The 487,587-nt window shown below is 54.7% G+C and overlaps 24 protein-coding genes and 1 long non-coding RNA gene across 66 annotated transcripts; 10 read left to right on the forward strand and 15 right to left on the reverse strand.

Annotated features, from left to right (window-relative positions):
- The first annotated feature begins 4,207 nt into the window (after positions 1–4,207).
- On the forward strand, positions 4,208–10,856 carry GRAP (GRB2 related adaptor protein). The gene is made up of 5 exons (XM_074885809.1): positions 4,208–4,360; positions 5,630–5,727; positions 6,971–7,093; positions 8,397–8,565; positions 9,935–10,856. Exons 1-5 carry the CDS (start codon positions 4,283–4,285, stop codon positions 10,118–10,120), a joined length of 654 nt encoding a protein of 217 aa, XP_074741910.1. The 5' UTR covers positions 4,208–4,282; the 3' UTR covers positions 10,121–10,856.
- A 280-nt stretch (positions 10,857–11,136) lies between these two features.
- On the reverse strand, positions 11,137–50,398 carry SLC5A10 (solute carrier family 5 member 10). 2 transcript variants are annotated; one of them, XM_074885595.1, is made up of 14 exons: positions 50,327–50,398; positions 49,390–49,494; positions 48,727–48,786; positions 48,428–48,532; positions 42,217–42,322; positions 40,554–40,634; positions 36,808–37,013; positions 34,343–34,478; positions 15,328–15,435; positions 14,782–14,932; positions 12,399–12,567; positions 11,745–11,960; positions 11,482–11,563; positions 11,137–11,303 (listed from the first exon to the last, which is right to left on the reverse strand). In XM_074885595.1, the coding sequence occupies exons 1-14, from the start codon at positions 50,339–50,341 to the stop codon at positions 11,137–11,139; spliced, it is 1,707 nt and encodes a 568-aa protein (XP_074741696.1). In that variant the 5' UTR covers positions 50,342–50,398. The 2 variants fall into 2 exon arrangements, with proteins under 2 accessions (XP_074741696.1, XP_074741697.1); XM_074885596.1 differs by lacking the exon at positions 15,328–15,435 and having other exon boundaries at positions 11,137–11,220; positions 11,474–11,563.
- On the forward strand, positions 19,792–36,889 carry FAM83G (family with sequence similarity 83 member G). Its single transcript, XM_074885594.1, has 5 exons — positions 19,792–20,386; positions 26,687–26,854; positions 30,474–30,598; positions 31,284–32,724; positions 36,302–36,889. Exons 1-5 carry the CDS (start codon positions 19,892–19,894, stop codon positions 36,701–36,703), a joined length of 2,631 nt encoding a protein of 876 aa, XP_074741695.1. The 5' UTR covers positions 19,792–19,891; the 3' UTR covers positions 36,704–36,889.
- A 3,323-nt stretch (positions 50,399–53,721) lies between the features above and the next one.
- PRPSAP2 (phosphoribosyl pyrophosphate synthetase associated protein 2) lies at positions 53,722–74,219 on the reverse strand. Of its 4 annotated transcripts, none has more exons than XM_074885699.1 (16): positions 73,759–74,219; positions 72,601–72,717; positions 70,568–70,619; positions 69,380–69,993; positions 68,198–68,241; positions 66,831–66,950; positions 66,113–66,263; positions 64,942–64,994; positions 64,756–64,822; positions 63,575–63,747; positions 62,502–62,617; positions 58,985–59,040; positions 56,505–56,653; positions 55,680–55,750; positions 54,825–54,971; positions 53,722–54,411 (listed from the first exon to the last, which is right to left on the reverse strand). In XM_074885699.1, the coding sequence occupies exons 7-16, from the start codon at positions 66,229–66,231 to the stop codon at positions 54,253–54,255; spliced, it is 1,110 nt and encodes a 369-aa protein (XP_074741800.1). In that variant the 5' UTR covers positions 66,232–66,263; positions 66,831–66,950; positions 68,198–68,241; positions 69,380–69,993; positions 70,568–70,619; positions 72,601–72,717; positions 73,759–74,219; the 3' UTR covers positions 53,722–54,252. The 4 variants fall into 4 exon arrangements, with proteins under 4 accessions (XP_074741800.1, XP_074741799.1, XP_074741798.1 ...); XM_074885698.1 differs by having other exon boundaries at positions 68,198–68,244; XM_074885697.1 differs by lacking the exon at positions 68,198–68,241.
- Positions 74,220–77,149: 2,930 nt separating this feature from the next.
- LOC141950943 (chemerin-like receptor 1) lies at positions 77,150–81,043 on the reverse strand. The gene is made up of 3 exons (XM_074886468.1): positions 80,698–81,043; positions 80,259–80,382; positions 77,150–79,233 (listed from the first exon to the last, which is right to left on the reverse strand). Exons 1-3 carry the CDS (start codon positions 80,880–80,882, stop codon positions 78,130–78,132), a joined length of 1,413 nt encoding a protein of 470 aa, XP_074742569.1. The 5' UTR covers positions 80,883–81,043; the 3' UTR covers positions 77,150–78,129.
- Positions 81,044–81,302: 259 nt separating this feature from the next.
- Positions 81,303–89,779, forward strand: SHMT1 (serine hydroxymethyltransferase 1). Of its 2 annotated transcripts, none has more exons than XM_074886466.1 (12): positions 81,303–81,351; positions 83,597–83,721; positions 84,271–84,416; positions 84,725–84,840; positions 84,930–85,090; positions 85,235–85,316; positions 86,462–86,674; positions 86,952–87,068; positions 87,438–87,560; positions 88,274–88,390; positions 88,555–88,665; positions 89,028–89,779. In XM_074886466.1, exons 2-12 carry the CDS (start codon positions 83,620–83,622, stop codon positions 89,195–89,197), a joined length of 1,458 nt encoding a protein of 485 aa, XP_074742567.1. In that variant the 5' UTR covers positions 81,303–81,351; positions 83,597–83,619; the 3' UTR covers positions 89,198–89,779. The 2 variants fall into 2 exon arrangements, with proteins under 2 accessions (XP_074742567.1, XP_074742568.1); XM_074886467.1 differs by lacking the exon at positions 81,303–81,351 and adding an exon at positions 82,043–82,449.
- LOC141950944 (uncharacterized) lies at positions 82,468–86,451 on the reverse strand. 4 transcript variants are annotated; one of them, XM_074886470.1, is made up of 5 exons: positions 86,147–86,451; positions 85,787–85,999; positions 84,498–84,676; positions 83,796–83,870; positions 82,468–83,342 (listed from the first exon to the last, which is right to left on the reverse strand). In XM_074886470.1, exons 2-5 carry the CDS (start codon positions 85,864–85,866, stop codon positions 82,612–82,614), a joined length of 1,065 nt encoding a protein of 354 aa, XP_074742571.1. In that variant the 5' UTR covers positions 85,867–85,999; positions 86,147–86,451; the 3' UTR covers positions 82,468–82,611. The 4 variants fall into 4 exon arrangements, with proteins under 4 accessions (XP_074742571.1, XP_074742573.1, XP_074742572.1 ...); XM_074886472.1 differs by having other exon boundaries at positions 82,468–83,007; positions 83,157–83,342; positions 85,787–86,451; XM_074886471.1 differs by having other exon boundaries at positions 84,498–84,623; positions 85,787–86,451.
- Positions 89,625–99,767, reverse strand: SMCR8 (SMCR8-C9orf72 complex subunit). Its single transcript, XM_074886464.1, has 2 exons — positions 97,164–99,767; positions 89,625–94,414 (listed from the first exon to the last, which is right to left on the reverse strand). The coding sequence occupies exons 1-2, from the start codon at positions 99,515–99,517 to the stop codon at positions 93,961–93,963; spliced, it is 2,808 nt and encodes a 935-aa protein (XP_074742565.1). The 5' UTR covers positions 99,518–99,767; the 3' UTR covers positions 89,625–93,960.
- A 238-nt stretch (positions 99,768–100,005) lies between these two features.
- Positions 100,006–111,499, forward strand: TOP3A (DNA topoisomerase III alpha). 4 transcript variants are annotated; one of them, XM_074886460.1, is made up of 20 exons: positions 100,006–100,078; positions 100,480–100,733; positions 101,914–101,973; positions 102,361–102,434; positions 103,024–103,099; positions 103,638–103,746; positions 104,047–104,190; positions 104,661–104,831; positions 105,056–105,156; positions 105,293–105,367; positions 105,489–105,571; positions 105,691–105,898; positions 106,071–106,256; positions 106,657–106,786; positions 107,187–107,300; positions 107,381–107,546; positions 107,950–108,093; positions 108,376–108,498; positions 108,788–109,518; positions 110,569–111,499. In XM_074886460.1, exons 2-20 carry the CDS (start codon positions 100,548–100,550, stop codon positions 110,745–110,747), a joined length of 3,060 nt encoding a protein of 1,019 aa, XP_074742561.1. In that variant the 5' UTR covers positions 100,006–100,078; positions 100,480–100,547; the 3' UTR covers positions 110,748–111,499. The 4 variants fall into 4 exon arrangements, with proteins under 4 accessions (XP_074742561.1, XP_074742562.1, XP_074742563.1 ...); XM_074886461.1 differs by having other exon boundaries at positions 100,049–100,099; XM_074886462.1 differs by lacking the exon at positions 100,006–100,078 and adding an exon at positions 100,084–100,103.
- A 299-nt stretch (positions 111,500–111,798) lies between these two features.
- Positions 111,799–117,339, reverse strand: MIEF2 (mitochondrial elongation factor 2). 4 transcript variants are annotated; one of them, XR_012631184.1, is made up of 5 exons: positions 117,264–117,339; positions 116,642–116,795; positions 115,969–116,146; positions 113,815–115,120; positions 111,799–112,027 (listed from the first exon to the last, which is right to left on the reverse strand). XR_012631184.1 is itself a non-coding variant. In XM_074886233.1 (4 exons), the coding sequence occupies exons 2-4, from the start codon at positions 116,786–116,788 to the stop codon at positions 114,066–114,068; spliced, it is 1,380 nt and encodes a 459-aa protein (XP_074742334.1). In that variant the 5' UTR covers positions 116,789–116,795; positions 117,264–117,339; the 3' UTR covers positions 112,665–114,065. The 4 variants fall into 4 exon arrangements, 3 of the variants coding, with proteins under 3 accessions (XP_074742334.1, XP_074742336.1, XP_074742337.1); XM_074886233.1 differs by lacking the exon at positions 111,799–112,027 and having other exon boundaries at positions 112,665–115,120; XM_074886235.1 differs by lacking the exons at positions 111,799–112,027; positions 117,264–117,339 and adding an exon at positions 117,103–117,238 and having other exon boundaries at positions 112,665–115,120.
- Positions 117,340–117,419: 80 nt separating this feature from the next.
- FLII (FLII actin remodeling protein) lies at positions 117,420–127,980 on the forward strand. Of its 2 annotated transcripts, XM_074885550.1 has the most exons (30): positions 117,420–117,568; positions 118,399–118,509; positions 119,655–119,726; positions 119,884–119,964; positions 120,216–120,301; positions 120,459–120,620; positions 120,727–120,830; positions 120,920–121,095; positions 121,181–121,338; positions 121,443–121,527; positions 122,340–122,487; positions 122,624–122,757; positions 122,873–123,085; positions 123,166–123,345; positions 123,419–123,501; positions 123,609–123,683; positions 123,944–124,027; positions 124,109–124,280; positions 124,364–124,468; positions 124,672–124,863; positions 124,986–125,174; positions 125,277–125,416; positions 125,532–125,760; positions 125,944–126,098; positions 126,226–126,286; positions 126,381–126,509; positions 126,616–126,722; positions 126,990–127,095; positions 127,210–127,275; positions 127,440–127,980. In XM_074885550.1, the coding sequence occupies exons 1-30, from the start codon at positions 117,506–117,508 to the stop codon at positions 127,572–127,574; spliced, it is 3,801 nt and encodes a 1,266-aa protein (XP_074741651.1). In that variant the 5' UTR covers positions 117,420–117,505; the 3' UTR covers positions 127,575–127,980. The 2 variants fall into 2 exon arrangements, with proteins under 2 accessions (XP_074741651.1, XP_074741652.1); XM_074885551.1 differs by lacking the exons at positions 119,655–119,726; positions 119,884–119,964.
- A 154-nt stretch (positions 127,981–128,134) lies between these two features.
- Positions 128,135–140,978, reverse strand: LLGL1 (LLGL scribble cell polarity complex component 1). Of its 2 annotated transcripts, none has more exons than XM_074885553.1 (23): positions 140,752–140,978; positions 137,834–137,931; positions 135,656–135,737; positions 135,445–135,560; positions 134,839–134,997; positions 134,589–134,751; positions 134,350–134,485; positions 134,206–134,260; positions 133,883–134,040; positions 133,573–133,790; positions 133,403–133,470; positions 132,930–133,083; positions 132,390–132,494; positions 131,880–132,172; positions 131,633–131,786; positions 131,399–131,552; positions 131,017–131,300; positions 130,499–130,763; positions 130,262–130,376; positions 130,070–130,164; positions 129,832–129,955; positions 129,650–129,729; positions 128,135–129,381 (listed from the first exon to the last, which is right to left on the reverse strand). In XM_074885553.1, the coding sequence occupies exons 1-22, from the start codon at positions 140,830–140,832 to the stop codon at positions 129,651–129,653; spliced, it is 3,156 nt and encodes a 1,051-aa protein (XP_074741654.1). In that variant the 5' UTR covers positions 140,833–140,978; the 3' UTR covers positions 128,135–129,381; position 129,650. The 2 variants fall into 2 exon arrangements, with proteins under 2 accessions (XP_074741654.1, XP_074741653.1); XM_074885552.1 differs by having other exon boundaries at positions 135,430–135,560.
- A 1,452-nt stretch (positions 140,979–142,430) lies between these two features.
- Positions 142,431–161,091, reverse strand: ALKBH5 (alkB homolog 5, RNA demethylase). Of its 5 annotated transcripts, none has more exons than XM_074885561.1 (5): positions 161,013–161,091; positions 159,526–160,357; positions 153,384–153,464; positions 148,807–148,962; positions 142,431–147,114 (listed from the first exon to the last, which is right to left on the reverse strand). In XM_074885561.1, the coding sequence occupies exons 2-5, from the start codon at positions 160,245–160,247 to the stop codon at positions 146,931–146,933; spliced, it is 1,143 nt and encodes a 380-aa protein (XP_074741662.1). In that variant the 5' UTR covers positions 160,248–160,357; positions 161,013–161,091; the 3' UTR covers positions 142,431–146,930. The 5 variants fall into 5 exon arrangements, with proteins under 5 accessions (XP_074741662.1, XP_074741665.1, XP_074741663.1 ...); XM_074885564.1 differs by having other exon boundaries at positions 159,526–160,354; positions 161,013–161,033; XM_074885562.1 differs by lacking the exon at positions 161,013–161,091 and adding an exon at positions 160,877–160,935.
- Positions 161,092–161,519: 428 nt separating this feature from the next.
- On the reverse strand, positions 161,520–185,362 carry MYO15A (myosin XVA). Its single transcript, XM_074885808.1, has 65 exons — positions 185,210–185,362; positions 184,052–185,164; positions 181,634–183,979; positions 180,627–180,709; positions 180,341–180,404; positions 180,133–180,242; positions 179,875–179,949; positions 179,621–179,711; positions 179,042–179,145; positions 178,454–178,517; positions 178,254–178,367; positions 177,944–178,105; positions 177,723–177,836; positions 177,552–177,610; positions 177,168–177,291; positions 176,982–177,077; positions 176,773–176,904; positions 176,210–176,335; positions 175,939–176,016; positions 175,391–175,545; positions 175,219–175,264; positions 174,969–175,093; positions 174,622–174,739; positions 174,353–174,528; positions 174,197–174,281; positions 173,842–173,895; positions 173,603–173,684; positions 173,383–173,513; positions 172,567–172,662; positions 172,241–172,476; positions 171,443–171,621; positions 171,246–171,318; positions 170,869–171,060; positions 170,617–170,711; positions 170,438–170,529; positions 170,228–170,354; positions 170,027–170,088; positions 169,854–169,917; positions 169,600–169,738; positions 169,202–169,292; positions 169,022–169,118; positions 168,633–168,754; positions 168,451–168,510; positions 168,270–168,345; positions 167,721–167,836; positions 167,510–167,628; positions 167,285–167,426; positions 166,920–167,031; positions 166,697–166,771; positions 166,087–166,292; positions 165,882–166,015; positions 165,737–165,803; positions 165,526–165,598; positions 165,219–165,292; positions 165,034–165,116; positions 164,758–164,888; positions 164,521–164,615; positions 164,051–164,128; positions 163,710–163,806; positions 163,464–163,624; positions 163,227–163,360; positions 163,010–163,143; positions 162,329–162,462; positions 161,872–162,012; positions 161,520–161,778 (listed from the first exon to the last, which is right to left on the reverse strand). Exons 1-65 carry the CDS (start codon positions 185,360–185,362, stop codon positions 161,677–161,679), a joined length of 10,389 nt encoding a protein of 3,462 aa, XP_074741909.1. The 3' UTR covers positions 161,520–161,676.
- A 6,562-nt stretch (positions 185,363–191,924) lies between these two features.
- Positions 191,925–201,464, reverse strand: DRG2 (developmentally regulated GTP binding protein 2). The gene is made up of 13 exons (XM_074886156.1): positions 201,331–201,464; positions 199,799–199,959; positions 199,301–199,390; positions 198,099–198,159; positions 196,997–197,087; positions 196,548–196,620; positions 196,330–196,420; positions 196,037–196,134; positions 195,413–195,489; positions 194,885–194,973; positions 193,883–193,941; positions 193,407–193,460; positions 191,925–193,326 (listed from the first exon to the last, which is right to left on the reverse strand). The coding sequence occupies exons 1-13, from the start codon at positions 201,392–201,394 to the stop codon at positions 193,240–193,242; spliced, it is 1,095 nt and encodes a 364-aa protein (XP_074742257.1). The 5' UTR covers positions 201,395–201,464; the 3' UTR covers positions 191,925–193,239.
- A 441-nt stretch (positions 201,465–201,905) lies between these two features.
- On the reverse strand, positions 201,906–211,869 carry GID4 (GID complex subunit 4 homolog). Its single transcript, XM_074885663.1, has 6 exons — positions 211,544–211,869; positions 208,921–208,980; positions 207,880–207,987; positions 207,009–207,110; positions 205,816–205,946; positions 201,906–204,711 (listed from the first exon to the last, which is right to left on the reverse strand). Exons 1-6 carry the CDS (start codon positions 211,754–211,756, stop codon positions 204,648–204,650), a joined length of 678 nt encoding a protein of 225 aa, XP_074741764.1. The 5' UTR covers positions 211,757–211,869; the 3' UTR covers positions 201,906–204,647.
- Positions 211,870–212,031: 162 nt separating this feature from the next.
- ATPAF2 (ATP synthase mitochondrial F1 complex assembly factor 2) lies at positions 212,032–220,660 on the forward strand. Its single transcript, XM_074885662.1, has 8 exons — positions 212,032–212,328; positions 214,524–214,568; positions 214,817–214,962; positions 215,751–215,848; positions 217,486–217,566; positions 217,700–217,812; positions 219,285–219,400; positions 220,033–220,660. The coding sequence occupies exons 1-8, from the start codon at positions 212,208–212,210 to the stop codon at positions 220,168–220,170; spliced, it is 858 nt and encodes a 285-aa protein (XP_074741763.1). The 5' UTR covers positions 212,032–212,207; the 3' UTR covers positions 220,171–220,660.
- A 923-nt stretch (positions 220,661–221,583) lies between these two features.
- On the reverse strand, positions 221,584–236,925 carry DRC3 (dynein regulatory complex subunit 3). The gene is made up of 12 exons (XM_074885898.1): positions 236,769–236,925; positions 235,250–235,366; positions 233,549–233,715; positions 232,817–232,963; positions 231,526–231,645; positions 230,495–230,607; positions 229,025–229,199; positions 225,892–226,023; positions 224,532–224,602; positions 223,618–223,741; positions 221,999–222,130; positions 221,584–221,828 (listed from the first exon to the last, which is right to left on the reverse strand). The coding sequence occupies exons 1-12, from the start codon at positions 236,923–236,925 to the stop codon at positions 221,715–221,717; spliced, it is 1,569 nt and encodes a 522-aa protein (XP_074741999.1). The 3' UTR covers positions 221,584–221,714.
- Positions 236,926–238,591: 1,666 nt separating this feature from the next.
- TOM1L2 (target of myb1 like 2 membrane trafficking protein) lies at positions 238,592–297,246 on the forward strand. Of its 5 annotated transcripts, none has more exons than XM_074886657.1 (16): positions 238,592–238,676; positions 258,927–259,011; positions 259,674–259,752; positions 261,399–261,548; positions 265,925–266,059; positions 267,037–267,195; positions 267,950–268,066; positions 270,737–270,870; positions 273,295–273,343; positions 274,464–274,587; positions 275,669–275,786; positions 277,672–277,747; positions 280,923–280,988; positions 288,305–288,364; positions 291,037–291,073; positions 291,582–297,246. In XM_074886657.1, the coding sequence occupies exons 1-16, from the start codon at positions 238,625–238,627 to the stop codon at positions 291,728–291,730; spliced, it is 1,590 nt and encodes a 529-aa protein (XP_074742758.1). In that variant the 5' UTR covers positions 238,592–238,624; the 3' UTR covers positions 291,731–297,246. The 5 variants fall into 5 exon arrangements, with proteins under 5 accessions (XP_074742758.1, XP_074742759.1, XP_074742761.1 ...); XM_074886659.1 differs by lacking the exon at positions 238,592–238,676 and adding an exon at positions 245,995–246,085; XM_074886658.1 differs by lacking the exon at positions 280,923–280,988.
- Positions 297,247–301,225: 3,979 nt separating this feature from the next.
- Positions 301,226–312,503, forward strand: SREBF1 (sterol regulatory element binding transcription factor 1). 4 transcript variants are annotated; one of them, XM_074885570.1, is made up of 19 exons: positions 301,226–301,488; positions 304,417–304,800; positions 304,959–305,128; positions 305,220–305,360; positions 305,441–305,659; positions 305,750–305,864; positions 305,963–306,177; positions 306,669–306,873; positions 307,574–307,758; positions 308,083–308,344; positions 308,435–308,601; positions 308,699–308,867; positions 308,946–309,054; positions 309,129–309,241; positions 309,342–309,474; positions 309,684–309,846; positions 310,131–310,316; positions 310,397–310,508; positions 310,841–312,503. In XM_074885570.1, exons 1-19 carry the CDS (start codon positions 301,383–301,385, stop codon positions 311,062–311,064), a joined length of 3,378 nt encoding a protein of 1,125 aa, XP_074741671.1. In that variant the 5' UTR covers positions 301,226–301,382; the 3' UTR covers positions 311,065–312,503. The 4 variants fall into 4 exon arrangements, with proteins under 4 accessions (XP_074741671.1, XP_074741672.1, XP_074741669.1 ...); XM_074885571.1 differs by having other exon boundaries at positions 309,132–309,241; XM_074885568.1 differs by lacking the exon at positions 301,226–301,488 and adding an exon at positions 303,448–303,612.
- RAI1 (retinoic acid induced 1) lies at positions 312,406–391,717 on the reverse strand. Of its 3 annotated transcripts, XM_074885565.1 has the most exons (6): positions 391,597–391,717; positions 355,924–356,004; positions 316,499–322,148; positions 315,245–315,338; positions 314,924–314,973; positions 312,406–314,509 (listed from the first exon to the last, which is right to left on the reverse strand). In XM_074885565.1, exons 3-6 carry the CDS (start codon positions 322,130–322,132, stop codon positions 314,495–314,497), a joined length of 5,793 nt encoding a protein of 1,930 aa, XP_074741666.1. In that variant the 5' UTR covers positions 322,133–322,148; positions 355,924–356,004; positions 391,597–391,717; the 3' UTR covers positions 312,406–314,494. The 3 variants fall into 3 exon arrangements, with proteins under 3 accessions (XP_074741666.1, XP_074741668.1, XP_074741667.1); XM_074885567.1 differs by lacking the exon at positions 355,924–356,004 and having other exon boundaries at positions 391,597–391,677; XM_074885566.1 differs by lacking the exon at positions 391,597–391,717 and having other exon boundaries at positions 355,924–356,715.
- Positions 391,718–402,912: 11,195 nt separating this feature from the next.
- LOC141950829 (uncharacterized) lies at positions 402,913–415,313 on the reverse strand. The gene is made up of 4 exons (XR_012631176.1): positions 415,194–415,313; positions 414,495–414,558; positions 406,319–406,509; positions 402,913–403,938 (listed from the first exon to the last, which is right to left on the reverse strand). It is a non-coding gene; the product is annotated as an uncharacterized LOC141950829 (long non-coding RNA).
- Positions 414,973–458,271, forward strand: PEMT (phosphatidylethanolamine N-methyltransferase). Of its 3 annotated transcripts, none has more exons than XM_074886185.1 (8): positions 414,973–415,097; positions 417,826–417,933; positions 438,481–438,596; positions 446,440–446,585; positions 450,943–451,054; positions 455,134–455,208; positions 455,993–456,053; positions 456,802–458,271. In XM_074886185.1, the coding sequence occupies exons 2-7, from the start codon at positions 417,841–417,843 to the stop codon at positions 456,045–456,047; spliced, it is 597 nt and encodes a 198-aa protein (XP_074742286.1). In that variant the 5' UTR covers positions 414,973–415,097; positions 417,826–417,840; the 3' UTR covers positions 456,048–456,053; positions 456,802–458,271. The 3 variants fall into 3 exon arrangements, with proteins under 3 accessions (XP_074742286.1, XP_074742285.1, XP_074742283.1); XM_074886184.1 differs by lacking the exon at positions 414,973–415,097 and adding an exon at positions 415,263–415,404 and having other exon boundaries at positions 456,799–458,271; XM_074886182.1 differs by lacking the exon at positions 414,973–415,097 and adding an exon at positions 415,268–415,404.
- An 8,730-nt stretch (positions 458,272–467,001) lies between these two features.
- RASD1 (ras related dexamethasone induced 1) lies at positions 467,002–469,009 on the forward strand. 2 transcript variants are annotated; one of them, XM_074885760.1, is made up of 2 exons: positions 467,002–467,388; positions 467,647–469,009. In XM_074885760.1, the coding sequence occupies exons 1-2, from the start codon at positions 467,103–467,105 to the stop codon at positions 468,195–468,197; spliced, it is 837 nt and encodes a 278-aa protein (XP_074741861.1). In that variant the 5' UTR covers positions 467,002–467,102; the 3' UTR covers positions 468,198–469,009. The 2 variants fall into 2 exon arrangements, with proteins under 2 accessions (XP_074741861.1, XP_074741862.1); XM_074885761.1 differs by having other exon boundaries at positions 467,718–468,144.
- Positions 469,010–469,436: 427 nt separating this feature from the next.
- MED9 (mediator complex subunit 9) lies at positions 469,437–475,728 on the reverse strand. Of its 10 annotated transcripts, none has more exons than XM_074885767.1 (6): positions 474,499–475,351; positions 473,890–474,042; positions 473,557–473,796; positions 473,207–473,439; positions 472,844–473,099; positions 469,437–471,691 (listed from the first exon to the last, which is right to left on the reverse strand). In XM_074885767.1, the coding sequence occupies exons 4-6, from the start codon at positions 473,403–473,405 to the stop codon at positions 471,475–471,477; spliced, it is 672 nt and encodes a 223-aa protein (XP_074741868.1). In that variant the 5' UTR covers positions 473,406–473,439; positions 473,557–473,796; positions 473,890–474,042; positions 474,499–475,351; the 3' UTR covers positions 469,437–471,474. The 10 variants fall into 10 exon arrangements, with proteins under 10 accessions (XP_074741868.1, XP_074741866.1, XP_074741865.1 ...); XM_074885765.1 differs by having other exon boundaries at positions 473,532–473,796; XM_074885764.1 differs by lacking the exon at positions 474,499–475,351 and adding an exon at positions 475,363–475,486 and having other exon boundaries at positions 473,207–473,796.
- Positions 475,729–487,587: the final 11,859 nt, after the last annotated feature.

Consider the following 487,587-nt stretch of genomic DNA (forward strand, 5'->3'; position numbering starts at 1 on the left):
TTTATCCACATCCCGGGCGTGAGCTTAAACCCGGGCTGAACCCTCAGGGCCAGCCCTGTTGCCTCACTGTGCCGGTGCAGGGCATTTATTCTGGTCTCCAGGGGCTTGCTGGGGGCAGCTGGTGGCCGGTGTGATGGATCACCCATTCTCCTCCCTTCTTCAGCTGATCTTCCCTCCCTCTTCCTCCCCATCACCTCATCCTTCCGGCTCCATCCCCAGCCAAACACAGGCCCAGCAGCGCTGAGTCGGCAGCATCGGGGCTGCCTTCCCGATGAGACATGAGGAGTTGCCCCACGCCTGGTTCACAGGCTGTGTGTGTGGGTGTGAGGAGAGTGTGGTGGCCACCGTGGCCAGCCCGCGGTACACTGCACAGCCGCTTGGCTCAGCAGGCAGCTCTTTGCTGCCAGGGGACAGGCAGAGCCGGAGGCAAACATGCTGCAGGGTTTCTTCTCAGGAAAACTGTCTGTAGTTTCACATCAGCCCCTCTTTTTCTGCAGCTCACTCAGGACGGGGTCGTGCCGCGTGTTTCCTTTCGCAGCAGTGCAAGGGGAAGCACGGTGTGTGTTGGGCTGTGCTGGATTAGGGGGCACAGCACTGCGTGAAGAGGCAGGACCCGTCCCCCTGCCCACTCGCTGCCAGGAGCAAAGCCCCTCTACACTTTGGGGTCTGCGGTGTGAGCTAGCTCACGTAGTCCAGCCCTGCCACCATCCAGGCCCAACTTACAGCCCCACAACAGTAGGTAAAGCCAGGCTTGAGACACCCCCTCCTCCTCTGTTCTCCCCAGACAGCACCATGGGCCATGGCACAGCAAGAAGCCGCACAGGGCACCGGCCGGAGAGGAGCTGACGAGCCCGGGATCGCCTCCTTAACAAAGCTCCCCGGGCCCGCAGCGGAAGGGGAAGAGGCTCCCCTCCCTCCTCTTCCTCCCTCCCGCCTGGGGATTTTGCAGCCAGGTAAACACAGGATGTTGATGAAACAGGCTCGCCGGATTGGGCAACCCGGGAGGCAGCAGGAGCTCCGGGCAGCTCCCAGCACCTGACATGCAGCCCAGGGGCGGCTGTGCAGAGGGGAAGGGTGATGCCAGAGCCGGCTGCACCCTCCTCTGCCTGTCCCCAGGGTCACAAAACTCCCCTGTGTGGAGGGAGAGGAAGCGTGGGCTGCTGGTCAGACCCAGGGCAGGGTGGGCTCCCTCCCACCCGCAGCTGTGCACCCTCACATGGGCCACGGCACCTTCACAGCCCTTGGCATCTCCTTGCAAGCTTGGCTGATGCTCACAGCGTGCAGTACCGAGCACCCTGCTCCAGGCTGCAGGCTTTGGCCCGCAACCAACAGCAACCATGTGGCACCTCCTGGGTCCCTCTGAACACCAGGGACACACAGGGTGCAGGGATGGGGATACAGAACCCCCCAGGATCCCACCCTGCCAGGCATCGGCTCAGCACCCACCGCTCACGGCTGGCACTGCAGGGACAGGCTCTTCCCTGCTTCTGTACAGCGTGTGCTGTACAAAATATGACTACTTGACAAGGCACAAGAGGGAAGATGGGGGAAAACAACTTGTTTTGATGTTTCTTGGATGTCTGAGGCCTGCAGTTAGTCAGCCGTTGGCTCCCAGACTGAGCCTTGCAGGGCTCTGCGGCGCAGCCTCATGCCTGGCAGCCGGGCACCCCGGGGATGTCCTGGCTCCTTCTGGGGGCTCTGGTGAGCGTGGGATGGGGCAGATTCGGGGCTGCTCATGAGCAGGCAGAAGGGTTTTCGCGGGGAATGAAGCAGCTGAAGGCCAGGAGGTAACGGGCATCTCCAGTTTTGTGGTACCGGGGTGCTTGTAGCCCCTTTGAAGGGTTCCTTGGAGGCAGCACGATGCAGCTCGGGCACCAACCCCTGTGCTGGTCTCTGCTCCCCTCCTGGGGTGGGGGCACCCCGTCCCACTCCGTGGCAGTCAGTCAGGATGGGGCTCCCAACCCAGAAAACAGCTGGACGCAGGAGTGTTTGGCTCCCAACCCAGAAAAATGGGGCTATAGACTGCCCCGGCATCCAGCCCAGCTCGCTCCTCAGGTGCAGGTGCTGCTCTCACCCCCGCCATGTGGCCACATGTGCTCAGCCAGGGACAGCAAACCACCAGAGGGCCACGAGAGAGCAGAAGGGACATGGCCCCTGGGCAGGGACCACGGCTGGGCCAGCAGGAAGGATCGAGGCGATGGAAGGGGAGACAGGAAGGGGGATGTGATGGAGGTAGCGGGACAGAGATGCCAAAGGGGCTGCTGGCTTTGTTAGAGTGTGAGTGAAGGGGCATGTGGCAGTGTCCCCAGTGTCCCCCGTGTCCCCCTGGATACTGCTGCCATCTGCTGGCGGGACCCAATCCTGCTCTGGTCCTGAGTCCAGCCACTGCACCAAGTTCTGGGGACCCTTCTGTGACCCCACTGTCCTGTGCCCCACTCCCGGGCACACAGGGCAGCGTGGCACCATGCATAGCTCCAGGCTGGACACCCCGAGGTGCCCCCCAAGCCTCCCTGCTGCGAGCCCAAGGAAGCCGGGCCCCAAAACTGCTCATGGTATCCACCCGAGGCACAGCAGGTCATCACCCCACGCTAACCTACTCCCTGGGCTGCAGATTTCTCCCCCTCCTGATGCTCAGACACCTCCGCGCCCAGGTCACACCCCCACCGGTGCCTTATTTTATGTCCTTTGCGAGCAAACCCCCTGCATGCGGGGTTAGCGTCATCCGATTTGTGAAGGTGGGCACAGGGACAGGATCAGGCAGTTAGAGCAGCTGCTCTGCCGGGGCTGGTTTCTCCAGGGAGCATCCAGCTCCGCTTCTCTCCAGGGCTGATGAGCGGCAGAGGAAGCTCACCCTGAGATAGCCGTCGTCCCGCTGCAGTCCCGTCCCCTGGGTCCCCCCTGGGCCGCAGAGATTCGCTGAGTCCTGTCCTCCTCGTGACAAGCGTGCACATACTGAACCCCTTCCCACGGCCCCCCCCTTGCCCTCCCCAGCATTCCCAGAGTTTCCGCTTCCCCTGGGACCAGCAGGTCCTGGGGCTGTGCTGGGGACAACTGTTGGGGACCGGGGCTTCACCAGGCACAGGGACACCCAGGGCCACCCTGCACATGGTTTCCCATGGGCACCAAAACCCTGAAAATGGCCTCGGTGGGGTGTTCACGGCATTTGTTTTTCAGATGCACTTGGGAAGTGGAATTAAGATTTGGAGGAGGCGCATGACTGAGCTGGTGTCCCCGCAGAGGCCCTGCAAGCACCGCGGCTCATCCATCCCCGGGCAGATGGCAGTGGCATCCTTCTCCTCACTGGAAAATGCCCAAGTTCATGGGCAGGGATTGAGCCGCAGCTGTCCCTGGTTTAATTCCTCGCAGCAAAGCAAAACCAGCGTCCGGTGGATTTTTTGTGAGCTTCATGCCCCGGCCCACACACACAATGGGAAGGCTGCACGGCACTGGGGACCTTCCCATTGGGAACAATGCCCTGTGGACGCAGTGCTTGACGCCCACGAGAGCCACAGGAAGTTGTTTTAGTCTAAAAGGGATTTTATTTTTTTTTTGTTTCCTAGCCCTGCAAAAGCAAGCTGGAAAAAAAAAAAATCAGCCCCCAAAGGGCCACAACTCAGAAAGCCAACAATAACTGTGCTGAAACCTTGCTGGTCAGAGCTGGGACCTGGGACGTGGTTTTCAGTCTGATTTTCAAAGAAACCAGGTGTGTGCCTCCACCCTGTCACCCTGCGCCTCCGCTCATCCCCCTCTCAGGGATTTGTTTTTTCTGCCAAAACAACTGTTCCCACCAAGCCACCTTTTAAAGGCCGTGCTGGCAGCTCAGCCCTTAAAAGACATCAGAGACTCTCCCATCAGCACTACCAGCCTGCTCGCTGTGCTCTCCAGACATGCTTCACCCACATCCTCAACCTGTGTGTCTGGCCATTTCCTTCAAAGCCCCGTGGCCACCCAACACCGCTGCCCTTGGCCACCACAGAGGTGATATCAAATTGTGCCACCAGCCGACGTGCCCGGGTCCATCTGCAGGTGGAGGCCCCCCCAGCACCCGGGTGGGCTTGCACAGCTCCCCCCGCTCCCTCCCTGCACATCTGGGCAGCTGTGCCCGCCAGCAGCGTCTCGCGTGGTGCTCCCCGTTTCGCCCCGGCAGCGCGCTGACATCAGCGCGGCTTCCTGCCCGCCGGCACTGCTGCGCCGCGCGCTCGCCCCGTACCCCCACAGCCCCACGCTGTGGGGCGACGAGCCCCCGGGACCCCTCGAAACCACCCCCCTGACAGCCAGCACCATGGAGTCGGTAGCTCTGTACAGCTTCCAGGCGACGGAAAAGGATGAGCTGCCCTTTCACAAAGGGGACACCCTGAAGGTACGAGGGCAGCAGAGTCATCAGCCATGGGGGGAGGATCACTAGCCATGGAGGGGGGTCACTAGCCATAGAGGGGGGTGGATGCTGCTGCTTTGGGGGACAGGGTGGGCACACGGCATGGGGTGACACCGGCGCTTTCACTGCAAGAGATTTTGTTGCCTCTTTGGGGCTTTCCATGGTGTGTATAAGGAGTCATCTCTGAGGGTTTTGGGGTGCGGAGTGGCATCCCCAGCAGTGGTGGGCACCCCTTGTCTGTGCCACCAGCCACATCTCCAGAGAGGTCCCAACTGGGATGAGGCACGTGTCCTCCCTGGCCACAGGTGCCACCAGCCATGCTCTGTGGCAGCCCCCCAGGGCTGGAACACATTTTCCCTTCCCCATGGAGGCATGGGGGGGGTGGGCGCAGGGATGCGGCAGCAGGGAGCATGTGCCCAAATCCCCACCCAAGCTCTGGCATCGGGACAGGCTCTCAGATGCCACCCTGGCATCCCAAAAAGTTGCAGGGGGGCTTAAAACATCCCCAAAGGACTGCAGCCCTGCGGTGCGGGCAAGGGCAACCCCACCCTGCCACGCTGCCTGGCCACTCGCCCTTCTCTGAGGGGCCAATGCCGCAATGCCGGCAGCTCCTCCCGGACCCCCGGCACCCAGCAGCCCCCCAGGGGTGCAGCCAGCCCCGGGGAGGGTGAGGGCATGTCCCGGCTGTACCCCAGCACCCTAAACCCGCTGTGCCTGTCCCTGACTCCCCGGTGTGTTTTCCCCGTGGCCCCAGCGTCGTGCCCCGGGGTTTCGGATCCTGTTTGCACAGCTGTGCCGGCCCCCGGGCCCCTGCGTGGGAGGCTGGAAAATGGTGTCGCACGGAAGCGGGTGTCAGCACCCCTGTTCACACTGGGGTGCTTCCTCCCACGGAGGACCCAGCTGCCACCGCCCCGAAGGGACACAAGGGTCTGGCTGCCACCCCAGTTCCTCCAGGGACAGAGTTTACCCTTTTCCCTGGCCGGGGATTTGGGGTAATGCCAAGCACCCCCCCAGCTGCCGGCACCCGCGGTGAGCCAGACCAACCACAAGCCAAGGAGGGCTGGGGGGAGCAGTCAGCTCTGTACAGGTGCCCCCAAACACCCCCAAACCATGTCGCTTTTGTCAGAGCCCCCTTTTCCCCAGATTTCGGTGGGGGATGTGGGGTCTGGGGCAGCAGTGGGGGTCCCACTTAGCCCCTCTCCCAGGGGAACAGCAGCTGGGCTGACACCTCCCTGCTCCTCTCTCCCACCTTAGATCCTCAACATGGAAGATGACCAGAACTGGTACAAGGCTGAGCTGTACGGCTGCGAGGGCTTCGTCCCCAAAAACTACATCAAGGTCAAGCCACACCCGTGAGTATCATCTCATCACGCAAAGAAAGGGGGCTCAAAGCCCAGCGCTGGTAGCACCCACCAGCGCCAGGACATCCTCTCCCACTACCCAGGCAGCGATCTCAGCGGTGCATCCTGATGCCCAAAGGTCTGCCACGAGTCCCACACGTGGGAAAACTGAGTCACAGAGCGATGGGGTCTGCCTGCCAGGTCACTCTGCCATTGCCACCACAGCCAGAGGGGACGGGAGGCAGCAGCATGCCCGTGTACCCCCAACATGCAGAAATTCAACCTTCACACCAGGCTGCCCGCTAAATAAATGATAATTGGGGAACAACAAAGCGTTATGGGATTACAACTGCATTAGACACAATCCTATTACTGTGTTATTAAAGCGCAGTGTAATCCATCCCTGTTTTAACCTGTGTTTTATGTATCATTATCCCCTGGTAAATCACATTTAAATGCCATAGCAAAACCTGCTCGGGGCTGTGGCTGGGGAGCAGGAACACGTGGGCTTGGGGCAGCCCGAGGCAGATCCCGTTGTCTCTCTGGCTTCAGTTAACAAGCTGGGATGGGCGAGATGCAGCCTCTTCCATGCAGCACCTGGAGGGCTTGTGCTGGGAGATGCTCTGTGCTAAAGTCCGTGGCTGATCATCCATGGGGCAATTTTAAGAGGCAGCAGAGGGTGTCCGTGGCCTGGGGCTCCCAAATACACGGGTGCAGCCTTGGCAGGGACGGGAGATGGGGACTCTGCCCTTCCACCTCGTTTTGGCAGCTGCCAGCAACGCAGGCAGGAAGGGTTTTATCCCGTCACGGAGGGTTTTCTGCTCTGCAAACCTGTAATACCTGGCAGGGCTGTTCTCATGGGGGGCCATGGGACATGGGGGGAGTGGGAAGGACAGGCTGCAAAGTGGGGGACGAGGCATGTGATTGTGGCGAGTCTGGTGACAGGATGCGGTCGCAGTTGTCGGCGATGCTGTGCTAACCCTGCGTGGATGAGACAGCACATGGGGGCACATCTGCACCCGCAGCACTCTGCGCCCCCCCCCCCCACCCCACCCGAGAAAGCGCTGTGGTAAACTGTGGGGGGAAAGGGAAGGGAGAAACCTCTGCAAGGGGGTCCCTGCACTGTGGGGAGCCCAGCGGGAACCCTGCTCCTGCCAGCACCGGGGCTCTTACGGTCCCTCCATCATGTGGGGTGGGGATGTGGCGCTGGGGTGTCCCCGGGTGCCCACGCGGCTGAGCCCGGTGCCCCTCACAGGTGGTATGCGGGCAGGATCTCACGGCATCTGGCAGAGGAGCAGCTCCTCAAACGCAAGCACCTGGGAGCCTTCCTGATCCGCGACAGCGAGAGCGCCCCGGGGGAGTTCTCCATCTCCGTCAAGTAAGTGGCGGTGGGATGCAGATGGACACGCAGTGGGATGGGCAGGGGTCCACTGCAGCCCCTGTTTTTGGGGACTGAGAGCATCAGGCCACCCTCGTGCCTGCTCCCCGCCACGGTGCTGGGGAAGAGGTGAGCACCCTGCCCTGCCCCAGACACCTCGAAGGGGCTGGGAGCTGTGGAGCCATGTCCCCGACACATCCAGGCGCAGGGTCTTCCTCTCCTTCCTCCCCTCTTCAGCCTCACACTCCACCTCCATCCCTGCTGCTTCCTGCTCCCTGCCTGCACCCTGCCTGCACAGCTGGGCTGCATTGCTGCCTCACCAGGGGTCCCTCGCTGGGGTGACCCTAAATACAGTCATGTGGGTAACAACGGGGCTGGGGCCAAGCTGCAAGAGCAGCCCAGGGGACATGGCCTGGAGGAACGAGTTGCCCCCAGCATCCCTGGGGATGAAGGAACACAGCACCCCAATGCCACAAGGATGATGATTCTGGTATTGAAGGCAGCATGCCAACAGGCAGAGCCTGCCCCTGGGCCTCTCACCCCATCGCTGCCCCTTCCCTGCCCAGGGCCAGGGTAGCAGGAGCCAGCCCCAGGCCAGCCAGGCACTTTCTCACGCTGCTAATCTCTAATTAAGCGTTTTAAGGAGGTTCTTGCCTATAATGAAAGGGAGCCGTGTTCTGCCGTGCGTCACCAGCGTGGCCAGGTTCCCTGCCCCTGCCCGGGGCAACGGCGGGTCCCTGCAGCGGCCCCGTGCCAGCCCTGCAGTGTGGGCAGCCCCAACACCGAGGGGGTGCCAACATGAGGGGCTGGCAAAGGAATTCCCAGCCTGCCCCCGTCCTTCTGCGGTTTAGGGGTCCCCAGGGGCACAGGGGATTTGGGAGCTGATCCCAGGCTTTGCAGTCTCCTTCCCAACTGAGACCTGCAGCTCTCATCACACTTCCTTCACATGTGGCCCCTGTTTGCTCCCTGGACAAAGCCGCCTGCCCTACACGTGACTAGCAGGCTGCCGGCCCTGGGCCCACGGGCATCCCACTGTGCCGAGCTTCAGCTGCGTGTGGGATGAGCTGTGGCAGGTCTCAGCTGTGGGTCTGGGTTGTTATCATGCTGGGGACCCCTCTCCTGCTGCTCGCCAGCAGGGCCGGGAGTGGCCCCACATGCCACCGTCACCCTGGCGTGGCAGGATGGGTGCAGTGGGACCCGTGGGGCCCAGTCAGCAGCCCCTGGGCTTTGCCTGTGATGCTGGAAGGGGGTCTGGGTGCTGCCAGCATCCTGGGGCTGGGGTAACTCCATCCTCCTTCTGCAGCTACGGGCAGCACGTCCAGCACTTCAAGGTGCTCAGGGAGAGAAACGGCAAATATTTCCTCTGGGAGGAAAAGTTCAACTCCCTCAACGAGCTGGTGGATTTCTACAGGACAACCACCATCGCCAAAAAGCACCAGATCTTCCTCTGGGATGAGGACCAGACCCAGGAGGTACCGTCAGGGGATGGGGCCGTGGGGACGCGCAGGGCTGGGGTGTGGGGTGATGGCACGGCCCATGTCTGATCCACCTTTGGGATTCCCCATCGCTCCCCTGGTACCAGAGCGGCCACCACCACACTGGTTCATGGGGAAACTGAGGCACGGGACGGGCCCATGGGTCAGCAGCGCTGCCACGATCTCGCTTTGCTGCAGACTGCGCTCGCGGGGAGGCATCATGGGGCTGCAGCTCCTGGGGGACGGGAATTTCCTCCTGCCTCAACTTTTCCTGCCCCTCCCCGGCAGCCACGGGACACTGGCAGTGGCTGAGAAACAGCAGAGAGGGACAAAATGGAGGAAAGCAAACGTCCCAGCTCTGAGCAGAGACCGGTTCCAGAGCACAGGCTGCCCACTGCCCTCAGGCGAAGCATCCTGGGGATCTGGTCCCAAACCCCTGTATGAGCCCCCCTCAAAGCTCAGCTCCCCCCTGGCTGCAGCGTCCCCACAGAAGGGGACAGGGACATCCCAGGTGCCCAGCTGGTGCTTGGCCCTGCGCTCAGGCTCAGCTCAAGGCAGGGTGCAACAGCCCAAAACAGGCAGCGCTTCAGGGAAGCTTGGCAGGGTGGAGAAAAGCTACCGGCGCAGCTTGGCAGGGCAGGGCAGGGCACGGCAGCTTGCCCCGGGCCCATGCCACGGTCCCTTGGGCCAGGGGCGATGCCCAGGGCGGGTGGCAGAGCCCAACCAACTCGATACAAGGCTCAGCCAGCTCCAGGCACGCTCCAGCAAAGCCGAGCCCTGGGGTGGTGGTTTGAGGAAGTGAAACTGGGCCCTGGGAGCTGAGCTGGGGGAGCCTCCGGCACCCAGAGGGACCTGAGAAGGAGAGGAGTGCCAGCTGCCTCCGAGGGGTAGGGATCCCCTGGGCACCCATCTCAGGTCTCCCAGGCAGCAGGAAGAGGGAGCCCTGTGCCTTGGGGTGCACAGAGGGCTGGGGACAGCCCTGGGTGCGTGGCAGAGCCTGGGGAGCAAGGGAGAGCCTGGGGTGCAGGGGAGCACCCTGGGGTGCAGCCAGAGCCTGGGCTCCCCTGCACCCCAGGCTCTTCCTTGCTCCCCAGGCTCTGCCACGCACCCAGGGCTGTCCCCAGCCCTCTGACTCTTCCCATTACAGAATGTCCCTGGTCCCCATCTCTCATCCTCAAAGTGGGTACCCCAGGTACCTCCACACCCTCTATGCTCTGCCCCACCCCCACCAGACTGGTCCTCATCATGCATTGGAGCAGCATCCCCGTCACACTGGGGACTCAGGCAGTGCAGGCCGGTGCAGGGGGACTGGCAGATGGGGGGGCCCCTCTCCCCCCACCAACCCCTGCCCTTGACTTTCCTCCAGGTGAGGAGACCCAAATTTGTGCAAGCCCAGTTCGACTTCTCAGCCCACGACGGCTCCCAGCTGCCCTTCCTCCGCGGGGACATCATCGAGGTCCTGGACTGCCCCGATCCCAACTGGTGGCAGGGGAAGATCTACGGGCGCATCGGCCTCTTCCCCCGCAACTATGTCCACCCCATCCGCAAGTGAGCTGCCGCCGGCACTGCGGGCGAGCGGGGAGGAGCGCGGCCCCCTCTGCCCCCCACTCTCTCCTGGAGCTGCTTTGTGCCTGCACACGGACTGCACGTCCCTCTGTCCCCACGGACGGTGCCTGTCCCCACGCCGGGCTGCCGATGCGCACGGTCCCAGCATGGGCCGTGCTGGAGGTAGAAGCCAGGTTGGCGGTGATCCCCATCCAGGGGCTGCCCGGCACCGGCACCCCAAAACATCAGCTACAGCTCCCCTGACCCAGGAAACCTCCACCACCCCCAGCCCAGGCATCGCCTCTCGCTGTGGGCTGGCAGCGGTGCTCCCAGGGGAGGGAGCGCAGAGAGTTCAACCAGGGCCTGAAAAACTTTTCCAGAGCCACAACCCGGCGGGGTGACAGCAACAGAGGGGACGAGCATGTGCACCCCAAACCTTCTCTCCTCTCCAGAGCCTGGAAGCGAAGCCCCGGCTCCGAGGAGGGCTGCAGGCGGCCAGGATGTAGCTGGGCTCGGTAACTCCACAGAGGGGGTGCTGGGGCTCAGGGGGCTGAGGAAGGCTGGTCCGGCAGGATTTAGTTCTGCAAGTGCTGTTCACAGCTGCAAATTGTGGCTTTTATATTATTTTTTATTTAGAGCTAGTAAAATGTGTTTGGGTGACACCCTCGAGCGTGGCTGGTCCTTTTCCACCATCGCCACGGTGGTCCTGTGGCTGCGTTCGGGCACCTGCTGCTTCACTGTGGTTTTGCTTCCCCTTCAGCCCCCATTCACCCACCCCGATACCTCTCCCCAGACCCCTCCCAGGGGACTCACTGCCCCCACAAATTCCCCACACACACACCTCACAGCCCCCTGGGACACACTCAGAGTCCGCGGTGCTGAGAACGCCCAGCTCACTGCACCAGTGGATTTAAACATCCCACATCCCAAATGTGACAAATAAAAACTATATCACCCAAATCCCCATTTCTGCCCCCCCTCCCAACATCTTTCCCCCTCCCCTTCCCAGGGACTGGCAGGCCACTAGGCAAAATAGGCATAGCAGAAAATATTGATACACATCAGGACAACGGCGTTGATGCCGCAGACGTGGGCCCAGAAGGGGGGCTCCGTAGTGTCCTTGAGGGCTGTGGCCGGGGGTCCCTCGGCCTTTGATGGCTGCTGGCTGCCTGGAGTGGCTGAGCAGGGACCTGACACAGAAAGAGGGTGAGTGTGGGGGACAAAGAGCCGTGGGGACCAGCCACCTCCTGGCAGGTGGCACGGCCACAGGAAAACTGAGGCACAGGTCATCCTGCTGCCTGTTAAAAGCAGGGAGTGGGGGGCACTGAAGATGCCACAGCTGCCAGACACCCCCAAGGACACACTCACCGTCAGGGGGTCCCTCCGATGTGCCGTCCACGGAGGGCTGGGGGGGCTCCCGCGAGAGGGTCCACCAGGTGAGATCCTTTAGCTAAAAACCAGGGTGAGATTTGATGAGAAAACACCCCTGGGTCAGACCCCCCACCACGGGGACCCCCCCCTTGCCGAGCTTGGGGTGCACTCAGGTGACACCGATGTCTCTGGCCAAGGATCTCCGGTGGGTGGATGCAGCTGTGGGGACCAGGGTGAGGGGTCCTGGGTGCCCTGCTCACCCTGGCCGGAGGCGGCGGGGGGGTCAGCAGGCTGCCCCCCATCACCACAGCGCCCGTGGCGGTGCCCAGCAGCACGGCGAAGTGCAGGTAGTGGATGTCAGTGAGCAGCCAGGGCCGCCGGTCGGGGACCCCGCAGCGGGGTGGGGGGTACGCCAGCTCCAGCCCCAACCTGGTCAGCCCCAGCACCAGCCCCGCCATCAGGCCCCAGAAAGCTCCCTGCAAAGCAAAGGTCTGTGAGGGGGTGGCCAGAGGGGGGGGGACAGTCACCCCACAGAGGGGATAAACCACCCCCCCCAGGGAGCTGCTCCCTGACGAGCAGCCCCGGCGTGTTGGGACAGCACCCCCAGCCCAAACCTGCACCCCCTCCACAGGGGGTGTCGCCTGCCAGCCCCATCGGCCCGTGCCACGCTTGGTGGCCATGCATGGTGGCACCTGCCTCCTCCTCCTCCTCCTCTCCACACCAGCCACCCACCAGCTCCCTGGGGAAACACCAGCCAGGCTCGGTTCCTCTCCCCAGCCCCTCCAGCATCGCCTCCCTCCTTCCTCCCCTCAACCCCCTGAGCCTCGCTGGGTCCCCGGGAGCAGGGTGGGCAGGGAGGTGTTGGCACTACCCTGTGTCCCCAAGCCGGCCCCACAGCCACCCAGGACATGTACCTGCTCGTTAGCTCGGGGCCAGAAGACAGCCAGGACAAAGACGGCGGTGACAGGAGGAGCCAGGTAGCTGGTGACAGCCTGGATGTAGACGTAGAGCTGGCCACCGCTGGAGCTCTGCAGGATGGGGATCCAGACCACGCTGAGGGCCACCAGCACCACTGTGACCACCCTGCGATGCGGTGCAGGGTGATGTTCCTGTCCCACCTGTGTCTCCTTGCACCCACAGCATCACCATGGTGGTGGGGGCGGGTCCCTGAGGTTTGAGTCCCAGCACTGGCACAGAAGAGCTGGCCGGGGGATGCAGGCAGGTCAGTGGGAGGATGCGAGCCACCAAGTGACATCCCAGGGCTGTGGAGGATTCTAATTATGGCAGTGCCATCTCCGTCCTGGGCAGAGGAGCGCTCCCCAGGCCTGGGGGCTGCTAAGTTGGACCCCCCCATGGTGAAACAGCAGGCAATGGGCACTTTTGCTATGAAAAGCCCCGAGTCGCAGAGGCTGGGTGCTCTGGCCAGATTTGGGTGATGGTCTCAGCACCCCTGTGCCTGGCCAAAGCACCCAGCTGAGAGCTGGGGACGTGGGTTGGGCTGCCCCGTGCTCAGCTCCCCCTGGCCAGACTGCGATGGAGGGGTGCGTTTGTCCCCCAGCACCACCCTGTCCCCATCCTCACCCAAAGCCCAGGCACACCCTGAGGCATCACCCTCCTCCAAAGCAAGAGGTGTTGGCCAGATCCCAGCTTTTTGGGCCCAATCTGAGCAGGCAGGCTGGGCAGGACATGTCCTGAAAGCCGACGTATTTATAGCTCAGCCTGGCTTGTTTACAGCTTCTCAGAATTACCTACATTTCCATCTGCTCATCTCGGAAAGCAGAAGTAGGAAAAAATAAAAGAAAAAAAAAGTGATAAAAGCATCTCTAGACGGAGCCCCCACTGCCTGCCTGGTGCTTTGGAAAGAGGAAGCAGCCTGAGCGTAAAACGCACACCCTGACCTAAGGGGTAGGAGAAAAAACCCTGTGTTTGGTAGGTCTTTAAGCCACAGAGGATGCAAAAAGGTCATGGGAAAAATGCAGGAGTGTCTGAGCATGGTGGTGGGCTGGCAGTGCCGGGTGGCCGTGCCCCACTCCGCATGCAGCCCGAGGTGGGCATCGGGGCAGAGATGGAGGGCAGAGAGCGGCACAGCTGCTGTGGGGTCTGGGGGGGATTTCCAGACAGGCAGCAGGAGCTCAAACTCCAGGTCCAGCAACCTGGAACTCTCTCCGGTCCCGCAAGCAAATCCCTTCCCTCCCTGCGCTGAGCCGGACGGGGCATCCCCACCCTGGCAGGTCCTGGGGGTGGTTGGGACCCCCTGCACAGCTACTCAGAAATAACCCCAAGCCAGTTGTCCCTGCGCTGGCAGGTAGGAAATCCTCAAACTCACAGCTTAAACAGCTGTACTTCTCCTCTCCCAAAACATTTATCGTTTGCTATATCCCTGTGGGGCCGTACAGCGCCCTGCTTGCAAATCGCCCGATGCGCTAACGAACCACCCGGGATGGACTTCAGCAGTGGCTCCCACCCCGGGCGGGCAGAGCCCTTTGCAAACACTCATTAACCATCCTCAGGAAAGCTCTCCGGCGTTATTACACCCGCTGTGACCGGCACCAAAGCTGGGGTCAGAGAGGGGCGAGGCAGGCCCTGAGACAAGCACCCCACTTCCCACGGGGGAGCCGTGCGGGACCACAGTTCCCCAGGATCGCTGCCCATCCCCTTCCCACCCTCCCGAGATGGAGGATGCCAAGAAATGGCTGCTCCTGGAGCTGCCGGACCAGCCAACCCTCCCCGCAGCCCCAGCACAGCCCAGCCAAAGCCCTGACCCAGATTCCCTCCTGTTATTGTCTGCCCTGCGCCGAGGACACTCCCCGCGCACCCCGGCACCCCGGCACCGTGCCGGGGCATTCCCCAGCGCTGACTCTGCCGCCCCGAGCGCGACACCACAGGCGGGTTCCTGGGCTCCCCGCCGGCACCCCCCATCCCTCGGGAGCAGCCAGGGCATGTGTGGGCAATGCTGCCCTTTGCCACCCGGCGAAGGTCCCCCCCATGCACTTTGCTTGTGACCTTGGCGGGGACCAGCCGCCGGCTTCCCCGGGGGAACGGGCTGGAGGCGGCGAGGGAGAGGCTTCGTGCCAGGCACAGCCCTGCCCCTCCAAACACCCCCAACGCCCCGTCTGCCTTTCCAGCGCTTTCATACATCAAATAATCCATAATAAAATGTTTCCCTTTCATAACCCAGGCTGAGCGCAGGCACTTTGCAGGCTCCCGGGCACCAAAGGTAGATCACAGAGGGCCAGACCGGCCCCGCCAGTCTCCCCGAAACCCACAGTCAGTCTCCTCGAAACCCCCAGTCCCTACCTTCCCACCAAGAGCAGCTCCCGCTCACCAGCCCCCGGCCTCAGCTTCCTCCAGATGTCCATGGTGAAGAGGGTGCTGCTGCTGTTGAATATGGAGGTCAGGGATGACATGAGCGCGGCCATCATCACCGCGATCATCAGCCCCCGCAGCCCTGGGGAAGAGAGGGACCGTCAGGGAGCGGCTGAACCGGAGGGCGATGGGAGAGGATGGGATGGGATGGGATGGGATGGGGACAGCCCCGATGCTTCACTCAGGGGTAATGTCTCCCCCTCCGCAGGCACACGCTGGCATCTCCCCTGCAGCAAGGATGGGGTCTGGGGACACCCTGGGATGCTGGGACCCTCCGCTGCCCCACAGTCACTCACATCCCTTGAACTCACTTTTTAGGGTCACCTTGGAGGGGCTGCATGGGCTGTCCCATGAATGAGCCCACCCAGACCACACATGGGGTCCCCCCCAACACCCAAGCTGCCACGGGGTGCAGGGGCAGCCCTGGGGTGCATCAAAGCCCAGCACAGATGGAGACACCCGCTTCCACCCACCTACCGCTGGGCATCAGCTCAACCACCAGCTTGGGGTAGGCGATGTTGGAGCAGCCCACGGCAGCCCCGCAGACACGGGCACACTCCTCAGGGTCCACGCAGGCCACTGTGTCTGGGGGACAGAGGCAGGTGAAGTGTCAAGACCCCTCGTGGCACAGGGGACAGCCCAGCACCCCCTGGCACCCCATTCCACTGGGGCAGACATTGGCCCTTCGCTATGGCCATGATGCCCAGACCTTGGCAGGGGACTGGGGGGAGAAGCAGGCAGCACAACCCACATAGAGACCCACCTCTGCCTCCCCCCAGCCCCTTTCCCCCCCCAGTCAGCCTCAACCCCGGCAGGATCCGGACCAGCAGCATCACCCCCACCTCCTGCCGCCTCACACCCAGCCCAGCTCCAGTCAGTGCTACCCCCACCGAGCCCTCCCCACACTAAAGCCAGCAACAGCCACCCCAGGGGGGACCTCCAGAGCCAGGATGGGACCCACCAGGACCCAGGGCTATGGCCGGAGGTGGCAGAGCCCCGCGGGCAGGTGCTGCCCATCCCTGTGCACGGGGTCAGGCGGGTTCATGCACCGTTGCGGCAATTACCTCCGCATGGGCAGCACCCAGCAGCTCCCTGGGACGCGTGTGGCTGCTCGCCAGGACTGTCAACGCCCAATTACTTCTATGTCTCAACGAGAGCTGAACCCCTTTTTTTATTGTTACGCTCATAAAATATTGAAATGGATGGAAATTAATGTCAGGCATAAATATGGATGGGCTGCCTGCCTCTCCGGTCTGCATCCTCCTGCCGAGGAGCACGGGGAGTGGCAGGGGTGATCCCCGCACAGGGCTGGGAGCATCATCCCAGTCCTCCTGCATAGTGACCCCTGCCAAAGTGGGGTGCAGCCCTCAGCCCCCCAGCAGCAGCTGCTGGGGGAGGAAAACACCAGCTGGTAACACCCCGGGGCTCTCCGTAAAGGAGTGTGGGGTGCGATGTGGGGCGCGATGGGAGCGCGACACAGGGTGCAGGCAGCCGACCACAGGCAACGCTCAGCACATCCCAAGGACGCTAAAAAAGTCCAGCCTGGGACGCCTTTCCCCAGGGTTAGAGTCAGCGCCAGGGCTCCGGTGACTCTGTCCTCCAGCAACTGTGAGTAAAGCTGCCATCACCGCTCCGTGCCTCAGTTTCCCCCTCTCTAAAACACCACGTTCTGCGTGGCTCCATGCAAATAGCTGGCTGCTGGCGGGTGGAAGATGCTCCAGAGGGCAAAGCAGTGTCTGGGTGTTATATCCCAGCTAAAACGCCCACCCCAAGGCTCAGCTCTGCCACCAAACCCCTCGGTGGGACCCAGGAGCGTGTGGGAAGCTGGAGCCAAGCCCAACGGGGCAACCAGAGCCCCTGAGCCGGGAGCAGAGCCCAGCGTCGTACCCTGCTGCCTTGCTTTGTCATTAGGCCCTCTCCTAGAGATGGGAAATTAATTAGGAGCTTGTAATTAATGGTTCCATCCGCAGTCGGGAGGAGCCAGCCCCGGTGCCGGCTGCGGGAGTGAGGCCATGTCTGCGCCGGGTGCTGCTTGTCCGGCTGGGTCAGCCCGGGGCGGCTGAGCGGGGACATCGGCGACGGCGGGGACTGACCTGATCGGCCACAGTGACCTGTCCCTGCAAACAGGCAGGAGATTACGAAGGAGCTGCCGGCTTTTTCCCCGCGCCAGGGCTGCCCATAATTCGGGAGCTGAATTTGTCATGTAGGATGAAGACGCCGGGGTCCCCTGTCCCCAGTCCCCTGGGGGTCAGGCGATGCTCCAAGCGTGGGGCTCTGCAGTCCCAATCCCCCCCCCCACCAGCGCAGTGTAGGAGCCAGCACATGGCAGGACGGACGGGATGCCACATTTACACCACCATGTAATAAATCATAAGCTCACACACCCCACTAAAGAGCCCATAAATCTCCTTGCACAATAAAAACAGAGCCGGGGCAGCCGTCAGCGGCTGAGGTGGGTACAACCGCAGCACGCTCCAGCCACACCACGAACACCCACACTCGATGCACCAGCCCCAATCTGGGACATCTCCCAACCTACCGGGGCTGGGCCACCCAACGGGGGACAACAACTGGGGATGAGGTCCCAGAGCTCCCCCGTGGGTGCTGGCTGGGTGCTTGGCTCTGTCACGTTTGCTGTCCCAGATGCAACTCTATCAGGAAGGGGCCACCACTGCTTGCTCAGCAGGGCTGGGATTTCACCTAAAATACCTGGTTTTGTCTCCGCTGCACCCCTCGCTGCCCAGGCCACGGCGTGGGTGTGACATCCAACCACCGAGAAATCCCCGTGGAGTCAGCGCAGCCTTTCCATAAATCCATTAGCTCCATCTGAAACACTGAACGCTTTGTTCCTCGCCGTGTTCTGATCCCAACACACAGCCACCGCATCCCTGTGTCCTCCCCAGGCCCTGCTGCCACCTCCTGCACACAACAGACCAGGGCTGGGCACAACCCGACGCATGATTTCACACCAGGGGATGGGCAGGGGGGGTGACTGTGCCAGCCTTTACCATGCACTCGCATAAACCCTTTTACTGCAATGCAAGGGGAGAAAAGCCACCGGTTGCCCTAAGCAGCCCATTACTGTAACATAAAGCTGAGTGGGTGTCAGCTCAGCCACAGCCACGCTTTGAGAAAACCCCGCTGGAGTTTATCCCCTTTCTGTACATTTCTGACTCGTCTGATCTTCCAAATCCTGCCTGGGCTTGGCGCTTCGCCACGCCGTGAGCCCCGGCCAGGGACGGGGCAGCCGGGAAGCTTCACGGCCACCGTGTCTGCAGAAAGGATCACTTTGATGGCCGAGCACCCAGGCAGACTGGCGGCTTCGCCTCAGGAGCCTGACTCAAGCGGGGCTCTCATTTACACGGCTGTGAATCCAGATGAGCTGCACCAACGCGAGGGAGCGAGACGCAGCCCCTGGCACTTTCCTTTTTTTGCATCGGTGCAAGAATCTGACCCTGATTCTTGAAATTCATCTTCATCTGAGTTTCCAAGGAAAAAGCTCCACGTTTCTGGCTTCTGAGCACCAACTGAATCCAGGGTGGGTTTTTTGCCCATCTCCCAGTTACTAATGCAATCTGCCACAGCAATGTCTAGTGCCATGACTGTGTCCATGCTGCAAACCTTGTGCCAAAGCAGAGGAGGGAATAGAATAGAATAGAATAGAATAGAATAGAATAGAATAGAATAGAATAGAATAGAATAGAATAGAATAGAATAGAATAGAATAGAATAGAATAGAAGAATAGTTCAGTTGGAAGGGCCCCACAATGACCATCTAGTCCAACAGCCTGACCACTTCAGGGCTGACCAAAAGTTAAAACATGGTATTAAGGACATTGTCCAAATGCCTCTTGAACACTGACAGGCTTGGGGCATTGACCACCTCTCCAGGAAGCCTGTTCCACGTTTGACCACCCTCTCAGTAAAGAAATGCTTCCTAATGGCCAGTCTAAACCCCTAATGTCCGGTCTAGACCCCCTGTGGTGCAGCTTTGAACCATTATGGCAGCTCTGACCTGCTGCTGCACCCTGGGACCCACCTGGGCTCTGAGCTCCTGCACTAGCCCAGGGGTCCTTGCGCTTGGCACGGGAGGGGTTAACCACGAGGCATTGCTGCTTTCCTGCAAAATATTGACTTAGTAGCTGGCACAGCGGGAGAAAAGAGATTTCAGGGGAGATCCACTTGCTTTTTTTAAGACAAACACCCAAAACCCTCCCCAGCCACCCACCAACCTCTCGCACCTGCAGGGTGCTGGGGGGCTCTGGGGCCAGAGCAGAGTGCGAGGGCAGCATCAGCCGAAAGAGTTAACGTGCGGGCAGGGCCGGGAATGTGTGAAGGCAGCATGTGACTGCAGGTGGGGCAGGGCGGAGTGATGAATCACTCTTTTGCTTTTCCTCTTTTCACTTCTTGCTGTTACCTGTCCGGCCCCGGCACTGTGCGCTGGCAGGAGCCTGAAATAATCGACCAGGGCGATGCACAAGCGGCTGACGGAGACGCTCGCTGCCGCGAAACCCACCGCTGACCCAGTTCTCCAGGAACGATAGCAACGGGCAGCGTTTGGGCCCAGAAATCCTGCTTTTCTCTGCCTTTATTAAGCTGTTTTTCTTGTTCTTTTTTTTTCCATTTTTCATTTTATCTGGTATTATCATTGTCTTGAAAGAGCGGAGGATGAGAAGAGCGTGGACCCGGAGGTAGAGGACCTTCCCGACGGTGCACATACGCCCGGGGCCGCCTCTGCCCCGTCGCACAACCCCGGCCGTGGGAAGCTCCAAGTTTTCCTCGCCCGGAGCCCTCTCGCTGTGCAGAGCCAGGAGCAAGCAAGAAACCCAATCCTCCTCCCTGGCGGAGAAGAGCTCTGGTGTGGCAGGAGCCGGTGGAGAAGGGAGCGGCACATTTCCCCAGCTGCACATTGAACCGAGGAGGGTGAAGCAAAGCAAACCGTGTAAAGACTGGGGAATAATTAATTCCTTATTTATTGCCGACATCCGGCGCTCGCTGGGTGTACAGAGCTCCCTTCGGAGCACCGGTGTGCGTGGTCACTATGGCTTTCTCCCAGGTGCAGTGCCTGGATGACAGCCACGTCAACTGGAGGTCCAGCGAGTCCAAGCCTGAGTTCTTCTACAGCGAGGAGCAACGCCTGGCCCTGGAGGCACTGGCCTCCCGCGGCCCTGACGCCTTCTATGAGGTCCTGAAAAAGGAGAACATCAGGGACTTCCTCTCCGAGCTGGAGCTAAAGAAGATCCTGGACACACTGGAGACGTACGACCCCGGCTCTGAGTACATCCCACGCCACGGCAGCAGTGCGGGGGAGAGTGAAGGCGATCACAACAGCCAAAGGGATGAGCAGGACGTGGCCCCCTCCCTGGAATACTGGCCCCAGAGGTCCGACCGCTCCATCCCCCAGCTGGACCTCGGCTGGCCCGAGACCATCGCCTACCGCGGGGTCACCCGCGCCACCGTCTACATGCAGCCGCCCATCGAGGGCCAAGCACACATCAAGGAGGTGGTGCGGAAGATGATCTGCCAGGCTCAGAAGGTGAGGTGCGCCGCGAGGACAGGGCAGGATTTGCTTCGGGCTGTCCTGCCAAGGACAGAGCCTAAAGTCCTGCTCAGTCAGGCAATCCCCGTCTTGTGGGGAGCTCTGTCCAAACAAAGGCATCAGGGTCAAGCATTCGGGTTTTTCCATGTTCATTTGATGTGACCAATATTTGAGGATCAGGTTTTGCTGAAGATGCTGTTAGCCTGGTCCAACATTCCCTGGAAGTGGACCCTTCCCATGATCCATATGGCAGCATCGTTAACCCCAGGGTCCCTACAGGGCTGTGGGGAAAACCACCGGGGAGAAAAAGGGGTTGAGCTGCTTCTCAGCTGGGAGCCCACAGTCCCAGGCACCCCACGATCGTTATTGCCAGAGCCCTGTGTGACTGCATGTGGCAACACGCAAGAACTGGAGGAGCCAAACTCAGCCCTGGGGCAAAGCAGCCAAAGCCACTGGTCTGGTGCCGATGTATACGAGGGTCAAGTTTGGCCTGAGATTGCTGCGGTGCTCCAAGCTGGCCTCATCGTGGCTGTAAGAGGAAAACGATGAGCTGATGTGCAGGACAACGGAGGTGCCAAGGGGATTTAGGTTGAGATTTGTCCTCCCTGTGGCATCAAGCCAAGGAGGAGAGACTCGGGGTGCACAAGCGATGGGGTCAGGCTGGTGTCATGGGCAGGAGGACCAGGGAAGGAAGGAGATGACAGCACATGTTGAAGGCCAGCGGTGGTGGGCAGAGGTTGCTGGTATTTCCCAGCAACCCAGTCCCAGCTGGGAAGAGCAGGAGGGGTCAGTACTTGCTAGTTTCATGGTGCTTTGAAGCCATTTGAGCTCTGTGCCTCTGCTCCCTTGAGAAATCCAGCCCCAAGGGAGGAGCACCCCAACCCTGGGGATCCTCCAGCAGGAAAACGGGGAGACCCTGCCAGGGTGGCTATGGAGCAGGGAGAGACAGGCTAGGATGGATCAGGTCCACCTGGCTCCAGAGACCCCTGTGCCGGGGCCAGGGACTGTGATAGGGTTCGCAGATCCTGGCAGGAGAGAGGGAAGCCTGGTGGCACCCAGCCATTGGAGCCTCTCCAGGACCAGAGGGCCGGGGGTCTGAGCACAAAGAGCCCCAGCTCAGGCAGGAAAACTGATCTCCCAAAGCATCTGAGGCAGCCGGCTCACAGAGACGGCTGATGTGGGGGACTGGGGCTGCCCTGCTGCAGATGGGAGCCGTCCCTGGCCACTGTCACCTTGCAAAAGTCGAGGTGATCTGTCTTTACCTGCAATGTTTCCCTGCCGAAGGGCTTTGCAGTGATGGCAAAGGGAAGGGAGGGCTGAAGTCCCACAAGATGGAGAAGGGGAGAACTCCCCCACGACAAAGAATGTCTCATCTTTGGGTCTTTCCGGCTGCCTCTGACCCGGGCTTGCAGCTCCTGCCTGGCTTTGCCTACTCACCGCTTCCCGCCTGCCCCCACACAAACAGCATCTCCTGAGTCATCTTACCACCCTTCTGCTCAGCAGAGCCAGGCAGTTGAGTCAGGCAGCTGCCAGGCCCTGCTGCCTGCACCATCCCCACCTCTCCTTGGAGCCTCTCCAAGCCACAGAGATGTGGCTGTGGTTGATGCTGCTTTGCTTGTCACCGGTACCCTGATGCCCCGTGAGCAGGGCTGGGCTCTGTCTCCTGGTTCAGGTGGTCCTTCATAGTGGGATGAGACGAGGTGACACCACTGGTGACATGCAGGAACCTGCTTGGAGCGTATGCACCCCAGGAAACGTAAAGATGGGTGTGTGCTGCAGTCTGCAGGGTCTGGGGATGGTGGGAGTTACAGGGTCTGAGAAGGTCTCTCACCCCGTATACGAGGACCACAGTTACTGCAGCTGAACCTGCTTCCCACGGCTGGGCCCAGGTGACCGCTGGTGTGGGTGCTCCTAAGGGTGGGGACACTGGGCTACACCCACCTCTTCTGCACCCGAAGTTTTCAGCCAAGGCTTAAAGTCTTCACGGCAGCTTGGAGGTGAAAGGGTTTGGCCGAGGAAGCCGAGAGTGGACAGAGGGACAGTCTGGCTGCCACCCCATCAGATGTCACGTAGGCTGGCCACGTGCCCTGTCCTTCCTGTGGCGTCCTTTGGGCCACCCTGCGGAGATCCCTGCTGAATTGTCCCATCCCTCTGGGCAATGGCAGTGCTCTTTCTCCACCTGCGACAGAGCAGGAGCTTGGGAGAGTTTCAGTATCGCATCGCAGAGGCTGCCCCTTGCTCCAGCCGCGCTCAAAGACGCTTGGTCCGACATGCTGTCAGATGCCGAACACCAAACATCAGCACGTGGCTTTTTATCTCGTGGCCAGAAGAGCAAAGTTCACCTGAGCCTGGCTGAGGAAAGTTCAGAGCCCACGTGAGTGATGCTGACGCTGGGTAGGCTCACGGCAGCTCAGAGCTGGGGCGAGGAAGCCAAGAAATGAGATGTGAGGCCCCTTTGATGGTGCAGATGAACCTACTTGTTTGCAGGAACAAGGCCAAACGCTGCCGAGTTCAGAGCCTCTGCTTTGCTCTGCAGAGAGGCAAACCCAGGCGAGCTGGAGCAGGGGATGCAAATGATCCCTTCCTCTTTCTGGGAATAAATGGGAGAGAAGAGAGGCAGGATCCTGCGGCCACGTTCTTGCTCTCCCAGCAAATCCCCATCTTCATGGCCAGCGAACGGAGGTGGTCAGGGACATGGTGCACTGCTGGGCTTCACCCTGGAGACCTTCACCAGGTCCAGCCGTGGCGCAGCCATCTCTCCCTTGATGTGTATCCCCTCGGGCTGCAAAACTCACAAGATGGGTAGGGAGGAAGACTTCTTCTCTAGATTTGGCTCTATCTGACCCGAAAGCAGAGGAGGCTGAAAACACTGACCTTGGCCAAAACCCACCAGGGACAGCAGTGAGTCTGACCTCCTCTCTGCACTTGAGGTTCCAGGTTGGGATTGTGGTGATATAATTACCCTAAGCAACTTCCAGCAAAGGTTGGGAGGCCCTATTAATTACTGTTTACAAAACCTTCTGCCGTTCCTGGATGAAAGGGTCGACAGGAGAGAGCAATTATTAATGTTACTTGTCCCACCTCTCCCTCATCCCAACATGCTTCCTCTAATTGTGCCTTGGTGCCTGCCTAATTTATTAAATGCCCACGTGGTGTGCCCCAAAAGTCATTATCTGATGATTCAGAGTGAGCTAATAAAGAGCCGTAATTTCCTCTATAAAACATGATCCTGCAGTTTATGTGTACATCTAAGCCGTTCAGAAAGATCCCAACACCATCTGCCCAGCGTCCAAGGGGACGCGATACTCACCGCTCCTCGGGGTGTTGGGACCTGGCCCCTGCACATCATCCGTGTCCAGCGGATCTTGGCAGCTCCTGGGACCCCGAGAAGATTCTTTGCAGATTAAACCCTGTACCTGGGTTTGGCACAGACCCAACCCGTCCCAGCTGAGGTTCAAGCGCAGGCAGCCCAGCCGCAGATGTCACCGCTGCGGGTCCCTGGGCAGTCACCGCACTGGGAGCGCTGCCAGCGCTGCCCTCGCTCTCCCGGCCCGTTTTGTGCCAGGGCAGCACATTGGCACGCTGGCGTGAGATCCCGGTGACAAACCGAGGCCAAGCCTGTCCTGCAGGCAAGACGCGGCGGGGAGGGAAGCAGAAGTGCTGAGCGGCGACAGGATGCACCAGCCGAGCAGGAGGAATCGGGTTGAAAATGTGGGCAAACGGGTGAGAGCCAGGCTGGCTCCCTGCTGCCCGAGCCAGCCGCCCCGGGCAACTGCCTGCAATGTGCTGCCTGTTCGCCATCCCTGTGCGAGCGGTGCTTGGGATGGGGGATGGCACCCTGCGCTGCCTGCACCCCTGCACAGCATCTTCTTCAGAGCCATAGCAACGAGCCAAGGCCTTGGGAACGCCAGGACCGCAGTGGGAAAATGCCCTCTTCCTCCCAAACTGAAGGCAAATGCTATTCTCGTCCCCATTTATAAGACCTCAGCGATGCCCAGAGAAAACGTGGCGCACAGGCAAAGTGACATGACCATGGCCACCGGGAGCATCAGTGTCAGAGATGGGAGCAAAGCACCTGCCACCAAACCCACCTCCTCAACCAAGGAGACACCATCCCAGCTCAGGTGCCCCTCACCCAGGGCTCGCAGCAGACAGCACAGCTCCTCCCCAATTACTTGCTGTAAATGGAAAAGCCAAGCCCTGAGCTTTAGGAGTAGCTTTGAACCTGTTCCACTTTACATCATTGGCGAGACAATTGCAGCCCTTGCTGGGCAGCCCATGCAAAGTGGGCACCTGGTTTTCTGCCTCAGTTTCCCCATTGGGACAATGTGGACGTGCAAAACGCACGAGCAGGTGCACAAGGGAGTGAGGATTTATCCTTTCATGGCAAAGCCTGTTGAGAGGCTCTCGGGGTGGGGGGGTAAATGGGAATTCAGTTAAAATCAAGTCCCCTCTCGTTCGGCACACTGGCACCTCCCAAAATGCTGGTGTGGCGGGGGGTTGGGGGGGTCAGGGCAGCACTGGAGATGGCGTGGGCTGGGGCTCCCTACGCAGCCTCGTTCCTTGCCCCATCGCCTGCAGAAAAGGAAGGGAAGAGCCAGCAGTGTCATAATGCACAATCCTCTTCTTAATTAGAGCTCTCCACCTCCTGTGGCACAAAACTAATTACAAGGCAGCTTGGTGCTTTGAGAGCCCCAGACTTGGACGTGCCTGAGTGTGCAAGCGCCAGGCACCATCCCGATCCCTTCCTTCCCGAGGGAGGAGCATCCCAGGGTCTCCCTGTGTCACCCCACGGCATGCATGCTCCCATGCTGGTGTCCCTCCCCGGCTCGGCCACATGCTGTGGCCAACAGAGGGTTGGAAGGGCGAAGGGATGAGAGCACCCATCTCCCCCTGGCCCACGGCACCTTCCAGGAACAACCACAGAGAGGGGGAACCGATGGGTTTCCAAGCATGGGACGATGACGTGCCAGCGCCCCGATGACATGCTGCTTTCCTGCATGGCTTTTGCCACCACATGTGGGATGAGGGGAGGCAGGCATGGCTGCGGGGCTGCTACCCCAGGGTTTGCACTGAGCTGCTCAGCTGGGCTGCAGGCAGCTGCCTCCAGCCCCTTTGCCTGCACACGTCTCCTGCTGCAGCTCACCGTTGTGTCATGGGTGATGCCATCTCCAGGAAGGCAAAATCCACAGGTGTGGAGTGAACTTCGGTGCTCAGGCAGCCATCCCAGCAAAATCCCAGCGCAGCTGGACGCGGCACAGATCCACCTTCCTATCACACACGGGACTCACCCCCTCCCTGCCACGGCAGCAAATGCCCCGGGTACAAAGGCACCATTGCAAAGAATGGTGATGCTGCCGTGTGCCAAACCTTGTCACCGCGCAGGGCGCTGGCACTGCCATCCCGGGTCTGCTCCACTTTCGGATAGTGAAGGGATTGTGCGCAGCAGGAGCGGCACCCCGAGCACCCAGCAGGCTCCCAGCTACACAAGGACTGGGCAGCGAGCCCAAGACAGACACGTCAGCAGCCCCGATGACAGAAACAGCGCCTGTCCCCGGTGCTCTGCTTTGGCCTCACAGTGGGGAGCTGACCTTGAACCCAACCACATCGCTGCTCGCAGCAGCCCGGACTTGGAACAGCAGGCAGTCACAGGCGCTGGGAGCTGCAGACTCCTGGCTGCTTTTAAGTAACTTCATCAGCTCACACCCAGGCCTGTTTTTTAAAAGGTATTAAAAGGCATTTCAGCTCCCAAATGCACCTCAGGAGTATCTGGATACTTTCTACCAAACTTATGAGTCGATTTTAGCTGTTTTTTACACTGTTTCTCTCAACACAAGCATGCATAACAACACCAGAGACAGCAACCACCCCATGCAATATGCCCTCGGACACATCATCACATCATAGGTTTCCCGTTTTGGTGCTCCCTGTGATGGGGCTGTGGGAAGTGCTGGTAGCAAAGGGACACCAAACTTCTCAGCCAGAAACTGGATTCTGAAATTTGTGGAGCTTGTTAAAGGCAAGAAAGTTAGATTCACCCTCAGAAATCAATTTTTCACAAGTATATTATGCTACGGGCCACCACTGGAGACCAAACCTCCCATAGTGACAGCAAAGGAATGGGACTGGGGGTTCCTGTTGTCTACCCTCAGGCTGTCCAGAGCTGGGGGCGGGAGTCTGGGCTCCCCCACACCAAATCCCAACCTCTGAGAGAGAGAGATGTTGCTTCAGCTCTTAGAAAAACAAACAGCAGCTTGGGGTTGTCACCCAGACTCATCTCTCTTCTCCCCTCTCCAGGTCATTGCGGTGGTCATGGACATGTTCACTGATGTAGACATCTTCAAGGACCTCCTGGACGCAGGTTTCAAGAGGAAAGTGGGAGTCTACATCATTTTGGATGAGACCAACGTGAAGCACTTCCTTCAGATGTGCGAGCGAGCCCAGATGCATGCGGGACACCTGAAGGTAAGGATGGCCTGAAGGGTCGGGGGCCAGGTCCTCCAACATAGGGAGATCATCAGAGCTATCAGCCCTGCTCCCTCCTGTCTTGAGGGGATCACAACCCCCAAACTCTGGGCAGTGCTAGAGGAGTTTAGTCCATTTTCCCTGTAGTCAAAGCTGAAGGTGATGCCCAAATCCAGGAGCAGCAGGATGGAGGGAAATGGATGAGAGATGGGGGATGTGGATTTCCCCCCAGCAAAGCTGGATGCAGAAAGCCCGGGGGGCTGCTGGTACCCAACCAGAGCTGGCTTTGCGGCAGAGGGGTGTTCAAGGAGCTGCAGCCTCAAAGGGTGGGCATGACTCAAGCAGGGCACTGCAAAGCCCAGGGCAAAGCTACGTGCTCAGCTCCTGGTGAACAAGTCAGCAGGAGGGAAGGTACAAGAGGCAGATGCTCTGCCAGGGCCAGATCCGCGCTGTCGCCAGCCCCATACCTGCTCCTGCCCCAGGGGTAGGACTGGCAGGAGCAACCACCAGCCGGTTCTCTTGCTTTCGGGCTTTCCCTCAAGTCAGAGGCTGGAATTAAAAAACTCGATTTTCCCCTTTTCCGGAGCCTCCGCCCCAGCACAGGGCTGGGAGCAGAGCAGGGAGGCACCCACACTGCCCGCGGCCCCAGCAGCTGCCAAGGATGCCCTCACCGGGCAGCACACCGACAGGACCGATCTGCCCGCACATGCCGCGTTCACCGGGCCCTGGAGGTGCTGGCAGCTGCACATGATACCGCTCCTGTGCACAAATGCTGTTCGAAACAAGGGAAGATAAAGCAGCGCAGGGGATGCCTGGCAGCGTGGGGGCTTGGTCCCCAGCCCAAAGTGCCCCAAACCCCTTCCACATCCCTGTGCGTGTGGGGGGTGCAAAGAAAATCGCCTGGCACAGTGCTCGTGCAAGGGCAGAGGAAGACAAAGGGGCAGAGATAGGGAGGGGGTTATATCAGCCTCAGGAGTGGGGACTCTCGCCCCAGCCACAGGGCAGAGTCCCAGGCTCCCCGCTGGGCACAACGCTCCCATCACAGGCATCGGATGCAAACACACCAGCGCAGCCCAGGAGTTTCACTTCAGGGCTTGCAGACACCCCTTTCCCGACTGTACTTCACCTGCTGGCTGCGAGTTGCTCAGCCTCGCCTGTTGCTTGGCAGAAAAATGATGTTTCTGCGCCTGACGTCACCTGGCCGCGCTCACTGGCTGCCAAATGGCTAGCGGGGAGGCCCGTGCCTGGGCAAGCTCGCCAAATTTGCTTACAGTGAGGGCGAGCTCCCAGCTGAGCAGGAACACGTAGGAGCCACAACACCCTCACATCGGGTTGGAGCGGGGCCGGGACACAGCGGGGGCTCAGGCACCCCCACCCCAGGGAGCTGAAAACACCAGCCGGCTGAGCCTCACGCCTTCCCCGGCCACCAAGCCTGCTGACCCTGCTTAATTGCTGCTCACAACAATTAAGGCAGACTCAGCTGAGCTTTTACCCACGTCCAAACTCCCCAGAGAGTCTGGTATCCTGCAGACTGCTGCTGCTCCAAGACCAGAAAAGCCAGAGCTGACGCACACCGGTGTTTTAATGCATTAGCAACCCCGGTGGCAGGACTGGAAAAGCAGGAGAACATCTGCAGAGCTCGGCAAACGTCTAGAAGTTGGGATTTGCCACATATCGCAGCCAATTTGCTGGCATGGGATGCAGCAGGGCAGGAGGCCGTAAGGAAACCAGGGCAGTGTCTGGGAGCTGCTTCGTAAGGCAGGAGATGCTAACGAAACGTACGTCGTTATCTCGGCGCCTTCCGCGCTTCGCAATTAGCAAGCCAGCTTGGGCAAGGCGGTCGCTTCGTTGAGCAATGGGGAGTGATTCAGCCCGTCCCGGGCTCGGCAGCCGGCCATCGCTCTGGGTGCTCGCTTGCTGCGCGCTCGTCTTGGGAGAGATTAAATAAACAGATCTTACTTAACAGCAGCAATGCGCCGGGAGCGAGGAGGAAGGGAAAGGTAACCGGCACTTGGCTTCTGGGGAGCTTTGTTCCCCTGGGTGTTACCCAAGAAAAAACCCACAGCTGCTTTGTGCCTTTGTGCAAAGGTCCGGCTCTGAGCAGGAGAGATCGAAGCTCTGGGAGAGCTGCGGGCCAGGGACGTCCAGGCTGGCCATGGCTCAGCCCTGGGTGCAAGTGCACCCTGGGCACTGGCGCTCCTGGCAGCCCCATGTGTAGGGACAACATGGGACAGGGATGGGAATTGCCACCCCAACCTACTCACCCTCAGTGCCACCTACTGCCAGACATTGGGGTGTGCTCAGCACCGGCTTCCCCCCAACCACAACAGGCAAAAAGGAGAACGCTTAAAAAAAAAAAAAAAAAATCAAATGCACAAAAAAACCCCACACAAACCCAAATTTCTTCACTCAGTGTGTAAAACTTCCCTGGAAACCCGGTCAGGAAAGCCTTTGCTTTTGCATCACGCTAAAACCAGCATTAAATCACCGTCCCTCCTGCCAGGAGCACATGAGTCGGGACCAGAGGTGCCTAATCTCAGCTTGCACCCACGCTTAGGGCTGTGCCAGGTCATGGTCTGCAGGGAGAGAGGAGACCCCAGGAGAGCAGATGAGGAATGCTGGAGGTGGGGAAGACAAATACTTTTGGTGCTTTTTTTTAAAAAAAAAAAAAGTTAAAAAAAAAATCACAGCACAAAAAACACAACCATGGAGGGCATGACCTAGTGACGACACGGTGCCTTTAGCAATGGCGTTACCAACATCCCAGCAGGAACAGGAATGCAGATGCTTTCATAAGAAAATATTTTCTCCCCACCCAAGGGAGACCATTTACAGTGAAAGATGCTATCTGCTCAGCTGCAAAAATGTGCTGGTGCCCTCCACGGAGACACACAGAGCCATGAGCCAGACTGAAGATAAAAAACATTTTCTCAGAGCCAGGGCGGCCCCTCTGTGCCCGGGCTCCCTGGCGGGAGGACACCCCGCTCCCCAGCCACCTCCACAGAGACCTGCCCTTTTGGCCCACGTCCCCAGGTTTCGTTCCCAGGGGTGAAAAGATGTTGCCCCACTGTCTTTTTTTCCCCACCCACCCCTAAAAACAGGGCTAGATGCTCAGATTTAGGAACACAGCAAGCAGGGAGCCTGGTGGAGGACAAGTCTGCTGCCACACGTGCACATGGTCCACATGTGCTGTCCTGGGGTCACCACCTCCCCCTAAAACCCTTTGTATGTGTCCTGCTGAGGAGGAGGTGAAGAATCACCTCTCCCATGGTGGCATTTGCATAGATTGCAGGAGATGGAAAGCGTTTGGCAGCACTATCACACGCTGCTCACCCACGGATGCATGCAGCGCCGAGTTCAAGAGGTAGAAAACACTGCCTGACACATGGGCAAAGCAGGAAATTCTTGAAGGCAATTTGATGGTTTGCTGCGTGGCTTCAGGCAAGTTATTTTATCTTCCCATCACCGTGGCCTCCTCTGAGTTGGCCATGAAGAGCATTTCCCACTCCTCAGAGAGGCTGAGAAGCATCTACGGGGGCATCCATGGAGGGGTGAACGATGGTCTGAAGACCAGCCCTTTGCTTCTGCTCCTGCTCATGCCTCTACCTTTGTTTTGCAGAATCTGCGAGTCCGGAGCACAGGGGGGACAGAGTTTTTCACACGCTCGGCCACCAAGTTCAAAGGGGCTTTGGCCCAGAAGTTCATGTTTGTGGACGGGGACCGGGCCATGTGTGGATCCTACAGGTAACTAGTGGCATCTCCTCTTGCCCACCCCATGGAGGCATTGGTCAAAGGACCGACGCAGACCCACGTGCCCAGCACGGCCCCAGGACCCCATCCCAGACTTGCTCCTCTCCTCCTAAACTGGGAGATGTTTTTGCAAGGCCAGCCTGAGATTTGGAGTGGGACCCAGAGGGTCCCCACTGCCCCGCAGCCAGGTCTAGGACTCCCCTCCTTTCTCAGAGGTGGATGGGATGAGCACAAAGAAGGATAAAAGCACCAAACTGCAGCCAGTCCTAGCTCTCACGTTGATCTCAGCTTTTCCAGTTAAACATTTCCTACCTGAAGTATCTTCCAATTTGTCCATTTCTCACTTTCTGGCCACAACAAAAAACACATCCATTTATGAGTCGCTTCTCTTAATTAACCCACACTGAGAAAGGAAAAGTGGCCAACACTGAAGTGAAAAACTAATCGGCCCACAGCAAATACCTTTTATTTTTACTTCAAGTTCCAGTGTGCTCAAGACTTCAGCCCTTCATTCTAATTTGGGATGAGCGCTATTTCTTCGATCTCATTATTATTAATGTTTACAGTGAGATCATGCCCCTGATAGCACCATCAGTCCTCCAGGGAAAGCCAGGGTTGGGGAGAGGCGTGTTATTTACCAGCAACCACTCAGAATGTTTCCAACGTGCTTCTGTTCCAGCTTCACCTGGTCGGCAGCAAGGACAGACCGAAACGTCATCACGGTCCTCTCGGGCCAAGTGGTGGAGGCATTTGACAAGCAGTTCCAGGAGCTTTACCTTATGTCCAAGGGAGTGAGCCTCAAGTCCATCTCCATGGGTGAAGAGCCAGAACCCGAGCCCGTAACGCTGCCTTCTGTCGTGCCGGTGACCCCTGCCAATGCTGTGGTGAAGAAGCTGATAAACCCTAAATACGCCCTGGTGAAGGCCAAGAGCGCCGACCAGATCAGCAAGACTTCGTCCGAGAACCAAGACAAAAACCAGAAGACAGACAACAAAGGCAAAGCCCTGCCCGAGGGCCAGGCAGGCGACAGGCACGGCGACGTGGCAGACCTCTCCCTGCTCATCCACCCCGGCCTCCTGAATCTGGAAAAAGCCAACATGTTTGACTATTTGCCCACCTGGGTCGAGCCTGACCCTGAGCCTGGGAGCGAAGTCTTGGGCTACATCAACATTATTGACCCCAAGATAAAGAACGTGAAGCTCTCACAGATGAACCGCATCAAAGTCTGCGACGTCTCCCAGGCCAGTGCCCAGCACCGGCAGATGCTGAAGAACAGGGAGATGGAGACCAAGAAAAACTCAGACCAAGAGCCACATCTGGTGTCGCCCTGTCAAAGACAGACCCCACAGATCCCCATGGATCCTGCGGTCCCTGCCACCAGCCCCATCAAAGGTGCCAGCTGGACAACGAAGCAAGCAGGAACGTTTGCCGCTTCACCATTGGGCCATCGCTTGAAGCCACCAGAGGAGACACTGGAGGACATCAAGCCCCCAGTTCCAAAGCCAAGGACCATCCCTGTTGGTGTCTTTGTGACCAAAGTCATTGTGCCCTGTGACAGCAGCACCGCCCCAGAGGGTGACACACAACCACCGCCAGCCGACCATGTGGGTGGAAAGCCAGAACCAGAGGAGAACCCCAATGGAGCTTCAGTGGAGACCTGCCATCTCCAGCCAGACCAGCCGGTGGCAGGGCCACAGGAGGACAAAGGGCCTCCCTGTGCCCACAATGGGCTGGGAGAAGAGGAGGAGGAGGAAGAGGAGTATATCACTCTCAGTGACCAGGAGAGCTACTCCAGCAGCTCTGCTGACCACAGCTACCGCCGCTCCAACGCCTCCTCCATCTCAGACGAGTACTTTGAGGTGAGGGATCGCTACGGGCCGCTCCGGCGAACCAACTCAGATGTCACCCACAACGGGGAGATCCTTCCCATCCAGAGGAAGCTCAGCGACCCCCACATCAGCCGAGGCACCTTCCTCAGTCCCCTGGGGAGCCTCCCATCCCTGAAGCATGTCCACGTGGAGGACGTGACAAAGAGGAGGAGCAACGCCGTGGAGATTAGGTGTGTGCTGCCCCGCACCATCCTGGATGGCAACAGCTCCTACCCCAGCAGTGCCACGCAGGTAGGATTTTTGCTATAAACTTCCCTGTGTTTCTCCACCCTACAAAAGGTTGCAAACCTGGAGGTGACCCAGCCAGCTCAGCCAAGGCGTGGTGTCATCCCCAGCTTTGGTGTCGCGTCCTAGATGCTGAGATCAGGCTTCCCATACGGGAGAATAACGCCCTACACGCGGCAATGGTAGGAGTCATCCAAGAGGTGCTCTTGGTCGGGAAGGTGGTGGCTATGCCACAGTGTTTGGTGTCTGGGAGTGCAATGGGAATGGCTGGTAAAGGGGAGGTTTTCAGGAATTAAAGATTATCCCATGGCATCAGGCTGTGGGACGGAGCCCATCAGCGGTGGCATCATGCCCAGCCAGGGACAGACTGTGCACACAGGCGTGTCCTTCTCAGGCTTGTTTTCTAGCTCCTTGCAAAGGTGATTAGCATCAAAGTAAAAGCGCTCGGACACATAATTAGGCAGAGCAAGACAGCAGAGAAACAGGGACGGCAACCTCTGTGGGCGAGCATTGCAGTCAGCAGCTTTGTGGCTGATCCACGAGTGACGCCAGACCTTGTCACCCCACGGGGTGCACGCCAGCATCCCCACCACGGCGGGAGCATCGCCCCATCCAGGCAGGGGGATCGCAGGGTCAATCCCCTATTTCCACCCAAGCGCCGCAGCCTCTTGCACCACGTCCAAGCATTCTCAAGGCTCCCCACCAGCTGGTTTTGGGGCATTCAAACCCCCAGGGCTGAATCAGCAGCCGGAAAAAAAAAAAAAAAAAAAAAAAATTTCACTGAAACCACCTGAGGTTACCTCAGCTGAGCATCTCATCTGTATTTATAGGGAATTAAATTTACCAGCCTAGAGTCCACTTGCTTCTCCCTTCCCAGCCAGTGACACAGAGCTCAGAGCAGGGTTTTAATCCTCACACATCAGCTACCCCCTCGCGTCCTGCAGAGCCATGCAGGGTGAGGAGCACTGAGCCCTTTGATGCTCTGTGACCCAGGTCCTGGTTGCCACCTTGCTGAGAGTTGGCCAGGTACGTTGGTGCTCCTGCAATAACTGGTTCTGGCCCTTTGCTGAAAGGCAGATAATTAACACACCACCAGGGTTAGGAAAGCCAGCGCTCAGCTGATGGAAACGTGCAGAGAATTGTTTCTCCTGTTTGTAAAAATAATAAACCAAAGCAACCCTTGATCAACTCTCTAGAAACCTTGAATCTGACAAGAATCACCATCAACCCCCACCAAAATTTTTTATTCTGGGTCCAGATTTCTTATGTGCTGGCCTGTAGCCCAAAACACAGGTGGAGGCTCACTGAGGACAAACATCACTTTTTCCATCACATTGAAAAGACGGCACCCAAGTTATCCCTGGAGCATTGCGTTGCCTAAACACGTGCAACCCTGTTCACACCCGGCGCCACGGTTGAGAGTGCAGTAGCGTTGGGTGATGCACGGCGGGCACAAGGAGAGTGTTGGGGACACTCAGGTCCTCTCCTGTCCCTCTCCCTCCTGCACACCCCCCAGGTCTGTGCAGAGCAGAGGTTTCCAGACAAGCCCCCTTCCTATTCATCACTTAGCGACAGGCAAAATACCCACCCCGCCAGTTCCGCGCCCGCACGGCCGGGCCCTTACCTGGGTACAGGACCCTGCTGATCATCCCCGGCATGATGATAACGAACAAGGGCAGCATCTTCAGGTAGCTGGCCAAGATGGAGCCGGCCTTGGCATGACAAAGGCTCTTTGCAGAGAGCGACCGCTGGACGATGACCTGTGGGAGAGCCGGGCAGGACGGTTGAGCAGCCGCCAACACCTCCTATTCCACATCAGCCTCCTCCTTGCCAAACTGCATCCCAAGCATCTCCAAAGGCCAGAGCCACTGGGCATTGGGCCCAAACGCAGCTCCCAAAAGCAGTGTAGATGTGTACCCAACCCACGGGCTGGGTTTCTCTCCAGACCAGCAATGGGTTGGTGTTATGCCATAGCACCACTAAAGCCCAGTGCAACCACAGCAGCGTGTCCTCCTGCCAGTATCAACCATTCCCCACCACTATCCTCTTCCCTCTTGCCCCTTCTATTCCATCTCAATCTCCTCCACAGAGAATGGCCACAATGAAATGGACACCAGGCCCAGCCTCCTCCTACCACAGCTCCACCACCCACACAGCTCAAACCACCACACCTCAAAGCTCTGGCCAAGCTGTGTCCATCCACGATACAGCCAGCCCTTGCACGTTGAGGCAGTCTCCCTTAAAGAGGCAACATCTGTAGGAGATGCTGACTTTAAAAGAGCTCAGACTCTCCCCAAAGGCTTACAGAGAAGTGCTCAGCACCCAGCAGGATTCAGCCACTCCTGGCTCATGCTACTGGTGGGCAGGAGGGATGGGGTGACAGTTCCTGGGGTGGGATGCTCGGGGAAGCCGTGGTTCAACTTCTGCCCAAGAGCCAGAACATGTCAGGAGCCACAGGACCAGCCCCCAGCTCAGGCACCACATGCACCACATGAGGCACATGATGACCTCTAAGGGAGAGGAGCTAAATCACCCTTAGTCCTTCCCACCTGAAGGCATCTCAGGCCTTAACACTGATTTTAAGCAATCTAGTTAAATCAATCTAGCATTACCTAAGCTAAACTGCTTTAATGCAGCCCTCCTGGTCAAAGCAGAAGGTGTCTGCTTGAGGACCAGTGAGGCCGTTGAGATATTGGGACTAAATGACTGAACACCAAGACGATGCCACAGCACAGTGGAGATGCGGCGCTGGCGGCGTGGTGGGGGTCACAGCAGAGGCAGGGCAGGTCGGTGCCGCCAGCTCTGCAGCCTCCCAGCCCCGGCTCATCCCACCATCAGCACCTGCGCTCACTAGATTCAATCTTGCCCGGGTACGTCTGCACAGGGTGCAATCACACCTCCAGATTGCGGCGCAGACACACCCAAAGAGAAAGATAAATATCTGGTGACCACAGCCATGCGTTAAGGCCTTACCCAGTCCAGAATTAAGATAAATGGTGCTCAGACCCGATCCAAACATGTGTCTCAACCCAGCTAATCAGAGCCTCCCCCGCAGTGGTGTTGCAGCTCACTGTTGTCTCCTGATCCCACCTCCTCTCCCAACGCTCCGTCCTTTCATCTAATCTTGGTAGCGACCTAATCCCACAGGTTGGGTCTGGATGACTGAATGCTCTTTGGGCCTGAAACAAGCACTTAGGTGATTAAGACGGGTGTTCAGGCTGCTACTGGAGAGAAGGTGTTGCGATGCTACTGGCATCCTTGGTCCTGGATCTCCAGGCAGCAGTGACTTGGCTCAGGGCAGCCTCGGGGCTGCTCAGGAAGCGACTGCTGAGACGCTGCGATGCACAGGACAGTGTGTTGCCAGAGGAAGAAATCAGAGGAGTAGCAATGGTTAAGACTTGAGGCAGTTCTGAGCTGCCACTGGTCTCCGAAGAATTTGGGCAAGGGAGTACACTGAGTGGCAGAGGGATTTGTCCATGAGGACCAAGTCCATGGCACAGACACACGAAGAAGTGTCCTTGCAGGCGAACAGCATCCTTACAACAGGAGTAGCTCATCTCTTTCTCTGCTCTTTAACAAACAGGGAACACACATCTACCGGTACCGACCCAGGAACCCCGCAGGTAGAGAACAAGGCAAGGAGGTCTCCTGCTCACCGACTCACGAGAAACCTCCAGGGGCCACCAAATACAGAGGTGATGGAGCCGAACCCAAAAAGACCATTGCAGGCAGCCAGCCCTACTGGCAGAGCAAAGCCTTCAGCCCCAGCAAGACCACGCAGCCCAGCCACCTCTCACCAAGCAAACGCTTAACCTCCCTGCCCGAAAGCCAGAAGACAACCGAGGAGATGAGGACACCCCTCGGCATCCCGCTCTCCAAACTGTCCCAGTCCAAGCACCTCAAGAACAGGGTTGCGGGAGCCCCGGGTGCTTCTACTGACTCCAAAAAGAAACCCCCTGAGACCACCAGCCAGAAGGACCACTAGATGCTGGTGCAAGTGGACTTCCAGGGCAAGAGTGGTAGTAGAGCGTGCCTGGACCCCAGGCAACGCTGTGTTACAAGGGGCAGGGGATTCTTGTTTACATTTACCTGGTCAGTGCACCAGTACCACGTGGCCATGATAGACAGCCCGAAAGTCATCCCGGTCCAGGGCAGATCTCCAGAGACCGGGTCTCGGAAGAGGTGCATTGCATCCGCTCTGGGCAGGTGGCAGGTAGTGTTGGGAACAATCTTGGACGGCACGGCTTTTAAATAGGCCTCTTCCAGGTTGGGGTAACCTCCGATCTCGTTAAAAGCTGAAAAGCATCATTGGGGGAGGCTGGTTAGAGTCGAGCAAAACCCAGTGACCTGTGAGATCAGCTGGCAAAACGCTCGCCAACTCATTAACTCAGAAGTGCTGCCCAGAGAGGGAGGGCTCGTTCGTGATTGTGTTTTCTTCTAGTTATTTAAGAGACTCTTCTATTAACATTTTGCACAGCAGGTCCCATCACAGTCCACCCTCCCTTCGGAGGGTGACCCATGTTCTGGGACAAAGACTCCTCAAGGGACCCAGCTCTTTTGACCTTGTACTGTAAAAGCAACCTGTTTATTAAAGCTCCCCGGTCCCAGAGCAGGGGAAACTCACCTAGAACTATTAAAATGCAAGATTAAGTAGCCTTTGACTCGATATACTACAACTCAAGGTGCCCTGGCACAAGTGTCCGGCCAAACATTTTCTACCCCTCTGAGTGTTTCCCCAACAGCCCCTATGCCGTTACATCCCCAAACCTCCAGCAAGAGCAGTAAAAAAAAAAAAAAAAAAAAAAGACCCTCTTCAATGCATTTTTCCTAGGAAATGGGATCCAAGGTCTGGGTCTTAGTCTGAGCCCTGCTGAGGAGTACGTGCCATGAACAAGCCCTAGCAAGAGAGCCTCTGAGCCCTTGGCAGCTGCCTTGGTGCTCCTCCTGCCTGCACCGCAGCCACCAGCCCCCAGCAGCAGCTGCCAACCAGCCTCGGGCTCTGCCCCAGCCCCCCAGCACCTCCCTGCTCCTGGGGGGCAGGGGCTGAACACTCCTTGCAGCTCCCCTGGTACCTCCAGCAGGAGAATTTTGGAGCCAGAGGCATCATTTTTCAGAGGGAAGGAGGGATGGGAGGCACCCGCTCTGCTCCCCCCGCGTGCTGCAGCCACCCACACAGCAGCTGTGGAGGAGATAAGCAGGGAGGTGTGTTAGCACCCCCATACCCCACAGCAGCTGCTGGTGCTCAGGAGAAGAGAGGAGGCTCTGGGGCCTCCACGGATCTCATGGAGGGGAGACTCAAAGCAAGACCCCTGAGCATCCCTCGGTGGATTTCCCTCCGCCTGGTCCAGCTGTCGCATCCTGCATCCCTTCCGCCCCCACCATGGGCTCAGTCTGGACCCTCAGCTTGGCCCCCCTCAACGTGGCAGCGTGGGGTGGGAACGTGCTCCTGCGCAGTCGCCCTCCTGCAGGACCGTGCCCATGAGCACTGCTGTCTTTAGACCGAGAGCAAATCCCGCAGGCATTGGGTGCTGGACACTGGGATTGCCATCAAGTCCCAGCTTGAGCAAATCCCAGTTTCCAAGACACCCATCCTGCTCCGTCAGCCCCTCCAGCCAAGGACAGCCCTCTCCCTGCAGCCCTACCATTCCCAATTCACCGTGCCCTCCCCTTTGCAAACCAGCCCCCCATATTTCACGAGAAGTCAGCATTTGTAAACTCCTGCTCTTGCGCAAGCAGCCCTGGCCCCGCTCCAGCGCTTGGTTTATCCAGGCACTGGCTACTCCCAAGCTTTGCATGGGCGTTGGGCACCAACAAAGGCTCTCCAGAGGCAGAGGGTGAGTGCTGAAAGCAGAGATTCGCGCCCGGGGGTGCGGGCCTGCTCCCTTCCCAAAGGTGTTCACCGACAAGTCACGACACCTACGCCTGCCGAGACGGAAGAGCGGGGCAAAAACCTCAGGGCAGCGGGAACTCAGCTTGCAGATGCCAGGCTACAGCCCGCGGGCTCTGCCGTGATTAACATCCCCGCGGTGAATGCCAAGCGGGTGCAGGATGGCACGGTCTCTTATCTCTGATGCCAGAGCCCAGCAGAGCCACTGCCAGCACCACCACCCTCTGAAACAGCCACTGAGCTCTCTGGGAAGCAAAGTGGTTTGTCTACAACCCCTTGGTCTGTACCCGCTTGTTGTCTGACTCGAGACTGCTCTGCCCAGCATCGCACCCAAGAGGATTTGCACAACCCTCCTGCTCTCCCTGGGGAGATGCAGCCTCAGAGCCAAGTGATACAGTTTTTTGTCCCTTCAGCAGCAGCAGGGGAGGCAATAGCCTGGGCAGAGCAGACCTGGAGCAGTCACAGCTTAGCAGATGAGCGTTGGCATCACTACTGATACAAACAAGCTAAAACATGGGGAATATCCTTTATTAGATGAACTTGACAAAACCAAGCACCCTTGAGGCACACCAGCCTCCAGGTCCTGAGGTCTCCTGAGACCTGAGGAAAAAACCTGCGTGACCAGCAGCTTGTCTTTTGGCTCCCCTGGATCATTCCCTCCCCAAGCACCCTCACCTCCCTGCACACACCATGCCACACTTGCAGGTTGGCAAAGCCAAAGAAATCTGGGCTCTGCAGTCGCCGGAGGGGATTTTCCAGGCCTTGCCTACCTGCCCTCTTATTCTGGCTCTGCGTTGCTGCACCCAGCCAAGTTTACCAGGCACAAGCCTCAGAGAGCCCCGTGGCCAACTACAGCTTCAGACAACGATCAGCCATGTCCAAGCACCTTGTCTAACGCAAAGGCTACGGCCACCGCTCAGATCTGCTTCAACAGGCAACGTGCTTCTCTGCCCAGCACTGCTCCTTGCTTCTGCTGCGGTAATTAGTGTTATTGTCACTTCTCCAGGAAGTATCTGTCCTTTCATTTGGTTTTTATAAATATATCTTGCTGTGTACAGGCCTTGCCCAGGAGCAAGCTCTGCTTTTGCACAAGGGAGCAGCCGTGGGACCGGCCTGGCTGCAGGTCTGGAGCTGCTCCCACCTCCACAGCAGAGCTCCCGTGCAGCACTGGGTCAAAGCCTTTCCTACCTGCCCGCCTAAGCAGACTTCTCCAGGAGATGGTGGAAATCATCTCAGGAGCGCCTCTGGAAACTATCCTCTGTAGTTAAACACCTGCCTTTGAAGCTGGGACCTGACTTTTTGCCTCCTACTCCTCGGGGCCAAGAGCCCCGATGGCAGAACAAGGCTGATGAAAGCTCCCAGCCTCGCAAGGGTGCTCTGCGGCTAAATGTATGGAGACACAACAGTGCTGAGTGCTCAGAAAGGGCTGGTGATGAACCACGCTCCCTCCAACCAGGAGGAAGGCACAGCACCATGCTCTGCATCCCCAGGCAATCCCCTGCAGCAGTGCCTCGTACCAGCACCACCTTCTGCCACGCACATCCCTGTGCAGTGGGATCCTGTCTGAAGACCTCACTGCAAGTTTCCTGGAGCAAAACTGGAAACGCTGCTTCGCTGTCAAACACTTGATCAGTCTCTCGGAGCTCACGGACTAAAGGCAAACATGAGGAGTAGTGATGACCATGGGAAGGTCACCAGTGCTGGGGAGAGTCCCCCATGAAGATGCTTCATGGCATCTTCACCCAGAGGAATGGCACATAGGGGAAGTACAGTGGCAGAGAGGACACAGGGACCACAGACTTTTAGGCAATTGCTACGGGCTAAAGTCCTGCTGGGCATCTTGGCCACCAAACTGCTCAGACTGAGTCTTTTTATTTATGTCCAAGACTGCCTGAGTGGGAAGAGAAGGTCCCCCTGGAAGGAGGGCCTGTGCTGTCCCAGCCCTTACCTTTCACCGCCAGCACAATGGCTCCGAGGACCATGATGAGCGTCTGCAGCGCGTCGGTGTAGATGACGGCCGCCAGCCCCCCTGCATGAGAGCAAGGCACAGTGTCAGGAACATCGCCAGCTTCGGGCTCGGCTCGGTCCTGAACCCCAATAAAGCTGCCCGCACTCGCGGGGATGTGCCTGTCACCGGCCTCATCCTGCCAACACCGCGGTGATGGGGGGCTGCAGCGGGAGCGTGAAGGGGGAACAGCTCCTCCATGGGTCTGGTGTCAAGGGGCAACAGCACCCCCATAGATGGGATGGGAAGGGGAGCTGAGGGATGGCCGGAGCCGGGGGATGCAGCCCCACGTCCCCACGCAGTTGGGAAGATGCCAGCCAGCCCCAGCCCTGGCTCTTGGGATGCAAGCAGACCACACTCAGGACGTTAATCTCATTATTCATCCCACCTCTCCCTAACACCATGATCTCCCCTTCGTACACCCCTCAGCTCTTCTCCCAACCCTACAGTTTTATTTTTCCAGCAGCTGATGCTTCGTGGGGTCCCCCTTGGCCACCCAGTCATCAGCATTTCTCCCTTTTCATCCCAAGCTCTCCCTCCAGACCTGCTGCAAAGCCAGGCCCTGCTCACCAAGCCAGAAAGCAGTTACTCAGCACACGAACAAAAGCATTAAAAAGTAGCGGAGCTAGAGAAAATGGGTCAAAAATTGAACCAGTTTCAACCCGAGTCACCGACTCATATCCTGGGAATTCAGGGCTGCACCCTCCCGGGCCGTGACTGGGAGTTGGACGGATGTTCTCAGGATCAGGGTGACGCAGCGATCACACCCTCTGCCTGAGCTCACGCTGAAATGCCTTACTTCACAACAAGCCTTGTAGGCAGGAAAAAAAACCCAAGATGGGATTTGCTTAAAACCAAAGTCTTGCAAAATCCACCACGTTTCGGATATACTTAAACTGTTTCTCGTTTTGATGGCTGGGACGAGATAGTGGGGGAGAATTTACTGCCTGGTGTCGCCACTGGCCCTACCAGGGGAGTGAACATCCCAGCCAAAATAATAACCAAAACGTCTGGCAAACACACAGAGTCCTGTGGGACTGCAAGCCAGGAACCCACAATTCCCAGCTCCAGCTCCAAACCCTCGTGGCCTACAGATCACAAAAGGACCGTATAGACTGACCCTGCACAAAAATAGCTGGTCCCACAACGGGGAAACATGGGCAAGAAATATTCCCGAAAGCTTTGCAGAGGGAAGGCAGCAAGTTGTGTTGCAGGCAAGTGGGAGGGAAACGAGTTGTGTAAAGAACTCTCAGATTGTAGATTCCGTAGTAACAGTCCTGTAATTGCAGAAGCCCTGATTATTGCTGTTACAAATAGGTACATACACAAGAAAGCATTTAACTACATGATGGAGGAGGAGTTACTACGAATGAAAAAACTGTAATGACAAAGGAGAGGTCACGCACTGAGTCACTGCCTGAGCCGAGGCTCAAGAAGGATGTTCAGATACTGGCTGGATAGGACAGGGAGTATGAACCCCATTAGTATAAATCTCCAAGGGCGTTCCATGAGAAATAAATAAATAAATAAAATAAAAGCAGGAGTGTAAGTGGTGTAGTTCAACCAAAGAAGAAAGATTGAGGCCAGCAGACGCTGAGCAACCTACCCGCAATGGTGTAGAGCCCTGTGACCACCAGCATCAGGACGGTGGCGAGGTAAAGGTCCCAGCCCAGGCAGACTTGCACGAAGAGGGCCCCCGAGTACAGGTCCGTCTGCGTGAGGGAGAAGAAACACAGGCTGGGATGGGTGACATCGCTTCGGCCAGGCAGCACCCACGGGCTGTTGCAAGAGTGGCACGGCAGGAAAACGGTCGACACGGTGGGTACAGCGAGGACATTGTACTGCACGTGCCAGGAGGACACCTCCCGAAGCCAGCGCTGAAGCCCGGGGTCCCACGGGGGTCACCGTGTCACCACTGTAGATGGGTGCCACAGACCACCTTCCCCCAACCCCCAAATTGTGGATCTGCAAATGCAGCCGGGCTCAGCTGGATGCAGACAGCGAGATGGAAGGGTCAGAAACGGGATGTCTCAGGGCATCAGTGCTGCCACAGCCTTTGGGAGCAAAGCAGGGAGCTGGAGATACTCAGCCCCTTCCCAGGATCAGACCCTGACCTGAGCTTGCTGCTCTGAGTACCTCCAGTTCCCCCCACCCTGCTCATCCAGGTGGCATCTCACCATGCTTCCTGCAGAGCCCTGGAGATGGGGCACCTGGTACCAACCAAGGGGCTGTGCTCCCCCAGAACACCAGCACCCTTGAGTGCTCCCTGGAGGCAGCCCAAGCCAGCCCCCCCCAGCCCAGTACACCCGTGCTGTTTCTGCACCCCAACAGCCCCGCGGGGCTGATGCACGGGGGTGGCTGTAGCTGGTATTTCATGTTCTGCTTGGCAGGATTCGCCCTCCTGGCACCCCTGCTGCCAGCAAGGAGGCTGCCAAGGACCAGCTCCCCCCTCTCCAGCTGCAGCTCAACGGTCCGGGCCGTCAGACCGGTCAGGAGGGTGGCAGTGAGCCTAAAAATTCTGCTGGGGGCAGGAGGGGATCTCCTCCCAGGTGCAGGGGCTTTTCACAGTACTTGAAAGCATCTGCAATGCCTTTAGTGATGGATGGGGCAGCTCTGCGCCACGTCGCCCGAACCATTTAGCGGTGCTCGGGTGGGTGCTGGTGGGGCAGAGCGAGGTGCTGCCGCAGCATTTCCACCTCTGCGGCCACTCCATGGTGAGGAGCACATGTGGGCAGCCCCAGCGTGGAGCACAAGACCACCAGAACTGTTGTTCCTGAGCCTTGCCCCAACAACAAGTCACCTCTTTGCTGAGCATCTCTGGGAAAATACCTCCTCCTGGTTTTGCACAGATGGGGAAACCGAGGCATGGGCATGTGGCAGAAGTTGCTTTTGGCCCTGAGGGAGAAACAGCAGCCCAGGGGTCCTGCACCCCGATATGGACCAGCACAAACATATCTTCCAACGCAAGCCCTGACCTTTGCAACCCCCATTGCAAAGCCCCTGGAAGAGGCCTGAGGTTTCTGCTGGGCCACAGAAGGACAGACCGACTCCACGTCCAATGTGCTCCTTCACCCCCCGCCCCCCCGAGTATCTCCTGCACCTGTGTCACGTCCCACAGGGATGTCGGGAGCATGTCTCTGCCCAGAGGAGCATGCGCAGGCCTGAAGCTTGCTCAGCTGCTAAACTCCCTTGAGATGACTGACCCCCCAAAAGCGACCACCATTTCCCACCCATGAGAGGGCTGGAGCCACACAGGGAGGTCTGGTCACAGTTTCGTGGGAATGAGATTCAAAGCAGAGACTGGGGAGGGAGCTGGGGCACCTCCTCCAACAAAAGCAGTGATGCCGCGGGAGGAAAGGTCCAGGTGCAGCAGGTAGTGCCCATGCCACCACCATGTCTCCACCCACAGCCGAGATCCAGCCATCCCCAGCGCTCAGCTGGGTTACCGTCACAAAACCCTTGTTTGGAAAAGGAAACAAGGCCAGAAGGGCAGGAAAAGGCAAGACAAGCCGACTCCACGCCCTCGCCCAGAGCCGTGACGGCTTCCCACAGCCAAGACATCAGCTCCAATTCAACTTCTTTCTTCACACACCTCCCAGAAACCATCCCCCAGAGAACAGGGCTTTCTTGCCCAGTCATGCGGGAACAGTCGGTTGTGATTATAACATGGAGGACTGGTGCTATTTCCCATATCACACCTCCTTCCCCCTACTCTGCCCTTCCTCCTCCCAGCACTGCTCCAGCCACCTCACCGTGCAGGAGCTGAGCTGAGGTGATGAAGAGGGGCCACGCAGGATCAGGCAATGGAAGAACCAAGGTGTGTGCCACCTAGCAGGGCTCCATCAGCCACCAAACCCAGCAGGTGAGCACACCTCCAGCTTCAGCACAACATAAAAGCCTGTTCCCTAGCAGATGAGCCCACACCGTTAGGCATAACATTGATTAAATCACTAATCAAACCAACCAGAAGAGCACTTACACCATGATCTTGAAGATCCTAATTCAGGGACAGTTCCACGACATCTGGAGCCACAGTCATGCCTGGCATTCCCAAGGGAGGTACTACATGTCCTCAGCTGCACTTGGGCTTGGCCATGTCTCTGGGAGAACCCTTGCCAGCACCAAGAGGCAATTCAGCTCTGGAATGTCCTGCTGAAGAGGAACCAACTCATGGGCAACCACGCCAAAACCTCTGCCAGTGGCTCCTCTGATGCCTCTCCACCACCAATGCAATCCAACCACAGCGAGATATCACAGAGACCACCAAGCAGCCCTACAAGAGGCCAGCTCAGCCATTCATGCACTGCAACCTTCAGCTACAAGGCAGAAAAGCCCCAGCCAAGGGCCCTCAGTCATTTCCTCCCAACTGAAGTGGGGACCCAAAATATTTTGAGCCTCCCTAGCACAGTGTCAGCCAAGCATTCTTGGTGTCTTCTGGAGCTCCTAGTGTCCCTTGGAGGGATCCATCACTTGTCATCTCAGCACCAGCCAAAAAGTTATGGTCCCCCCATGACTGCCTGCTTCTCCATAACCCTTCCCCAGAGCCCAGCTATGAAGACTCAGCCCTGGACAAGGTATTTCATAACTTCTCCTGGCTTTCTCAATGCTTAATCATTTTTGCAGTCGTCTGCAAATGAGTCTAAGCCTTTGCTATGAGGAAGCAGAGGTATCTCCACCTCCCTTCCTGGTAATTCTGCTAGGGTGGGAAAAAATAAAAGTGCATGTGACTGAGTTGTTAATAAGACATCCCAAATACAAAAACAAGCTAATTAAAACCAGGCATGACCTATTCATAAAATAAGTCCTTTCAACTGTAAAAGGAGAGGAGAAGCCTTTGAAGTCAGGTCTCATAATCCAGTGAGATCCCTGCCTCCACCAGTGACCTCACTTGGAAACTCGTTCTTACCCAACATCATTAATGCCTTCCCAATGAAAGCTGGCTTTAGAGACAGCTTGGATTTAACAATTTGTGAAGCCAAAGCCTCAGTAGAACAAGTTAGCCAGGGTACAGAAGAGTCTCCTGGGGCTCTTCGCCAAGGCTAGGATGCCTGTGCAACTCCTTGGGTGTTCCTAGTCAGGGGGGACGCCATCTCTCAGCAGGACTTTGGGCTGCCCTGCTGCACCCTGCCATGAAGCACGGAAGGTTGGGGTCCACCAAAGGGTAAATTCCAGAAGAGGAGGGACTGTCATCACCCCTGCCTCAAAAGAAGAGCCAAGGGAGCAGCACAGACACCGTGTCTCAGCTCAGGAGAATGTGAAGCCAAGATCCATCACACAAGGTCTGCAGGGAAAGGAGGCAGGAAAAGCCAGCTAGTCCCGGGCTTTGAGGCAGCCCCCAGTGAGGACCAAAGGAAACCCACCACGGGGAGACAGCACTGCCTAATTGCTCCGAGTGTCCCACTCTCCTCCCATGCTCCCCGCTGCCATCACCACCAGGGATGGGACATTGGGCCAGTTTGGCAACGCCCCGTGTGTCCGCAGACATTCATCCCAACCCGCTGCTGGAAACAACCATTGTTTGTGAGATTTACTGTGAATGGAGCCAGATGCCAAGATAATCCCCTTATTAGGCTGATGCCTCTTCTGTTGCATCCTATGTGACTCAGAGATCAGAGAAAACTCAGCAGACCAAAGAAACTATAGCACTGGCTGAGAAAAGGCACAGGAAGAGGCATTTAGGAGTGTCCACTGGGCTCCAAACACTTGGGTGTGCTGAGAAGGGCCAGGAGAACCACAGAGGATCCCTTCAATGCAGAGGTTATCTACAGGTTCATCTGGTGTTAGGCAAGGGGTGACACCACAGTGGTCTCCCAAGCTAAGAATGAACTCGTAGGACATCCATCCCCTCTGGGCAAAGCCACAGAGACTGGAAACCAAAGGGACCAAGCGCATCTCCGTGGCATGGTGGGGCACCATTTTGTAAGAAAAGAGGGGATGTCTGTGATAGTCTGCAAAGGGACTCAAAGATAACCAGCCCTCAAACTACCAGTAATTTCTTTCTTCAAAATTTCTTTCAAATTCAGACCAGCAAGAACAAACCACCTCACCAGAAATCCTATCCCACCTTCCAACCTTTCCTTTTAAAGGCCAACACAGATTCACACAGATCCCAGGGACCAACACCACAGACACGGATGCTCCAGCATCTCCCTCGAGCTCCTCCTGGGTCCTCATCAGGAGGAGGGGAGAGATGTCTCCTGAGCAGCACACAGAAGTGACAACAGTTTACTGGATATTTGGACAATCAGGGAATAATCGATGTGTCACTGCCCAAACTTGCAAACTGAAGTGGTGCTCCAGGAGCCACCAGGGCTGATTTCAGGAGAAATGCCATAGGATTTTCAACACCATAAATTATAAGGGTATAAAGAATATCAGTTTTATGGGAAGAATGCCCTCCAGCATGGCAGGACATGGTTTTGTGGGGGGGAATACAGGTGGCAGCGGCACTGACAGAGTCACCAGCATCACCTCTGCCACACTGAAAGCCCTGAGTCAGCAGGAACGCAGGAGGGGCTGCCATCTCCCCCACAACCTGCCTTTTAAACCCAAAGCATAGCCCAAGGTCAAAGAGCAGCTCATGGGAAGGAGTCGGGGGTCTCCCGGAGCCAGGACATCCCATCCTACAGCACTGGGGTCTGTCCGAGGCAGGCACAGCCTCTCCCTTTGCTTTAAGCACTGAGGGATGTGCAGCAGCCAGGCTGCTCCATGCAGAGGGAGACCCAGAGGGTCCCCCCCAAGCTCAGCTCAGGGTCTGGGGCTGCGAAGCTGCCAGGGAGGAGGCAGAAACGCCGCGCTGGGTGTGATGACTGCATCCAGCCAAGCTGGTGTTTGGGAATCAGGGAGCTGGTGAGCACGGAGGCAGGCGCTGAGCGCCTCGCTGTGGGGAAGCACGGTGCTCAAGCACCGACCCTCCTGCCCTGCAGACAGCTGCTTCTTGCAGCCAGCCACATGCTAAAGCACATTTCTTGGAGCCAGTCACCTGCAAAAGCACATTTCTTTTAGCCAGCAAAATGCAGCAGCGCCAGCAGACCCCAGGTCAGATCCACTGGCTCCATCAGAGGCGGCCGTGCAGGATTGCTCCCTCCGGCAGATTTTCTCCTGCAGGTCGCTTCTCAGCTGTTTGCTCTTGATCTCTGTCTCGCTGTCTCAGTCCCCCCAGGGCTGTCTGTGCCCTGCTCTCTCCTGCTTGCCTTAGGCCTGCTGTCACAGGCTCTTTAGCCGTTTTACCTCGGATAAACTCTTCCTACAGTTACCAAGCGGGCAGCAGAAGCAGAGGCTGCACACAGGGAACTGTGAATGAGGCCAAAATGGGGGGAAAAACATCCCTGTGGAAAAGCCTCTGAAAATCAGGCACTTTCTGTACAGGTTTGGGCATCTTGTAGCTGCAGCAAGGCTTCCTTTCCTCAGAAAACCCACATGCCCTAAAACAATCAATGCATTCCCAGTTCAGTCCCCACCAGAGAGCATCGCTGCCGGAGCATGGAGAAACACCCAGACGATACAACCCAGTCTCTGAGCACATTTCACCCATAACCTCTGCTACAAGGCAAGTGCACCGTGAGTGTGGAAATCCTGACATGCAGCCACACATCCATCTGGGCCACCCAGACACGAACATCGCTGCTGGATCTACCTACGAAGGCACGGGGTGTCGCAGACAGCATCGGCCCACAAATTCCCCCTCTTGTCCTGCTCCCTCCTGCAGCAGCTGCTCTCCCCTGACTTGGCTCTATAAGGTTTGAGCTCAAAAATAACCTTTTGCTTGCTAGAAATCCATCATGGATTTGTCACAGGGTTGAGCGGGAGCTACTCACAGAGATTTTGGTAAAGATGGAGAGGAGAAGCGACAGGCCGGAGAGGTACATCTGGATTCTCTCCCCTCCAAACCTTCGCTGGAGGTACTCGGGCATCGTGACAATCTGCCAGAGGGAAAGAGAGCGCTCACAGCCCTGCCCAGGCTCCCTCCTCCGGGGATGGTCTCAGGGAAGGCAAGGGGACAGCTGTATTCCCAGAGCAGGGCTTAGGGATCTCAGAGGACAGTGGTGACAGCCCCCTGGGGAACAGGGTACATGCCCAGGGCCAGACTCCCCCCAGCAGGCTCAGCTGTACGTACCCCAGAGGAGATGTAGACTGGCACGAACACCCAAGCTAATGCCAGAAGAGCGTAAGTCGCCTGTTGGGAAGGAGGAACAAGGCACAGCCAGAAAAAAAACCACTGATTGACATTGCCTGCAGTGTCAGACCTTGTCCACCCACCCTGACCTGGCTCTGGCTCACCCTCAAGTGCCCATTTCCATCCCCAAATAGCTGCAGACAGCAGGCACGTGTGCACGAAGTCATGGTGGAGACGCCCCTGGCACCCCCACCAGCAGGAGCCCGCTCCCCTCAGCCTTCAGCTCCTGACCAGACGTTTCCCACTAATGCCCTGAGCACCAAGCAAGTTAAATGTCCTGTTTTTTGCTGCAGAACCCAAGGACTTTGGATTCAATGTGCAGAGAATCAGGGAATGGGTGACCTATCCAGCCATCTCCCTGTTGGGGTCATGCAGGGGCTGGACTAAGAAGCTCTGCTCTGAAACGTCCTTTTCCCTGAGCACGTGGATCCGAGTTGACTCCAAACTCACTGTACGTGCACCAGACACGAGCTGCAGAAGCTGAGTTAGCAGGGTTGTGTTAATTATCCCCTGCACAACTCCTCCCAAGCCTTTCGAGACGTTGTGTGACGCTGCTGTGAAATGGGCCAAACAATTTCCTTACTAACATGACACGTTTCTTACGTTCCACTCGAAGCCAGTGACAGCGATTCCCCCGGCAGCACCGGTCCCGGCCAGCCCGATGAAGAGTCCCGAGCCTTCGCTGCTGGCGAAGAGAGAGGCACCGATCTGTGGGGAAGCAGAGGAGGAGCTGTGGGTGCTCGCAGGTGGGGTGCCCAGCTGCTGGCTCCCCACAGTTTGGCACAGCAGTCGCACCAGCTGGACCAGCTTCGGTGCTTCCCCAGCAGTGCAGCCCGGAGGGGATAACTCAGTAGACAGAAGCAAAAATAAGGTCTGAATGGGAGCAGCGGAGCGTAGACCTCCCTAACACTTCCAAAAGCAAAGTGTGGCCGAAGATACACCACATGTGATGAGGGACGTGGATGTATTTTGCAATAAAACACTTAGACTCCCATCCAGGTAGACGTGAGCCCCAGCAACCTGCACTCCTGCACGTTCAGCTCATCTGGGCATCCCCGGTGGGTTTTGGATGGACTTTGTCTTCAGGAGGATGAGGAGGAGCCACACGTTGCTGCACTTGCCATGGTGGCCAGACACCCTGCCCGGAGGTGGCTGCACAAGCAGCCAGTGCCAGACACAGGAAAGACCCACAACCAGTTTGTCAAGATCATACTGAAATAAGAGGGACAAAAGAAACTTTGGGCCACCCATGTCTTGCTGGAGCACAGGGGGCTGGTGGAGACAGGTGCTGCGCTCCAATGACACTCCCTCCCAAGTTCAGAGCAGCACTATGAGGAGACCCAAAAAGCTGGGTCAGGCTCCAGCATCCTTCATGCAATGAGAAGGGAAACAAATGCAGCTCAGAAGACAGAAATCCTGGCAGGAGGAGGTGTACAGGGTGAGGGAGAAAGCAGGGGGGCAGAAGAGGGAATTGGGTGGGAGGGACAGTGGTGCTAGATGTCCTTGCTGTGTCACAAGAGGGACAGAGGTCTCAACTTACTGGCCACCATGCCATGTCTCTGCCAGCAAGGAAATAGCCACTGACGGTGTTCCTGTTCACCCTGCATGAAGACTGGGAGGAGAGAAAAAAAAAGATCAGCACAGAGCACCCTTCCCTACAAACCCAGACAAAACACCAAGAAACCAAGAACCAGGTCTCCCAGACAAGAAGCCAAGAGACAGGAGACTGGGGATAATTAATGGGAGCTCTGTAAGTCAAGCTTAATGACATGAAACAGTGGCTGCACCCCGAGTTACCTGGAGCCATGAATAGCAAAGGAGGCACCCCAAGAGGGGGAAGCATGGAGGATGTGCCCATCCTACCACCACCCCAAGCAGACAGGTTGGCTAATAGGGCCCAGCTTTGGCTCTGATTTTTCTGCGAGGCAGAATAAGTGGCTTTGGAGAGCCTTTGTCTGAAACTGCAGGTAGCTGAGGGCTTTTTTTGTTAAGCAGGGCATTTGTCTCAACACCCTTTAATAGAGAAGCAGAAGATCTGCTTACACCCAGCAGACCAGAGGCCAGAGGAGAGGTTGGTGCTGTGGTTAATTCCACCTCATTTTCAGGCTATAGGAGTCCTTCTATAGGGGGGTGAAAGGGGTGGAGGGTTTGTGCAGCAGAACAGAGCAAATGCAGCACAACACATGAAATACATAACAAGGGCAAACTAGAATAAAATAACAGAGGTTTTCAAAATATTCCACATAGAAAAACTAGCCCTGAAAAAAAAAATTCAAAAAAGCAAGCAGAAAGAACAAGAGAAAATACTCTTACCCATATTCCCACTGCCACGTTTAAGGAAAAATAAAGCACTACAACAACAAGGTCAGCAACACTGAACTGCTGCGAGGGGGTAAAGGATCCAGCAGTGAAATTGCCCTCCATCATTCCTCTGCCTCCTTCTTCATCCTCAGCCTCACACAGAGTCACTGAATCAGTAACTCGTTAGCAGCTTGAAGCCATTTATCATTAAACAAGCCAGCAGTAGGAGCTTTGCTCCCACAGGTTCTTGGGTGGGCAGCCTGGCTGGCCACTGCCTCCCTCCTTTCCATTTCCCCACCACCCTTCCCGCTGGCACCCCAGGTTTCGGTGTCTCACAAATGAGCAGCTCCTTAATCCCCATTTCCTTGGGGTTTTCTGCTGCTTCTGCACTGATCTTGCAGAGGCTGCGGGCACCAGCCCGAGCTGCCCCGAAGTTAAAGCATTTCTGCAATGTGCTCTCAGGACATGGGCTCCCTCTTGCAGAAGTGCCTTAAATCTGAGCGTTACTGGACGAGAAACTGCCAAGGCTTTTCTTGCAGAAACCCCAGTATTTTTCTTGCAGATACTAAATCTGGAAAGAATTTACATGATCTTCTGACTAGTTAATTACTGCAGAAACTGATGAATCAAGCAGGGTTTTTTAAGTGTTCTTTACATTTGAAGGATCCCAGAGAAATACCCCTAAGAATAGCTGGCATTTCTGGTGATCTGGTATTTTTGCTTCTGGGGAAAGCACATAGAGATCAGGTGGTTCGACAGTTAGATGCTGTAATGAAAGGGGCATGAAAAACATCTGAAGTCACAGGTGCTTCACTCCCTTTCAACCACTCCAGTGCTAGAAAAGCCAAACACCAGCAATCCAGTCTTACGACCATGACCATTCCCAAATTCTTTAGTCATAATCAATACGATAATTGCACTGCATGAAAATAAGCAAAATTGGGGGTTTTCTATATGCTGAAGCAGCGATCACACACAGGAGTTACATGAACACCCGAGGCAAAGCCTCAGCACGCCAGCAGAAACGCTCAGAGATGAAGCTATTCCTCCAACAGCCAACACACAGCAGCCAGCAGGAAACAACCTTTGAATTTCATGGGTTTGGGTATTTAGTAATCATACTGTTTGCTGCACTGCATGCTCGGCCGGCTCATTTTCAAGTGGCAGCACGCTTTCCAATCATGTATCACAAGGTCTCATTAATAAAATAAAATTAAATAAATACACTGCAATAATATGCCCATCACCGAGACAGGTCAGCGTGTTTCTCTGCTCTTTGAAACAGCCGCCGACGCGCCCAGGAGCAGGTCTGCACGCTTGTGACTGGAACTGGAGTTCTCCCTCACTGCTCCACTGGAATTTAACCTGCATTAACACATTCAAAGTACATGTAAGTGTTAATACGTCAGCCTGGTGTATCTATTAACATCATTGAACTGTTTAATAACCTACTGTCATTAAAGTACAACAGGTACAGCCTCGTGTTGGGTCATTTCATAGAGACAGAACGTACCCCTCTGGACAGGACTGCAAAAAGCAAACAATCTTATGAAAAATAAGGTCACAGAACGAAGAACAGCATTATCTGAATGGAAATGTGCAGTTGCTTAAATAAAATCACCATCTCACTTGCTGAACGTACCAAGGAGATCAAGTACTGTAGATCTTTTAACAATATCCAAGTCTTCTAGTCACAGGCCTCCATTGTGCTGTACCAAGACAGACAAGGGAAGGAAAAACCTGCTGGTTTTACCCTTAAAAGCAAATGAACCTTCCAAAGCCCTTGGAAGTTTGTCTCAAGCAGAAATGGTGTCAACAAAGGTTAAGTTTCACTTCTGGTTTTGAACATGTCGAAGGTTTTATACTCATTTGTAGGACATTCTGATGGAGAGAGATCAGACCTAACAACCCCTAAACGCTCATTAATTCCACCACCATTTTCTCTGCAACAGCTCGGGAACTTCAAGTCTCCAGGACTGGAAGCCCCGTGTGGCAGCTAGCCGGCCACTCCCCCCACACGTATGTGAGGAGGGTTGGGAAAACAAACCTGAACAAGTTCAGCTCTGCACTATGGCTGCATTTTTTAGCTCATCTGTGCATTCAGGCCAGGATAGAAACCTCTGAAAAAACAGTTAACCTGTGATGAGCTGATTTGGATTTTATCTGCTGGAACCTCTACCCCCCTGAGTATTCCCAAGTCCTGGTTGCTCCCCGACATCCTGCCACAGATTTCACTCCCCTCCACATTCCCTGAAGCCAAGCAGCACACTGGAAGTGCTCTGTAACTGCCAAATCACAACTCATCTAAACAGCTTTGATAGCACCTGCAGCCGGACAGCGAAAGGTTGTGTTCTGAGTTTTACACGACTGCTCAGCAGAAGACAGGTTGAAAAACAATGAGTACCAGTATTAGGGAAAAGCAGCCTCTCCTCCTCATCTGCAGGTGCTTCACTATAACAACAAGCAAAACACACGTTACCCTCCTCACAGCCAAGCAGCCCAAATCCTGTTCGTATCCCAAAGAAACACATTAGCATAAAAGAATCAATTCACCTCTCGCTTTCAGTAACGTAATACCTGCAAATCATTTTTAAGGGGACACACTTCAGAAGACAAGTGACTAGGACACGAACGTTTTTAGAAAGCTCACACAAAACAAATCTTTATTCTTTGTCGCAGAAAATAAATACAGGTGCATATTTCATATGCTTTTCTATAAAAGCACTCCTACAAAATCACTTAACTGCATACAACAGTACAACCTTTTTGGCTTTTAAAATGCAAATATTATACAGTCACTTCATTTATTATCTTTTAAAGCACTTGTAGCAAGCAGCTCTGGAAAAGGAATGCTTAATTTAGAAGCCAAATTCTTGCCTCAAGTGTTTTGTGGGTTTTTTTCCATCATGTATTATAGTGCAACTAACCTAAAAGCAACTAGAACAGTTTTTTGTAAAATGTTTATTCCCCACCCCGCCCCCCCAAAAAAAAACCCTGCAAAGAAAAAAAAAATAGCTCTTAAAAACTGTTCTACCTTGATACTTAAACCAAGAGAAAACAAAAAGTGGCTCAATAGAAATATTAAGGTAAGCATGATGATGCTTCACAGCTCATTATCTGTTCGCTTCCAGTTTGGCCCGGGGTGTTTCTTTAGAATAAAAAGCTTTAATCATCCAGTCCTATATTTCTGAAAAGGTACGACATGGACTCCCCATTATGGATCCTGCGAATGGCTTCGGAGAGGATCATGCTGATATCCACAGTCTTGATTTTAGGGCACTGGAGTTTTTGTATTTCATGTGGAATCGTGTTTGTAACAACCACCTACAGAAAGAAAAAAATGATCAGAAAGACATAGCACCTTATGGTTTCCACCTCCCATATTAGAACTGCAAAAGGGAATGTCCACGTATCCATGGATACTAACAGCACTGTCCTTCCTCCCTTTCACTCTGCCACGCAAGTCCAGAGGAAGGTATAAAAATATCCCCCACACCAAGGGGAAAAGTCTGCTAATACTGGCAGTCTGTCATCTCACTACCTCCCTCGTTTCCCACTGCTGTAGTTTAAGGACACGTAGACACCAATTCCAGGGTATACAATTCCGTGGAAAGAAAGCCTGAACCCAGGAACCTCCCAGATAAATTCTTAATGCCAGTGTATGTTAATCATCAAGTCAGGAGAAAATTGCTTGCTTAAAAAACCCATTAGATCACAAATTCAGAATCCATGCTTACTTCATCGATTGCAGATTCCTCTATCAGCCTGGGAGCATCTGAAGATAACAGGCCATGTGTAGCCATTACAAAGATCTTGTAAGCCCCCCTTTCCTTGAGGGTCTCGGCTGCAGCAAGAAAGCTGTCAACGTCATCTATAATGTCATCCTGTCAAAGTAAGATCGAGTCAGTGAAGATTCACCACCTCCTCAGACAGATCAACACTGCACACCCAGACTGACGACATCTTCAAGCATACCAGTGTACAGCCAACGCAAAATGGGCGTTTTTATTGAGGCTGTTCTTCAGGCACCTGAGCTAGATGGTAAGTGAGAAAGAGCGGAAAAGCAGAGTGTCCAAAACTACTGCAACATCAAGGGGCAGAGGGATTGCTCCACAAGGGGAAGAGGGAAAAGCCAACACACCTGACATTCATTCAGAAACCACACTAACAGAAAATTGCCTTTTACCATTACAAGCCCCGAGATCACACTCTGCTTTAGAGAAACCATGAGACTACATCATCTCCACTAGCACTGCTAAACTCACAGAATGGAAACACGGTGATTTTCCCCCAATCTGATGTATAAGCACCACCTGACACTTCTCACCTCCAGGCAAGCACTTGGAACAGAATTTTGTCTGGCCTATTCACAGAAACAAGGTCCAAATGCTGCTTTGCAGCAGGGATCACATCACAGCTCACACAGTCAGCTTCAGAAGTGTGCAGAATACTGCTTCATGGTATAAAAAGCGCAGTATCAAAAGTCCACCATCAACCAAAGTTCAGTTGCTGATACAGCAGAATATCTACTTGATTTCTGCAACTTTAACATGCTTAATGTAATTTATCAGAAGTGATGGCATCTTACTTACCACAATGATAGCTATTCTTCCTCCTACATCTCCAACGACTGTGATGGGTGGTTTTTCCTTGGGAATCAGCACTGATTAATGGCAATTTTTTTTTTTTTTTTTTAAGAGGGGCAGAAAAAAGAGAAAGTTTATACAATTTACTTCAAGTGTGGAAATGTCTGCTTTGCATGAGTCACCAGTGTTACAGAGAGAAGTGAAGCAACAACTATTTCAACCATCACAATATTACTGGGAAGAAACAGCAGGATTTTAATGCAGAAATGATTTTTTAAGCTTAGTCAAAGTATTAACTACATTCATTTACACCCAAATTCTTAATCAATTCAATTAATCCTTAATTTTAGGGCAGAGACTAGAGTGGCTTGCAGACACTACCAGTTCAATTACCCTACTGAGATCCAAGCCAGGTTTATGCAATGAAGTTTTGGTTGCACCGCTGTAGATAACATCCACATTCAGCAAGGTTACTCTGTCGAGGCCCATAACAGCTACACACAAAACCAGTGTCAGCTCAGCTTATTAGTTCCATGTCCCAGAAAAATTCCAAAAGGAAAAGTAAATGGCAAAAAAGTGAGGCCTCTCTGCTAGGGGCTCTTCTGACTAGTCGCAATAACACAGCCCCTCCTACACAGGGCATGGACCTCACATACAGCCTAGCACTAAAACCAGGAACAAAAAGCATCAAAAGGAAATTTTTTTCCCCCACTAAGAAAAAAATAATCTTTCCCCCGACAGAACCGCTCCTTTTTGATGGTCCATGACTGCCAGCCCCATTCCCCAAACCCACAAAGATAGGTGAACACTTTCACACACAAACTTACTTACTGGGTATCTCCAAACTGGGATGAATAGCAGCTACATTTTTGGCTGTAGGTGGTGAGTGTCGACCATCCACCATGTCAGACTCGGCATCTTGAGCTTCCCCATGAATCACAGCAATTCCCAACCGTAAGCGCTCAGCAAATGACTGTGCCCTGTAGAGAAAGGGTTAAAAAAAACCATACAGAAATACATTAAATTTAAAATCACTCACATACATATGATCCTAATCTATTTCCATTTTATTTCTAATGATTCAGAGGAAAAATGGAATGATCCTAAAGTTTTAGGAAAGCACATTGAAGAAAACACTTGCCCCTTAGTATCTTGTTTTCACCGGGCTTGTGAGAGTCAGAATTACGTGGTAAGTACCCATACTGGCCTTGAAGCAACACGATAAATGCTGCAAGTCACATAATTCTGATTAGTCCTTTCTGTTTTGCCCAACAGTCAAAAAACCATTTCCTAGCCTTCAGCATTCTGGATATCCCATGCTTTAGCAGCTCTCATCTAACAGTAGCCAAGAATAGCCTAAATGTCTGGATTGTCTACATTTAATAAGGAAAAAAATATTCACATGAAAGCAGAAAACAAGTGTTCGCCTATTTATTTTTAGCAAGATGCACTGAATAAAGACAGTATTCCTGACCTTCTGACACATAACCTCAGATATCCTTCAGAAAAGAGAATCCAGACGATCATTTTGCCTAACAAACCACACTTCAAAGTTAAACAGCCTGGATTTTTACAAGTTTACAGAAAGTTCCTTCACCATGCAGTATTTCAACTAAAATTAGAAATTTATGTAAAGAAGTGTAAGGTTAGCTGGGGGAGTGGGGAAAGCAGAGAGTCAGGAAAATAGGATTTTCACAGACAGTGCCTGTATCCCAGATACTGGAAGCAGCAATTAAAATTAGCAGATTCATCCTACCTTACCTTGCATGCCCCAGAGTTCGGTAGCTAGCCTAAGCCAGTGAGCTAGTCTCCTTCTGGTCAAAATGAGCCTGGCACATCCAGAGTGAGTCACTTAGTCCTAACATTAGCACCTAAGATCTGTGGCCTGAATCACCTCTTCTCCACTTAAGCCTTGTTTCACTATCCAAACAACTGAAAGTCCAGAGAATAATTTGCCCATCATGATGCTCTAGTTAATTAAAAATGAAGAATCTTCTGCCCTGTGGTTATCATACAGCTAGGATATTTTTTCAAATAGTTAATTACAGACAAATTATGATTCCAAACATTAGAATTAAGACTTAGAAGGCAGAACCCTATCAACAAAATCATAAAAATTACTTTAAAATGCAGTATTAAACTGAATAAAGTTCAAAATAATAGTAAAAAAATCCACAGAACTTCATCTTTCACAAGCAGGCATTCATCTGGAAAGTGTTTTTCTTGATTAGACAGCAACATTCCATCACCCTTTTCCAAATACAATGTACATCCTCAAACACTGCTCTTAAATGCTCACATGTACAGGTGAAGAAGCTGAACAAGACAGCTCTGGGATCCTCTCCTACACAAATCGGTTACGTCTGCAACTTATCTGTCTGATCAGTTAAAGGTACCTGTAGACTATTTGCTGGCATGTACAATTACTTGACGAGAATGTAAATGCTTCAACAAATGCCTGCCTACACCCAAGAGGCAATACTGACACCAAGTAAAAGAAATGGTCAAAGACAAGCAAATGTAAAATAACTGGCCAAAACAAATCACATAAGAAGTACTGCTAGAAAACAAAGATGACAAAAGTTGTTCCCCTCACTATACTTCTACACATTAAAATATTTCTGATTTGCTATAGAAAATAACAAAAACCTTTCTTACAACGAGTATCATGATACCCTGGCATGAAAGTCTAGATAACTTTTCAACAAACTATTGGTTTGTCACCACAGCAAATACAGTATCTCTTAAACCATGGTCCAACTCTTACACCACCTGCTGAGAGCAGTGTAATTCCAAAGAGTTTAGGAACAGTCAACCAAAAAGCTTCACGGATGAAGAAGAGTCGTTCAGCCAACAAGGACTTCGCAATCAAAATCATCTTAAACATCAAATCCTGTTTCACCATGCTAGATGGTAAGCCATCTGTATTTAGGATCTGATCAACCATGTTCTAAGTTATGATCACGTTAAGCAATTACTTTGGACTAATGGTATTATATTTCCAGCCATTTTTCATCATTTACAGCAGGAAATTTATAAAGTAAATGCACACAAATATAGTATGATTAAATACCCTCTCTATCCTAAGCACTGTATTGATTTACCTCATCCTTTTGTTTGTTTTTTTTAATTCTCTTTAGATTTATTATGATTATAGCGATGATGTAAAAACTAGACATCTGACAAAGCGGAATTGGGAGGGATTTGAAGGCTGCATCTTCTAATTATTGGATATCTGTCCTTCACTTGATCAAGAACAAAATCACAATAGAGACTTCCTGCTCTAACACAAGAGAGCAGATCTTACCCACCTCTTTGCAGACGCAGGTGATTTGGCCACAATTACAGCATTCCTGTAGTCTGGTATCTGTAGTAAATAACAGATAGCAATGTCTACTTCACATCTTTAGACAAATTTAAACTCAGTAAGAATCAGAGAACTTTTATTTTGCCAGAAGAATTTTAAGCATCGAACATTTTACCTAACATATGAAAGCAACCTCAGGAATCCATGGTACATGATCAGAGTTCACGGCCCAGTAAAAACAGGTATTTAGAAAATTCAGATATTAACTTAAATTACGCATTACACAGATGTAACTGCTTTAGAAGAACATAAGGGCTACACAGACAAGTGTTAAAAAACCCAGGAAACCATCAAAATTAAAGTTTCCTGTTCAACTTACAACTGTCTTGGGTGTGCACATGGCAGTCTTTAATCACTTGAAAACACAGCATTTCATCTATTTCCTACTGGTTTTCAGAGTACACCAACAAAAGTAACACCTCTCCATCACGTATGACTCTTTACATGGACCACCAAAATGGATAAAAATTCCACATTTACTGCACTGATCCTGGAGTCATGGTCTAATATAGCTGCAAACTTTCTTTGCTGCAGATCAGCACTAGAAGATGATGCTGCAAATGCCGACGGCAGCGAAGTGGTAAGGCCAAGAAGTCTGGGTTTCATTTCGAGGTCTGATGGGTACTTCGGTCAGTCTTCACAAGCACTATCTACTCCAAAGTCTGCTGCCCCTGCCCCATTCTCATACTGCTTTATCACCCCAGACTCTTCCTCTCTATTTAGCCAGCATTTTAGTCCCCATCCCTCCAAAGTTTCTTATCCTAGTCTCCATTTTCCCTGCAAACAGTGACTCCACATCAGACTCATCTTTCCTTATCCATAACTTCCTGAGTGTTCCACCATTCACACTTCCAGTCCTCCTCTCCAACAGCAATCTCTGCTCCCTCTAACATCTCCTCTTACCCCCTTCCCTGCAAACTCTGCACTTCCCTTCACTGCGCTGCCCTGGGACGAGCAGGACACAGAACCTGCCCCTGCTTCTATCAGTTGCTGTAACAACAGTCCACAGCTACTCTCGGCTGCAACAGCAAGCAAAGCCCTACAGAGCAGATCCAATCCTCTCTTTACTAAATACCTGCAAATTGATCTGTTACAGTTGTAATTTCACAAACTGGGGGGGACGGTACCCTGACGTGCAGTTCACCTTACTGTCAGATGTTAAATACCAGTTCCAGAGCATATTTTTCAAACACAAGCAAGGTAAGTTCTTCCATAATCTTATCCTCAAACATAAAAACCACAGTGGCTGAATATTTCCAGAAGCACTCTACCTGAAACAAGCATGGGAAAGAAAAAAGTTCTGAATTTGGGCATGGGCCTAACCAATTGAAAACAAGAGCTCTTCTGACAATGTGTCAGGCAACATTATTAATCCTCAATGCTACTAACTCCACCTATAATACCGTGAATTCAGCACATTCTGTCCTTTACAAACACTTAAGTTATACAACTAAGGCTACAAAGACTAACATGACAGAAGGTATGGACAAGGCAGGGCCTGTCACTTGACATAATAAAGACTTTGATCTTGTTCAGACATCATCGCCTCATTTTTCCCCTGCCAAATTATCAAATTTGTTTTCAGCTCTTTAAAAATGAAGTCAGAAAGCCAGAGATGTCAGCCAAAAGACAGTAAGACATCAACAGCTCCTTGTAACAAAGAGCTACGTCACACTAAGATTCACATGTATGCATAGGAAAGAGAGAAGATATTAAGTACTGAACATCTGCTAAGCATACAAAGGAAAAATCACCAAATTGTTTTTATATGACATTTCACTGATTGGTCTGTCTTCATCCCAGAACACCAGGTAATTCTCTTCACACCCATCCATAAATTCCCATCACGGAACAAGTACAAGCCCTCATCCTCTTAACCTGCAGTTAAATGCTTTTTAAGTGACCTCCATTCTTATCAAGCTGGACTCTATTTCATGCTACTCATCAATACACCCCCATCACAACTCCCATTTGAAACGTTTTTCACGCTTTGGCATTCACAATGCAGGACATACAGCAAGCTGCTGCCACTGTGAACTTGAGATGAATACTAAATCCTTCCTGAGCAGCGCTGGATGAAATTTTTAAAAAGATACTATAAATGACCTGGCTGGTGAAGGTACTTGCCAATATAGATCCCATGGGATCAGATACATTCAGCCAACTCTAGTTGTAGCAGAGGACAAGCAGAGGAATGAAGAAATGAAAAACTGAAAGTATCTAAGACTTCTCTACACATACTTCAGCAGATCTCCACAAATGTTCAGTTGTTAGACTGCACAGCAGTGCCAGACTCAAAGCTGCAACAATTCTTTATAAACCATTAAGAGCTCATGTACCAAAATGTGCTTCAAGACTAAACCAGGAACATGATTTTGTCATCGACTATAATCCATACGTTCAAGCAACATATAAAAGCACAACTTGTCTTGTGCAGGCATTATTTGGTTTTCCACCTTTTTTCTTTTTTTTTTTTTAATTTACGAAGTGCTTACAATGTGCAATGCTTCTCTCCTGGTATACAGGATGAATGACTGTGGCAAAGCCAGAGCCTGGAGTTTTGTTCTATCATCCTCTGATTCTATTACCAAATGAAATGATAACGAGAGATTCAAATGGTAACTGATTCTCCAAACAGATTTTAACACTGTCATAACAAAATCATGATGGTGTGTTTTGGGGTTTTTTGTTTGTTTGTTTGTTTTAAATCAAGGCATTCTTATCTCTAGAACAGAAATACCTTGGATTCAAAAGTAAGAGTGAGCTAAAACTTTTTCTCTCTCCAGGAAGAAAGCATTTGCTTTATTCTACATTATCATTAGTCAGAGGCATAATATGCATCTTACACCTACAATTATCATTTGCACAATGTGTATATATGAATCTACCACTAGCACTTCTCAAAGCACTTATAAAAATATGACGGAGAAATGGACGCACAGACCGTCAGAAATTAAGCTTCTCAAGTTGAGACATGCTGAACAAACAGCGAGTGAAGATTTCCACACGAGAAGCGATCTGTTCTTACTTTCAGAGTATGATCAATAGGCGCTCTCAGAGCTCACAACTTAACTTCCAAACTGTTTTCATAATGCTATAAATTACACCTACACAAGCAGTCCATCCTATAAATGTCAAGGAAACTGGAAACAGGAAAGGAAGAGGATATCAAGAGCAAGAAAATCCTAATTTTTTTTAATACCAGTTAGGGGACTATATCTAAGACAGAACAGCATCGCTGCATGGACAAGAAAACACCAGCTCTTCATGAAAGCAAAACTTAAGCCTGTGGGAAGAAAAGAACCAACTGCTCCAACACCACTCCCTGCCCCAACATGACCTTTCCCCCTTTAAAATTCTGTTTGAAGAATTAGTCTTTTCAGAGGAATTTGTTTCAGAAGCCTTGAGACATGACAAAAAAATAATTTTAAAAAGCAACTATCATAGCAGGTCCTCCTCACCTCTTCTTGGATGTACTGTAGTAAAAATGGAGATGCTCTCAAGTTATCAACTGGAATATTGAAGAAGCCCTGTATTTCCTTCTGATGTAAATCCATGGTAATGAGATGAGTTAGTCCTTTAATAAAAATAAATAAAAAGTCATATGGAGAAGCACATCAAGAAAAGTAAGAGAGAACAACAACAGACACACTTTCTAGTAAGTTTCACTGAAGTTTGTCCATAACAAAATCTGTAAGCTGCATTAGAACAAGGCTATACTTAGTGAAAGTACTTGGCGTATTAACTATGTCTCTCAAGTACACCAGCATTATTATGTTTCTACAGTGTCATTTTAAAAAAGGAACCTCAGAACACTCTACATAATTGACTCAGTAGTGCCACACTGAGGCAGGGAAGATCCTTCTCCATTCGACATGTGACAAAATGGAAGCACTAGTAAGACAAATTGTCCTATGCCACATAGCAAGACTCCGGCACAGCTAACATTAGAGTCCTGAATTCCTGAAAAATGAGCCCAAATCCTAATCATTGAAACACTTCTCCCAAAATAATAACCCAGATCTCACTGTGTTCATTTTAACTGCCCATTTTTCACAGGGACAGGAGCAAAAGGAAAGGAGCAGAAAATGTGTTAAAGGCTGTGAAAATGAGTAATCTCATTCTCTCACATCATACCAAACGTAAAGGACAGATACAAAGTGCATTCATCCAACAGGTAAAAAACAGGCTAGAAATGACAAAAAAACAACTGTTCAAGTGTTAGAAAGGTGAAGAACAGTGTTCCAAGAGACGGATACCATGGCCCGAAGCAGCAGAGTCCAGCAGACCCGTTTTGCCAGCTCAGTAGGACACAATGTAAAATGGCTGTTACAAGTTTGGGTTTTCTTATAAACTCATCATTTGGAAACATTTCTAATTACATTCTCCTTTCCATGTGGGTTTTAAACTCATGAAAAGCTTGGCAGTTATTTTTAAACAGAGTCCCAACTTGTGCACTGACATCTCTAAACCTGAAAGCTGACAGCAGGAACCCCCACTGCCCTGATTATTTCATAACAACCTGCACTCTTACCAGCTTTGCACATCATTGAAGCCAGTAATTTAGAGACAATGGAGCCCCTTTTCCTCATCTTGCACTGTTTGCTGTAGGGGAAGTAAGGAATCACTCCAATAATGCTTTTGGCACAGGAGGTTTTACAGGCGTACACCATGATCAGGAGTTCCATGATCGTAGTATTCACATCCCTGGAACGAGAAGCATCTAGTTCTGTATCTCACGCATAAAAATCCTGTATTCAACACAATAATTATACCCACTCCAGGGATTTCACTCCAGGGCAGTAAGAGTACAGTGACCAAGCAATCTTCGCTAAGAATCCAGCTGTGCACCTCCCGCCAGCAAGTGCCCTGGACCCAGAATTTCAATTTTTCACTACAATTACTTTTTTTTTTTCCTCCCACTGGACTATTTCAGGCAATTCAGCAGTTTTTGTTACACATTTTCAGGCTTTTAGTAATACAGCATGTTCCTCTAACAAAGTAGTCCATAATTTATATCCAAAATCTCTTTCTATTGTGCACAAAACAAAATAGATCTATTTTTCAGTATACATAAGTTTTTTTTTAAAAAAAAAGCTACAGACTTTACAACATATTCCTCTCTTCTTAAATATTTAGCCTGCTGTTGGCTTGAGCAATTACCGTCTATTTTCTGCCATAAATGAAAACATTGAGAAGAATTTTTTTTTAGATGAGAACTGGTCATGAACTAAGAGAGCTTCTATTTCTTCTGCCATTAGAAAGAATGTCTTCACATCTGTAAAGTTCTTTTCACACACACAAAAATGTTTTCTGAATCATGGGACACATTGCCCAGGAAATGCTCCTCCTACATTTACAATTTTGTAACGGTGCTGGAGATGGGTAGCTGAAAAGGGAAGAACTCAAAAGAGAATGACATAAGCAAAAGAATGCACTTAGCAAAAGAAGGCAGAGACCCAGGGGAAAGTTTGACATATTCACTGAAAATTAAAATAATAGAGGTTAGCTTATACTGAAGTCTTCTTTATGCACATATCAAAAAAAACCCCAAAACAATAACAAAAAACCCACATAGAGAAACCTCTACCTAGTTAATCTAAGCTTATTATACTCTATCATATACATAAAACACGAAGAAAAATTAAAACAGAAGCATTCCTACAGACAGTCCATGTCAAAATGCTAGCACAGTGTCTTTAAACAGTTACTCACTTTGAAACTGTTTGGATGATAAATACATCCTTTCCTCTCACAGACTCCTGAATCTGCACTCTTGTTTCTGCCAAGAAGAGAAATAGGTAATATTTGCAGTAGCAAAACTCAATAGAGTCTAAAAGAAGGATAGCCAATATATGCACGTCATAGATAAGATTCCAGTTTTGACAATTAAATGCTCACCTCTGTTTGGCTCTTGATAAACCTGAACCTTCCCCATCTCAACTCCTAAGCGCCTGCAGGAGTGGAAAAAAGGAGAAGTCAATATGGGAGAATGACGGGCAAAACAAATGCAAAGCCCCTACAATGCAATAGCCACTGAAAAGGCTACATTTTTAGGAGAAAACCAAGAAAAGAAAATCCCAAACCATAACACAGTTATACTGGAAATCTCTTAACAAAACCATTTCCAGAAGCCGCACTGCAAGCTAAGCTAAACGCCTTTTCAAGTCAAGCTCAGAACAAGCAGCGGAAAAAAAAAAATGCTCGATTACTAAATCATGTAACAATTTCTAATTTTTAATACATATTTCTATATACATTTTATATATGCTGCCATATATATATATACACGCCAACATACACAATGCTTAAAAGGCCACTGTTAAATCATTCTTCTCTACAGAAAAAAAGTCAGTGTAGAGCAAATAGGAAATACTAGCGAGCTCTATTTGATGAATAATGGGAGACTAATACCTGTTATATTTATTCTACTTCAGTACGAGCACAGACCCCCATCACTAAAAAAATGAGACAACCGAGCATGCTGTGTGCTTATGCCCAAGTCCTTGCCACACATAACTCGAGCTCCTTTGCACCCCCCTTTCTCCTCCTATCTAAACCTAACTTTGGGTACATAAGCCTTGGGAAGAAACCCATCACGTGCAAGACTCCTGGTAATGTTATGCACCCTAATACCATTATAGTAGCATGGTAAAAATTCACTTAAGTCATAAAGTTCTGCTGAAGCTATTCAAGCATTTAAAGCTAAAATGTTCCCATCTAAAATATACAGTGGGCAGGATGGATGCAGCTTTGCCGCCTAAGAAAACCCCACTACAAGGAGAATAAGAAAATTATTAAAACTTCTGCCATGATTATTTAACACTATCCAATGTGCTCTCTATAACATACTGCAGTCAATCACGATCTGCTACTGAACAATCTAAACACAAGTTATTTTGTTATTGATCCGTTGAAACACACGGGGCAATACAATACGCTACATGTTCTTGCAAACCGCAGCAATATTCCGATGTAACTTTCCTTAAACAGAGAAATCAGTCTTTAGTAAAATAAGTCCTATCTTAATAACACTAAGATCCTAAGCTGCCCTGCAGGAGATTTCACTTACTCAGCAATCCTCTTCGATAGTTCCATGCATGACGAATTGGAATTAGCTGAAAACAGCACCAGTCCACCCTTGGTTATATTCATGATGGCCCCAATTTCAGTTGATGGCACACAAAACATCAAACCTAAGTTGTTTTTCCGCTTCTAAAAGACTGCAAGAGATCAAAGGTCTGTTAAAGCCACTAAGTTAAAAACAAAAAAAGAAACACATTTTCTCTGTTTAGAAAGCAAAGAGTTTCCCATAAGCCTGTTATTTTCCATCATCCTTAATAGCTGTTATCACCACTTTAACAGTTCCAGGAATAGACCCTTACAGGCCATTTGAGATGGCACAAAGAAGGGGGCTTCAGCCCACCGGGCCTTCCTGCTCCTGCCCCCAAGCTTTACAAACCTCCAGCAGAATGCTTCCCTGGAGCCTCCAAAGATCCCCCTACACAATCTCCTAAATTCAACAGGTCTTTTCTTGGGTTTGGTTTTCTCTATTTTTTTAGATGTTTTCCTCAGGCTACCACCTAGTAATACAGATTCTCTTTTCCATCAGCTTGTCCAGTTCATTTTCCAGAACTGAGCAACATTTATTGACTTTTTCAAGATCACAAAGCCAGTCAGAGGTAGAATTGAGCTAAACAGAGCTCCTGGGTCCTGGCCAAACTGGCTAGAAGAGTCTATTTTCATAGCTGCGCATCTTTCCATCCCTTTGCAATAAATTATAAACTTACAAATAAGGATGAAATGTAAGGAAGAGTTCAAGAAAGCTGGTAGCTGTAAATAATGACCTCTTGCACAATGCATCCACTTGGTGAAGCAGCTGTTGTCATTCTTTGATACTAGTATTTCTCCTGTGAAAACAGGAGAAAAATATCAAGAGGAAATCTATACAGGTTTTTTTTCCAAATAAAGGCACAAATAACTAATCCTTCTTGACATTTTTTATTCTTCTTTGTAACATCACATTTTCACTTCCTCTACTGTCATATTTTGTTCAAATAAATTAAAAAAAAAAAATCATGTTGACCAGCAGCCACTGATAGACCAAAGTAGCATTTAGCTCAAAAAGTCCTGCACTTCACTTCTGCTGTATAAATAGTCCAACCCTTCATCATCCATTTTGGCATTATGTAGGGGACTGAGAATATCAAATACAAGTGGCATAATTCAAAATGAAGTAAACAGAAGTTAGGATAAATCGATAACTTCTTTCCTGGCAAGCATCTCCCTGCTGAGAAACATAATTATCTAAGAGTCGCATGTAATCTGTTCCAAAAAAATGATGGTATATCAATTATTAAGAAGTCCAAAACAACATCTGAAAGAAAAACAAGTTTCCATACTTACAGGAACAGCTGGCTAGCTCTATAAAGAAACTCGTTCAGCTCGCCTTTGCAACTAGACATACTCTTGCTCAGTTTGACCTCATCACAGAAACAGTACCTGATTCATTCTCAGTTAAGAGTCAAAGTCAGGAACTTCCTAACAACAAATCTCTTCATGAAGTGTCTGTGCTATGCACAACTGCTGTGAATTAAAACCTGCCTGTCATCAAAACTGCCAAACTGTGCAGAAAGAGAGCACAAATAGCAACAATTTCAACAGAATTTGAACACCTAGATGCTTTGACTATTCTAGAACCTGGTGTGCCCACCTATACCACCAAAGCAAGACCCCATACCTTTCAGCCTTTGCTTTCAGACAAGATAAAAAAAGAAACCTAGAAGACAGTACAGTTACAGACGTCCCCTCTAAAGCTCAACTATGTCCCTATATCCCTCCCAAACTAAGTACCCAACAATTTGAAGAGAATTAAAAACCTATTTCTTAGCTAGTGTTTCTTCCTTTGGTCTGCAGCACACTTACTCTCTGTAACTCCCAGCTGTTAACTAACAGCCATCATCTGTCAAATATTCATAACAGTGTTAAAGATACATCTTAAACCCAAAGTGAGCATGTACTAGAAATGCTTCTAGGTCTCAAACACCTGAAAGCACCCTGCTTGTGTTATTAGATGGGAACAATATAGAGACAACTTTCAACATTACTAAAAATATTCACAGTGTTTTGAAGACACAGGGTTTTCCAATTGTGTTACCTGCTTTGCTCCACGGATTAGGGAAATGAGGAGAGTTAAGAGATCTGCTGAAAGACAAGAGTTGTTGGATCCTGATTATTGTTCAGGGTGCATTTTACACCACAATAAGATACTGACATATTCATAAGCAACACTGAACACAGCTCTTCACACAACCAGAGGTCAAGGACTTTCTTGCAGATATACTTCAGCAGCAACAAGGGGGCTACAGTGTGTGTGGGGGGGGAAGAGAGATGTTGAATTTGTAGAGTAATACTGATGTATCAACCTTGAAACAGGTGTTGGGATGACAGCAAGCTCACAAAACTTTATTAGATGTGTAAAGACATGACTCCACAAGGGTACATGGGACCATAACCCTCTGGCTTGAGGTGGACCAGTCTTCCAAACCTGCATCAGATTTGGGAGAGCAAATACACCACAGAGTAGGCTGCAGGCCACAAACTCTGACCCTTTCTTTCCGGCTGCACACAATTACACAGACACATTATGAACACAACAATTATTCGACTGGGTACACATGATGCCCTACTCTGACTGGCTTTACACCTCCATGAACTGAGCATGTCCACACAGAAAGCAACAGAGGCAGGAATAACTGTATGGGATAACCATGGTACTGAAGAATTGATCCCCATGGGCTGCAGGGGAAAATGAGCCCTCTCACCCATCTCCCCACGGGGAATTTCCCTGGCCCAGAAGGGCCCTCCACCGTAACCTAATACCCTGGGCTAAACGGCAGAGGGTCGACCCTTCCACCCCACATCTCCCTACCAGTCCTTCAGCTGCTCCAGGTGGGTTACACACACCTTGAGGGGGGTGGGAAGCCCGATCAGGCACCCCAGGGTACCTGAGGATCCCCTCCCTCCTCTCAGGGGAGAGGCCTGGGCACGCCGCAGCCCCCAGCGTGGGAGCGAGCACGCCGCTCCCCTTCACCTGTAGGGCTGGCGGGTGGCGAGGAGCCCCCGGCAGCCCAAGAAAGGGGGCGCCCAGGAGAGGACCCCCCCCTCCCCCCCCTCCCCACAGGGGCCCTGAGGGGAGGGCGACCAAGCCCGTTCCTCAGGCGGCGGAACCCTGTGTGGGGAAGGGGAGAGAGCGCCGGGGAAGGGGGATGTCCTGCCCTCACACAGCCGGCTGAAGTGGGCTGGGCGGGCGGGCGTGCCCCTTTCTTGAAGGCCTTACCTGCCGGCTCCGGCCCCCCGGCCCCGGGAGAAGGCAGCCCGGCCGGAGGGGAGGGGGAGAGCCAGAGGCAGCGGCGGAGCTCAGCCCCTCCGGTTGTCCGCTTGCAAGATGGCGGCGCCGCGCGAGGGAGGGAGGGAGGGAGGGCGGGCGCGCGGGGGGCGGGCGTGAGGCGACGCCCTCCTCCCTCTCCCCCCCCCCTTCCCGCCACGGCCTCGCGGCGCGGCTGAGGGGGGCCGGGGCTGCCGCCATCTTCCGCTCTCGCCCCCGCGATGCTGGGGAGGGGGGCGGCATTGTGGGGACCGCAGTACCAACGGCGCATTTCAGCCTCTCCCCCCCCCCCCCCCCCAAAAAAAGGAGTATGATGGGTGGGTAACGTCCCCCACCGGGTGTGAGAGCCCCGATGCAAAGTCCAAGGGCATAAACCAGCGGATGTCTGCAAGGTGCCAGGTTTCTGAGCTCCCACACCTGCATCCCTGTCAGAGGGACGGCTGACCGCCGCGCTGCTCTGGGCACCACCGCCACAGCGGTGCGTCCTCACCATCCCCACCGGGTGCCGGGGCATCGGCTGGCCTTTGCTGTTGGACCCAGCACTGTTTGTGGAGAAGGAAGCTTTTCTGGAAAGTAAAGTAAGAAAAGAAACAATCAGTGGTCTCTCGGCTCCCTTACACTGTCAAGTGCATACTCAGTTTGTCCGGAGTCCCCTGTCAGGGCTCTCCATCCAGTTTAACCCATGTATGTTGCAAGAAGATGCTTTTGATATCTGCAGCAAGATGCTGATTTTAGTCCCCCTGTTTAAAAAAGCCCAGCTTTATCCCAGGACAGCACCCGTGACAAAAGTTGTGTCCTTTCACTACTTTGACAGAGTTACAGTCATCCTGCACAGACACAGGAGGATAAAGCTCTTGCCGGGGTACCCCCCTAAATAAAAAACAAAGCAAGTTTTTCCACTAACTGGGGAGCTAGAAGCTGTTTTAAATTATGCTTTTCAGGATGCCCAAGACAAACAGCATTTTATGGATCAGAATTTTAGCATAAAGGCATAAATCAGGTACTTTCTGCTGCAGCTTTTATCACAAAAAGCAATTAAACTTAATAATTCAGGGGCTGCAGGGAGTCCTGGAATAATTAAGGCCTTTGGAGCAAGGCCTTGAACACTCCAGCAGATACTTCTGTCTGTGCTGGCCTTACCATGAAAGAGGAAGAAAAGCCACAGATGCCCAGGACTGCTCACCAAATGTGCCTGCAAAAGGACAACATTTAGATTCATATTTTGAAACTGTAGTTTCCGCCATTACAAGCTGCATTTTAAAAGCTGCTTTTTAAATATTCACAGGCCAGTGTTTCCCTGTATTTCACAACATGTGCTTATTGCTTCATGCATTCCAAGACTTCATCAATTGTCTCCTTTTTTTGCTTTTTCAACAGACTGGGAGCTGGGGAAGGAAAGCAATTTAACCTGGAGCCGCTGAGCAGCTGCCAGATGTAGAGCACTCCACTCACGGCACTCACACAAAGCAAAGACATCTGTTTGAAATATGTGAGCAGAGAGGCCATAAGCCTCTTTGTACCCTCACGAGATGCAGCAGTGATCCTCTGCCTTCCCTAGAGTCTCTTCTGAATTACACTAAGTGTAAGAGAATAGACCGCTCCCAACACCTTGCCACCCCCACCATTCTCAGTCTGTATTTTTCTGCTTACAAGCTGGTGTTTCCACAGATGATTCAGGGGCATTGACCCTAGTAGGTTCTTTTGTTTTGTTTTATTTTGGGGCTTTTAGGACAAAGGGGAAGGGGGTTTGGGGCTTTTTGTTAGCCTCTTCACAGAGCAGCAGAGATTTCTCTTAGCATCAGTGTTCATCGCAGGATTTCACTACAGGCTGGTATGGCAGAGCAGTTTAAGGCAGAACAGCTAGAAACAACACATGGTGAAGCACTGACCCATAATGCAATTAGCAGCCTTCCCCAGAAGCATTTTTCAATACCCCAGGGCACCCAGAATTTGCTGACTACTTGATTTGTGCTGCCCCAAATTCCTGACATTGCTTAAGCAAACCACAGGACCAGGAACTAAAAGATTCTGTCTTCTGTTCCTTTTTATAAGGCTACTGCCTTTGTTTTCCTAGAGCAAATCAGTTTCTTTCCCACTTCTGTTTTCCTGGTCAGAGGAATGTAAGTTTAAATCTCAGCTCCCAAGGGAGAGGAGTTTGTTAATTTTCCAATATACTATCCAAATGCTAAGAGTTTAACAAATAGTTGCTCCAAGATGACCACCTGGATTTTATTTCATTTACAGTGATTCAATTAGCAGTCATCTAAAGAATTCTGAAAATTTGCTGGGTGTGAATATACTGGCTCACAGAGATTTGTTGTTCTTAACCCAGATGCAACGCTGGCAAGCAGAGAAGTGGAAAAAAAACCCCACACCTAGTCCACCCAAGGTGAAGGGCACTGCTCATCCAGTGCTTGGCTGGACAACAGCCTGCATCCATCACCTGAAAGAAGACAAATGCTACTGTCATCCAATCTCCTGAGCTCCATCCATCACTGCTCAGCCAGGTTGGCTTGTTTTGTTTTGTTTGTTTTTAAAAAAAGTGGATGTTAAAACTCACCTACCAAACCACCTGACAGCAAGCATTATCAGACATGGTACACCAAAGAAGAGTTTTGATTTGACCCTAATGGAGCCCTGTGAATAGGTTTGGTCTCTCACAATGGTTGGTCCTGTGAGGCACCCCAAAAGCATCCTCTACCCTGCACAGCCCCTCTGAGCTTGCTGGGAGGTTCTGCAGCCCACAGGCACCTCCACACTGAGCACAGCCTCAAGGCTACCGCCTCCCTCCAGCTTTACTGCCTTGGGAGAGACTGTCTGATTTCCAGACACTGCGGGCGTGGATATCACCCAGATAGAGAAGCAGAACTCAAAGTAGTTATAAATATATTTCTGAATCACAGGAGGGAGGAGTAATTTTATAAGTTTCTTGGGAGTGATCTGGAAAAATAGCATTCCCCACATCTGGGAACCCAAGTGCCTTAAAAACAGCCCTGGAGCAGAGAACATGTCTCATCTACATGAAGGGCTATGTAATTAGAGAGCACTCTCTTATTGTTTTATCAAATATTCCTGCCTGGCTGTGGCTTGGCCATCTGCAGGAAATAGGCACTGATCCATCTTGTTACAGTCCTGCTCCTCCTGAGTCATGAGGTTTTGACTGAAAGACTCACCGAGTTCAGTTTGTTTTCCTGTTTCTAACCACGCTCTCAGTTCCGGGTCAGTCTGCAATGACTAACAGATCTGCCGCATCAGCTTCAGCACAGGCACGGGGGTTGTCTCCAACCAGCCTTCAAACAAAGAGATGAGAGGCTTGTTGGAATATCCAGCGTTTAACAGGTCACTGCACAGAAAAACGTCTCAAGCTGGATGAGAGGGTGAGGGTTTGAACAAACACTGCCCCAAAACAAGAACCAGCAGTAGCGCCTTTTGCTTTGTCCGCAGATTCTCTTTGCTTTGCTGTGTTTGTGTGCAGTTCTGTCCTGCAAAGTCTGCGTGACATGAGCTAACAGCCATCACCTTCTGTTTACAGATGGGGTTTGCCCTTTGATTCGCCTTTAGACAAAAGCAGTTGAACTGGACAGTGAAATCATGTCATTTTAGGGAACTTGATCAGCTACACAGTGCCAAGCACCCCGTTCCTCTCTGTCCTACCTACTGGGTCCTAGCGTGACTTGCCATTTACTGCACTAAGCTACAGTTCCTCTACAAACAGAGAGTGCACGTGCATCGTGGCTTGTACAGGCATTTAGTGAACATACAGGAAGGGCTTGAGTTAGTCACTGGCCACTACAGAGCAAGCTTGCAAATTAAAGGACAATTCAGTATGGGAGAAAAGCTCCTGTGCTTCGCATACACAGCTGCACAGAGATAGACTGGGGGGTGTAAAGAAAGATTTGGTACCAACTCTGTGCTGTACAGCTAAGCAGAAGCTGGGAGAGGCGCAGGGAAGGAGCAAAGCACAACCAGCAAAGAGCACCCAGCTCCCTTCCCGGTTTAGGGCCGATCAGGACTGACCCTGGATCAGCAATAGTGGGTTAATTCCTGGGCTAGGGGGGACCCTCACCCAGCTGCCACATCAAGAAAGGCTGAGGAGACCTGGGTGAGGCTTGGCCCGCACCATTACTAACACTATTACCAATAACCCTCCTTCACAGAGAAGCTTTTTATCAATACCACTCCTCTAACTGGCTGTATTGTTTCCTGCCTGATTGCAGCAAGCTCTGGAAGCTGTTCTGCTGTCAGACCTCCGTGCTCTGTCTTCTGCTTGAACTTATTTAACAAGTCAATTCCCCAAGCTCAAGAGTGGGACACTTAAAGGTTTTACTCACCAGGAAAGTTTCACCAGAGGAAAGGCATGGGGAGTGCTAGGTTTCACAGAGGCTTTTATTGTCTCATTAAGCTCTCCTTAATGAGAACTCCCTCACCTGCTGCAGTTTCCCTCCCATTCATCTGCACCCACCATCATGCTGCTGGTACTTTCAAGGCTGTCAGCTCCCAATTCTTCCTCTTTCCTCTTAACTATTCTGAGCCCAGTTTCTATTTCCATGCTCTCATCCAGGTTCCAAGGAGAAAATACCTTCTTCTCTTCAGCTACCACTTGCCACGTTCTCCTTGGCTGGTTTCCTCCCTGATATCTCTGCAGCTTCTCCCAGCTCCCAAGTCACAGGCTGTACTCTTTCCCCCAAAGCAAGGCAGTGACAGCTCTTGCTGAGATCCCTGACTTAGGTGCTTGCTGAAACAGTGTAGAACTGCACAGCTCTTGCTGAGATCCCTGACTTAGGTGCTTGCTGAAACAGTGTAGAACTGCCAGGCATAGCAATAATCCACGGCTGTCAAGGACCTACTGCACACTGCAATTCACCCCAGGCTTTAACTCCTTGAGATTCTTCACACACCCTCCTCATCTAAGATCCTGTTACAGAAGCACCTGTGTCACAAGACTCAGTTACACCATGGTTGTCCCTCAGCATGGTTAAACTACCGCAGTTGTCTTCTCTTGCACTAAAGGTATAAGAACCTCTTATCATCCTGCTAGACCCTAGTCTGACCAAAACTGGAGTGCTGATCCAGTGCCACTTAGGCTGGTGATTGAATCAGGGCAGGACACAGCCAGGCTGTCACTGGATTCTGCCAGGCCTCTTTTCAACATACAGAGGTCTGTCATCCCTCACCTGAGCTGGCCCCATGACATAATTCTTCCCACCTACGCTGGCTAGTGAAGTATCACCGTCCCTTGCTACCTTCCTTGGAGGGCAGCTCTGGACCACAGCTCCGGCCAGTGGAGTTTCTGCACTCAAGTCGCAATCTGTGACAAAACCTCTAGCCAAAAATCACCTGCCAAGCCTTTCCGAGCTCTTCACCAAGAAGTTTTGGTGATTCCGTATTTCCCTTGCCCGACACCAAAGTACTAATGACCTCAATCAGACTGCTCCCCCTGCTCTGCTGATTCATACCAAACGTTTTGACTGTCAGAACTTGCTGATTCTCTCAGCTAAGTCTCCCCTGTGCACAGCCTGAGCCCCGCACGCCCCGGTGGCTCTGCCCGTCCCAGCCTGCTGTTTGTATGAGCGGGGCCGTTGGGTCGGCCCCTCCGCAGGACCAATGAGGCCTCACACTAGCGGGGCAGCGGGTTCAGCACCTTTCTCAACCACTGCAAATACTGGGGGGTTCAGGCTGTTCCACCCACCTGATCGCATCTGAAAGAGCCTTGAGAGCAGAGCTGCGTCAGAGGGGGCACAGCTGCCAAAAGAGTTGTTCAACCTCTTTGGATTGTTTCCATGCCTTTGGAAAAAAAATGCCTCTTTTTTTTTTTTTCTTTTTCATTCAAGCTTTTCTAGATAAGCACATGACAAACATGAGTATCAGAGAGAATGAACAGCCTGCCTTCCAGTTAGGAGTGAGTGACTATCACAATTATCACTGTGATAATGAGATAGTCTGAACATGAGGGAACTCGATACAGTGGGAGATTTATCTTGGAACCAGTCCCTTGGCAGCCTGACCCTGCATTGATGTCAGTACGGTTTCTCATTGCACAAAGGCTGGGGCTCAGACCTGGGATGTCAGACCCATCTCTATCCCAAATGCTGTAACACAGCAATGGCCGTTACCATCGATAAAACATTCGCTTCCCCCTTTTTTCTCCCAACTGTATTTTGGCAAGTGTTCTCAGGAATGGCTGTCCAAAAGCTTTCTCAGCCCCTTCCCCATCACACAGGGAATTGTTCAGCTTTGTAAAGCCATGCTATTTTGCTTAGGTGTAATAATGTGCCACTTAGAGTGAAGGTAACTTCTGGGAGGGATATTGCAAGAGAGAGAGAGAACAGGTTGGTCTCGGGTCTGGATTTGGACGGGGTTAGCCAATGAAATAGAGCTGCTGTGTGGAAGGCATGCTGGGCTTGGCTGGGATGCCGGGGGGAGATGGTGCTCTGCAGGTTAGTTAGCCACCGGTATTCCAGTGGTAATTCCTCAGATCACCCAGCCACCCCGCTGCATTTAAATTCTGTACCCACCTTGGATGTCCAACCAACCTAGAAAATGGCTTTCTTTCCTACCACAAACCAGGTCAATACTTCAAGTCCTGACCTTCAAGGGTGCCGGGGTGAGGAGAGGGGCACGACAGGAGTCCAAGGCCTTGGTCCAACACTCCCAGAGACTCTTGTCACAAGGAATTACGTGGGCTCTGCAAACAGATAAGGAAAACCAGAAAGAGCAAACGCTGCTCTGCACAACCTTGACATGGCAATCGATGCTGTAGTTTACCACCAGGAGCAAGTAAATAGCCCTGGAGTTGCATGCTGCATAGCAAACATTGCAGTTTTATCTGGATGACAGGCAGCAATTTGTGGCAAAGGGTAAATTTCTCTGTTCACTCATGCTTGACATATGGATGGTCTTGTTACATTCCCTGTTCTCAGCAGGTTTATGCATGAATTTAAGGTTAAGTACATGCCTGCAGGATCACGACCTTCATTTAATATTGCATGGCCCCGCAGACCCATAATTAATCCCTGACATGTTCAAGTGACAGCTCTCACCAGTAGTGTCATCCACGCAGAATAGTGAAGCACGTGTAAATATGTAAGTTCAGGCTGGGAGTCAGAGATTTTCCAGCCGTCGGAGCAGTGAGGCTCCAAGGGGGGGTTTTGGCAGGATGAAGGGGACAAATGGTATTTTGGGCCATTTTACAGGCAGATTGGGCAGGCCAGGAGAGGGAGGGGTGATACAGTCACCTGCTCATACAGCTGGGAACAACAGCACCGCAACGCTGCCATTCCCTTTTACGTGACCAACATTTGCTACTATGAAAACTAAAGCAGTTTAGAGGTTGATCAAGCCTGGGAAGAAAGCCCCCACCATCTTCATCCTGAGCAGTCTGCAAATGTGAAACTTGACCAGACCCAGCTCAGCCACACTTGCTCTCCTTTCTTCTCCAAACCATTGGTTTTCAAATGTACCAAAAGGTCTGAAACCCACCGATGAGCCAGAACTCGGGGCTGCCAATCAGATCCGCATGGACAGAGTGCCCCAGGCAAGTCCTCACGCCCAGGTCGAGTCCTGTCTGCTTCAGTCCTGAGAGTTGCTGCTAATGCCAGTGATTCGTTTCCAAATTCTGCGTATTTGATCTTTTTATCTAGTTGTTCTATTACCGAAGATGAGCATGCTCAGTCAGGTTGGATCAACAAGTGTTGTATCACACAGGCAACACAACAGGCTGTGTACATTTTACATAAGTTTAATGGCGTTTAATATTCATTCACCAACAATACAAAATGTCAGATCTCCTCTATTTAAGGGCCAGAAACATGTCACGCAGACAAGCATTGCTCAGAAATAGTTCTGCTGTGCAACAAACCTGAGTAACTGGAGCACAACCAATAATTTGTCTTGCCACACATCTGGGGAGAGAAAAGATGTGTGTCTTACTAGTTATTCCAGACCCTACAAAAATACATATAGCCATTTCATTTAACCCTATTTCTTTAAAATATGTGTAAGAGTTCCTCTGGATGGATCCCACTGCATGTTCAAGCTGCTTGGTTTTTTTTCATTATTTTCTCCTTAACCTTTAGCAGCCCACGCATCAGACTGGAAAGATATATGGGAAAGGATCTTTGTATTTCTTTACTGATTTAATTACAGGGGACTTCTGGAACAGCTCTTCTCTCCCTCCTTTTCTCTTCTGGACAGCTGAAACGCTGGTGCAGCTGTACACCCCCCGCACAGCCATACACCTCCTGCACAGGCATACACCTCCCGCACAGCCGTACTCCGCCGGCACAGCCATACTCAGCCAGCACAGCCATACTTGCCGGTGCAGCTGCACCCGATTTTGCCCCCTGGTGGAACCCCAGCAAAGATGAGGTGCTTGTGGTTGCCCTCTCAGCACAGCCAGCCAGGGAGACATTTTGCCAGGTATGATGGACCTTAGGGGATGGAAAAGGTACAGGGAAACCAGGCAGCCGAGGAAATGGCACAAGGAACAAAACATACTTTGACTTTCCCACTCTGCCACAGCTCCAGCTGGTTGTTTAATTTCCATAACATATGAAGGCATAGTAGGTTTGAGATACCTCCAAAACATCAAATCACACTTTGTTAGCATGCACAGCCCTTTGCAGCCCACAGTCCTGTGACTATAGCTCTGAAAGGAGGGAAATTGCAGAGAAAAGAACTGCCCTCTCCACACCAGCGCCCGCTCAGACCCTCGGGACTTCCACTTCCGAAGCAGACCTGGACTTTCGCCTGCTGGTCAGGCTGCCCAGGACCGACTCCTCGCTGAAGGCCCCTTCGAAGGTCGACAGGATGGACTGGCGAAACTTCTCCTTGAAATCTGGCCCCACAAATACGTACAGGATGGGGTTGATACAGCTGTTGAAGAAAGCAAGGCTGGAAACCAAGGGGATCCCTATGTAAAGGGCCATTTTCATCTCATGACTGGAGGAGTTTTTGGATATTTCCAGCAAGGAGAAGACGTGATAGGGGAAATAGCAGAGAAAAAATGAGACTGTGACAGCAATGATAATTCTGTATGGCTTCGCAGAGTTGGCTAACTGCCGCCTTTTCAGCTTGACAGCGACGATACTGTAGCAGATGAGAATCACCGTGAAAGGGATGAGGAACCCGCACAAGAATCGCGTTATAATCATCGCTTTATGCCGCATCCTCCACAGCCTCCGCGTTGCCTCGGATGAGTAGTCATCAGACAGCGCAAAATTATTATAGCAGCTGGTGATGTTCCTGGAACCAACCACCGTGTCCCGAAAGACGAGGTACGGGGAGCTGAGGAGGAGAGCCAGGACCCAGGTCCCCAGCGCGATCCTGGCTGCCAGCTCCGGACTCCTGCGGTTGTGAGACCAGACGGGAAAGGCCACAGAAACGCAGCGGTCCATGCTGATGACTGTCAGGAGGAAGACGCTGGCAAACATGTTGAGGAAGGCGATGGTGCTGTTCAGCTTGCACAGGAGCTTCCCGAATGGCCAGTGGAAGCCCAGGGCGGTGTAGGCGATGCTGAGGGGCAGGAAAAAGGTAAAGATGAAGTCAGCAATGGCCAGGTTGAGGAACCAGATGGAGTTCACCGTCTTCTTCATCTTGAAGCCTGCGATCCAGATGACGAGGCCGTTCCCTGTCACCCCCAGCAAACAGGCAATGCTGTACACCACCATGGAGAGGACGTGCATGCTCTTCTGGAGGCCGGAGTAGAAGTCGTGGGCAGTGGAGTTCTCTGGCTGTACAGTTGGGGAACTGGCAGAGAAGGGTGAAGGGGAGGAAGAGACGCTCTCCATCACCAGCAAGCAGGAGTCCTGAAATCATAACAGCACACGCCACAATTACCTGCAGCTCCTATGGCTCAGAGGAGGTGAAAATCTTTGCTAGCAACTGCACATAAAATGTATATACAAAGCCAGAATATCCACTTAATAGAACTTAATAACAACTGTCCTTCTCTATAGCATCTTCAAGGCTTCAGAACAGCAGATAAATATTTGTGAGGCACGAGGAATTTAAGCCATCTGAGCAAGATCCCAGTGAACCAGGACACAGGGAGGAGGACAGCCTGTGGATGTCTTGGGCTGATCTGATCCTGAACATCTCCCAGAATGGGTGGTACCACTGAGCAGGGGAGACATTTGAGCAGAAGCTCAGCCACCGCGAGGACAGCTCAGAGTCCCACTGCTACCAGTGGAAACCCAGGGATCCATCATGACAAAACCAATTACACATCTCACGGGAAGTCCCTAGGTCCCCACAAAGCTCGTCACCCACCCTGACCGCCAGCCTGCTGTCCCGAGAGACATTTTAAGCCAGGAAATTAATTATAATAATAATAAAGAAGATTTTTTGCTCACAGCTGCTTCTGCAGCCCCGGGCACTGCGGGGCAGAGGGCTGGCATTGCTCAGGGCAGTGTTCCCCATGCAGCAGTGCCCTGCATGCGGCCACACGACCCTGACACCGCTCTGCGCATCACAGAAACCGCCACAGCCAGAGAACCCGGCCCGGGTTTTGCTGCTGATGTCAGGCGCTGTCAGAACAAAACCAGCCTACAGCGGCAACCCGGCATCAGCCCACAGCAGAACCATGGGAACCCAGATCCCTCGGCTGTGACGAGTCCTCTTTGGATGACCAACAACAAATGAAGACAGCAAAAGCCATCTAGACTGATGAAGATTAAAAGACTGTTCCTGCTCCAAGTACCCTCCAGGGAGGTGCACTCTCATGGCAGAACGGTACTCACAGTGTATCCTGGTGTCAGCCTGTGAGCAACAAACCACCCTCCCAACGTGCCTGCGATTCCCCTCGCCCGCCCTGGCACCCCGCAGGACTCACCGCGGCGCCGCACTCCTTCGCCACTCTGCCCACGGCCGGTGGTTTCGCCTCTTGGCTGAGTCCCCTTCGAGACGCTGCTCCTCTCCACGGTGACTCAGTGCTGCCTTGTCCCGTTTTCCCGTGCCTTGGGATCACGAGGAATTTAGTAGGATCCCTCATTCCCTAAATCTTGTTCCTCAATTTGTGGTGCGTTGAGTTAACCCCTGACAACCCGGCAGGCGCAGGCTCCCTGGGGCCGGTTACCCAAGCCCATCCACTAACTTGAATTCGAAGCATGAGGAAAACTCAGCCCAAATCCTGCCTGTGCCGCTATTCCCCCCGCGGCAGCTTCCTTCCCCCCCGCGAGCTCCTGGACACCCCCCTGGGCATGGCAGGGTGGGCACCAGGGCAGGCAGGGCTCCCCACGGCAGCGGTGCTGTGGCCCAGCACGCCCGCTCGCCTTTGAGGCCCGGCTTTGGCCAGCAGCCTGGGGTCCTGGGGGCGGCTGGAAGCGCTCCCGGCCCAGTGCGGGGTGGCGGGGGGCATCTGGTCCTCCGGTTCATGGTGGAGGCAGGAGGCACTGTGGGGTGCTGGGAGCCCCCTGGGGCTGGGGGTGAGGAACCCCCCCACCCCCCTGGCACGCATGGCAGGCAAGGGCTGGGGCTGTGGGGTGACGGCAGTGGGGTGACGGCAGAGGGGTGACGGCAAAAGGGTGCCAGCAGTGGGGTGACAGTAAAGGAGGGGTGATGTCAGAGGAATGACGGCAGAAGGGTGACGGCAGAGGAGGGGTGACAGAAGAGGGACGACAGCAGAGGAGTCGTCCCCCCCACCCTGCCCCCAGCTCCGGTCAAGGACACCCGCGCCCCCACCGCCACGTGCTGGCAGCGCCGCCAGCCCCGCCTCGACGCGGGCCAATAGGACGCGGGGAGGGGAAAGAGCGCGGCGCTGATTGGTCGGAGCGTGTTTCCCCCCCACCCTCCATCCCCACCGCCGGCCTACCGGGGCGGAGCGAGGCGTTGATTGGTCGAGGTGCAGAGGGAGGCGTGTCCCAGCCGTCTATGCTAGGTGCGCGGGTTCCCGCGCGGTGGCGGAGCGGGACCGGGACCGGGCTTCGGTGCGGTGGGCGAGTAGGGGCCGTGCGGGGCCAGGACGGGGTGGGGAGGGGCTACTGCGGGGTGGGGGCCGGGCAGGCAGCGCTGCTTCCCCACCACCCGTGTCAGGGCACGGGAAGGGCATCAGCGAGAGCCTGTCAGGGATGCGGGAGGTGATGGAGCCGGGGTGCGGTGGGTGCACAGCCGGGTGGGGATGGAGCCTTCAGGGCTGGGGTTCGTCCCTACAGCAGGTGCATGGCCAGGGCCGGGCTGGTGTCCCGCCACGAGGGTGGAAACGGGGGGATGTCTCATCCTGCATGGGGAATGGCTGCAGTTCTGCACCCCCTCGAGCCTTCTGCAGGTTTGCCAGAAGCGCTGGGTGCGTCCTGCTCGAAGCCAGAGCACTGCACCCTGCCCTTTCCTTATCCCAGTCCTGCTTTTCTGACAGTGGGGATTCCCTCCCTGACAGTGAGGCCGCAGGCTCGGGCAGGAGGGTGGCCGGGTGTCCCTGCAGCACACAGCAGGCCCATGCTGAACAGACTTCAGTAGCCTGGCACAAGCAAACTAAATGTGATTGCTTAATAACCTGCTCACGGCCCTTCGCTGGCCTTGCAGGGTTAATGAGTAAAAAGATGCATTGTTTTCAGCCAAGGCAGAAGCTGGGCTGTCATGCTTGCCTGGGAGCTTGTGCTCTGCATTATAATGCTAGCAGCGGTCGCATCAAGGGGCTGGGGGGCTGCTGCCAGCCCTGGGCATCACGTGTGCCACCACAGAGTCAAGCTGAGACAGAGCTGCTGCCTCTCCGGGCTCAGCTCCACAAGCTGCGCTTGCTTCAGTTAGGGTTTGGGGCAGGTTTGCCCTCACGGCCGTGCACAAGGGAAAGCAGCCGAGAGGTTTAAGCGTGCTGGGGAATGCAATGTGCATTAAAATTGACATCTGGGGGTGTGATCACTTAACTTCCCTTGAAGCTAAACAGCAGTTTTAATAAGACACCCTTCTGTCCAAGAGGGTGTTTGCTAGCATTTCTTAGAAGCTCTAAGACTCACAGACTCACAGGGAGCAAGAGGGAAAGGCATTGCTCACAGTGCTGATATGCTTTGGTCCATGCTGTTGCATTTAAGGTAATGAATTAACTTGGTAAGAGATAAATCCCCTTGTGTTCTAGCCGGTCCTCAGAGATTAGAGAGGCTAGGGGTGGCTGGACTTATCTCTTAATAGCTATGGCAGTTATGGCCGTGACACCAGATGCACGAACAGCCCATGTGCTGTAGGTCTGGCAGCATTCAAGAGCAGCAGTCAGGTTCCCAAACAGGACGGTTTATTCCTGTGCAACATCTACAGATTCTCTGAGATTGCCTACGATAAATGCACAGACTGCAGGTTGCCTTTATAACACTACACACGAAAATGATCGCAGTCACACACTTAATTCCTGGGTAATCACTCGGCGTAGCCGAGGGCACAAATCTTACCCAAAGGCATCCCTGCTGCGGGGGGGGTGAGAAGCACAAACCCGTCGATCTGTCCCTCCAATCTGGTGCTGGATTTTCGTCCCCCCAAGTTAGATACAAACTTGGGGTAGTATTTATCGAAGTGTGTATGTGTGAGTGGCTGGGACTGTGGTCAGGCCATTGTTTCTTGAGTAACCACACAGCAAGGTTGCAAGGTGCGCACAGTTGCTGTGGGAAAAGAGGAAGAGCAGGAGATAAGGTCTGCAGAGTTGTGCAAAACATTCCTTGAGAAAAGCAGAAGAGCAGGAGATAAATCTGTCTAGTTGTGTCAAATATTCCTTGAGAAAAGTGAAAGAACGGGACTGCGCAGCCCTCACCTTGCTTTGCGTTCCTCCTTGGTGCCATGGCAACGCTGGATCTCCACCCTGTCCTGTGTTTGTTCTGGGCACCATGTGTCAAGGAAATGGGCGTTTTGCAGGTTTTTTGCTGTTTTGCTTTTCCCACGCTTCCAACACATGCGCAGGTTGACCATGTCCCCAGGTGTCTGGCCAGGCACTGCAGAGCTGGGTGGGGGGAGCCCAGGCAGGGCAGTGATGGGAGCGTATCAGAAATTATCAAAGCACTATAATTAATGAACTGGTCTTAAATCAGTGGGGGAAGCCTGACAGTTGTCTGTGTTTTCCTCGTTCAGTGGGCCCCAGCCTGTGGCTGGTCCCTCTGTGTTTCTGGGGAGGAGGTGGGTTGGGAGCAGCCGGACGCAGGGCGGAGGCCCCCAGCCCTGCCACCACCCCACAACCCCCCACCCCTCCTCTTCCAGGTGACCTTGGACCCAGCAGGAGGATGGCAAAGTCAACACAGGGCGAGCGGGGCCTCCCCAGCGCAGAGCTCTGGGCCTCCCATAACAAGATGGTGATGGAGCCACTCGAAAGCAACGACCCAGAGGTGAGAACCCCTCCCTGGCCCCTGCCCAGCAGCCGCTTTGTTCACCCCCCCAGGACAGCCGTGGGGCTGCTGACCTCCTCCAGTCAGGGATGTGGCAGGGAGACGGGTGGGAGCTGGTGGGATCCATCCATCCTCCGTGTCCTCTCTGCCTGCAGCGAGAGGGGGAGAGGGAGGGCGTCCTTCAGCCATCTGCAGATAACATGGTCGTAACTTCGCATCTATTGCTCTGCTGGAAGCTCTAACGTCCACACCAGAGCAGCCAGCCCACCAGGCCACGTGGCAGCTGCCCTTGACTCCTGAGCCCAAATGACAGCTGAATTATCTGGCAGCTTTCTGGCAGGTAGAAACCCAAAATATGGCCTGTGACTGGACATATGAACAGTTTGAGATCAGCGGTACCAAGGAGGGATCTCATCTCCCTTCTCCAGCACCTTTCCAGGCCCCTCTCCATCACCCTGTTCCCCTCCAAGGGTGCATCCCCTATGGTGGAGCGTCCATGTCTCCGTGCAGAGCTGGCATGGGTGAAGCTGTTTCTCTCCCCTCCCAAAGGTGCACAGCATCATCAAGAAGGAGAAGCAGCGGCAGAAGCTGGGGCTGGAGTTAATCGCATCAGAGAACTTTGCGAGCCGAGCGGTCCTGGAGGCCCTGGGATCCTGCATGAACAATAAATACTCCGAGGGCTACCCAGGACAGAGGTACGGGGCTGGGGCCAAGTCCCACCCAACCCAAACCCTCGCAGGGAAGGGAGGGGAACCACCCACGCTGCCAAATCTCACCTCGAGAGGAAGTGATGTCCTGGTACCGGCAGCCGAGCTCCTCCAGGGATCCAATCCTCTCAGCTTCTGTCCTTGGCCACGCATGGGACAATTTCAGCGGCGTCACGTCTCCTGTCCCGGTGGCAGCTGCAAACACGGCATCACCCCGGTTTCTCCCCAGCTTGGTCACAGGGACTGTTCTGAGTAATGAGTTTGGTTTTAACCCCTGCCCTGTCCTTTACCGACAGGTACTACGGAGGGACGGAGTTCGTAGACGAGCTGGAAAGGCTGTGCCAGAAGCGAGCGCTGCAGGCGTACCGGCTCGACCCCCAGAAGTGGGGTGTCAATGTCCAGCCCTACTCAGGTAATGGGGTGTTCGGGAGAGCCAGGCCACCTGCACCGGCCTCTGCCCATCCCAGCACCTGTAACCAGCCCGGTGTGCTCCTGCTGCAGGCTCACCCGCAAACTTTGCGGTGTACACGGCCCTGGTGGAGCCCCACGGCAGGATCATGGGGCTGGACCTGCCCGACGGCGGCCACCTCACCCATGGGTTCATGACGGACAAGAAGAAGATCTCGGCCACCTCTCTTTTCTTCGAGTCCATGCCCTACAAGGTAACGAGAGCTGCTCCAGCCGGAGCCAGGACGCGGTTGTCATAAGTACTGGCATCAGGGTCTCAGCACTCTCTCCTGCAGGATGACACTGCAGCTGATCTTCACCCACACCAAGGTGGCTGAACCCTCCTCTTCCTCTCCCAGGTCAACCCCAAGACCGGTTACATTGACTACGACCAGCTGGAGGAGAACGCCCGTCTCTTCCACCCCAAGCTGATCATAGCAGGTAAGAATCAGACCCTTTCCAACCTCCCTGGTGACAAACCCTGGGTGAAGGTGGCTCCCAGAGGCCTGTAGCACCCTGGTAAACCTACGGGCACTGTTGCATTTAAGGTAATGAATTAATTTGGTAAGAGATTAATCCCCTTGCATTCTAGCTGGTCCTCAGAGATTAGAGAGGCTAGGGGTGGCTGGACTTATCTCTTAATAGCTATGGCAGTTATGGCCGTGACTATAGGCCTGACACCAGATGCACGAACAGCCCATGTGCTGTAGGTCTGGCAGCATTCAAGAGCAGCAGTCAGGTTCCCAAACAGGACGGTTTATTCCCGTGCAACATCTACAGATTCTCTGAGATTGCCTACGATAAATGCACAGACTGCAGGTTGCCTTTATAACACTACACATGAAAATGATCGCAGTCACACACTTAATTCCTGGGTAATCACTCGGCGTAGCCGAGGGCACAAATCTTACCCAAAGGCATCCCTGCTGCGGGGGGGGTGAGAAGCACAAACCCGTCGATCTGTCCCTCCAATCTGGTGCTGGATTTTCATCCCCCCAAGTTAGATACAAACTTGGGGTAGTATTTATCGAAGTGTGTATGTGTGAGTGGCTGGGACTGTGGTCAGGCCATTGTTTCTTGAGTAACCACACAGCACATTCCTCGGTGCAAGGTGCGCACAGTTGCTGTGGGAAAAGAGGAAGAGCAGGAGATAAGGTCTGCAGAGTTGTGCAAAACATTCCTTGAGAAAAGCAGAAGAGCAGGAGATAAATCTGTCTAGTTGTGTCAAATATTCCTTGAGAGAAGTGAAAGAACAGGACCGTGGCCTTCACCTTGCTTTGCGTTCCTCCTTGGTGCCATGGCAACAGAAATCACTGGATCTCCATCCTGTCCTGTGTTTGTTCTGGGCACCATGTATTAAGGAAAAGGGTGTTTTGAGGTTTTTTGCTGTTTTGCTTTTCCCACTCTTCCAACAAGGCACCCACAGATGCTCCTGTGCCAGGGGGACACCCCCAAACACATCCACGCTGGCAGGAGCTTGTGCGCTGTCCCCAGCGGGGCTGTCCCCATCGTAGGGCTGGACCTGGCTCTGCCCCAAGGTCCTCGGGCATCCGCTCCTGTCCCCTCCACATCTCATCTTCCTGCAGGCGTCAGCTGCTACTCCCGCAACCTGGACTACGCCCGCATGCGGCAGATCGCCGACGCCAACGGTGCCTATCTCATGGCCGACATGGCTCACATCAGCGGGCTGGTGGCTGCCGGCGTGGTGCCTTCCCCCTTCGACCACTGCGATGTTGTCTCCACCACCACCCACAAGACCTTGCGGGGCTGCAGGGCCGGCATGATCTTCTACCGCAAAGGTGCCTGAGCGGGGCGGGGAGCCGGGAGAAACCTTCCCCCTGCCAGGGCTGGGGGCTGCAAGTTAAAGCTCTGTCCTGCTCCAGCTGGGAAGGAGGGAGGGCAGGAAGCTCCAGGGCCTCCTGAGAGCATCTGGGGAGCTTCTCCGGGCTAACTGTGGCCCAGATTTGAAGAGAAACAACCACCATCTCTGCTCTGAGAGGCCAGAGGGGGAAATCAGCTCATGGGAGCAGGGAGGCTGAGCTGCCTCCTGAGTAACCCTGCCCTCTCCTCCCACAGGCACCCGCAGTGTGGACCCCAAAACGGGCAAGGAAACGCTCTACAACCTGGAGAGCCTCATCAACCAGGCGGTCTTCCCCGGGCTGCAGGGAGGCCCGCACAACCACGCCATCGCAGGTACGTGTCTCTGCCGGGCTGGCTGCCAGCTACGGGACGGCAAAGGGAGCCAGCAAAGATGTCCTGGCTGGGCTCTGGCCCCCAGCAGCGGTGCGGGGGGCTCCAGCTGCCCCGAGGGGCTCATAGCCTGGAGGTAGCCATCGTAGCCGCAGCAAGGAGCAGCCGGCTTGATCCAGCATTGCCCAGGGAGCAGCCTGGCTTTTCCCATCCTGCCTTTTAGCTCATGGCACTAGCCTGGTAAGGGGAAGGGACTGTCTGTCAGCTCACTCAGCTTTCAGGGTGACTTCTGCTGGCGGTGCCACACATCCCCGGCCAGCTTTCGCAGTGGGAGCCCCCAAAAACTACCCCCGGGTCTGCCTTCCTCCCCAGGAATCGCCGTGGCGCTGCGGCAGGCCATGACGCCTGAGTTCAAGGCCTACCAGCAGCAGGTGGTCGCCAACTGCAAAGCGCTGTCAGCGGCGCTGATGGAGCTGGGCTACGACATCGTCACAGGTGAGGACGGGTCTCGGCGGCGGGACGGGGCTGATCCCTGTGTGTGGCCCAAGGTCTGAGCCAGGCCTCGAGGGCAGCATGTGTATGGATGTGACGGGGAGGGCTCTGCTGTCACAATTCCTCAGGATACCTGAAAAACTGCTTTGAGCAGCGCCCCTTCCTGATCACAGAATGGTTTGGGTTGGAAGGGACCTTAAAGACCATCTAAGTCCCAACCCCCTGCCACAGGCAGGGACACCTTCCACTAGCCCAGGTTGCCCAAAGCCCTGTCCAACCTGGCCTTGAACCCTTCCAGGGAGGGGGCAGCCACAGCTTCTCTGGGCAACCTGTGCCAGGGCCTCACCACCCTCACAGGGAAGAATTTCTTCCTTAGATCTGATCTCAATCTCCCCTCTTTCAGTTTAAGACTGTTCCCTCCCATCCTATCCCTACACCCCTTTCCTGTAGGCCCTTTAAGTCCTGGGAGGCTGCTCTAAGGTCTCCCTGGAGCCTTCTCTTCTCCAGCTGAACCCCCCCAACTCTCTCAGCCTGTCCTCACAGGGGAGCTGCTCCAGCCCCTCGATCTTCTTTCCCAAGGGCAGGCCTGCTTCTGCCCCCAAAACCAGGGGCAGGCCTTGGTGCAATCCCAAGCCTTTTTCACTGAAGTTTCACATGGGAGCAGCAATTACCCCAATCCCACACACAAATTCCCCCCAACCCCCCTCTCTTCACAGGGGGCTCCGACAACCACCTCATCCTCCTGGACCTGCGCAGCAGGGGCACGGACGGGGGCCGGGCCGAGCGAGTGCTGGAGATCTGCTCCATCGCCTGCAACAAGAACACGTGCCCCGGTGAGGAATCCCACAAGCTCTGCCGCGTCTAGCCCTGCACACCGGGGCTCTCCCGTAGCCTGCACAGAGCTTCCTGCAGGGCTCCCAGTCCCCCCCGAGGAATTAGGAACCACACAGAGTTTTGGGGACTTGGTTTTGGTGACGCATGACTTGTTCTGGTGCAGGTGACATCAGCGCCCTGCGCCCCAGCGGCCTGCGGTTCGGAACGCCGGCTCTCACCTCCCGCGGCTTCCGAGAGGACAATTTCCGTGTGGTGGCTCAGTACATCCACAGAGGTGAGGCCCGGGGGGTGCGTGCGGGGCCGCGGGGGGCCAGGGCGGCTCCTCTGGGCAAGGGGGCACAAACTGGGTGGCTCCCTCAGTAGCTGGTGAGAGCGAGGAGTAACCCTCCCACCTGCACATCTGGATGTGGGAGAGAACATCTGGTCACAGCCAGGACCGGCCAAACCCTCCCCACTGAAAGCCTGGATTAAAACTCTTACCTTTTCCCAGTCTAGTTCCAGTTGTCCCACACCGGGGCAGCAGGTCCCTCGCCGCCCCATTCCCACCCCGCCGCGTGGCTCAGGGACCGGGCACAGGTTGGGGTGCTGCAGCGGCAGGGGCTGACCCACGCGTCCCCCCCTGCCCTGTCCTGGCAGGGATCGAGCTGACTCTGCGCGTGCAGAAGGACATGAGCCCCAAGGCCACGCTGAAGGAATTCAAGGAGAAACTGGATGAGGAGAAATACCGGGGGGAGCTGAAGGCCCTGAAGGAAGAGGTGGAGGCCTTTGCCGCAGCCTTCCCGCTCCCGGGGCTGCCTGTCCTGTAAGGGGAAACACCCGGGATGGTGCGACGCTCACCAACACCTCAGTGCCTTCTCCCAGCAGCGGCTCCTTCTTCAGCTCTTACTCACCTCTCCCCTCCTGTTTGAGGCACAGGACACCCCCTAAGCACAGCCGCCCTGTGGGGGGAACCGGCCCTTTCACCGTTAAACGTTACAGGTGAACCCTCAGCCCCAGGGCTGGGTCCGATCCTGCACTTGCTGGCAGCAGGAACGGCAGCCGAGGTTTAGGCAGGCTTAGGCAGGCCTGCCTGTGCTCCCCCAGACAGGAGGGACAAGGGGGTCCTGCCTCGGTGGGAGCCACCCCTCTGCAGGCTTTGCCAAAGCCCAGCCTTGCCCCCCAGCGCCCTCCTGGGCTCGCTGTCCCGTCCCAGCCAGCATCTCCAGTAATTTCTCAGACCTCTGAGCACAAAGCTTAGGTAGAACCATTTTTTAATAAGCACGGTAAAATTAAGAATTTAACCACAATGTATGACAAGAATTATAAGCTTTAAAAAATACAACCAATTTTTTTTTTTGTATTTCAAAAATATCTGAACCCAAATAAATAATTTTTTTTTTTTAAAAGTACATTTCTCAGACTAGTCATTTGGTGTTAACATCTGTTAAACTCTTGTGCAGTAACACCTACAGCACGACACTAAGACATGCTTCTTGGATTTCTCCCGGTCACACTCGCTCTAACTACCGACGCAAGCATTCGGCACGCACGGGCACGCACACGGAACTCGACATGCAGTAATAGGATACAGTGCTTTAAAATAAGGGGAGAATTCATCACAGCCTCCTGGCAGCCCAGCCCCAGCCCCGCGCCGGCGGCCAGCAGGACCGGGTACCCTGTGTTTCAGTGACAACGCGCCTCGGGGAGCAGCGTGCGGTGGGTTTGTGACCCCTCCGATCTGAGGGTACGGTCCGTTGCGCAGCGCAAGGCAGCTCGTTAAATTTCTCATTGTGCCTTATTACCAGGAGCCTTTTCAAAGCGTTGTTACAAGCCCCGGGTCCTGCCCAGCTCTCTGAGACGCTGAATCCGCAGTGTGGGCAGTCACCCACCATCAGACCGGGGGGCTCAGGGCCCCCCCACTTCCCCTAAAACCCCAAAACTGGCCTGGGGGTTACAGAGCCATCAGCTCTCACCCCTCACGCGCCTCTCCCACCCCTTACAAAGTGGTGAATATTGCTAGAGTATAGGCGGTACCTCCCTAATCAAGGCAAGGCAGCTTTGGAGCTGCTTAGAAGTGATTGCTACTGGATGAAAGAAAATCCGAGCACTATTCTCTGAGAAATGAAAGCTGTGGCGGGTTATTATCACCCGCTCCTATGGCTGACCCTCCTCGGGGTGGGATCTGAAAGCTGCCGGCTAGCGTCGAGTTGGCAGTCGGAGTCGTTAACGCAGGAAAGCGGAGGGGTAAGAAAAAGGAGCCCTGCGCTCCCGGCCAGGGGAGAGTTTTGCTCTGATGAATTCTCAGTCAAGCTTAAAACCTCCCCTCCCTGACAGGAGGGAGCCGTGCAGGAGGCGGGGGCATGCTGGCAGCGCTCACGGAAGCTGGCTGAGGGCCGGCGAGTATTGCACGGGGGCCGCGAGGAACCGGCCCCGCTCGCGGCGGAAGGATGGTTGGACGGCAGCGCGCGGCGCTCGGGCGGTGCGGGGCAAACCGGCAAACACACACGCTGAGATTCGTTGCAGGAGCTTTTGGGGGGGGGGGAACTCGTGGTAAGTCTGCTAATAGCGGGAACTGGTGAGGTAACACAGTGAAGATGAGGAGAAAGTCTTAAAGTGCCGATATAGGGATCTTTACTGTACAGGATCAGAAGGTCAGACGGAGAAATTACTGAGCAAAGAGGAATTCAGCTTCCGAACCTCCAGCTGCGCTCGGACTCCCCCCGATTTCTGCCACCGACACGGGCAGGTTGGGCTCCGGCTGCGCTGAGGTGCCCCAGCGTGGTGTAACTCCTCCTCTCCTGGAGCCTGAGCTCAGGGGTCACCCAGCCATGAGCCGTGAGCACTCCAGGGTGTTTCCCCACAGCTCCTGCTTAAGAGCCCAGTTGCAGATAGCGCAGAGCTCCCATTTTTGAAACGGGGCAATGTCCCAGCAAGCCCCTGGGGCCTCCTCGCAAGTCCGAGCTGCTCTGTGGCAGAGAGATGAAGCAGGTCAGATGGGCGGTAGTGCAAGTATTGCTGATACTACAGGTTTGATAGAGAGAAATGAGTTATTTATCCATTTCTGAGTGCAGCTGAACACCGCAGGTCGAGACCACCGTGACTAAGAGATCAGCCAACACTAATCATCGATCCTGCTCCACGCCGGCAGCCTGGAGGAAGATGTGAGTCAGCTGGAAAAAAGTTCATCCCTCCCTCCTCAAACCCAAATAGCATCAGGTCGTGTTTCAGCCGGAAACAAGCTGCAGTGCTGAGCACTTCTCCAGAGGGAGCTTGTGTCTGCCCAGTGTCACCTGCGTTACTCATGGACTGAGCTGCCTCTTCCCCCAGGGAATCTCGCCTCAGCTTTAGCGTGGAAGCCGTTCGGGTGCACACGAATCGATGAGGGGACACCTCAAGTCACTCCAGAAAACAGGCGCTTTCAACGGACACAAAAATCTTTCGCCATCAGAGCCAGTTCACACGCAACAGAAGGACACAGTTAGGAAAGGAAAAGGCCTTTACCCAGGCTGTAAAGGCGTGCAGCCCCACGCACGGGCACACCCCTCGCCTTCAGCGTGGGCAACGCCACACCGCTTCCCAACCGCCACCTAAAAACACCATCCCAAGCAACCCCTGGCACTGGAAATCCCTCTGGAGAGCACCATGGGTGCGGCTGAGCTGGCCTTACTGTGAACCACCAGAAAAACACCACTAACACTTTAAACCAGCCTCTCTGCCCTGTTGATTTGTACCTTCCGTGCTACCCAGGGAGCCCTTTCCAGGGGAGAGGTGGCAGCGGTACGGAAGCGCAGGCGCTGGACGACAGCCTCCCCGTGGAGCCTCCCCGCCTTTGGGACAGAGGTTGTGGAGCAGCACAAGTTTCAGTGGGGTCTAACTCACGCTGACAAAGCCCAGTCCCTACACAGAAACTTCTTGGGGCACAGAAGGAACATGGTGCTCATCCCCAGCACGGCCTCACAACAGCACAATAAACAGAGGTTTAAAAAAAAAAAACAACAAAATAAAACAAATCAACACAACAGCTCATCTTGTACGATCGCAGCTGTTCTGACTCCATCATGAGAAGAGTACTAAAAACAAATAAACCCAAGGCCATCTTTCCTATCAAGGCTTTTCTTGCTTAAAAGTACCATGGGGGCTGTTACCACCATGTGGCACTGGACAGAGCAAACAGCAGCCCGGGACCGGTGGCCGAGGAGCAGCATCTCCTATGAGACTCCAGAGAGAAACACTGTGCCCAGGCACAAGGCTTTCGGCACTGACAGGAACAATCTGGGAGTGTCACCACGCCGGTGGCACAACCTTTATGGCACAGGCAGTGGCACAAAAGCTCTGAAAGGAACGTCCTCGGCGTCCGGGCTCAGAGAGCGGCAGTTCTGCCTCATCCAGAGCTACCCAGGAGCTCCCCAGGAGAGGTAGTCGAGACATGACGAAGGCTCAGCCAGAAGCAGCATGCAGCGACGCTGACCCTGCTTTACCACAAAGCTCAAAAGTCAACTCCCCAACAAAAAAAGAAAAAAAAACCCCAACCAAACTATTTTGGATACAACAAATCCAGTACATTCATCCCCAATCTCTCCTGAGCGCTCTAGAGTCCACTCTAACAGTTGCTGTCTCACAGTGTGGCTTCAGCTGAATTGCACTGTTTCCCCACCACAAAAAGCACCTAAAAATGAGAGCGCTCCCCCCCCCAACTCTGTTCAGTTCCCCTCTCTCCTTTAAAAGGCCGCCCCCGAGCTCAGACGCTTTGAGGATTCCCAGTCTCCCTCCCGTCCTTCTCGGAGGTCACCTGGCAAATCGGATGTGACAAATTAACAAGGCACAGTGCTCTACATTCACAGCAGCGGGCGCCTCGGTGCTTGCTGGCGTTAAGGAGTCCTTCCACATTCCAGATTTTAACAACGCTGAGAGAAACGAGCAAACGCTTTCTGGAGAGAAACACGTGAGCCTCCAGCGTGCTCCCGCCTGCCCAGGGACAACCTGTCCTGGGAAGCGCCAGGAAACTCGGAAAAATGCAGGAAGGGACACACCATCTGCTACCGCTGCACACAGACGGGTAACTGCAAGCTGCCACCCTGTCAGGGAGCTTCCGAGCTACACTCACATGAGACACAAGTGGATTAAAAATCTTTACGTGGCCTTTACATCTCCCCTCTGGTCTCCGCCCTGGCTCCACAGGAGGGACCAACAGCATTTAGGGCTCTGGCAGAAGCGTGCGGAATGCTGCGTTATTTTTGGGGGCTGCACACTAGTAAATATTTATCCCCAAGGCAGCCCACCTCTCTCTCCACACCAGAATCCCCCTGGGATGCTGCCACGATACGTTTGCAAAGTTAACAGTGACCCTTCTAACACTTTAAAACAGAGCGCCTGGTGTTTTATGTGATGGAACATCTACGTTCTTGGCTAGAGGGAACCACACAGAAATCCGGTCCCTCGGACACAGATTTCTGCGGAGCAGAGACACGTGCAAACACATCAGCTTCTTCGCCCCTTCCTGACGTATGAGAGCTACTGCAGACAGCGTCAATGTCAAGCACGGATGAGCTTTGTCAGACTTGGAGGACACGGGCAGACAGCCCGTGCAAGGCTAGATTTTGTACAAAAAGCTGGGAACATAGTCAAATCTGAGCAAGGGGTTCACCCCCTGGCCGGGTTCCTGAATGTACTGCATCTTCAGCAGCTCAGCTAAATGCTGTACAATTTTGATATCTTCGTTGGCAAGGCCCAGCTGAAGCTTCAGGAAGTTCATCCTGCGATTCACCACGGATTCCTCTGGTTCCCTTTCGCTGATGGGAAGGTGCAAATGATGGCAGAAGGTGAAGAGGAAGGCTTTTGAACACAGCTGGGTGAGGATACTTTGGACGTGCATATAGTAGGTGCTTCCTCGTTTGATCTGCGTGCGGTGGTCTGCCAGCCGCGACACCAAGGTGCCTTTGTAAAGCGGGCAGCGGAGAGTCTTACTGTCGGCGTCCAGAATGCTGACGTACCGGCTGTAGCGGCTCAGGGCGTGCAGCACGTTCACCCCGGCAGGTGACACCATCCTGAAACAGCAAGGGGAGAGGTCACAGCCAGAGGGAACCAGACAGTTAAGCAGCAGCCTGTGTCCGTGCCCCTGTATCGCGCGTGCTTTCCCTCTAGCTCATGAGCTGGTGCGAGAGCCTCTGCGGGCAAATAAAGTCTAGCATGGGAGAGAATGGCCAAATAGTCACAGAATCATCTCGGTTGGAAAAGACCTTGAAGCTCCTCCAGTCCAACCATGAACCTCACACTGACCGTTCCCAACTCCACCAGATCCCTCAGCGCTGGGTCAACCTGACTCTTCAACCCCTCCAGGGATGGGGACTCCCCCCCTGCCCTGGGCAGCCCATTCCAACGCCCAACAACCCCTTCTGCAAAGAAATCCTTCCTAAGAGCCAGTCTGACCCTGCCCTGGCGCAGCTTGAGGCCATTCCCTCTTGTCCTGGCGCTGGTTCCTTGGTTCAAGAGACTCATCCCCCCTCTCCGCACCCTCCTTTCACGGAGTTGTAGAGGGCCATGAGGTCTCCCCTCAGCCTCCTCTTCTCCAGACTAAACCCCCCCAGTTCCCTCAGCCGCTCCCCATCAGACCTGTGCTCCAGACCCTGCACCAGCTCCGTTGCCCTTCTCTGGACACGCTCGAGTCATTCAATGGCCTTTTTGTAGTGAGGGGCCCAAAACTGAACCCACTCATCGAGGTGCGGCCTCACCAGTGCCGAGTCCGGGGGTAGGATCCCTTCCCTGTCCCTCCAGCCTGCCAGATCTCAAGGAAACCTCAATTCCTGGGATCCCCCACGTGCACTGATCCGCACCATGTGCACGCTGCTTCACAAACCACGTGCTTTGGGGCAGCTTCCTCCCTTGGCCCCACGGAAAGGGAGCGATAGGACATCTCTGGTGAACGGAAGCAAATCTTGCAGCAGCTGGTAGCTTCTGGATGTGACCACAAAGACCCAGAAACCCAAAGCAGCCCCCCCTTGCCAAGAGCTCCACTCTCCCCTCATAGCGCTATTTTGGGAGGGGGCTGCTCTGAGGTGGTCAAAGCCCTCAGCGGAGCAAAACCTTCTGCCCTTCCTTTGAAAAGGGAAGCATCCTTAAACCAGAATATTCCCTGGCTGAGCCTGGGCCTTTTTCACTCAGGTGCAAACGCACAGCACGTTCACAACATACCATTATTCAAAAAGCCTAAATTAATGTTATTTAAACGCAAATTACAAGCCTACGCAAACTCTACCTTCTGCTCCTCAATTTTGCGGGGTTAAAATCGCTCGGTTGAGATACAGCTCCCAGCCTCAAACCAGAGCCCCAGCTGCTGGTGCAAGGGCTGCCCCTGTGCCCAGGCAGCGTCTGGCCTGAGGAGATGCAGCACCCTCACCAGAATAATTAATTTAGCCTCCAAATTCCTTCCCAAAGCCCTTGTACAAATGGTTCACTGACAGCACCCACGTTAAACTCAACACTTAATTAACATTCCGCGGAGGAGAGTTTAAATGACTGACACATGTTACAAGCAGTTCTTAAAAAAAAAAAAACAACCAACTTTTGTTTATAAAAATTGCATCTAACCACAAACATTGAGCAACGAGTAAACACTCAGGGCTTTTAAAAACCTCACCGACAGACAGAGAAGTTTGGGAGCAGCTGTTGGCAGAGCTGTCACCCTGCCTCCTGAGCACAGAAATGAGGGTAAACTCACGGCTTAGGATAATTTCATCATCGCAACCCGCAGCAATGCAATACTCAGCAGCTCAGGAAGCACGTTTCTGTATTTTGATTTTCACGCTGCTCCAAAACACTCTTTCAGGAGCTATTCCAGCGCAGCTCTGAGCATTGGGCTGCCACTCTGACTCATGTTTTCCGTGTTGGTGACAGCAACGGCCATTCCCTGTCATACCTGCACCCCAAGCACCAAACACATCCTGGTAGCACACAAAGAAAATCCTTTTCATAACAGCAACAAAGGCAGGGCCAAAATTTTGAGAGCTGAGCAACTGCTATTTGTTAATATAAACTGTGAAGCCATGTTTCGGGATTGGGGGTTGGGGAAGAGGTGCTTGCTTTCGCGATGGTCCTCACCCCGAGCAGGTTTCCTCTGCATCTGAACTGCAATCCCAACACCGCAGCCTGCTGAGCTCCACAGACTTTTTTTCCCCCGCACTAAGGCTTGTTATAAATAAGGCCCTGTCCATCTGCAGTCCCTCAAAAAGAGCCCAGCAGCTCCGCAGCCTCCACGCCGCTGCCCTTCCCCACAACACCTGGCCAGCACACCCTCGCCAACACATCTCATCACCAGCGCATTGTCTCTTTGTTAGGGTCCACGAGGAAACACCCTCCCCGTATCAAAGCATCCATTTCAAAAACAAAATTCTAGTTAGAAATGTCAGAAGAGTTTTGGCAGGAGACAGGGAAAGCAGGGACTCCAGGAGCACTCTGTTATCAGACCAGAAAACCAGCAGGACTAGCGTCTTTGTTTTGTGCTTTGCCAGGTGAAGACCTAAACCAGAGGGAAACTTCCTGGCCAAATAACTAGTATGAGCCAGGCAGCAAGCGCCCAGCAGATGTTTTAAATATTAACTCTCAAGTGAGGCTGGATATAAAAAACCAAATTTACCCCCCTTCAAAATATATCCCATAAGCAGAAATTCATGGCAGCTGTGTAGCTAATTAGACAGAGACCTCCCCTGTGCACCCATTCCCCTCAGAAATTCCTGCCTAGGAGATCAAGTTTTTATCATACACCTCGACACCGATAAAGCAAACAGATCCTTGATTTACCTCTGGAGACCGATCAGCTTCCACTTCTGGAAATCCACAACGTGCAGAGGGGAAGTGACCCAGTGCTTCACAGGCTTGGCGTAAATGCCACAGTTTGGCACAAAGATGGAGAGCGCCGTCACGAGCTTCTTGACTATTGCTTCCTCTTCCCCCAGCACGATCAGGGTCCTCCCGCTGAGCAGGGAGTAGATGGCAGGGTGAGCGAAGGGGTACTGCCTGATGAACCGCAGCGCGTTCTGACCGGCCTTTTTTTTGTGCCTTTCGCTCTCCTGACAGGCGGGGTGAGCAGGAGAAGGGGTCCTGTCAGAGCACGTGGAGGCGGCGCTGCTGATATAGCTCGTGGAGTCCGAGCACTCATCCAGGCTGCTCTTACTGACCTCCCTGCTGCCTGTCAGGTAGCGTGAGTCAAGCTCGTAAGGGAGGAGCCCCCCCGAGATGCCGTCGCGGGAGGGGAAGCCCCCGAAGCTCCCACGCAGCCCCTGCTCGGCCTGCCGGTACGGCTGTGGGGGGATCCTGACCACCCCGTCCTCGTCGCAGGGCTTCTGTCCGAGGTCAGGCAGAGGCTCGAGGAAGTTGGGACTCTCCTTCCCGATACAACAGGCAGAATCAACCTGCACTAAGTTTTCCTGTTTTGAAATGTCTCCCTGCTCGTCGGCGTTGTCCAGGTTTAGTTTGGAGGCGAAATGAAGGCCTCCCTCTTCATCATCCACATAAGGTTCCTCGTTAATGGCACTTGGGTAGCTCGCTTTGAAATCTTCCGGGATGAGCGACTCGGAGGGACACGTGCTGAGAACCTCGATGCTGTCCTCGCTGATGGTCCGCCGGCTGCCCACCTTGCTCCTGACCACCTGGGGACTGGGGCTGATGGGCAGACTGGCCTGGCTCTCTGATTTTGTCAAGCCAGATGCAGATTTCTCCGTTCCAAGAACCTCGATGCTCTCACCACTACTGATGCTGCCTTTAATATCTGCATCAAGATAGTCCAGGTTCTCCTGGTGTTCGAATGTGACGGACTCGGTCATTTTGGGTTCTTGGGAGTCCTCGATTTCCTGCTCCATCTTGATGGGCACGCACTCCACGCTGGACTTGTAGGATCCCAGGCTGATGATCACTTTAGGAGCGGGGAACTCTTCCAAACACTTCCTATCGATGGCATCTTGGCTGAGCCCCTGGCAGCCTCTGTACTGTTTTTCAGGTGGTTTTTCATCCAGAAAAGATGCATCCTCAAAGAGGAAGTTAGTTACGCTTTGTTGCTTTAAGAGCGCCCTGCTGATCTGGTCTGTCAGGAGGTAGCACATGTCACCTCTGAAAGTCCTCTCGATCTGTTGCAACTGGTCAAGGGTTTGGGTGAAAAAATAAATATCGCAGAGTTCCTCCAGCGTCTTCAGCTTCTTGTCAAAGCATTTGGCAGACTTCGCTTTGATGAGCTTGGGGGTATAGGACGGCACATGAGCATAAAGGTGCGTTTCACCAGGCTCAGCAAGGTCGGAGGTAGTCAGGTCCTGATCACAGGCTGCGTTGGCCTGATCCAGCGCACGCTCCGGCTCATAGGGGTGGAAGTCAGACTCCTTCAACTTCCTGTAGGGATACGACCGGATTTGTTTCAGCAGATCTTGGTGCTCGATGATAGACTTTTCCACGCTGGCCAGCTCGTTGGCCTTCTCGATGGCTTGGGTTGTGTAGTACCCTTTGTCGTTGGCTTTCTTCTGTATCTCAGTTTCGTTGTGCAGGACAGTCCAGGTGTAGTCGAGATCTTTCAGTTTCTTTTCCAGTTCGTTAGCAAAAGCTTTTCTGTTCCCTGTCTTTAGGCATTCGGAGGCTTTGGAGAACTCAGCGGAGAGTTCCTGAAACTGCTGCATGATTTTGTGCTCATCAGCAGAGATATAGGCCATGCAGAAGGGCCTCACAAAACCCCTGGCTTCGAGGTCGTACAGAGTCAAGTGGTGGACGTACGCGAAGGCCCCTTCCTTTGAGTCCCCAAGCACCACTTTGGAGTCCTCCACAAAGTTCAGCTTCGGGTAGGCAGAGCCGGGAGGGTGCCCCACGAAGGAAGCCTGGTAATCCACTGACATGATCCGGAGGGAAAAATAATTGAGATCAAAAGTGCCCGACACTTTGGTGTCATCGGGGATGGTCAGGAGGGGCTGGGGCCCCACTTGCTCCGAGAACTCGGAGATAAGGATGAAGTCCCGGGTGAACTTGGAGCTGGCGACCTTGGCCCAGGGGTTGGCGCCGTGGCTGGCGAAGGGGAAGAGCGGCACCGAGTACTCCTCGGGCAGAGGCGGCTCGCTGTACAGCTCATCCTCCAGCTCCTCCTCTCTGGTGAAGGCCACCACGTCAGGGGCGCTGATCATATTTCCCTCAGGAGGGGACCGACATGGAGCAGCGAGGCCCCTCCGGTCCCCCCCGCCACCGCCGGGCCCTGCGGGAGGCCCCGCCGCAGCCCCGGCCCCGTCCCGCCCGCAGCCGGGCCCCCGCCGCAGCCCCTTCTTCCCGCCGCCGCTGCCTCACGCCTCCGCCATGGCCGAGAGCCGCCGGCCCCGCTGCCTCACCGGGCCCCGCTCGGCCGCTTCCCCTCACGGGCGTCGCAGCCCCGCAGCCATCTTGGGGTCACATGACGCCGCGACCTCTCACCCCGCCACCCAGCGCAGTCGCCACACCCCTCCTCGCGCTTTACGCTTTTTGGCTTTTTTTTTTTTTTTTTTAACCATCGCCGTTCCTTGGCGTTACTTAACTCGGGACAGCCCCGGCCGCCGGAGGAAAGCACAAACCGAGACGGGACGGTGGGGGAAAACGACTGAGGGGCGCCGCGGGGCATCTTGGGAGCTGTGGTTCAATCCCGCCACGGTGGCGCTTTACGGCAGGGCGTAACGATGAGGAAAAGCGCGCCGCGTCCCGCCGCTGTTTGCGACAGAGTGAGCGCGGGAGAGAGGGCGGTGGGTGAGGAGAGCCCGGCCGGCGGGGAACCGGGGGGTCGGGGAGGGGCTGCTGCGGGTGAGGGAGAGCCCGGCTGGGGTCGAGGGGTGGTGGGGGGCTTTTCCTGCCCCGGCTGCGATGGGTGGGGGGCAGCCCCGGCCGGAGGGAGGAAGGCCTTGACAGCGCAGAGGGAGCTGGGGGCCCTGCCTGGGGCCGGGCAGCACCCGCCGGGTAACTGCTTCTGGTGGGGGGAGAAGCCTCCAGCTCCGTGCAGCTCTGCGCCGTGAAAGGCGCTGGGGCAGCCGCGCAGAGGATGCCCTGGGCCCTCCCGGGGTCGCCGGTTAAAGGCTGACTAGGGCCGTGCAGGGGACATTCAGCGATCGCTCTCCATCCTCGGCAGGATCCGGCCCCAGGGCAAGGACACAGCAGCATGTCTAGGCCTCGCGGGAGCTGTCATCGTCTCTTGTAATGAACTTTCAAGCGAGGCTTTTTGTTAACTGCGGGGTCAGGATGCTGCCACAGCCCTGGCGTCTCTTCTCCCGGGCTGCGGAGGACGTGGCGTTGCAGAGGATCCGGAAGGTCCTATGTGTGGCTGAGAAGAACGATGCTGCCCGAGGGATTGCAGATCTGCTCTCCAACAGCAGAATGCGACGGGTAGGCATACACCACATCTCCTTACTTCTTCCCAATATGTGTTCTGGTCTGGCTTAGCTGGCTGGAAAGCGTCAGCTCACCAGGGCCACCGTGCTGCACAGGCCTGGTCTTGGGTGTAGTCTGTGTCTTGGTGTGATAGCCTCATCCCCCTCAGCAGAGCTTGGCACAGGCAGTTTGCATCAGCACGTGTGACATCTTGCACCATTTTTGTCTCTGGCCACTTCTGATTGCGCAAGGGTACAAGAATAGCTTTCTTTCGTGGACAAACACCACTTGCCAAAATGTACTTGGGAGCCCTTTTTCTCCTGTGACAAGTCCTGTTGGAATTTAGCTCCCCAGCTGCTCTCCCTCCGCCCACACTGCCTTCTCTGGGCACTGAGCTCTGCAGTGAGGACTCCCTGTGTCGTTCCTAGCTTCGCAGTGTACATGAAAGGCTTCAGGAGCTGAAACCATCTGTTAGCGTGTATTTCCCAGTCAAAGAGCACCACTTCTGCAGCGTCAGCAAGTTTCAGGGGTTTACTGAAGTTTGCATAATAAAGCAAAGCTGGTCTGTGGTTTGGAGAAGAGGAGTTCGAAGATCTCTCCTCTCTGCTGTTTTGTTTTGTGACCTTTAACGGTTTGCATAATTACTTGGTACTTCCACACTAAGGAACTAGAAAGTGCTTCTAGACCAGAATTATATTTGAATGAAAGGTGTTATTGACAACCTAAGCGCTGACGGTCCCAAGCAAGAAAGATATTGTTCTGCTTCTGTAGGAAAAGCAGCAAATACCCAATCTAGAAACTTCCACAAGTCTCAGTTAGGTGGAAGGTAGTCTTGGGGATCTGGAGCTGACACACTCATTGGCATTTGGAGCAGAACAGTTGTTTGCCAGGAATATAACTGGCCAGCCCAATTAAACAAATCTGTTCCCACTGTCTGTTGTCACTGTCGGCAGGGTGATAACCCTGGCAGCCCCTTCAGGCATAGTTTAAAATACTTTTACGTTGGAAAGCACCATTTCAATGTCTTCATAAATGATACAGGCAATTTCTATTCACCTCGCTGCAGTACAGTACATGGTTTTCACTTGCCCCGTGCTTCTCTGTGTTGTGCCGTAACAGCGTGTATAAAGCGAGGCGGAACGCGTTTGGTTTCTGTTAGAAGCCAGAAATTCAGCAACTTTCCTTTTCCTTTTAGCGAGAAGGGTTTTCCAAGTTCAACAAGATCTACGAATATGACTACCAGATGTTTGGCCAGGTAGAGTTTTCTTTCATTCTACTGCTGAATTAGAGAAGTGCAAAATACTAATTGTTAAAAAAAAGCCGTTTGTCAGAAGTTACAAAACACATATCCAGTGACGGGGCCATTTTGTCCAAAGATGAGGAAAAGTCAGATGTTCTTTTCTTGGCTCAACCACTGACCTGTTCTATTACTTCAAGTCTTTCAACTTTCTGGTTTTATATCAGTCAAAAATACGTTGCTATTTAGAATTGGGAGCTTCCTACAAAAATTGAGGATGAGGCTGTAGATTTAGCTGTCTGACGATGTCACTGATTGTCTAAATTGAGAACTGTCAAGATCTTGGGGCTGTGGGTAGTTTTTAGCAAATGATGGGCACTAATTACCTTGCTCTGTCTCTTGCAGAACGTTACTATGGTGATGACATCGGTGTCAGGACACTTACTGGCTCATGATTTTAAGCTGCCCTTTCGCAAATGGTTAGTACTTAGTACCCCCTGGCAGGAAGGGGGGCTGTCACCTTCTGCCTTCAGCCCTGAGCTGAGAGGGGACTGCCATTTCAAAGGCTGGGGAGCAGGGAGGGACCCTGACACCGCGTGCGGCTCAGGGATGAGTACCAAATTTTATATAGAATACCTAAAATATTGGTTAAAATTACTGCCTTCAGGGCGCTAAAAAACCCCAACATCGTAATACTGGTTAAAATACATTAAGGCAGACCCAAGGAATTAAACTGTTTCCAACACTTGACTGATGTTTTTGTGGTTTTTGTTCCACTGGGAGTTGTCCTGGGAAGGGAGGTGTTTTCTCTAGCTTCCCTCCCCTTTGTCCTCTGTGCTTGAAATAAAAGAAATTGCCTGTTTAGGGCTGTCTTCCAGATTTGCTGTTTTCTGTGGTTGTTTTTTGGTTCTGTTGCTTCTAAGTGTAACTCAGCATTTCATGTGCACTCTAAGTCATCTAAGACAAGGCCCATAATAAAAATATATTATTAATTCCAGTACTCGAACAGCATTTCCTCACAACATATGTTCTAGTTTTTATGCACACTGTTTACCCTCTGTTTATCAGGCATAGCTGCAACCCTCTAGCTCTTTTTGATGCTGAAATCGAGAAGTATTGCCCGGAAAATTACGTGGATATCAAGGTAGGTTGGTTCTAAGAGTATCCCTGAAACTGGGTTCAGAGTTTAGTTCTACAAATACTGTCTCAGACAGAAGGACGATCGTACCTTTGTCCTGAACGTCTCAGCTTCTAGAGTTTCGCAAATTCCTCTTGCATTTGCTAGGACTATATATGCTGTTCATTTGTGATATGGAAAGTCTCCTGCTTCTCTACAGTTAGTGCAGTAAAGGAACAACTGCTTTGCTAGAAGTAGAAATGTTTTTTCCAACAAGGTAGAATTGGCAATTGCGTCTCAATTTTACAAAAAATGACATTTTCAGAAAACAGATTGTGGTACAATCCAATCCAAGCCATGCTTTTTAACAGTTAGGTGTAAATCAATGACTCAGTTCTTTTGAAAGCTGCCTAATAGCATGAGAGACACAATTACAAAATGTTATTGCACCAATCTATCTCTATGGATACACACTGCATTTCATGTTGTTAGTGAGTCATTCTAAAATGAAATGACAGAGCAGGTGGCCTGGTCTATCTCACTTTGTGTTGTTTTCTCATCTCAGAGAACCCTCGAACGAGAAATCCAGCAGTGCCAAGCTCTGGTGATCTGGACTGACTGCGATCGAGAAGGAGAGAACATTGGCTTTGAGATAATTCACGTTTGCAAAGCTGGTGCGTAGAGCATCTTCTGCATCAATCTGAGTTCCATTAAAGTGCTGATTTAACAGGTATTGCTGTTCAGAGATCTCATAACAGGCGTACTTTCAACGTTACTGTGTCCAGGTTAAATAGGTTGACTGTAGTTCTGATAAATACGTGGCTCTGGTAGACCAGAAATAAATTTAGCTATTAGAAAGCTATAGAATAGGTTGACAGCATACTCTTTCGAAGATAGCTATTCATTAGTTGCTCCTTTCCATTGGTGTTTGAGTCGCTCTTCGATTTTTTTTTTTTTTTTTTTTTTTCTGACAGTAAAGCCAAACCTCCGGGTTTTCCGAGCCCGTTTTTCAGAGATCACGCTTCACGCCGTCAGAACAGCCTGTGAGAACCTCACCCAACCGGATCAAAAAACGAGCGATGCCGTCGACGTCAGGCAGGAGCTGGACCTCAGGATAGGTACGTAAACACGCGCTGGAGATAAGAGCAGCTGCCAGGCCTGAGCTGCTGCGTACAGCTCTTCTAAAGGGAAGTGAACAGCAGTGTGGTAGGTAGGCAGGCAACAGCTTTGTTATCAGTGTAGAGCTTGTTGTCTATAAATACTTGAATGCACATTGTTAAAGCCCAGCAACGGGTGTTTAGAAATCATCTGTTATTCTGCCTCCAACACAAGACAGAAATACCCTCTGTAGTATCATAAATCTGATTTTTAGGTCAGATACAACTAAATCACATCTCATGTTTTACTGGAAATGTGATCTTGGAAGCAAATGTTAGGTTTATAGCTCACATAGTGCTGACAGGCTTCTGCAACTTTGAGTATTAGAGTAACATTAGTAATTAAGAGTATTTAAAAGGACCATCTGAAGTGTTGTGATTCTCCTCCAGTGTTGTATTACTCAGTTCTGGTGTCCATTTTGTTTTCTCAGGTGCTGCCTTCACCAGATTCCAGACACTGAGGCTCCAGAAGATCTTCCCTGATATTTTAGCAGATCAGCTGATCAGCTACGGTAGCTGCCAGTTCCCAACACTGGGGTTTGTAGTTGAGCGCTTTAAAGCCATCCAGGCCTTTGTTCCTGAAGCCTTCTATAAAATTAAAGGTATGTCTGGGGAAAGCAAGTCCTGGGCTCCATCTTAAAGGGCTTGATGTGTATAGAAAGGAAAAACATCAGGGCAACAAACAAACAGTGCTGCAGAGGTGGTTTCCGCTTCCTTTGCTGTGACCACTAAGCAGAACCGAGAGGTTTCCCAATAGCGTGGCCCCCCACCTCTGCTCTATTTCCTTTGTATTCCTGCTATATCACTCCGATCTGTTGTTCACCAGTGACACATGATCATGAAGATGGCAGTGTGGTCTTCAACTGGAAGAGGAACCGGCTCTTTAATCACACCGCATGCCTGGTCCTTTACCAGATGTGTATGGAGGTAGGAAAGCTTGTAAATAGTTGTATAATCCAGTATCAGCCAAGCATTTCCTGCATCCATCTCGCTCAAGAGCTTTAAAGAACAGTTTGTGTAAACTCTTAAAGGAGATTTTGCATTTTGCTTGCTCTGTGTTTAGGATCCGGTAGCAACTGTTGTTGAGGTTGGGAGCAAGCCAAAGAGCAAATGGAGGCCCCTGCCCCTGGACACTGTGGTATGTTTGAACTCTGCTGAAGGGACTTATCTGAAAGAAGCTTTGAACAGATACTTCACTCACCGCTCTGAATTATGCACAAATATTTCTTTCTTTTTTTTTCTGGCTCCTCCCAACACAGGAACTCGAGAAGTTGGCTTCCCGCAAACTGAAAATAAACGCAAAGGAAACCATGAGAATAGCAGAAAAACTCTATACTCAAGGGTAAGAAAGCAAGGCTTGGCTTGGTAAACTTAATTCTTTCAAAAGTAAACAGCCTTTAGTCCAAAGTGGGAAGCATCTTGGAGCTCCTCTTAAAGCACTCTTCTGCCGTTCTTCTTAAGGTTCATTAGCTACCCCCGAACTGAGACCAACATTTTCCCCAAGGAGCTGAACCTCTCTGCCTTAGTACAACAGCAAACACAGGACCCAAACTGGGGAGCATTTGCACAGAGGATTTTGGATCAGGGTGGGCCAACCCCTCGGAGTGGAACCAAATCAGATCAGGCTCACCCTCCCATTCACCCCACAAAATACACTGCTAACCTACAGGTGAGTTTAACAAAGGCAGATAACTGGATGGTTTGTATTGCTTGATAAATAAAGATGGGAGTCTTAATAATAGGGTCATTAGCACAGTATCATCACCTGAGCTCTCACTAATATTTCTTGACATCTCATTAACACAGGAGGACACTGACCCTCTTTTTCTGTTTGATATTAGGGCAATGAGCAGAGACTATATGAATTCATCGTGCGCCATTTTTTGGCTTGCTGCTCTCAAGATGCCAAGGGACAGGAAACAACTGTGGAGATCGACATTGCTAATGAGCGATTCATTGCTCAAGGACTAATGATCCTGGCCCAAAATTATCTGGAAGTCTATCCTTATGAGAAGTGGAGCGATAAGGTAATACCCTCAAATAGCAGAGACGGGAGAGGCTAAAGTACCTGGAGTTTAAAGTCACACTTCACTGCCGACTTCAGACCCCTCTACAGAACATCCTTTGACAATTTCTGGCCCACTGGCTGTTTCACTCAGATCCATCTCTGCTGAAAACCTGTGCAGCTTTATTGTGTCAGCTTTGGATAGATTCTTCCCCTTCTGACACCAGAGGCCACACAGGAGCTGCAGTTGCCGTTCCGTGGTTCTGGTGGCTCATTAGTGGTTAATCCTGAGGACCCTGAGACTGGATCTCCTCCAGCACAGGGTGCTGCTCTATGACTGCACTGGCCTGCTGTTAGCATGACATTTTGTCTTCAATGAATGGACCAGAAGGCAGTTTCAAAGAGATTCTCCTTCCCTTCAGGTTATCCCACTGTATGAGAAAGGGTCTCGCTTTCAGCCGACTACAGTGGAGATGGTGGATGGGGAAACCAGCCCTCCATTGCTCCTCACAGAAGCGGATCTCATTGCTCTCATGGAGAAACATGGCATTGGTCAGTATTGGCAGCGTGGCCTTTTGCTCTTGGGAGAGCTTTGTTCGTGAGCTCCTTCTCAACTTCTCGAAGTTCTGTCCCACCCTCAGAGAATTCTCTAAATGTCACTTCAGATAAGAAATCACTTAAATGTACAGAACAAAAGGATAGTTGAGACCTGTGGGCAAAGTCCGGAGATCCTAAGGAGCCTGCAGAGTGCCCCCAGTACCTGGGGAGATGTGCAGTTTAGGGTCCAGGGTGTGCCTGCCAGCACCTTGTTGGCCTCAGTTCCAGTGGGACATGAGGGCAGTGCTGCTCCTGCCCCTAAGTTGTCTCCTTGTCCCTTTAGGACCTTGCTCTCTGCATTAGGCACAGGGGAAGTTTCTCTTCAGCACCATTTAACTAACCTGTCTGCTTTCAGGGACCGACGCCACTCACGCTGAGCACATTGAGACGATTAAGACGCGGATGTACGTGGGCCTTACAGCGGATCAGCGGTTCCTCCCAGGCCACCTGGGCATGGGGCTGGTTGAAGGTAAGGGCAGTGCCCGTTAGGAAGATGGCAGGTTCCTTGCTTGTTCCTTCCTTTCGCTTACCGTGCAGTGTATTCCTCAGGCTATGACTCCATGGGCTACGAGATGTCCAAGCCTGACCTTCGAGCTGAGCTGGAGGCTGATCTGAAACTGATCTGTGAGGGGAAGAAAGATAAATCTGCAGTATTGCAGCAGCAGGTCCAAAAGTACAAGCAAGTCTTCATCGAAGCTGTGGCCAGAGCCAACAAGTGAGTCCTGTCTTTGCCCTTTTTTGTTTGCTTTGCTGTTCTGGGAGGTGCTGGCTTCTCACCTGGGGCTGAGGAATCCTGTCACACTGTTTCCCTGGAGCTCTGCCCGCTGTGTGTAGGCATTTGCATGGGAAGGGATGACTCGCAGCCTGGCACGCTGTCATGAGTTGGTGCCAACTAACTGCTCATCTTGGCTGAAACCCTTAAGATTAAATTCAGAGCAGGCTGAAGGAGATGGCAACTGTACCCGCACCCAGCTTGTTCCAGAGGCATGGTGCTGAATCAACGTACCTGTGGAGAAGCTCAGAGGGGGTGGGTGGAGGGCAGCAAGTGCTAGTTCACTGCAGAGCCCGATTGCTCTTTGCAGAGGAGACACACAGGATGCTCTGCTTGATCTTTATAGGTTGGACCAGGCCTTGGCTCAGTATTTTGGAGAAGCCACAGAAATTGCAGAGCAAGAGGAGGTCTACCCAGCAATGCCTGTTGCCGTTCGGAAGTGTCCACAGTGCAACAATGACATGGTCCTGAAGACCAAGAAGAACGGCGGGTTGGTGATCTTCCCTGTTGTAGAGCGTAGCCTTCTGTGTTGGTTTGTGGTTTTTCAGGCGTTGTTCGTTTACCTCCCCTCTGCAGCAAGTGTAAAAACTTGGGCTGCAGCTAGCTAACTCCACCAGCTACATAAGCTGTGTGGACTCAGCTCTCTCAAGTATGTATTTGTGCTTAAAAATTGTTGTTTTGACAATTTCTGACGGCTGAGAAGACAGGAGAACAGATGACTGACTGTCTTGACTTTGCCTCTTCCTCACCCGGTGCCTTTGTCCCACGGCAGGTTCTATCTCAGCTGCATGGGCTACCCAGCTTGTAAAACTGCTGTCTGGTTCCCTGATTTCGTGCTGGACGTGGCCAGGGATGAGAGTGTCTGTGCTGTGTGTAAACCGCATCCAGTTCACAGGTGGGTCAGCAGTTATCCCCTGGGGAAACGCAACCCCTCACATGTTATGTGTTAGCCATTAGGGCTAGAGACTTCTGTGGACTAGGCTGGGCAACTGTTTTCCATTCCAGTCTTGGAAAGCTGGAGCAGCGCTCTCATAGCTTGGGGATAGAAAGAAGAGGGTTTGGGGAAACCAGTGTAAGCATAGCAGAATTTAGAAGAAAAATAAAAAAAAAATCAAGTCCAAATCGAGGTCTGTTGATGAGCAGTTATATGAACTGGGAGACTTTCATTCTTTCCTTCCTTTCAGACTGAAGTTTAAGTTCAAGAGGGGCAGCGTTCCACCCATGATGCCCCTGGAATTTGTTGGCTGCATCGGAGGCTGTGATGACATGCTGAAAGAGCTCTTAGACCTGAAATATTTACACAGATCCTCCCAACCCACCTCGTCAGTCAGCCAGCAAGCCAATCACCTGCAGGTCAACACCTCTTTTAACAGAGCTAGGGGTGAAAACAGGCACGTGAGGGGGACCACAAACCTGGCACCGGGACATCTACTCTCCTTGAGCTCAAGGGGAACACCCAGGCCTGCTCCTTCGGCTGCTCCAGACGACGGGAACAATGCTGTGATGTGCAACTGTGGGAACGAAGCCCTGCTGTTAACCGTGCGCAAGGAAGGGCCCAATCAGGGCAGGCAGTTTTATAAATGCAGTGCCAGTACCTGCAACTTTTTTCTCTGGGCTGATCAGCAGTCAGAGGACAGAAGCAACACGGTTCCGCAGGGCTCTGCGCTGCCCCAGCCCTTTGCAGGAAGGGGCCCAGCAGGATTTCAGCGCCCAGGAGGAGGGAGAGGCCCAGAGTTCTTTGGAAGCAACAGCTCTGATTCAGGAGGCGGCGCAGTCTGCAAGTGCGACCAGCCAGCTGTCACACGCACCGTCCAAAAGGACGGGCCCAACAAAGGGCGGCAGTTCCACACCTGCTCTAAACCCCGAGAGCAGCAGTGTGGCTTCTTCCAGTGGGCGGATGAAAACGTGGCACCAGGTAAGGCTGGGCTTGCGGGGAGAGGCAAGGGTTGGAGGCTGTTCTTGAAGCTAAACTGAACACACTTCTCTCATGTGTGCGATGCTGCTGCAGCATGACAGCTCTTGGAGCAACTCACACGTTTAACAGACTTTAGGTTTGCCTTTAGAACGTCCGTCTGTAGCATTACAGCACTTCAAATGTTGCTTGTAACACCTGAGTCTGGCTTACCTGTCCAAGTGCTAGCAGGGTATGTCCTCATAGCACGCATCTGCTCCAAGCAGGATGCTTTGCTTCTGTGTGCAATAAGCATGAACATCTCGCTGTCCGTGACTTGTTGGATAAAGCCCAGCACTCTTTCCAACACTCAGTCTGGGAATTTGTCCTCTCAAGTCACAGTGCTCAGCTCTGTGAGAGCTGGTACCGACTTGATGCAGAGTTGAAGCAGTGGCACCACTTTGGGGGATCTTAAACCCCATTCTGTCATGCCAGGGAAACTATGCTGCTCCCTCTGCCCTAGCTTAGGAATGCAGTGAAAGGCCAAGGCTGAAGCTTTGATCAGAGCTGAGAAACTCAGTGTGGCTGCTGTGGAGAGATGCTGAAAACAAGTACCCACAAAAATAATCACAAAATAAGGGTGCAAAAGAAAGAGCACTGATGCGAAGGGGCAGTGAGCAAAGTACAGAGGTAGAGATGTGGTCTGAGAGAGATCTTCAACACTGGCCGCCTCCTCCTCAAGCATTTGGGCCTAAAGGGGTAGAATCAAGTTTTCAAAACTACTTAAAAAGCAAGTTTTCCCCTGGCATGTTTTGTTGTTTCTGCTTCAGCTGTAAACCAGAGCATGCAACCAGGCAGATCAGTTTCCCCTGTTCTGTTCCCACATTTCTCTAATGCTGCAAGACAAATGGGTAACATTTAACTGTCTAGACAAGTCTGAAGCAAGTGTAGTTTCAGGAATAATCTTGAGTGGCTGGGATAGTAAAATCCTTGATCTGCCATTTTGAACTTATCTTCTGTTTCTCACCTACTTAGATTGTCAAAGGTACTTAAATGCAAGTTGTTTCTCTCTAGGGCCTTCTGGAGATGTCTCTTTGAACCACTTTGGCAACAGTGGATACTCAAGAGGGTTGGGAAGTAAAGCCAAGAGACCAAGCAGTCTCTCCTCAGGAGCCACTGCCAAGAAGCCACGGACCTGTAGCATTTGCCACCAGCCTGGCCACACTAGGAAAACCTGCCCTCAAAACCACTGAGCCTGGATGGACATCTCAAGAGCCTGAAAGGTCCTGGGGTTACGAGCTACTGCAGGAACAAGAACTGGAGTCTAGAAACAAATCTGAGTTTGTGGAAGGGCTGGTTGCAGGCTGCTCCTGCCAAGGGGCACTATCCTCACACATGCATTACGTGCCCGGGCAGCAAGGGTTCAACCAGCTTTGGAAGGTGGCTCTGCTACTGGTGTCAGCCTCTATTTTCAGCTGCTCTTCTGAGCAGATTGGGATAGTCTGAACACTTCAAGGAAGCATTTTGAAACTGAATTTGCTGAGAAAACAGCACTGGATCTCGTCCACCTGCAGCTCCCACCATGGCGGCAGTTGTACGCAGCCTTTCCACCCAAGGAAGAGCTGCCTTGTAGCCACTCAGACAGACACCAGGGCTGCTTATCTCTTCCCAGTCCCTGGCTTTCCACAGTGTGGAGTTGTATTTTAAGTTCTCTTCTGAACTGATGTTACCTGAGCAACATTCCCCTTTTTTTTTTTTTGTCACAGAGCCATGCCCCTTACCTTGGTTCACCTGCCACTGAAGGAGGGCCAGGGGCAGAGAAGCTGGATCTGGTGCTTGCCCTGAAAGGGAAGCTGGGCAGCTTCATTTTAGACAGTTCTGAATTTGAAACCAAGTTCTTCCTCAAACCTTGAGGCATGCCTCTGTGATGCTGCTAGCTAATGGAAGGGTTTTTTTGTCAAACTAATAAGTTTCTTAATAAAAGATTATTTAATTTTTAAATTCGATACAGTGTCACCTTAACTCTGCCTTATTGTTTCTTCCTACTTAAAATAGTTAAGCTATTACTGTAAAAGCATCCACCCAAATCTTGCTCTTTCCACTCACTCATCAGAACAATACAGCAGCTTTCTTGGCAGAAACTCCCTGCAGTTATTTAGAAGTGAGCTGCAGAGGGGTAGGGAAAGGGCTTTTATCTCACCAGCTGCATCTGCTGTGGTGTTGCTGCCCAGGGACAGACTGACCGACAGCTGGCTGGACTGAAGGGAGGTTCTGTTTCCCTGCACTTAGTTTAGGCTGAACTCCAGGTTACCTCCTCCCTCTCTGTTGGCGCTTCCTCTGTACATCAAAGAAAGTAGATCCACAAGATCCCCGTGTCCTTTTCTGCTGGAGGACAGCATTCAGTTTTTCCTCAGGGCTCCCGATGCTGCTCAGGACCCTGCCCCTGGACACGGAGCCGTTCCCCGGGGTCAGTACCGAGGTGACAGGCAGCAGAGAGCAGGCAGGAGGCTGAAGCACTTTCTATAGGGGGTACCTGGAAGCAGAGGAGAGCACAGCAGCACAAATTGGCTTTAAGGTCCACACGAGAGAGAAGAGCGCCTTTAACTCTGCGGCAGCCCATCGCTCTCAGGAATAAGGTCAGGAGAACTCGGGTTGCATTTCCCTGTACCCCTCACTCCCACGATTAACAGCTGTGGCCTAAAAATACAGACCTGCTGGCTAAAATAACAGGATTACGAGGTGTAATGCAATCACTGAGCTGGAGAAAGCACGACAGAAGCCCGGGCAGCAGCCTCTGAATGGCAACAGCAGTGGAAAGCATGTGTGTAGCACACAGGCAGCAGGTTAAAAGTTGCCGATGGCATCAGCCCTTACCAGCTTTACTGGTCTAACCCTGGTTCAAGCAGCTGAGGAGCTGGAGCTGCTGGGTAAACGGCACGAGCTCAGCGTCCAGACGGCTCGCGTGCGGCGGCCGGGCGCTCTGAGGGCATAGGGCTTTGGAAGAGGAGGAGAAAGGCCTTGCAGGACAGGACCTGACCACCCCCAAGCTCTCGGTGAAGCGGGGGACGCCCCGGGCAGCGCTGGGTGGTTCTCTGGCATGCCACCGCAGCTGGAGGAGCGCTTCAGCCCTTAGCACAGGGAAGGAGACAAACTGGAGCTGACACAAGAGAACCAGTAGACACAGGGAGGGTTTATTCTCATTGCTAGCACCTGGGAAGTAAGTGGTTTGGAGGAACAAACTAAGTAGTTTTCAGATAGAGTTTATTTTCTTCCCATAAACAAGATGATAGCAGTAAAGAAAACTAAACCACAACAGCTGCTCACATTGAAGTCCACAGGATTTCTCCAACTCCACCAGTGTGCAAAACCAGCTCTTGCCATTAAATATAATAATATATTCCTTCTCCTTGGGACCACAGCCAGAACCAAAGCCTACTAGCAGCCACTCAAAGGAAAAAAAACAAAATACTCAAACCCAACATACATTCTTAATAAAAAGCATAAACCGCTTCAGTTCTTGCAAGCACTCTGCTCAGAGCATCATTCCTGTCCTACTTTCCTGCCCCACACCACGGGGCTCCAGGGGAACAGGACCTCAGGACAGCAGCAATGTGTGAAAAAGTCACTGCACAGACTGGGGACGCTGTGGTTTGCTGCAGAGCAGCGAGTACCCGCAGATCAACGCTGGCAGCGACCCACCCGCCGGGGAGGGAACACACAGCCCTGCTGCAGCCTCCACCGAGGGACCAATACCAGGAGCCTCCCGGCAGCCTGCAGCTCTTCTCACCACCACCTATTTTGGGATATCTTCCCGAAAAACACTGTGTGGGACAAGAACCACGAAGCCCCAACGCCGTGCTGGAAGTGCGCCCCTTCCTCGGGGCAGAGCTGATGCCGGCAGAATGAAGAGGTAGGGCTGAGCTCACCCCTTTTAGCAGCTGAAAGGGTTTCCAGAGAATAAACTCACAGCCCCGTTTGCTATGGCTCTACCTTCAAGCGCCCAGACAACCACCCAGGTCATCGCTGGGGCTTTATTTCAGCTTGGCAATATCCTAAAGACAGATGAAGCTCCCACTCTGTCCCAAAAGCTCGCCTGGGGGCATGGCACAGTAAGACCAAATTGGGTGCTGGTGAAAGGACCCACCCAGGACGCTGCATCCGTGGGGTCTGCAGGACGCAGCAGCAGCAAGAAACTGCTCCCCTCCAGCTCCCCCGCTGGTGTCAGAGCACGAGGGAAGCCTGGCAGCTGGGACAGGCAGAGGACACCAGGAACCAGAGACCAAACATGCTTCACATTGGCTCCCAGTGGACGGGACTCACCTGTAGGTACTCAAGGTGTGGGCTGCACTCGCCCTGGGTTCAGCAGAGCCTCCCAGCCAAAGGCTCCTCACGCCAGCACCCACCTCGACTCAGGCACATTTTATTCAGACAGGAAATTATTATTTTTTTCTTATAAAGTGCAAGAACTTTGCCTCTTACTGACTAGTCAACTAGAAGCATCGCAACCCTCACAGCAGGGAGCAGCAGACGGGTGAGGAACACCCTACATTCGGGAGCTCCCCACGCACCAGTCATTTCTCCTTCAGCAGGAGCTCTGGCTCCGATACGGCCCTGTAGAGCATGAAGCCCATCTCATCGATTTCCTCGTCCAACAGCTCGCAGAAGAGGTTGATTTTGGGGTTGAAATAGGAAGGCAGGACCCCTTTCTCCAGGTAGCCTACCAGCTCCTCGAGCAGCTGCTGGAACCTGTCGGCAAGGCTTTCTTCTGCCCAGTCCAAACCGGTGGCACTGAGGTGAAGGACGACGTGGGTCAAGGGGCTGCCGCTCAGTTTGTGCAGGGCAGGATGGCTCTTGCAGACACCGTTCAGGATGCGGAGGCAGCGCTGCCGAACCCCAGAGTCACCAGCATCCAGCTCCTTCACCTTCGAGACCTCTGCCCTGTAAAAACTCTCAAGCCAGAGGTTTTCCACCAGTCCTTCAGGAGGAGCGGCCAGGAGAACCTTGTCCTCCATTTCCACCACTGGGAACAGGGTGATGCTCAGCTTGATCTGATCGTATTTGACTTCCAGTTTCAGCTCCTGGGAGGCCACGACGGGGTGGATGACGCTCCCCAGAAGACTGCCTATGGCAGGCCAGTTGATGGAGGCCACCAGCATCTTGTGGAGGGTCTCATTGAGTGCATTGGAGGAGAGATACCGGCCCACCATGAACCTGTCCCAAGGGCTGCGCCCACGAGGGAAATACTCCAGATCAGTCCTCTTGATCAGCCAGTACTGGGGGTTCCTCACCACAGTGTCCTCTCCTGGGATGAGGCTCCAGAGCGCGGCGTCAAGGACCACTGGCAGCATGAGGTGGATGTGGTCAGCCGCCAGCACACCGAGGCCATCGAGCAAGGGACCGCTGAGGAAGAGGCTGCCGAAGGGCAGCTCCGGGCACTTGCTCCGCAGAAAGTTCTGCAGTTGGGTGCAGATGCTCCTGGCCAGCTGCAGGGCGACGGATGCTTGTGTCTCAGGCACGGTCAGCCAGCTGCTGTAGTGGGAGAGAAGCTTCTCCTGCAGTGTGAGGCAGTGTGGAGGGCTGGATTCGACCCGAGGAGTCTCCGGAGGGGCAGAGCAGACCCTGAGCTCTGTGAGAAGGGGATGGGGCAGAGGAAAGGGAGAAGTCACAGCTCTGAGCAGATCATCTGCAAGCAGCAACTTCTCCTGCCGCAGCCAAGGGAGAGGCGTGAGCTGGGTGCCCAGCTCTCAGCCCACCTCTCGACATGGGGCTGACCTTGCCAAGAGGGCCACCACCGAGTCCTCTGATGTTCGCAGCACTTGTCAGCCAAGGCAGAGCTCAAACTAACCTCAAAACCAACAGTGCCCAGCCTCACCCCGCAGCTAGAGATGGGTAAACCAGGCTAAGCACCATCAGCCAGGCAAGGGACTCGCTGCCAGGGTCCCTACAAGTCTCAGCCCTGCTGGGACTGCTCTGGCAGATCCAGCCTGCCCTGATGCCTGCCTGATCGCTTGGGTCCTGTGAACAATCCTGTTCCAGGTCAGGTATCTCAGGACCTGCCCTGCACCAAGCTGGGCTGCTTTCCCTCTTGGAAAAACACCGTCTTTGTAGGCAGCGAGACAAGGCAGCCTTTGCCAGCGGCAGCTCCCAAGCGCACCTTCCTCTGAGCAGAACTGACCCAGAAAACGAGCACAGCAGACACCGCTCCAGAGTAAACAAAGCCCCGACGGCCTCCACCACGCCGCGGTGGCCGAGACGTTATCAGAGGTGCCGTTACCACAGGCATTGCCTAAAAAGGGGCCGTGGCTTGGGAGCCTCCCAGGAGGGCAGGCTCAATCGGGTCGGCTTTCTGGACACCGAGCTAAAAATAACGTGGAGCTCCCAGACCGCTGAGAGCAGCGGCGCAGCCAGCCCCGAGCACATCAAGGTGATCTTCCCAACAGTGGCAGGAGCCGGCACAAACACCACGAGCCTCACCTGGCGCCGGCGGCAGAGCTGGAGAGAGCAGAGGTTCGCTGAGGTCTTCCCTTCTCTGCTTCTTGGGGGGTTTTGGTGTTGCTTTGATCAAAGCCAAGTCCTGCCAGCTCTCCTCCAGGGTCTTCTGTTCAGCTTTGGGATCACCTTCATCGCGAGGGCTGGTGGCTCGGTCTATCAGCTGGAGGGAAGGAAAACCCACATGGACAAGTTATTATCTTTGTACCATTCTCCACAGTCCCACCTTGCACTAAGGGGGACAACAGCCCCTCTGGTACACGCACAGGGAGACACAGCCCCACGCCCAGCTTCTACTAGCAAAAATATACAGTTTAGGGGGCCACAAAGGTGGACATTTTCTCCCTGCATATTTTAAGTGGAAAACAGGGGCCCAAACATGAATTAAACCCAAGGTGCCTTTCTGAATGGCATACTGCATCCCAAACGTGTGCTGCTCCGAGCAAACGGGGCGCAGGGCTGCACGTGCCCCCGCAGGGTGGGAGCAGGCAGCTCCATGCCCACGGCGCTGCCATCGGCACCGGACTCGAAGGACCAGCTCTGCAGCCGGGGCGCAGCCAGCCAGTTTTGAGGTGCATCTTCCCCCCGCCGCAACCGGGGAGCAAAGCGGCCTTCCTCCACGTCCTCCGAGCCCCGACGGCGGCTGCGCCGGCCTTACCCGCTTGACGGCCAGCGTGGCGATGGCCAGCACGGCCGCGCCGGTGACGCCCAGCACCAGCCTGGCGTTGGCCAACAGCAGGTCGAGGACGTTGCCCAGCCCGCTGTCCTCCTGCCGCTTGCCCCGCTGGCGTGTGAACTCGGCCATGGTCACCCTGCGGAGGAAGAGGAGGAGCGGGGTGTCACCCTGGACGGGGGGAACCTGCCCCCCCCGGGGGACGCAGAGCCCGCAGAGAGGGGAGTTTTTTGGGGGGATTTCAGCCGGCCCCGCCGCTCCCCTCCACCGCCGGGGCAAAGGCTCCCGCTGCCGCCGGGCCGCCTGGGTGCGGCGTGGAGCAAGGGTCACCCTGCTGAAGGGCCACCCCACTGAAGGGTCACCCCGCTGCAGGGTCGCCCCCACTGAAGGGTCGCCCCCACTCCTCGCCCGGCGCTGCCGCAACCTCGGGGAGAACCGGCGGTTACCGGGTCGGTTACCGGGGCCCGTGCGTCCGCCGGAGGGGCCGGGACGGAGACCCCCGCGCTGCCCCGAGCCGGGGGAGGCGGCCAGGCCGCAGGCACCACCCGGGGCCGCGACCCGCCGAAGGGCAGGAGCGGGGACCCCCCCCCGCCAAGCCCGCACTCACCCCGCGCTGCCGGCGGCCCGCGCGTGCCAGCGCGGCCCCAGCCAATAGGGGCGCGGCGCGAGGCGGCCCCGCCCACTCCGGAAGCAGAACGCGGCCCCACCCTTGCCCCGCTCCGCGTGACGTCACCGCCGGGGCGTGGCCGGGCATCGGAGAAGGGGGCGTGGCCGGGCGGGGAGGGGCGTGGTCAGGCGTGCGGCTGCCGGGTCCCCCCGCCCGCCCGTCCTCCCTCTGCCCGCGCCGCCATGGCGGCCACCGGGGTCCTGCCCTTCGTCCGCGGCGTCGATCTCAGCGGCAACGACTTTAAGGTGCGGCGAGGGGGAATGGGGGGCACCGGGAGCGGGGCGGGGAACACGACACAGCCCGGTCCCACGCCCCGGGCGAGACCGGGCCCTGCCTGGCCCCTGCCCCACCCCACTTCCCCCCACCCCGGCGCTGGGCGGGTGTCGCCCCCCCGGTCCCGTTCCTGGCCCCAGAGCGGGGATGATCAGCCCTGGGCTCGTAGGCACGATAGGGCCTGGCGATCCCTGACTGCCAGACTCTACAGCTGGGCCATACCCGCCCCCCGCCCCCCCCCACCATGGGGCTCCAGAGAGCCAGGCGGTGTTGGCCCTCCAGGGCCTAATCCCATAAAACTGGGCGATACCAGCCCCCAATCCCGTGGGAGTGGGCAATCCCAGCCCCTGCCTGCCACATCCCAATCCCATAAAACTGGGCGATCCTGACCTCCCCCCCCAGTCCCAAAGGACAGGGCGATTCTGGCCCCCAGCTCCCAATCCCATAGGACTGGGTCATCCCAGCCCCCCCTCAGCTCCCAGTCATCCCAGTCTTCCCTAGTTCCCAATCCCATGGAACTGGGCAATCCCAGTCTTCCCCAGATCCCAATCCCATGGGACTGGATGATCCCAGTCCCCCCCCAAATCCCAATTCCATAGGATTGAGTGATTTTAGCCCACCCAGCTCCCAGTTCCATAGGACTGGGTCACCCCAGCCTCCCCCAGCTCCCCATCCCATAGGATTGGGCTATCCCAGGTCTCCCCCCGACCTCCTAGGGCCGGTCAGACTGAGGTCCCCAGATCCTCACCCCATCGGGCAGGTACTTTTCTCACCCTCCTCCTCCTCCTCCTCCTCCTCGCAGGGTGGCTACTTCCCAGAGCACGTGAAGGCGATGACCAGCCTGCGCTGGCTGAAGCTGAACCGCACGGGGCTCTGCTACCTGCCCGAGGAGCTCGCTGCCCTCCAGAAGCTGGTGAGCGGCACGTTTCGGGCAGGGGATGGGGCTCGACAGCTCCCGCTGGGACTGTGGGGTCAAACAGGGCCCTGCGTAGCGGTGCCGGGAGCCTGGTGCCTGCCAGCGTCGTGGCTCATCGGCGGATGCTCTGGTGTCTAATAATAGGGCTGAGCTAGGATGTGTGGTTGAAACTGGATGCAGGAGCTGTTAGGAGTGGGGTTGAGACAGACTTGTACTTGGTTTCACCTTGTTTTCCTAGAAAACCATACTAAAACCCATGCTTAGATCCTCTGCCCTTTAATAGAAGGGAAGGATGAAGGTTTAATATGGGGAGAATTAAAGTTTTGGGGCTTTTTTTCCTCCTCCTTTGCTAAAAGAGCAGGAGCTGGCAGCTGCCTGGCTTTATTTTTTGGGCAGCTCAAGTTCTGTGCACAACCAGGCCCTTGGTGGAGTTGGTGGCTAAGCTTTGCTTTGGTGGTGTCCTGCGACACGTTATGGAGATTGTTAAATCGCTGTCAGACAAACACAACACTTTAAAAGTCCTCGTCCCTGTGCCAGGTGCTCCCTGCTCGGCGGCAGCGAGCGGGGAAGCCCTGCGTGCTGCTCAGAGCCACACTCCCACCAGTCCTGCCAGATGCTCAGGGGCCATGATTAGACTTAAAACCTGTCGTCTCACCCACAGCCTGCCAATTCCTCATTTTCTTGAGCAGGTTAACAGCCCAGAAGAAAACATAAATTTCCCCCAGGCCCTCCTCCTACCCTGCCAGTCCCCACAGGTCTGCCCATTTCCAGCTCACCCAGTGAGAAGCGTTTCCAAGAGCTGGGGTCTGTTTGCTCGGGGGCTGTATGGGGCTGCCACAAGCCAGCTCAGTAGCAGCCCAGAGCACCCCAAACCCTGCAGCAGGGCTGGGGTGTCTCAGTCAGGTCTGCCCCAAGGAACAAGGGATTCGGAGGCAGCATGGGCACGCTGGGGCCAACCAACCAGTTTGAGACTGGGACCGTACCAGCAGCCTCATGTGGGTCAGGGCTGAGCTCACCTCCGCAAGGCCCCAACTCTCCTGGGATCGAGGAGCCCCCACGTTGGTGCAGGGGCCTGACTGCTGCCCCACGCAGCCCCGGCTCCTCTCTCTGCTCACTGGGGCTTCCCTGGGGCTTCCCTGCAGGAGCACCTCTCCGTGAGTCACAACAGCCTCACCACGCTCCACGGCGAGCTCTCCGGCCTGCCCTGCCTCCGGGTAAGTGTCCCCCTCATGCGTCCTCAGGGCTGGTGTCCCCAGGCACCTCTCAGCCAGCCTCAGGCTCTGGGGGCACACGAGGGTCATCCTTGGCCACCCTGGGGGGCTCAGCAGATGTAGAGTCGGCTGCAGTCGTGCCTCTTTCTCCCTTTTCAAGGCGATCGTGGCTCGTGCAAACAGCCTGAAGAACTCGGGAGTCCCTGATGATATCTTCCAGCTGGATGACCTCTCGGTGCTGGTAGGTGCAGAGTCTCCTTGGGTAATGTGAGAGCCAGCACAGACTCCCGGGTCCCGGTCCTGCTCCTCAGTGGCCCCTCGTGCCCCTTGGGGAGCACAGTGGGGCTAAGGAGCATCCAGAGGAAAGGTGCAGGGAGTAAATCAGGGCTCAGCGCTGCTTGGTTCCCTTAGGAGCCAGTTCTCAGGTCTGGGTGGTGGTTGCTGGATGCAGGGCAGAGGGTGATGCCTGCTTTGCTCTACCGTTTGCCCCAGGACCTGAGCTACAACCTGCTCACAGAGTGTCCCCGGGAACTGGAGAATGCCAAGAACATGCTGGTCCTCAACCTTGGCCACAACAGGTAGGGCCAGGCCAGGGCAGCCATCTCCTCCTGGCTACGGCCACCTCCTTCCATTACCCCCCTTCACTCTGGGTCCTGCTCTCTGCCCCTCTTTGAGGGGGAGACCCGGGGCTGCTGCAGGTCCCAGGCAGCCCTGAAGACCCCCCTATCCCCACAGCATCGAGGCCATCCCCAACCAGCTCTTCATCAACCTGACGGACCTACTCTACCTCGACCTGAGCGACAACAGGCTGGAGAGCCTCCCGCCGCAGATGAGGCGCCTGGTTCACCTCCAGACTCTCATCCTCAACAACAACCCCCTCCTGCACGCGCAGCTCCGGTAAGGCCCTGTTTATCCAGGCTGGATCCCACAATACCGGGGCTGGGCCAGGTGCCTGCTCCAGCCCTGACGCTGTCTCTGCCCCGGGGTTCTCCGTGATGCGCAGGCAGCTCCCGGCGATGATGGCCCTGCAGACCCTCCACCTCAGGAACACCCAGCGCACACAGAGCAATCTCCCCACCAGCCTCGAGGCCCTGGTGAACCTGGCAGGTAAGGACCTGGGCACCCACCCTCACAGGGCTCTCTCTGCCCTGGCGTGGGGCCGGGGCTGGCGGCGTCACCCCGTTGTCTTCCCCCAGACGTCGACCTGTCCTGCAACGACCTCACTCGTGTCCCTGAGTGCCTCTACACTCTGAGCAGCCTGCGGCGCCTCAACCTCAGCAGCAACCAGATCACAGAGCTGTCCCTCTGCATCGACCAGTGGACACAGCTGGAGACCCTCAACCTGTCCCGCAACCAGCTCACCTCCTTGCCCGTATGTCCCTGCTGTACGTGGCGTCCCTGCCCATGCCTCCGTGCCACTGGGTTCTCCCTCACCCCGCCATCTCCTCCTTCCCCAGTCAGCCATCTGCAAGCTGACCAAGCTGAAGAAGATGTACCTGAACTCCAACAAGCTCGACTTTGATGGGATCCCCTCAGGCATTGGCAAGCTCGCCAACCTCGAGGAGTTCATGGCGGCCAATAACAACCTGGAGCTCATCCCTGAGAGCCTGTGCAGGTAGGGAAGAGCCCCCAGCTGGATCTGCTCTGTCCCCAGGGGGGGACACGGAGGCTGTGTGGTGACAGGGTGTCACCCTGACCTGGCATCTCTGTGTCCCACAGGTGCTCCAAGCTGAGGAAGCTGGTGCTGAACAAGAACCGCCTGGTGACGCTGCCAGAGGCCATCCACTTCCTGACGGACGTGGAGGTGAGAGCCCAGCACCCCCTCCATCTCAGACTGGGTGTACCACAGCCCCAGCGTGTCCCTGGGATCACAGAGTCACAGAATCATCTTGGTTGGAAAAGACCTTGAAGCTCCTCCAGTCCAACCATCAACCCAACACTAACAGTTCCCAACTCCACCAGATCCCTCAGCGCTGGGTCAACCCGACTCTTCAACCCCTCCAGGGATGGGGACTCCCCCCCTGCCCTGGGCAGCCCATTCCAACGCCCAACAACCCCTTCTGCAAAGAAATACTTCCTAAGAGCCAGTCTGACCCTGCCCTGGCGCAGCTTGAGGCCATTCCCTCTTGCCCTATCGCTGGTTCCTTGATTCAAGAGACTCATCCCCCCTCTCTGCACCCTCCTTTCAGGGAGTTGTAGAGGGCCATGAGGTCTCCCCTCAGCCTCCTCTTCTCCAGACTAAACCCCCCCAGTTCCCTCAGCCGCTCCCCATCAGACCTGTGCTCCAGACCCTGCACCAGCTCCGTTGCCCTTCTCTGGCCACGCTCGAGTCATTCAATGGCCTTTTTGTAGTGAGGGGCCCAAAACTGAACCCAGTCATCGAGGTGTGATCCCAGGGCCGTAGGGTGGGATGGGGTGAGGTGAGGACAGAGACTTTTGGGGCTGGTACCTGCAGTCTGGCACGCGGCTCAGCCCTGGCAGGTGGTGGATTCGGGGCTCCCTCCGCTTCACCTCAGCTCAGGGTGCTCCGGAGGTCTCCCGTCCCACCCCACATCCTCAGTGTCCCCGCGAGCCCGTGCTTCAGAGCAGTGAAATCTTCCATCTCCTCCTCGGCAGATCCTGGATGTGCGTGAGAACCCCAACCTGGTGATGCCCCCGAAGCCGGTGGATCGGACATCGGAGTGGTACAACATCGACTTCTCCCTGCAGAACCAGCTCCGCCTGGCCGGAGCCTCCCCGGCCACTGTCGCGGCCGCCGCCGCAGGTACGTACGCAGGGAGGGATGTGGGGGACAGCCCCAGCCTCGGGCAGCACCCTGGGAGGAGGCTGGGAAGCGAGCTTTGCCCCCTGCGAGGCATGGGGTGTCCTGGCTGCCTCCCACCCTGTCCCCATGTCCCCAGGGAGCGGCACCAAGGACCCGCTGGCCCGCAAGATGCGGCTCCGGCGGCGCAAGGACTCTGCCCAGGACGACCAGGCCAAGCAGGTGCTGAAGGGGATGTCAGACGTGGCCCAGGAGAAGAACAAGAAGATAGAGGTAGGATCTGGGGTGGGAGAGGGGCCCTGAGAGGCACCACGTGCCCCTGGGCCACACCGGGTGCTGGCAGGGATCCAGTCATCCCCAGCTTAGTGACCTGTCCCTGTCCCCGCAGGAGAGTGGGGAGGCGAAGGCGCCGGACCTGAAGACACGTCGCTGGGACCAGGGCCTGGAGAAGCCTCAGCTGGACTACTCGGAGTTCTTCAGCGAGGACGTGGGGCAGCTGCCCGGCCTCTGCGTCTGGCAGATCGAGAACTTTGTGCCCACGCTGGTGGACGAGGCTTTCCACGGCAAGTTCTACGAGGCCGACTGCTACATCGTGCTCAAGGTACCTGGGGAGGACTGAGGTCCCCCACGTCCCCAGCTTGGGGCTGCAACCGTCCCATCTCACACCACATCCTTCTCCAGACCTTCCTGGACGAGAACGGCTCCCTCAACTGGGAGATCTACTACTGGATCGGGCAGGAGGCCACGCTGGACAAGAAGGCCTGTTCTGCCATCCACGCTGTCAACCTCCGCAACTACCTGGGGGCTGAGTGTCGCAGCATCCGGGAGGAGATGGGGGACGAGAGTGACGAGTTCCTCCAGGTGAGGCCAAGCCCCGGCCACCCCACAGCCCCTAGCCGTGCTTCTCCCACCCTCACCCCCTCCCTGCCCCTAGGTCTTTGACAATGACATCTCCTACATCGAGGGTGGCACAGCCAGCGGCTTCTTCACCGTCGAGGACACACAATATGTCACCAGGTACCGCTGGGGCCAGGGGCTGGGGGGGATGCGTGGGGCAGGTGGTCCCCCACGTCCCACCATGTCTGTCTGTCCCCCACGTCCCACCCTGGCTCCCTGTCCCCCAGGCTGTACCGTGTCTATGGGAAGAAGAACGTCAAGCTGGAGTCGGTGGCACTGAAAGGGACATCGCTGGACCCCCGGTGAGCAGGGGGAGTGGCCAGGGGATGCAGGGTCCCTGTGGAGGGACAGGATGCTGGCAGAGTCCACCCAAGAGAGTGTAGCTGCAGCTCTGGGGCGAAAGTTGGCTGTGCTGGCACCTTTCTATAAGGATGGGGGTCCAAGCCCCACTTGGCAGCCCTGACCCCTGTGGTCCCCAGGTCTGCAGGGACCCCTGGGGTGGGGAGGATGCTCGGCGCACCCTGCTCTCTCCTGACTGTCCTCTCATCTCTGGATCCACCAGGTTTGTCTTCCTCCTCGACCACGGCCTTGACCTCTTTGTGTGGCGCGGGAGCCAGGCCACGTTGAGCAGCACCACCAAGGCCAGGTGGGGCTGGTTTTGGGGGGGCTAGGGAGCTGCAGGGAGCCCACCTGCCATCTCATCCACTCCCCCCCCCTCCTCCGCCAGGCTCTTCGCCGAGAAGATCAACAAGAACGAGCGGAAGGGCAAAGCAGAGATCACGCTGTTCACCCAGGGCCAGGAGACCCCCAACTTCTGGGAGGCACTGGGGGGGCAGCCCGAGGAGATCCGGCCGTGCGTCCCTGACGACTTCCAGCCCCACAAGCCCAAGCTGTACAAGGTGGGGAGCTGCTGGCCACGGGGCCGCCGGTGTTGCTGGGGCTCTGCAGCCCCCCCTCACCCGTGTCCCTGTCCCCTCCGCAGGTCGGCTTGGGCCTGGGCTACCTGGAGCTGCCCCAGATCAACTACAAACTCTCGGTGGAGCACAAGAAGAGGCTGAAGGCTGATCTGATGCCAGAGATGCGCCTGGTAGGATGGGGCGGGGAGGTTTTCCCAGTCTGACCAGTGAGACTGGTTTTGTGCCCCCTCTGCCTCCAGCTGTGCCCTGGGAGAGGCAGGTTTGGCCAGCGGGATGGGGGATGCTCTGCTCTTCCCCGCTGGTTCTCGGGGAGCAGGCAGGGCGTTTTCCAACCTGGAGAAACCCGCGGGTGCCTGACCCTCTTTTCCCTCAGCTGCAGAGCCTGCTGGACACCAAGAGCGTGTACATCCTCGACTGCTGGTCCGACGTCTTCATCTGGATCGGGAGGAAGTCGCCGCGGCTGGTGCGGGCGGCGGCGCTGAAGCTGAGCCAGGAGCTGTGCGGCATGCTGCACCGGCCCAAGCACGCCATGGTCACCAGGAACCTGGAGGGCACCGAGTGCCAGGTAAGGCAGCCCCCACGCCTGCCAACGGGCACGGGGAGGGAGATGGGAGCACAGACCCCCTCGGATGGGGTGCTGGGTGCCACGGAGGGTGCTGTAGTGCATTACCTGCTCACCAATTTTAGGTGTTCAAGTCCAAATTCAAGAATTGGGATGACGTTCTGCGTGTGGATTATACCCGCAACGCCGAGACAGTGCTGCAGGAGGGCGGCCTCGCCGGCAAGGTCCGCAAGGACGCTGAGAAGAAGGACCAGATGAAGGCTGACCTCACGGCGCTCTTCCTGCCCCGCCAGCCCCCCATGCCCCTGAGCGAGGTAGGGCTGGGGACTGTCCCGTGTGGCCCCCCCGTGGCCTTGGGCCAGCTGCTGATGGAGGGGCTCGGTGGCCGTGGGCTAACAGAGCATGTGGGGCCACAGGCGGAGCAGCTGATGGAGGAGTGGAACGAAGACCTGGACGGCATGGAGGGCTTTGTGTTGGAGGGCAAGAAATTCGCTCGCCTGCCCGAGGAGGAGTTCGGTCACTTCCACACCCACGACTGCTACGTCTTCCTCTGCAGGTGACACCCGGCTCATCCCCTCTCTGGGGCTGCTGGACCACCTCGTCCCCCCATCTCTCTGCCCAGACCCCCAACCTGCCCCATCCCTCACATCACCCCCTCTTCCTACCCTCAGGTACTGGGTGCCGGTGGAGTATGAGGAGGAGGAGGAGGAGAAGAAGAAGAAGGGCGAAGGCAAAGGGGAGGAGGAGGGTGAGGAAGAGGAGGAGGAGAAGCAGCCTGAGGAAGACTTCCAGTGCATCGTTTACTTCTGGCAGGGCCGGGAGGCCTCCAACATGGGCTGGCTCACCTTCACCTTCAGCCTCCAGAAGAAGTTCGAAAGTCTCTTCCCTGGAAAACTGGAGGTGACCCCACTGTGTGCTGCTGGGGGGTGACACAGGGGTCCCCCAACTTTGCCTCCCTTTTCCCCCATCCCCTCTCTAACCCCCAGGCTAAGGGCAGGGGGGAGCAGCAGAGGTGAAGGGGGGGTGCAGCTGGGGCTTGGAGTTGTGTTTGGGGGCTCCCTGCTGACACCCACCCCTGGCCAGGTCGTGCGCATGACCCAGCAGCAGGAGAACCCCAAGTTCCTCTCGCACTTCAAGAGGAGGTTTGTCATCCACCGGGGCAAGCGGAAGGACAGGGCCAGCCCACCCCAGCCCAGCCTCTACCACATCCGCACCAACGGCGGGGCCCTCTGCACCAGGTCAGCGCTCCTGGGGGCTGCTCTGGGCCAGGCAGCACCCATGGGGGCTAGGCTCCTGGTGGGGTATGTGCCCGTGGCCCAAGGGCCTGATCTCTTCCTGACGGTGCTTCCTGGGCTTCTTTTCTAGGTGCATCCAGATCAACACAGATGCTGGCTTGCTCAACTCCGAGTTTTGCTTCATCCTCAAGGTACCGCTCCTGGCTGAGCATCCTCAGGGCTGCTTGGCCACTTGCCCTCCACCCCGCTTGGGTAGCCCTGACTCTCTGCTCTGCCCCCCCCCAGGTGCCTTTTGAGAGCACAGACAACCAGGGCATCGTCTACACCTGGGTGGGCCGGGCAGCAGACCCCGACGAGGCCAAGTTGGCCGAGGACATCATGAACCACATGTTTGATGACTCCTACAGCAAGCAGGTGAGCAGGGTGGGGGCACAGTGGGGCTCAGCCCCGGCTTACCTGGGTGGCAGCGACCACCAGGGCAGGAGAACGGCCCCGCTCAGCCCTGGCCCTGCCCTTGCAGGTGATCAACGAGGGCGAAGAGCCCGAAAACTTCTTCTGGGTGGGCATCGGAAGCCAGAAACCCTACGATGAAGACGCCGACTATATGAAGCACTCCCGGCTCTTCAGGTGGGTCCTGGTCATGGAGGGGTTGCTCCAGTCTGTGCTGGTCCCCTTCCTCCCCCAGCACCTGGGGCCGTGCTGGCCTTCACTGGGGGCTCAGTCCTCCCAAACTAGTCAGGGCACAGTTCCCCACAGCAGGCAAAGTCCCTCTCACAACTGTGTCCATCCCTCTGGGCATGAAACGGCTGCACCATCACGTCCCTGCCTTCTGCAGGAGCTGAGTCCTAACAAACTCATGTCTCTGACGCAGTCTCCTTCCGACTCTCCCCGCAGGTGCTCCAATGAGAAGGGCTATTTCTCCGTGTCGGAGAAGTGCTCTGATTTCTGCCAGGATGACCTGGCTGATGATGACATCATGCTGCTGGACAATGGGCGGGAGGTGAGCCGGGGCGGGGGGGGGTGTAAGACTGTCCTGTGTCGGGGGGCAGTGCGACAGGGGCTGGATCTACCCACGGCTCCCTTGCCTGAGCCCGGCTTTGCGTCCTCCCTACAGGTCTACATGTGGGTGGGCACCCAGACCAGCCAGGTGGAGATCAAGCTGAGCCTCAAAGCCTGCCAGGTAGGGCCTCCCCTCCTGCTTCCTGCTGCCTGGGGGGGAAGGATTTGGGCTTCATCTCCGCTTGAGGGACCTGATCCTGCCCTGGGTATGGCGGGGCAGAGCTCACAGCAGCCCCAGAGGTGGGTGAGCGCTGGGGAGACCCCCACAGCTGTGCTCTGCCCCAGGTCTACATCCAGCACATGCGCTCCAAGGACCCCACGCGGCCCCGCAAGCTCCGGCTGGTGCGGAAAGGCAACGAGCCCTGGCCCTTCACCCGCTGCTTCCACGCCTGGAGCGTCTTCCGCAAGCCCCCCGCCTAAGCTACACCTCCCCCCCGCCCCCAGCCCCCTGTGCTGCCACACACACCTTGCTCCCAGCCAAGCTTGACTTGGAGACGCTTCTCCCTGAACTGGGAGCACCGGGGCTGACCCTCTGTCCCCACTTCTCCCAGCACGGGGTCCAGCTCAGCCCCTTCCCTTCCTGGGGAAGGGACCCCTGTTACACCCTGCTGCCCCAAACCACTGCCGAGATCCCCCTGCAACTGGGGGACAGGAGTGTTTCCCAGTTTGGGTGGGAGGATACTTTGCTAAAGAGAACTTGGAGGGGAGCGAGGGGGTCTCAGTCCTGGGCCTTACAGCCAGCCCCACTGTCCTGGGGGGGACAGACCCCTGGGTGGGGGCCAGCCCATCAGTATCATATCAATAAAATCTGCACTTCTCAACCCAAGGCCGTGCCAGGCTCTGACTGTGCCCCTCTTCCTCCCAAGCAGGGTCCCCCCCACCCTGATCCTGCCCCACTGCAGCTCAGGGGGCTGGTCCCCGGCCCCCAGCTGGCTCCAAGCCCGCTGCCATGACTCCCCTAAACACCTGTGGCCTGGGCAGTTGATATTAAATGCTTTATTTTTCAATATTAAAAACCAGTATTTTTAATAACTAAACAATGCTAAATTCATCTTACCAAAAAAAAAAAAGGATGAGGTGGGGGGGGGTTTCTACCAGGGACACTACAGCCCCGGCCTCGGCAGGCAGCGACGGAGCCCAGGGCAGCGCTGCCTTGCCCGGCGCCCCCCCCCCCAGCCCCACATGTACCGCAAGAGAGCCCGGGGGGTCCAAAACGGCCCCGGATCCCCAAAAAATGGGAGAGGGGCAGGTGCCAGGCTGAGCCCCAGAGCCACCATGGCCCAGGGGACAGAGCCGGGGTCATCACAGCCCCCTGCGAGGACGAAGGCCGGGCTGGGGAGCCCAGGGGGGATTTGGCACAGTGAGACCCCCAGGCTGGGGCAGGAGGGGGCTGGGGCAGCCCTGTACCCCATCCGTACCCCCCCCCCGCCACCCCCAGCAGGGACCAGGGCCGGGAGCTGGCGTGTCCGCCCCGCAGCACGGTCCCTTCCCAAACCCACCCGTGGCAGGAATTAGTGTCAGAAAGGAGCAGCAGGCACGGAGCCCAACCTGGAGAATAGCCCTTGGAGAAGCCACTAAGAGAAAAAGGCCACCTGTGACCCCCCCCTCTCCCTGTGTCCCGTTCCCCCCCCCCGCCCCTTCCCTGGGCTGCTCAAGCCCTCTGGTGCCCACCTGGGAGCCAGGGGGGGCCACGTTGGGCTCCCCCAGGACGGAGACCTGGGTGGCAACCGGAGGCCTGGGCTGGGGCTGTAAACTGCAGGGAGCTGGGCATGTAAACACAGACCGGGATACCGGGGGGGCTGTGCCCAGGGGCTCCTGGCCCCCCACCTCCCCAAGGGACCAAAACTAGGGGATGAGGGGGGTCCCACGAGCCCCAGCCCTCCCCGTGGAGCTGGGGAAGCAGCAGCATCCCCCGGGAAGGGGGCTCTGGAGAAGGGGACAGTGACACTCGACCGTGTATAAAAGAAAAGAAAATTATCTTCCACCGGGAAGAGTTTGTGCACCACGGCCCCCCCTACCCCAGGGCCGGTGGAGGAGGGGGGGGGGCCGGCAGCGGGCAGGGAGGCGCTGGGGGAGCGTGCCAGAACCGGGGCGCGCCGGTGGCCAGCACGGATGTTAGAGAAGAGGCGAGTCTACGTTATTGCGGGGAGGGGACACGGGGGGGTCCAGTCGAGTCGCGCGTCCCGGGAATCCGAGCACTGAGATGGGCTGGGGAGGCCGGCGATGCCTGGGGGTGACACAGCCCCTAAGAAAAGGGGACCTGGGGGGCCCTGGGCATGCGGGTGACACAGCCCCTGAGAGAAGGGGACCTGGGGAGATCCCAGGACACGCGGCTCTCCCTCAACTCCCCCTCTTCCTCTACAAGCCCCCCCCTCCCGGGGATGGATGGGAATGCTGGGGCACTGCCTTGGGGTCCCAGCTCTGAACCCCGTGGCACTCTGGAACCACCCACCCCCCCGTGTGCCCACCCTGGGGACCACCAGCCCCTCACACACCTCACTTGATGAGGATCCCCGCGGGCCGGGCCTCGTCCTCGCTGGCGTTCCTCAGGTTCCTTTCCGCTTCCTCTGAGGAGCTGGGGCAGAGCAGGGTGAGAGGCAGCCGGGGGCACCGCTGCAGCCCCTCGGTGCTGGCGGCAGCGGGCACCGATTACACCGTTTCCCCCCCCAAAACTCACGCCAGGAAATCCTTCACTTCCTCCACGGTGATATCCCCGGTGGTATCCAGCGGGTTCTCCATGCTGCTGTTGGGGGAATCGATGGGGCCGGGCGAGAAGGCAGCCAGGTGCTCCTCGGGGGACCCTGGGGAGCCACGGGGATGGGAGGGCTGGGGGGAGCAGCCACGACACGGGGCCGGCCCCAGAGCAGGGCCCCTGGGGACACGGTGTGCATGGTGGGGACAGGGTGATCGCTCACGGTCACTGTCGCTGGGGGAGCGTTGGCCCTCGGGGCTGCACGGGACGTGGGTGCCGTTCGCCTGCGGCAGCTTCGGCGTCGCCATCGAGCTGTTGCTGGAAGGAAACGTGAGGAGAAATTACTGCTGGAGTCGGGGCCACGGGGTGGGGTACAGGGGCGCTGCCGTAGCGAAGCCCCCATGCCACGTCCCACCTGAGGCAGGAGGTGTCCTGGAGCCGGGCGACCTCCAGCCGACACAGTGGCTCCGTCACGTTCCGGGCGCTCAGCGAGAAGCGCTCGAATTCGGACGGTGAAATTAAGTAGAAACCTATGAAGCGGGGGGGGGACAGACACAACAGAGAGCCTCAGGGAACCCCCAGCGGGGCTGCAGCCGGAGACAACGTCCCATCTCCAAGGGACATCACTCCGGCACGGGGCTGGAGCCCTCACCCTGGCCGTGCTTGGTGAAGACGCAGGAGGCGATGCCGCTGATGTCCTCTTTGCGGATGCAGCCGTAGTGGACCTGGGGCCGCAGGCCGGGCACGGTGAAGATGTGGATGTCCCCCAGGTTGGTGAGACAGGCCAGGCAGTTCTCCAGCCGCTCCTCGGAGCCGGCGCTGGCCAGGCTCACCAGGGCCACCTTCCGTACCCGGCAGCCCTCATGTGCCGTCAGCTTGAATTTGGTCTTGGCGCTCACTTTGGGCAGCGTGAAGACCTGGGAGCGGGGTGAGAGGAGCTGAGGTGGGACCAGGAAGCTGCGGGGTTTTGGGGGGCACCCAAGCAGCCTCCCCCACTGCAGAAGCCCTGGGCAAAGGGCAGCACCGTCCCCTCGAAGCCACCGCTCTGGGGACAGGCAAAGGAGGGCCCCAGGGCCTGGCTGGTCACCTCCAGCCCCATCCTCTGCGCCCGAGGGGATGGGGACACCCAGAAGGGACACACAAGATGTGGGTGGTGAACCCCACGCTCACCTTGAACTGCTCCTCGGAGGAGATGAGCATGGAGTGGCTGCCCTGCATGTCGGGGGCCTTGGCCAGGTCCCGTGAGACCTCGTAGGGCTCGGGCAGGGGGTTCCCCCGCCCATCCAGCACCGCGATGGCCACCACCGGTGCCCGGTGCATCAGCTGGATCTCCTTCCCCAGCACAGCCTCCACCGCCCGCTCCGAAAACTTCTCCTGTGACGGGACCTCCAGCGCGTAGGCAAACACCGAGCCAGAATTGGTCCCTGCCCACATCGTGGGGCCGTGGTGGGCAGCTACGGGGACAGGAGAAGTGTCAGAATCCCCTCCCTGCAGCGTGGCACCAGCCAGACACAGCTCGGGGGCTTTTCCCAGGGAGGGGGTTGGGTCTCACCATCTCGGAGGAAGGTGTCAGCGAAGTAGAGGCACCGCACCACCCCCGAGAGCGAGTCGTCAGCTGAGCGGGGCTCGATCCGCCGCTGCACCGGCGTCATCTCCACTTCGGGGGGTCCTACTTGCTCAGCCAGCTGCGCATTGGCCTCCTGCACCTGGGGAGGGGGGACACGGGGGTCAGTCCCTGCCCGGTGGGGACGAGGAGCAGCCATGGCGGCCTCCTCTCCTTGCCCACCTTGCTGGAGGGGCTACTGGCGTTGAGCCTCTTCTTGCCTGACACCCGGCTCTTGCGGATGCGGCGGAAGGACTGTCGCAGGGACTTCTTCAGGGACTTCACGCGGGACAGGGGCCCCTCCATGGCCAGCGAGTCATTGGGGTGCAGCGTACACCTGCGGGCACCGAAGACGCTCAGCACCTGGACTCCCACCACGTTGCTCTGGGAGGGGTGGGGGGTCCCCAGCACCGAGATTCCTCCCCCATACCTGGCCAGCACGGGGTTGCGCCGGTAATAGTCGAAGAGCCCGAAGCCGTGGCTGGTGCCAAAGGCCACGAGGTTCCACTCGGAGTGAAGGGTGACGGCGGTGACGGCAGCGGGGGGCACGCACTGCACCAGCACACTGGGCTGGAAGCCGGGAGCGAAGGGCAGGGGCCCGTTCCTGGGGGCCAGCCGGTCGTGGCCCTTCCAGGTGAAGCCCTCGCGGTCCTGCAGCAGGTCCACCGTGGCCACGCTGACCGCGTGCTCCGACTTCTCGTCACTCAGCTCCATCACCAGCACCTGCAGGGGACAAGCATGGACGGTGGGGGACATGTGCCAGCCCCACCCCAGAACAGCCACCCTGCTGCAAGCCAGGGGCTAAACCCCACGGGTAGGAGCCCTTCACGGACAGGCACAAGGGTCTGCAGGGTCTGTAGCCCCCACCCCGTGCTGTGTCTCCCCAAAGCGGGAACTGAGAGATGCCCGGCAGCCCCCTCTTTCCCCCACACCGCCCTACCTGCCCCGCCGTGCCGGCCACCACCATCTTGGCCGTGTACTTGCAGAGAGCGATCTTCTGCACGCCCAGGCGTGGGTCGTCACTGTAGGGATCAAAGCAGCCCACCTGCGGGAGGGAGAGAGGGATGGGGGGGGCTGGGTGCCTTCATACAGCTGTGGGGCAGCCCCCCCGCTGCACCCCCACATCCCCCCACCAGCTGGTGGGTACCAACTGCGGCACACAGGCTGCTCCGGGCATCACGCCCGGGGAAAGGTCTGTCCCCACGCGTCCCGCAGCTGCCCCCTCCCTCCAGCACCGGGGCAGACCCGTGAGACGGGGCAGGCGGAACAAGCGTCCCTTGTGTCCCCACGGGGCGTCACACGGCAGCTGTGCCCCGAGCCAGGGGGACACATCCCTCGGGGCGCAGCTGGGATGGCTCCAGCGGGTGCATCCTCCGTGCCTGCCTCTGGACTTGCCCCCCACCGTCACCCCAGCCCGGTGTCAGCGGAGGCAGGGGGGTGCCGGGGTCCGCAGCAGTGTCCCCCCGCTCCCAGATCTCACCTTGCGGAAAGGCGGCCACTCCTCCTCGCCCACCTGGTTGAGGCTGTCGTTGTGCTCGCAGTCTGTCTGGAAGATGCTGGCAGTGCCCAGCTTGTAGAGGGGCTTCAAAGAGACCCCCGAGGCGTCCCAGAACCGCACCGTGCCATCCTCGTGCCTGGCAGGGGGGAGGACAACGGGGAGGCCCTGTTAGTGTGGGGCCCTGACATCTGCCCGGCTAACAAGAGCTGCCTGTGTGCTGGCAGCCACCGTGCCAGAAGAGGCGGGGGACAAGGGGGGACAACGCAGCGGGTGACACGCTCCTGCCCAGCCATCAAGTTGAACGAGAGTGGGGCAGCCCACCCAACAAGAGATGCCCCCACCCCCATCCCATCCCACTCCCCCACTGCAGGAAGGGGTTGAGGCTCTGTGTGTGTCCCACCAGCACGTTTTGGGTTTCCCAGGCCGCCCCCCCTCCCCACTGCCAGGCCACTCACCCGGTGAGGAGAAGCCCCCTCTGCGTGGGCTCCTGGGCCAGGTTTTTCCCCCCATCGATGGGCCAAGCCTGGAGAGAGGGAAGGAGGGATGGAGGGAGCCCACCCCGTGGGGAGCGGGAGCATCCCCCGTCAGCCCATTTGGGGGGTTTGGGGACACCCCCATCACTCACAGCGGAGGAGAGCCGGGGGCTCTGCTGCTCGCCGGCGCTGACGATCCTCTCCCAGAGCTTGAGGGGCACGTTGGAGACGTGGCAGGAGCAAGTGATGGCGGAGGAGTGGAGCGGTGCCAGGTACGGGGCAGGGATGGTGGGCCAGCCCGGTGTCTGGAGGTCGATGGCCACCAGCTCTTCCTCCACCAGCACCACGAGAGCACGGGGGTTCTCAAAGCCTGGGGAGGGTGGGGGGGACAGGACATAGCTGCTGCTAACAGAGACTCCCTCACCACCACCCACTTCCCAGGGCCACCCCGGCGAGACATACCTCCCTCGGTTGCCTCAGAGCTCTGCACGGTGAAGAAGTCGATGACGCGGGAGGTGAAGTCAAGCGTGGCCAAGGTCTGGCCCTGCAGCACGCTGACGCAGTGCCGGTCGCCGTAGCTGGCCCGCGGCATCCCCCCGTTGAAGATGATGAAGGGGTTCCTGAGAGGGATGAAGCAGCCTCCATCAATGCCCGGACCCCGCAGGGCACCTTCCCTACAGCCCAGGTCCCCCCGCTGTGACCATCACCAGCCCACTCTGGCTGCTGGTGGAGAGGGAGGTGGGGGGTACAGGCCAGAGCATCCCCCCAACGCTGCGGGGACGTACCCCGACTCGCAGGTCCGCCAGAGGATTTTGCTGATGGCTTTGCACGGGAACGGACCTGAAAGGAAGATGTTAACGTCACAGGTTGCAGCACTGGGACAGGGTGATCAGCCCCCAACCCTGTGACTCCCCCCCACCTCCCCGTACCGTAGGGGATGGTGGACATGACGGGCTGCTGGGTCCTCTGGCTGGCGCCGCTCACCGCCCACACCATGTACCCACCATCGCTGTGGGAGCTGACGATGCTCTTCCCGCTCTGCTCCCAGGCCAGGCTCTCCAGCTGCTGTGAGGGCAACACGGAGCAGGGTGGGGGGGGCTCAACACCCAGGATGGGAGGGAAGGGGGATGACACATGAGGCTGCAGCCCCCCCCGCCACCCCTGGTACCTGGTTCCCCAGGAAGAGGTGCTGGACCACACGTGTGTTCTGCTCCCAAAGAACCACCAACCCCCGGCTGTAGCCGATGAGGAGGCGGCCGCCGTCCCGTGGGTGCTCCTGGATGGATTCCACCGGCCCCAGCGCCTTCCCACAGCGGTAGTCGTCGGGCACGCTGTGTGGGGGACATACACACACACAGAGGGGGTCAGGAGGGGTTTGGGGTGGTAGAGAGGGGGCCGGTGGGGCTGGCAGGGCTCACCTCTGCAGGATCTCATCCGGGAAGAGGGTTTTGTCCTCCAGCAGCACCAGGGTGGGCAGGGTGAGGAAATACACCGCGCCGCCCTCGGTGCCCAGGCAGGCCACCGCACAGGCGGACGTCGGCAGGACCACCGTCACCCGTGTGATGCCGGGGGAGCAGCTGGAGGGGGGAGCAGAGTGGGGGGCTGCGTCAGTCCCGTGCTGGGGCTGGGGGAACGGTGGGGAGCCCCCAAACCTCCCCTGCCCCGACGCTGCATCGCCCGTGGCTCAGGAGGGACAGGGGCAGTCTCAGCACTAACAGTAATTAGAGCCACTAATCATCCCCAGACCCTGCCAGCACCTATGAAAAGCTCAGGGGTGCTTCCCCCACCGCCCCCCACCCCCCCACAGCATCCCAGCTGGGATTGGAGGAGCATTCCGGTGGGAAAACCACCGCTCCCGAGGGGACCTTGGCTGCCATCTCGCCCCGAGCGGGGACGGCTGCTCCCACGCGCCGTTCCCAGACGGCAGCGGTATCGCTCCCGGCCGCAGCCCCACAGTGAGGGGGGGGAGGCAGCTGGGGAACCCCCCCACCCCAACCCGAGGCAAGTACTTAGCACTGTCGGACCCTGGGCGTCCCGGGAGGCCGAAGCTGCGGGTCTCTTCCAGGTGGGAGCAGCCCTCCTTCTGGCAAACCTCCCAGAGGTGCAGCGTGTTGTCATCCAGCAAGGAAAGGAGCCAGCCCTGGTGGGGTGGGGGGGGAAACACGATGTCAGGGTGGGTGGGGGGCCAGGGGGGCGCTGCTGCCAGGCCCCCCCACCCCGGGGACACCCACCTACCTGGCCGGGGAGGAAGTGCAGCTGGGTGACGGTGGCCGTCTCCTTGTGCAAGCCCGTCAGCTCCACGCCCGGCGCTCCGTATCTGGGGGGGGTCGTCAAAGAAACAACGAGGGTAGAGCCACCCCCTCCCCTGCCCTCAGCAAACCCCCAGATCCCCCAAATTCCCCTCCAGGTTTTGCCAGCGAGCACCAGTTTAGCCCCACGGTGAGCCAGGGCAGAGCATCCCCAGCAGCACCCCATGTCAGAGCCAGCCTCGGTACCACGGCTGGGATCCACCAAGCACCCCCCAGCCGGGATGCCCCGGGTCAGGATGCGGCCGACACGTGGCCGGGGTGGGTGTGTGAGGGCCAAGCCGGCTCCTGCCTTCTGCCACCCTCTTCTTCCTCAGCCGCGGGGCCGTGGCCGTGCAGAGACACCCGGCAGCAGGGTGGGGTTCGGCATGCGCCGGCACAGCCTCACTCACCCGACTGGTCCCGGCTCCTCCGCCGGCGACGCCGCTGAGCAGGAACCGGGGGCAGGACTCCAGCACCACACGGTGCACCCCAACCCGGTGCCTCCCCGACACCCCTGGACCCGGCGAGCTGCTTCCCCCAGCCCGGTGTTGCCGGTGCGTCGTGCAGCTATGTTTTGGCACATCATGTGCCGGGGGTTTCCGCCAGCCAGTCCCTGTGGTCCTCACCCCCCATCACCCCCCAGCTTGCCCTCGGTGCAGGGAACTAGCCCAGCGGCTCTGCCCGGACCAACAGGCAGGAGCTGTCTGGCAGCGCCAGGCCAGAGCCACCAAGGTTTTGAGGAGGCCAGACCACAGGGTGTGCAGGGGTCGGGGGCACGCAGGGGGCTCTGGGTGCTATGGGGATGGGGGATGCCACCCGTCCTCGCTCATCCTGGGGTCCTTCCCCACCGAAAATGGTGCCACGGGCCAAAAAGCAGGCAAGTGGCCAGGGAACACCAGTGGCACCAGCTCACCGCGACAGGGGTCCAAGCCCAGGGACCCCCCAGGAGATCCCTCCAGGCAGTGGCAGCCCCTCGATGCCGAGCTGTCTGCAGCCGGATCCACCCAGCCCAGCCGGGGAGCACCCATGGGTGCCCCCACTAACCAGTAGCACCAGTCAGGCCAGCTCTGGCTGCTGCCTCGCCTGGCCCCGGCTTCCCCAGCACCCTGAACCTCCAGAAGCATCTTTTGGGTGTCAGCCGGAGTGGGGCCAGATGGGCACCGGTCGCAGCGCCGCGGGCAGGACCATGCCACCCCATCGCCAGCCCCGAGCTGGGTACCACCCCAAAAACATCCCCGCAGAGGATGTGCAGGGCACCGCAGCCCCCCGCAACGGCAGCTCCGTGGACCCCAGAGTGGGGGATTTAACCCGGGGGTGGCTGGAGCGAGCACCCCACGGCTCGGTGGCCGAGCAGAGCGACCGGCGATGTCGCGGCCGGGCTGGCACCCAGGCGGCCCCGGCAAGAGAGGAAAAAAAAAAAAAAAACACGCCATCTTTGTGCTCGGGAGGCAGCGAGCTGCCGGCCTGGGGGAGGGGGAGCATGGCTGCCCCCCCTCCCAACCCCAAACCCTGACCCCAACCCCAATCCGGGCGCAGCCACCCCCACGTCCCCCCCGCACGCCCACCCCACATTCCTGCGGCGCGGGGCCCCCCGAGCGCGGGCCGCATCCAGCCCTGGCCGCCCGCCAGCAGCCCTCTGAAGTCTCCCTGCACGCCGCCGGCAACAAAGCCCGGCCGGGCCCCGCGTCGTCATCGTCGTCCCCCCACCCAGGACCAGGCTCAGCGCCCACCAAAGCCCCCCGCTTCAGTTCCAGGCTGGCTGCTCCCCCCCAGAAGGCTGCGCAGACAAGGACAAGATGGACAGGAGCCCCCCAGGATAAAGGGGGGGTGACACTGGGAAGCGCTCCCCGCCTGGGATGCTGCCCGGGACGGCAGAGCCGCTTTGCTCCCCCGGCATTTCGGGCAAGGCGGGGGGTTTCCTCCAGCCACCCCCTCCCCACCCGGCCCAGCTGCAGCCCAGCTGGACGGAGGGACAGACGGACAGACGCCGGCAGAGCAGGGGGGACGGGGAGCTACCGGACATGGCCACGTCCCCCAGAATAGGGGCAGCCAGGGGTGTGTGTGTGTGTGTGTTGGGGGGTGGGGGGGGTCCTTACCTCCTGCCCTCGCGGGGGGAAAAGGATACAGCTTCACGGCTCCCGCCTTGGTGCCGATGGCCATCACGCGCAGGGTGGGGTCGTAGGCCAGGGCGCTGGGCTGGCTGGGGAAGCCGTGCTCCACCGTCTGCCGCGGGGACAGGCAGGTCAGAGTCGGGACCCCCCACCCCGGCCCCTTCCCAAACCCTCCACGGCCCCCTTGCCCCCATGGCTCCAATCCTGCACCAGCCTGAGCTTCCCCGCCTGCGATGGAGAACCACCAGGAAGCTGCCTCGTCCCCCACTGCCACCAAGGGGGTCCTTGGGGAGGGGGGACATCACTCCTCACCCAATTTCCACCTGACACCCCAAAACAGACCAAACCCAACAGCCACACCAAGGGTCAGGGTAGGTCTGAGCTCGCACAAGCCGTCCCCCAGCACCCACCAGCACTTTGGGGGAGGGACCCCCCCACTCTAAACCCCCTGCCCGAGGTGCGGATGCCCAAGGAGGGGTGAGCAGGGTCCGGCTCACCCCCACAGGCAGGTCCCCGGGGGTCCACGGTGCTGGGCGGCAGAACCAGGCGAGTGGGACCCGCCGGCGCTGGGGACGTCCCCGCTGGAGCCTCGTGTCGCCCGCGGGCACCTTCCCAAGGAAGTCCCGGCTGGTGACGGCGTGCCCGGGCTCGCCAGCTTGGGGAGGGGTTGCCCGCCTGGCAGCGGAGGGACGCAGGGGGCACCCACCACCCCAGCCTGAGGCAAAGGGGACTGTGGGGCTCCCGGGGGGCAGCTCGGCTGAGCGACGACGGCGTGATCAGATGATAGGGAGGCCGCCGGAGCCAGACTGGCCGGATCCTGACCTGTTCCCTTTGTCTGGGGCGGCCGAGAGGCGCAGCGGGGTGGCTTTTCGCACCCGCCGGCACAGCCACCGTCACCCCCTGGCTCCTGCTCCCCACCAAAGGGAGAATGTCAGCATCCCCAGCCCATCCAGGGGGGTCCCAGTCAGGCTCAGGGGGCAAATTACTGGGTGCTTGTGGGTCTCAGTCCCTGTGGCAGCCCCACACTGCGTCACCCCGAATCCTCCCGGGGATGCACGCTGCGCTGGAGAGTGGCGGCGGGAGCTGGGACAGCAGCAGCAGGATGGGGACACCCTGGGGATGCTTTAAGCTGGGGACCAATGTGACGATGCTGACAAAGACCCCCCTGCTCCCATCTCCTCTGCACCCCCAGCCCCGGAGCGGGGGACCCGGCTGGCAGCCCCCCACGCACAGCCCTTCCTCCCACCCGGCAGCGGGGCCGCATCCGGCAGGCTGTGCCGGGCCGGCCAAGGCGCGCTCCCGGCCAAATTACAGCAAATCCCAGGCAGATCTGGAGCTCGGGAGGAAAAACAACCGTTAATGGGAGGCAGGTGGGCAGCTGGCGGCCCCAGCGCTGGGCTGGCCGGAGTAGGGCTGCTCCCCGGCCCCCCGCGACGCCCCGCGGGGTACGGACCCCCCAGAGCGCCTGCTCGGGCAGGATCTGGCCGTGGGCTCCATCCTCCCCAAAATCAGGGGGCTCTGGCTGGGCTGAGCCTCACGCCCCGGGCAGCGGTGAGTCTGGAGGGACAGGGCTGTGCCGGGGCGGTGGGTGCTGGGTCTGACACACTCCCCCCCGCCCCCCGCGCACCCCAACACCTCCCAGGCCGGGATCGATCCGAGGGTCCCTCTGGTGCACACCACAGCCCCCACCGTGAGTTGGGGCAAGAGCCTGATGGCGGTGCCAGAAGGATGGACGGACAGAGGCGGTCTGGGCGCAGCCAAGGGCCATTGCTGGGGTTCTCCTGCTCCCCCGGGACCAGGGCAGGAGGATGGTCCCAACACCGCGGGGCTCTCTGGATGGGATGCGCCAAACCCCAGGAGGGCACCCCCCGGCACAGCCCGTCCTGCCGAGGGGAGGGTCCGGCACCCGAGGGCTCGCAGGGTCCTTCCCCGGTTGTTTGATGGGCCCGGGGGGGCCCTGCACCCCCACATGAGGGGGCCGAGTGGGAAACCTCTCCAGTGCCGGTGGAGGGGGGGGGCAAGCTCTGGGCCTCTGATACTCCCCAGTTCCCCAGAGATGCATCTTTGGGGTGCAAGGGGACCCCCCAGCCCCAGGGATCGTTGCCATGGCCCTTCCTGCTGACACAGCGGGTCCAGCCCCCCCATAACCACCCCTGGGGGGAGTCGAGGTGAGGGTCTGAGCCCCCTCCATGGAGCAAGGGGGTTGCAGCCGTGGATGCTCCAGGGCTGGACAGGGTGGGGGGCCATGGGGCACCCCGAAACACCGTTGCTGGTGAGCGAGGCCTGGGGAAAGCCACAGGGCAGGGGCAGCGCGAGAACCGGGGTGCTCGGGGGAGCCCCCACCCCGGTGGGGCTGGGGAAAGGGGATGACACACCGGTGAGGGGGTCACACCCTGCCCCAGGCTGCCCCCCCGGGCGCAGGAGGGGGTACACCCTGAGGCAGGGGTGTCCCCTGCACTCCAGGGGAGGAGGACAGCCCCCCAGCTTTACCCCCCGGGGGGCGCATCCTGCATCCGGGGGTCCCGGTACCCACCCTCGGGGGGTGCATCCTCCCCGGGGTGACCCCACAGCCTGCAGCCGGGTGTCGCCCGCACCCGGGGGTCCTGCCCTCGCCCCGGGAGTGCCCCCTCCCCGGGCCCAGACCTGCTGCAGCAGGGGGGGGTGTCCCGGTGCGTGGCTCCCCACCGCGGCCGCCCCCCAGGGGTGCACCCCGGTTCCCTCGGGGGGGGCGGTGCCCCGTACGCTGATCCTCTCCCCGGGGGGCGGCATGCCGCCCGCGGGGGGGGGCGGGAGCGGTGCCAGAGCCTGCGCCACCGGGGGGCTGCCCGCACCCCTGCACCCCTGCTCCCGGGGCCCTGCCGGTACCTCCCGGTGGTCCCCAACCCCCCGGGGTCCGCCGCCGCGCTGCGCCCCCCCCCGCGCCCGGACGCACCTTACTGAAGGCGAAGAGGTCGTGCCGGAGGCGGTCGCGGTGCGGGTCGGCACCCTGCCGCCGGAACCGAAACTTCATCATGGTGGGGCCGGTGGCGGCGCGGTACCGGGCGGGGCGGGCGGGGTCGGTGATCCCGGGGCCGGTACCGGGGCGGGCGGTCCCGGGGCCGCTCCCGGGTCGGGCGGTGCCGGTCCCGACCGGGGGAACGCGGGTGGGGGGGGGGGGGGGTGGTCCCGGTGCGGGTCCCGCTCCCGGTGCGGGTCCCGGTCCGCGCGCGCCGAGCGCCGAGCGCCGCGCGCCGAGCCCGGGCAGGCACCGCCGCGGCGGGGCGGGGGCACGGCCCTGACGGACAACCCTCACCACCAATCACCGCACGAGTGCGCGCCGAGCGCGGCACGGCCCCGCCCACCAGCGCTGCGCATGCGCCGCCGCGGGGGGCGACGGGACTTGTAGTTCCCCACTTCAGGCGCCCTCTGCGGGCGCTTTATTTATTTTTATATATATATATTTAATTTTTTTTAACCTCTTTCTTTCGTGTTTTTTTTTTCTCTCCGGGATGGTGTTTAGGGGAGCGGGGGGCGGGACGGGACAGCGAGGGCACCTCCAGGCCGCTGACCCCGCTCCCCGGACCCCCAGGACCATGGGGGTGTCCTGGATTCCAGGCCTCCTCCCAGCCCACAGGCCCCACAGCCATGGGGCGCCTCGACGACATGGCAGCTCCCGAGCCCTGTGCCCGCGCGGCCGTGCCGAGCGAGGCCCTGCTCAGCGCCCTGCCAGCTCCCGCCATTAGTATTCGGGCCCCGTCCCCAGCTGGCAACCGCTTGTTCCCGCCGTGGCAGCGGGCAGAGCCGTGCCCCAGCTCCCCCACAGCATCGGCACGGGGTGGAGGGGTGCACCCTGCCCTGCACCCAGGTTTGGGGTGAGTCACCCCGGGCAGGGCAGGGCTTCCCCTCCCTGCTGACTAACTCCGGCCCCGGGGAGATGCTGCATTGGGGTGACACAGCTTTTGGGGTGGAAAACACCCTGGGGGTGAGCTCAGGGCCGTCACCCCCGTGCCCCAGCACTGGGCTCCCAGATGGATGGAGGGAAGGGGGCCGACCCCACGCACAGCCCCAGGGTTCGAGGGTGGGTGACGGAGAGGACAGCGCCAGATCAGGCAGGAGCTTATTGCTGCTGAGGAGGAAAAAGAGGAAGGCCACGATACAAGGTCAGCAGACGCCATCCAGCCATGCCCTCCCCTCTCTGGCACCGCACACCCGTCCACCGCCATCTCCATCTTGCAGGAGGAAGGCACAGGGCAGGGAGGGTGAGGGGCTCCATGTGAGGCCAAAGCACGGGGTACAGCCCCTCCACTGGGGTGCTGGAGCCATTTGGGGACCAGGCACCCGCTGTGGCAAGCCTGGGTGGTGGGGCAGGGTGGGAGCTGCAAGGGGACAGCACCCACATTCGCTCCCCAGCCCCCAGGGAGGGAAAGCAGGAGGAAGAAGAGGAGGGCAGCGAGCCCCATCCCCGCTTTCTAGGGCAGCGTAAGAGGGACAGACGCTGCATTTGTCCCCCTCCATCCCCAGGGAGCTGGAGACTCCCTTTATTTAGAAGCGGCTCCCCGCAACCTCGTTTCTGGCGGCAGGGAAGCGAGGCACACGTCCCAGCCAGCGGCACCACCACACAGGCAGGCAGAGTGATGCTTTCTGCTTTTATTCAATTAATGCAGCAATCTATACAAGAAAAAAAAAAATAATAATGAAACCATGAAATTCCAAACCCTGACAGTGAAGAACCAAATTCTTCCTAAGAATCAACCAGAATTAAAAGATTCCCCCCGCGTCAGACTGTACATAAAATAATCTCTGCCCCATTTACAGCGTTTCACACAGTACTTCTCGTATCTCAAACTTCAGAACTGTACAACTTTGTTACAAACCACGCTTTTTCCTAGGAAAAGCTTACGGAAAAAAATATTGCCACTTTCTTTTTTTTTTATTTTATTTTTATTCGTAACAAAAAAAAAATTAGAATCTTTAAAAAACAAAATTAAAGTCAGCCAGAACTTGTAAGTGTGGGCAGGGGCGCGGGAAGGAGCAGAGACACGCTTCTCGGCCAAACATTTCTCCTCCCGACAGGGAAAGGGAACGCTTTTGGCAGATAAAAAACTATTTACCGCTGGCGGGGGTCCACACCCCGGCCCCCCCGAAGCATGGCAGCCATTTCGACCCATGGGGCTCACACCACGTAGGGGCGAGCGCTAGATAATAACAGCGCCGAAAGCCAAAGGTCCCCGGAGGGCGGGTTGGCAGCCCTGTGCCCCAGCGACCCCCTGGGATGAGCCAAGCCTCGGGATTGGGATGGCAGCTCCCAGGCGTCACAGCTCTCGCCTAACAGCTGGAGGAGAGTTCAGGAGGTGTGGAGGCAGATGTGGCAACCCGGGCTCTGCGGCTGCAGGCCAAGGCCAGTCAGGAGACAGAGAGCCCCTCCCTAGGCCAGCTCTTACCCCCGGCAAACAGCTTTTCCTTCTCTTCCTATGGACATATCGAGCCCACGCGACCGATGCAAGAGCTTTAGTTCAATCATTGAGTCTTCTCGAGATATGGGTAACAGTAACAAACCCCAATTCCTCCTGCTTTTTGCAGAAAAGCAGGGACAAACCCCACCAAAGCAGGGATGACTCCCACCTTCCTCCCCCTTCCTTAGGAAAGACAGTTCTCATGGTCTGGGTGTGGGTCTGGGTGCGTGGGATCGTCACGTTGGACGTAGCCTTATTCCCAGTTTGGGGCGCAGCGGGTTACACGGACACGCTGAGGGTGGATGGAGGTCAGACCACACGACCGGACAGACACGACAAAGCCAACGGGGTCAGGCCTGTGCATGAGCCCGTCCCGCAGAGCCCATAGGGAGTTTAGCCTCCAAGCTGGAGCTCACCACCCTCCGTCCTCCGCGCCAGACCCACGCTACCAGCCTGACCTGAAGCCCGATACAGCTGGTGACAGAGAACGGGTACAGGCATCACCATATTTTTGAGCCACAGTTTTACCAGACAGGTTACAGTAAGGGATCTAGACATCTGGATCCACGTGAAAAATGCGTCTTCTGGTTTCGAATCAAGGTTTCACTCCGATGTTGTTCAGTGCAAAAGAGTTAAAAAACCATGTTATCTACACATATACATCCGTGTGTATAGAAAATGTCTGTACAAGTGGGGAAGATGGCCTGCCTACACGCTGGGGACTCCTGGCCCAAGAGATGTCACGGGTCAGACCGGCTGCGTCCCACTCTTTCTCTCCAAGGTGTCAAGCCCCAACCAGGCGGGTTGAAAACCGAACGCACACGAGAACAGATGGTGGCTGGAGAGCCCAGGAGCTCCTCCCGTCCCTCCAGCCACGGCTGCCAGCTCAGACCCACCGCACAGATGCGGGGCAGGGAGGAAGGAAGGAGGGGAGAGCTCCCGACCACGGCGTGTGGGAATACCAAAACAAACCGGGAGAGGAAGGATACCTGCGTGCGTACAGACTGCACAAGGACCGGGATGAAGTGATGGTTGGTACCAGGCTAGAGATAAGACGTCAGGATGCCTTGTTCAGCCTTCAGCAGAGATAGAGCCAATGCCTCGTCCCATGGGAGCCCTGCTCTGGGAAGCGGCCCCGGCAAGGCAGTTTGCCTCCAATTTTTGAGTTGAGACACCAGGTTATAGTATCCTTATTGCAGAGGTAGGAGTAAAATTGGGAGCTGGTGGCGGGGGAAGGGCAGGTTGCGTGGAGCCGAGATCTCTGGCAGCGACCACCGCCGCTGTCAGCGGCACCCGCAGCTGAGCCTGACACCGAGGAGAGCACAGGGCACGTCCAGGATGAACCCAGAAAGACAATTAGAAAACAGCTGTTGCGAGGCATCCTGCTAGCAGGTCCCTAGCTTGCCGGAGATGTTTGCACCAGCCGTAAGGAGGAGAAGGGATCGCTGCTCCCTGCATGCGGTTTTGCTATCAGGGGAATGCCAAGCTTTCCAGAACAGGGGGTTTGTAGCCAAGAGCTGGCCTGGATTCTCTACAGAAAGCTGGGAGGGTGAGGAACACTGCTTCAAACACTAAGCGTGGTCTGAAAATGGCTTTTGAAAGGTTTCAGAAGCAACAGAAGCATGAACTTTCAGATCTCTGGGCAGACAAGACAGGTTCCTTCGAAAGCTGACTGCAAGGCTGTGCCCGTACCTCTGCACTGAGCCAACGGGGGCTCTCACCAGGAAAGCAATCGGATAAAGAGGATCAGAGACAGGCACCAGGGACCTCAGCTATGAACCCCTCGCAGATCTGTGGTGCTGAAGGTGACGGTAATTTCCTTTGTGCTAATGTGACAGCTAGATCCAGCCTGAGCAGTAACCCCAACAACAGGCAAGTGGCAGGAGCTGCAGAAGTCAGCAGGGAAGGAAAAGGACACAGAGACCCAGATGTCAGCAAACGTGCTCAATCAGCAAGGAACGGCACTCTGGGGAACAATGCCTGGGTTTTGGTTTGTTGGATTTTTTTGACTGGGAGCCCCTCAAGACAGCAGCAAACGGGTTTCAAAATATATTACATCTTTTTATTGCCAAGCGTGCAGACCATGAAGTGTGTGGCGGACACGACACTAAGAAAAAACTACAATTTGGGGGAGGGCAAAGCAGTAAAAATTTAAAAATAAGACTACTCCTTACAACTGCCAACACTTGGGTTCAAAGAATCAGTTGGAGGAAGTTTCTTAAAAGTATGGTTCTAAATATGGTGTTGGGCCCCAAACTTTGAAAACGCCGAGGCTTCGGTCTGGGCTAACGCAAACCGGGTGGGAGAAGAGGAAGAAGGCAAGACTTTCTAACACTAACTCTGCAGGGCCAAACGCCTGATTCTTCCCAGCATTTTCTGTAGCAACTAGAAAACTCCCAACCCCAGGAACACAGGCAGGAACAAGCCAGGAGGAGGCTGGCAACCGCTGCAGCACTAGCTGCTGCATGTACTGAATTGGGGCTGAACTAGACCCTCGCAGTGCCCCTGCTCCCAGAGCCAGCCTCAGAGGGGACAGACTGCAGCCGAGCTGCCTGGCTCCCCCGAGGCCAGGGCAGCGCCTGTTCCTGTTCCTGCGTCGGCAGAGTGCAGCCAGTCCCTCAGGATGGGATGCTGAGCCGGAATGCTGCGCTGCCTCAACAATCTCCACTTAAAAGGGGCAGGGGGCCCAAAGCCAGGCCCCCCAGGCAGTGGAGAACAGCTCTTCTCAGGGGGTCCCCAAGGCAAGCGCCCTCACAAGCACAGCGTCTCTCCTACTCCTCTTGGCTATCTCCAGCTCTGGGAAGCAGCACGTACTCAATGCAATCACTCACTCAGCAGCCCTGCGGCTCCAATATGGACCTCGGGTCAATGCTGGGCCAGCCTTGGTGAAACCAGCCCCATTTCCTTCCTCCTCAACCAAAATATTCCGCTGGTCAGACCAGCACTGAGAAACCAGAGCTCAAGTACATTCTTCTCGGAGAGGGCAGCACACAGGGACGCAAAGTTGTGAGCCCACGCTGGCCTGGGAAAAGGGAGTGGAAAGAAAACCTACGGCATTTAAAACTGGTACTAAAGTGCAACAAAAACGTCCTAAACCCTTTGAACTCAGTCGCAGTAAGAGGGGTCTGCAAAACTTCAAACTTCCAGTTACTGCAGGGCACCCTTAAAACAAACCCAACAACAACTAGGTAAGAGCAGGCCAAGGAGCCCTTTGGTGAAGCAAGGAATACGAGGCCACCACAGAGAGTTTCCGCTCCTGGGGTCAAACATCATACTTAGAACATTTGGAAAGGAAGAAAGTTAAAGCAAAAAAAAAAAAAAAACAACCAACCAAAAATACAATTCTTGAATCTTGCGCAATGAAACAGTTAAACTTTTTGGTGTTTTCAAAAGAAATCCCAACAGACAGCCTGGCATAACTTTATCTGCTTCCTAAGGGAGAGATGCCCGTTTGACCCATGACTCAGGACACCATGTGCACTGGACACGTTCCATCCTTACATATGTCTCAGCATTCCTCCATTCATAAAAACAAATTGCTAGATCCTTCCTGTTTACTCTTCAGCCTGAAAGGAAAAACCAAAACTGAAGCTAGATGGAAGATAGCCAGAGGGAGGAGAAAGTTTTCACAGACTAGAGGCCAATCTCATCAGCTCCATGAGCCTGGAAAATGCAATCCTCAGTGTCGCCTCATTTTAACTTTCCTGGCTGGGCTGCCATCCTCCTCTTCCTCGTCACAGTCCTCCGTGTACTCGTAAGACCTTCGCCAATAGTTCTCAGAGCTGAAGTTGCTCCGTCTCCTATGTTTTGGTAAGAGGACTGAGCGCCTGTTCTCCTCTTTATCCATTTCTAGAATCCGTGGCCTAGGGAGAGAGAGAAAGAGGGAGTGAGAGCACATCCACGACAGGATTTAAGGCATGCCCCATTTGGCACACTGCAGTTTTGCATACTTTTAAGTGATATGACTGACTGTTTCCACGTTGCTGGTCCAGCACTGGGCACTCAGCAGAGCAGAAACAGATCACCAAGCTGCACCTCCCATGGGGAGGCTGAGAACTTCGCTTTCAATGGTGCAATTCCTTCCTCTTCCCAGGGCAAGTTTTGGCCTTTACCTCCACCAGGAACACTTCCCAACAGCCCAGTCATTTCTTTTTAAGTGCAGTTTGTGGCCCCAGGAAACATCCCTTGGGCAAAGGGGTTTCTCCTACAGCAGAACTCACAGCTCAGAGCTGAGCTTCTTTCTAAGCTGATGGGGCGCTCAGGGTGCAGGATCAAATCACAGCTCCAAACTCCTTTGTCCTCTCACACATTAGCACAGTGCAATTTTTATTTCTGCAAAGCTGCCTCTGCTCTCACCTACAACCACTTCATAGGAGGACTGGGCTGGTCAGCTGCACAGATCACTTAGGTGGCAACGGCCAAGTTCCTCTAAGAAATACCACTGTCTGATATCCATGCTATTTACCTATGTTATAATGGAGTCTTTGAGGCCAAAGGAAGAGGAAAAACATATTTTTGATAGCCATCTGCTGCAGGAGTCTATGCAAGCCCGCCCCCACCCCAGTAAGGTCACATCAGGCTGAAAACCAGCTCTCACAGATCTGCAGATTTGTCCTGCATGATCGCTTCCCTAATCACAGCCCGGCCCACTGCATGCTCAGAGGTAAGGCTTCATTTGCAGGCTAGCTCCTCTTCTTGATCTATCTTCCCAGTCAGTCTGAGTCCAGGTGAATGAACACCACTCATAAACAAGCCACCCCTGCCCTCCTCCCTCCAGGACAGGTTGAAACACGGGCTGGGACCGGCACAGCAGCCAAGCCCCGGGACCGAGCTAGCTTTTAGTTTTTACACGACGTGCAGAAAACACTGTCTTGATCCTCAGGAAGCTTTGGAACTGAAGAATACCAGAAATATTGCATGATAGCTGGCAGACTGGCTACCAGTACATTCACACAGAGCAAGGTGGTGTTTAAGGGAAGCCTTGCTGCAGAGCTCAAGCTGTCTGAAACCTCAGCAAGGAACTCCCCTGAAGGTCAGGCTTACGCATTCACACAGTCTGGTTACCCACACAAAAATATACACACGCAGCTCTGGAACCAAAACAGGTTTGAGAAGCTTCCCAAGGCAGCCTTCACCTTTCCCAGATACCAAAACCTCACGTTCTCTCCCAAGACTGCTTTCATAATATAGTTTAACGCAGCTGCACAGGTTGCTTGGCAATAGAGGTCAAAAATAATTAGCTGCAGGGAAACTATTGTTCTGAATGACTGAATTATCAAGAGCCAGCCAAATCTATTGCTTCTTCATTATGCCACTCACAGGATAAACAATGTAAGCTGCTTACAGCCAGAGCTTAGCCTCCACAAGCCTAGGAGGAACATATGAAGAACCTCATTCTGATAAAACAGATCTGTACACCACAAAAAGCACCCGGGAGGTGCAAACTAGGGTGTTTTTAAGTGTGCTGTGCAGCCTCTCTTAAGGCCAGGAACCTCAGACATGCACTGACCTGGAGATACCATCCAAAACATTGCTCTTGGGAGAGATCATCCTACCTGTGAGCAGCATCAGGATCTGCTTTGCGATGGGACCGCTTTGGTTTCAGGATCTGGTCCCGGTTGCTTCCTGATAGACGGTCAGAGTTATAACCTGGTGGCAACACAGAGCTACTCAGGGATTTTGTTTCCAATCGAGGTGCATCTAGTCTTGTTCTGCAAATATTTAAAGAGAAGAGAATTTGCAAGGAGTTTCTACAGAACCGCCAGCGTGCTGCAGCGGACGTCTGTCCTAGATGTGCTGAAGCAGAACCCTCAATCCCAGCCACACAGCTCAGGAAGAGGGTCAGGATTATTACGCTCGACAGCAGAAAGAGCTGCAGCTTTCTGGTACTCGCAGCTTCAGCTTTAACCTTTGCTGTCTTGGTTAGAGGAAGGCTCAGGGATACGAGTAGTCATGAGGTGAATGCAGATGGTGTTGGGCTCGCTGCAATCCCGGTTACGGGATACAGACTAGAGGCACTGGAGCCCCTGTGAAATCCTGTGAAATCCCAGTGACTCGTCAATAACTCGCAGCTCCAGTGAAGCCTCCTGGGAGATGCCCTGCAAAATTCATCATCACCTACAACAGTAATAATTGCTTCTATCTGGAAACTCCCTACTGTCTCAAGATCTCGTGGGGTCAGGCGTTTCTCAACTTGACTAAGAGGTTTAAAGAGTTGAAGTACAAGTCAGGAGAAGGTCTAGCAAACAGAAGCTGCACCACATCCCTTCCAGCAGCGCAGCACTGCCTTGTTCATGCTGGGAGAGAAATGTGCTCAAGCTACACCAGAGAGCAAGCACAGCTCGTCCCAGAGCAGATCTGTTGCTGGCCCAGGCACGACTGTAGCCGTGCACACGTGGAGAAAGGCAGCAGGAATGAAAACTCGACAGTGCAGTGTCTTATCACGGCGCTATCATCGCCATCTCCCAGCACAGCAGTTATTAGTCTCAACTTACAAGCACTACGCAAGCCTATTTCAAAACACAGACTGAAGCCTAAGAATGGGCAAAACACACTAAAAGGTGGTGCCGGTGCTCCAGAGCTGCCAATTTCAGGGGGATCCAAGCCGCTTCCCAGAAGGAAAGGCACCCTGATATTGTTGCTGCAGCCTGTCTCCCTTCTTGGGATTAGGGGTGAATACAGAAAGGGTCTGGGTGAAAGAATGGGAGCATCACTACTTGCTCTCTATAGTGCTGAACTTTAGCTCCTGAGGGAGGTTTCCACAGGAGAATCCCAACGTAAACTCCCATTAGGAAGCAAGCCCAGTCGCCAAGCTTCCTCTTCACCATTGGGGAGAGCCTCTTCAGTTAACCAGGGCGATGCCAGGCTGGCACAGGCGAAGCTGGGCACGGCAGCCCAAGCCCGCCCAGCATGCCAGAAACAAGGAACACTTCCGCAGGCAGCTGCCAGGCTGCAGCCAGTGCTAGTCCACAGCGCCGTCGTCCTGAGCTGTTCTCAGCTCCAGGACTGGACTCCGTCCAGCTTGAACACCAACGGCATTGCAGATCCTGCCCCGGACAAGTTAGGTGGTTTAAATACCTCCAAATACAACAGCAACTCCAGGCCTGCAATTAAAACAAGCAAACCACCAAATATACTGCAAGGGCAAGGGAACACCAGCCACGCTCTCTCTGTCCACAGAGCAACACAGGTATGAGCTGCAGGAGCAGCTATGAGGAAAGGCTATACTAAAACAGAGAGCAAATCACCTACCCAAGTTCAAGCCAAACAGAAAACTCCCTGATGTAACTGTTTACAAAGTAGTACTTCAAAACAGCAGCATAAGCCCTCTAAAATGACTTTGAGGACCCGCTCCAGTAGGTCTAATTTCTATCCCCTACCTCTTCCAGCATCTCATGAAATTGGGAGCATCATTCGTCCCCCCACAGCCTCTTGCTCAAAGCGCTTCCAAACCTTGCTGGCTCCCCGCAGTCCTGCACTCTGATACGCAGGAAACACTGTAAATATCGTCACACTACAGCACTGAGGTGTTTATGACCTACTTGGTAACCACGCCGCTCTCAAGCATCCTGCAAAACTCAGCCACTTCTCCAGCTCGCACAGCTTTGTTCTGCCACTGCCAGCAAAAAAACATCTCTAGAACCACGCGCTCAGAGTAGAGGCAAGAGCAGATCCAGATGCAAACGTCTGGGGCCCAGCAGGCTCTGGCAGCCTATTCAGAGCCAAATATCCCAGCTCCACACTGCAGCAAAGTTTATGCTGCTGTATGATCTGATCCCGCTGGAAAGCTCGAGGCTGATTCTTACCATGAAGATGAGGAAGAGGAGTTTTACGAGGCCGCTGTCTGCTCCCAAACCTCTCGTGCTAGCATGCTACCAGCGGAAGTAGCTGTTTTCCTGGTTGCGTAACACACTATTTCAGACTGCACGAAGTCGCATGATCTGGGACTAGGGAATGGCATTTGCTGCAGCAATACATGCCACGGGGATGCGAGCGCAGACAAAGGTCACCGCAGCCCCGCTGTGCATGCGTGCGTGCACACGGGACTCGGCGAGGAGACGGCCGCCGTCACAAGGGATAAGCAGCAATTAATAAGCTCTATTTGGCAGCAATCAGAGCGCACCCTTTGGCAAACAGGCAATTGCCATGTATTCACCAGGGCTGCTAAGCTCTACCGAGATTACACAAAAATAATTACCAGGGGGTTTCCACTTTGCTCAAGAGAAAAAAAATGCTGTTGTCGTTTCACTCAGCCTGCCAGTCCAGGCAGCCCATTGCTGTCTGCGTATGACTGGGCAGAGACACTTCTGCTCTAAGCAGATCAGGCCCCTAAATCAGGGGAAGACAGAAGGACACACTGCTACGGAAGGACAGCTAAGCAAACAGACCCTGTCCAGCTCTGCGAGGAGCTAACAGGCCTTGTTGGTTTAGCAGTGAGGCACCAGGTCAGCGGGTACGTCTCAGCCAACTAGGTGCTTGCCCGGTTGCACTTTGAGGACAGCGAAGCCAGGCTGAAATAACTCAACATCCTCAGCTTACAGAGGCTGGCAAAAGCAAGAGGTAGAGCCAGTTTAAACCAGTACGTCAGATATCTGCACCAGTTTGGGCAGCTTTAGTTTATTTAGCCGAGTCTTGTCTTTTCTAGGGAACTGCTCCACAGCGTAGGACAGGCAGCTTCTCTATCCCAAGGCCCAACTAAAGCAGCTACAGGGTTTGGAGCTGCCTTTCGCCGGTGCCCGTCAGCACTCGCACGGCTTTGCGTTGGCTGCAGTAACCAGCAAGGCGAACGTAACTGCCTTTGAGTTCTTATCACAACCCTCTCGCCTTAAACCTCACGTGGCGATAACCAGCTATTGGGTGGTTTGGTGATGATCTGTCTTTCTTTCATCCTGCTCTATCACCTGCCACATCTCATCCCACCTCCCTGGGTCTGTGCTGATTTCGCCTGGCTAACGCCTCAGGGCTGCTGTTTTTCCTGCCTTCATTTCATGGGTCTCTCTAACCAGATGTCCAACTCCACTCCACTGGCTTTGTGCCATATCTTCACTACGTTGCCAGACTTGTTTCGAAACCAGCTAAGCCATCCAAAAGCTCAGTAAATCTGAATCTAGACCACTTGCCTGCTAGCCTTATGCCAGCTTGGGCCACAACTGCAGCCCTGCCACCAATGCCCACACTTTTGGCTGGGTTTACAGGACTCAAGTCACATGTTTTCACTTGCAAAAAGATTTCTCGACAGCAGAATTACTGTTAACACCTTCTAAGACACAATCAACATGGGTCAACTTGTGGCAGTCACATTTTTTGGTCTCCTAGTAGAAGGAACTGATGAAAGAGGATATTTCTGGGCACAAAAAAAAAAAAGGTTTATACTGAGGGAGTTTGGGGTGGGGTTGGTTTACTTTTTCGCTATTTTCTTAAGAGCTTTAGGAACAAGCACTGGTTGATGAAATGCCATCAAGCCAGCGTATCTTCTAAAACAGGAAGTGTGCTTCTCAAACAGCTTACAGAGCTTGGCTTCCCAACGACGACTTGAAGGACAAGCTCTCTAAAGCGATCGCTAAATTCACTGCATCCGTTTCACTTCAAAGCCAGCATCTTCCTCTCTCTCCAGGAAATTAAAGCCATGCTACCAAGAAAACTTTATCTGCTTTATAGGAGATTCTTCACCGCAAGAATCGGCTTCAAAGAACCATCCAGGTAACTCATGCGTGTGGGTATCATATGATCAGACACCTGAATATGCAGCCCAAAACAAGAGTTTGAAATCCTAGCTGTCTGGAGTTAGGCCACCAACGAAAGCCAGGTGTTTGGACATGAACAGCGCCTGCAAACCCAGACACGACGATGGAGTACTGCCGTACAGAGCCAGGGAGTGATTAACGCTGCAGTAACAAGTTCCATCTACTTCCACTGGCCAAGCGATGGGTACGGCAAGACACAAGTGAGCATCAGAGTGACATTTAATCAAGATGTAAGATCAAGCCAGCAAATAAATAAGCAAGGCCGTTTTGAAGCATTTCTAACCAAGCAGGGCTGTTTTAAAGCGTTTCTTTAAAAGCACCGTAGGAAACATCACAACACCACAGATAAACCAAGTTTATCTTACTGTCCAGAGGGCTTCAACACTTACTTTCGAAGGATGATGACAGCTCTTCTCTCCTTGATGTCCTGTGGTCGAATACAGTGTGTAATTTCATCGGCTGCATATCCACTGACAACAAAAAACAAAAAGCCACGGTGAGAAAGATGACAGGCAGAAGTAGTAAGTGGCTGCCAGCCTCAACAACTCAGTTTGGCCAGTCATTTCCTAACTTCCACCAGGAATTCCTCCTCCAAACACCACTCCCCAGGCACACGGGAGCTAGACTTACAGGAAGGAAGAAACTTCAGGAAAATTGAGGACAGTCAAGGGTTTGGTTTTTTTTTTTTTGGATTCCATTTTTTAGCATACACGAGAGGAAACCACCACCTGCCACAACATTGTGAAATAAGACATGTAGAAAATGAGTTTATGGAGTGTAAATTCGGCCAATTCACTTATCAAGATATTAGAGAGCAACATGAAGAAAAAAAAAAAAATCAGCACATTGCTCCAAAGCATGGTGTCACACACGTCCCCCAGAAAAACCACCTCTCATGGCTGAGATGCGCAGCGTACCCAGACACGAACGCGTAGCCGAGTCGATGAGATTTGTTAGTCGAAGAGGGGGGGAAGTGGTGGCAAGAGTGTCTCACTCCCCTCACCTGGGCACAAACGCTGCCATCTCAGCACCCTCATCCTCCCCACCACATCCTCAGCCACTGTACAAACACCACCCCCCAGCACAGCCCAACCCCGACACAACGCACACAGAGTAACCTTCAAATTCAGACCTGCAAACCAAGCCGAGCTCCCAAAACCTCCCTGCCACAGCGTTCACAAAGCGAGACAGCTCCCTGGGCTGAGGAAAACTACACCAGGCTCAAGCAGCTAGCGCACCACGCAGCACCCGTTCTCAGCAGGAGAGTGTTTTGCTGTATGAGATGACTTCACCTACTCCACGTTTCTAGGGAAAGCCATGGCCAACAAGGGCCCCAGCCACCCACAACACACAGAAGCATTTTTCTTGTGGCTGCTTCTGTTGTTGGGCACAATTCCTGGGGTTCAGCACAGCATGTGAGATCGTGGCAGGTCTGTGGAGAGTGGCCATCACACCTGCTCAGACACACAAACCACCCTGTCAGGAGCACATCTCATCACTCGCATGGGTGCTAACGAGCAGGTCTGAGAGGTGGGCCTGCCTTCTACCTGCTGTTCACAAAAGAGCCTTCTAGAGTCCAGTATGGGGAAAAGAGAAAAGCTGAACACCTTCAGAGCCTCCTGAAAGAGCTGACAGGGACAGGAATGCCTTTGGAGGGGCTTGGGTGAAGACTACTCAAGCCACACAAAGCTAGCACAGCCCCACGCTGGTTTAACCTGAAGCAGAAATCACCGAGCCCGCTGTCCCCACACCAGGCTTTACCAGGGAAGCTGCTGTCAGCCGGCCCTCCAGGAGCATGGCCAGGGTCAAAGGCTTGCAGGTTACTCAGGACACTCAGAGCAGAGAACAGACCACGCACACACAGGTTGTCTCTGGGGAAGGGACCAGATTTCCTTTATCTGGTTAGATAATCCACCCACTCACCAAGAAACTCTCAAAGACAGATTTACTGCTTTAAGAGAGTTAAAAGTCTAAGACCTGATCAGTTAAAATGGGCTGATGTCCATCCCCCCCATCCTCCAGGACATTGCAGAACAAGACAGCGTTGTGTGAAGGGGCTTATAATGATGCGCTATTATGTTCCAGGAATCTCCGCGTCAAGCTTCAGCAAATTCATTAATATCACCCACGTTAACATTCAACTCAGCAACACCCTGAACATCAGGAAAAGGTCTGCTTCATCATGAGATGTCAGCCTGACCGCTCGTTCTCACTCCCCAGACAGGAACCTGCTTTCTAGCTGGGTCTACCCAGAAATTTCTTGCCCAAAGAACAAACCCAAAGCATGAGGTAAGAGGTAACGTGGTAAGTAAAACCCTAAATTGCTGCTCATGAGAACACCCAAACACGATGTCTCCAGCCTAGACATTTCCCAGATGAACAAGAGGAGGTGCAGATGCTATCCACACACTCCCCCAACTAACACCCCAACTCCTAACCCGTCAGATGTTACACCCCCAACTCCTCCCTGAGTATCTTTTCCAGCCCAGAAGAGCTGCTGCCGAGCCATAACATAACTGACTCACATCGAGATGAAAGCAGATGTTTTTGTATAAACATCACCAGAAAGGAGGCCCTGAAGTTCTGCAGAGTCTCTAACGAGAAGTATTTCTAGGGCTTGACAACAGCCAGGCCAGCTCAGAGGCAGAGGGACCTCACGCACTTGCCCACTGCAGTGTTTGAGCAGCTCGAGGCTTTACTCATAGTTCAGGAAAGCTGCTGCCACAAACCACAGATGTGACACCGACCAGCTCAAGCAGAGCTTGAACAAATCTATTTGCCTCATCACCACTGGCACACGCAGAACTTCCTCTGAACCAACAGCCTGTTCCGAGGAATCAGACTTTTCTGGAAAAGCCTCTAATCCAGGCAGTTGTGGAGAGATTCCTCCAGCTGGGAAGAAAGCAGGTTCATCCTCCAGAGACTCCAACCAGCTCTGATTACGCTACCACCAGGCATGCCTCGAGACAACAGGAGAGACAAACATCACGATGTTTCCACTGCTATTACAAACAGCGGGGAGACAACCTGGAGTGCTCACCAGCTGCAGAAGGGAAGCCCATACGGTGTGCAAGCTCTCAGAACTTGGGAAATGCTACAGTGGGTCATTCCTACCTCTGGCTAATTGCAACCGCGCTATTTCCAACCACGGTGTTGAGACGCAACACCCAGCAGTTAAACAAAAAGCCAGTGCAGTGCTGAGATTTGCTATCGACAGAGGCTGTGGGGCTGGGGTCTGGCTGGAACCACCTGTCCTGGCTGGCTCTGCACCCCTGCCAGCTCCCTCCTTTTTTTTTTTTCCCCAGCCTAAGCATTTGTCAAAGCACATGTTCCCCAGATGAACAGGCAAATTCCTCCATCTCCTCCCCACTGCTTCTATCGATTGATGCTTATCAAATTATTGTTAAAAAAAAAAAAAGAAAACCCACATACGTGGTCGAGCCAGCAGCCCCCAACAGACTGCTGATGGTCCCCAGGACTGAAATGCAGCTTAACTCCAACTGCTGGGGAAGAGCAGCACAGGCCGAGGCACTGCTGCCGCTTTCTCTTGGCCTGGCTGGCAGCAGGACAAACCTGCAGGAGCACCCATTTCCTGGGGCTGGGGGAGAAGAGGGGACTGGAGAAGGTCTTTTTTCTAGATGTCAAAACCTGCAAGAGTAAATCTTCAGCGCAGATGTCAAAGGAGAGGAAAAAGTGCCTTGGCTGGAAGAGCAAAGGGCTCGTTAGCGGGTCACGTGGTGGCTTCGTCTTTGTCCTGCTGGCAGAGGTGCACAGCCCAGCCAGGAGAATCTCCATTCCACCTTTTAAATACCAACCTGTCGTTTGAGATCTGAATACTTTCCTGCGAGTCTGAGGCAGGTTCAGTGTTTGCAAACACCACAGCCTGCTTCATGGTAGGCAAATAAAGTCAAGGGAGGGATACGGGGAAAGCCCCTCTGCAGGGTGCGGGGAGTAGGTGGCTACAAAATCAGGAGGACAGTTTGGAATAGACTGCTGAGAGCAGGAACAGGACAGGCGAGATCTGGGGAGAGCCCGAGAACGACACAGGGGCAAAGAGAGAGATCCATCAGCTTTCTTTAGATCCTCACGGTAAGCAAAGGCTGCTACCCTGGCTTCCCCAGAAAGGCAGCACGCCAGCAGCAGCCACTGACCCAGCAATATTCGAATCACAGACATTACAAGCATGCCATTTCTATCTGCGCCGTTTCCCTATCTCCAGGGCAACTGCCTTCAGCAACTGTTTACTGGGAGGCAAAAAAGCCAAGTTTGGGGAGTTGACTTAAAACATGACCAGGGGCTAGATTTTGGAAATACACCCCTGAGAGCCTACCGGGTCTGCACCTCTCCCTGCTCCTCCCAGATTGCTGGGGTTAGTGGGGAGACAGGAGATCTTGCATCCAGCCAGGATCATATCATCACAGAACAATCACTTTGGCAGAATCTCTCTTAAGTGAGTGCTAAATATCTGCTAACTGCTGTACCAAAATTGAAATAAACCCCCATTATTTGCTATTATTTGCTGGAAAGCAGAACATTTAACCGTGGATTAAGCCTGGGGTGGGTCACAGCAACCCTTCTATTTGGAGGGAAAAGATACCTTCGTTTGATTTGTTTGATTGCTTCAGCCACCTTAATAAACTGATTAAGACACCCAGGTGATGCTGGCCAACAACCCAAACACAGAGGTCTGGGAGACACCCTGCTCCAGTTCCGGGAGCTCTGAGGCAGCTTCCTCTTCCCAGCAGTTCTGGAGGAAGAGTGGAGATCTGGGACAAGAAAACATCATTCTCTGGTCCTGGAGCAGAGAAAAGCCACTTTCCCTCCTCCCACCACCCTCCACTGCAAAGTCCTGATCCTCCTTCAGATATAAGGCCATGAATTTTCCTAGTGACTCTCACTACAAGACTTCAGACTGCATTAACGGCTCTGCCAGCATGCTTCTAGGCAAGAAAAAACTTTCACAGTCCTTAAAAAACAGATCTCTGGCCGTGAAGGGAAGGACAACTATTTACTCCAGGCCTGCTGGGGAAAGGTAGCACAGGGGTTGCCATCACCAGCAGTAAAATCAGGGTAGAAAGTTTCCCTCCTGGTGCCTACGAGAAGTCAGGAAGTGCAGCAGCTGCCTCGCAGCCAGTGCTCTCCATCGCCGGGGATGGTGGTAAAAGGACACAGGGCAGGACGGGTCCCCCCAGGTTCCGTTTCACAAAAATGACCCTGACCTCTGCCCCCCGCCCCCCCTCTCCCTGCCCCGGCCAATCCAGCAAGAAAAAAATGTCCTCAGCGCTGTTCCCGCTTCCCTCCGCTGCCTCCCTCGCTAATCCACAGAAGTTACCTAACGCCGGGGGTACGGCGAGGATTAGTTAATGTTTGTGCAGCTTTTCCAAGATAAAAGCTACGCGAGATCTCAGCATTTATTATTGATGCACTAGTCAACGGTGCGAGGCTGTGTGTATGTAGAGGGAAAAATTCCTTCCCGAACCCTGCGGCGATCACTTTACACGCCAAAGCAGGGGATTGTGTTACGGCCTGGGAGCCCTGAAAACCGGCCTGGACCTTCACCAGTCCAAAAAAATAAAAACCCCAAACGAGGATACAGCTGGGAGGCTCTGAGCACTGCTGGCAGAGTCCAGGCGATCCCTGCTCCTGGCAGGGAGCACTCTGACCTTCAGGGACGTGAGGGCCGGTGCTCACCGAGGCCAGCAGCGGCCTTCGAGCTGCTTTTTCCCCCCCAAGACGTGGCCCTGGCGGGTCCCTTACGGTAACACCTCGGCACACACCCTGCCTGTCCCCTCACCTGCCTGCTCTGCCCACCCAGCACGTACCGGGGAGGCAGTGGGGATTAGGAAGCAGGCATTTCCCAGTGCCAATCCCAGCTTTACTACCGACCGGCTGCGTGACCTTGGGCAGGTCATTTCACCTCCACAGCTCTTCCCCCACTCACAAGAACGCACGCAAAGTCCCTTCTTGCACCCGTGACCCGCCGCGTTTCCCAAGTGACAGTCCCACAGGGCTCTGCACACACCGGGGTTGGGCAGGGGAGGGTTTAGCATTCCCAGTTTACAGACTGGGAAGACGAGGCCATTCACACCTCCTCGGTCAGGTCAGGAAGGCACCAGCTGAGCTAAGAATAGACCCAGGAGCCCCCGTCCCAACCAGCTGCTCCGCTCTGACCGCTCTTGGGTGGAGGATCCATTTTGTTTCTCGATGTGTTATTTTAACCGTTTACAGCAACTACGGCGAAGCTCGGCTCCGCAAGTGGCCCTGCTCCCGCCAGCACTTGCACCTCCAACCCCACGGAGAGGGCACCCCCCCCCCCAAACAAAATCAATCACCCACCCAAATCCCCATCCACCACGGCAGCAGGACCCCCCCTCTCCGACCCCTCCTTCACCACCAGACCCCGCACGCCTACAAGCGGGCGAGATCAAGCCCAAGCCACCGTCGGGGTGTGCATCCGTGTGCCTCGTGATTAGCGTTACACAACGGAGCCCCGGCACGTTAGCGGAGGCCTCGGCAATGCAGGCGAGTTACCTGAGCACCGTGACGCTTCCCCTCTTCACGGGCAGGAAGAGAACGGGCTCCGAGACCCTGATAGGCTTGAACTGGAATTTACACCCGAAGCAGAGCGCTGAGTCGCTGAAGAAGGAGACGGAGACGATGGGCCTCTCAAAGATATGGATGGGGTCCACGTGGGAGACAATGCAGCCCCCCGGCTGGTAGTCGTTGATGACGGCACTGTTCACAAAGCCCTCGGGAATCACCCGGTGCTCCACCAGCTTCCTGATCACCAAGTCGTGCACCCACTCAGGGATGGCGTCCACCTCCCCCCGCGGGTACAGGCGCTCCTGGCCGGGGCCTCGTCTCTGCAGTTGAGACCCGTAGGTGTAGCCCTCCCCGAAAAAATACTTGTTCCGCAGCGGTGCCCGATCTACCGTGTGCTCCTTGTAGAGCCCCTTCTCCGCCCGGGACACCACGTCCTCGATCCGAGCTTCGATCTTGGCGCACTCCTCGGCGCTGAAGAGGCGAAGCTGACGGATGCCGCTTTTGACTTTCCGAGCTTCTTCCTCTTCCTTCTGCTCCTCATAGTCGCTGGGCTCGGAGCCGGAATCCTCCTGGTGCCGACGTTTACGATCGTAGGGCGGTTCGGGGGGTTCCCGCGGGAGGCTGCCGCCGCCACCGCCTTTGTGGCCGTCCCGGTAGGGCATCATGGACTTGAGCTTCTCCCGCAGGTCCGTGTAGCCGCTGCCGGCCATAGTGCGTCCGCAGCCCCCGCCTCTATCGATCCCGGCGCTGCAGGAGGCGGCGGCGGGCGGCGGCGGCGGCGGGGGACGCGCAGCTGCTATTCATGGCACCCGCCGCCCTGCTGGAAGAGCCCCGGAGAAACGGGGAGGTGAGGAACGGGGGGAACCCCCCCCCACACACACACACCCCCCGCCACCGCCACCGGCCGTGCCCCCCGCTCCCCGGGGAGATGGGACGCCCCCCCAGCCCCCTCCCGGTGGGCAGCACGGTTCCCGCCCGCCCCTCCCTCCCTCCCTCCCTCCCTCCCTCCCGCCGCGACGCCCCTCCCGGGATGAAAGGGCGGCCCGGCGGACACCACACTCACGGCTTCGCCCGGGGCAGGCGCGGACAATGCTGCCGGTGCCGGCGGCGGCGCTCACGCGGCGGCCGGGCCTGGCACATGCCCAGCGGCGGCCCTGGGGCGGCGCGGCGCCCTGCCCGCTCCCGCCGCCGCGGAGCTGCCCATGGCGGGAAGGGAGTGGGATGGGAGGGGAAGGGAGGGGGGGGGGACGGACGGACACCGGGCCGGGCGGCGGTTGGCAACCGGAGGAGGGGGGTGGGGGGGGTCTCGCGCGGCCCTTCCCGCGGCGCGCTACGTCACCAGGAGCCAGCCCGACATCCCGGATCGCCGCGGGGCCGCCCACCGCGCCCGCCCCGCCCCGCCGCGCACGCGCCCCGCCGCCGCCGAGACCCCCCCCTTCCTCCCTCCCCTCCCCGACCCCGCCCCTCGTACGCACGTAACGGCGACGCAGCGGCCCCGCCCCGGCCCGGCCCGGCCGCCGCCACCTCCGCCCTCGCCTCGCGCCGTAACGGGGAACCGGCGGCGTCCGCGATGCCCCGCCCCGCCCCCCTCGGGCTCGGCGCTGATTGGCTGGGGGGGCGGGCGCGAGCGGCCCCAACCGGCCGCTGATTGGGGGCGGCGCGGGGGCCTAACGGGGCGCGGGGGCGGGTGGGAGGTTGAAGGGTTGGGGTGGCCGCCGAGGTGCCTGCGGGGGCGCGGCGGCGGGGCGCGACCGCCCCCTGGCGGGGGGGAGGGAGCGGGACAGCGGAGGGCTGGGGGGGGGGTGTCACAGGAGAACCCCCCCGGGCTGCCGGCGGGGAAGCCACAGGGCTGGGGGAAGCTGATGCGTGGGGCCACGGGGAAACTGAGGCACGGGGATGGGGGAAACTGAGGTACTGAGGGGGGGAGGAAACCCACCCCCCCAGCAGCGAGCGCAGCACAAAACCATCGACGCTGAGTCGAGGCGGGCTCACGGGCGTGTATAAAACCCCCAAAGCAACAGCGTGAGCAGCGCGAAGGGGATGGGGGGACGGCAGCCACCGGCCAGGCCGGGGCCCCCCCGGGATCGGTGCATCCTCCGTGCCCCGCGGCGGGGGGGCGGGGGTCCCCCCGCGGCGAGCTCAGAGCAGGGTGATCTCGCTGGGCGGCAGCGTCAGCCTCTTCTCCCGGGCGCCCAGCAGCCTCTCCATGTGCACGGCCACCACGCGGCACAGCTCCAGGCCCTGGCGAGGGGGGGACACGCCGTGGGTGGCCGTGCCACCATGGCGAGAACCCCGGCAGGGTCCCCCCCGAACCCCCCCCCAAGTGTCCCCTACCTGCTCCAGCTGCAGCTGGGTGATGCCCTGGGGCAGGAGGTCGCCCAACGTGATCTCCACGTAGGGGTAGCTGGATCCGGCCGTCGGCCGCTGCGTCCGCGTCGACTGGATCTCCTTCAGCGAGAACTTGGCGACGGGCTCCTGCGGGGGGGACAGAGGGGGTGGCCCGTGTACCCCAGGGACCCCACCAAGGGGACCGAGGACCACAGCGGGTGCAGATGGGAGCGGGATGCAGGGTGCCAGCGATGCAGTCCCCTCTCCCCGCGGAGGGTGGGCACGGGCAGGTAGACCTGGAGCAAACTCGGGGACCCTGTCCCCTGCAGAGAGGGACGTCACCCCCCAACCTGCCTTCACATCTCGCGGTGCTGCCTGGCTCTGTCCCTGCAACAGGAACAGGAGGGCCGGGTGGTGCCCACGGGACCCTGTGCCCCCCCAACACACACAGCCCCCCACCTACGTGGGTCTCCTTGCTGAGGAAGTTGAGGCCGTTCTGGTTGACGGCCAGGATGCAGGGCGAGACGATGGCGTTGTTGCTGCAGCTCTGGATGTAGAAGAAGGACGAGCCAAACATGGGGTAGGCGCTCAGCAGCCCTGCGGGGTGGAGGATGGGGTCTCAGCGCCCGCTGTCCCCCCCTCCTGCCCATTCCCCGGGGTGGCTCGCACTCTGTGGAGGGTCCCAGCCAGCCCCATGCCTAGCAGGAGCTGGGTCGGCTCCCAGAGCCTTGCACCACTTCAAGCTCTGGACTAGGAACAGGATTGAACCCAGGAGCAGCCAAAGGGCCCCGCTGCAGCTTGTTGGGAAAGTGGGTGACCAAGCATGGGACCTGGGAGCAGCCTGTCCTGCCCCCCATGTGTAGCACCCTCAGCTCCACGCTAAGGTCAGCCTGTCCCGGGGGAGCCACCCAGCAGCATCTTCTCTTCGTTAGCATTGTGTCCTCATTAGGAGGACACAGTCAGCGTCACATCCAGAGCACCACTGCATCCCCAGCACCACTGCATCCTCATTAGCGGTGTGTCCTCCTTAGGAGGACACAATCAACACTGGCAGCCTTGCATCCTCATTAGCATTGCGTCCTCATTAGCGTTGAGTCCTCGTTAGCATCACCTCCCCATCCCTGTGTGTCCTGTGCCTGCTCACCCAGGAACTGTGCCCTGGCCTGGTGGGCGCTGAGCGCCTGGGCTTGCTGCATGTGCTGGGTCACCATTTGGAGCCAGGATTGGGCCTTCAGCAGGCGGAAGAGCTGCGGGGGGACGTAGTCCTGCACCTCCCGCCTGCGGGGAGCCGGAGGTCAGGCATGTCACCCCATGGGACGTGCACCCCCTGCCCCCCCCCCGACCCCCTGGCCCGTCCGTACGCAGTGGGGAGGTGGTGGCGGTCCTTGGCTCGGTGCTGGAGGGCGGCCAGCTTGGCCACGTGTGGGAAGTGCTGCTCTCCCGGCCTCGCAGGCGGCAGGACGGTGAACAGCCCCTTGAGGTAGTCGGGAAGCACCTGAGGCAGGACAGAGCGCAGGGACACGGCTTGGGGACGGGGCACGCCTCCAGGCAGGGGGACAAGGAGGTGACCCCGGGGGAGTCTGGTGGGGTGGCCCGACCTGGTTGTAGTGAACGGTGACATAAAGCTCGTTGTCAAACTTGAGGGGTTGGCTCCAGACCACACGGCGGCACCAGAAGGTGTAGCTGGCGTCCCGGCGCTCCGTCTCGGCGACCACATCCAGGACGTATTCCCGACGGGTCAGTGGCCGCACGCTCTGCCCTGCGCCGCCCCGGGAGCCTGAGCACGGCCACCGCGCGTGGCACCCACCGACGGCACGGCAGGCCGGTCCCCACCAGCCCCTCACCTCTGTCGGTCACCACGAAGAGGATGTACTCGTCAAAGGCCTCGGGGTGCTGCAGCCCCATCTCACAGCACAGCTCCTCGATCACGTCCAGAGCCACCTGGGCGTGGGGACAAGCAGCTGGGAGGCTGCCACGTCCCCCCACCATGCTCAGGTCCTGCACTGGGTCTCATCCCGTGCAGGTCCCCAGGGACGGGATCTCCCTTTCCCAAAGAACAAAGTCCCCCAGCTCGGGGACAGCCGAGGGGTGCAGCCCCCCGCCACATCCATGCCCTTGGGGTGCTCACACCGGGGGGTCACTGTGAGCCCGGGGTGCACCGAGCCTCTTGCCCGCTCCGACTCACCGAGCACGTCTTGATCTTGAGGTGCCTCTCGATGCCACCGGGCAGGAGGAAGAGCTGGCGCTTGGCGCTGCGCCCAGCCTGCGTGGGGAGGACATGTTGGGGTGCAGGGGTGGGGGGGCCCTTTGCACAGCAAGACCCTCAAAGGACACCCCAAATCCCCAAGCTATCCCACAGGGACCATCCCATGGGGATCACCCTGTATCTTGCCCATCCTGTCTGGGTGAGCCATCATGCCCCCCACCCCACGTGCACAGATCTGCATCCCCACTGGGGACCCCTGAAAGCTCAGGGCACCCCTAAAGCGGTGCCACTGGAGAGCAGAGCCCAGAAAGGACCGTGCTCCCTGCAATCAGCTCAGCTCCAGGGCAGTGTCTGGGGGGGAGGGGATCTGGAACCTCGGGGGGCGGAATCTCAAGCTGGCATCAGCCCTGCCCCGTGCCCCAGGGGCACCCATGAGCACCCAGCCTCACCACCATGGCCCTGAGCTCCATGCTGCTGGGGAAGAGTCTGCGGCCGCCGAACTGTAGAGTTTTCCGCAGGTTTTGCTCGCAGGCTTTGGCGATGCCTGGCGGGGACAGGGACCGGGGTGAAGGACAGGGCTGACCCATCATGGTGGCTCTGCTAAAGTACCCCCGGAGCCCCGTGACACCCCCAGGTGTCCTTCCCCACCGTGCCCCCAAGCACCTTGGGGTGTGCACAGCCCCTACCCTGGAAAGGCAGCTCGGGGTGGCTGCTGGCACCCTGGAGGAAGGCCAGGACGAAGGGTCTGAGCACTTCAGAGCACTTGTAGTAGGCAGCGAGGATGTAGAGCAGCCTCCAGCCCTTCTGGCAGCTGTCCCTGCCGAGAGGAGCTGGGGCTGAGCCAGCAGCTCAAATCTATCCCCATGTTGGGGCATCTCAACCCAGCCAGGGACACAAGTGTCCCCAGGACCAGCCTCTGCTGTCCCAGCCAGGGTGGTCAGTGTGGGGGTGCAGGAACTCACGGCTTGGAGCTGGTGTTGTTGGTGACCTGCTTGATGATCTGGCAGTACAGCTCGTCCCGCAGGACCTCGTTCTCCGCACACAGCTTGGGGACAGGCACGGCTCGCTCTGCTGCTGGGGATGTCCCCAGCTGCCACCCTCCTGACCAGGCCACCCCCAGGACTCCCAGCCCCAGCGGGGGATTTACCTTGAGGATGGTGCAGATGGCATCCAGCTCTGTCTGCCCCCGCAGAGGGTGGTCACCCATGAACTTCATCACGGCTGGGGATGACAAAGCCACTCAGTGACACAGCTCACCCTGTCCCTTCCCTGGGGACACGCTCCCCAGGATGTGGGCAACATCGCAGGTACACGGGGCAGTGGGACCAGAGGAGCTAAACCACCCCCGGGGCCGCCCCATCTGCCCACCCCGGTCCTGCTGCCACCCTCCTCCAAGATGGGGCTGGGGATGGCCGTGGGGCAGGGGGACGGGGTGCTTGTGCCCCCCCACCTACCTTGAAAAGCCTCAGCGGCCAGTTTGCTGATGCCACCATCCACAAATTCGATGAGTGATTCCTGGATGGGGGTCTGGAGGGGGAGAGGGTCAGCTCCCGGGAGCAGCCAGAGGGATGGGATGGAGGTTGGGGTGGCATTTGGGGAGCTCCTGAACACGCCAGGACCTCAGGGGGACCCGTGGGTGACAGCAGGGCAGTGGTACGGGGCTACCTTGCTGAACATCAGCACCTCCAGCACATCGGGCACATCCCTCTTGGCCTTCGTCCCACAGGCTTCCCTGGGAGAGGGACAAGGGAATGTGTGGGCATGGGTGTCCCCACCGTGGGGTGTCCCCGTCCCCTTGCCGGGCACTCACACGCTCCCGTGCCGTGCTGCGCGGAAGTACCGCCGGGCGAAGGCCAGCATGGGACAGGTCCCTGCACTGGCCCCGAGCCGCTCGCCCCTGTCACCCTCCGGACCGTCGGCGAAGGCCGTGCTGGCGGGGGACACCTGCGGAGCGGAGCGGTGGGTGCTGGGCACAGCCGGCACCGTGCCAGCAACGGCCCCGGGCCAGCACCCACCTCAGTTTTCCGATCCAGCTCCTGGGCCACGGCAGTGGAAGCCACGGCTGCAGCCACGGCCGCCGAAGCTGCCACCTTGCCTTGCTTGTCCTTGGGCTCCTCTTTCCTCTCCGCGGGCAAGTGGACAAAGTCAGGGGCCGCGACGGGCTGGACATACTCGGTGGGGAAGAGCCCCGACCTGCCATGGATGGCCCCGAACTTCCACCCTGCGCCGGGCAGATGGTGGGGATGGCCCTGGGCTGGCAGCCCTGGGGGTCACCCTCCAAAAAGCCTCTTCTCCTGCCCCCTGCACCCTGAGCCCTTTCCAGGGGGTCTGACTGCAAGTTTTGGGTGGAAACAGCTGCGGTTTGGCATCGCTCAAGGTAAAGGCACGGACCAGGGGCCACAAAGCCTGTTGCCTGCAGGAACGTCAGGCAGCACCCGGTGCCACCAGGGTGGGAACCACAGGGGAGCATCCCCTGCATCAGGTCGGTGCCAAAAAGAGCCCAAACCATCCTGCTGAGGGGTGACAGAGGCAGGATCTGGCCCCATGCCCCAGCCCAAGGAGGGGACATGGCTCGGGGCAGTGTACGCGCAGCGGGGACACGTGTGGGCACAGCACGACACCCACCAAAATCCTGGGTGCCCGTCTTCAGCTCCTCCAGGTACATCACCTTCTTGCGGACCACACAGCCATAGTAGTGGTCTGTGGGGACATCACAGAGACACGGAGTGTCACAGGATGCAGGCCAGGGCACAGCAACCTCCCAGGGCTGGTGAAGCCATCAATATTGCTGCCCCTGTGCCCCTCATCGAGGGCATTTGGGCATGGGGGGCTGTGGGGGGCTGCTCACCTCTCTCGGGGCGCTCCAGCGGTTGCAGGTGGATGATGTCCCCTTTGTGGAAGCTGAGCTGGCGCCTGTCGTCCGGGCTGTAATTCCTCACGGCCACCACGTACTGGGAGTCCTGGGCACAGAGGAGGGGGTGGCACAGCCCGTGCACGCAGGCACCGCCACACACACCCACATCCCACCCACCACAAGGGATTTGAGCACCCACAGCGGTAGGACCGCCCCAGGGTGCCCCCCCAATCCCCCCTCACCCCAAGCACGGTCCCATTTGCAGGGTGCTCTCTGCTGCCCACCCCAGCACCCCAAAAGTGGACACACAGGCAGGACATGCCCCCCCTGGCCCCAGGGCACAATCCCTGCCCCCCCACCTTCCTGAGCTCCGTGATGAAGTGGTCGACCATGGCCTTGACCTGGGGGGCTTTGGGGGAGAAGAGGATGAGCTTCTCGCTGCTTAGGTTGAACTCCAACATATTCCTGGTCGGGGTGGCCACAAACAGCACGTCGGCGTAGCTGGGGCAGGGCGAGGGGAGGCTGAAACACCCAGCACCCACAGCACCCACCCCACCCTGACCTCCCGGGCTCCTCGCCCCTACCTGTACGCCCGCAGCACCCGCAGCTGCTCCCCGGGGACGTTGGTGCCCTTCATCAGCCGCAGCAGCTTGATGCCAGCGTGGGACACGGCCACGATCTGCACACCCGTCCCCACGCTGCCCTGCGGGCCGGGACGCTACCTCAGCCTGGAGCGGGGGGACACGGGGCTGCAGTGCCCCCCCACACCGACCTGCCCCGCGGCCGGACCCTCACCGTGGCGGGGAAGAGGCGTGAGAAATACACCTCGCAGCCATCCCGGGCCGCGGCGATGATCTCTCGCTTGACGCTCTCGGTGGCCACAGGGCTGAAGGAGTCCAACTTGTTTGCCGCTGTGGGGAGAAATACCCCCTGATGAGCGTCCCCCCCTGCCCGGGGGGGCAGATCTGGGCAGAGGCTTCACAGCGAGAGCTGGGATACTCATCCCCTTCCCAAGCCTGGCAGGACCGTGATGGAGAGACAGGTGTCCCCCGCTAAACTGGCACCCCATAATGCAGCGAGCCTGGCTGAGACCTGACACAGCTCGTGACTTTGTGGAGCACTCAATCACGGAGGGGTTCGTTGGATTTAGAGGCAAAACTACCCCGGCTTTAAGCAGCTGGCTGTGGCTCAGAGATGCCCAGGAGATGAGGATGGGCATGGGCGTGGCTGAGTGTGAGCCCCCCAGGTTTGGGCCCCCCAGGTGGGAGCCCCCCAGGTTTGTGACCCCGGGTGGGAGCCCCCAGCCCGGGAGCAGCAGGACGTTGGGGTGCAGGCGGGGGTTACCGAAGAGGGATTTCAAGCGGAGCCGCTCCTCCTGGCTGATCCGGATGCAGGTGTCGGAGAGCGTGTCATTGAAGATCTGGGGAAGGGGGTGAGGAGCCGTTACCCCAGTGTGGGGGGGGATACCCCAGCTCCCAGGGGACACCCTGGGCGGGGGGAGTTGGGGGCCAGCTCCCTGCCTCACCTGCCGGAAGATGAGGTCGAGCAGCAGTGGGTTGTTGATGCTGTCCTTGGGGTAAAAAACCTGCCAGGAGGGAGACCAGCTGTGTGGGCCACCCCACAGGCCCTCGGGCTCGGTGAAAAGCCCCCTTTCTCCCTCTTTGACACCCCCCTTGTCCCCATGTTCCCCCCCCCCCAGCCCTGTACCTCCTTGCGGATGTATATTTTCCAGGGTACGTTGTGGTAGGTGTAGAAATCCTCGCTGCAGCTCCGGTGCAGCTGGGTCTGGACCTGCTGCGCCTCGGACGGGAGCTCCCGTGAGACGAAGACTGCAGAGGGATGGAAAATCCTGCACGTCCCGGGGTGCGGGGGGGCAACCACCAACAGCCCCTCTCCCCCCGGGGAAACTGAGGCACGGGGCCAGCTGTGGGGCAGGGAGGGTTTAACCAGGCACAGTGGTTATCCCACGAGGATGCCACAGAGCTGAACCCATGTCTGGCCACCTCAGGCATCACCCGGTGCCACCAAGGAAGACGAGGTGCCCCCCCACTCCACCCCCCTGGCCCCCCCAGTGCTGCTGCTCTGCCCTGCAATACCTGGGGGCCGGGAGGCCACCGGACGCCCCGTCGGTACTCGCAGCTGGTACCTGCTGCTGGTGACCGGCTTCACTGCGGCCACCGTCTCCTTGGGCCCCTGTGAGGCAGAGATCGGGCTGCGGTCGGGGCCAGTGGCTCCCCCAGGCTGGGAGGGGGTCGCGGGGGTGGCTGCATCCCTACCAGTGCCGCTGGCACCTGGGCTGCTGAGAGCTGCTCCTTCAGGATCTGCATGGCTTCCTCATGGGGGTCCAGCTTCTTCCCAAAGAGCTTGCTGCAGAGACAGCACCCCACATCGCCTGCACCCCGGCATCACCTGCACCCCCAGCATTGCTTGTACCCTGGTGTCACCTGCACCCCAGCATCACCTGTGTCCTGGTATCACCTGCACCCCAGCATCACCTGTGTCCTGGTATCACCTGCACCCCAGCATCACCTGCACCCCCAGCATCAGGTGCACCCCAGCATTACCTACACCTCAACATCACCTGCACCCTGCCATCACCTGCACCCCAGCATCCCCTGCACCCCGCCATCAGGAGAAGCCCGCAGGTGGCTCGCAGGGGGGCTGGGCTGGGTACCTGGGGGGCTGGGAGCCACGCGGGGCCGGCTGGCACTGCCGGATGATGTTGCGGATGTCATGGGTGGGTCGTGGGAATTGCTCCGAGTTGAGCCGGGAATGTCGCACAGGCTCACCCGGCCACCGCTGGCCCATGGGTGCTGCGGGGCCAAGCACGTGGCTCAGGGTGGGGGGGGCTGGGCACCACCCTCACACCTGGGGCACAGTGGGTGCCGGGAGCCCCCGTTGCCACCTCGTTGGACTGGGACCTCTTACCGGCTTTCTGCAAGTAGGGCCGGGGCTGGGGGGCACGGCCTGGTATCCCCTCTGCTGCTCTGCCCTGCGAGGGACACCGTGCCGTGAGCATCCAGCACCCCCCAAGCTGCCCCCATCCTCGGGGAGCTGCCCCACAGAGGATTCTTGGCCCCTCCCAGCCCCCCTCCACTGACCGGGGGCCCAGGAGGCTGGTTGGCATCTGCATGGTGCTGTGGGGACGGGGCTGGCTCCGCGCCTGCGATGGCAAAGGAGGAGAGGGAGCTCAACCAGGGTGTCCTGCAGCCCCGTAGCTGCGGGGTGCGGGGATGTCCCCCCACACCAGGGACTGGGGAAACTGAGGCAGGGAGCTGGGTCGGAGCACTCGGGGCACTCACCCCTTGGGTGACGCGTCTCCGCAGGCACGGGGGGTGCGTTTCGGTTGGCATCACCGCCGCTGTCCCCCCCTCCCGTGCCCCCTCCTCCCTTCATCCTCTGCGAGACAGCGGCCGGCTTCTCCAGCTCCTGGGGGGGACGGAGGTCAAGCCACCTGCACCCCCAAAATGCTGGACTCCCTCTGCATCGGGTGGGGGGGATGCCCCTCTCACCCCATTGCCGTAGGAGAGCACGGGGTCGAAGAGGCTGTCCAGGTACCGGTCCAGACCCTTCTGGCTGCGCGGCTCCCCAAATTCCCCATCTGCTGGGGGATGAGGAGGGATGAGCTGCTGGTGGCAGAGCTTCACCAGCAGCAGCGCTGGGGGGCCGGGGGGGGGGGTTGATGCCCTACCGTGGGGGTGGTACCCCTCCGTGGATGGCAGCGTGGGGGCTTTCACGGCGGGGGGAGGAGGCACTTCATCCAAATCCAAGCCATGTCCCAGCACCCTGCAGAGAGGGAGGGTGTGATCATCATGCACCCACTGGGTGCCAGATCCCCCTCCAGGACCACGACCCACGCCTCTGCCAGCACCCATCTAGCCTGGTGCCGGTGTGTCCCCCACCAGCCCCACAGTGGGGGACCCGTCCCTGCCCGGGTACCTACGCCCGGCTGTCCCCGCCGTGGCTCTCAGCCCCCTCCCATGCGACGAGGAAGCAGGACTTCTGTTTGGGGAAGCCCCGGAGTAGCTCAAGGTCAGAGATGAGGTCCAGGACATAGTCATGACCAGCCAGTTCAGCCCACTGGGCACCCGCCTTCATGGCCACGGACCAGCCACGCCAGCCATCCGCCAGCCCCCTGCCAACAGTGGGACACTGGGACGGGCACGGGCTGCCAGCGGTGTCCCGGATCCATGGGGACACTCTGCCCGTGAGCTGGGCATCCTGGCTCCCAGATCTTGGGGTCACCCAAAATGGCCTCAGGGTGATGCTGTGCCCCGTGGTCACCCCACTGGGGGCGGGGGTTGCCAAGCCGGTGGGTACCTGTGCTTCAGGACATCCCCTGCCAGGTCCTCGCCCGTGCTCCAGGAGTGGACGGGGCAGGAGAACTGGTCACCTGGGGAGGGACAGGTGGTGAGCGGGTGCCCACTAGTCCCCCTCCTGCCCATGACAGTGGCAGGGTGGTCAAGCTGGGACTGACACTCACGCCCCCGTGCCCCCAGCCCCATGCTGCCCCGCACCGTTGAAGCAGTGGAGGTCGAGCGCCATGCTGGCTTGCTGCCGGTTCGCCGTCCACTCCAGCAGTGAGGGTGGGTAGGCACGGGCGGCCGCCGTGCCCAGCTGCGACCGTGCCATGGCGTGCATCAGCTTGCGCTGGCACACCGGCTTGTAGCCAGCAAAGGCGTAGTCAGAGACAAACCTGGGAGGAGGGGAGGATGCTGCAGGAGGGACCTGGCCCAGGCTGGACCCAGGAAACACAGAGGGACCTCAGAGTATCCCCGGTGGGTTCTGGGTGCCAGGCTGGCCAGAGGGATCCTGGAGGGACCCGGGCAGCATCCCCAGTCACATGTGCCAGGCTGGCCCCGGGAACCAGAGAGGGGCTAAGAGCATTCCTGCAAGGACCTGAGCATAATCCTTGGGCACATGTGCCAGGCTGGGCCTGGGGACCACAGAGGGACCTCAGACCATCCCCAGTGGGGCGTGGGTGGCATCCCTGGGCACGTGTGCCAGGCTGGCCCAAGGATCCTGGAGGGACCTGAGCATAATCCCTGGGCACATGTGCCAGGCTGGCCCTGGGGACCACAGAGGAACCTCAGAGCATCCCCAGAGGGACCTGGGTGGCATCCCTGGGCATGCATGCCAGGCTGGCCCAAGAATCCTGAAGGGACCTGCTGGGACCTGGGCAGCATCCTCAGGCACATGTGCCAGACTGGCCCAGGGACACCCAGAAGCCACCCAGCAGTGTCCCCAGGCAGGAGCGCCAGACTGTCCCCGAGGGTCCCAGCCAGCCCCGGTCCCTGTCCCCAGCCCCGGCTCACTTGAGCAGGTACTTGTCGAAGGTGGTGGAGGGGGGGAAGGCGCTGAGGCAGGTGGCCAGCAGCAGCCAGCCCCGCTCCTCATTGTTGACGTTGGTGTTACGCCAGACTTGGTTGGCGGCTTGTGCCAGGAGCTCGTCCCGCAGCCCCGGCGCCGACAGCCCCTTCTGCACAATGTAGTTGCCGAAGAGGGTCTCCTGTGGGCCGCCCAGCCCTGGGTCCCCCATAAACCGCAGGATCTGTCATGGGGACAGCCAGGTCCTCCCTCCAGCCCTGGGCAGGGAGAAGGGAGGGGACCGCGGTGCTGGGTCCCACGCTGTCCCACCTACCAGCTGGAAGAGGCTAAGCGCCTCGTGGCACAGCTCCTCGTCCAGCCGGGTGAGGGGGGCCACCAGTGGGGCTGTCAGCATCCCGAACGCCGGTTCCTGCGGTGACACCCGCACCCGTGGCTACTCGGGCCCCGGGGACAGCCTCAGGCCACGAGGGTCCAGCCCCACGGCGCTGAGCATGGCGTTGATGCTGGATAGGGACTATGGGAACTATGGGTGCAGGATGGGGCCCAGCAGCAGGGCAGGGATGGGCTCAGGCTGTGCTGGCAGCACCAGAGATGCCGGCACCTCAGTGAGGCTGAAAGCAGGATCTGACCCTGGTGTTGTCGTTGGGATGCCCCAGGGACTGGGAAACACACGGCAAAAATAGGGGCTGAGGAAGAGGATGGGGGCCAAGCAACTGGGGATGGGGCCAGAGTCCTGGGAGCAAAGCGACCTGGTCTCCCGCCCCAGCGTTTCCAGATCTGCCCCGCGTCGGGCGTCCAGGAGGGCTCGGCGGGTCTCTCTCCGATAACCTCAGCGGGGTCCCCCCGGCCTCTGGAGACGACAGGAACCCACGGGGAGGGAGGGAGGCGGCGGCCGGCTCCCTGCAGCACCGCAGCCGCCCCGGATCCGGCCCCTCTCGCACCCGGCGGCATCCCAGGGGCCGAAGCCGGGGCAGAGCCCGGTGGGATGGTGCGGGGAGCCGCCGGGCAGAGCCACCACGGGGACCCTGAACCTAACCGCTCAGCCATGACCGGGGCGCCGAGGACTCCCCGAAAGCTGGCTGCCCATCGGGGCAGGCTCCCCGCTGCCGGGCCGTGGCGCCCACCTTACCTGGAAGTGGCCCCGCACGTACTTGGCCATGGGGTAGTCGTTGATGTCGAGCGGGAGGGTGAGCTGGGAGTCGGGCTTCATTGCCGGCGGTGGCACCAGGACCACACAGCCGGCGTTCACCTCCCGGGAGGCTACGGCACAGCGGGCAGCTATGGCACAGCCGAGGGGATGGGGACAAGGGGCTGGGAGCGGCGCCGGTGGCGGTGCAGGACCCGCTCACCTGCGGCGGCCTCCAGCAGCCCCATCAGCTCAGCTGGGATCTCCAGGTGGGTGACGTCCACCACCTCCCTCCTCGTCAGCTCCTGCCAGCACAGCACAGGGATGCACCCACTTGCCACACTGCTCCCTGCCCCAGCACCCATGGGTGCCTCAGCCAGTAGCATGGGGACAGGTGAGCACGTGGTAGGGACGAGGACACATGTGTGCTCCCCGCAGTGCTGCACGTCCGCACCCCGTTACCTGCTTCATCCTCTCCTTCTCCTCCTCCGCGCGCCGGCGGGCATCCTCCTTCCTCTGCAAGCAGAGCAGTCATACTGAGCCCCCGCCGGGCGGGAGGGAGAGAGACCTGGAGGCAGCTGGACCCCCCTGGAGTGCCGTTGCCCCCCTGGCATCACCAGGCTTTCACCCCACAGAAGCACTGACCCTGCCCCATGGGACATGGAGGAGGTGGTGGTGATGGGGTCTGGGGAGAGGCTCAGGGGTTGGAGGTGCCACCGTGCCCAATCCGAGGCAATCGAGACCCACCACCGAGCATGCAGGAGGGTGGGAGTGGGTGCCCAGGACCCCCCTGGGATGTGCCAGCCCCCCGCCTCACCTTGAGGTACCGCCGGCGGTTCACGTAGATGTGCACCAGCGACCTGAACTTGATGAGCGTGCGCCGCATGCGCCGGTACCGCTTCCTGTGGGAGGGCACCCGTCACCCTCTGCCACCCATCAGTGCCCTCCCGCCCCCCCCTCCCAGGACCCCCACCTGGCCAGGTAACCCCGTGCCCGGGTCTGCAGGAGGACAATCTTTCGGCGGAGGGAGCGGAAGCGCCTCTTGATGAAGAAAGTGCGAGCGTAGCGCTGGAGTGTGAGCGCGGCAAGGTGATGGGCACGGGCTCGCTTGCTCTCCAGTGCCTGGTACAGCTGCTCCTTCAGGAAAAGCTGGGAGGGGGCAGCAATGAGGTGAGCCCCCCCCACCTTGGCCTCCCTCCCCCAGGGCATCACCGGGGCCAAGCCCCCTGCCCAGGACGGTACCTTGCTAACGCCAACGTAGTACATGCTGGGGTTGACGGGGCAGAGGTTCCTCAGCATCTCCACACAGTTGGCCCCGTTGGGAATGACGTTGGACCACATGTCGACGAGGCAGCGGTACCTGGGTGACCCCGCGACACCGTCACCGTCACCGCGCAGGACCCCACTGGGACACCCGCGTGGCCCCTCCTTGGTAAAGCAGCTTCTCCTGGCACTGCGCACCAAAGCGGGGGGCTCCCAGCTCCCACCGTGGGGAACCCTGGCCCAAACGCTGCCCCCCCAAAACACCCACAAGCTCTGTGGTCTCCCCTCACTGGGATGACGGTGTCCACCCCGCAGCCCCCAGGCACCTGTCGATGAAGACGAGGAAGGGGATGCGGATGGGGAAGCCTTCCTTGCGGATGCGGATTGTCTCCAGGATCCCCGAGTAGCGCAGCTGGCTGCTGACCACGTCGGCCTCGAAGAGCCCCGGCTCCTGGGGAGGAGAGGGGGAAAAGCCTCAGTGGCCCTGCAGGCAGAGCCCTGCCCACCACGCGCCCACCGTGCTGCCCGTGCCGGCGAGGGCAGGCAGCACCGGCATCACCATGGGCCGGCTCTCACCTTCTTGTTGTTGGGTTTGAGACAGCGCACGAAGAAGGGGTTACACCTGCATCGGAGAGACCCCATCAGACAGGGGACAAAGTCAGCCCAGCCGCTTTGGGCGTGGGTTTGGCTGTCACCCTGCTCCTGCCAGCCCGGTGCATGGCCTGGCTGTCACCCTGCCTGCCCTGACCTCTCCATCTTTTCCACCAGGTCCAGGAGCGACTGCTGGAACCGGGCGGCCACAGTCGGGGCCTTGTAGCGCCGTGTCCTGGTGCTGCTCCTCCTGACCAGGCTCCTCTGCCGGGCCACCACCTGGGCATGGCCGAAGAAGAGGTTGGCCACCACCTTGGGGAGATGGGAAGGGTTAGGAAGGAGGAAGGTGGCCGGGATGGTGCAGCTCTCCCAGCTCCTCTTCCCAGCACAGCCATTGCCTTTTTTCCCAGCCCTGAGTGAGCCGCATTCCCTATTTGCAGCTGGATTCCCAGGATGGGGATAGGGAAGTGCAAGAGCAGCCCACGTGACTGTTTGTGCCAATGTTTGAGGAGTGAAAGCCCAGAGAACCCCGTAGAAAGAGAGCACAGGGTGGAGCTGGAGGTGTCCTTTGCTCCTGGTCCCCCCCAGGCTTCACTGGCTGTGGGGCCACACACTTGGGGACATGAAAAGTGGTGTGTACAGAAGGGGGCATCTGTGCCCAGCGTCCCCCCAGGACCACAGAGCCGGGGCTGGGCAGGGCCCTACCTTGGTCCTGCTGCTGATGAACAGGTCCAGCACGTCCTGTCGGACCTGGTCGTAGTTTTTATCTAAAAATTTGTGAACCTAACAAAGAGCAAAACCTCATGGTGAGGAGCCCAGTAGCACAGCAGGGGGAGGCAAGGAGCTCTAGGCTGGAATGGAGGTCCCCAGCCAGACCCCCTGGGCTGCCGCTCACCCCATGGTCCAGAATCAACCCCATAAACCTCTTTAATCATCCTTAAAACCCCAGCTGGGCATCCATCCCACTGCCACACACCTGGTAGGTCACCTTCCCTGCGTAGTGCTTGATGGTGAACTCAGGCAGCGGCATCTTTGGCTTCGTGTACAGTGGGTTCATCCCGTGGTGGTAGTGACACTTCTGGAGGAACGTGTGGTCAGTGGCCTGGGGACAGACACGGGGGTGAGGTGAGACATGGCTTGGGCAGGGATGTCAGCACTGGGACAGGGATGACTGGACAACTGGCCAGACCCCGCTCTCAGCTCTGCCACCAAGCAGCTGCATGGTCATGGGCATCTGCTGCTCTGTGCCTCAGTTTCCCCATCAGCAGAGAGGGTGCAACCACCCTTCTCTCTTTTATAGGGCAGCTAGGAGGGGGTTTTCAGTAATTCCTACAAAACCAAGTCCTCTGGGGGAAGATGCTCCAGTGACACCAACCTGGGACCTCCCAGGGCTTGTCCAGCCTGGAGAAACCCAGCGGGTCTTCCAGGTTGTCCAGAACATCCCAGGAGCAGAGCAGCCCTGGGCCACGGTGTCACCCTGGTCACAGGGACCACCCGGTGCTGCCATCCTCACCACCTCAGCACTGGGCAACCCCTCACCTGGGGGAAGCAACTCTGATCATCGAGGATCCGGAGGATGCCATAGGGCTTCTGGGAGATGAGGTCGATGCAGGGCTGGTTGTCGTTGAAGGGAATCTCCTTCCACTCGATCTGTTCCCGGAGGTATTCCTCCTGCGGGGCCGGCACTCGCTCAGCCCCATGACAATGCTCGGCACAGGGCCAGAGCCCGGCACTACTCGCCGGCCCACCTGCTCCTCCTGGAAGACGATCTTGTTGAAGAAGGACTGCAGGTACTCGTTGGCGTAGTTGATGCACAGTTGCTCGAAGCTGTTGAAGTTGAGGTCCTGCCAGAAGGAAGGTCCACAGAGCCTGAGACCCCGCATCCCCAGAGCTGGCAAGATGGGGGGGACGGAGCCAGGACAGATCCTGCTCACCTCGAAGCCGTAGATGTCCAGGATGGCGATGGAGAGGGCCTCCTGCCGTGGGTACACCAGCTTGTTGATGCGGTCTGTGAGCCAGCCGAAGAGCAGGGAGTAGAGAGTCTTGGCAATGGCATCCCTGGGAAGGGGTGAGATGACCAGAGTGCTGGAGCTCCAGCATGGCACAGCACCACGAACACCCTCACCACCGCAGCCAGCACCCATCACAGCCCCAGGTCATGCGTGGGGCAACCCTCGAGGCTGCAGTTTTAATCACCGGAGATCTTAATCCACACCGGGGGACCTGACCATCCCCTTTCCCAGCCCAGCATCTCACTTCCCACCCCGTCCCCAGGGGCCAGACACCCCCCTGCAGCACAGCCCCCCGCTTCTCCCTACCTGGCATCCACGGCGCTTTCGACGGTCAGAGGAGTAAAAATCTTTTCTCGCAGCGTTTCCTGGTTGGGGCGCACAAAACCAACAGTGTGACAGAGTTTTAGCAACACCAGGCGTGGTCCCTGGGGATGAGGGTCCCCCCTCCCTGCCTGTGCCGCTCCGCCACCAACTCACCGTCACCTTGAAGGTGATGGCTTTTTGCAGGCCCTCGGGGGAGACCTGCAGCAGCTCAGCCACTGTCCGGATCTCCGCGGCGCTCACCACCATGGCCACCTCCTGGCAGTCGGTCTGTGGGACACGGTGAGGCAGTGGGATGAGGTAACACACCCCCCCCCCCAACTCCGCTGCACCCTGACTCGGGCCCGAGGAGCACAGCTTGGCTCCCCTTGGGCTACCTCATATTTTTCAAAGTAGACATTGCCCAAGTGGAGGACGGAGGAGAGGATACGGAAGATGCTGTTCTGCTCCTCCACGCTGAAGCTCAGCACCTCCATGGTGTTGAGCAGCCGACGGAAATCCTCCGCGTCGTCCTTGCCGGGGATCTCACAGTTCCCACCCTGACATAGCCCCCTCGGTGCCATCAGTGCGTCTCAGGGGGCAGCACCCAGGGTTTGGGGGGACCCACCAGCATCCTGAGCTTGGCCAGGCCCCCAAAATCAGGCAGCAGGGGTGGGATGGGGGGTGTTTGGGCAGGGATAATGATACCTGGTTCAGGTAGTAGTAGGTCTCGGCGCCCTGCAGGCAATACTGCTGCCGCTGCTGGGCAGGCAGCCCTGCCAGCATCTCGTAGAAGATGTGGTAGTTGCGCTCAGTCTTGGCCTGGGGAGCAGAGGACTGAGCTGGGGTGGAGGTGGTGGAGGGAGAAGAGTCGGGGGGACAGAGCCTGGCACCCCCTTGCCACCCACCTGGAAGACCACACGGGACTTCTCCAGCAGGTACTGCGAGGTTATGGCACCGCAGATCAAACCGCTGCAGGGGCGAGAGCAGGCGCCCGGCTGGCAACCTCGGCACAGGCAGGGGCTGTGCCCCCCACTCCCGGTGCCTCCCCCTGCCCCTGATGCTGCCCCCGGCACTTGGGGTGTCAGTGCCCGGTCCCCAGGTGCCCCACTGGGATCTGTGGGCAGACAGAGGTACCCACAACCCAGCTCCCAAGTGAGGGCTGGAGTTGCTGCACCCCAGGATGAAATCGGGGCCCCCCCTGCATTGGGATCAGTGGGGATGAGCGAGGGTGGGGACAGCGACGGGGACCAGGAGCAGGCAGGGTGCCAGCCCAGGGCGCAGCATCCCTGCCCCTACCCCAGGGACAGCAAACACTGCCTGTCTTCAGGTGACATCTCCTTTCCCCCACCAAAATTTGTCCCCAAGAGCATCCCCGTGTGCCGAGGGGCAGCCCAGCAGCAGGGCTGGGGGCCGGGTTGGGTACCCCCGGGGGAGCGGGGGGGACACAAAGGGGTGGGGGCCGGCCACGCGGGGTGTTGCTCAGCATTACTTACTCCTCCAGAAAGATTTCCACAAATTTCCCAAACCTGCTGGAATTGTCGTTCCTCACAGTTTTGGCGTTGCCGAAGGATTCCAGCAAGGGGGTCGCCTCCAGGATCTGCCGTGGTGATGGGGATTGCCAGGGGGTCAGCCCAGACACCCGGACACACCACAGGCTGTCCCCATGGTGGGGGGACCCTCCTTGCCACCCGTGTCACCCTCCCTGCCACCTCCTGCCCCATGCAGACACCCGTGGGTGCTAAAATTCGAGGTGTGCACCACGGCCGGGTTGCACGAGGACGTGGAGAGCACAAGGACCCCGTGCACATGCATACACCAAGCTCCTGCTGCCCACCCCCGCCGTCCCTCCACAGCTGGGGTGACGTGGCAGTGATGCCACCACAGTGCTCAGTCCCCTTGAACCGTCCCAGCCCACATGTCCCCCTCCCGGTACCTCTATCTGCCGTGGTCCGGGTGGAAGCGTGGGGACAAGGAGAGAGTGATGGAGATGTAAGGGGTGGATGAGGATGTGGGGAGGGGGGACAAGGGGACAGGGACTAGGGGATGAGGATGTCCCCAAGGCAGCACCTTACCTGTGGGGCAGTGCTGCGTTTCTGGCTGACGGCTGCCAGGTAGCGCAGGATCAGCTTGGTGGCTTCGGTCTTCCCTGAGCCACTCTCCCCACTGAAACACAGAGAGAGGCCATGACCGGTCCACCCCAAACCCACCCAGCACCCATCAGCCCTGAGGCCCTGGGGCTGGGCCAGGCTGGTGGCAGCGTCCTGCAACCAGCAATTAGGGCAGCGCTTAATTAGGAGCCATCCCGAGGTGGGGGGCCGTGCCCCACCTGATGATGATACACTGATTGTGTTTGGCATCCATCACTTTGGAGTAGGCGACGTTCGCGATGGCAAAGAGGTGCCTGGAGGAGGCGGGGAGGCTGAGGTGGGGGGTACCGTGCCACATTGCCCCGGTACAGGGCAATGCGCCCCCAGCATCCCCACGCATGGATACGGCTGCTCCAGCACCCTGCAATCGAGGGGGGTTCTGGGGGTCCCCCCACGGGGGGCTGCCGTAGGACATTTGGGGACACCCCGGTACTTACGGCGGATTCTCGCCCAGGGCTCTGCCTTCGTACTGCAGCACCTGCTCCGTCCCGTAGATGTTGTAGAGCCGATACGGGTTCACCGACACCAGGATGCTGCCAATGTAGGTCTGTGGGAGACCGAGATTTGGGGCTGCAAGCTCACGGAGGGTGATGACACCCCCGAACACCGGGGTCTTTGGGGGGCGCCGTGCGCCCCTAATCTTACGTAGATAAGCTGGCGCTCGAACCGCGTCCGGATGTTGCTCAGCACCGCGGCCTCCTGCAGGTCCCTGGTGCGGAGCAGAGGCTGCTTTAGGGGGTGGCAGGGGGACAGGAGGTGTCTGCTGTCCCCCAGCATGTCCCCAGCCCCGGGGAGGCTGGAGCAGACCCCGTGTCGGGATGGGATGGGGAGCAGCGGAGGCCGTGGGGTGCATGGGTGGGGGTTGCAGCCCTGTTGGCTCCCCCTGCGGCGCTGGGTCACGGTGGGTGATGAAGGGAACGGGGAGACTTACTCCAGCTGGGTCATGTCCTCCAGCCCGTCCTCCTCCTGCGGCTCCTGGTACCGCACGATGGGCAGGCTGCACAGCGACTGCATCTGCGCGGAGCAACCCAGTCCAGCTCCGTCACAGCCAACCCCCTCCGGCGTCCCACCCGGTCACTGCCACCACCCCAAAACCACCATCTGTGACCCCAAAGTGGGGAACCCCCAGCCAGAGATGGCAGGGACCCCCAGCAAGCATCCCACGGCTCCAAAATGGGTCCCCCAGGAAGAGTGTCATGTGTGGGGGACAGCAGCAGCGCTGGGAATGGGGACATGGGGCCACCAAGGCGTCCTTGGGGACTATCCCAGGAACGGCTGGTCCCAGAGAGCCCCAGTCCCACTCGCCGTGGGCAGGTGGGAACAGGCAGAGGTGGCTGTTCCACCCCCACCGCAACACCCTGTGGTTCATCCGTACCCCTACGGGCGCTGCAAGGGGGGGGGGTGACAGAGACCCCTGGGCAGGGTGGCACCTCCAGAGGAGACGATGGAAAGGGGACTGCGATGGGGGGCTGAGACATGGGGCTGGGGACTGCTCCCCACGGCCACATGCAGAGTGACACGGCGGGGGGGTGGCACGCAGGAGCCCGTGCTGGCGGCCGGCCAGGAAAGCGGACACCCGCCAGGTCAGCGTGTCACCCGCGCCCGGCCCAGCCGGAGATCGGGTCTCAGCATTTCCATACGTGAGAGTCAAGTGTCCCCAAAGGGGCCACAAACAGGGGGTGGGGGACACACGCAACGGGCGATAACCAGCCCCCCTCCAGCCTGCTCCCCGCAGCAGGACCCCCACCAGCACCCAGCGCACCCACAGCCACTTACCCCCAACCCTGGGCGCTGCAAACCCCCCGGCACTAGTGGCTACGTGCTCCAGTGAGGCGGCAGCCATCTCAACGCGCCACCCCACCCCAGAAACCAGCTCGCCCCCCAGCTTCATCCCACCACCGGCACCCCCGTGGAGGGGCGGCTCCCCGGCAGCGTTACCTTGCTGCGCCAGGGCTGCTTGGTGCCCAGGTACCCGTCCGCCCAGGGGTGCCTGTCCCGCCAGCTGCTCGCCGACGAGCGCTGGCTCAAGTATCGGGCGATGTCGGCTCCCCGCTGGCTCGCCCAGCGCCGACTGCGCTGGGTGGGCTGTCGGGGAAGACCCTGCTCGGCCGTCCAGGCGTCGGGCATCTCCCGCACCCGCACGACGTGCTGCGTGGACCAGTGCTGCTTGTACATGCGGGACGCTCGCCGGAAGGAGCCCAACCTCTGCACCTGCGGCGTCACCACCGCGTAGCGCCCCGCGCCCTCCTCCCCGGCCGCCCCATCGCCCTCGATGGCCTCCACCCCACGAGCGCCGTGGCGGGGGGTGGCCGGTGAGCCGGGGGCTCGGCCACGGGGTGCGGGGAAAGTGGTGCGACGCTGCGGTGAGGGGCTGCGGTCACCACGGGAGATGGAGGGTTGGATGGGGCGCCCGGTGTCGGCCCAGCCTCGGCGTCCCGCCGGTGGGCTCAGTGATCTGTGGGTGCTGCCGTCACGCTGGGATGGGCGCCGGGGCCAAGAAGGGGAGCGGGAGGAGGGACGGCGGGCGGGTGGTGGGGACCGGGGGGCTTCAGTGGGGGCCATGCTCCCCACGAGCAGGGACGCCAGGGACTGCACCGTGGAGCGCCCCGGAGAGGGGCTGCGGCTCCCCGCTTCGGCCGGAGACGGCCTCGACGGAGGGGAGTGGGGGGCCATCCCGGCAAGGGGCTGCCCAATGCGCTGGATGAAGGTTTTAGGGGTCCCGGGAGCAGGGCTGGACGGGGGGGGCACTCCGGCAAGACCCTGCGCAGCACCCTGCCAGGGGGGCAGCTCCTCATCCCAGGAGGGGCCGGGACGGCCAAAGCGGCGGCTGCCAGGGCGGGGGGTCGATGCCAGGAAGGGGGTCCTCTGCAGCGGCTTCACAGCTTTGGTGGGGGGCTCGGGGAGCCGGGGCCAGGCCTGGGGGAGCGGCAGCCCGGGGGGGCTGCTCCGCCGTGAGGGCCGCGGGGACAAGGGTCTCCCCGAGGCCACCGCAGGGACCCCCAAACGCCTCGCCACCGGCCCCGGGGAGCGGGGGGCAGGCGGCGGCAGGGCGGGGGGCTCAGGGCCGAACCGTCGGATGCTGGACCCCAGGGAGGGGGATCGCCGCGGCCCCTCACCCCGCATGCTGCCGGGGTTGGCGAAGGGGTTACGGAGCGACAGCCGCCGCGTAATCCCCGGCTCTCGGGGAGGGGGCTGCCCCCAGGGCCCCGCAGGCGGGGAGGGGTCCCGACTCCCCGAACCGGCGGTCTCCATCCCCCCCAACCTGCGGCCAGAGCGTCTGTAAGAGGGCTGGGGGGTGCGGGGGTTCCGAAATCCCCCCGCACCCCGTGGCGGGCGGCTGGAGGGCTGCGAGAGGGAACGCTGGAGGAACTGCCCCAGAGGGCTCCCGCACACCCGGGCTGCTGAAACCCAGCGTCGGGGGGCTGCTGCACGGCTGGGGGTTGCCGTGGGGCTAGGAGCTGCCGGCCGTGGCTCGTACTCATCGTAGTCATCCTCGTCACGGGTGGTGGGCAGGTGGGGGGACGGCAGGAGGGGGACGTCCAGGCGGTCCCTGCCGAAAATCTTGACCTGGGGCCGGGGGAAGAGCCTGAATTTCCTATTGAGGGAGAGCTTGGAGGAGAGCGTCTCCCGCATGCCCCGCAGCGAGGAGGCGCTGAGGATGGAGAAGGGGTAATCCCCATCCTCCTCCTCCTCCTCGTCCTCCCACTCCTCAGGCTCCTCAGCCTCGGTGATCTCCTCCAGGGCCAGGGCGTAGGGGTTGCAGGAGGACTGGGCGTGCGACGCCCACCCCCCCTCACTGTACTGGATGCGATGCTCGGGGTACTCCCCCCCCGGATACCCCCCGGTGAGGGGCTCCCCAAAGTCCTCGTAGGGGTCCCCCCCATAGCCGAAGGGCCCCGTCACCTCCTCGCCATACTCCGGGTCGCTGCTGTAAGGATCGTAGAGGGCGAGGGGGGACCCACCACCGAACGGTCCCTCATCCTCGAGCTCCGCGTAGCTGTAGGGGTGCCCCGGCGGGTCACCCTCCTCCCAACCGCCCTCATAGAAGCCATACTCCTCCTCCGTCTCGTAGCCGGGGTAGTCAGCGTAGGGGGTTGGCCCTGCATCCTCAAAGCCGTACCCCGCTGGGTAGGCTGGGGTTTGGACGTAGCCTCCCTCTTCCTCAGCATAGCCATGCCGGGAGCCATAGGCTCCATCCTCCTCCTCGGTGTAGCCACGCCAGGGGCCGTAGGCTCCATCCTGCTCAGTGTAACCATGATGGGGACGATAGGCTCCATCCTCCTCCTTGGTGTAGCCACGCCGGGGGCCATAAGCTGCATCTTCCTTCTTGGCGTAGCCATGGCGGGAGCCATAGACTCCATCTTCCTTCCTGGCATAGCCACGGCGGGAGCCGTAGGCTCCATCCTCCTTCTTGGCATAGCCATGGCGGCGGCTGTAGGCCCCATCCTCCTCCTCGGCCCACCCGTAGCGCAGCACCGGCGGCTCCGCAGGTGCGTGCTGGGAGCGCCGCCGGGATGACGGCCGCCGCACCATGCTGCCGCGCCTCTTCTGGCTGTGCCGCACAGCGCCGGGGGCCGACAGCCCGCTGCCACTGGGGATCCGCTTCATGTTGGCCCGGTGCCTGAGGATCTCGTCTTCCGCAGGGAACGGCAGTTTCCTGGCACCGATACGGGAAAGCCAGGCCGCGTCGGCCGTCCGGCTGCCCCCCACCAGCCGCCCACGCCGGGAAAGCACCTTCCTGGCCAGCCAGCCCGTGGCGGCGGCCGCCTTGCTCAGCACCTGTGCCCGTGGCTTGAATTTCCTTTCCGGGCGCCGGCGGAAGAGGGACGCGCCGTCCTCGGCCGCCTGCCCGCCCCGCCGCAGCAGCAGGAAGGATGGCTTTGCTGGCGGGGAGCTGCTGGCCTCCTCCTTCCTCTTCTTGCCCACGCGCTTGAACTGAACCATCAGGTTGGAGGTGGACTTGAGCACTGCCTTGTTCTTCTTCTTCTTCTTCTTCTTGGTGCTGTGCTTCTGCAGCCCCCAGAAGAAGCGGGACGTGTTCTTGAACTGCCCCTTCTTGGGCCGACGCAACCCCAGCTTCTTGAAGCCCATGAAGAGCTTGGAGGTGCTGTGGAGACTCCGCTTCACCCGGGCCTTCGGCGCTGCTGCCGCTTCCTCCTCCTCGGCCGGGCCAGGCTCCGCGGATGCTTTGGGCTGGCCCTTGGCCTCTGCGCCCTTGGCCCCTTTCTTCTTCTTGGCATCGTTGGCCGCCAGTCCCAGCACCAGCTTGGAGGTGCCTTTCAGGTTCTTCTTGGCTGGCGCGGCATCGCTCTCGCTGCCCTCCTCCTCTGGCTCCAGCTGCACTTTCTTCCCCCGGCCTGGCTTCTTCGCCACCACCCCCTTGAGAACCCCCTTCTTCTCCTTCTCCTTCCCCTTCCCCTTCTTGGGCTCCTCCACAGCAGCCGCCTCCTCCTCCTTCTCCTCCTCCACCTTCTCCTCCTCCACCTTCTCCTCCTCCACCTTCTCCTCCTCCACCACCTCCGTCTCCTCGGTCTCCTCTGCCTTCAGCAGCTCCGCATCTGAGGTCTCCTCCGTCTCGCTGGGCGCCTCCTTCTTGCCCTTCTTCCCTTTCCCCCCCTTCCCCTTGGCCTCTGCATCCTTTTTGGGCTCCCCCTTCTTGCCAACCATCCTGGCGGTGGCGGGCTCTCATGCTCTGGCCCCGGCGGGGCCCTGGGAGACGATGCCCCACGCTGGCACGAGGCAGCTCCCGGCACACCGCCCAGCTCCTGACCCCGCAGCCTACCCCGGGAGGGTATTTACCTGCGCCCGGTTTTGGCGAGGCACTTCGTGCCCGTGCGTGGCTCCCTCGGCCGCCGGCGGCCCCCCGTTTGGCATGGCGCTGGGGCGGCGGGACGGCAGCCCCGGCGCAGCCCGGCGGGAGCTGCCTCCTGCCTCCCGCCGCACCCCTGGAGTTAGGCAGCGCGGTGCTGGCGGCTGGGCTCCGGCTGTAACCCAACCACCGGGGCTTGCGGCAGCATGAATAATGTAAGGGATGCGCCGCTCTGGCCCCGAGACTTTTCCGAAGGAGCAGCAAAGGGCCCCCATGGCGGGGAGCATCTCTCCAAGGGGACGCTGCAGGGGATGGCACAGAGCACCGTCACCACCCCAAAACTGGACCCTGACTCCTCCCCACACCTCGGGGCTCCCTGTACTCTCCCCTGGGGAATCAGCCTCTCCCTCCAGCCAGCACAGAGGAAGATGAAGCCCAGGGACTGATTTCACCCCACAAAGCCAAACCACAGCATTGAGAGAGAGGAGACAATTTTGCAGAGCCCAACGCACGCGCCGCCCCGGCACTGGGAGCGTGGCCAAAGGGAGCACCGCAGGGGAGGAACCCAACACCAGCCCAAACCCCACAGCCCTGCCAGGAAGTGAAGAGGAGCCAGGAGCCCACAGGGGTACCCCCTGTGCCATGCCACACACGTTGAGTGCACGTGCAGGGTGCCATGCGTGCCCACCCGCAGCTGGCAAGGGGGTTTGTGTGTGCCACACGTGTGCCCTGCAGCAGTGCTGGCAGTGTGTTTGCACACACACGTGCTCAGGCGCAGGGTGACCACATCAAATGTTAATGCCAGGGCTGGATTCCTCCGGCTGTGGCTTCATAAAAGTTTAAGCAGCGGTGGTGGGAACTTGCTGCCCTGCGCAGATCACCTGCGGGCAGGGGTAGCACCCACTCCACCCCCTCGCAGGGGGTATTTGGGGATACCCAGCAACAGCAGCATCCAGCTGTGCAGCAGCTGGGGGGACCCAAAAACCAGCAGCAGTTGCTGGACCAGTTTGGTCCAGGACCAGGAGAGCCTCATGGCTGACACCTCATGGTCCTGTCCCTCCCTGCCACATTTGCAGCAGAGGAGGTATCAGCCACAATCTGACAGCTTCGGCCTCCTCCCTCTATTAATTTCCAAGCCAGAGACACCCTGGTGGGGTCTGGACAGAGGGAGGCTGCCCCGGAGCTGCAGGAAGAGCAGAGGGACGGAGCAGGAGCGGGGGCACCCTGCAGGTATCAGGAGAGGGTCTATGGCGTGACACGAGCGTGGGATCAAGTGGGAAAGAGCATCAGCAAAGCCCGAACATCGCCCCACAGGAGCCCCACCACAGCACAGCTCTGCCATCACAACTGTGCCATACGGGGACATCCCAGGCGCCTGGCGCACACCCCCGCCCCATCCCTCCTCCTGGCACGGGCACACAGAGCAACGCCTGGGCACCACGATGTGGCGGGGAACCACCACGGTCACGGTCACGGTCCCTCCCTCAGCTGCTGGCAGCGAGCAAGGGGGTACCCGGCTGGTGAGAAGCTGCTGCAGGTCCCCACCTCTATCCCACTGCCCTTGGTGGTCCCTACCTCTGTTCCCACCATCCTCAGCAGGGCAGGGGAGGGACTGGGGGTGCTCTCCGTGCCCTGCGGCACTGGCACAGCTCCCCGTGGCATTGCTGTGCCTGTGGTACCTGCCCACGATAAGGGTTCTCTGAGAGGAAACGTGGAGGAAGGGAGAACAGGAGAGAGCAGGCAGCCTGGCCTCGACCCATCCCACGCAGGGGCTGCCTTCCACGGCCCCAGCCCCCATACGGAACCCCCCCACACCTCCCCGGGTTCTTCATCCACAGGCACAGCGATCACCTGCCCTTAGCACGGCAGAGCTGGGGAAGGGGCATTCAAGCCCAGGCGCAGCGGGATGGTGTTAGACACTGTGGGGTGGAGAGGGAAGAGCTATGAACCCCAAACCGTGGGGCACCCACACTTGGAGGCTGTTTTTCCAGGGTTTGCATCCAGCAAAAGGACAGGAGAGGGACCCTGGGTGCAAAACGTGGCAGCAGGTGGTTCCCTGGGGTGGCGATGGGGACCAGGGCTCTGGAAGAAGATGCCCAGAGCATCCTCTGACCCTGTCACCCCTGAACGGATCCAGCCACGTGGCTGAGCCAGGAAAAGCCACCTCACCCCAGGGACATGGCCCAGTGCAGCCCCTGTCCGACCGCCGCAGCCCTGGGCCGTGCCAGGGCGCAGAAAGAAGAGGGAGAATTTGGCCACCGTGGTTCTGCTTCGCCCGCCCCAGCCCAGCGCGACGCGCGGCTGCCCGGGACCGTACCTTTGGGCCCGCGGCATCGGTGGGGCAGAGCTCCCGGGGCGGCAGCTCCGCCGTCTCCAGGCAGGTCTGCGGTCACCAGCCGGCCCCGGGTCCGCTTACAACCTGTTTCCAGTTACAGCCGGAGCAGGGCTCTGTGCCACAGCTCTGTGCCATCGCACCGTGCCATGCCAGCCCCACCACAGCCATGGCCTCACGGGAGCTCCGTGCCCCCCAGCCCCATGGAGTCAGCCCGGCTGACCAGGCACCTCCCAGCCGCGACATCTCTCCTCGCATCCCCTTCCCCGTCATCAGTTCGGTGCCATTGTGCATCCACTTGCCAACAGGCAGCCCTGCCCCAGCTCTCGCCGCTCCAGCCACGAGCCCCAGGGCTACCGGGAACACAGAAATAGGCTGGAGCCTTCTAGGAATGATTGGTGGGGCAGCAGCACAGCCCTCCAAGTCTCTCCTTGCTCCCCTGAGCACCCATCGCACCCCTAAACCGCCTTAATTTTCACCCCCTCCAGTTCATCCCTCTGAACTGAGGCCTGGGACCCAGCATCTCCCAGGCAATGTGCCCCATATCCCTCCCCACCGGCTGCTGCCTGACACCACGAGCTGCCCGCAAGGGAGGCGTTATGGGGAGGAGAGAGGCTGGGGCAGACGCTGGAAGCAGAGATCAGCTGGGCACCACACGGCCTGAGCTTAGAGCTGGCAGGTAGCCAGGAACACTGGCTGGTGGCCTTGGAGCCAGGTCACAGCCCTGCGCCACCGCCTTGGCCCCGGAGCCCAGCCCAAGGGCCCCCCAGAGTTTGGCTGCAGGGCCAGGAAGCTTTCCTGGGGTAAAACAGCCCTGAGGTAAAAGGAATTTGGGGAAGGGGTGGTAGGAGACATGGGGCAGCGGCACGTGGGGAGGGAGTGAGTGTTTAGGGGAGGAAGTTCTGCTCTGGAGGGCAGTGGGAACGCTGGGACCATGGGGAAGGTGGGATGAGGGGGGATAAAGGCAGCGAGCAGACAGGGACAATCGGAGACGAGAGGACACCGTACGCCCTGACCCGGAGGAGCCGAGCCCCACACCACAGCCTTTGCGTAAGAACCAACATCACACCCCAAGTTCCCTCCCTGGTCCTTCCCACTCTGGCCTCCACAAGCCCAAGGGACGTGCCTCCCGGCTGGGGGACTCACAGCCACTCACCTGGGGTAGCCTAGCTCGCCCGCATGGCACTGGGCCGGCTCGGCACTGCCTGCAGTCCCCAGCTCTTGGCCTCTCTCCCCGCCGGGGCCCGTCACTCCCCCTGCAGCCACAGGACCATATTTGCTGCACGGCAGCTGCAGGCTGCTGCTCTCCAATGCATATTTGATGACTGCTATTATTCTCATCTCCACTCATGAGCGGAGGGACGGGAGCTAATCTTCCCTCCGCAGAGCTTGGGGAGCGTCAGGGAGGGAGCGGCTGGAGGGGCAGCCAGCTCCGGTCCCCCTCCCCTCATCCCGTGGTCCCCATCCCTTCTCCCCCAGTGACGCGGCTGGACAGTCCCCACAGCCCCTTTTCCTCCTGGGACCGCAGATCTCAGTGTCACAAACCCCAGATGTGACCAGCCAGTGAGTGGCCCTGACCCATTCCTGCCTCCAAAGTGATGCAAATTTAAGAGGAATCACATGGGGGTGGACATACACACAAACGCCCTCACGCCCCTCGCCAAAGTAGAGCAACCAGCTCCCGAGGCCGGGCACAGAAAAGGGATCTGGACACCCACCACCCCAACAACACCGACCACCCTCTCCTTGGGGCGAGCAGGGCGTTCCCACCCGCCTTCCCACAGCATCCGAGATCTGCAGGCCAAAAAGCCTCAGAAAAGCTTCATCCCCCTCCTCCTCCTCCAGCACTGGACTCCTCCAGCACACCAAACTGGGGACCACTTTCCAGCAGCTCCCCCAAACCCAGGGGCAGGGAGAGCATCCTGCTGCACCACCCGAGCCGGGAGAACCTCCGCTCCCTTCTCCTCCACGCAGACACGTCCCTGCCGTAATGCGGTGGGTATTTATTATGCTGATTCCTCAGAAAGCGAGGGCTTAACTGCAAATTACAATCAATAGCCCCAATCCCCGAGGGGCAGGTTCATCATTTAGCAGGCGCAACCAGAGGAATTCAAAACTATTTGCCAGCCATAAATCCTCCTCTCCGCAGCCTCCCGAGCCAGCCCCACACAATGCGCGATGGCTGGTTGGGGTGACCCTTGTCAGCATTTGAAACAATTAAGCTGTCACTGCGGATCGTGACTCTTATATACAGCCCTGAGCAGCACTTTAAGATGTCAGCGTGATGGGGTGAGGGAAGCTGGCTGAGGCGAGCCCGCCGCAGTAACTGTCTCTCATTGAATTAAATGAATGTATTTGGAGTCAGAGTCTCTTTTTATTACCTTGCAAACGATTCCTGACTAAATTAAATTATAAAAGGAGTGTTCAGCCAATCAAACCTGCTTGATTGCCTGGAACAGGCATTTTAAACAGAGCACGCCTCAGGCCGTCGCTGTTTCCAGGACTAGATGGAGGGTGGCTGATGGACTGGATCGAAGCCGATCCACCCCGCCTCACACCTGGAGCGCGGCTCAGCAGCGATGCACGGCCACACTCGGCGAGCAAAGCGGGGCCCAGGGACAGGGCAGGATCCGTGCAGCCCTCCTGGAGCGGGGCACAGAGCTAATGAAACCGTAGTCGGCTGAGAGAGCAGAGGAATAGCAGGGGGCTGCGGCGCAGAGGAGCAAACCGCCAGCCCGGCTGCGGAGGGCGGCTTTCTCCGAGCAGCATCCGGCCTTCCCTCGTGCATGAGGAAAATGCAGCGTGCTGCTCTGCAGGGGGGGCAAACCCACAGCTCATGCCTGCAACCGCCCCCCATCCTCCTGGACAGAAAAAAGCTTTTCTCCAAACACACTCAGCAAGGAGGCTCTGAGCACATCTCCCTTCCCGAGCTCCCCCATGGAGCCAGCGAGGGGTCTTGGCTGATTCCATAAACCTCAGGAGGCTCCGGCACAATCCTAATGCTGCAGCAGATTTCCCCCCTGCCCTTAGGACCTTGCTTTCTCAGGATTCGGAAAGATCTTCAGGCAAACCTGCTCCTGCACTGAACTGCAATGTTTGCAGCTTTTAACGTTAGTGCAGAACAATTAGGGAAGCCGTCTGGAAGAATGAACACTGCAATTAAACGCACGCATTTTCAAATACAGCTATAAACCTGCCTGCGAAAAAGCTACTCTCACTAAAAAAAGAAGTCAGCTTCTTCTGGCTTCACTATTTTTACTTCATCCCCATTCCAAATTTAATCATGTCTCCGTTCATTCTGAACAGGATAAAATGCCCAATTTCCTAAATGAAGAGTAAGGCTAATTAGACAGAGGGCTTTTTAACGATGGCACGCTAGACTAGTCAATTTGAAACCCAAACACACTGAGAGGTAGGCACTAACCAACCAAGGACGTGTTTTAGCAGGTAATACTGTGCATTTCAGCAAGCACCAACCATTTCCCCAGCTCCACACACTACCTGGCCGAAGGACGAAGCCCAGTCAGCAGCTCTGGCTGCCCGGCCGCGTGCCCGGGCTTGGCAGGCTCCTGGGTTTGGAGTGAAAAAGTCAAAAAACTCAGGGACACAATGAAACCAAAGGAACTCTTTGTGCGGGCAGCTCTGCCTGTGCAACCTTCACAGGAAATTTAAAGGGCAAATTAATGTGCTGGAACGGCATCCCACCCAATTCACACAGAGAAGCGCCTGCTTTCTGCAGCCAGCTCAGGCATAATGCGGCTAATTTGGAGCTCATTCTCCGTTAGCCGCCACCGCGGTCGGGATTTGCTCTGCACTCCAGCTGTGAACAAAGCCAGGGACAGGGAAGGGAACTTACAGAGTTCAAAGTCACCTTCTTAGCCTGGGTATTGTGTATAATATCTATTTATCTCCCATCACACCTCATCAAGTCCCCTCCAGCCTCAAAGCCCTCTTGCAGACGCTTCACAATCTATTCCCCCGCTAAAACCTCCTGCAACAGCATCCAGGATTCCTCAGATGGCCGAAGGGAAAAGACAGAGTTAGAAAACACACCAAACCGTCTACCCACTGCAGGCAGACATCCGCAGTTCACATGAAATAGCAACTTTTATTTTCTCAAATAAAATAATCCTTCCATTTCTGCTCGATCAGTGTGTGAGGGGTGGGGAGGAGCACTGAAGAGAGGGAAGGAGCCCTGCTCAGACAAGTTTGCTATCAGACCTGTCCTCACAGTTAAGAATCCACATCAGACCGAACCCTTTTTCAATGAAAGAAAATAAAAGCTATTGGCAACTCTTGATCCCAGAAGGAAAGAGCTGTTCTCTATCAGGCACTCTGAATTGTTTAGCATCAATACTCAATGAAAAAGCATAATTAGAAAAATCCCGGATTTCTGATGATAAAATTTCCAGACAAGCAACAATGTTTAACAGGGCTGGGGTAAAACCCACGGCATGGGATGGTACCTTGAGCTCAAAGAGCTGTTACTGGAATTTAGGAGCATGACTGAGAAAGAAGGGGCTCCCCAGCAATACTCCTGGGGACTAACGGGCAGGACAAGAGCAAAGGAAGAAACTCCCAGGACAGCTCCTGGGACGAGTGATATGCCAGAAGTGAGTCCTCACTGCAGACTCTGGCTCTTTGATCGTACCCTGCTGCAGTTTGGTCAGGTTCATCGTTCGTTAACAAGGTTTCATTTCTCATCTCTCTCAGTACCAGTTGGACCAGGATGTCCTACAAACCGGACTGCAGAGCTAAGGAGAGGCACAGAGTGCCACATTCTAGTGTTAATTGAGGTGGGACCGTTACAAATTCACGGGGGGTTGTCTCAGATGAAGAGACTCAAGTCTCCAACAGTGAAAGCTGCAGAGACAACGTGTCCAATAAGCAGGGGAGGAAGAACTTTGTTTCTGTTTCACATCAGTGCTTAAATTAAGTGAACGGATAAGTAGCAAAGCATCAGCAATGTTTTCTCAGCCCTGGCTTCCCTGTCCCAAAGCACAGGGCCAGATTTGTTCACACAAACCCATAAACTCCCCACTGGTAGATCGACACATGGATCCATGCGCAAACCCTACTAGGGGCAGGACACTGCTGGCTGTGGGAACTGTGTCCTAGGAAAACTGGCTCCTTTTTTATTTTTAAGTAACATTACTTCACCTGAAATGCTGCAAGATGAAAACCCACCTTCCTCATCCCCACCTGCAAGTACAGTAGCCTCATTTTCTGCCTTTCTCCAAGACAAGGAGCTTCACAGAAGCTTTCTTGCTTTCTTGGCTCCGGAACACGTCTCCCTTTTTCTTTTCCTTTTTTTTTTTTTCCTTTTTTTTTTTGTTTTGTTTTGCTTTTATGTGGTCAGTTCCGATTCTAGTGATCCAAGACAAGGCCAGGCACCAAAGAGGGTTACTTCTTTACGATCTGAATGACATCTTCATGCTCCATCATATGGGTTAAGCCCACTCTTTGAGGGCTGTATTTTGTGCTCGTCCCCTTTAAAGCAAAAGGGGGAGAAGGGTTAGAAGACCAGAGACACCCAAGGACAGGGATTTCATCTGCTGTTAAACACTTACCCACACCAAGGCATATTTGAACTGGCTGGCTAAGGATCTGTGAATTCGATGGCACTGCAAGACAGACAGACAGCGGGGGAGGCAGTTCAATGACACCACTTTGCAAACAACTTGCTCAATATCCAGGAACTAGAAACAACTCAGGTCTGTCAGAAATTACAACAGTGACTTTAGGAGCCAGTTAACAGCACTTGAAAGAATAGAGAACAGACACATGGGAATCACCAGTCCACATAAAGCCCCATTCCACCTCTTGCATGTGCTTTTTCACTGGACTGCATTAAGTAATTTTTTTTTAACCTTTCATAGCAGCTAGGAAAGCAACCTGAGGCAGGCAGCATCAGTAAAGATAAAAAAAGGAGAAGCCCAACTAAACACTGACATGTCCCAAGCTTTACAAAGCACAAATCACAGCAGGCTCCAAGAGGAACCTGCCTTCTGCAGACAAGGAAACATAAAAGATGCAGAGAACTTACCACATGCTCCACAGAGGCCCCTTTCCGTAGAATAATGGCATCTGTAAAGTCTGGTCTCTCTGTGGAGAAGCAGGAGGGAAAAAAAAAGCATTTGATTTCCATCAAGTGTGTTCCAATATGCTGACACCATCTCACACTGCCTTGTGCTTACTACTCCCAGGTTCCTCCTCCCGTTACCTGTTCTGTCTGGGAGCTGGCAAGTGTATCCGGGTACTTGAAAGCATCAAATCAGTTCTGTAGGCACGCCAGTACCCACAGGTACAGTTACCCACGCCACACAGTCAAGAGCTTCCTCACAACCCACCTGCTCCAACTCCATTCCAAATACTTGACTTACGGGAAACAGAACCACCCGAGTCAAAACACACCTGCACAAGTAAAACCAAACTACTCTGCAGTTTTCTGTAAAATCCCCAAGATTTCAGAGCTTAACAAGCTCATAGAAAGTTCCTTAATCTCCTCACATCCACCCAAGTTCAGAGTCATAGCTGATCACAACCAAACAGGAACAAGTTATAGACGTGCCTTCATCACTGGGAGAAGCTGCAAGGGAATTACAAAGCAAAAGGTGGATCAGAGACACTCCTGAGCCTCAGGAGCCTGGCATGGGAATCACCAAACCTCCCACAGCAGGAACAGGAGATGTCTTCTGGGTAGATATGGGCTGAACAGTTCATCAAAGTGTGCATAACAAGGAAGAAAGCTGTGAACTTGCACACTATTTCCTTATATCATCATGGAAAGTCTTATGAAAATTCAGCTCTTCTAGCACAGAGAGAGTAAAAGGGCCATGGTGGGGTACACGCATGGCTGGATCAGATGGAACAGAAAGTATTTCTCAAGGGCTGAAAGCTGGTTAGGGAGAGCATAATTACAGCATTTTGAAGACACAAGAGATCGCTGACAGCCAGGCATCCGAGCCCCGCTGGCAGCCTCTCTGCCTTTGATGAGCAGCAGCCCTTTGTGCCTGTCAAAGCTCCTGTTCAGCTAATGGTCACTTACGTCCTCGTTTCTTGGTGTAGATGCAGGTAAGTGCCAGGTATTCCCAGAGCTTCTCCAGCAAGTAATCCAGGTTCAGTTTCATGCCACAGCTGCAAAACACCAGGAACATCCGTGTTTACTGCTGTTGTGATTTAGAGATCCAGAAGAACAAGGTGAAACATCTTATTAAAGTGCCAGGGAACTGGGGGAGAAGTCTTTAATGAGGCCAGTAAAAGAAAAACACAAGGTGAAATAAATAGAGCTTTCAGAAGGGCAAGCAGCTTTGAAGAAACAAAGCCCCTGCCAGATATATCAGCACTTCTAAGGAAACAAGCTGGACTGGCTTACTCTGCCCGGCAGACTGTGGAGAAGCCAAGCAGCCTGCCTCTCCCGGGGAAGGAGGCCTGGAAAAAGCTGCCCAGCAGCTCTGCTTCTTACCCCAACAGCTACAGGCAGCCCTGGGAGAAGCCCCTTCTTGGAAGAAGCTGGAGAAAGAGGTGTGAAACGAACCACCACACCATCCGGGCCGGTGCATCAGGCAGTTCCTACCTGATTACAACACTGTGGGGTCTCCGAGCAAGACGATCCACTTCCTCCATAGATATCTGGTCAATCTTGTTATAAACCTAAGTCAGAGGAAGAACAACACACCCTTTAGGAAGTCAATTCAGCAATGCTGCAAGGAAGCAAGACATGCAGATATAACGAGAGAGTTCCAGCATCTGAAACAGAAACTGTCAGGCAGAGGACAAGCCAAGGCTCATAGTAAAATAAACTGTTAAAATTCAGAAGCTGAAATGTAAGTTTGAGCCTTTTCAAGTTCATTACAGAGCCAGGCGCTCTCAGATGGAGCCGTTAAGTGACCTCTGGCACAAGGGACAGCCCAGCAGTGAGAAGCCAAGCGCAGAGCTCACAGGAATTGCAAACCCCAGGTGCCCAGCACAGGCAGCGCGAGCTGCTCCACGGCAGGCAGCCACAAGAGGGCACAGGGAACTCACGCAGAGTACAGCCGCACACGGAAAGCTTGTAAAAAGCTCCCTGTTGAGCTCTGCTTTCCACCTCTTAAACCCCAAACCGTGACTGCTGTAGGAACCAGGGAGACCCAGAGTTTCCTTCAGCACAGAATGGAGATGCTCGGCGCGGCAGAAGGCAGGCTGCTGCCGAGATACTCACGTAGAGGCATGGCATGTAGACCCTGTTGCCTACAATCACGTCAATGAACTCATCAGGGGAACAATCCTCTCTGAAGAGGACCTCAGCATTGAAGATTTCTGAGGTGAACGTTGTCAAGGCCCAAATCCCGACACATTTACACACCGCTGGGAGCCAGCGGGCTGAGCCTGATTGCGAAAGCCCGTTGTCAACCCAGCAAGCAGCAAAGACAGAGCAAGGCTGTCCCACAGCAGGTACCACTTGACTCACGAGCTGCTGACGGCTTAAGGGTCTCCCATTTTAGGAAAGGATACTATATTCATGGAGGATGAGCTGCACCAACTTCTCGGAGCACTGAGTCAACGTGACAGTTGAGTTGAAGGAGATACCTCCACCCTTCTTCGGCTGCAGGGAGGTAATAAAGCAACTTAAGAACAGTCTGCAAAATCCACAACCCCCCCTTCAGTCTGTCCAGCACAAGAGGCAGCACACAGCAACCTCAGCTTTGAGGAGGCAGCCCAGGAAACCTCACCTTGAAGTAGATATTTGGTTTGCTTTTGTTCAGCCGGATTCCTACAGATTCCAGTTCTTTCTCCAGCAAGGCCCTGCAGGGACACTGCACATTAGTGCCTGTGAGACCAAGAGTAGTCAGGCAACCCCCATACTTTTCCTTTCTGACCACCACATTGATACAACTTTGCTGTAAGCTTTCACTACGACCTAAAAAACACAGCTAATGCAGGACAGTCTGTGGTGGAAATCTAGGCTGACATCTCTGTCTCTGGACAGCCATCCTGTGGGAATGATCTTTCAGCCTAGAGGCCCAAGCCAGTTAGCTAGCGTGCTTCTGATGGAGTACAACCTCCATGTCATACTCAAGTACCAGTTCCCCAACATGCACGGGACACAACACTTCAGGGAGTTGGCATCTTTTCTGGGCGTGTGGGAACCCCTGAACCTGGCCCACCAGCCCACACTCACCTCTGGACTTCACCCTTTGTGGCATCCAGCATCATAATAACAACGTCTGCTGTCCTGGCCACCGCTATCACCTGCCGACCTCTGCCCTTCCCTGAGAAGAGAGGAGATGGCCGTACATCAGCAAGAGAAACCAGTTACGAATTCTGCGACAGACAGGGCCTCCTGCCCTGCACAGCTGCTTGGAAGCAAGGAAAAAGATCCTGCAGTGCTGTACTGGCTGCAGTCAGCTGCTGGGGGGCCCGGAGTGAGCATATCTGGTCCATCCATGCTGTCTAATGGCCAGCACAAGCCCTAACAAATACTCTTTGCTGCTGCTGCTCCACCACAGGCTATGTGAGCTAGTGTAAATCTAACATGAAGCTAGTGTAAAGCTATCCAAGTATGGCTGCACGGGTGGAAATGACATCTCTGTCAGCGGGACAGACACCCCCAGACACGTGCAACGGTAGCAGCTCCAGGCAGCAGAGCCAGCTTATCCAGAACAGGGATGTGGGCCCTGTGATACATGTACTTTCTGGTCAAAAAAAAAAAAAAAAAGAGACCTTATTAACCAGGCCATGCTCCTCCAAGAAGAGATCATTAGGAGATTTTTCCAGTTTCCTAAGGCATGTTCTGACATGAATTTCCTACGTTTTATAAGGCATTTTCTGACACAACTAGCCAATCAGGATAATGATGAAGCAGAGGGACAAAGCCAACACCTCTTCCCAGAATCAGGAGTCATGGGAGGACTGGCAGGAACTCAGGGAATTAGTCAAAAGAGGTTACTGTTTAGCTGTAATTTCCCCCTCCGCCTCTCTAGCATCTTTCTTTAGATTTCCTCCGTACCAGAAAACAGATGAGCAAGATAACACTCACGCAAGAAGGTGAGAAGTGACTGGCTTGCTTTGGCTCCCACCTCCAGAAAAGCATCTTTCTGCTACATATAGAACCTTACGTGGGCTCAGGGATAAGAATCGTGCCTCACATAAGATCAGGGACTCTAAAATCTGGAAAGCCAATGCGGGAACTATTGGCCCAGGAAACCTGCTAATGTTTGAGACACCCAGGTACACTATTGAGAGCAAATCCCTACTTTACACGAACACCGAGATCAGCCAACCTTGTGCCGCTCCTTCAATGATTCCAGGCAGATCCAGCAGCTGAATATTGGCTCCTTTGTACTGAAAAGGAAACAGAAGGACAGAAAGTTGAAAGCCTTGCGCAGGGCACCTGAGCTGCCTCAAAAGCCAAGCATGTGCTGGAGTCCAAAGCCTGCAGAGAGCAGAACTGAATGAACCTGACAGAGCAGGACAAGTTTGCACAAAGCTGATTTTTGTCGAGGTAACCTCCCGAGTGTTTCCTATGAAGCTGTGGTACGTTAGGTCCTGACCTCCTAAAGCATCACGTGATTGCAGTTTGACAAAGCACCAGGAAATCAGCACAACAGTCACATTATCCTGAGCTGGTGAAATGGAAAGGAAAAAATCCTTGCTTTCTTGGTCTAACGAGAAAACACAGTAACAAGCAAGCATCACCACCTCTTACTGAGGTGGCTCAGAACTATTCAGACATGTTGCAGGTCTTACAGTACCAGGAAATAACAGGCAACTTTCATCCATCAGATCTGCAGGGGCATCAGCTTTCAAGCTATTGTTGCAGTGAAGTCCTCAGGAACGGTTTCAGTGACTGACTGCAGCTCACAGCTGCGTTTGGATGCGTTACAATATTTGTGTTCGTTTTAACACCAATACGGTTACTTTCATTATTTAACTCCACTTGCAATTCTGACCCAGATTTTCTCATTACTCTTGGACACTTTTCAGTTTGATGCCCTTTATCATTTGCTTTACTGATGGATGCTTAGGCCACCACTAATAAAACTCCTCAAGGACAGGAGTAGTTGTATTTTCTTTCCAAATTGATCACAGTACAGATTGCCTCTTTTAAAGCTTCATTAAAAACAAATCTGTCAAGGTTTCCAGCCATCTGGTCAATGGCGCCAATAGCGGCTATAAAAAATTCAGTTGAGAATTGTCGTACTGCTCTGGTCAGTCAAACGGCAGCATATGAAACCCCCATCAGGCAGTCAATCCTGAAGAGTTATGTAGCCTAGGGAAGTGCTAAATCAGCACTGCAGGTTGCAGAAGACCTGATACCGCAAGCACTCAAGACCTCCCAGAGTTGAAAGCAGAAGTCAGCAGAGACCTTTGGATATCGCTGCTTCTCAGTGGTAGCGCGAGTGTAACTGGTGTAAACAAACACATTTACACGTCTGGGTTTCTTACCACCACTCTGTGCTGAAGGAAGGAGAATCCTACTTACTTCTATGACTCCTGGGATACACGTCAGGGTTGTGAACTCGTAAGACGCAGCTTCACTGGCAGTTGAGGTCATTAAACTCAAAAACGTGGACTGAAACGCAAGAGATCAGCATCACTAGATACGTAAATAAAAGCACGGGTAAGCGTTCAGCAAAACAAGCAACATCAAATTGTTCCTCAGCTTTTAGAAGTCGTGTTGTGGCTGTTCCAGGCACAAGGACTGAAGCGGTGATGGGACAAGCCAGCGTTTCTGCTGAACGAAGGTAAATCCCACACTCTCACTTATTTTCTCAGCAGTGCTGTGGCTGGGCGAGACGACGTTTCGGGCTGTTACCACAGGGCACCGCGCACAGGATGAAGGAGCATTCCCCTAGCTCTAACTTTCTGTTAAATCACGGCAAGAAGGTGAAAGACGGAGAGAAGATGGATGTCTGCTTTACAGCCACTGCTAACCACAAACCTGGAAACACACCTGTGGTTAACGCAGACACTCACTGACCTTACCCACAGAAGGAAAACCGATCAGCGCCACCCGGGCATCTCCAGATTTCATCACATCGAAGCCTTCTCCTTTGGCAGCCGAGGATTTGGAGGGTTCTAGCAACTGAGCTCTGTATTTTGCAAGCTTTGCCTTCAGCAGGCCGAGGTGATACTCAGTGGCTGGAATAGCACAAACACAACAATTGGTTGTCAGAAAGTTGCCAATAATTCACTTCTAGCAATAAGAACCTTCCTAAAAAGAAACACCACGGATCTCAGTCAGCGTCTTAAGCACTGCCACGCACACGAGCTGCCCCCCAGGCATTCTGTAACCTTTTGAAATATTGGCCACTGAGAGCAAACCTTCTGGTATCCTGCACAGAAAGTCAGACTCGAGGGAAATAGGCAGCCAAAAAATCCCCGAGTAAAAGGAACAAGCCAGAGGGAGAGCAGGTGCAGGAACGAACGGGTGAAGGGAGCCAGTTAAGGAGGGAGAGATCACAGCGGGAACGGCCGCTCCTGGGCAAAGGCCCCTCCTTACACCCAGTCACAGTCAACGCTGCAAAGATGCAAGATTTTTTTTTTTTTCCCCGTTGCTCTTGACAAGTGTTAAAAGACACATTTAACTTGGAGCTCATGTGTGTTAAAGTACTTTATTGACTTATTCTTAGCAAAACACTTGATACAGAAAAAAAGAAGGTAGTTGCTTCCCTTTGTAACAGGGAAAGGCAAGAAACCCAGGAGATTATGGGTTTTACTATTTTTCCTTCCCATTATTTACCACGGCCTAAAGCCTCCTGGAGCAGCAAGGTGCTGAGGACCCGCTCTGTCAGAGCCCGAGGGGAGCTCTGCTCCCCGGTGCCCTCTTTAAGTTAAGGCATTCAACCAGCAGCTCGGGGACCCCTCAGCAGAGGGCCCAGGGCCCCCCCCGCGCCAGCAGCACTTGGGGTCCTCGGCACAGCTCCGAGGAGAGCCGGGGGTGCTCCCAGGGCTCCGGATCACCCCGGACGGGATGCGGGGAAAGAAGGCAGCTTGCCAGGAGGGGCAGCCCCCCACACCTCCCCAGCCTCTCGGCTCACCCTGCTCTCTCAACCCCCCCCATCCAGACTCTTGTACCCCCCCCTTCACAAACCACCCCACAGACCCCCTCCCCCATGGTGCAGACAGTCACCTCTTCCCCCAGCCCCCCCATAACCCACCAGCCCCTCACACACCCCCCACACCCCCCCTCCAAGGGCTCTGCCCCTCTAATATCCCCCAGATACCTCAGCCCCCGCTCGCCCCCCATCATCTCTTCCCCCAAACCCCCTCCCAGCCCCCCCATAACCCACCAGCCCCTCACACACACCCCGCACCCCTTCTCTAAGGGTTCTGCCCCTCCGGTATCCCCAGATACCTCAGACCCCGCCCGCCCCCCGTCATCTCTTCCCCCAAACCCCCTCCCAGCCCCGCCATAACCCACCAGCCCCCCAGCCCCTCACTCACACCCCCCCTCAAGGGCTCTGTCCCTCCGCTATCCCCCAGCTACCTCAGCCCCCGCCCGCCCCCCACCTTTGTTCTTCTGCGTGCGGGCGATCTCCTTCTCGATCTCGGAGATCTTCTCCAGGATGCCCATGGCGGGGCCGGGCCCTTCCCGCTCCCCAGGCCCCTCTCACGCCGGAAGAGCCGCCGGCTCGTCCCGTCCGTCCCCCTCAGGCGTCCGGGCGCACCCCGGCGGCGGGCGGTGCTGTGCACCCGCCGCTGCGCTCCGGCCGCCTTCCCGCGCCCCGCGTTCCGCGTTCCGCCCGACCTCCCGCCTCGGGACACGGGTCGGGGGTGCCCACGGGCTCAGCGGGGAGCCGGCGGGCAGGGCGAGCTGCCCGGGAAATTGGGCTAGCGGGAGCCGCTTCTTAGGGAAAGCGCTAAGGAAGCAGGGGGGTTTCAGAGGGACCCCCCCCCTACCCCGCCGCCTCCCCACACCAGGCCTTGCCCCCTCCTGCTCCTCTAATTAAGGCCGGATCCTGCATTTGAGGCGATCAGCAGCTTGTTGGATTCCTGGAGAAGCCCTCGAGGGGGGCGATGAAGCACAGCTCTCCCCTGGAACCGAGAAACGCTTTGGTCGACAAACACACATGGACACAGACCCCTGAAATACAATTTCATCTTTAATTCGGACATCCATCGCGCCGCAAAACGCCGCCTCAGCCCCTGCTCCATCCGCCCACAGGTACATCCCCTCTGCAGCCAGTGCAGTTAAAAAGAGACATCGCAACCTTTTCCAAGACCAAATATCCCATTTCTTACCTCCGCCCCCACCCCCCGGTCAGTTCTCTCTCACCACACCGCGACATACGTAACATCTCTCCTTAGCTCATCAAACAAGTCAAAGAAAAAGAAAACCAAAACGAAGGCTTTATAGGATGGAAGCTCTGAACACTGACAGCCCCTGCAAACCTCTCGGCTCCACAACCTGCTCTGCACCCACCACACACGTCCCACGGGGTGGCATCACCCTGGCAGTTTTGGATTTCAGCCGGAATTGGCTTCGGGACAGCGGGAAGGAGACAGGCAGAGCGCAGGATGCTCCTTCCACCCCCCTTTCCACAACATAGCAAGTCTCAAAGAAAAACTTCTGAGGTTTTGGGGTAGTTACACATATTAAACAACCCCAAGACCCTTCCTGGCCCAGCTTCTGCCAACGACCACAGTGTTCATTCAACTAAACCACATCTGAAACTCAAGTGTCACGCTGGCACTGACAGCCCTGGGGAGCGCAAGGAGACCGGCGCCGCCACCAATATTGCACACAGACAGCTCCCGGGGGGCGTAGAGAGCCCTCGGAGCTGGGTCCCCGCGCCCACACAGCGCCCGGGAGGAGGCTTCACCCCCACCTTTGATCACAGCGGAGCAGCACCGCCAGCTTTCGCCTCTAAAACCAGGCCATCTCCCAGCACCGCCTCTGAGGAAGCCCCTCTCCGCACCGCCAAAGGGGCTGAGTTTCTCCGAGAGGAGCAGAATAAAACAGGAAGCCAACTGCTCTGCTCGGAGCCGCTCTCCCTTCGCGCCTCAAATCGCTCTCCCGCTTGCCTTCGCGCTACTCTACAAATCCACCCGCAACGGCCAAGACAACGGCACACACTTCCTTCATCGCAGGGGGGGCTCCCGCCCCGCTGAAGGGCCAGGTCTCCCCGCTTCTCCCATAAGGAGGTGTCTCTCCATTTGTGCTGGGGAAAAGGGATTCATCTGCGGCGAACAGCACGCACGAGGCGGGTGATTTCCGCATCATCTCCTGAGACCAGCCCAGCCGCTTCTCCGACCATGCAAGATCCCAGCTTGGAATAGAGGAAATGGGCTCACTGAGACCTGAATACTTTCTCGTTAAGGCTTAAACTAGCAATTCAGCTGCTGTCATAAACCAGACACGCAGCTGAAAGGACGAAAGTTAGTTAAAAAGAAGAAAACCCAAACCACCTTGGCATTAGGCACGCGGAGGCTTCGTTTTCCCCCTCCCAGGCAGCAAACCCATCAACACCCACCTGGTTAGCGTGTGACACAAGCCTGCCTTAAGGGGGTTGTTTTTAAAACAGCCAGAAAAAAAACGCAAACTAAACTCTCACAAAAGCCCCGCAGGTGGGACTGTCACATTAAATATACAACCGAGGCAAATTTTTAAAATGTCTTTAAAAAAAACAAACCACACGCGCATACACACACACACTTTGGCACACAAGCCTTAAGTTATATCACTTGAAACATTTCAAAGTCAGAGGAGAGCTATTGGGGGGGCGGGGGGGTTGTTGGTTTTTTTCTTCTTTTTTTTTTTTTTTTTCCCCTTGTAAAAAGGTATCAAGCAGCGGTGTTGGTGAAGCATGAAGAGCGAGTACGAATGCTGAACAGTCCCAGAGCTGTCCCCGGGACGCTGCTCGACACTTGCACTCCGATTACTTTCCCAAAGCAGCTAGCTGATTACATACATGTATATAAAAACTAACGCAGACATTCCTGGTTTTCAATGTGAAAACAGTTAAATGTAATCGAGTACTTGTGCATTTGCCATAGGGTCCTTTGGAAAAGGAACCATAAAAATATATATTTTTTTTAATAAAAGTCTTTTTTTTTTTCTTTTTTTCTTTTTTTACCCTTAACTTAAGTAAAGAGCAAATATACACCTATAAGCAGAGTTCAGATCCACTTTACTGAGAGCCTGGAAGTCCGTACATCAAATTAATTCCCAGTGGCGCATCCAGACACCGGAACAGCTCCCAGCTCCAAAGGGCCGGCGCTCCTGAAAGATCTGCAGCTCCGGCTAACCTCGTTAGCCAGCGCGAAGCAAAGACTCATTCAAGCCTTATCCGTCTCAGCCAACACTCCCCCAACAGACTCTTGCAGCTGAGCAGCTCTCTGCCAAGCAGAGCCTCACACACGGGACCCGGCTCTGGGAGCATCAGAGCTGGCAATCTGGGCAACAAACCTGAGTCCTGGCGATTTCAACCCATATCAGGCTGTAACAATGAAAATATAAGCCCTGAGCTTATATTTTCTTATTACTCAGAGGACAGACCACTGATTCCAGCTACTGAGAAACAGCTTCCAGAGGAGAGCCGGGAAGAACTTCAGTGATAGAGAAACTAGCTGTGCAATAAGAAAGTGCATTTAAAGGTAGCTTAAAACCAGATTAAAGATCAAATCGCCACTCGACAGGAGGGAGAATCAAGCTCCAGCAGCCACGCTCCTTGGGCTGGGTGGGTTAACATTCAGGCTCTCTCTTGCGAGTCCGAGGGGCAGGAGAGAAGCGTGCATTCCCGTGCTCCAACAGGGACACAGTTCTCCTGGCAGGCCATGCTCTCCTGCCCGGTTTGCTTCTGTGCGGTATCAGTTCTGGACAGCTGTCATCGGAATTCATAGATAGGAGCGCTGTGCTCAGGAACGTGAGTTAAATTCAATGACTGATACCTGGGAGAGAGGGAAAAGGCAGATGAGAGGATTACACAGAGCAGCAGAGCTTCCCTAGCACTAACAGCTCCTGCTTGGCAGGCCACAGGGCAGACATCCTGGTGGCTGGCTCTTCTCTTCCCCTTTAGTCTCAGAGTTAAGTCTCAGAGGTGTTCAGGCACCCAACACCCACTTATCCCTGGTGCCAAAACCCCGCGAGGACTCGGCATCGTTCCTCGTTTCCATTCCGGTGCCTTGGAGCTGCCTGCAGCCAGGCTGCATTCGAGGTGGGCTGACTGGGGTTTTTGGACACCTTTTGAAGTTCAACAACTTTCATGTTCAAACAGTGTTTGCTACAGCTGCAAATTACACTTAGGTCTTTCAAAGCTTAGCCTGAGGGGATTTGTCTGAAAGCCTCCCAGGTACCTCCCGCAGAGCTTCCAGCCACCCTATAGATTCACTTGCGTGACAAATATCCAAGGCTGTCAGAGGGAAGAGAGCTCTCCACCGCTACTTGTCAGATGGCTGGCTCTAACAAGAAACAAAACAATTAACTTTGACTGTTCCCTTGTCTTACAGCAACACCCCAAGGACCCTGGACTACAAAGCACTGGCCTAACAAGATTTCTGCCTGAAGGGAGCAACAGCCAAGCTGTTACATGTGAGAAAGCACCGAGCTCTCTCTTGAAGGCCCCTCCGCCATCCTCTGAAGGGCCAAGGCAAATCCTGCAAGAGTTTGGGCTGGAGGGATGCTTTCAGTGAGCCACAGCTGGTGTCTGCCTCCCAGTGTCCCTCACTGACACACCAGACTACTGCTTTGCTGGGCCACGGCAGATCTCCAGACCTTGTATCTCCCCTGCTTCACCTTGCCAAGCCCGATTATCCCCCGCCGTGCAAAAAGACAGCACTTTATACCACACAAACAGGCTGCACGAGCCTGCTTTGGTCAAGCATGGCACACACACCCCCTCCTTTCTGCCCCGAGGTCCAGCCACCAGACCAAACCTCCTTCCCAGCCCAGAGAGGCACCGCCTGGACACTCCCAAGGCTGCAGACAAGAAGAGGAGTCACTGCTTGGTTTGAGGAGCCACCCTTCAGTCCGCAGGAAGGAGGAAACTTCCTTACCATTCTGAACTCCTATGGTAGTAATAGCCCTCTATAGATGCTGCTGACTTCTGGAAGCAGATGTAATAGAAACCAGCAAAGGAAGCACCGCTGATGTCTTTGATAGTGTGATCTGGGACTAGGAACTGCTCCTGCACACAAAACACAGACCGTATTTTAAAAAGCCGGTCAAATACAAACCCCCCACCACCAATCTGCCCTCCCAAACTGAGTATTAGCACCCCTTAACACAAAGGCATTCCTGGCTGAGCACTCCCTGCACTCGCAGCAGCCCCCACCACAGAGACCAGCCCGTTCTTTCACCACCTGCCCCTGTAGGCATCTCCCAGGGAAGCAGACCACTGAGGACAGATCCCATTTTAAGAGCGCACAAGACCAGTTTCAGTTCAACGCCTGCCCCCTGTAAGCCAGAAGCCAATTGCAAAATCAGGAATTGGAGCTGCCTGATGATGAAGAGGAGGCTCCAGGGAGACCTTAGTGCAGCCCTTCAATACTTATAGGGGCCTTATGAGAAAGATGGAGAGAGGTTTTTTACTAGGGCTTGATAGGACAAAGGGTAATGGTTTTAAACCAAAAGAGGGTAGATTTATATTAGATATAAGCAAGAAATTCTTTACTGTGAGGGTGGTGAGACGCTGGAACAGGCTGCCCAGAGAGGTGGTAGATGCCCCCTCCCTGGAAGGGTTCAAAGTCAGGTTGGACGGGGCTCTGAGCAACCTGGGCTAGTGAAAGATGTCCCTGCCCATGGTGGGGGGTTGGAACTAGACGATCTTCAGAAGTCTCTTCCGACACAAACCGTTCTATGACCTTATGATTTCCTCCCCTGGCAGCTGCACAAGGCTCATGGAAAGAGGGAGGAATCAATCCAGCTGAAGAACAGAGAGGTGCAGACCGGCCAGTCTGCATCAAACACCTAGGCCCCGCACAGGGACTGGAGACACCAATCCTCATCCTCTGGAGCATCACCAAGCAAGATTTTCTTGTTGTGGTTTTAGCCATGACTGCAGCCCTTAAGGACACAATTAGCTGGCTAGACGGGAGTCACACTGGAATTTGCACGTATGGTGGGTTACGAGGTTGGTAGGGTGAGATCTTTCATTACACCATCGTAGCTGAAAAAGCTTTCAGGCACCACAAGCCTCTGTCAGTCGCTTGTAAGCAGCTCATCAGAGAAGGAGACATGCAGAGTTTACCTTCCATCTCATGAAGACATAGTCTCCATTTTTCAGATCCTCATAATCAAAGTCATCAGAGTTAAATGTTTTTGCATACTGGTAAAAAGCCTGGAACTTCCCCTGAAACAAAAAATGAAAATAAAAAGCCAGGATGCTTATTCCAGGAGTAGAGGTTACTAGTGCCAGCTGCTATTTAGGAGGGAAAAACTACTACAGAACAGGACCTCTGCACCAAAGGGGCTGCTCTTCCCTTGGAGCAGCGCTCAACGCACACCCCAGGACTAGCACGGCAGAACCCAGGATTGCCAGACACCCACAGCCATGTCCAGCCCAGCTGGAGAAGCTCCTCCACTTCCAGGGGAAGATATTTTGACAGAAACATAATAAACATCAAAGTCTGGCAAACACCAGCAAAGATCAAGGCAGGGAGGGAGGCAATCAGCTGGCTGCTGTGGCCCTGATCCAGAGCACAGCGGCTGACGCGCCCTACCCCGAGCAGAGGTGGCTGAAACACAGGTACCAACTGCCCTGCCTGTGCCAGAGGGGCACCGCTCCCTCCTCCACTCCATTTTGTGATAAGCCTTCAAAATAAGGAGTGTGTCCTCCTGGGGCGGGGGGGGTCCAAGAGAGAGGGATTGCTCCTGCTCCATTCCAACCAGCAAGTAGAAAAGAAACCATCCCTCCCTTCTCATGGATCACAGCCAACAGCCTGCTGAAGGGACCTCTAGTTGCAAAAATCCCAGCTGGGGAAGGAGGGAAATACCCAAAAAGGAGAAGTTTCCATGCCCTCGTGACAGCTCTTGCATGGGCGCACGCTGTACCTCACCTCTGAACCAGCTGCTCAGCCAGGACTGCATCAGACCCACATCTGCCCCCCAGATTTATTTACCCAGTGTTTACGATCCACATCTTCATCAGCATCCCACTTGCGCGTTAAGAAAGGATGCTTTTTACTGATTATTTCACCTTCAAAGAAAGTGGTGAGGGTTGGGTACTCCTAGGAGAGAAGAGAGACGAATGAGAAGTCAGATTTGTCACCTAGAGACAGAAACTCAAGCGCAGACAGAGGTGCACGCGCTCAGCAAAAAAAGCAGCATCTCGCAGCAAGAGCTCCGGGCAATCCGAGGCCGGCGTCCTGCCCCACACCTCTTAAACTCTGACTCTAGGCACGCGCAGCCTCCACCCTCTTAAGCCAGCCTCTCCCTGCCTCTCTTATTCACTTCGTGGAACCAGAAGGAGCCGTCTCAGAGCTGCTCTGTGGGGAAGCTCCCAGCTGGATGATCACAAGTGCCCGTTTACAGCCAGCACTGCTCCCCGGCAGTTGCTGCGTGACTCCTACAAAGCCCAAGGGCTGGATTAAACCATGGGGAAAACGTGCTCCTCTTCAGCTTTGTATTGGCACTGAATTAGGAGAACACAGGCAGGGAATAGCAGACTCAGCTGGGGCGAGCAAGCTTCTCCAAGCACTCCCACACAACAATACACACGTGGTGTGCTGCAGCCGAAAGAAGCATCACCCCTGCGAGACAGTTCTCACCAACTGTCCGACATCACGAGCAATCTCAGAGGATGGATGGAGAAGGAAGTACATAAAGATCTGACTGTTCGGGTCCTGGTTTATTTTCTTTCAGCAACGCACCACCACTGGTAGAGTGCTTAAAGCTGATTGCAGGGTCAGATTTGGTTCTGCTCAGACCTTAAGGGATACCAGATAAGCTTACCTCGTTCAGCACTCCCCATCGAGGCTCATCGAACTTGCTCAACATGCCAAGAACAACAGGCTGAAGCTATTAAACTATTTAGTGGTCAAATCTACTGTATGGTCAATCCCTCCACTTCCTATTTCTGGTGGCAGCTTCTCCCATCCCACCAGGAAAAAGAAAACCCTTTACACAGCACCTTTTCTTCTTGTTTTGCAGTTAACACTCACCTCTGTAAGGCCTTTAATCTTCAAGTATCCACAGAGATAGGAGTTTTCCATATCCACATGCTAGAAAAGAGCGCAAAGTCCAGCCATAAGCATAGGCACGAAGGCACCCAATTGATCCAAAGCAGTTTCTAACCCCTCCAAGGCTAATTTCAGCTTCAGCCAGTACAGACTGTCCAGCTTACTGCCCAACTCTCACACTGGCAGCCCTTCCCCACAGCTGGGAAGCACTCGGAAAGATCATTTACGGGTGCCTAGTTTACCTCTGACAGCCTCCATTTCCAAGGCCTGACAACACCCCCCCGGCTGCCAGCTCCATCACACCGAGGCAGCACCCTCTGCCCAGAGGTCTCTGATGGGAAGCAAACCCCCACCTCTCCACTCAGAAGGAACCAGACTCAGTTTTCTCCAAGCAAGAGCACCACTGGCAGGATCACCCACACCCCCAGCCCTCACATTTCCCAGTCAACCCTACCAGCAAACTGGCATTCAGGTGAGAGAAGAGTAAAAAGCATCTATTTACTGGAGATAATTCAGACTAGAGGAAGAAAGCACGGCCCTGAGTTTCACTGCCTGTTTATTTAACAGGCCTGACCCACACCTCTCTAACACGCTACCCGTACTCTCTGCCTAGTACCCGGCCTGGCAGCACGGCACCCACCAAAGCCTGCTTGGAAGCCAGACAATGTCTTGTGCATTTTGAAAGAGGCCTTTCTCCCAGATTTAACGCTTTTACGCCACCCTTTTGAGTTATGGGGCTGCACTTCACTGCTTCTGCTGCGCAGGAACTAGGCAGGGGGCTGTGTCTGTTCCAAGCACCTTTAAAACCAGGGGATTTTCCAAGCTTTTCCCCAACATCTCCAGATCCGTTTTCAAAGCAAGAAGTGAGTTATTTGGGGAAGTGCAAACATCAACTGTGAGAAGACGGATCTTCCCCACCTGTGATCAAAGAAAAACGACGTTTCCCTGTGCTCAGCACAGGGAAAGCAGGCAGCCACCTCTTCTCAGCTGACACGCGCAAAACAGCAGCATTTTTAGTGCAAAGCCACAGCCAGCCCCTGCGAGAAGGCAGCGTGCAGTGAAGCTGATCAGCCATAGGATGTCCCCACCACAGCAAACTGTACCAGGTAGGCTTGTGCTGTTGACAAGGGGAGGACCGTAGGTGAAAACAGATGGTGCGATTCAAACGCCACCCCATCTGCTGACCCTGGGGCTTTGACACTACTCCACAACGCCGGCACACGCGTCAAGCTTCAGCACTGCACTCGCTACACGCTCAAGCACGGTTCCCCAGATCCTGTGCCACCAAACTGGGAACAAAGCTGTGACTCGTAGGGTGCTCTATAGGAAAGCCTGTATCAGATATCCAGCTTGCCCGTGTACTAATAACTCCACACCTTGCCAGCTCTGCCCAAAGCGATCGTGCCAATGCCTAGGACTAAAAATAAAGCACGCAGGGTGACAATGACTGCAGGGAGGAATGGGAAAGCCACACGAGCCAGCGTTCTGACTCCCCAGCACAGCTGGGCACTACAGCTGTCTGGCTGCATTCCTGCCACAGACAAACCACCCCACTTCACCCCAGGCTCCCTGCTTGGCCTGGGGGAGCCTCCAACACCCCAGGGATGGGGAACCCTGAGTTCCAGGTCCAGCCAAGCCATGCTCTGCCATCCAGGGACTGGGACCTGGATCCCTGCTAATTTCCAGCCAGGCCTGAAATACAGGCAGTCCTGCTGGTAGGGACTTCCCAGGACAACACCCACTCTAAGCTGGGCTTTCACCCTTCTGCCCTGTGGCAGGGAGGCTGGTGGCCACACGAGAGCCTGAAGGGAATGAGGGAGGATGCTGGGTTCTGAACCTTGCCAGGCCCGAGGGTAATAGGGCAAAGAGGTGGAGGGGAAAAGCTTGAGTGCAGTGGGCCCTCCTCAGTGTTTGAGAGGAAGGAAGCAAGGATGTGGCCCTGAGCCTCACCGGGCCAGAGGGAAAGGGGTCTCTCCTGGGGCCTGTGGGGAATAGGACAGTGCCTTTTCCCCTGATCCTGAAGGAAAGGAAAGCACACAGGAGGATAGAGATCTCCCCAGAGCCTGAGCACTGACAGCTATGACAAAGCTTGATGGAACCAGGGGAATCACAGGGAGGCACCACCAGGTCAGAGGGGGGGGCAGGGAGAACTACGGGCCTTTCCAGGCCTGAGGGGAAGGGTCCCCCTGAGGCCTCCACCACGCTGGTCCAACCTCACCGAGGCTGAGGGGAATGGGGACACTAGGACTAAGGGAAAGGGGTCTCCCCCACCTCAGGGGATGGGACACACAACAAGGGCTGAGGCCTGAGGGAAGGGGAGGCGGGCAGACACCGACCCGAGCCGTGAGGGCGGCAACCGGAGCCTGAAGGGAACGAGGGCGGGGAGAACGGCGGCAGCCGAGGGACCGGGGGAAGAGAAAAGGCGACTGGGCCTGAGGGAACGGGAAACTAGACGAGTGTGGCTTTAGGGGCCGGGAGGGAATAAGGTGGGACGACCGCGGCCTGAGGGGACCGGCGAGGCGGGAACGGCGACCGCGGCCTGAGGAGAGCGGGGCCCCGCCGCGCCGGGCCCGGGGCGGGAGGCGGCCGCCGGCAGGCCCCTCACCTGCATGACGACCTCCACCTCGTAGGCATTGCCCTTGCTGCGCTGCTGCCCGCGGAACTTGGCGCCGCTGTAGAGCAGCGAAGTGGCCACGCCGGGCTGCGCCGTGTTGATGGGGGGCGGCGGCACCAGGCTGCTGGCGGCCGCCCCGGAGGGCGCCGAAGAGGCCGAACCCGCCGCCCCGCCCGCGCGGCACCGCTCGCTCCGCACCGGCATCTCGGGAGGGTCCCCGGGCGCCAGCGTGGCCGGGGCCGAGCGCGGCCGGGGGCGCCGCCCGCTCCGCTCCGCTCCCCGCACGCCGAGGCCGCCGCCGCCGCCGCCGCCGCCTGGCTCAGGGGCCTCCCGGCAGCGCCTCCGCGCGCTCCCATTGGCCCTCGCGGGCGCTGCGGGAGGGGCGGTGCCGGGCGCGGATTGGCCGCGGGGCACGCGCTTCCTCCCGGCAGGCGCGGCCGCGGGCGCTGCTGGGAAATGTATTTTTTGTGTGGCGGCTCCGGCCGTCCCCGTTCCGTTCCCCCCCCGCCGGCTCTGGCGGGACGGGGCGGCCGAAGGGGCAAAACGCGTTCGCGACGTGGATTGGCTGCCGCTGCGGCAACATGGCGGCGCCCGCCGAGCCGCGCTGAGCCGGGAGGCGGCGGCGGTTTGTGGGGGCTGTTTCTTCCTCGTCGTCATGTGGCGCGGCTGCCGCCGCTTGCTGTGGGGTCGCTTCCCACTCGCCCGGCTCCCCCGACCGCCAGCCGGGAGCGGCCCGGTGGGGCCGGGTGGGGGCCGGGCCTACGCCCCGCCGGCAGGTGAGGCAGCGCCGGGCCGCCCGGGGCCTCTCCAGCCCCCTTCGGGGAGAAGGGCCCTTCCTTGGCCCGGTGGGGTTGGGGCACCTCGCGGTGACACCCCTCAAAGTCACCCCGGGCCAGGGGACCCCTGGGCTTGGCGCCCTCGAGGCGGGTGGAAACATGGGAAGCAGCCAACCCCCACCCCCCTCGGCGGGGTCCGGGCTCCCCAAGGCCTTTTAGGGGCTCCGGCAGTGTGGGCCAGGTGTTGGGCCTCCCCCTGCACCTTTCTCCTGGTGTTACTGGGGTTTGGGGTGAGGGTTGCTGGCAGCACAGCCAAGTCCTCAATGCACCAGTTTGTTTTTGGGTTTAGTTGGGGTTTAGGGATTTGGAGGGGATGGGACCCAGCCGAGGTGGTTCAGGCACGTTCTGGGCCATGGATCCCTTCCACAGATTTTGCTGGAAACGTGTGGGTTTGAGGATAGTAAAATTAATCTCATTCTGACTGAGGTGAGGCTGCAGAGTCGCAGTGACTCATTGTGGGGTGTCGGGAGCCCACTGATGTGACTCAGGACTCCTCTGGGGTACACATACATGAAGCTTTTCAGAACCGTGCCTTAACAGCGTGACGTTTTCTGAGGCCTCGAAGCTTTCAGGTCGCTGAGCCTAAGCAAACCCTGTTCTGTTTCCCCAGCAGGAATGTTCTTTTTTTTTAGCCTAGAATAACAGACCTACAGCTTGACCTGCTCACTTCACCCTCCAGGAGATAGATTTATGGGTTTGGAATTTACGATCTGCTTGCTACTGTCAGAGGAATGGCTTGCAGATTCTTCGTGTCTTGCGTGAGAGATACGAGCCTTTGGAACACGTGTAACCTGGCTCTCAGGTGTTGGGAGCGTGTGAAACAGTGCTGGTAGGAAGGGAGGCTGCTCTTAAAACAGACACCTGCAGTTCCCTCAGGCTCATCTTGCTGGTGAAGCAGGTGTATTCCCAAGCTGGTCTGGGGCATGTGTGGGCCGGAGGTGGCCACGGGAGGTGGTTCCCCTCTCCTGGTGACTCAGTGGCATGTCACAGTGTGTGTGCAACATGTCCCCAGCACCATCCAGCCGTTTCCACATGTGGCTCCAATAAACCTGCCCCCGTGGGCGGTCGCGGTGGAGGAAACAGTGTCTTGCCCCCGCACATTCCGAGCCTGCCGGCAGCTGTGGTTCTTCCAGCGGATGCATCGGCTGGAGGTCAAAGAGAGAAGGAGCGAGATGCACTGAGGGGATCATGCGGGCTGGCACTGGGTTGATTTGTTGTCATTGAGGGTGGAAAGAGAGGCTGCTGTGCCCTGCCCTGCCTCTAACCCAGCTCTGCTGGGTTTCTTGTCACTCTGAGACAGAACAAGCAGGAACCAAGAGTTAGCTAAGGCAGTTCAGGGATTAATTTGTCAAACGTGATTGCAGCGGGAGAATCTTGAAAGATTGAGCCCAGAGTGAAACTTCAGGAGTGCTGGGACAGGTCTGCTTTGGAAACTGCCCTTGCCAGACTCTGTAGAACCTCAGTGTGGGCCAGTTCGAAGGGAGCTCAGACCCCAGCCTGGCAGAAGTGAAGCTGGTCCCATTCACTTGCTGGTTGTGCACAGCAACCCTGTGGTTTTCACCAGTTTCATGGTGCTTCCCCATTTGAGTAAAGCTTGCTGAAATGGTGTAGTGCTTGGAAGCTGTGGATGAAGTCTAGTCTAGAGAAGAGGAGGCTGAGGGGAGACCTCATCGCCCTCTACAACTCTCTGAAAGGAGGGTGCAGAGAGGGAGGGATGAGTCTCTTGAACCAAGGAACAAGCGCCAGGACAAGAGGGAATGGCCTCAAGCTGCGCCAGGGCAGGGTCAGACTGGCTCTTAGGAAGGATTTCTTTGCAGAAGGGGTTGTTGGGCATTGGAATGGGCTGCCCAGGGCAGGGGGGGAGTCCCCATCCCTGGAGGGGTTGAAGAGTCGGGTTGACCTAGCGCTGAGGGATCTGGTGGAGTTGGGAACGGTCAGTGTGAGGTTCATGGTTGGACTAGATGGTCTTCAAGGTCTTTTCCAACCTGATGATTCTGTGATTCTGTGAATGGGCTGGTTTTTTGTGGCCAGGCCACCTCAACAGCATTCTCTCTGTTTTGGACTGTGATGAGGAGCAGGGGGAGGGACCGAACCTCCTCTAACTGCCCTCTGAATAGCTCTGTTTTTGTCCCCAGAGCGGAAGAGGTTCTACCAGAATGTGAGCATCTCACAAGGAGAAGGTGAGTGCGGCCGCCGGGACAGGATGGAGGGGCTGGTCCCCAGGAGGGGTGTTATCACCCCACACCGCTTCAGCGAGAGCGTGGTACACCCGCAACCAGGCTGATGGTGATGGTGGGAGACTTGAGTATCCCTGGTCCTGTGCTCTTGTCAGCTCCAGCTCTGAATCTGCTCCCGCTGTGGGGTTGTCTGTTGTTCCTTAGTGCCTGCTCCTCTTTGATTCCCCAGGATTTCTACTCTGATTCCCCAGGAGGCTTTGAAATAAACCTGGACCACCGAAAGCTGAAAACGCCCCATGCCAAGCTCTTCACTGTCCCCAGTGAGGCCTTAGCCATTGCAGTGGCCACAGAGTGGGATTCCCAGAAAGACACCATCAAGTTCTACACTATGCACCTGGTGAGCATGGCTGGTTGAGACTTTTGAGACCTCATCAGGGCAGAATGCAGCAGCAGTTAGGTCAAGGAAGTCAGGATTAAAGACAGGGAATCGAAATGCCAGGGGCTAAAGATGGGTTTGCCAGGCCACTGCCACTTGGTGAGGGCTGGCAGAGTAGATTCCAGAGCAAGGGTTGAGAAGCGCTTTGGGGTGTAAACCTTGTGCCAGGATGCGTGAGATGGGAGCATCTTCTGAGAATACTTCTGTGTCCTGCCTCCCCCAGCTCTCCTAAGTACTTGCAGTAGAATTGACATGGCTTGGTCTAAAGCAGGGTTGACCGTGTAGACATAAGAATGGTCTCCAAATGCAGAACATGGAGAGAGGAGGTTGTCCTAATGCCTGTGGAAACAGGGACAAGAGGTTGGGACTTTCACTGGGTGCTGGGGAGAACCTTGCAGTTGTGAGGGCAGTTAGATGCTGTCTAGGGGGGAATCTGTGTCACTGGGGGGACTTGAGAAGGGGCTGGACAGTGTTATTGGGGATAGCGAGGGGCAGGAGGAAACGATGAGCTCTGGAGCAGTCTGTCAGCCCTCTTCCCTGGTGCTTGGTGGGCCTGCTCCTGAGGCTTCTGAAACCAGTGAGAAGCTTCCTGTGACATGAGCCATGTTCTGGCCCTGCTCCCCCCTTTAGCTGCACCCCTCAGTTCTGTATGCCATGAATTCCTCTGCTTCTCCTTGGCTTTGGACAAGGGAAGCTGCGGCTTTCCCAAGGCTCGAATAACAGAGGTTTAAACTGCCATTATCCCACAGACCACACTGTGCAACACGGCGCTGGACAATCCCACGCAGCGAAACAAAACGCAGCTGATCGGCGCGGCTGTGAAGTTCCTGGAGACTGACACTGTCTGGTACGAGATGGGGGCTGCGCTGGCTCAGAGGCGAGGTTGTCATGTCACAGTGGGGTTTTTTCGGAAAGGTAGTTGGGGGAAGTGAGGGAAAATATCTACCATAACCCAGTCATGGCAGGGCTCTGATCTGTCCTGGGTTTGGCGTGAGGGTTTGAATTAGTTTAGGCCGGTCCTGTGTCTGCAAACCTAGTGGAAGTTTGTGCACCCAAAGAGTGTAGGTATGAGAGAGACTGGGGACCTGGTCCTCTGTTGAACTCTGGTTTGGATACCTCTGTGCTGGGCAAGGGTGGGAGCAGCAGGAAATGAAGATCCCCTTGGGGAAAAGCAAACCTCTTTGACAGGCCTGGAGAGGGATTGCCAGCCGGCTGAACAGGAGCCAGCAGTGTGCCCAGGTGGCCAAGAAGGCCAATGGTATCCTGACTTGTATCAGCAATAGCGTGGCCAGCAGGGACAGGGAAGGGATCTTACCCCTGGACTCGGCACTGGTGAGGCCACACCTCAATTCCTGGGTTCAATTTTGGGCCCCTCACTCCAAAAAGGCCATTGAATGACTCGAGCGTGTCCAGAGAAGGGCAACGGAGCTGGTGCAGGGTCTGGAGCACAGGTCTGATGGGGAGCGGCTGAGGGAACTGGGGGGGTTTAGTCTGGAGAAGAGGAGGCTGAGGGGAGACCTCATGGCCCTCTACAACTCCCTGAAAGGAGGTTGCAGAGAGCTGGGGATGAGTCTCTTGAACCAAGGAACCAGCGCCAGGACAAGAGGGAATGGCCTCAAGCTGCGCCAGGGCAGGGTCAGACTGGCTCTTAGGAAGTATTTCTTTGCAGAAGGGGTTGTTGGGCGTTGGAATGGGCTGCCCAGGGCAGGGGGGGAGTCCCCATCCCTGGAGGGGTTGAAGAGTCGGGTTGACCCAGCGCTGAGGGATCTGGTGGAGTTGGGAACGGTCAGTGTGAGGTTCATGGTTGGACTGGAGGAGCTTCAAGGTCTTTTCCAACCGAGATGATTCTGTGATTCTGTGAATCTGTCAGACCAGTCCCTGGTACTGCTGTACCAGTACCAGCAGCTCCGATTACTTATACCAGTAGCAAAGTGCCCTTCGTTCCTTAAAGTCCCCGTGGGCTGCAAGACCAAGCCTGTTCCTTGCCCAAGCTCCTGTCTTACAGTCCCAGCCTCTGAGGTGTCCGCTGGCAGCTGCCCAGCTCCTGTGGGGAGGGGAACAGGACTCCCCCATCTGCTTTTGTGGCTTTGGTCAGGCTGGCAGCAGGGAGTGCCAAGCCGAGCCGTTGGGCAAGGTGAGGCAGGAGGGGTGGCCCCAAATAAAGAGTTTCAGTGGGATACATCACCTGCTCTAACTGCTAAATCCATGACTGGCTTGGGGCTACCTGCAATTTTCTGTTGGCCGGTTTGCTGCTCTGTTTTGTAGTAAGATAGAATTGTCCTTCCCAGAACAATAAAAAGCTCTGAATTCAGGGGAGAGTGGGGGGGTTGTTCCCAGTCGCTGGTGCCGCTGCCAGGGTGGACAGTGGGCCCTTGCTCCCCTTTCTGGGGTCTGGTGGGGGGCAGCTTCCTTCCCAGTGTGCCCCAGCAGTCTGGCAGCCTGGGAGGGAACACCCAGCGTGGTTTTTGTTCTGCAACGTCCCAGCTATCGTGTGGAGGAGCCAGCTGCCCTGGCAGAGCTGCAGAAGAATGAATGGGATCCCATTGTCGCCTGGGCTGAGAAAAGGTAAGAGGACAAAGATGTTTCTGTCTGCTTATGCCCTGCCCTGCTGAGGCCATGAGCTCTGGAGCTTGCGACTGTCGGAGCCACAGGGTCCACGAGCCCTGTGCTTTTCTAAGGGGCTGGGCGATCATTCCAGGTACAACGTGGCGATTGGCTCCTCGACCAGCATCCTGGGGCCAAACATCCCTGCCAGCACCAAGGAGACCTTCGTCAGCCATCTGGCATCCTACAACATGTGGGCCCTGCAAGGTGAGAGAGGCTGGGCCGGGGAACCCTCTGCTCAGGCTGTGCCAGTGGAGGAGGCGGTTCCTCTCCACAGGGGAGAAGAGCATCTGTAATGTTTTTCCTCTCCTGCTGAGATAATCAGAGTGTTGAGGTTTATGTTTTAAATCTCCAAGCCAGTCCCTTAGCTGTATTTGTTAAGGGTAGGGACTCTCCCTTTAGTGCTACCAGTGTTCAGGGTGTGACTGTGCTGGCCTGTGAGCTGTTTGCTCTACCTGAGCCCAAAAAACTTCTTTAATGCCAAATCTTCTAGTGACTTAGTCCCCAGCTTTGTCACCAGGAAAAGAAATGGGGTTTAGTACCTCAAGTGCCCATGGTTCTGTGCACTGTCCTCACTCTTTCACCCTTACAGCCCACTTGGTCTTACCTGATACTGCTGAATGACAGCTAAAGAAATGAAGTAATGTTTGCTTTGCTCAAGTCCTCAAAATGCAAGTCTTGAATAACAGCAGACAGTGAAACCCACAAAAAACACTGCCTTTGCAGCTAGGGGAAGTTAACAGTGTTGATTCCTGGGACAGGGCTTGCAAAGCCTTTCTATTACCCCTGTAAAGATATTTTTTTGATGAATCATTTCTTTTCCTCACGGTTTGTAATATGGGTAGGCAAAGTGGAAGGGAAAAGCATGTGCCTCCCCTGGGGAGGGGGAGCCTCTGGGCAGCTAGTCGACTTTTGACCTGGAACTGAAGGTCTGGCCTAGACTGGGGGCACAGGACAAGTCTGACTTTAGCTCCTTCTTTAGACCCTGTCCGTGTGCAGGCACCTCCATTTCCTATCAGCTTGAGCTGAACCATGAGTGCTCAGCAGCTCAGAGTTTTGAGCCCTTCTTTTCTCCTCCTCCTGGCTGCGCGTCTCTCTGGGATTTGCTCAGGTCCCTCAGCCATCAGGCACTGGCTCCCCTCCCCTGAAGTGGGGGGCCTTGCAAGCTGGTGGTGTGGCAGGAAAGAGCTCTGCTTTTTTATCAGCGGAGCCCAGCAGCTGTGTCCTGCACTGACACACTTCTCTCGGGGCACAGCACGCCACGCACATTTGCACGGTGGTTTTCTAGGAGCGGTTATAGATGCGGACAGTTCTTTTAGCACCAAACAGTACACAAGTTCCTTTCACCCTGGACTTTTCAGCTGAGCTCCAGAATACTCGGGCCTGGGTGGGTATCTCTTCCCTTTGCACAGGGAAGGTTTGTGGCAGAAAAAAAGGGGGCAGTTTCCAAGGCATCGCTGTTGTCACTGCGGTGCCAGCGGCCAGAGCAGCGCTTTGTGTCTGCTGTTACCTGCAGATCTCACTTAAGTGCCCAGATGCAAGCGGGAGGATCGCTGGCCCTGTGACCTCCCTGAGGAGGTACCACACCCTGAATGTCTCTTCAGAGCATGTGAAGACGCTGTTGTAATGCTGTAGAAAACAACCGTGAATCTTGTTTGTTTTGGGTTATTCCCTTCCAGGTATAGAATATGTAATCACCCAGCTGAAATCTCTGATTCTGTCCATGGGTCTGATTGACAGGCACATTACAGTAGAGAAAGCCGTGCTTCTGTCTCGCCTGGAGGAAGAATACCAGGTAAATTATGTTACAAAACAGCCCTATAATTCAAATAGCAATAATCTCAGCATGACAAATGCATCTCCCACCACAAATAACTGGCAAGGGAAATGCCTGCTATTGCAGGAGAGGTTCCACTCTGCCAGTCTCCCCATTTGAGAGAGTTTGAGTGTGCTGCTGTAGAGCAACACCATGGGTGCAACGGCCCAGAGTGTTCCCAGGGCTGCCAGTTTCTTTTTGCAGAACCCAGATGGCTGCTTTTCTCCCTCTCTAATCTGAAGTGCAAAGTTGTGGCTGGCTTCTCCTGCTGTGGCTTATCCAGCTTGGAGGCCTTGGTAGACACCAAGCTAATAACTTGCTTGCTGGAAACCAGCCTGGCGTGAAGCTCTTCCTGACCCAAAAGTGGCAGAAGCTGATGGGAATCTTTTCATCCTCCCTTTAAGGGGCTTTGCTTCAGACCCCAGTACAGATGAAGCGTGTCCTTCCACTGAACTCATCTGGAGATCTCCCTGCCCCAGTAGTCAGTGATCAGCACAGCTCCTCGGGGGGTTACCTGTGTTTGACAAACATGAAAAGGGAGGCTGAGAGTTCCTGAGCAGCTCCACGTCTAATCCAGTTCTGAACTGACTCACGTTCCTCCTCTCCTCCAGATTCAGCGGTGGGGCAACGTGGAGTGGGCCCACGACTACGATCTGTGCGAGCTGCGTGCTCGCGCGGCAGCTGGGACTCTCTTTGTTCACCTCTGCTCGGAGAGCTCGACTGTCAAACACAAGCTGTTGCAGGACTGAGGCTGCTGGGCTGGGTGTGGGAGGAAAAGGCCTGGCTGTGAATTGCTGGCGTGACCCAGCAGACAGTAACCACCCTCCTGCCACCGCGTCCGTCCTGGGAACAGCCTTGTGCTGAGGAACTGTGACTTTGTGGGCAACTCCTTGCTTGGACTGCCTGCCACAGTGCAGCGCCAGCAGTTTTTGAGCCCACAAAGAGGAAAGGTCAAGGTGAGCTTCCTCTGCATCCCCAAGACAGCAGCTCTGTCCATTACCGGTGTCTGTAACTCATCAGAGGAGCTCCCAGGAAAGAAGCAGCTTCCTGGGCAGGGCGCGGCACAGACGTACCCAACATATGCCACATGTCTTCATAGCTGCCAGCTCCTGACACACACTTGTTATGGAAATCTGAAAACAGACTCCATTGCATCTGTTCTTCATCCCTCAGTGTGCTTGTACGTAACACCAGGGTCTCTCTGTTTGATTAAAGGCACGCCCCTGCTAGATACCGAAAGCCAATGCTGCTGAGTATTTCTTTGTTTTAATCACCAAACCGTGGTGCAGGTCCTGAGCTGCCAGGTTCCAGGCTGGTGCTGGGATGGCTGGAGGCAGAAAAAATCACAGAGCAGAGCTGAGCCAGACTAACTACCAACAGTTCAGCTCCCTCTGAGTGAGCCTCGTTGTGCTAGGTGCTCTGTCCTTGCAGCCAAGGAGTAGCAGCGAGCCGACTGTGCAGTCCTGGAGCAAGAGGAGGGAGAACCTGGACTCCTGCCATCTTTAGAGGGTACTACGAGCTAAATCTGTGCGTGACAGGCAGCACCAGCCCAGGGGCTTTCAGAGAGACCCAGTCTCTCCCCAGAGCGTGTACGCAGCCACCCTCTCGTTTAACCTTCCCACCTTTCTCCTCGCCGTTTGCCTCCAGCAGCACCGCCCTGGCCAGCATCATTCCTCCGAAGCTGCCCACAAGTGAGCGCAGCAGCTGCTGTCACCGAGCAAGGAGGGGAATTAATGACTCCTCGCTTGGCTGTTGCGAGCGGCGGTGTGTGAGCTCCCGTGGAACCATTGATTTCCCTTCCTGCTAGCCGGGGGGCTGCTCTGTTCACGCTGCAGAAAGCTGCTTGTGCGAGAGGCGGCGAGAAGACAAGGCTCCTGGGCACGCAGAGCCCCCGCCGGCCTTGTGCTCGCTGAGCTGGAAACCTGCTGTTATCCTGGGGGTGGGTTGATGGAGAGCACTCCTCTCCCGGGCTGCTGCCATGTGTCTGTGGCTCGCAGGTTCCTGCCACTGTGCTTGCAGGTACCAAAGCTTTCAGGGATGATATGCTACGATGATTTGGTTCAATCAGCTTGCAGCTGATCCATAACCCCTCGTGAGCAGGTCTGAGCTCTGTCTGCACGGGCTTCATGCCAGCATGATGGAAGAGACAGAGCTTCATACGCTTTTCCAGTCAATAAGTATCTTTTATTTGCAGTTTATGGTGGGATGGAAGAAGAATGCTTTTGGCCTGAAACGTCCCAGGCAGTTCAGGGATAGAGAGACAGCCATCCCCACTGCCCAGCCCGTGGCAGACCTATTTTGTCAGCTCCAGGATCTCGGTGTTATCCAGCTCCTCCTGGAGATTGTCGATGTACTGAACGATCTCTTTGACACGGTCGCGGTTTCTGTCGATCTCGTTTTGGAAAATCTGAACAGATTGAAAGCGAGCAGTGAATCCACAGGCTTGCCAGGGTCCCTTGCCTGGCTCCCTGGAGCACAGAGGTCTCCAGAAAAGCTTAGGAGCTTTCCTAGCAGCGTCCCCACCGCTTGGGCCAGACCTGTCTGTGCCCCATCCCCCTGAGCGTGAGGGTGTCTTACCTTCTCTGTCACCGAGGCCTGCCAGCGGTAGGTGTTGCTGAGGATGTCACTCTCTCGCTTATCAATCTTCAGCAGGCGGCTGCCATGGGACGCGTTGACTGCGTTGACAATGGTGGTTTTGTCCCCAAGAAGCTAGGAGGTAACGTGACCGGATGAGGGGAGGAGGGGGGGGAGGCGGGCACGCAGCAAAAGCAGCGGAGCTCAGAACTAGAAGCACAGTAACTGCAACGCTCAGGGGAAGAAAATCAACCCTCTGTTTCAAACTGACAAAGCCCCAGTCATCGGGATGAATCCAGTGCTCTACCCTTCGTGAGGATGCGTCTGGGCCTCGCAAGGATGTAATGGAGTATCCCTAATACGGGTGGGGAAACTGAGGCAGCACTCTTGGCCTCTTCTGCTGGAGCAGGCAGCAAATCTCTGCTGCTGCTGTGGGCTCTGGTGCAGGCAGGGCTGCCTCACAGCACATGGCAGGGCCCTGCGGGCAGCTGGTGTTGAAGCAAGGCTGCAATATGCTCCAGCACGCCTGGCCCAGCAGGTGCGAGAAGTGGAAAAATCGCACTTGGAAGGGTCTCTTGTACTGGTGGCACTGGCTGTAAATCTTCATTTTTTGGAGAGTCCCAGCCTCTCATTGAAGCAGTGACTTCCCCCATGGCTCTAAATAGAGGGTGGCTTCGCTAAACCGTAATGATTCTCCTCCTGCAGCCGAGTGCAGCTGTTGAACAAATGAAGATTGCTTCTCCGTGGAAATGGATGGCAGCGAGGCAAAATGGGTGCACAGCAACGGTGCGTAACTGCAGCCATCTGCACAGGCCATAAAGCAGGGAGCTGCCCCGGGGGGGCTGAGGGGTCTGTTTTGTGTCCGTCAGCTCTCGATTACCTGGAGTAATGGAAGGGCTGGGATAATCTAGACAGAGCAAAACCACAGCAAATGCAAAACTCAAGTCATTTAGCTACTAAATGAAGGAATAATGGAGGCAAAAAGGTCAGCAGCGTTGCTGACTGGAGCACTGCAACGATCTTTGTGCTTTCTGAAAGGCTCCTGGGATCTTTGCTATCACAGCAAGACTGAGGGCTCAGTGGAAGGCTGCATTTGAAATGTCATATCCTGCCTCCAGATCAGCTCAGGAGCTGGGGAGCTCGAGGGAGAGCTTTTGAAACCACGGAGGCAAACAGAGCCCCGGTGCAAGGAAGCCAGAGGGGTGTTCGGACCTTCCTGGGGGAGCAGGGAGAATCTGAACAAAACCAGCTGTGAGCACAGCAAAGACACTGCCTAAGGAAGGGCCTGCTGGGTTGGGGATGACTGGAAATCAGCCAGGGAAGCGAGTTGTGCTGGAGGCAGGAGAGAGACTCGCTCAGCACCTCTCCTGGGCTGCTACCACCAGCTCTGGCAGCACCCAGGGAAACCTGCAGTGCAGTTATCCTCTGTCCTGGTCAGCGGAGATGGCCGGTGGCACCGCAGCTCAGCCAAGTGGCTCAGGCCTCTTGGGAGGAGGTTATGCTCTGGTTTAGCCATGGCTTTAGCTCTATCCGGCCTGCTGGAAACCCTGTCCCTTCTGAGAAGAGGCTGTGGCCTCTTCTTGCTGACTCCCTAGCAGAGATGAGTATTTTAGGGCCCTCACCATTCGAACGTCATCTGGCAAATCCTCGTCAAGCTCATTCTTGACTGATTTCTCCAGTGTGGTGATGGAGATCTCTAGGAGCTTTTCATGGTGACGGTTTTCCAGGTCCCGGCACTGGGTCATCGTAAAGAAGATAGTTAAGGAAAAAGCTGACCACACCACTCACTTATAGAGCTGAAATAACCTCCTGTAACTAGAGACTGAGTGTCCTCACAGTGGGCTGCTTCAGGAAAGAGCCTGGCTGCTGCCAGAAACTGCTGTGATGTCAGGATACACCCTTTCTGCTTCATCACACGGTGGGGCTCATGCTCACTGCTGTATATTACACAGAACTGGGAGCAGGCCTAGGCTTGCAAAGGAAACTGAGGGAGGCCTCCCAGGATATAAATTAAGCTCTGAATATGGTGCAATTATTTGCACCAGGCCAACAGATTTCTATATTTAAAGTAGCGTAACCTGCCACTGAAGCACTTTGCTATCCTCGTCTCACTTTGTTCCAGAAGACAACAACAACACAAAAATGAAGGCCATTTAAAGAAACTTCAACAAGAATTGTAGGTATCTCATTGGCTGCTATGGCAAGAATGTACATAGAAAACAGTCTAACCAGATCTTCCCATGGTTGTGTCATGGCTGTGCAGAGAAGAAAGGAAGATTCCCAAGGCGGAGAAAGCTGCATGAGTTCTACAGACTTTCAGCACAGGAGAACTTAGAGCCTTTTGTGCTCTCCAGAGTGTCCACAGAAAGAAGCTGGTCACCTTAAATGACCATTCCTATAAATCTGGGAAAAGACTTTTTCTGTTGATTTAAAAAAAAAAAATCAAATCCTATACTGATGGCTCATTTCTGGGTTTAGAGGTGAGGTATACGTACATCACAGGGAGGTCCAGGCCAACGTCCTGTGAAAAGGATATATCCCTTTAACGTTTTCAATGAATGTCGATGCTATGTCAGCAATGTTTCTTTTAAATTCCTTTAATAGTTCCTTAACAGAGGGGAAAAAAGAGGAAATATTACAATGAAAACTTGCATAAACATAAAAGGGAGTCAGGGACTCTAGGAAGAATATACAACTGATTATAATTTGGACTCACTGCTGTTATTAGCACAATCAGAAACCACACTGCCTCAAGCATTTAAAGTGTTTTGAAAGTGCTGCAAGATTTTCTCTCCTCCTTCAGGGACAGAAAATCAGAATCAGTTTATTGGATGGAAGTTGACTGAATACCTTTACCTGGTGTCTGGAGCAAGCCAGCTGATCCTTTTTACCCTCACCTAAGTAATGCACGGAGAGTGCTGTATTCCTGTATGCTGCCATCCTGCAGTCTCCTTGTGTGTATGAAGAGCCTCTTCTTGGAAGCATAACCAATGCCTGGGCTTACTGCAGCTTTTAGTTTAGTCCTCAGAAATTAAAATTGCTGCTGCCTATTACCTCTCTCAAAAATGGCTGATGGAGAATCTGTGAAGTGTTGCACTTAAATGCCTTGATACAACAGATCAAACACAGCCACCTGATGAGAGAAATGCATCTGCGCTTCACCCAGGGAGAAATGCCTCTGCTTATTCCATCAGTGACTGCAGATACGTGAGGACCAATTCAGAAAACACTAAAAGGCACCATCCTGATGCAGTGAGGAATCCATTTTGAGCTGCTGCTGTCATGCACATCCACAAAAATAAACTGCTGCATCTGCTTGCACACAGGCCACAGCTCCTGCCTGCTCATTTTTAAACAGATTACTTTTTTTTTTTTTAATGAAGATGCACATTAGCAGCCCTGCCCTAGTTTTTGAGGAAAAGTCTGGGGAGAAAAAAGCCAGCTATTATGCAAGCAAATGCAGTAAGCTGAGCAGGACTGTGTGTAATCTTATTCATAGCAAAGATCAGCTTCAAAGAACTACACCTCTAGAATCCCAAATGCATACCCCATGCTAGGCAGCGACTTCTGTATGCAGACCTGTAAAATGACTGAATGACCTCGGGTCCCTTTCTCTAAAGTCTAGGAAATCAGCTTGGATAGATGCAAAGAACATACTGTGCGCTGCTCTAAGAAGCAGCAATCTGTTGCAATGGATCAATGTCCAGGGCCTGATCTGACCCAGATCAACTCTGAGCAGAGAAAGAATAAGATAGAGACAAACCATTAGCCTGACTGGAAGACCTATGCCCCCCTCTTTGTGCAGTGGGTTACTAAACAGAGGGGTGCAGCAACAGAAAAATGACCCCCACCGTGTTCTGGATGTGAGGTCTCACTGGTGTGTGCTTGACCCTTACCTCCAGCTGGTCACTTATCAGCATTTCCAAGGTCATGAGTGCTTCTGACAGCTGAAGTATGTCCTCCTTGTACTCAGCTTGTTTAGACTCAGCAATATCATAACTACTGGCATGATGAATCTCATCCAGCGTCTAAACACAGAGATACATAAATTACTTATAGTTTGTGTTCAGCACTCCATTGCAATTTAATTAACTTGTTACATATGTGAGAAAAGTTCCTGCTGCTGATTAGCTGAAATGAAATGTGATGATTCAGGAAGTCTCCAGATTTACATACTGGGTAGTCAACAGTGCTGAGGTATGCTACTGCACTAACGATCCAGGGGCAATGCAGTGGAAGCGGTGAAAACGCTTCCTCATCCTCCAGTCAGCAGAAGACTTTGCCCCTTCTATGCTTCTAACTTTGGTTCACCTTCTGACACTTTTCAAGTAAAAAAATACAAATATTAGATTCTTGACGTTGCTGGCCATGAAGAAGAGATTAACAATTACTTTGTGGAAAGAAATGCAGGCCTAAATCCTGATCCCCTTCATGTCAAGGAGAATCTTGATTGACTTCTGTAGGGTCAGGATTTACTATTCTGAATATGGAATACCTATCATTGCCTGCCTTCCTCTTACAGCAAGGATTTATTGCCCTTCAGAATTAAATATTGACGTCAGTTTTGTATCAGACAAGATTTATGATTTCTTGGATCAAAAAAAAATCCTCTTGTGCTGAGCAATGTATTATTTTCAAGTCTGTTCGAAATAAGTTAACAATCCAACATTAATAGGGTGAAAAAAAATATACATGTTTTAACATGTCTAATCCACTTCTGAGAGGAAATGGAATGGGCTAAACTACCGAATTTTGATGAAAACCATTGCCAAGACTTGTGTCTGAACAAACAGACTAGATTACCCCAACTTTGCAGTGTTAAAAGGGGGGAAGGGGAGAACAAGGTATCTTCTTTTCTAATATAAACAAGTTAGGAGGCTCAAAAGGCTCCCCAGCCATTCAAGCCGCACCTCTGGGAGCAGTAACTTCAGAGTTCAAGGCCTTTAATGCTTCTTTGCTCCTTCACCAACTTCAGAGAGCAGAGTTATTTTGCAGGTTACCCAAGCCAAAGGATTACAGGGAGACAAACAACCCCTAGGAATTGCTTACAGATTTCAGACTGCTGGGACCTCTGCACCTTTTGAACTCTCCCAGCAATTTTAAAAGAATGGGCAAATGCTGTTAAAATACAGCATTCAGTTTTGACGCTAACTCTTCCAGTATTTATATGAAAACTGTCACGCTGACCACTGTGCCCCGTTCTTGCAGCTCAAACCGTAGCTGAGCCTGCAGGTCATCGGACAAAGACAAAGGGCCAAAATCTGGCCTCAGCCATGTCTCTTTGGGTTTGATTTTGGGGTTTTGGGTTGGTTGGTTTTGTATTTTTTGTGGCTTTTTTTTTAAAAAAAGGAGGATATATTGGGAATTCAAGCACAAGTTAACTGAATATACATATCAATCTTTTTCTGTTGCCTTCTGGTGAGGCTGCAAACTCCTGTCCGGACTAGAGCTGATGGAGCCAGCTTGCCAGCATGAGTCAGCAAGGTTCAAGGACCTGGGCGCAGAGTGACTCAGCAGGCTGCCAGCGTGTGACAAGGCACCTAAATAAAAGTGACCTGGTTTTCAAAGGGAGCCAGCGCTCGTGACTCTGCCCGGTGTCAGTTGTCAGGGACTCGCTCTGCTCAGCTGACAGTGTTACCAGGCTTTAGCCTCCCCTTATTTTTTCTGTGGAAACAAAATAATGATCCATCTATTATACGTGGTCAGAAAGGGATCCAGCTAGAAGCTACGCCCTTAGCAGCCACAATGGGTGGCTGTAGTTGAGCAGAATGAAAAAAAGATAGTTTCTGCTTTAAAAAGACTAGAAATGCATTACGATAACTTTACATAATTTTTCTGTTAAAGTTCTTTGAGATGTTGTTGACAAAATGACCTGAAGTAGAAAACTACTTGAAAACAAACTGAATACCCTGCAATCTCCTTCTTTTTCTTCCCCCTTTTTCAATGAAGGAAGCGCTATTGAAGGCCTCAAAGAGAAGGAGAGTGTGATAAATCTCTCCATATTTTTCAAATTTACTTAAAAATATTTAAACTAAAAGAAGGTTGAGCATTTCTGTTTTCATAAAGACTGGTAAATTTTCTGGATGGCAAAAGAAAAGTAAAAAACCCCACCATGTTTAGCCACCTTTTTTCTGTAAAGCCTTGAAAGTTCTTTATCTTTGTGGCCAATAAAATAACACTGTGCTATGTTAATTTTGTCCTATGCTGAATTTCCAGTATCGCTAAAGGCTGTCAGTGTTAGCTAGTTGTGGTTTGCCCAAAGGGTTGAAACTTCAATCCCCAAATTCTTCTCCTAATAAAGTACTAAAAAAACTTCTAACATTATGTTAGTTAATGACATTATAATAGCTAACACAATCATTTTTCCTGGTATAGATTTATACTGTGAGAAACGGGTAGACAGAGATCAGTGACTGAGCACTGGAAAACTGATAGGACAAGGGCTAACAGTTTTAAACTGACAGAGGGCAGATTTAGATCAGATCTAAGGAAGAAATCCTTCCCTGTGAGGGTGGTGAGGCCCTGGCACAGGTTGCCCAGAGAAGTTGCCCAGAGAAGCTGCCCCCTCCCTGGAAGGGTTCAAGGCCAGGTTGGACAGGGCTTTTGGGCAACCTGGGCTAGTGGAAGGTGTCCCTGCCCGTGGCAGGGGGGTGGGACTGGATGGTGTTTAAGGTCCTTCCCAACCCAAACCATTCTGTGATTCTGTGGAAGAGGTTGCCCAGAGAGGTTGTGGCATCTCCATCCTTGGAGATACTCAGTAGCTGTCTGAACACAGTCCCGGACAACCTGCTGTGGGTGGCCCTGCTTGAGCAGGGGGCTGGACCAGATGACTCCCTTAGGTCCCTTCCAACCTCAGCCACTCTGTGATTCTGCCATTAGGGATCAAGTACTGATTCCTATTACAGCAGTATAAATCTAGAATAATTTTCCTAATTTTAATGGAGTTACCTTCATTCTCAGTGAAATTAAAAGCTGGCATATGATGTAGAGAAATCATGTATCAAACAAACTAAAGTATGACAACATTACCCTTTTGTTCCGATTTTCAAAGTCTAGGATTATTTTCCTGCCTTCTTGCTGGTTGGCTGTTAACGCTTCATGAAGGCTTTCGTAGAAATCGGAGACTTCAGCTTCTCGTTTTTCATACTCTTTCAGACCATAGTTAAATAGGTTCTCACAAACTGAGACAAACTCCTTCCTGTATGTGACACCAGAGTCAAGGTATTTTGCTTGTTCAGTGGAGCAACATGCTATGTTCGTTCTACCTCTGCAGATGTGAGCATCAAGAGTTACAAGTTACTGTTATGTCAGCTCCGTGGTTCTCGCTGGGAGCAGGCTGCCAAGTGGTCTGTCTGTGGCAGGACTGGGTCACTCAGTCACATTTTATGCACAGGATTTTGCTACCTTGAGGGTATGGAGAAAGCTGTGGCAACTTGAGGGGAAAAAGGCCTTGAGGAAGAAAAGGAAATACATACACTTCTCTGACTCTTTTCTGACACAGAAGCAGAATGAAGCATACAACCCTATCTGTCTTCACAAGTGTGAATACAGTGCCTGTGTAGTTAATAAATACAGCTCTGGAGCCTACAGCCAGAGCACAGAATAAACTACTGACTTGGTAGCATCACAAAAATAACATCAATTTTTCTTCTGTTATTATCTTGGCAATGGAATTGTTTCTAGAGTCTATTGTAGTTAAGCCGTGATGCATTTTTCGCCAACAGTGTAATGCAATTTTAAGGAAGGTCAAGTTACTGGCCTTGACAATGCTCTATTAATCTGAATGAGAAAAGAAAAAAGAAAAAAAAAAGTGTCTGTTTTCTGATCGCCCCATGTAGGAGAAATGATCAGAAAAAAGTGCTGGCCTGAAAACTTCATGTTGCCAGCTCTGTCAGCTTGGGAGATATGCGACTCATATCATTCTGATTAGTCTGTGCCTATCTCCTACCACTTCAATTTCAACATGATTTTAGCAACTGCGCTCTTACAATCTAACTGACAGAGATTTATCTTATAGCTCATTTTAAACTTTAAGTGGATTCCAGACTTAAAGTAAGTACAAAGCTTTGGTTCTCGAAGGGTCAGAAAAGAAGGCTACCAAAACTGTGTTTGATTCCAGCGAAGGAAAGGGAATATGGTAATTACAATAGTGAGAATTTAAAATGCTGGAATCTCACAACCTGTTGGTGATAGAAACAAGTGGTTTTACAAATGGGTTGTTTCAAACTGGGTTGGCCAGCTTGCCAGTAATATAAACCGTTTGTTTGTAGCCTTCCTATTTCATGAGATATCAAGCCTTAAAGCTGTCAGTGGTCTTACGGTCTTGCAGTGTTTTTTTTGGTACCATTCCAAAATTGAACACAGACTCTCAGATCTTAGATCAATGTAGCTTTCAGCCCTGGACAAAAGCAACGGATGAAGAGTCCCTGTGGATGCACCTCCTTCTTAACTCAAGGCATTCCATTTTAGCTGTAGGTATTCTAAACCCAGGAAGGATATGCCTGCAGCAGGTCACCCACTCCAGGGAGGTGAGCCAGTTTGGCAGCTTCTGTGTCATCTGCATACATACTGTCAAACAGGAATGATCCATTCAGGTACTCAACAAAGGCTGCCTTTGAAGAGAATCAGAGCAATATAAGTAAAATAAAGTGCCAACCTGCTGCCAGTCCTCAGGATGTGTCTCTCCTGTAAGCACTTTACCAGCAAAGGAACAGTGGTGCAGAGACAGCGATACCAACACAATGGATATACCAACCAAGGCATGAAAGCACCCTGCAACTGGAGTGAAAACCATCCTGGTTCACATGCAGCTTTGCTGCTAGAACTCTCTAGCCTAAGGATAGAAAACACTGTTTAATCTTATACAAGACATTATTACATGCAACCACATACTGCAAGGTTATTAAGCCTTTCAGATAAAGAGTCAGTGGACTTTGTGGAGGGGCGGAAGGAAGAGCTGCAGGTGTCCTCCCTGCCACTTAACCGCCTCCTGCTCTTCAGCCAGTCTGATCTTCTAGAGGTCTGGAACACAGAGCCAGGCCATAACTGAAAGCATCATTCTGCCTGGTCTTGTTTTCAGTCTGCTCACAGGACTACAGTGATCTCTGAAAGCTCTGAAGAGTCTAACCATAAAACTAATGAAAAGCATTAACTTAGTGTGATGATGGAGAAAAACAAGTTACTGCACCACGAAGATGCTAACAGTTCCCTCAGACCTGTAATTTTCTTAATCTCATGTCAGGCTGATAAGATCCTCGGGTATGATTTACTATTTAGCTTTGCAGGGTCTATATCTGCAGTTTCATTGTTCAGCCAAAAGAATTATGTTCCCCCACGTCATGTGTATTCTACAGCAGTTCCTGTTTTTATTCAAAAGATGAGATTCAGAGATCACAGAGATTAATCCTAGCCTTAGTTTTAGCACAGTCGATGTTAACCTCTCATTAAATCTTCAAGCAGGTAAAAGAGAAGTCAATATGTGTTGTGCTTCTTTCTCCTGAGACAATACAAACCAGCCAAAGAAAACATACCTTGTGGTACTCCAGCTCTTTCTGCTTTGCCTGGTTTTCCTCCAGCTGAGCCAGGGCCTGAGCCTCCTCATGTTCCAACGGCTTAGTATGATCTTGATACGTTAAAACTGCAACTTCTCGCTGAGAAATGCAAACAAAGAAAATATTTTCATTAGATTATCCAGCATTGCTCAACAAATCTGGGCATAAGAATTTGATCTTTCTAGAACACGTACCTGAGTGACATCTGCATCTCCATCTCTTTGTGGGCCTTTTATTAAACTACTTCTGAAGTTTCTAATCCACTCCTCATCCCATTTTTTGTTGGCACATTACTCTGACTCTGCATTCAATTCATCTGAGCTGATTCAGTCCCAGGAAACTTTTCTTTCCCCATTTCCTCTTCTTTAGGGTTGTTTTTTCTTTTAGCAGGAGGCCCTGTTTTGACTTCCAGAATTTGAGCTCTGATTTGATCAGCTAGCAAGTTTAATACATTTACTAGGGAGGAGAAGGCTCTTCAGAGGAATGGATGTCAAAGTAGTAGCAGGGACAAGAATCTAATTAGCTGGAAACTGAAGCTTCACAAATTTAAGTATGCAATTCCATGACATACTCTCTGTATGAGCAGGGACTGGACTCAATGATCCGGCCAGCCTTTCCAATCCTATGGTAAGAGTAATGTACAAGTACAGCTCCTGCTCCATGCTAAACAAATTTACAATGAATCGTGTTCTTTTGTTACTAAAAACCATCCCAAACCAAAAAACCCTTCTTTGTTCCTTTGAGCTGGGATCTAAAAGCAGTCCCACGGGTTACTGGTGTGGATGCACTGTGCTGTTCTCAGAAATCAAGAGCGGGAAGTGCATTCGATGGCACCTCCCTGCCTGGATAGTCTGTCAGTCCACTACTGAAATAAATTGCTCAGCGAGCAGCAGGACCACCAAGCCTCCCTTCCCCTGGATCCATGCCTCAAGACATTTTCTGATCTCGAAGAAGGCTTGCACTCACGCTGCAGCCTCTCTGTGGCAACATTAACCAGGCCCCTCTCCCACACACAGCTGCTGATTTTCACAAAATCTGTGAAGACATCATGCCTCTGACACCTCTACCTCTCTGTCAGATTTGATAGAATTTGGCCTACAGGTTCACAGCTGTTAGGTGGAGGCAGAATAAACACTGCATGTTTCTGTAAGCCTAATTTCTGCAGGGAACCTGCCCTGAATGCTAGAATATTGGTGGCATACCAACAAAGCAAACGCTCTGTAAGATGCTCTTGCCTGATTTCACAAGCAGGGAATGCAGAAATGCTTACTGTGGTGTCACTCACGAGCTTGAAGTCCAAGTACACCAGGTCTGGAAGATGAGCAACAACAAACAGCATATACTGCTCATTGTCGCAGAAAGGGTTCCCACTGAGATTCAGTGTCCGAAGGTTTTTAAATCTCCTGAGATAGATCACCTGTGCCAAGGGGAAAGAGATGCTGTACTTCCCAGTGCTCAGGAAACACACAGCCTTGAAATTCATTGCTCTTATTACAATTATGTTGCAATACATATTCTGCCCTGCTGCCAAACCCAGGCAACATTAAATTATGAGTTTCTAACGCTTTCAGGAAAGGAAATACTTAAATTCACATTGTGAATATATAAATGATGGGTGTAGAGAGAAGGCAGATGGAGTGGACAAATCACAGGTCTTAGATTGGTAAACTGCCCTCAAAAGTACCCAAATAAATCCTAGTCTCTTCTCCCTCCTTTCTCATACACAGCTACTTAATCCTTTTCCAGCTTTCATGGGAACCAACAGGAATTTTGCCATGGCTGATAGCAGCAACAGAACCGGGCCCCCATGAGTCAATAACCTAAAAGAGAAATAGCTGTAGGAAGCACTTAACACTGGGACAGCTTACCAAAACCATAACTACAAAGGCAGTGAAATCCTAATTTTCTCCTCTAAGGAGGAGCTCAGACACAGTGGCAAATGTCAGTTTTAGAATATTTAATCCTTTGACAGGGAACATTTGCAAAACCAAGAAGCACTCACATCTTCCAGTGTGGTCAAGTTATTCTTTCCTATGGAGAAAATCTGCAGCTCATGCAATGTGTCCATATGCTCAATTTTAGATATTCTGTTATTGTAGAGACTGAGGTCCTGCAGCTTGACAAGCGTATCCAGGCCCTCAATTACTTCAATATTGTTGAAGGACAAGTCTGGGGAAGAGTTTAGAAATCAGAAGTATTACAAGCAAAAGTTGAAGTATTTCTAGCAGAATGCCCTGATTCAGACCTTGCATTTAGCCTGGTTCTTGATTTAGGAGTTTATATACAATGTTTTCGTCAGGGGTGTTCAGTGTCCCACAGGAAAAGCTCAGCAATAAATCATCGTTCTCTGGGTCAGGAAGTGATGTACACATCTCCTTGCAACTGTCCATGCAACTTTTAAATGAGAGGAACAGTTGAAGGCATTTCACGCAGAGGCCACATACACAACCTGAAAGCGATTTCTACCTTGTAGAACCCAAAATACAAGAAAAGAGGTGGGGAAATGCCCTAAAATGGGGGTATTTCTGTGACAAATTTGACACTCAGTGCCTTGTTTCTTGCAGACTCTTGCCTGCTACACCAATGCCCACTGTCATGGTCATTCCCATAAGACCAACATATGCCAGTCCCATGCGTACAGTCGCCCTGTTGTCAATGGAGGTATGCAGAGGCATGTACTCACTTCAGCTATTTCATTCGTTGATATTTCCTCTTATCCTGCCAGAACATCTATCCTAATACCTACATTCATCATGTCTAAGGGTAGTACTTGCCCTCAGGCCACTACCGAACCATTCAGGAGTCCAAAGATAGTTGATGAAGTTACCAGCTGTCTGCATCACCCCACCCCTGGATGGCTGAGACACCCATGCAGCAGCTGCTGAACCACTGAGGCCTTTGGGCAAACGAAACGACGAGCGTGCTTCAAAACCCTCTGCTTACGTTGTGGTGATCAGCTGTTGATTCACAAGTGCATTAGTCATCTGTGCAGCAGAACAGTGCAGACAACTGGGCAGAAGAACCCATCAGACATTTCACGATGTGCTTCTGAACCGAAGCCCTGTATGCTATTTTCCAAGGCGGCTGAGGATATATTTACACTGTCAGCCAGAAACGTAGCTGCAGTTCCCAGAGAATGCTCTAAGCTACGCATCTGTAGCAGCAAGCTCACTGATCTGCCCAGCATCAAAACCTGCGCCACGCTGTGATGCTGCTATCAGCATCCTGAGTTTTTGTCAAAAGTAGTCATGTGAGACTACAAGAATGGGCATTTCTCGGGACAATGATGATGACTTAAGCATATAGGGGTAAAGATTGTGGGTTCTAGGCTCTGAAATGCCTGCATTAGCTTTGAAAACAGAGTACAGGCTTCCAAATCACAGAGGTGTTTCCATAAATACCCTGAAAGTCACCTCCAAATATGAGTACAAACCCTGGAAACAACCTTAAAATCTCAGCTTCCCGTTCCTGCCACACCAAATGTATTAAACCCAGTTTTTAAACATTTGAAGGATTGTTTTGCAGCTCTGATATTCAGGCATTTTGACATTTGACAGTCAAATGAGGAAACACACAGACAGCTGACAGCCTTCCCTAGGAAAGCTCCTATCAGTCGTGTTTGAGAAGGAATGCGACATCCTGGCTTTATCACAGATTGCTTTGCACCTGTGAAGGCATCCAACCTCATACGCCTGTATCTTACCAAGCCAGACAAGGTGAACCAGACTCTCCAGGGCTTCTATCTTCTCAATGATGTTGTTGTCCAGCTGCAGTTTAGTCAGATTCTCAAACTGCCACAGATTATCAATCTGCAGGATATCTAAAGCCACAGGAAAAAAAAAAAATTGCTTTCCATGTGAGACAGCTTTCAGTTTAGCGGACACACTATCTTGCACAAGGAAAACATGTCCCGTCTTACCTCCAAAATGATTTTCAGCAGAGTACGGTGGCATGTGATGACTGCCCTAGAGAGCTGAGAGGTCCACTGGCTGGACGAGATTTCAGTGAAACAGCCCAGTTAACCTCAGTGTCCTGCACCAGCGCACACTGCTCATCAGCGATGCCAATGAGTCGCTGAGGGGATGCTGACTACAGCCCTGCAGTCAAGAGTGGCTTTATGAATCCACCACTACGAGACCTTGACCTTCATTTTCCTTTCCAGCTCCAAGAGGGAGGTTTGGAACAAGACCCTGCTTTTCTCTGCATTTGCAGGCTAGCGGTGGCCAGCTACCTTTTGTAAATTATTCTCCTGCTCCTGGGATTCTCATCACAGGAGGGAAAGTTGGGGTCTACTCTTTCTGTGAAGGCTGCAGTTTAGAACTAATCAATATCCCTGCATTTAGCTTTCTCCAAAAACAGAATCACAAGGGCAGGTCATTAGGCAGTACAGAAAAACATTAGGACCACAGTGACAGAAAATACAACACATTCTCACTCCCAATTCTCTTTGCCCCTGCAATGGCTTCCCAGAAGATTTCATTAGCTGCTCTGCTGCTATCATCGTTCAGTGAGTGCAGAGGAAAGCAAGGAATTGCACACAGAAAATATTCACATAGTTCTGGTTTTTGTATTTGCAAATAAATACATGCAGGGCCTGGTAACAGGGAGTCTGCTCTGAAGAACTCAGCTAATACATTATTTTACTGGAGCACGCAATGAATAATCAAAAGCAGATTTTTGCCTATGAAATTACCTACCCCTAAAATAATCAAATGTTGAGCCAAATGTTCTTCCTTTTCATTTTTCGAATGCAAGTTTATGACTGGTTTGACAGTAAGAGGCAAGCTGCGATAATGCTATGGATGACCAGAGGAAGCCACCGAATTGGACTGTAATCACCATAATCTACCAAATAGCGCTCTCACGTAATCGCCAGGGATGGCAGAGCCCGCCCAGGGTTTGATTTGTCCACGTACAGAAGGGCCCAATAGGCCTGTGGCCTGTAGGTGTCACCACAATATAAATGTTAAATAAGAATAGCAGTGACAATAATACCGTAAAGTTAAGCAACTTTAAAGTTACCCCTCAGCAAAAGCACCCAGCTCTCTCTAACGGAACTAGTTCATACAGGTATGACTAACAATGTAAGTCCAGATGTTACTTTTCACATAAGAAATCCAAGCTAATAGTGATTGTTTAATTGCCAGTTAGCCACTTCATGCTTAATTCTATTACCCTCTAACAAAAGAAGAAGGAAAAAAGGTATATAATCTGATACTCACTTCTAAAACTGAGCTGTAGCTCCGTCACATCCTTAAAGTTAATACCTTCCCTTTTGACAAGCTTTTTTATGTCCTCTGGACACTGCTCTTCAACAGCGTTCTGAACCATTTCATCATCAATAATGTTTGGCTCGATGCTATTATATAACTGACTCATTTTTAGATGGTATTAGCCTTAAAGAACAGAAAAGAAAAATTAAATAAAATCCCTGCCTGGCTACTATTACCAACATTAATTGAACAGGCATGACAATTCTCAGGAACTATGAGCACAGCTGAGCATTAAGAAGATCTAATACCTCAGAGCTGATATCAAAGACAGACTTTGACTTTTATCAGAAAGTCACTGATTCGACTCTAATCACAGCCTTACAGCCCCAGCACTGTAAACTTCACCCCACGTTAGAGTGTTTTCCATGAAGAATGCCAGAATTTGGCCAGGTAAAGAGGGCAGGAAAGGAGGCCCTGTGCAGCACCTCTGAACAGCAACGGTCTATCACATGGCAATCACCTGTTGCTGAAACCCGTCTTCATGAAGAGGGCATATTCAAGGCTCTGTGTGCCTTTTAATCTAGTTTTAAAAAGTACATTTCTCATTATAGGCAAGTTTGATTTATAGAGTAAGAGGCATGTATTTATAGCATAGAAGAATTAACAACAGCAGCTCAGTAAATTTTAAACACCAACATCATAATAAAAGTGAAAACAAATTTGAGGAAGGAGGAAAATTTATAATCAACAACAGCAATTTTCTGAAGAAGGCACTTAATGCAGATCCATAGTAAGGGCTGTCTAGTTCAGTCAATATATAGTACTGCACACGGGCACCTTTGCATTGGGAAAAAGACGATTCTGTCAGTCAAAACTTTCTGTCCTGGCTTTGTCATTTAAATATCCCTAATATTGCCTGGGAGGCAATGAGACTACTTATCTTTCTAGAACTGTGCACAGTTAATGAATCAGTGTGAAGGACTTCAATCGTCAAACTTTTGCTTGAGTAAGATGTCTGCAATTACAGAAGCAGTTCTGCTGATTTTTTGCATAGGAGGACAGGAAGGATAAACATCTGGGTTTAGAGAGTTCTCTCCTCGTCATGGCTTTTAATTAACAAACTACACCTCTCTGTGGCTGTGCTCAGTATGGACCGAGGAGGCCTCGGCAGTGCCGCCACGTCGCCGACACCCCCCGGCCCTGCAGGGCCCAGGACGGGGACCCTGTCTGTGCCTGTCGGGGTGGCTCTGACCCAGGTGAGCTGCCGCCTTCCCCCCGAGACCCACCCAGGCCCGGATCCCGGCCCCTCAAGCCTCTTCCCCCCCACCCCCGACCCCCAAGGCTCCAGGCCCGGCCCCACCTGCGCCTCGGCCCCGGTTGCTAAGGAAGCCCAGGCGCGTTGCTAAGGGAGGCCACGTGACAGGCTCAGCCGCCAATGGTCAGCGAGTGGGTGGGAAGGCTGGCTGCTAATCAGAGCGCGAGAAATCCGTGTCAGCCAATCAACGCTGGTATCGTGCCCTCGGGGCGGGAGGAAGCCCGCATGATTGGCGTTTGTCTTGCCCAGTAACATTAGAGAATGGTTTGGCCGTTGCCCAATGGAGAATGGCAATAGCGGTGTCCCTGCTGTCCATCAACCGAAGGGCGTGGAAAGGGCCGGGACTACCGCGGGGGCGGGCCCCTCGCTTGACAGTGATGGGCACGCTCCTTAGCCTATGATTCCACGTGGCGTCCAGCCATTGTCCAGTCGGCTGCAAGAAGGCGGGCCGCTCTTGGCAGAACAAGCTGCCGTTGGTGGATGACGCTGCCAGTCAGGACGGGGTGGGGGAGGGGGGGGCCGCCGGGCCGCTGTTTGTTGTCATCCCAAGATGGAGTTTCTGCTGGGGAACCCGTTCAGCACCCCGGTGGGGCAGAGCCTCGGTAAGGCTACCGGGGGGTGCGGGGGGCTCCAGGGGGGCCTGGAGAGCCCGTGGGGCCTCGGGAAGGGGTTGGGGGCTCCAGGCTGTGGAGACAGCAGTGGGCTCTGGGGGCCGGTGAGGGGCTGTGGGGGGGCTGTGAGGGCCCGCGGGGGGCTCTGGAGCTAATGGGGGGAGGTGTGAGGCTTAGTGAAGGTGTTTGGGGGTTGAGGGGATCTCTGAGGGTTAATAGAGGGCTCTGGAGGTGGTGAGGCATCTGTGGGGGCTGGTGGGGGGCTCTGGAGGTATGAGAGGGCCTCTGAGGGTAGCAGGGATTTCAGGGTTGATGGGGCTCTGGAGGTGGTGGTGGGCTGTCGAGTTTGGTGGGTGCTGTAGGCCTTAGTGGGGGTCTCTGGGGGTTAGTGTGCATCGTGGGGGGCTCTGTGGGCAGCAGAGGGTTGTGGGGTAGTGGTGGCTTTGGGCAGGCACTTTGCCATGAGGCAAGTGACTCCACTTCAAGACGGTTGATGAATGAAGGAAAGTTGTTGCATCCCCCAGCTCCTTTTCCTGCATGTGAGTGAGCACCTTGTTACAGAGCAACCCTGTTGTTCAGCCACCTTTTCCCCAAAGTGCTGAAACCTCTCTGGGCCTGTGCATGTGCAGGGAGGTTGATGTGGTTTAGAGTTTTCAGCCCGGAGCTTGAATTGTGGTTTTGTTCATGCTTTGGTGACATTAGCAGGTTATTTTGAGTGCGCTTTCACTGTGCGGCTAGCCAAGGCCTTCCTGGGTTGCTGTGTCTACTCCCTCCCTCCCTCCCACAGATGTGTTCACTCTCAACTGTGGCAAGTCTGGTTTTGGTCTGGGTTGCCATGGGAGAAAGCCTGGGCACCACTTCTGCGGAGTTTGATAACTTGCCCACGGTTGGGTGGGCTGTCATTGCCTCCTGCTTTCTTCTCTTAGGCCCTGAAGAAATATAAGATCTCTCACATTGCGATGGGAAAGAACAACAGACTGGCTCAGGTTCCTGCAGAGTGGGGACCGTGGTGTACGGTCCCAGAAGCTAAGGCGATGTTCAGCTGAAAGCACTTGCTCTAGCATCCCTCTCCAGTGAAACTATGCGCGTAGTTTCCTTGATTTGTTTCATAAGCAGCAGTAATTATAATGCCTTATTTAGGGGTAATATATATAGTATACTGTATAGCTATGTATAGTCTATAGCTATTCTACATCAATTTATGGAATGATGGAAGACTTGTGTCTTCAGAAATTAAAGTGGAAAAAATTTGCAGAGTACCTGGTCGTGGCCTCAAACCCCAGAAGTTCTGTTATAGCCGTCTCCTCACCCACACGTGCAGACACCCCCTTGTAATTGGCCCTTCAATGGCTGAGTCTCGCGCTGTGCTTTGAAGATGGCTGGACTCTTGCTTTGTCAGACTATATGGAGCATATGTATAGCTTGCTGTTTTCCTTTAGCCATCTGGGGTGTTTATTTCTTCTGGTTAGGGAGAGAAGTGCTGAGAGTTTGAGGATAATGACGAGAACACAGAAAGTTAAACATGATTTTAAAGTGAATTTGCTTTGTTGTGTTTGGCCATCTGACCACATCTGCTCAGACAGCTGGCTGCTGTGCTGCTTGGACAAGTCTTCTACAATGCGTGTTGTTAAGGGAAGGCAATAATTTCTCATCTCTTTATTGTCAGCTTCTTTTAGCATCAGTAAGTGGTTTAAAGGGGCTTTCTTAAGACTTAAGAATTGTTGGGGGGCGTTAGCAGTAAAATCTGCTTTTCTAGCCTTCTGCTTTCTAACTCTGGAGCGCAAAGGTTTTCATAGCTCTTTCATCCCCTTGCTCTCCGTGAATGAGCAGTCGCTGCCAACTTAGAGGCTTTGAACACAAAGCTCTAAAGGAGCTGCTTTCGTCAGATAAGGTTCGGTGTGTGTGAGGGGCTTATAATGCAACTTTCCTTAAAGCAAAATTCAGCTTCACTTTAAGAATGTTTTTTTTATCCCCAGGGGGAAGAGATAGCTGCAGGTTTTATTTTGGAAGGAAATTTTTTCTGCTTCTCATATCACTGCCAGTTATCTCTTTCTGAGACAACAGTAAAACAAAAGCATGCCTTGTTCTCAGACGGTGCTATTTGCCCAGTGTTTCCACAGGTTTTTTTTTCAATGAGCTTGTGGAATATAATTTTCACTTATGTTTCTCTTCATTCTTTAAAAGAAACTGAATAATTTTGTATTTCTGTTTAAACATATTGTGTTGAACACAGTTGTGATGTTTTCAAGCAAGGCCTAACACTCACCATAAGGGAGAAGTGCAGAAAATTATGTAGGTCCATCAGCACACCAAGAATGCACGTTCTCTGCCAGGAAGTAGCAGTGGTTCACATGAAGATTTAATTAGGGCTAGACAATGTCTTCAGATAAATGCCAGGTTTGAAAGAACAAAGATGTCAGGGAAGGTTTGGGGAGAGCTGAGAGAGGTAATACAAGGGATTTTCTCTTTTTTCCTTCTCTTTATCTGGATAATGTCTGAAGCTAGACAGGCTTTTTATGTTAACTCTTTTGCTTAATATGGGAAAGTAATGCTAGGATGAGCTCAGAGGATTTGTAATGGAGATAGATAGAGTCTCCTGTATCTAAAGTGCCAGTTTAAATGGCAGCCAGGTTCCTCAACACTGAAACCTACCTGATTTTTGGACTGGCTTATATGGTAGCCTCTATTTAGTTTCTAGCAGTCACACAACAAAAACTGTGTAAGCCATCACCATAGCTACTAATTACAAACCTCACTTAATTTTTCTTTAATAGTTTAATTGACCTGTGGACACTAAACTGTCCTTACGTCTGTAGCGAGGTCCTTTCCTGAGCGGAGTAGGTGGTTTTCAACAGTTGTGTGGAAGGCAGTCAGCTGCTGTGCTGTGCTTAGGAGATTCTTGAAATTAAAAACCGTTTTGTTCATTCCATGTTGCTTTTTACCCGGAGGTTGCAGTGAAGGGAGGTAATTGCACCATTTATCTTACATATGAGATAAAAATCTTACCCAGGATTATGTGGTAGAATCCATTACTTCTCAGAGGCTTCGTGAGCAAGCGATGCTTTTCAGCATCCCACGGGACTTGGAAGAAGTCTTCATGGTCCCTTCAACCCTTCACAATGTCACTTTTGGTGGTCAGTGCTTCCTAGCAGGCCTCCTTGGGAAGATCCCTGAGCAGGGGCTGTGTGTGGAGGCTGACGTGTTGCTGTTGTTTTTAACACCTGCGTGCTCAGCGGTGAGTCCAACAACCAGTGAATCCAGCAGCCGTTGGCAATGCTGGATGGGGAGCCCCGGGGACACCAGGGCTTTCACTGACAGCTTGTGCTGCGTGGCTCTGGCCAGCTGAGGGGTGGTCGTGCCACCAGCCCCAGAGAAGGTCTTTGTGAAAGTTGGCAAGAGTCTAGAAGGTTCAGTTGGGTGTTGCGGGTTTTGCAGGCTGCCAAGTGTGTGGGGGCTGACAAGATCCTTTGTGGCATTGGGTGTTGGCCCATTTCTTAGGACCAAACTGTTTATTTTTCCCAGTTAATACTGTAAATATGACAGACTAGATCCTTAGAGGAGGACTATTTTGAAGAATACTCTTGACCGGCGAGGAGGAGAAGCGCAGGAAGATGTGTCGTAAAATGGCGAAGAGAGAGTCCTTGCTATCTGGAGAGAGGCTGACCTGGGGGAAAAAGCTGCAATTTACAATAGTGGGAACTTGCCTTGAGATTCAACATCCTGCCATAAATTGTGTTTTTATCTTTCTTTGTTCAAGGGAGCCATCTTTAAAGTGTCACCACTCTATTCAAGGTTATTAGAACAAATACCCTTACCGTAGGTTAGCGAAAACATCTTAGATGATTAAAGCTGATTGAATTACAAGAATGTGGAGTACTGGTGACTTTTTGTGCTCTTTCTGCTTATTTGATATAGGCCATAAGGCTTACACATGAGGACACAGTAAAACCAGTTACATTTTGTAGGTTGTTTGGTTTTTTTTTTCTACTGTGGAGACTTTACAAAGGCTTTCAGGAGAGTGTTTATTTGTTTAAATCCAAACCAAGTCTTGCTGCTGCTCCCCCCCAGCTCCCTCAGGTGCGAAGGGCTGAGTGGGGGCAGTGATGTGTGAAATGGGCTCCTCACAGGGTGATGGACAGGAGTGTCGGGGTCCATTTTGGTAAGAGCTCTGGTCAGGGCTGTGTGTGCTGCTGAAGTCAGCCGTTCTTGACACAGCCTGGAGTCTGCTTGACTCGGAGCCAAAGACCTACAGGGAGAGGTCCAGCACCTGAGTTACATACACAGAGACCTGAAAGTTAATTTTTAACAGCATAGTAGAAATTAAGGTGTCCCGCATAACTGGGGGTGGGGGTGCTGATCAGACGATGCTGATTTACATCCCCCGTCCCCACTGAAGGGAGATTTGAATGAGGGGTGCTGGTCTGGGCACTTGCCTTGGAGTCTGTTTTCAGAGAAGGAACAGTACGGTGATTTAATATGGAGTATTGTTTAAGGAGGCTACAAAAACAAGGTTTCAGCAAAAGATACAGAGGCACTTTATTGAAGCAACAGTGAGGCAGACAGCTTTTCAATTGATTTTTATCAAAGCACTTGCAGTTTCCATTCAAGGCTGTTAAATTGATAATAAATATGGTGGACAGAGTCTGTTTCCAGAGCTGCTGTTTTGTTCCCCCCTCTTTTTTTTTATTTTAAATGATAAAATGCCTCAGCTTGGGGGGTGTATAACACTTTTTTATTTTCCTTCCCATAAGAAGCACTTAAGACCTTTCTTCAGGTTTCTTATATCTTAAGATTTTTATGAGTCTTAGAATAAAAATGGTTCCTAAATAAATGAGTTGATGCCTACATGTAGAAATAAAGAAATGTATTACAGCGAGTAGCCCGTGGTAATCCTGCAGGAGGAATTAACTCGGGCTTTCTTGTCCACATACACAATTTGCCAAAGTTCCTTTCAGAGTAAACTTACTACTTTGCTGGGCTGTAAGTAAAACATTTTTTTAAAGACAAACCTTTTCCTGATGCCAGAAGTCAGTGTTTAAAGTGCACGCCGTAATCTTAGGATCTGGTACCAATAAAACTAGTGTTCGGAGCATGCTGTTGGGGGCTGAATCATCTCTCTTTTCATTAATTGAATTACAATAAAATAAAAAGTCCTAAGAAAGATGCTTGTGTTTACCCATAACCACAGAAGTATTGTGCTGTGTTCTAAGGGAAGCTTTTCTCAGTACAAGGTAACAGTAACTTTTCTTGCTATCAGATGCCCACAGCATCAAAAAGATGAATTTTGTCTTTTCCCACAGAGGGTATAAAAAGTGCTCTCCTCAGAGTTTAAGTACATTTGTAGGTAGTCCCGCAGCTGGTCATTTAAAATCCAGCCCCCCACTGTTCATATAGAATTGTGCTAGTCATGCAAAAAAAGAGTCTGATAAAATGCTTTTAGTTTTATAAGATTATTTGGATCTGCTTTCACTTTATGACAATGGATTATGTAGTAAGGAAAATATCCATGAAATACGAAAATGGATGTCCTTGCTTTTAAAGGAGCAAATAAATACTGAGTCATGAATCTGGCAACTTGGAGAAACTACATACATGTGTGAAGCTGGATAATTAGTATAATACCATTTAATACTAGGTTTCTAAGACTGGATTTATTTTATAGGCACAAAAGCAGATTGTAGTTCATGAAGGTATTATAGCATGTATTTCTGAGTAATGCAGTTTTATCTCTTCCAGCACAGTACACTTAAATGTATATTCCATATGCTTCTAATATAAACCTATATGTGAGAGGTTGTCTTGTGAGGACAACTCGTTCCCAGTTTGATGTTGCTCTGTTCACGTACTCAGAAGATTTTTAAACGGCATATTTAAAGTATGCTTGACTAAAAACACAGTTAGAAAATCCCCACAGACCCTTCCAACTGATTTCATATTTCACCCAAAACAATTTTCACCAAAAAATGTATTGTATGTTTTCCGTGGTTGAATTAAGAACAGACTTAAATTAGTCAGACTTCCCTTTGACTTTGTAAACTACATTGGGTTTTTAATTAAGCATTGTTTGAAGGTGATGAAGGCGTTTGGTAGTATCCTTGGTGATAATGGTCAGTGGAGGAACAGCAGCAGTTTTTGCAGAAATTTTGGTGATATGATCCTTCGTGGGAAATGACCCTGCATAGTACCTGTGGGGCTGGTGCTCCTCAGGGTTGGCCTGGCATTTCTGGTCTTTCGTCATCTGGTCCTTCGTCATCTGGTATTTCATATTATAAATAATAAATGATTTCACAATAATAAAGCATTTCACACTTTGTGTTTTGGTTTCAAAATCTGTGCAATGTATAGGCAATAAAAAGGATAAATATTTGGAGAACACAGGGGAGAAAGAAACATTGTAGGAGCCCTGAGAAGTTAGGGACTGGAAAGGCCAGCTTGCATCACACAGTTTTCTCCCCAAGTCTGGTGTGATGAGCCTGCACAGATCATCCAGAACTAGTTTTCCATTTTCTCATTTGCATCCACCTGGGAAATTATTAGTTTTCTATGTAAAAGAAACCTGTTGCTGAATATAAAAATCTGCTCTAGGATAGACAGCGCTTGTCTTCTGTATTTGCTTAGTCATCCTGCTGACGGTTCTCCCCGATTGCTTTGCTCATTTGTTTCAGTTATCATCAATGGGAAAAGGCTCTCTTAAAATGGATGATTCTTGAGCAAAAAAGACACTGGTCTAAATGCTCTGCTATAGCTTGATCTCTCTTCCCCTAGGAGCAGGTCCTTTGCTACAGGTAAACATGTCTCTACCTAACTCATGGAGCCAGATCTCCCAATCTGTAGGTACTCTTTCCATTGCTGAAGAAGAACAGATGCAAATAAACTCAGCCAGTCTGTTATTGACTTTAAATTTAAATATGATTGTTCTATATCTGCCAGAATTATAAAGTAGGCCCTATAATTTCAGAAACTCATTTCAGAATCAAGGATTAGGGAAGGAAAAAAGCCCATGTATGTATATACCCTGTCTGTGTTTGGGTATTTCCTAACACTGCTATGTATAGGCTATTTACCTGTGGTTCTGTATCTCTCAATTGATAGAAACCCTTTGGCAGCTCAGTGTTTGCAACGTAGTCTGAGAGCATCAGGAGACTCAAAAAGGAGAAGATACTCAGAAGAAACCCGTTGAATAATTTGGTTAGTTTGTAAGCCTGTTTATTCTTTGAGAGAAAGCCAGTCTGTTCTCCAGCTGGTCCTCAGAAGCCTTCTGGATTAGATTACTTTGGGAAGAAATTCTTTGTTCAAATTCAGATCAAAGAAAACGTACACAAAGTGAAGGCACAGACTGATGTTATAAACTGTGTTTGAACCCCAAGAACTTTGCAGAGCATCGGTTTCTTATTCTTAAGGTAAGGAAGACTTTGTTACGTCCCAAATGTAATCAGGAATGTTGAGGATATTGTTAACTTGGACATGTTGCATCCTCTGTAATTTCGTGGAATACTTCTACTGCAAGAAGTGTGACCAGCTTTGTATTTGACCCAAATATCAAAAAAATCTCATTTCTTGCATAGCTGAATAAATGCAGAAAAAGCCCCTTTTTAAAATCTGGTATTTCCTGGCTTTTCTTTAACTTTAGTTTTGTCTCAATTATAGCTTTCTGCATTTGTTTTCCTTTTGGAAGGAAAAGGGCGTCCTTCCTTGCCTGTACACACAAAAAGCTATCTTGAGCAGATTAAATGAATTGCAAGCTTCAGCAGCTTTGCTAGCAAATTTTGGAAGGTCTTTATGCTGTACTAGGCCTACAGGCGAGCACTATTTTATAGCTTCTGATCACACTGTCTTCTCAGACTAACAAATATGTCCATATGTTTTAACAGAGGTGTTTTACTTAAACTGTGATGACCAAATACTTACTGAAGTACAGATTTTTTTTTTTCAGACATCTGTAAGGCTTTAATTAGTAATCTTGTCTAAAAAGTCAAGCCTGAAGTAAGTTTTTGACCGAGGTGATCCAGAGATGAGATAGTGTGTTGTAACTCTTCCTGCCAAAACATCTTTCATTTCACTTGGTACAATGAACATCTGTTGGGCTCAATACAAACGTTTTTCCCTCTTTTATATGACACTGTCAAGAATCTGAACTCCTCAGTGTTCACCAAAAAGCACTCCTATCAGTTAACAGAGTATTAAGGAATTTAGCCAGTTAATTGGTTCCTAATTTAAGATTAGGAGAGAAAATATGCAAACTTGACTGGAATATTTCATCTGGAGTGAATCTTGAAATTGGTCTCCATGTTGTGACCAGTTATTACCTGAATGCTGTCTGGTATTTTTCTGAGCAGTTGCTATGGAATATAGGTATGATAATAAGATGATTGATAGTGAAAAGTAGGGGTTAAGCAGGAGCTGGCATGTGTTTGGTTTTGGGGTACCCTTATCTCATGTTTAAGCTGTTGTAGTAAATAGCTTGGTTTTTCATTATCTTTGAGCTGCCCTTTCTCTACTGATTTTCAGTTCTTCTAATTAGAAGGGTATTTTAGTGAAAAGAGCGATCTCAGACCTTTGTGAAATTTTCTGCTAGTACAAATAATGGTAAATCTGAAATCACTTATTAGACAAGAAGTTGTTATGGCAACTATAAGATGGTTGGCTAATCAGAGAGTGAGATCAGTTTTTATTTACAAGCATAATGAGCAATTAAGTTTGAGCAGCTGTCAGACTTGGAAAGTGATTAAAGTTCAACAAACAACCCAAATGGGTCAGTGTTCAGTTCTGGTGGTTTTCTGACACTGCAGCTTGATCATGTGTGGGTTTTACCTGCTATAATTAAAACTGCCTTTAAAATCCCCATCTATGCCAATGATTTGGCATAGCAAGCGAGTAATGAAAAATCCCTCTTCCAACCAGGTTCCTTAAAGGGTACTGGCCTTGAGTTGTTGCAGCTGATGAGGTATTTCACGTGTAGCATCCCTTAAAGCAAACCTCAGTTTGCATGCTGGTTTCCAGAATCATCCCCAGGCCGTTGATGATCACCAGGAGAGAGCTGAAATGGTGCAGCCTCGCTCGGGCAAGCTTTACACCTCTAAAGGGCATCCTTTCATAAAAGACATCATTATAGTGCTCTTGGTTGCTTAGGACGCTGCTGCTGGGCTCAGAGGAAGGATGTGCACAGTGTACATGAATGTAAAACCCAAAAGAAGTTGAGAAAGTCTTGATTCACCCAGAAAACGTAAGGGAATGCCCAGGAGAGGTTAACCCCAGCTGGAGCTGGGGAAACTTAGTCGTTGCGTTGGCCACTGGTGAACGAGGCCAGGCTAGTGCCGTTGCTGGTACTCATTGCTTTCCCGTGCAGGAGCAGTGACACTAACATTTGTATTTGTTATTTGGCATCCTGTGACTTCTCCTGTGTTGTTGATTAACAAACTGTAAGCAGCAAAGACCGGAGAGCTGCTTCTTTGTAGATTCCAGAAAACTGTATATGTTCACGCTGGGAAAGTTACCTTCTGATCCAAACTCTGCAGTTTTCAGAATGTACTAGATCAGCCCTTCTCATTTGCTAGCGTTTGCTTCCTTGCTGCATATGGTAAATTAGCCAAACTGTTCGTATGCTCTGCTCAAAATCTGTGTTCTAGTTAGAGTTCTAACTGTCCAAGGACCAATACAGTTATTTTCCAAAAGTATGCTGCAGTCCCCTGATACATTTACATTGTTTTTAATTTTACCACACTAATAGTATCATGTAATATAGGCGATTGCAGTGGAATGTGAAATGTGTTGGGACAGTTCCTGACCTGAAGAATTTACAAAGTCATACGACTAGATAATACACGTTGGTGAATGGGGACTTACAGGAAAATTAAAATGACAGTCTCAGAAACAGGCGTTTGCATACTCGATCTAAGCCTCTGGTATTTACCTTTTCTATTTATCAGCCTTTTTCAGGCTTATATATGACAGTGGCACATAGAAACAGGACTGTAGAAATGGAGCAGAATTTTTAATAGGCTTATTTGAGACCAAGAAATATGCATTTCTTGGCCTGTACAAGACAGAATTGGACACGTGTATCTTGTTATTATTGTTGCCTGATTTGCACTCAGGTTTCCGGAGAAGATTGGAAGTGTTTAGCTGCTAAGCTTTTGCAGGCATAGCAAGCTTCGCTTGTTGGAATGGGCAGCTGGCAATAGAGCCCTTCAATGACAGCAACATTGGCAAAAGTGATTCCTGTTACCTAGTGGAACAGGAGCCAGCTCTCCCCAATTCCCGTGGTGAAAACGCTTAGTGTATTCCAGACGCTGATCTTGAAGCCGCGGAGGTATTGGAGAGTTTGAATGGGATGGGAGCTAGCTGCCTCCTGCACCGGCCTGCTGTCATCCTGTAGAGCAGTGTGAGGGAAGGCTGCAAAGTTAAAAAGCAAGCTGAAACATTTCACACTAGAAAACGTGAGCTGTCAGCCCTCAAAAGCTGCAGACTCCTCACTGTCTGGTTCACTTCTATGTGTGGCTCAGTTGTGGTTTTCCAGAGGACACAGCTCTCACCTTCGTAGTTGTAGAAATATAGGAGAGCTGGGCATGGGCACGTGCACGTGAAATAGTCTACTGCAAGATTTGTTTCTTTTCATTTGTAACATATTTTAATTATTGTGTATGAAAATTTACTTAAAAATCTGCTGTAGCATGCTGCAGCTAAGGAGTAAACGTGTTCTTGTAACTGCTTTCTTTGTAGGAATGAAAGATTTTGCCTTTTTTTCCCCTCACTAAATGTAATTAGTATTTTCAGTTTATTTTAAGCATGTGAGAATGTGGGCAATTGACTTCAGGAGTAACCTGTAAAAAAAAAATATAAATAATACTAATGTAGGAGCCTGATGGATTATCTTTGCCTTATCATTTGTTTGCAGCAAACAACATGTTACAAGTGAGTGGGTAGGAGGGGGAGTTTTAAATATATGGGGATGGATTTTTAGAGTTTGCAGCTGACGTGGATTAAAAATTCTTAGAACATTTCATCCATGAAAGGCAATTAGTTTTGTTTTATGAATATGAAAAGCACGTAGCTTGTAAGTACTGGAGTGAAGTCCCAAGTGAGTTATTAGAACTTGCTTTACTCATGTAGTACAAAATTAGCCATCAAGAGCTGATAGATTTCAAATATAGCTCACTGACACACTGATCATCCATAACTTTTCATAAAGACGTTTTTTTCAGTCTCACCTGTAATTACTGGATGCTTTTGAGTCCTGAACAGGGCAGCTAGTCACAGATCAGGACACCTTCTCACTCTTGATGGAGCTTGCTACACTTTGTGCAGCTGGGATGTCAAATTGTAATCCCGCGCTGCCTGCAGTTCTGGGTGGTAAAACTGCATCTGGATGTGTAGAATATTCCTCTTTCTCTCTCTTACCTCCTCGTAGTGTATTGCTGGTCAAATACGTTCTTCTGCTTTGTATTGTGGTATAGGTTTTCTGCATTTTGTGGGGAATGCTTTAAAAAGTGATTTGCAACAGTTTATTTAAGGAACTGTCATGCTGGTGTTCTCTGTGTCTCTTACAAACAGCAAACGCGCTATAATAGAGCCTTTAGGCATATGTGTTAACAAAGAAGTTGAGAAAGAAATCACTACTTTCAGCTGCCCCTTCTCTCAGATTTTTAAGTTAAGGCTGATAAAATGAATGGAGTGTGCACTTTTTTTTTTTAGCAATTGTTTTTTTGGCATTAGGACAAATTCATGTGTATGTATTATATAGTTCTTTAAAAGGTTTTTTTTTTTTGAATATTGAGGTTGTCTGTTATGAGTTGTCTTTCAGGTGAGAAAAGCTGCTCAGCTACTAATGGGTGTTTGGAAAAACACTGCTTTTTCAGCTTCTTTGGCTAGTTTCTTCGTCTGGGGCTTTTTTGGGTGGGGGAGTGTCAAAGACTCAGCTATTAAGAAATGTTGTATTTCTTGTGTTGGTGAACAGGTGTTATTCATCCAGTATGTCAGTGTTTTAATACCTGAGATTCTCCATTAAGGAACTGGTAGCCCCAATCAAGGAACAAGGTAGCCCCCCTCAGTCATCCAAATTCGTTGGAGAAATTAAAAAAATATAAAAACTCTTTGGCAAGTAGTAGGCTACAGTCCAAGTTCTGCCTATGGTAATGACTGAATGTCGGTGTGATTTGGTATACAGCACCGACTGCCTTACTGGGGTCAAAGGAGGAGATCAGGGCAATCATCCCAACGCAGTGACCTGTTTAAACAACACTGTGCTGATAAATTCTCCCATATGGACAAGTCATAGCAGTCACAGTCTAACTCAGAAAAGGCAAATCCAAGGGAGAACATTTTGTCACCCAGGAGGTTTTAATTTATGCTTTCGTGCCTCTCATCTAGAGAAGAAAGATGGACACTCAGAGTGTGATAATATTAGACTACTGGAAGTGTTGCCTAATAGATCACAGATGTTTGCGAAGTGGTGAGCCATCATCTCCACCGATACAACGGTACGGGGGGACAGTCTGTCATGAGATGTGACATGTCATAAAGGAACATTGATTTGTCGCTCCCCTACCGTAAATCACCCAGTAAACATCTCCACTTGAATCCATTAAAATCCATTAATACAGGACGTATATTTTAAAACTGCTTTGACATTTCTGATTGAAGGCTTTAGCGTATTGATTTCTGACGTGAGCAGGACCTTGTTTGTCAGTCGTAAAGTAGCACCATACTTTGAATATCGTGGGCTTGCAGCGAGATGGGAATCTGGCCAAGGTCACTGCTGAAAGAGGTGAGGAAACATGCGGTGCAGGCTGAGTTTTAGGGAAAAGTGCCTCCAAATCATGCAAATGGCTTGAGCTGGGAGCTGCTGCTGTATGACCTAGCTCTGAAGGACAGCTATTTATGGTACATGGGTCAACACGTTAGCTTTAATGAGTGTACAGTACATAGGAGGAAGTTTTGATTGTTTTTTTAAAGCTGTATAGAATGAGTAAGTCAGAGGGATTTTACTTTGTTTTAAAGAAGCAGTAGTCTCTTTCTGCCATCTGTTTTGAAAGAGAGCAACTTAGATACACATGTCATTCAGTGGAGCATGCTGTCAGCAGCAACAATTTCTGCTGGTGGGGGAACTTCAGTGAGAAGATTCATAACAAAAGTCTTTATTGTATAGAAACACACCATTCTGCTTGGGATCCAGATTCCAAACACTTTTAAGGATTATGACTAAACCATCGTTTATGCCTGAGATAAATGACATCCGAGTACAGAAACTGCCTGGACTAGGTTATCCTGTCAGGTCATTTCTGTACGATACAGCAGCGTAGGTCCGTCTGGTTTTACAACGTGCAAATGCATCTGGACTCATGAGATGTGATAAACTAAGAGAGTCAGGTTGATATGCCTATTCTGATATTATTATTAGGATTTCTGTTTTGTTTTTCTGTTTGTTCAGGTGAAGCTCTGATCTGTGTATGAAAAAGAATCTTCTTTGCTGTACAGCTGTTAATATTTGTTTAATATGTATTAATCCATTTGCCTTGCCCTGCTTCTGAAACTGCTGCACAGCTATGCTCAGTTAATCAGCTGTAGTTTCCTGCTCCTGAGAGGCTGAATTTGTGGGAGATGTTGGGTGATGTCTTTTCCGTAGCGTATCTAAATCACAGGAATATTGTAGCATAACTGTGAATACCGTGTGGTCTTTAAAAAGGCGCAGTAATTGCATATTACATATTCATGATTGCAGGTAAGTGTGATCTGGAAGGCACGTTTGAAGAAGTTTGGCATTTGGGCGGCAGCTTCAAAAAGAAGAAAACCTGAAAGTTAATTGGAGAAAATGACAGTTCCCAATTTACTGCTGTGCCTTCAAACAGCATTCAAGCTAAATACTCATTATGATTGCACATGTACATGTCCACAGCTTCTCTTGTTATTTTATTCTAATGTAGGCTCTGCAGTCATTACAAACTATGATTATTCATTTATTCAGCACCAGAAACTTTGGCAAAAAATGAGTGGAGGATAGATGACTTCATCCCAAAGAGTTTCGATGTATAAGCATAGCTAAAATCAATTGAAAAATCACAACGGTCAAAGTGGATGACCAGTGCTGCAGCAGTACAACCCAAATCACGTTTTTCTGTAATGCCTTGCAGTTCAGATTGAGCCCGTTTGTTCTAGCTGACTGGCTTTTTCTTTAGAAGTGTGAAGCTCAGCATTTTCAGAGCAGTGTGAAATAAGGAATGTAGAAAAAGGACTTGGAGCAGTGAGGTGGCTAATTGAAAAATGCTATTGGAGCTGTGCTTTCTAACAAAGAAACTGGCAGGTTTTTAAGAGTAAGTCACTTCAGAGTTGAGTTTTGATCTTGAGTTTTGAATGAGTCACATTTATTTTTTAATAGCGTGTTGATAAAAAGGAAAAAAACCTCCTGTTGGTTACCATAATATCTAAGTGTCCGTGACTGCCTTTCTAAAAGCAAATATAGAGAAAGCAAGACGCGACTGTTAGGTCCAGGAGTATCCAAGTGTGTTATTCTGGTGTATCTCTGTTTTCCAAGTGAGATGTCTTGAACTCAGCAGCTATGCGAATGCTGAGGATCTTTAGTCTTATCTTCGTTTTGCTTGGACAGCTGAAATATGTTTCAGTGGCCTCTGTATGGTCTTTCCTCAAGGCTTATTGATAGTGCCATGCAGGTCATTGATGATTTGTTGAATCCCAGAGAGACAACTGCAGTCACAAAACGTAATGATGCTCTAAAGCAAAACAATTCTGTAAGCTACAGCTCAGAGGAGAGATGTTATCGTCTCATTCAGTAGCTCATCTTTTGATGATGCTTTGTGAGCATCTTGTGTGTTTTGCATTGCCTTGCAAAACTTTTTTTTTTTTTTCCTGAAAGACCTTTGTCCATTCTATAAAAGCATTTTGCATTTGACGTCAGCTGGTAGCCCTTGTTTCTGAGAGAGCTCCACTGAGCTGAAAGGAGGGGGACCAGTAGGATGGAAGTAAAAGCCTGCTAATACTGTGGCTTCTTCTGTTCTCTGCCACATATTATGCAGAGTGAAATATAACACATCTGACTGTTTGATTTTCTAATTTCGGTCTTGGAGCACAGCTGGTAGGCAGGTGGACTGTTAAGAAGCAAGACAAAGATCCAAGATCTGCGATCTTCTGAACTTCCAAGCAAAAAACAAAAGGATGTTTTATGCTGCTTGAACACCAAACGCTGTTGGTGGGAAGGGGAAAAATTGTTTTTGGATCTCTCTAATACGGTGCCTTGGTGTGCATGCTTCTTGCATAAACAGAAGGTGATTTTTTTCATGCATAATTCTTCCCAAACGTATGAATCAAGAGTCTCTGAAACAACATCTGGAGAAGTCCCAAGAGAGAAAACTGTGATTTCTCTCAACACAAAGATCTGTTCATTCACGAGGTTCTGGTGTTCAGACAGAAAACAGCACAGTTCTCCCTTTTTCATTTAATGTGATTTGTAGCTAGTGCAAGGTTTAACTTTCACTTTTGCCTTTTCTTCCAGGACCATTATGCAGCACCGCAGTCACTTATTGTTGCTTATAGATAGACCTTTCGGGGAGATTTTTACCCTGGTTGTGCCTGCTGTCATCATATTCAGCTAGAGTAGCTGTTCTCAGTGCTTCCAGCAGTCAGTTTTTCAGTCCTGGCTGCATAAACATACATATGGGACGTGAGTTAAATAGCATACAGGCTTCAACTTGTGCAGTTGCAATCCTGATGAAAATCTTCAGGCTGTCCCCATTGGCAGGTTCAGTATAATGGTCAGAGATGAGCATTGGGAGGGAGAAGCAGGGAAGAGCGAGGATTCTGCTTTATCTCATCAGTATGTGAATAAAATCAAATTCTAAGAGTGTCGTCAACATTGAACTGTAACTTTGAAGCAAATGTAGTCTGGACTGAAAAGGGCTGTGAGAGCAGCTTCTCAAGGATAACCAGTGTTAGCATTTCTTTGTTAGGTGACTTTTGAGCTGGGTTCAAGAGGGGTGGTAAAAGTTCTTCTGTTTTTTCCCCGCATTTCAAAGAGCGTTCCCATCCTGCCCCGCACAGCCTGTGTATTATGTGGTTGGTTACACAGGCATTTCTGACTTGATTTCCTTGTGGTGACATCTCTCAGGTCGGAGCAGGTCGCTTGGGAAGAGGCTTGGCTGGAGGGGTGTGTGCACCGAGGCTGTTTACACTGAAAGCTTTATGCTACTGAACAGTGCCCTCTGAGTGCCATAAAATGCACACAATTTCAGTGTGAGCAGGGAAATACTGATAGAAATCCACATTTGGCAGAGTGTGGAAAAGCGGCCACAAGAGTTAGATCTTGGAGGGAAGGTGTGAATGAAAAAATAGCACAATTTTTTCTCCTTTTCTTTGCAGACTAGAGATAAGCTAATGCTTGCATATGCAGTGTCCAAGGTCTGCAGCGTGTCAGGCGTGGAGTGCCAGATTGTCTTTCTTTCTACCAGAACATTTATGCTTTAATTTGGGAAACGTGGTGGGAACCGATAGCATCTTGTTTCTGAGAGACTTTCTGATAATGTCCTGGTGGTATTGTATCTCTGTGTGAGACACTTAACTCCTGGCCCCGGCTGTGGTGACGAAGTCAGCAATAACACAGCGCTCGGAGTTGCTCTCGGGTCAGAAGCTGTGCAAGGCACCCTTGGCACCCAGGCTGGGAGCTGCCAGCCCTTTTGTTATGCAATTAAACTATACCATAAACTCTTCAGTTCAGTGAGGGGAGGGGCGGGAGGGACTCCTACTCATTGCCTTTTTCCTTGTCTGATTTAACATTTCTTATGTCACCCTGGAATCCTCTGGTCATGTTCCAGAGTCCTTGTGTGAACTAGTGCCATTTAGATGCATTTTAATGAGGCTGAAAGAGATTGAGGAACTGGTGACTTTTTTTAAAGGGCATTTGCATGATTTGTGTGCTGTTCCTTTGCAATTCTGTGATAGTTTCCAAAATCTGTTTAATCTTGTTAGTCATATCTATTTGCTGTTTGAGGAGAGGCCTCAGAGTGGTGCATGCTTCCAAAATGTCCAATAAATACTGGACAGGTTATTGAGTATTTTTAATTTACTGTATTTTGGATATATTGGGCAGGGATTCTCTTATGGATGAGTGCAGGCAGAGCTGTTTCACCAGAAATCCAGAACTACAGCCTGCTGTGTTTTGGTTCTGGAAGAGCTCTACAGGCTTTCAATTCATTGCAGCGTAATACTGTTCTTCAAACAAATCACACACAAACCCGTATGCCTTCTCTGCAGTCAGTTAACTCCTTTGTAACAGTTGAGAGAGCACTGCAGCAGCAAATCTGGGTCACACACCCTACAAAGGACAAACGATTACAGATGACAAGTGCTTGTGTGCTCTCTCTTGCTGAAGAAGAGATTAAAATTAGCTTCCAACTCTTATTCGAATTAAAAATTACCCAACGGGGAAAAGAACTAATTCTCAAAAAGACAACTGTTACGTCTTAAACCCACACAGTCTCAATCCCATATTACTCCAAGTAAAGAACAGAAATGCAAAAATAAAAAGGTGGTAACCAAACTTTCTGGGAGAAAGGGGATTTCATTTTCCCTAGTACATCTCAGAAGGGAAATATGAATGCAGTTATTGGGGACCCCAGATGAGTGTTCCCGTGCTACTCTCCATACAGTGCTGCAGCAGCATCTCCTCACTCTACAGTCTCCAAAATATCACGGTTTTTAGCTGTGGCTTACTGTCATATACACATTTTGTCAAATAAACCTTACCTAAATGGGTTTTACAAGACCAATGAATGAACTGGCTGCTAGCACAACTTTGTGCAGGATCAGCATTTTCCACAATCATTTATAAAAACTGATTTTAGCAGACCAGAGAGTATGAACATTGCTAAGTCGCTGCCTGATGCCAAATGCTGTCAAGAACGCACGAATTTGTTAATATAGTTTTAGATTAAGAAAACAAATCATGGGCCCAGTTTAAGGAATACCCGCTATTTAAGGTGTAATCTCTCATTTTGCGGCACTGTGCTTATAAATCCTTTGCAGCTTTGGGGATCACCTTCTTCAGCAGAGCAGATGTAGTGACTTTTTTTATATCTCTGAATATTAACTTTTTTTTTCTAATGTTAAATAAAATGTTTTCCTAAGCAACAGGGAGGTGAAGGCAGACCAAATTCTATAGCAATAAAGCCTTATGTACAGTATAAGAACAAAATGCAACTAATGAAAGTGATTGTTACATGTAGCTTTGCACAAAGATGAATTCCTGTATCCCAGAAAACATTAAACAGCTCTGCCTGTACTCTTGCGTAAGAGAATCCCTGCCTAACATAGCCTAAATGTAGTAAATTAAAAATACCCAATAACCTGTCCGGTATTTATTGGACATTTTGGAAGATGTGTATCTCTCTCAGACTTCTCCTCAAACAGAAAGAGTTTTCGTTGCCAAGGTGAACTCTACCATGAGGTGGTGATGGCTGAAAAAGACTCAGAGGTGAAGATGGCACGGTGGGGAGTTTTGCAGCCTCCATCTCCTCGCCGGTGGGTGAGACCCTGTGCAGGATCTCCATGCCTTGCAGCACTGCCTCTCTGAATGAGAAGCGAGGCCTGCAAAGTATGATCTCCTGTTCCATAATCTCCTTTTCCATGGGGTCCTCTCCATACTGCAGATAGATGGCTTCTTTTCTGCACTCTCTGCTTGAATTTTGCATAGCTGTCTTGTTTGTCTCAGACTTACGTAACTGCTGTCCTTGGTGGAGCTGCTTTAGCCACGATTCTGGTGTAAAGTCACTGAAACTTGAATTACCCAGACACATAGTCTTTCTCCAAATAATGTCCCATAATTATGGCCTGTGGGCATCTGTATCCTCAGTCACAGTGATAGAAATGATAATGGGGAAAACGTCATTGGTAAACAAGAAGAGAGATGTGTGAAGTCCTTGGAGCCTGGTGTTCTCAAACAAAATCTGCCTTGTTCTGGGGGACAGGTTGGAGTCTGATGTAAAGACAGAGGATAGTTGGAGACGGTACCTGTGGTTTTGTTTCTGCTTTAAAATGTTTAAAAGATTTTTTTTTTTCCTTTGGTTTATTTTACATTTCTGAAATGCTTTTGTTTACCCTGTTTGCCTTCCAACACTGGATGCCAGGGATCTGTAGAAAAACCTAGACTAATTTAGAGGAGAAGGTCATGTTTGGCTCGAGGGTCCTCTTTTTAGGTCTCTCTGGTGACAGGCTTTACGTTCAACTCGACAGCATTTCTGCATGTGGGTAGTGTAATGCAGATAGCGTTTGAATGCTGCAAGTGAGAAGTGTGAAAAATTCAGGGGATGTTCTAGGCACCACTAGACAGAACTATATTGATTTAGGAGGAAATCCCATGGAGGAAATAGTTCTTGTCAACTGATTACTTGAAGTTATGGTTATGCTACTCTTGCAGACGACTATAAATTAAACCGCCAACAGTTGGCATCTGCCACTGTCACGGTGCTATAGGTCATCCTTCCCGTAGAATTTAGTCTGATACTGGAGTGACTTACCTGCCATGCAGATAGTGAGGGGAGTCAGGAGGAAGGCAGATTGTGCTTGGGAGATGTGTACATAGCCCTAGCATGGAGAGGAGATGGGGGACATAGCGTGGGACAGAGGGAAGCAGGTCCCAGCCCCCTGGCAAGCAGATATTGAGGGACCGTGGTACAGGAGTAAGAGAGTCCCGAGGAAAAAGGGGTGCCCATGAATGATATCGTGACCTGAACTGTCATGTGCTAAACATTTTCGTGTGCTGGTGGTTCCTTTCATGCTGGAATCTGGATTTCCTTGAATTCTGTCTCCAAGTTGCTATCTTTCCTCCCTCAATTCATATGGAGGTATTACCTGCTAAAACAGGAACTACTAAATCATGTTGATTTTGGGGCGATTTTCCTACCTCATAACTTGCCAACAGAGCAGCGTCTGAGAAGTTTAAATTGGAATTAGCTGACATTCTCCTACTCTCCCAGGAATTCAGGAGTCTTTGAAGAACAGCCCATCTATGTGGGCTGAAAGTAGTGAGCTTGAGGGATAATTGATTCTGTCTGGAAACCTCTATGCTGATCCCTAAAACCAGGAGGGAAGGTTTGACATTGCTTACAGTCAGTAGGGACTTTTTTTTCCTTTCTATCTTTCTTTTACTGGATAATTTCAGCTCAGAGTAACTGAAGATGGATTGAGGTGTAGTACCTAATCAGGAAGATGTGAAAAGATTTATTTTTCTTTACTTTACAGAAAAGGCCACAGATGGCTCTCTGCAGAGTGAAGACTGGACACTTAACATGGAGATCTGTGACATTATCAACGAGACAGAAGAAGGGTATGTGCTATTTCAGCAAACTTTGAAAGGTTCATGAACACAATCTTCATCCAGTCGCACTCGGCATGTGAGGAGGTGCAGTGAGTCTGGGGGCAGATGTTTATAGTTTGCATACGAGTTGCTTAGTTTTCCTCCTCCTTAGACATTTGAGAACTACTGCATGATGCAGCACTTTCTGTGGTCGGTCTCTGCTTGGGAGGGCTGGCAGGAAAAACGTATTGTTGCAGAGGGTACCGAGTTCATACTTGTGGGGTTCTTGTTTTCCACAGGTGTATCTCTTTGCAGTGCTGCAATGCTATTAATTTCAGCCGTTTGAATAGAGAACTTCTCTGGTACATCTCCTTCAGCACCAGAAAAGCTGTGGGAGAACTGATCGCTGGTTTTATGCCCTGGGCCTTTTTCTGAGTTGCTGTCAATCTTTTCTGCTTGATCAACATCCTGACTTTTTGGAGGCCTCGGGCACTGCTCTGGTCTTGACTTTTGTGATACCTTGTCTCCTCACATAATTCTACTTGACCCTGGTTTGGTTGTAGTCAAGTTATCTGAAGTTAACACACATGCTTATGTCCAGCTGGAAATGGTAAAGGATTCCTTTTCCCACAGCATACGGCATGTGAGAAGTGTCTGAGCTGTCTTTTAAAAACGGTGTGTTTTTCCTTCAGTCCAAAGGATGCCATTCGAGCACTGAAGAAGAGGCTGAATGGGAACAAAAATTACAGAGAGGTCATGCTGGCACTGACGGTGAGTGGGGGCAGGCTGGAATGCCTCAAAAGGGCAGAACCCTTTTCTTTTGTCATTTTCCTTTTCCTGGCACTCTCTCGAATGTACACACTATTTGCTTTTACAGCCACTGCTCTGCCCTTTTCTTCTCTCCAATTGCCTCCTCACTTCCTCGGGGAGAATTGCTGGAAGCTTCGCAGAGCATTTTTCTGACTCAATTGATTTCTGCTTTTTTCCGGGGCTCTTACTCATCCCAAGTACTGACTGAGGAAAGTTAAAGTAGCCCAAATGGTATTATCTACCCTTTGGGGCTTCTACTTTCATCTCCCTGTGTCCAGCCATTTCCCCACTCCAGGATGGCAGCTGGCAGCATATCTGCAACTGAGGATGATGAACTTGCTGTATTTTCAGCTTCATAAGTAGCTGATGCACGATTTCCCATGTGAATGGATCTCTGTAGGAGACTCGCATTAATTTATGCTGATCTAATTTGACTCAATAAAGTGTAAATTGTATTCTGTGCATTTAGGCAGCACTGCTAAGGTGTGAGATAATTTGCTAGTGACCTTTCCTACTGATGACTTTAGGGGTTTCCTGGGTAATGCAGCACTCCAGGGCGCACGGTGCTGGGCAGGCTCTGCACCACGGTGGTTTGAGGAATGAGCAGCAGTAACTAGATCGAGTTAGAGTGCTGTGGGTAGGTGATCTGTATGATTCTTTCACACAGCTCTTGTTGCATCTCCCTGACAAAGCGTGACTGTACTTTCTGTCGTTTTGCTGTTTCCTATCCTGGATTGTCATTTTGACAGATTACCAAAGACCAAACCATGAGATTATCCATTGTGCAGGAAAAAGCGAAATTCATCAGGAATGAGGCCGTGTCATCAGGGCTGATGAAAGTAGCTGAAGTAGGAGAGTAATTACAGACTCCTCAGATACAGAATCGCAGTGGTTATTAGGCATGGCTGTAAGAAGAAGTGACGCATTGGATTTATCTCCATGCTAATCATGTTCTTCAGAGCAAAATCAACAGCTGTTCTTCCATGGCAGTTGAATGGCAAGTGGAAGGTGCCTCTAGCTAGGTTGCAGGGGGAAAATGTGTCAAAGTATAACCTGTCAGAACATTCACAAGGGAGTGTTTTGAATGAGTGAAGATCATTCACCTGAATTCCCAACTCTAAAACATGGCTCACAGCTCAGAGCAACTGGGTCCAGCTGTGTTCCAGGTACATAGGAAATGGTGGAGTGCCACAGCACAATAATATCTCACTGTGACAGGATGTCCTCTGTCTTACCTGCTCTTGATGTGATGCTGTGTACTTAGCTGTTCAGCTGCGCAGGTTGGAAAGTTCTGCTTTGAAGACGAAGAAACTTTATATTTCTTTACCTTGAAAACAGGCAAAGGTACATCACAAAAGTGTCCAATGTGTTAATGGTGAGTGAGGTACGTCTAAATGTGTGTGTAGAAAAGTAAGCTTTTTGATAAAATTGAGGAAGAAAAGCAGAATTAAGAGTAAAAGTGTAATTTCTCCTCTATCTTCTCTCTCTCCCATCAAAAGTTTTAAAATAAAATTAAAAAAAAAATAAAATCAGAAACCAACCACATAGGTGCTGTGTGTGTGATCAAGCTTTGCTCCAACAATGAATGTTTTTTTGTGTGTGTGTAGGTGTTGGAGACCTGTGTGAAGAACTGTGGCCATCGCTTTCATGTCTTAGTGGCAAACCGTGACTTCATAGATGGTGTTCTGGTGAAAATCATCTCGCCCAAGAATAATCCCCCCACTATTGTACAGGATAAAGTACTAGCGCTGATTCAGGTACACAGCTTGTCTCTGCTTCCATATGTTGCTGCCTGAATAAGGACTGTCTGCTTCAGTGCTACGCATCGCTAAACATGCTGTCATCATTAAAAATGTGGCAAGTTTTTTGTATGTAAAAACAAATGATATATCCAGATTGGCAGGGAAGAGCAGACATGCACATGCATAGATATTTTATCCAGGGAGAAATGTCTGGAGTCTAGTTAGAGAGGTACCACTCTACTCTAAAACAAGAGGATTTAATAAAAGATAAATGGGTGGCTTTGCAATTTAACAGTCGTATCTAGAAGCTGGAAACCTGCTTCTGTGATGGGCTTGTCGTGTGAGGCCAGGAAATTTTAGAGGATCCAGCTTTCGCTGTCAATTGCAGAACACTTACTTTTCTGTGTCTGTTTCCCTGACCGTAAAATGGAGCTGTTTCCCTCCATTAGAAAGCATTCTGAATTCATTTTAAAGATGGTTATAGAAAAGTAAATGACCATATAGGAGTTAAAATGGTTTTGGTGTCTTTTCTCTGGTTATTGTGCAGTAAAAGTGCACTGTCAGATCCTTGCCTGCAGTGGGGAGGTTCAGACATAGGCCTGTCTGCCACTTCTCCTTCTGTGCAGCATAACAATAAACAGCCATGTTAATTCCACAAACCATTAGCAACACATGAGGAAACATTGGTGCCTGCCTGGAGGAAATCTGACAATTATAGGAAGCTTTATCTCTAAGCTCCTACAGGCTACTGCATACACCAGAGACTAAAAGACACAGCGTATTTAAAATGATATAAACCTGCTGCAGTGTTTCGTGTGGGAAGGTATTTACAAATGCGCAGCATAGTTTTCGAAATACGCTTCTTATTTTTGTGGCAAAGCATGCCCTTGAATATCTGCTGGTTTATTTGTTGTTTGGATACACAGATAGGGCATCGTTAGAGCATGACAATGTAAATAAGTGGTTTCCAAACAGGAAATAGGCTGGGTGGGGGAATTAGGTGGGCATTGCATTGTGGTCTGTGGGGTCCCTTTATTTCTGGTCTCTGATCACAAGGCTTTTTTAAAAAATAGCACAAAATTAATGAAATTATTAAAAACAATTCTTGTGCATCTGACTGAGCCCTCGGGTGTCTGCCTGCTTTGGTGGGAAAGCTGATGGATGCGGTGACCAGGAGATGAGGTTAAACACTGTCCCACAAAGAGACGCTGTGCGTGTTTCCGTACTGTTTCCTCTGCTACAGTGTTTTAGAGGATGTTGGTTACGCTGGGTCCTGGATTTAAGTGGATTCCCAGTCATCAGTGCAACTAAGATGGAAGTGTTTGCAACATAACCAAAAAGCCACAGTCGTTGCCTCAGTGTATTAAACAAAACTTTATCTGAGTAGACTTAGTGCAAGAGAGCTAAAAGCCTCACTCTGGGTACTAAATGCCTTTTGGTATAAAAAGCCTGAGAGTTATGAAAGTTGCCTGTGGGTGGGTTCTGTTAGTGTCTTTTTAGCTGGAGGTGGTAGGGGACTTTGTTTTCCAGATTGCCTGACAAGTTTGGAAAAGTGATTGCAGTCACTCATCTCAGGTGCTCCGTGGACACGCACCCCCAAAATATCCCCTACGTCAGGACCGCTTTGCTCAGCTTAGACTTTGCTCTTTAGAGCTCCCCGCAGTTGGAGTTAACTGCGTTCCAGGGGGCTGATCTCTTCTCGGCTCTGCTCCACTAACATTGCATTTATCCCCTTCTGTAGGCTTTTTACAGTTTGATATCAGGGAATTAATAAGAGCAGAAATGAGAGGATTAATAGCACTTGGAAGCATGAAAAAAAGCTGTACAAGCAGCATATGTCTTCAGCCATACAGCTCTTGTGCTCTGGGGCCTTTCCATAGCAAGAATAGATGAAGCTGCCATCCAATTTCTTATCTAGAGACTTGACTGTTTTGAGATGTTGGGCATCTTGTGTCTCACTTTCTCAACCTGTTTCCCAGTGTACATGAATTAGCATGTATTACGTATTGCTTATCCTTCCTTCTCCACCTTGCTAAAAGGCCTTGGAAATATTCCTCATTGCTGTGCCTCTGGTCAGAGCTTGCACATCACCTCAGAGTTCATACCACCTTGCTGCCCAGTAGCTGAGCACTGTCATCAAAGATAAAGCATGGGGAAACTTTTAGTGACATGGCAATTTCTTCTGAGGGTACACGTGTTAAAAAGTGTCCAACGCTGAAAAAATTGGCTTGGGGTGGTCACTGATTTAGGGGCCAGATTTGCAATGGTATTTGATTAACCTGTTTGGGCACGCTGAGGTGCCAAGTGGGATTTATACAGCAGCATCCTTGAGTATCCACCTTTGATAGTCTGGCCCAAAGTCTTAGAAGGTCTGAATTCAATCTCACCTCTGTCATACACTTGTTTGGACAGTGGGCGAGTCTCCTAAGCTCTGTGCGTAGCTCCTTATCCGTAAAGTAGAGCTAATATTACTTTTGCCTAGTTGAATTGTAAGCTGTCTAGGACAGGGATTGTCTTACAATGTGTGTAGACAGCGCTTAGGACAATAGCGCCCAGCCCTGCTTGTGACCTCTGAGAGACACACGAATGTAGATAATGCTGCCAGCCCAGGCAGAAGAATACAAATTAAAGTGTCTCCTTTCTCCAGGAAGGAGAGTTGCAGAAGAGAGAATATATTAAGAAGGTAGAGTGCAAATGAAGTGAATTCACTGTCATTAGCGCCTACGAGAAAATCTATAGGAAGCCAGTGAAAGAGAGGATGCATTAGTACATCCTCCTGGACAAACAAGCGTCATTAAAGGTTGGGGGCAGCAGCACAGCATACTTTTGCCACTAAGTTTCTTTTGAGTGCTTATTAAATAGACCATCCCTGGCCTAACATTTCTCACAGTTACTTGCAAATAGAGTTGAAGTAGGGAACACCATTAGGTAGAAGCATCATTCCGATGGCTGCTTATGTAAATTGAAAATGCAGAGAAAGTGCAAGGGTACGGTTACTTGTACAGTCAATACCTCCGTCAGAATTAGGGATGGTTTGGTGGAAGGTCAGTTCCAAGGAAACAGAATGGCTCTTTGCACTCAGAGCTGTTTTTTCTGGCTCGGATAGGGCTGTTCGGGCTTGCACTGCATCAGAACAATTGATGTAGTTAATTTACTCTTAACAAAGCTGAGAAGCAAACCCAGAATTTGTTAGCTTGAAACTGATAATGGATTGTTTCCTGGGCATGTAGGGTAGGAAATGCTCTTTCTTAGAATTGAACAGAACAGGAATATAAGTATTATTTCTTATCTTGCTTTGCTATCTTCGATTTCTCACCTCTCAAATATAAAAAGTGGTTAAAAGCAGTTTTTAAAGTAAAAATAGTCAAAGGACTAGTGTAAAAGTGATGACTAAATGAATTAAGTTCAGAGCCCACACACATGTCTCGCAGTAGTTCTGGATCCAGCGCACTGATACTCTACCTCACATATGTGGGGGTTTGTGGAATGCTTCATTTTTAATTGAGTCATAATATTTCAATTTTTCCTTCATCTAAATTTTTAATACTTGGCTAATTTCCAGCAAAAGTGAAAGGGGGTAGAGGCTTTCAAGATATTATGCTCCAAGCAGCTTCACGAGTACAGGAGGCTGGCAAGCAAAGAGAAACACTTGTTGCTCTCACTGAAGGAAAAGCTCAAATCTGAATTGAAGTCTTTTTAGACACCAGAGAATTCATGCAGGAGAGATATGGAATTTCCCTAGCTGTGGGAAATTCTCCCTTTAAACTTGTTCTTTCCGACACACCGGGGTGTCTGAGTGTCGGACATGCTCTGTGAGAACCCAGGCTTCATTAGTTCTGCTGCCCATGGGACTGCATGTTTCACAATATAAGAACCTCCAAAACTACCTTTTTTATTTAAGTTTGGTCTAAATAAAATACTGAAGAAAACTTGGCAGCTGTATCTTTTCTTTGGCAGCAGATGAGGATCTTTCACAGAGTAAATTGAGATTACCAAAGATTATTGTATGACTATGAATTTTGCTTAGATCAATTTAATCTTTCAGATTTTTTTCTGGTGGGTCATTGGCCATAGAATATGCAAGAAGAGATCAGCATGCAATCACTGCTAAGTAGAGGAGATTGGAAGAGGCTTTCATTTGCATTTACAGATTTTGATGTCAGGGGCTAGACGTAGCTACTGTGCGCTGGGTTCCTGTCTGGTTTATATGTGAATAAAATGTGTACGTGACTGTCTTAACAATATTTGCAGGATCTTTTAGACCAGCTCTAATGATTATAGCTTCCCTTTGAAGCTGAAATACATGAAAGCTTTTGTAGTCAGTATCTGAGGTCAGGGTGGAGCTGGAACTTTGTTTGGAAGGTTTATGGATAATCCCTCATGTTTTCCAGGCTTGGGCTGATGCCTTTCGAAGTAGCCCTGATTTAACTGGCGTAGTGCATATTTATGAAGAACTCAAGAGGAAAGGCATAGAGTTTCCCATGGCAGATCTTGATGCTCTGTCTCCAATACACACACCACAGAGGGTAAGCTGCAGCATTGCAATTCTGGGGGTATTTTCTCAAGATGTCTAAATAGTTGGATAACTACTCTTCTTTTCCCTCCTGTTTCTCCAAATTTGGCTCATTTTCTCACTCCTGAAAAGACCTTTTTAATAGTGAAAAGGTTTGTGGAAGCGTAATGCAGCTGCATTTGACAGGCTGATAAGCTAATGGTATCTCCTCCCTCGAGTCAAGCAGCAATCTGAAAAGAGAAGAGAGTTTGGAGGAGGTTTGTACACTTGTACCACAAAACCACTAGGCAAACGCAACTAATTTGTTCAAAGAGAGTCCAGCAAGATATATGATTGAGATTTACTTCTTTAGCTCAAAAGTATGGTTGTTTCTGTTGGTGATAACCCTGAATCAAGGCCTGCCTGTCTTTTAAAGGTGTACAGAGTCTGAATCTTTCACTGATCCCATGGCAACGTGAGATCTTTACACCTTTGAAAAGTTAGGTCTGGAAAGTTGACAGAACTGCTGCTAGGAAGCAACTTAATGATCACAGGTGTTCTGATTATTCGCTCTGAAAACTGAAGTTAATGAATCTTTGAAGTGGTAAATGCAAGTGATCAAGGACTGAAAGATTACAATTCTTGTGTCAAGGTTAATTAAATTCAGTATCTATGTATCGCATCATTTTTTATAAGCCTGCAACTTAATTCCTAGTTGAAAATAATTTATAATTATTTATCTTTGGCTCATGTTTTTATTTGGCTTCTCACTTTTCTTGTAAAGGTAAATTGACTTAAATACACGTGGGTTGGGTCAAAAGATACAGGCGTGCATTTTTGTGGCAGCTGTCTGTTTATGGGCTGGCCTGCCAGTCTGTTCTGGTAACCACACTGACCTTTTCCACAAGGTGCAATTATGTTCTATATTTGAACGTATTTGGCCTGAGGCTGCTGACAAAGCAAGTGCTGTCACAATTCAGCTTTTGAACTCGTGTCTTTCTGATGTGGCAGAGTGTTCCTGAAGTTGATCCTGCAGCAAATATGCACAATTCACAGTCTCAGCAAAGGATGAGCACCAGTTCTTATTCTTCATCTTCTCCAACGGCGTATTCTGCTCCTCAGGCCCCAGCTCTGAATGTGACTGGTCCCATCACTGCGAATTCTGAACAGGTATTGGGATGATGATTCTTTTGAGTGAGACTCTTTCAGCAGATCAAATTAGAAACGAATTTACAGAGGAACTTTCATTTTAACTCTTTTGACTTTGATTGCCTCCTAGGTCTGGTTTGACTTACTAATCTTTCCTCCTGTATGCTGTAAAAACTAGGCTTTAGAGTTGTGTGTATGGCCTCCTAATGGCAGCAGTTACGAAACCTCACAATCTGATCTACCAGTCCCCTCAGCAGTTGTACAGTAGGTTAGCAGTTCTCTCTCCTTTAAAGGCACAGAATGTCTTGCAGGTGCAAGAAGCCTTTCTAACAGGGAGTTAAGTCTGCATCCATAAGACCCTTGCAGATGCCCTCATATAGGATCTTTTCTTCTCTCTGCAAAAATAGTAACTTCAGAGCTAAAGATCCAGCTCAAAAGTTGTACATCTTTCCCCACATTTGAGTGAGGTACACATGGTGCACTGCAGCCAAGGTGTGTTTTTAGCTGCTGTTTTCAACTGCTTCCCTTCCATACAAGCATGGCACGTCTGGGTTTGTGAGTCGTTCTACAGTTCTTTCCTTTTTCTGTTGCTTTTCTAAAATTTTCTCCTGGGCAAACTTTTTATCTTTACTTTTTTTTTTTCCCTACTAGAATGTCTGGAGCCTCAGATATCAAGTCAGACAGAACCAGGGGTATCACAAAGTCAGTTGTTGAAAATGATCTGCTTAAACCAAAAGATTAGGCAGTATTTTGCTGTCTTTTTACCCCAATGTAGATTGCCCGGCTGCGCAGTGAACTGGATATTGTTCGTGGGAATACAAAAGTGATGTCTGAAATGCTGACAGAAATGGTACCTGGACAAGAGGATTCCTCAGACCTTGAGTTACTCCAGGTAACAGTTCCCTAGCAAATATGATTCTGATCCTTTCTGTACTTGAGTTTCTCTGGGGGGTGTGTTTTTTGTTGTAGTTCACTGCCTTGGTTTGCTTGGTTTACATAATGAATGTGGGCTGTGCTTGGCCCTGATTAGTGACACCACTTGATGTTCTTCACTTGTTAAAGCTTCCAGTGACAAGGATTTCCTAACTTTCCTTGAAACTTGTTCCAGTGCTTTTTTTCTCCACGTAGCTAGAAATTTTTCCCAACACTGATATAAGGTCTCCTTTAGCACAAAGCAGCTTAGCATTGCCATAGGCTCTGCAAATCCAGAGCATTTCTGCTGCTTTTACATCCTCCATCATCACTTGTACAGTGTCAAAACATTCCCAGGTGCTATGCAGGAAAAAAACACTCCCTGTTTCCAGCTGGACTACATATTGCCAAGGGTCTGTGGATTCTCTGCCACTTGGAAACTTATATGTGAACTAACTGTCTTTCCAGAAGATGTGCTGTAGCTTCTCCTGAAGGTAGTGTCTTAAGGTAGGCGCTTGGGTGAAGTTTCATGCTGTCCGGAGGGTTAGACCAGGTAATCAGAAGGGAGTTATTTGCTGGGAAGTCTCGATCCAGTGTGGCATTTATTATCTCAAGAGGGAAACCAGTTTAAGTTGAGCTCACGTTTCAGGATTCATGCTGGTTTCTCTAGGCCAGTGGTAGTGGGGTGGCCTTTTGGCTGAGGAAAGTAATATAGTACCACATGGAACGCAGATGAGGAATACTGTGATCTAGCATTCCAGCTGCTGCCCTTAACATGGTATTTGCCTTTCCGTAGCTTCAGAAATAAGCTTCTGTTTTGATCTTCCAGCAGGGAGGATGGGCTCCCACAGCAGTACGTTTGGAGGAAGGCAGGGAATTGCTCTCTGTGATACACCAGAGTTTGAAATCCATCCAAAAACTGGTCTCTCCCATGCAGCGGTATTGTGTGTTTGTCTCGGAGCCATCATGGCAGCTGATGAGAGGCCTTGCAATAAAGAGCCTTTCAGTTACTGCCCATTTGGGTCGGACTGCTCAAAACAAAAGAAGCTTCCAGGAAACCACGGCAGACCAAAACAGCGTAGAGCAGTTTGCTTACATTCAGAAACAACTACTAACATCTTGACAGCGTAACCTTACAGCCTAGCTTTAAGGTGAAAAAACTTGATCATAAAATGGAGTGACAGCAACGATTCTTTATTCCAACTGGTTCCATTCTTTGACTGATGCATCCTAAATCTGAATCACAGAGCTGGGGAGAACCTGGTTTTGATCACAAAGGATGGTTAGTCTTTTGAAAGCTGTGAGTCGGTGCTGTATGCAAGGACTCCTTGCTTTGAGGTTTATATAGCCCTCCTCCTTAAATAATTCCTGACATTTTCTCCAACAATCAAATGTAAACAGCTTGCTAGAGAGCCAGCTCCGAGCAGAATAGATAGGTACTGTCAGCCCTCTCAGAAAGGCAGCAAACAAACCTCTGAAATGTCACAATCTGCTTCTAAAGTGATGGGATCAAAACTGACATTGGAGAACACATTCCTCAAGCTGTTAAGGCAGCTGGATTGCACTAGGTGAAATTTATCCAGAGCTTAGGATGTCAGACCAAGCAAGGAAAACAAACACATTTTTGCTTTCATCCCGAAGGTTGTGTACCAACAAGTCATCCTTGTTTAGTGCTGAATTTTTGCTGTGAAGTGGAGCTGGGGAGGGGGAGTAGAAGATGACAGAGGGACATGCTTTAGTTGAAATGTCAGTGCTTATTGAAGTAAAACCATGGGCCTAATCAGTGGCGCCATGCCATATGTCACATTTCTTCGTGTAGTTCCTCCTCAACAGGCTGGTTTTGACCTTTGGTCTTGAGGACTTTCAGGAGTAAAGAATTCTGCTAAGTAATTGGTGATGGAAGAGTTGTCCTGCAAGTATGAGAACTCCTGGTTTAGGCAAATTCAAATCTAGATGATGAGAGATGTCTAAAATAAATGCCCTTAACTCTCCGTTATTTAAAATTGTCTTCTGAAACTCCCCACTGCCTTTTTGCAGTCTCTTGTCTGTTGACTTGCTCAGTTGAAGGGAACGTTTCTGTGTATAGTTCAGTACTGAAGTGTGTGTGGAGTGCTCATCTTTTCCAGCTCCTGCTCCTTATTTTGTGTTCACCCTCATGTTGTCAGTAGTTGGTAAGTTCTGTGTCCCCAGCATTTTTCTTCCTAGCAGTCACTTAGCTACTCGTGGTAGCCCTGATGAACTTTTTTACCACACTTGTTCCACCGTGTGCATCTTCTAGTTTTTGAGGAGAATATTGCCAAAAGAGCAGATTGAATTTTCCTTGAAAGATCTCTTCTGGAAAGCTGTTGTATTAACATGTTTTAATCTTAAAACAAATCACTAAAATACAGATATTTATTTTCTGAAGTGCTCAGAGTTAAAGAAGAATCAGGATGTTGAATTGTAAATAGGCTCTCAAGGTTTTATGCCATCATCTCATGAAGGGCATGTTTGATTAGATGTGCTTTTGGGTGACATTTAATCATGCAAAGATAGACTTGTCTTAGTGTTTCTCAGCTGGGGGATATGTTTGGCTGTGAACAGAGCTCAACTAAATCTACTTATGGCTAGCTGCTTATCAGAATGTGTGTGCACAATGCATTCCTCCTAGGAACTGAACCGAACCTGTAGAGCTATGCAGCAGAGAATTGTGGAGCTTATCTCGAGAGTGTCCAATGAAGAAGTCACAGAGGAACTGCTGCATGTGAATGATGATTTAAATAATGTCTTCCTCCGATACGAAAGGTGGGGCACCTTTTCCATCAACTGCTTACGTTCGTTCTGGGTTTACACTTCAGTGTAAAATAGATCAGCTAACAAGAGTTGGCCATCAGGGCCAATGGTCCCATGGAACAAAATGCAGAGAACAAAACCACAGAAAGCATTTACAAAGTCTTTTTATGATCTTTCATGGTAACATTCCTGTTTCAATTGTTCCTTTAATGCTAATGCTATTTTTGTGTTGTGCCATTGAATTTTTGTGGGACATATCCGTAAAATGCTGGGCAACCTTATGCAAAACTCTGAATTAGAGACTTGAGTCTGCAAGTCCCTCTTGTACGGTGTTGTACAGATGTAGGGACTTGGGACCAAAAATAGCACAGCCCCAGCTAGTTCCACTCGCTAGCTTGGGCTCTGCACAGATGCTTGTGCTGCTTCCTGGCTTAGGGAGGCTCCCGTGAGCTCTCTGTCTTCTGATCTCTCAGCTTTCTAGTTCCAGTCCTGGTGCAAGGGGAGCTGCCTGAGGTGGGCGTGACCTTCACGCATGTAAGGGTTTTGTTTTTAAGTAACACTTAAAATCTTGAAAAAAGCCTGTCTTGTACAGAGCTGAGGTTTTGAAGAGTTGGTCTGCGGGAATCATCCCCAGGGGCGGGACTTGGGTCATAGGACTTTCGACATGTTAGACAAAGGCGCTGTCAGCCACATCTGCTGCAGTAGGTGACACGTGATACGGCAGTCTTGGGAAAGTTTAATCTTCCCCTTAATGACAGGCCTGGGGAGTGAGGCACTAAAGAGTACCCTTTGTTCCTTGCTCTTAGCACAGGGCTTTGTTTCTCAAGCCTTTAAAAATAAATTAGACTCTAGCTCTGTGGATCTGTGCTGTCACAGTAAAGGCTGGAAAGAAGACTCAGTGGCCTCAATTTTGTCTTTGATTTAGTCGTTCAGAGGAGATCGGGGCAAACTTTGAAACAAATGCTGCCTTTTTATGTGAAATGGTGTTTCATGCACGAGCATGATTCTACAGGTGGCAGAGTGTAACTGTCACTAAGGTTTAGTCTGGTCACCCTTAATATTTTTTCTGTTTTCCACCATCTGTGACTTTGCTGACTGGGACTAATGTGTTTGTAGTCATTGTACACGGAGGGGTGGGCTGAGTGATGTTAGCGAGCTATTTGTGGTAGAATAGCTGCACTGGTCTGAGCGTTTCAATAAATTCCAGTTCGTCCTCTGCTATTCCAAAAGCTCCACATTCATCACGCTGATTTCTAGTATGGGTACCGAGCTCTGTCAGTGACTCAAGCAGAAGCTCTGGCCTTCGCTGTGAAGCTTTGGATGTAAACGAACGTGTGGTTCCTAAGCCTTTTGGTGAGAAATATGAGGTGGGAGGTGTCTCAGGTTTCCAGCTAAGGGAGCTGGATTTCCAGTAATAGTAGACACCCACAGTTTCCTAAAATTGAAATTTGGGCCTGAATTTGGTTTTCCTGCCTTTTAAGTCTGCATTTTCATCTGTTACATTAAGAAAACATTTTAGTTTGCTTGAGATTCCCTGTTGTATTTTGTACATCTGGGAGAAGCCCCACAGGATTATATGAATGTTATGGGTTTTTTACTGAAAAGACAGGTTATGTGTGAAACTACTTATAAATGAGGAAAAATTCTAACCTCAGAGAAATCACGGTGCTTTTCCTGGTAAGGAAGGAGATTGGACTGGCCGCAGACAGGCCTTGGGAGGAGGTAGTTCCCCTGCTTTTTTGAGTTCTTGAAAGCTGAGTTTACGTTTTCAGCCCCAGATGCACAGCTGGTTGGGGAAGCAGTAGAGAAGAGACCAGATCTTGACTAGCCAGGCTTCTTCCCCCAAGAAGTATGAGGATTTTTAGCCAACGTCGTTACTTTTCATTCTTGGAAAGTACCAACCTGTTTGAACATAGGCTCTGCCGATTTTTGAGCTGACCCAGAATGTTTTAAGAAATGAATCTGCTAATCATTGTTTCTCTTGCCATGTGCTGCCTGGGTAGGGCTGTGCTAGCGTGCATATGGCTTCTCATTTACATGTATTGCAGCAAGAGGGAGCTGTTAAGTGGGAGTAGGACTTGCTGCAGTGCTCAGCTTATTTAGCTGGGAGCATCAATCTTGCTGCAGTTCCTCCTGTCCCTTGGCTAACAGAACAGTCTATCATGAAGCACTTAATGGAAAAAAACCCCCAAAACCCAAAGACAAATCCTCAGGCATCTGTGTGCTGCAAGATCAGATTAGTCAACTTAATATTGACTTCTGCAACTATCCTCCCTTTGTCCTGGCTTGGAGTTAAAGCTTTCAGGGTTCCCTCTTGAACCAATGAAAACTAAGTTCAATGGCAAGCATGTCATGGCTTTGTTATAAGCTCGCGTTTTTCATTGTTTATTGGTGGCTTTGATAGTCCATGTTAGTGTTTTGTTGTTTTGTAAACAGATTTGAACGATACAGATCGGGACGTTCAACACAAAATGCCAGCAATGGAGTAAGTACCTAACTCCATTTATTATGTCAGCAGCACCACCACACTAGCCGTGCTAATATCTCTACTATCGGACCTTTTACCTGTCCAGCCTCGTGTCCTGCCTGTAGTAGCTAATCGTGGATACCAGGAAAAGAGCCTAAGAATGTGACAAACCGCAAGTGACAACTTTTAGCTCAGGAAGACAGTACACTAAAACATCTCTGTGTTTATAATTCTTGATGGATTTTCTTTCCTCTCTTAACTTTTTTGATTGCTTTTGAGTCCATGTGGACTTTAGGCATTCACAGTGTCCTTAAGCAGTGAGTTCCACAGTTTCACTACACATTTTTACATATTTATGTGGGTATTTATATATAATAAATAGTTTGTTTACATTTGATCAGGTCACAGTGATTTCTATTTGCTCCACTTAACTCTTTTTCACTGTGTTTTACAATACTGCTGTTCACGTTAATTTTCTCCACGCCACTCATAATTTTAGGAACCTCTCTCATCTCCTTTTTCAACAGCCCCTTTCCAAGCTGAAGAGCTACAGTGCTAACTATTTTTTCAATGAAGACTATTTTATAGTTGTTTTATAGTGTTCAGGGTCTGAGTTCATGAGGAATTCCTATATGGCACTATTACACTATCTATTCTGCATTCTTCTAACCATTTCCTCTATTTACTTTGCCTGTTTGATTGCCACTTCTACTACAGTGTGATGCAAACTTCAGCACAGGCTCTGCATTGTAAATTTACTCACAACAAAAAAGTTTTGTTTCTGAAAACAGTTTATACGTCATGTGGAAGATGGTAGCAAATTCTGTTTGACTTAGATCTGATGTTGATCTGGTCCTAAAAGAGGTGGAGAAAACAGACACATTAGCTAAATCTGAAGAGATGTAGATGGCCTCCAGGAGATTTTCCTGCTGTACTGAGCAGTCAAACTGAGGTTTTTTTGGTGACTGACCCTTTTTATTCTCTACTGGTCACCATAGTATCCAAGAGACTGGCCCATTTGGCAGTATGCAAGAGAGATCTTTTTAGGAAGCACCCATTATTTTTTGGTGCTTAATGTTGTACTGCAAGAAGCAATCTCTGGCATGTGTAACTTGCTGTGTTTCTTGTGTCCCAACAGGTACTGAATGAGGTGACGGAAGATAATTTAATAGATTTGGGTCCTGGCTCTCCAGCTGTCGTGAGCCCAATGGTTGGAAACTCAGCACCACCATCTTCACTTTCATCACAGCTTGCAGGGCTTGGTGAGTACCTGAACTAAATGGTGCTGATGAACATGAGGCTGCAGTGCATGGGCTTCTTCCAGCCTAACCAGTCTGTGGGTCCTGAGCAGCACGCAGGGGCTGCTTGGCAATCCAGGTGTGTGATTGTAGCTGAGGTCCCTGGGACCCATCTGAACACCCAGTACAAGCCCTTATCGCAGTGGGCTGTTGGGATTCACGAGGAGCCATTTTTCACTTGTGGGTCAGGGAGTTTCTGTCCCTTTGGCTCTCCACTGCCCAATTGATGTTGCCATGTAGCCTTCGGAAGGTTTGGGCATGTGGTTTACAGGATTAGGAGGGCTTTCCCACTCCCCTGCACTGTAGCCATCTGTAATTGGGAAGCAGCCTGGCACAAAGGGAGGGATTTATTAACTGAAGGGGAAACTGGAGGAAAGGGTGCAGGTTCTTGTTCATGGTAAAACTTGTACTACTGCTTCTGTTTCTGCTTAGGTATAGCAGCTCTCCATGAAATCAGTCTGATGAATGTTCTTGATTTCCCTTCTACAAATAATACTTGAAATGTCTGGATGAAAAGTTTCATGAAGCTCTTAGGTGTTTTACATTAAATCAAACTGAAGATTGTTTGATAGGATCACTTGATTTGACTGAAGGTTCTCCACCTCTTTCAGCACTGTGCCAATATCATATCACTTGATTTGAAACTGGGTTTCACAGTCAATAGCTGAGAGACAGCACTGTGGAGAAGACTAGTATCCATGCCCAAAATTTTGGACCACGTTAGTGAATAGTAAATAACTCAGGATGAGGTTGGCAGCAGGTACACACTAATTCCCAAATGCTGCCTTCTCGGTGAGAAGTACTTATGGTGTGGTGCTTCCAGAAGGAATAAGTCAATCTCTACGTTTGTCTTTTAAGAAATTCATGGTTAGCCTCCAGCCTCTTCTGGACAGAGCTGTGCTCAGTGTTGCAGCCGTTAACTAGATGATATCTATAGCTGTCCTGTATTGTTAAAAACTTCCTCTGTAACCTACATAGTCACGGCAGTGGTGCTTGCATACGGTTTGCTATTTCACTGGTTCGCTTTTTTTGCCTCTGGTTGCAGACTTGGGTACAAACAGCGTCAGTGGTACACTCAGCTCTCTACAACACTGTAATCCTCGTGATGATTTCGACATGTTTGCACAGACAAGAGGCAGTTCCTTGGCTGAGCAGCGGAAGAAGTATGTTGGAGTTTGTCTTTAGCACTGTTTGAGTCACGGCATTGCTGTTTTCTAAGGGCATAAATCTGAAACTTCTTGACTTCATTCCAGACTAAAAAAGTAGTTTTGGTGTATGCTTTTGTGTTTTTAATCCAATCCCTACCCTGTTGGTCATTATTATTATGGGTAAGTGGAGAAGTTGCTACTGCTGGGCAGAGCAGACTGGCTGAGTAATGTTATTTGACTGTCTGAGTTAATGAGCTCACTGGAAACTTAGGAATGAACTTGCCTTTACTTCTGCAGATGCTTCCTCTCATAAAGGCTTGTCATCCCATCCACCCAGCCAGGGCTTGAGATACAGGAACATAAGGGTCCTTCACCTGAAGGTCATGGATATACTTTGGTGACTGAATTGCTGTCATCAAGGGCTTGGAAACAGAATTACCATCCAGTTAAACCCTCCCTTTGGCCCAGCAGTCAGACTCTCGCAGGCTGTCAAGGCAGTGTAGCTTGCCTGGCTGCCATGCTATCCCTAATTTGTTTATATGCACAGGGCTTGCATCTCTAGAGCTGCAGAACTGGCACTTTCAAGGGCATTTAACAGGTCAAATTATTTTAATGTAAAATAAATCTGTGCACTTATTAAGAAATCCTTTGATCCCTGTCGAGTGAGATTCATTAAAAGACACACTTGGGTATTTTTCTTTCATATATTATTTCTTGCCTCCTTCTGGTTCCAGATTCTAGAGGATGTAGTGGCTACCAGCAGTCAGAACATCGTCAATATCTTGTCTCAAACTAAGATATGTTGTTAAAGCTCAGACCTTAGCACACTATCAAAAACCGGAAAACTTGAGCCAGCAAATTTATTAGGATCATTTTTTTGCAGTTATCAAACAGCTATTGGTACTGCCTCAGCTGTAGTGTCAGTGTTGAGATGCTCTACTGTAGAGGCGTACATTACCGCTGGAGATTTCAGGCTGAGAGCCCTAATGTATAGTCAGAATGGAGATGCATTGCAGAGAGATCTAATGGAGGTCCCTCTTCTCTTGTGCTAAACGAAGCACAAAACTAGTCTTCCCACACTGCACCTCTATCTCCTTCTGCGAGCTAATGGAACAAGGAGCACATTCCAGTCCGTGATTTCACAAGGGAGGGTTGCTCTGTCTTCCTTGGGTTGTACACTGTGTAACTGGAGCAGCAGCGAGGCAGTAAAGATGTGAGTGTGACTCGCCGTGGTGTGTAGGTGAGAGCCTCTGGGTGCTGTGCTGGGAGCTTGGGTGGGAGACATGGGGCTTCTCCCAGGGGCTGATTTATGGGCAGGTGTTGGCGTCTGCTTCAGCTCATGGTTCACCACTGTGCTCTGAGAGATTATGCTACTGCCTCTGTCACCTGACTGCTACATGTCCCTTTTGCATAGCAATTTAAGAAACTTTTTAAAAATCCAACCTCTGTAAGTAGTGCATTTCTTTGTATGCTTCGCTGCAGTTGCTTAGTTATGTTTCATCTGTCTTCAGGTCTCCCTCTGCCTCCCCCCATGCACGCATCAAGGTCAGGCTTCCAAATGTCATCTTCAGAGCTTTGCAGAATGTAATCTGTAATCAGGCCTCTTTTTGTAGTCCCCTGCTAGTTCTTGGACACGCTTATGGTGCCTTGTAACCTATTTGCCTACCTTTCATAACACCAGTTTTACTCTTTTTGCTTCAACATGCTTACTGAAACTGGTGGATGGTCTTTAGATAGAGCACACTCCTCTTCTTGGAATACACTTAATACACTTGAAATCTTATTAAGAAAGAGAATGTGCTTTCTGATTTCCAGGGGAGTAAATCAGAGCAGCAAGTGCGTTCTGCCTGGGTGACTGCTGGACTTCCTTCTAGTTCTGTGGTTTGTTCCTTTCTTTCAGCGTGACATATGAGGATCCACAGGCTGTCAAAGGACTAGCGTCTGCCCTGGATGTTCGAAAACACAACACAGGAGGGGTAGGTCGTTGCTCTGCGTTCTGTTATCTGAAGCCGTGCGTGGAATCCAAGCTGTAGGCAGCTGCTTTGACCAAGACTTCTCATTCTGTATTCCAGCAACACGCTAGTACTGGCTATTTTGAAATTGATACCGAGGAGCAAGTACTTGCTCAGTAATGATCTCTAAGGAGCTGCTACTTAGCACACCAGCCTAAAAGACTTTGAAATCATAGTGGGTAAATTCTCCTGTGCTCTTGCAGCTTGCCTGGGGGGTCCAGCTCTTTGACTGGGCTGAAAACAACAAGTGGGGGACGTCTTGGGAACACTGGTGTGTGTTAGTTTGGTTTTGCTTATGAAAGTTGATGCAGTCTTAATCCACTAGACTTTGCTCTAAGCGCGTTGATATAAGAGTGAGTTACAGGGAGAGAAATGATGTAGACTTCTAATGCTTCGCATGCCTTGCCATAACTGCCCTTGCATGCAGTCTGTTCTGTCTGTCCCAGGGCAGGCTCCTGCTATCTTGTGTGGGCAGGAGAGGCCCACGCGCTGTCACCTCAGCAGCTGATGCTAGAAATGTGTTTGAGAGCGCGAGCTTGGCCAGCTTTGTCTGCATACCGCGATGAAGGCAGAAGTGAAATGAGCTTTCAGATCGTCCCTCAACCTCTTTCTACCACCTGCTTCTTAAAACTGTCCTGCTCTCTTATACTTAGCTGTGTTTTTGGATGACGGAGCAAGTTCAGAGCCTTTTCCTAGTCTACTTTCGGTCTGTGCTGACCACTAGAGAGCACGGCAGAGCCAGTGTAGCATGGGAGAGCCAGTTCAGCATGCACACGCCTCCCTTCATGGAGAATTGCCTCCCCATGCCTTGGCTGATCCCGCCCTGGTTCTTTCATAAGTTGAAATGGGAGTGCTCAGGGCAGCTGGCATGCCTGACAGCTTGTGCTCTGAGCCAGGGGGAATTTGTGTTTGGAGCCAGCTGGGGTCAGATCACAGCTGCCTGCCTGCCTGGGCCATAGTTTGGTGGTAGCAGGCCTTCAGCAATGATTTCTTATGGAGCATACCCCCGCCCCACAAATCTATCTGCTTGTTCCTGTCCCTGTCCTCCTGCAAAAAGGGTAATTTATAACCCAGGTCAGCCCCGTGACCAGTTTTAAGCTCGGCCCCATGAAAACTCATGCCAGCAGTACTGAGGGAAAAGGGGGGGAAGCACAGGGAGGCAGGGACAGAAGTGTATTAAGGATGGTGAGAGAGGAATTCCTGAAGCCAGTGTGACAACCCAAGCCCCCAGTATCACTGAGCTGCGTTATTGGCAGGACCTGGGAAAGGATTTGAGATTCTGCTCTTTGTTCCTGGCTAGCCAAACGCAAGGGGCTTGCACTACTGGTCAAGGGGGCTGTATTCCCCCAGTGGCCATGGGGTCGTGTCCTTATTTATTAACACTTTTGTTCTCAGCCAATTCTGCTTGAGGCACCAGTGTGACCTGTCATTCACACCAGCTTAGCTGCTGCTCTGCCCAAAGTGTTGTCAGTTCAAAGGGCTGTGTCTAAACTAATCTGATGGTCAAAGTTTTTTGGGGCAAACGCTTTATGGGTTGTGGAACTTTGGGCTCTGAGATGTTGTAGAGACTTTCAGCCTCTTTTCAAAGGTCCTGATGACTGTATCGTGTAATCAAAATAGCTTGTTTTGAAATACAGTCTTTCGGTAATTGGTAAACACTACTTTTTGTCAAGTGTTGTGAGGCTCGTGGGTGTCTCTTCTTAAAGGAAATAAAAATTAAACTCTTCTAAAGTTACCAGCCCCAGCATGTGTAGCAAAAAACTGGCAGAGCTCAGTAAATGAAAGACACGCGTTAATTTGGGTAGAGAGCTAATTTAAGAACAGCTCTAGGGAGGAGCCAAAAGCTTCGCAACACATTCTTCACACACATCTTGTTCCAGCACAGTTGTCCAGTGGTAAAATTCAGCACATCCGACGTTTCTAATGTAGTCATTCTCAGAATGGTCTGTAGAGAGGTGGCTGATCACGTGGCATTAGCTGTCTTTTAATATGATTTAGCAGCTGGAAACAAGGCGAGCTAAAAATACACTGTTTTCTTAATATTGCTTTTCCATGTTGGGAATTGCTTTTGTTGCCACAGAGTTGTTGCGTGATCACAACTGGGAGGAGAGGTGTCCAAGAAACAATTCTCTAGTGTTACACAGATAGTAGATGAAGTGGGAGTGATTTCCCCTTTTTTTATCCCAGCACAAGTACTGAAATGAGACATTAAAAATTACAGCTGATTCTCCATTATCTGTGGTAATGGGGACAGGAGAGGTATCCCATGTATAGAGGTATCTGGATGGAGGTATTTCAGCACAGCAGTGGCTCTCTGCTGAGCTAGCCCAGTTCTGACAGGGCCAGTGGGCTGGAACCACTGCGCTCTGCCGGTCCCGAGCAAGCCCCTCCAGAGCTAGAGATGACTCTGCATCCGGGCCCTGGCTCAGGGATGAGATGCTGAAGGACAAGAAGCCATCTTGAGAGTCTTTGTGTTGCTGTGCCATGCAGTCTGCAACCTGCTCAGAGAAACTGGATGCATCAGCGGTCCTTTTAACCTCTGCTGCTCTTCGAGAGGGGCAGTTTGAAAGACTGCCAGAACACTGCAGCAGACTGACATTACTTACCCTCCTGCTCAGCACCATCATTAGAGCTGTCATCCTGTTAGAATTTGGGGCAGAGTCTGTCTGCTGAGATCAAGGAGGTAAGTAGGGCGGGCTGCAACTCACAGCTTCATAAACAAGGGAAACTCCACAGTGCGTAATACTTGTTTCCAGTAAAGTCTGACTGATTTTAGTAGGTTGTATAGCCTACACTTTTTCTTCTTCTAAGAAGATGACAAACATCAGCCTCACTACTAGTCAGTGATTTTTTTTTTTTAATTTTTTTTTTTAATATCGGCATGGAGGAGGTGCTAAAATTCTGTGAACTGTCTGTAGGAAGTGCAGAGGTTGGGGTGAGGTCTGTCCCACCACGGACAGAGCTGACAGGCAGCAGAGGGGGATGCAGCTGCTGCCAGAAGCTACCATAGGCAACTCTGTGTGTGTATGTGTGTGTGTGTGTGTGTATATGAAGTTTTTAACTTGCTGCTGTTATATTACTTTATCATGGGTTGTTGCTGTGGTTTCTCTCTTTATGGACCTTTCTGTTCTCGACACAGAGGAGAGGTAAAGGTGGGAACTCAGACATGGAGCCCATAGACAAGTGGCTAATTACACAAGGAATGGTGAGGACTTCACCAGTGAAGCAATTCCTACTGCCCACCCCAGTCCTTTTACCTAGAATAACCATCCTCCATTCACCTCTCGTCCTGCCCTACTGAACCACTTGAAATCAGACAGTACAAGGAGTTTATTTCCCACCTGCATCACTACCTGGGGCAAAGGGAAAGATTTGCACCAATTTCTGGTTTATACAGCACAAAGGCCTGTAACCAACTGAATCATTTGTAGGATCCCACATCACCTCCAGAAGAGGCCTGGGGATCCAATTGTTTCCTTATACTGTCTTGATTTATTTATGCAGTATCCACTTTTCGAGGGATAAACACAAGTCTCATGGATCTTGTTCATAAAGAGGACATTTTCTACGTGTCTTTAAAGCAGCCTCTTCTGCTAGTGCTTAACTTCATGGTGTGGAATAAACATACAGACGCTGTAGGGTCATACCTAATTGAATTGAGTAATGCAGGGATAGTCCTTTAAAGGAAGGGAATGGGAGAACTGCTACCCAGATTGACATCTGCCACCCCATTGGCGTTAGGATTCAGACTCCAAAAGGTACAATAGTGTTTCTGGCTTTAAGGATTTAATTTCTGTGTCTAGTGATGCCAGTGCTCTGATAAAATCAAGCTTCTGAAGATCACTGGATCTGTGCACATTTTGACCTTGTTTGAAGTTGTCCTTCAGCAACATGCTTGCAGAGAGAAGTTCAAAAGTGCAGAAGTCTACTTTAAGTGCAGAAGTCAGAGGTAGGTAAAAAATAGCCTCAGCTATGCCTTAAAGCCAATCTAAGACCAGTTTTTGTATTTTTGGATGATGTAATCCATTGCTTTAAGTGTTTGAGATTAGTACCAATAATGTGACCTAACTGTACAAAGTCCTTCTGAGACGGTCCTGACTGCAGCCGAGTTCAGAACGGGGCAGTGCAGAATCCCCTTCAGGCTGGGCTGCGCTTGTAGTGCAGCGTGTGGGGCTGGGCATCAGGAGGCCCATGGAGCAGGAATGCCTCACACTGGGGAGAGCCTTGAACATCCCAGGCTAAGATGCCCAGTGCTTAAAGAGAGAAACATAAAATCCTGTGATTGTATGATCATCCCAGAGAGTTTAAGCTTGAGAAAATCCAGAGTGTGCAATATCAAAGTGCAGCAACTCTGTGAAACACTTTGCATTTATTCTTCTAGGTTTAGGGCTAATCCAGATTAGTTCTGAGGGTCAGTTTGTGAATTTGTCAGAAGCTTGCACGGCTGGTGCATACACAGTGATTGGACACGTGTGTATATACAGTTGTATCTGCCTGCCTGTGCAAGCACCCAAAAGCAGTTCTGTGCCTGCTAGCAGACAGGGGTAAGCCCAGCTGTAGGTACCTATCCTTGGGAGCCAGACTTTCATTTCAGTGCTTGTCAGAGACCCACAGCTCGTAACATGAGAGCAAAAAGCCATAAAGTGAGCAGCACTTGCTTTGCCTCTGATACTGTTGACTGTAGTTCACAGAGGCTCTTGCTTTTCGGTGGCTCGGTCGCAGCCAGAGATGTGCTATGCCACTGTTAGATGTTCATCCATAATGAATAATCCAGTGATTGAGTTAGTTCCTCTTCTTTGCCTTTCCACTGTTTACAAGAGCAGAGAAGCATGAAATCGGCACCCCTGCTGTTCACACCACTTGCACCACTGCTTTATTAAAAAAACAAACACAATATTCGTTCATTGGCTTGTGGTTATTCAGTCTGGAAAAAGGATACTGCAGCATTCATGGAGGCATACGGATTTGGGGAGGGAACGGGGTCTGGCTGTCCAGCCAGTCACTGCTTACAAGCCTGTCACCTTGTTTGTATGCTAAATATGAGAGAGAAATACCTAAAATAAAACGAAACTAATCATTAACTCTGTTTCTCTCTTAACTGGCTGTAGTTCTTAACCGTATTTATTAATATGACTTTGTAGCATTTGCAATATCAGTGGAATAACTAGCAGCCCAGGTATGAACTTGATGTGCACGTTCTTTGGTAACTTTTTGTAGTTTTGAGATGAGGTGGGAAAGAGTGGTGAGCTGCCATTGCCATTATCTGTACAACACTGAGACCAGCGAAAGGGTGTTCTCCACCTGCCAGAGAGGTGCTCGCATCCCTCGTGACCTGATGTCGTTCTTTCCAAACTGAGATACATTTAAGCGTAGCGTTGAGTTCTTCACACTCCCATTTCTGTGCATCCCGTTTCACCAACACACCTTTGCAGAGGGAGGCTCATTCATGGCTCCTGTGTGTACTCTCCCAGTAAATTTGGCAGTGTTTTTTCTGTTTTAGCTTAATCTACAGCTCAGTTCCTCTGGCAAGGTGGTGCCAGGACCATGGAGACACAAACCGCACCGTTATCCATTCCAGCTATGCCTACAAATCTAACATAGACAAAAGGATATCTGCAGGAAATGTTCCTGGTTCAGACATGACTTAGGGGTGCTGGCTGAGCTGTTCCAGTACCAGACTGTTTGCAGTGTAAGGTCTGGGTTTTTGCAAGTTAGGCCACGCAGGTGTCATACAGGGGGTCTGTATCAGCAGCTCTTGGCTTTAGCACTACGTTTTAGTGCAGGTAATTCCACTTCCCTTCTCATGAGTTTGGGTAGCTAGTGAGGGTTGCATGAATATATTAATTTGTTAGAATAATCTGTCACCCCACTCAGCTGCTGAATGGATATTTGTTACGAAGGGAGAATCAGGTGTTGCTTAAGACACTACGTCAGGACAGACATTATTTGGGACAGTGGTAGGGGAAGAATGAAACTGAACCAGAATTCACAGGAAGTGACAGGAACAGCTTTCAGCATTGCATCTTGACCACCAGCAGCACTCCTGGCTAGAGAGGAGATTCCTCCCTGTAGTAAAGATACACACGTAAAGATTAAATGAAACCTTTGCTGAGATGTTGTTAATTAGTAACAAAGTGGGATGCTGCTATGTATGCCTTCAAGAGAGAGATAGGATCTAAGATGGGGAAATGACTTGGGTAACATGAGACTGTTGAAATACGTCATCTTCTTGGAGACTGAAGTGCTTGAATTGAGCACAAACTGAGAAATAAACGGGTGAAGATCTCCTGTGTTCTGTGTGGTAGGAGCCCTCTCCCTTTTGAAGGCAAGCAGGCGTGTTCCCTTGTTCTGAAGACCATGTGGGTTTCATTACCTGTCCAGCCATGGCATTTTACAGAGCACTCTACAAGGACAATGTGATATACCCCCCGTGAAGGAAGGCTTTCGCTGTCTGGACATGCCTTTCAGATCCAGATTGGCTGGTTGGTGTACGGGCACAACAGGCTGTCTTGGGGAACCTGCTGCACCTGAGCTCTTGCCTTCCCCATCTACGAGCTGTGTAAACACAGTTACAAGTAATCAAGTAGCTAAATCAAGCCTTACATGTAAAGTCAAACGTGTTCTAATATTGCGGCCAGGCAGCTATTTCAAGATCACAACAGCTTTAAATAGATGGTAAGACTCTAGTAGTAAGCTGGAGTGGACTGCTAGTGTGCATCTTAGTGCCCTCGTTCTGCTACCGTAGGAGTGACAGACCTTTCCTTACTATTGCTAACTAACGGGGGGAGTGAATAGCAGCTAACCAAGTATTGGTGTCAGCTTTGTTAAACATCTAGAAAGAAGTGGAATTAACTACTACAAGGCAGTAGTCTAGCAACAATTAGCATGAACCTTGTTAAACATTTTAAGAACATTAATGAGCTCACCTAGAGACCTGAATTGTCATTTCATACCTGCTTCTTTTCCAGTGGGATCATTTTTAATAGAAATAAAATGTGATAATAATAACCTTAAACTGTCTTTTTAAGGGTAGAATATTGGATTTTTATGACTTCTGAGGAAATATATTGGCAATACTCTTTGGCTTTTGATTGCTAGTGAGAACACCAACACAGTCTAAGTTAGATAAGTATGAGCTGGAATTCCAGGTTCCTGTGGGTTTTGTGGGATCAAACGCTCGCGTGTGTTCTCCCAGCCCTCCTTTTCCATTTCCCTTTCAGGACTGTTGGGATGATCCTATTTGTAGGATTTTCCAAAGACTAAATGAAAAAGGAATTTGAACAATGAGCCCAACTTTTAATTAAAGCCAGTTACTTAAAGTACCCAAAAATATTTTGTGACTTAATTTCCATTTACTTTGAGTATAGATCTTTTAAAAAGAAATCGCAATATCGTTATAAAAACAGCTCTTGCAGCCAACACTGACTATCTAGGGAGCTGTCTTGCCAAGACTGAGAGCTTCACTAGACCGTGTATGTTTGCATAATCGAAGTATTAACAAGACGGTATCCCATTCTGGAGCCATTTCCATGTAGTCTGCGGCTGCCACTGCTTTTTGTTCCCAGAAACTGTTGTCTTTTTTAATGTGTAAACTAGCTAATTTATTTTTACATTGCTTCTGTTGTGTTTTAGGGGATTAGTTTTAACAAAACTCCCCTCCACGTTTTTCAGTTTAGGGCTTCTGAAAGGGGGAGACTTGCCAAATACACAACTGACTGGCAAAAAGTGAACTTCTGCGTGTGGCCAGTTTCAAATGAAATATAAATGGTACAATGTTGCAGTTCACATATTTTAAAACTTCCTGTTACTCTTGAGAGTTTCCCCCCCTCTTTATTCTTAAACAAATTAAACCGGATACATTTAACCCATGTTTTATGGGGGAAAATGGGCCTCAGAGCCTGAGGAAAGTAAATTGGAAGTTTGAGCATGGAAGGAGCAATAGACACAGACCCTTGGCTCTTCTGTAAGTGTGCTGGAAGATGGGGGAAGCTTTTTAAAAGGTCAGTGCTGAATAGCAAACGGCTGACATGCTCAAATGTTTATCTTACAGCTCTCTCTGCTTCTTATAGAAGTGTTCTTGCACTTCTGAGGGTTTTGTTTGTTTGTTATATAAAGTAGGTCTGTCTGAAAGTAGAATTCCTTTCTTCCCTTTTTTTTTTTTTTTTTAATCTTACAAAACACAGCAGCACAGACTCCTATACTGCTGAGCTGTTCTTTGAGGATTCCTGCAAACTCAAGAGTCCTGCGATTCTCAGGAATCCATTACTTGCTCAGTCATCTGTCATGTTTTCAGGATAACCAAGATTTGAACTGCTGATCCTCCTAATACAGGGACCACAATACCACTATGCTTTTTAGAACAGCTGCTTTTATTTTATTCACAGAAAAGAAAAAAAACCCCTGCTGTTTCCCTCCTCCTCTCCATACACATTCTCTTATCCTTAACGAAATGCAAGTACCTTTCTGAGCTGCAGACTAGCCACGAGCTCTGAAGGCTACACCTTCCAAAGCATTACTTATTGTCTGCCCTGTTAAGCCATACAGGAGAGAGACAGCAGTGAAACTTCTGCAGTAGGTTTTGGGTTGCTGGAGGCTGAATAAATTCATTGCCTTGTATCTCTGAAGCCAGTATTTTCCAAAGCTGTTAAACTAACAAGCCAGCTCTACAAGATGCAGCTTGTCCTTGGGAACGGAGCACGTTGGAGGATGTCTGCAGAGCCCTCCTCTGGTTAATGGCCATCTGGGCCAGCTCGCAGCAGCTTCAGCACGCACGTGCATGATTCAGCTTTCCATTGCAAATGAAAAAGGGGCAATTATCCTAAATCTGCCCCATTCCAAAGGAAACTGCGGGAACTTACTTCCTGTTTGGGATCTTCATGTATTAGCTGAAAGCAAACTGACAACTTGCACCTCTGACCCTTCTTGGATCTGTCACACACGCTTTGTCCAGCAACCTGCAGAGTCGGGGCCAAGCCGTCTTCCCGGTGCCGCTCTTGGTGGGAGATGCTTTGGACAGAGCCCTGGATTTCCAGTCCTTTGACACAACTAACCCACCTCAAGCAAGGGCTTAACTGACCTCCTTGGTGCAAAGGGCTACTTGATTAGAAGAAAAAATTCTTGAGGAGCATCAGCCTGTGCTGCTGCCTCTGTAATTCAGCATCTGTCTGTCCTCCTCTGCTAGAAGTCCCTGAGAAAACTACATCTCCCAGTGAATTCATCTGCCAAGCCTCTTGCAGCTCTTCTTCCCATGAGAGGTTTCAGGCAAAGCTGTGGGCAACCCCTGACACCTTTTCTTCCTAGAAGAGCCTCTCCAGCACCGGGAGGTCTCTTGCCCACCATCCCCACAGCTCAGCTGCAGTGCTCTGGCCTGGAACCTGCATGTCTGACATCATTACTTTCCAAGTGTTTGTCAGGTTGTCTTTACGAGATCTATTGTGGTGTTTTCCTGTTTACTTCTGCAGCCCTCTGTTGTATTTAAGCAGCGCAGTTAAGTCAGGAAATTCTACAGCTAACACGCAGTAATTTCCCTTTGCTGACCCAGTTGCCTGTAGCACTTTGAGAAATAGCTGCACTTCAGCACTTGGCACGCTGCGTCTGCGCTGCCTGTCGCAATCGCAGAGCGTAATGTGAGCGGTTTTATCGCAGAGGGAGAGGCAAACCTTCCATGCCTTTTTGTGAAACCATCCGTGGAGGCCTGACGGGCAAGCTCCGGTGAGCCTCGCTGCAGCACTGCGAGGTGTTGCCCGTGCTGGAGCAGGAGCCGAGAGGAGAGTGTGCTGTGCTCTCCTCCTCTGCCCGCCCCGGGAGCTGCTGCCCCATCCTCCTCCTCCTCCCCTTCACCTTTGAGTCTCCGCACTTTGCACTGGCACACGCTGGGTTCTGCTGCGAGAGGGTCACCTTTGGCAGGGGACAGGGAGCAGAACCATTTTGCTTTAAAGTGGTGTGCCAAGGCTCGGTGCTGTGGTGGGTGGAGGATCTGGAAGGAAACATGACTGTGTACCCTGGGCTCTGACTGCCTCCACCTCTGGAGAAAATCAAATTGTTTCCATAGGAGTGTTGCCTGAAGACTTTGAGCCCCTCTTTTTTGCTAACCCTTCACTTTGGCTAATACCCATTTTAAAAAAGAAGTGGTGTAAATTTAACATTTCAAAACCTAACTGATATCCAGTATTCTACCCTTAAAAGCTTTTCACGATCAAGATTAGAATCATCAGTCCATCTTGATGGTTTTAATATGTGGTCGAGAAGTTACCCGTCTTACGCTGGCATCAAGTCACGTCATTCCCCATAATCTTTCTCTTGGTTTTTTTTAGCCTTGTTGTTCATAATTTCCTTTCCAAGTGTTTCTTTATTTGAAATGCCATTTATATTTTGTTGCCTTTTTTTTTCCAGCACATCTTACATCTTTGTTTTTGTTTTGTTTTTAATCTTATTTCTGGCGTTTTCCATCGCTCTGTGGCCATGATTGTGGATGTGTTTTGGTTTTTGCCTGCCTTGCTGTTCTCTCGCTGCACTCCCTAGATCCCTGTTGCACAGTCCTCTGTCATGGATGACATTGAGGAGTGGCTCAGTACCGACTTGGTGAGACTCTTTATATTTTCATTTTTCACATGGGCAATAGCACTTGTACAGATGACTTTCAATGCATTGCTGAGTTGCTGGTACTTCTCGTAACGGGAGGCAGTGAAACTTCCAAACCATATAGCGTATTTCCCTTCAAAGGGAATATCTAAGCAGGAGGAGATAGTCGTGTTCAGCAATTCAATCAAAATGGTTTTTTCCAAGTTGTTTTATTTTCACTTCTCCATGTTAACATCACAGAATAGCATGCGTTCCAGAAATTGTGTCTTTCTGGTCCCTGTATAGGAAAGCATTTAAACATGTGCTGAAGTTTACCTGTGTTCCCCACCAGACTTAAAGCACACGTTTAAGGCTGCATTAGCTGTGGCAGGATCTAAGCACATGCTTACGTTGAGGAATGCTTTTAAGAGCTGCTGGATCAGGGCTTAGATTCCTTTCAAATCGAGACGTCTTTGTTAAATTGGCAAGCAATCTTGACATGTTTCATAATAGTAATAAGAATTTATAACAGTCTCTCTTCAATGTTTATAACTTTCAGTTTCTCCTAAATGATTATTGTCTGGTAATTATTAAACAAACAAACAAAAGGCAGAACTAAAAGAAGCTTTTTCTTCTTTCTGGAGTTTGTTTTGCTGTACCAATACACATTCGGTTTAAGCAGTGGTACAGCTAGTACGCATTTATTCCTGTCTTTTTTTTTTTAATGTAAGCATCTGACTCAAATTAACCAAGTGCATTTTGGGGACGGGTGGTGGGTTGCATTTCAGACTGTTCTTTTAAACATGGTTTTACTGAACTGAACTGTTTCCTTGTGGTCGCCATAGCCTTAAGGATCGCCTCCTTCCATTCTTCCAGCTTCAGATATTGTCCCTAGATAACTCCCTACTCCTTAAATCTCCCCCCAGCCCCTTGTTATTGCCTGCTCGGCTCCAAGCTGCGGGGTTCAGGCTCCGCTCCCCGGCTCTGGCAGCAGTGCTGCAGGCACGCTCTGGCACGTCAGCCCTCCACTCCGGCACCAGAGGAGCTGACTGTACTGAAAGGAAGAAAATGCTGCTGCTCTCCAAAGCTGCCTGAAGTGCTTAAGCAGATTCTGGGTTTCGGTGTTGGAGTTTGGCAGACTGACTGGCTGTCTTTGAAATGTCATTGGTTTTCAGCTGCAGGTAGTTTTTTCAGGCCTCGGTACAGGCAGTCATTTTCAAATTTAATTACAAACTGGCCTCATTTTCTTAAAGAAATACAGTAAATGTAGCATGTCTACTTTGCTTAAACAATCAACTTTTGTCTTTGGCATTTAAATTAATTTAGCAGGAGAGATCTTATGGAGAGATACCGAGGTAGCTGTGTGTATCTGTCATCCCCTAGATAGTCTTGCTCAAAAAGAGCAAAGCAGAGAAGTGCTGTTAAGTGCCTGAACAAGCCTGGGGATCTCACACGCTGCGGCCGTGACTGTCCCATCTTCCCTTCCCCCAGGTACCTGGGTCCCCAGCCTGACCATATGCAGGTGCAGCCTAAAGATGCCCTCTGAGAAAGTTTGGACTGGATTTTTGTTTTTCACTCTGGGTTCTCCACTCCTTTTTTTTTTTTTTTGTTAATGGTTCATTTCAGTTTTCTGCTTCCCAGCTGAGGAAGTTACAGATTGAGTTAGCTCATTGTTATTTATTTCCTTACCCTTTTTGGGGTACACTGGAACAAACAGTGCCTCTGCATGTGAAGCAGTGGCCGCTGTGTGTACCTTTGGAAATCTCTGTGCAGTAGAAAGCTCGTAGATGTGAGGTGGCTTTAATGTTCAGGCATTAAAAACCTTTGTGAGGCCAATCAGTATGTTCCACTCTCCCAGCAGAGAAGTCAGGGCATGAACAAATACTTTTCTTTTTCAAAGCGGGTTCAACATGAGGTTTTCAAGTAGTATTCTCATCTATCTTTAACATGCTGATAGATTGACAAGGATGCCACATCCTTGGACTTTTATTTTCCTTATTAAAGCACTGTTGGAAATTCACGTGTTGAAATGCACGCAGCTGGTAGAGATGCACTGACCCCCTGGCATCCCAGCCTTTGTAGCTCATGGACAGATGCTAACTGCCCATCGGTATCCTTCATCCAGCCCACCCTAGTCTTGTCTTTGTACAGCATGGACACCAGGAAAGCTCCTATACTTTTGTATGAAATCTAAAATGAACTCCCACAGGAGGAATGTTGGCCCCAAACTATTTTGTGGCCTGTGTCCTTTGTCAGCTAAAAGTGCATTTTATTTGAAGACACAATGCAAACCCCAGCCCTGACTTTTTAAGGGACTGTGTGACAGAAAAGATGGCGTCTTGTACAGTGTTTGTATGACTCACACAGCTCAGTTTTTGACCAGGTCTACTGTCTGAAGTGGAAACAGCGCTGGGCTGCTGTTCAGGTCCAATGGGGAAAGTTTAGCTACCCACCAGCAATCTTCAGAAGCATCCCTAGTGATCATCCTCTTGCTCTGCAGCGCAGTGAAATGTCAGTCACCACTGGCCTCCTGACGTGGGAGCCCTGCGAATTCCCCAGGTCGCCCTGCTCAGACAGTTAGCATGTGGAAACAAGTGGTGGAAACTGTCCAGTTGCATTAAACGTGTGTAGAAGATAGTAGCAAAGGTGAAGCGCTGCCTGTGTGTTCACACGCCTTTTTGTTCCAATTGCAGAAAGGAGACGAACTGGAAGAAGGAGTGACCAGTGAAGGTAAGCAGAGATGCCTGTGGCTATGAGCCGTTCTCAGGTTAGTGCGCAGACTGACTTATCTGCTTTGATCCCTGCTGAGATGCTGACTTCTCCCAGCCTGATGTGCCCCGGCAAATGCTTCTGCACTTGGAAAGGCAGGAGAGCATTTCAGATCAAAAACTTCATACTTATGGTGTGAGGAGCCCTCCCGGCTGCTTTCCTGCCATCTTCCTTGGCTGTGCACTGTGTTTGTGCCAGCAGGAATGCATCCCCAAGCTGCTCAGCCCTTTGGAATGATGTTTTCCTGCTTCTGTCGCAGCCGATGGCGTGGTGTGTGTTTGATTCCCTCTGCTGCCTGAGCTAGGGTGTCTGAAAGGACGGCTGTACCCTTTCCTGAGGAAGTCAGGCTGTACAAGTATGTGTGCCTGCAAACACAGCCCGATGGGACGCCAGACGCTAACCTCTGTCCCATCGGCTAAATGTACAGCTCCAGTTCTTACCTGTCTTCCTTCTTTTTTTTGCATTGCAGAGTTTGACAAATTTTTAGAAGAGCGAGCCAAAGCGGCGGAGATGGTTCCCAATCTGCCATCCCCTCCCCTGGAAGCCCCCACCCCTCCGACAAATCCTTCCAGCAGGAAAAAGCAAGAGCGCTCGGAGGATGCCCTCTTTGCACTGTGAAGATTGCTCTTAGCCACCCTCCCACCCCCGTGCTCTGCAGGCGAATGTCGCTGTACGGCCACTTTGTCCTCCCACCGTACTTGGTTAACAACGACCCCCTTCCCCCCGATTTCATAGATTGCTTCTCGTTCCCCCCCCCTCCCCAAACAACCCACCCCCACAAGCTGACTCTTTCTATTTAAGTCCAACACTATTCCTGCCAGACCACAATTCTCCAGCACTTGCCTAATCCTCTCCTTCCTATCCCAGCTGCACAAAACCGGCTCTTGATGCTGAAAACCCCTTTAGAATGCATGAGTACGTCACACTGTGTTGAAACAAAAGCCCAGAGGGGAGAGAGCAGCCTTGCCCTTCATTTTATGTAGGGATCATCCTCTTCTGTAGGCAGGTCCTGCCAAGTAGACTGCTCTGTCGATCAGCATGTAATTGACTGAGCTGGAATGTTCAGGAGGAGTGTGTCTTTATTTTTAGATAAAATGTTAATGTATTGGCTTTCGTGTCAGATTCGACAGCAAGGAACAACTGTTCCCCTTTCAACATGTGCTTCACAAGTTAAAATCCTTTACTCTCCCACTCACACATCTCCCAGTACCATATGGTGGTCGCTTTTCCCCACTTTGTGTGGCGCTTCATATTCTAAATCTCACAGGGTATTTTTTTCCTTGTGTTTTATCTGGGCTTGCTCTAATTTGAAAGCAGTCTGTTGGCCATGTCCAGTAGGTCTGGCAGTTGTCGAGAATGAAAAACGCTGAGCTAAATGGATGCTGTAACGTTAGCGCATGAAGCATTTTGCTCTTTGGAAGAGCATTCTCACATGAGGATTTTTTCTAGTGTGTTTGCCTTTTAAAATAGCTAGGTTATTTTTTCCTTACCTTAGATTCCTTCTTCAGTGACTGTAGAGCTCTGCATTTGTCTCGACTGTTGTAAATAACATCCATGCAGATGGATGGGACTTGCTCGTGGACTGGGTGTGAACTGAGGTTCCTGGATTCCCTGCCATGCCTGGTAGGATAGACATGCTGGTTCTTGGTGGTAGGTATGAGAAAAAGAGGCAAACCTCACAGAGGCTTGTACGAAAACGCTGAGGGAGACGGTTACCACGGAGGGATTAGCCATGCCTGCCTGTGCTGGAGGTGAAACTCCTCATTTCCTTCTAGGTTTGGACCTGAGAAAGCGTTGGATGATTGTGGCCATGTTATTTGTAATTTTTGGAGTGTCCTTTGATACCTCTGGCCCTTTATTAACACCCAGGTCCTACGGGGCTACAGTCTCTCTCCTGTCTGTGCAAACAAGCATATCCCCTTGCTTGCCAGAGGCATGGCTGAGAGTGCTGCTCTTCCTGGAGCTGCCAGAAAGGATTCCAGCATGTCTGCCTGCCTCGCTGGGCTGACAGGCAGAGCTAGAGCAGGCAGCTCCAGCCATCGCTGCTTCCCCCAGCGTGTTCCTTGGGAGGAAGCCAGCGGCTCAAGATGGCGGGATCAAAGAGCTGAACGCTGCATGGCAGGGAGAATCTCCTGTCCTGACAGAGAGGCACTTTATCAGATGGACGCCCATGCAGGCAGCAGAGCTCCAGCCCCTCTTCCTCAGGGCGCTCAGGTCTTGGGCAACCAGCCACTTTGTTCTGAGTTGGCATGTCTGAGCTTCCCAGGATGCTGATCTTTGTCGAGCACTCTCAGAAGTTGTTCTAGACCAAGAAGCTGGGCTATAAACACTTGATGTGAAAGTGATAGAAGCTTTTATCTGAGCATAGTTAGTTCGGCTCGTAACATACTCTCTAGGGCACACCACGCTTTGCTAGGTTGTGACACACAAAACCTTTTACCAAATGGCCTGATTGCAGCACCGATGGTCTTTGAGAGCGGTCAGATTAATCTTCAGAGGGAGGCGTTGTTTAGCACAGCATTTCCAGGCTGTCCCAGGTCAGATGTTACTCTGTGCTGTCTCTGCTCATCCTCTCCTCTCTCCTGCCCTGCCTGCTTCCTCTTCCCGGATCCCTGCCTATGTAGCTGGGCCCAGGCAAGGCTGTCCTGCCACCCCCCCGGCACTGACTTGGCACTTCATTGCTGCTCCGTAGCTCACTGCTCCCTGTCAGCTCTGTGCTGTGCAGAAAGTTGCTTGGCTTGCAAGTGCATGAAGAAAATCAGCATAAGGATGGAGATAGCTTGGGGATCAAGCTGCCTCTTCTCCCCACTTGCTGGCCCTCTCCCTACCCTTCTGTGTAGATCTGCAGAGGGTTTCTCTCTATTTCATCTTCTCTGTGGCTAATGGAAAGTGCCAGGACAGTCTGCCTTGATTGCATGAATGCACTGCTGCTCTCGCCCACTGCGCTCGCTGTATAACACAAGGTGAGCCCAGTGCTCACATCCTGGCTGCCAGACACCCTGCTGCCAGCTCCTGCCAGACCCTGCCTTGCTGCAACACGTCAAATGTGGCCACCAGCTCCCAGAAACCTGAGGAAACTTCTGTTGTGACGCTGATTTGATTTCAGACGGTGTCTGGTGATTGCCTGAGCAATCTTGCCAGCACAGAATGAATTGTTGGTATTCCTGTCAATGCAGAAAGCTCCGTGGGCGTTTTAAGTGTGTATTTTCTCTTCTAAATCCTTGAAACACATTGACCCTGTAAATGGCCGCATCAGGTGATTCTAAGCATGTTAATCCAGCTTCCCTGCCAAGCCGGAGGAGATAATCGCATTGCTCAAGCATGGGGACCTTGTCAAACGATGCTGAGTGGCAAGGATAGCACTGGCGCTGTCACCGAGCCCCCCTGCAGAGTCCCACTGCTGCGGATTTGCTGGCCTTTCTTCCCCCACCCCTCAGCAAAAAGCGGGGGTGGGAAGCATGCTGTTAACGCTCCTTCTTTCTGTCATGCTAAACCTGTCCTGGGACTTCCAAGTTGTTGCTTTAGAGAGAACCTGGTCCCTTTCTGGAAGATCTTGCAGAGCTGTCAGTGGCTGTTCTCTCCGACCGCGGAGGAGAAGAGATGAAACAAGAAGGCTGGGGCTGAGGGGAGATAAGGAGCGTGTGTTGGCACAACTCAAGGGACTCTCTTCTGTGCTTGTAACCTCAGGCGCTGCGTGGTCCCCACTGACGCCCGCGTTACTGGCTGGAAAGCAGAGGCCCTGTTTGCAGGGGGTGGCAGGTGCTGTCGGCACAAGCGGTGGCTTTGCTGGAAGTAGAGCAGCTCTCGGGAGATGCCTTCCTCAGGAGGTGTGTGCTCAGCCTGGGGCAAAGGCTAAATGGCATTTTGGCAGGACCCTTGATGGGTTTCATAAAAGTGCAGCCCTGCGCTGAGTTAGAGTTAGAGCCTGAATCCACCAGACCTGGCTCTCGCAAGCTGAGCACACAGTGGCTGGAAGCACCGAAGGGGACAGAGAGTGCGGAAAAATGGGTGGTTTAGCCCAAATCTTCTTTAACAAATGTAAGAGCTGTGCTAGAGCTTCCCTAATGTCCTGTATCAGGATCTCTCATCTTCCCCATCCTCTTGTGGTCTGCAGCAAACCTGAGTGGTGGAAACTGTTTGAGGGAAAGGGAAGGGGTTTTTCACTTCAGAAGACCACCCTCTTGATTTATTCTTCCTTCGCCTTCACTCTGAGTTCTTCCTCTGTGCAAGTGGGCAGAGGACTTACGTGGCTCCGACACTTGTGAGAAGAGGGCTGGAGCTGCAGCCTGATCCACTTTCCATAAAAAATAACATCCCAACGCTTTCTAGGCATATTAGGAATCACAGCTTGACACTCAATGACACTAAATTATTATTGGGGTCCTCTGTAAGTTCTAATCATACCCTATTCTAGGTTAAAATATTTATTTTGTCAATATATTTTCTTTCCAGTGTGTTTTTTAACCTCCTCTGTTAACTATTCATGTGCTGAGATGTAAGAAATGAATGGTTTCTATTTAAATATATCCTTTTGGGTTTTTTAATCGTTATGTGTAGATTTCAGCTGCATCTTTGGCAGGTGTAATAGATAACAATGTGCTGTACAGACATTTAGGGTGTTTAGTATGTAGGTAAGGCTCATAGGAGAATTGCTCATAAAAACGTAGCATGGTGTCTCTTAAAGGGAACAGCATAAATGCAGAAACTGGTCCTTACCGGGACCCTCACGTAGCCTCCAACATACCTTTCCCCTTCCAATTATCACAGCCTCCATCTCTGAGGTGTGCTGAGCAAATCAGCTCTGCCATTTCCAGGGCTGTTTTTACACCTCCAAGCTGAAGAAGGATTTTAGTGGGGGTTTCTGTTCGTTTGACTTCGTTCGGCTTTTTTTAAATTTTTTTTATGGGGTGCATTGGCTGTTTCCACTTTCAAATGGAGGACTCGGCAGAGCTGGCTGTGGTGGCGAGATGTTTCCCTCCAGTGGTGGAAGAACAGATCGGGGCAGTGGTTTCAGACCCAGGGCAGGGGTGATGGTCCCCCTCTGTAAGCTGCCTGTTCCTGTCTAATGCTCTTCTGCTTTCACCCATGAGGACAGGACATGTGGACCCGGAGAGCAAACGCAGCAGCGTTTTCAGCAGTCTTTTTTTTCATCCGATGAGTTGTCAGGTCTCTTGCGGCTGCTGGGAGTCCTGGAGTGGGAACTGCTTGTGCTATCTCCATCCCCAGGCCAGCCTCATCCAGCTCAGTCATTGTTTACCTCCTAAATGCTAACCGCAAGCCTTGCGGAGCCTACCCTGGAAAAAAACAGCTCAGGACAGTTATTTTTATGGAAATAATGAAGCAGGCAATCAGTGAGTGGATTTATAGCCTTCTTGGAGGTAACCCTTCAGCTGCTGGGGGCACCCACCCACCCGTGTCGCCCAGCAGAGGAGAGGAGGCAGCGATCCCCTTGTGCCAGGCGCCCAGAGGCGTTGCTGGTGCCCACACAGCACCTTCCCCTCGTCCCTCCCAAACTGCAGCCTCCGGAACGGGCTGTGCCTGCCTGCTCCAGCCCCAGGCTGCCAGCCCCAGCCTCCCCGGGCTGTGCCCCAGGTAGCTGCTCCGTCCCGGGGAGAGGCGAGGTTGTGTTTCACCAAGAGCCTGCTGGCTTTCGAGCGGCGCCGAGCTCCGGTGCTGGTTCTCTTTAGCCCATGGCAAATCAACGCCAAACTTCCCACCCTGCTCCGTGTTTTTATGAGTACGAGCTCCTCATTCTGTACACGTTATTATGAGCTATCGTTAACCCTACAATTGTAACCTATGTAATAGCTTCTCTGTATATTACAGCTGTAGGCTTTCCAGATAAAAGTGGATAATATTTATTTACTGAAGATATTGGATATTTTTTTGTTTGGGAATGGGGTAGGGGGAGAAGGGGGACATAACTGTTTAAAGAGACTGACTATGTAAAGAGAAACAAAATACACAAAAAGCAAAGAAACCCAACACTAAAACGTTGCTGTATTCATGTAGAAAGTGTTTACGTTAAGGATGATACAACTGTATTAATCTGCCATTGTTTAACTTGCTCCAGAAATCATCTCTACTTTGGTTCCTGCATGTGAGATATTCCAATAAATACACTACTAGAGTGACCTGGAGGATGGTACCTGTCTGTCTCTCGCTCTGCTTTGCTGCCTGGCCTGAACACACGGTACGAGCGAGCGCGGGAGATGCGCTCGATCTGCGGCTGCCCGGATGTCAAAACATGACGCAGGCTTTTGGGAATCCTCGGATTTCCTCCACATGCCAGAGGCCCAGGTATTCTCACCGGGAGAAGGGTTGTCCATGAGAAGATGCTCTTTTTGTCTTTACGTGGGTCTTGCCGTGCCCGGCGGCGTGTTGCCGCTGCTGGTGAATTTGCTCCCCACTGAATCTTTGGCACGTTTTTTGTGGCTGATGTCGGATGGGCACACAGGGGACAACCCTGGTGCTTGGTGGGGCGCCTGCCCGCCTTGCAGGGCTTGCCAGATGGTTCTCAGGGTGACTTCAGATCACCTGCCTTGGTGACCTAGAAAGTGACGGTGAGGAGCTGTTGTGCGCTGCAATGCCGGTGACATTCCCAGCCCATGCAGTGGGCAACTTTTCCTGACTCATCAGCCAGGAATTTGTTCCAACATCATTTCTGAGGGTGGTTGTGATGGGCAGAGAGGGAAGAGCAGCCATCTAGGAACCCTGGAGAAGTGACACGGCGTTATTTTGGCCAAAGATGAACCAGTTTGTCAGAATGGTGCCCTCCATCTCACACGCAAAGATCAGAACTAATGGTCTGTGGTTTAAAAGCTGCTTTGGGGAAGGGGTGTGTGTGGAACAGCTTGAAAGATGGGTTTCCCCTCCTTGTAGCTGCAGATTAGCATGCATTAAATCCAGCTCTGCCCCGGCTTGTTTACCGTCGTGCTGATCATGTGCCTGACTCTGTGTCGGATAGATTCGGGTAGGTTCATGGCCCAGCTCTGCTGAGAAAGGTGCGGAGCTACCGCTGCCCTGACAGAGCAGAAATCGCACAAAAAGCCCTGGGTCATAAATTTCCAGCGCTGTGCAGGAGGAAGGCTGCCAGAACAGGGGGCTGCTGCTTGCTAGGGGGGGCTGCATCACACTGCCTTCTGCAGCCCCACGGTTAAATTCACGAGACAAAGATCTCTCTAATCCTAAATTCTGTCTCCAACAGGGCCCAAAGTGGGTGCAAAGATTATAAGAACAGGACAAGCAGACAGGGATGTCTCATGCGTGTCACCCGCCCGAGTCCCCAAAGCAAGCATGGCTTCGCTGGGTTTGTGAATCCTGATGCGCTCCTCGTCTCCAAACCTGCCTGTGCTCCCGCAGATACTGTGTGAGCTCCCAGCGTGGGCCAGGGGGGGCTTCCACAGCTCGCTGCCCTCCCCGAGCTGCTGAGCCACAGCACAGAGTGCCCTGCAGAGCCCAGCACGGGCTCTGGGTGCCTGTTGCTGCTTTCCAGCATTGGGCACCCAGTTTGGATCCTGGTGCGAACGGGAAGTGACCACGCGTCCATTCACCTTTTCCCATTTCAGCTCGGGGTAAATAAACCCCGAGCGGGGGCTGCGCGGCGTGCTGGAGTGCCGCCGGGCCTGGCTGGGTGTTTACCCAAGCCGTGGCTCAGGAAGGGATAGTTGACAAAGCGGGGTTACAGGTAGTGAAGGAGAGAAGAGGCTTTGAATCTGTTTGCGACACGAATTAATGATTAACGCCACGCTCCTCCGCAGCAAAACAACCCCCAGAGCGTGAGGGGTGCTGAGGGCTGCACCTGGGGCACGTCAGCAAAGCCCTGGGCTGCTCCCAGCGCAGGGTTAAGCTGTGCTGACGGCCGGCGGGGCTCTCATCCGGCTGGGCACGGCGTTTTGGGGGAGCCCACCCGGCTGAGCGAGGGGGCAGCAGGTTGTGGGGGGGTGCTGCTCCACGCAGGGGTGCCTGGTGCTGCCGCATTTGAGCTCTGCAGCGGAAGCACAGCACGTCCCAGAGCCTGGCGCTGCTGCCAGTGCGGCTCAGGGCGATGCTCCACGAGCCACCATGAGCCTGCCCGGCCGGCTGGGTGGCCAAAACCCAACCATTTTGGGGCCGGTTTGTTTTCTCTCTCATCCTTGCGGTTTCCTCCCAGCCTGCGCTCAGGAAAACGTCTCAGCGACTCCGGAGCAACCACGTGGCCCCCGTTGCCATCCCCGCAGGACCGACATGATGTAATCGCGGGCCCTGAGCCGTGATGCAGAATCACTCCACTCCGGGCCGCCGCGCTTATTGGCTGCGTGGCCCTGGTCCTACGGGCGGGGTTTTCCCTACCCCGCAACCAAGCTCACCCCGGGGAGCCCCACCCCGCATTGCATCCACCGGCCCCCAAATCCACCCGGTCCCACGGAGCTGCCGGGGTGTTTAATTCTTCCCCATTGCTCAGAGGATGCTGCTCGTTTGCTTTGGTTCCTCGGAGCGGGGGAAAGCAGCGTGTGGGGGTCCTCGGGGTGCACGTCCCCTCCGGCTCGGGAGGGGGGAGGCTTGAGGTTGGGGAAGGAGCCCTGAAAAATCCAGCTTTGCCCGTAGCTTGTGCGAAAATAAAGCCGTGTTTATGCGTGTGATTTTCCCCCCTCCGTGTCTCACGGGGAAGGCTGTGCCCTGGGACTCGTGGGGGTTATTAAAGGCGGGTGACCCTCACGTTTGCACGAGGCTGCCCTAAAGCCGCCGCACATCCATCTCCCCGGCCCTGGAAACCTGCCCTCTCCTCCTGCAGCACACAGGCTGCTGCAAGGGTTTTCCTGAAAGCAAAAGGAAACCCCGGAGCCTGGCTTCTCCCGGTGACCCAAATAAGTGGGGGAGCACATGGCCCCCCTACACCCCCCATGGCAGTTTGTGGGTCTCCAGCGGTGTTTGCTGTGGGTGAGAGACGGCCGAGCGGCTGCCAGTGGCCTGCATGCGGGTGACGCTGCCCCAGCCGCCAGCGTGGAGCTGAGCCAGGACTCCCTGGGCTCGTCCCCAGCTCGGCCACAGGTTAATGTCCCCAGCTTGAGGTGGCTTGAGTGGGGGTGAGGGGCCCAGCACCCCCGGCTCTGCCACTGCCATGTGCTCTGCGCAGTCCCCGGTGAGCCCTGCGTGTCCCATGCACACCACATTGCCCAGGGGTGCCACATGGAAGCCAGTGAGGCTGGGAAAGAGTTTTTATGGGACATCCAGGGTTAATTAATTCACAGGGAGCCTCAGATCGAACTCTGTGGTGCAGGAGAAAGCAAACTTTTAGGGGGCCGATGTTGCAGCACATTTGCTTTTCCTAAGTTATTCCCAGCAGTAAGAAACCACGCAGCGCTGCGGGGCACGGCAGCACGGCTTTGCCTTGGCATGAGACCCCCCCATGCCCAGACCCACCACCCGTGGGCAGCCACGGGGCTGGACCCCAGTAGCACCAGTGGTTTTCCTGGTTCCCGCAGCTCACAGCACCCGGGGAGGCTGCGGGGGCTCAGTGGGGGCTCATGGGGCAGCTTCAGTGCTTCAGCATCCCCTAAGCGGGGCCGGGGAAGCTTCTCCCACCCCGGGCCGTGCCGCCGTCGGGCAGCGGTGCTGGGACGTGCTCTGCACCCCGGAGCTGGGAGGGGGAAGGCAGATGTCCTGCCTCTGTGCTGGGAACTGCAGGAGCGCCGAGAGGTGACACGGTGGCCCAAGCTCACCCTGGCACGTGGCTTCCACGAGGTGCTGGAGGCTTCTGCAGCCACAGCCACCACCTTGTCCCCCACGCCGGCCCTCCTGCCTGCTCCCACGGGTGCCCCAGTCCGGGGCTTAGTGGTGTTTAATGCCCGACCCAGGTATTTAGAGCCCAGTCCAGGTATTTGGTGCCTGTGCCAAGGGCTCGGTGACTGTCCTCAGGGCTCGGTGACTGTCCCCAGGGCTCGGTGACTGTCCCCAGGGGTCGGTGACTTCCCCAGGGGACTGCTGCCTTGCTCCCTGCTCCGCTCCTGCTGCACCAGCTCCCTGCCCGGTGCTGCCGGGGTCCCCTCCCGGTGCCGCGGGGCGGTGCGGGGAGGCGGTGGCTGGGCGGGACGCGGTGGCGGGCCCTCCTCCATCCCCTCCCTCCCTCTCTCCCGCCCTCCCCTGCCCGGTAGCAGGTCTGGGCACGGTTCGCGGGAGCAACTTGGCGACTCGTCCCCTTCCTCCCTCTCCCCGGGCCAGCGCGGCCATGGCGGGCGGGCGGCCCCGCTGTTCCTAGAGCCGCCGCAGCCCGGGAGGAGCCGCCGCCGGGATGAGCGGTCTCGCCTTCGACGACGCGGCCCTGGAGGGGCTGGCACCGTCCCTCGGCCTCTCCGGGGCCAGCGACATCGACACAGCCCTGCTCAGCGACATCGACGGTGCGTCCCGACCCGGGCAGCGGCGAGTCGGGCCGGGCCCGGTGCACGGCCGGGACCGGGCTGGGGGAATAACCGGGGCTCGGTGCACGGCCGGGACCGGGCTGGAGGAATAACCGGGGCTCGGTGCATGGCCGGGACCGGGCTGGAGGAATAACCGGGGCTCGGTGCATGGCCGGGACCGGGCTGGGGGAATAACCGGGGCTCGGTGCATGGCCGGGACGGGGCTGGGGGAATAACCGGGGCTCGGTGCACGGCCGGGACCGGGCTGGAGGAATAACCGGGGCTCGGTGCATGGCCGGGACCGGGCTGGAGGTATAACCGGGGCTCGGTGCATGGCCGGGGTTGGGGAGACCAGGCTCGGTGCACGGTCAGGGAACCGGGGAGCGGGAGACAACGGGGGGAGGAGGTTCGGTGCATAACCAGGACTCGGTGCACGACCGGGGGACCGGGCTCGGTGCTGGGCCCGGCGTGGCGCGAGGGGGACACACACCGAGCTGCTGGGGCGCGGAGCCGGTGCAGGATCCGGCTCCGTTACCGGGAGCCGGTCGGTGGCGGGGAGGAGCAGGGTCCCGGGACGGGACGGGGGTGGGGGCAGAACACCGGGACCCCCGGGCTGGAGGTGCCGGGACAGCCCCGACGAGCTCCCCCCCTTCCCCGACTCCCACGACCGCAGCATCGTGTCGCCTCTAACCCCGCCCCTCCATGACGTCACCGGCGGGGTTACTCCCGGTCGTTCCCTCCAGGCCGCCCGGGTTCCCAACCGGGTAGGAGGCGGGGGGCGGGGGGGGAGAGGCTTTATACCGGCTTTGGGGCTGCCACCCACCAGCACCCACAGAGCTGGGGGGTGTGTGGGGTGCGGATGCTGCCGAGGGGACCCACTCCCCGAGAACACCCACTCCCCAAGGGGACCCGCTCCCCACCACAGTGGCACCGAGGTCTTCCTGGTGGATTTAGCCAAAAAATCGGGTTTTCCAGCCCTCGGCCAGCCCCGCCGCGGGGTCCAGGGGCGGGGGTCTGTCCTCTGGGAACTGGGGTGGCGGTGACATCCCAGGGCTGGAGGCGCATCCCAACAGCAATCGCGGTGGATCATGGCAGATCCAGGTGCCACCTGCCTCCCCCTCGGCGAGGTTTTGGCGTCAGGGGGTCCCACTGCGGCGTTTTACCACGGTCCTTCGCATCCCGGTCATCTGGGCAACCCCACGGTTCCCCCACGTGCACCCCATGAGCCGTGGGTTTGTCGCCAGTCCCTGGGTGGCCACTGGTTGTCTCTTGTCCGCGGGGTGACGGTGGGATGCGCATGCAGGGACGTGGGTGCCCCGTGCCTGGCTGGGGCCTGTCAGGACCCACGGCCGTGTGGCTCAGCCCCACGGGCTCCCACGGCGGGGTGGGGGCAACCGTGGCACCGCTGGGTGCCTGTGTCACGCTGATGCCACGAGTGGCAGCGAGTGCCACACAGTAGGAATATCTGGTAGGCACTGTGTGGCTGGGAGAGCTGTGCCCTACCTCGGGGCTGGGCAGCTGGAAGAGGGGGGTCAGGAGGGAGCACCCCCTTCTCTACACCCCCAGACTTGCCCCTGGACCATGGGGGAGCCTTGGGGGGCGAGGGGGCTCCTTGAGCAGGGGGGTGTTGAGGCTGGGAGCCCCCCTGGGAGGAAACCCACCTGTGCAGAGCGGGGTGCCGAGGGCTGGATGTCTTTGTGGGGGGGGAATGGGGTCCTTGGGGGGGGTCTCCTCCGGGCGTTGAGCGTCACGTCGGGCTGGCCGGATGCGGGGGGCAACGGGTGAAGGGGTTAACGGCGACTGACCCCAAGTAACCGCCGAGGGGTTACGGCAGGGTGCCCGGGAGTAACCCGCTGCCGGGCTCACCTTGGCGTGGCCGCGGGGCTGTCTGGGGGCGGCCGGCGGGCGCGCGGGCGGCGATTGGCGGAGTCGCATCACCCCATCGCCGGCTTCGCTCCAGGCCTGGCGCGGGCAGCGGCGGGGAGGGCCGGCGGGGAGGCGGCGAGAACATGGCTTTAAAATATCCCGGGGCCCCGTTGCGGCCCGACACAGGGCTGAGCGGGAGCTGTAGCCCACTCCTGGGGACCCCCCCAGCGCCCGCTGGCATGGAGTGCACCTTCGAAGGTATCGCCATCCTCCTCCTCCTCCTCCTCCTCGCCGCCTGGCTGGGTCACTGCTGTGGCCCCTCTTGGGGTGCTGCACCCCATGGGGGTGTGTCTGGGGGATGTACGCCTCCGTGGGGGCATTCGGGGGGGGGGGGGGGGGGGCGCCTGGGGGTACCCCCGTGGGGGGGGTATCCTGGGGCGCTTTGGTGGGAGCGCGCTGGGGCTTTTCAGTGGGGGTATCACCTGACACCCTGATGTGTAGGTGTCAGTGGGGACATCCCGGGACACCCAGGTCCCACTGGCAGATCCCCGAGGCTGTTTAACCCCGCGCTTGCCCAGCTGCCCTCCTGGGGGGTGCCGTGGGCAGGCACCCCTGGCACGGGGGTCTGGCACATCCCAGGTGTGCCAACCCCTCTGTCCCAGCCTGAGCACCCCCTCCCCTAGATACAGGGGCTGCTTTGGGGGTTTTGGGGGTTTCCAGTGCAGGATAAATGAGCTGCCACAACCCCATCTCTGCCCCTTTCAACCTCAGAAACAGGCTGAGATCCTGCCACCCCCAGACTGGGCTGGAAAACTTCTGACCACTGGTAGCCAGGCCCCGGCACCCCCATCGCGAGCGCTGTGCCTCAGTTTCCCCACTCGTGAGGAGCAGGGCACAGCAGATTCCTGGGCTCTCGGGGATATTTCGCCCTTGGGTTATGGGGGTCCACCCCCAAAGTGCTGAGCTGTGGGGTGGGCAGCATGGGGCCAGCCCAGGGGCCCCTTGGATGTTGCGGGGCTCGGGCAGCCACTGACGGCACGGTGGGGGGGGGCTGTTTTGCAGACATGCTCCAGCTGATCAACACGCCGGACAATGACTTCTCGGGGCTCTTTGACTCGCCGTTCAGTGCCCCCGACAGCGCTGTGCCCCCAGGGCTCCCCCCAGCCCCGGGCACCCTCAGCACCTACCTGGGACCCAACAAGCCTCCCCCTGCCGCCCCCACCGGCAGCGTCTACCCGGGGCCCCCTGGGATGGCAGCCTTCACCCCACAGCCCCCGGCCCCGCTGCTGCCGGCGCCGGCCCCGGGTGTCAAGGAGGAGCCGGTGGCCGTGCCCAGCAGCCAGCCCCAGCCCGGCATGATGCTGGCCCCCAGCTTCGTCCCCGCGTCCCCCAGCCAGTTCAGCCCCCAGCCCTTGGTGGGCTACCAGAACCAGCACAGCTTCTCCGGTGAGGATTTGGGGATGCGGAGGGGGGGGGGGGGTGTCAGGGTTCCCTGGGTGGGGGATTTTGGTGGAGTAGGGGGATGTGTCCCTGCAGGATGGGGGTGCCCGGGGTGGGCCGGTGCTGGGGGGGGTCTGGTAACGCTGTCCTTGCTCCATGCCCAGCCCTGCAGCCCGGGGGTGCGGGGCAGGCCCTGCCCAGCCCCCTGCCCACCCCACAGCCAGGCCAGCCCGCAGCACTGCCCGGCCCCGTGCAGAGTGCGGCACCCCAGCAGCTCCTGGCCCCCGCCGCCCCTGCTCCCCAGCCCGTCTCGGCCCAGATCCAGCCAGTGCCGGTAAGCCCAGGGCCAGGGGGTGGAGGGGAGGGGGGGTTGGTCCCAGTGGCCCCCCCCTCAGCCCTGCTGACCCCCCTGCCCCATCCCCCAGGTTCTGCTGCAGCCCCATTTCATCAAGGCTGACTCCCTGCTGCTGACGGCTGTCAAGACAGATGCTGGCAGTGCCAAAACCTCCAGCATCGCCTCCTTGGCCACCAGCGCCAGCGGCTCGGCCACCTCGCTGCAGGTGCCGGTAGGTCCCAGCACCGGGCAGCTCTGGGGTGGGGGGACGCGCCAGGACCCCCCCACCGACACCACCCCTGATCTCCACAGGCGCTGGTGAGCGGAGGGACCATCCTGGCCACGGTGCCGCTGGTGGTGGACGCCGAGAAGTTGCCCATCAACCGGTTGGCGCCCAGCGGGAAGCCGGCGCTGGTGCAGAGCCGGGGGGAGAAGCGCACGGCGCACAACGCCATCGAGAAACGCTACCGCTCCTCCATCAACGACAAGATTGTGGAGCTCAAGGACCTGGTGGTGGGCACCGAGGCCAAGGTGGGAGCCCGGGGGTTGGTGGGGCTGGGGTGGGCAAGGGTGGGGGGCTTCAGCTGGCATTTGGGCTGAGCCGTCCCTGCCTGCCGGCAGCTCAACAAGTCGGCGATCCTGAGGAAAGCGATCGAGTACATCCGATTCCTGCAGCAGAGCAACCAGAAGCTGAAGCAAGAGAACCTCACCCTGAAGATGGCCGTGCAGAAGAACCGTGAGTGGAAGGGCAGGTCTCAGGGTTGGGGGGCTCCGCCCCAGGGCTGCCGTATGCCCCTCCCGCCAGCACCTCTCAGCCTGCTCTGCTCCCCGTAGAGTCCCTGAAGGACTTGGTGGCCTCCTGCAGTGGGGGGGCCAAGGCGGAGGCCCCCATGGAGGTGGTGAAGGCAGAGGTGATGGAGATGCTGACGCCGCCGCCCTCGGACGTGGGCTCGCCGTCTCACAGCAGCCCGCTCTCGCTCAGTGGGGGCAGCAGCAACAGCAGCGGCAGCGACTCGGAGCCCGACAGCCCCCTCTGCGACCATGGCAAGGTGGGGGGGGGGGGGGGCTGGGGGGGTGTTCCCCCTCGCCCTGAGCCGGGCAGGGGATCCGCCGCATGATGCTGTGGTGCCAAGAGCAAAGCACACCAGATGCTGGCATGGGGAAGGGAGCTGAGAGCCCTGGTCTGGCTCTCTGAGGCTGCTCCTTACCTGATCTGGGGCTGGAGGGAGGGGTGCAGGGGGCACTCTGGGGTGCAGTGGGCTGCTGCACCTGTGCCCCATGCCCTGTACCCCAAAATGTGCTTTGTGCCCCATACCTATTCCCTGCACTCCATGCCCATGCCCTATATCTGATCACTGTGCCCTATATCTCATGTCCTATATCCCATTCCCTATATCCCATACCTCTGCCCCAACACCATGCCCTATATCCCATTCCCTATATCCCATACCTGTGCCCTATATCTCGTGCCCTATATCCCATACGTGTACCCCACATCCATGCCCCATGCCCTGGGGCTCACAGCGGCTCTCCCGTGCAGGTGAAGCAGGAGCGCCCGCCACCCTCGCCCAGCAGCCAGGGCATGCTGGACCGGTCCCGCATGGCCCTCTGCGCCTTCGTCTTCCTCTGCCTCTCCTTCAACCCCCTGGCCTCTCTCCTCCGGGGCTCCGGTGCTCCGGGCCCTGTGGGGAGCCCAGGCACCGTTGGCCCCAGCAGGAGCATCATGGCTGAGTCTGGCATTGTGGGTAAGCTCTGGCATGTGGTGGGGGCTCTTGGGGTGGAGGACATTGGGAGGGGAGCTGTCAGGGTGCTGGTTGTTGGGGTGGCCACAGGGTGGAGGCCATTGGGATGGAGGCTGTTGGGTTGGGTGGGTTGGGTGTGGGGTGAAGGCTGTTTGGGTGGGCCTGGGGCGAAGGCCATTGGGATGGAGGCTGTTGGGTGGGCATGAGCTAGAGGCAGTTGAGGTGAAGACCATTGGGGTGCAGGATGTTGGGGTGGGTGTGCGGTGGGGGCTACCTGGGTGGAGACTGTTGGGATGGAGCCCATCAGGGTGGAGGCTGTTGGGGTGGTCATGGGGTGAAGGCTGTTGGGCTGGAGGCCATCGGGGCAGATATGGGCTAGAGGCTGTTGAAGTGAAGACTGTTGGGGTGCAGGACGTTGGGATGGGTGGGTGGTGGGGGCTACCTGGGTGGAGGCTGTTGGGGTGGGCATGGGGTGAAGGTCGTTGGGGTGGAGGTGGTCATGGCGGATGTGGGGTGAAGGCCATCGGGAGGGGGGGGTCCAAGGTGGGAGACAATCGGGGTGGGATGCTGGGGTGGACGCGGGGCAGAGACCGTTGGGTGGAGGCTCTTGGGATGGCCACAGGGTGAAGGCCACCGGGATGGAGACCCTGGGGTGGGCGCAGGGTGGAGGTGGAGGTGTGACGCTGATGCCCTCCCCGCGCAGAGGAGCCGTGGGGGTGGGCGCAGTGGCTCTGGCCCACCCTGGCCTTCTGGGCGCTGAACGCGGCACTGGTGCTGGGGGCGGTGGTGCGACTCTTCGTCTGCGGGGAGCCCGTCACCCGCCCCCACTCCGAGCCCTCCGTCCTCTTCTGGCGGCACCGCCGACAGGCCGACCTTGACCTTGACCGGGTAAGCCCTGCCTCTTGCCACACCCGGCGTGATGTCACCTGCCCCACCCACCATGGACACGCCCCCACTTGCCCCCACCAATCCCAACACCTGCTCTTTGGGTTAGCCCCACCCATGCCATAGCCCCACCCCTTCCACCTGGTCTAGCCCCCCCTAACCCCCCCACCCCCCTGCACTATGCGTAGCCCTGCCCAGTTCTCACTTAGCCCCGCCCACTCCCATTAGCCCTGCCCCATTCGACCACACCCATCTCTCATTGGCCCCGCCCCCTCCCTGTAGCCCTGCCCCCCCGCGCTGACCAGCTCTCTCCCGGGGGGCGCTCAGGGGGACTTTGCCCAGGGTGCCCAGCACCTCCGGACGGCACTGGGAGCACTGGGACGGCCGCTGCCCGCCTCCCACGGGGACCTGGCCTGCAGCCTGCTCTGGACCCTGCTGCGGCACCTGCTCCAGCGCCTTTGGGTGGGCCGCTGGCTGGCCGCCCGCGCCGGGGGGCTGCGCCCCGATCCCCCGCCCCCAGCCCACGTCCGTCAGAGCGCCCGCGACGCCGCCATGGCTTACCACCGCCTGCACCAGCTCCACCTCGCCGGTACGGCCCCACGCCATGGCGGGGAGAGGGGGGACACACAGGGGAGCTTTGCACCCCGTATCCCCCCCACTGAGGTCCCTGTCCCCGCAGGGAAGCAGGCGGGGGGTCACTTACTGGCCATCAACCTGGCGCTGAGCGCCGTCAACCTGGCCGAGTGTGCCGGCGACGCCGTCTCCGTGGCCGCCCTGGCCGAGATCTACGTGGCGGCCGCCCTGCGGGTCAAGGCCAGCCTGCACCGCTGCTTCCACTTCTTGGCTGTGAGTGGCAGGGCAGCCCCCTCCGTTTGGGGGGGGGGGTGTGTGTGGGGGGGGTGTCCTCAGGGACACCCCCGCCCTGACCCCGCTCTCTCCGCAGCGCCCCTTCCTCTGCAGCGCCCGGCGCGTGGCCCTGTCCCACGGCGGGGCTGTCCCCCCTGCCATGCAGTGGCTTTGTCACCCTTTGGGCCACCGTTTCTTCGTCGACGGGGACTGGGCTGTCAAGGGCGTCCCCAGGGAGACCATCTACAGCTCAGCTGGCAACCCAGGTAACTCCTCGCCACCCCCAAACCCCCTCTCTTTTTGGGGTGGAGGCAGTACCTGCTCACCACCCGTCTGTGCCGCAGTGGACCCACTGGCGCAGGTGACCCAGCTTTTCCGCGAGCATCTCCTGGAGAAGGCTCTGTGCTGCGTGGCCATGCCCGAGCCCGGCCGTCCCGCTGCCCAGGGAGAGGGGTAAGTGCTGGGGTGGGCACCCCGCTTCCTCCCCCTCGGCGCGGGGCCAGCCCCACTCACAGCCCCTCTCCCAGCAGACGCTTCTCCAACGCCCTCGAGTACCTCCAGCTCCTCAACGGCTGCTCCGACGCCAGCGGCACACCCGGCCCCGCGCCCTCCATCAGCTCCGGCTTGGCGGCTGTCACAGGTGAGGCCAGCGTGTCCCCTCCAAACCAGAGACTCTTTGTGTGTAGGGGGGGTCACAGGGCTGGTGGACACCCCGCTCCCGTGTCCCTCCCACCCCGCAGGCACCGACCCCGTGTCCAAGTGGTGGGCGTCCATCATTGGCACAGTTATTCACTGGCTGCAGGGAGATGAGGAGGGGGCCGAGCGCCTCTACCCGCTGGTGGAGACCATGCCCCGGGCACTGCAGAGCTCTGAGTGAGTGCTGGGGACATCGAGGACGGGGTGGGGGGGGACAACTCATCGCATGCCTGCTCTTCTTTTTGGTTGCCACAGCCCCCGGCTAACACACTCTGAGCACCGCGGCTGTGCTGCCCCATAGCTGCTGAGGGGGGGGCACAGCCGTGCGCAGCAAGGGGCCTACGGTGACCATGTGTGTGCGTCCCCCCCCCTTCTCTGCCTTGCAGAAAGCCCCTGCCCCGCGCTGCCCTGCACTCCTTCAGAGCCGTCCGTGCCATGCTGAGCAAGCAGGATGGGAGCCAGGCCAGCCTGAACCACTGCGAGAAGGCCAGCGGTTGCCTGCGGGAGAGCCTGGAGCTCGGTAGCCCCCCCAAAGGCACCATCGACAAGGTGAGCTGGGATCGGGGTGGGGGGCAAGGCGGCCACCCGCCCTGGGGAGGGGAAAAGGGGGGAGCCCCCGGCCCTGGCGGGAGGTGCCCCCGGCCCTCGCGGGGGTGCATTGTAGTTGCATTGCATGTGTCAGACTGGGAGTGCAATGCCCCTGCCATGCAGCCCGGCGGGGGTCCCCGCAGCAACGCCTGCCCGCAGGGACCTCCTTGGGCCCCCCCCTTCCCCCCCGTCCATCTGTCTGTCCGTCCACAACTCACTCAGCTCCCCTCACCCCCACTTTCTAGGCGGTCCAACTCCTCCTCTGCGACCTGCTCCTGGTCACCCGCACCAATCTCTGGCAGCAGCAGATGAGCGCCAGCCAGCAGCGCAGCTGCCTCTACCAGGCCTCCGCCGTCGAGCTCCGCGGTTTCCAGCAGGACCTCAGCAGCCTGCGACGCCTGGCCCAGACCCTGCGCCCTGCCATGCGTCGGGTGAGCCCATCACCCCTCCTCCGGCCGCGTCCCCTCGTCCCCTGCCACCGCCCGCGCTCACCGTGTCCTCCTCGCTCCAGGTGTTCCTGCACGAAGCCACGGCCAGGCTCATGGCGCGGGCCAGCCCCACGCGCACCCATCAGCTACTGGACCGCAGCCTGCGGAGGAGAGGGGTGCAGGGCAGCAAAACAGGTGGGACTCGGGGTGCGGGGACACCCCACTCCCCACCCGCAGCACCCCAAGAGTGCTGGCTGGTGGGGTGCAGGGGCTTCTTGCCCATGTTTTGGTGGTGGCACCCGCTCTGGGGGTGGGTGAATGGCCCTGTCACCGTGCCAGAGCACCCAAGGGAGGGTTGGTGGCTTGCAGTGGCGTCCTTGGGGCTGACACCCAGAGCACCCAAGGGAGGGTTGATGACTTCCAGTGGCACCCTTGGGACTGACATCTGGAGCACCCGAGGGAGGGTTGGTGACTTCCAGTGGCACCCTTGGGGCTGACACCCCCTCTCTCTGCCCCCCACCTTGCAGCCGGGGAGCCAGAGAGCCACCCCACCCCGCGGGAGCATGCCGAGGCCCTGCTGCTGGCCTGCTGCTACCTCCCACCCAGCTTCCTCTCGGGGCCGGGCCAGCGCGTGGGCATGTTGGCCGAGGCCGCCCGCACGCTGGAGAAGCTGGGGGACAAACGGACGCTGCACGACTGCCAGCAGATGATCATCAAGCTGGGCAGCGGCACCACCGTCACATCGGGCTAGCTGGGGTCAGGCAGTGGGGGGGGTCGGGGGGCACGCTGCCAAGCCCCCCTGCTAGCCCCGCTGGCTCCGGGATGTGGGGAAGGCGGGTGGCGGGGAGGTGCGTGCCTCAGTTTCCCCCCAGGATGGGAGCCCCTTCTGCGGGACGGGGGGAGGGAGCAGGTTTTAAGGTGAGGGGGGGTGGGTGAGGAGGGGCAGGGTGATGCCCGGTGCCACCGGCGGTGGGTGTGGGAGCTGCCGACGTGGGACAGCCACGCGTGGGGTACCCTGCATGGGCTCAAACCCCCCCCCCCCAACCCCATGGCTCTGTCCCTGGCCCCAACCCGCTTGGTGACGGGACGTGGGGACCTCTAGTGACACTGTCACAGTATTGCATGGCGCTGGGATGCTTGGCCAGCCTGGCCCCAGTGCCACCCAGTACCCCCCAGTGCCACCCCGTACCCCTCAGTGCCCTGGCACAGGGTGGGGGCCCGTCCTCGCCCTCCTCTCGTGGTGTCCCTGCCCACACCCCCCGTGGGTCCCACAGCTGCAGGGGGGGATTTAGGGCACCTCGGCTTTGTGCCCCCATTATGGTGGGGGGGAGGACGTTTGGCTCCATGGTGGCGGTTAAGGACCCTCTCCGCAGCCATGCCCGTGGTAGGCAAGAGGGGACCCCCCCCAGCCAACCCCCCCTCCCTCCTCAAGCACTGACCAGTCCCCCCAGTTAGGAGCTGCCACCACCCCCAGGCATGGCTGGGCCTGAGAGCTTCCAGAGAAGGGATGGCAGCGTGGCACGGGGCTGCTGGGGGGGTGGTGGGTGTCCCCGTCCCCTTGCTTCAACCCTTCTTGTACATAGCCCCCCGCCCTGCCCCAGCCCCCCCCCCCCCCTTGCCTTTTTAAACGGTATTTTCATAGTTGGAGAGTTTTGTACAGACGATTAAAGCTGATTATTTATACCGGTGTGTGCTGGACTTGAGGGGTGGGGACAGACACTTCAATTTGGGGGGCACAGAGAGCTGGGTAGGGCCCCCCCCCCCCCCCCTCCTTGGCTGGACATGCCCTGCTGTGGGTCCTGCCTTGCCCTCACAGGGAAGGGCTGTAGAGGATGGGGGAGGACAAGGGTGGCAAGGATGGGGACACTGGGACCCCAAACACACCCTCCTTACCCCAAGACATGCTGGGGGTGCTGCCCACCCCCCCCCCCCCCCATACCCCAAGCCCCACTGCAGTGTCTCTTCCAGCCCAGCCCTACAGCGAGACCCTCGGTGCTGGTGACACCTGGGGACAAAAGGCCAGCTAGGGGCTGGCACGGCATGGGGGGACCCCCAGCAGCCCCCCAGGAGAAAGAGAGGCCACGAGCAGGGCGCCACGTACTTCCAAAACAATCGTTGTATCTTTATTGACGCTCTGAATGCAATGACCTGTTTTTTACTCTTAAGGAAAATAAACATCTTTTAGAAACAGCTTGTTACACACAATCTTCAGTGTGAAGCAATATACTAATAAGAACACTAGTCTTAACATTTACAGTCTTCATATATATTATATATATGTATATGTATACATATATATACACTATATAATGAGGCAATATATAATACACACGGTTTACCATTTTACAGTCATATGTACAAGATGTCACTAAAAATAGCCAGATTTCAGGCAACACTGCCAGGGACACCGGGATTTTTATTTTTTATTCTTTAAATTAATTATTTTTATTATTCTTCCTTTCCTTTTTTTTTTTTTTTTCCTATCGCTCTCCCCTCCTTTTTTGTGTTTTTTCACTCCCGTGTCCGAGGCAAGCTGCTGAAATGACAGACATTTTGTGGCCAGCAAACCTTGAGGGTGAGGGCTGGGTGGGACGGAGGGGACGCGACAGCCGGCGGGGACACGGGGAGCTGGCTCTGCAGGGTTGGGGAGCAGGGGGGACGGATGGGGCCAGCACTGTGCCCCCCCCCTTTGCAGGATGCCTTGCAGGTCGGAGGGCGGCTGGCAGCTCTGTTTTTAGGATTGGATATGGGGTTGATTCACCCTGGGTTGGTTATTTGCTACCTGCGCCAGGGCGTGGGTTGGTGCAAGGCCGGGGTGTGCAGAGACTGGGGGGGTCATGCTGGGCACCCCATGGGGACACGGGCAGGGGGGTGATCCCAGCGCTGGGCAGCCCCCCAGCTCCATCGAGGCGGCTGGGAAGGGAAGCAAAAGCCGAGGGAGCTGAGCAAACCCGGCACCCAGGGCAGCGAGGGGCGAGCCAGGGCCACGCAGAGGGAGGAAGAAAATGCCTCCTCCTCCTCCTCCAGCAAGGCCCCTGCTGCTGGCTGGAAGCCATTTCTGGGCTGCTTGCACCCAGGCTAAAACTCTGGGGTCCAGCACCCAGAGCCTTGGGGTTCAGCACCCTGAGCCCTGGGGTGCAGCACCCAGAGCCCTGGGGTTCAGCACCCAGAACCTTGGGGTTTTAGCACCCTGAGCCCTGGGGTGCAGCACCCAGAACCTTGGGGTTTTAGCACCCTGAGCCCTGGGGTGCAGCACCCAGAGCCTTGGGGTTTTGCACAAGCACAGGGAGCAAATCCCATCCCCAGCACGAGCAGCCACAGAGGTGCTGACGAGGCTGAGCAGAGGGAGTAGGGTGGGTTTTGGGGTCCCAGAGAGCAGGACTGGGTGTCCCCGTCCCAGCAGCGCCAGCACCCCATGGAGCAGGAGGGAGGTGGGTGCAATGGGCTGGGGTTTGGAGGGTGGGACCGGGGTTGGGGCAGCCCAGTGGGCACCCACCAGCCCAGCCAAGCGCCCTTCACCCCAGTGGGGACCTGGCTGGCACCCCAGGACAGGCAGGGTGGGGGAAGACAGGAGATGGAAGAACAAAACGGAAAAAGCAGAGTGGTGTTTCAAAACAGCAGGCCGTTGTTTGTCTTTTTTTTTTTTTTTGTCCTTTTTTTTTTTTTGTCCTTTTTTTTGTCTTTTTTTTTTTGTTTTTGTTTCCTTTTCTCCGCCGCACATATATACAGACACCGTGAGGTTTGCTGAAGGCAACATCTCAGATCAGATCAGTGTGAGATATGGAGAGCCGGGACCCGCGGGGGGGTCCGGCGGCCCCACAGTAAGACAATATCGCCGGGACCCCCCCCTTGTACACGGTCCCCCACCCCCACCCCCCCAATCCCTCCCCCCTCCCCCCTGTGCAGCGATCGCGGGCCGGGGGATCCCGTTCCGTCTCCCGGCCGCGCCAGGCCGGGTTTTGCCGGGGCCCGGCGGGGGGGAAAACCCGGCGCTGGCTCTAGAGGCCCCGCCCGGAACGGACTTGGTTTTTTTTTTGGGGGGGGGGGGGGACACGGGGCGGCAGCGCTGCGCCCACCTGCAGCGGGGCGGCTCCCGGTACGGCCCGGCCCGGCCCGGCTCGGCCCCGCTCCCGGGGCGCTGCCTCCTCCGCCGGTCCCTCGCAGGCGGCCCGCGGCGGGGGCTACAGCGGCTGCCTCTGCGGGGAGAAAGGGGGGGGGTCAGCCCGGTGGGGTTGTTGTTGGGGGGGGGGGGAGGTTTGGCCCCTGGGTCCGGTCCCCGGGTCAGCAGCCACCCTGCCCACCCGTGAATAATCACGCACCCACCCGAGATGCAGCGTGGGTTCAATTATCACCCACCACCTTGTCAGGGAAGGGGGATAAAACCCCCATAAACCCGGGGGGGGGGGGCAAACACGGCGCCCACTCGCCTGCCCCCACAGCGGAGGGCTCCTGGGTGCCCCTGTATCCCCCCAGGGACACGATGCCCCTTGTCACGTGGGGTGGGTGTGCCGTGGAGTGGGGTGTCCCCAGGGGGGCAGCAAACGGTCCCGCGGGGGGGGGGGGGGGGGGGGATGTCCATTGTGGGGGTGCGCGGGGGGGTCTGGGCTTACCTTATGTTTGGGACATTTCAGAGAGAAGCTCTCTTCGGTTAATAAGCAACCTGCGAGGAGAGGAGAAGCCGTGTCAGGTCCCCACGCTGCAGGACAGTTGTCCCCAAGTGTCCTCCCCGGCCCACGGCCTCCCGCCACCGGCCGGACCAGCCGCAGTGTTTGCAGGAAGGGTGCAGCTGAGGCCGCCCAAACTTGTGACACCAGCCAGCACTGCTGGTGCAGAGCAGGGGGGAATCACCATCCCGGCAAGCAGGTAGCCACGAGCCCCCCGCCCTGACCCGGGTAGCCAGGTCTGAGGGTGCCAGGGGACCCCACGCTCACCTGTGTCGACGGCACACGCGTAGTGGTAGGTGTGGGGACACCCCTTCTGGCAGCAGCCCACGGTGGCTCCCGCTTGCTGGCAGCTCGAGCACTTCTTTAAACACACACCCAGGAATTCGGAGCAGGGAAGGAGAGATGTGGAGAGACAGAGAGACCCCGTCAGAGCCCAGCGCAGGAGCAGAGCACCCCAACGGCTCCGGCGGTGACGGCATTGTGCCGGCGTCCCTGCGGCCCTCCAGCCCCACGCTGCCTCCCCCCGGCTGCCGCGCCAGGCAGCATCCTTCCTCCCGTGCCGGCACACCGCGGGCGACACCGTGCCTCTTGCTCGACTGTCTGCAGCCACGCACGAGGTTTTTCCCCACCGTAGCGCTCCCCGGGGATGGCACCGAGCCTGCAGCCATCCTCCACAGGGCAGGAGGTGTGGAGGTGAAGGGACATGACTAAGGCCGTGCCATGGCTCAGTGGCAGTGGTGGTGGAGGACCACGGTGTCTCCCATCTCCTGCCCCGTCCCCAGTGGGTGCTGCAGGGAGGGGAGCACCCAGCCCCGCGGCGTGGGCAGGGAGAGGGCAGCAGCCCCCAGGCAGCCATGCCGCGAGCATGCACGCCCCAAACCTGGTACCAGGGGGCTTGCTGGAGACCCCCTGCCCGGCCTCTGTCGGGTGGCTGTCCCCTCTCTCTCCCCAGCACAAAAACCCCGTGTCCCCTTGGCAGTCTCCCAGTAGCACCCTCCCTATTTTTCCCACTTGATGTGCCCGTGCTCCTCTCGCTCTGGGAGAGGAGCAGGGTAGGACCATTCCCTCCCTCCAGATCCCCTTCCCCTGCTGCCCATCACTGTGGCATCAGGCCACGTCGCACCCATGTTCATCTCCCATCCTGCCTTCATCAGGCTGCGTTTGTCCCGCTCCAAGCCACCACCCCACGCAACACAGGGCTGGGCCGGGGGATGTGACCCACCGGGCTCAGCACCCTCACGGTCCCCGGGGTGGGGGGGGCCCTGCCGCCCTCCCAAAACATAACAACATAGATACGCTTCTGCGCCTAAAAGGGGGATTTTTAGGTGCTATCAGAGACGCGGCAGCAGAGGGGTTCATGGCGCCTGAACTCTCCCGCTCTCTCAGGGCGCCTCGTCGGGGCCAACCCTATTAATTTTCATCCCAGCCGGCGGCGCAGCCGCGGGAACGGCTTCGGCTGAAGGAGGCCAGTGGGAGATGCCGCCTCGGGGTGCGGTGCCATGCGGGCGGCCGAGCTCTTACCAGGTCGGCAGCCGCTTTGACGGCTTCCTGCAGCCCGTAGAGCTTCCCCGCCACCAGGAAAACCCCAGCGGTCCATACGGCACAGGCCTCGTGCAGCCAGTGCTCCTGCGTGTCACCCGCCGGCTCCTGCGGCGGGGACTCGGCCTTGTGACATTCGTGCCGCCGGGGCTTTTCGGCCGCTTCCTCGCCCTCTGTCCTCTCGTCACAGCAGTAGCAGCTCTGCAGCCTACGAAACATGCCCCGCGGGCTGGAGCGCAGCGCGCTCTGCTTGGCCGCCTCGGCGGCACCCTCCGGCCGCGCCGCCTTGCCACCGGCACCGCAGCCACCCTCTGTCCCCCGGGGCGCCCGCTCGGCCGCGGCGGCTGGGATGGCGTCCTCGCCCGGCCCCTCCGCCCGCGCCTTCTCCTTCAGCCGCGACTTCTTCTTGGGCAGGCAGTCCTCGGGGTAGTAGGGCCCGCAGAGGTCCCCCAGGTCCTTGTAGTTGGCGGGGTTGCGGCACAGGCAGCAGACCAGGCAGGCAGCGCTCAGCGCCTTCGACACCACCGGCCCCATGTGCATGGTGGAGGAGGCGGGCAGGGCTGCCCGCGGTCGCGGCGCCGGCCCGGTTGGTCCCCGTTGCAGCCGGGCCTCCTCGCCGGGCGAGTTGACGACGGTGCAGGCGGTGGTGAACTCACCGCGCCGTTCCACGCGAACGTAAGGGGCAAAGGGGGGGGCCCGGCTGTCTGCCCGCAGCCGCTTGCAGGAGATGTACTTCAGCCGGATCTCGGGCTCGGCGGGGTGCAGCAACGGGGCTTGCTGGGCCTGCCGCCGCCGCTTGCCGCGGCTCTTGCACCGCGCTGGCACTGCCTTGGCCTTGCCGTGGGCCAGACGCTTCCGCTGCCGCTTGGAGTAGCCGTTGTAGTTGGAGTGGTTGGCCCGCGGCTTCGGTCCCCGCGCCGGCCCGGCAGTGGGGCGTCCCTCAGCGGGGCCCTCACCGCCCCCCGCCTCCTTCTCCTCGCTCTTTGGTTTCTTGCCCTCCCGTGGCACCTCCTCCCCGCCGCCCAGGCCGGCCGCACGTTCCCGGGGCAACGGCGGCGGCACGGGGCCCAGGGGCACCTTGGTCATGCCCAGTGTCGCCGCTTTGCCCTTGCGGTTCCTCTTCTTGGGCAGGAGCCCCAAGCTCTTGGTCGCCATGGTGGAGCCAGGCTGGGCCCCCGGGGCCGGCGTACAGGCCTCACCCTGGCAGCCGTCAGTGGAGAGCTTCTTCCCACCACCCAGCTTCCCCTTCGGCGCTCGACCATTGGGGTTTCGGCAGAGCTGCTCGGCCGCCGGCATGACAGGCGCCTTCTGTGCTGCCACCGGCTTCGGCAGCCGCGCGTCGCCCGCCGCCGGGGCCACCCCGCTGTGCTTCACCGCCCGCTCCCTCTCCGCCACTGCCGGGCTCAAGGAGGTGCCGTAGGCAGCCGCCGTGGCCGCCGCCCCCGCCGCTGTGGCCGCTGGTTTGCAGGCGAACTTCTTCAGGTTGGGTGAGGTGATCTTCTGGACAATGGCCTCCAGCTTGAGGCCGCGGCCCTTGCGGGGAGGCAGCACTTTGGTCTTGGTGGCCTCCTGGAAGGCTGCCCGGGAGGTGATCTTGATGCAGACATCAGGGGCTTCTTTCTGTGGGGGGGGCTTTGGGACGGCTTCGCCGGAGCTCTTGGGGGGCAGCTTGCTTTTCACCTTCTTGGCCACGGGCATCTTCTTGAAGAGGCTGGGGGTTGCCTCTGGCTTCTCCTCCTTCACGCCGCTGCTGTTGCTCCGCAGGACCAGGTTCCTCTTCTTGGCGGGGATGGGGGAGATGAAAGTGGACTTCCTCTTCAGCGAGTGCAGGGGCCGCTCCGACATCTTGCCCCCCACGCCCGGCCCCGCTTTGGGCAGCTTCATCCGGGCACCCACCTTCCCCTCCTTGTGGGGGCTGCCCGGGGCCGCCAGCTTGAAGGCAGGCGGGAGGTGGTTGTTGGAGATGAGCTTCTTGGGTGCCTTGCAGTTCTTCAGCCGCACGTCGGCCGCCCTCTTGCCCCGCCGCCTCTTGGTGTAAAAAACCTCCTGCGTCTTCGTCCGGGAGCGCAAAATCATCGACCGCTGGTCCCTCTCCCCCGCCTCCATTGTGTCCCCCTCCGGCAGTGTTGGCCCCGCCATTTCCTCCGTCACCACCAAGCCAGGCACCAGGAGGGTGGTGTCGCTGGCGTTTTGGACCACCTTGGAGGCCGGCCGGCTGCTGCGCTTCCTGGCTTTGAAAGCCACCCGCTGCTTCACGCCGCAGGCCGGCTTCTTCCCCAGCTTCTCCTGGTGCGCGGGGGCCTTCAGCCCCTCCAGCGGGGCCGCGGCACGGGGCTCGGCGAGGGCAGTGAAGGAGCGGGTGCACATGCGAGCCGGCAGACCCTCGGCTGGAAACCGGGGCGTTTGGCTGTGAGCGTTCTTGCTCGGTATCTCTGCTTGCCCATCTGGTCCAAGGCAGGCGCTGGCCATGCCACCAGCTGCCGGCAGGTCATCGAAGGGGCTCAGCATGGCGCTGCCGGGGCCGTCCGCCTCCGGCAGCCGGCAGTGGACCCTCTTGTTACGGAGGCTCTTGCCCCGCGAGACAGGCTCCATCTTCCCCAGCACATTTTCAGGGGCGAGTTGCTGCTTCACCGTGACTGACGGGGCGGATTCAGCATCGACCGCCTGTGGGTGTGACGTCTCCCCTCCGCCGTTCTCCTCCTCAGGCTGGATGTGGGGCAGCGAGGACTTGAACCAGCTCTTCACCTTGGTCTCTGTGCCCACGGCGGGGCCCAGCAGGATGACGGACTGGCCGGAGAGGCGCGTGGACGGAGCCGAGCAATCCTTCTCCACCGTGCTGACGGTCTCCTCGGCAGACACGGGCACCTCGCTGGAGGACAGCACGGCGGGCATCTCCGGGGGCTTGGGTGGCGAGGCGTCGTACGTCACCGACTTCTGCTCCGAGCTGGCCAGCTCGCAGAGCGAGGAGTACTCCTCCGCCTCCAGGTCCGACTCCTTCAGCTCCGGCGAGGAGATGATGGGGATTTCACTGAAGTCCCCGGCCGAGCAGCAGTGCCGGGTGTCCTGCAGCCACCTCTCACTATCTGCCTTTGCCGCTTCGTCATAGGTCAGCGTTTCCTCCTCCTCCTCCTCCATCGCCTGCTGGCTGAAGTCCCGGGCCGGCTCGCTCTTGGCCGGCTGCTCGCCATCGCACAGATCCAAGCCGCAGGCATTTTTTTTCTCCTTGCAGGAGCCCACCAATTTGCTGGGGAACAAGCCCTTGGGGAGGTCGGTGGCTTGCAGCTCCTTCCACCGCAGGCACGCCTCGCCCAGGCTCTCCTCCGGCCACTCAAATTGCTCCATGGCGTTCTCCGATGCCACCGAATTGGCGGTGGTGTTCGAGTAGCAGCTGTACCCGGCGGCTCCGGCGCTCGACGTCGCCGCCGGGATGCTGGGCTTGGAGTTGAAGGCCAGTGGGGCAGCGTCCTTCAGTGCGTCCTTGGTCTCAGCGGCTGTGAACTCCACCTGGGGACCCTCGTACACCTCCTCGCCAAAGTCCTTCGCCGCGCTGGCCCCCGAAGCCTTGTCCAGCTTGAGGGGCTCGGTGAGCGTGCTGGAGTCACCCTGGCTGGGCCAGGCACCCTTCACCATGGAGTCCAGGCAGGGCCGGTGGTTCTCCAGCTGGAAGGGGGACTTGGTGGCCTCCTTGCTCAGCATGGGTGAGTTGGCCCAGGCTTTGTCCGCCTTCTCGTTGATGGCGTCCTGCAGGACGATGATCTCGGAAGCCAGCTCCTCCTGGGACAGGGCGCTGAGGAGCAGCCGGGGACAGTCCCGTTCGTTGGTCACGTACTTGGTGAAGGTCTCCAGGGGCAGGCTGGCGTGGATGCTCTGGAAGGAGTCGTCCGATTTGGTGGACATGTCATCCGGGGAGGTCACGGAGCAGGTGGACACCGACTCGGGCTTCGCCTTGGAGTTGCTGTTGACGCGGGCAGGGCTGCGGTTCTGGTTGCAGTACAGGAAACTCCTCTCCAGCTGGTCCTCCGACCCGCTGAGATAGTCGGCGTCCTGTGTCTCGGCATGGACGGACTGGGGGGTGCTCAGCGGGTCGGACAGGGGGGTCCCCACCTGCTCCGCTGAGTAGGTGCTACTCTCAGGGCTGCAGTGCTGCCCCTTGAGCTGCTCAGGGGTCCTCGCCGGGGTCTTGATGCCCTTTTTCTGGGGCACGGCCGCTTTGGAGAGCAGCAGCTGCTGGACGGTGTTGGAGATGTTCTCCACCTGGGAGGTGAGCGCCGTCAGGCTCTGCAGGCTCAGGTCCGACAGCAGGTTTTCAGGCAGCTTCTCCTTCTGCAAATTTTTGCAATTCCCTGATTGAGCGTCAGGGCTCGTCCCATCGGTGGGAGAAGGGTTCAGCAGTGGCATGAAATGGCTGTGGTCAGCGATGCCGGCCGGGAAGGCCCCGGCGCTCAGCGGCTGTTGGCTGTACTGGAAGTTCTCCAGGTTGGGCATCAGCGGGGAGGGAGTGGAGCTGTAGGACGGGGACCTGCCGACGGAGCGAGCCGGCGAGTGGCTGGCGCTGGGGCTGAAGGTCTGGTAGTACTGCTCCGGCGTCCGGACGGGCGGCGCGTCGCCCTGGCAGTAAGTCTGGCCCGGCTGGTTGTAATGTTGGTACTTGGCCAGGTTTTGGTAGTGGAGGGTCTCCGGGGCATGATGTCGCCCCTGCAAGGGCTGCGGCGGCTGCGGGGGCTGCGGCGGCTGTGGGGGCTGCGGCGGCTGCGGTTGCGGGGGCTGCGGCGGTGGTTGTGGGGGCTGCTCGTAGCCGATGCGGTTGGGCTGGTAGCCGTGCAGGTTGGGCACGCGGGGGCCAGGGGCCAGGCTGGCGGCGCTGCCCAGGGGCCGCTCCAGCGGCGGCTGGCCCGAGGGTGCCGTGCAGCTCTTGTAGGAGTGTGCTGGCTGGCTGCCCCCCGGCACCGAGGAGTAGGTGGAGGAGGCGGGGAAGGACTGTGAGTGCTGCCCGAAGTGGGGGCTCTGCGAGAAGGGCATGGGCGAGGAGACGTCGTTCGGCAGCTTCTGCCGCTGCAGCTTGGGGTAGGGGAGCGCGGGCGGCTGCTGCTGCTGCTGCTGCTGCTGCTGCTGTTGCTGCTGCTGCTGCTGCTGCTGCTGCTGCTGCTGAAAGTGAGTCCGGAAGGGCAGCGAGGCGGCCGCCGGCTCGTGGTACGGCCGCCCACCCGCCAGCGCCGCCGTCTTCTTCATCAGGCTGTCCTCATACTTGGCCACGCCGCCGGGCAGCGCCTGTGGCTGGCCGCCCCACGCCTGCAGGCTCTCGTCCCCCGAATAACGGGCCGGGTAGGGGCTGTTCTCCTGCACGGTGTAATTGGAAAAGGCCGGCCTGCCTTGCAGCTGCTGCCCCGCTAATTGCTTATTTCCCCGGTGGTATTTCTCCACGGCGCTGTTCTCGTAGCCCGAGTACGGCAGTTGCTGCTGACTGTAGTACTCCTTCGCCACCAGCCTCTGCCGCTCGCAGTTCGGCCCTGCCTGACTTTGATGCCTGTAATTCTCCAGGCGTGATGTATCTTGTGAAGTCGGCTGGTAGCTCTGCTGGTTGCCATGGAAACCACACCTTTCTCGAAAGGACTGCATGGCGCGGGCTCGTTATCTGCGAAGAGAGAGAGGCGAGAATTCAAATGAAGCATCGCCACCGCAGCGGGCCGGGGGAGCGTGGCTGCGCGCGGAGAGGGGCAGCGTGGCCTGCGCCGCGGGGACACGGCCTCACCACCACCCTGGAGCACAGCGCATGGTGCTGCATTGCCCTGCATCGCCTTGCATCACCCTGCAGCGCGTCGCTTCGCCTCGCATCGCCCTGCATTGCCTCGCATCGCCCTGCATTGCCTCGCATCGCCCTGCATTGCCTCACGTCGCCCTGCACCGCGCTGCCTTGCATTTCATCTCCCCGCGTTGGGTTGCCTTGCGTTGCATCCCCTTGCATCGCATCACCCTGCATCTCATCCCCTTGCACCTCATCGCCCTGCATTGCCTTGTACCACCCTGCATCACATCACCTTGCATTGCATCTCCCTGCATTGGTTGCCTTGTGTTGCATCGCCCTGCATTGCATCGCCCTGCATTGCGTTGCCTTGCATTGCTCCACATCACATTGCCCTGCATCGCATCACCTTGCATTTCATCTCCCTGCACTGGGTTGCCTTGCATTGCATCTCTTCACACCGCCCTGCATCACCTTGCATCACCCTGCAGCGCATCACTTGGCATTGCACTGCCCTGCATCCCCTTCACGTCGCCTGGCATCGCACTGCGTTGCATTTCATCTCCCTGCATCGGTTGCCTTGTGATGCATCACCCTGCATCGCATCACCCTGCATCACAACACCTTGCATTGCATCACCTCGCATCACCCTGCATCGCCTTGCATCACCCTGCACCGTATCACCTTGCATTCCATCTCTCTTCATCGGGTTGCCTTGCGTTGCATCACATCACCTTGCATTGCATTGCCTTGCATCACCCCGCAGTGCATCGCTTCACATTGCATTGCCCTGCATCACCTCACATCACCCGCCATCGCCTCACATCACCCGCCATCGCATGGCCTTGCATTTCATCTCCCTGCATCAGTTGCCTTCCGTTGCATTACCCTGCATTGCATCACCTCGCATCACCCTGCACTGCATCGCCTTGCATTTCACCTCCCTGTGTCGGGTTGCCTTGCCCTGCGTTGCATCGCCTTGCATTGCCCTGCATCGCGCTGCCCTGTGTCACATCGCCTTGCCCTGCACTGCCCTGTATCGCCCTCCACCGCAGCAGCTGGCTTTGCATCACCTCACATCACAGAATCACAGAATCACAGAATCATCTGGGTTGGAAAAGCCCTTGAAGCTCCTCCAGTCCAACCATGAACCTCACACTGACCGTTCCCAACTCCACCAGATCCCTCAGCGCTGGGTCAACCCGACTCTTCAACCCCTCCAGGGATGGGGACTCCCCCCCTGCCCTGGGCAGCCCATTCCAACGCCCAACAACCCCTTCTGCAAAGAAATCCTTCCTAAGAGCCAGTCTGACCCTGCCCTGGCGCAGCTTGAGGCCATTCCCTCTTGTCCTGGCGCTGGTTCCTTGGTTCAACAGACTCATCCCCCTCTCTGCACCCTCCTTTCAGGGAGTTGTAGAGGGCCATGAGGTCTCCCCTCAGCCTCCTCTTCTCCAGACTAAACCCCCCCAGTTCCCTCAGCCACTCCCCATCACACCTGTGCTCCAGACCCTGCACCAGCTCTGTTGCCCTTCTCTGGACATGCTCGAGTCATTCAGTGTATCGTTCTGCATCGCACCACGTCACCCCCATGTCATGTCATTTGGGGTTACACCACCTCACCTCTCACTGCCCTGCATCATCCTCTGTCACAGCTCCTGCGCATCGCCCCGCTCCACAGAACAGTGCACAAGACCAGGGGTCGGTGGCTGGGGTCCAGCTTGCCCCCTCTGCCCCCAGCATGCCCAGTCAGCCCTCCCAACCCTGCTGTTGGGAGCCTTCCCCATCTCTGCTGCCCACTCCGGCTTTGCAGCGCAAAAAAACCCCCTCCCTGCCCACCCCACATGGCACAGTGACCCCCAGCACCGTGTTGGGGTTCTCCAGCCCCAGAGCTCTGCGTTTCTGCCCCTCATCTCTGCAAATCACTTACCCTCCCTCCCTCACACACCCTCCCTGGGGAACGCCAGGATCCTGCGAACCCCTCTGAACACCCCGCTTATCGCCATTCTTTTTAATTATTGGGCTAATTACTGGAAGCAGCAGCGTGGAGGGCCAGAACGGCAGGCTCTGCTGCAAAAAAAGTCATTTCAACTTGCTGGCTCTGCCCGGCTCTGCCTGCTGCTGCCTCCCGCAGCCCCCCCGGGCCCAGCCAATCCCCCCTGCCCCGGTGCGATACCATCTGGAAGCTGTCTGCTCCCGCCAGCAGACGTCTATTAGCCCAGCGCCTCGCCATCGTCGTCATTAAACCTCCCCATTTCCTCGCCCTGCTTGCGTTAGGTGCAGGAAAGCACCTGGGTCACTGGTTTGATCTGGGAGGCAGCCGAGTGGCTTGTGGGGGCTAATGAAGGGCTCGGTGGTGAGGGAGGGGACACACATCCTGGGTGGGAGGCGCTGGGGTGAACACGAGCCTGTTTCAGGAGCGGTTTGAGGTTTGGGAGCCTGGGTTAGGGCAGCCCCAAGGGTCTGCAGCTCGCCGGGGGGTTTCCCCGTTGCTGCTCCCTTGGCACCGTGCCGCAGCGGTGACCCCGGTGCTGTCCCCTCTGCAAGTGTAACAAGGGGAGGGGACATGGGGGGGCTGGCGGTGTCTGACAGAACCGTGCCCAGCCCTGCTCCCCGGCAAACCTCCCCGCGGTGCCAGCCACGCCAGGCTGCCTGTGTGTCCCCACGTGTCCCCTTCCCGCCACCCTCGTGCCACCGCACCGTTTGGCACGTGGCTCCAGTCGGTCCCTTTGGCGGCGGCTCTGCCGTAGCTGCACAAACCGCAGCGTCGGTTTGCTCAGTCCCAGCTCGGCCTCGTTTCCTCGCAGCACCCTGTGGGCACCGGTAACATCTCAGCACCTTTTCGGGGTCTATGCACACACACGGGGCTTTATTTAGTGATATTTCCATAACCGCCGGTGGCTCAGGGACCGCACGGTGCCCCCCCGCACCACTGGAGCCAGGGTCGGTGCCACCCACGCCAGCCCAGCACCCCGTCCCCCTCCCATCCCAGTTTTGGATGTTTTCCACGTTGCTCCCCCATATTGCAGCTGCATCTCGCAGGCTGCACGGGCGACTGGCTGCGCTTTTTCCTGGGGAAAAGACGGGTCAATTAAAAATCCGCTAAGGCCGGCGCAAAAGCCCCTACCGCGGCGCGGGCGCGGTGCTGCCCTGTCCTGCGCCGGAACAAAGGCAGCAAAATCAAAGCCAGGCCTCTGGGGCAGCCCCGGGCGGCAGCAAGAAAATTAAAGGGAGAAAAGGGCCCCTCACACTCCACGTGGAAGCAGGTTTGAAAAATGAAAATTGGCTCGAGAAGACCCTGGGCTGGTGGTTTGAGGGGAAGCTTTTTTCCCCCTTTCTCTTTTATTATTAATTATTGTTATTAATTAATTATTGTTAATTTGCCAAACAGCTGGGGCCGGTGCAAGGGGCCGGGTGGCTCGCTGTCACGCAGAGGTGGGGAGGCACAGAGGGGGTGTGTGTGTGTGAGGGGTGTGCGTGTGTGTGGGGTTCGCACGCTTGCAGGGTGTGTGTGCCCACAGGGTGCAACATGCATGTGGGGTGTACATGGGGTGTACATACATGTGGGGTGTATGTGCACGTGGGATATACATGCATGCAGTGTGTACATACATGTGGGGTGTACCTGCACACAGCATGTACATACATGTGGGGTGTACCTGCACACGGGGTGTCATACATGTGGGGTGTACATGCATGTGGGGTGTACATCCATGTGGGGTGTACCTGCACGTGGGGTGTACATCCATGTGGGGTGTACCTGCAGGCAGGGTGTACATCCATGTGGGGTGTACATCCATGTGGGGTGTACCTGCAGGCAGGGTGTACATCCATGTGGGGTGTACCTGCAGGCGGGGTGTACATCCATGTGGGGTGTACCTGCAGGCGGGGTGTACATCCATGTGGGGTGTACCTGCAGGCGGGCTGTGCAGCGCTGTACACACAAGCGGGGAGCACATGCGTGTGGGTTGGAGGAAGCCCTCGGGCAGGACCAGGCCGTGGCCATGCCTGCAGGATAACCCCAGCGGGGGACAGTCAGCCTCAGTCACGTCCCAGCGCCTGGCAAGGCCTGGGGCTCACCCTGCACCCCTGGGTGTCACAACCCGAGGGGCTGAATGAGGCCCCGGCCAGGGCTGCCCTTTGCTTCCCCATCCGAGACGAGCCGAACTGCGGTGCAGAGCGAGGCGCCTTGCCCAGCGCCAGGGCCCATCTCCCTGCAGGCACCGAGGGGCTCTGCCGGGGGTCAGATCCTGCTGCTCAGGGCTGGGAGGGGACACGCTGATCCCCAGCAGCACCCAGACCTGTCGGCAAGGAGCCGGCGGCCAGCTCTGCCCTCGGCTGCGCCGCGGATTTGCCAGAGAAGGGCCGTAACAGATGTTGCCGCCTGATGTAGGCTGTTTCCGAGCAAACGCTTTAATGGCATCAAATCAAGCTGTCGACAGCAGCAAGGTTACGGCCCTTCCCGGGAGGGGGAGGCGGCCGTGGCCGTGTCCCAGGGGCCCTGCACACTCGCTCCCCCCGCCACGTCCCTGCCGGACGTGCTCTCCCAGCCCCGAACAAGTTTCCAGCTCAGCTCCCACTGTCCCCACCACAGGAATCGATACGGGGCCGACGGCGCACGGCTGCAGCCGGACACTTGCCCTCAGCGGCCCGGCAAAAGCCACCGTGGCTATAGCCAGGGCTAATGTGGGTCCCCAAGACGGATCCGCGTTGGAAGAGGCAGGGACTTGGGGTCACCATGGTGCCCAGAGCCAGCGTGACCCTGATCTCGCAAGCCAAGGAGCCACGCTTGCCGCTGGCTACAGCCACCCCGCAGCACCCTGTCCCCTCCCAGGGACGCATGCACAGCCCAGATGGCCCCACAGCTCCCAGCACAGCCCCAGCGTCACCCTTTGGGGACACACAAGGACCCGCTACACCTCCCAGCATCGGGGCATGACCCAGGGCCATGCTGTGGTGCACGAGGCCACGCCACAAGTGCCCGGGGCTGATGCTGGGAGCCGAGCCGGGGCACCGCACCGTGCGGCACTGCCAGGCCAGCGCAGTCCTGCCGCCGCAGATGCCCGCTCACACGGTGGCTCACAGCCTGCCTGCTGCTCAGGAGGATTTGTGCTGCGTGGCTGGGTTTGGTGTTATTTTCCTCCCCCTCCATCCCTCCATCCTTCTCTGCCTTCTCTTTCCTCCCCCTTCCCTCGGCTGGCAGGGACATGGCAGGGCTGGATCTGGAGCCCTCTGAAGGCAGCACAGGACTTTCCCTGGCAGGGGACCCTCGGTAAGCACCCAAGACCCCCAGCACCTCGGCCCCGGGGGGCAACGGGCATCCCCCAGCCCCCCCTGTACCCTGGCCTCGCTTCCCAGCTGCTGCTCATCCCGCGGGGCCTGATCCAGCACCCCCCAGCCCTGCTGCTCCTCCGGCTGCTCCCTCGCCTTCGCTGCTGCGCCATCAACAAGGACTCAACGACTAAAAATAGCAGCGTGCTCTCGCAGGGGGATGCTTCGCCATCGGAGCAGCGCTGCCACAACAGACCCCCCCGGCTTCCCACCCCAAAAACCCCTGCACCAAAGCCCCCTCCTAGTCCTCAAACCCTCACCCAGGGGTTCAGCCCCACAGGGTGGGGTGGCATTGGAGGGAGGAGTAAAGGGATAGGACCCCCCCTGGCCCCCCTCGGTGGCTCTCGGAGGGGGGAATAAGTGCCTATCAAGGAGCGTCAGCCCCGGATTTGTTTAATTGTGAGCTGATGGAGTTTAAAGAAACCCTTTCTGGCCGGCTGCCACACCGCAAACTGCTCCGGAGAATTTGATTATTCAGGGAGGAGAGAAAAGGGGAGGTTGGCTGGGGGGGGAAGATGGGGGTTTGGGGTGTGTGGGACAGCCCGGGAAAGTGCATCCTGCCCCACGAGCTGGGAATGAGGGGAACTGGGGGGACGGACAGACAGACAGACCCCCCCGGCAGTGCAGAGGGACCCGCGGGACTCGCCCCAGGCAGGGTCAAACCCTCCAGGAGGTTGTGGAGCTGCCGTTGTCCGTCTGTCCCTGCACCCCGTGGACACCCGTGCGGGACCTGGCACTGGGGGGGTGACACCTCGCTCGGAGGGGTTGGTACCCCCGTCGGGTGCACCTGCTGTCGATGAACCCTCTAATGCCCCCCACTAATGCCCCCTCCCTCCAATGAACCCCTTTAATGCACCCTTCCCCCAGCGAACTCCTTTAATACACCCTCTCCCCAATGTACCCCATTAACTGTCCCCCCAATAAACCCCTTTAATACACCCTCTGTCCCATGCACCCCCATAATGCTCTCTCTCCCCAATGAACCCCTTTAATGCATCCTCTCTTCAATGCACCCCAATAATGCACCATCTCCGGTGAACCCCTTTAGTGCACTCTCTCCCCAGTGCACCCCTATTTAACACCTCTCTCCAGTGCACCCCCTTAACACACCCTTGCCCCAATGAACCCCTTTAATGCACCCTCTCTGCAATGCACCCCATTAACACACCTTCTCCCCAATTCCCCCCCCCCCCGCAAATCAGCACCACCCATCTCCTGCAATGCCAACTAATGCTCTGCCCCAGTGCAGGGACTGGGGGGGCAGCGGGGGGGAACGGTACCCACAGGGCAGACCCCAGCCCCCCGCTTTCCCCCCGTCGCCGCGTTCCCCCCCATTTCAGCGCTCAGCCGACCGGAGCAGCTGTTCCCTGCACACTTCACTTGCCCGCAGATGATGATAAATGGAGCTGGGGCTGCACCGCCCATTGCGCGGGGGTGGGCGGATGCGGGGAGCAAGAAGGAGGAGGAGGGATGGGGTCCCCATCTCCTGCAGCCCCCCCAGATCACGCTGGTCCTCCCATCCAGCTGCTGGGGAATTCCCTGGGCAGGTCCCCCCCACAACCCCAAACCCCCCTCCTGGTGGGGGGGGACCTGCCCAGGGAATTCCCATCGCAACGGGGTGCACCCCATCAAGAGATCAGTGCCCCATTTGGGGGGCACAGTTCTTCATCCCTGCCCCCCCGCCCCGGCTCTGCTCCTCCCCAGCGAGGAATTTTACTCGGGGAAAAAAAAACATCGCCTGCGAACCGCACTCATGACTCAACGTTTCTGCTGGCCCCGGTTTCTCCGTCGCTTGCCAGGGGAAGCCCGTGGCCTCCCCAACCTCATCCCCTCACATGGAAATCCGGCTCATCTGCCAGCTCCATCCTCTCCCCTCTTGGTTTTTCCTCCTTTACTTTGGGAGCGGGGGAGTGGGTTTGGGTCCCTGATGTCAGGGCTGTGAGGTTTGCAGAAGGTTGGGCTGGGGAGGATGAGGGGAGGCTCTGAGAGTCAGAGCAAGTTGCTGTGTTTTTTCTTGCTGCTGGAAAATGCCAGCTGGCAAGAAAGGATTTGAAAAGGAAGGGAAGGGAAAAAAAAAAAAAAACACGAAAAAAAGAAAAAGAAAGAGAAAAAAAGGGGGGGAGAAAAAACAGGAAAAAAGAAAAAAAAAAGAGGAAAAGAGAAAAAGAAAAAAAAAGAAAGTGTGGTGGTTTGAAGAAAGAAAAAAGAAAAAAAACAAGGAAAAAAGATAAAAAAGAAAAAAACAAGGAAAAAAGAAGAGAAAAAAGAAAAAAGAGAAAAGGAAAAGAAGATAAAAGAAGAGGGAAGAAGGGAGGGAAAAAAAAAAAGGCAAAAAAAAGAAAAAAGAAGGCTGGAGGCTCACAGCAAAGCAGATGCTCAGCCTGAGCCTTCCTGGGCAAATTCCCTCTCGCGGGGAAACGCTCTGGAGCAAAATTCATCGCCGGATGTAACATGGAGGGAGGGCGCTGTGTGTTCTGGCTCCCCAGCAAGGGGATTGACATCAACCTTGAGGCGCTGGCGGGGAGAGGAAAACCAGCCCGTCATGAGGCTGGAAATACGGCCGAGGTTAGGGAGGGACCCGGCTCTCCCAGCCTCCGCACCTAAATCCTGCTGCAGACCTGCCTGTGGCTGCCGGCGTGGGCAGACAGCGGCAAGGACGGGCAAAACGAGCCACGCTGGGGGCACCGACCTGCACAACTGTGGCCGTGGGGCGGCCGTGGGGCGGCCGTGGGGCAGCCACTCAGGACCACGGTGACCTTCAGCCAACTCTTCAGCCTCAAACAAGCCAGCAGCGCGGTGCCAGCGCGGTGCCAGCATGAAGCAACAGCCTGGCCAGGTCTCGGCACGCTCCCGTTTTTCTTCTTTACTCATTTTCTGCCTGACAGGTCGGGATCCTTCTTCCTTCCTCCCTTCCTTCCTCCCTCTCCTCCTGCTCTCAGCCTGACTCACTTCAATTCCAATAATAACTAACCATTCCAACCATTATTGCGACCGCTAATATTACCCCCGCTCCCTCTCCCATGCCCCGTTTTGCCCCCTGCCTCAGTTTCCCCCTGAAGTAGGACAGAAACCGCATCCCTGCGAGGGAAGGGGCGGGGAGCAGAGCAACGGGAGCGATGCTGGCAACCGCTGCCGGTGATGAACCGCTGCTCTGCGGTCTCCGGATGCGGCCCCTCGGCCGTGCCGCCTGGGCCCGACGCCGGCTGATCGCTTGCAATATTTCGTGCGCCACTCGTATGCAAATCGCTGGTGAGATTCTCCCAGCAGAGCTGCCTCCCAACCGCTCACTCATTGGCACGGCTGACGGACAAGCTGTTTTGCTGAAACTATATAAACAAGATGCTGGTTTGTTACCAGGAGGGAAGCGGGTGCTGGACCCCCAAGGTGCTGCCGGATGCCCCTCGCTGGGCGAGGAAAGCCGGATGCCCTATGGCATCCTCCTCGGTGATGCTGAGGATGTGGCCGGCTGCAGTCTCGGCCCCGTGGGGTTCATGCTGCTTGCAATAAAAATAAAAGCAAATAAAAGCTCTTGCAAGGATGGGAGAGCGAATGCATCCTCATCCTGGTCCCAGATCTGCTCTGCACGCGGCTGTCTCGTGAGCTCATGGATGTCGCAGGCAGATGCAGTTGAACGCGCGAAGCTGCGCTCCCTGGGCAACACGATGGGGATGGCTAGTAGTCCCCACCCTGTGCTGGCCCACAGGGACGTGCCAAGCCCTCCATCCTGGCAAAACCACACCAGGCAGGACCTGGCACCCACCCAGCACTGCAGCTTGGAGTCAGTCTGTGCACGAAACCCAGCTGGGATGGGACAGGGACCACTCTCCAGCCATGCCTCAGTTTCCCCATCTCGGGGTGGTCTGGGTTTGTGCACAGTGTTGGTGGTCCCGGTCCCAGTCAGCACCGCTGGGGAAATGCCAAACTGGGAGGACGGGGATGGAGCAGGCTCGTGCCCCAGCCCTGTGCCAGGGTCCCAGACCTCCTCCCCCGGCGGATGCCTCCATCCCCAGCAGCCTGGAGACCCAGAGGGTGACGGGTGACCGCCACCCCCAGGACATTTCCAGCTCTCCCGAACATCCCGCTGGGTCCATCCCCTCTGGTGTTGACGGGTCAGGCTCTGCCCCGGCCACCGCCTGTTTTTCTACAGGGAAAACTTTCAGAAAATTCATGCTGTGGCAACCGAAACCAGGAGGCACTTGGTGGCTGCAGGATGGCTGCTGACGGGCAAAGGACAGACCCTGGCTGTGCCCCGTCCCCCTCCCACACTCCTGCTCCCTCTCAGGAGGTGATGGGGCTTTGCCACTGGTGTCTTCATGTCCCCACCCCGTTGACAGGGACATTTATGCCCATGTTTTAAATGAGTGTTATTAAATATTACTGGTGGTCCCAGTCCCGTTGAGACCCCCTCACCGGGACTCACAGTTACAGGGGGCATTACCCTGTCCCCCATTTGCCTTCCCATGGTCTGGTTTCTCATCACCTCCTGCCTTTGCTTTTGGGGCTCTGCTGTGCCAAATCACACCTTCCAGGCCACCGTCACCCCACCGCCGGCACGGCAAACCAACCCCCCTCCACGGGTCAGGGGCGCGCCGCAGATGCTGCACTTCGGCGTCTGCCTGCAGACAGGTCTGTCCGCCGGAGATGAATTCGGCTGCGCCGCTGCCAGGCTCTGCCCTCTAAGTCATCTCCCGCCAGCAGCAGACAGCTCGGTAATGAAGCGTAATGCTCCGACACTCCCCTGAGTGACAGTGGCCAGCACTGCCTGCGTCCCGGCGGCTCGGCATGGCCTCCTCTGCCTGCCGGGGGGAGGAAAAAGAGGGGGAAAAATGAGCATCCCCTTGCCACGAGTGGGGCTGGGGGCTGCAGAGCAACACATCTCCCCAAGCCAGCATGGTGGGAGCCAGCACCTCCCAGCTGGGCCTTTGCTAGGGGATGTTGAACAGGAATCCCCTGGGAAAAAGGAAAAATAAGAATAAAAAGGGGGTTGGAAAAAATACATCGAGGTTAAAAAAATAGAATGAAAGGGGGTTGGAAAAACTAAATCGAGGTTCAATGTCGTGTGATAAATTATTTCAGTATTATACATTCCCTGTCTCCAAATCCCAAAGACAAATACTGGGGCAGGTGAACTGGGGAAGCCGATTTCCAAAGGCCTTCTCCCCGTTCCCGGTTACTGACGCTGTCAATCACCATGGGCACCGTCCCAACCTTTTGCACCCGCAAAATCTGCTCCTTTTGTTCCTGTTGAAAAACCAGGGAGGGGGGAAAGGAGAGGGGAGAGGAATTTGGGGCAGGGAACTTCCAAAAGGGATGATTAAGGAGTTAATCTGCCTGAAATAGATAAGGAGCTTAGAGCTGCTGGTATTTGACTGTCCAAGTTTGGATTCAGCGTGTCTTAAACACTGGCTGGAATGTACTTAGATATGACCAAAGTACATGTCCCCCCGAGGAATTACCAGGTTGCCAATTAGATTTGCTTCCCAGATTCACTCAAACCTTCACAAGCTTCTTCAGAGCAGGAAAATTGCTGCCTGTCCCTGGGGAGGCGGCGGAGCAGCCGCTGCTGCCCGGCCCTGCAGCCGGCACGGCACGGCACGGCAGAGATCCCGGCGGCACGAGGGCAGCCACTGGGATTTGCGGGAAGGCGGCACAGCCGGGATGATGGCAAAGCGGGGATGACCATGTTGGGGCATGGGGACACCAGGCATGGTCTGGTGGGCACTGCTAGGGGGGTTTGGGGTGCTTGGGGATGCTGGTGTGAGTCTCGCCGTGATCGTGGCTTGGCAGCAGGAATGCTGGTGTGCTGGCTGGACTCTCACCGGACCAAGCTCAGCATCCCGCAGGGCTCTCCCCGCCTCCGATCAGGCTCCTGGTGCTGCCACGCTGCCAAATCCAACCCAAACGCGGCTCCACCTGAGCCATCCCAGTCTCTGGGCACGGGGCACAACAAAGCAGAGCCACGATGCCGTGTGGGGACGGTGAATAAGCACCGGTGGTGAATGTCTGGCTCCCGGTCCCCATGGGCACCCACGAGCTCACCACGAGACCGATGCTCGGAGCAGCAAGAGCCACTGCCTGCACCGGGGTGGGGGTCAAAACTACAACCAGCACCCGGGCAAAGCGGTGGCAGAAAAGCAAACAGCATCCCCTGCAAAAATCTCTCTCTATCCATTTATTTCAACTATTGCGTTCCCATCCTCGTTATTTATGGTGCTCCACAACGTGATGGTGAAAGAAATGAAGTTTGAGGGGGGTTACATGACCATCATGGAGGAAAGGGGGACCCCCACCACCAGCTCCTGCACCCCAACACGCAGGTGCTGAGCTCCTTTCCTATCCCGGCAGCGCGGCCGGGCTACGCACACTAAATCCGAGCTGGATTTCTCTGCTGACATCCCAATCCCATGGAAAGGTGTCGGGAGTGGCAGCGTGTCTCACTGGGCCGGTCTCGGCATCACCGGAGCAGCAGCGGCGTGATGGAAAGTTGCTGGAACATCAGCTTTGGATGCTGAGTCCTGGTAACAGTTGCTATGTGAAACATTCAGAGGTGGAATTTACTGTCACAGTTAATAATAGATGAAGGTTTTAGAATTTTTGATGCTTTACATTTTAAGCTGTTTGATTTATAATGTTTCAGAAAAGGAGGGAAGGGGAGGGGGGAAAGGCAGGAGCTGAACGGCAGCGCGTGGTAAACACGCCAAGAGGGGAGGCAGGCGGGGGGCCCCATCCATCCCCCTGCCCGCGTCAGGAATGCAGGCGAGACCCCCCGCCACGGCCATCAGGGCAGGGCGTCCCCACCAAGCACTGGGACTGGGGACCATCCCTGTGGAAAACCATGGCGCGACTGGGACCAAGCCCCTCAACTGCCAGATTGACTTCATTTTCCTCTTTTTTTTTTCTTTTTTTTTTTTTTCCTTAAATCGCTGCATCTCTTCTCATTCTGCCCGCGCGCCCCCACCAGTGTTTTTATTCCGGCGGGTTGCTGGGTTATTTACTTGCTGGCGCTCCTCTCCCCTCTTGCAGGTGTATTTCAAGTAGGCTCCTTAAATAGCAGCGAGCCGCGCGCCCGCGGCGGTGCGCGCTGGGTAGTGCTGATTAGCAACACGCTGCCAAAAAAAAGAAGGGTCTTATTTCCCCGCCGAGCTGCCACCGTGTTTGCACAAAGCGGCGCCGATGCCCCGGCACGTGGGGATGCTGCGGCCGGATCCGGGGGGGGGCTGGTGCTGCCGTGTCCGCTCCCGGCCTGAGTTCCCCTTCCTGGAAAGCAGAAGCCAGCACAGGCACCGACGCTGTGTGAGGGACCTCGGCATCCCTTGGTGTCCTTTGGTGTCTCTTGGTGTCCCTCAATGTCCCCTGGTGTCCCTCAATGACCCTTGATGGGCTCCAAAGCTGCCCAATGCTTGGGATGGCTTCAGCTCAGGATGGCTTCAGCTCTGGCACTTTGTTCCAGCTTCTCCCAAACCCTGGAGCATCCCAATGTGTGTGATCAGGAGGATTTAATCACGGCTCAGTGGGGCTTTGGGTCAGGCATGAGGCGGGGAGCAGACGGGGACCCCACACTCCCACTACCAGCGCTGGGCATGCAGTGACATCTTGAAAAAACTGGGGGGGGAGGACAGATGAGTGAGGGTTCCCCCTCTGCTCCCCCAAACCAAGAGAGGTGCCGCGGTGCAGAGGGCAGGAGCCACATCACGATGCTGTTGGGAGGGCTGGAAGCAGGGAGGACGTGGAGGCTGGAGCCGGGATGCTGGAGCCTCCAACACCCGGAGACATCCCAGCCCTGAACAGCTCCGTGGCTCCTGCCAAGGCCTCAGGTGGACATGGGGGGCTGCTGGACCCCGGGAGGTGGCTGGGGCCTGTTCCCTGCCACTGGAACCCCCCAGCCCCTCCAGAGCCCCCCGCTTCCTGCCAGGATTGGGGAATCCCAGGGGTCCCGGGGCTGAGCTGCCCTGTGATGTCTCAATCAGGGGTTGTGCATCGCCCCATTTACATATGCACAGCCTGGCCGGGGCCGAGTATAATTTCTTTATAAAGCAGCTTTGACACACGGGGTAGCTTGTCTTAACGAGGAGGGTTATTCCACAAAGATCCGTTACTAATGGGCTTGGGGGCAGGCAGTGCCCGCGTGCAGATGCCTGCTGCCAAAACCAGCGCCACGACGCACCCCACTCTCCCCCGGCCACGGGGTCCCCACCAGATTTGCACCCACGGCTGAGCCGGTGCTGGCAACCTCTGGCTTGGTGGGCTCCCACCCCGGTCCCGGCAAGATCCCGATGTCCCCATGTCTCTGTCGGCTGCCTCTCTGTGATAAAAACCACTTGCAGGTCCAAAAACGCAACTGCATAGCACATCTTGGCCTGGAAACCTTCAACCCTTCCCAAAAAGCAGCTCCAGGTAGGGTCATTGAGGCGAGCGCAGCTCCGGTGTCCCCCGGTACCCATGAGGTCCCTGCTCACAACACCAAACCCCTGGATGTCCCCGACCGAAGACGTCGCTCCTGCCAGGCACAGGCTGAGCCACCGCTGCGGCTGCCAGCAATCTGCCCATCATTACCAGAACCGCCTTATTAAAAAAACATAAAAGGGCTTTAAAATCCGGGGCTCCCCCAAGAGCAGGTCCCTCCCCGCAGAGCCCCGATAAATTCAGCGCACCAGTTCAGCCCTGCCTCTCCCCCCCTCGGTCCCCTCCCCGGGGACCCCCGTTAGCGGCGGGTGCCTCGTTAGCCAGCGCCGTGCCGGCGATTGGCTGAAACTCATTTGCGGCATCAAGCGGCTCTGCCCCAGACACCTTCTCATACGACCGGAGGCGCAGTACGTCCCAGGGCACTGTCACAATATATTAAGACGCGGCGCTAAAAATAAGCAACGGCAAAAAATAAGCAAGGAAATCGCAGTCCCTGCCTGCCCCTGCCGGCCTCGCGCGGGCAGAGCCCCCGCCGCCACACGCGAGCTGGGGAAGCACGGCAGGGAAGAGAGGATTTTGCTGGGTTTTATTAAAAAGATGTGGTTTTTTCCCTTCCCTTCACCCTCATCTCCAGCCTCACCGGGGGACGAGCCCTGCGGTGACACACAGGACTTGGTGACAAATCATGCCGGTGGGGGGGATGTTTCTCCACATGCCGGTGGTTCAGGGCTGGAGCAGACCCCTCGCCCACCCCCGGCAGCCCAGGATGGGGCTCTGCTCCCCGCCAGGGCTGTCCCCGGGGCTGCTGAGCCAGGAGCTGCAGGCGCAGCACCACGTGCCCAGCCACGCTTTGCCGTCGAAGGACGGCTGGGTTTTGGCCAGCCCTGTGTTAGCTGGTGCCCCGTGGCCATCCCCATCCCAGCAGCTCCCCAGTGGGGGGGTACCCATCTGCAAACACCCCATTTTCCCCGCTCACTGCTACCCAGGCACGTGAGCGTCGGCGCAGCACAGCCCATGGGGTGGGAGCTGGGAGCATCCTCCCCTTCCAGCGACTCATTTTGCACCTGGGGAGGGGGCAGATGTAGGTGAGAAGCTGCCTGCACCCATCCCGCTGCCTGCACCCATCCTGCTGCCTGCACCCCGTGGGGTACCATCCTCCATGCCGGGTCCCGTGGGGACACTGGAGGGACCAGAGGGGACACAGCCCCTGCTGCCTCCGGGAGATGAAAGAGCAGCTCCAAGCTCAGCGACGGTTCCGTGCCTCCAGCCGAAGGCGTGCGGCCGCCCTGCTGCCTCAGCTGTGGCCGGAACGAATGCATGCACATACCTCTGCCCCGGCACGGGTGTTTGCTCTTCTCTTCCGCGGCTGTGATTGATTAAAGGATCAGGGACATCTGAGAATGGAGGCAGCAGCGGCAGCAGCAGAAGCAGCTCCCTTTGGACTTGGAGAGCTTCCTTGCCTGCTGCTTGCTGCTGCCGTTGCCTGTCAGGCAGCTTTTAATCAAGGTTTGCTTATATCTGCAAAGGCCTTTCCCAGAGGGATGAAGGGAGGAAAAGAGGGGGGGAGAGTATATTAACATGCCAGCCACCCTCCCTCTCCCTCTCCTTTGTTTATGGAGAGGGTCAGTGCTTGGAAATGGCTGGCGGGGACAGGGAAAGGCGCTTTGGGGGTGCTGGGGGTGCTGGTGGTGCGGTGCAGCTCTCGGCATGTCCAGATATCGTGGCGTAGCCATGGGGAGGGAGGGCATCGGCACCCGGCTGGGATGCGCTCAGGAATGGCAATGGCACGTGGAGGGAGCAGGACTTGGTGGCCAGGGCTTGGCCAGGGCTCGGTGGCTTCCTCCGGGTGGCCCTGGGCGCATGGTGTGTCCCCACGTGCTGTGGTGGGCACAGCGGGGAGACGGGGACCAACCCGCACACCCCCAAATCGGGGTCTCAGCCTGGACGGACCAATGGCGTCCGCACGCCGAGACCGGCACCATCCGTACACCAAGACCAGCCATGCGGGGGGAACCCAGGCCCCTCCATCCCTCCCCCAGCCCTGCGGAATGTCGGGGTCCCCCGTCCTACAGCAGAGCCCCAGGGTGGCCTTATCACAACACCCTACCTCCCTCCCGCGGCACGGGCCTGATCAGCAATACCGGCGCTGCAGAAGGACCAGCGCTGGCCCCAAACCTGCCCTGCAGCACCCCAGGAATGGATTTGCCCCCCTGACACTGGGATTTTGGCATGGCACTGGGAGCAGGCCCAGCAGTACCCACCACACCGTCACCCGCTCCAGCCACCACCAGAGCCCCTGCACACCCTTGCAAGTGGTGCGGGGGGACAGGTAACCCCCAGCCCCATGTCCCCCCATCGAGCGATGTGTCTGCCTCTGCTGCCATTCGCGCGCATCACTTACGCTCTCCATGTTATCTTATTGCTCAGCTAATGACCTGCTAAAAGTATTATGTGAAAACCGCACTCTTAGCCAGCCATTAAACTGGTTAGGACCAGCGGGTCATGCTTTATTGCTTTAATAACTGAGTTTATGAAAGGTCGTCTCATAACTGATAACATGCATAATTTTTGTAACTTAATTAATGCTGCTAATATACTGGAGTCTCCATCAGCTGCTGTTGCAACTGATGTGCAGTTTGCATCCAGAGAGGGGCCAGGTAGCGCACCCCAGGCCAGGCTCTGCCCCGCCGTCCCTGCCAGGCAGCACCCGCGATGGGCACAGGGTTTGAATCCGCGCCGAAGCCCCGCCGTGCCGCTTTTCCACATTGGAGCATCCCCGTTTGGAAACGCTCCAGCTGGGAAGGGGATTGCTGTGAGCGGGCAGAGGGCTCCCAACCTGACAAGGCTGTAGAGAAGCGTTTTCTTTGCTTCCCCCATGCCCAGCCAGTGCAGCAGCCGAGGGCGGACGTGGGACCTGCAATCAGGGGGAGTTTTACCCAGGGAAGGACCAAAAACCTCTGTGGGATGCGAGTCACTTGCCATCCCATACATCCCCACCTGGAGTTACAATGGAGCAAAGGAGCTTTGCCCTGAGTGGGGATTTGGGGTTGTGCCCCAGGGGGGGGCTTTCCCGGGAGCCCTGGCACTGACCCTGCTCCTCCTGGTGATGCTGCGGGCAGCAGGGCTGGCACAGGGCAGGCTCCCGGGTGCTGCACATCAACTGTGGCCCCGCAGAGGTAAATGTCACGGAGCCGGCTGCCTTTCTTCCCAGCGCTGTATTTTTTAAGGACAACCTCCTTGACGAGAACACATTTTTCTCATTAAAGGGGGGGGGGGGAAAAATAAAGCAGCAAATAACTTCTCCCCACCTGCCCTAGCGCACACCTGGGGGGGGACTGAGTGTCTGCGGGGGGAGCTGGCAACCGGAGGCATTTTTCCAGGCAGCAAAACCAGGCCCTTCCCTTGCAAAAAAAAAAAAAAAAAAATGTAAATAGGAGCCCAGGTGCATGCGGTGTGCAAGTCCCTGATATGCTGCCACCAGCAAATCTGGTGAGCTGCGAATCCCCGGCACCGCGCATCCAGCGCTGCAAATCCGAGCTGCTCCAGTCGCCTGCTTAGTTTTGCAAATTCTTTCCTGCTGGCTGAGAAAAGCCAATATGTCTGCTGCTCCCGCTCCAGCGCAATAATTGTTCAGCGCTGGTTATCATCCTGCCAGAAAGGCACGAGCTACCGCTGGGGCACTCTGCTTGCTGTAAATGCAGCTAGATGATTTCCTAGCAAATGCAAGTTTTCCAAGGAAGTGGGTGGAATCTGCTTGTCTCTGATTAGACAGCTTGGGTTTTTGTTTTCCTGGTGCTTTAGAGAGAGAGAGGGGGGGAAAAAAAAAAAAAGAGGCATAAAATACGTGGCTTTCCATCCCCTCTGCCCTGAAACACAGGCTTGCACGCATCCCGGCGATGGTCCCCCTGGGACGCGCAGCTTTGCCCACACTCTGAGCAATGATCCTGTGGAATGAGGCTATGATCTTTCATCAATCATCGCCGAGCGCTTCTCCCTCCCGCACCCGCTCCCCGGGCTGTGCCCGCTGCGAGCGTACGGCCCCGCCGCTCCGCCTTCCCCCCTCCTCGCCTCCAAAAATCCAAGAGTGCAGGGTTGGCCCCCCACAGTGTCCATGAGGTCAGGACCCTGCTTGGGGCTGGAGGGGCAGCCCCTCTGCCACCCTCCCAGCTCGGCACGATCGGGGGATGCTTGGGAGGGGATGCGGGATGCCAGGGAGCCTTGTAGGACCGCCGCTCGCGGGCAGGGTGAATCCCGAATCCCAGGGCAGCATCCAGGCTAACCGGGATGCTGCGAGGGAGGTGGGATCAGGACAAGCCCTGAGGCTGCAGAGAGGCAGGTCTGCCTGCCCGCCCTTGCCAGGGGAGGAAAAATGACTTGAAATTAAGATTTCCTGATGTTTGGGGGCTTGGAGACCTTGACACCCCCTGCGTCCATCTGGCTCTTCCCCTCTTGCGGCGGCTCGCTCTCGCGTCCCCGTCTATCTGTGAATACCAATTATGGTTTAGGAGAATGTATATCTGAGATGTGCAAATACAAAAGGCAGGAAATAAAAGTCATCTCTTACTGAAGAGGAGAGGTAACCATGACTACCTGGGACCTCATTTAAAACTGTGCCGGCCGCAGGCTAAAAGGCAACGCTTCCTATTGTTACACACGTTTACGGAAAGCTTTGAAAACCCGTTCCCCCCCCCAAACCAGCTGGGAAGTAAGAATGAAAACGAGAATTGGAGGGGGGGAGGATGTAGAAGATATTTATTGGTGTTTGCGAGCTGGTTTTGCATCCCCCCCCTACACGAAAACAGCCAGCAAGCTGAAACTTCAAATGAGCAACTCGGAGGGAGACGGAGTGCCGGCGGCTGCGGCATCGTGGCTCCGGCGCCACGTGGCAGCCGGCCGGGATCCCGCGCGGCAAAGGCAGAGCTGTGGCTCGAGCGCTCGGAGAGATGCACCCCCAGAGGAAAGCGGGGAGCAAGTGAGCCTGCGAAGGGCTCGGGGGGAGCTGGGAGGAGATGGTGGCACTCGGTGCCGACCCCAGCCATGCCGCACCGCTGCTGCTCGCCACACCGCAGCCTGGCACGCTTTGCCTGCCGGCACGACCCGCAATCAGTGGGATCTCGGGGGTGCCCCGGGGCAGCTGGGGTTTCTGTTTGCACGCTGGATCCTGCCCGGTGGGGTGGGGGATGACTGGGAAGTGCTGGCTGTCCAGCTGAACCTCTTCACCAGGCGGGTCCGCAGTGCTGGCGCAGAGCCGGGGGACACGGGCTCGTTGTCCTCGGCCGCCTGCAAAGACACCCGGTTGCTCTGCCATGTGTGTAACCGTGACCTGCCCCATCAAAGACCAGGAAAGCTGTCCTCCAGCCACCAGCCTAGTCAGGACCTTGCACTGCTCTTGAGCTCGCGGTTACAAGGCCAACAACCAGGCAATTAAATTCCCTGTTTTTTGGTTCAAGAGCCATGCTAGCAGCGTGACCTTCACTAAGGTGAAGCCTGTGACACTGCTCGCCCTTCCCTGTCACCCTGTGAGTGGCCGCTGAGTCCCTGAGGTTTTGGGGATGGCTTTCCCCATGGGGGACAGGGCCAGGATGGCCCCCTGCAGCCACCACAGCCAGCTGCTGCCAGGGAGGGATGTCCCAGCAAGGCCATCGGCGGGAGCTGGTGCTCCTGGAGAGGAGTCAGTGTGGGGCGGAGAGGGGAGCAGCTGCTCCGGCGCATCCGGGCCCTTGGGAAGGGCCAGCAGTTCCCAGCTGGGTGATACGAGGTTCCTGCTCCAGTCTTACCCTGTCTGACACAAGCAGCAGGCGATGAAGATTCGCCTCCCTGCGCGCATGGATTTGCTACCTATGGCCAAAGGAGGGATCCCTGCCGGATGGCGCCATGCCGATTCCCCACCAGGATAAAGCCAATTCCCCATCGGACTAAAACCCTGCGATGGGCAATGTGATGGGTGGGATGGTGGGAGGACTGGCAGCTCTCCTCCCCGCCGTTGGGCTGCTGGGAATGGGGAACCCCTCACTCCCTACTCGCCAACATAAAACCGGGCAGGATGGTGCAGAGGGAAGCACAGCAGCGGGGCCTGAGCCAGATCCTGCTGCCACATGGGTTGCAGCAAGTGATGCTCCTCCTTCGCACCCTCCCAAATCCCCATCCTATGGGGGGTCACAAAATGCCTTCCCGGCCTGGAAGGGGCTAGGGAAGGGCCCTGCGGGTCTGGCTATGCCGGAGTCACCCCGGCGTGGCTCACTGGCACGCACAGCCAGGGGGAACCACCTTGGTGAGCCTCGAAACCAGACGCCGCTTTCACAGGGAGCTGAATTCGGTGCGTGGCACCAGGAACGCGGCGCTTGTCTTCACCCCCGTCATCCCCGGGCTCCTGCCACAAGCTCCCACCGGCAAAGCTCTCCCCTGCCCGCTGCCAGCACAGCCGTGGCCCCCCGCGCCCCCCTGCCAGCATGCCGGACCCACACCTAGGACCACACAACGGGGCTGCAGGCAGGAGCCCAAGCCAGGAATTATGGTCTGTACAAAAGACAATGACAGTGAATCTTGTTACTGGCTTTTCAGCAAACGTAATTCCTTTTTATTAGAAAATTAAAGGGTATGAAAAGCTTTCCAAGGCTGAAGAGCTGAAATGTGCTTTCATAAAATATGCGGCGTCTGATAAAACGGATTTGCTTGTCTGCCTGCCCCAGCCCCCTCCCCCTCCTGGTTATTATTCCTACCGGCAAGGTGATGCCTTTTGCCAAAACACCGATCCCGATGTGGCCAGCTCTCGCCCGCGGAGACCCTTGGGGACCAGCGCTGCTTGCTCCCCGGCACCCTGGCCGCCGGCTGCAAGACACCACGCAGCTTGTGCCTGTTTGAGGGTTGGTTTTGTTTTTTGTTTTTTCTAGCTAAATAAAACTCTGAAGGGCAGTTTTTCCCCTCCAGGGTAACAGGTAAAGGCCGATGATGATTCAAACCATCACCCCAAACCCAGCCGTGAGGATGCAGCAGTTGCAGGCAGGAGGAGAGGTGAAGCCAGGCAATGGCAGACAGAAAGCAAAGGATTCTTCCCAGACATTGCACAAACAGCAACTATTAAAAACCTCCCGGGGAGCCTCTCCCGAAGAGAAAGCCATGCCGCCCTCCTGCGCGCCAGCACCGAGCTGCGTGCGAGCGGTGCTGAGGGCCTGCGAATTGCTGGCATCAGGCAGTGGGCAGCTAAGGTAACGCGAGAATCTCCTTTTCTTCCCTTTAATCGTTCCCTCTCTCTGGATCTTTCATCTTTCCGATGGTCCGAGTCAACATTCCAGGTTTGTGAGGTTCAAGGGGTCTCGCTCTCTCTGGCTCGCACTTGCAGGGCCAGCACAGGCGCAGGGCACTGCGGCACCATGGAGGGATGCTCGCAGGCAGTGCTGCCTCTTTCATCTTTTGTGGGCAGAACGCCCCTCACCAGCCCTCCACAGACAAGGGACGCAACTCCGGGGCCCGGCTCGACCCTCTGGGTTTTGTATTTCCATGGCTGGGGTCAATTTTGCCTCTGCAAGTCCCTGGGGATGAACAGCAGCGGGATGCATCTGTCCCTGCGTAGCGATCGCCGCAGCCCAGGGACTGTGGACAGGGACGTCACCGTGCCCACTGGGCTGGCAGGTGCAGGGCCGGCACCCTCCGACAGTTTGTCACCTGGTGGAGAGTGGGGAGGTGAAAAACATCCCCTGGGTGCCATCAGGAAGCCAACGCCTTGGCTGGGAGAGGACCCGACAGCCCTGGCCACTGTCCCCAAATGACATTAGCCCTGGCAACATGACACAGGGTCGAGCGAGGGGACGGCCGGCACGCACCTGCTGCAGTGTGTGGGACAAGCTGCTGGACGCAGAGCCAGGGGGCTGGTGGGGACAGGGACAGGCAGCATCCAGCCATCTCCCTGCCACCGCGCGGGTCACCAGCACCGTGGGGAGAAGCAACCCCAGTGGCAACACCGCTTGTGCCACGGGAGTGTGCGGCCCCACGTGCCCCCTCCCTCCCCTCGCCAGCAAGCGTGTTGCGACCCAGCTACGATGGCTTCTCCTTTCCACCCCATCCACCCTGGCGGCTGCGGCCTCCCCGTGCCGCCGGCGGTGCCGTGTGTGTGACGCCTCGCCGGCTATTACCACAGGAAGAGCTGTAACGCTACAGCAAACCTCCCCGCTCAGCTCTGCTACAAATCAGGGTCAGGCGGCAGCGCTGTTAGACAGAGCCTGCCGCTACGTGCTCCTGCTCCTAATGTCCTCCCCGGCACATTTAATGGGGACGCGGAGGAGAGCGGCGTGGCAAGACAGCGCCTCGGCCCCGCTGCCCATCCGGGGGTTGTTGCCCTCTGATCCAGCTCTCCCGGAGCCGTGCGGCTCAACCCAGGGCCGGCAGTGCTGAGGGTTAACACCAGGGAGGCATGGCTGGGGATGTTTTCTCCCGCTGGGCTGCTCTGGCTTTACCTTTAACATCTGCAAATGTGGTTAAAAGTTTGCCGAGCCTATTTTTAGAGCCTCTCACCACATGCGATTTCTCCATCGTGAGACAGGAAACGCTGAGGAGGTTGTCCGCCATGGAGCTGCTTTCTCCTCCCCCGATGGCCTCCAAGCTCCTCTGATCTGTGCGGTGCTGCCACGCCGCCGGCCCCCCTGCTGGCCCCCACCTCCCGGTGAGGGGACCGCATCCTGCAGCGGCGGCTACGGCCAGCCTGAGAGCCAAGGGTGACGGGGAGGCCGCAGCCACCGGGGTGGATGGGGTGGAAAGGAGAAGCCATCGTAGCTGGGTCGTGACACGCTTGCTGGCGAGGGGAGGGAGGGGGCACGTGGGGCCGCACACTCCCGTGGCACAAGCGGTGTTGCCACTGGGGTTGCTTCTCCCCACGGTGCTGGTGACCCGCACGGTGGCAGGGAGATGGCTGGATGCTGCCTGTCCCTGTCCCCACCAGCCCCCTGGCTCCGCGTCCGGTGGCTTGTCCCGCATGCTGCAGCAGGTGCGTGCCGGCCGTCCCCTCACTGGCCCCTGTGTCATGTCGCCAGGGCTAATGTCATTTGGGGACAGTGGCCAGGGCTGCCGGATCCTCTCCCAGCCAAGGCGTTGGCGTCTCCACCAGGACAAGGGTGACAAACTGTCGGAAGTCGCCGGCCCTGTGCCTGCCAGCCTGGTGCCCACGGCGACATCCCCATTCACAGTCCCTGGGCTGTGGCGATCTCCACCCACAGGGACAGATGTGTCTCGCTGCTGTTCATCCCCAGGGACTTGCAGAGGCAAAACTGACCCCAGCAATGGAAATACAAAACCTGAAGGGTTAAGCTGGGCCTCATTGTTGCGTCCCTTGTCCACCAGCTTGCCCTGTGTCTCAGTTTCCCCAAAGCAACAGCAGTTTGCTTCGTTGCCCATCCCGGAGCAGTGCTAAGGGCTCGGCGGCTGCTGCATCTCCCCGACCACGGGACGCATCGATGAATTGGCACCGGGCACAGGGGCTGCCAGCAAACAGACCCCAGCAGGGATGCCCACCACCCACCCTCATGCCCCCAGCCCCTCAGACGGGCTGTATCCCCACCATCACACTTAATACGAGATGCTCTGGAGCCAAAGCAGAGCCCGGCTGCTCCATTGGGCACTGGCCCTTCTGCCGCCTGTCACAGCCCCGTGCCTGGATCCGTGGCGCGGGCTCGACAGCCCGCGAGCGCGGCTGCGGCCGGGCGGCACGGGTACCTGCTGTTTGAATGTCAACACCTCATTTATACATCTTGATTGGCTCTCATCAGCCATGCTGCGTTACACCTGATTGCTCCGAGCCGACGCGGGGTGCCAGACTGCAGCGCGTAATTTCATTTAATTGGCCCTCCATCCAAAGCAAAACAGAAATAGAGGAATAAAGAAACAATAAGGCATCCTCCCCCCTAAAAAAATTAAAATCTCTGCGGTTTGGGGGGTTGGTTTTATTTTGCAACCGTGAGCAGGCCATGTTGTGGGATGTGGGAATCCCTTCCCGGCGGTGCTGGAGCCCATGCGAGCCGTGGGATGCTTTGCCACCCCACAGGCTCGGCGCGCTCACGCTCCCCCTCGTCCCGCGACGAGCCCCACGTTCGTGTCACGCTCGCCTGTGCTCTTTCTCCCGCCCGCTCTCACAAACCACTGAGGCTGAAATTTCAATTAAGAAAGAGAAATAATTACCCGCCGCTCCACATTTCCTCTAAAATGGTAGCCAATGCCAGCAAGCCGAGTCACCGCCTCCTGCTGCGTCCTGGCACTCACCAGCGGGCTGGCATTCGGCTGACATTTCCAGGATAATGCCGGCCCAGCCACTGCTTGCCGGTGGCCGCTATCGCAGCCATGCTGGGAGGCCAACGCCGCGTGGACGCTTGGAAGAGATGCTCGCTTCCTCGGTGAGCGCAGGGCTGCCACAAGCCCCCGCCACCCCGGCTCGACCTTGCGCCAGGTCTGAACCCTCTGCCCATTGCTGCCCGCACCCAGCCATGCCCTGGGCTGGGGTCCCAGCCCCCTGCTCTCCACCTGGCAGAGGTGAGCTCTGATAATGCTTTGGCCACACGCCACAGGGAACCGCTGCGCTGCTGTCCCCAACATTGTCTCCGTGCAGGAGATGGGGAGCAGGGGAGGGCAGGAGCGAGAGGACGGGCAGCACCGGGGTGGGCAGCAGCCTCGGATGCGCCAGCGGCACTGGTGACGCACAGAGCAGCACTGGGGAAAGGCGAGTGGATGCTCACAGCCCACCTTTGGGATGTGTCCCCAGCTTGGGGATACCAGCGGTGCGGCTGGTATCAGTCTCCCCCAAAGTGCTGCTCTGGGCAGATGTCCCAGCCAGTGCTTGCCAGGGCACCCCGGGCCTGCCCACAGCCCCTGGGAACAGCTCTGCTTGTATTCACCCTGATGATGTCCCAGAAACCACATTTCTTGCATCGTTTTATTTTAGCACAGCCAGAAATAAAAGGGGAACAAACCCCATCGGGGCTGAAAAGGGTGCAAACCCCAATCAGCAGATGCTGTGGCATGCCACAACTGCTCCTGCAGCTTCTCCTTGCCAGCTAGCCTGTCCCGGCTCCAAATCACACCCCGTTGGGGTGGCACGACACTGTCACAGATCCCCACAGTCTGTCCCTGCCCAACGCAGCTGGAAATGCAAGATGCAAACCCCAGGAGAAGGCAGAGATGGATGCTGACCCAGGCACAAGAAGCTCCACCATCATAAGGATGAGGATGAGGATAGGAGGAGGAAGATGCACAGGGCTGGGCTTGGGTTTCATGCACTTTGCAGGGCTGCAGTTCCCAACCACTCACAACACCCCAGGCTTGAGCCCCTCCTGCTCCAGCCAAAACCCCCACCCAGCACCAACCCAGCAAGAAACACCGACCAGCTCGTGCCCAGCTCGGCTCGGGGAGGTGCCACGTTCGGGTGGTGGGGGCCGAGATGGAGCTCCAGGGGTGAGAAGGTGGCAACAGTGAGACTCGCTGGGGAAACGGGTGCTCCCCGCACCCCGACAGATACAAATATGCTGCTGCCCAGCGATGCTGCGGTAATCGGCTTGTGCCACCGTGTGCTACAGGAATGGTACCTTGAGTGAATAATAATTATGCTCTTACAGTCCCGGCTGCCCAGGGAGCTCCACGGGTGCTGCAAGGATCCACAAGCCGGTGCGTGCAGTGTGGTGTGTCCCCCAGACCAGACCCTCTGCAATCAATGGGGATGGTGTCTTATTTTCTCTGGATGTTTTCCTGTTCCTCTTCGCAGAGGGCCGGGGGGGGCTGCAGCGAAGGCTGCGAGTCCTGTGACTCCAGCAGCAGGAGATGTGGGAGCCTCAGGCAGCGATCACAAGAACGGGGAAAGCAGCAACCTCAGGTTGCAGATTAGCTTCATTTTATAGCCAGGGAGGCAGAAACCTCCCGTGGTTCAACATCTCGCTGGAGACCACACAGGGAGCCTGGGGAAAGCCAGGGAGAGGTCGCAGGTCTCTGCAGGGTGAGAGCATCCTCTCCCGAGAGGGAGGGAGCTCACAGCCAGCAGGACCCCGCAGCTCCCCCGACCCATCACTGCACCCCAAACTTCACATGGGGCCACATGCTGCACCCCTTCCCCCTATGACCCCAAACACCCACTCCTGCAATACTGGGCGGGGGCTGCAGAAACCAGTTTGGCAAAGAGAGGCTCTTTAACCAAGTTTAAATGCACTTCCCTTGACTCGGTTCCCAGTTCAGCGTAGAGGAGACCCAACTTGGCCGGCAGCCACGGCGCTCAGCTATGCACGTCCCTACCAAGAGACACATTCCTCAGCACTGCAGCTAAGTGCAGCACAGCCTTTGAGGCCTTCACCCCTCCTTCAATGATAATTTATGCCCTCTGACCCAACTCCCCCTTTTAAATCAGGCTGATCAATAGAGAAATCAGACAATCCTTTTAAGAAACTATCTCATCTGATCCTTCCAGCTAATGATCTCTGCTCTTCTTACAGCTGTTTGCAGATATGTAGCCCAGGCTGCTGGGGGAAGCAGGAGGAAGAGAAGCCACCGGGCCAAATTTCTCCTTCCCCAGTCCAAGCAGAAGCAGCGGCGTTGCTGCCGATTTGCACGGGAGTGAAATGGGAGATGCCAACCCCCGTCTTTTGGAAAACCAGAGCGCTGGCTCCCGTCGGCAAGCTGCCGGCTCCTCCAGCAAAGCTGCACACCACTGCTCGCCGCCAACCATCAGGCTGCAGGGGAAGCACCAGCTCCAAAAATCTGCCCCCTCGCCCACCAAACGTGCCCTTCTCCCAGCCTGGGAGCCCTCCAAGGATATTCTCCTTCATCCTCACTCTTCCTGCAGGCTTCAGCCTCCCGGCGTGGCTTTGCATCACCTCCCCTGCAAAGAAAAACCAACAACGCAAAGCAACAGCCCCGAATCCGGTTCCTGGCTGAGCCGCGGTCGCCCACACCCCGTGCCGTGCACCACCGCGGTGCCGCGGCTGCCGGCTCCTCTGCGCATGGAGGGGAAGCGGTGAGCACTGGCGATCTCCATCGCCCGGCCGGCAAAGCCTCGCCCCTCATGGGGTCCCTGGCTTTATCACTGCAGCCAAAGCTCACGGGTACAGCTGCCTTCTGCTGACGGAGGAGCTAAACCAGATCGGTGGAAGAAGGAGCGATGTCTGGCGCGGCACCTCCGCGGGGAAGAGAACGGCATGGCAAATGTCCACGGCGGAGCCTCCAGAAGGGCTTTATTGACGGCGGCCGCATTTCTATTTAACTGGCAAAGGAACAGGGTTAACCGGCAAAGAGAGAAGCATTAGAGAACCCTTTAGGTCTTCAAAGTAAATCAGCTCCTAGAACAAACGCGCTCGGTAGCCAAACGTCCCCTTCTCCTTTGTGTGTGCTGGGCTTTTGACATTTATTACGCTGCCCGAGAACCACCCAGAGGGAAGATGCTTTTCACATATCTGAGGGCCATTTCTCACCCTGGAGCACTCAGATGGGGATTTCTTTCCTACCCAGACAGGGTCTGGCCCCCAGCACCCCCTCCCCATGGAGACCTCACCCTGCAAAACCACCCAGGCAGCAGGATGGGGCCGTGCTCCAGGGATGCTCAACACCCTCCCCACATCCACCAGGATCCAGGGAGCAGGCTCCAAGGCCAGGTCACCTCCAAGGTCCCCACACCACACATTCCCTCCCACCCAGCCCTTGCCCCGAAGCCAGAGAGCAGATGCAAAAGCCAAAGGGGCTGAAGGGCTGCCGCAGCGCAGCACGGTGCAGGTCCTGCCACAGCAGTCACAGTGAATTACAAGGTATTAGAGCCCCGCGCCGCCGCGCCTCTCGCGCAGCAGCAGTCACGGTGAAGGACATGCTATGATAGGACTAGAGTCTCCTCCGGAGAATCCAGTCGCCGGCCTGGTGAAAGGCAGTGGTATGAACAGGCCAGCCCTGTTCTATAGATCATATAGCGACAGGCGTAGTGAAGGACACGCTATTACAGGACGAGGCGGTGCGGGGGGTTTACCCAGCGACAGCCAAGCTGAAGGACGTGATGTTTGGGGGGGGTTGGGGGGTGGCTGTGCCTCGCTGGATCAGTGAGTGCCCACGCCTTTGCGAGCCAGCAGCCGTGAACGTTTTTAATTATTCTTTCCTACTTTATCGAGCATCTAATTTTCATTTACGCGCCGGCCATCTCCACCTGAGAACGCGGCCGGTGCCGCTCCTTTCCAGCGCTGCTCCTGTATCCCCTCCCAGCATGAGCCGGATGGGACCCAGAGGAGCCAGAGGTCCGTCCCCAGCACAGGGGGACCCATCCGGTGGCCGACCTGCCCTGCAGCTCCCCTGCACACCCCACGCGACGTCAAGGACCATAACGGAGCTGGGCAGAGCCTCCCTGACACTCAGTGTCCCTCCCCGTCGGAGCACAAGCACCGAACACCGATTTTAGTGGCTGCCATAAATGCAGCAGGAGCGGTGTCCCCTGGTGAGGCATCGAGCGGTGACTAAGAGCGGAGATGACAATGAAGCGGAGGAAGCAAGGTCTGACTGCAAAGCAGCAAACCAAACCCCGAATCCAGTTCGGAGGCACTGACTGACGATGCTCCCCTAAACCAGAACAGAGCCCAAACCCTGCACGGGCACGAGCCCAGCCAGCGACGGGGAGCCGGGCTCGCTTGGGCTAGGGCTGAGCTCAGTCCTGGCACAGGCTCGGTTTGGGTGGAAATCCCATAAATAGGAGGGGAGAAAGGATTGCCCGTGTTAGGACGCTGGGATGGAGTTCAAGCCTCTTAGCAAAACACACAGGGAGACTTCTGTACAGCCCCTACGTATAAATCTACCCCCTTAAAATGTTCTCGGTGGTAAATGCAGTAGAGATCATGCACAACTTGACAGATTGAGGCGTATTTATGGCGCTTTGGCACAAGGGATACAACCAGTTGGGATTTTTGCTCAGCTCTACCACTTGGGCATAGTGCAGCCACAACAAACCCATTTGAATACCTCTTGTTTCAACCAAGGCAGAGATCCAGCCTATTCCCCGCGGAGCAAGCGCCAGACCTTGGGCCAAATTAATCTCCAATGGATCTCCATCAACTTCATGGAGTTACAACCACAATTTGGCCCATGCATGACATGTAAATCTGTTCATTCTTCTTCCGAATCGTCCAAATACCGCAGCATTTGTTAGCGCAGGAGAGGGACGCATCCTCTGGGAGAGATCTCTTTGGATACCGCGCCAGCCTTTCCTTTTTTTATTTCCTTTGCTGCCTGGGATAAAAGGTGAGCAAGACAGTCCATAGTATGTGTCCAAGCTGTTTGGGAAAGAAACAGGAATTTCCTTCTGCCATTCCCAGTCTTTTGATAGGCAGGTGGGATGCGAGCAGGAATAACTCAATCAAGACAGAGCAATTTTTAATTAATTTGTGGATCCCTTCGCCGGCTGATTGCCTTGGAGACAAAAGGGAAGCCTCTCCTTTAACACTTGTGTGTGCCTGGTACTCTGAGCCTCCCCTTTTCACCGGCGCATCTTTGGTCTTGAAAGCTGCACAAAAGGAAGAATTCCTTGATCTTTTGCCTCAGCATTTGCTAAGACGGAGACACATATGAGGGGGAACCAGACTGGGGACTTTTTGGGTTTCTTTTCTATTTTTTGGAGAATATTAGAGCCCAAAATGCACACAGAGTGGGATGGGGAAGGAAAAAAAAGAAGGAAAGCGGAAAAAAAAACCCCTAGAACCTAAGAAAGCAGAGTGTTTTCCGTCGACACCTTCTGCCCAGCCTGCTCCATCCCCAAGGGGAGGGAGTTGAAAGGTTCAAGCTACATCAAGTGGTGAGTAATGCAGCAGGAGGCTCCTGCTCGGGGCTGGGCTCTCGCCCTCCACGATCACTCCCTGCCCCATGCCCGCTGCTGCGCGGGGCAGAGCCGAGCTCTCGCCTCCCCTCCTGCCCCCCCGCCAGCGACAGTGGGGATGCGGGAACTTCCTAGGCAGTGACTGACACTACAATTATCGATTGCTGGCTGCAAAGGCTTGCTCTCGCCTCCCCCCCTCTTCTCACTTGTTTTCTTCTGTGCAGCAGAGTGCCAGCCTTCAGAGACTGCTGCTGTAAAAGGCTCAGATTGACGGGGTGTCAAGATATCCGCTGCCCCTGGCTTTTAACGTTCCCTTGCAGGGGGGGGCGGGAAGAGCCCCTGCACCGGTGAGGGGAGCTCAGTTAGCTCCAAAAGAAAGGGAAGAATGAATAGCCTTCCTCTCTCCTCCGTCAAGGAGATGCTCTTGAACCACAAACAGCTTTTTCAGTCTCAGCTTGGCTGCGTGCGTCTCGGAAATCTCAAGATGCTGGGAAGGAGGAGAGGCGGCGTGCCAGCCAGCCCCCGCCAGCGGCTTCATCATGCCCAAAATCAAGGCACTCAAGAAAAACACCACACTACCCACCAGGTCTCCGTGGGGCGGCACACACACATGACCACGTGCCCATTAGATTTAGCCGTGGCCGTTTCGGAGGCAGGGAGGGCAAGAGGCATCCTGGCTGGACGAAGTCACCCGGCAAAGGCTGCAGAAGGACTGGGACTCCCCAATCCAGGTGCATCCTCTGCTGCTCGGCACCGACGACACGGGGGGACCAGACCAGAGGGTTTTCCTAGCACAGGTCGGTAAAGCAGGAGCTCCAGGTGCCTCCCTCCAGGTGCCCCACCAAAGGCTGCGATGCCACCTCAGGAGGCCACCTTGCCCGATGGCCCTGGGAGCCAGGGCTCCTGGGTCATCCACGAGCCCCATCCTCAGCTCAGCCAGCCACCCCTGGCAAGTGCCATCTCTGCCGCAAAATGGGGATGGCAACCTGCCCATGGAGGTGTTTGCAAAGCCCAGTGGCACCTTGGGACCTCGGTTAAGCGTTATGCGCTGGAGCCAGAGGCCTGAAATTAAAGCGGGCTCCACGACCGTCAGTGTTGACACCTGGTGATGGGAGGAGAGGGATCGATGATGGAGAGTCTGTTGCTCCTGATGCATCGCTGTCAGGGTCAATACACAGTTCTCGGGGAGATCAGATGTCCAGGTTAACTGCTTTGCCTCCGTGCTAAACCCATGGGCTGGTGGAGCCCCGTCCTGCTCACACATCCTCTTCCCCAGCCAGACTCAGCCCTGCAGCCACCACACGCCACGGAGAGCATCCCCAAGGCTCGTGGCTCTTGTTTTTGTCCATGTAGAGCTCAAGTGTAGCTGCAAAAGGTGACCAAGGGTGGGAGAGGGACATGGGGACAATAGAGACCTGTCCCCCAGGAGCTTTCAGCTGTGTCAAACCAGCCTGCTGCCATGCACAGCATCGCCATGGGACCACGTGGGGACACAGGGCTTGGGGACAGCCACCAGCTCCCTGTGGTCACAGAAACACTGGCCATCCAAGGGGGCCTGGGAGGGACAGTGGGGGGAAACCCCAACTGTCAGTCCCCCTGCCTGTCCCTGTCCTGAATTGCTGGGCAATGAAAAAAGCAGGAGAGGGGGGAACCTCACCTCTCCTGCCCGGCACAGACCCTGCCGGCTCAGTGGCCATGTCCCACTCCACTCCCTGGGCAGGCAGAGGATCCATGTGGCTTTGGCACAATGCTGGTCCCCTCCAAGTGACACTCTGGCTGCAGAGAGCCACCCTGGATCCCCGTGGGCCAGGAGAAAGGTGACAACGGGACTGCATTGTGCCCTCTGCACCGAGCGGGCTTGTGGCACCCCACAGCACCCCGCAGGGTTCCTCACTATTGCAGCAAGCCTAGGCAGGAGGCACAAGCCCTGCTTTGCACCCTCACCGCCGGCAGGATCCGTCCCGCAGCCCGGGGGGTCCTGCGAGGACAAGAGGCACCCGCGGCCAGACTGCAGCGTCTCATCCCACCAGCTCCCAGGGGGGTTTTAGCCACACATCTCCTCCTCAAACACAGCACAGCCAGCAGCAGCCACCCAACCTCCCCGGGGGAGCCCGGCACAGCCCCCCCAGGGGGGAGATCAGGGGGTCTTACCTGCCAGCAGCCCACAGAGCCGGCTTAAGGGGGACACAGCATCGCACCCCGACCCTGGTGCAGCCAGACTTGTGCCAGCCCCCCCAAAAAACCCCAGAAAACAGAGCGCGGCATGAATAACAAAAGCAGCGATCAGTAAAGACTCTCCCAAGAGGCTGCAAGTTCTTCAATTAGAGCTCTCATTATAGGAACGAGAAACTCCACGCCGTCTTCTGTACGGATAACACTTTTTTCCCCCTCTCTTTTAAAGAATAAAGGGAGGGAGGGAGAGGAAGGCTGCATCTCTAATGCAACAGACAGGTCTGCTGAGATTCACTTTGGCTCTTATTTTGACTTTCATCTAAAAGAGCTGCCCTGGGAATCCATTAAGTCCAATTTAAATCGGCTCTCCGCCCTCACGGCTTCTCCCCGCCTTCACGCCCCCCCCGGCTCCCTTCTTCCCCCCCTCCTTGGAAGCAAACAAACACAAAAGCAAGGCCAGGCAGGGCAGGCAGCGAAGGGCAGCACCGGCGTGGTTTCGGAGCCATTCCCCGGGGGATTACAGCCCTCCTCGGGGCAGTTGCTCGATCTTTATTTCCGCCCAAATAAACACAATCCGGCCACGTTTGGATACCGCCTCGATATCACCCACCTCAGCAGCACTTTTGGGGGACCGACGGGGTTTCGGGAACCACTTCTGCTCCCCCCACATCTCCCCCCTCCACGCACAGACGTATTTTCCTCTGATTTTATTATTTTTGAGTACAATTAGCTCCATTAACACAGCAGCCGGCAAAGTTGGATGGGATATAATCACATACTTCACTCCGGCTTTTTTTTTTTTTTCCCCCACCAGTTTCCCCACCCCAAGATCATCCCTCTGCCTTTGGGAATCGCCCCCCCACCGCAGCCCCACAGCCGGGTGAGCGACGGACCCCTCTCCTTTCATCTCACCACACTCATTCAAGCTCTGCTTCTGTCGTATAAGCAGTTTTCCAGCTCTTCCCCCCCCCCGTAACACACCCGCTCTGCATTGCATCCTATTCATATGTTTTCAATCATCACTGTTTCATTATTTAAAACAAAAGCACACACCCCCCCCTCCTCAGCAGCAGGCTCCGAGCCCCCTCACCGGGCTCCTCCGTTATTCCCTGGTTTGTTTGTTTATTAATGTCAACGGAGGATTTTGGGGCAAAATTTGCCGTGGGAGAAAGGGAGCGGGAGGTGAAAGTCCCACCCAGGGGCTTTCCAAAGGCACAGCCAGATGTGCAAACCCCGCGATTCCTTGGGTTATCTGCTAGATCCATTTTTTCCTGCCCCGCCAGCCACCGAATAAAAGAAAGAAAATCCATCAAGTCAGCGTTCTCACGTGCAGACAACGGCAAGGATAGCCAGGCGCCCGACCGCGGCACCGCCGCAACTTTTGTAAGTATAAAACCATTCACATCGATAACTCCTGAATTAAATAAGCCTCCCCTGGAAGATTTCCCTCTGCAGAGGCTTTCGCAGCCCCGTGCCCGCTATTATTTTAACTTTGGAAAAGTAGGAGTCAGGACAAGCAGAATGAATCCATCCCCTACACACACAAATATTCCAAGTCTCAGCTGTATCTTTGTTCAGACACCCATCAATTGGTAAGTCAGGAGGATTTTTGGACCGGTTGCAAATTTCTTTATTACTTCCAGAAGAGCAAAACAACCCCCCCTTCCTCCGCCGCTGCTGCAAATAGGACACACACACACACACACACACACACGTACGTACACCACCCCCCCCCTCCCCAAACTCCGCGATGCCGGCGCCGTGCATCCATTCAATTGCAGCGGCACACGAGTTGCACAAGAGAAAAATAAATCCGGAAAAAAGCTCCGTCCGCACACCCCTACCCGCCCCCCCCCCCCTTTGCCACTCCAATTCTGCCGCGGCTTCAAGCAAAAAAAAAAAAAAAGACGGGGGAAAAAAGGGAAAAAAAAAAAAAAAGCACAAAGATGTAGCTTGCAACAATACCTGCGATGGTCCTCGCTCTCTCCTCTCTCTCCTGCTGGCTCGCTCTCCTCCTCTTCCAGAGCACAGTAGCCAGATTAGATCCTTAGAAAAAAAAATGTGAGAAATAGCACAATTCTCCCTTTTTTTTCTCTTCTTTTTTTTTTTTCCCTTCCCTTCTCAGCAGCCCTTCTGAGCTCCTTCACTAACCATTATTCATAGACCACTAGGGGATATAAGGTAATTAGAAACGGCCCTATAGCATCCAGCCTGAAAATGTAATGCCAGCGGTAGGAGTGGTGGAGGGCTCTGGCTGCGGGCGGCTCCGGCAGAAAGTGCTCGCTGGAGCTGAGGTGAGAAGTGGGGTGGAGGAGAGGGCGAGCGGCAGCGGGTGCTGGTGGCTCTCCCTGCAGAGACCAGGGTGGCCAGGGATGCCAAGGGGCAACGGCACCGGTTTGGTTTTGGGGATGGTTGAGGGGGGATTTTGGAGGGGGGGTATTTTGGGGTTTTTTGGTTTTTTTTTTTTTTTGGAGTGGGCTCGCCGTGCCCGTGTGAGCCGTGCTGGGGCTGCGTGTGTGTGTGTGTGCGCGTGTGTGTGTGTTTGTGCCAGGAATAGCAATCAGCAGAGGCAGCACACAGAGCGCAAAAATGCCATCATGCAGGGTCAACAGAAAGCTGCAGACATTTTTTTTTTTTTTTTTTTTTTTGTAGGCTTAATCCTCTGGAGCGGGGGAGAGGGAAAAGGAGGAGGCTGATGCCTTCTTTATAGTTTTGATTTTTTTCCTCTTCCAGCCTCGTAGGATCAGATTAACCCCCCCTTCCCCTCCCTACACACACACACACACACACACACACACACACACATGCCAGCCCCCAGTGATCCCAGCCCTGCTGCACCGGGAGATGTCGGAGTTGGCGTGGGGTGGGATGGGGTAGGATGAGGGTCTCGCCGCTGCGATGAGCTGGGTGGGATGAGCTAGGTGGGCTCACACAGCAGCGGGGAAGGAAAGCAAGAGGGAGGCAGCGCGGGGGGGGGGGAGTGGAGGCAAATGAACAAATCACACCTGCAGCTTTCTCCGCGCCGTAGCCAGCTGCAGCCCAGGCAGAGACCGGCAGGAAAAATACAGGCGCACGGGCTCCCAGCGCCGTGCATCTGCGGGGATTTAGGAGCACAGTGAGCTGATGGTAGCTCATCACTGGGAGCGATTGCTTTTGGGGGGTTTATTTTAAGAGGGGGGAGGAAAGGGAGACAGTAACAAAGAGCAATCCTCCCCCGCACACTGCTTTTTCTAAGGGGTAAATAAAATCCGGCGCAGAGGTGAGGAGGGCGAGCTGATCCCCTCGCAGAGGGAAGCATAGTGATGCTCGCCAGGAAGGGTTTTGGTGGCCCTGGCACACCAGGATGCCCGCGTCCTGCTGCCAGCGACGCCCATGTGGGCTGGCCGGGGTCGCTGCCGTGCAGCTCCGTGTGTGCTGACTCCTGCCCGAAGGGTGCAAATGCCCAGCCCTGCCTCCTCCCACGAGTCTGCTCTGAGCCTCTCTTTAATTGAACTAAAGCTGTTCACCTTGATAACGCAGCACGGCAGCAAGTTTCCGAGCCGTACGCGGGGGGCTGGAGAGCTATTTGATCCACTTCCAAGGTGCTGCCTTTCAGTTCAACCCCTTGCTCTTGAAGGATGGATAACCAGGCCCTCTCTCTTCCCTGTTAATTACTCAAGATAGCAGGCATCAAGCTGCAAACAGACCAAACCTCGTAAGGGGACCCAGCATCTGCCAAAGCAGACCGCTTGCTCTCATCTCCCCTGTCCCCATTCTCCCCATCCTCATCCTCATCCCCATCCCCATTCCCATCCCAGCGCCAGCCTGGCTGTTTATAGCTAATACACCACAGCATGCTCCTGGCCACCTCCAACTTCACACGTGCCTCTCTGCTGGATGGTAAACTGAGCCGGGACCTCACGGCTCTCTGGGGACTCAGATTTATCCCCCGTAACCACCGATCCCCTCTGCCCTTCACAGGGAAGAGCTCCTCCACCGTTTGGCACCACGGGCTGCGCCTGCTGCCCTGGTAAAGCCAAGGTGGGACATACCCAACGGACATCACCCCCAGTTTCTCCTCTGCGACTGAGGGAAGACTAAAGGATTTGTTAATCTTAGACTACAATCCCATAAATTCAGTAATCTGGTCCATCCGGGTCGTTTCCAGGCTCTGATACGCTTGGAATCCCCACCTCCGGGAGTCCTGTGATTTCAGAAGAACCTCTGCCCTGCTCTCCGTAAACCTTGACCTCACCATGGTGAAAAGAAAGGTTGAAACCACAAATCCCCCGAAAGCCCCATATGCAAATTAAATTGCCACCAAACCTTTGTTTATTAAACATTGTCATTTTTCCAGTAGCTTTATAGTTCTGCGACTGCGATTTATGGTTTCACAAAGGTTGATTTCATGACTTCTTGGCACTTCTGAGGTGCCAGCACCCACATCACCTCCATCTGCATGACATGGCCTTGTCTGTCTCAGCCTGACCACCGGCTGGGTGGGACACCATCGCCTACCACAGCAATTAACTTTACTCATTAAAGCCTCTGAGCTCGTAGAGGATGCTGCTGCGCAGTTGCGCGGATGGGAAAGTTTCCATCCTCTTGATGAAATCCAGCTCCAGAGCACCCCCGTGCGTGGCACACAGCCCCCCACCACGGGGGCAGATATGGCCTCTTGTCCCTTGCGTTCACCGGCTGCCTCTACGGAGCAGATCTCACCCCGAGCTACTGCAAACCCAGCACGACCAGCACTGAAAAGCCTCTTCCCATCCTCCCTGCTGCTAGAACAGGGCTCACCTTGCCGATCAAAGTCGGAGGCTTCCCTGGAAATAACCCCCACCAACTCCTGCCCCAGGGGGGGCTAAAAAATAATGACTCAATGCAATGTCATTTCTGGAGCTGCTAAAACAAAGGCGCTCCGGTTCCCTCAGTGTCTCGCCACTGCGACCTACAAAGATAAGGCATCCTCCTCAGTGCTGAGAAAAATGAGCTTTTCCCCACCAGCTTCCCCTTGCGCCCAGGCTCCGCTGGCTCGGGGTCCCTGAGACCTCCCTGGTGATGCTCTGAGCCAGCTCTTCCTCATTCCTCTTCCTCTTATCCCTCTTGCTGGCTGAGTTCCCCCCAGCCCCGCTCTGGATGATCCCAATGGATCTCTCTCATCCCCTGGCCCAGGTGACACCTCTCACCTGGTGCCACACACCCCACGCTCGCGGCTCCTCGCAGGCAGGGAGCAGGCAGCCCTGCCCCAACTCTCATCAAGCTCTGCGCACCAGCTCCGAGCGGATCCGATGGATTTTCATTTCCTAACTTTGCCCTTCGGGCTATTTCTAACGAGCTTCCTCATGCTTAAAAAAAAAAAAATCCTTCATCTTGCAGCGCGGTGTTAGAGCAGCAACGCTCGGGACAATTGTGCCTGCAAGGAGGCTCAAAATTAATTATATCACAGTCACTTTAGGTAGGGGTCCATCACACTGACCTCCTCAGACCGGCTCCCGCCTGGGACCCAGGGAGCAGCCAGAAACCCCTTCCGAGAGCAAAGAGGCTTTTTTTGGCCTCGAAAAATGTATTTGCCTGGTGTGATGTTTGGCCAGTGCAGCACGGCCTTGGGCGAGGAGCCACCGATGTCCTCCCGCGACCCTCTCCGCACCCCACGTCCCCAGCCCCAAGCTCCCCACGTAGCCTCCGCCCACAGCACCGGGTCCATCCACCCTCCTGGACTCATCCCTCCCATCGAGAGAGGAGAAATCGGTCCCAGGTGCCTTTGTTTCCGTTAATCAGATGTTTTAATGAGTTTCTCAGCGCCCGGCACATCACCACTTCATGCCATCACCCTCTCCGAGGCCAGCCCCGCTCCCGTGGTGTGCCAAGGCCCCCGTTGTCTCGAAGGCTTTCCTTGGTGGGAGAGCAGCGATTATTTCTCTCAAAAGGTCTCTTATAATGGAAACCATCTCTCCATCCCTCCTTGGTCTCCTCCTGCCGTGACCCAGGCTCCGTCGAGAGGAGCTCTGCTCCGAGGCAGTGCCGTGTTTCCATGGAAAGAGTGAATAGCAGAGTCTTCCCAGCGGTTTATTAGAATTCCTTTTACTTCGATGGAGAGTTTTAGAGCAAAGTAAAAAGGCTTTAATGTGGGGCTAATGGAGCCCCTGGGAAGTCCAGGAAGGAAATCTCCCTTGGAGAAGAGGAGGCGTGAGGAGAGGGAGGGCAACTTTCAAGACAAATTCCTGGACAGGTTGAAATTTTTTTGCAGAAGCCATCTCAGGCAGCGAGAAATGGAAATGAATGTTTGTTTTATTTTTAACAGATGTTACAAAAGACCTGCCAGTAATTCAGCGAACGATGCAAAACCTAGATCCCACTCACTTTTCCCGGCATGTCTTCCATCCCCTCCCTCTCCTGCTTGGTAAGAATGCTTATTTGCATTTAGCATATCATATTTAAAAAAAAAAAAAAAAAACGCAATAAAATAACAATCGTAAGCCACTTCATTTCCTCCCTCCCTAAGGCTTTGGTTTCAGTTTAAATCCTTGGTTGTAGCAGCTATTAATTGTTTTTAATAAATTTTTCTGTCTCTTCACATTTCCCAAGCCCATCTTCTACTCACCAGCTTTGAGGGTTCCCCTCTTTCCCGGTCCCCCGTCCCGCTCTCTCCTTGCCGTTCCCTCAAGGGACACGACAGCTCTTGACTCTGCAAAGTGTTTGGAGCAAAATGATCGCTGTTCTCTGCCTGGGGACGCCCCAGTGTGAAATACAGCCTGCAGCCTCCTCTTTGGGGGAAAATACAGGGATTTGGCAGCGGTTAAGAGATGGGGAGGTGGAAAGGGGAGGAGGTATGATGGGGGGGGTGTCCTAAAACCACCCAGCTGGTGGATGGAACAGGAGAGAGTCCGGCCCTCCAAAGAACAAGGCGCACATGCGCGCACAGACGCCGCAGCGCTTGGCTGGCCAGTGGGCAACTTCGAAGTCGATCTAAAACTGACCGCGATGCCAGAGCGGTATTTGTGGTGAGGTACACAACTTGTGAGTGTCACACACGAAAACCAGACCCGGGAGGCCAGTGACAGTCCTGAGGGGCCCTGAGTCCCACCGATGCCAGATCTCCTGAAAATGAGCAATTTTGGCAGCTCCTGGTTTAATCCTTGACTGCAAAGCACAAGCCGCAGTGGCTCCCCCTTTTCATGCCTAACCATGGAAAACCACTTTTCTCCTCCCAATACCCAGCTTTCCAAAGAGCAAGATCCCACGGAAACTTGGACAGGGCAAATCCACGTACATGGCCACACGTGCAGGTCACGGCTCCCACACGTATGCTATGCAGGAATGCCTGGGAGAGGCCACAGGTTTTGTTACACAAGGGATGGTGCTCTTCCAGCTCAGACTCATGAGACGAAGGGCAGGAAAACCAGGGTGGTTTTCTGCCTTGTTTCTCATTAGCGCCCCCTGCATGCACAGCCCTGAGTTGGGGCACGCTCCGCAGGCCATCATCCCCCACACCAGCACGCCTTAAGCTGGATTCACGCTGCATTGATGCCTTGTTTGCAGGATCCCAAGCTGGAAAGGAGGAGATGGGCTCTGGAGAGGAGCTACAGGGCAGTGCTGAGACAAACAGCGTGTCCCTGTGCCCTTTATAAATCCTACACCCTGCCTGATTTCCAGGCAGAAAATGGCATCCGTGTGCATTTCCAGGTGACGGAGGAAAACTGGCTGTTTTCACTGAGCTTTCTCCTCTTCCTGTTACAGTTCTGCACCTGGTTAGCAACTGTCGGAAAGAGGTTAATCACAGTCCTTAAATCAGGAACCTCGTCGTGGTATGCTCGGGATGCACATCTGTGCTCTCTACGGCTCATCCCCAGCGGCATTTGGGAGAAGGCAATATGCCAAAAAAACCAACCCCAAATAAGACCAATACCCCTCAAAACAAGCATCCCAGGGTGTGGGACCCCGCTAATTCCTCGAGCCGGTCCTGCAGCCCATGGGAAACGCTCGCTGTGCCCCCAGCCCTGTCACAGCTGCGGGTTAAAGGCATCTCGGTTAATGTGGTGTTGGCACAGCCATTACATCGCAGAAAAGGCTTTTTAGGGGTTAGGTTTTTGCTCACTGGCCAGTCTTGTGATGGAGGGGAGGAGGTGTCGCCTCGAAATGCCTGGGGAGCGGGGAGCGATCAGTGGGGACCACGAGAGCTCTCGGCACCAGACCCGGAGCTCAGCCCCGCATCAGGTCGGCCCTTGGCAAAGCAAAGGCTGGAGCTCCGGCAACCGCCAATCGCCCGGCTTTGCTCCTGGTTTTCAAGCATTGCAAAGCTTGGCCTGGCCTTGCTATTTCTAGGCCTGTCCCAGGGGATCACCCTGCTCTCCCTGTTTTGGGAAAAAGCAGCATTTCGGAGCGTCGGAGCCCTTTGGAGAAGGGCCTGCTCGTACTGCAGAGCTGGCAGCACTAACCGCCGGAGACGGAGGCTGTTAGGCGCGTGCACGCACACGCACGTGCACAGCCCGGAAAATGGAGAGGAATTGATCCCGGAGGCAAATCTCTTTTGTTCTAACCCCGTTGCTGTAACTGGATCTCCCCAGGTTCTCGGCTCAGGAGCCGCAGCGGATCACATCACTTTCATGCCTTCTCCCGGTGCCAGCTTGTCACATTCCCCCGTCGCCGACGGCGGGGAGGGGACGAGCGAGGAGGGGAGGCATTGCTCACAGCGCTTGTTTACCTCGCCGCCGCGCACGAGGGGTGTACGGCGGTAATGAGCAAAAACCTAGAGGGAGCAGATTGCAGATCCGTGGCATGAGACCACCCCCAACTCACAGGCTGCCCCTTTTTAACGAGGTCCCCCCATCCTCCTCCCCGCCAGGCTCCCCGCGCCCCGCCAGCCTCCCGCCTTTCCCCGCTGTCTCATTTCGACTGCAGAAATGCTGATTCACAGAGCCCGGCGCGGGAGGCGTTTGGGAGGCAGAGAGAGGAGCGACCCGGCTGCTGCTGCCTGCGCAGGCAGCGCTGCCTCTGCGCAACGCCACCTGAAAGCACCCGACCTCCCGGGTGTTTTTACACCAGTGATTAGTGGCAACGAAGTCACTGCAGATTAATCCGCTCTGCATTTATTCCAGCATCTCTTACCCAGCGATTCCCTCGCCTCTCAGCCAGGTGAATTCATCCCCCCTGCTCCCCGGGAGAGCTCACGCGCTGATTTTTCTCCCCTTTCTGCACGGGGGGAAGCAAGGTGAAAGACTTCACACCACGTGCCCAGCACCACGCAGCGAGATGCCGGGATAGTCGGGATGGGGACGGCAGGGATGGAACGGTGCAGGAGGTGCAGGCACGTGGGTCCCCAGGGAAATACTTTTGCTTTCCAAGAGGGAGGGCAAAGCAAGCAGCACCCTGACCTGCCACTGCGCATGTATCAGAGTCCTCGCTCGTGGATGCTTTGGTGCATCACCAGCAATCTGAGCCCTGTCTCCTCCTTCCAGGGCAGCCAGCGCCCGGCGGAGGGGTCTGCGCCCCGGCTGGCGTCCTGGCACCGAAAGCCACGTCAAAGGCGCTGTGCCGTGACAGCAGTTGGCATGAGGCAAACCTGCCCGCCCTGTCTCACCTCCTCTCTCCTGCCAGCGCGGTGCATCTGGTGCGGTCCCTGCCTGCAGCAGGCCTGAAATCAGAGACGACAAAATGAAGCTTTTTCAGGGCAGGCTGTGGGGATGGTGTTCGCAGAAGCTCAGGGCTGGCAAATGGCTGCAAAAGCAGGGGCCGGCTGTCCAAACATCCCGCTTCTTCAAAGTCCAGGTCCCTTCCCTCTGGGGCATCCATAGCACCTTGCAGAAGAGCTCAGGTGAATAGATCTGATCTGTTTTACTCCATCCTGTGTGTTCAGTTGCACTCAGCAGCCCCCTTCACTTCTCCTCCCTTCATCCCAAAGTCACCCCCGGTGCCATGATAGGTACAAACTCTTTGGGACCTCGTGCACTGAACAGCACGATGTGACACAGACCTTCCCTCACCCTCACGCTCCTCCCCACACCACGTCCCTCTGGGCCAGCTCAGCACTGCTCAGACCAGACAGGATCTGGCCCAGAGCAGGTGATGCAGGAGGAAAACCTGGTGAGCCAGGCAGGGAAGCCAACACTGCATCCACCTCTGCAAGCTCACAGGCACACACTGGATGGGTCTGGGGACATCAGAGCATCAGCAGGACACCCCTTGCCACTGTCGTGCTGCTGTATCTGCAGCCCTGAGGCTTAAAAACCAAAACTGCCTTTTACTTTATGACTTTTTTCTTTTTTTGCAGGGCTGTATCTAAGCCGTGCCAGTCCCCTGATCCCCTCTGCATGGGCGACCGCCTGCCCGCAGCCGAGTGGGGAGAGCTGGCTTGCTCATCTCGGCTCAGTGAAAAGCCATGGTGCATCTGAATAGATTTCCACCATGCAAATATAAAGGCCCCAGTGGGTTTGAATAGGAGCCCTTGAGGTATTATCTCAGCAGTGCCTCGAGGCAACCACCTGAATCCTTCCATGACTGCTGCACAAACCCACAATGTCTCCAGCGGCTGGGGATTATGGACAGGCCTTGCAAAGGAGCGCCCAGACCACTGCAGCTCGCACCATCAGCTCTCAGATGCCCCCACATGTGCCCAATCCTCAAAAAACGAGGCACGGTGATGCCAAGACGACCGAGGCCCAGATGCCAAGGCAGGAAACCAAGCTGAAGTTTTCACATTAATCATATCAAGCTCTATTCTTTTTCATCTATTTCAAGGCAAGTCAAAAAGAGGTTCACACTCTCCCCTGGCAAACCACAGAGGATGACGTGAGCCTGTCTCTTGCATTGCAAGTAGAGTGTGTCAAGCAATTAGCAAGTAATCAGGAATTCAGATAGGGTGGGCAGGATATGATCCCTCAAAGCTCTGGCAGGAGCAAAACCCACCCCAGAGTTTCCCATCAGGCATGGAAGGCAGCAGAGGGAGCAGGGGCTGTTGGTGAGCTCTCGGCGAGCAGAGCAGACACCGTGCCAGCAGAGCCTGCTGCCATAAACCATCTCACGTTTAGTGCGTGCTGTAGCTAAGAGGCCCCAGGCGTTCAAGCATAGATTTTCCCTCGCTCATTCCCAACCTCAGCAAGGTGGCCAGGGCAATCCAAAGCACTGGTCCTCAGGGGTCCTGCAGACCTGCCGGGTCACCTGAGCACCCCCATGCATGTCCCATCCCTGGGGTGTTTCGGTGTTGTATTAACTCTTGTTGCTGTCACCAGTTTTACTCTCTGAAGCTCTGACCGTGCTGGTTCCCACTCTGCATCCTCCCAGCAGCCCAAATCCTGCTCTCCTGGAAGTTTGTGGCAAAACCGATGCGAGAGCAGGAACAAGCCTTCTGTGCTCACTTGGGGAAGCCGTTTCCACTTTGGTCCCCCAGTGCTGCTAAAACCCCATCACACAAAGCCCTGGCACAGCACACAAGCGGTACAGTAGCACCTCACCGCGCTGGGCTCTGCCGGCATGGCATGCACCGAAAGCACCTTGGAGGGGGGACTTGCCTGCTCGTAGCCTCCCCAGACATCTCGCCAGTCCCCACGATCACCCAACCAGCCCTGCAAGAAGAGAGGGAGGATTAGCCCAGGGTGCGAGCTGCCAACCTGGGCGCACACCTCCCTCCGGGCGCGGGGCCCAGGGCGCAGAAGGAGCCGGCGAGACGGGCGGGTTGCAAAGGGGACGCCTAATCTGCCACCCGCCCTTTCTCCTCTCCATTGCCAAGGTAGCAGCAGACAATGCTATCTGCTGGGTTGTCAGCCGTCCCTCCTCCCGCCGTCTCTTTAGCCAGAAAACTCTCCATCTGTCTCCAGATGGGGTGTTTCTACCACTCCAGTCAAACCGATTCAGAGTGGAACAATGATGCTTTGTTAACAAAACAATTTTTGTGTGTCAAGCCCTCCTTCTTGCGTTTTTTTTTTTTCCCCCCAGTCCCCAGTGGGTCAGCTTTGTGTGGCGTCCTACATTTTGTTGTTTCTTTCACATTTTAAAGGCTCCGTATTTTAGTACAAAAGGTGCCTGTGGAGCAGCTTTTATCTGTGAGGCAAGATTCGACACATACGCAGATCACAATTGCGACAGGAGGTTCGTGATGTGGTGGTTAAGGGTGGTGTCAGGACCTTCAGAGTGATGAAGCATTATTTCCAGTGATTTTTGCCTCTAGGATAAAAATTAGAGCTGGTCCTACGCTGCATATAAGGCTTCTGTGAGCTGGAATCCCCCAAGGGCTTGTGGAGGGAGGAGTGAGAGAAAGTTTGCGCTTGCTTTGGTGCAGGGCAGGCAACAGCCGTGTCCACCCGCCCTTCTCGTGTCCTCCTGGGCCAGACAGGGCACTTCTCTCAGCTTGTGAGGGGAAGGGACGGGTACACAGAGCAAACCTACGTGCCTGTGAGTAAACCACAACCCTCTCCCCAGCACAAACCCCACGGTGGTCAGGAAGGTGAAACCTCAGCCCTTCTGTGGCCAGAGCCTCTGAATGAAGATCCTGGGGTGCGCTTGACTTCTCCCCAGCCTCCCGGGGTTGGACTGTCCCCCTTGACCCGCTCCCTCACCCAGCAGCAAGAAGATCTCTCTTTCCTCTTCCAAAGACGTCTCTACTACACAGGCCTCCAAGAAAATCAGCTCTTCCTTTCTTTTTTTTTTAATCTTTTTTTTTTTGCCCTGAAGCAACAAGCACACAAACCACCTTCTGCTCTACACACAACCAGCAACTCACTGCAAATAACCAACCCGCTGGCTCCAAAGCAAACAGCTTTGTGTTCCTAAGTGGGCTGGCAATTTCTATACAAATGGGACTTTTTCTTCCAGCTCCCCCCACGTTTGCAGGGAAGTTCCCTCCTCCTTCCTGTCCTCAGGTAACTGCATCTTCATGGAAACACCAATATTTTTATGAGTCATCCCCCTTCCTCCCCCCTCCTGCTCTGTGGCCAACACCCCTCTGCTTTAGAGATCAAAGCCGAAGGGGACCAGCTGTGTCGCGTCCTTTCCTCTCCAGCCCTTTCCATCTCCATTTGCAGCCGTCGCCAGCATGAGCCCCTGCTGTTCTGACAGCGCTTTGTGCGGCCTGTTCAGCACCGCAGCTCCGTGCCCGCTGTCTGCTCCCCCTCCATCCCACTCCCGCCATCCCCACTCCTCCTCCAGCCACACCGGGAATGCAGGGAACCCTCCGGAGCTCTGGGCTCAGTCCCCTCCATCACACATGGGAGCTGCACCACCAGCTGCCTCGGCTGCTGCCCTGCCTGTCATGTGCTGCTTCGGAGGAAAAAATGTGCTCAGAGAAGAGAGAAATGGGATAATCCGCTTCCACTGAAATCCCATCCTAATTCCCTGTGTTTGGAAACTCCTCCGCAGACCAGAGCACGAGGCTACATCTCACTTTCAAACCAGCAACTCCACAGGGACCTTCGTTCCGGGCTCATTTCAGCACAGATACAACCTCAACTGGGCAAGTCCAGGTACTTCTGAGAAAGCAGCCGAGGGAACAGAAATTTCCCTCCCTGTTCAAAAGGCTGAACACCTCATGCAGCCCCCCCGTGCTGCAGCTGGGATTTGCAGTGCCATGGGATAATTAGTGTCAGGGATGTGCTTCTTGTTGCACCCAGGAAAACCTGCCCATTTTTGGCCTCCCAGTGAGTGCTGTTTGTGCGCGCTCGATGGAGGCTGCTTCCATTTGCAGCAGCTCAGAGGTGTGACGGGTCCATCTTTGGGGATCGCACAGCATCCTTCGTGGTATCTCGTCTTGACCACACCGTGTGCACCCCCTGGGTGCTGCGATTGTACGTTGAGCATTGTTACAATCCCCGCCTCCCAACACCTCGCTGTATCTCTTAGCCGAAATCCAGCTTGGAGTTGTCTCCTCTATAAGGACTTTGAAGAAAGCATCACACAGAATTAAATCTCAGTGCTTTTTATATGTAAAACGCTGAATTTAGCTGCTAATGGCAATTCCCAGCAGAAAAGGATGGTTAGTAGTGGTGGGTATATTTATGAATACTTTTTAAGCAAATGCTGTGAGGCGGGAAATCTATCGGTCCTCATGGAAAGCTCCTCAGTTTGCTGCTGCAGGCATCTAAATTCAAAGTTTCAACATGGCTTTTGCGTTTTGTGCTCTGCTACACATATCCGTCTCAAATCTCTTCTCTCAGGAACGGTTTCTCGGCCTCTCTCCCGCAGTCACGCGTGTCACCGTGACCTGCCCGGCTCAGGGAGGGAGGCAGCATCCCCATCCTTCACCAGACACTCCACTGATTTGCCGGTAAATAAAAAGTCCAGGGATCTACTTGACTGGTTTCCTTAGCTGCTCTCTCCAAAGTGGTAAAGGGCTGACATATAAAATACCCATGTCCTGGATTTCTGGGAGGTTTTCACTGAGAGCACATTGTTTTTCCCCAGCAAAGCCAGAAAATAATTTACAGTTGGTCAGGGCAGCGAGATTGCTCTGCTTTCTCTTTCCTGGGACAGAAACCCAGTTTGAAACAGATTGCTAGCAGCTAAATGCAAGTTCCTTAGCAGCTTCCAGGGTGAAAATATTCCCTCTCCAGATCTCCTTTTATGTCCACAACACATTATTCCGGTGGAGGGCTCTCTTGCAAAGAAAAGCTGTGATAACTCCCAGCCCTGTCTCCAAAGTGGTTCAGGTATGGGAGCCAGCTCCCCTGCAAGCATCCCTTGGTCCTACTGCCCAGCTGAGATGTCCTTAATTCCTCCATCTGTCCCCTCCAGGCTCTGGCTGGCTCGGCTCTCAGATGGTGAATACATACAGCATGCTGCAAGGCTGCTTCTCCTAAATCTACGCTTCTCCTGCAGCTTCAGAAGAAACGATGTCTGCTAAGTCCCCCAGCCCACTCCTGGGTGCTTCTGGGGCTTTCCACGCTAAGCTGCCTTTGTCCCACACACTGCATGCAGGCAGACAGGAGGTTCACACCAAAATCCACCTCTCCTCTCTGCCTTTAACTGAATCAAAACAAAAAACAGATGGAAAAATCAAATGCTGGCAGTGTGAAGCATGTGGGCTGCACTTGCATCAGCCCTCCTGGAGCTGCAGAGTGTATTCCCTCCTGCTCTGGGGTCCAAAAGGGTTATTGCTGGGGGGGGGGGTCTGCTACTCCCCACTGCCAACCACCGAGCAGCACGGAGGTGGAAGGAACAGAGGGAAGGAAGGGAAAGCAAGAGGTGAGAGGAATCTTAGTGTTTTAGGATAGTCCAGGAGGAAGAATTTAATTCTCCAAGCAGGATTTGCATGATGCACAGCAAACGAGGCACTGGGGTTGCAGATCAAATAGTGGGGGAACAGCCACACACTGGACCCTGAGAGGCTTTTAACTGAGCTCCATCCATCCCACACACTCCCTCAGGCAGAGCCCCTGCGGAAGAAATAGCTTGTGGCCATAGAATTAAGACTGCACCCTAATGAATGCACGCCACTCTGCCGGACATAAGCCGCTCAGGTGTCTTTAATACTGGGATTTCTTACGTGCTCAGTGCCTGACTTTGTAACCTTAATCATGTATTTTTTAGTGTTGTTCTTGTATGCATGTGAGCTTATCTTCTTTTACCATGGCCTCTTCTTTTCACCGTCTTTCTAGGGTAAACAATACCCAGACTCTTCCATGTCCCTCCTTGGGAGCACATCAGTGTTCCTAAACTTCCCTGAACGCTCCTCAATTTTGCAATCGCCCCTCCGAACCGGGGTGAGCCCTGCAGTGCAGCAATGGGGCTGTTGCAGACTCGACTCCAGTTCCCGCTGGAGCTTTCCTCACCTGCCCGTGCTCGGAGGTCGCTCCTGCGTGCGGACGAGTGCCCGATAACCCCCGCGCCACACCAACGCTCACCGCGCGGCACGGCGGCAGGAAGAGAAGGAGCGGAGAGAGCCTGCGGTGGGGGCAGGGGCTGACGGCGTGTTTGTGGAGTAACGCTCAAACTGCCGTAACGGATTGCCTTGTTTACACTAGGCCCAGGGAAAATCACTCAGGGGATGGAGATGGAGAAGCGTCCAGAAGCCTCTGAGAGCAGGCGAAGCTCCACATCCTCCTGCCTCTTACTTTTGTTTTTAAAACCACCCTCCCCACATCACTGTCAAGGTGCGGAAGATTTAAAATCACTGTAGTAAGCACGGGAGGGACGGGGAAAGGAAAGGAAAAGAGCAATCCGATGGGAATGTGGCTTTTCCACAGGAACATGGGCTCCTCCTTGCCAAGAGGAGCACTCGGTACCCAAGGATGCCCCAAGAAGGGTCACTGGGCCAGGGGCTACCGCAAAGAGTTGCCACAACATTGCTGGAGAGGGAGAAGAAATAGGAACCACCTTAAGGGAGGGGAGCCACCAGCAGAACAGTTAAAAATGACTAAATACTTTCCCAATATCACTCCTCCACGTAAGCGCTGCTGTAATTGCCCTTGGGATGTTGCACAACGGCAAGAGGGAGGGGCAGGTGCTGGCAGGGCAGGAGGGAGGGAGGTGTCCCCGGCTGCCACACCAAAAAGCGTTCAAACCTCCGTCCCAGGCACTGCTGTCATCGAGGAGAGATGCTTGGCGTTGCTGCGGGGACGTCTCTGCCACCTCGGGGCCCTGCTGCTGGATTTAGCCCCCGAGGGGCCATTCCTCGCAGGAGCTGGAGGGCTCCCAGGAGGACTCAGTCCTCGTGCCTCTGAGACACAGCAGGCTGCCCCAGGGAGCAGGAGCAAAAGGCGAGGAGGAACAGAGCCCACGTTGCACTGTGTGGCAAAAAAAAAAAAAAAGAAAGCAAAAGAAAAAGAGATATAAGGGCTTCATTCAAGCACTCTCGCTCTCTGGAAGTCTCACGCAGAGCAGCTGGTCTTTAAGACAGTCACAAGCACGACATGCCAGCACAGAGCAGTTACATTTCTGGGTGCTTTTATTAGTGACACTCAGACAGGGGCATCCACTCGACCCCCACGCGAAGGAAAACGGCTGACTCATTCTTCCAGCGATGCTCGAGAGCAGGACACGGCGCCCTGTAGCAGCAGCGCGGGTTCTCTCCCACTTCGTAAGCCAGATCACCGGATCCGGGCTCGGACGCCACGCACGTACGCACGTACCAGCTAATCTGTGGATGCGCTGGGTCCCTTGGACAGGGCATCCGCAGCCTTTGCTTCCAAAAGCAGTCGGCTGATGCTCGAGTTGAAAGGGAAACCTCTGAGAGATGCAGTCTCTAGGTTTAAAACATCTGTGGGCCACCAGCCATTAAATAGGATGCTATGCTGGTTTGCTGCGATCGGGTCTTACGCCAGGTTCATCACTGTGCTGGCTGGGTACCGTCCAGCAATGCATTAAGTGATGTGACTATTTCTGTTCTCATCACATGTTTGCTCTCATCCTCTCCAGGGTGTGTGGGGGGGAGGAAAAAAAACACACATTCATTATGGAGTGTCTTATTTTGGTAAGGCTTTTCCTTTCTCTGCGTAACACGTGCTGTTGGGCTGTTGGCAGAGGAGAAGGGGGATTTTATTTTCCTAATATCCATGTAGTCAGGTATTTCTGTTAGAGAAGACAAAGTCAAAGAAATGCTAATCAAATATCCAGGAGTGCACAGTGCTGACATCTGCACCTCGCTACTATATGGCCTTTCATTAGCATTACCTAAATGTACAACCATACAAAGAGCAGATTTCCTTAGCAACAGGGCTGCCTTCATATTTCCTCCCCACTACCCCCTGCCCTTAGAAGAAAAATGACTTCAGCTCTTTTGCAGAGCAGTGCTCGCAGCCACTCTGCGATGCAGCAGTGCTACACAACGCTGCCAGGCTTCTATATGCTGCATCTGGGACGCTTTCCTCTCTACGCCGGGATCTGCGAGCCATAAAGCAACCTCTTGACTTAGCTCTTCTGTACAGCCACAATAAAACTCCTCTCTTTTCCTAACGGAGCATATGCAAAACAGCCCTGTAACAGCAGAGGGGGGATCCTCTCCTCCAGATGACTTACAGCTCCCCTCGCCGAGGGAGGATGTCCAGCACGTATGACAGCGCCGGCATCACCGGCTGCCAGCTCCTCTGCTCCCAGCCACCCGGTTGCAAGGTGCCGGGTGCTCTCCTCCCCAGACCGCACTTTAAGCCATCTTCGCCTTGGGCAGGGAGCTGCCAACCCCTCCTCTCCCCGGATCTGGGCCAGAAAGACTGAACACTTCATCCTCTGCGCTCTCCCCCGGTGCCACAGCCTGGTGCGCTGGGCTATTTTAAGAGCTCGTCTGGGAGACTGGCACACGCACCGTGCTGCCGGGAACTCCCTGCTTCTGTTTCAAAAAAGCTGGAGGCTGGGAGCCTGCTGGGACTCACCCCTGTGATTCCCAAGGTCTGACCCTCCTCTCGCTGGGACTGGCACAACGCTGCTGAGTCAAACGGAGTTAGAACCAATTAGCACCAGTGAAACGGGAGGAGAATCGTGCCCTCCCTGGCATTTCAACCCCTCCGGCGGAGGCTGTGGCCACTAAGCCTCCCCCCTCCAGCTATGCCCCTGCTTTTCATCTCCCAGCTCTCAAACCCGCTCGCTCTGTGTCGCCATTCCCTGCCTTTTCCACACGGATACTCTCTCCCTTTCCCATTATGATAGGGTCTTTGATTGCACGATCGCATAACTATAATGAGACAAATATTTATTTTGCAGATATGGGTTAATCAGACTGAAGGTATAGAAATATTTCATGCGCTAATCAGAGTACCTTCAGCAATCAGTATAGTAAATAACTCAGGTAAATTAACATAGGAGAGTTCCCTTATCAGGTTTTAGTCTAAGATATATGTGCATTAAGGACTAATTTGCCCTCCCCCCTCAGATTTGGGCTGGAGCCCAAGATGAGGTTCAGACCAAGGTTCCCTCCCATCAGTTTTCACGGGAGCTGTGCGGGATTTGCTCCTGACAGGATCAGACGCCGGGATGAATATTCAGCAGCGCGATCGCCTCGCCTTTTGTTTTCTGTGCTCTGCACCTTTAAATTTCCAAGGGCTCCGCTGTTCGCAGCTCAGACAGCCTTTTTGCATTCAGTTCGTTGCAAGCTGACACAGAAGACACGATGGAGCAGGTTGTGTCTCCTGCTCTGAGCCCTTCACGCCACTCTGGCAGCGTTCAGGGGCCATATTAAGAGCCGTGAGTAATTAGTGAATTCCTCCTGCCCCAGTGCGGCGCGGAGCAGCCGTACGGGCACCTTGTGGCAGGCTGGCGGTGGCTGGCCGGCCGTGCACGGTGCCAAAAGCGGAGGTGCAGCAGTGACTGTGGGGACGTTGGGCTCCCGTGAGGGTCCGGAGGGGCCGAGAGCGGGATGAGCCAAGTGAGAGCCCAAGAAGGGCTCTTCGCTTCAACAGGCCTTCCCGGGGTGCTCGCCCAAGCTCCTGCAAATTAGTGGTCCCAGGAGACACCATGTGTGTGAGTGCAAAAGCTGCCCAGATCCCCCGGCCTCGGTGTCCCTTGCTCCAGTGTCCCCAAACCAGAAGTGGCTGCACTCCTGCCCCAAAGCAGCTCCTACAACGGCATTTTCCCAGTTTTGCTCAGAAAAAAACTCCCACAGAGGAAACACAGAGGACCTGGAGATTCTGCCCTTGCCTCTGTCGTGTTTTGGGATCCCTGAGAACAAAAAAGCACCAGAGGAATGGCAGGCATTATAGTAACGATGGTGACAAATTTAATTAGAGCAGGAAGCTCTGGAGTGGATTTCAAATGGCAACACGGCATTTTGTGTGAAAGCATTGCCTCGCTCCCCCCCTTCCCTCCCCGCCTCCACCACGCGGCTCCATCCAAACCCACCCCACCCCGCGGGATGCATCCCTCTAATTTTCCCACATGTCGTCCCCTTCATCCCTCCCCCCCCCTGCCCCGGACCAACACATTCCCGCGGTCTGGAAAATGCAACCGTAGAGCAATTCAATAATACAGCGGCCAGATGTGCAACAGTATATCCAACATGTCATTCAAAGGACCCCTTCAGTGGAGCCGAGACATGTTATCCCGCAATCTTAACTAATACATCCTGGGGCCCTGGAGGAGTTGATGGATGTATACAATTCCCTTTCCTACAGCTGTGGTCCCTTTTAGAGGGGGCATCCAGACTCAACAATAGCCCCGCTGTTGCTTTCAAGACAGAACCTCTTCAGATAAACCGGGCTTAATCCTGACCCCGCTTACGCCTGCCCGGGCTCTGCCGAGGTCGGTGGGGTTTCGGAGCCAAGGGCTGGGGGCAGGATCCGGCCTCGCAAGACGATGTCTGTCGTTTCACCTTGTGCTACAGCCTCTGAGAAACCTTGGTAACTGGTTGGAATATAACCACCTTGGGGAAAAGGCAAGCGGAGAGGAGCAGGTAATAAGATTTCTAACTGGTGCTGGTAGAAAGAAGGAAGTAATATAACAGTTTAATTAATCTATGCCTATTAGCGTTATTAAAGAAAACAGGGAGCTATTGGAGATTTACCTCAGAGAATATCATCAAACGGGGACCTTCTGCGGGGAATTTTATGTCTCTGTGCCCAATTTATAACCAGCACGGAGGTGTGGTGTTAGTGACAGCCAGTGCTGAAATGTCACAGTGCTTAGAAGTCATTAGCTGGGGACACAGGGAGAGAGAAGAGAGGATGGAGGAGGGGACAAGGGAGAAATGGGGAAGGAAGGAAAAGGAATTAATTTAATTAAAAATATCTTTAGAGCCTGTCTCTTGATTTGTGTGGTTTTGGGGCTTGGCAGAGCTGCTGAGAACGGTGTGGAAGGAAAATCAAGGTTGCTGGGGCTTTTTGAAGCTGATAAAAAAAAATAAGCACACTTTTCATGTTCAGGAAGATAAATCCCCATTTTCTCAGTCTCAAGACAATCCAGTTATTTACTGACAGTTTTACTGTGAAATAAAAAGGGCTTTAAGCTTCTTTCTACTTGATGTCTCCATAGCCTGAATATTATTAGATCCCAGCCTGGTGCAGCTGGAGTTTTGGTTAATAAATTTAACGTCATTAGACAGAAAAGCCTTCTACTGAATGTTGCAATTCTTTTTTTTTTTTTTTTGCCGTTGCAGTCAGACTGTATGTAGGTGGTAAGAATCAAAAGAAAGGAAGTACGCTTGGCAAATAGGGGAGTGCTAAAAAAAGGTTTCGCTTGGGCTTGGGTTCGGCGCGAGGGTGTTTCGCCCGCAGACGAGGAAGGGCTGAGCCCACCCCCGGGCGGACGCACCCCACCGCTGCGGTGGCGCCGGTTTCGCAGCATCTCTCTGCAAAACACTCCTGTTTTCACAGCAATGGAGTGTCCTGGGGTGCTCGGCCCACTCAAGGGGATGGCACTGCAGGCGGCCATGCCTGCTGAGGCGGCAAGATCTCATGTGGTGGCGTTAGGCTGGGACAGGGCCCCTGGGAGAGGCATTGCCACGATGTTCAGGGGCTGCCTTGATGCTGCCACCACGGGGCTGAGCTTAGGGGGGCTTTCCTGAGAAGAAAAGTCTTCTTTTCCACCCAAAGTCTGCCTTGGAGCCACTGCGAAGCCAAGGGTTGGTGCAGGAAAATGTGCCTCGGTGGGACGAGGCGGGGGAACAGCCATGATGGGGTGGGCGAGAAGGCTGATGGCGGCAGGGCCTCCATCTTCCCCCCCAGGGAGCCAGGCAGCTGCGGCCCCTCAGGGTGGGGCTGACTCCCATGGAGGGGGAGCTCCCACCACAAACCAGGCAGGGCCCTGTTCTCCCCTCAGGGTAGCCGCCATCTTGTGTCTGCCCCTGTCACCCCCTCTCCTCAGCTGCTGCCCTCCCGCTGCCACCCCTGCCATGGCCATGTGCCTTCTCCTGACAGGAAACGCGCCGACTGGGGGGAAGACACTGAGGAAGATGCCGAGGAAGACTCTGCAGCGCTCTCATCCCCCCGCCACACACCTAGTCTGCTTCTTCCCCAGCTCCTGCCCTGCTGCCTTCCTGCCACAAGCAGGTGGCTGCCATGGCCGGGCCCTCCCTCCCTGCCAACAAGCCTGAAGCATGGCAGGGTTGGGGGGATGCTTAATTCTGGGGAGCTGGCCCCTGCAGATTGGCTAAAATATGTCCCACATGGTGGGTTTCTAACCCCAAAACCCCACCCATGGGTGTTACGGACATCGGCAAAAGGCTCTGATGGCGGGAGCGGGGTTGTGAGCCACCTCCCACATGGCAACCCCATGGCTGTGGGTTTCACCCCATGCAGAAGGAGCCTCTGCATCCAAGATAAGCCCTTTTACAAAATAAATAGTGGTGGCTGGAAGTGGAGAAGCAGAAGAGGGGTCTCAGGAAGACAGAGAGGGGCCAGGGCTGGCCAGGGCCGGGCAGGGACGGTTGAGGGGCCGGGGGCTGCCGGGACAGGAAGGAAGTGGTTGTTGTGGGAGTAACGTCAGGAAGAGCCTCCGCCGGGGCCCAGGCGGGCAGGGAGAGGGGAAGATCAGAGAGTTCACGGGACGGGGAGGATGGGGAGGAAGTGCTCGAGGGAGAGGAGGCCGAGGGGAAGGGTTCGGTGTGGGGACGGTGAGGGGAGCGAGCCCCCGGGCAGCGGTGGGCTGGGAAACATCTGTCCTGGGAGCATAACCAACCCCAAAATGCTGCTGGATTCAGTTTATCCCCCTGCCCAAAGCGATTTCTAAAAAAAGATTGCTTTTTTTTTTTTTTTTTTAAATCCCCCCTCCGGTGAATAAAAGCAAAACAAATAATCACAAGAAGCGAGGCCAGGTAATTAGCAGCAGATGGCTCGTGATAACAGGTACCTTCATACCTGTGCACCCCTACTTAACAGCCTTCACACTTGGAGGTGCTCCCAGATCCGCTGCTCTCGCCAGCTGAACAATCGCAGCCCTGCTAGAGGCACCGATACGGGAGTGCAGACAGCAGCGCCGTGAGCTGCTTTAGGGAAATCCAGTTTAGAGCCAAGGCAATGCATGCAGAGTCATTAATCTAGGTCTAGTGCCAATAGGGATGGCTTTGCATTAGCGCCGGGCCCCTTTGTAGTTCAGACAATCAGTCGTATTCAAACAGCGCGAGATAACACTGCAGAAAGCTGAGACCATCGCAGCTCATTCCTCCTGTAAGGGGCGGGGGGAGAGGATTTACAGGCAAAATAGCATTGCATTAATGGGACTGCTCAGTATTCTGCACAGACGCTCGCGGATAATGTCTTTGCAAACTAACTGCAATAAATTAATTAAATTAATCTACTATGCCGTGCTTGTCCCCACCCAACATCAAATTCAAGGATGATCAGGGCTTGCCTTATCCTCCATAGCCTACGAAAGAATCTGATCTCACTTGCTCTAGAGTTTCTGAGGCACTGAATTGCAAAGTACCACCTGCCTCACTAAACTAATCACCAGCCTGGTGGTTTAGATCACATCAGTTTTACATGTAATTAAGACTGTCCAGGAGGGCATGCAGCTGCTTACATGGTCGTTCCCTCTTATACAGCAACGTGCCTCCTGCTCAGATAGGTGCAATTAAACAAGCCTGTTCACAGTCATTAAGCATTAATGCACCTCATTAGCATAAGAACTGGAAGAAGCTTTGATGCAGGGAACCCCGCAGGAGAAGGAGATAGAGAGAGATGTACATAGAGACAGGAAGGCGAAGGGCTGGGCCACCACCTCCTCGTGGCCCCGACCAACCGTTCCAGCTCCATTTCTCCAAAGCAATGAGCCATGCCGTGCCCTCCTCCCCAGAAATGGGACTGGGTTATCTTTCTCGCCCCCTCCCCCCCTTTCTAAATTATGCTGGTGGATAAAAAAAAAAAAAACACACCACACCAAACTGTTGGGATATTAACCTAGCGAATCCATTAATAAGCTGAACTCTCTGTTGGCTTTGACACAGCACACTAAAGCTTTAAAGAGACAGGGCCCCAGACACTGGAGATAGGGGCAGAGACAACAGCGCTAACAAAGAGCCACTGTTGCCACGGCCGTGGCCATCTCGGGTAGGTCCAGCTGTCTTTGGTGTTCTGTTTTCCAGACACAAAGAGCAGACTGAACCGTTTTGGTCTGAATGGCTTTCATTTGATGGTAGAGAAAATGAGAGGGAAGAAAGAACCTAAGTAAAGTGTCCAGGAGAGAAAAAAAAAAAAAAAAATGCGTGGTGTGCTGCAGGTCTTCAGAGAGAAAGGCTGCAGCTCCCCAGAGCACAAAATGGGGCTGTCTCAGGGCGCAAAGGAAAGGCGACGTTGTGATTTTGGAGCAGGGCATGCCACCGCGAGCGAGGAACTGTGGGTAAGCAAGGATGTACGCTCCCGGGGAGCCGGGACGGACGCTGCCTGTCTCTTCCACGCTCGCCCAACGCTTTGCACAGCGATGCACAGGTCTCTCAGCATTGCCAGACCACAAACAACAAACAGCTTATCTAACTTGGTTTTAATCTCAAGGGAACAACCTGTGTCAGTACATCTCCTGGCACCACCGGGCTCAGAGCCCGTTAGGAGACTCTAGCCTGGATCACTGCGTGTTAGTATGCAGAGCCTCAGCAAGCTTTACTGTCACCATGGCAAGAAATGGGCTTGTACCAGGAACATGAATCAGCTGGAAAAAGTGAATCCCCGAGTGAAACGGCTTCAAAGAACCACCGCGCTCATGTGCTACCACGGGGCTGTTCCAACTCCACACCTCAGCCCATATCCCAAGGCTCCATCCCAGGATGGACGGGGATGAGCCCACCCTGAACAACCCTTTTGCCGCAGCTCCAGCCTCAAGATGCCCAAGTCATGCCCTTGCATCTTTACCAGAGACCAAACCTGCACTCCATAAGCTTGAAAAACAGGTCTGAAGTGTCCAGTCCAGATTTCTCTGTTATAAAACGCAGCTCTGAAAAGCAGAAATGGAAGCTGAGACCTGTTAAATCCGTAGACCCACCCACTGGAGAGCCACGCAGGCTCGTCCCTACAGTATGCTCTCTGGCCCTCCGTCTAGTCCAGTTCGTAAGTGATAAAAGCGTCCATGACTGCAGCTCTCATCTGGGAAGAAGAACAAATAACCCAAGCAGATATTACCACTGGGAAATGGTTTCTAAGGGTCTCCAGAGATATCCTCTTTCCTACGCTCATTCCATTAGTGCTGTGCATGCTCCATTGTCCCAGTCTCTCCCTCCTTAGTGGATACATCCTACAAACACAAACAGATTTCAAATCCCCTATAGCTATTTGGCCCACATTGATAATAATTTTCCCTCCTTGAGCACCTTTTATCTAGAGATCTGGAAGCATCTCCCTGGCATTAAGAGTTATTAGCTTCTCCACCATCGTGCAACATAGGGTTAGCACCGTTACATTCTACAGCTGAGGGGAACTCGGGCACGGTGCCGTTACAGATTTGGTCCTGCCAAGTGGTGCATCCTCTTGTGCCCTATCGAATGGCACAGGGATGGCAGCGTTTGGCCCCTCGCTGAATCCGGCCCTAAACAACTCACCAACAGCATCAGAGAGAGGAAGAGATCCCAGGTTTGTGCCTGAGTCACCAAACCCTCTGTTTTCCCTTCTGCGCCTAGAGAAGTCAACGGAAAGCCTTCCATGGATGGCAATGGGAAGTTCATGCTTTTTGAGTCAGTTGAAACAGCCTTTTGGGGTTTTTTTCTTGGGCAAAGAGGCTTTTACTGCACAGTTGATTTGATAAACCAAGGAGCCAGTCTTTTACCCAGCAACAGGCTGGGAGAATGACTGATGGAGACCATGACCCCAGTGAACCACAGCCTTGCTCCCCCAGTCCCTTCCCATTTGCCTTTTGTGATTACAATTAGTAGTGGGGGCCAGCAGGTGGGGGAAAAATAAAATAAAATAAAAGCCCCCCCCTCCGCCCCACTCCCACCCCCTCATTGTCTGCATGAGGCTGGCTGAGCCTCTGCACACTGCAGTCCTCTGCCCATTGTACTGCTGAGAACACGCGAACAGACGCTCTCGGGCGATGGGTTTTATTGAACGCAACTTCAATGGCAAATGGAGGAGGGGGGGGAGAGGAAAAAAAAAAAAAGCCTTGAAAATCCATGCCAAAAAAAAGAGGTGGGGAGGGTGTTTTTTAATGCAATCAATGGCTCCTTCCTATAACTCTGCCTGTTGTGAGGAAATTTCTTTCCAGTAGCAGCCAGCAGCAGTCCCAAGGCTGTGACATTGCTGTAACGCTTGGAGCTCAGCTCTCTATCTCTGGCAGCAGCCCCGTCTTTTTGTCATTATTGGCTGTGATTGCAGGGGGTGCACGCCAGCTCGCCGAGTGCTGAGATATTGCTGTCTTCCCCTCCCTCTGGACAACCTGCCCTCGGAGAGGAGTTTTGGAGGGCGGTGGGGAGGAGATGGGGGTGAAAGAGGGAGCTGAATTCTCTCTGCCTCCCCTGAGTAAGCTCCTATCCAAGCCCACATGGATAGGTAGAGGTCCCCAAGGCCCTTTCGGAAAGCTCATTAGGAAAGTAGTGACAGATGCATTAGCTATTAAAAAAAAGAGGGGGAGAAGCTATCATAGAACTTTAAAAAAAAGCAGCAGCAGCTGCCCGACAGTTTTATTGCTGTCAGATCCTTTTTTTCAGTGGGCACGTTGCAAAGCAGGAGAGGTTTGGGGAAATATCTGACGCATGTACGCTCTTCCCGTGCTCTGGGCTGTCAATAATCCAGCCGGGGTATTTCTTACACCCCCAGGACGGAGCTGCCAGCTCTGCCTATTGCCACTGCAGCCACTCGCCCTCCCTATCCACCCCAGCACCTCCCGAAGAGGAGTTTTTGGAATGGGCACGTCTGGCTGCATGCAAAGCTGCAGGAAGAACCCGCCGGGATGCCACGGGGGGCCAAAAAAATGGGTGTCAGCTGCTGCCATCTCTGACTCCAAGCTGCAGGCTGGGGAGGACAGGTCTTGGCATGAGATGCTCCCTCCTGATCTAAGCAGAGGCCGCTGAGACGGTGATAGAGTCCTGCGTGCCGAGACCTGCTGTCCCTGCAAGCTCCGGCAACGCGCTCGATGGAAGGACGGGTACAGGTCACATTGTGCAACTGCATCGGATGCGCAGTCAGGCTCCCGGCCCCATCCCAGGCCCCCCCATCGCTCCAGCGCAAGGTTGCAACCCGCAGCCCTCGGAGCTTGGGGAACAGGCGTACACACACACGCTAGCGGGGGGCACACCGGCAGGAGGAACCACCTCCCTGCACAGAGGGTGAGCAACACATCTGGCAGCAGCTGGCAGCCCCGCGTAGGGACTGGGGACCAGGCATGGGGCAGGGTGGGAAATGGTGGGTACTGGATGAAGACTGGAGGCTCTGGGTGGTGGTCTGGGGTGGTGAGCTGTGGTGGGCAGGGGGGAGGATGATGAGACGAACGGGAAGGCAGGATCAAGGTGATGGTGTGGGTTTGGTGTACCCCCCCATCCCATGAACCAAGAAGGCCACCACGGCTCTTACACCTGCGTGAAGAGCAGAGCCCAGGTAATAAGAGGAGAACAACAGATGTTGCACCTGCATGACGGCTCCCGAATGGCGCCAGACGAGCTGGAATTCACATCTGAGCCGCAACAGCAAAGCTCTTCCCACAGACAGCGGTGGGAAGCGGGGATCAAAATGCCGCTTCCACCACCCTGCTCCCAGCACCAGGTCCTGCCTCCACACGCCGTGTTTTCCACGGACCATCCTCATCGCTACAGGACACTCATGCCAGGCACGATCGAGCCCCCTCCGAGACCTCAGCATCCCTCAAAAAGGGGCACAGCTATTACAAAAGCAACCAGGGGGGGTATTGGAGGCAGCCGTCAGCCTGCACCCTCCAACCTCCCCTCCCAACCGCAGTCAGGAGGCAGAAACCTCACTGGAGGAAAACAGCAGCAGCAGAAACCGGCCCCCTCGGTCGAGTTTTAAATGGCTCTCGGATCCCTTCAAACAAATCTAAATGCACCGATCCTATTGTGTGCATAAATCTTTGCACCGGGGCCTGCACGCCTCCACACTATTGATAAAGAGAAACGAGTCTTAAATATTTAATGAGCGAATAAACCCGTTAAGAGGATATGATTAACTGCACGCCACAGCTCTGCATTTAAGGTGTCCCTGCTGTACCTTTAGAGGGGTTTTATTTTTAAGGGAAATCGGCAGTAGCAGCTGGTGGAAGCGAGCAGCCGGGGTTTGCGGGTGCCGCACGAACAGGAACGCCAGCACAACGCTCCACTTTGGAGGCATAAATATGCCACGGGAGCCCGTGCTATTAAGGGGGGGACGGGTGGGGCCCCACTGACTCAGCCCGATGGCAGGGGCGGGGGGGGCAGAAAATAGAGCCAAGGAGGTTTTACGAGAGGTGGCAGGAGCCAGGCTGTTGGTTAGAGAAAACATCTGAACTCTGCACCTTTCCGTCTCGCCTCGCGGCGGGAGGGGGCTGCTGGGGGCCGGGGTGGGGGGGGATCAGGAGACCTTGGAGCTATTTCGAGCTGAACCAGGGAGCTGGAGTGTGACCTTGGGCAAGTCACTTACGGTCACCCTCTGCCTGGAGTCGAGCTCTGTGCGAGACAACCGGAGTCTTGTCTGCTGCGGGTGCAGATCAAGGCAGTATGGGGAGCCAGGCTGGTTGCTCGCTGCTTCCCTCCCCTCCACCCCGCCGGCAGCAGCTTCAGCCCGCGGCCGGAGCATCGAGCAGGGCCAGGGTACCAACTCCCCGCCACACGCCGGCCAGCCCACAGGATGTTTCTCCGGCACACAGAGAGCCGTCGATGGAAGATTTTATGAAACCAACTGCTATAAATGTCCCCTTGCTATGTGACTTCTTATGTTTCTAAATTATTTTGATCATTATTTTTACCAGAGTGAGGCGAATAATACAAAACAAACCACCGTGAATCATCACTCCGGTTTTTAGATATGTTAAATTTAGCTGTTTTGGTGCCACCTTTTTGTTTATATTCTCCAAGTGTTTCTTGCCAACAAGTTACCGGCAGGGATTTTTGGCCTTGAAGGGGGGGAAAAAAAAAAAAAAGACAAGACAGACTGTTAATTTTAAGCGGCAACAGAAGATATTGGAAGAAAATGAATTTCAAATTCTTAATTGCAACAGTTCCCTCCCCAAACCTCAAGTCTAAAAATTAAGTCTGCCCAATCGGGAAGCCAAAATCCACCATGTGATGTAAGATCCCAATTAAAACAACTCTCATTCTTGAGACCGAGTATTCACAAAAGAGTGAAGACCGTGGATTATTTGCAGAAATTATCTGGAGAACAATTTTGAATAATGAATACAATGGTGGAAATCGCAGTCACTTTGAATACTTAATGCAACTACAAAAAATCACGAACAATTTGTGAATAGAAAAGAGGTGAAATGCATGGAATAGATAATTTATCACAGTCCTGCTACCATCAGCGATTATTACATAGAAACGATGCCCCTGTATGGCTGTAAATGCTGCAGAAATTAGCTATAGCGACTGACGGACAGATGGAAGTCATGCTTGGAAATACACCTAATCGAAGAGGCTGTGCTACCACGGGCAAGCAAGGGTCCACACGCCCGTGACCTAGTATAAATCAGGGCGAAATAACTTGGGAAATGGGATGTACAAAGCAACCCCAGGCAGGAGGAAGGGATGCTCTGGGTGACGCAGCTGAGCAGGGAGCAGCTGTAGAGAAGAGGCGCATAGCCCTGGCACACGCTGGCCAAATCCGAAGAGGAGCTAGTGCAGAGTAACATCGAGGATGAGTACGGGACTGCGTGACTGCGACTGGTAGAAGGGGTGGGACATGTCTGCTCTCCTCCTGTGTGTGGCTGGCGAGCAGGGCAGCTGCAGGGAAAGGAGAGGTCCCAGCTAGGTCTGGATAGAACACCGGTGGATGCTGCTTCACCAAATGCTGGCTCCGCAACGGGAAATACCGTCCCGCCGGCCAGAGACTGCGAGCATCCAGACATCTGCAGGGTCTGAAGCTGAGAGCCTGGGCTTCACCACATCCCAACCCATCTCAGCCACCTGTCCTCAAGCCCTGGGCTGAGCCAAACTGGCTTCACCCTGAGAGCTGCTCCCATGGCCAGGGATGCTCACAGCATGCAGGACCAGAGAAGCAGGCGTCTGCTAAAACCTGAATGGCCTTTTTTTGCTTGGGAGCCAAACTCCGAGTCTTTATTAGCTTTATCACAGCATTAGCTTTGCATTGCATCTACCAGCACTGAGCGTGGAGGCCAAGCCCTCACCAGGCTTGCTCTTCTGTCAGCGGGGTCCAGCTGGGAGGGAGGAGCTAAAGGGAGAAGGCAGGGAGAATTTGGGGGGCAGAAGTAAAGAAGGAGACAGGGTGCTGGAGGACCTCGGGGCCCACAGGAGGGCATGGAGGAGCTGGGAGAAGGCACCAGCACAGGGAAGCCAGGCAGGTGGCTGCAGAGGACGCGGCCCAATCGTGACACTGCTGAGATGGAAGGGAACAAGTGCCCCTGAGCAGCACTGATGGTAGGGTCCAGCCGTGACACTTCAATAACGCTGTTTTTTTCCTCTCTGGTGCACAGACTCTCTGCAGATCACCCACCCCAGCAACGATCCCTTCAGCCCAGGCTGGAGCATCGTACACTGGGAACCACAGTCCCTGAAGGGTGCTGCCACCAACTTCAGCACAGAGAAAACCTGCTCTTGCAATCGCTGCCTGCGCGTCCCTGCCCACACCGGGCAAAGTCTGCAAACACCACTCAGGCAGGGAGATGCTGGGCCTCTTCCTGCCCAAATACTGTGTGCAAGGCAGCGCAGCAACGGCCTGGTAGAGATGGAGCTTTTTTACATCCCAGCCTGGTCAGCTGACGTTTATCAGGGTAACAAAAGGTTACAGCCCGATCACAAGACGGGCTGACAATGCATCTTCCCCTTCTGGGGAGGAAAGTCAAGCGCCAAAGTTGTAAAAGGAGTCCAGTCGTCTTTTGTATCTTCTTTTGCCTGCAGTTTGATGTGTGGAGAGATGGTTCCTCTCATCTTCCTTTGAAATGAAAGAAGAAAGGAAAATGCAGAAAATTCTGCATTTTAGGTGCAGGGATTTTTTAAAAAATAAATCAAATTCTTCTAATGTTTCAGGTCAAATATTCCCCAAAGCTTCTGTTGTGGTACTCTAAGAAAGCAGAGGCTGGATCTCTTGAATTCACTTGAATTCAGGATGTTTCTATCAATTTCTACCAGCATTTCAACAAGCCTGGCTGAGTATGTACAGGAAAGCCTGGCTGTTATACGCCTGGACTAAAGCATCAAGAGAACCACTCAGGAACTGAGTGTCATTATTTGTTATTAGCTCACCTGGAATCTGTAATTTCTTACATGTTATTTTGCTATTTGGCTGCAGAGTGAAAAAGCTCCTTAAAAAAAAAAAAAGGAAAAAGTGAACCATCCACCAGTGCAGGATCATCTTTCCAGTGGACTTTAGTAGGTCACCAGCAACGGGATCAAAAGCAATTAAGACTGTCCTGGTGGCCTCAGGGTTTTCTTCTTGTGCCCCTTTATTTACCGTAGATTCCCTCTGTAGCAGCAGTAACCAGCCCCTGCAGAGATCATCCTGCTCCAGCCTCCTGCTTTTCCAGGTTCAGGCATGCACTGGATATTGCATTTGGCTGGGTTTGGAGCGTGGGTGCTTGCTTCGTGTCCCCGCAGCGCAGAGTCCCCTCGGAAGGCCATTCTAGGCAGAAAACTGCTGCGGCTCCTGGTCAGGGAACCGCCTGGGGAAAATCAGTTGCTTTTTCTTTTTAAAAAGCCTCCGAGTGAGGAGTTTGTTCTGGAGAGATGGAGAACTGCTGAGATCCCACGGGCTCTGCTCCTGCCTGTCCAACGGATTCCCCCCAGTGCCAATTTGGCTAGTACAGTGGTTGCCGTAATGATTTTTTAGGGATAACGATTTGTTGGGATAACAATTTGCTGGGATAACGACTTAAGGCGCACAGGGCACTTCTATGCCCCAGCTCTCTCACAGCATTTACGTGTGATCTTGCTGACTTTGCAGACAGGGAAACCGAGGCACAGAGCTGACTCTGGAGATGGCCGAGGCTCCAGCAGTATCTCCAGTTGCAGCACTCAGGTGCTCCAGTGATGCTGCCCACATGCTGCAATATCAGCGTATCGCCCACAATCCAGCTGAATTTCCCCAAGGTCCCCCGACAAGGGATCTCCTGCGTCCCCTCTGTCCCCAACTCAGCCGCTGGCCTTTGTCCCTCTCTCTTGAGCATCAGTTTCTGTCTCTGGCACCCAACGGGTGCCTCTCCCGGCAGCCGGGCTCTGCCCCACTGCTGCTCAGGGTACCACCTTTCCCCGTGCTGTCCCCAGGAGGGCATCACGGCAGGGCTTGTGCCTCTCCACAGTGGCTGGTGACAGCGGGGCGGACAATGACATTTGCTGCAGGAGCCTGACATTGAACTCAGCCAGTCAGAACGGCGGGTGTTTTGCTGGCAAGGGTAGTGGCTCCGCTCCGACACCATCAGCGAGGGGACAGGAGAGGGAGGGGAAAGGAAAAAAGCCGAAGCAGCAGCCAGACAGCTGCCTCTTCCTCCTCCTCCTTTTGTGCAGAAATGTGTTTTTGTTTGTCAGTCAAACAGATTGTTTTCTCCTTCTTTGCAGGCCAATTGTTTCTGCTCCTGCAAGATAAGGGATTGAAAAGGGCTATATTTTTATGGCACTGAATCTAGGCCCTCCGAATTGGAGGGGAGACATCAAGTGGGAGGAGATTCCTGTTCAAACCAACACTCCTCTCCCCAGTTCCCCTCTCCAATCCTATTTCCACCCCCATTTTCCTTTTTTCTCCTTCCTTCTCCTGCCTGGAGCTGCCTCTCAGCCCTCTCGCTATTTAATCTCTGTCTCTCTGGTGGACTCGGGAGGTTTATGCAGCTTCGTCCTCTTTGCAGCATCTGCTGAAAAGAAGCCGTCTTTCCGCTTGCTGTTCTGTCTGGCTGCTCCTCCTGCCATCCTCCACCCCAAGAAGGGGACAGTGGAGCTGGTGCCACTGCACGTGTACATCCAGACGAACAAAACCTAGGAGGGGCATTTCCTTTTCTGTGAAGATTTTGCCCAGAAAGCACCTTGGAGAGCCAGACCTCAGCAGGGGGAAGGAGCAGGAAGCAGAGATGAGGGAGGAAAACGGTTAATAAGTGCAAGTTCAGGCCAGGATAAGACAGCAGGTTCTTCTCCTGGCTTCCCGAGCGGGTTCAACGAGCCTGTGTCCAGCTTTCTTCCTTTCTCTTGTTGGTCTCCCCCAAATCCGCAATCCAGGTGGGACGCCGTGACTGATGATGATGGTGAAGAGCGGCAACCACCGAACGATCACCAGCATTGTGTTCACGTCACCGGAGCAGGTCCCCAAGCCAACAGACCTGGAGAAGGTCCGTGCTCTGGGGACCATCAGGGCTGGAGGCCACCCCAGCCCCTCAAGCTGTGGGGATATCTGTGTCCCAAGCACGAGTCCCTTTGCTCCTGTGCACTGATCACATCACGCTTTGTTGTTCGGCACTGAGGACCGGAGGGAGGTTTTGCCTCCCCTCCTTGGGGGATGAGAGGCTGGAAGGGGGGCAGCGTGGTTCATATCCAACTCATAAGCCTCTCAGAGCTCAGGCTTGAGGACTGAGATTCACTCAATTAATTTTGCTTTGGCAAAAAGTCCATTTTTATTGCTATTTCATGCCTTCGGTATAGATTTTCCCTGCTCGTCTCAAAGGGATAATAAAACCCGACTCGTTCTTTTTATAAAAGTCTCACACTCCCTCTCTCACCAGGCTCTGTGTTCCCCAGCTAGAGATGTAAATTTAAAGGGGAAATGCTGTCATTTAAAACAAAACAAAACCAAAAAAAGCAACTCGGAAAGCCCATCTTTGAGCATATTCCAGCTCTCAAAAGTAGGCCGTGCAACCAAAGCAAAAACCGAGTGGCCGCCTTCCCGCAGCAGAGAGACCTCCCCGCAGCGATGCCCACCCTCCTGCCGGGGACCGGGGGTGACCTCCAGCCCTAGGAAGCTGCTCTCCATCTTGCACGGCTGGCGGTGGCCCTCGGCTTGCTGGGACGTGTAGTTTTTGATGTCTGGGCGCTGGCAAGCGCAGGTGGCGACCGCTGCTCGGAGCCGGCTCTTTGCGCTCGGCCGTGACGCCGGCTCCCCAGCGCCTGCACCTGCCTCCCTCCTCCTCCTCCGCACCGGGCCTGGGGCGAAAGCCTCGCTGCCCCCAGCAGCTGTACGAGCCCTCCTGGGGAAAATCCCAAATCCACACGGTGCTGAGCAGCGGGCAGGTGGATTTTGAGTGTGTTTTCGGGCAGGTGGTGGGACACAATGCCAGCAGGACGATGCTGCTCCCCTCCACCCCAGCTGGGATGCATCCTGCCGGTCTTCGGAAGGGCTGTTGCTGCGGAGCATCCCTCCAAGAGGTGAAGAAGGGAAAGGGAAACTGCCTTTCCTCTGCCTCGTGCCCTGCTGCGGGGAATAGGATGCAGCGGAAGCCAAGTTGCATTGCTGGAAGTCTGTCATTAGTGAGTGGCAGCAATCGCCTGGGGACAGGGTGAGGTCCCTAGCGCTGGCAGTTTTTAAGAGCAGGTTAGATCCAGGTATCCGCCTGGCACGGCTGATCCAACCCGATAGGACGGACTCAAGACTGTTTCCTACTGCCCTGACCGCGTGTCTGATCCGGTGACGTGCATAAATCCGCCTTCACCGGGACTCTCCCTGCCTCGGCGGAAACCAGGAGCGTATCCAAAGCAGCGCGAAGCCGTGCGAGGCAAGAGGAGACGTGTGCGTGCCTGCACGGTGCCAGCCGCTGTGCTGCTGCAGCACCGGATCGGACCAGCCGGGAACAGGCCGAGATGGTGACAGCCCAACCCTTCACGTGCAAATATTTCTCCTTCTCCCCATCCTTTTCCTTTTGCCTGCGCCTCGCTGCCAAGCTGCCTGCACAGCCCGGCTGCCGGGAACTCAAAGCCCTGCCTGCATCTGGCAGGGCAGGCAGCGCCCACGGCGAGAGGAAACCCGCAGCTCGCTCTGTTCCTGCAGGTGTGCCTCCAACCGACAAAAGTTTTAGGGCAACTTGTGCTGGGATGGGCAGGAGGAAAGACGAGGGTGAGGAAACCCCCGGTGATATCACGCTCCCTGGCTAACTGATGGCCCGTCCCCTCCGGGCTCAGCTCGCCGTGCCTCCGGCGAGGCTGCAGCGTGGCTCCATCAGTTAAACCAAAGTTGTGCCGTTTCCTCTGACGCCAGAACAAACCGTCCTTGCCTGCCATGAGCTGTCGAGCCTGAGGGACACTACAGAAAATTCTGCAGCTCCCCCATTTCGGGGGAAAATCAGTCGGGGTCCCTAGATTTTCCTGCAGAGCCCTCACAAGACTCGACCCTCCAGGCTGAAAAATCCTTAGCGAGCTGTGACAACCTCTGCAGCTCAGGCAGAGGCGAGAGATGATTAAGACTGGCTGAAATCTCACAGGACTCTGACGTCTGAGAGGCCCCATGCAAGACAGAGAAACACCCAGGGCTGCTCCTTGCAACCCGTGACTCCCCTCACCTCAGCACGGGGCTGAAGGGAGACCAGGGACCGAGAGAGGCCAGGAACCAGGTCACTGCTGCTGGTTTCCAGGCAGCAAAGGTTTGGAAGAGCAGAGGATCATTTAGCAGAGCGACAGTGAAGGTTCAGAGCAGAGCCTTCAAATTACACGCTACAGAGCACTTTTCCTGCCTAAAAGGTCTCTGAAATGACTGTGGCGGCTCTGAAACGAAGCACTCTGTATGCAATTGTTCCCTGGGGCTTGCAGAGGAGACAGAGCCGGGAGAGGAGAGGTGGGTCTGCGGTCCCCGGCACGGGCAGCTCCTCATCAGAATGAGGATGCACGCTGCTTTTGGGCTCCGCAGCACATCCCTAAATCTCCCCAGCAGTTTCTACCAGTGGTGGGGGTTTTATTTGTTTATTTTGTTTTTCTATTTCTCACTTCCTGCCTTGAACTTCACACGGCCGCGGGCTGCAGAGCTGCTGCTCAGGGTGCAGGTGCCCCCAGCCTGGGCTCTGAGCCCCACACACAGACCCACGCTGAACCCTCCCCCCTAACCAAAACAGCTCTCGCTATGCCTCAAGGCACACCTTGATCCCGCAGGGAACAGGGAGGGAAGAGCGCTCGGGGGGAACGTGTTCTTTTCTCCATCTCAGTTGGCTTCTTCCCATCCTTCTCCACTCCATCCCCCAGCAGCTCGAGGTCCATTTTCATCAGCCAGTGACAGACACCAGGAGATGCGGTCTCAGCGCTGGGCCACCATGCACAGCCAGCCTCTGCCTCGCCCCCCGCGGGTCCCCCCACCTTCTCCCACCGACGCACAGGTGACAGCACCCACATCTGCAGGGCCACCACAGCACTGCTTGCCCACTTGAGGAACATGAGCTGCCACCTCAGGGAAGGCGGCTGCGGGGTAGGAGCGCTCTGCAAAGTCCCAGAACCCAACAGAAAATCATTTCTGGACCCTTGAGGAGGCCCCGGTGACGCACACGAGCTGGCAGAGCCCTCAGAGGGTGCCAGCATCACCAGAGATGCCCCCCCTCTGCTTGCACAGGGCCTTGGGAGCGCTCCCCCCATGCAAAACCCCCCCACTGTTGTTTTTGTTCCTCCAAAACAACACTTTGGGAGGTCACCTGAGGGCAACCAGCCCGGGCACCGCTCGTAGCCACAGGGAGAGCAGGCAGGAACCAGTGGCCACGAGAGCTTTTGCTAGAGCCAAATTTGCTCACATCTAAGGGATGGCATTGCGCTCCGTCAAAGGCAGCAGGGAACGAACGCACCCCCCAGCAGCTCCCCGTTCTGACGTCAATGAAAAACTCCGGCAGGTCTGCGACGTCAGCCGCGATGCCTTGCCACCAGCCGGAGAGCCCTGGGGATGCCGACCCCCGGACCGGGGGGGGAAGAGGCCGGTCAGCATCTCCGTTGGGATCCCCCGTGGGGATCACCCTGCTCGGTTCCAGCTGCACAATTCCAGGGGTGGTGGGAATGGGACACACACACACACACCCCGCTGCAATTTAGCTGGAATTTAGCAGCTTAAAAGCAGCTGCAGCACAAGGGCTTGGGGGGTCCCCACCCGCTTTCCTCCAGGGGGGGCTTCAAATGCACTAAGTCCCCCCCCTCTCTACATCCTCAGCTACCAGCCAGGAGCCCCGCGGCCACCCGCGGGTTGTGCACACCCGTAGGGCCAGGGGTGGGGGGGAGCCCCTCGCTGTACCCCCCCCCGTGACGTCACCGAGCCAGAGCCAGGCTCGCGTTTGAGGGAGGTCGAGGCGGGGCGCGGGGGCGGGGGGGGACCGGAACGGGCTGAGGTTGCAAATGGGAGTGCGGTGCGATGGGAGCGCGGGTGGAATGCAGGGGGAAGGGGAAGGGGAAGGGGAAGGGGAAGGGGAAGGGGAAGGGGAAGGGGAAGGGGAAGGGGAAGGGGAAGGGAAGATGCCGGCAGCACGGCGGGGCCGCGGTGCCACCGCCGCTCCAGGAATGCCGCGGGCCTGGCGGGAGCTGCGGCTGCTGCCGCCGTTGCGACGCGAAGCAAGCGGGGTGGTAACGGGGGGGCGGCGGGCAGGGCCCCCCCCAACACCCCCCCTCCGCACCCCGGCGGGGCACACTCGGTCACCCCCTCTCCCCCCCCCGCCACACAACGGTTGTCACACACAAACCCCCTCACCCCCTCCGCGGGCCCGCCTCGGCGGGGCAGAACCGGGGCCCAAGCCCGGACCCCCCCCCCGCCTCCCGCCTCCTACCACCGCCACACCGGAGTCGTAACCGGCGCTTCTTACCTGCCGGGCCGTGCCCCGCTGCGTCTCAGCGGCGGCGCTGGGCGGAGGCGGCCCCGGCGGCCATCCCCGGGCGGCCGCGCCGCTCTCCGCCGCGCCGTGCGAAACCGCCTCGGCGGTGTCAGCGGGCGGGAGCCCCGCGCGGCGCCGGGAGGGAGGGAGGGAGGGGAGGAAAGTCGGGGGCATGACCGAGCGCCGTCGGAAGTGCACGCGCGCCCGCCGCCCTGCCCGCGACGGCGGCGACACCTACCGGCCGCGCCGCAGTGCCGCCGGTAAACACCGGGCAGCGCGCCGGTCACACCGGGTAGCGCGGGGGAGGGGAGGCGGGGGGGGGAACGGCGCATGGCGGGATGGGGGGACCCGGAAAACACACACACACACACACCGGGCACCGGGCGGCGGTTGCTGGGTGGCGGCGGGCATGGAACGGCAGCTACCGGGCACCGGGTACCAGATGGTGGGCACCGGTAGTGGGTGCAGGGCAACCCCGCTGGGTGCTGCACGGCAGGGTGAGGCACCGGGGAACCACCCACCGGGTGCCGGGTCAGGGCTTCGGTCCGGGTTTGGCTCCGGGTCTGTGTGTCTGGAGGTGACTCTGCGTTTGGATCGGGGCTGGAGCGCATGTGGGTCCGCGCTTGGGTCTGGATTTAAGCGCAGGAGTTGGATCAGCGTTTGGCTCCACATCTGGATTTGCATTTGGAACCGGGTTCACATCCTCCTCTGGATCTGGATCTGGATCTGAATCTGGGACACGCATCCTTGGCAGAGGATGGAGGTGACCCGTCCGACCCCAGCGTCCCCCGGCAGCCATCCCACGCGGGGTGCTCACGCCCCCCAAGGTGCTGCCCGCTCACCCTGCCCCAGGCTTCCTGGGGAGCCCCGGGGGAAAGCGGGGGGGCTGCAGCGGCCATGGCAGGAGCCCTGGCCTCCGAGCCGAGGGGAGGGACAAAATGGCAGCGGTCCCGCTGGCCTTGGCTGTTGCTCAGTGGCGCGGCTGGGGCTGAACGTGCTCCAAGGAGGAGCCGAGGTCAGGGAGGGGGACGAGTGCAGGAAACATATTAAGCGAGGAAAATTGGCTGCAGCCAGCACGGCTGCCTAATGCTTGCTTGGGATTTTCCTCTCCATCAGGTATCTGATGTAATCCCCGGCTGGTCAGCGGTCACAGCTGGTTAACCACTTCCATCTCAGAGGGGCCACCGGCACCCTGCACCAAGAGGGGTGGCACCCAGCACCCCTCCTTGCTTGTGTCCCAGCTGCTGACACCCGGCTTTGGCCATGGCGACGCGTGTAGGTATTTTAACGGGAAGGTTCTGGGCTCTCGCAGCCCAGCTGCTAATTTATAATCCTGTTTTCCTATTAAAATAAAAGCCTCTCTCTTATTCCCGAACGTGAGAGCCAAAGCGAAACTATGAGGAAGTGCCCTGTTTGCAGAACACGCTGTGAAACGCACAAAGGAAACGAAGCGAAAACAGCGTTTTGCACGTTTTTTAGCCTCATTTTCTCTGGGACTTGGAACCCGCAGAAGAGAAATCTTTTCCAGCAGGATGTACACGGGGGGAGGGGGGGGGCAGTTGCATCGAGCTGCTCGTGTCCCTTTGGAGCAGGGCCACCTGCCCGCTGAGGGACAGCAACCTCTGTGGGTCCCGGCTTTGTCCCCGAGGGGTGTCAGGACCCTTGGGGGTCCCAGGGACGTGGGCTCGAGCAGCGTGTCCCCCTGTGAGGCCGGCCAGGCAGGGATGGCGGCCGATGGCAGGAAATACCTGCTGCTCCGCCGCTTCCCCGGCCAAAGCGAACAAGAGGGAGAGTGTTTGGAGGGCGGCTGCGGCCGCGTGCGGCAGGAGGAGCCTCCGAGGGACACACGGGCCATTGTTCCTTGAGCGCGCGGGGCGGAAATTCAGATGGACCCGTTGTGTGCCACCCTCCCGGCACTGCCAGGGACTGGTCCCAGGGTTGTGAGCAGGACTCAGGAGCTGCCCAAGCGGATCAGGCTGGGAATTCGTTAAACCCTGTGTCTGGCAGTGAAGCTGCTGGTGGCGGCAGTGGGACAAACCCGCTTGAGGGGGCTCTCCTGCTCCTCACGGCTGGAGTGTGGCATGTGCCCAAGGACTTTTAGCCTTTCCAGAGCTCTTACTGATATTTGTCACGGCCCTGCGGTAGCACTGCTGTCTGTCCGTCTGCATGCCCTGCAGCAGCCTCACAGTCACCTGGAAAGACATTTCATGTGGTCTGGTTTTGATCCGCGCTTTGCCATTTCTTTAAGCGCTCCCTGGTGTTTTCCTTTCGCTTGTACAGCGCCTTTTCCCACCACGCTCCCCCATTTCTTTAAAAAGGAAAAGACTTGCAGAATGTGCCCAGCCCTGCAAATCCCTAATTACCCTCCGCAGGTCCTAGCAAACGGGCTTCCCTTTGAGCAGCACTGCTGACAGCAGGGAAGGGTTGCAGCCTCTCCCCACCACCCTTGCACGGAGAGCAAAGAGAGGTTTGTCTCTCTGCTCCCACCCGAGCTCCCAGCCGGCTCCGCTCTCCTTCCGCCCAGCACCCATCCCTGCACCGGCTTCCAGATCTGAAGAGGTTTTTTGGGAGGGAGGCTGCAAAAAGGGGGAGAGAAGAGAACGTGCTGCTCTCCTTCCTGGCCTCCGTGGTTTGCCCTTTCTCAAGAACCGGCCAGATTGTTTCCATTAGAGGAAGCTGAGGATCCAAGTATTTGTCAATGGCCAAGAGAAGATTTGCTGATCGTAACTGCTGTTCCCTAGAATAATGTTGAGTGAGGTGCTTGGCATGTAACCATCCTTTTATGGTAAAATTAGGGATAAACGCTCGGTGGATTTGCATTTGAAGTTGATTGATACATGGCATTAATGCACGCGTAGATAATTTTGTATTTTGAGACTGCTGAGCAAGGAATAATTTTTATTTTGGGTCAAAGATAAGGGCATTGTGTTGAGATGAAATATGCAGGGTTTTGATCAGTGTCACAGGCGGTGCGTTTCTCTTTGCTGGGTAAGGTGATGGCAGGCCCACATTAGCCATTCCTGCCCTTGCTTTTAAGTGCTTTGGGTCTGTGCCCGATGCAAGGAGTAATCCCCCGCTATCACTTAACACCAGGATGCGGTTCCAACTTTCTGAGCTTTGGAGTTTCCCATTATTAAAAAAAAAAAAAAAAAAAGACGACACTGGTTTATTTTAGTTATTTATTTTTGTGCAGGCAGAAGGCTGTGCCACTGAGAAACATTAACTAAATAGAGAGGTGCCGCTTGATTGTTACGGGAGAGGTGTGGGCAGAGTGTTGCCAAGCCGGCAATGCCTTTCAAACCCACCTCTGGCAACCTGGACTGGCAACTTGGCCTTCCTGGCTGCTCAGCGCCAGTCCCTGCCCTTGGGCCAGCCCTCACAGCACATCCCGGCTCAGGAGGCACGGCCGGTGTCACGCCAGGAGATGCACAGGGGTGTTGGCTCCCTCATGTTTCTCCACTTCTCGAGGTTGCTGCGTGCTGAATGCAATCAGGCTTTTGGGAAGCTAGAGCCTGGGGTACATCCACCTCAGCCGGGCATCTGCTCCCTTTGCAGTAAGGAACATGGGCTCAGCCCTGCTGGGGACACAGTGGTGGAGGAGAGGGGCTCTCCTTTGGGTCCCTGAGCTGTGAGGGCCAAAGAGCCAGGGGCTGATTTGCTAAATGCATCAGCACAGACACCTCTGGACATGAGAGGTCACCCATCCATCCACCCACCCATCCATCCACCCACCCATCCACCCATCCACCCATCCATCCATCCATCCACCCATCCATCCATCCATCCATCCTTCCATCCATCCACCCATCCATCCATCCATCCATCCATCCATCCATCCATCCTTCCATCCATCCTTCCATCCTTCCATCCATCCATCCATCCATCCATCCATCCATCCATCCATCCATCCATCCATCCATCCATCCATCTCCCAGAGGAGGGTGGTTTCCAGGTGGAGCATGGGGACTTGTTTTGGCAGGGGCAGGCGGTGGGAGGTGATGCCATTCATGGGGTAAAGGGAGCTCTAATGAGAGGGAACCGCGCAGACATTAATTAGGCAGTCAGTGAGATCCTCAGGTGCAGATAACTGAGCAAAAGCACTGGGCTGTTTGCATGCAGGAGATGGCAGAGATCCATCAACCTCCCTGCGTTCCTCCTTGCCCCTTTGGTCGGGTCCCAGGGCCACTGCAGCTGGCAGAGCAGGGCCTGGTGGTGGGGGGCTGTGTGGCAAACCCCCTCCTCCACTGCCAAAGCAGGTGGCAGGAGGAAAAAAGGAAGGAGAGGGAGGAGGGAGCAGAGCTGAGTAGCAAAATAAGCTGCACTACAAAACGCCCCGAGCAGTCACTTGTGCTTGAGGCCATCCCTGCTGTGTGGTCGAGTGGCTTTTTCCAGGCCTGGCAGGAGAAGCCCGGAGGGGTGGGAAGGGGAACAGGGGTGAGGGAAAGAGGGAGACAGGCCCGGACCAAGCCAACGTGCACTCGAGCCTCAATAGGTTTCAGAGGCTGCGGCGTGTTTTGGGGATGAAAGCTGCCCTGGGGCCCCTCCCAGCGAGCAGCAGTGCTGCGAGTAAGCTGCGGGCATCGCGTTTGTCTGGCTGGCGACTTCCTTGTTACGCTGAAAATGGTATTAAAAAAAAAAAAAAAAAGCAAAACCTACAACAACAAAAAATATAGCACCAGCCCCCCTCCACCCCCCGTCTCCACCACCCAACGACAACCAAGAAAGGCAAGATCTTTCACAAGCCCGGAAGATGTCACCATAGAAACAGAAATCAGACCCACTCCAAGGATCCTGCCGCCTGGGAAGGCGATAAAATGTTTTCTATCGATTGCTGTCGGGAAAGTCACTGCTGATAAGCCATCCGAGGAGAAATGGAGCAGGGACGCAGGGACGTGGGAGCTCTTCAAATGAGCTTCCAGATGGTCCCTGGGCTGCCCCTGCGTGGTGGCCGGGGCCGAGGGACCCCAGGCTCGCCGGGGGCGGCTGCTCTGCCCCAGGCTGGTGCCAGAGTATGTGTGCAGAAGAGGAGGTGTGAGTATTTCATGCCTTCGGTGTGGCGATGTGTGCGTGTCCTGGCTGTTATAAGCATGAAGTGGAAAGCCTGCTGTCTGCTTTCCCGTTAGCTTTTCCAGCAGAGCAGCTGTTCCTGGCGAAAACACGCCATGTCGGGGTGGCCGGCAGAGGCGGCTGAACTTTCCTTTGGCTCCTGGCGTGGCATCGCCAGGGTTTGGCATCCTCTTGCCTCCCCTTGGGAGCAGCAGCAATAAACCCCGTGGTGCCCTTGTGCCCTCGAAGGACTTGGGTCCCCCATCCCCACTTGCGGCTGCTCCACAGCTGGGAGCATCCCTGTGGCTTCGGGGCTGGGCGGGAGGTGCGGGATCTTCCCGGTGGCTCTTCCCAGGGTGCCGCACAGCACAGGGGCCTGGCTCACACACTCTTTGAAGAGACGGAAAATCCTATTATCTGCTCATTCTTCTCACAGTGTGAAGCCTCAGAGCATTCAGCAGCAGCCGAGTGTGGTCTGCTGCCTGCAGCCCCGTGCTGCCTCCGCTCCCACCCGCGCGGGAAGGTCTTTGGGTCACCGTGGATGGGCTTCACCTTCGCTTCCCCTGATCCACGCCAGAGCTCAGGGATGCAGCTCTCCCCACAATACCAATTGCAGCATCCAGCAGTGGGGTGCAAAGGATGGGTGTGCAGGGAAGCAGGGTGTGGGGGCTGTGGGCTGATCCCCCCTGCTCCATGAGGAGCTGAGGCTGCCACTGCAGCCTGCAAAACCTCACGTCATTAGGGCCGGGAAGGTGATAACCCATCTTGCATGCTCCATCCCCGTGGCATCGTTGCTGCCAGTAATTGGCAGCAATAAAAGAGGCAGTTAATCCAGGCCAGCGTGGAACGCAGGCACATTGATGTCTGTGGTGAAAGGCACTCTGGCAAGGAGGAGCTGGGGAAGAATATGCTCCTGGGCACAATTTGCAGCCCTGGAGAGCTGGTTGGATGCCACGGGGAGCATTTGCTGGGGATTTTGTTAATGATGCAGGCGCAGCCTTCCCAGCTTGGCCTGTGCTAAAGCCCTGGCTTGCACAAGCTGAGGCTGTTTGGCTTGAACTTAGACCAGCTGCTTTCCACTGGCTGGTGGGTTTTTGTCTTGTTACTGGGTGGCTCCATGCGGGAGATGAACAAAGGAGCAGTTAGTGGGTGATTTCACCTTGGGGAGGTTTTTTTTTGGAGGAGGAAGGAAGGGTTAAACGGGGTCTTGTTACTCATTTATTTTAGGATGGTAGCGCTGAAGGGACCGCAAGAGAATTTCTCTGCACATGGGAAGATGGAATTTAATCAATATTGACAAGAGCCATTCACCAAAACAGGCTCATTCACTAATGAAAGCCAGACCTGGTGACTCTCTGGGGAAGGACGGCTTTGGGAAAGAGGGAAAGGAGACATTGGGAAAGCCTGGGCTCCCTCTCCCATGCCCCTGGTTCTTACGAAACCAGGCTGCATTTGGGATTGATTTTCCCAGCATGGAAAGGCTTTGGTTTGTTTGCCGTGGAGGTGCAGGATGCCCAGGACTGGCCCTCTTGGCAGCGAAGCAACGGCCCCCATCCCTGCCCAGGGACTCGGGTCCATGTCACCCCCCAGGCACCGATGTCCCTGTGTCAGGCAGAGGCTGGGATGGGTGTGATAACAGCATAGCCACCCCCAGACCGATGGCATGGGGTGCAGTGGGGCAGGATGGGGACGCAGGGCTTTGTCCTCCAGCTCAGACCACAGCCAGGAGTCCCCGTGCAGTGAAGTCTCCTTCTGTGAGCAGAGATGTTTCCATCCAGGCCACGTAATCTGTTGGGTTTTCTAACATCTATTTAACTCAAACACCCACTGAGGTGGTAGGAGAAGAATGTTTTTGTCAGGGTTTTGTGTTTTCCCCTCTATCCTTGCAATTAAAACCAGAAAATAGGCAAGACACCTCTGAGACCAGCCCCTTCCAACAACGTGGCACATGGAGAAGAAACCTAATTTCTGTGGTTGGCAGCTGGTATTTTCCAGTCGCTGCCAGCTCTGTGCCCTGGAGCCGAGCTGAGCTTGGTATCTCATGGTGCTGGGGGCTGCCCAAAACCCCATGGGCACAGCCAGTGGCTCGGGCATCGCCCAGGGGCAGCTGGGGCTGCCAGACCAGGACATGCCTGGCGATTTGCCTGGGCACACAAGGGACCATCACCGGGCTGCGCCACAGACAGTTGGCAAGTGTGACCTTGCAGGCATGCCGGTACCTGCAGCTGCCTCCTGGCCTCTGAAAACCCTAGTCTGGACTTGCTGGGCTGTAAACTTGACTGTGAGATTTAGCGTTTGACAAAACAACCCAGCTGTTTACCCCCTGTGTGTCCCCAGCTTCCTGGAAAGCCATGGAAGACAGTGAGCCCCGGTGTCATCCTGCTCCATCACAGCATCAGCACTGTGCAGCGACTTGTCCATGCTGTGGGGAGGGGTCAGCTTAATTTGTTGGGTGCTTTTTTTTCCTTCTAAAAGGCAGCATCACATCCCCCAGCCTTCTGGTGTGGCCGCGGGGCTGCTCCCGGAGCGAGGGGGCTGAGCAGGATGCAATTGGAAAGAAGGAAGATTTTGATCCCCAGCCAAGCCCGCATAATCCCATCCAAGTTCACACTGGCAGATAATGAGCTTTAATGAGCAGGCCACACTAATTGGTAAGTGATCCCAGAACCGTCTGTGGCAGAGGCTAGGGAAGAGCAGCAGCAGCTCCAGGCGAGGAGGGGGCCGAGGCTGTGCAGCCCACGGTGCTCCGGAGGGCAGGGGCTGCCAGATCCAGGGCTGCCCGCAGCAAGGGCTGGGGCTGCCCGCAGCAAGGGCTCTGCCTGCCCTGCCTGCTGGGCTGCCGGCGGGGATTGCAGGCAGGACCGTGAGCAGGGTTTGCAAGCAGGACCGCAAGCGGGGTTTGCAAGATGTCTTCCTTGGTGCCCAGCTGCCTTTGCAAACAAACAACACCAGGGTGAGATGTGTGGGCAAAAAGAGCCGTGGGAATAGCCATGCCTCCTGCTCCGAGCTCTTTAATGGGTGAGAAACGGGGTGCAGGGAGCTGGAGGCTTTTGTGTGGCAGGGTGATGAGCAGCCAGAGGCTGGTTTGCACCCTCAGCCCTTGAACCCGGCACAGGGCAGGGGGAGCTCGGGTGGCCAGTCCAAGTTGGCAGACGTATGGTGCTGCCAAGGCAGGCCTAATCGGAGATCATTGTAAATTCCCCTCTCAAATGGAGTGGAAAAATGCTATTAAGCTAATATAACGTCACGGGGGAAGGACGTTCTGCTGCCGTGGTCTCCAGGGAACCAGGCCGTAATGAAGGGAAGGAGCAGGAGATGACAGCAGCTGGTGTGCTCAGGGTGGTGGGAGCACAGACCAGCTTAGGACCAGCCAGCTCTGCTTTGCTGTGCCCTGCCTCAGTTTCCCCCTGTGGCCAAGGGACAGTGAGCTTTGCTCCAGCAGCCAGGAGACACCGGGAGCTGCTCGGAGGGTTTATTTGCCATCGTACAGTCTGGGGAAACTGAGGCACGGGAGAGCTTGCCAGAGTCACCCAGTAGATCAAGGAGAGCAGCAGGATGCTGCATCCCCTGGGTGCCTTGGTGCCACATTCCCTAGGAAAAAGGCATATGAGGCACCTTGTTTAAATAGAAATGTGTCCAGGAGGGCAGCTGGAGCCAGAGATACCCAAACTGTGGGTTTTGGGGTGCCTGTGCCAGCTGACGAGCAGGAGCTGGGGAGCAGCTGGGGTGTTGCTGCTGGGGGCTGCCTTGGCTGATGTTGGAAAACATGGTGGCGGCTGATGGGGCAGTGCCCAGGGAGGGGCGAGGGGGTTCATCAGCTGCCTCGGGGTGCAGGGCTGGCAGGAGGTCACGCAGTGGGGTGAAGGCTGCCAGCACCCCAAGAGACAGGGCAGGGAGGGTGGAGGAGCACAAACCCCATTAGCAGTAATTAGCGGGGCCACCATTAGATGGGACCACCTGCACTCAGGGAAGGCTGGGCTCTACCTGGGAGCTGCTCAGGCATCCCGGGGTGTGAGCAGGAGCCTGGGGACCCCCCCAAGGAACAGAGGGGTGGCTTGTCCCCAACTGCAGGCGCTCTGCCAGGCCCCTGCAGCAGCCGTGCTCCCTTCCGACACTAAGTGGCAGCCTCTGCCCGGCTTTGGGGCAGCAGGGCCTGGGCAGCAGCACCCTCAGGAGTGGGGCTGAGGCATCCCTGAAGCGAGGGAAGCATCATCCTCTGGGTCCCAGGACTCCCCAGCCTGGCTGACAGCTGCCTGGGTGCAGACCACACTGGGGGGGGGTCCTGCCAGGGGATGTCCTCACCCACAGAGCCACGGGTGTCAGGCTGAGCCCTGCTCGGGGTCAGATGGGGTCAGTGCTGCCTGCTAGGAGGGAGATAAGAAGCCGGGTTGGCAGCTGTTGGTACCATCTGCTGAATTAAAATCACAATGCACTAAACAAATAGTGTCTTGAGATAAAAACGTGCTGCTTAAGGCAAGGAGGTATTTCTGCTGCAGGTATTGCTATGACCTGGTAACCCACCGTGGGGATTTGCAGTGCTATAAAGAAGCGCAGGGATATAAATAAGTCCTGGAAGTTGTATCCTGCGTGTGTGTCCGTGCCTGTGGAAGCATGTTGGGTCTTGCTCTGTATAAAGTGCTGACACTTCGGGGCAATGCTGCTCTGGATTTTCTGCAGCACAGAATGGGAGGGGGGAAAAAAAACCCAACTAAACAACCAAAATCCATCGTGGGGATTTTGGTGGAAGCCACCAGTTCAGCCCAGTAGGAGAGATCAAAGAGATGGGCAGCGGGACACCAGGGCAGCCCCTGCTCCCTCCCAGGCATTGTCCTTGGCATGATATCAAATTTTATCCTTGGGAATCGCACGCAGCTTGCCAAGATATTCCTGCGCAGAGCAGAAACCCTCGCTCCCACACCGAGCTGCTGCTGGTCCCGCAGCCTGTCCTGCACCATCAGGGCACAAAATGCTGCATGGGAGGTCAGGATCTCCCCAGCCCTGGTCTAATCCAGCACGTGCAGGTAATAAAATCCTCCATGGACCTTGTAAAATAGACATAGCAGGCTCTAATACGTGCACAAATATATATGCACCTCAACTCTGTAGTCATCTGGAGGGGTAAATGCAACCTGCAGGGCTGCAGATGGTTTTTCCCCTGGGCTGGGGACAGACACAGCTGATGGTCACCCAAGGACACGGTGGCTTTCGGCAGCACACAGGTCGCAGCCAGCCCTGCTCCCCGGAGCTGGCACCGCCGCGTTGCAGCTGCGAATGCCGATAACGCGCGGCCCGACTCGCCGGCCGCCAGCTCACGCGCACGTAAACCCCTCGGTGCCGACGCTTTGTCACAGCTAAGCGCTCACGCCGGGTTTAACACAGCCGAGTCGGCTGGCACGTGTTCCACTCCACATTTATCCCTTCCAATTTGGGAGCAACCAGCCACTCATAACCATTCGCCCTACTGCAAACAGCCCGGGGCTGAGCTTGGTGCCTGCTCACAACCCCGTCCTGCACCACCCACGCTTGGGAAGGCTGCATCTCCTGCAAGCTAAACCCCCGCAAAATCCTGGAGAAACTGAGCCTCCAGCAGGCCTGGGAGGCCTCCAGGGAGATCTCTGCTCCCTGGCATCCAGTGAAAGCACCCGTGGGAATGGTTCAAAGCTGCACCAGGAGAGGTTTAGACCAGACATTAGGGGTTTAGACCAGACATTAGGAAGCATTTCTTTACTGAGAGGGTGGTCAAACACTGGAACAGGCTTCCTGGAGAGGTGGTCAATGCCCCAAGCCTGTCAGTGTTCAAGAGGCATTTGGACAATGCTCTTAATAGTATGCTTTAACTTTTAGGTCAGCCCTGAAGTGGTCAGGCTGTTGGACTAGATGGTTGTTGTAGGGCCTTTCCAACTGAAAATACTCTACATTTTGAAACTCATTCCCACAGCCACCTTGAAACCCCTTTGGCTTTACCCATCTCCCTCATCCCCATGCCTGAGCTCAGGCTGTTGAGTAATTTCCGTTGCCACCAGACGATTTGTGGCCGCCTTCCACTGCTCAGAGGACAGGGATGCTCAGATGAACCACCCAGCATCTCCCCCCACTCTCTGGTGTAAATCAGCATAACGCAGGCGATTTCAGCGGAGCTGATTTACACCAGCAGAAGGACGCTCCAAAGTACGGCCATGATTTAGCAATCCCATTAGGACCTTGCCACTTCTGCAGAAGAGGCGCAGCAGGTCGGTTTGTCTTCTCCTCCCGGAGAGAAAGATGCAGCGATGAGCAGTGACAGTGCTGGCAGCTGGCTGTGCCGCTGCTCCCCGGCCGACTCTGGCAGGATTGGTGCTCCGAGAGCACGGCTTCATCCCAGGAAGGTAAAACCTCCTCTGTGATTTATAGCAGGCAGGAGAAGCCAGTCCCATCTGCTACCCCAGGCACCTACTCTCTTTTTTTATTATTAAAACATGAAAGCCAACTGTGAGAAACAACAGAGCTGCAGGAAAAGTGTCTTTCATGGGCATGGTTCTTGGGGAGGCAAAAGCTGCAAGGCGGTGGGAGCTGAATTTACCTCCATGGGAGCCCTGGAGAACATGAGCATCATTTTGCAAGAGGGAGAGGGAGGCAGACAAGCCAAAAAAGTCACCCAGAAAAAAGAAAATCTTAGAGCTGTCTCATCCTCCTTTCCTGAGCCTTCCTCTGGTCCCCGTATACACTAAGGGTGTTTTACCCTACGTGATGCTCTGCAGTCAGTGCTTGTGCACACAAGCAGAGCACAGCCGTGCAAATCACTCCTCAGCCAGGCTAACAAATGACTAAACAACTGCAAAGGCACTTTGCAGCATCGTTTTTCCAACAGATTTAGCAGCAGACTGGCTTTTACGGTGCAGCTCTCCCTTCAGTCGCTTTATCCAGCCTCCATAATGTACCACCCCCTCAAGAAAAAAAGAGGAAAGCAGTTAAAAAACAGGCCATTTCAGAGAAACAGCACCCACGTACAAAATGGCTCCTCGAGGGCTGCTGCAGCCCTCCATGCTCTGATTTAAAGGCCAAGCAATTAGCGCAGCAAGCTGGGAAAGCACTTACAGTAGTGCTCAGGTAGGAGGTTTGCTGCTATTTTGGGGTGCTGAGGCTGGGAGCAGGAGCTGAGCAGCCAGCGCTCAGCTCGGTGTGGGGGTCAGGGAGAGGTTTGTGGGTCCCACCAGTGGGAAGGGGTTGCTGAAGATGAGGAAGAGCTCTCTGGAGGGATGCAGCTGCAGCTCCTGGGCTGGATGCTGAGTGGCCTGGCTGAAAGAGCACCTGGAAAATATCAGGGTGCAGGGTGGCTTGGGCTGACACAGATAACACCAGCCCCCCCGAGCAGAGGGTGTTAAACTTCCCACATGCAAAACCTGTCTCCTGCCTGGCTCAGCCAGCTTTCTGCCCGTGCCTTGCTCATCTCAACGTTGTGGGCTGCTCCATGCACTTTTGGGGGAAGGTTCCTGCTGCATCGCTCCAGCAAACAGCCAGGCCCCACCACACACAGCCTCTCCCATCTCAGCTGGGCACCCCCAAAGGCTGATTTACTTTCTCCTGGCACCATTGTCACCAGGAGCAGCACATCTTCCCTTGCTTCTTAGCAGCAACATCACCAGGATGCCCCATCCCTGAAGGTGGGGGAGCCACAGGGCCACCCCTTTCCCACCACACTCACCTCACAGCTCAAGAAGAGCTGCTCAGGGGCAGCTGGTAGGGGGAAAGGAGGTTTTAATCCAAGATTGGCCACAGGGAAAAAGGCTTTGCTGTGGAAGTGTTAATTGAGATTAATTGAGCCACGGGGAAATGATTTGCATTTGCCCAGTCAATCACCTGCTGCTCATCACCCCAGGTGCATTTTTGCTTACAAGCTGGTACTTGACCTGGGCACATGGCTGGCTTTGAGATTTCCTGGTGTTACACCCCAAAACATGCTTCTGTTTCCCTTCCCGATGGCTTTCACCCATTTCCCCCATCCCAAAGACTCCTGAGACCTTTGCCGGGCAGATGTGTCTCCTCCTGGGTGAAGTTTGCTTTCCCAGCCCTCCCCTCGACTTCTGCCCTCTGCGTCTTGTGGCTTTGGGGTCCCCCTCGTCCCACTGTCCCCGTTCCCCAGGCAGGGGATGGCTGGCTCAGATCGGTGGCACTGCCAGAGCCCTGCCCGATGCCAGCAGCCGTGGGTGCCTTCACCACAGCGGTGCCCTCCTTGCGCTTTCTTCTTGGGGCAATTTAGCAACATTTCAGTTCCTTTTTGCAGCTTGTTGTAACAAATGTCCTCAGGCTGGTTTATTTAGTGCTTAAGCATGTTATATACGTGTTTAAGCCTGTGGTGGAGTTTTGTGGGTCCTCCTTTCCCCTCACCTCTGCTGATGGCAGGATCAGGCCGAGCCACCAGCTCCTCTTCCCCATGTCCCCAAGTTCAGTGCTGCCATCGGCTGTGTTTTGGGGGGCAAGAGGGGAGCTGGTGGGGGAGAGGAGCTGTGAGCTCTGGGGAGGACACAGGGGAGCCTGGGGACATCCCCAGCCCCCAGGGTAGGGTTTGACCTCCACAGACCAAATCTTCTCCCTTTCTCCACCTCCCCTTGTCCTTCCCTTCCTCCTCCAGTAAAACAAAACTTCAGTGACTTGTCTCCCGCTGAGCCTGGGCTGGGGCGATGCCGTGCCAGCAGCCAACAGCCTTGGAGAGCCGGGAATGTGCCGTCCCTCTGGGGAAACTCCCTGAAAAGTCAAGGCCAGGCTGGCACCACGTCCAGCACGCTCAGAGGAGGCTGGATTTACTTCTGACTGTAATAATCGTGTAATGCCACAGCCTTGCCATGTGCCCTTGGTCACATCCCTCGTTCCCAGCGCTCCCCAGTGATGATGATGCTGTTGGAGACTGTGGGTGAAAATATGTGTGATGGAGGGATGGAGCACGAGGCTGCCGGCCACACGCTGTGCTCCTGGCAGGGCTGGGAGCTGCAGACATGTAACGCTGCTTCTCCCTCGTGGTCTCTAGGATTAGCTTAATAGCACGGGGAAATAACAGGATGAAAAATTCGCTCCCCTCCAAGCACTAAAAGCCAAGTTTCAAGGTTAATTGTCTGCCCTGTAGGAATAGCTTTTGCACGCTGCAAGGGGCTTAATTAGTGTCATTTTAGCCAAGCAGAGAGAGCGTGCCCTGAACCCATACCGCATGCCCCCAAGCCTATTTTCCTCTCCATGTGCTGGGCAGAAAGGTGATAGATTGCAGGCAGCTACTCTCCGCCAGCACCCAGCGGGGCCAGATTTGGGGCCGATCATGAAACCCCAAGACTCTCCTTGGCAGCTGCAGCGCTGCTGTGGCCTGGTGCCCCGTCTCTGCACCCCCTGCAGCCCTGGGTCCTGTGCCTGTGGGTCCTGCACCCAGTCTGCTTGGATTGTCCATCATGCTGTGATCTGATGGAGCACGGGGAAAGCATCTGGATGTGACCGCATGGGGAATATCCAACATGGGGGGATGAAAGGTGGCGTTTAAGGAAAGCCGGAGCAGGCTGGCAGCGGGTGCAGCCCAGGTCAGAGTCCTGCCAGCGCCGCGGAGGCGATGCCCTGCTCCATGCATTGATGTGCTGCAAAGTGCCTGGGTCCCCACACGCACCCATGGCCCCCCCGGCCACGGGGGCACCCATCACCAGTGAGCACCCACCTGAGAGAAAAAGCACACCCTGCCAGGCTTGGCTTTAATGAGAGGCACAAAGAGATGGAGATAATTTCTCTTCCCAATTAGTGTTGTCTTGCATGCTCCTACCAGCTGCAGGATATGACCACTCTCCACGCAGCTGAAACTTGTTTGCAGCCCAATGCCGATCCAGATGTGGGGTCAGATGCTGTCCAGCACTGAGGGGAAAAGAGAGGTAACCGCTTTGAGTCCTGCCTTGGAAACCAGGGCTGGTGCCAGCAGCGGGGTCTCCAGTGGCACAGGGGCAGCCCATCTGCAGGGGTGACCCAGGGCTTTCCCAGCCCAGGGCAGCTGCTTCCCATCGCAGCATCCTCAGCACTGGGCGGGGAGCAGGTCCCTGGGTGCCCCTACAGAGGGTCCCCAGGCCCAGCCGCCCCTGAGCGTGGTTTCCCATCACCCAGCCTCCATCCTCACTGGGCTCCAACTCGAAGAGCCTGCAGGGACAGCCGTGACCTTCTGCACAAACCAGGCCAGGAGGCTTGCCTGGACGCCTGCCTGTCTGGGCTGGAGCAGACCTTGGAGAGGAGCAGCCTCTTGGGATTTAAAGTTTTCCCCATCCTGAAGAATTCACAGCAGCCCCCACTAAACCCATCTGCTGGCAAAGCCTCCTTATTCCTGCTCCGGCCACGCTTCCAGCCAGGCTGTCCTGCTGTGCCCGCATCCCATGCCCTGCCATGGGGCTGTGGCTGGTGGGTGCCGGGTCCACCCCGTGCTCCCAGCCCCGCTCCAGCCTCTCCTCCTTCCCCCTCTGCCCTTTGGATTCAATTTCTCCCCCGTCAGCCGATGTCCAAACAGGGCCCCAGGGCCTCCCCACCAGCAACAACAAACCGCAGCAGAAAACATCCGTCCCGACGGCTGGGGCTGGCGCGGAGCCTCTGCACCCCTGCCCGGGCAGCGACCTGCAGCCCAGCCGGTTGCCCTTTTTATGGGGATCTATAAAAAAAAACCCAACTCTTGGCAAGTGGGCGATGCTGCAGGCAGGCACTCTGGCAAAGGGGACATCTGGGTTTTTGTGCTTCCAGGCCATTTCTGGCTTTTCCAGGTGCGGGAAGGAGGGATGTGTAGAGGAGGGAGCAGGGACAGCATCTTGTCTTTAGCAATAAGGGGATTAAACACCTTAAACCTTAAAGAATGTTTAGGTGGGGAAACCCCAGACCTTTTGTTGCAGACCCTGTTTTCTACAATGCAAAGGTCAGTTTGTCCTTAAGTGTTCTTCATCTTGCTGAAAAGTGAAGGCAGAGAATTAGAAAGTTGGCTCCAGCAGCTTCTTTTTGCTGAAATGACTTGAATCTGTACCCAGCAATGGCACTCAGTCTGCCTACGGGGAGGGCCATGGCAGGGAAACCTGGGTGCATGATTTGGGGGGTCCAAGGGCCAAGGCAGGAGCCCCCCTGCCCCGTGGCCAGGTGAGGAGGGGGTCAGTGGGGTGCCTGGCATTCACAGCTCACCCTCTCCTCCTGCCACTGTGACTCAGGGCTTCAGGCTCACAGTGGTGAGGAGCAATGTATTTTTAATTCATTTAAGGGAATTAGGCTCATCTGTGTCTGACTACTCACATCGCCTCCACTTTCATTAATTTCTGAGCCGCTTGCCTGGTTTCCTTTGGCTCTGGCAGGGGTTTGGCATCACATGGAGACCAATTTCCTGCAAATTCAACAAATGCCAGTGGCTGGAGAGCAGCAGGAGAGCCTGTTAGCCCCATCCCCATGGTGGGGGGTACATTTGGTTGCCCATCACATCATTCCTACAGGGACTTTCTGCCTCATGACCAGCCAGGATGGAGGGCTGGCACGGGGAGCTGGCCTTGCCAGGAGCTGACAGCGCTCGGTACAGGGCTGCAGCCGAGCGGGACCGGTTCATCCCGGCAGAGGAAAGCGTCTGGCCAAAGGTTGGGTGGAAGTGGAGCAGAAAGCCCCTGGGATGCACTGGGGAGAAGGTGGGAAAGGCTCTGCTGGGCTTCTACACCCCTTCTGCTTTTAATATCAGTCCAGCCAGGGGCGAGTGTGATGCCCAGAGCAGAGGAGCTCCCTGCTTGGGGGGCTGCCATGCCCCTCACCGGTGGGACGCGAGGGCAGAGCTCTTGCCCATTGTGTGTCACTGGGAGGGCACTGTGCTGCGAGCCAGGGAGCTTACTGGCCACAGGGCCTCTGCCCTCCCAGGGTCCCCAACCTTCCTGGGATCCCTGACCTCCTTCCCAGGGTCCCTGACCTTCTTTCCATTTTCCTTTTGAGATGCTTCTGCGATAGAGCTCGTAAACAGCCTCAAAAGCAGAGGGGAAAGAAGAAAAGATAAAAATAACAGCAGCGGGAGTGGGTTTGAAGTAAATAACAGCAAAACATCAAAGAGGAGGGGGAGTGATGCTCTGAGGAGGTATTTATAGCCAGCTCTCGGGATAAACCTGGTGCCCCCGTGGAAGCCTCTTCCCTGGCCGCATGTTTCTGTCCAAGACCTGCAAGTCAGCCCTTCCCCAGGGTCTCCCGGGGTGGTTTAAACCCGGAGGCAGAGCACATCCCCACAGCTTTGAGGGACTACTTAGGGAAGGGCTGATGCCCCAAATAATCTCCAAGCCCATCTCTCCGCAGAGCTGAGCACCAGGGCCGGGCGCCTGCTGCGGGGGCCGTCACGCACGGCACGAAGCAGCCCCCGCTACCAGGCTTTGCCCCCCGCCGAGTCCCCAATGAGGGTTTTTACTTTTTTCTCCGCAGCCCTCCTGGGTGTCACAGCTGAGAGCAAGGCTGATTGCCTGGGAAAAGCCGGCCGCCAGCAGAGCGAGGGATGAGAGATGGCCGTGGAGGTGATGCTGGGCACAGTGACTCAGCTCCCTCCATCATCCTTGCTGCAGCAAGCATTAGCTGAGGGTCTGGATGGCTCAGCATCCGAAACCTGGCTGCTCAGCTAATGGGGACACCCTAATTATATGTGTCTGGGGCAATGCCCCATATCCCTGGGCTGATGATGTGCAGGGAGTTTTTTTGGAGGCTGGTTCAGCCCTCTGCAGTTTGCACCGTACAGGCAAAGGTCCTGGGGGTGTGCAGGTTTGTAGGTGCAGAGAGGTCCGGGAGGTGCAGGCAGCCTTAGGGAAAGCTGCCTGGCCTCTTCGAATGGACCCTGGGGGGAATGGGGGTTGTTTCTCCCTCCTGCGAGGGGCATGCTTGTGGCCTGGGGACATGGTAGCGGTGATCTTTTCAGCTGCCTCCTGCTTTGGGAAGCCTCAGCTCCTCTTAAAGCATCTGCCCCCAAGAAAGGTACTTTGGAGGGATTTAAATGGCTTGGGGGATTTAGGGCTTTGGGGGAGAGCAGACTGGGAATAAACTCTCCAGCCAGCTGTGCAGAGTCAGGACCTTTTGGAGAGGAGAAAGCTGGGGGAATTTCCACCCTCCTGGAGCCCCAAAACATCCTCCCTCCTTGCAGCCATCTCCCAGGCTGGGTGAGCAGCCGCCGCTCTGCCGGGCTGCAGTGGCAAGGGCTTCTGCACACCCTCGCTGCTGCTCTCTAATCAGACATGGGGTTTGCAATTAAGCGACACAGAGTACCCTGAGGACAGAGCCTGCTGTTTGAGCCGAGCTCAGACGAGTTCGGGGAGGGAGAGACCTGATTTCCCACTTAGCAGACAGGTCACGATCAGTGGATTCATTGATCCCAGAAAGTAAAGCCTCCGCTTCATTAGAGACATGCTGCTGATGAACGTGGCCTTGGGGAGCGGGGAAGCTGTTGTGAATCCTTCCCTAAATGTTGTCTCCACTGGGCTTGGAGTGCAGATGCCGGGAAGCTCCTCCAACAGTGAAGCTGCTCCTTCCCGCATTGCCCATCACATGTGCGGCTCCGTGGGACATTGGAGCTCCCTGCAAATAGGCTGAGGCTGGAAAGATGCACCTTAGTGCCTCTGTGTCTGTCCCCCGCCTCTGCGGTTCTCCTCACTGATGTGTGACGAGGTCACGATGCTCTGGGTTAAAGCAATACAAGCTGTGACTCTTGCCAGGGCAGAGCACCGAGGCGAGACCCACGGGGCTGCTCCCCAGCTCCGAGCTGCCGATATAAGGTGTACCTGGAATCAGCTGGGGGGTCCCCAGAGCCTGGGGTGTTTGCGAGGAGTGTTCACCCAGAAGCACGGGCACGGTAAGGCCTTGGAGAGTTGGTTCGGGTGCAGGCAGCACAGGCAGGGCAGAGAAGAGGCAGCCCCAGGCGATCGGGGCACACTGATGCTTGGCAAGACCCTTGCGCAAGGTCCTGCCCGCTCGGCTCCCGAACCAGGACCTTGTGGACACAAAATGTTTTGACTGTAAAGGCACAAGGGGCCATTGTTACTCCCCTTTGCCTGCAGGAAGGACAGATCCTGCTTTGTCCTCTGCTGCGTTTCTGATTTGCCCTCCCTAGATCAGCTCTCCCCAGAGGGAGGTTTCCTCGCTGGCTCCTGCCAAGAGTTACTGGCAGTAACTTCTCAGTGCCCTTCAATGCAGCTGCTCAAGACAGCAGATGGGGACGTGGGTTGTAGCTGTGCCAGACTGATTGCTCTGCAAGCCTGGTTCAAGATAAGCCGGGCTTATGCAAGTAGCTCCATCAACACCCAAAGTTCCCATTCCCTCCTGTAAATACAAATTGAGATACTGGTGTAGTTACCGGGAGCACAGCGGGAACAGCTTCACCAGGAGTGAGCATTGCCCACGAGCTGGAGCAGGGCCCCGTAGCATCCCCTTCCCTGCATCACGACTCTGCACATAAGCTAGCGCGGTAACAACACCCACAGGCGAAAAAGCAAGGGAAGGACTGTGAGCCTTCGACATGGGAATTCTGGAGGTTTTCCTGGTCCTCTGTGTGAGGGGAGCCACGCAGGGGACATGGCTTTTAAGGAGGTTTCTGCTCCAGGGAATCACGCTATGCTGCTGGTTCGGGGCAGGGATGTGTCATCGTGCTCCCGCGGGTTTTAGGACTTCTTGTTGCTAATTCTTTCAAGGAAGCATCTCCTGTGGGCAAACCTGCCTGGCAGGACACCCCAACGCCAACACAGGCATCCGCAGCTTTCAGCAGCGACAAACCTCCCACACCATCACACATTCCCTTCGCAGGGGCTGTTGTTCGACAACTGCTCTAAGGGCAGATTTCGAGCTCCCAAGCATTTGGCTCCGGTTTCTGGCTCATGCTGATCCACGGAGGAGCTGGAAGCGAAGCATCCTCTTCCCAGCCTGGCTTTCAGTTTGGGAGCATCTCAGGCTTTTGGAGGATTTAGGTAGATGGAGTTGATCTGGGTTGCTCTCTGCATCCCTGGGCATTTAAGGGAATGCAAGGAGCAGTCGGGGCATGAAAATAAGGAAAGGAGCAGCTGCCTCTCCAGATTTACAGGGATCAGCAGCCGAGTGAGTCCCCAGCATTAACCAGGGTGTAACTGGGAGCAGAGTCTGACTCACATACCATATGTTCCCAATCCACCGTGTTCAATCAGGCCTAATAAAATTGATAGGGGAGCATTGAAAATCTCGTGATTAATTCTTTATGATCTGTAATAGGGGAGCTGTGTGCCAATTACTCGAGTAAATCATTCATCAGAATATAAATAGAGCTAACCTCCAGCACAAACACTAGAGGATTTCCACTAGGATTGCAGGTCTGGATTGCAGCATTGCACTGCTGGTGACAACATGTTATCTGATGGAGGACAGAAGAGTATCTGCAATTTGGCTGCTTCTGCCCAAGGTTTCAGCTCTGTGCTCCAGGGTTATTTGCTTCTCTCTAGGTTTGCAATGCCATCCTTTACCGTGCGTTTTGATGCTCCGTCCCTGATCTCCATGACCCGTCAGTCCAAGCCCTTTCAGATTTGCAAGGGATAAACCCACAGGGATCAGCTTTATTTCAGGGCAGGTTTGAACATGTGGACCATGACACAGCCCTCAGAGAAGGGGACGTAAAGAATTGGGAAAAAGGCCCCAGCCCCATGCCGTGCCCATGAGCGAGGGACGTAGCTGGGGTGGCACCAGGCAGATTGTAAGCTCAGATACGAGACACCAAGATTGCCAGCAGAAAGCAGCTCCTCCCAGTGACCAGCAAGGCTTGCTGGGGACAACCATAAGGTCTGGGTCGCCTGGCTGGAGCGATGGGTGGGTGAGAGGGGGGGTTATAGGAGCTGCCGGCAAGCAGGAGAGTTCATAAGCTTGCCCTGCTTTGCAGCAAGAGTCGCCTGCGGAGAGTGGGAGCTGTGGGTGCTTTATATCCCCTTTTTTTCCTTTTTCTCAGCAAGGAAACCAATCCTTTGGCCTGGAAGCTTTCTCTTGATCTTGCAAGATGTCTCTCTGTGCTGAAGTTGACCTAGCTGCAGTTCCCCAGCCAGTGTCCCATTTCTAAGGGAAACCCACCCAACAGCACTCCCTGCCCTGGATTTGCACGAGTCGGGAGTCCCTCAGGTCTCATGTTTGAAACGCTCCTGAGCAAACGGCAGCTCGTGGAGCCGCAGCGTCCTGCAAACACGCAGGCAGCCAGCACCCTTCACCGGCCTGAGGCACGCACGCACTGCCGAGCTGCACGCAACGAGAGTGTCAAACGCACGGAAACCCTTTGGGGCCGCTGCAGCGGGTGCCAGCAGAAGCAACGGCAGCTGCACGATCCCCATGTGCTGTTAACGGCTGCCAACCAGCGCACCAGCTCCCGGTCCTCGCTCTGACAGGGCAGCTCATCGCCGCCGTTACGAATGACTTCGTTTAAGTGCTTTCTAGCCACGGAGGCATTTGCAACTCCATATTCATCGATGACCTCAGGGACGTGGTGGGATTTCAAAGGGCGCTGGGGGGGTTCAAGCTGAGAAGGGAAAGCTGAGGGTACGGCCCTCTTCCTTAGCTTGGTGCTCGGAAACGGAGAGCTGGATAAAAGGCATGCCACGGGGAGAAGGGGAGGGATGGGGACACAAAGAAAAATCCAGCCCTGCAGAAAGCCCTCTTTGTCTCCTTAACAGCTGCTGGGATGTTTCTGAAGCGGGATGGAAGCCGGCGTGGAGGGGTCCCACTGCTGCGAACACCCCTTGTCCCTCTTAGGTCGAAAATATTCCCTGGACAGGAGATTTGGCAGTGGGAACAGCGTGAGGGCTCTGGTGTGATTCCCTGCCCCAAACACAGCCGAGCTGGTGGTGGGGCCCTGGGTCCTGCAGCACATGCCTTCACTGGGTGCCCCCCAATGTGGGGTGACAGGACAGACGTGTCCGTGACAGCCCAGCATTGCTGGCCTCGAGCGAGGAGCCAGCAAGATGGCTCACCCCTCTGTGCCTCCTCACCTTGGCCAGAGCCATTCCTCCTCCCAGCCTGCTACAGCATCCTCGTCCTTTCCCAGCAGTGGGAACGTTCTCCCCTTGCAGCAGAGGGCAGTTTGGAGGTTTCTCCCTGTTAATTCCCCCCCACCCTGGGGGAACGGTTCCTCCTCTCTGAACACAACCATCACTGCTTTCCCCACTGCGTCCCCTTCGCCCTGCCGCTGCCCCAAGCACCCAGCTGGTGGGACTCGCAAAATAAACATCCTCCCATCTGCTCCCGCGCCCCAGCCTGGGAGATGACAGAGGCGATAATTACACACTCGGCACAGCAAAATTATCCAGTGCGAGGGAGAAGAGGCCGGAAGCAGCTGGAGATCATCCTTGGGGAATGCTGCTCCCACCCACAGCGCCTTCATGCGTGCCTCACCCCAAACCAGCCCAGCACTGCAATTTACACCGTTAACATGCTCGTTGGGCCCTGGCGGGATGGGGTCCAGCCCTGTGCCAGCACCCCGAGCTGACCCTGCAGGCAGGGAGGTGGGGATGCGCTGCTGCAGCCAGGGGTTTGGAGTAGCAGAACGAAAGAAAACTGGTTTCCAGTGGGGCTGAGAGTCGTAGCTGGGATCCCCTGGGCCTCCTGAAGCGCAACCTCCGAGGATGCTGTTTTACCAGGGAGGGTTTCACGTGAGCCATCGCTCCTGCGCATTTTTGGTGCCTGTCAGGGCATAAACACTCAGAGATCCTGTCCCTTCCCTGCTCCCGTGAGACCTCTGGGAGGGACACTTGCAGCTCAGTCATGACTCTTCCTTCACATCAAACTCCTTTTTGAAGAAAATTTATTTCCCCTTAAAGGAGGGTCTCCAAAAGTGGATAGTCCACGCAGAGACCCTCAGAGGTCTGAGGGCATGATACTACCTGATTTCCCGTGCACAGGCCGGTTCGGGACTGCAGCCCATGAGGTGCATTAACCAGAAACATCCTAGAGAGGAGCAAAGAAGAGTAATAGTATTACTAGGAATAATAACAGCAATAAAAAAAAAAATACTATACCTGCTGAAGGGAGTAGGCTGCAATCAACTGTCCTGAAAATACACCCAGGCTTGACGGCTTTATGTTTTGCCCTGGAATGAGTAATACTGGGCACGCAACAATTTAATTTCCACAGAAAACCTGGGGAGCTTTTTCCCTGGCCTCAGGGGGGGCCGTGCCGTGAGCGCCGGGCAGGGGACGGGCAGGGCCGGGTCTCTGCCCCCCGCTGACACCCCGGTTTCTTGCCCACTGTCCCCTCTGGGGTGTTTTCCCCCACTCCCGCGCCAGCCCCACGCCGCTGCCCGCTGAGGCGAAGCCCCGTCCCCGGGGGGGGTGTGGGCTGAGGGGGGGCCGACCCGCGCCGCGGCCCCGTTGCTTCACCGGGCAGGGTCGAAGTCCAGGCTGCGGCGGCGGCGGCATCGCGGGGCCGCCCTCCCCGCCGGACACACGCTCGCAGCCCGCGACGGAGCCGGCCGGGCCGGCGGCGAGGTCAGTGCTTCCCCCGGCGGCGCAGGCCCGGCCGCCAGGCCCGGCTTCCCCCCCCCGCGCCCTTCCCCGCCCGGCCGGGGCCCTCCGCGGCCTTACCGGCGGTGGAGGCGGGACTGCGCTTCCCGTCAGCGCCACCGCGGGGCCCCGGGCCGGGGAGGCGGCGGCGGGGTGACCCCGGCCCCTCGCCATGCGGCCGGGCGTGGGGCGACGGGAGGCGGCGGAGGAGGAGGAGGAGGAGGCGGCGGGCGGGGCCCGGCCCTTCCCGCGGGAGTGCTGCGAAGGGCTAGGCGGCCTGGAGTACGGCCAGGTACCGGCGGGGCCGGGGGGCGGGCGGGGGGCCCGGCAGCGGGCCCGGCCTGGGGTGCTGCCGCTCGGCTGCGGGGGGCGGCCTGGGGCCGGACACCCCCCCCACACCCACCCCGGCTCCGTCCCGCCCCGGCCTCTCCCGGTGCCATCGCGGGGCTCCGCAGAGCTGGTGGCTATAACACACCCCCCCCCCCCCGCCTCGGGCTGTGTCTGCGAGTGCAGCAGCCCCCGGGGACACCCGGTGCCCCAGGGGAACCCGCCACCATCCCCGGGCTGCTCCCACCGAGGCCACGACGGCCACGCTACAGCCACGTGGCACAGGCCACCCAGGCACCGCACAGGAGTCCCGTGGGTGCTGCCACCGGCTCGCCCGGGTGCCCATGCAGCTCCCACTTGGATGCCCGTGGAGCTCCCGCTCGGGTGCCCATGGAGTCCCCACTCGGGTGCCCGTACAGCCCCCGCTCAGGTGCCCGCTCAGCCCCCACTCGGGTGCCTATGGGAGTCCCCACTTGGGCGCCTGTGGAGTCCCCACTCGGGTGCCCGTACAGCCCCTGCTCAGGTGCCGGTGCAGCTCCCGGTGCCCATGGAGCTCTCTCCCAGGTGCCCGTGCAGCTCTCGCCCTCCCTGGCTTTGAGGCTGTGGGCGAGCGGGCAGCGTTTGCCACCGTTATTTATCACCGACTGTCCCAGCAGCTCGCGGAGACGGCTCATCCTCATGGGCTCCCCTCCTATCCCTAAAAGCACATACTAGGCACAGGCCACTCTACCTCCCTGAATTTGGTTCTTGAGGCAGCGAAAAGAAGGCAAGTGCAATGTTAAGGATGTTGCCAGCCAGGAGTTAGTAGGTCAAGAACCTTTTGTTCAGCCCGTGCTGGCGGTGTGCTCAGCGCCGTACGAAATGAGAGGAAAGAAACTGTCCTGGTCCCACGGGTTTGCAATTGAAGTGGGACCAGACAGTGCGGCCCCGGCGCCAGCAGCTGTCTGGGTGCCCGGGTTACGGCTTGACAGTGCTCAGTTTGAAGGGACGAGGTCTGATGGTGAAGAGATGCTTGGGGGTGAGGGGAGGAGAGGCCAGGGAGGGTGGGAATAGGGTCAGGATCAGGCCCTGGGGGCTGTTCCCATTGTTCGTCGCCAGCACCCGTGTCCCGAGGGCTCAGATGGAGGAGCCTGGGGGAGCTGGGGCTGTTTGAAGGCAGCCGTGAACCCCCGTGAGGGTCTCCCCGTTTCCCCAGTACGGCCTTTGCTCATGCACTTTGCACCGCGGCTGGTCGTGGCTGTGCTGGAGGCACCCGGAGCAGCTGGACGTGCCCCAGGACACAGGAGCCATTCCCAGGGCCTTTGCTCTTGGCTACAAGAGTCAGCAGGTTTAGCGGCCCCTCTCCACACATCCCACTGCGGCTCCGGTTCCTTCGAAGAACCCGTGAGGAGCCACTGGGAATTTCTCTCCTGGACAAGCGAGGTGAAGCTGATGCGTTTTCCAGCCTTTCCTGTCCCCAGGCATCTGCAGGACTTGCAAACACAGCTGTGTTTGGGAAGCAAAAACCTTCCACGTCTCGATGTTGTCTTGATTTTGATTCAAGAGAGGGAAGGGCTTGGGCTGAGCTATTTATTCTTTTGTTTTCGAAGTTTTGGGGAAAAAAAAAAAAAAAAGGCGCTGGCTGTTTTTCATCCAAATACCACTGCAGGGAGAGGGGGCAGGGAGGGAGAAGCAGCATGGCTTATTGCAGGTAAAAATGCTGACAATGTCAGGGAGCCTTCCTGGGAAAAATATCGCTTTCTTAGAAGGAGAAAGGGAGGAAAACAGCGAGCTTTAAAGGTTTTTGTTGTTGTTGTCATTAAGTAAGACGGGAAAGTCTTTTTCAGCCTCTTGCAATGCAAATACATCCCCCCTCGCTGTGGAGGGGGTTTGCATCAGTCTTACTTTATGGAAGACAAGTTTGAGGCTGACACAGTTCACTGCTTGGAGCTTCCACACAGAGCAGCACCCCTGGGACAGTCCTCTGTCCCCGAGGACGCCGAGGCGCAGTGAAACGGTGCTCCCTGTCCTGCGGCTTGGAAACACGCTTGGGTTGGCAGCTGCCCCATTGCGCTGGTGCTCGTCCTCGCAGCAGCAGTGTCCTCGCAGTGCCCGTGTCCTTCTGGGCGCTGCTGCAAATGAGGGGTTCCCTGAGAGCCCCGTGCCCTTGAGGTGTGGTGGGAGGCAGCTTGGAGGAGCTATAAAGGATGCTTCTTCTTGACTTTGCCCCCTGACATAGCGCTTTGCGAGCCGTAACAACGCGTCGCTCGGGGCCATTAATAGCTTCATTTGCTCTTGGAGGGGCAGCTGGTGCGTTTGGTTTGAGATGAAGTGCCTCGTATTGGGGTGCAGCGCCTGGTGCCCCTGCAGGAATCCGCACCCCCAGTAACTGGCTCTCCCCTCCCAGGTGGATGTGACAGCCATGGTGCGGCTCTTCGGCTACGTGGATGTGACCGATGCTGGTTTCATTGCGGCTGTCCTCTCCATCGCCTTCAACCCGCTCTTCTGGAACGTGGTAAGAGCTGCCTATGTGCTGGCCACCCCGTTATTTTTAGCTTTCCTTTGCCAGCTACGTGGGGATCTCCTTTGGGCCACGCTGGAGGAAAAACCTCCTTTGGGGAAGTTTGCTGGGCTGGGTGGGGTGAATGGTGCTCAGTTAGTAGGCGTTAGAGGTGGGTGAGCAGGGAGAGCTCCTGGGGCCAGGGGTGGCTGTGACGGGTGTCACAGAGCGGGTGGAGGCGGGATGCAGAAGGAATTAGGAGCTGAGCTTGGGAGAGGGGGTAGAGCAATCAAACCCGGCCTTCAGCCACCTCCTGCCGCATCTCCAACCCCGGCAGCTGGGCACTGGTCACTACTGGGACTGAGCATAAACGGCATTAACCCCCGGCGAGGGGCTGGACTCGATAAGTTGCCCGCTGCTTCCCCTTGAAATATGTTGGCAGCTGGTTGTGTGGATGGCAGGAAGCAAAAACAGCCAGCCAAAAGTTAACCTGAAGAAATTCCCCCTCCATCATGCTGCAAAGTCTGGCAAAGAGCTGCAGAGCTGGCAGCGAGCCAGCCCTAAGCAGGAGTGGGGATACCTGTGCACGGGTGATGCTCACTGTCTCTGTGGGTGCTACGGCGCTTCGGGAGCCGAGACTGGAAGAGTCTCCGCTGCCTTTTACCGCTGTGGTTTGCCACCTCCTTGCAAGAGCAGTGAGAATCATCACCGGGCCCCGTTTTGGAGCGTTGCATAGCCCATGTGTCAAGCGGGGAGCACAGGCCGGCTGCAGCACTAGGTGACTCCCACCCTGCAGCACCCTCAGCAGCACAGCTGAGGTCTGGGGTGAAACCTTCTCCCCGCGAGCGCTCCTGGGAACAGGATGTCATCTCAGCCAAGACTGCCAAAACCACCCGCCAAACCTCCCCGCAGGGATTCTCATCCTGGGGATGTCTCCTTAAAAAGGCCTTATTTTTCCAGAGGGGGAGGACTCGGCTCTCTGAGCGTGGGGGCTCTTGAGATTGTCTCATGCTGGGCTTTGGAAAAGCGAGGTTCTCCTGCCTGTGAGTCACTTCGGAAACCTCCGTCGGAGCTCTTTGTTGCAGCCTCCCTAATTTTTCATGCAACTCGTTATTAAAAAGTCTCACAGTGTCTGAAATGCGAACTAGAATATGCCACATTATTTCAACTGCGGAGTCATCACTTAGCATAAAGAATCAATGAACGAGAAGATTCAGGATGTGGTCTCTGGGGGGAGAGACTGGCTCCAGCGAGAAACTGCATAAAAGGAAAGAAAAAAGTACTTTATTAGCGTCTGCTGCTACGCCTGCGACTTGTGGGACGCCTGCAGCTTGGGAAATAGCGTTGCTTTTTGGATCAAGAGTTTGGCTGCTGTTAAAGGACAGGGAAAGCTGATGTAACAGCAGGAAGTTCATTGCTCTGCGTTGCTGTTGTCCCCTTCCAGTGTCTGAAGAGCATTGCTGTTGGCGGCAGGTGGCACTGCAAGCAAGACGTGCAGGGCCTGCGCCTGGGAGCAGAAGGCATCTCTGCATGGGTTTGCAGTGAGCAACCTGAGCTGGTGTGTTGGTGGAAAGCTCTGGGGAGGTGAGCCTGGCACTAGATGTTTCCCCGGCTGTAACAGGCCGGGTGGCTCTCACAGTCCATGTGCTTGCTCTGCCCAGGCCCCCCAGCATCTCCCTGGCGTTTTCAGTGCCCGTCCTGGTGTACAGCTGCTGGAAGGCTCTTGCAGAGGGGCTGTGGGACCTGCAGCCCTGAGCAAGCCCCACTGCCGGGTGCATTTTAGCAGAAGTGGCTCCAGCCATCCCTGGATTTTCCCTGACCTGCTTCCTTTACCTCCTCCCCATCCTTCTTTCCGTGCGATCGGTGTCGCCTGCCTGCACCCAGCCAGCAGCTCTTCTTTCTTTCTCTCCATCCCTGCACAGGCTCCCTTTGTCTTTTGCTATTTGAGTTCCTTCCCGGCAGCTGAGATCGCTTCTGCATCTGAATTACTTTGGGCTTGCAAGAGCTTTGGTGCAAAGTCTGGATTTCTGTGCAGTGCCAAGCACTCCCTGCTCTCTGTGCTTAATAAGTAATGTGGGACCCTGGTCAAAAACCTTCCTGTGCATGAAATTCCTGATTTGGGTAGAAATTGGGTGGGGATACATTGATTTAGTTCAGTGTCTTAATTCCCTGTTTCTGCTGAACTCCGGCCAGGTCTGCCTCTTGCAAAGTTTGGCGCCGGGTTGTCCTCGCTGTGCAGCGCCTCTGAATAAATATGTGGTGGGGAAACCCCGGCTCCGTGCGGTGCTCGGCCGGTGGAGCGGCACATCTTGAGGCCTTGAGCGTAGCGAGTGTAGCCTGGTGCTTACCATTTGCCCTGGTAAGCACCAGGCATGTTTCTTTGGGGCAAAACCTGCAGGGTTTGGGGCTGAAGCATGAACTCTGAAGACTGTGGGGGAGCGTGGCTCTGGAGAAAACCCTGATGTTCGTCAGGTCGATTTATGTACTTCAGTTAAGAGCAATTCAGAGGACCAGAGCCTAAGTGGGGCAATTTGCAGGACTCCAGCCAGGCTGTGCTGATGCTCCCTCCTGTTCTCTGCAGGGTTGAAAAGCTCTCCAAAAAATGCCTCAGGACTCTTAATTCCCACCCTCCTCCCTGTGGGGATGTGCTGGGGGGGTACCATGAATTTTGCCTCAGGGTTGCCCACTGCCTTTCCCCACCAAACCCAGGGCTCGCACCCCCTCTTCTGCTTTTCCCACTCCATGCCAATTAAAATCCTGCCTGTCCCCAGATGGCCCCCAGGTTATGTTGTCTGTGGCAAAGCTTGGATGTGTTCCTGCACTATTCTCTGGTTTTTTCCTTTTTTTTTTCCCCCCCTTCTCTCCTCCTCGTGCTGTCTCTGCTTTCCCACCCGCTGTGGCTGTTATGAAAGGAGCTGTGGGGAGCTGTGGTCCCGCGTGAGGCAGGGTGCAGGCGAGGTCCCAAAAGGCAGCAGCAAAGCCGTTTTGCAGATGAAGTCACTTAAAACTCCCCAAGGATGTTCAGCGCAACCAGGAGACCTGAGCCACCGTGGGGCTGTTGAGGGGCACCTGGTGAGGAGTAGGCGCGTCGCTGGAGCCATGCCGTAAAACGTTAATGAGGTCAGAGCAGCAGAAACTTCAATAAATCCCATCTGTGTTTGAAAAGCCGCAGAACGATGGGAGAAACTTCCCATCCCTTGGTAACTAAGGAAGGTATTAAATAACAGCTCCTCGGGGACAAACATTTTCAAGCCAGGAGAGGCAGATAACCTGCATGCGGGAGGCTTTAAAGAGCTCACTGAGCCTTGGCACACAGGCAGTTTCTAGAAAGCTGGAAGGTTTCTGACACTTCCAAGAGCAAACAGGCAAGTGGCATAGCCATGAGCCAGGTAGTCTGACGTCCGTCACCACGCAAGTGAGTTTCAAGTGGGGAGCACATCCATCAGCAATCTTTTTCTTGATTTGAACCTCTTAAAAATTTACAGCTGGCGTCACGGACCGATTTAGAAATGGCATCTTTTCAGCTGCCACCCGAGAGCTCGCTCCTCCTGTCACCTCCTGTGACCCACTCAGACACCCATGCATCCGGCAGGAATCTGCAGGGCGAAACCTCACATGACATGGTTAGGAACAAGCTTAGCATAATTTAGCATGATTTTAAAGAAAATAGACCCCATCAGACAAACATCATTGTATTCTTCAAGGGTGCAGCTTTTCCTGTTCAGGGTAACAAGATCTCTGTCCTAGACTTCTGTCAAGTGTTTAAACTGCATGAGGTTTTGATTAAAGAAGTAGTTGCACAGGGACCTGGGCTGACAACGCCTGGCTCCTGATGGATGTGTATCTCTTGATTCATTTATTTTTAATTTCTCATCCTTTTCTCCTTCTTTGGAGACTAGAGGAATCTGCCAAGTGGATAAGAAGTGCTTGCGCCGGCAGGGAGGGGGTAGTTTGCAGGCGCTGGCAGCCCGATTTCACCTACCTCTGACCACTTCTTGCTAAACTTGGAGGAAGGTGCCTGGCCCAAAACCTCCCCACGCTGCTGGGAAGTGGCCAGGAGCTTGGGAGCTGTCAGGATTCAGACCTCAGTGAGCCAAACTCCGAGAAACCTTTTGGGGACAGGAGAAAAATGCCTGGTGCTGGGGGATTTCAGCAGCTCTCCCTGTTTGTTTTACAGAAGGGAAGGATTGAGTGGTGGCTTGATGGTGGCATGTTAGCACCTCACTGGGGAAAGAAAACTGCAGGGTATGAACTGCAGGGCTGGGCTGGAGTGGCCAGGCAGAGCCTTGCGGGGAGTACACCTTGGTTAGCTGAAGTTTAGAGGGTTGGGAAATGAATGAGTTGGAATGATTTGTTGTTTTTTTTTCTGGCCTTCAATTTCTGCAAACCTGCGAGAGTTTTGCGGGCTCTCCTGCAAACCTCTGCCTGCCTGCAACCGTGGGTGAGAGCAGAAAAACAACCCACAGACATCTTCTGGAAAGTGCTTTTAGATCCTGTCGTAGAAGCCAGGGCACAGCGACAATGATGATCTGCTTATAACAGATGCTAGATCAATAGCGGGGCTTCAAGCTACACTGCAAGGCAATTGACTGCAGAAAGTGTTTCTTTATTGGGGTAAAGCTGGGCTTGCAATGAGGCTTGGATTCGCTCTTACATCTCCGCTCTTAAAATGTCACCACCAGCTCTGATGCCTTTCATCCTTTGTGCAGGGAGAGAACGCACATTATTCGTAATTGGACTCTCTACCAGGCAGCAATAGCCGTTTTCATTTCCTACAATGCCTGAGAAAGAGCGAGGATTTGCTTTTTTTTTTTTTTTTTCTCCCCCAAACAGCATTTAGTGGCAATTTTATTCCGAGTGACTTGGTAACACTTCCCACTCAGGCGGCGAGGGCTTTGCAGTGATGCTGTAACGCGAGCGGTGAGCGGACGGCATCGATTCTCTGGCCGTCTCGTAACAGAGTGAGTCCAGGCTGGGTGTGTAACACTGTGCCCATTTGGCTCCTAAATTGAGCTTTTCCAGTGTGTCGGCACCGCTGCGAGCTGCATAACAGGCACCAAAACTGGGTCGCATCCTCCAGTCTGCCGGCTGGAGTGACACAATTAGGAGCGCTGTCACCTTGAGAGAGAGCCACGTCCTTCGTCCCAGCACCGCTTCCCCACAGCCTCCCAGCTAGGGGTGGTGGTGTTTTCATCTAAATCCTCTTTAAGAAGCTGTGCAATATCTTTTTATGATGTCCTTGCAGGCTGAGTTGCTTGCAGTGGCGGGAGATCGTGGAGCCCAGCCTGGCCAGGCAGCTGTGAGCTGAGATGCTTCATCTGTGTGTCGAGCCAGGCAGGGTCTCAGCCCTCGGGGCTCCGGGTGAGGCGGTGGCAATCATTTGGGCAGCTGCCCAACCACCGTGCACAGGTACCTGCTAGGGCAGGGTGTGCTTGGGCAGCTGAGCCTCTCCTGTGCCCGTCCCAAGCATGAATTTGGGATCCAGCTGGTGTACGATGTGCCTGCTCGACGTTTCTCTAAACTGAGGTCAGAATCTCTCTCACTTCACAGTCCCCTGTGGATCATGGCCAAGATGTCCCAAAAAGCAACCTCCTTTTTTTAGCCTCTGCAGAATGCTTCTCTAGAAACCCAGGGTGTTTGTTGTATATACTGGACTTTTCTTGTTTAGTGTTTTAAAAATAAACTGTGGACTGCTGGCAGCCCCACTAGAATAAGTCAGCACATGTACAAAAGATGGAAAAATGTATTTAAGCCAAGAGTCTTGTTTCCATATGCATCAGAGTGATTATCTGTAGACCCTAGAAGCTGGGAGAGGCCCTTTCCTCTCTGTCCAACTCTATCCCTGTCCTGCTATGCTTCTGCTAAACACTTTCTCCTGCGGATGAGGTGCTGTTCAAAGATGTTAGTCTATGAAACAGCGAGTCTACCACCACCTGCATCCCATGGGACAAAGCAAAAAATGCAGCTGGAGGCAAAAAAGAAAGTAGTATGATCTACCCAGACCGGAAGGCGTGGAAGATGATGGTATGGCCCTGGGCTTTGGTAGCGTTTGTGTGTAGCCCTGGGGCCAGGAGCTGCTGGAGCCCCGAGCGGGGAAACCCGTTGCCTCCCCTGGGACATCGGGCCATCCCGGGTTGTGTGCCTGCCGCAATCTCAGACGTGAGCTGAGTGTTTTCTGGCTGTGCCGTGGCGTAGAGCATTTAGCAGAAGCCTGCCCAGTTCCCAGAAGGATGGGATCTCCCAAAATAGGCTGCTCTGACGAAAAAACGCAGAGGCACGCAGTCTGCTGAGTGCTCTTAGGAAGTTATTTCCGCTGCCCGGCTTCCATCACGATGCCATTGCATCTCCTGCATGCCTGGAGACTCGTGGTGGGGAGGGAGGCGTCGGGGTTTCGTGGTGGGGGTGCTAGATCTGGCTTCTAGCAGGCTGGTGGCACACAGGGTCAGTGCCCCAAAGAAGTCGCTTCCTTGTTTTCTCTATTTTCTCCCCACCTTGATGTACTCCAAGGGGATACTTATCTCCAGTTGCTCACTTGGCAGTAGCAAATGGGTAGTAAAGTAGATTAGTAAATCAGTAAAGCAAAACCCTCCTCTTTTCCACCTGTATCGTATCCCCAATGACATGAGTAGCTGGAAATGGCACTTGGCAGGAGCATCCCATGTCCCTGCTCTCTTGAGTACAAAACCAGATAGTTCAGGAGCTCGATCACAGCAGCACTTGGTGGGCACCGGTTCCTGATAAATGTTAGGAGCCTCGTCTCAGTTAAGGCAAACAAGTATCTACACTCCCCCCAGGGCTGCCTGCCTGTGTCAGCTCCCTTACATTCCCCTTTCTAAGGCATCCTGACAAAGCTTTAAAACCCCTTTACCCCAACCCAGGGAGAAATAGTCGATTTTTGGAGGCTGGTGCTGACGTGTTACATTGATGGAGGACGTGAGCATGCTTGCACAGTGGCTTTGGTTGATACATTGCAGAGGGAGGGGAGCAGCGGTGCACTGGCTGTTCAGAGCAAGGGCTTTGATTTCGGAGTGTGGCCCCGGCCCAGGGGAAGGGCTGTGGGGTGGGATGAAATAGCCCTACTCAGCGAGACGCTGCCTCATTTTCCTTTTCCCTGCCAAGCCATCTGAACCTTCGTTTTTGCTCATGTGCAGGGAAAGAGGGGCAACTCTCTTAGAAAATTACGAATTTGGTTGCCAGAAAAGCTGAAATCCCCAGGCTTGTGCAGCTGCGTGTGGCTTCATCAAACTCCCCCGATCTCCCAGTGAATATTGGAGTCAGGGAGAGGAAGGCTGGCAGGAGCTCTTGATTTTCCCATGAGTCACTGAAATCATGAACCTCCACGGTGCATTACCTGCCAATATCATGCTTGGTTTTTTTTCCTTACGAAACCTTTTTTGTTCCCTCTCTTTGCTCCTCCAGACCAGGGATCATGTAGCCGTGGACTTGTTCTGCAGGTCAGGACATGCGAGCTGCTGCTTTTTCTGGCTGGAGGGTTTTCACTCACTGCCTGTGTAGGTACAGTCATTTTTGGTGTGATCCTTTTTGTGCTTTTGGGAGGAAAAAACAGGCTGTGAGCAGCTCACATTCCTGAAGTAGGTGAAATGGAGATGGGTTTTAGCAATTTTCTCTGCCTTCGGCTGTTGCGGGGAAGCCTGACCGTCAGGGCTCACAGAACGCCTTCGTCGCCTCCTTTGTGTGGTGGGAGGTTTGCTCATTATCTGGTTTGTGCTTCACTTATAAAAGAAGCTGTAATTGTAGCAGCTCCTTGCCATAAAAGCACAAAGACATTTTCAGGGAAGGAAAATGTCCATGCAGCTTTTATGATCCTTTAAAGTACTTCTGCCTAGTTTTCTTGCCTCGTGCCCTTTGTCCAGCATCAGCTCTGTGCCTGCCTGGTGCTCAGTGTGACCGCCTCTGGCTTGAGCCTCTCCTTTGCTACAGAAATGCCCCTTTTAGAAAGAAAAAGGAGCATCCTCCTCATCAGTCTTGTTGGGTGAAGAGAAGAGGGATCCCAAATCCCCCCTTGTAGTCAGATGTTCCTGTTCCTGCCTCTTCCCTCAGAACTGTGTTTTCTGCAGTGAGTCCGACAGCAGATGCTCAATCTACAAAATCCCGGGAGGATTTTGAACCGGAAAAAAAAAACCCCAGTCCATCCGTCTGTGACTATGGTGTACAGCCATAACAGGACTGGAGTGATACCAAATCAGATCACCTTGGGGCATGCTTGGCTGTTCCTATTAAAAACTGAATGACCTCAGACGAGATACAATATTTTTAACTACAGAGCATTCCTATTAAGTGTCCTTTCCTGTTTATTTTTGCCAGGACATTATTTTAATGACTGCAGAGTTACGCATTGGATTCCCAAGGCTAGAGAGCAGCAATGAATTAGTTTCATTTCAAGACTTTGTCGTGCGATTATTTTCCAGACCAAAGGCAAGCGAGTGCATTGCTCAACCTGCCTTTGGTCCCTGGTACGGATGTGTGGGGATCCTTAGCTGGAAGGGTTTGCTCAGCCTCCACCACCCACCTCCACAAATGCATGGAGCAAAAGACTGTAAGAGGGTTTGAGGACGGTGTGCAGGGCTCATGTGTGCATCTCAGCATTGGGCTTTGAGGCTGCAGAGGAGGAAGGAGCTCCCCTGGGTGCAGATCATGGGGTCTAGGGATGATTGATTGTTCGCTTGGCTTTTGGGTTACATTCCTTGCATTAAATAAATACTGTGGGGCACGTGGTTGCACCCATCGAGACCCACAGGAACCTCAGTGATAACACCAGCAGGCCCCAGGGGTTTGATTTAACCCTTCAGATTGTTATGACTTGTTGTGCCGCGCGGTTTGAACGTCTCATCCCCGAGCAGAGGGGAACAGAGCGCGCGGCTGCCCGCCTTACATAAAGATCAAATTGTCCCTCTCTATTGTTGGCTGCCGGGATGACAGCAGCATCGCAAACATGCGTGTCCTCGGCGCCGTGGGAAATGTTCCCAGGGGAGGCTTAACACGGAGCGTGGAACGTGATATGTCGAGCAGCGCGAGGACGGGAGGCCCTCCAGCCGAAATCGGTGCTCTGCCGAGCACTGCCGGTGCAACCAGTACCTCTTTTCCAACGAACTCTCACTACTCTGCGAAGGGGTATTAGATTTCTCCTGCATTTTGTGCTCTGTGAGGCGTATTTATTTTTTTACTCCCCCCTTCCCCGTCCCCCCTCCCGTCGCAGCCCTGGGGGGAGCGATGAGCGAGTACACGCTGTCCAGAGGATGGGTGTGTTGGGAGTCCTTATTAGCAGACTTATTCCAGAGAATTAAACCTTAATTTCACAAAAGGGCAGCAAGAGAGCAGCTGCAGCTCTGGGAGAAGCAGAGCCAGCTTTGTGTGTTGTTTGCAAATGGCACAAGAAGTCCTGGTCCGAGACTGCTGGTCCTGGTCATTGGGGTATTACGACCAAAAGAATAATTGTTGTGTTTCTTTACTATTTAAAGCAAAAATTACAAAGTAATTTACAAGGAAACCAGCCATGTCTCCTTTACTGTGCTGTCACTTGTGCCTCCACTTGTTTTGTTTTCAGTTTTAGGCAGGGCTTTAAAATGTTCCTAATCATCTTCCACTTCACCTTTTGACAACCCCTCTGCAAAATGTGCCTCTGCGACACCCGTCATTGTTTCTCCCTGAATTAATTGCTGTGTGTAATTGCGACCTGCCACAGGACGCTGTCTTGCTCTATTAAAAAGAGAGATGCTAATGAAGAACATTGGGTACCATATTATGGGAGAGCAAGGCTCGACTCGCTGGGACGTGTACTTGGCGTACTGTTATTGCCAGCCTGGGCAGAAATGGTGTTTCTGTCTCTCATCAGTCACTGGCTAATGATTGTAATTTTTACTTGCTGAGAAACTCTGGATATAATGGACTTCATTAATGGATACATGAGATGCTACCAGACCTGCTTTAGGGGCAGAGAGGAAGAAAACAACCCCTGCGTGGAGGCAATTTTATTATTTATTTGTAGCAATAGGCGTGATCCAGAATTAGTGTCAGATTCAGTCGTGTGGCTAATGAGCTGGGCTGAGCTGGAATCCAAGCAAACCTATTAATGAGAGCAAACTGTAAAGATGATGCCCGGATCTGAAAACCCTCACATTAAACACAAGATCCCAGGCAGTGCTGGGATGGCTTGGCTGCTTTTTTCTTCCTCTGCGTGGGGCTGTGTGGTTGTGTGCTGATGTGTTTGTGTCTCGAGAGGCTTCTGCTTGCTGATCACCCCCAGCCTTTCTCCGTCCCCTTCTCTCCTGCCAGCTCCTTCTTACTCACACATTGGGCAAACTGGAGCTTCTGATTCAGTCTTTAAGACAACAGAACCAAAGTATTTCCACTCCCATGGGCCACATCTGCTTGAAGAATTGGCCAACTTGAAATACTGCAGCATCCAGCCCCGGTTTTCAGTTGCAGGCAGTGGCACATCTGCAGGTCCAGCTGGTTGGGGACACGGTGACAGAGCTGCGTACTCACACTGGTACCCAAACGCTTATCTGCAACTAAATACAGGTCATACAGGAGAGCAAAAAGCCACTTGAATTAGCTGACATCTCTGGTATAGCTTTATACGATCTCTTTGCAATGAATCAGAGGCTGTAAGAAATGTCAGAGTCATTAGGTGACCTCAATCTCCTTTTAGCTGGAGCCAGTGAAGGCTTGTCTCAGTTCAGTAAGAGGATATTTCTTACACTTGCTGAAGACGGTCCACTTTTATTGCAGCTAGAATAACTGGGTTTTAATCAGGCTGATCTTATTTACAACGGCGATAGCGATTTGAACTGGAGGTTTGCAGCAATCGCTGGAAGGCTTTGAGGAGCAGGGTAGATGCTTTGTGATGAAGATAGAAAGCTTCGTCCCGACATTTAAAACCAAACCCAAGGTGTTGAAGTCAGCAACGAGTTCAGAGGGACTTGACCTTAGCACTGTGGATCCGCTGGGATCCGGGGCCTGATTTGGAAATAACACAACGGAGCGGAGGCATGAAAATAGAAGGGAAGTCTTAAAAAACAAGAGAGGAGTTTGTCTTCTAACGTGGCATTTGTACTGAGTGCTTGCTGACAGTGTGGTGCAGCAAAGAGCTTGTCTTTCTAAATCGATGCCAGTTCAAACATCGTCAGTGCTATTGTTGGATCGCTTTGTTTGAAAATGGGTCTTTTGGGTAGACAGCCTGTTTCGGTAAAGCTGCTGTGTGTATAACACTTCAAGCACTTTCCCCAGCTTTGCTTTTTTTAGTGGTGCATGAGTAACGGAAAAAAAAATAAGCAAATACAGGATGTGAGATGGGCAGAGTAGTCTCATTCACCTGAGAGACCGACACACACCTTTGCTTCTGGTTGGTTTGGGATGGTGCCTGCTATGGACTGCCTGAGCAGAATCAGACCTGTTTTGCTCAGAGAAAATGCTGTAAGCTTCAGAAAAATGTATGAAAATATGAGGTTTGTGGTTTTCTGGATGGAAACTGTGTTCAATGGGAAGCTTGAGTGTGGGCCAAGTCACCTGGGCATGGAAGATGAAAAAAAAATCCGGCAAAGCGCTGGGCAAAGTGCTTCACTGATCTGCTCACGAGATGCTCATCTGGCAGCACTTGCCTTCTCTCTGAGCTCCAGCAGAGCCCCAAATACTTGTGTAGAAAGCCTCTGCCTTTCCCTAATCTCAGGAGATTATTTTATTTGGTTGTATTATTGGTTTAGAGGAGCTGGGTGGGTCCCATTCCCCCACACAGCCCGTGTCCCTGCCGGTGCTTGGCCATCCCCACCATGTCCCAGACTGGGACTGGAAAGGTCCTTCCCCATCCCGTGCTGTGCTCTGGAGAAATCATTATTTCGTAAATACTTTTTCCATGGGTTTTGCTGGCCGGGAGAGTTGGTTTGGGCTGTGCAGCTTGATTCCATGTGGCTGGAGCTCATCGTCCTTCCCCTTTACTCTCAGAAAGCTGCTCATAAGGGCTCCCTATGCCTACTCTCAAAATTAATTAACACAGCTTGTTCTGGGTTACTCGAAATCACCTGCCTTCAGCTTCCAGCTCTTCGGACATAAATCATGAGCGCCTTGCCTTGAGGAGAAACTGTTCAGGTTTTGTGTTGGAAATTGCTATCAAATACAGCCCATATTCCGTGTCATTTTTGTTTTTATTGAAGAGGATGTGGCTCATGGAACATCGATGGACCTGGGCTGCCTTGGCGCACGTTAAGCAAGGTCTTGTTTTTATTGCAACCAGCTAATGAGATGGTACTTTGACAAATCACATAAACACTATTAGAGAAATGAAATTTATTATCTAGCTGTTTATCATGAGTGGATTCAAGGTAAAGACCCGTGTGGAGGTAATCTCAAGGGATGGCTTTGAGGTAAAGCGTACCTAGTCCTTACGAAACCCTTATCTGTTTACCTGCCAGCTTGTTTTGTTTCCGCAACTCAAGGCTGTTGGTTGAGGTGACCTGTACCATTTCAGTCCAATTACTTTCACTGGGAATGGATGCAGGGCGTTTTATTTTTTAAGCTAAACTCATACATGGTGGAGGCAGGCTGGGTTTCTTTAACAGTCATCTTTCCACTTCTAAAGAATTGGAGTCACTTTTCTCCCTATGTCAGAGTGCTCAGACTGGACCCCATTGACCCCCTCAGCAGCGGTGCGCTGGCTTCGTCGGGGAAAAGTCACTAGAAGAGGGACTCCAGCTTGTGTTTCATCCTCTTAACTCACTCGTTTGGGTGATGGGCATTGCAGGCAGCAAGGGTTTGTCACACCGGCTTGTCTCAGCGCTGCAGCTCCCCAACCTTCCCCTTGGTTTTGGAGAGGAGCCCGCCCTGCTTTCCACTTGTTGACTTCTTCAGCCCCTTGGATGTTCTCATTTTTTTGCAACCTTTTGTGCTTTCCAAGCCTCCGGTTCCATTGCGAGAGCCTGCAAATGTGTGGTTTTTCCCTCCGTGAAACTCTCTGTCACCCGGGTGTACAGCCCCATCGTTCCAACTGGCTGTTCCATGCCGTGGTATCACTGCGTAGCCAGTCTACATACCGAAACCCCATCTCTCCAAAACCCCGCTGCTGTTTCTTTTGGCTGAAATAAACAACCACCCCCCCATCCAGAGCCTGTGAAAGGCAATGGAAAAGTCTTTCTTGAGTCAAATTGACGCCTTCCTTTCCATACGGAAAGCCCTTGGCAGACACGGATGAGCTAAGCTGTCCTGCTCAGCTGCGGCTTGCTGACAGCTGTTATTGCCATCGTACCAGTGGGGAAGTGGGAAAGGGGAAAAAAATAACTGGTGCGGCCTCCTAGGGAGACCTTTTGTGGCTGAACTGGCCTGTCCCCATATCTTGGGACATGTGTCAGGTCTCTGCCCATCAGATCGGGGTGCCTGGAGCCTCCAGGCTCCAACGGGAGTCCCCACCCTGCTCTGGCTCCACGTGCGTGGCACAGGCTGTCACCTGTTGTCCCCAGTGCCTGTTGCTCATCAGCAGACCATCTCTGAGTCCATCTTATCTTGGTGCATTACCATAAAAAAGACCTTTATAAGCTGTGTGGGCAAAGTCTCCAGCCTGCGTTGTCTTAGAGCTCACATGAAACTGTTAAGACGGTGCTTGTCTCTTCTAATATCGCTTCAGTATTTTAATTGCATGAACTGGAAGCTGCTGCCCCAGTACTTAGTTGGGGAACTTCACAGGACCTTAATCATTTGCTAAAAAGCTTTCGGGCTCCATTACCATCTCATGGCTCTCTGTAATTGAGTGCCTGCAAGTTGAGAAGCCTTCAGAGGAGTAACTTGGTCCCTAGATTAGGTAGTCCAGAGCTGCCAAGGCTTTTTCCAGTGCAGGCAGGAAGCAATTAAACAAAGTAGAGCCCATCGGGGTGCTGGCAGGAGCTGGCAGCCTGCGACCGGCTCCCCCGGGGTGCAGGAGGGACAGAAGGTGGTCTCATGGTTGCCCTGAGTGCCAACGTCTCCTCCTGTCTCTGGAACGTGTCTGCCTAGGGACGGCTCCGCCTGCTTTCCCCAGGTAGCTCTGCAACACCAGTTTTTCCCATTCACTTTTCCCATTCAGCAGTTCCTTTTTTATATTCAGTGAAGAAATACTGAAAGGGAAAAAGTACTTGCCCTGTGGCACCTGGCCCCAGCCAGACCTGGAGCTGGTGCCCACCTCGGCTGTGCCCTGCGGACGGGTCCCGCAACCATGGGCCATGCCAGGAAGGGTGAGCAGCAAGAGTCCCCAAGCAGGTCTGTAGCAGGATCGGGGGGCTGCAGCAGGCAGGGCTGGGTGAGATGAGGGCTTTGGGGAGGCTGGGTGATAGCTCGGGTGGGCAGAAGTGGGGGTGATGGCATTTTGGTGATGCCAAAGGGACGGCAAGCGACAACACGTGGGATTAGTGCTGCTGGATCATCAGCTGGTCCCAGTGGTGGAACGCAGCTGAGAACTGGTGGCTCATAGCACGTAAGAGATGGTGGATGGGGGATGCACGAGGACTGGCCCACTGAAGGCTGGAAGAGGGAAGACACTGGTTGTCTGCCTCGTGTTGGGAGTCACAGCGGATGCGCTTTGCCGACCAGCGATGAGCGTCATGGCGGGTGCGAGGGGGTCACCGCAGCCCAGTGCTCTGCTGCCTGTCTGCCAAACCCTGGCCGTGGGCTAAACCTCGCGGGTTTAGGGCAACTCCCCGGGGCCACGCACCCACCGAGGGCTGGCCCGGTGCTCACCGGTGGCGCGGGGAAGGCAGTTCAGCTGACGGGCGCTGTGTATCGCCGCCGCTGCTGCACGGGGAACGTGACTGCGGGGAGGTGACGGCTAATTGCTGCAGCGAGTCAAGGACTGTTTAAGCAGCTAATTAATTCCTCCTAATCAGCCCTTGATCTGTTGAAAACTGCATGGCATTATCTCCTCTGCTGCAACACCTTGATAATTCCTGTCTGAATGGCCTTCACGGAGAACATATTTAAATAAACTCAATAGAGATTTCAGACAGATAGCAACTATAATTACCAGCTTGTACAAATTAAACCGTGGTTTGTTCTGTTCTTTTTCTCCTGCCTTCGCTGCCCAGAGCTCCTGCTAATCATGTTCTTGCTGCCAGTGGCACGCTGGTCCCCGGGGCGTTTTTTGCACATGCCTTCGGAAAGCCTGTGCCCGGTGCCGGGTGGGCGCTCGGTGGGCTGATATTTCGGATGAGGCTGCACAGGGGCACATGCCAGCCTTGGCTGGTGCTGTTCCTGTGCCGGGGACACGAAGCCGTGCCTGTGTTGTGCTAGCAAGCTGCAGAAACTGCCCCCACACACCCCTTGAGGCTGCCGTGCACAGTCCTCCCCAAGACCAGCCCTGCAGTTTCCCCTCCCATCTCTCCTAAGGTTTGCAATCTTCTAGAAAAGCTGAATTTTTCTGACCTAGGAGCTGCACAAGCACTCGGACGTTTGCTTTGAGTGGCCCCAGGAGCCCAGGCTGGAGCTTTCAGCCTGGCCATGGTGTTGAACCAGTGCTGCCCTACCAGCACGTGGTCAATAAATCTGCACTAAGTGCTGCTGACTGCAGAGGGGCTCGAGCGTGGTTCGTTAGGAGGGATAAGGTCAGGCCACACTCATTTCCTCTGCGGTCACTTGGGACAGCCAGAGAGGCTGGCTCCTCTGGCATTCGGCAAAGGTCAGCCAGCCCTGGTGCTCACAGGCGGGCTGTGGACGTGTATTTCCATCGCAGCCTGCTCTGCTGCTGCACTCTGCCTTGGCTCTCTGCTTCCCCGCTCGCTCTTGGGAGCACCACAGGCAGAATTTGGGTGCTCAGGTGTATCTTTTTCCTCCCTGTTTTTTAGATAAATGTAATAGCTGCAAGCAGGGTCGTTTTCCAGCATCCAAGCAGTGACAGAGAACAGAGAACATCGTGCTTTAATGAGGGATTCCAGGGAATCAGAAAGGAAAAATGGATTTTTCATAACAGGGGAAGAGGTTGGTGCCTCTGGTCCCCGTAAATGAAATAAAGGTAACATCAGGTTTCCTGTCCTTTTGTCAGGTTATGAGCCAGCCAGGGCACATCTCACCCACTGGGAGATGCTCACATGGAGCCATCTAAATCCAGAGTCAGGGTTTCTCTTGTCCCAGCACCCACAGGAGGACGTACCCCCACGGCTGGCCTGGGAGAGGCCAGACTGAAGGACAAAGATAAAAAATTTGCTCAGGTTGGTTTTGTCTGAATGGGTTTTTTTGAGTTAGGGCTGAATCATCCATGCATCCATGCATCCAGGCCTCACCCTATGCACGTGCATCCTCTTGCGACCAGGGCGCAGACGTGCCCCAGGGAGCTGATTGTTCTTCCTCTGGGCTTTTCATAGAACTTCTGACTTTTGAGTCCCTCAGCAGGCTGCTTTCTAGATCCCACATGGTGGGACAGAAACCTTCATGCTGGCAAATGCTGCCAGACAGGTACAATGAAGGTGGCATATCCTGTTCACTGTCACGGAATCACAGACCGGTTTGGGTTGGGAAGGACCTTAAACACCACGCAGTCCCACCCCCCCTGCCACGGGCAGGGACACCTTCCACTAGCCCAGGTTGCCCAAAGCCCCGTCCAACCTGGCCTTGAACCCTTCCAGGGAGGGGGCAGCCACAGCTTCTCTGGGCAACCTGGTCCAGTGTCTCACCACCCTCACAGGGAAGAATTTCTTCCTTATATCTCATCTAAATTTGCCCTCATCTTTTCTCTAGCCCAGACTTGAGCACTGAACATTTTTGTGCCAACAGTTTGGCCAGGACAAGAGCATCCCCAGAAGTGGACAGAGCATCTCCCTGGGTGGGCGATGGCTCCAGGATTTCCCGGGATGCAAGCACAGCCCCTCTGCCCCGCTCCTCAGAGAGCTGGGAAACCATTTGCCTCATCCCCCCAGTGCCTCAGTTTCCCTTGGGTTGAAGGGAGCTGCTAATCCATCCCAGTCTCCCAGGCATGCCGCAAGGCTAAATTCACTAGCGCCTGCACGGTCTTCTTTGGATACTATGGCAATGGGGCAATGCGAGGACATAGACTGGCTGATTAGTATCGAGAAGCAAAATGTCCCTTAACCTGAGCCTTTGGGCCACCTGGTTTCATTCCCCATCTCTGGGGCGAGCCAGATACAGGAATGGAGTCATGCAAAACAGCACAAAGTCTCTATTTCAGAGCCAGGGTTGAGCAAATTAAAATGTAGCGTGTTCAAAAGCCAGCTTCCCTGGATGGCAGACAAAAATAATCAATTTCCTTGAAACAAATACTAAATATTAATGACAGGCAATGGTCTGCCATGCACAGAGGGCTGTAAAGAGCATTTCCCGTTGATCAGCTGCAGAGACAGGTTTGTGAGATTAAATTGCTTTTTGGACGGTTATTCGTGGCCCTTCTCGAGGTGGCTCAGGAAGGTTTGCCTGCCTGAGAAAAGAAAAGAAAACTCAGAACGTTGCCATTTTGCATCAGGACAGCCACAGGGGAACACGTGCCGGTGCTTTCATTTTTGTTTACGCAGTTGCCCGAGCAGTTGGGGAGGTGGCTCAGTTTGGTTACGCAGAAATCAGTCCCAAATTTACGTCGAGAAAGAGACGATTCCCTGGGAACATCAGCTGGCTGCGCCTGCCCCCGGCGAGCGCCGAAACGGCCTGCCAAAGGCAGAACATGGGACCCAAGAGCACTCCCTGGCTTTGCAGCCACATCCGCTCATTGATTTATTTCAATAACGAGCATTGGGGGAAACATTAAAAAAATTACTTACAGCCCTCACCAAGTATCCCTAAAGTGAAAGCAGAGGGCTGGGAGCTTTGGAAAAGGAGCCTTGAATTTTTCTATTGCTTTGACCCTTGGGTAAGTCAGGAAACTTTGTAATAACTCAGTTTCCAAGCTCGGAGGTTGGAAGAAAAATAAAAATCCTCCCTTCCCTCCCTCACTGGGACGCACAGCTGTGGTGTGGGGCTTTTTCCCTCCCGATGCTGCACTTGTCTGTGGGCAGCACAGTGCTGGTCTCAGCTGGGAGGGCAAATAGCTCCCCGGGAACAGCCACAGCCCTCCCCAGGGGGCTGGTGGTCTCAGCCCTGCCGCATCCCGCACACAGCCACGAAGGATGCTGAAAGCATTTTGCATCCGTTATGCAGTAAATAATAACACGTCGGCTCATGATTTTATAAAACTATTAAGCCAGCTGCGCAGCCATGGGTCGAACAAGAGCTAATATTAGCTAGAAATGACTAAAATTAGAACCGAGCCAGAACTAATTGGTTGTTCACGGCATAGAACCAGAACCGGAACAAATTAATTGTTGCTGAAATAGCGCCGCGGGGCCTGGCGGGCGCCACCACTTCCAGCCCCACGCAGGCTCCCACTCTGCTTTCCTCGGGATGACTCCCACGTGGGCTCGGAAAGGAGCCCAGGGTCCCATCCTAAAGCTGTGACAACTAAATAAAAGTTGGCGTCTCGGTCCCAGCCGGGGAGTCAGCAGCGACGTGATGCAGCGTGAGCCAGGCTGTGCTGGGAGCGATCCCAATGCAGCTGAGCCAGCTGCTGTCCTGAGGGGCTCGGAAACGCGTCCCCTCGCCCCACTGCGCTCCATCGCTGCCCACATGGGCCTTTCTAAAAGCGAGGGTAATTCCCTCAACAGCTCCCAGAGGCACACGGGCTCTCCCCTCTAATCCCAGCGCCGCTGCCTTCTCTTTCAGCTTCAGCTTTGCCGCTGGCTGAGATGCTTTGCGAAGCTCTCAAAGCGAGCCAGGAGCTGCCATCCGTACAAACGCCACCAGAATAATTTCCAGGGAATTAGGAAGTTGGTACAGATAACTGGCATGTGGCTCCATTTTTCCATCTGTGGCTCAGTCACCTGTATGGTCACTTCCTTTGACTTTCCTAAGGTGGTAACTCATCCTATATTTCTTTTTCCACTCTCTCAGCATTCAAACAGCAGCTCCCATTTTAGCAGCAGCGTGACGCACGGTGTTTTAAATTCAATTTAGAATACAAACTATTTATACCAGCCAGAAAAAGGCAGTGAAGCCGCTCTCTCTGTCATGAGTGGATTTGTAATTTCAGAGCAATCATTGCATAACTAATTGAATCAGCTCTCAGCATGTGAAATCAGTGCCCTGCTTATCAGAGGTTTTCATCATTCTCCCCTCCTGAAGCCAACAGTCCCCCTCCACCAGCAGCACTTTGTGCTTTTGCATCAGCCTGGGAAGAAAGCGGGACCTGCAAAGCTGCCTTTCTCTGCTCAAATAGAGCCAATAAATTACCAAATACATTCAGAGTAGATGAATAGCTGGGTTGCAGGTGCCTCCCAAAAGCTGCCCAGGCTCTATGTGAGGGAGTGAAGTGCATTTGAAGCTAATGAAGTGCCAGCCGTGTCTGAGAAGCAAATTGGTGTTGAGATGTTCTGCTGACTCCCACCTCCCGCTTCATCGCCCAGGTGTGCTCTGCTTGGCTTGAATTTAGGGTCTGATCCAAACCCCAGGCTTGACGCCTGAAAATGGAGCCTAAAAGAGGCAATAAATACAACGACAGCTTTCTGAGGGATACAGGAAGCGTAGAAAACAGAGTAGCTGTAAGGATTTTCGTCAGCTTGGGAGTGAGGGTCCTGGATTTGGTGACTTGGGTGGATCCAGCCCTGCAGATTTTGGGAGCAGCTCCAGGCACCTGCATGCAGCAGCCTCACAGGGTGAGAGGGCACCTCAGCTGCGAGATGTTTTGGGCAGGGGCCCATCAGCTTCTGCAGAACACAGAGCTTAAAATTGCAGCCAGAGAAAAATGTGCTGTAAAGGATGCTAATGCCTCCCTGGAGACACTGCTTGCGTACACGTGAGTCCTGGGCCGTCACTGACGTGCTGTATGGAATGGACTGAGACAGCCGTGCAGGGAAGGGTGATGAGTGTGGATGAGACCTTAATGGCTACAATTGGTGAGTGCTAATGAAGGCCAGCTGGTTCAGGCTCTACAAGTGGAAGCAGTTCTCTGGGTAAAGCTAGTAGATCTTGCCTGAGGGGAGCTTAGGAGAATGCTTGTCAGACTTTTCTGGATGTGTGCAGGGAAGGGTTCCTGCTGGGTATGATCCCCAAGGCTGGGTGTAGGAGATGACAGAGCCTGGAGAGATCTGGGTGTCCCTATGGTCCATCCCCTCTTGGGAATATGTTTTCCATCTAGGAGAGTAATACTAGGCCCTGTGACAGGGACTTGTTTGCTTTAGTGGCCTAGGGACAGCCTTAGGAATGCTCTTAGCCTTGTTGCACACATGTTGTCCAAGCCTCATATTCCCCAAAACTAATGTGTAGGGTATTTTTTTTTTTTTTTTTGGTTCTTGGTGCTGCTGGCTGGCCTGGTGTGCAAGGGCATATGCAATGCAAGCACTAGCTGGAGCTGGCATGGGTAGGAGAAGGAGCTTTCATCCCCAGGCTTGGTTTAAGCCACATCCCATCAGTGGCCTCCACTGGCTTCTCACACAAAGCCACGCAGGTGGCGTGTGTCCCCGCGTGGGGCCGAGGCTGTGGGATTCGCGCTCCTGGGGCAGCGTGTGCCCAGGCACTTCCAACCACCCGCTTTGTTTTCTGTTGTCTCTTCAGGTAGCCAGATGGGAGCACAAAACACGAGCGCTCAGCCAAGTCTTCGGCTCTCCACGTGCTGCCTGCTACTGCCTGGGCGCTGTTATCCTGATGCTTAACTGTGTGCGGAGCCATTGGTAAGGAGTAAACCGACTGCTACGTATTGATGCAAAGAAATGCCCCTATGAGGGGGGAGGGGGATGAGGGATATTTGCTCTGCAGTGCTGGATCCAGCCCCAGTGTGCTGGTTTTACGTGGTTTGATACCTTCAACCAGCAGCAGATTTATTCCAGGATTTGTAATAAAGATGAGGGATGCAGCAGCGTGGCCAAAATCATCGGTGTCAACAGCCATTGAGGGTCATGGGTTTCCTTGCTCTGCTCTCTGGGGGTGGTTCCTCTGCCCTGTGAGCAGCCCAGGTGACAGAAGGGCTGTTTACATAGGATGGATCTTTAATTTTCTTGTAAAAATCATAAAATTAAACCTGTTTTTAAGAAGCTGCAGTTTCCTGTGTAGAAGAGCAGGATTATCTGTGCACTTAGCAAGCAGTCTCTTTAAACTCTTATCTGCAATCTCTTTAAATACTACCTGTGCCAGCTAATAGTATTGTGTGACTGATGCACCGTACACCGTGGGAATACGTCCTCTGACGTTCTGAGTGCAGCAAAGAGCTTTACTGCAGAAGATTTCCTCAATGCCAGCAATTTATCTGCGATCTGGTAGGCTTTATCTTCAATGCTGTTAGGAGAGACAGACTCTCTCACTAAATTCCCAGATTCAATTATGCCAGGGTCAGAGCTAATGGGTTGTTTAGTACTTTGGGTAATTTCCCAGGCGCAGAGATCTTGGGTTGGAATTTGTACATGTATTTAAGTGCTTTGCCTTCCTGGAAGTGACACCAAGACCTGCCCTTGCCCTTCTGCGTTTGTCCCAACTACTCCTTATTGCAGAAACTGTAAGAAAGCTTGCAATGAATGGGGCTGTAATTGAGTGCAGGCAATGTGGAGGGCATGTGTGTGTTCCGCTGATGCCTTAGCGACGCAGCCGGCTTGGATTTCGCTGGGGAATATCTCAGCAGTCTCTTGTACAGATGACATAGTTGTAGTCTGGGATGAAATGCAAAGCCTTGTGCCTGCCTTTAATTAAAAACGCAGTTGATGGAGGGGCAGTCTCGGTTCCCAGTGGTCAGTGAGGCTCACTGGGTCATAGCGAGGCACCAATGAGGGACTGCTGGGAGAGCCAAAGAGGCCTCATCTGTCCCAGCAGTACATCACATTTTCCCCCTGCAGACCCCTCAGTGCCCTACCAGGGCTGGCATCGTTCTGTGTCAGGAGTTTGAGTGCTGTGGGACTCATTGGGGGCAGCTCTGCCTGCACAGCCCATGAGGTGGGTCCTGAAGGAGACAGAAGGGCCAACCCAGGGAACTGGAGAAGCCCAACTTGGACTTCTGGTTTTGGAGAAGGGTCCCTGAAAGATGGGGCAGCTCACCCCCAGCAGAACATGGATGAGACATCAGCCCATTGCATTTGCCAGTCCACACAGTGGGCCAAAGCCGTTTCAGATGGTTGCAGTGTGAAGTTTATTTTGCCCAGGTGTTTCAACATGGTTGTGTTATTCCCTTGCCTTTCCTTGGCACTGAATTTGGCCCGAGTGACAGCTAGCAGGCTTTGGAGACTGTTCAAGCAAGGCAAGCCCTTAATCATGGGAGTGATGGGATGGTTTCAGGGTGGTCATCAGAGCAGCAACTGCTGTAGTTGCCCTGAAACGGACCTGGGAGACTCGTTGCCTCCATTCCCAGCTCAGCTCCAGGACTGCCCAGGGCTTATTGCTCAAGCCTGGAGAGGTTGTGCTGTTTGGAGAGGACTCATCCTTCCCCTTACCCTTTCATGAAGGTATCAACCAGGTCCAAACGGGGGTTCGGCTGGCCAGAGGGGTTCACGGGTCATACGACACGAGCACAGTCATCTCGGTGGCCAGTGATGCTGGGAGGGACGCATCTCACCCTCTCTTGCTATTTCGCTTTTCCCTTTATTTTATTTTCCGAGTCGCTTGTATTCGAGCACACTGATGAAAGCAGGTTTTCCGCTCCTTAACCCTGCAGAGGCAATCCAGCCGGCGAAGCACAAGCTGTGCCTCGCGCTTCGGCTGCGCACGGCGGTCGGGGTTGCTTACGTAGAGTGTGCTGGCTGCTGATAGCAAGCAAAAAGGCAGCCTCGGGGGGTCCCTCCACCCCCGGTGCTGTAATTCAACCTTTAAAACTCCTCTCTGCGTGCTTTAGGGACTTTTTATGTGGGTGGGGGCTGCCAGGGAGAGATTGAGGAGCCTACTGGTTGTCTCTCTTGTTTTTAAAAACCTGCTTCCTTTTTGCAACTGAATTTTTGAAAGGCTCCAAGCTGGGGCAGAGGAGGGGAGGGCAGAACAGACAAAAACTTTGTGAGTGGGTTGGCATTGTGGCTGAAAGCACCTGGGAGCTGGGCTGTGTGGCTGCTTTGCCCCATGCAGGGGTCTGTGCCGTGGTCCTGTCCCCAGCTCAGCACCGTCATGCTGTCATGCAAGCTTTGCTCCAAAGAGATACCTTGGGTGTAAGAAGAGGAATGTCTTGTGCTCAATTAAGCAATTAGGTGCTTCCTAGCTCTGAGCTTCATTATCAGCCTTGGCTCGTTTCTGAGAAGCAATCCAGAATGACCTGTGACCAGGGGGGACCTGCTTAGTCAACTGCACAAGACAAGCATCCTTAATTGCTTTGGTGCAATGATTATTTTCATTACAGCCGTGTTCTTTCTGCAAAAAGCAGGGAACTTCCATCACCGAGGCTCTTATCTGTGAAAACAATTCATGAACTTTTGAACTATCTGCGCTGCATACGCTACCCCAGCGGTTTATGACTGTTATCTGTGTGACATGGGACGTGACAACCTTCATTGTCCTCCAGACTCGCATCCAGTGTCGCTCTCTCCCGCCTCACCACGTTGTTGATATCCTTCCCTGCATCAGCTCTCCAGTTAGCTACTGGTGCTGCCTCCCAGCCCTCCCGCGCTCCCTTTTGCACACCCTGGCAAACTCCCCATCTCGGGGCAGGTGTGTGCAGGTGGTTTTGTATGCTTATGAACTTCCCACCTTAAGGGTTTTGGGGTGTTTGAGCTGTAAAGGCAACACCCACGTGCGCACCCTGAATCAGGGGGGTTTGCAGATGGGGGATGCTCAGGGCTGTGATGCCTCTGGTGGGAGTGAGCCCCGCAGAGGCTGAGCGAGGGCATAATGGTTGGACTAGATGATCTTCAAGGTCTTTTCCAACCTTGATGATGATGATTCTGTGAGGGCAGCGCCCTTGGCAATGGGGTCAGTGGGTACCATGCTGCTGGCTGACATGAAGTCCTCCGTTGATGCTACCCCCTGGGTATTGCCTCCTGCATGGACAGGCTTCTTGCTTGGAGCTGACAATTCCAAGAAAATGAATCCACCCTGGGACAGGATTTTGGACCAGGAAAGGTTTGTTTGTCATTGCCTGGTAGTGCCTTGTGCCTTTGCACTCAATACTATTTAATTTTGTGAACTAGTACCATGAACGAGCATGGTGTAAATGGTATCGATCTGAGAACCATGTGGCCTTTTGTGCAGAAGTGACCAAGTTCAATGATGGGAATCGAGCGTGGCCTGAAGGAGCTGATGCCCCCTCCGAGCCATGCTGCCAGCAATCTCTGATGGCTGGCTGGGAAAAGCCCCCAGCGGCGCGGCTGCCGGGCATCCGGATGAGGAAACCAGGCAGCTGACATGTGAGGTGGCAGGAGAAGCTGCCACAGCCCCCAACTGACCTAAATAACATGCACAACAGCGCTGGCAGAAAAGCAAAGTCATTATTGGCAAAAGAAGCTGTGAAGATGATGACCAGGCTAACAATTGCCGGTGGTATCAGCAGGAAGATTTTTAAAGTGGTTGGGGTTGCTTTTTTTTCAAATGAACAAGATCTTTTGTTCCAGTGTGTGCTGCTGGGCACCACCGGATGGTTTTACCCCCATTGCCTCCTTTTGCCGAGAGGAACAAAACCTCAGACACAGGGGACGGACCGACATCCCGCACGGTGAGTGTGGCACCTTGCAGCGGTGGCTGCTGCCACCGAAACCTTGGCCGCTGCTTGCCAACCCCTGGCCCAGTTCTGCCTCAGTTGCATTTGCCAGCCCCAGTTTCCAGGCTGATATTTGGGATCAGGCAAAGGGAGCACTGTTAGGCTGCTCCCAGCAGCAACCCAGTTTGCTGGATGAGGTCTTTGCCCTCCTTTACAAGAAAGGGATGACAAGATATGTTTGCTGTGGGCCACTGAGAGAGGCCCAGAGACCTCAAAAGCTCTGCTTCTCTCTTAGTACAGTATTTCTAGGTTTGCTTTGTGCTCCATGTGGCCTTCGGGGATGTATTTTGGGCTGTAGGTTTGATAAGTTTTCTAGTGTTGGAATTGCCGTTCTCTGGTTGAACTAAATCGGCGCCTGTTTGTGCAAACCTGGCTGCGTGTCCTCTCCGTGTCCCAGCGAGAGGACCTGCAGCTGATTTTCCTTCCTCCTGCTTTCTTCATGCAAGCCCACCAGTGTGGTAAAACACTGGAACAGGCTGCCCAGAGAGGTGGTAGATGCCCCATCCCTGGGAATATTCACAGTCAGGTTGAACGGGGCTCTGAGCAACCTGATCTGGTTGAAGATGTCCCTGCCCATGGCAGAGGGTTGGACTAAATGACCCTTAAAGGTCCCTTCCAACCCAAACCAGTCTATATTTCCCATGAAGTGGTGACGCGCGCATAGCGATGGGTGAGTGTCTGAGCAAGCGCATCTCTGATTTGGGAAGCGGGGGCAGAACGATGCCTGCTGCCATGGCTTCCCCGTGCACAGCCCTGCAGCACGCTGTGGCAGTTGTGCAGCCTGACTGTAGCCACCACGGCTGCTCCCACCCTGCCAGGAACTGGACAAATCTGCCAATTTGGCCAGAGTGGAGCTGATGGTTTTGGGTTTTCCCTCTTTGGGGTGGAGAATGGATGTCTCTGGTGTCATGCTTCACGCTGGCAAGTGTGGGGAGAGGTCAGGGGAAGCCTCATTTCCCTAGTTTCCATTTTCCAAAGCTGGGGGCATCTTCCAGGCCCTACACCCTGCCCCCCTCCCCGCCCCTCTCCCCCCCCCCCCCCCCCCCCGCTTAGTGGCAGACGTCCTCGTGATAGCAGCCAGGTATGTGATTAAAGTAGGTCGCAGCCCACTCCCCCTCCCCTGCGCTGGTAATCGGGATGCTCCTCACCATGGCAATCACTCTGCTCAGCACATAAAGCATTTTCAGGTACTGGGACAAAGTGTGGCTTTAATTGGTGTCCTCTTGGGTACCGAGCTGGGCTGCTGCCTTGTCGTGCAGCCAGGAATAAATGCTGTAACAAACGTGACTCAGAGGCACATGGTGAAAGGGACTGGTTTCATGACAGATTGGCTGCATGACTAGCTCCCCCGGCAAGGGAGATGGCCGACACCTTGTCCTCCCCCTGCCAGGGAGGGTGAAACGCAGCGCGGTGAGGCTCCCCTGCCACCGAGGAGCAGTCACGGATGCCAGAATAATTGACGACTCGGTGCTGCTTGTCATGGCCCAGCATCATAAATGCTTAAAAGGTTTATTTACCAATTCTGAAAACTCCTGTGCGCATCATGTTTAATGCAAATAGAGACTGTGTTTAGGAAGATATAAAACATTACTAGAGGGAAAGGCAGTCCATTATCTCCGTGCAAACACCTCCCTCTCTAGCTGTAAGCCAAACAGCAGGGGACCGAGCAAGACATGCTGATGAGGATAACTAACGCAGGCCTATCCAACCATGAAAAGGAAGGATGGGATCATCTGGAGCAAGGGAGGCAGCTTTGCCAAAACAAACCACATCACGTGCTGGTTGCAAAACCTCCCAAGGCTGATTCGCAGTCAACCAGTTCACACTCTTGAAGCCACCTTTGCTCTTCTCATGCTCCGAGGCTAAGTCGGGTCACCAGCATTGGATAGAGGAGACTCGAGGATGTAAGACGGTGTGAATCCAGCTCATCCGGAGGGAGAAGCTGCCTCTGAGCGCTGTGCTCTGGCTGTACCTCTGTCTGCTCCACCATCTCTTCGCTGGGGCTGGGATCCAGGCAGGGACCAGCTCTTCCTCTGTGGAGCAAAGAGCTCCAGAGCATCCCCAGGGATGTCACGTTGTGCTTTGAGAGCAGGGCCAGGCCAGGATTGCTCAGGCAGACAGACACATGCCCGCAGGGGGATTGCTTTCCTGCGCTGGTAGCAGGGATGCAGATTTGGGTTTCCTCATAGGGGAGACTTGTGTCACTTAAAAATAAATCCCAGGGAAATGATGCAAAGGATTGTACAGCTGCTGCTGCTGTTTCATGTTGCAGCCAGGTTTGTGTGTTCCCGTCAGTAATGATTTGAAGCTAAACCGATGGAAGCCTGGTGAGCACAGGGAGGTGTGCTGTGAGCTGGAGGAGGGCCAGCCCCAGGGACATGTGCCATTACATTGCCCGGGGCCACGCTGTCGTTCCTCTCCCTGGAAAAGGGAATTTCCCTGTAAATTCCAGCATGGGGGACAGAGTGTAAATCACCAAGATGCTGTATTCTTGCTTGCTCCCAAGCACGTTACATTTATTCTATGTTTTGTTTCCTTGCTCCAGTCTAAAGTGAAGATTAAATAGCTTGCTCTGGGGTCCTAAAAAATCCCTGACAGTAGAAAACCTAGTAGGAATGAGCTCCAAGGAAAACAAAACATACCATCCAGGTCCCTAAACCGTGGGGTTTAAATATCATCTTGGACTTTGCTTGCTGCATGTAACTTGCCATCTGGTCTTTGAGCTTCTGAAAGGTGTGTTTCCAGCTGCTTGTCCACCAGCCAGCCTGGCAGGATTGTTTCTCTCAGCTTTCGTTTGGACAACAGAGAAAATCCAAGGATTTGCAGAGTTTGGGCAAGCTGGACATCGGGGAAATAAACTGCCCCAAGCCCTGCAGGTAATATCCTGGAAGCACTTTCCAGCTGAGGAGCCTGGGAGCATGGGCAGGAGCAGCTCTCCTGGCCTGGCCTGGGCAGGCAGTGGTGGCCAGAGGCGTGGGAGAGCTGTTATTCCACTTGAATTTCAGCCTCCAGGGTGCTCATTAGAAAAAAAGCTCCAAGTTTCCTACCTCATATGTCAGCAACATGCAGAGAAACACTGTGTACAGCTCTGCAGGTCTGTTATCTCCTCTCACTATTATTAATGGGCATTTTTTTAATCACAGTGTTGTCTCCTTTGTCGTCATACGTTTGTATCGGAGCTATGTGAGATGCTGAGCCTGCCAAGTCCTGCTCCGGGCAAAGTTCAGGGGGCTGAAGGGAGGGGTCACAATTATTCCACTCACAAATGAGTATTTGGAAGGTCAGACCTGAAATGCCTGAACAAGCCTGGAGCTGAGAAGCTGTGTTCACACTTGAAAATGTGTGTCTCTAGTATTTTCCTTTCGCCGTTCCAATCCTCCCCCTGCCTGTCAGGCTTCAGCCATGAATCACTCCTGGGCACGTGGCTAACACATGAACGCTGCAAAATATTTTGATGGAGAGGAACGGAGGCGGGAGCATGAGATAACCCAGCCGATTGTTCCCAACCTTTCAAGTCCTGTGCTGAGGCATCACAGCCTCCAGCATTTGCAAGGGCGTCTTTCCCAGAGCTCCCGGTGATGATGAAACCTGGGGTTTGGTGAGCAAGGCAAAGCTTTTGATATTGCATTTCAGTGGAGTTGGTATTTCCAGGAGCAAGCAAGGGTTGCATGTAGAAGTAGCTGCCCCAGGTCAAGCCCTGGCTGGTCACAAGGCTTTGGCTCCTTACTTCTCCTGGTAGGAGGTTGAGTAGGGACCTGGCAAAGGTCCTCTCCCAAAGCTCCACATCTCCCAGGGAGAGGTGGGTGATGTTGGTAATGAGTTGCTGCTTTTAACAGCCCTTGTTGTCTCTCTGACAGCTTCACAGAAGCCATGAAGAGCCAGCCGAAGCTGGAGGGCTTGGACTCCCACTGGGCCTATTACTTGGGCTTGGCCATCTTGGCTTTAGGGACCTTGTTTGTCATCTCCAGCTTCTTAGCACTGGGATTCACCGGGACGTTCCTAGGTAAGCACTGAACATTCAACAGCTTAACTAGAAAGTGCATTTAATCCTTGCAGGGGTCTTTTGCTAGGGCAGAGTCCTGTAAGAACTTCCTCCTCCTTGCCTTCAGGGCTGTTAGATTTGGTCTCGGCTTTATGATACCAAAGTGCGATCTAACCATGCCGTTACCTCACATGAAGAAGATGGTGCTGTGGTTTTATACAGTCGATACCATCACCTTCAGTGTCAAGCCTGAAATTTTGGAAAGCAGCTGATCATCTGGCAGTCCAAATGCCCTCCAGAAAAGGGATCCCGCGAGCAGGTCAGCACTGGCACAGCGGGTGTGAGCTGTCCGGCAGCCTTGATCTGAGCCCCCACCCACTCGACACATGCGCCAAGGCAAGATCTCGTTTGCTTTTCCCTCTGCAATAAACCTGATGTTCGTTGACAGATTCTTTTATCTGCCGCTTTATGGCAGAAGGCATTTTCCACTGTGCCTGCTTTCACATTTAGAGAGTAATTCTATTAGCATTGTTGACTTTAAAAACATGCCAGTATGTGTGGAATTCAAAAAAATAAAATAGAGACAGAAACAATAAATATCTAAGGAAAGGGGCAGCTCCCGCTGGCTGAAATAATCACAGCCCCAGCTTTGACACTGCATTTAGGCTGTGCTTTTGCAAGTGCTTTACAAACCAAATTCAATTAGCCCCTGCAGCGTCGCCAGGAAGAAGAGGGAGGTAATAAGCCTTCCTGGTTTCAAGTGGAGTTGCAAAGAAATGTGTTGAGTTGGCCAAGATCCTGCAGCCAGAAATAGAGCTCAGCACTCCCAAATGTGTGCCCGCACCCTTCATCTTTGCAGCCCTGCTCCTGGCCTTGTGTTACACCCCTGTCCCCCAGCTACCGGGCACCAGCACCCTCCAAAATGACCCCCAGCCCCCAGGAGTGATGCTGTGCCTGCAGAGACGTGTCCAGAGAGGCCGGGTGCAGGAGTACCCGCCAGCGAGAGCTGCTTGAATGCTCCTGAAGCTCAGCCAGGTCTGGGGTTGTTTACGTAAAGCCTGATTCATCCGAACAGGAGGATCCACTGGACTTGAACCGCTGGAGAAAAGCAAACAAGTGAGTCAGGCTCAGCGTAAGCAGTGAGAGTGGCCCTGTCCCCCTCTGCTCTGCACGGCCAGTGGCTCCCGAGGCCCCCGGGGCAGGGAAGAGGCAGGTGTTAGTGGCCCGTATTGGGCATTTCTGCTCCATCCTCTCTGCTGGTGGAGGCTCTCCCTGCCACCAGCACCCCAGGCTGAGGCTGCACGGCTCCAGGCCTTGCCTGATGCACCAGGGAGCAAGGCCAGCTCTCTCTGCTAGCTGGGGCACGACAGGCACCGGGGCAGAGCTGAGTCAGGGTGGGGAGATGCCAAAACCATGTGCTGGTACAGCCAGGCTGACTCGGGACTCTGTGCCACAGAGGCATGGCCCAGCTGGAGCCCTGCAGAACGTCCATCCTTGCACCAACAGCAGCTTCTCAGCTCTGTGCGAGCTGCCATGAGTGCAACTCAGCCCACTCAATGGAGAACACTGTTGAGCGTGGTTTCTTACCCAGCCGTGGGAAGACGAGGGGTCTGCAGGTCTCTGAGGATCTCATGTGGGATGTTCTCTTGCTCAGGACTCTCTTGGGACTAGTACTTCCAACGCCCTCCTGCATGCAGGGTTTCAGCGCTGTGCTGGTGCTGCGGGAGGAGCAGGGTCCCCCAGCAGTGACAGCACTTCTGACTGCAGGTAGCAAAAGGCTGTGCTGCATTGGCAAGAAGAGGGTTATAGCAGCATCCAGCTGCTGCTCACGGTCAATAGCTGAGCTCGAGAGAAGTTTTAAGAGAACCTCTGACACCCAAGCACTTCAAAAACCTATTGGAACAGCACTTGACCCTTCCTTTTTGGGTTTTCCTACAGCAATGAGGGCTGAACCAGGCAGGGCACAGAGACTGCATCGAGGCTGCCTGTTAGATTCCTTTTTAACAGCACGTTTAAGCTTTGGAGTGGCTTCAGAACGCTCTGTCTCTTAAGTGTGGGCTAAACGATGCAGTGGCAGCCGCGTGAGTCACCCTCCTGCACCAAACCTTTCTGTGCCACCCATCTCCCGCACACAGCACTGACCCCAGCCTCTGTGTGCAGGGGCTGGATGCGGCCCCTTGCCCTGGCAGCCTTATCCCCTGCAGAGCAATCCTCCCAGCACCGTGTCTCTGCACCATGCCCTCGCAGGGATTCGGGCATTTTCGGCGCCGTCTACCTCGCTGTTTGCTCTATTTCCTGACAAATGTAGTAACGAAGGCTCGGCTTCCCCGAGGCTGAGGGCACCAAGAGGTGACTGGGCCTGTCTGAGCCCATCTGTCTTGCACCTGAGCACGGTTCCTTCCAGCGCTGACCAAGATTTCAAGTAAATCTGACTTGACCGAAGTCTGTCACTGGGCTATGGTGAAGCCAGAGGGAAGCAGAGGTGGTGCTTCAGCCCAGGTCGGGCTCCAGGGATCGTGGGGGTCCCTGCAGAGTGCATCAAATGGCTTTTTGCTGCCATGATCCAAAGTGCCTACCCTGTGCAGTGAGATGCTTACACTGACTTCCAGCAAAAAATACTCCAAATTAGACACCAAAGTCCCTCAGCCTGACAAGGAGCAGATTCCTGTTTTGAGGGTGTAATGGAGGCACAGGAGATGTCTAAGCTGATGCTGTGTAAACCAGTCCATTCCCTCAGCACCTGCCTGAATATAAAAATACTGCAGGTCCTCTCTGGTGGTCATCTTCTTTACCTATGTGGGTTTAGAGGCAGGGTTTACATTCGGAAAAGCTTGTGTCCTGGGGGAGCTGCCTGCTTCCCCCAGTGCTGTGTGCTCTTGCTTGCAGGGAGCCAGCCCGGAGAGTCCCATGGCCCCACCAGTGCCAGGCTCAGATAAGCCCCTGCCAGCCCCACAGACCCAGAGCTTTGTGCAAACCTCCCCAGTGCCCGTGCTGTTTGGGGAGCGAAGTGTTCAGCCCAAAGGCGAGGGCGGGCAGGGTATAATGAAGCATTTTGACACATAAGAAAGCACAGAAATGGGCTGTGGCAGGGGGTGATGTGTTCTTTCTACCAGAACAATCTCAGAGATGCATTGCCAAGTAACTGTGAGAACATATAGTATGAATACCAGGCAATTATCTCACTTAGTGGCCTGTAGTTAAAGCCCAAAAGCATTGTCTAATTGGGCAGGCACTGTTTATCCTTAGAAATAAATGTTTTTGCACCGTGTGAGGTCAAAGAAATTACACTGTGATCCAGGTAATAATAATAACCTTGAATAGTTTGCACTCCTGTAATGCCTTTTATCTGGATTTCAGAGCACTTTCTCACCATACATTAATCCTCACCACCCTCTGCGCTATAAGAAAGACTGATGTTATGATCGGTGCACAATAGCACCAGGAGGGACGGAGGAGACTTGCCCAAGGTCAGGGAACAGGCTGGCAGCAAAGCTGGGAGCACAACCCAGGGTGGTGGCAGCTCCCTGGGCTGATGGACCGGCACTGCTCCTCACTGATTGATGTTACGTCTTGTGCACTGGACACGGAGCAAAAGCCTTGCTGGGTTTTGTGGTCTCGCTTGTAAGACCAGTCAAAGTCAGAAGAGATGGCCCTTTGTCCCCCCAAAATTCCCCTCACAAGCTGCACAACATCTTGCTTGTCATTTCTTTTCCAAGCTCCTTTCAGGAGGGTGGAAGGATTACTCCGAGGTAGATAGGAAGCTGGTTGGATGCTGACAGTTCTGAAAGCTTTCCTCATTACAGATGACAGTCACCTATTATCATCATCATCATGCTGATAATTGAGCGTTTTGTAGGCAGAGGTGCTATTTTCTGAAATTCTGAGAAATTCTCTGAACTATGAGATAAGGGTGACACTGAATGAGGGCATTTGGTGGTGGCAGTCGTGATTATAACATCTCGAAACACCATTACTGTGCACTGGGCTTATTTCCCCATTAAATGGATTTGATCCTATGCACTTGCTTCCTCGTCAAGTGGCACCAGATGGGCAGTTTTCAAATGAGAAAGCCAGAATCAACCAGTTGGGACCTCAAGAGCTGCCTCTCCATGAGGGATGTGGCTGCTGTAGCCTCATTGCAATGCAGAAACCTTCCTGGTGGGCAAAGAGCCATTCCCAGAAAAGCTGATGGTCACAGAGTAAACAGCCAACCTATTTGTTGCTGTTTTCTCAGTCAGCAGCAAAACCCCTCGTTTGCCTTCACTCTGCATCCCTGGCAGGGATGCCCCATGGCACTGGGAGGGTATCAGTGTGCTAAAGCCCCCTGCAGCTCCCAGCTTCATGGAGCCTAACCAGAAACCCTCTGTTTGCTCTGTAGGTGATTACTTTGGCATCCTGATGGAAGCAAAAGTGACCAGCTTCCCCTTCAGCATCCTGGATAATCCCATGTACTGGGGCAGCACAGCTGTCTACCTGGGCTGGTCCCTCATGTGAGTACGTGCCCCTGCAAACAGCACCGGTCGCAGGGCGAGCGTGGGGTCTGCTTGGCAGGGCATAAAGTGCTGGGCTGCATCACGGGTCAAAGAAGCTCTTGGTGATGGCAGTCAGCAAAAAAAATGGTAGGGAAAGTGCAACATGCCCTGACTTCTCGCCTTCTGACTATTTTTGTGTGTGCAAAATCTTCTGCTGTCATAAAAGACTTGCAGCATTAATTGTAGAAAAATAAATAACGGCCGAGTGCTGGGGAGAGGAAGCATCACAAATGCTCTGCAGCTGAATGAAGTCCTTGGCAGGCTCTGCACGTGGAAAAATCAACAGTCAGGGCCAAATTCACGCCGGGTGTCACTCGGCAGGGGCAGGGCACTGATACTGGGGATCAGTGTGACCCTGTAATTACCTCTGAAGAAAGCAAAACAAGCCAACACACCCTTTCCCCCACTGCATGGTGATAACACTTCCGAAACACTCCTCATGTGATACAACACAGCTTAATAGCCTGCTTAGGAGGAAATGAATAGGCTGTAATTTAGCAGTAAATGAGCAATATACTCTATTCTGTGTAACAAGTTTTATGTGGTTTTCATTTAATATCAGATTTTATTTATTTGCCCAGGAGAAAAAGCCCTGGCTGTGTCACACAGGGAGCCCATAGAGCATTGCAGGCCTTTATCACTAGATATTTTGCACTGGTGCTACGGAGTGTGACCGCCTCTCTTCTACTTCAGTGGGAAAAAATGAAGTGCTTTGCCACTTTCTGGTCACCTTTTCAGCCACGTGCGCGGCGCTTTCTGGCCCCTGGTAATAAGTAAAGCTGATGGTTTCTCTCCTGTCTCCACTGAGCCTTGCTGCTCTTCATTCTGCACTGGAAATTCCCCCTGGTGTTGTCAGCGCCGACTGCACGAAGCTGTTTTTGCCTTCCTGGCAGACCCACGGCACTGGATGGGGTCTAAACCCTGGGAAATGGTGCCTGAGAGCCAGAGCTCGCTCGCTGCTGGGGCTGTGGCAGTGCCAGGTGGGAGAGCCAGCCGTGGGGTCAGCAGTGGCACGATGGCAGCGTGGATATTGCTGCGGGGAGGGGGGTGGGGCTGGGGCAGGATGAGCCCCTGCCCCGTACCACACCACAACTGGAGACAACCAGCACCACCACAGCACAGAAGGAGGAATTTGACCAGGGGGAATTATAAGGATATTTTTATTTAAGATCAGCATCAAACTGTTTCCTAGAACCTTTGCAGAACCAGCTGAACCCTCCTGAGCTGTTCCTGTCGCAGAAATCCCTTCTTTGCCCCCGTGAGAGAGCAACCTTGCACCGGGTGCACATGGCTTGGTCTTCCACCACAATCCTGGGCAAAAGCGGCCCGAAGCAGCTCAAGACAACAGTGTGATTGCCTCCTTTTTCTCATTAAAAGGCTGCCACCACAAAGGGCAGTGAGGCATGACAAATAATTGCTGTTAACAAATTGCTGGAGCTGTGTAAAGTGGCACCAGGACACCGCCTGCCTGCCCTGGGGAAGCTCTGCACAACCCTTCATGCCATGAGTTTGACTGTTTCTCTTCCCTAGGATCTCAGCTCGTGTTGCTGAAGGTTTTTTTGGGAGTCCCAAGTCTTTTCTGAGGTCCCAGGGCTTTCAGAAGATGTTCGGTGTCTGCCCTCAGAGGCCAGAGCTAACGTCCCAGCTCTGTGGTAGTGGGAGGGATGCCGGAGGAATGTGTCTGCTGTCTGGTTCTGGTCAGAACCAAAGCATAGAGCATATCTGTCCTCCCTCAGTGATGTGTCACACTCCATATCATGGTATCAGAGACCAAAGGATTGATTCATTTTCATCTGTAAGGGCACATAGCACATAACGTAAGCGAGCCTGGCCACACAGCAGCCAGCCTGCCGTACGACTCCAGTCCAAACTTAAAAGCATCGCATGGGGCGAGAGCTGCTCTTTTCTCCCTGGCAGGATACTGCAGCTGTCCCTGGTTTGGCTAATGGCAGCTCTGCAGCCAAAAACGTGTCTGTCAAATACACAAATACACCTCCACCAGTCACCATGAAAACAGGAGCTTCAGGAAGAAGGGCCAAAGCGGGTGTCCCACATCCAACACCCAGGACCAGCGAGGCCGGTGGGGAAGGATGTGAGCCCCGACCATGGCTCCTGCAGACAACCCACAGCCATGGGGAGCTGCAGCAAGGGTTGGGGACATACAGACTTCCTACCCAAAAAAAGTCCTACCAGGACCACAAAACCTTTATGGTTGACTCCTGTCGACCCTGCCTGCTACAACACGAGCTGTTGCCCAATAAATAGGTCAAGCTCATAAGAGGAGAGAAACAACTCACCCAAGTGCTTCTCATCGCCCGCTTCGAGCAGCCTCGTTTCTCCTGAAAGACAAATAGAGCATTAGCTGTTTGGGGACAGCTTTGTGTATCTTTGGTAGGGAAGTGTTTTAACTCATGGCAACAGGCTGTGTAAATCAGAGCTGGCACTGCAGCCAAATGATGCAATTAGAGGTCTTGCTGTCAACAAACAATCATGCAAATTTGTTCTCTCTGATAGGAATCAAGGAGGAGACATGACTAAGCATGTAATAGCAGGGGGTTGGGAGAGGAAGAAGTTGCCCGATGCTTCCTAATGAGGGAAAAACTTAGTGCAAAATGGAAACAGTGAAACGGTAAAGATTTGTGTGTGTGTCTCTCCAGGAACTGATGTGGCCAGGCGGTACCTGACAGCAGGTCCAGAACCAGGTTTAGATAGTTTAGTCTCTGCTCTGAAGGCATGTTTTCCTGACAAGACCAGCCTCACACAAGGCTTGCAGGATGTTTATCCTCACCAAGGACCAGCTAAGTACTTTTTTTTTGCTGACAGCCAGCTCTTGTTCCCCTCAGCTGAGCTGTGACCAGCAATTAAAGGCAATCAGCAGTGTCCTACTTAAGCGCAGCACTTGAAGCCATTAGCTGGAGGTGCAAGATGCAGAAAGGGTGTTTTGGGGGAGTGACTGGTGCTGAGCCAGATGCAGCCAAGCTCTTTGCTGGGAAGATGGGGCCAGGACCTCCTGGGTGCTGGCTTAGCCAGTGGGGAGTGGCTGCTGGTGTGGCCGCTCTCACCTGGGGGAATTTGCATGCTTTGGGGTGGTCTCAGCAGCTGGTTTGGGGACTGTAACCCATCAGCTGAAATCCTGGGGCCTTAGTAAAGCCCCCACTGCCTTTGCTAGCATCTGCAAACACTTTCAGGCCAAGCATCAAAGAAGTGTCCTCACGTGGGCAGCGCAGGTTCGCAGCTGTTGTTGACATCTCTTCAGAGCAGGAGGTGATGGGGACTTTTTGGTCCCGATTCTTTGGCCGCGGTGCTAAAAGGAACAGTCATCCCCGTTGCATCTGCAGCCCTGGAGCACCTCTGCCCATCACCAGACAGTGCTGTGGGTGCCATCGGTGCCCCGTGCTGTGCCCAATGACCCCTTTTTGGACACCATTCGGCTGGGCCTTGGGGAGGCAATAGAATGTGTTCCTAAAACGTCTTAAAATGGGTTTAAATGTGATCTGAGCCCACACGCACCCAGCTCCGGTGCAGCACCTGCCCAGCACCCTTTGCAGGGCAGGCAGGGACCTTTTCCATCCCAGCCCTGCGATGGCCCAGCCGCTGTTTTGATGTATATGGTACCATACGCTGCTCCGTCTGGCAGGTGCCTCCTGCGCCCTGGGTGGCCCATCTTTCTGTGCACATCAGGCATTTCCCTTATAGCCCTGGCTCGGAGCCACAGCCATACGTAAGCAGCTGCTCAGCTATTAAACAGCCTTATAATCTCAGGACTTAGCATCAAAGCAGAAGCTCTCTTAGCAGAGACGTGCAGGGATCAGACTTAAAAGAAGTCGCCAAAGTAGGCTGGGGAAGAGTCTTTGCCAAGTAGCATCTGTCTAAGACAGTTAACATTAAGTACAAAAAAAAACCCCACCCTTTTGTTCGCTTCTGTTTAATGAGCAAGAGAGTGCTCTCTTGGAGCCCAGTGTCTCATTTCGCTTTCTAAACCAGGTCTTGCATAAGCCCATGTACTTACCTGATCTTTTCCTTCTCTTTCAAAACAGACATGCAAGCCCAGCTGGCCTTTTGCTGACAGCTGTAGTGGCAATTTCCTACACAATCGCAGTGCTGTATGAAGGGTGAGTAGCTTTGCAAAACCAGAGAGCTTCTAATTATTTCTACCAGCTTTAACTCCCGAGGTTTCGGGGAACTGCAGAAGTAGAAATGTTTTTTCCAATTAATTCAGCGGGGAAGAAGGAAAACAGAGGATTGTTTTTCAATTGTTTTGATAATGGGCAGCTTCCTCTCTGAAACTATTTGCTGAGTTCTAGGAACATTTATGCATTTGTTTATTTTTATCAAAATGAGATCTTTTTTTCTTTCGGGTGCCTGATTCTGTCTATACAAGAACAATAAGGAAGGCAGTGAGAGGACTCATTGTGCCATCTGAAGAGACCCTGCAAGAAGAACTTGCATTTTGTAGTTCCTTAGATGGGCTTGTCTGATATTTTGCACCACAATAGCCTGGCAACCCAGGACGGAGCAGCCCAGAATTATTCCCAGAAGCAGCACTTGTACTTCAGCAATGAAAGGTCTTTTGTGTTTGCAAGGGAGAAGGAGATGCAGGGAGCCACGGCCAGTCTGAGTGCAGGGGGAGTCCGAGCGTGTGCTGAGCCTCATCTTGCTCGTGCAGGGATGGTGCCGGGTGGGAGCAGCTTGGAGCCACTCCACAGTCCGGAGAGACCGAGCTGAGAATTGCCAAGGAACAGGAACAGTTGGGCTGTGCCAACCTGCAAAGGGCAGATTTTCTGGACTGAAAAAGAAGCACACCATAGTCTTGATTTTAATTCTTCCCCCCTTCTTTTGTCCCTCTTTTGTGTCTCTGCCCCCTCTCTCCCCAAATTCCCATCCTCCCAACCACAGGCCTTTCACAGAGGAAATATATCGACAGAAACAGAAGGGCGTGAAGAACAAGTAGCAACAGGTATGTTTGCTGATTGGCGTTTCAGCGAGAGGGGCTGCTTCGCCGGGCTCCCCCACCTACGAGCGCATTAGATGGGGACAAGAACACCACCCACCCTCCCAACGCACCCCTGCCCAGCCCTGCCCTTCCCTGGCTCCTCCAGAGCCCTTCCTGCACTTCTCAAGGGATTTGAGCTTCACAGCTCCGCAAAAACCCAGGCGGGAAGGCTTTACACAGCGACGGTTGTGTCCGCCTCTTGGCACCCGACCAGCAACCCCCAAATTGGGTTGATTATATACTTGAGAGTCAGCACAAGGGAAAATTGCTGGGGAGCTTTGAAGCTCCAGGCGCTGTCTAAATCAGACAGAAAAAAGCAGCTATTGGCCATGGCAGGTGCTCCAGCGAGCGGCAGGGATGGTGCAAGAGGGCACGTGTGCCTGAGCACCCCATGGGGAAACAGGGCATCCCTGCTCCAGGCTGCTCCGTGCCCGCGCCGGCAGCATTTCTGCACATGGGCTTGCACCAGCTCACCCCAGAAACTCAGCCCGGGTTTGCTTTTTGGGCCAAAAGCTTCTACAAAAGCACAAGTTCCTGCCCAGGCTCCTTTCCCTGGGGTTAAATGCCACCCTGGAAAGCCCCCTGGCACATCTGCTCACTGGTGGTTGGAGAGGCTGGACAAGCACACAGCTCTGCTGAGGCTTTGGCAAAGATGCTGCAGCAGCAGTGAGGTCCCTGACAGACTCTTGTCTCTTTGCCTTTTGCAAAGCAGTGTCTCGGATACCTCGGCACAGCGTGCCTCTGGTCCCCACGCTCTCTGATTTGCCCATTTTCCTACTGAGATGTATCCTACTAATTAGCCCAGCAACCCTTAATGAGCCAACTGAGCACCCGGCGGTATTTGGAAGTGATCAGATGAACAGCCCGAGCGTGGCAGCACCTCCTCGCTGCAGCCCGCGGCACCTGGAGGTCCCTGTCCCCAGATCCTTGTTCCCCATTGATGGGTCACTGCAGCTCATGCCGTGAAGGTGACGCTCTCCCAGGAGCCGCATGGTGCAGGACCTCCCGACCTCTCCTCCCGCACTGATTATTGGAGAACTGCAGGGGAAAAAGCAACCCAGCTCCAGCCCCGAACTGGAGGGCAAGCAGAGGAATGATGGAGACACCGGGGGCCTTTTGGAAGCGCTCTGAGCACAAGGAAGCTCTGGCTCCAGCTGATCCTGAAGATCATCTGAAGATGCTGCCGAAGAGCCATGGGAAGCAAATAAAAGCTCAGGCGAAGCAACAGAGAGGGCTCAGGAGCGTTCACACACAGTTGGGGAAGGAAGAGGGGAAACTGCTGCAAACTCAACAACAAAACCTGCTGCAAACCCAACAGCAAACCCCCTCTTTTCTGGGAGGGGGAAGCCACCCCGTCCAGAGCTGCGGTTTCCCATCGGTGCAGAGCCCTGTAGCATCTCTGCACTGTTTACAAAAGGCTCCGAGAAAGGTGAAAAACACATAGATGTGAATGAGCGACCTAAACCACTGCCCGAGGGGGATGGAGGGCATCCCGTGGGAAAACCCCAGCATGGAGAAGACCAAGGGGAAGAGTCAGTCCCCATCTGCGCCCTGCAGATATCCCATCCCTGGCCGTGGGGGTGCCCTGGCCCCCTCCACACCCATCCAGCCCTTCCTTTTCCCCAGGGGCCACGTGAGGGTCCTGCCTTCCCTACCACCCAGTGCCTTCCAGCTATTTTTCACTGCCTTGCAGGGGCAGTGGGTGGGAGGTAGGGGAAGGGCTGCTTCTGTCTTCTGAGCTGTGCAGCAGCTGGGTACGGATCTGCCCCTCTGCCCCTGCCACCAGCCTCGGCGAGTCCCAAAGAGCCCGGAGCTAGATCCTGCCCTGAACGGGAAGATCCCAGGGGTGATGCTCCAGACTCAGGCTCAGTGTTTACAGATTCCCAGAACAGTTTGAGAAATAAGCTGTAAATGACCAAAAAAAAAAAAAAAAAAAAAAAAAGCTATGTCAAGCTGCCGGCAGTGGCTCTGGAGAAGGGGAGCTGCGCTGCTGCCGGCTCCTGTGCCGACACCGGGATGCAGTGCCACGTCTCAGCGTCGCGTTGTCCCCTCCACAGAGGAGGGTCCTTCCTTTTCTCAGTGTCACCTCTGCGAAATGGTCTGATTTCCCTTTGCTTTTGCATGTTGTAATTCACCCTTCGGGCATTGCTCAGCAGGAATTAAAAGCGTTGGTTTCTTTACAGTGCAGCCTCCATTTCCTTCAGCCGGGCTCACGGATGCCCTGTTTGTGTTTCACAGCTTCAGAACCACTACACGGGGATTTTTTTTTATCACCATCTCAACGACCTTCCTCTTAAAGACTTGGGCATAGTATTTTATTTTTAGATAAGTTTCCACATCCCCTTCACAGTTAATGTTTATAGATGGAAGCTAAAACAGCCTAGTACCCATAGCAACCAGCAAGGAGAGGATACGTTGCATTATTCAGACAATTTATGTCAGAGTTACCAGTCCTGGCTCAAAGTCTCTGATGTAAATAAATTCAGATTTGTTGGTAGGTGAAATCAGTATTTACCAAAGAGGCACGTGCTCGTTTGGGAAGGATTACTCCTAATGAGAACGCAGTGAGGGCTGTATTCGTGCTGTCTCATCCCCAGTCTGGGGACCATGTACGCCTTTCCCTGTCCCCGCTGTGAGACTGGGGGGACCCCATTTGTACCATTCCCATCCAGCCAGGATCAGCCCCCCGAGATGGGTGTCTGTCACCAGAAACCCAGGTGACGGAGCCGCTTTCCCTCCCGTGCCCACAGCATCCCAGGAGTGTGGGGGTTTGGTGCTGCACTGGGACCAGCTTCCTGGACTCCTTCCCCCTTGATCCACCATTTCAAACCCAATCCTTCCCAGCCGCGCTGTCGGCTTTGCATGGCACAAGGGTTTTATCTGGGGCTATGCCAGATTTATCCCCGTTTTTAGTAGCTCTTTCCGCAGCAGCCGGTGCGGATTAATGTGTCGCTACGTTCACAGAACTGGTTCTAGCTGCCGTAGAGCTGGAGTTTGACGTTTCAGAGGCATCTGCTCTGTTCCCAAAAGCAAACCTGAGCTGGAAGGTGATGTTCAAGCCCATCTCCTGGGGTCCAATTCTACCTTTCTCCCCCTGGGGTGGGGGTTTGGCCTTGGCCAGGCCCATTCCCAGCAGTGCCATGCTGCTCACCAGTGCTGTGGAGAGGAGAACAGAGAGGCCGTTATTTATATTGTTTTATAGTATTTAACAGCAAGGGATTAAGGGACTCTCCCTCCCCAGTTTTAAGGAAAAAAATTGATTCCTCTCCAATGACCTAATGTTTCTAAGAATTTGAGAGTACAGAGGGTGCGGATGAAACCTTCAGCCTGAGCATGAAGCACTGGTGGTGTCGGAGCTATTTCCCCCCCCTTCCCATCCCCAGGGCCAGCACCTGGCTGTGGCTGGGCCATATCCTGCACCTCGAGGCCTCCAGGTCACAACATGAAACTCTTGTTGCTTCTGAAAGAGAAACCTGCACCCTCGGACCCCCAGGACCAGCCGGTTGCAGCCCCGGTGCCATGCCGGCATGGGCAGGCGCATCCCTCCGGCTCCCGGGGAGACCTCGAGCACCAAGCAGGGTCCCTGGAAATGTGGTCATGGGTCCATTTTCAGAACTTCATGGCTTCCAAATCCAGTGTGGGGCTTGCTGGGCCCGTCGGAGCTTGGCGGGGGGGCTGTTTGCAGCCTTGGGAAATGCCGCACGTGAGGCTGCGTGTCGATGCCACAGATAACGCCTCCCTTGATGTTTGGGGACATTTCTCCTGAGCAAACACTGGGAAAGAAGAAACTAGTTAAATCTTAACTCCTGCCTGGCAGGGACAGACAGGCCACCAAGTCCATCGCACCACGCTACCTCGGGTCACCCCGTCCCGCTGCGCAGCCCCTGGCTGTGCCCACCCTCGTGCTCCACCTGGGTTTTCCCCACATTGCCACTCGTGTGGCTCCCTGGCACGTGTCTCCCCTCCCTGAAACAGCGTGTGATTTTTTTTTTTAGGGGTGGGGGGATCACCTGTCCAAACCCAAACCGCCCCAGCGATGGGCATGTGATGCGGTGCCAGCTCCAGGCTCGTGGGATGCTTCATCCAGGGACACTTTGGGAGGTGGAGGTCATATCCTAAGGTTCATTCCCCGAAGGCAACCTGCTGGCAGGGACATCCAGAACCAGGAACATGTCCCCAAAGGCCCTGCCCTCCATTGTGACCACCCGTAACCCCACGCCCATGTTTGCTTTCGCCTAGCGAAGCTGCACTGCCTTCACCCGGGGAGCGACGGCCCTTACATGGCAAATAAACACGATTAGCCAGGAACAGAGAATAAACACATGGTGCAATCAAGGCAGCGTGTGTGGATTCGGTGGAGTGATGGAGAAGTCACAATTCCCATCAGGCTCCTGCCAGGCCTGGTTTGCTGAGTCTGCACTTCTGCTATTTGGGAAGATGGAGGGAAATGGGGGGCTTGGGGCTCAGAGGTGGCTCCCACACCCATCCCGATGCCAAGGTTGAACCTCCACATGGTCGTTCGGTGGGCAGAGGAGATGGGCTTGTCTGCCAGCGATTGGGATTTGATGCAAAAGCAAAGATGAGTTTTGAGCGCAGGCGCTACAAGAGCTTTCGGGGGCAGTTTGAGCACTGACTGTTTTATTGGGAACCCCTTAATCCAGAGAAGGCAAATGGGGGAGATGACAGGACTTATCTTTACAGGGGAGTAAACCAGCCTCCTCTATCTCTGCTGCGTAGGGAAAGCAGTCTGGGCTTTAAATGGTCACAAAGAAACGCAATGGGAAGACTGCCCTGGCGGGAAGGTGTTTCCAGGTGGGAAACCACAAGTGTTGGAGCTGCCTGGGGCAGGACCGAGATCCATCCTGCCTCGGCAGAGCCGGGGCTGAGCCCCATGGGCACCACTGGCAGACTGCAGGTGCAGGCAGCCCCCCCTCTGGTGGGTGCCCAGGGGATGCTTCACCCCCAGCACTGGGAGAGCAGCAGCACCCTGTGCCCACCGTTCCCCCAGCCCTTGGACAGCACGGAGATGCCATCCGACCCACCCCGGCCCACCTCCACCCTCCACCCTGGAGGCCTTTACGCACAGAGCTCCCACCATGTGCCAGAGGACAAGTTATGAAGCTGTTTTCTTTAATTTGCAAACTAAAAAGCCGCCCAGGGACAGCCTGGCGAGCTGGCCACGCTGCGCCGCATCCTCCTTGGATCTTATTTCAAAAAAAAAAAATAATCCTAGGAATGTGCTGCTTTTTCCATGTTGCCTTTTCTTTGGAAGGGAACTGTTTACCAAGCGCAGCTCCTTTCTGAACCAGGGTCGTAGGAGGGAGGCAGAGCAGCCAGAGCCCCCCGGGAAGGAGCTGTCAGGGCCGAGCTCTGCCTCCAGTTCTGCTTTGCTGCTGCACCAGGGATGAGCGTTTGCGGGAGCCTCAAGAGTCCTCGGTTTGGGCACTGGCACTGAGCAGGGCTTAGCCCTCGCCCAGCTCAACCTCCACCAACCCCAACACCTCCACCCACAGCCTCAAACCCTGCGCTGGCCTCAGCCCCCTCCGGACCCCACAGCCGAAGCAGCGGGGGCAAATGTGGGACCTGGGCATGAAACACCTCCAAGCTCTGAGCCCTCAACACCAGCTACGCATCCCTCTGCCAGCTCCAGCCTGTCACTGCCTGGCCAGCTCCCTGCCTCCTCTTGGGCTTTTATTTTTGTCCTATAACCCCAGCAGCCATCCCTATTTCCATGGGAACCCTCTGAAATCTGTAGCAACGCATCCGCCGGGGTCACCGAGCCTCCCTCTCCCCTGTGCCCTATATTCCCAGCCCAGGCGCTGCCCATCTCCAGTTACAGGTGACATTTCTCTCTAATCCCAGGGAGGCTGCCGCTCTTTGGAAGGGAGCAGAAGGTGACAGAGTTTGGGGACATGTCCAGGACACACAAACGCCTTTGTCCATGCCGGATGCTGGCGGGATGCTGCTTCCTCCAAGCAAACCGTGGGAGGTTTGGCATGGGATGGGATGGAAACTGGGAGCAGAGGATCCCCAGGGTGCCCCTGACTCGCAGAACCCCAGTCTGCTCTGTACGTAGCTCTTGACCCAGCTGGGCCACATGGTTATCAATGATGAGTTAATGTCACCTCAGTGCACTCAGAGAGATGCTTCCATGGCAGGAGAGTGGGGCACCATCCCCAGGGTGGCCGGGTGGTGAAGCCAAGTCCCCAACCCCAGATCTCGCCACGTGCTTGGCCTCCTGACACACATTTTTGCTGCTGTAAGGAAAGCAGCAGCACCAGGGGATATGCCGGAGCACGCCACTTCCCCGGCTTTGCCCTACGATACAGGTGTTCAGCCCCTGCTGCGGGTTTTTGGCAAGTTTATTGCACCAAGGACGGGAGAAGGGGAGAAGATGTAGAAAGTCTGGAGACCACAGCACGGCACGAGCCTGCTCCGGGAGCTGCATCGCGCTGGGCGCGGGGATGGCATCTCCAAGGGAGCTCTCGCCGCCCCTTGCCTGGATGACTCAAGGAATTGGGGATTTGAGACATGTCTCAGGCTTTCAAGTTTTCTGTTAATCAAATCCCAAATGCTAAAAGGAATCAAGAGACATGAAAAGTGTTGCTAAAGAAGTAGGAGGTGGGGGAAGGAAACAAATAAACCCACCCCCCCTGGTCCCCAGTGACAGAGCAGCCCACTTCTGCATCATATCTCATCTGGGAAAAATTATATGTTGTGAATTACGTGCTTCTTTTGAAAAGCCTTAAAGGAGATTTAATAAAATGAGACAAGCTAATAATATAGGGAATGAATAGCAACCCTGGATGCTGCATCTTGATTTAATCAGATGCTTTTCCCCAGGGGGACAGGAAAGAGCTATAGCTAAAGCCTCCCGTCCCTTCCCTACCCAGCTGCTCCCCTCTTCCTCCAGCCCCTCGTTCCTTCTCCCATCCCAGGGGAACAGCCAGGGCAGGATTTGGGGTCCCCCAAGACCTCGCTGTTCACCAGCAGCCGCTGGGAGACACACAGCCCACGCTGGTTATTTATGAGCGGGCTAATGAGCAGCACACCAGGGTGCTGTACGCTGAACAGGGAGAGGGTCCCTGTCTGAAGAACAGGTCCCTGTCCTGGGGGAGAAAAGCAGGAATTGGGGAGCAGGGAGAGCGGGGCTGGGGAGCAGGCTTGGCTCTGGGTGCGTACTCGCAAAGCCCCAGCCTGGAGCCAGGGAATGCCACATGCTGCTGTGCAGGGGCCAAGCCCTTGGCAGGACGTGAAGCATCTTAACAGCAACGATAAGGAGCTCATGTCAGATCTGCTCCTCTCCATGGCCCGGGAGCGGCCACGGGGTCTGCGTGTGCTGGGGCAGGAGAGGCACAAACGGCTGTTCCAGTCTTGGCTTTTTCACCGCTTGGACCCGTAGGACCCAGCTGGGAGCTGAGGCCAGCTCAGCCCCGGGAGTGACGGTACTTCCCGGCTCCACGGCACGCTCAGAAATCAAAGTCATGTTCTGATGTAATTGTTCATTTCTGAGTATCCCCCCACCCGCCTGTCCCTGGCCAGGCACTGCGATACACGCTCCTGCCTCCTGGTACATTTTGCTTCCTACATTTTTGCAGAGGCTGGGGCTGCTGTGAGCTCTATTTTGCTGCTTGCACAGTTCGTTCAAGCCAGACCCTGGGGAGCCGCATGTTCTGTCACTGGGATGTTTGTGTGACTTTCGTGGAATTTCCTTTCCTCAGCCACTTGCTTGCGGCCACTGGGCGGGTTTTATTCATCGGCAGGTGGCTGGTAAACCCAGGAGGGTGCAAATAGGCAGAGAAATAGCAAGAAACAGAGGATTGATTTGTGCTGAAGATGTTCGATTCCATTCAAGGTGTTTGCGGTCGCTGGGTTTCGTGCACAGCAGCCTGCCTGCAGCTCTTGCTGTACTGAGCAGCTGCGTGAAAGAGTCTGTATCCTCCAAAACCGGGCAAAGCCCCCCGCAAATGGCAGGGTCAAACTGCACAGGTGGTATGGCAGCCGTGGGGAAAAATGCTATTTTGCCTGCCCCTGCTTAAAACTTGGGCTATTTGCAGTCAGGTCAGAAATAGGTGGTGATTTTTAACAGCGTCATAACCGTGGGAAGGTTTTGCCTCGCAGCGAGGTGGATCCTTTATCATCAATCACTGGCAGCCGGCTCCTGGCAAATGTGCTCTGCTTCCACCAGGAGACAAGTTTCTAGATGATCTTGGGGAGACTCAGCCTAATGCCTCATAATGCTCCTCTCCTTAGGCTCTGCGTGACTCTGCGAGGTGCTGGGCTCTGGGAGAGCGCGGGCAGCACCCACGTCCTCCCCCTGGGAGCTCCCACAGCCACTGGCTCTCCTCCCCCATGCCAGGATCCCTGCTCATGCTCTCAGGGGGTGCCTGGCAGGGTGGCTCCGGTCGCACCCCACACCCCAAGCCCACAGCATCCCAGTGGCACATCTGCTTCGTGGTGTGCTCTGCCTTTGCTGTCACCAATGAGCCTTTTGGAGGGAGCAAATGGATTTTCCATTGCTGAAGCCTGTTAAGCTAAGAGCAGGCTTCGAGCAGGCTATTTTCACCCATTCCTGGCACTATTAATAGTTGTATGGTTAACAATAAACGCCAGTTGATATTGGATTTGTCTGTCCCCCAGAGGCTGGCACTTCCTATTCCCCCGTTGTTTTCCATCAACTGCTTCAATTAAATGGCCTTTTTTGTTATTTTGGGGCGATACGTTTGTGCTCTGTAATCGGCTATTAAACCTCTTCGCTGTCTCGCACACAGATCAATAAACATGGGAAACTGTCCCACTTTCTCTCCCCAAAGTGTCCTTGTGCCTCTGCTGCTGGGCAGGATGTTTCCCTGCAGGCAAGGATGGGGCTGCAAGGGGCTGTTTAAACCCCAGCCCCCTCCCACCTCACAGACAATTCCTCCATAAACCTTCGGACAGGGTTTAAATTAATGTCCAAGTGTGAGACCACACTCGGGGGAAGATGAAAAGCTCAGCAGCATCCATTTCCTAAGCGGTGATGATGAAATGCACCATGGTCCACAAATTTGTGTGTTCTAACTGTCCCTGGGGTCCCTCTTGGTCTTGAACCTTATTTAAGCATCACCTTTCATTACATTAAGGTTGGTGGGGTTTTTTTTAATTAATAGATCCTCACAGGTGTTTTTAATTCAAACTTTCTCATCAGTCTGATGTGAAAGAGGTACGTGGCTTACCCTGGGCCCTGTCTCTCACTGGCGGCCCCCTGGAGACCCCTCAGCACAGCAATGCTCCCGTTGCCCGAGGGCCACTGCCCGGGGGTGGCTGGCTCGGGGAGACACTGGCCGAGCCCAGCACCTCTGCGAGGATGCCGCAGCCCTGGGGGGCTGCCCGGGCAGGCCCTTGTGTCCAGCTCCAGCAAGACTCAGCACCCAGCAAGATCAAGCCCTACGAGCATCCCTGCTGCCTGCATCCCTGTGAGCATCCTTCCTCCTCCTCCTCCGGGCAGCCCCTCCCGGCCTCACAGAAGCTGCAGGGCCCCGTACAGCGGCTCATGTCCCCCCGGCCGAGCTTCCCCAGCCCTGTCCGGGGGAGTACTGCAGGTGCCCTGCCTGCCCTGCCTGCCCTGCCCGCGCTGCCCGACCCACCGGCCGCTCCCTCGCCTGCCCCCTGGCGGGGGAGTTGGCGCTGCAGCAGCTCTGGGCTGGGGCTGAGCTGGGCTGAGCTGGGCTGGGGTCGGGTCCGAGCTGGGCTGGTCTTGGGCTGGGGTCGAGTCGGAGCTGGGGATGAGCTGGGCTGGGGTTAGGGTCGGAGCTGGGGTCGTGTCGGAGCTGGGCTGGGGTTGGAGCTGGGCCGGGCTGGGGTCGGGGTTAGGCTGGGGCTGGGCTGGGCTGGGGTCGGGGCTGGGGCTAGGGGGGAGCAGCCCTGCCCAGCCCTCCTTCAAAGGGGCACCGCGCCGCCCCCAGCCCCGGCGGGACGGCGATTTCTCTGCACTGCCGCCCCCTGCTCCTGCACCCACCGGAGCGGGGCTTTTCTCCGCTCTCTCTGCGGGGCAGGTGCCTGCACACCCGCTTCTGAACCGGGAGCAAGTGTAAAACGGAGCAAAAGCACTTCGGGGAGCGGGCTGGGACCCCCCGGCACCCCCCGTCCCGGGTCCCTGCGGCCGGCAACGGGGGTCCCGCTGGGGGTGACCCCACTGCGGGGCGTGCGGAGCCTGGGGAGCCCTAAACCGGCTGCAGGGAGCGGGAACCGAGCTGCGAACAGGACGGATACAAGGCACCGGGACCCCGGGCTGAGCTGCAAAGGGGGTCGGCTTGTAAAAGGGACCGGGAGTGAGAACCGGGCTGTGCAGCACCGGGAGTTTAAACGGGGCTCCAAATGGGACCGGGCTGTGCAGCACCGGGAGTGAGAACGGGGCTGCGAACGGGACCGGGCTGTGCAGCACCGGGAGTTTAAACGGGGCTGCGAACGGGACCGGGCTGTGCAGCACCGGGAGTGAGAACGGGGCTGCGAACGGGACCGGGCTGTGCAGCACCGGGAGTTTAAACGGGGCTCCAAATGGGACCGGGCTGTGCAGCACCGGGAGTGAGAACGGGGCTGCGAACGGGACCGGGCTGTGCAGCACCGGGAGCCCGAACTGGGATCCGAACTGGGCCGGGCTGTGCAGCACCGGGAGCCCGAACCGGGCTCCAAACGGGACCGGGCTGTGCAGCACCGGGAGCCCGAACCGGGCTCCAAACGGGGCCGGTCTGCGCAGCACCGGGAGTGAACGGGGCTGCGAACGGGGCCGCGTTGCGCCCCCCGGGAGGCCGGTCCGGGCGCGGAGCCCCGCACTGACTCAGCCGCCGCCGCCCCGGGCCGTGACGCGCCGAGGGGCGGTCGCTGCCGCCTCCATATAACGCGGCGGCGGCGGCCGTGCCGAGCTCACATCGGCCTTTCCTGCGAGGGGAGAGGGGCTGAGCGGCCGGGCTGACATCGCCTTCCTCCTCCTCCTCCTCCTCGTTCCTCTCACCGCAAGCTGCCCTTTTGCTGGCTTCAATGAAACTGGCAGCGATGATCAAGAAGATGTGTCCCAGCGAGGCCGAGCTGAGCATCCCCGCCAAGAACTGCTACCGCATGGTCATCCTGGGCTCCTCCAAGGTGGGCAAGACGGCCATCGTCTCGCGCTTCCTCACCGGCCGCTTCGAGGAGCAATACACCCCCACCATCGAGGACTTCCACCGCAAGTTCTACAGCATCCGCGGTGAAGTCTACCAGCTCGACATCCTGGACACGTCGGGCAACCACCCCTTCCCAGCCATGCGCCGCCTCTCCATCCTCACAGGTACTTGGCTGGGGAGCACCAGGAGGAAAGCGGGGGGTTCCCTTGCTAGATTTCAGGTGTTCTTGCCCAGTTTGGGGATGTTTCTCCAGTCCTGGGAGGAGGGAGGTGGGATTTTTGTGTGTGCATGGGGTGGAGAGGAGGATGCAGGACCCAGGTGCTGCCTAGTCCATCCCTCCCCAAGTCTCTATATGGCTCAGGCAGCAGATCTTGGGGTGTCCCCATCCCTGCAACCATCTAATGTTCCCTCTTTGTCTCCAGGAGATGTGTTCATCCTCGTCTTCAGCCTGGACAACCGGGACTCCTTTGAGGAAGTGCAGCGCCTGAAGCAGCAAATCCTGGAGACCAAGTCGTGCCTGAAGAACAAAACCAAGGAGAACATAGAGGTGCCCCTGGTCATCTGTGGCAACAAGGGCGACCGGGACTTTTACCGGGAGGTGCAACCCCGGGAGATCGAGCAGCTGGTGGGAGGGGACCCCAAAAAATGCGCCTACTTCGAGATCTCAGCCAAGAAGAACAGCAGCCTGGACCAGATGTTCCAGGCGCTCTTCGCCATGGCCAAGCTGCCCAGCGAGATGAGCCCCGACCTGCACCGCAAAGTCTCGGTCCAATACTGTGACATCCTGCACAAGAAGGCGCTGAAAGGCAAAAAGCTGCTGAAAGAGGGGGGCCGGGGCAGCACGGAGGAGGCGTACGGCATCGTGGCCCCCTTTGCCCGGCGACCCAGCGTCCACAGCGACCTCATGTACATCCGGGAGAAAGCCATCGGCGGCGGGCACGGCAAGGAGAAGGACCGCTGCGTGATCAGCTAGGAACCCCCGCTCGCCCCGCGACGGGAAGGAAGGAAGGAAGGAAGGAAAGAAGGGAGGGGGGAAAGATGCTCATTTCCGAATTGACTTTGGGCAGGCAGGAGGGTGGGCAAGCGCCCACTTGGGCAGAGAGAAGGGGGGGGGTCGCCTCTTCCTCAGCCTCCCTCCTCCCGAGGGGATTGATTTCATCAGCTCCCTCCCACCCTGGTGTGAATTTTGGGAGCGAGGGATGCGAAAGGGGAGGCTTTGGAGGGCAGGAGGGGGGTGCTGCTGGGACCAGGTTCCTCTGGGCAGAGAGACAGGGAAAGGGTGAGCTGCCAGGTGGGAGGATGAGTGTGGAGGGTACGGACTTTGGTGTTTCTTTCCCTCCCAAACCACCCAGCCTCGGGCACTGCCTTCAAGAGGGAGGGCAGAGGCCTGCCAGCACCTGCCTGGGGCTTCGGGGTTGGTTTTTGTGTTGTTTTGTGTTGTTTTTTTTAAACTTGAGAAGCTGTGCACGGACTCTGGCTCTGTGTCGTGTGTTCGTCTGTGTCTGCAAAACACGTGCAGAAGACACTCCTAAGCTGTTGCAAAGACATTGCAGAGTTACAGCCCCGATGGACCAAAAAACTGACTCTTGTTTACATTTGTCTTGTCTGATTTGCAAGATTTGGGGAGGGCAGGGGGCATGGGAAGGGTTTTTTAAATAATAATAGGCACTTTATGTAGGTATTGTTTGTCATTGACATGAACAAAAAAATCTTCAAGTGTTTCTACCGTGGGTGAAACTTGATGTTTTATTTTTTCTACAAATTAATAAAATCTTTTTAAAACGACACCTGGGGGTTTGCCTTTGCTTCCTCACCCTGCCCTGTAGCAAAACCAAATCCTGTTAAACCGAGTCCTGAGCCCAGCTCTGAGGTGCTTAAAACCAGCCTCTCCACTCAATCCTTTTATTACCCCATTTTCTCCGACTCCCAGTGCAAAGGTTTCTGACTCTGCAAGCGGCCGATTTCTTGCCACACGGGGTAACGAGGGGCCACGCACAGTTAGTTACTCAAACGGGTCACAGAGCCAGGACTCTTTCCTCACTTCACTAACGCCAAGTGACGATCCTGCCAGCCCCATGGCACGCCAGGCATTGGCATGTCATTCACTGCAGAAACCCAACAAACTGACATCACTTCATTATAAAGAGCTGATTGTGTTTCGAGCTTTTTCCTGATTAACTAAGCACACTTTAATGATGTCAACAAAGAGTGATTCACTTGAGCCCCGTCTGGGATATTGTTTTTATTTTGCAATATGAGTAGAGGAAGTACTTTGCTCAAAAGGTCACCTTTGCATCTGATATTTTTTAATCTCTTCCTAATAACAAGTCACAGTAACCATTGCTAGAAGTGAAAAAGAAAAGGGAAAGCTCTTCCAGGAACAGCTCTCCCTGGCTCCAGCTTCTGTTTGGGTTCATTTTCAGCCCCCGTTCCCCCCTCAAGCAGCAGAACAAACCTACGTTTAATACATATTAATGGCAAAAAAATTCTGTCAAAGCCACAAAACTAAGGTGGGTGAGTGAGACTGCAAACCAAACCGCTTCAGTTTCATTTGAAACTTGGATCCAAGTTGACAGAGTTAACTTGTTCCTGTGCTAAGTGCCAGACATCTCTTTGGAAACATGTTGTTTCTTCCAGCTCCGCATATGCCCCGATTTCACAGGAACAGCAACTGGCAAAAAAAGGGAAACCACCATCCAGGCATGAAACACAAGAATTTATTGACCTGGGACAGGCAATGGCTGGCAGAAAGGTAATTTCAGTAATAAAGAGCGTACATTGTGCTTTGTTTATCTTGGTGTTCTGCTTTACTCGGAGTTTACACACTGGCACCTTTCCAGAGTACTAGTGAAGTACTCCAGCAGGGACAGAGTAATCTCTCAGCTACAGGTGAGTTGCAACCACCCCAGCTCCCAACGAGCAGAATTACTTGCCTTTTGGTTTAGGAAAGGAAAGCCCTTCCCAAACAGACCTCGTGTCTCCTCTTCCGAAGCCATGAGTGCTGCCCGCCCTCAGATGCTGGTTCTCAACCTGTATTTCACTAGTTGGTTTCTCACCTCTTCCACTACTGACCTGCACCATCACCCAGCATAATTCAGAGAACCACGAGGTTCAAGGTCCCGTCCCACCTTCGTTAGCTGGCGAGATGTGGTGCTGCTTACCAGGGTGTCGTCTGCCACCGTAACAGCTGACAGCAGGACAGAGGGCAGGGAGCCCTGGGACCCGTCTAAATGTGACACAACATTCAAGAGCTTTCCATCAGCTGCTGGCAAATGTTCAAGCCACTCAAATGCTTGTGTTTGTGGGAAGCCCCTGGAGCACTCCGGATGTGGAACTGACCCGTCCTGTTGAGCCTGACTTCTGTCATGTATGGAATAACTAAAAGCTCTTGTCATTTATGCCCTTTGTTTGGATTCTGCTTGCCCTTCCTCTGCTTTAAAAACAAGATGCCTAATGTACTGCCTACAAGCTGCACTCGCCCAAGGAGACTTAGGCACCCAAAACCTACTGAAATCCACTCCCCTGGCAGTCTCTCATTCTCCCAAAAAAGCCACGTAGAGACACAGGAGCTGGGCCCAGGCTACACACATCCTCTGTGCTCCACAGTCCTGCCCCTGCTCAGCCCACATCCACTCATTGATTACACAAGAGGGGCAGTTTGGAATTTCTAAATCTTTACTCAACTCAGACACAGCCATCGCTTGTTTAAAAAGAGAGAAATACAAAAGTAATTGAAAGCAATCATTCCTCTTTCGACACACACAGGCTGGAAAGTGCCCCAGAGACCCTTTCCAGGAGCAAGGCCAAACAGCTCATGCTTCCCTCTATGCTCCCTTTTGAAGTCTGGCCACTTTTAAGTGAAAAACATTGCAGAAAATGCCTCCTTTTTCTTGCTGAAGTTAACCAGCAGGTACTTTGACCCTTAGCCAGGAGAAAACATAATGTCTCCTGCTGGCTTGAATGTAAAAAAACAACCCCACCCCACCCCAAGAGAAAACAGAAAGGATGCATATATAAATGCACAGCCCTACAGCAGATCAAAGTGGACGTACCGCTGTAATCGTCACAAGTGAAGCACACAGTGTTCTGGTTCAGTGTCACAGGCCTGTGATCCACACAGACACAACTTCAGAGCAATGCAACCAAAAAAAGCATAAAAGAAAGAAAAAGTAAACTTCTGCCACCTTTTTCTCTCCTGTTCAGCTGGAAGAGGATGTAGCTCAGACCCAGAGAGCAGAGCTGTGCCCTTCCTACTCCTTGGGGATTTCAAACATGCAAAGGCTCTTGTACTTCTGCAGCAGCTCGTTTTTGGTCCGGACCTGCTCCCGCAGGTTCTGCAGCTGCTGCTGCTGCTGCTCTGGGCTCACACCGATGCCGGGCATGGAGCTGATCAGCTTCCTCATCTCCTGGAACTTGTTCTTGAGCTCATTCAGCACCTGGTGAACATCCTGGCTGTCCTTGTCCATGCTGCAGAGGAGAGAAAATGGGAGACACTCTTCAGTTCTCCTACTGGAAAGTGAACAACCTGCTGGGGTGACTGTCATTTCCAGTGCAACCAGAGTTTAAACTGGAACTCAGTGGGAAACTTTTACTCTTGGTACCTAACTACACACACCTAATTCACCTATCCCAATAAAATGGACACAGATAGACAACACAGACTGGGTAGCCTCTGGAGCAAACTGGTTTCCTGCTAATTTCCAGCACATAATCCAGTTACCTGAGGACCCATCAATCAGATTAGGAGCTTGTCTGCAGCTTTAAAACATTACCACGGAGCAGGCTAAGTTCTCCCTCTGTTTGAACTCCGTATCTCTCTTTGGGGAAGGTAAGATTACAAATGTTTGTTGTGTGTAGGCACCTGAAAGAAAAGATCTCAGTCTCGCCCATGACCTGTGACTGCTGTAATACACAAAATCAATGCAGTCAAACAGCTTGACAGTTGAAAATAGAAACTCTTCCCCAAAGTATCAGAGAGTATCCAATGGCAGAGAAAACAGTACTTTGGAGCTTTAAAACGACTCTCTGGGGATACACACCTAATAAAAGAGAAGCAACAGCTTTTTTTTTTTTTTTTTTTTTTTTTTTTTTTTTAAGAGCAGCACAGTTGGTTTTGCAGCCAGCTCTGTGCTTTTCAAGGTTCAGTGTTGTCTGAGGCAGCGTTTGCCCTCAAACCCTCATTAGTATCTACCGCGGCTTTGTTAGCACCAGCGAGAAGTTTTACGGATTTCAGGCAAAAGCGAGTCCCTGCTTCCAGGGCGCCTGTTAATAACGAGAGCAGGATTCTAATGGTCTTGGAAAACTGGGAGCCTGTTCAATAGCCAGACCTAAAAATAAATCTGCTTGGCATGACCAGGGCAGAGAGGTGCTCGATTATAACTTTGGGGAATCATGACATGACTGAGAGCAAAACTTTTAACCAGATGGTCGCCGTTCATTTCAAAAGCCTGTTGGAACAAAATATTCATTACTCCCTTCTAAATAAACCTGCAGCTGGTACTATAACATATGCCCATTATGCAGGCATCCATGGTCAGGTCAGCAGTGGAAAAATACAGGCATACACACAACCCCATGGCATGTCTGGGGAAGGATGGGTTGACATTGCCTTTCACCCACCATAGCTGCAGGCTGGCTTTGAGAGCGATGTCCTCCCTGCTCCAGGTCTCCCCAAGTCTTGTTCCCTTCCCCACACATAAAGAACTGACAGCTGCCTGTCCAGCTGGTTGATCCAAAGGAATAATTATTTCAGGTTGTTGGGTTGGGGTTTTTTTTGGTGGGTGGTTTTCCTGCTGGATCAAACCACTGAAGCGACTCCCTCTTGGAGGGCACGGACAGGCAGGGGTGAGGAGGTGCGGGAGGAGAACGCAGCTGCCTGCAGTAACACAGGATTCAACACAATGTCTGACCACGGCCTGTGCTGATGGACTATGCACAAGACCTGCCTTAAGGCAGAGTGTTCTTTACACCAGCACAACCCACCACTCATGGAGCCATACGCTGGGACCTCAGCAGCAATGCTGTTTGACTGTACAAGGTTGAAAATATCAGCAAGCCCTGCTTGGGAAAACTTTCTCCGGACCCAAACAACAGGAAAGAGCACACGTCCTTGAATGTAAGCAAATTTACACGATACATCCTCGCTCCCGAGCACAGAGTCACCTTGGAGATGTGTCTTCATGGCTGAGTCAGTGTCAAAACAGCAGGGCTGGGCTCTGCGAATAGCGGCAGTGTTAAAGGAGACTACATTTGCCATCTGTCAGGGACATGAGGCAACGCATCCCACAGCTTGCCTCTGTGGTCCTACCTGTCTGCAGCACTGCTCAGCGTACCTACGTCTGCTCAAGCCGCCCAGGAAATTCCACGTGCGAAGCTGAGGGAGATAGCTGGGTAGTGGGAGTGGGTGGCTCAGTGGGACCGGGCACAAGATATCCCAGGGACTGTCATCTGTGGGTCACCGTGACCTGCTCGGTGACATACAGGAATCTGGGAGGTCCTGGCCCATGGCTACTTCCCACTTTGGTTATGTACATGCACACACCTGGCAATGGCCTCAGATTCCCTTCTGTGGTCTGGAAAGATTGGGCAGAATCAAGGTCAGGGGCAACTGCCCACCCCCAGCACAATGGGGAAACTGAGGGAAATCAGAGAGTTTGCATTCTCACGCCCGTTCTCTATCCAGACCGGTGTGTCAGGAGGTATTCAGTCTTTCCTTGCCATGGCTCAGGCTGCAGAGCGATTAAGGGTGAACTCCTCTCACTTTTCAGATGTGCCTGATGCAAGCGAAACATCAGCAGGACCCAAACCAGCCTCAGCTCCTAAATAAGTGCACAGGGAAAGGCCCACAACCAGTAACAAGGGAATTCATGCTTCCCACACCCTCTGCCTCACCCCGCAGTGTGCCCTGGTGAGAGCACAGAGCTGGCCTCGATGGATTTTCATGGCAGGGCCATGCCCCTGCTGGGACCTCAGACAAGCACCTCTGAAGGGGTTATCCTGGGCCAGAAACATCGAAGTTCTCAGGACCCTTGTACAGTATCTTTTACACCTACAGTACTTATCTTGAACTGGGAAGAGAACAATTTAATCCATATCACTGCAGAAGCCATTCTCCTTTTTACAACACCAAACACCCCAGAAACAGGCTGCATTCCTGCCCCAGCACTGCCTGTACCTTCTGAGGCTGCTATCAGCCAAACAGTACAGTTACCTGGAGCAATAACCCAGCACAAGTACAACACTCCTGTTCCTGGGTTAATGGTGGGGCAGCGTACCTGGGTTGTGGGAGGACCCGCAGCGCCTGGTGACCCAAACACCACCCAGGTACTGGTGTGACTCAGAGTGGAAGTGAGCTTGGGGCTGTGCCAGGTCCCTCTGACACTCTTCCCAGAAACTCCAGCTGGGAGAAGAAGGGCAAAGGAGTTGCTGCGAGGTTGAAGAACATCACTGGAAGGTGACCTTATTGCCCTGCTACACATCTGGGGCACCCTGAGGATGTTGGCGGTTGGACAGCATAATTAGAAGGAGGGTCCCATTGTCCTGCTCCCCTTCCAGGGCACCCCAGGGATGTTGAGAGCTGGAGGACATCATTAGAGGGGGATCCCACTGCCCCACTCCCTGTCCAGGGCACCCTGAGGATGCTGAGCATGGGAAAGCATTGTTAAAGGGGGGACCCCATAACCCTGCTCCCCATCCAGGGCATGTCTGAGAATGCTGGGGGTGGGAGAGCATCATTCAAGTGGGGGCCCCCATTGCCCTGTTCCCCATCCAGGGCACCCCAGGGATGTTGGGAGCTGGAGAACATCACTAGAAGGGGATCCTAGTGCACCAGTCCTTGTCCAGGGCATCCCTGAGGATGTTTGAGCTAGGAAAGCATCGTTAAACGGGGAACCCCATAGCCCCACTCCCTGTCCAGCCCATCCCGAGGATGCTGGGAGAGCATCATTCGAGGCCCCGGGGACCCCACAGCCCCGCTCCCCAACCAGGGCACCCCGAGGATGCTGGGGGTCAGCCAGGATCGTTAGAGGGGGGTGGCCGGAGCAGGGACGAGGTGCCAGGGCCGGTGCAGGGCAGCTCCTGCGATGCGGAGCCCGGTGCCGGCGGGGCGGGGGGAGGCCGGTGGCCGAGGCCGCCGTTACCATTTGATGATGTCGTGGACGAGCGGCAGGAAGGAGAACTCCTCCTGCGCCGGCGGCTGCGGCGGCGGCTTCTGCTCGGCGGGAGGCTCGGGCGGCGGCGGCTCCTCGGCAGCGCGGGCAGCGGAGCCCCCCGAGGCCATGGCGGAGCCCGGCCGGCGGCCCCGGCGCCGCGCAGTGACGGAGCGGAGCGGGGCGGAGCTCGGAACCACCGCCCCGCCCCGCCAGCAGCCTGCGCCCGCCTGGGCTCAGGCCTGGGCCTGGGACCGGGCCTGCACCGGGCCATGGCTTGGGCCTTTCCTTGAGCATGGGTCTGGGCCTGGGCCTGGGCCGGAGTCTGAAGTGGGCCTTTTCCTCAGCTTGGGTTTGGGCTTGGGCCTAGGCCTGAGCCTGTGCTGGGGTCTTGTACTTTCCCTGAACTTGGGCTTGGGCCTGGGACTGGGCCCAGAACCAGAACCGGGCCTACGCTGGGGCCTGGACTGGGCCTTTCGCTGGGCCTGGGCCTGTGCCGAGATCTGGACTGGGCCGTTCCTCGAGCTTGGGCCTGGGCCTGGGTCTGGGTCTGGGTCTGAATTGGGCCTTTTCCTGAGCTTGGGCTTGGGTCTGGGCCTGGAACCAGGCCTGTGCCAGGGCCTGGACTGGACCTTTCTCAGTGCCTGGGCCTGTACCAAGGTCTGGGCCTGGGCCATTCCTCGAACTTGGGCCTGGGCCTGGGTCTGGGTCAGAACTGGGTCTTTTCCTGAGCTTGGGCTTGGGTCTAGGGCCTGGGTCTGAGCCTGCATCGGGGCCTGAGTCTGGGCCAGGCCCATATCTGGGTCTGACCTGGGGTTGGGGCTGGGGCTTGGCCTGAGCTGGGGCCGGGACAGGGGCTGGGCCTGAGCCTGAGCTTGGGCTGTACTCCTGTGACCTCCCAGCAGTCCCCCCTCCCACCAGGCCCCGCACACCCCGCTGGCGCATCACCCTGTGCAGGACCGAGCTCCGTGCGGGAGCTGGGAGGTGAGAGGAAGGCCAGAGGGCGGGGTCCTGCACCCCAAGGGCAGGGTGAGGAGAAGGGACCCCCCGAACCATCCCATGGTAGCTCCCAGCCCTGCGGTGTGCTCAGATCGGTGTCACAAAGCTGCGTGCATCCCTCCCTTTCGAGCCAAATCTTAGGGGAAAAATTGCATTATTCTGTGTTAATAACCACAGCAGGGTTTCGCTGTCTCAGATCCCAGCTTTCCGACGTGGTTTTTCATTACTTGGTGTCCTTAGTTTGACTTTAATGCAACTGGGGACAATATGTCGAGGGGGCTGAGTGACGGGGACATGGTCTTTGTCATGGCTTAAAGACGGATGCTTACGCGGGACCGGGCTTTCTGCCCGAGGGAGGAAACACGGCTGACATCAGTCGGAGGGAAAGCAAGCTGGAGCGTTGGCTGAGAGCCTGGGCTGGAAACTGGAGGAATCTGGAGGAAGAAAGACAGAAATCTGGTGTCAGGGCTGGGAGGGGGGGAAGAAATGGGGGTCTGGCATGACTGACCTGCGGGTGGAAGAGATGGCTCGAGATGGCGTGTGGCTGAGGCTGGGATATTGGACAATAATGTCCCTCTGCACCAAACGGCCTCAGAGTTTGCTTCAGCAAACTGCTGCCGCTGTGTTTCAACCCCTCTATCGGCACAAAGGATCGCAGCGCTAATAATACCAGCCACAGCCGTGAGTTTTCCTTCCTGAGTTGGCTTAGAGAAAATGCATAATTTAATTTTTCATTTGAAATAGGCCCCCTCTGCTCAACAGTTATGGGCTGAGGATGACTGGGAAGGCAATTTTCTTTTTTAAACCAATTTCTTTCGAAAAGCAAACAGGGCCTATTTATATATCAAATGAGAACGCTGGTAACCATTTAAACGCGAGGAGTATTGACTGTTTGCTCTAAATATAGCAGATGCAATCGCTCACTTTGTTCCTACTGTCAGGAATAGATCCCGGCTCGGGCGCTGATGCTGGAATGTACGAAGGAGCTTGGGGGGGGCCAGGTCTTGCTGAGCAGATCCCTGCGGGGAGGCTGGTGGTATTTATGGTCCTTGACTGAGCCAAGCAGGAGGTACAGGATGCTGCGTCCTTCGCATGGGGCTGAGCCGAGAGGTTCATTTCTGTCACTTTTTATGAGCTGTTTCTAAAGTAGGACTTGATTCAGGCTCCGTGGGGGTCACTTTCCTCTGTACTGTGCTGGTTTTAACTCTCCCCTTGACTTTATGGAGAAGGGCAGCTAATTGCTAGGCTGCTGGACGCCTGCCTTTGTTGGGTGAGTCAGTGAGTTAGGGCAGGTGACAACATGCAGATACCATTCAGCCGTTAGCTAAAGCGCTGCCAATCAGCATTTCTTTGTGCTACTCCATTCCCATTTTGGGTCATGTTTCCCCACAGCACCTGGAACATACAGCTTTATCTAGTTGGCTTCTTCCCACTGCCTGCTTCTCACCTTCCCTTTCTCATGGGAAGAGCTCTTCCAGCTCCCTCAGGTGACCCATCTCTGTCCTTTGGGGCTTGTCATGTCTTGTGGCAAGTCCAGGGGAGAGGGAGGATGTTTTACAGTAGGGTCAACCGGCTCCTCCATCACTGAAAATGCAGGTGAATTGGTCAGATGAGACTGTATTGTCACCATTTGAGTATCAACCTGTGTGAGGGGCACTGTAGAGCTGTTGTCTACACTCTATGACAGTGTGTCCATATCCCTGGTGAGGACTTCAGGGAGAGGTGAGACTCGGCTGACAGGTCTGGCAGGGAAGAAAAGAGATGCTTTTGGGCAGGCAAACAAGTGTTGACCTCTGGCGAGGAGCAGTGCTGGTGTGCCCTGATCTTCACTTGCCCTTGTGGAGCTCCAAGCTGTGAGACCCTCGTCCTCCTGGGGTGACAATTTGATGACCTGGGTTACATCCTTGTAATGTAGTTCCTAATAGATACCACCAACAACAGGGTCTTCCCCATCCACATCCCTTTGCAGTCCTGTCAGGGTCTCCATCTCGGACAGAAGGGCTGTGTTTGACCATCTGCTGGTCTCACGTGGAGCTGGTGTTGGTCTGCAGTTCTTCCTGATTTTCAGTCTGGATTTTTCTACCCACTGTCAGTTCCGCAGCAGAAGGGTTTGAATGAGCAACCTATGAAAACTCCTAGTGAGGCAGCTAAAACGTGAACAAAGATGCTTGGTGTTGAATGAAAAGAATAATTTCCCCCTGGATTTGGTAATAAACCTGAAGTACAAATGATCAACCTGTTCCTCACATTTGATTGTGGCTCTTTGTATAATTCACTTGCTGGACAGCCAGTTTCTGAAATGTGCAAATATCTCCAAACCATCTGATTTCCCACATCTTAAAGCCATCATGTACACTCATTGCTCACCCAAACATTTGGTTAACCCATTATCCTTAAAACCAGCTGATCTAATAATCCGCATCCAGAGTGTCTTTTGTTATTGCCTGTTTCCTTTATGATACCTATGTTACCCTTTTTTTTCTGTCATTTCTATACAAATTGCACCTCTTGTCTGCTTCCAAAGGTAATTTTTGAGGGATTTACCCTATTATTTAATTCAGCACCAGGTGACTCTGTGCCTTTCACCATTTCCTTACAGTGGCTTGATGTTTTTATATTGATGGTCTGGCATTTAACCAGGCTCTGCTTCTCACTGCCGGACCATCTGGAGCTTGTTGTGCTGTTGCCACCAGCTCTGTTATAATTTTTTACTGTGTGGCTATCACCAGGTTGAACTTTATCTCTTTCTCCTGCTCCTGCACTGCATCATCAGCCTGAATTTTCTATTTAAGTCTTGCTAAGCTGCCATGGTGGGATAAGTCTGTGTTGCTAAGTTGGGAAGGTGTTGTCAGGCTTGTGGCCACCTGGAACGGGGTGATAGGAATGAGAAGTTACAGCTCCAGCCCTTGACTGTGGTCAGCAGCACAGAAATGTTGGACTTTTTTGTTAGGTCGTGGCTGTGATCCTGCAACTGCTCAGCTTCCTGGCCAAGATCCCCCTAATTCTGACCAGATGGGAATTTGGTCTCAGGGTCTGTTCTGTCTTGAGTGCTGGTGTTGTTCAGGGACCATTTCAGGGCCCTGGTGTCCCAGGTTTTTTAGGGGGTGCTGATGGGAATGGAGGGGTCATAAGCTGAGCTTCATCCTTTGAAGCAGTGTTTTAACCAGAGAGATTTAGGCTCTGGAGATCTGGCTGCCCCCAGACAGGCAGCCCTGAACCACCACATGCTCCCAGAGCTGCTGGTGCCCCAGGAAGATCCAGTTGGTGTGAACAACCAACACCAAATGCACCCAAAGCACCCCGGTGCCTTCTGGAGCTCACCATGCTTTGGCAGAGCCACCAGCTGCTGGGGAAACTCTGCCGTGGGGAGGAGGGTCATCGTCCCACGGCCCAGGAGATGCTCTCTGGGAGCCCCGTGTACAGGACAGAGCCTGGGACAAGAGGTGACACAGGAGGTTTGGCCAAGCTGCTTGTAGCTGGGGGTTGGGTGTCAGAGCTGCAGGGCTTTGTCCTGGCCATGAAGGCCAGCGTTTCGGTGCACCGAGCCTCGGGGGAGAATGGGGACAATTCAAGGACACAGGGAGTGTTCATTGATCTCTTGATGTTCGCTGATGCCACCCCACCGCTGAGCAAAGCCAGAGGCTGGCCCAGGCTGCGTGCCACCCCGGGGGAGGCACCCAAGCCAGTGCGTGGGCAAGGGGAGCACAGAGGGCTTCTTGCGTAAGGTCAGCTACGCAGAAGCATGGATCCAGGAAAACACAGAGCTGGATCAGCCGCGGCCCCCAGCCTGGCCCCTCTCCAGCACAAGCCACTCTGAAGCTCGCTGTCGCTGTCGGGCAGCGCCATGCGTGTGGGGCATCCCGGGGTGGTGGGTCCTGGGAGCCACCGGTCCCTGCAGGGTCACAGAATCACAGAATCATCAAGGTTAGAAAAGACCTTGAAGCTCCTCCAGTCCAACCATGAACCTCACACTGACCGTTTCCAACTCCACCAGATCCCTCAGCACTGGGTCAACCCAACTCTTCAACCCCTCCAGGGATGGGGACTCCCCCCCTGCCCTGGGCAGCCCATTCCAATGCCCAACAACCCCTTCTGCAAAGAAATCCTTCCTAAGAGCCAGTCTGACCCTGCCCTGGCGCAGCTTGAGGCCATTCCCTCTTGTCCTGACGCTGGTTCCTTGGTTCAAGAGACTCATCCCCCTCTCTGCACCCTCCTTTCAGGGAGTTGTAGAGGGCCATGAGGTCTCCCCTCAGCCTCCTCTTCTCCAGACTAAACCCACCCAGTTCCCTCAGGGTCCAACCAGATCATCCCAGACCCGGGCTTGAGCCCTTCCAGCCTCAGTTTCCACACAGTGCAAAGGGGCAAAAGTCACCTCACAGGAGTAAGGCAGGAGCCTGGAGCGTGAATTTGGGGTGTCGCTGAAGAAACCTACCCCTGCAGAGGGAAGTGGCCCTGTTACCACTGGGCAGATCCAGCCCCAGATCCGTGCTGGCTCTCACCCGCAGCACGGTGACTCATCAATGTCCCTGCCATTATTTACAAACAATAAGCCACAAAACACGTGCAGCAAAACACATGAGGCAGCGGCGTTTGCGCTCTGAAGGCAATCATGGCCTCGAAGCAATGCTGCAGGAGCCTGCACTAGTGCCACTTCCCTGACCTTCTGCATGTTGGGAAGGTGATGGAGCGGGACAGCACATACGTGTGCATCCCTGGGCACACGTGTGCATCCCTGTGCGCATCCCTGTGCTTGTGCATCCGTGGGTCCCAGAGCAGCGCTGCCCTGCGCATGGGCACAGCGCGGGTTTCACCGCTCGCTCTGTTCAGAGGACAGACTTGTCAAGATAAATTTATCTGGATGCATGTAGCAGAGACTTGCTAATGGGGCCACATTAAGGGCTTTATTGAAATCCCTGCTCTCTTTCTTGGTGGAGTTCTTACTCTGCTAAAGTGGGTCAGGCTTTGTTTGTGTGTTTGTCAGGTTCCCTTCAAGTGTGGCAGGAAAAGTCATTACCTTGTTTGAGCATTTCAAAATGTTACTCTTTGGTTACTTAATGCAGGGGGAGAGGAAAAAGAGCTTTGTCTGGACTTTGTTTTGGCACCACTGAAAAGGCATCAGGTTAAGATTTTAGCCTGTCCTTTGATCGAATTGCAAATACCATTTCGCTATAATTGGCCTAATTACTGAAAACAGGCAAATTTTACATGGGCTTTGCAAGATGAGTCAGGTGTCCTTGAAGAATATAGTTTTATATGCCAGAGCAGTGGGTTTCTGGGGCAGCACTGGCGTCTTGGGAGACAACCTCTCTTGCAAATCAGGGCGCTAGGAAATGGAGAAGTCTCCAGCTTCAGCGAGAAACCATTTAATCCTTCTCCTGACATGGGGAAAGGTGCATTTCTGCTGCTGTCCCCCTTCCTGGAGCAGCCTGTCCCCTTCCTCGGCTGCGCTGGCAGCTCTCACCCATTTTGGGGACTGGCAACCCGCCGGGAGGCTCGTCATGGTCACACGTCCCCAGCCCCAATGAGCCCTGTTTGCCAAGGGTTTAATGGTTAGCCGCTAATAAACAAAGCGTATCAGAGATGTTTTGCTGACCAGGTAGCAAAACTTTCCTGGGAATTTTGCTGGCTCTTGTGGCACAAACAAAGCCAGGATGGGGTGGCATGCTTGCCTCAGATAAAGTTTTCAACGGAAAATGGCCTGAGTTTTCCTAGAGCAGGCTTCCAGCATCCCTCCAGCTCCCACTCCCTGGCTCCTGGCCACCCCTCCAACATCAGCTGGTGATCTGGTGCTCAGCTGTGTCCCATCCTGCCCAAAAGCTTTCTCACCATCCCAGCCGCATTCTGATTTTCTGAGGAGGAGTTGTTTATCGGGCTGGGATTGGTTTGGGGTTTTGGCTCCGAGCAGCTGTCGGGGAGCTGGATTTGCTTCATTCTAGCTGTGTCAAAATAAGGTTTTCAAACAATGTCAAGGGGGAAAAGAAAAACCCTCCTTGTTGTTCTGATTTGAGAAATGAGTGAAGTTGTCCTTTATGCCTTTACCCCATCGGCATTTCTCAGCCAGAAGCCTGACTTTTTCCCCCAAAGGAATATACCCAAAAGCCCAGCTCAGCAGCTGCTGCCCGGCTCGGTGACCATCGCGTTCCCATGGCTCAATCCAGCCTGGGGCCGGCTTTTTCCCATTCTACCTTGCAGATAAAGCTGAGCCCAGCCTGGCTTCTCCCACAGCAGGAGACTGGAGCATCACGTGAATCAATTCAGCCCGTAACACCATCTTCTAAACCCAGCGTGGCTCAGCCCATTTCATCATTAATCTGAATGCAAACAAATGTCATTAGAGAGGGGCATTTGGTGTTCAGATAAACCCTTGCCTGTCCTTGCTCTTACTCCTGCACCAAACCAGCCCTCCTGGTGCTGCAGGAGGCTCTTCGGATGCTCCCGCTGCGTTTTGCTCTTCCTCCACAGAAATGGCAGCTCCTGGCAAGGCTGGGCACCGCGTCTCTCCTGCCCAGGGATTACACTGGGAGCTGGCTGCCAGCCGGCCCGTTCCGGCATCTCTCAGCAACTGCAGAGATAATTGCCATAAGTCTAATTGTTCCTGCTGGATAACGAGCATTTTGCATCATCATCCCCAGCTGCCGAGAGCATCATCTGAGTTGCTATTTCAGGGGCGGAAAGCAGCTCCTCTGAGCTGGGAAAGGCTGAACCAGGCTGGATCCGGCCACCTGAAGCAAACCGCCCCGCACTGAGCCCCCCCCCCCCGAGAGCAGCAGCGGTTTGCAAGAGTGTTTTGGGATGAGGTGCGGGCCAGGGACTGTTCCCAAGGGGTAGCCTGGACACAAGGGCGTGCAAATGTGGGATCTTCAGTGTGCTGATCAAACACAGCCAAATCCCCAGGAAATCGTGTCTCCAAAGGGGCTTCTCCCACCCAGACATGACACTGTCCCTGTGGGATGCAGAGGGCTGGAGATGCACGGGCACGCACATGGGTGTGCACGCACATGGACACACACAAGCATACACACATGGCAGGCGTGTGTGCACACACACGTGTGCACACAGAGCTACACCCACGTCAGGAACCCACGGGCCCGATTCCCTGCCAACCCAGCAGACTCCTGGTCCAGCTTTCCCCTAGTGAGGGCTGCGGTTTGGACCTCTCCTTCACACAGGCGCTGGTGTCCATGAGCTCCCGAGGATGGAGGCATCTCTGAGGTCTCTCTTTTAATCCCTTTGCTAAATTTTATAACATTTTAAACTAGCTAACAGGCTCATAAACCGGGTGACTGTGGAGGGGAGCTGGCAGGTGAGCAGACAGAAGCCTCCTCCCCTTAGAAACCAAGAAATTGCCTTTACAGTGCACGGTTGCTGCTCAGTGTAATGAGCTGTGTGCGTTCTCAAACACACCACGCTGCTCTCGGTCTGGTGGTGCTCCTCATTTTGCGTGCTGCCGTTGCAGACAGCAGGGCTTGCCGCAGCCTCCCCACGCTCTGGCACAGGGTAGACCTGCTCCATGCTGGCGAGACACACGCCCCTGAGCGATGGGGTGGATGAACCAGCCACGTGGCAGAAGCCCCTGACTGGGAATTGATTTCTCCTTCACCATCAAACGCTCTGCAAGGCCCCGGAACCCAGCACCTCCCGGGCAGGGCTGAGCACAGCCGTGGCTGCTCTGACGCACGAGGCTCGTTTGGCAGCAGGAGCAAGCATTTGAGCAAGCTGAGAGCGTGGTGCTTCACTCCCTGCACCCCATCCAGCACCCAGCATGGCTGCTGGTAGTTTTACAATGCCACAGGGTGTTTGGAGCAGCCAGCCGTGGGATCCACGCTCTGCTCATGCTCACAAACATGTAGTTTTGGGGCAGCATCAGCAGAGGCTATCCATCCCATCCCATCCCATCCCATCCCATCCCATCCCATCCCATCCCATCCCATCCCATCCCATCCCATCCCATCCCATCTATCCCATCCCATCCCATCCCATCCCATCCCATCCCATCCCATCCCATCCCGCAGCTCCCAGCCCAGCCTTCAGCTCCACACCTCGCTTGCTTTTTACTTATTCTCCACAAACCATGAGGTCACAGTCGGCTCTCAAGTGCAAACCCTCTTCTCAGAGCACCTCAAATAAACCCTTGGGGCTCCTGAGGCTTGCAGAAGCTTTCAAACACCATTTTTCCCTCCCCTGCTCTGGAGGTTGCATGGCCACAGCCCAGCAGCAGGAAGGCAATGCTGGGCATCAGGGTCCATGCTCTGCTGCCTGTGCTCTGTGTCTGCAGCCAAGCTGCCCTTGCCATATCCTGCCTTGGCTGCTGGAAGGGGTTTGAGGATGTCAATGTGGCATAAAGATGTAAGGCAAAAGGGTTTTGCTGTCAGGTTGTCACTTGTGCCCTTAATATTGTGCACAAGCCCCCGGAAATGGGTTTGCAAAGGCTGCTGCTGAGCATGCCTTGGGAAAGGGTGACTTGGAGCTTGAGATAAGAGTCCTATGGGCTGGCAAGGAAAGAGAGGAAAAAATGTGTCAGGGCAAGAGAGGGGAGAGATAAGCGGCGCATCTGGGCTGAGAGCATGAAGCCGTCGGCCTTCCTGGCGCCACGGGGCTGCGGGGTGGCCGGATCCGGGCTGCAACAGCCTTGGATGGAGCTGGCTGCGTGGCAAAGCCCACTAGCCAGGAGGGTGTGGGGAGAGCTGCGTGGGAGCCCTCTGACAAAACCCTCTGGCTGCAGAGGGCAGGGAGGAGGCAGCCCTGTCCAGGGACCTGCTCCGGGGTAGGTTTTTTACTGAAATAGCCTCTGCTGCTGCCCAGAGTGGGGTTTTGGGTGGCCATGAGGGAAAGCACTGTCCTCAGAGCCAGCTGGGCCCTCGCGGCTGATTTTCCATGTTGTCTCCTAATTGCAGTTCTTCGTGTTCTCTCAAAGCAAAAGGCGTAATTAGCCAGAGGACAGGAAATGTGGGGGGCCGGGAGCAGCCTCCGGAGCTGGAGGCGAGGGGGTGGTCGCTCGAGGGTCAGGCTGTGGCTCCTGCTTTTGCAGGATCCCTTCTCCCTCCCACCAAACCAGCTGCTGGCATTTCTCCTGCCACCATCACCCTCCTTCTCCCTTGCTACACCACGTCCGCTCGGGCATCCCGGGAGGAAAAACGGGTGCTGGCAACAGCTCCTCGCTCTCATCCCACCACCACACCCCTGCAAGCACACAAACACGCTTCTCTTCTGCCAGCTCCATATTTGCAGCCACTGTATATACAGTATAATCCACCCACAGGGTATCCAGGCTGTACTTGGCTGGGAAGGACAGAACATCCTTGTGATTCGAAAGGTCAAAACAAATGTCAATACCCTGTTGGCTTGAGTCAGCAAGAATGTCAAAGCTGCCCTGGGGACGCAGGGTGCTCGGAGGGACAGTAGTGCCTGTCAGGGTATGCTGCTCCCTGCGCAACAGGCACGGAGTCCCCAAAAGCGCTCTGCTTGCTGCAGGGTCAGGCAGAGCAACTATCCATAATAATAATAATAATATTGTGGTGAGCAAACGGCTTTGTCTGCTCAGCCTGGAGGTCCCTGTACCTCCTCTCCACTCCTGGATAGCAAAGGGGTAAGCGAGTTGTGATACCCCTCCACAACATCCTCCCAGCCTCCTCCAGCTTCTGATGCTGAAACCAGGACTCTGGTGCAGATTTTCCTCCCAGGGCTCGGCTGTGGAGGCTGGTCCAGGTCCATGGGCAAAACACAGCCATTTTCTCTGGGATCTGGAGGGCAGTAAGTCCCACAGAGCCACAGGCCAGGAGCAGCTGCCCAGAGCTCAAGGCTGGAGCGGGACCAGCATCCGCCCTTGTCAGACCTCCTCCTCCTCCCCAATGGAGAGAAACTGCTGTCGCTTCGAGCAGGGCTGGGGAAAACTCGGCTTGGGTGGACAGCTGGGATTAATTTCCAAGTGACAGAGGCACTCGTGTGTCCCTTGAGCTCCTGGCCCTGTGCTTAATGATTTTTTCTGCTAATAATCTCCACTGAGCAGGCAGCAGGACATGCAGGCACTGAGCACGGGGACAAGGGGGATAGTTCAGAGCCTGATGTGGTGATGGCAGGGCCACGCTGCTGTTCCTGACATATAGACCCTTTGCATTTCTCCCCAATCCGTCCCAGCAGGAGGGCTGCCCACAAAGCCCTTGATGCCAGCAGTACCAACCCTTCTTACAATGGCCCTGTCTAATGAGAATGAAGCCTTCTTGGGGCTCAGGGGAGTTGGAGGTGAATTAGGAAATCCCTTCACGGTGGCAGGGCAGATCCTGGGAGCTGATGGCATTTTGCAGCAGGGCTTTGGAGGCTTCAGGGCTGTGCTGGGTGCAGGGAATCCATGGTATGGTCCTGCTGGGCACAGCATTCCCATGCATCTTCCCTTCCCTCTCCCTACACAGTGCAGGGAGAAGGAACAAGAGCATGTGCAAGATTCTCCAAACATGGGTTTTTGGGGAGGCCCCTGGCTCTCGTCAGCCCAGCGCTGCCGGCAAGAAGCTGTGCGGCTGGGCAGGAGCAGCGGCACGCGTTGGTCCCTGCCTGTGCCGAGGTCGGAGCTGGCAGTGCTGCCCAACCTGGCAGGGCTCTCGCGGCCCCGACCTTTCTGGCTTTGAAAACAGGACGGGAACAAGAAGCACTTTTGTTTTCAGGTCGGGAGCTGGAACGGGACCTTCGGGCTGTTCCTGGTATGTTACGGCATCCTGGCTGCCACGGGGAGGGGGGGACACCACGCTCTGACACCCTGGGCAGCCTCACTGCACCCTTGCACTGTTCCCATTTTGTCCTTCGGCGGCAGAGCCCAAAGCTGTCCCCGTCCTCTCCTGCAGCCAGGCTGGCTGGGGGTGCTCCCCCAGGGCCACCAGCAGGGACAAGCAACTCTCGTGAAGGGCCAGCCTTCAGCTGGAAACCCTGCCGGCTCTCGCTGCGGCTCACGTGCCTGGTGAGCCCCAGGGAGGTCAGGGAGTTTGTGCTGCTGCTCGATGCAAAACATGACTGTTGCCCTTGGTGAAACGAGGCACTGAACTAGAAAACCAGCATATGAGGAATGTGGGTCCCCCCACCTTGTCTCACCCCTAAAACCCAGCTTGTGGCCACCAAGCAGCCCCTGGCCAGAGACCCAGACCGTGCTGCAGGGACGCAGCCGAGGGCAGGGAGTGGCTGTGGCTTGCAGCAAGGCCATACTTATGCCCTTTGCATGGGAAAAAATGGGGT

Source organism: Strix uralensis, chromosome 16 (genome assembly GCF_047716275.1).
Source record: "Strix uralensis isolate ZFMK-TIS-50842 chromosome 16, bStrUra1, whole genome shotgun sequence".
Taxonomy (NCBI): domain Eukaryota; kingdom Metazoa; phylum Chordata; class Aves; order Strigiformes; family Strigidae; genus Strix; species Strix uralensis.

What these genes read in the sequence shown, in the direction of transcription:
- GID4 (XM_074885663.1), bottom strand. Translation starts at nt 211,756, where the DNA reads ATGCCGGTGCGGAGCGAGCGGTGCCGCGCGGGCGGGGCGGCGGGTTCG. An exon ending in ATGTGGATCGTAAACACTGG is followed by an intron (nt 207,111 to 207,879) that starts GTAAATAAATCT and finishes TTTTTGTTTCAG; the next exon opens with GGGAAGTTCCAGGCTTTTTA. An exon ending in TACCATAGGAGTTCAGAATG is followed by an intron (nt 204,712 to 205,815) that starts GTAAGGAAGTTT and finishes CCTCTCTCCCAG; the next exon opens with GTATCAGTCATTGAATTTAA.
- SMCR8 (XM_074886464.1), bottom strand. Translation starts at nt 99,517, where the DNA reads ATGATCAGCGCCCCTGACGTGGTGGCCTTCACCAGAGAGGAGGAGCTG. An exon ending in AAGCTGATCGGTCTCCAGAG is followed by an intron (nt 94,415 to 97,163) that starts GTAAATCAAGGA and finishes TTGCTGTTTCAG; the next exon opens with GATGGTGTCACCTGCCGGGG.
- DRC3 (XM_074885898.1), bottom strand. Translation starts at nt 236,925, where the DNA reads ATGAGTCAGTTATATAATAGCATCGAGCCAAACATTATTGATGATGAA. An exon ending in TGATAAGTGACCAGCTGGAG is followed by an intron (nt 224,603 to 225,891) that starts GTAAGGGTCAAG and finishes CCCTCTGTTAAG; the next exon opens with GAACTATTAAAGGAATTTAA. An exon ending in ATTGAAAACGTTAAAGGGAT is followed by an intron (nt 223,742 to 224,531) that starts ATATCCTTTTCA and finishes TATCTTCTTTAC; the next exon opens with GATGACCCAGTGCCGGGACC.
- PRPSAP2 (XM_074885700.1), bottom strand. Translation starts at nt 66,231, where the DNA reads ATGTTTTGTGTGCCATCAACTGAAATTGGGGCCATCATGAATATAACC. An exon ending in CTATCGAAGAGGATTGCTGA is followed by an intron (nt 64,995 to 66,112) that starts GTAAGTGAAATC and finishes CCACTCCTGCAG; the next exon opens with GCGCTTAGGAGTTGAGATGG. An exon ending in GAAGAATAGCTATCATTGTG is followed by an intron (nt 54,972 to 55,679) that starts GTAAGTAAGATG and finishes TTACTTTGACAG; the next exon opens with GATGACATTATAGATGACGT.
- MYO15A (XM_074885808.1), bottom strand. Translation starts at nt 185,362, where the DNA reads ATGGTTGGCAAGAAGGGGGAGCCCAAAAAGGATGCAGAGGCCAAGGGG. An exon ending in AGACCGAGGAGACGGAGGTG is followed by an intron (nt 185,165 to 185,209) that starts GTGGAGGAGGAG and finishes GAGGAGGAGAAG; the next exon opens with GTGGAGGAGGAGAAGGAGGA. An exon ending in CCTACTACTACCTGAACCAG is followed by an intron (nt 178,106 to 178,253) that starts GTATCATTATCC and finishes GGGCTATGTCAG; the next exon opens with GGTGGGAACTGTGAGATCCC.
- ALKBH5 (XM_074885561.1), bottom strand. Translation starts at nt 160,247, where the DNA reads ATGGCCGGCAGCGGCTACACGGACCTGCGGGAGAAGCTCAAGTCCATG. An exon ending in GGAAGCGTCACGGTGCTCAG is followed by an intron (nt 153,465 to 159,525) that starts GTAACTCGCCTG and finishes TTTTGTTGTCAG; the next exon opens with TGGATATGCAGCCGATGAAA. An exon ending in GATCCTGATGCTGCTCACAG is followed by an intron (nt 147,115 to 148,806) that starts GTAGGATGATCT and finishes CTCTCTCCCTAG; the next exon opens with GCCACGGATTCTAGAAATGG.
- ATPAF2 (XM_074885662.1), top strand. Translation starts at nt 212,208, where the DNA reads ATGTGGCGCGGCTGCCGCCGCTTGCTGTGGGGTCGCTTCCCACTCGCC. An exon ending in CTGGAGACTGACACTGTCTG is followed by an intron (nt 215,849 to 217,485) that starts GTACGAGATGGG and finishes GCAACGTCCCAG; the next exon opens with CTATCGTGTGGAGGAGCCAG. An exon ending in GTCGCCTGGGCTGAGAAAAG is followed by an intron (nt 217,567 to 217,699) that starts GTAAGAGGACAA and finishes CGATCATTCCAG; the next exon opens with GTACAACGTGGCGATTGGCT.
- RASD1 (XM_074885760.1), top strand. Translation starts at nt 467,103, where the DNA reads ATGAAACTGGCAGCGATGATCAAGAAGATGTGTCCCAGCGAGGCCGAG. An exon ending in CCGCCTCTCCATCCTCACAG is followed by an intron (nt 467,389 to 467,646) that starts GTACTTGGCTGG and finishes CTTTGTCTCCAG; the next exon opens with GAGATGTGTTCATCCTCGTC.
- LOC141950944 (XM_074886470.1), bottom strand. Translation starts at nt 85,866, where the DNA reads ATGAAAATCCAGCACCAGATTGGAGGGACAGATCGACGGGTTTGTGCT. An exon ending in CGCAGCAGGGATGCCTTTGG is followed by an intron (nt 84,677 to 85,786) that starts GTAAGATTTGTG and finishes CTCATTACTCAG; the next exon opens with AACAGTCCCTGTGACCAAGC. An exon ending in CACATCCCTGACTGGAGGAG is followed by an intron (nt 83,343 to 83,795) that starts GTCAGCAGCCCC and finishes CCCCCCACCCAG; the next exon opens with CTCTGCAGTGCCTGGCCAGA.
- DRG2 (XM_074886156.1), bottom strand. Translation starts at nt 201,394, where the DNA reads ATGGGCATCCTGGAGAAGATCTCCGAGATCGAGAAGGAGATCGCCCGC. An exon ending in TCTACATGCCATGCCTCTAC is followed by an intron (nt 195,490 to 196,036) that starts GTGAGTATCTCG and finishes CCTCTGACTTAG; the next exon opens with GTTTATAACAAGATTGACCA. An exon ending in GGGCCTCTGTGGAGCATGTG is followed by an intron (nt 193,461 to 193,882) that starts GTAAGTTCTCTG and finishes TCTGTCTTGCAG; the next exon opens with TGCCATCGAATTCACAGATC.
- FAM83G (XM_074885594.1), top strand. Translation starts at nt 19,892, where the DNA reads ATGGCTTTCTCCCAGGTGCAGTGCCTGGATGACAGCCACGTCAACTGG. An exon ending in TGCATGCGGGACACCTGAAG is followed by an intron (nt 26,855 to 30,473) that starts GTAAGGATGGCC and finishes TTTGTTTTGCAG; the next exon opens with AATCTGCGAGTCCGGAGCAC. An exon ending in ACCCCAGCAGTGCCACGCAG is followed by an intron (nt 32,725 to 36,301) that starts GTAGGATTTTTG and finishes TTTAACAAACAG; the next exon opens with GGAACACACATCTACCGGTA.
- MED9 (XM_074885764.1), bottom strand. Translation starts at nt 473,480, where the DNA reads ATGGCAAATGTAGTCTCCTTTAACACTGCCGCTATTCGCAGAGCCCAG. An exon ending in AGCGTATGGCTCCATGAGTG is followed by an intron (nt 473,100 to 473,206) that starts GTGGGTTGTGCT and finishes GTGTTACTGCAG; the next exon opens with GCAGCTGCGTTCTCCTCCCG. An exon ending in AAAGCCAGCCTGCAGCTATG is followed by an intron (nt 471,692 to 472,843) that starts GTGGGTGAAAGG and finishes TCTCCTCTGCAG; the next exon opens with CATGGACAAGGACAGCCAGG.
- SLC5A10 (XM_074885595.1), bottom strand. An exon ending in AGGGCTCTACACCATTGCGG is followed by an intron (nt 40,635 to 42,216) that starts GTAGGTTGCTCA and finishes GCTCTCATGCAG; the next exon opens with GGGGGCTGGCGGCCGTCATC. An exon ending in CCCCGCCGCCTCCGGCCAGG is followed by an intron (nt 11,564 to 11,744) that starts GTGAGCAGGGCA and finishes CCTGGTTTTTAG; the next exon opens with CTAAAGGATCTCACCTGGTG.
- LOC141950943 (XM_074886468.1), bottom strand. Translation starts at nt 80,882, where the DNA reads ATGCGTGCCAGGGGGGTGGGGGGGTTCCTCACCCCCAGCCCCAGGGGG. An exon ending in GCCAAAGCCGGGCCTCAAAG is followed by an intron (nt 80,383 to 80,697) that starts GCGAGCGGGCGT and finishes CGTGATCCCAAG; the next exon opens with GCACGGGAAAACGGGACAAG. An exon ending in CGAAGGAGTGCGGCGCCGCG is followed by an intron (nt 79,234 to 80,258) that starts GTGAGTCCTGCG and finishes TTATGATTTCAG; the next exon opens with GACTCCTGCTTGCTGGTGAT.
- RAI1 (XM_074885565.1), bottom strand. Translation starts at nt 322,132, where the DNA reads ATGCAGTCCTTTCGAGAAAGGTGTGGTTTCCATGGCAACCAGCAGAGC. An exon ending in TCAAAGCGGCTGCCGACCTG is followed by an intron (nt 315,339 to 316,498) that starts GTAAGAGCTCGG and finishes GTGTGTTTAAAG; the next exon opens with AAGTGCTCGAGCTGCCAGCA. An exon ending in CGCGTGTGCCGTCGACACAG is followed by an intron (nt 314,974 to 315,244) that starts GTGAGCGTGGGG and finishes CTCTCCTCGCAG; the next exon opens with GTTGCTTATTAACCGAAGAG.
- LLGL1 (XM_074885552.1), bottom strand. Translation starts at nt 140,832, where the DNA reads ATGATGAAGTTTCGGTTCCGGCGGCAGGGTGCCGACCCGCACCGCGAC. An exon ending in CCGGATGAGATCCTGCAGAG is followed by an intron (nt 134,752 to 134,838) that starts GTGAGCCCTGCC and finishes TCCCCCACACAG; the next exon opens with CGTGCCCGACGACTACCGCT. An exon ending in CTTCACCAAGCACGGCCAGG is followed by an intron (nt 130,377 to 130,498) that starts GTGAGGGCTCCA and finishes CCCGCTTCATAG; the next exon opens with GTTTCTACTTAATTTCACCG.
- FLII (XM_074885550.1), top strand. Translation starts at nt 117,506, where the DNA reads ATGGCGGCCACCGGGGTCCTGCCCTTCGTCCGCGGCGTCGATCTCAGC. An exon ending in GGGACATCGCTGGACCCCCG is followed by an intron (nt 123,684 to 123,943) that starts GTGAGCAGGGGG and finishes TGGATCCACCAG; the next exon opens with GTTTGTCTTCCTCCTCGACC. An exon ending in CCCCCATGCCCCTGAGCGAG is followed by an intron (nt 125,175 to 125,276) that starts GTAGGGCTGGGG and finishes GTGGGGCCACAG; the next exon opens with GCGGAGCAGCTGATGGAGGA.
- SREBF1 (XM_074885568.1), top strand. Translation starts at nt 303,498, where the DNA reads ATGGCTTTAAAATATCCCGGGGCCCCGTTGCGGCCCGACACAGGGCTG. An exon ending in GGCTGAGTCTGGCATTGTGG is followed by an intron (nt 306,874 to 307,573) that starts GTAAGCTCTGGC and finishes CTCCCCGCGCAG; the next exon opens with AGGAGCCGTGGGGGTGGGCG. An exon ending in CGGGCACTGCAGAGCTCTGA is followed by an intron (nt 309,475 to 309,683) that starts GTGAGTGCTGGG and finishes TCTGCCTTGCAG; the next exon opens with AAAGCCCCTGCCCCGCGCTG.
- SHMT1 (XM_074886466.1), top strand. Translation starts at nt 83,620, where the DNA reads ATGGCAAAGTCAACACAGGGCGAGCGGGGCCTCCCCAGCGCAGAGCTC. An exon ending in CCCCAAGCTGATCATAGCAG is followed by an intron (nt 85,317 to 86,461) that starts GTAAGAATCAGA and finishes ATCTTCCTGCAG; the next exon opens with GCGTCAGCTGCTACTCCCGC. An exon ending in GGCTCAGTACATCCACAGAG is followed by an intron (nt 88,666 to 89,027) that starts GTGAGGCCCGGG and finishes CTGTCCTGGCAG; the next exon opens with GGATCGAGCTGACTCTGCGC.
- PEMT (XM_074886184.1), top strand. Translation starts at nt 415,285, where the DNA reads ATGCGGCCGGGCGTGGGGCGACGGGAGGCGGCGGAGGAGGAGGAGGAG. An exon ending in GCGGCCTGGAGTACGGCCAG is followed by an intron (nt 415,405 to 417,825) that starts GTACCGGCGGGG and finishes CTCCCCTCCCAG; the next exon opens with GTGGATGTGACAGCCATGGT. An exon ending in ACCCGCTCTTCTGGAACGTG is followed by an intron (nt 417,934 to 438,480) that starts GTAAGAGCTGCC and finishes TTGTCTCTTCAG; the next exon opens with GTAGCCAGATGGGAGCACAA.
- GRAP (XM_074885809.1), top strand. Translation starts at nt 4,283, where the DNA reads ATGGAGTCGGTAGCTCTGTACAGCTTCCAGGCGACGGAAAAGGATGAG. An exon ending in ATCAAGGTCAAGCCACACCC is followed by an intron (nt 5,728 to 6,970) that starts GTGAGTATCATC and finishes TGCCCCTCACAG; the next exon opens with GTGGTATGCGGGCAGGATCT. An exon ending in ATGAGGACCAGACCCAGGAG is followed by an intron (nt 8,566 to 9,934) that starts GTACCGTCAGGG and finishes ACTTTCCTCCAG; the next exon opens with GTGAGGAGACCCAAATTTGT.
- TOP3A (XM_074886460.1), top strand. Translation starts at nt 100,548, where the DNA reads ATGAACTTTCAAGCGAGGCTTTTTGTTAACTGCGGGGTCAGGATGCTG. An exon ending in CCAACAGCAGAATGCGACGG is followed by an intron (nt 100,734 to 101,913) that starts GTAGGCATACAC and finishes TTTTCCTTTTAG; the next exon opens with CGAGAAGGGTTTTCCAAGTT. An exon ending in GGGCATGGGGCTGGTTGAAG is followed by an intron (nt 107,301 to 107,380) that starts GTAAGGGCAGTG and finishes TGTATTCCTCAG; the next exon opens with GCTATGACTCCATGGGCTAC.
- TOM1L2 (XM_074886657.1), top strand. Translation starts at nt 238,625, where the DNA reads ATGGAGTTTCTGCTGGGGAACCCGTTCAGCACCCCGGTGGGGCAGAGC. An exon ending in AGGTCATGCTGGCACTGACG is followed by an intron (nt 259,753 to 261,398) that starts GTGAGTGGGGGC and finishes GTGTGTGTGTAG; the next exon opens with GTGTTGGAGACCTGTGTGAA. An exon ending in ATCACAGCTTGCAGGGCTTG is followed by an intron (nt 274,588 to 275,668) that starts GTGAGTACCTGA and finishes CTCTGGTTGCAG; the next exon opens with ACTTGGGTACAAACAGCGTC.
- MIEF2 (XM_074886233.1), bottom strand. Translation starts at nt 116,788, where the DNA reads ATGGCCGAGTTCACACGCCAGCGGGGCAAGCGGCAGGAGGACAGCGGG. An exon ending in CCACGCTGGCCGTCAAGCGG is followed by an intron (nt 116,147 to 116,641) that starts GTAAGGCCGGCG and finishes CCTTCCCTCCAG; the next exon opens with CTGATAGACCGAGCCACCAG. An exon ending in AGCTCTGCCGCCGGCGCCAG is followed by an intron (nt 115,121 to 115,968) that starts GTGAGGCTCGTG and finishes CCCTTCTCACAG; the next exon opens with AGCTCAGGGTCTGCTCTGCC.